This window comes from Sinohyriopsis cumingii, chromosome 6, assembly GCF_028554795.1.
Source record: "Sinohyriopsis cumingii isolate HCF-2022 chromosome 6, ASM2855479v2, whole genome shotgun sequence".
NCBI classification, from domain to species: Eukaryota; Metazoa; Mollusca; class Bivalvia; order Unionida; family Unionidae; genus Sinohyriopsis; species Sinohyriopsis cumingii.
The window spans coordinates 48,585,202-49,123,788 of NC_142966.1; the positions used below are offsets into that span (position 1 = coordinate 48,585,202).

General features: G+C 36.0%; 5 protein-coding genes and 2 pseudogenes across 6 annotated transcripts; 5 read left to right on the plus strand and 2 right to left on the minus strand.

Moving 5' to 3' along the window:
- Positions 1 to 17,233: 17,233 nt before the first annotated feature.
- LOC149796888 (uncharacterized) lies at positions 17,234 to 23,695 on the plus strand. The gene is made up of 4 exons (XM_089960297.1): positions 17,234 to 17,317; positions 18,352 to 18,411; positions 18,869 to 19,042; positions 23,382 to 23,695. The coding sequence occupies exons 1-4, from the start codon at positions 17,249 to 17,251 to the stop codon at positions 23,547 to 23,549; spliced, it is 471 nt and encodes a 156-aa protein (XP_089816423.1). The 5' UTR covers positions 17,234 to 17,248; the 3' UTR covers positions 23,550 to 23,695.
- Positions 23,696 to 51,416: 27,721 nt separating this feature from the next.
- On the plus strand, positions 51,417 to 53,865 carry LOC149796889 (uncharacterized). The gene has a single exon (XM_089960661.1). It carries the CDS (start codon positions 51,417 to 51,419, stop codon positions 53,508 to 53,510), a length of 2,094 nt encoding a protein of 697 aa, XP_089816787.1. The 3' UTR covers positions 53,511 to 53,865.
- An 86,549-nt stretch (positions 53,866 to 140,414) lies between these two features.
- On the plus strand, positions 140,415 to 143,315 carry LOC149796890 (uncharacterized; annotated as a pseudogene).
- Positions 143,316 to 161,408: 18,093 nt separating this feature from the next.
- Positions 161,409 to 378,538, minus strand: LOC149796891 (uncharacterized). The gene is made up of 20 exons (XM_089961541.1): positions 378,398 to 378,538; positions 350,519 to 350,745; positions 285,656 to 285,775; positions 279,904 to 280,064; positions 277,737 to 277,839; positions 268,177 to 268,228; positions 253,518 to 253,634; positions 243,055 to 243,162; positions 242,248 to 242,379; positions 240,115 to 240,234; positions 236,260 to 236,396; positions 231,546 to 231,765; positions 229,672 to 229,749; positions 209,537 to 209,635; positions 206,250 to 206,385; positions 201,833 to 202,023; positions 198,913 to 199,573; positions 191,420 to 191,590; positions 186,387 to 187,954; positions 161,409 to 170,044 (listed from the first exon to the last, which is right to left on the minus strand). The coding sequence occupies exons 2-20, from the start codon at positions 350,626 to 350,628 to the stop codon at positions 168,998 to 169,000; spliced, it is 5,331 nt and encodes a 1,776-aa protein (XP_089817667.1). The 5' UTR covers positions 350,629 to 350,745; positions 378,398 to 378,538; the 3' UTR covers positions 161,409 to 168,997.
- A 55-nt stretch (positions 378,539 to 378,593) lies between these two features.
- Positions 378,594 to 399,101, plus strand: LOC149796892 (short coiled-coil protein B-like). The gene is made up of 5 exons (XM_089961542.1): positions 378,594 to 378,889; positions 381,485 to 381,562; positions 387,213 to 387,299; positions 388,291 to 388,429; positions 393,080 to 399,101. The coding sequence occupies exons 1-5, from the start codon at positions 378,832 to 378,834 to the stop codon at positions 393,105 to 393,107; spliced, it is 390 nt and encodes a 129-aa protein (XP_089817668.1). The 5' UTR covers positions 378,594 to 378,831; the 3' UTR covers positions 393,108 to 399,101.
- A 1,825-nt stretch (positions 399,102 to 400,926) lies between these two features.
- LOC149796893 (heat shock 70 kDa protein 4-like) lies at positions 400,927 to 457,512 on the minus strand. 2 transcript variants are annotated; one of them, XM_089961545.1, is made up of 18 exons: positions 457,426 to 457,512; positions 456,801 to 456,953; positions 444,229 to 444,433; positions 439,380 to 439,502; positions 438,008 to 438,107; positions 436,275 to 436,408; positions 431,168 to 431,412; positions 430,716 to 430,792; positions 429,676 to 429,827; positions 428,679 to 428,782; positions 427,427 to 427,560; positions 425,539 to 425,777; positions 421,531 to 421,635; positions 419,142 to 419,273; positions 418,446 to 418,571; positions 412,806 to 412,913; positions 411,971 to 412,252; positions 400,927 to 405,872 (listed from the first exon to the last, which is right to left on the minus strand). In XM_089961545.1, exons 2-18 carry the CDS (start codon positions 456,905 to 456,907, stop codon positions 405,636 to 405,638), a joined length of 2,610 nt encoding a protein of 869 aa, XP_089817671.1. In that variant the 5' UTR covers positions 456,908 to 456,953; positions 457,426 to 457,512; the 3' UTR covers positions 400,927 to 405,635. The 2 variants fall into 2 exon arrangements, with proteins under 2 accessions (XP_089817671.1, XP_089817670.1); XM_089961544.1 differs by lacking the exon at positions 457,426 to 457,512 and adding an exon at positions 457,115 to 457,272.
- Positions 457,513 to 510,455: 52,943 nt separating this feature from the next.
- Positions 510,456 to 514,336, plus strand: LOC149796894 (uncharacterized; annotated as a pseudogene).
- The last annotated feature ends 24,251 nt before the right edge of the window (positions 514,337 to 538,587 follow it).

A 538,587-nucleotide genomic window follows, 5' to 3' on the forward strand; every position in this document is an offset into this window, starting at 1 on the left:
CATTGTTTACCGTCAGTCTCCAGGTGCCTCGGTCCTCGGCCAGCTCTTCCCAGCCATCGGGTGAAAACTGGCATGCCTTTATATCCCTCTTGCATACATCTTTGAAACGGAGTGAGGGGCGGCCGACTCTTCTCATGCCAGTGGCCAGATGTCCATATAGTATGTCCTTTGGCAGCCTTCCATTCTCCATGCGTCGGACGTGTCCCAACCATCGAATGCGGCGTTTGCTCAGCAGGGAGTACATGCTGGGGGTGCTTGCACGCTGCAGGATCTCGCTGTGTGGAACACTGTCTTGCTGATTTTTAGGATGCGTTTTAGGCACCGTATATGGAAAGAGTTGAGCCGGCGATCGTGCCTCATGAAGGTACTCCAGGTCTCACTTCCATATAGAAGGGTCCTTAGAACGCAGGCCTGGTAGACTCGGACCTTGGTGTGCTCTGTCAGCGCCTTGTTTTCCCACACCCTCTTCGTTAATCGAGCCATGAAGGTGTTTGCCTTTCCAAGCCTTCTGTCCAGCTCCATATCAATCGAGAGAGTGTTGATGATGGTTGACCCCAGGTAGATAAAGTTGTTGACTGCTTCCAGGGTGACACCGTTGATTTTGATGGAAGGGGCAATGGTGATATCTTGCACGCTAACATTTGTTTTTTCCAAGCTGATGGTGAGACCAAACTGCATGCAGGCATCAGCAAAACGGTCTCCCAGTCTCTGGAGGGCTTCCTCGGTGTGGGTCACAAGATCTGCGTCATCTGCAAAAAGCATCTCTCTGATGAGCACAGCTCTCACTTCGGTCTTTGAGCACAGTCGTGCCAGGTTGAACAGCCTCCCGTCGGACCTGGTGTGTAGATATATGCCATTCGTGGACGTGTCGAAGGCGTATGACAGGAGCAGGGAGAAGAAGATCCCAAACATTGTTGGGTGTCAGCACGCAGCCCTGCTTCACGCCGCTGTTAATTGGGAAGGAGGTTGAGGAGGATCCATCATACAGGACTGTTCCCTTCATATCTGCATGGAAAGAGATTATCATGCTGAGGAGTTTTGGGGGACAATCATCTATCTCAGAAGTTCAAAAAGGCCCTTCCTGCTGACCAAGTCAAAGGCCTTGGTGAGGTCGATGAACATCATGTAGAGTGGTTGACCTTGCTCTCTGCTCTTCTCTTGGAGTTGTCGTAGGGAGAAGATCATGTTTGTCGTCGACCTGCCTGCTCTGAAGCCGCACTGGGATTCCGGGTACACACGGTCCGCCAGCAACTGCAGCCTGTTGAGTATGATGCAGGCGTACACTTTACCAACAATATTCAAGAGCGAGATCGCTCTGTAAATTATTAAAGTCACTGCGGTCGCCCTTGTTTTCGTAAAGGGTCACACTTGTGGCATCGCGCATGTCTTGGGGGACTACTCCTTCCTCCCAGCAGAGGTAAAGTAGCTCATGCAGTGGTTTAATCAATGTTGGTTTTCCACGTTTGATAGCTTCGGGCGGGATGCTGTCACTACCTGGTGCTTTGTCGTTTGGAAGAAAGTCGATTGCTTTGCTGAGCTCCTCTAAGGTTGGCACTTTGTCAAGCTCTTCCATGGTGGGCAGATTCTTTATGCTGCTGAGGGCTGCATCGGTGACTGACGTTTCTTGGGAGTATAGCTCTGAGTAGCGATCCACCCATCTTGCCATCTGTTGCCCACGGTCTGTGATCTACTCTCCCATCAGAGATTTCAGGGGAGCGACCCCTTTCACTGTAGGACCTAGATCCTTCTTGATGCCACTGTACATACCTTGGATGTGTCCGGACTCGGTACTGCGCTGGATCCCTTGACACAGTTGTTGTCAGTACTCGTTCGCACACTTCGGGCTCTTCTGAGAACAGCATGCGTCCGTTCAGTAGGGCATTTTTTGTAAGCTATGAATGCTTTCTGTTTCTCCTCGATTTGTAGTTCTATCCTTGATAGGTGTGCGTTAAACCAGTCCTGGCTGGGTCGTTCCTTCTTGCCAAACGTTGACATAGCTGTACTGTAGATGGAACCCTTCATGGCGTTCCACTTGGCTGTAGCGTCGTGCTCAGGCAGGTCCTGGAGAGGCTTGTCCAGGGCGGACACATACTCCTCCACCTTCGCGGGGACTGACATCTGCGCGGTGTTTATGCGAAGACGTCCCTTTGGTTTTGAGCGGTGTAGTGTATGTGGCTGTAGTCGTACTCTGCTGCTCACCAGGGCATGGTCGGAGTCGCAGTCTCCACTGTGGTAGGTTCTGGTGGAGAGGACGCTGTTAAGGGCAGAGCGCCTGGTGATGACCAAGTCGAGTTGGTGCCAGTGATGAGATCTGAGGTCTTTCGATGACACTTTTGTGTTGTGGCTTACACTTGAACAAGGTGTTTGTGACGCACAGGCTATGGTAGGTGCATAACTGCAGCAGTCTCTGGCTGTTTTCGTTGGTCTTTCCAGTGCTATGATATCCGAGACAGGTAGGCCATGACTCGTGGTCCGCATCTACTCTGGCATTAAAGTCGCCGAAGACGATTAGTGGTTCGTTTCTGGGGCATCCTTTGATCTGTTCGTCTAGCTGCCCATAAAACTGATCCTTTGCGTCTTCTGACGACGTGAGGGTTGGGCGTAGACACTGATGATGTTGACAGGACCTGAAGCAGTGGTGAGGCGGATGGACAAGAGACGCTCAGTGCCCCCTGTGGGAGTTTCAACCGAGGCCAGGAGATTGTTTTTGATGGCGAAGCCCACTCCGCGCATACGTCATATTGAACCAAATTCTCAGGAAATCATCCCTGCTTGAAATAATTTCGTAAAGTGACCTTGTAAATTTTCTAAATATGACACCATTCCTTGTTTGAATATGTCCCACATTTAAACGATATTTTGGAATATTTACATGTATGCCTATTTGGTAATTAGAGACGGTAATAATTCGGTGTAGCTCAGTGTTAATGCGAACTTATAACTAGCTGATTTTAGACTCATGTCTAGTTACATTATCTTAGTATTGTATTCAGAACACTTTTCATGTGAATTACCATTTCTTTTGTCTGGAAAGGTCGCAGTTACATGAAGGAAAGGATTTGAAAATAAGCAAAGGAAAATATTTCCTTTATGTTAACTGAAGGTTTACATATCAGTCATGTGATTTCATACATTTCTTTAATTTTAAAATTACTTCAATATTATTTACCGTATTTGAAGATTTAATTTCAAATTTATTTTATTTCCGAAATTTGTTTTATCTTCCCAACAATTCATTTATGTTTTCTTCGTTTTCTATCTGACTATCGTTACTATTAATAAACTAATGTTATTATAATATAATGACACCCAGACTCTTTCTATAATGTTTCTTTAAATGCACTCAGTCTCTTTTCTACCATGTTTCTATAAATATTCACAGTCTCTATGCTATAACTATTCTCTAAATACACCCTTTGAGAATCTCAGGTTTTAACATATGAGTTCATATGTAAGGCAATTTGGAAAAGGTACTCAAAGAGCATGGGACGAGAGAACCACCTAGTTTTAAGCGTAATTCGAATATTTTAGTACGTCTTCAAGTACAGTCAGTACAGACCACGCACTATATCTACTTCTAATTTTATTTACGTTTTGACCTTAGCATTATTGATGTTTGGAGTCAAAGACAAATAAATCCGAAGATATTAAACAAATAGTCCAAGACAAGAAACTACCGAATATTTTATCAAACGATTTTGGAATTTAAGAGGAATTTTGTAATTTGTCTTTTTCATGTCTAGACATGGTAGAATAAACTTTTTGTTTTTGCAATGTAAAGCGTTATTCTGGCAATGATCAATATATAATATTTCTTTTCTGTTTGGAGTTCCGGTACACTTAGTTTGAACAGGGCAGGAATTTAGTCATTTAACGTGGAATAAGGTATTCCTACGTCCGGAATTTCACTTTATGCTGGAAATTTGTTGAAAAAAATATTTGAGAATTCGAATACGATTACATAATAGTTACTTGCACGGTGGAAAAAATATAAACAAATGCATGTTGTTGTTTTGTTTTATTTCTCGAGGAAATACATTATATTGGAAATACATTACATTGTGTTACTTTATGTGAGTCATTTAAACGATTACTTTAAAGGTGAAATCGAAGTAATGAAAATTTTATTCATTAGAGACATTGTATTACTTAAAATCTTCGAAAGTTATATTGTACTCACTGAGACTTTGTTTGTTCGATAATAAGGACAGCACATTACAAGTGTTGTTATAAAGCAAATGCCAGTACTAGTTGTATATAGTTGTATCTAAACATTTCACTTCAAAGTAATGACTATTTGTTGATGCAGAATAATAATCTACCTAGATATGTTTAATATATTGCAAGATTATGACATCTAGATTATTATTATCATTATTATTATTATTATTATTATTATTATTATACATTTATTATATATATATATATATATATATATATATATATATATATATATATATATATATATATATATATATATATATATATTACTAAACTTTGATTAAAATAAACTTGATGATGAGGGACTTGTTGCATTATTGCACTACGTTACGAATTTTTGTCAAGTTATTAGAAACGTAACAGGCATGCAGAATAAAGTAGGTTTAGTGTGAACAAAAGAGCATTTTTATTTAAAAAATGAACAACCATTCTTTGATAGACTGCTACAATGCTTAACTTTCTTCTTAGAAATTACTCTAATAAATGTGTGACAACCTACACTTGAGATTAAATTCTAAGTCTTTAATGAGCATTAAATTGACGTGTTTTAGTAAATCGTCAATAATTCAACAATTCCCTGAGTTTGAATTTCAGAAACATAGCGGCAAGTTGGAAAATCTCGTGGCTATTATCCCGCCCACCTACACACCAGGCATAGTCGCTTGACAACTGCTGACAAATCTGATTCGCGGAATCGTAGCGATGATAGCACCAGCTTGTTTAGAAATCTATAATATAATAATGTTAGCATTTGAGAACTCATCAATTATAATGTGTCCCATCACTGGAATACTGTTGAAGACCTAAATTTGGACACATTGAATAATTTACATGACAAACATCAATAATCTCGAGCAGCAAGCCCTGAAAAATGAAGTGGAAGTAATCGACCCTTGGAGAAATTCCAATCAAGACTTAAAGATGTATACCTGGAGGCAAAAATCTCCTTTGAAACAAAGTAGATTAGATTACTTTATTGTGTCTGAATTTATATGAATACAGATGATGCTCGTATCTTACCAGGTTATAGGACTGATATTTCAGCTATTTTTTGAGTGTCCAAGGGGAAAAGGATATCGCAAATTTAATGCTCAACTGTTGAGGGATAATAATTATATTGGCTTGGTCAAAAGGTGTATAGATGACACTGTAAATGAATATTACGTTGCGAGAAATAAAGAGGACCCTTTTAATGTTTCAATTTCTTGTAATGATCAAATATCCTTTGAAATTTACAAAATGAAAATGTTATCCGAAGGAAAAGAGAAACTGGACACATTAAAGTAAATTGAACAGGGATATTAAAAGTCACAGGGGATTGTCGGATTACATAGATAGGAAAGCTCTGGAAAATGTAGAGGGAAGGAAAGCAGTACTAGAAGAATAGAGGACAAAATACATATAAGGTGTTATATTAAGATCAAAATCTAGATGGTATGAGTAGGGAGAGAAAAACATGACATACGTTTTAAATTTGAGAAAGGAAATTACGTTAATAAGACAATAACGGAAATCATTGTAGATGATGGAACAAATATATCAGACCAAATAGATATCTTAAAAAAACCCAAAACAGTTTAATTTGAAATTATATAAAAGTAGAATAGCTCAACCTGATGTTAATGATATTGAAGAAATTCAAAATAGATTTTTTAAATCACAATATTAAACTTACTCAAGAGAAAAAAGAATCCTGCGCGGGTCTACTTACAATTAATGAATACAGAATGTTTCTAAAACAGATGGAAAATGGGAAACGTTTTCGCTCAGATGGATTTACGGCAGAATTATATTAATTTTCTTGGAAGTCTCTTGGGGGATTTCTATGCAAATCAATAAATTATGGATATACTATAGGAAAACCTTCAGGTTTTCACGCTCAAAGAGTCATCACATGTCTACCAAAAGAAGACAAAAACAAAAGTTCTTTCAAAATTGGAGACATATTTAACTAATAAAGTTTGGCTATAACATAGCTTCGGGAGTTATTGCAGCTAGGATTAAAATACTTCCATCAACAATCACTGATTCTCAAAACTATTTATGAAATTTGGAATCATTGTAGAAAATACTAGGCTATATATGATATCATGGCTCAACATAAGAATGAAAATATATACGGCTTATTAGTGTTAAGAGACTTCAAAAAGCCTTCGATTCAAATTAACTGGAGCTTCGTGGAAAAGGCTTTACAATCTTTTAACTTTGGTGATTCTGTTTGTAAATTGCTTAAGCTGTTTTGTAATAACTCTACAAGTTGTGTCATAAATAATAGTAATATGATATCAATTTTAAGACTTGAAAGAGGATGTGGTCTAGGGGATACTCTTGAGCCTTATTCGTTTATCATCGGTGCTGAGATTTTAGGTATTAATTTAAAGCAAAATGCGGATGTACGGGGACTCGTCTTTGAAGTTAGTGAGTATAAATTACGTCAGTATGCCGATGACCCTTTTATTCTTCTCGATGGATTTCAGCACTCGCTTAAAACAATAAAGCAACTATAAATATCTTGCAAGACTTATTTCAATTATCTTGATTTAAATGTAACATAACAAAAACAAATTTTATTTGGATTGGGAATAACAAATTTTCCAATGTAAAAATGTGCCCCCATATGGAGCTAAACTCGTCTTCCAAATGTACACTCTCTCTAGACTTGCAACAAATGGTGGAAATTCATTATAGTAAGAAACTAATAACGGCAAAAAAATTTATGGAAAGCTAAATTCTAAGAAATATTCAATCGTATGTAAAGCAATTGTTGTAAAAGCTCTTGTTCTGTCCATATTCATACAACTGTTTTAACGTTTCCAATCCATCAGCGAAAATTGAAGCATGACTAAATCGTACTTATTTAAGTTCGTATGGAATGGAAAAGTAGAGAGCCTGCTATCGACCAGACAGTGCAAGTCACATAATACAATTCCATGCGTTTTAGTTTTCTTGTGGTTCGATGTCATGGCAAATCGACAGCCGCCAGTCCTCACATGGCTTTATCGTTTCATACACAGTGTAGGTATTCCTCAGATCGATCGAAGCAAATGGATTCAACAGCTGCTTGAATCACAAGCACGCATAGTTATGGCGCGTGATAACATTCGTGAGTTTGCTGCAGTCACTCACAACTATATTTGTGAAAAACTTTCATTGGCAAATTGCAAAGCTTGTCTACTGACAAAGAGCTAAACCCGTCCGGCGATGAAAGTAAAAGTCCTGGTTTCAAAGTTCGTGATCCCAGTCACATCATTGGCGCATACGACTGTGCCACACACAATTTGCAGCTGAGAATGTACCCCAACAAACCAAAATTACTACGGTGTTTCATAACCAGCTTGGGTACGACGGCCACGTTATCATACAAGCAGCAACCACAGCATCCGACTCACCGATTAATAATTCATCGATTCAATCCAGTTTATGAGCTTGTCCCTGGAAAGGTTAGTGGGCAATCTGACGGCAGAGAACTTTAAAATCATTTGTCGATACAGTCCCACCAACAAGGAACTGATCACGAGGGAAATTGTGTATCTATACGAGTACATGAACGACATGAGCAAATTTACCGAAACTCAGCTGTCACCAATCGAACCATTTTACTTGTCGGTGTCACGTGAAGGTTTTTCCGGCAGCTACTACAAACATGCAAAGAAAGTTTGGTCTGCGTTCCGCTGCAAAACCTCGGTAACTATCACGATCTGTATCTGCACACGAATGTTCTGTTGTTTGCGGACGTGTTTGAGGCATTTCGTGACACCACTATGCACGTGTACAAGATTGATCCCGACAATACTTTTCGTCAACGCGTATGGAGTGGCATGCGCTGTTATCCATGACCAACATCGAGCTGGAATTGCTCACGGATATTACCCATCATTTATATATCGAGTGATCACTTCTTGGCGGAATATCTAAGTCAAGTCACAGATAAACGTGTGCCGACAACCTCAACGTGTACAGGTGTAACCCCGCTGACTACATCGATTGCAACATGTATCGCGATTTCAATATTTTGTACAAATGGGCCATGATGCAACCGTTGGAAGTGGGTGGATTTCAGTGGATAGATCCTGTGCACGTTGATCTCCACAGACGTGCAATATTCACGGTGATCACGGATACTTCTTGGAAGTCGACCTGGATTATCCCGAGCATTACACCAGGAACACAACGATTATCTGATGGCTCCAGAAGCTCTGTCGGTGCCCGGTTCGTTGTTGTCCCCATATTAGTGCTCGATGGTCGATGAGTCCGGCCTAAAATACACCGAATGCATCAAACCTTTCCATAGTCTCAGGACCGGACAAAACTATTTAAGCGAAATCTGCAGCTGTACTTGAGATTGATTATGCGTGTGACCAATCTTGGATGGCACTGTACATTCAAATGAATACGGACCTACTCACAAAAGCCACCAATGAGTTTGAAAATGACCTTTTCAAACTCATGAACAAGGCCGTGTTTGGGAAAACCATGGAAAATCTACGCAATTTACAGAAATCTTGAAATTGAAAACAGAGAGCAAGACAGACTCTGAAGGCTCGTTACTGACCCAGCCTTTGAGTCTAGAAAAATCTTTGATGTTGAACTTGTTGCCGTTCACAGTAAAAAAAGTCACAACTCCAATTGACGAAAGCAATCTATGTGGGATAGTCCGTGTTATGATAAGATAAAATGTTTTACCAAAGTCGGGTTAAGATGCTCTACACCAACACTGACTCACTGCTAATGCACATCACCACCGATGACGTGTACGCGGTCATACCACAAATAAGTTTGGTCAAGTTTTGTCAACGAATCTGAAATTAGTGAGTATCCGAAAGAACATTCATTGTTAGGAACGCCAACAAAAGAGTGGTTGGCAAGTTCAAAGACGAATGCACGGGTAATCAGATCCTAGAATATGTGGGACTACGGCCCAAAACGTACTCGACTGTGATTGGCTCCTAGAACATTAAAAAGGCACAAAGATCTCTAACACGAACTGTACCTGGAATGTCTTCGAAACTATCGTAACTTTAACCACCCGGCAAATATAATTGAAGAACCATAGCATATGTGTATACCGATTCACCAATGCGAATTTGATGATGTCCTCGATTGGAAACGGGTTGGTTGTCTTGGAGTATCAGTCCGTTCCTAAATGTTAAACACGTCTGCGGACCATGCCGTATCAGTGGCGCTACGTTATGGCCCACCATCTAACTCTCTAGGCGCACACAAATACCAAACAAACTTGTCTCCCAGCGGTTGGAACGTTGCCGGCTGTAAATTCTTCGTTTCGAGGCATCATGACTAAATATTTTTTTTTTAAAGCCCCGCCCCCCCCCCCTCCCAATTTTTGTAACCAAGAATATCACATACGGTGGAAATGTTACAAAATTCCCAACACGTGTACACAGAAGCGAAAGTCACATTCAAAAGTGATTGTAGTACAAAAGACAATGATACTTTGATCGTGTTTTACAAACAGATGGTTTCTTTTATCTGATAAAACAGTTCTATTTCAATACTGAGACTATTTTATTATTATTATTATTATTATTATTATTATTATTATTATTATTATTATTATTTCTCATTCGTTGCCTATAACGACTTCTCCCTTTTGTTGCCCACAACATAGGTGTCTCTAATGTGTCTTTAGGTATGTATATCACATTTCAGATAAACAACAGTCTTCACTTGTTCTGATATACTCAAAATCTGTTTTAAGATGGCAAATACTGATCGTCTTTCAGTCTTTATTTCTACAATGCTGGATTCATTGGGATTCAGTAGACACATGATAGACTTCAGAATCAACTATAAAATGCACCAGGATGTAATAGGCGCATTGCAACATGACACTGTGGGCATATTCGCTATAGGTGGAAATGCTAAGGAAAAATCGGCGTACGGACAAGGTGATACCGATATTATGCATGTTTGTAAGTTTATTACAGTCACCGGCCGACATATGGATCCACCCAGCCCTCAACATACAGTGCTTTATATAAAAGACAGGGAAGTCCATCACGGGTACACGTGTCTACGAATGGGCCGTTACGGTGAAATGGGTGATAATATTACGCAATCCATGATTTTATCGGTAAGGCCATATTCAGGAATAAACTTCTACGTGTCAAGTTCTGCCTTTACTCAGATTCTACAACAGAAAATGATGAAGACATTTCCATTATATACGCAATTTTACGACATAACAGGGCCATCACAGCCGTTACTAATCGATGGTACAGAGTTTGATATTGTATTTGCATTTCCCTACCAAGATTGGCCCGTTCAAGCTTCGATGGATGGACAGATATGGGACAAACGGATGGCCGCCACAAGCCATTGTACAGTTAGGATGTCATGTCGTACCCAAGGGGTTCAAAGGATGCCCCTCCTCTGACATGGAATGGTGTGTTTCGTTCGCTGTACACGAAAAGTCTATTTTACAGTTATTCAACATGACACAAAAACACTTCTACATTTTACTTAAAATTATGGCAAAAGATCTGAAGGAAAGTTTCCCCGATTTGCAAGATGCACTAGCGTCGTACACAATGAAAACTGTAGCTCTGTGGCAGTTAGAACTTCACAACACCAGGGACTGGGATCGATCGCACGTGTTAGATCAGGTAATGGAAGCCCTCTACTTTCTGAAATCCTGTGTAGAGAGTCAAAATCTGCCTGCTTACTTCATCCCGGAAAACAATCTTTTTGACGGAAAAATAAATGCTTGTACGGCAGCACTTTTGTCCTCTCTAATTAATGATTCTCTGTCGCATGGAGCTGAGTGTATTTCTTGGTTTCCCTCCATACAGAAGCAACTTCAGATTATGCAGATCCCGGGCCTGAGACAGAACTTTAGTGCATAATGGGGTGGTTCGGAGATGCTTGGCCTCATCAGTCTACTTTGTTCCCGTTTTCTCCATACGTATATATCTATGAAACACATAGTCCATATTCTATCATTGATAGACTTACATGATATGACAAGACATGGGTTCTTAACTAAGGGTGTCTCAAAAAGAATGAAAAGTGCATTTGCATATGTCAACATAGCCAAGACCATGAGTACAGGAATGTCAAATATAAGGAAGTATGAATTGTGTCAACCGTTGCTCCTCTTTGCCCCTACTAACAGTGATACAGATAGGATGGCGGGAAGAGTTAAATTTGCCGGTGTGCTCCAGATACTCGGACAAACAAATAAAGCAATTGATACACTGTACTCTATAAAACTACGGCCGTTGTTTGATACATTTAGTAATTGTCATCTTCGGAATATCATTTGCAAATAGCACATAATCGCAAAAAAAAAGACTCGGATTATTCTGATGCTTCTGTTTCAAGACTTGGCATAGCCGATTATGTACAACGATGTATATCACTAGATGTGAGGTATACCATGGAGGAGATGGGCATTGTTCCAGATGTTATCAAATATGAATTCTTCCACGTACCAGAATGCGTTGTAAGGAGTTTGGAAGCCCATATTGACCCTGATGTTCTGAGGTACTAACTGCTATACAAAGTTCACGCAGAACTGGAAGATGACGCAAATGCTCAATGTGCCTTCATTAACCTGATTAGGATTGCCACCTGGGAGCAATTTGACCCAAATATGGAATTATAGGAGGTAGCGAGGACTACCTCAGAAGCTACATCTGTTTCTGCCGAGCTATGAGGCAACGCCCTATGCTGCTGCAGGAAAAATTGTCCACGTCTACACCTTGACTCTTAGCAGTACTAGCGTCCAAAATAATCAACAGGTGAATATTGTGAGAGGTAGAAAACGGAGCTCTCTATCTATTATTTGTACAGTATGTGTAACTGCTACTAGTTGTATGAATATACCCTGTCGCGATTGTTTAAATATAAGAATTATAAAATAAATTCACAAGCCGATGACAACTAATATATATTTAAACCTTTAAACAAATGCTCTTCACAGCACATTGTCCACAGCGTCAAATAACACTGAAATATTTTTTCTAACACATTCGAACACCTGTCATGTTCAGTTTTAGCAAAGATTTCCAGATACAGTCTAAAACGTTACAGTTTTATTTGAATTTCTGAAAATGTTTCATTTACATTGATTCCTCTTAATTTTCGAAATGCGTTGATCATGCATCTAATCAGTCTCAGATGATCTAATCAGTCTCAGATGAAAGATTTATGATTACCTTTTTGGACTGAGCGCTGTTGCGCAATTTATTTCACTATAACGTCAATCTTACAGTTTGTGTTAATGAAATGAAACAGATTTAGGCGTTAATATTCGGATATCCTATTGAACTGATGACAATGATCGACATCAGAAAATATACCGTCGTCGAAAAGATTCCATACAGGTGATCACTTACTTTTTCATCGACGTGTTAAACATTTTGCATCACAGTTGATCATACTAGCATTTCATTCCAATATTTAATTATATCGTATGTATGTATGTACGTATGTATGTATGTATGTATGTATGTATGTATGTATGTATGTATGTATGCACACATGCATGCATGCATGTATGTATGTATGAATGTATATATGTATGTATATATGTATGTGTGTATACGTGTGTGCATGCATGGATGCATGTATGTACGTGTTCATGTGTGCGTGCATGTTTGTATGTATGCATGTGTCTGTATATATTTATGTATGCATAAATGCTATGTATGTATGCATGTTTATCTGTCTGCCTCTGTCTGTCTGTCTGTATGTATGTATGTATGTATGTATGTATGTATACATGTGTGCATGCATGTATGCATGTGTTCATGTGAACGTGCATGTATATCTCTCTGCCTCTGTATGTATGTATGTATGTATGTATGTATGTATGTATGTATGTATGTATGTATGCATGCGTGTGTTCATGCATATATGTATACATGTGTGCATGCATGTATGCATGTATGTATGTGTTCATGTGTGCGTGCATGTATATCTCTCTGCCTCTGTGTATATATATATATATATATATATATATATATATATATATAAGGCGTCAGCAGAAATTTAAAGATTTATAAGTCAGAAGAAGCGGCTATACTGACAAGCATATTAACACATGCGAGACACCACGCTCCGTGAAGCTTGTTTGCTCTTTAAAGAAATATGTTAAAAAAATTGCAGTGTTTTAAGTTTGTGTTGCTTTAATTTACAGATATTTCCAGTTTGACTCCTGGTTCTACCCAAAAGATGAGTATGGTGGCGTTACAATACGGGCAGCCATGGAAGGTATTTTCCCTGACGGTTTGCGGTAAGATTCAAATCTAAAACCAAACGGAAAATGATGGTAATGAAAGACATATAGATTGAAGCATTGTTTAAATATCCGACATTGCATTCATCAGTGCATCAGTGTATGTTAGTAGTACATGAGGCCAATATAGCGACAATGGGACATTAATGTTAAAACAGGTAAACATGAATATAACGACGGTGGGAATTTAATATGGTGGACCACTATAGCGACAAGAGTATTTGAACATAGGTGACGTCATGGGGTCAGCACTATATATAGGGTGAAATGCATTTATATGGACAAAAGGTTGATAGGGACAAACTAGACATACAGAAACAAACAAATACACATCCAAAGAAAGAACATAGAAACACACAGAAAACAGGGCAGATATGTTCCAAAGAAAGACTCACAAATATAAAAGAGACTCAAAATGAAATGTCTATTGTATGAGTACAAAACATTTATTTGAGAATTAACATGTTCTCTCTGGCCTGTGTTTTGATCCTACCACTATCCATTAAAACATAAATTTGGACATGCAACGAACAGATTTACAAGTTATCTATTTCTTTGGTCTAGAAAACTAATTTTAAAAATTAAAGTTCATGCCTTTCAAAAGAACACTTCATAAACAACGTATTTAAATTTCCTAAAACAATGCCATTTTCTTTCACTCCACAATACGTATTATTTTTAAGAAGCTAAAACAAAACAAGAAACGAACGAGCAAATAGAACAAAGTTCGCGCTTGTCTTTTTATCCGTCACACACGTTGTTTAATTCTAGTCAGCTTCGACTTGTGATGTGATGTGATGTGATGTGATTTTGATTTTTATCGTAGTCATACCGCTACGATGTCTGCAATGTGGCAGTTTATAGTGATGTCTAGCACTGGGGCATCATGCCGCAGACATGTAACATGATGTCCCACCCAGTTACATTATCCTGACACCAGGCAGACCAGTCCTAATACTAACCTCTTAATGCTGAACTCCAGGCGAGGCAGCTGTTAGTACCATTGTTGTAAGCCGTTGGAATGACTCGGCCTAGGATCGAACCCACGACCTCCCACATTCGAGGCTGACGTTCTAACCACTAGCCCCATCGTAGATGTTTCCAGTCACGTACTTCCTTTCATTGGTAGATCTGTTTGTGTATCCATCATGCTAGGTACACTTATCGATACACAGATCAAATGCAGTCATTGTCTTCTTCTCATGGAGGTACAACGTATGCCATATGAATGGTCACTTTCCAACAGTGATGTCAGATTCTTCTCTCATTGTCTGCACGTCCTCTATAGCTCCCAAAAGTTTGGAAGAAGTTAGTTCTGCAGGCGTACTAAACTCTAGACATACAGGAGAGTTCAAACTAGCTGAATACATAGACTCAGACGACCTCGATCTTTGACTAGTTACTGACGGTCGAGTTCCTCTAAAAGTGAGCCAAATGAGTCTGTAATGAAACCTGCTGCTTCCTCGGGTGGAATGTCTGACTTGAAATCTTTAAATTTCACCTCGTATGTGTAAGTTACCATTTTATATTTTCTCGAAGTCGCTGTCTGAAATATTTGGATGTTAAAATACTCTTTGCGGTCTACTGAACCCTTTTCTTTCTCGGACGCACTTTACATGGTGAATGGTAAAATTTAAAGTTTGTAAGTCAGACGTTCCACCAGAGGAAGCAGAAAGATTAATTACGGATTTATTTAACTCACTGTTCATATAACATACGTTCTATCTCCATGGGAAGAAGACAATGACTGCATTTGATCTGAGTATCGATACGTGTACCTAGCACGATGGATACACCAACATATCTACTAATGAAAGGGAGTACGTCACTAGAAACATCTACGCTTTGACACAAGTCATTGCTGACTAGAATTAAACAACGTGTGTAACGGATAAAAAGACAAGCGCGAACTTTTTCCTATTTTCTTAAAAATTAACAGAGTGCCCATGTATATGTTTGAATACATGTTTTGTACCCATACAATAGACTTTTCATTTTGGAGTCTCGATTATATCTGTGAGTCTTTCTTTGGAACATCTCTGCCCTCTCTTCTGTGTGGTTCTATCTTCTTTGTTTGCATGTGGATTTGTTTCTGCATATCTATGTCAACTCTTTGTCCCAATAAATGCATTTCAACCTATAAATAGTGTTAAGCCTATAAACCCCATGACGTCGCCCATGTTCAATTCCTCTTGTCGCTATAGCGGCTCACCATGTTACTACTTATGCTTTAGTGTGCGTATATATATATATATATATATATATATATATATATATATATATATATATATATATATATATATATTCCTTTCACACTGCAATGTTAATCTTTTAACACTGCAATGTTAATCTTTTGAGGAGTACGTCAACGTTTTCCTTGTATTTGTTTACAAATTGCAAAGGGCCATCCTTCTACATTCAGACGTAGTCATAAATAATGATGATGATAATGATAATAATAATAATATTATTATTATTATTGTTATCATTATTATTATTAAAAATAACAGCAAAATTTTAACAAATTGATCACTTAACATTTACTGGAGGTATATCTGCGTAATGTTATGGTTGATTGATAAGTTTGTATATGTGTTTGTGTATTGCTAATTGCTATTCGAGAAATGTCTCATATAACCATAATTCTATGACAAATGTATCTTGGAACAATAAATCATTATTATTTGAAAACATCTTATAGAATATCACCCTAAAAAAATTATTGCAGTACTAATAAATATTATTTTCAGTTATGTCTGGGATGCACTGGATCTACCAATTGCTGCCCACAATAGATACTGGTGAGTTTCGTTTAGAAATAAACAGAAGAAAGAAAAACAGATGCTGAAATACAGAGAGACATTTGGATACACACGGGAAATAAAGATGGATTATTCCACTTGAAATTAGCGGTTAGGGATCTGCACTCTAAATATTGAAACAAATAAGATCTAAATCGGCAAGCACACGATATAAAGACAATGGTGTGTTTGGATCTGGTCTTGTAGCATTTCTTGACATCTATGGAATATTTATTGAATAGTACGGGTGTTGCATTTTCTAACAGTACAAAATATGTTTACATTAGAAACACATGGCTATAAAATGATAATTTTAATGCAACATGATTTTAAAGAGGGGATAGTGTGGGAAAGGAGCGGTCGAAATACTCCATGAATTTATGTGATTATATTTCCTCATTACATCAGAGAGCATCAATTTTATTTTAGCTGTATATATTTCTTATGAAAGTATTAGGAAATGTATGTTGTGTGCGTCCCGCGTGGATCTGAAATACAACATTAGCTGAACATTATAAATCTATTCTGTCATCAAAATATGACATTATTGCAAATTAGTAACTATATTTAGGTTTAAAAAAATATCGAGTTTAACCTTCTCTCTTATAGAATACAATATATAACGAGGTCTTAAAACAAGTATTAATTTAATGCAGTCATCGTTGACTTCTGAAATCATTTTGGCGGACAATTGCAAAGTTTGTTCTTTGTCATGTATATTTTTAAATTTGACGCAGCAAATTCAGTTTCGAGAACTCAAAAGCAAAGATGTCTGAAACATCTCTATAATGGACAATAAGTGACCACAAACATTTGTGCTATAGCGAGGTGTCCTTCATGCACATGTTGAAAATTATAATGAAATTAAGAAGATACTTATCCTTTATGACGAGGTGTATTTATATGAAGGTGCCCACTAAATCATATTTTAATTTTTGTTTCATTCACAGGTCGAGTAAAACCACATATGCGATTCAGAAATGGCGGTATATTCAAATTCCTTCTAGAACCTCCTAGAGCGATTCCCGTGGATCAGGTAAATATGTGACATATAAAAATATGTAGTTGGAATAACACGAAGACCTCACATTATCTTTCTAAACTAAATGAAACAATATTTATTAAAATTTGAATTGGAAACAAAATGAGAGAGAGAGAGAGAGATAGAGATAGAGAGCACAACGGGGAGAGATCAGAAAACTGAAAGTCTGAAAATGATCGGCTCGTAAATATTAATTAAAAGGAGTATTTATTATTAAAGTTCATACAAGTGTTTCACTGAATATATCTTTTGCTAAAAACAATCTAGTTAGGAATCTTTTTTTTAAAAAAATCAATATTCCACGTGTTGTCATCATGTATTGAAGCAAACAAAGTGCTAATACAGCGTTTTCGTCCATTTATATGCCATATTAATATAGCGTGTTCGTCCATTTACAGGCCATGCTATAACAGCGATCATCGTCCATTTATATGCCATGCTAATATAGCATTCATCGTCCATTTAAAGAGCATTGTAATGTAGCGTTCATCGTCCATTTCTAGGCCGTGCTAATATAGCGATCATCATCCATTTATAGGTAAAGATAATATACCGTTCATCGTCCATTTATAGACCATGGTAATATAGCGATCATCGTCCATTTATAGGTCATGCTAATACAGTGTTCATCGTCCATTTCTAGGCCGTGCTAATATAACGATCATCATCCATTTATAGGTAAAGCTAATATAGCGTTCATCGTCCATTTATAGGCCATGCTAATATAGAGATCATCGTCCATTTATAGGCCATGCTAATACAGCGTTCATCGTACATTCATAGGCCATGCTAGCACAGTGATCATCGTCCTTTTATAGGCCATGCTAATATAGCATCCATGGTCCATTTATAGGCCATGCTAATAAATAGTTCATCGTCCATTTATAGGCCATGCTAATATATAGTTAATCGTCCATTTATAGGCCATGCTAATATATCGTTATTCGTCTGTTTATAGGTCATGCTAATATAGCGTTATTCGTTCATTTATAGGTCATGCTAATATTGCATTATTCGTACATTTACAGACCTTCTGGGATTCTTCTTATCAAGATGCTAAGCAGTGGGGGCTTATAATGTACGAGCAGGTAACTGTAAATAACAACAGTTATGCAAAATGTTGACATCCAAGAGGTATACCTGTGGTTTATGCTTAGAAACGTTTGTGTCTTATGCAAACATTTTAAATTAATTATAGTGTCGCGTTTTCTTAAACCGAAGCAAAGTAAAATAATTGTGCTGACGGTTGTTAATTATGTTTTCTTATTTTATATTACGTGTTGTTCAATCTTCGTTCTTGATATACCTCTATAAATGTTGTGAGAACTAAATAAAGCTTACAATCTCGTTTTGAGGAACCTGTATGAGAAATTAAGTGAAAATGGGACCTGATCATTTGTATTGAAAATTCATATATACTATCTGTGAATCAATGTTCACGTCCCTCAAATAAAAAAAACAAACAAACAACCTAGTCAATCTCCAATTAAACGAATACAGTTTTTGTTTTGCCTTCACGTTACAATGCTGTATTTACGCCACTAGGACTGGCTGGATGTCGAGTTCAGTATGAACATAACGAGATCCGACATCTACCTAGGCGGGGAATGGCTGTTGCAGATGGGGGCCGGGGCCAGGAAAAATGACCTGACCATCCAGTACTGTATGTCCCTTCCCAGGCACGCCATGCAGTCATTAGAGATACATGTCGTTACGCAGGTAGGAATTTTATGACAACATTACAGTGTAGAGTAAGTAATACACGTCATATCGTAATTGCGGCTACATCAAGAACTGCCTTTCTCGTGTGTGTGCTGTCGTTCTGGATATATGTGATTACATCCTAGCTTCAGTAAATTAGTTGATGATGAGGAAGGAGGTTAATATTGCCCCACATATTACATTGCAGGATCATTCGCTGTCCAAATTTTAAAGAAAATTATAATTCCATGTTATTAAAATATAGACCTTTATAATTGACCCTATTAACTGCCATGTGCTTACTGTCCCAAAAGCTTTTTATTCTTTAATCTTTCTACACTTCATATGGCATCCACCGTTACAAAAATAGAAATCTAAAGTTGTGGCAAAGATGAAAGTTTTTTTAGTCTTCGAAAGTGGCCCTAAATATTATATTTTCAATGGCATATTGATCTGAAGTTTGTAAATAATGCCACTTTATATTCCATATCTTTCTATAATACGTCCATAATACAGTCACAATACGCCATACACCTTACAAAGTGATACATAGTTTATCTCTCATAGTTTTTCCGTGTTTCAAGTTTCAATGAACCCTTTGAATCCGATGTAGAAGGTAACATGTGGGTGGGTTGTCCTCAAACGGGACTTGTTATCAATCTGTCCTCATATCATATATTTAGCTCCAATCAACCTCAAAAATCAGGAAGATATTCTGAAAACTTTGAATAAATTACGAACTTATTTCCAAAATAGAAATTATCCTACATACATAATTGATTCTGAACTGAAGAAAGCCCTTAATCTTACTCAACATGAGGCTTTAAACACAGCAGAATATAAAATAGAGAGAGATGTAATTCCTTTCACAATACAATATAATCCTTCATTACCTAATATAGGTCGTATAATTAATAAATATTATAGTCTCCTAAATTTATCCAATAAAACTAGCGTCAAATCACTTTTCAAAATTAAACCAGTTCTCGCTTATAGAAGACCCAAGAATTTGCAAGATTTTTTAATCAGAACTAAACAGACAGAAAATAAAAAAATACACTTTTCGTCATCTAAATGTAACAGACACCGGTGTTCTCAATGTGCAAACATAAGAGAAAGTACTTCTTTCAGTAGTGCTAATAGAAAAGAGGTATTTTCTCTACGCGATAACACTAACTGCATATCAACTGATGTGATTTATTTAATAACCTGTAAAAAATGTAGCATGCAATATGTTGGACAAACAGTACAACAAGTCTCTAAGAGAATGAATAATCATCGCTTTCATATAAAAAATTGTAGAGATCCTCAGTTTTCCTCTAATGTTTCAACACACTTTAACACCAATAATCACTCTCTACTTGATTTTTCTTTCATGCCAATAGATATTGTGCATGGTGACATGAATAGACTCATAAAAGAAACTTATTGGATTCATAAGTTAGATACTCTGTATCCTAATGGACTTAATGCTAATGCACTATATAAAATTGTATAATTTACATTGATATATTGTATATCCTTTATAACAATATAATTATATGTATGACTGTTTGTCTCTAGTTTATTTTATTATATATATATATATATATGTGTGTGTGTGTGTGTGTGTGTGTGTGTGTGTGTCTTTCATTTCAAACCCCGAACATGACCTGCCTTTATGGATGTAATACAGCTAATCTGGTTATTGGGGTGGAATAGACCAGATCCAGAATCTGGTTTGCCTATTGGGGCTTTATGGTCCTTTTCGAAGGCATCATCTGCTTATAGTTGTGAAATTGACCTGATTATATGATTGGAATAGAGCTTAGATGCTTATTCGGGTGTAACAGACCAAATCTGCGTACGGGAGTGTAGTAGACCTGATCTACCTGTATGAGTTTAAAAGAACTGATATAAATACCGTGAGGAAAAATAACAAAAACCTAAACACTGTGCACCGATGTCGTGAATGTACAATATAACATATGATGTGGTGCACTGGTGAAGCATTCTACGTGAATTTAAGTATCTGTCGCTGCTTAATCCGGAAACACGTCACTGTTTTATGAGTAGTTTAGCGAAAACATTGAACTCTTCCAAAAGATCGGTAATTTTGTGCATTAACCCTAGGTTTCGTGGCTTTATTTGCTAGCATAGGAAATAAAAGTCAGTTTTGAAGTTTTACCTCTTGTACGCTGTAGTATTTTCTAACTGTTGGAAAAACAAATACACCAGTCACGATGTAGCGTAATGTTTTACTTGTGAAAAATATTATTGGATCTAGCAGCGTTCACCTATCGCTCATTTTACTGCTTGCATACATCTTTCAACATAAATTTGATTCAAAAGCACAGCATAGACAGGTACAGCAAACCTGAAGCAAGATAAATGACTCATAATCGAACAGATGATATTTGTTTTTTTTTTCTTCTCCAGGTGTTGCAATCGAGATGTTCTGATTTTCATCGCTGAAGTAGAATTATATCAATCCAAGTAACCCGCGTGAGAAAAAAAATCGAGGAGAAAATATTATATACACCAGTATGGTGTTCGTATATATATATATATATATATATATATATATATATATATATATATATATATATATGCACCAACATGTCATGAACATATGCAAGAGTACAGTCCTCACCCTCCTTAATTTATCTGCAGCATTTGACACAATAGACCATGAAATATTACTTCACCGTCTCCAGCATGTATTTGGCATTCATGATACAGCCTCACTGTGGTTCAAGTCCTACTTGGTCAACAGACACAAATTGTATCTGCAAATGGAATACATTGCAGCCCAGTTGATCTATGTTGTGGTGTTGCACAGGGGTCTGTTCTTGGACCTGTTCTCTTCATTCTGTACACTCAGCCGCTCTCAAGTGTCATACATCATCATCCAGTGTCTCACCAATTGTACGCTGATGACACCCAACTATACAAATCTAGCCACCCAACTGAAGTTGATGCTACCATCCAAGGCGTAGAGAGGTGCATCTCTGATGTGAAATCATGGATGACATGGAACAAGCTGCAGATGAATGATGATAAAACTGATGCCGTTCTGATCACAACACAAAGGCTTTTTCATTCACATCCTTTACCTCAAACAACAAATATCAGCAACACAACATTAAATTCACACAATCAGTACGAAACCTAGGCGCTACTCTGGACAGTACTCTCACATTGCACCAACATGTCATGAACATTTCCTAGGCTCCATATTTTGTGCTGAGACGCATCAGCTCAATTCGCAAATATCTTTCAGTTGATGCCACTAAAACACTTCTGTGTTCATTAGTACTTTCAAGACTGGGCTATTGTAACTCAATTCTGTCTGGTTCATCTCAATATCTACTCCAGAAACTTCAAAAAGTTCAAAACACAGCTGCTCGGATCATACTTAGAGTACCACAATCAGAGCACACCTTCCCGCTGCTCTGTACCCTACACTGGCTATCCATTCGATCCAGAATCAAACACAAAATTTGTTCTCTGTGCTACGTTTCACTGTCGGACTCTAATCCAACATACCTATCCGATCTCACCCATGTGTACACTCCAGCAAGATGCTTATGCTCGTCTTCTGACAATCGTATACTCATTATTCCCATAATGAAAACAAAGTCATATGGACAGCGTTCTTTTGCATACCAAGGCCCAGCAACGTGGAATGAATAGCCCACTGAACTTAGACACAAAGACACAGTGATCACATTCAAGAGGGCTCTCAAAACTCACTTATTTCGACTGAAAGAACAAACATAAAGACCTAATAATGTATTATTATTATTATTATTATTATTATATATATATATATATATATATATATATATATATATATATATATATATATATATATATATATATATATATATATTAAAAATAACATGGCTTTTTAAGTGTTCTTATAAAGCAATTTGATATACCAATACTGGTGGGATATCAAACTGTGAGTGAAAAAAGAACAGAAAATTAACTTGCACCAAGTAACCTTAAAGGACATGGGACGTCTCAACGGTTTGGTGTAAACGTTCCATGGGATGTTAATGAAAAATGTACACATCTTGTGGTATATTAGTGATACAGCGTTCATAATACTACACACACACACACACACACACAAACACACACACACACACGTGCGCGCGATATGGAAAAATGTGTCGTTTTCTAATTATGATAATTTGCCACTAACTGTGAACCAGTTCAGATTGCAGCTTTAACTCACAGTATTCATGCAAAATACTGCAATTCCAAAAGTAAGTGAAAGGAACTAGATATTTGATTGTATAAAGAGACAGTGAAAACAGTCTACTTCATTTCTTTGCGTAAACTACGACTTTGTGTATTATATTTTCAGCTGGCGTTTGACGATGGGGTTGGTCCAGCGGGTGAAATATGGACGACGTACACAGAAATCTCGGGGTACTACTTTGGTATAATTCTGGCCGCAAATCTATCAGAGATGTATCCCTTGACTTCGCAGGATACTGGATTTGAAGTAATCTCAATCGTTTTTTATGTATAAAAATATTTAGTTTTGTGATCATTTACATCAAATTGACCAATTGAACAGGGACTATGTTGAAAAGTTCCTACCCAATCCCATTAATGTCATATTCAGACAGTAAGAAATATGCGCGCACACGCACACAATAAATATATAATCAATTATGTGTGATTTTATATGTGTTTCTATTGTTATTTTCCATGATTATGTTGAATAGAAATAATAGACGTTTTTTATTTTTCCCTTTGTCAAGCTGTATTAGTTCATAATAACATGTTTTTTCTTTGTATCTAGAGAATGCACACAATGAATCACCACTTCACCCATCCCTTTCCGAGAAAACTCGAGACTGGCCGAATTTCTGAAATCAGGCTGTGGCATAGAGCTTCCATTTAAATATCAGTAAAATTGGATTAAACAATTAGCTCATGTAATTATACCTCCACTTATTTTAGCATATCCCTTCTACCTCATGTTGGCGATGGGGCTATGATGGAAAAGGGGCATAACTCTTCTGAAAATAGAGCGAGGCCATGATCGGCATGAATATCTTCTGATCATGGTCATACTATATGCTAAGTATCACAGTAATACACAACAAATTGCAAGAATAGTCGTACTAACACAGGTATTATTTATATATACAAGCCACAAAGAGCAATAACTCTTATTTAAAAATCATCATGGTAGTACTAACATTTGCCAAATCTCCATCATTAGAAGATACCATAATATTGTATCAAGTTTCAAAGCTATCCTTACAAAAACCCAAGGCAAATCACATTCAAAACATTCTGTCTTACAATGTATCAGCTGCATGAGAAAACGGACAATACCTTAGCCGAAATAGTCAAATAAAAGTAATTTTTCAATATGTACGTCTTCACGAGTGTAAAATGTATAAAATTTCGTGTCGATCAATTGAAAACGGAGACTCGTTGTGTTGAACAAATTTCTGCAATATACTACACCAGGCTCAGAATCCGTAAAGACGGATGGAAAGACGGACACGAAGATTCCTGTTAACCCTATCCCATTCCGTTACGTCGCCTCCCCCCCCCCCCCGTCAAAGTATAACGATAAATTCTTTATATGACAGTATTTCAACACACATAGAAGCTAGATACGAATGTCGTGATAAACTAAGCACGATTAACTGAATACACTAAATTATATATTTAATAGATCTATGGATAATATTTTCATTGCAAAATTGATTTCATCCTTCCAGTTCGGAACCCCGAAAGTTTTCAGCTACAATGAAGGACACTCAGTGGCTATGAATTCTTCTGAGCAGTAATCCTCTGAAACTGCAAAATTGTCCGAAAGAAGCTCCGTGTGTGTGGTATACAAGTTCCATATTTCAAGTTGGGTAGGTGACAAGTGACCAAGTTGCAGATACTGTGTATGTGTAAATTATTTAGAAACGAAATGGGGTCTTGGGTTGCTTTAAATAAAAATAAACTCCTAGTTAAATATAATCGATATCAGCATATTTAGTACAGTTAATACAAAGTTCCAGAAATATGTATTTGTATACGTCCACTATAGGGTGGAGCATCATTTGATAATATATTGTCCGTCCGTCTAATCAGCGTCTGTCCGTCTGTCTGTTACCAATTCAGTTTCTGCAAAATAACTCAACTTGTTCATCGTCAACAGTTAACAGACTCTGTGAATGCCTTGCATTTATGGTGAGTAAGAAACATTCGATTTCGTCGTCAAAATGTTAAAGGTCCAGTTCATCTGGACTAAAAGAAGACAATTATTTCTGCACCAAAAATTAAGTTGGTGAGCACGTACCTAGACTAACCTTTGTGGAGTTATTGCACTTAAAATATGAAAGAGGCGTATTGCTTGGAGGAAGTTGTGTTGGTAGTGTGGGGTGGGTGGGTAAATATAAAAGGCCATTGTAACAAATTACTTGGGTTTAGCAAAGTAAGATTTGCTCTAGAATAAGATTTTTCATTAAACTATGTGGACGACTTTCACTCAGGGTGATAAAGGACCTGTAGATTATGGAGTTGAAAGATTATTCGTCATGGCCATGGTAAGTGTAATAAGAAAATATTCTTGTTCATTAAAAAGCTAATGGTTTGTACAAATTAAATTTAGTTCAAAACCGCACGCTTTGTTAAAAGGTCGAGCTCTTGAAGGCAGGTTGTTCAATAGTCAACGATGCCTTCCTTGGCTAAAGTATACGTTTATTAAACAAGGGGTAGGCGTATAATATGACGTTCGAGTACTCTCGTTTGCAACACCTCTATTTTTCTCACCGTTTTCTTACCGCCGTATGTCGTGTAGAGTCTTAACCCCTATTATTTTGATGGACTGATCTGTCATTTTTCCTGCCTCTAGACCAATATTTTAATGAACTGATCTGTCATCATTTCCTAATTGTGCCTATACCGAGATATGATTTTATTTGTTCAACAACCATATTTAATGTCATTGCCCAAAGCAAATACTTTGAGAAAGCATTTTCCAACTCCAGTACTATCTTATGGTATGTTTTACCAAGCATTTTTAAGTAAACGATAAATCGAAAGGTGTTAAATACTAAAATATATGATTATCTCCCATATAAACAAATTGCGCCTTAAAGAATAAGTTTTGTACTTTTGTTTTCTTAGTATATTTATTTAAGGATAATGTTCTGAAATCTAGTTTCATACACTTACAACATCTATGCCGTATACTTATATATGCTGTCTTGACTTCGTGAATTGTTTTAACTGCATTTTATAGTCGCCAATTTTGTCTTGGAGGCATGAAAATAGAATAGATTATTGTATCTGAGTTACCTAAAGTGTATTATTAGTATTACTTTTTATTACTAGTACTACAACTATTACAGTCATTTAAAGTCATAGAATGGGCATGTATGGTGCGATGGTTCAGCGGTTCTGACCTTGTATTGTCGTCTTTCATTTTACAGTAGATTTTGAGTGCATGTGTCTCACTAATTTTTGCTCAGCTATATCAGCGACCTTCATTCAATTCAGCTTCGCTTAAATTGTAAATACAATTTGTACACCTCTGTAAATAAACGTAATTATTACAATATACCTGAAAAGACATGCCTCAAACGTGCCTTTAGTCGTATGCAAAGTTGACATGTTTGGCACGTATAAACTCCATTTTATTTGAAAGAAATGATTCATCGAATTGCTCAGGAAAGATCGACCATCAGCCTCCACGGAATTCATGCGACCTATTTTTGATTTATGTTTTTTTTTCTGCATATATGTAGCGTGTTTACGAAAATACTTCTTGCTCACAAACTTCAGCTTTTCCTTATCGGGCATGAAACAATTTACTTTGTTCTTTGTACCTATATTTGTTAGGAAGAACGAGCTCCTTATATATGATGAAGTAAACAAATGGGTCCCGATGTCCCCCAAAGAGTCCAGAAAGTCTTAGTGTAAGGTGACCTAGAAATTCACCTTCAGGGAAGTCTGTTGAACAAGTGAATTTTGCTTTTTTTCGTGAATAGTGTCTTAACCCCAAATATCTACTGCACCATAGGAAATGATGGCACTGCGATCCTACGCTTTAATTCACTGAACTGAAGTTAGAAGACGTGGATAATAATATTATCAACTTTAATGATTCGTACCTACCTGTTTATATATATATATATATATATATATATATATATATATATATATATATATATATATATATATATATATATATATCCAAATCCATTGTATACATTATTAATGGGATCATTCTCACTGCTGAATAAATAACATGACAGTCTTCCAGTCTTTTTCTTGTGCTTCACAATTTGGTGAAATGTTCCTCTAAAAATAGGTCTTCTTTAAAATGCATTTATTTGACGATACTTCGAAAATAACAATTGCAGTATGATTGTCCGAGAGCAATTCCATTGGATATTTATACTTATTCACACACATGATTATTACAGTATTTCTCAATCGTGCTACCGGGGACCCGGGTGGCTAAGTGGCCTAAGGTGCCTGCCTTTGCCAATCACTGACATCTCACCTCCAGTTGTCACACACACACCTTCTCTTTTATTAGGGGCAGGGTGGGCGCTGTTTTAGTTCACTCTTTTCCTATGGTATTAGATATGAATGTTTCAGGTCCTGATTGTTTAATATTTCTGAACTCCAAAGACTGTTTAAACCAAAGTCGCAGTATCCGATTGCAAACCATCATTTACATCCTCACTGTGGGGGCCTGGTACAACCGATTGACTGATTAACTGTAAAAACTCCTTTCGTTTGTATTTATGTCATAATTAAATTTGTCTTTGACTGTTGAGATTGTGTTACGACTCTATAGTCCTATATTAAGTAAGAGATAGAAGAGAAACCAACAAGTTTATTAAAATCAATAAATAAATGTATTTTTTTCTCAAAATTTCAGAGTGAAAATTTAAGAAGAACTTAATGTTGTGAACTAAATCCCAAATTATCCTAAACGTTCTATTACAGGTCCAAAATGTGCATTGTCTTCCGAATGAATTTCAATAATGAATTTGCTGATATACCAATAGTTTTGAGTAGGTTGATATGTTAACAGTCTTGAGTAGGTTTATGTACCAACAGTCTTGAGTAGGTTGATGTACCAATAGTCTTGACTGTGTTGATGTACCAATAGTAGTGATGTATGACAATGACGTTATTCAGAATGTCTTTGAATCAATTCGCAATAATCACAAAACAATGATTTAATCTAAAATGTCAATAAGCATTTGGCAATGGCAACGAATGACATTTAATTAATGATTATCTCAGATAATATCTCAACACATTAGTAAATAATTCTACGGACTGATCATAAGGAGGAATGAATAATTTTGTTGACAACAAACTTATATAAAAACCTAAGGCAAAAACTGACCAGGATGTGGGTCAGAAATTCTCTCTTAGAACATTCTAAATTTCTAAAAGGAAACTAGACATTGAACTCAAATAGTATATTTATAACTTAGAAAATGACGAAAACAGGTAAACAACAAAATTCTCTCATCAATTATGGACAAACTTACATTTGAAATCAGAGCCACAGTTAAGAAGATTAGAATCTTCATTTGAAAGGAGTTTCCCGTTTAATAACTACAATGTTTCATGGACAGTATGTCCAATTACTAGTCCAAAAGGAATCAAACATAACGATTCTTGAACTGTTTCTCTAATAGTAAATATCAGCAAATGAACATTCTCACCCCAGTCTTTTCCTCCTCAAAGCAATATGACCGAATCATATTCCTCAAATTTGATGAAAATCTTTCCAATGTATCCTGACTGTATCAGGGTGATAGACAGGCGATTTTTATTGATGGATGCCTAATATACGCTAAGCTTGTTGGAAAATTATAAACATACAGTTTGACCCTAGAGAAGACTGGACAGATTTGAGAAGGCCAATATATGTTAAAATGTTTATCAAAGCTTTTATTATTGTTTTAATTTTGATATTTATCAAAGGAAAGGCCTCTGGAAATCTTGTGCACTCACACATTATGGTCAATACGATGTCTGACTTGGTATTATGGTAACCGGCCAACATATTCTTTCAGTATTCTGCTTAAATGATTCGTCAAACGCAGGAATAGATTGCCGACGAATCTTTGGTATCTTCTGATTAGGTTATCCTACCACTTGACAAGTGTGTCAAGACCAACAGAATTTAGGAACATCACTTTTAACTTTCGGCCAATAAAAATTATTCAAGATTGCGTAACAAGTGTTACTGACATTAAGCGAAGTGAGTGTAATGACATAGACTACGAATTTATCTGACAATGGAACAATTGGTAGTTCACTGATCATTCGTCACCAGCGGGTTCCTTATTTAGTCTTAATTGTTTAGAAGACCCCTTTCCTCCGAAATGTAACAAACTAGGGCTTGTGTGGCTTCAATTTTGCTAATAGCCTTCTAAAACAAATATATCTCCGAATCCTGCTCCTTTTTGCCTTATTTCTCACTAGTTCATTGCTATGTAATAAATGAATACCTTCAATACGTCTAGAAGTCACTGCTTCGACAGCCATGTGTCCATGAGACTAAGCCTGATGCCAAATTGAAACAATGACGAGGAGCATTAACAAAACCTCACTCTACTCCTAAATAAGAAGACTCGCTGAAAGATGACTTCGCATACAAATGCGAAGTGCCTGATAACAAAAGACTATTAAATGTCCCTTAATACTGCACTAGGGATAGGCTTGACAGAATCACCAGTATTTATCCATAACAGGATCGGACTGAGGCTTGATTGTCCTAACACATATATTACTTTCAACTTCAAACATTGTATTTGACCTCTTTGAAATAGGAGCGTTTGGAATAGCTCTGTATTTCTTCTGTTCTTATTTTTCAAATCTGTGGCAATCTGAAATGACGCGCCTTTCAACTAATGTCAGCTGTCCGAGTTTTTTTATAACTGTGTTGCATTCTCTCTCTCTCTCTCTCTCTCTCTCTCTCTCTCTCTCTCTCAGAGCATTTCTTATTTTCTCTCTATATCTATATGCCTATCTTCTCTATCCATCTCTCTCTCTTTGCATATAGTATTTCTAAGTCACTTTGTTCTCTCCTTGTGTGCGTCTTCTTTCCTCTTTCTACAATCGCATTTCTATCTTTTCTGTCTGCATTTGCATTTATATCTCCCTTTACTCTTTGTGAGTTTGCATTTTCATCATCTATTCTGAAGCTGTTGTTTTCTTAATTCCAGTTACGTCACGTTTGTTTCATTGTAGTTCTTTTAAGTTCATATCAAAACCAGAGAGGACTTATTAATCAAACCCAAAGCATTATCATCCAAACTTTCCTTACCCACCAAATCCTGAATCAAATTATTAATATCTCCAGTTTTGTTAAATATGATTTCACTTCAGAAAGTTCATAATGCTTAAGTAGCTCAAACAAGCAACCCGCCCTTTTTCAGAGACTCTAACTCTCCTTAGTTAGGATTTAAACAGAGGTCTCCATTTTAAACGACATAGTGAAGGCTTCCTGGTTTCACGAAATTTACATCTCTAAGTTACAAAGTGAAACTTTAAGAGGAACTTGCAGTATTGTGAGATTAATCCTAAATAATCTTAAATGTTCTCACAAGTCCCAACTTTTAGAATGTTCTAAATAAATTCCAGTATTAAATGTTCTGATATACCAATAATATTGAATATCCTAATGTACCAACAGTCTTGATGTATCACAATGATATATTCCATAATGCCTTTGAATGACTTTACAATAATTCGAAAGTAGTGTTTTAGTCTCAAACGTCAATGAGCACTTTGTAGTTCCAACGAATAATTTGAATAGATGAGCCCTATCAAATTATATCTGAAATCAACCGTAAACGATTCCACAGAATGAACTTAAGACAGGAATAAATAATTGTTTACTAAATCCTCTTCATATTCAAATTGACATCTGACCTATAACGCAACATAATGTTTTGGAAACATTCATTAATTTGTAACCAAGATCAGGCTTTGAACTTAAATTTTAGTAAACATCTTGCTTATTATTTTAAATCAGGTAGACATTACATGATAAAAGTCAGATACGCAAGACCTCTTCCCTCAACAACGGATAAGGGTCAAGCACACACTATAAATAAAATATACATAACCTTTAGGTAAAAGTGAGGTTTGCCGTGCTTGTGTCAAGTGTTTAGGACATATTGTGAGAAAAGGTTATGTATACCTTGTAGAAGTTAAGGTCAGGTCTATATCTCTGAATTCCCAGTGCCTATGAGTAAAATACAGCTGATCCGATTTTGTGTATGACCGGATATTATTGGAAAGTTTCATCACTTTTTTTCTCATAGTTGCTGAACCTCTGACAAATTTTTCCAGTACAGTTTCTTTAGTGTGACAAATGTCAGGATTGTTGTGACTAATTAAAAGCCATACTTTCAAGTGAACTGTTTTTTAGCACCATATTTCGACCAATTATGGAAACTGTATGTTGATACAATTGATGTGTGGGATGGGGACTACTAATTCAAGAAGATAAAGATGATGTGGATCCTCCACTGTGCTATTTTTCTTCTTTTTTTAAAAAACCAACAAAATAAACAAGAATCAGAGATATGATTAAAAAATCAAGAAACAATCTTTGACTTTGATATTTACAACAATTTGAAGTGTGCATTAGTTCAGCTCCTTCTCCAATTATTGTAGTCGATGAACACAATCCCTTAATTTCATTATAAAATCAACAACAAAAAAATCGGAGAATGTTGAGGTGATGCTGCAAGGATACAATATTGACATGAGACACATAGGAAAAGATAATGTGAATGCAGATGCACTTTGACGAGCATACAAGTATATATTCCTTTATTTTGTGTAATTAAGCTGAGTGTCATGTTTCCGAGTAAGACAAATTTTGCTCTTATTAGACTTGTAACCTTCCGATGGAAGGGTCTCTGGATATTTCGGATTTTATCAGTTGTGACTTGATGTGTGTTTTATTTATCCTAACTATTAGACCTTCAAATCATGAAGAATATTTGTATAAACATAAGTAAGTTTTTTTTATAGCCTCCTATACATTTGCAAGTTCTATAAATTAAATTGTCCTGTTCATACCACAGAAATGTATTTTTGCGAAGAAAACATTTATGTCCTCGGACTAATGAGCTATGCTCATTCATAGGAAAAATGAAGTCGGAAATATAATTTATGGACTTTTATTGCTGTTCTTACAGGAAAACTTTCACTATGCACACGCTTCTGTAAAGTCAGATAGGTCACGTATTCATGTATTATGACCGCACGGCCAAGTTTGCTCTCAATGTCATTTTTCTAATATAAATTTCCAAAAGTTTCCCTATATTTTGAGCTAATCAGACACTACAGTAAGGGAAGGAACATCTTACGTCTACAAATCCAACAATAAACAAAAGAGCCGAGAAGCAAACTGGACTATAAAATTTTGAATGAGAGGGAATTTATCAACGAGCTGAATACGAGAAAAAAGAAAAAAAGAACAGTTGAAACAAAGGTCTTGAAATGAGTTAACTACATGTCTACTTTGTGTGGTTGCCAGATTTGAAAACGTTTATAGTAAGCATAACACATGGTCTGGTCTGTGCAATTTGTAACTATGAAGAGATAATCAAATTGTTTTTACCTATTTCCAGACTGAAAAAATGGATAAAAACAATGGGTGGCAAATATCAATGTCATAACAATGTCCTGGAGGAACGCTGAACAAGAAAAAACAACAAAAGCAACAACAACAGCAACAACGACAAAATTAATTAATTAATTAATTAATTAATTAATTAATAATAATAATAATAATAATAATAATAATAATTCATATAATTAATTAAGAATTATTTACCGAAGACTTAAGAACAGGTGAAAAACTGATACCTCAGTCAAGATTTCGTTGAGTAGGTTATATTTATTTTCAAATAAATTTTTTTCATCATTACGATTTCCAAGAATTGAATTGACCAGACCGTTTAAAAAAATTTGGGGTTCATACTTGTATGAACCGAAAACAACATGATATAGCCCAGACTAATGGCACTACGTCTTCCCATATTGACATTAAAATTTAATCTGTGTAAAATATTTACTAGCTGCATCAACGAAAGCTTGTTTACATCAACTACGAGAGCAATGTGATCATATCATGTATATAAAATATAGCTGTGAAGAAAGAAGAAAATACAGAACAAATTCGACTTTATTAAATTCTGAACATATAAAGCTAAACGTTTGAGCTATAAAAATAAAGGTAGTCAGCAGAGAGAGAGAGAGAGAGAGAGAGAGAAATCACTATATCTGACATTCCGAAGGTACGTTCAAGTTACATTATGGCACGTACTTTGTAACCAGGGCCGGTTCAAGGGCATTTTGCACCCTATGCGTAACTTCCACCTTGCCGGGGCATCGCTCATTAAAAAATGTTCATTGCTATGAATACACGTTGGTCTTGATAATTCATTAATGTCATTATTTAGTCAACATATTTAATGATAATAAATGAAACACCTGACAATGTACTTGATTTTCGGCGCCTATTTCGCCTATTGGGTTAAATTGGCCCAGTTGTAATATTCTTCTACATAACACTAAGACGAGTCGATTATTCGGTCGGGACTTAATAACTGATTTCGCTACAGTCGTATTTAGATATGGTGGATCTTGCTCATTTTTGTCACTGCGTGATAAAGCGTGGTCGAGAGAGCGCGACATGGGTTTATATACTTCTGGAGTATCGGATTCTGGCTCATTTTTTCTTAGAGGGTGTGTGGTGACTCCAGCGCAGAAAAAATGGGGTTGTTTTAGATCTATATGGTGGCTCACTGCATGATAAAGAATGTTCCCTGTCCATATACTAGGGGTTTCTGCCTCACTTTTTATGTTGTGTTTGAGGACTGCTTGTAATATAGGGAAGATGTCTCTTCAGTGTTATCCATGGAGTGTAGATCGATTGGGATTGAGGGATCTGAGTTACGTACCTGAGATGATTTATTGTGAGGAAAGCGAAGACGAATGTGAGAATGAGGAGTGAGTGAGACGCATAGTCATCAGCGTCCGGTGCAGCGGTACAATAAGCAGTATTACATCAAAAATAAGCTGAAGCGTTTTCATTTGTCAGAGTCACAGCGAGGTCAGTTTTACTATTGGCTGAATAATATGACTCGAGTTCAGCTACTAGGTCATGTGAAAGTTGTAAAATTTGAGTATGTGTTCATACGTATATTTAAGAAGATGGGTCTTCACGAGCATGCGGCGAAATGTAAGACGGTCTAGGCGAAGAGTTTAAGTGAGGAGTACTATAAGATTATTTCTGATGCGTTGTCGTCGGAGACGTAGACTCTCGAGACAAAGGAGTCCATGATGCTGTGGGAATCCCCGAGACGAATTTTTCATGATAACCAAACCATTTGATGAGCGATTTTTCGCCTTTGGTAGAGATGACGTTTTCTACTCTGAAGAATTTTCTTTTGTAATTCCTGCTCGTAAAAAGAACCCTGGATGGGCTCTCCTGAGGAATCTTTGTACGTGACCGAAACTAAATGTTCTTCAGTCCATTTACGGGTGTATACCTTTTCGAAGGTAGTTTTTTATTCTGCTGATTCTGACGTTGCCTCCTGCTTTAAATTTAGATTTTAAAAAATAAGGCCTCTTTGACATACTTTTTTTGGTGTGCCGAACAGGCTTCCGTAGGTGTCATTTTTATACTTCGATGCCATGTATGATCGTACTGGTCGACGATGTCTGGCAAAATTGTCTAAGTATCGGTTGGTGTTATCGCTGGTAAATCTCTTCAACGTGCAATTTTTGAGAGTTCTATTAAACCGTTCTACGACGGCCGCTTTGATTTGATTGTGTTTGCTGTACAAGATGATATTATTTTTTGAAGACAATCTGAGACGGTTTTGTTTTAAAATTCACTACCATGATCTGCCCATAATTTATCGGGCTTTCGTACTCCTACAATGCTATCAAACGCTTTAACGATATAATTTCCTTTTGTTTTTGTTTTATTAGAGGAACTTCCCATGCGTAATTGCTGAACACATCGATGACCGTCATGATATATTTGAAATAATCGTTGTAAGCGCTGTAATCTTTCATGTCAGTGAGCTCTGCCGACCATATATCGTCTGCCGCGACCACGACAACTCTGCTTGGTGATAAATGCTTGCATTTATGTTGATGTCGTTAATCTGCGATCGTCGAAAGATCTTCTATTACGCCTGACTTTTCATTTTACCTGGAATCTCGATGCCCAGTTTATGTTTGGTACAATGATGCCACGCACAAGAGCTGGATCTACACGTTCTCTGAAAGTTTTGGTTAGAGTGTTTCTAAATCCCTCAGCATGACTTGATCGCATCGCGCTTGGTCGTCGATATTATCTCTGTAACACATACCGTATTGCATCGCGATGGCATAGACGTCGTTGTAGGGCTCTTGACCGGACAGGGGCTGATCGTTTTCATCCAGTTGTGTTCTAAGTGATTCTATGGTTCGATATATTTATGTACAGGCAATGTCTATCCGCCACGGCGCCACCGAGAATTTGTCTCTAGCCGCAGCATTTACAGTCTCACACGCACATATTTCTTTCCACGCGAAGATCTTTGGAGCTCGTGTCGATGGCACGGTCCCTACAATGGTACATTTTTATATAGAGCCATGACACTAAGTCTCACACAACTCTGTTGTCATCAGCAAAGTTGCACATAGTCTATATTTTAGAGGTCTCTGCTGGTGACGCTGATACTGCTGACGTTTACTTTACTGGTGACAATGTATGATGCTTTGGAACTACATACTATAGGCCTCGATTTGATCACGATACCATAATGTTATTGTGTGCATTATTTTAGTGAAAAAATGACTTCAAGGGGTAATTTTCCTCCATACCTATTTTGGATATAATCGATGCAGTACCATCCATTCTGCTACAGGCACACCGTCTTTCATCATCGCTATATGTGTGGCTCCGGTGAAAGTTCCAGTTGCTGCGGAAAATCACAACCGAGCAAGAACCGATGTAAATATATATTTTGCGCCATCGTCTTCACTAATGGAATTATAGCACTGGAAATATAACCACCAGTGTGGTTTCAAAACCATCTTGTCTCTTTTGGTATTTACTCATTGTCTATAACATTGAAGTTCACTTTTCCATTATGCACGTCCAGCGTCATGAATCGGTCTGAGGTAACCAGCGCGTAGCACACATAATCACCACACAGATTTTCAACCGTCCATCAGAAGCTCATTGCCTGGATTGGTGGAGAATCTCCATGACCTGGTTACCAGAGCAGCAACAAACTGTTGCATGTAAATACGTTGTTGCTCAAAGTAAAGTTTTTTTGGTTAGTCTGGCCAACGTGGATTCTAATTGGAGCATGTGAGCAGGTGAAAGTGTAATTTTTGAAATCCACAATGAAAGTCACGCCATGGTCAATTGTCCATCTGCCACTCCGTTCGCTCTGTACATGTACAGTATGGGAGAACCTCTTTACAGAACAAGCGTATGCTTGACGCCTCTGACCACCGTTCCGATATCCATGCACACTCCAAAGACGCAGCTATTTAGAAGCATCATGGAGATCTCATGGCCGACGTATGTGAGAGCACGTCGAGCTTCGAATCCTACGTTGCAAGTAGAGGTATTTGCCTGTCCCAGCGTGGATTAGATACTGTTGTTAAATACGGCTCATATTGCCGAGTTTACTGTCATATCAACCAGAAGATACGCAACAGATCCGGCTTTAGCTGTTCTGTACACGATAACGTTAGCTCTTTCTGCCACTGTCAGCGCAGTGGCATTGACTGGAGGTGTTGCAGTGCGAAATTCTTTACTCACAGCAGCTCCGGTGTTGGTATCTCTGAACCACCACGTTGGTGGTGCACGATTGCATGAAGTCATCGCTGAACACGATCAGGTTTAGGATCGTGCTGGCTTGGGGCAAGTAGCGATTGATTACTTCCACTGTTCGGTTGTTAAGCTGATATTGCGTCGACTTGAATAACAACCACCCATTATTTTTCAACGTGACTTGTACGTCTGCTCTATAGTTTTCGTCTGCCATATGTTGTATTTTGCAACGGATATCCAGAAAGGTTTCATAAAGAAGCAAGTACACATGTTCGTCACGCGTCTCTATTGTTCGATGCGTGCTTACGTTGAGATTGGTGATGTTCGTGTCCAGTTATTCGACGTACTCGTACTCGGTGGTGATATAATCCACAAGGGTATCATCGATTTTCCGAAGGTAATCGGGAGTAAATCTCGAATACATGACGTTGCTATGTTAAGACAGTGTCACAAAAAAGTGCACCGTTTTTAAGATCCATTCTATGTTTTTTGAGATGTATGACACACATAGAGGGTGTGGATTCACCGCTAACCTTTCTCTCAAGATCCTGTAAAATTCTTTCTGATCTTGCGCTAGGTACCTACGCAGTTTTCTTAAAAGCGTGTTTGGTCTGCTTGGAAAGATCGGAGAGCTGAGTTTTCATCGCAGACGATGTCTACAACATTGTCATCAACGTACTCGATTGAGGAATGATTTTGCTGGTCATTTTTGTCCCACGCCCGTTGAAGCTACAGAGGCCGCACCGGTGGCTCCAGCTTCTGGTCTGCTGCTTTGAGGGCAATCGGAGCTGCTTTCGCTGAAATACCGGAAAGACTTTCTCGCACCGAGTAAAACAGCGTGGATAAAAATTCACCGACGATTTTCCTACGTTGCACGCGTCATCGTCTCTTTGTTTCTATTTTTTCTTTGAACATTATTTTGTAGTCGGCTATCAGAACTTTCAACGCTATTCAGATATTTTCTTTAAGTACGGATAAAGGTTATTCCTTTGGTGTTATTATCCAAATAATTTTCGGACTGATCGGTGAGCCACATGGTGATTTCAGAATCGCGTACGTGTTCAGGATGGGATAATAAATGAAATGATTAGGACAAATTTGCATGAGCGATCCCGGTGGAACGTTAATCGCCATGAAGTAAATCACGTTGGAGGCCGAACCGACCGAGGATAATGATCCCTGAGCGAGCAAGCAGTTGATTATGAGGCTGTTCACGTTGGTGATATTCACTGGAAGACCTCCCTCGTGCGTTCCATTGACGTTTAGAATGATGCCAACGTATAAAACCCTGGATTGATCGGATCGAGTTGGCGATATCAAGTTCCACGCGATAACCGCTAGAGAGCGTGATTCTGGTTTTCAGCACAGAGTTATTGGGTTTGATTTTGATTTTCGGTGTTTTCGTTGTCAGTGATTAATCTGGAGATTTCCTATGCGATTTTGCTGATGTTGTATTCACCTGGCGAGATCGTGATGGTTTGTCGCTGTGCTTAGGCCCAGTACGAAAACTGAGTGTTGCTCGCTATGACGTTAAAGAAGCTGTTCCATAATTCGGAGGAGAGCAACGCGATCTTGCACGACAACTGTTGGTTTAATTGTAGCAGAGAATTATACACTACCATGGAAGTGACCGAACGTGAATCGAACAGCAGAGCAGTGTCGCTGAGAGCCATGCGGGATATTCTGAGAGGATGATTGAAAAATAGCACCAAACAGGCCATACTGTCATATCACAAAATGCTCAATATAATGCACTCGTATCTGCGTGCAGCCTCCTTTGACAGGTAATTGCTCATCGGAGAGATGACAACCGTCCATGATCTCATCGTGTGCACGATGGGCAGCCAATGCGGGTTGAAAACGCATAGAAAATATGGAAAAGTCTACGATAAAACTATGTCAAGGATTTTATATATATATATATATAATGTTAGGCTACAGCGGCTATACTGCCAGTCTTGATGATGATGAGGTATTTGTCATTGGCGTGATCATGCACAATCCAGAAGCCATAAGATAACGTGTATGTGACGCTGAAACTGACGCTGACCAAAACGTAGGAAGCAGCGCGCAAACATGACTTACTCACGCGAGAGCAATTTGTGGAGTTATCCAGAAACAGCATCGTCAAGATATATTACGACGAGGATTTGATCAGACAGCACTGTATGCGATGCATCAGCGAAAAAACGCCGAAAAATCTTACAATTATCTTAGTTATAAGAACAAACATGGAGGAAGCGGGTCCGATGAGCACGGTTGCCATGCCAGTCAACAATGAGGTCACCTCAATGAACGCCGAAGCTGGCCCAATCAACTATGTTGATCAGACACGATATCGCACGTATGTCATCGTGGAAAATTGGAAAGATCTTGAGGATACTATCTTGAACACTTTCCATCTCAACATAGGCTCAGCTTGGCTCTCGTGCTCGCCAAGGTGGTCGAGATAGGAAACGACCTCGTGTTGCCTACGGCGGCACAGCAGAAAGAGCTATAAGATATTGGCATGCTCAACATCGTCTACGATAAAGATCTCATTTTCAAGCACTGTTTATCCTGCATGTATCGAAAAGAGCTCCTCAAGTTCGTGTACAAAACCACTGTGTCATACAAAAATGCCTTTGTATTCGTTAACACAACAGTTATTTTGCTATCTGTCATGTCTAGTCTCGAAATAGTCTAATCGATTATTAGATTTATCACCGTTATGATGAACGACGGGGTACCGTGTGGGAACAATTCCATGATGAACTTCAAACACAAAACGATGATGGCACACCCTGATTCTATGGACTTACAGATGAAAGATGGAGTACACGGTGGTGCTTAACCTAACCACGTGTCTGATCTTCGTGCGCACGCTACGTGTCTCTCCCTCTAGGTTAGCTTCATAATGAATTTTACTCGGGGAACGGAGTCGTTAATTTTGTTGACAGCGTCATGCTTAATCTTCGCCAAAACCTCGTCGAACGGTTTTTGAGTCTCTGGGTGGTTCTCAATTTCAAATCGTATTATTTTCTTTAAACCCATGAACAACATGGGAAATATTAGACGCTGAAAGAAAATCGAAATCGTCAATATCCTTCGACGACGTGATAAGTTCGTGGCCAACGATATTTCGTCAGCATGAAAATCTTTAACAAATATCCAATCGCGATCGAATCCACTCAAACAAAACCAAGCTGAACAAGCCCATCTATGTTGGTGCAGCGGTTCTTGACCTCTCCAAAATTTTTATGCTTGATTTTCATTATTACTTCATCAAATGCCAAAACGGAGACATAGCCACACTGTTCCTGACCGATACCGATGCACTTATCTAAGAAATTCACACCGACGACGTCTACGCGAATCTGTATCAGTATCGATACCTCTTTGATCTTAGCGATTAGCCTGAAACAAGTCCATTCCACTGCAAAGATAATAAAATGAAACTTGGAAAGTTCAAAGATGACACTTGTGGGATACATATCACAAAATTCATTGGACTTAGGTCCAAAATGTATTGCCACACACTGGATGATGATACCTTCAGGAAAAAAGAAACATGTGTCAAAAAACCTATCTTTGGTCACATCGCTATTATCGGTCACTACAGACAGTCATTACAAGGACATCTACGCTACTACACCATGAGAACTTTCAGATCACAACGACATAAGATATCTACCAGGGTCATCAACAAAAAGGACTCTGACCCTTTGACGGACATTATCGCACGCAAAAGTAAACCCCAAACAATTGAACACTCTTTTTCATGAAGTGAGCCACCATATAGGTCTAAAATTCTCCCATTTTTTTCAGAGTCATCATACAACCTAAGAAAAAAAGTGAGCCAGAAACCCCATACCTCAGTAGTATGTAAACCCATGGGGGAGGCTCTCTCGACTACTCTTTATCACGCAGTGATAAAAGTGAGCCAGAACCCCAATTTATATACACTTCCAGCCACTCGATTATATAGATAGATATGCTCTGACTGTATGTTTTGAATAAAATTAGAACATGAAAAATATGAAAATAAAAGAAGTTAACATTCTCTTCAGTTATAATTCAAATTTCAATAATTAACTTCTTGTACATTTTAATAGGAACGAATACTATGAAATTAAGGTTTTACCCCATTGACCCACATTGCAGTCTCTCCTTCAGTCCTCGTCTCTACCCACCATAGTAATTTAGCCCCTATGTGAGTTTGCGTTTATTTTTTACCGCACACATTCAGTCATGGTCGGTAGAGTCTCGTCCGGATGGTAATGCCAGGAAAGAGAACCAATGAGAACAAACTCCAGTTTCATACTACTCTTCAGTGATTGTGGAAAAATGCTATTTTGTGTTTCACTTGTTAATTCCACTCGCAGCTGCTGTTATGTTTAGATTTTTCCACGACGGTAGGAGTTGGAGTTTGTCGTAGTTCTTCTATTAATAATACAATCGCTTATTATAATTGCACGACAGGCAGACCTCGTCCAGTCTCATCATCAGACGCAGGCGCAATACGCACACTCACACTTACTAACAAACTAACCGTTTTTTACTGGTATAACTGTCGTACATTTATAACAAACCAGGAGGACTTGAAAAGATCTCTCGTGGCTTTCGTACTCTTTATGATTTTGAGAGTGAATTTTAGACGCCACCGACAAATCAATATTAGAGGTTTATGTGCTTTATTTAAACGCTCTAAATTTGATTTAACTTGAAAACAGAAAGCATTTTGTGACTAGAAATTTCTGCAAATGTTATAAGACCTGATAGGTTATGCCTTCTGTCATCTTAGAGACTTCCTCTACGTAAGAGAGTACACTCATTATTGAATTTATTTTCATCACCAACACAGTCTTTGGATTCCTATTAGACCATTTTCTGACGCAGAAGAAGAGCACATGCTAATGGAAAAAGAAAGACAGGAGAAGAAGAAGAAGAAGAAGAAGATGAAGAAATGACCCTTTGTGATGCGTTTTGAATTTGTATTGTGATGTTATTAAATATCATAACAGTAAGAATCTCTTTGTCTAAATTTTAAATATTAATAAGATAACCTAAGTTTATAATAGAGGGATTCAGCTTTGTTTAAACACTTCCGTAAACCTATGTTTTCATGTAAAGATATTTGAGTTACTGGGGCTTATTAAAACATGTTGATTTATAAAATGGTGTTCCATTTTTGTTCCTTTTTACACCCTCTGTCTCTATCTCTCACACACACACACATACACACCCGCAAATACACACACACGCACACACATTCACTCTGTCACGTTTGACGCGTCTGTTTGTCAAGATTGACGGGTAAAACCAGCAAGTTTAGTTAACTTGAACAAATAATTCATTTCCCTAGAATACAGAGTATAGAGTGTTCTGAATAAATTCCAGTATTGAATGTGTTGATGTGCCTATAATATTTGATGAGCTGATGCGCCAAGAGTCTTTATATTGCACAATGATATAATCCAGAATGTCCTTGAATGAATTCACCATAATTCCTAAATCCAAAATGTCAAAGAGCACTTAGTAGTTCATATGAATCATTTTAAAATAAATTATTCCTCTCATAGTGTTTCTGAACACGACTAACAATTATTTTAGAGGCTGAACATAAAGTAGGAATTTTGATGACAATAACCTTATATAAAAATCTAAGACACATAAAACGACCAGGATGTGGATAAAAAGTTCGCTTCCAGAAGATTCGAAATTTCTACAACGAACCTTGACCTTGAACTCAAACATCAGTAAACAACTTATCTGTAACTTACAAACAAGACATAAAGCAGGTACACCTTCAACAACCTTCTAAGGTCAAAAGGCCAGACCAACATGTTTTAATTTATCTTCCAGTACAATATCTATCTATCTATCTATCTATCTATGTATTTATCTATCGATCTCTATATCTATATATCTATTTATCTATATATCTGTATATTTATATATCTATCTATCTATATATCTATCTATCTATATATCTATCTATATATGTATGTATCTGTCTATCTATCTATGTATCTATTTATTTATATCTTTCTATCTTTCTATCTATCTATCTATCTATCAGTTTATCTATGTATTTATCTATCTATGTGTCTCTTGGCATCCGTCCGTCTACGAGAGACGATGGCATAGCTCCAAAGTACGCTTTTGCTTATCCTTCTTTTTAGCTCTCTTTTCAGCTTGCTTTATTCTTCTCTTTTCCTCTGCGTTTTGAACTCCCTGCCTGACAGCTAGACGCCAGCTGGAACGGTTGTTTGCACAGCTCTCCCAGTCGTTGACATTGATGTTTGCTGTCTTCATATCCTTCTTGCAAACATCTTTGTAGCGCAGATGTGGTCGTCCAGTTGGTCGTGCACCTTCTGCTAACTCCCCATATAACAGGTCCTTGGGAATGCGACCTGGGTCCATTCTCTTGACATGGCCGAGCCAGCGAGGGCGCCTCTCGCTGAGTATGGAGAACATGCTGTTCATGTTGGCGCGTTCTAGAACCTCTGTGTTGGGTACTTTGTCCTGCCACTGGATGTGCAGAATGCGCCGCAGACATCTCAGGTGGAAGCTGTTGAGTTTCCTCTCGTGTCTTGCATAGGTGGTCCATGTTTCGCTGCTGTAGAGAAGTGAGCTGAGCACGCACGCTTGGTAGACACGCAGTTTGGTCTTCTCTGTGAGGTTGGGGTTGTTCCAGACCCTCTGGTTAAGTCTGGCCATCACTGCTGCTGCCTTGGCAATCCTGCCGCCCACCTCAGAATCAATGGAGAGTGAGCTGGAGATGTTAGACCCGAGGTATGTGAAGTTCTCGACAACTTCCAAATTGTACCCATCGATGGAGACAGAGGGAGGGGAGTCTGTGTCCTGTGCCATGACATTTGTTTTCTTCAAACTGATGGTCAGTCCAAATTCCTTACATGCATGGGAGAGGCAGCATACCAGCTGCTGAAGTCCATCTTCCGTGTGTGATGTCAAGGCTGCATCGTCGGCAAAGAGCAATTCACGGATGAGTACCTCTGTGACTTTAGTCTTAGCACGGAGACGGGCGATGTTGAACAGCTTGCCGTCAGCCCTGGTATGGATGTACACTCCCTCGCTGCAGTCCTTGAATGCGTACTGGAGAAGCATGGAGAAGAAGATGGCAAAAAGCGTCGGTGCAAGGACACAGCCTTGTTTGACTCCGCTAACGACTGGGAATGCTTCAGATGTTGCGCCATTGAAGCACACTGTGCTGTGCATGTTCTCGTGGAACGACATAATGACAGCAAGCAGACGTGGGGGGCAGCCGATCTTCTGCAGGAGTCTGAAGAGTCCACTCCGACTAACCATGTCAAACGCCTTCGTCAGGTCTATGAAGGCAATGTAGAGGGGCATCCGCTGCTCGTGACACTTCTCCTGCAGCTGACGTAGTGAGAAGATCATGTCTACAGTTGACCTGCCGGCTCGAAATCCACACTGGGATTCTGGGTAGACGCGGGAGGCTAGGATCTGCAAGCGTGCCAAGGCAACACGGGCGAAGGCCTTTCCGACGATGCTGAGGAGGGAGATGCCCCGATAGTTGTTGCAGTCGCTACGGTCTCCTTTGTTTTTGTACAAAGTGACGATGTTGGCATCACGCATGTCCTGTGGGATGTATCCCTGTTCCCAGCAAAGGCAGAGGAGTGTGTGTAGGGGCTGGAGCAGTGCTGGTTTTCCGCTCTTGAGGACTTCAGGCGGAATGCCGTCGTTTCCAGGAGCCTTCCCACAGGCAAGGCAATCGATGGCTTTTCCAAGCTCTTCCAGGGTGGGCTGTGTGTCTAGCTCCTCCATGACAGGCAGGTCTGGAATGGCGTCCAGGGCAGTTCCAGTGACATTGTTTTGGGTTGCATATAGCTCAAGATAGTGCTCAACCCATCGCTGCAGTTGTTTCCCCTGGTCTGTGATGACTTCGCCAGTCTTGGACTTGAGGGGGGCGGTCTTGTAGCTGGGGGGGCCTGTCGCTTTTTTGATACCCTCATACATTCCTCTTGTATCCCCGGTGTCAGCAGCTGTCTGTATACTGTTGCAAAGGTTCAACCAGTAGGTGTTGGCACAGCGGCGGGCGGTCTTCTGGGCGTTATTCCTTGCAATCCTGAGGGCTTGTAGTGTTCTGGGGCTAGGTGCAGCCTTGTATGCCAGAAGGGCTTTCCTCTTTGCCTCAGTCACGGGCTCCATCTCCTCCCAGTTTGCCTCATACCAGTCGACATTCTTTCGCTCCCTCTTCCCGTAAGCTGTGATGGCTGATTTGTACACAGAGTCACGGATATGGGACCACTTGGAATCAATGGTGTCATCAGGTGTCACTTTGGTGAGGGCTTCCTTCAGTTTGCTGATGGACTGCTGTGTTTTCTCTGGGTTGCTTGCACAGTAGGTGTTGATACGTGGGTGACCCTTCTTCTTGGCGTGGTGCAGCTTCTTGGGTAATATTCGCACCTTGCTGGCCACGAGGGAATGGTCCGTGTCACAATCGGCACTGTGGTAGCTGCGGGTAAGGAGGACACTGGCCAGTTCTGCACGCCTGGTGATGATGAGGTCTAGCTGGTGCCAGTGGCGTGAACGTGGGTGTCTCCACGACACCTGGTGGATCTCCTTGCATTTGAAGAAAGTGTTTGTCACACATAGGCTGTGGGAGCAGCACATCTCCAGCAGTCGCTGACCATTCTCGTTGATCTTGCCCCTTCCATAAAAGCCGAGACAGGTGGACCAGGCCTCATGGTCAGCTCCCACTCTAGCATTGAAGTCTCCTAGTAAGTAAAGGCTTTCATTGTTGGGGATACTGGATATTGCCTGATCCAGAGCCTCATAAAACTTGTCTTTCTCATCGTAGGTGGAGTAGAGGGTTGGGGCGTACACACTGAAGATGTTGACCGGGCCTAAGGATGTTGACAGCCGGAGGGCAAGGATTCTCTCAGTACCTGATGATGGAGGTTCAATGAAGGCGATTAGCGTGTTCTTGACGGCAAAGCCTACACCATGCTGCCTAGGTTCATCCAAGGGCTTCCCCTGCCAAAAGAATGTGTAATTGGCTTCCCTGATGGTGCCGCTGTCAGCCAGTCGGGTCTCCTGGAGGCAGGCAATGTCGATGTTCAGTCGGGAGAGTTCTCTGTCAATGACGGCAGTCTTCCGTGCATCGTCGATCTGCTGTAGGTCAGTGGTCAATCCAGGACACATGGTCCTGATATTCCAGGTTGCAAAACGAAGAGTTGGAGTCTTTTTATTTCTTCTTTTAGTCTTTCCTGGTGCAGAGTTTTGTGGCCCACTTGTCGAGATGGTTCTCTAAGCTCCACGCACCCAGTGAAGCAGGCAGGCCATGGCGGGCAGCACCTTACTGACTGGGGGCTGCCCAGCTTGAGGCGGGCGGTAGCTGTCCAGTGAGACCTGATGATCTCTCCCACCGTCAGAAGTAACCCCTGGCGCCAAGCTCTACGCCAATCGAGCTTTGACTTAGAACCGGTAAACTGCTACTTCTCGTGTTGTGCCGACGCCGTACGACGACGCTGGAGTGTCCTCTCCAGTGGAGCTATGAAGCCTGGGCAGGGTGGTATGGAGAATCAGCTGTTGCCCGTGCAGCAGATCCCCCCTCTCCACGCAGCTGGTGTGCCCAAGGGAACGACGAATGCCGATACAGCTTGGCACCAACGGCGTCGCAGGAGTTGCCGGAATGACGTTGAAGTCAATGTCATACCGCCTTAGGGACTCCATCTCCGGATTTTCTGTCGGGGTTTACTCCCTTAGCCTTTCCCATGAGTGGGTATAGCCACAAGGCAGCAGAGGTTTGGAATCGGAGTTTTCCTTCTCCTAGATGAGCTACCATCCAAGGTTTACGAGTCCCATCTACCCGAAGCAACTGGTTTTAAGGCGCCAGTGGGCCGCCTTCACCCCTTCTCCTGTTAGTAGAAAACATGGTCTGCCGGGCTTCAAATCTAAGCCACTCGCGAAGGCCAGGAGCTGGATTTTAGTTGACAGAAGCAGTAAGAGACGCAGGCCGTATGGGGCATTTTGGAGGATTGGGGCGCTTGTATCTATCTATCAATTTATCTATCTATCTATATATCTATCTATCTCTCTGTCTGTCTGTCTGTCTGTCTGTCTATCTATCTATCTATCTATCTATCTATCTATCTATCTATCTATCTATCTATCTACCTATCTATCTATATATATATATATGTAAATAAGCAACAGCTATTTTGTCCAGGATGCCTTGACTTAACCTTTACGTAATCGTCCATTTTGGCGCCAGTCCGTCCGTCCATCTTTGTGTCAGCACTTTTCTTTCGATACAATTTTACCCTTTCGTCTTCATCTTTCGGAACATACTTACATTTGTATTTTATCAATCTGGTACATGGATAATCGCATTTTCCTACGTTTTGCCTAGTGATAGCACATTCAACGTGAGATAGGTATTCAAATAGTTTAGTTCAGTAATGTGATTACTTTCACCAATACAGTTAAGAAAAGAGTTATGTTACTTGGTTTGTGAATACATGTTGATATTTACAACAACGATTTACCGAAAGCTGGTCAATGTGACCAATATTTCACGTTTGCATCATTTTGGTTAGGTTTTTAATTTATCTCATTTTCTATTCTAGCATTTCTTTTAGAGTCAAAGAACTTAACCCATGCATGCATTTTGGTGATCTAATGCTTTAACGTTCCATTTAAATCGCAGACACATACATAGAGCATACAATAAAGTGACGTTATGAGCATAGTCACAAAGTGTACTTTTATTCATGCGTTAATATAACACAATTTATTGGTCTCTAAACGTTAGCATTGTAAATACTTTATGATAGGTCTTTCCCAATAAGAGATCGTATCCTCCTGGGGCCTGAATTGTATCTGATATTTAGGTGTTGAAGTAAAGCAGCAGTCCAGTTTTGACCAATGGCAACTGTAATGTGGTGAATTTTGAGTATGCATTGTACATTAAAATGTTATTACAGTCAAGCCAGCAAGGTTTTACGTTTAGGGCTACTTCGGCCTTTTCCCATATCAGTTGTTAAATTTCGTGGGAGAGGGATAGGCCAGCATCTGCGGCTAATTTAGAATTGACCCAGGCAGCGCAAAGTCGTCCTATAAACATTAAGATGCCGACCATATCCGCTTAATGGGAACGCCATGTCGAATAGTCATTTAATAAAAGTATGTTGGTATGTGTCCTAATTCTCAGATTCTAGGCTGTCAAAATCTGACGGAAGAAATAATTATTTCGGAAAAAATTAGGAACGGCTGATTACGATTGGTCAGTTTAACTTAAGATGTATACCCTGGAAGCAATGTTGAATTTCAAGTAATGTTCTTGGGCAAATTTCCTCAGTCCGAGATTTTCCTGCAACATGAGCAAGACTCAGTTGACTACAGGTAAAACTAAAGAGTAGTTCTTTTCTAGTTAAGACAAGTTAAGGGGCACCAGGTGGCTGTCTTGTAGGCAAAGACAGGCCTTTAATGCTAGGATGCACATTTTCTTGCAAACGATAGCATTATGGTGCGCACATTTAATTTTCATGCAATGTTCTATTTTGTTTTGTTTTGTTTTATGCAAATGAGTTTGGTATGCCTAGGATCCATAATATGCATCGATTATTCGATTTCAATGAAATCTGTTGATATGCTTGAGTTGTTTATGCAATTTATTTCTTTAATTTTATAGTTACTAGTTCATTGATAGAATTGAATGCTTGCTTGCGATCCAAATTTTCAGATGTGTCGGATTTCATAGGGTTATATGAATTAATTTGCTTTGTTGGTTAAGACGATACTTATTATCGTGAGTTAACGATAATTACATATTTGAATCTGATTTTTTTAAATGCTTTAAGAATCTTTTAGGTTAGGGATTGCCGTGAGCTAGAGGTTAGCGAATCTTACGCAATAGTAATCGATAGCATGTAGCTTATTGAGTGGAACTGACTAAGTTTTATGCCTAAGGATTCACGTGGTAGCGAATGCAGAGAGATACGGATATGTTTGTTGTATGCACTGCCCACATATTAATTTATGATCAGTTGCTGTAAAGCGAAGGTGACGACTTATCGAATTAGGCCCGACTTAGATGTACATTACTCTAAATACAGTCTAAATTTGTAAGGACCATTAACCGTTAAGTCACCTTATGTCAGAATTTATGCAGTGGTTAGATATCTATTTTATGATATCTGAGTAACGCAATTGAGAGAATTTTCGTTACATATATAAGGTGATACAAATAGAGACTGAGTGCTCTCTGGAACAGTCTGGGACAGTCCGAAAGGAGGAAGTCCGGATAAGAGATCAAGTAGTTAGGATAGAAGGATCAAGAAAGATCAAACGTATATAGGTGAAGATGGGAAGAGGTGGGAAACACGGAGACAAAGATAGGAAGAGACGCTAGGTAATGCAATCTCTGGTGGACATTGTACTCGTTTTACCACTCTCGTTATCATGATGAAATGAATGGATAATATAACACTGCTTTTGAAGTTATTTAAACGTAAATTTGTTCGAATTGAAGCCGACACAGTTAGTTTAAGTCATTGATTAAATTGTTTTTCTCTTGTCTAAAGAGATTCGTTTTACATTATTTCTCCTCAGTAGTTATGCTCAGTTCTTTGTCGGCATTCTATTTATCCACTCACACCGGGCAATAAAATCGAGGGACGTCATCCTCTATATAACAAAAGCCAAATCTAATTAACCACCCCTCTTTTATGTAGAGAGAACATCTTTACAGCAACAACGAGTTCATCTTGCTCGATTCGTCCGTGTAATGTGTTAAGTGAGATTTTCTATAATGGCCAAATATTTTCTATATACGGTGATGTCAATGACAAACATTTAACTCAATTCCCATTGACGTAAATGTTTGACTCATGAGAGTCTTGAAGTAAATAATTTAAATCTGAAGCATTTCTCTTTTACTGGATTCTTTATTTAAAACATAATACTCACTTTTCATATTTCAATTCATGGGCACGATGTTAACGACTGTGTAATATGTATTTAGTCTCCATATCATCAAATACATCTTCCCGTGACCAATGCTGAGGCGTGTTGCTTGAATCAGAGGTACGATTCAGATGAATTTATCCAAATGTAGTCACGATTATCTGATCAACTTTCACTACAATAAATGACTCTTTTCGCCTGATTGTCAACGGTCCATATTAGTATTGACCTGCATCAACTAATGTATTTTCTTTGTTGTCTACTACATTGGCTTATCATCATTCTTTCACCAACAATTCTTTGTTTCAATCCCACATAATGCAACTCTCTCTGTACTGTCCTCTGATAAATAGGTTCACATGTCCTTGCATCCTTACAGTTAGTAATCACTTCGAAACGTCTACTGTTGTCGCTAACATCATTGATAACTTATAAACACCTTCAAATGGTTTATTCCGTGGACGTCTCGCTCGACTGCGGCTTTAACTTTCTAGCCATTCGTTTACTCTTTCAAGAATTCGCCAAAAATGGCTATTTTCTCCCCCTAAGAAATTAGCCTAGTTGATTTAAATTCTTCGTTTCGAGGCACCATGACTAACCATTTTGTACCTTCCATTGTCGCTTTTTTACCTTTTTGCGCCAATTATTTTCAAAACTAGACTTTTTTTCTAAGACACAGCAGTACTAAAGTACTAATCTTACATTTTTGGGGGGAATTTTTATCAAGAAACCAACGTGGTATAAAAACAAGCACCCACCCCAACACACGTTTTTTATAACCAAGAACATCAGATGCGGCGGCAATGGTAAAAAAACTCCCTGCACGTTTTGCTGATAAATCGGCCCCACACATCTAATGGTATATAGTAAGTTGCGGTTTAGGGGCTCATTAAAACCCGCACAATTATGCAGACATTCATGTCCGCAAACATCGGTGTATATTTTATGCTCTTACGAGTATTTCTGGCGGCTGTTGAGCTATTATCAGCTGAAGGGTTCCTTTGGCGATATGTACATATCATTTCGGATCAAATCCAACGTTTGGCTAAGTGTAAATTCACGTGGAATAGGACAACCCTCTGTCATATCATCATTTTGAATTTCGCGCTAGATATGTCTGTAACCAAACACTGGTAAGTCAAAAAAAAAAACAGCACGCAAGTGTTCCGGAAAGATTTTTATGCAGCACAATTTAACATTTTAATGAAAAGGTGACATCAGAGCCACATATCATCCAACAGTATCAATCCAGATTTTAGGGGTTAATTTATTGGACTACCTATACGAGTGCACGGAAACGACAGTGGCATTCAGATTACAGAACAAAAGAAAAGAAAATTGTATGATGCTTTAAAAACAACATATTTTTCTTTATCCTCTAAAATATTATTATTTTAATATTGAGATTCTTTATTATTATTATTATTATTACTATTATTATTATTATTTCTGATTCTTTGACTTTACCGACTTCCCTCTTTGGTGCCTCACAATGCAGGTGTCTCGAATGTGTATGTAACTATGTATATCACATTTCAGATAAACAACTCAAGTCTATCAGCTTTCATTTGTACCGATAGACTTAAAACCTGTTTTAAGATGGCAAATACCGACCGTCTTTCAGTCTTCATTTCTGCAATGCTGGATTCCATAGGATTCAGTAGACACATGATAGACTTCAGAATAAGCAATTCAAGTCACACGAACGTAACATACGCACTTAAAGATACCTTTATGAGCAATATCGCAATAGGAGGAACAGCTGAGGGTGTATCGCAGTTGGGGCAGTCTGATATGGATCTTATGGGTGTTTGTAAGTTTGTAACAGCCAGCGGCCGTCGTGTTCATCCACCCAGCCCTCAACATACAGTGCTTTATACAGAGGACAGGGAAGTCCATCACGGCTACACGTGGTTACGAGTGGACCATTACGGTGAAATGGAATCTAATATCACGCAAGCCATGATTTTAACGAAAGGGCCATATTCAGGACTAAATGTCTATTTGTCAAGTTCTGCCTTTATTCAGAGTCTACAACAGGGAATGATGCATCGGTTTCCATTATATGTAGAGTTTCAGCAAATATCAGGGCCATCACAGCCTACACTAGTCAAGGGTGTGAAGTTTGATCATGTAGTTGCATTTCCCCACCCAGATTGGCCCGTTCAAGCTTTCCGATGGATGGACAGATGTAGGACAAACGGATGGCCGCCACAAACCATCGTGACAGCCATTGTACAGTCCGGGTGCCATATTGTACCCAAGGGGTTCAGGGGAAGTCCCTCCTCTCACATGGAATGGTGTATCTCTTTCGCTGTACACGAAAAGTCTATTTTACAGTTATTCAACATGACGCAAAAGCACTTCTACATTTTACTGAAAATCATGGCAAAAGATCTGAAAGAACGTTTCCCCGATTTGGAAGATGTACTAACGTCGTACACAATGAAAACGGTAGCTCTGTGGCAGGTGGAACTTCACCACACCAGGGACTGGGACCGAGCGCACGTGTTAGATCGGGTAATGGAGGCTCTCGACTTTCTGAACTCTTGTGTAGAGAGTCAGAATCTGCCTGCTTACTTCATCCCGAAAAACAATCTGTTTGACGGGAAAATAAATGCTTGTACGGCAGTACGTTTGTCCCGTCTATTAAATAATCTTCTGTCTCAGGGAACTGGGTGTGTTCTTACGTTTCCTTCCATACAGCAGCAACTTTATAGTATGCAGATGCCGGGTCTGAGACAGAACATTAGAGTATATTGGAGTGGTTTTGAGATGTTTTTCCTCATGGGCTGTTTGTGTTGCCACTATGCGAGTATGGATCTATCTTTGAAACAGATACTCCATAGTAAATCACTGATAGACTTACCTGATATGACAAGACACAGGTTATTAACAAAAAGTGTCTCTAAAATAATGAAAGCTACGCTTGCATATGTCAGCATAGCCAAACTCATGAATACAAGAATGTCGAATAGAAGGAAGTATGACTTGTGTCTACCCTTGCTCTGCATTGCATCTAATAACAGTACAACAGATAGGATGGCAGGGAGAATTAAATTTGCCGGGCTGCTCCATGTACTTGGAAAAACCAAACAAGCAACTGAAATATTGTACTCTATAAAACGTCAGCCTCTATATGATATATGTAGGAAAATTCATGTTCGGAATATCATTCGTGAAAATTTCCAGTTAACAAAAGATAACTTGGATGATGTTAAAGCTGCTATTGGAAGACTTAGCACAGACAACTCTGTACAACAATGTATGTTGCTTGATGTGAGGTATACCAAGGAGGAGATGGGCATAGTTCCAGATTTTATCAAATATGAACTCTTCCACGTACCAGAATCTGGAATGCATGATTTGGGAACCCACATTGACCCTGATATGTTGAGGTACTATCTGCTGTACAAATGTCATACAGAACTTGGCGATGAAGCAAATGCTCAAGGTGCCTTCAGTAACTTGATTAGGATTGCCACACGGGATCGATTTGACCCATATATGGAATACCGCGAGGTGGCGCTAAATGTACTGGGCCTGTGTTATCTGGAGAAGGAGGACAACCTCAGAAGCTACATCTGTTTCTGTCGAGCCATGAGTCTACGTCCTAGGCTATTGGTAGAGGAATGGTCCACGTCTACACCTTGGCACTTAGCAGTACTAGCGTCCAAATTAATCAGTAGGTGAATATTTTTGGAGAAAAAAGAAACGTAGCTTCCTATCAATCTATTATTTGTACACAGAATACAGTTTGAGTAATTACAACAACCTGATTTTACTTCTGATGTTGTACGAATCTATCATGTCACAATATTTTTCAATATAAGAATTGAAAAATATATTCACACGGCGATACCAACTCATATACAATGAAAACTCAAAACAAATGCCCTTCACCCCATATTGTCCAGAGTGTGTAATAGTATCGATGTATTTCTTCGAACAGATTCGACTGTCATGTTCAGTTTTTAGCCAAATTTTCCTCACATAGTTTGAAATGTTACTGTTTTATTTAGAATTACTAAAGATCAGTTCATTTAAATTGATTCCACTTATAAAAATATGTTCTAAAATGTGTTTATCCTCCATCTAATTAGCCTCAGCTCGAAGAATTACTATTACCTTTCCTGATTGTGCGAAGTTGCACAATTTGTTTCACTATAACATCAATCTTGCAATTTGTGGTAATGAAATAGAAAATATTTAGGAGTTAATATTCGATACTCTATATAACTGATGACAGCAAAAGTTAAAGCATATATAAGACACATATTACGTCTTCCGACTTTAACTTATCGCAATAAAGAATTTTTAAAATTGAGAGTGATCGAGAGAGATCGTATGTGTGTGAGATGCATTCAAGGAGAAATGAATAGTTTGAGGTCTCATAGAACAACGCCAAATTCACAATTTCGAAATTTACCCCAGGACACATGCGTCAAATTTGCGTCAAATCAGCAAATTGAAAACTCAGTTATTACTGATTCTATTTTCGCATTACTTATTATTTATTTTTTAAAATGCGTTCTGGAACGGCTCAGATTTAATAAACACCTTAACGTTATTACCTCTTAAACTATCTGTTTAAGTAAGATATTCGTTGTAACTGTTGTCGGATGACTTGGATTGATATGTTTAATATTAAATCGACATTCGTATAGTACTGGTAACATAAACAATAGAACTTAATATAATAGCTGTCTACTACATAAATTTTTTCAATCTTAATATGATCAAAACAATTTGATGTGGGTAAGTAAGTGGTACGTTTGCGATAGATCAGAGGTCACATTGGAGACAAAATCAATACTCTTGACGTACAATCGGAATACACCGGGCCATATCCTTCAAGTCGAATTATCGGAAAAAAAAGTCCAGGTTGTTCACATTGTCGCAATGTAGTGTTCGCTCAAATATTTTAGAACAATTTCAAATAAACAAAATTTGATCAAATTGTTTCGCCATTTACAATAAATAGATGCTATTACAAAAATGAAAATGTTTTAAACAGCTTTTTCAACGTGTAATCTCTGACCTTGCTTCGAAATGTTGATCATTTTGGGTTTAATAGTGACCTCCGACCTATTGCACAAGAACATAACACGAGAGGAGTGTTTTAAATGATCTATCGGATACGATCTTGATGGTTCATATCTTGGTTGCTGTGGTTTTTGAGGTGGAGGTGGGGGGAAACAAACTCTTGAGGAAATCATTTACGTTGGATGAGCTATTATAAATTATTGCACGTGCTGTTCAAAATCCCAGAAAACCAGAGATGCAAAACTGATTGTAACCCAAGCGCTATCAAGATCCTGTAAAGATCGCCCAAGGTGTGTGCATATAATTGTGGTTTCAGGTTTGCACAGTATAAAGGAAGCTTTTAGGGGACAGACTTCCGGTGTGGTTTATTCCCGAGTCTCTAGGAGAGAGACGGAATAGAGACTAGTGGAGAAGTCGATTGTGAATCGAAGGCTAGTCTGAGAGTAGAGTCAAGGAGGAGGAGGAGGAAAAGGAGTCGAGGAGGAGCAATTGGAGAAGGAGCAGTCAAGGAGAAGGAGTTAGAAGTGAAGTCGTAAGGATAGAAGGAATTGGCGGGATAGGAGAGATACAGATGAGTAGAAAACAAGGACAGGTGGAAAAGCGATCTCATACTATAAATTACAGGATGCAATAGGCTCTCACTTGGTCGGGAGGAAAAAAAGTGATTGGGAATAATTATCATTTGAATATTTAATTGTATTAATTGTTATTCCTTTTGATTTCACCTTTGTGGGCTCGGAGCGTTACCTCTCTCTATCACTATTTTCGCTTCCTACAAAATCGAGCCTGGGTGGGACTTCCATAGTAATTTAAATAATAATTTTCGTAATTGAGCCTGGAGATCGCGAAGAGTTTCTACTTGTGGCTCTGGTGGCGTTTTGAAAGATCGACTTTGCCATGCATGTAGATAAACGATACATCTTTTTTTACCTTATCGGTTATCATAAACCGTATTTTTTAAGTACACGTGAACCTTAACTGCATATCAAATTGCATTCGTTATCCGTGACTCTTTGCAAGTGTCTGAATTGTAGTGGAAGTGGGCATGGATAGATAGATACATAGATTATGTTGTAATGGTTGTTGCTATTCTTGCTGTAGGGTTTAAAGCCATTTCTCAGCACAAGATAGGCTATACATGGTGGCCAGTATAAATGGTGGAGAGAGAACCCGGGAAAACCTCCAGGAAAGATCCACCGACCCACGAGATGCTACTATGTATGTATTCCTCAAGTCAAGAGAACCAATGAGAAAAATTATTAATATGAAACAACTTCTCATATCCCTTTACTTTTTGTTGATATGTTGTACGAGACCATTTATTGTTCTAAATGGAACTAATTATTGAAAACAAAAAACATCAAAGCTATAAAAAGCGCAAAGCAGTAAGTTCATGCATTGATTTATAACTTTTAACCTGACTGTCAACAAGGGGTCTCTATCACTGTCAACTTATTAACGTTCAAATCAAAGGGAAGCTCGCCATGTAAGCTTGCAGACAGACTGCTAAAGACTTACCCATACAAATATCGTGACCGTGTTACAATAGAAACTCTCGTTTGATTCAAAACGTCAAATTGACACTGTCTGAAACCCCTGGAGAAGATCAGGTCAAAATTTACGAATCAATATAAATTAATAAGTTCTAAATTTATTGTAGTTATGTTTATTTGAGAGAAGAATCATTTATTAAGCGTTTGAGATCAAGGATAATTAGCATTAAGGATAAATAATATTCAGTATAATTTTTATGTATTACCGCCCTAGCTCTATAGAGAAGGAATACATAAGAATCCTCGTTACCGTCTGTACATCCGACACAATCGTTTTAAAAGAACTAGTCGTGCAGACGTCATATTGAACCATATTCTTGGGACATCATAGCTGCTTGAATTAATTTCGTAAATTGACCAAGTACAATTTATTACATCATTCCTTGCTTGAAAAAGTAGTACAGTTAAGGATATTTTGGGATATTCACATATATGCCTATTTAATAATTATAGATAGAAATTATTCTGTGTATCTTAGTCTTAATGTGAACCTATAAATGGCTGATTTTAGACCCATGACTTGTTACGGTCTCGTATTATTATCCTTAGAACACTTTTCGTGTGACTAATCTTTACTTTTATAAGAAAGGTTGCAATTCTATGAAGAAAATGATTTCAAAATTAAGGAAAATATTTCATATATGTTAACTGAAGGTTTGGATATCAGTCATGTGATTTCTTATACTTCGTTCACTTTCAGATTAGTTCTAAGTTAATTACAGAATCAAACATTTAATTTCAAAATTATATCGTTTCGAAAGTTGTTTTATCTTCACAAAAAATCGTTTATTTTTTTCTTCGTTTTCTTTTGGATTAGTATTACTACTAATATGCTAATGTTATAATGTATTCACATTCTGTCTCTTCCCCTTAATGTCTACAATTACACTCAGTCTCTTTACTACAATGTTTCTATAAATAAACTTATTCTCTTCCCTATATTAGTTCTATAAATACAACCAGTCTCCTCCCTGTATTGGTTCTATAAATACAATCAGTCTCTAATGTTTCTATAAGTACAATAGTCTCTTTTCTATAATGTTTCTGTAAATACACTTTGTCTATTTTAATAAGGTTTCTATAAATGCATGCAGAAAAGATATAGATGGCTACGCTAAATTTCGCAGATGGACATTTTCTGTATTTACGTCGACTTTTGTCGTCCATAGATGCAACATAAAACTAGTAATTTTTAGTGTAATTCATCTCACATACCGTAATACAGATCTTAGAGAACATCTGTTAGCGTCAAGGTTTCACTCCTTGGTTTTGTGAAGACCCTCAGTTTTCGGGATATGGGTTCATATGCCTGGCAATTTGGTAGTCAAGGAGCATTTGACGGGGGAAACACAGACTTATATCGTGTAATCGAATATTTTAAGACTTATTGAAGTAATGCCATGCCAGTCCACGTACTAAATCTACGTCTAATTTTATTTGCATCTCGATCTTAGCATTATTGATGTTTTGTGACAAAGACAGGTAAATGCCAGATATTATGCAAATTTTCCAAGACAATAAAATACCGAATATTTTATCAAACGATCTTGGATTACAAGGGCAATTTGGTAACTTGTCTTTATCATGTCTAGAAATGGCAGAATAAACTTGGGGGGGTGGTTGGGTTGCCATGAGAGGCGTTATTCGGGCAATGAGCCACGTTATCCTGGCAATGAGCGACGTTATTCTATGTTTGTACTTCCGGTATCGTCGTTCGTGCAGAACAGGAATCTCATATATATATATATATATATATATATATATATATATATATATATATATATATATATATATATTGTACATTTGATGTAGATTGTAAGTGTCATATCTATCTATCTATCTATCTATCTATCTATCTTAACTTTAATGAAAATAAACTTGATGATTAGGGACCTGTTGCATTATTGTATTATGTTACGCATTTTTATGTCAGGTGATTAGAAACTTAACACACATGCAGGATGAAGTAGGTTCTATGTCAACAGGAGAGTAATTTTCTAAAAACGTGTTCAACCATTCTTTGAGATTAAATTCTGAATCTTTCTTGAACTCTAAATTGAAATGCTTCAGGAAATCATCAATAATTCACTGTTTGTTTGTTTACAACAAAAGCAGGAAAGCGATGTTTCAAAATGCAAACATTTATTTTTGAATAAATAACACACGGGTTCATATTAGCAAAAGAAAAAAAATACAACAATCAATGTGCACCATCACACACACACACACACACACTATACTTCCTCTCCGTTTCATAAGTAAACTTTTGCACATTTTGTCATGGTGTCTTTAGAGAACTTAGCATCGTAACGCTATGGTTTGATACCCCTCTTGATGCAGCCTATGTATTTTTACAACAGTATGAATTTGTACCACTCTTCATGGCTGCTTTGTATATAACGATATGAATTTATAACACTCGTCATAGCTTTGGTGTATTTAGCATATGCAACTTTATAACTGTATGTCATTCTTCATTGCTCCTTTCTATAATACAATCCATAACTGTAGCGCTACGACAGAACCCTACCAAGCATGAAAGACATATCTTGTGGTCTCGATATGGCATTGTTAACATGATTTCGTTGCATTTCTGCGGTCCTGTCTTCGATTCTCTGCTCCAGAATGTGTGAGAGTGACATGGTATCCCATCCAAAGATGATGGTTTTCTCCATTTTTTCCGGTTCAATCCACCACAAACTCTAAAACACACAAAAATACTGCGTCAATATTTGTGGTATTAAGAATGCTTAATATCAGTTGTTGTGCAATCAAGATAAAATAAAATATAAAACTCAGTCTTGTAAATAGTTGTATCTGTATCAAACATTTTTGCTTTAGTTGTAATTGTATTTTGAAGGTCTGAAACAGAAATCAATATCGTAATATGATCGAAGATTTTGCTGAAGGAAGTTTGCAATTACAGTAATACTATTTTGAGTATCGAGCATTGTAAGTTGTGTTTGTGTTTACACCATTCTTCCATACCTTTTGTTAATATATTATTGAACGATCTTATTAAAATCATATCTTGACCACCTAGAACTGTGGATATTTCATTTTAACCAGATTGTATTATAGACTAATTTGGTTGTCTGGATAATATCATGTACACTCATGCCTGATTGTTTCATTGTTCAGTACCTCGGATAAATATATACCTCCCGATAAGGTCACTAGCATGAGGATAATATGCCCAATTTACCTGGACGATGGAAATCCTGCCAGTTTCTCCTATATGTAACCACTATAAATGACTATTTTAAACAAGGCACGGCTGAAGCAAAATCAACTTATAAATTATAAATATTGATACTAACTGAAAGATCGATTTGTGTGTTGTTTATCTGGGCAATTTTGGTAACATTACATTGAGATACAGGAATTTATTTCAGCTTCTAAAGACCATATAAACTCAACGGTAAATGTGCCAGCAGACAACAAATATATCTTCTGATGACGTCATTCGGGAACTATATATACATTATACCAGTCGATAATGATATGATTGATTTGACATGTCTACTGTACGGTTTTCCTTTGGGGACAAACGAGCAATACATGTATAAGATCCCATTTGGAAGCTCGTGGTGTGAAGTGTCGTCTAAATATACATATACAAAAGACTGCAAAGGTGTATTGAAGGCGACCAGAGCTTCTCAAATGAGAATTTTTTCAATGGAGTTATTAAATTATGAAACACTAAAGTAGTAAAATGTTACCTATATAACATCTGCAGGAGAATAAGTAAAGTTTAACATAAACAGACACAATTTAAAAGTTAATTGGATTTGCAGTATGCAATAATGTAATCATTAAAAGCACTTTTCAGTATTAATGACACAATTAAATAAAACTATCATACTACGATATACATTTTCAACATAGGAACAATTAAAAGGCAAATTCATGGTACAACATGCAGGAACTTCTAGAGATGTCTGAATTACAGTCAATCTTAATATGTAATTTCTTCACAGCTTTAGCATATCTTAAACATGTCTTTGAAATGTCTTAGTTCGAGATTTATGTGTCAATGCCCAAGTAACGGCAGATAAAATACTGTTCTTTCTGTGTTAACTACTGTACATTGATCATCCATGGTGATAGATCCATAAGTCAATCATGTATCGTTTACAATTTCTATTCATTAATTTTTGTTGATTAGTCGCTTTAGTTGCATGTTATGATTCGTTCTAGTTAGAAACTATTATTTTACTTATATCAGTTTGTTTTCTATGTGCGCATAATTTTGTTAACTTCCTTGTTGGAATTTACTCGCACAAGTTTGGTGTCAGCTTTAATTATATTTCAATATATAAATAAACATCCCTTTCACGAAGTTGTTTTTAGTGTCTTCACTATAATCAGACCCCATCCCCGATTATCCTATTACAGGTTCAATACTTGCTCATCCTGGAATATAACTTGATCCGCGGAAAGGTTATAACGAGGAAATATGACGACTAAATTTTAAGGATCTTGAAAACATCTATTCTGAACTTTGTTTGGAGTGTTTTCCAGACTTGCCGAGAATCGTTGATTAACTTTTGTTCATTTCATCATTGATGGCTTCGATGTCTCTATAGTTAAAGACTACACAGCAAAGCTACAAAACCACGGCTTTGAGGTTTTAAATGATGAATAGCCTCGTTTGCATAAATACACAGGCATGGCAGAGTATACATGAAGTACAATGTTCACATCATATCTTGACGGCAGTCACGTTTTACAAGAGTACTGCAATGTAGATATAAATCTCGGATTCGCATTCTAGACGAGCTTCTTAGCATAGCTTGTATACGCATGGGATGACTACTCGGTAATCTCGTAGATCAGCGCTTGAAGAAATTGAATGGAAATAAGGCTGTTGTCCCATTTGATACTCCATGTGTCCACGGGCATCTGAGATCGCCTCTAATCCTCCTGTCAAGTTATCCCACACTCGGCCAGTAGATGTTTGATCACTTTTTGTTGAGGTGTCGAGGTGTAAATACACACGTCACACCAGTGTAATAGTCAAAGGGGTTTGAGGTTTGTGCGGCCTTCCGTGTCCCAATAGAGTATTGAATAAGGTCAAAGAGTCTACCTCTGTACTACTCCATGTGCAGAGAGAGAGAGAGAGAGAGAGCATAACGATGAAATCAGAGAGAAAGTCTATGGTATCGATCAATATATGCAGATTGCCGAGACATGAATGAAATAAATGTATTACATCAGTTCTGCTATATATAGATTTCTCTAGTGTGCTATATTCCTCTATAGTTTTTGTGCATTGATCGTTGTCTGAAGGTAGAAAGAACTATGAATATTATCATGATCAATAGATAGTCAGTGGTTGATTATATATAAAATGGGCAGCCATGAAACTATTGATTCGCAAAGCATATTTCAGGAAATTGTGTAAGTTACAAAGGGCTCTGTACTAGTTCCAATAGAATGAGATCTCAAATGCATGACAGACAAATCGTTTAAACCGTCATAAAGGTTCATTAAAGAGTCGCATAAATGTTGTACGAATTTCCGAGAAACATTCTGAGCACATTGATAACATGATGAATTTTGGAATGGCCTTAGAAATAGAACAAAACAAACTTGGGCAGATTTATGAGGCAAACGAAACTAAAAACAAGCTGCATAATACCATGCTTGCAAGAGTACATTATCAAAAGAAACATGATAACTCGCCAACTGCGCATGACGTTTTTGATGAGGTCGGTGACGAAGATGTTTCAGAGCAGACTAAATACACACTTGCTTCGGCGCCATATGTATATGAATGGCATCCCAACTCAACTTATTTTACAGAGCACATTACCGCCCTTCAAAAAGAGAGGAGGCTCAAGTATACAATGAAATTTTAGACGCTGTCTTCAGGGACAAAGTGGATGAAATTCCCAACAGGAGGCTCAACGTTAACGTTGCCCGACAGAATATATGTTATTATACTCGATGATGACACATTTGCACTTGTCCCTTTTCTAAAAGATGTTTTACTCAGAATAGTAAAAGGTTTTCGCTATAATTACAGAGATATGCTTGATTAAATCGTTGGCAAGGACTGATTTATAGCATCGTGCTTGCTACGGAGGGTACCGGTGGGTGTGCTGCTAGAAGAAACATGTAACAGTGTTTTTTAATTAGCTAACATTCGCGCGTATGTAAATAGGAAGCTCCATGGCATTGAGACGCAACAAATACAAAGCAACTTGCCTTGGAAAATACCAATCCTGTGGCAGAACATGCCATTACGAATAATGAAGAAAACACGCGCAAATATCACGTTAAGGCCTGGGGTAATGACCATGCCTGAAATGTAGCGTCAGAGTTAAATCACGCAACCATCTTTACCAGTCCTGTGGATCTCTTTGGCAGTACTGTAAATTATGTAGGAAAAAAGTTCAAACCACAATCGCCTGTAGCCAGCCAAGTACGAGCACAAAGAGATATCACAACAAGAAAAGAAACAGATAACATAATCGCCAGAATTTAGGCGAAAGCAGTATCTCATCCTGACAAAATAATATTAAAAAAAAAACATTGATTAAAATTTCCAATTAAAAATATTCTTCTCCCTCCCCTTAGTATAAACAGTACCACATCTAATAGAGATCTCACGGCACCATGGTATACACATACCATGTTGTATGAAAAAATTAAACATACTTGAACGATTGAGACCCATCTTTGCACTGAATCCACAAACTATTACATACACGACCACAACCACCGGTAAAATAACTAAGACAATGTGCGTGCGAGCATAATATTCGAGAAAACATAGGCGCACGGAAAGCCGACATCATATCGATAGTAGACTCGTATGAAGACAACTGCTCACAAATCTGATTTCTGGATTCGTACCTGTGTTATAAAGCTTTGGCCGCGCTGATTTTAAAGCAGACATTGTCCTCAGCGCTCATCTTGCCTTGTTGCTTAGTCGTGACAAAGGCGTATTCAAAACTACTTCTCCATGGATTCACAGAGGTACATTTGTCATCCTGAGCCGCAAAGACAGCAGGACCATCAGTGATGTGATTGGCAGAGGAATTGAAACGATTCTCGAAAAGCTGGAAAAATTCGCCAGTACAGGATCGTGATGGATACTCGAAGAATGTAGCCAGATCAGGTCTATCCCTGACCGTATCACCCGTTTCGTGGATCCAGATACTTAACAATGCCGCATTAGGTCCCGCCATGTTCAGTGAACAATGTGAAGAGGTTTGATAGTCATTTTTAGTGGGCAATCTTGTCGGTGCTGCACCCGGTCAGTGATCACCAAGACATGCCTCAAAAATGCCGTCTACACCTGGATAAACCCAATTTTTGTGATATCGAGTTTCCCGTACAAGTGAACAAAGCTTCAAAACAACTCAACCCATAAAATAATTACACTGATCTTTACAATTGGATCATAAAAGTGTTATGCCATATGACCTTAAGTCATGTGAAAAATAATTACAGTTTCATCTCAGTATCATTTAGAATTTGAGAGCTAGAGCCCTGACACAAAAATAGATAATGTTGATCTCTGATGCAAACGTTGATAAACATACGAAGGAAAATAAATTATACATTCAGATGTTATTAGTTTAAGACAAGTGTAATTACACCACCACCGATGACGTTTGAGTTGCAATCCTAAATAAAATGTGAGTAAAATCATTGTGAGTTTGATCTTGATAATGGGACCATATTATTGATACACATGATAGATACAAATGAGACCATGAAAGTGCAAAGTGACAAAAAGTCATGATTTACTACTATACCAAGCTCAATGTCTATTACTGCCTTCAGTGGTTTGCAACATAACATTTCCAAATAAATGTCCACAATTTACCTTCAAAAGACAACCATGAAGGTGGTAAGTTTACCAGTGATCAAGCCACTACTTCCAACAGATTCTGAGTTGCAAATTGCATACTTAAAGTAACTGTAACTTAAATATGTGACCTTGAAATTCAAGATAGAACAACACGCTCCCTAGTTCTGATTAATATTTACAAAACGCTATCTTGTCAATAAGCTAATTTCAGTAAACATTCCAAATAGAATAATATTGAAAGATTTTGTACAAATTTACACAGATATCCATACACACTGATTCCACATTTTCTTCAAAATGCATATGGGCGATGTAACTTGTACAATTTTCATACGAGATACACAAATTTGGTAAATGATGGCATATCGTATCACCACTCAGTATGACTAGGGGTATAGTCTGTTCCACGGACAATATTTTCAATACTGTAAATGTTTATGTCTCTTTTTTATCTAGTCCGTGTATACACGATTAAGTTCCCATTACCTATGACCTGTTCTGGATATATGTCCTTCAGGCCTATATGTGGTTATTGGGTGGGGTCCAGAGAGTTTTCAAGTTGTGACGCAGTGGGAACTTTTCCACAGGGACCATCCTTCTGGGTAAGACCAGAAAGGGTAACCCAAATGTCAAATGCATATATTATAGCATTGGCTTTGAAGATGAGACAAAAAACTTTCAGATACGTACCTAAATGACTTCAAATCTTAAGATTTTTTAAACCAAGATAACTATCGCCAGATTCGGTCCTATCCCATAAGTCTTCATTACAATTCTAAAATCATTATGTATATCTAACCCCCAATCCTAAAGTTTCAAGTCTGTGTCCTAATGGTGTAATAGATAAATGGCATTACCAATGGAGGGATAAACTGACAAACACACAGACAGGAAGATATAATCCCCACCTTCTTAAAATATGCATGTGGATAAAGCAATGCCTTTTTCTTTTTTAAACATTGTGATTTTTAATTATCAGTATAACAAATTTCAAATTCTTTTGTTGACAGATTACCCCATGCAATGAAATAACGTTTATTGAAATGACAAATACAAAACAAATTTACATATCTCTGAACGTACTAATATAACTTCTAACATTAACAACACTAACAAAAGATTTATTTTATTTTTCAATACTAATTGAAATAATTTCATTACAACAATAATAAAAGGAATCTCTAGTTGAAATAGTATTAATATGATATTCTAATTTTCTTCCAAGTTTTCCTAAAATATACATTTTCCATTCCATTGCCTTGACTGTAGAAGGAATGGTTGATTGTGAGGTACATACTAACAGTGATTTGGAAAACAAAAACATGCATATAGGATCATATGTACATTGCAGTCGAATATTGTATCATTATTATTATTTCAAGTTTCATAATTAGAAAAATAAAGCTTATACAGTTTGTAGTTTTTGTGTGATGCTGTCAGTAGATGCAACAGTGTTTTTCATGCAAACATTGATAGAAACAATCATTTTCTTCTTTCCGATAGCACAAATTTGAGTGTATTTTGTAAAACGGAAACTAAACGCACTCATTGGATGTACTGTAGATAAAGTATAGATCTGATCTATGTAAAATATACAAATAATCATTCACCATAACACTTAAATTTATCTCAGTGCAAACTAAGTTTCACATTAAGTCTAAGTGGACAAAACGGTTGCGGATTCTAATATATGAGAGTCACCGCCAGCAATGATGGATTAAATAGTTCTGTATACAGTGGTTTTAAATGTCCGATTTTGATGTAATACACGGAACACAATATAACAAAAAACGAATATAATCTAAAGCAAATTCATTAAGTACAACACCCTGCTCTAAGCATATAGCTCCATTGTATACGTTGTACCTTATGTTATTTCTTCTCTATCCGTCTAATTGATGAAACTAATCTCATCCGTACAGCCGGTTTTTCAGCAAAACAGATTTCTTCTGAGATGTGGGTTTTCGTCACTCCATTGCTTACTTGGAATTATCCACTGTGAAAGCCGCAGTAGTTGAAAATGTATACTTATTTCCTGTGGGCTTTTATAGGGCTTAAAAACTATGTCGACACTTTTGAAATCTAAAAGTTTACATTATTTATTGGGTCAGAAAATGTTTTAGAAGGACTACAATTTCCAGGAGTTTTCTGGAAATTTATATCTTTTCATAGTATTCATTAGTGATCCTGTAACACATGCTAGTAAATAAATGTTAAAACCTTAGGCAGTTTTTAATACATTTGTTAAATCAGAAATCATTCCAAAACTTGATTTTATCACGAATAACTTTCGAAACATCTCATTTGGCCACCATTTTAGCATACGTTAGACGTGTAAAACATGTGAATAAAGTTTCATAAATATATTTGGAACATTTAACATAAGTTTGTGACATGATGCAATTGTTTTGTAAAATATTATATAATAAAATATAATAATGTTTGCAATACTTTATTATAGTAAACGAAAAGATGCTTTTAACATCATTAAATTGGTAAACAGATTACTTGGAGATTCCGCACATTCCTTTCTGACTGAAGCAACGAAAGTAATGGTAACATGAAAAAGTACCTCGGTACGTACCATTGGGGTGTATTGTGCTTTACATTTATAAAATAGCTTTAACAATTGTTTAGTCATATCGCTGCGATGTCTGCAGTGTGGCAGTTAATAGTAATGTGGAGCACAGGGGCATCATGCCGCAGACATGCATCATTATGTCCCACCCAATCACGCTATACTGACACCAGGCCGACCAGTCCTAACACTAACCTGCTTAATTCTGAGCTCCAAGCGATGCAGCTACTAGTATCATTTTTATAAGTCTTTGGTATGACTCGGCCGGGTTTCGAAACCGATACATGCAGCACTCAAGGCGGATACTCTAACCACTTAGGCCACCAGATCGGTCCGTACCACTGGAAAAGAACATTGCAATAAACCGTAATACCGGTATTGCCACTCACCTCTGCTGAAAATAGATTGAAAGTAACGTTATCGGTTAAGTTATTTAAAGGAATCAATATGTCGCGATTCATTTTATAATGCGTTTTTCTGTTTCATTTTCGAAAAGAAATCCGTGTGACGCGATTCATTTTACAATGTTTTCTTCCGTTTCATTTTCTTAGAATGCGACAAAGGAATCCATGAGACGCGATTTATTTTATAATGCTATGTTGCCGTTCATTTTCTTAAAATGCTAATATCCAGAAGACACGATTCATTTTATAACAGCTATCTTGGCTTTCATTTCTTAGAATGCGAAAGAAAGGTTTCCATAGCACGTAATTCTATTTATAACGTTTTCATGCCTTTCATGTTCTTAGAATACGTACAGAGACGACAGTCAAGATGGATTGCAGGATGAAAATTGTATGCTACGTATGTCATGTCACATTGTAGCTGCTTTTTCAGTGTATGATATGGCTTATCAGTTGCACTGTTAAAGCTTAATATGTGGTAATATGTGGCAAGATATTACTCTAGACAGGGTGTACTATACTTTATGGTGACATCTGTATTTGTATTTTGATAAAATGAGTCTTAATACATGTTGGTATTTGAACAATTTAATAACTGTGATCGTTATTAATTTAAAATTGCATTTCTTAGTTTCGGATTACTAATCATATGAAACCTCATTATCGGTTTTAACGAGGAACTCACATTACTCACTCTTTTCCACTGATTGTCAACGGTCCTTATGTACCTGCACCAGCTAATGTATTTTCTTTGTTCCTTGTTACATGGGTTTATCGTCATTTTTCTACCAACAACGCCTTGTTTGAATCCTTGAGAATGCTTTCGCTGTACTGTCTTCAGATAAATAGGTTCACATGTCCTTGCATCCATACAGTTTTTCATCGCTTCGAACTTCTGTTGTCCCTAATGGGATTGGCAAATTATTCACTTCTTCTTGTATTATTTCCCATGGACATCCGCGTGTCTGCTGTTTTAAAAAACCAGCTGTCCATTTATTCGTTTAATTATTCGCAAAACATACCTTTTGTCTCATCCGAAGAAATTAGCCTAGCTGTTTTAAATTCTTTATTTTGAGGTACCATGACTAACCATTTGGTTTTCTTCGAATGTTACTATTTTATTTTTCCTTTTTTTGCCAATCATTGTCAGATGAATCAAAATTATACTTTTTTCTGACAGACAGCAAAGTTACTTCTGGTAAGATGATGAAGCACTAAGCATAATTTTTATTTCTGAAATTCTGTGAACAAAACATCGGGGTACAAAAAACCCACATATTTTATAACCAAGAAAATCAGATGCGATGGCAATGATACAGAAATCCCTGCACATTTTGCCGGTAAATCAGCCCCATACCTCTAATGATACATCCTGAATGACGGTTTATAGGACGATATCGCCTATCCATTAAAGCCAGCAAAAGTATGCAGACAATATTGTCGGTACACATCGGTGTACATTTAATACGCTTGCTGTTAATATACCGTCCGCTGAAGGGTTCTTTTGGCGATAAGTATATACTATTCCGGATCAAATCCTATATTTGGCGACTTGTAAATCCAAGTGGAATAGCACAACCCTCTATCATGTGGCCATTTTGAATTTCGCGCTACATATGACTGTAAGGTATAACGGTACCAACTGTATAACCCCAGGTGGGCCGACGTTAAGGTGTAGGGAACATTGTATTCAGAAATAAACAACAAAACTAGCAGCAGAGGGGGCGAACAGACCGACTTTGGAAGCGTCAAAAAATTGAAATAAGGCTTCTAACTAAAAATATTTCGAGCTGAATATTTGCTTGAAATAAATGATTGAGGACTTTGGTTAATTAGACCATTTATTTTCGTAAATTGCTTTCCTGATCTGAAAACTCGTGAAATTACAAAAAACGAACCAACTTGAGGTCATCCCCCCTCTGCTGCTATAATTAAATTATGTTATAATAAAATGGTACATCCGGAATCTCATACTGCAATGATAGCTCGAGAACGATTAGAAGCAATCAAAAAATTTCTTCCTGTTAGAGATTCATTTAGAAAAAATCTACAAGCGCAACAAGAAGCACAAGTTGAGTACGAAGAAGACACTAAAAAACTATTTAAACCCGTTACTGCAGCTACTGAGAAAGTTACAACAGTCATCAAGGAAGATCTTCTTCCGGTATCAAAACAAACAGCAGAACAAACCGAAAAAATAGCAGCGAGAACTAAAAAAAACAAAAAGGATTTTACGAGACCTTCCAACTGACATAGCTGCAGCTTAGCCTCCACCCGTTGGTGAGGAAATACTTGAAGGTATTGGAGAACTTCGTACTGAAGTTGCCGACGTGAGAAAAAAACTTGCATCTGAACCCAAACCAGTAAAAGTAAACGCAGAATTGATTGCAAGATTTAACGAAGGGGTTGTTGAAAATATTAGAAATACTGAAAAAGAAAAATTACCCGAGGAAATATTATTTGGTATATTTAATAAATCTAGAATTTTAAAACCCAGTCATGAAAAAGTAACTGATGATAATCTTATTAAATGGATATATCGCGTATATTACAACAAAAAAACAGGCTAGAGGTCCAGAATACGAAAGTCTTCATGAAGAAGTAAAAAGACTTTGTAAAGAGAGAGTGAAACAACTAGAACAAGAACAACTCTCCCAGTATCAACTTCCTCCACCTCTGCAACAAATAGAACAACAACAATCTTCTTCACCGCGGAAAGAGATGATGTTGAAATCACCTATGGAGAAAATAAAACAGGTGGCAAGAGAGGTAAGGCAAAAAGTAAAAAAACAAATGAAGAAGAAAACTAATCAGGGGGAGGAATTACGTTCACTGGGTGAAGAAAGAGATCCTGACTATGATCCTCCTGGCGCTGTAGGAAGTGGTTTTCTGACTGCATCAGGAGAAAATAATTTTGTTTGTCCTGATAATATCATCAATGATGTATCGCGGTTAGAAGTTCTCATAGGGGGAAAACGTGCTGGAAATAACTCAACAGAAATTGTTAATGAAATATCTGATATTTGTCGAAGATTATTTCAAGGCGGTATTATGGATCGCAGCATTTATCGTTCTCTTATTGATGAAATTGCTGATAATTATCACAGCGACTAAACAATAATTAATCAGTATATAAAAATGATTATACACACTGCTCAACGTGGACCGATTATGGTCAGAGCGGTAAACTCACGACTGCCAAATTACAAAGTAATTTACGGAGATGGACTTGGTGATGTTGTTCAGGGTCTATTTAGAAGGATGGCTCCAAAAGCAATACCGATTGCCAGACAATTAGGTATGAAGGCTATTGAGGCTATTCGTGAAAAAGCTCCTGGTGTAATTGTCAATGTTGCTGGTAAGGCGTTCTCGGCGATCAAAGATAGACTAGCACGATTAATAAGACGAAAACAACAACCACCAGTGAAACTGGCAAGTACTGAGGTTATGCCAGCAAATGTCAGTAAAATAATAAATCAGACTGCAAATAAAAAACTAGCGGAATTATCTGAAGAAGCAGAAAGAAATATAACAGCAAATTTAATAGCAGGAAGCGGTCTTCGTCGACGATGATCACCATTTGGAAAAATGATAATTACTATAAAATGTTTAAACGTATGTCCGACCCAGCATTTGACATGGATGCACCAGTCCTCAAAGATGAATCGGTACGTGATTATCAATTTTACTCCTATGACGCAAGACAATCAAATCAGCGGGTGAGAATAAAATTACAGGTTCATGATACAAGTAGATATTTTTTACCCACTGAGGCGTTTACTGAGGTAGAAGGTAGACTTGTAACGAATGTTGTAGCTAATATGCCATATGCTGCTAATTTGCGTGTTGGTTTTGTCAACAACAGGATTATGGCACTGTTTGATAGCGCCACATACATGATTGATGGAAAAAATATTGAATCAATTCAGAAGGATGTCGATGTTGCTACAACAATAATTGGTCTAGCGAGATATTCTGATGATTACACAAGATCAGCCGGTCCAACAATGATGTTTGCCACGGATGTTACTAATCACGCTGATCATGTTCAATATACTAAAATACAAACACCACAAAATACTGAAGTTGTTGATCAACCGGTTGACTTTGAGCACGCAGACAGACCAGGTGCTGCTTTTGATATTATAGGAAGTGTTAATGCGACTTACAACTTAGGGTTTGCAACACGCCGAGCAGCGTTGTCAGGAGATCATAGAAATTTTTCATGTGCAATTCCATTATCTCACATCTTTGGATTTTGCAGAAATGTTAGAAAGGTTATCTTTGGAGCTAAACACACAGTTGTGCTCGTAAGAAAAGGTGATGATAATGATGCAATCTGGCGAGGTGCTGATGTTGCTGATGGTAAAGTAAATATATCAAAACTTTCATTGTGGATGCCAGTAATGATTCCATCTATTACTGAAGAACAAAAATTACTCTCTTTTACGGATCAAGGCGGTAAATCATTGTTTTCATGGATAACAGTAACCACAGATGCTGCCCAAAGTTCTGTTAATGGTTTATTCACGTGGAATATAGCATCACAGCAAGGTGTTTCTGCGCCGCGACATATTTTTATTGCTCTGCAAGATAATGCCCGGACGAATAATCAGGAACATTCACATATGATATTTGACAACCTTGGAGTTAATGAAATTTCCTTGCGGATAAATGGACATCAAGAACCAGCTGAGGATATATTGTTAAATTTTGATCAAAATCACGTAGCGCGTGCATATCATCGTTTGATGTCATTCATGGGACGTGATCAAAATGTGGATACAGGTTTGCAAATATCACAGTTAGATTTTACAAAACTGTATCAGATTTATTATTTTTCACTGGAACATCTTGATTTATCCAAACAATCTGTCGTTGACATACACTTTCGAGCTCGTGTTACTAACCCTCCTGCTGATATAGCTGGTCCACCACTTATTCGCGGCACCTACAGAGCAATCGCGATTATACTCACCGATAAAGCCATGTTACTTGAAGGTGGTAGTGGTCGAATGAGAATCGTTGATGCACCAGTGGAAAATCTTTGATCGTGTTATTTAGAAAAATATTATTTATATAAAAATGTCGTATAGTCATGTTAATGTTACTCTGACCCCCGGTCAGGTAAAAAAGCTTCAATCAAAAACCGCCAACAAATGCGGAACTAAAATATCACTAAAACGAGATCGGATTGGTGGTGGTCCAAACAAATTATCATTGACAAATAATCAGATTAAACATTTCAATAAAGCCCTAGAATCAAAAACCGGAGTTCAATTCCATCTTTTTCCTAGTGCAATCAAGGACATAGTTAAAACAGGTGGTATTTTTCCACTTCTCGCAGCTATTCCAGCGTTAATAGCTGCTGCCGCGCCAGCCGTAGCAAAAGCAGCCGCGTTAGGTGCTGTTGGAACAGCTGCTGCAATGGCTCTAAAGAAAGCAACAGGAAATGGATACAAAAAAGGGACGCGGTCTAAGATTACCAGGATCTCGTTGGGGAAGAGGTCTAAGGCTTCCACGTTAGACGCTCCAGCATCAAATTTTGATTTACTTGATGCTGCTAAACGATTAAAAATAAAAGCCTTCAGAGGTGTTTTTATGCGAGATTAATTACCAAAACAACCAAACAAACTCGAAACAGGTATTATTAATCTCGATGAACGTTCTGGACCTGGTACTCATTGGGTATCATACGCGGTTGATCCACGTGGAACCGTTTATTTTTATTCATACGGGTTAGCTCCACCTGTTGAATTTATCAAGTATGTTGCACCACTTCACGCAAGAACCTCTGGTTCAAGAGTTTGGTATTCAACGTTACCCACACAAACAATGACTGATCCGCCAATATGCGGCCGTGAAGTAATTAATGTACTTAACGCTATATCAAAATCATCCAAACCGCCACATAAAGTCGTGCATGATTATACAAGCAACCGCTTCGTTGCGCGTAAAGCGTTTTAAACAGCAGATCTTATATAATGATTGATATTTACGGAAGATCTTCTTCACGCGTTAAGAAAAAGTCCGGCGACGTTGATTTGTCAAAGTACGCGACAAAAGATGACCTCGCTGATATTATGAACCTGGCTGGAGTTGACCCAGATGAGGTTGTTATTTTTCAGGATCGACATGGTGAACTAAAAACCAGCAATATCAAATGGAATGATATAATTCGACGAGTACTCGGTGCAGTTACGGATAATATTCCTGTGTTTACTGACAGCGGCAGAATCAGGGATTCAAGTATATCGTTTATAACCATCAGAGATCAAATTACAGCAGGTGTTGCTAACCGCGTCAAAAATACCGGTGACACAATGGCAGGTGAACTTAGCATGAACGGGAATAAGATAGTAGTTTTGAGAGATCCAACATCCGACGAAGACGCAGCAACAAAAAAATACGTCGACGTCAACTATGGCACCGTAGATGGTAAATTATCCACGTTGCGGGCCGAGTATGTCGTTCACGTAGGCGCTTTTGGAAGATTTCGAAGAAATTTTCAAAAAACCGATGATGCCATAGATGAATTCTTCGGCACTCCGCACGCCATTGACATAAAACTCGTTGATATCAAAACCAACCTAGACACGATCAAACAAACACAGCAAAACATCGAATCGGGTATTCCTGAGATCGTTAATAAAACCAGTCTGATTAAAATTCCAGCCGGAATAACTCCCGGGCATATTACCAACATCGTATACACGGTATCATCTGGATTCGCAACATGGTCGCAGCAAAATAAAACTATCAAATATACCGCAACAGTTACTGGCGTGTACAGGCTCTCTTTGTTTAGTGCTGCAAAATTTGAAATATTTACAACGTATCCATGGCGTCATTCAACTGATAAGTTTTCCGGGGTTGTATCTGTTATATTAAATAGCGGAACCGAAGAAATATTTATTCTGGAAGCAGCTGATAAGAAATTAACCGCAACATCTTTCTGGTGGTGTTTGGAATTTGTAGCTGAAACACCTCAATTATTTACTGCATAAAATATAATGAGTACTATCGACGTTGCATCGCAACATTATAAGTACAATCAAGCGCGTGAATGGCAAACGAACTTAAAAGATCGAGTCGAACAATATTCAGTAAAAATAAAAAAATATCAGCGATGACTAGTTGCCATCGACGTTGTTGTTTATTCAGTATCCGCTGTTGTTGCTGGAGCTGGAATAATATTATCCGCGGTAACAATGATGGCACCAGTAGCTGTGACTATTTGTGTTTCTGCAACTACGACAATTGCAGGTGTACTTAATATCATTACAAAAAAATTATGTACTTGCACGAATGAAAAATTATCCGATTACAAGATAAAATTACACATAGCAACTGTCGCATACACGAGGTTATCCTCGTTGTTATCAGCGAGTCTCAGTGGTGGAATTATATCTGATTTTGAGTTTTCGGAGATGATTAGCGTATACAACTGCGTTGGTATTAAATGTACGAGTATCAATAATGACGGAATTACTCCAGCAGATCGTCACAAACACAACCCCGAACAAGACAACGATGATCTCGGTAAGCTCGATTAATCCTGAATTTAACATCAATTTTCCAACTGCAATTCCAGTAAATGAAATTGCACTAGCGCAATTACGAGTATATTACAGCTGGCCAAATATCAGATCAAGGTCATTTCATGGTACACCAGCAAATAATTCGCTTATATTTGCTAACAAGAACAAACCCGATGGAACACCTGACTGGGTTGTTGTTGGAATACCAACTGGTAGTTATGAGATCGAACAAATAAATGATGAATTTGCGCGTAGAATAAAATCAATAACCGAAAAAGAAGCAAAAATATCGATTAATGTTCATGAGCCGACCCTGTCCTCGACGATTGAAATAAACTCGCCTGATTACGTCGTTGATATTTATCAATCTTCAATCAGATCCGTGCTAGGCTGGCCTGAAATAACACCACAAATACCTGCACAGATACCAGAACCAACTCGGGCTGATTTTAAATCATCGAAAAGTTTTCATCATAATATTAAAATGAATTGTACAAGTTTTTGGTGGAACATAGAAAAACGAGTATGGGATAAACGGGATCAATTTCGTGTCAATAATATTGGTGAATGCTATTGGCTCTTACACAACGCTGATAACGGTAATAGCCATATAATTCATTTTACGATATAAATATCAATAATGTCATTCATATCATAAATTCAGACCATAAAGAACAACTAGATAATTTACGTGTTCTTTTTCATGAATATTTGTCTGATTTGACATCTACGCGTGAAGAAATTATTAAACGAATAGAAATTTTAAATCATATAGCTGATACCATTGAATATTTTCATAACAGAATCATAAACCTGGTTTTTGAATCATCGGGCGATCATAGAAGGTTTTTTGCGACCAAATACAAAATACCCGAAGCTGACATTGTAACGTTTAAATTTCCTGATTATAATCCATCTGGATTAAGAAAATCTGTCAATGATGTCATTGATGAGTTTTATCCTAAAATACTCGACGCATGGACAAAAATAACTTCACCAGCAACTGTTCTTAGATATAATAATGATCCACACGGCGGCGGCAGACACGTATCTCCGGGAATCGTTAATATAACATCGACAATCGCGGTTAATCTAGTTTGTGACGTAATCGAAGGCAGTTATCAAATAGATCTTGGAACAACAAATCAGGCTCAACAAGGATACATCCTATACACGTTTACACCACAAGTTCCCCCTGGGATTTGATCGTGCAAGTACCAACCAATCCTGTTTATCTACGCACACATAATCAATATTTGTCACGAATAAATTTCAAACTCACAGACCACCTTAATCGCTTAATTGACATACATGGAGAAGAGCTTGTAATAAATCTGTATGTGAAATCTTAATTAATCCAGTAAATATTATATAATGTACCAGCATGTGAGGGTTTTTATACATGACAAAGAAGTACTTGAAAACGCCATCAGAACAGCCTTTTCACAAAACACAGAGCAATTTAACGTTAATTTAGTTATTGATGAACACGGAAGCGAGGATTTCTTATCAACACAAGAACAGTTAAATGAGCTCCGTCGAGAACATATTATCGAGATCATTTGTGACAGAGATCAGATTCTAAATTATGCACACTCCTGTATTAAAGTCGATCAACTTAAAAAAATATTTAAAAATAAATAAATAAATATATCTGATGGGGTAATTGTGTTGAAAAATTCATCTTTTCTGAAATATTTTATTTTTTTTCTGAAAATTTGATCATTTCACATAAATCTGAGTATCAACTAACACATCAAAATTACAAAATTGATCATTTTACATAAATCTGAGTATCAACTAACCCATCAAAATTACAAAATTGATTGATTTGCATAAATCTCAGTACCAACTAACCCATCAAAATTGCAAATTTGATCATTTTACATAAATCTGAGTACCAACTAGCCCATCAGAGTTATAAATTTGATTGATTTGCATAAATCTGAGTACCAACTAACCCATCAAATTCAGAAATAAATAATAATTCAGAAATAAATAATAATTCAGAAATAAATAATAATTCAGAATAAATCTGAGTACCAACTAACCCATCAAAATTATGAAATTGATCATTTTACATAAATCTGAGTACCAAGTAGCCCATCAAAATTATGAAATTAATCATTTTACATAAATCTGAGTACCAACTAACCCATCAAAATTATGAAATAAATAATAATTCAGAAAGAAATAATAATAATTCAGAAATGAATATAATAATTCAGAAAAAATAATAATAATTCAGAAATAAATATAATAATTCAGAATAAATAATAATAATAATTCAGAAAAAATCTGAGTACCAACTAGCCCATCAGAGTTATAAATTTGATTGATTTGCATAAATCTGAGTACCAACTAGCCCATCAGAGTTATAAATTTGATTGATTTGCATAAATCTGAGTACCAACTAACCCATCAGAGTTATAAATAAATATAATAATTCAGAAAAAATAATAAATCTGAGTATCAACTAACTCATCAGAGTTATAAATTTGATTGATTTGCATAAAACTGAGTACCAACTAACCCATCAGAGTTATAAATAAATATAATAATTCAGAAAAAATAATAAATCTAAGTACCAACTAACCCATCAAAATTATGAAATTGATTGATTTGCATAAATCTAAGTACCAAATAACCCATCAGAGTTATAAATTTGATTGATTTGCATAAATCTGAGTACCAACTAACCCATCAAAATTATGAATAAATAATAATTCAGAAAAAATATAATCTCAGAATAAATAATAATTCAGAATAAATAAAATCTCAGAAATAAATATAATCTCAGAATAAATATAACCTCAGAATAAATATAATCTCAGAATAATATTTCTGATCAAAGATCTACTTGTTCAGGCCAGTCATTTTCACCAGAATTATTACTTTGGATCGTTTCACCAACTAGGTTACTCGCTAACATGATCTTTCTTAATAGTCTTATGCGAGTACTAATTGTTTTCTTTTCCTCGTACTCGTGGGATAACAGCGATCTAATTTTTTCTACTGCGGCAGAGAGAGGAACGAATTCCTTCACCTGATTATCTTCTACAGTAGCTAGCGACTGAAACATTGCCGCCTGAATCCGTTTCATGAACTTATATTCAGATGATAGTGTGTGCATTCCTTGGTTTTTACGTTCTTGTAAAATCTCAAAATCAGAAATTATTTTTTCAGGATTTAGTTCATTAGATATATTAATTCCGTTTTCCTCTAGTTTTCTAATAGCAGAAATAATGTCTTTGATATTTTCATGGTTCATTATATAATATATAAATCTTTAAAATAATAAAAAAAAATTGTCCCTATAGAACCCCTAGCGAGTGTTTAGCGAGTTCGTCGGGATGTTTCAAGGACGGCACAAACATATATTATGAAATGTGAACCTCTATTCGAGTCTTTTAGCAGGTTTAAGTATGCAATGAATGAATGAAATGAAATATATATTATGAAACGAACTTCTATTCGAGTCTTTTAGCAAGTTCATTAAGTATGCAATGAATGAATTGACGGCACAAACATATATTATGAATGAACCTCTATTCGAGTCTTTTAGCAAGTTCATTAAGTATGCAATGAATGAATGAAATGAAATATATATAATGAAATGAAATATATGTAATGAATGAAATGAAATAAGGCCATTTTCTCCGCTGAGAAACACCCACCCACCAAATAATCAACCCGTGGGTGGTACAAAACATGTATCAACCACCAGTTGATATGTGGGTGGGTGTTCTCAGCGGAGAGGGGCTGGCAGAGCCCCAATTAATTATAAAAATCGCTAATATGCGTAAACCACCGACGGTTGTCAGTCATGGGATTCGATCCTGCGGCCTCGAGCATCACGGCCAGATGCATTACCAATCGAGCTATCGAATTCATCTAACACTATTTGTTTTAGAAATTAATATGTAGCTAAGGAACTAATTTCAAATATATTCGCACCAAAACAGCGGAATAGTTTCTACATTTAAATAACTATTTCTACATTAAAACAGCGGTTCTGAATATATCTGTATTAAAACAACGGTTTCTGAATATATCTGTATTAAAACAACGGTTCCTAAACCGACTGTAAATACAACCTGAGAATCAATAACAGCGGTCCTAAGCGGTATGAATGCAGCATGTTTCACCTACAGATCGATTTGTGAATGCAGCATGTTATAACTAGCTGCGGATCAATATTACCTCAATCCGCTATGTTGTATGATGGGAAATACGTTTATATATTTAAAAACCATAAATATATTTCTACGAGTAATAAATTACGACGTAAATGGTTAAACTGACTAATTACGACCATAAAAAATCGGAAATCTATGTATTACAAAAGTAATCTCCCTTTACATAATCAAAAATTCAGTAGTATACGATCAGATAGTACTGGGTCCCAATGGTTTTGATAGTTTATCTCGTTAACAATATTGAAAGGTGATTTTCTGTTTATATTTTCTTGAGAAAGTAGATCTGGTTATATTTTCTGCGACTCTTTGTACTGAACGCATGCAAATATCAAAGTATTTCGCAGCAGCACACATCGACTGAAATATCATTTCTTCTCTGGTCTCTGTATTTGTGGCCTTGATCACCCTTCTAGAAACTGTCTTACATCTTCCAGTATTACCACGTGCAGAGTTTTCGCTCTGTGTAACAACTCGAAGGTTGGATAAATTATTGTTCTGAGGATTCCCGTCAGTATGATCGATCACAAGATTATCTTTGATCACTCCGAAGAAACACTCGTACGTAAATCGATGACAGAGATAGGGTTTCTTTCCAGCAGTAAACATTAGATAACCAGTATTAATGATATAACCAACCGGTTTTTTCAACCTGCAGTGTCTGATGACACCATTACGATCTGATTCATAGTTTGTTATTATAGGATGTATGACAAATTTATTTTGCTCCATATATGTAATAATATCATTTGTTTAAATCATAATTTGTCTGAAAACTTAGTTAGATAATCCTCCACGGATTTTATGGCGTTTTCACTATTGTTATTTTTTTTGTCATAATATCTTTTAAGCTCTCTGTATCGTTTACCACCGCACTTTCCACATAATTCTGTTTTTCCTCGCACTCCAACACCACATCGTAAACATGATATTGGTCCTAAGCTTCCACGGTGAATAGTTTGCATGTGTTGTCCGCAGAATTCCTTTTTACAGGATTTATTACAACGAGTCAATGAACCCACCATGAGCCATCTGCATTGAGACATTTTATACATAATATTTTAATTTAAATACTTGTCTGAAATATAATATGAACGAATTCGATAGATTATCCCGAATAAAGCCCTGGAGCGTGGATAAATTCAACCTCGACAGAATATCTCCTAACGTGCCGATGCAAGATCTGGTTGATCCAAAAAACAAGGGTTTGATTAATAAAATTCATGACGCCAAGAAAGAATTTCACACAGATGGTGCAATTCATGTATGGTCAACGTTCAAGATTATACGCAACACTGTCAAGGACGCTACAATGAATGACAAGCGAGCGGCAACTATCATTAACTATCTTGATAATCGCAAATATCTCTTCAGAATAAAATTTGTCGTGTTGACAGAAACATATGATTGGATTATCCGTGACAAATATGATCCTGTCCACGGTAATAAAAAAACTGTCATAATAAGTAAAGATTCCAAACCAGGTTATATTGACGGGTATTGACAAACCCTATTATGAGCGAGCATATCCTGTGACCGCGGTTATTTATGGAATCTATGTGATAAATGAAAAACCCAGCGTTGATAAACTAGCGCCGATGAAATTTTCAAAAATAAATTGTGTGGCTGAACGAGTAACAGAACATTTTACCATTTCGACTCGTGGAAACGGTCTGACTGATAAAAGATGTAAAATAATAAACACGTGGGGAGAAATGGTTAAAGATACCGGTGCGTCTATCAAAGATGTCGCTGAGTTGGAAAAAAGATTAAAATTTCCAATAACCGTAGCGACGATAACAGGAGAGATTTTGTATGAATCAGCGTATAAATCAAAAGGAGTTTCGATTGAGATCATTGATCATAACGCACACGCGTGGACTAAAGAAGTATCAATATTTCCACGAGATCGAACTGTTAAATGTTATCTCATAGATATGTTTGATTTTATTAACGAAATAAGTAGAAACGATCCTGTGTCAGTATGGTTATTTCAGTCTTGCGTGGAAGAAAAAAATCAATTTGATCAGTTTGTGAGACCAAATGGCGTTATTTATCGAACAAATCTTCTTCACGAGAAAATGAAAAATCTTGCACTGCAATATACTGATGACACTGACGAACTACTGAGCAACTGTTTTACTGTTTCGTCAGTTGCGCCTCGTTTTGCTAGAAAGAAAACTTTGTTTGATTTTCTCAATGACATAATACTGCGTTGTGTTGAATATGGACACGGCGGACTATGGAATACTAAATACAATCATAGAGATGTTATTTCAGTTGATATGGTTGCATGTTATCCCGGAAGTTTTCTTGGATACGGAGATTGTTCTGTGTATTTTGAGCGATTCGGTCATCCGACGCACGAAATGACGCGAGTATCGATAAATGGACCATTACCGGATTTTGACCTGACTGGATTTGCTCGTATCGAGTCATTCGAAATGTCTAAAGGACTTCATCCAATTTGTTATGTTTGGTTTGGAAAACATTTTTCAGAAAAAATTTGGACACCAATAGTACTATTACGGTATATGATTGATTGTGCGATATTAACACGGTTGATTGTAAGTGAAGCAATTATATCATATCGAAAACAAACCGAAGTTTGGTTACCACATTCTGATGAAACTGATTCAAAAGATCTTGGTAGAAAAATAATTGGCAAATTTATACAAGGAGGAGCATATTATCACAGACGACATTGTACAAGATTGATCATGGACGATGCTGAGTTAGATTTTATAATCGCTGATACAACGAACAAGAACACATTTATAAGTCGAGAAACAGTTTTCTTGTCAAATGGAAATAAACTAGGTACAGTTGTGAGCTACATGGACGGTGAGTCACCGCAGTATACTCATTTAAGATCATCGATGCTCGCGCACGTTTCAACAAATTTATTATCAATGATAAATAAGGTTTCTACGCATGCCGTCAGAGTTGCCACGGATTCGTTTTATATAAGTAAAAAACATTCAATACTGTTAGAAAAATTAAACATAGACACTTGTGCATCGTGGGGTTCGTGGAGAATAAAAAAGGAATATATGCACGATTATTCCGAATCCGCTGATGTTGCGGTTAAAGATATTTACTGTAAAAAATATCTATCGTCGACAACTTCGTTGTTACCATCGGTATACGATCCAACAACTAGACACAAAACGGTTTATCTAAACGGACCTGGCGGTTCTGGTAAAACCACTCGAGCTATCGAACTATTTCAGAATTCAGATATGATTGTACTAACACCTACACACAGACTCGCGCGAGAGATGAAACAACGAGGAGTACAATCATGTACTTATCTCAGCTTTTTCCGATGGAAGGGTGATACATGGACATCTCTAAGGATGGGCGAGAAATACATTCCAAGGATCATAATATGGGATGAAATATGCACTGTACCGCTAGAAACACTAAAATATTTCTTGATTGGTTATTAACAAGAAATACTGCCGTGATAATGTGCGGCGATCACGGTCAACCACCACCCGTAGCTGGACCATCTCCACATGATTGGCTGAAAAATTTCGTTGACCACGCTGAAGAAGTATCTGATGATCATAGAGCACTTGATGCAGCGTTGAAGGAATTTAAAAAATTAATCAGACTACAACCGAATAAAATTCAGTGTGAAATAATGCGTGAAATAATTTCAGAAACACCCATGAAAGACTTTCTACAAACGTGGCGACCAAACGATTTGATAGTTGCAAATAGAAAGAAAGTTCGTGATACACTTCAACGAGAGTTGTTTCAGTTACAACGAGAAAAATTTCCAACGTTGTCAGTTCCGTTATGTTATCGACCAGCAGATACGCGAAGCCAAAATATCGACGTTGATATACCAGGAGAGTCAAAGAGGAAACAGAATCTTGTGTTGAATGATATTGTTGCAGTTGATGTTGATGTTGTTGAAGATGTTCTACGTGCTGATAAATCCCCGTGGACGCTTGGATACGCGATGACGATTCATTCGTCTCAGGGATTAACTATTACTGATACAGTTGTTTGGATCGTTGATGATCGTATCGAATGGTCGAACTTGGTTTATCTTGCAGTGTCTCGAGTTAGAAAAATATCTCAATTGAGACGAATCGTCATGGACTCGTCAGTGATTAGTGATGATGATGTTGACGGTGATATAATAAGAAAAAAATTATCTGGTTATAAGCAGTGTGATAAAAAAATAAACGCGATTTTGATCTTGATGTTGATTTTATTAATGCGCTGAAACAACAACAGAATAATCATTGTGCAAGTTGTAATTGTATAATGTTATGGCGGTATCTGAAAAATGATCCAAGACAATTTACCATAGATAGAAAAAATAACAATCTTGGTCATACACGAGAAAATATCATGTTGACCTGCCTTGAATGTAATCGACGTCAGGGTGCTGGCACCCTTGGCGCTAGTTAAGTGATTTGGGTGGTAATTGTGTGTTATCGGGAATTATCTGTAATTGCTCACGTACAAATCCACGTTGAGGAGCAGCCGAATCCAGTCTGTAGATTGCGGGTCTACCTGAAGATCTTGTCACGGTGGATATTTTGTGTGTGGTAACACTCCAAATAGGATCAGTCGCTCTTTTTTTACCGCCTTCAAGTTCACCGGGCTCGTATAAATACCTTACAGTGATAATTACCTAATATTTTTTGTTTTTCAATACTTTTCGTTGTGTTGGTATATTCTTTTTTGTAATTGCATTAATGGGTTTCATGTTGGTTGTTCGTGTAATCTCATTATTTAATGCAGTTATCACATTTGGTAATCTTGCAACCCACTCACGAGATCTCGTATCCTGAATAAATTCCTTCGCGTATTGATATCCAAATAACCGCCACAAACCATCGTGACAGACATTGTACAGTCCGGGTGTCATATCGTACCCAAGGGGTTCAGGGGAAGTCCCTCCTCTCACATGGAATGGTGTATCTCTTTCGCTGCACACGAAAGATCTATTTTACAGTTATTCAACATGACGCAAAAACACTTCTACATTTTACTTAAAATTATGGCAAAAGATCTGAAAGAAAGTTTCCCCAATTTGCAAGATGTAGTAACGTCGTATACAATGAAAACTGTAGCTCTGTGGCAGGTAGAACTTCAGCACACCAGGGACTGGGACCGATCGCACGTGTTAGATAGGGTAATGGAAGCTCTCTACTTTCTGAAATCCTGTGTAGAAAGTCAGAATCTGCCTGCTTACTTCATTCGGGAAAACAACCTTTTTGACGGGAAAATAAATGCTTGTACGTCAGCCCTTTTGTCCCGTTTATTTAATACTTTTCTGTCACAGGGATCTGGGTGTGTTCTTACGTTTCCCTCCATACAGCAGCAACTTCATATTATGCAGATCCCGGGTCTGAGACAGAACCTTGGAGAATACTCCAGTGGTGTCGAGATGCTTAACCTCATGGACGATTTTTGTTGCCAGTACCTCAGACCGAATCTATCTATGAAACACATACTCCATAGTCTATCACTGATATACTTACCTGATGTGAGAAGATACGGGTTATTAACAAAAGGTGTCTCAAAAATAATGAAAGCTACACTTGCATATGTCAACATAGCCAAGATCATGAACACAAGAATGTCTAATAGAAGGAAGTATGAATTGTGTCGACCGTTGCTCCTCATTGCATCTAGTAACAGTAACACAGATAGGATGGCAGGGAGAGTTAAATTTGCCGAGGTGCTCAATGTACTTGGAAAATCAATAAAAGCAATTGAAACATTGTACTCTATTAAACCTCAGCTTCTGTTTGGTAAATGTATAAAATATTGTGCCCGAAAAACATTGGATGAAAAGCGCGGCATCACAAAAGAAGAGTCTGATTATGCTTGTGCTGTTATTGCAACACTTGGCAGAGACAACTATGTACAACAATGTATATCACTACATGTGAGGTACACCAGGGGGGAAATTGGCCTTGTTCCGGATGTTATCAAATACGAACTCTTCCACGTACCAGAATCTAACTATTTAGATCGGATGTCCACATTGACCCTGATATGTTGAGGTACTACCTGCTGTACAAATGTCATACAGAACTTGGAGATGAAACAAATGCTCAAGGTGCCTTCAATAACTTGATTAGGATCTCCACCCAGGAATCATTTGACCCACATATGGAATACCGCGCGATGGCGCTAAATGTACTGGGCTTGTGCTATCTGCAGAAGGCGGACTACCTCAGAAGCTACATCTGTTTCTGTCGAGCCATGTGTCTACGTCCTAGACTGCTGCTGAAGAAATATGCCACGTCTACACCTTGGCACCTAGCAGTACTAGCGTCCAAATTATTTAACAGGTGAATAATGTCAGAGAAAAATAAATTTAGGTCCCTATCTATCTATTATTTGAACATAGAATACACTTTGAGTAACTGCAACAACTTGATTTTACTTCTGATGGAGGAATCTACCCTGTCACGATGTTTTAAATATAAAAGTTATAAAATATATTCACACAGCCATAATAACTCATATACACTGAAAATCTTAAACAAATGCCCTTCACCCCATATTGTCCAGAGTGTGTAATAGCATCGATATATTTCTTCGAACCGATTGGACTAACTGTCATGTTCAGTTTTTAGCAAAATTTACCTCACATAGTTTGAAATGTTACTGTTTTATTTGGATTTCTAAAAACAAGTTCATTTAAATTGATTCCACTTATAAAAATATGTTTTAAAATATGTCGATTCTCAATATAATTAGCCTCAGCTGAACGATTTACTATTACCCTTTTTGACTGAGCGATGGTGCAAAATTTATTTTACTATAATAATAATAATGAAGACTTTGTATAGCGCCAATCAACAGTAGCTGTAAGCGCTTTACAACATTTTACAACACCTATAACATAAAACATATATAATGATATGATTACAACAACAAAAAACACCATGATATTAGAAAACATAAAAAAAAACATATAACACTATAACATTAATCAAAGTATTTGTGGTAATGAAATGGAAAATATGTAGGAGTTAATATTCGGATATTCTATAGAACTGATGACAGCAAAAGGTAAATCATGTATAAAACATATATTACGTCTTTCGACTTTAGCTTATCGGAATAAAGTATTTTTGAAAAATAAGAGAGAGAGAGAGAGAGAGAGAGAGATCGTATGTGTGTGAGATGCATTTAAGGAGAAATGAATATTTGAAGGTCTCATAGAACAACGCCAATTTCACAATTTGGAATTTACCCCTGCACACATGTCAAATTAGCAATTGAAAACTCAGTTATTACTGTTCCTATTTTTGCATTACTTATTATTTATTTTTTAAAGTGCCTTCTATAAAGTCTCAGATTTAATAAACTCCTCAACGTTATTACTTTTGAACCTATCTGTTTAAGTAAGATATTCATTGTAACTGTTGTCTTGGGACTTGGATTGATATGTTTAATATTAAATCGGCATTTGTCCAGTACCTGGTAAAATAAACAATTGAACGTAATGTAATAGCTGTCCACTACATAATTAATTCAATATTAATATAATATAAAAAATTCCTGGCGCTATGTAAGATGTAATTTTGAGATAGATCAGATGTCACATTAGAGAAAAAGGCATTACTCTTGACGGTCAATTGGACTTAACCGGGCCATTTCCCTGTAAGTCGACTTTTCCGAAAAAGGCCCAGGTTGTTCAGTTGGTCTCAATGTAGTGTTCGCTCAAATATTTTAGAGCAATTTCAAATAAACAAAACTCGATCGAATTGTTGTCTCCATTTACAGTAAATACACGCTTTTACAAACATGAAAACTGTTTAAAACAGTTGTTTCCAACGTGTAATCTCCGACGTTGCTTTTAAGTGTAGATCATTATGGGTTTAATAGCGACCTCCGACCTATTGCACAAGAACATAACACGCGAGAAGTGTTTTAAATGATCTATAGAATGAATACAATCCTGATGGTTCATATCTTGATTACACTGGTCAACAGTGAAATCATTACTGACTTGAAAAGGCCCTAATCTGTAGTATTTTGGTGTGCCGAACACGAATATAACCGTGAAAAATTTGTATTGGCTCTCGTTTTGAAGATATTCATATACCTCATTTTCTATGTTTCACTGTGTAAATTTCTCCAGTAGGACTGCAGCAACATCCGGAATAATGATGTAACATTGCATAATACCATCATGCTCACATCATCCACAGTTGATTGCATCATTTTCTGATGCAATGCAATACTAATGCCATGCGGCTGCTGAAGTAAGTTGACGTCAGCAGTGTACTATACATGTGTAGGTCTATTATACTAATGCCAGGCGGCTGCTGAAGCTGACGTAAGCAGTGTACTATATAAAGCCCAATCAGATAGGTTCAGCATTTAAAATATTTTAGACGTTGTGCGAGACAGTTCAAGCTACTGTTACATAAAACTTATTATTTTATCCATTTACGTACAATAAAGAACAGTAATGCCTCGAAAGTGTGTTAATACCGCGGACAATTTTTGCTATATTTGTGGGGAAGTGACATTTGCCAACCAGAAGAAAAGTATCAATTCTCAAGTGAAGAAGGCATATCATCTTTACTTCGGATGCAAGGTTGGTGACCAAGACAAGCCTTGGGCTCCGCATATATACTGTGCTACATGTACAACACAGCTTTCACAGTGGTTGAATTGCAAAAGGTCATCAATGCCGTTTGCAGTCCCAATGGTGTGGAGAGAGCCAAGCAACCACCTAAATGACTGTTACTTCTGCTTGGTTCCTCCTCTTTCCGGCGGAATAACGAAGCGAAAGAAGTCGAGAATAGTCTACCCAAACATTCCGTCTGCATTGAGACCAGTTCCACATGGTGAGGGACTTCCTATTCCAGAACCTCCAGCAGAATATTCTCTTGATTCATCTGACGAAGACAAAGGTGAGTCGACCTGTTCTTCTCCTGGTCCATCAGCATGCAGTGATCCAGATTTTCACTGTGGTGCATCATCAACCCCACACAGAATAACACAGGAAGAACTAAATGACCTGATTCGTGATTTGGACTTATCAAAGAACAAGGCAGAATTGCTAGGATCAAGACTCCAACAATGGAATCTTCTAGAAGAAGATGTCACAATTACTGCATATCGAAAGCGCCACCAGCAATTGGAGCCTTTCTTCAGAAAGGAAAGTAATCTGATATTCTGTTCCGATATTGAGGGCCTCATGAATGCTTTAAAAATCACTCATGACCCACAAGAATGGAGACTATTTGTGGACTCTTCGAAACTGAGTCTCAAGGCTGTGCTTTTGCACAATGGAAACATTCTTCCATCTATTCCAGTAGCGTATGCTGTCCACATGAAAGAGACATACGATAACTTAAGGCAGCTACTGAATTCCATTGAGTATAACAAGTACAGCTGGCACCTCTGTGGTGATTTGAAGGTAGTTGCCCTTTTAATGGGACTGCAGCAAGGATATACAAAATACATGTGTTTCTTATGCGAGTGGGATAGCCGAGCAAGGGAAATGCACTACATGAGGAAGGAATGGACTCACAGGCAGAATGTAGCCATTGGAGAGAAGAATATCCAACACCCAGCTCTGGTTGAGGCTCAGAAAATCTTGCTACCACCCCTTCACATCAAACTAGGTTTGATGAAGAACTTCGTGAAAGCCATTGACCGGACTTTGCCAGCATTCCGATACCTGCATGAAAAATTCCCTCGACTCAGCGAAGCAAAGATTAAAGAGGGAGTTTTTGTGGGTCCTCAGATTCGAGAGCTTTTCAAATATGACCGGTTCAACAACTTGCTGGAAGGTGACGCGAAACAAGCATGGAATGCTTTTCGCCTAGTTTCTACAAACTTCCTCGGAAATGTTAGGGCAGAAAACTATAAGGAACTAGTAGAAGACATGTTGATGAAGTATAAGAAACTTGGCTGCAATATGTCTCTAAAGATTCACTTCCTTCATTCCCATTTGGATTTCTTTCCTAGCAACTGTGGTATTGTTAGTGATGAACACGGCGAACGTTTTCATCAAGATATCGCAACAATGGAACAAAGATACCAGGGAAAATGGTCCACTACAATGCTGGCTGACTACTGCTGGACACTCCTCAGAGATGCTCCCGAACAGCTGTACAAGAGACAGGCGAAGAAATCTAAGATGTAGTCAATGACTTGATTTTTTATAGGTAGGCTATTACAGTTGACCTTTTACTATTGGAATGCATTTCGTTATGTAAACATTAATTTCTTGCAGATTACAAAAAAACTAGAGCCAATTTTGCAATTTGACTGTCATATTCGTGTTCAGCACATAAAAATTGATAAGAATTGACTAATTTTATTTCAGTAACATGACTTTTGTAAAAATTTGTTGTCCAGTGTTATTGTGGGGTTTTTTTAGGTGGAGGAGGTAAAAACAAACTCTAGAGGAAAACAGTTACGTTGGACGAGCCACCATAAATTCTTGCACATGCTGACCAAACCCAGAAAACCTGAGATGCAAAGCTGATTGTTACCCATGCGCTATATAGATCCAGTAATGATAGCCCAGTGTGTGTACATATAATTATGGTTTCAGGTTTCCACAGTATAATGTTACATTCACACTGTCTCGACAGGTGGTGAGTTTTCAGCCATTCGTAACTAATAAACAGGAAAATAAAATGAACAAAATATAACTTTTCTACAAAGTCGTAACGCATTAAATATTACAGAACTTTATTGAACTGCCCTAGGCATCCCTTATTCTCGTTCCAAATCCTCCCTCCTTCCTCTCTCTCTCTCTCTCTCTCTCTCTGTTTTTTTTTTTTTTTTTTCTCTCTCTTATATGAGGAATACAATTGGTAGGAAATCTATGAAGAGATATATAGAAGAAGACAAAAAAAACAAAGAATTTCACTTGAATAAAAACAATAAACTCCGTATGCGTACAATTTTCCAGGGGATGTTTCTACATTGTTAACACGACATCAATGATACAACGTTGCGAAACAACTGTACGGACGAGAGTATCGTGTTCTAATATTTCCCTAAGTGGCACGCAACTGCTTAATCTATTGTTTGTTTTGTTTTGGGTTTTGAACTTATAACACATATATAAAACAAATCCTTATTGAAATATAGTTAGGGACCTAATGTATGTTTACGTAGTTGCACGCAAAGAAGGAGGGAATAAACGTACATCTACATATAAAAACGTAGCTGATTGTTTGTGTATTTGCTTGTTTGTTTGTGTGCATGATTTAGCTGAATTTATTTCGCCAACTTTTCGACACTGACAACTTACATTACAACCTTATTTTTAGAAAGAGGGTTTCAGCTAGATTGCCAGGGTCTATAATCTATAACAAATATTGTTTTAAGAAGCAGTGGAGAACATAGTACAAAACAACATAATTTGATTTGTTTAATCACGGATTGAAATCGACCGTTATAGCAAACCATTGATGTCATAACATGGAAGCGTCTTGTGATCGGGACGGTCGGTTATGCAAACTCGAGAGAGCCTGTTCGTACATACGTCTAATTACACGATCTCTGTAATGCGCGAGATCGAACTCTCCATTACTAAAAATGAGACTTCCTTCGCTATCTAGCTAACCAACAAGGTCATCACCTGAAATATTTCGCATTCCCGAAGCTCGAATACGCGACCTAGAGAGAACCAATCCTTGAAATTAAAAAAAAAACTTTCATATTTGCAGCCCGTGATAATGCTAATTGCTTTTGCTTTATGGTTCTTTTGGTTTTGTCTATAAGTGTGATTGAGCGAAGTGGAAATTTTAGTTTCGCGTAATTAAGAACTCAACTGCGCGTAACGAAGAGCTGAACTGTGCATATTCCATAAATCATGCGTTTAAAAAGTATCTTCTGACTGAATCACATGGTGACCTATTCCAGACAACACAAATGCGCGTTCTCGTGTTATCGTAATTGAGCCTGGCGATCGCGAAGTGTTTCCACTTATGGCTTGTTATAAGAGCGACTTCACCATTCAGTTAGATAAATGACTTTTTATTTTGTTTGCCTCATTGGTTATGATACACCGTATTTCTTAAGTACACATGAACCTTAATTGCCTATCAAACTACATTCGTTATCCGTGACTCTCTGCGAGTGTCTGAAAGAAAATGAAGGTGGGTGCGGATAGATAGATATGTAGATAATGTATGTATCTTTGTATGTATGTATGCGTGTATGTATGTATGTATGTATGTACCAAGTGAAGAGAACCAGTGAGAAAAATTATAACTGTGAAACAGCCCCAGGTATTATTTTAATATTTTTTTCACATTTTGTACGATCCCAGTAATTGTTGTATATGGAACTTATTATTGGAAACGTTAAATCTGTTTACAAAATACCTAAATAATTTGAAATTTGTGATCTCCGTACAGTTTAATGTCGTATTGGTCCACCCTTCCGTTTGTTATTATCCCTCCAGCGATTTTAAAAACGATAAACATCAATGATATAAAGGCCCAAAACAAAGTAATTTCGTTCATTGATTTATAATTTCTAACCTGACTGTCACTAAGGGGCCCCAAACAATGTCGACTTCTTAGTGTTCAAAGCAAATGGAAGCTCGCGATGTAAACATGCAGACTACTCACTGTCCTTTTCTGTTTTCTAGAACGGTCCATTTCAGTAAATACTGTGTCGTCTGCGGTCAATATTTACTATTTATATTTTAATATTCCAAAAACAAATTGAACAAATAAATAGGAGGAACTATGTCTATATATGTGTTGAAAGAGATGTAACTCCAAAAATTATGGAATTATATTGAGATTATCAAAGACGGAAAAGTACGTCACATCTGTTGATAGAAAACATAATCTCGCCCATGCAAATATTGTGTTCGTCTTACTAAAGAACTCCAGTTTGATTCGAAATCTCGAGTTGATAGTGTTTGGGACCATTGGCGACAATCAGGTCCGAACATATAAATCGGTGAATGAAATGGCTACGTTTTGTGTATTTTATATATCCTTGATATATTTTGTTTTAAAATCGGTGGTGGAAGGTACAAACAACGGGAGGCTGTGGGAATACCATGATTAGATTAAGCGCACATCACTAAAAATGATGTTACTTAATCGGTGTTATACGCACTCGCGTGTAGCAGACACACTCGCATGACGAATAATTCTCATCTATTTACCAGGTCATTCCGGATTGCTATGAAATAAATCAGCGCATATATAATCAAATAATGAGAATTATAAATATACACCCGACAAAACTGAAAGTGCTATCCCTGGATTCTACAGGTGAATGCTTGATAGGAATCCGGAATGAATGACTGTAAATTTTTGGTGATGTGTGTATTAGTCGTGATGGAGTATGGGCTGGTGTGTGCAGGCAAGGTGATGGCTGCCGTTTACCTGCGGACCTGGGTTCTCCTTAGAGTACGAATTAAAAATTCTCTAACATATATGATATTATTATTTGCATTATATATATATATATATATATATATATATATATATATATATATATATATATATATATAATGACATTCAGTCTCATTCTGATAATATTTATATAGCTACACTCAGTCTCATCCCTATAATGGCTCTATAAATGCACTCACTCTCTTTATTATATTGTTTCTAAAATACCCTATTGTAATAGTTCATCAAATGATCAGAAACACTCATTCTATTACTATAAACGATCTACAGATACACTCAGTACTTTTACTTTAATATTTATAGAATAAACTCAGGCTCTTGATTATGTTGAAAAACCCAGTCTCTTTACTATCATACACTCAGTCTCTTTAAACCTTGAGTTAACAAGTACAGTATATCTGATTAATTTGGAAAAGATGCTAATTTCTCGAGATGGATTTTTCAGATCTACACGAACGCAAAATATATGTATAAGGCTTCGCTAAAAATTGCAGATGAAAATTTTCTGTATTTCCTGTGACATATTTTTTTAACGTCCATAGATGTAACGTAAGCTAATTATTAGTGCAATGTATTCTGTATACCACCAAGTAAATATGTTTGCGGAAAGTTTTTACACACCATTGATTTTATGAAAACTTTTCAAGATATTGGTTCATATGCCTGGCAATTGGGAACGGTAGTGAAGTAGTATCGAACGAGGGAACCACATACTTCGATGGTGTAAGTCGAATATTTTAATACTTATTGAAGTATTGTCATGGCAGGCCACGTACTAAATCTACGTCTAATTTTATTTACATTTTGATCTTAGTATTACTGATGTTTTGCGTCAAAGACAAGTACATGACAGACATTATGCAAATTATCTAAGACAAGACGATACCAAATATTTTATCAACCTATTTTGGATTACAAAGGGAATTTCGTAATTTGTCTTTTCTAGGTGTAGATATGGTAGAATAAACTAATTGTCTTTGCAAGGAGAGATGTTATTCGATCAATGAGCGACATTATTCCAAGTATTTGTTTCGAGTTCCGGTACACTCGGTTGGAACAGGACACCAGTCTCATCCTTTATCATGGAATATGTCATTCAAATGTCCAGAATTTCTTGTTTTACCTCTAGAGGAAACATATTACATTGAATTAAGTTCTATGAGTCATTTCAAAGATTTCTTTAAAGGTCAAATCTAGCTAATGTAAATCTTGTTCATTAGAGATATTTTCAAATGTAATATTGTATTCACTGAGACTTTGTTTGTTCGATAATATTACCGACAAAACAATAGAAGTGTTGCTATAATGCAAATGCCAGTACTAGTTGTATATATAAGTATCGAAAGGTTTTCACTGCAAAGTAATTACTATTGTTAATGCAGAATAGTAAGATATATATATGCTGGACTGTGATACCTAGCTTATTATTGTTGTTATTATTATTATTATTATTATTATCATTATTATTATTATTATTATTATCTTCGTAATACGAAGAAAATATATAAAACCCTTTGTTTATAAAAATCCAACTTCAGACAAATTTAGGACTTTTATACAAAATGATACTAGTAAAACTCTGATGACAAATTTAACAGTGTTTACTAGAAAAGCCTTAAAGATTAGAGAAACCACTTTATCAATGACTCCTGCTACATGAGACTTTAGATAAATATCACAAAATTTGCTCCATGCAACTTTTAGGGTGACCTTTACATTATCTTGTGTGATTACTGTTTATATAGTTGTATCTCACCCAATTCGAAAAGTACAATAATGATTACTTTCATTTGTATTACTTCCACTAGATACGATGTTCTTTTGTTACGCACTAAACCATCTTTTTGGACCGCATGATGTATGGATATGCATCATGGGCCAGTGGCCTGTATTACAAATAAACGCTATTATTATCATTATTATTATTATTATTATTATACATTTTGTGATGTATATCTATATTGTAAGTTTAACGTTTTTCCATGATCGTGGATTGTAAGGGTCATTAATATATATATATATATATATATATATATATATATATATATATATATATATATATATATATATATATCATATCTGTGTGTGTTAGTGTGTGTGTGTGTGTGTGTGAGTGTGTGTGATTATGGATTTGTTGCATTACTGCACTACATTACGTTTTTTATGTCAAGTGATTATATGGTCACAAACTTAAGTAACAGAAACGAAACAAAACCAACCAATTTTGTAAAACTTAAAACAATTTAATTATTAATGTTATAAATGGATAGGCATAATGAAGTGAATTCAAATTAGTCCTTATAATGGTATGTGACGGTCCTAAACGAATGAAAAGTCCCTTATAATTTTCAATACCGGAAATGTAGAAGAACCGTGACGTTGTCAGGTTGGCGCTGTTTAGAATTCTTTCTAATAATTTATAACAGTTCCAGAATAATATTAGAATCCAAATAATGAGCACTTTGCTATCGCCTCTGAAGAGTCCAAATAAATGATTTCCCTCTCCAAAAATACCTAAGTACTACATAAAATCCGCAAGCAGGTTTATGTCAAGAACACAAAAGTTGTGACTAACTCCAAAAATCGTCATGAAACTAAATGTTTTATTTTCTCCTTGTATACACTGTCTATTGCTACTGTAGTACAACTAAGAATATTCACATGACCTCATGCAACCAATGGAAATCCATCAAATTCTTCTCGAAACTTCCATATCCCATCAATCACTGAGAAACTACGCCACTGGCGCCATACAAAATCGTTATTTCGATTTTTATTAATAATTGTCAACACATACGTAAAAATCTATTTATAAATCATATGTAATTTGCGCTTTTAACAGATCCAAATTATGCACACAATTCAAAGCAAGAAAACACATTCATTACAGCTTATTACCATGAATAAAAATTATGCAAATTAAATAAAATATTATACCAGAATTTACAGAAATTATAGATATACGTAAGAAACACACATGCAGAGTAAACTAGTGTCAGTATAAACAAGAGAGTATTGTTTTAAAACAATGAACAACCATTCTTTGATAGACTGATAAAATGTTTAAACTTTCCTATTAGAAATGAGTACAATAAATGTGTGACAATCTACACTTAGGATTAAATTCTGCGTCTTTCTTGAGTATTAAACTGACGTGCTTCAGGAAGTCATCTATAATTCTCTAATTCTTGCTCACAACCAAAACAAGAAACTGATGTCCCAAAATGGAAAACACTTTGATTCAAATTTCTATAAAATGCTCTCTGGTTTAGATTAGCAAAAGAACAAAAGAAATAAATTGAAACAATCCGTATTGGACAGTGAACACTTACTGGAACATAATATGTTTCTCTCTCTCTCTCTCTCTCTCTCTCTCACGCACATAAACACTCACACAACGACACACACACACACACTCACACACACACACTATAACCCATTTTCCTTTCAAATATAAAATGTTGCACTTGTCATTGCGTCTTGATCAAAACTACCATCTCTGACAATATGGTTTGATACCCTTCTTCATGCAGCCTATGTATTTTTACAACAGTGTGAATTTATAGCACTCGTTATGGCGTTGGTGTAGTTTACCAATCATAAAATCACGACAGTATGACCATTATTCATTTATATTACCATCCATTACGGTAGCTCTACGACAGAACTCTACCAAGCACGAAAGTCATAATTTGTCGGGTCTGAATATTGTATTGTTACCATGCTTTCTTCACACGTTTGTGGTCCTCGCCTCGACTCCCGCATCCAGAATGCGAGAGACTGACATCCAAGGTTTGTTGTTTTCTCCACGTTTTCCGGTTTCCTCCACCACAAACTGTGAAACACGCCACAAACAAAACAAAACACGCCAATAGCTGATGCATTAAGAAAGCTTCATCTCAGTTTTTTGTGCAATCAAAATAAAATAAATCATCGATCATGTAAATTTTTCTATCCATATGGTACATTGTTGCTCTGACTGAAATTGCAGTGTGAAGATCTGAAACATAAATCAATATCCAAATATGATTCAAGTATTTACTGAGTTAAGTTTAAAATGAACACAGTGTTGAGTCTTGAGTATTATAACTTGTGTTTGTGTTTAGAACATACTACCGCATTTGTAGGGATTATGTTATAGACCAATCTGTTTAAAATCAATCTCCACTAACTTCACGTGGGACTGACGAGGTTTGAGTTTACTCAAATTTTATTATACACTAATTTAGTTGTATGTATACTACATCTGTACTCGTATGCCTATATTGTCTGATGGTTAAGTACCTGGGATGTAATGCAGTATACAAGTCGATGATATGACATTCTATTGTACGGTTTTTCTAGGCTTTGGGGACAGACGAGCAATACATGTATAGGGTCCCATTAAGAAGCTCATAGAGAGAAGTGTCGTCTAAAATACCTATAGAAAAGAATGCATAGGTATGTTGAAAGCGACCCGAGGTTCTCAAAGGGGAATGTTTTCGATGGAGTTACTGACTTGTTAAACACTAAAGTAGAAAAGTTGACCTACATAACATCTGCAGGAGAATAAGTAAAGCGTAACGTAAACAGGAATAATTAAAATGTTAATTGGATGTGCAGTAATGTAGTCAATAGCTGTACTTTTTCATTAGTAATGACAAAAAAGTAACGTACGAGAGATATTTGTAATATAGGAACAATACAAGGAAAATACATGGTACAAACATGTACTAATGATCTTTGAATTGCATTCAATCTTATATGTATATATATATGTACGTCCTACATGTGATCAAATATTATCCGCATTTGTATAAATTCTATACTTTATTCGCCCTTGGTGAATGATTATCCCGTATTCAGAATTGTGAAAATTTATATTTTGGTTCAAGTGGGAGTGGATGCAATACTTTTCGTTTTGTGTTAATTTTCAAAAATTTATAATTCATGGTTATAGATCCAAAAGTTAATTATCGTTTCTAATTTCTGTTCATTAATTCTTGTTGATTATTCACTTAAGTTACATGTTATGATTCGTTCTAGTTAGAAACTATTAGTTTCCTTTTATTAGTTGTTTATCTCGGTGCGCATCAGTTTCTTAACTTCCTTGTTGGAATTTACGTGCACAAGTTCGGTGTCAAATTTAAGTATATTTCAACCATATTATATAAATAAACATGTCATCCTCGAAATTGGTTTTAGTGTCTTCACTATAATGTGACTCAATCCCTGATTATCCTGTTACATGTTTAATGCGTGCTCAACTTGGAATATAACCTGATCCGCATAAAGGTATATACGAGGTAAATATGAAGACGAGCTTGTAAGCATCTGGAAAGCATCTGTCCTGAACTTGTTTTCGATTGTTTTTCAGACTTCTAAAGAATCTTTGTATAACATTTGTTCATTTCATTATTGATGGATTCTGTGTCTCTGTTCTTGATGATTTCTGTGTGTCTATATTTAATGATTACATAGGCACAACTATGAAACCACGGCTGTGAGGTTCTAGATGATAAATATGCGCCTTTTGTTAAAGATCCAGTCATGGTGAATTATAGGCCGATAAATCAGCCCTTCACCCGTGATGATATTGATTTTCGGGTGAGGGGCTGATATCACCTATTCATTAAAAGTTGCAATTAACTGAATTCAAATTTGACTGCACACATAGGTGTACACGTTATTCACGTACCGGTACTTCTCGAGGCTGTGCAGCTAGCTATCATCGGCTGAAGAGTTCTTTTGGTGACATGTAGATTATATTTCTGGATATGGCTGTTACTAATTACCGGTATGTGTTTAAAGTGTACGCAGGTTTGTTCCTTAAAGATCTGCATTCAGCAAAATTGCACACTTTAGTTAACAGGTCGCATCATACCCACATATCGTCCATCAGTATCGACACAGATATTTTTGTGGAAGGCTGATTTATAGGAATACGTGAATTATACATGGAGAACAATATCCACTCTATATCCGGACGGAAGTGCCATTTCAAACGCATGATATTTCAGATGGTGATATAAATCCCGACTCGTATTCTGGATGAGCTTCTCGGCATCTCTGCTTGGCTTGTATACCTATGGGAAGATCAGCCCTTGTGCAAATTGAACAGTAATGCGTCAATTGGACTTTAGCCCATTCGCTAACCGATGTGTCCAAAGAACTCTGAAATTTTCTCATATCGAATAGATTGTCAGTAGTTGATTATATACAAAATGAGCGGCAGTGAAACTACTGACTCACAAATTGAGGGCGGTGTATTGCCTTCAAATGAATGGGATCTCAAATGCGTGGTAGACAAATTGAGATCGTTGAATAGTTGAATGCGTCATTCAGATTCAAAAAGGTAAAAAGGAGCAAACAATGTTTTACGAATCTATTAAACAAACTCAGATCACATGGATAAGTTGCTGAATCTGGGAGTGACCTTAGAATGAAACAAACTTGGGCAGATTTCTGAGGCAAACAAAACTAAAAACAAACTGCAGAATATCGTGCATGAAAGAGTGCACTGTCAACAGAAGCATGACAACTCGCCAGCTGTGATTGACGCTTATGATCAGATCGGTGAAAATGATGCTTCAGAACAGGCTAATTATACCGATGTTTCTGCGCGATAAGTATATGAATGGCATCCCAATTCAATTCATTTTACAGACCACATTACCGCGATGCAAAAGAGATACGGCGCAAATATATAATTAAAATTTTAGACGCTCTCTTCAAAGCAAAGTGGATGAAATTCCCGATGGAATGTTCAACATTATTGGGTAAGTGGGAAGGTCGCCCGACAAAATTTATGTTGTTATTTTACTCGATGATGACATCTTTGCGCTTGTTGAGGCTGGCCCTATTTTTAAAAATATTTTACTCAACACCGTAGAAGGCTTTCATTCTGAGATAGGCGTGGTCAATTATTTGGCAAGGATTAATTTAATATCTTCGTGTTCGCCATGGCGTGTACCTGTGGGAGTTTTGAGAACAGAAAAAACGTAGCAGTGTTGTTGTCAATTAGATAAACACTCGCTTATATGTAAATAGGAAGATCCATGGCACTGGAGCGCAACATATGCAAAGCAACTTGCCTAGGAAAACACGAAACCTGTGACAGTACATGAAATTTTGAAAACTAATACTCATATATATATATATGAGTATTATTTAATGGGGGCACAATGGGACTTACCATTAAAAACATGGTCCGTGCACTCTGGGGACAAAAGGGAATTTAATATGGGTTGGTCTATCTAGGGACAATGGGAATTTAACATAGAGAATACATAACAACAATGAATTGGGTTTGTCTAGGGGCAAGGGATATTGAAGTGGGTTGTTATCACGGTACTAGACACTGGGGAAACAATGATAACAATGTTGCAAGTGGCTGATCTCAATAGGTCGGATCAGTGTGGAACAGTGTTGCAAGTGGCTGACCTGAATACGTGTTACTCTAGGTAGGGCCAAACACAACAGAGACATAGACATAGACATATCACATATACATAGATTTATCTACATAAATCTATCAAATAAATAACTATACTATCGACTAACAAAATTTAGGACAGAGAGAATATATATCATTTCCAGACATATGAGTGGCCCCGATAAGGTCCTTTGTCTTTGTTAAAACACCACTGAATTAACATCGCACAGTACGTCTTATCTTCCTCAAACCTTGTCTAACATCTTGACCTTAGATTAAGATAAGCTTCAGACAGCCTTGCCTCTCCACATAGATTCTTCGTTTCCAGACAGCCGTATCAGTGATCTTGGTGATATCACATGATGATCTGACATACATGGGATAGGACGGGTTGAACAGCATCAACGATATGAGGGTAGAAGATTCTACGTTTGTCTACATCTTGTGATGTGAATATGTGAATGGAATGGGGTGAACTGCGATTATTTATAGTTGAAGAACAGATCGAAACGGACTGACTTCTTGCACCAATCCCAATACGCGTTACAAAGTCATAGTGCGTAGTCTGTCTTCCAGTTCGTCGGGAGATACATGCGACGTCACATACCCTATATAGATGCTCTAAAGTCTATGCGCAGTGAATCAGTGCGACAGAGTCAGATCATGACGGAAACTACGAAGATGATTAATTGGGGTGGACCGGCTGTGGAGACGAGGAGTGATGGCATTGCAACGGCTACCAATGGAAACAAAGTCCGAAGCAGAGAACGATTTTAATTGGGATTTAGTGGATTTTCAATCTTCTTCACAAGAATTTGATCCGGTACCAACACCTTTGCGCCTTCTCGCTCCTTACCGTATGTCGAGAAGTTTAAACAGAGGCAGAAAAAGAATTGGAGAAAGTTTAGCAACAGCAGAACAAAGCAGAGCAAACCTTTCTCATTCACCAGCAAAAGCGGGAAGAAGAAGAGGCAAGAAGAAAAAGGAAGAAGAGAAAGAAGAAGGAGAGATATGAACTTCCTCATCACAAAACTAAAGGCGATCAAGCGTATGTCATCAACACCGACGACAGTCATCTCCCAGGAACCAACCCGGTAGCCGTCTACTTTCTCCACGATGACAGTGTGTAGTTTTTTTATTCGTATGTGTTACCGTCTTTAGAAGACGACTTCATCGACTTTATGAGAAGAAATGCCAAGACCACATGATTCAATAATGTGAAATTACAATTACAGATTCCATGGTCTTTGCGCAATATTGTGTGTATTTTCTTCATCAGCGCAATCTTGGATATCCCTACGAACGTGACCCTTCTAGAAACAATCATAAAGTAGGTATATGGGTGTGTGACCATTATGAATATATCTTGTCTTTAGCTAGGAAACGTAGCATGCAGCAATAGCCTTATGACCTCCATCAGTGGAAGTCCAACTTGACCTTCACAAAGTTGTCAACCCTGTCAATAAGTTACTATTTGAAAACATTGTTAAGGTTATTTGTTTGTTACTTGTCTGTTGTTTGAATAAAAATGTTGTATTATCAGCAATGGGTGTCTGTGTTTTGTTTTAGAAAATGAATAGTGTATAAAGATATATGCTCTTTCACTTCTCTATATCCCTCTACATTAGATTAGCCATAGCGCTCCTACAACAAAGTCGCATGGACGTTGTATATCTCGACCGCGCTTGAGATTATAAAGCGGCGCGGTCTCCAGTCTGGACATCCATTGTTGACTTGTCAACATATAAACATGTCTTCAAAATTAGATAAGCTGAATGTCAATTTAGATCGTGTCAAGCAAAACGTGATGCAAAAGACGGGAGAATGTCAGGATGCTTAAAGTGGTACAAGACTGTAACAGAATAGAAACCGAGTGGGTTTTAGATTAAATGAATAACGCAAACACTGCGTGATGGACGACGGGAATTTATAAAATGAATTAATAAAGCAAAAAATATATATGGTGTATAAATACAATGATTCTCTCACGCTCTCAACACACGATTGATCCAATCACGCTACACAAACATTCACAAATGTAATCTTACGTATGGAAAGTGAGATTCAAATAACCTGATGGACTGCAAATACGTTTCAAATAATATTATGCAATGTAAGAGAGATTCACATAATCTCACGTATGGAATACGATTAAGATCCAAATAATCTCAAGGAATTCAAATATGTTTCAAATAAGAGTATGTACTGTAAGTGAGATTCATATAATCTCCTAGATTATGCAATGTAAGCGAGATTTTACATATTCTCATATAATACAAATAAGATTCAAAATAATCTCATGCAACTGAAAATGTACTCAGTTGAAACATCATTTGGAGCAAACATATGCCTTGTGACGCTTGTACAGTCGTATGATTCATAAAGTGATGAACCACACAGTTTCACCGAGTCCTTGGGTTGGCCCACACTTTTATTGGCCGCTCACACCCTTCACGGAGCATACAGCACCCTCCACCACATGTACAGACACACGTATACAAATACGTATAGACAGCACGCAGCACTAAACAGCTATTGTCAGCCCTAAACAGCTACGTCAGCCCTACACTTCTTCAGTTAGCTCTAAACAGCCCTGAACAGCTTCAGACAGCTCTACACAGCCCTGAACAGCTACAATAAAACCAAACAAGTCATAATAATGGGTTCTGAAAAATCTTTAGATATATGCTAATAAATTAAACGCTAATAGCAGCTTGCAATTCAAAGTTCACAACGTTTCAAATATGCGTAGTAGTAAATGCATCATTACACGATAGGACATTACAACCTGAATAAGCTTCTCATATAAAATAAAATATGAATTTAACACTTACCCCTATGGCTGGAGAACACAATGGAGAAAGTTCACTCCTTGACAAGATCCGAAACGACCAGTGTCGGTTAGAAATGGAATCTACCTTAAATCCATAGGAGAGTGAGTAATAGTCAGGGTAAAATACCAGTGCCTATTGGGGTTTTAATGTCTCTCGTCGCAAGTAATTTTTGACGAGATATATGCTAGTACAGTTGCTTACCTGGAAAAACAATTATTCACCCTAGGTAACGTTGTACGCATGTACAACGAAAGAGTCAAATAGTTCTAATGCAAAACCAAGTTATTTCTTGCCTTATTCTGTGACAAAGACCTGATTCAAGACTTCTTTAGAGAAGAAATTAAAAAGGAGCAAGAAAAGTGGACAGAAAAATACAGACTTCAGAAGCATAAACAGCAGGAGCATCAGCAAAATAACAAGCAGCAGAAGCCAGAAAAAGGGTTTGTGGACTGCCGTGTGGATACCAAAGAGCTCTCCTTCTCCTTCCACAGAAACAGACCTTATCCTGTGAGAAAACCTTCAGCGAGACGGGGACGAAATCCCAGGCGTTAAGGACACACGGTACTAATTATACGGAAGAACTGTGAACCAGTCTAGAAATAATAGAGTATTTACAGGTTTGGTGGTCCATAATTGGTTAATAATGAAAATTAAAATTTTAGGAAAAATATCTTTTGAGAGCTTATCCTATATATAATGTAAAAAAAATATTGACAAATTTCTACTGATGCAATTATAGCATTTTTACAGGCTTGACTCAGGAGTACTCAATACTGAAAGTAGCACCTGATTCATTTGGTGCAGAATCAATAACACGTGTTTCATGCACATGTATGTAAACAAATTGCCGCGGGTCATATGGTGTTCTCCACACATAAGCTTGCACCAAGGTTAGATGTGCACGAAAAATTATAGGTGTCATTATCAGCACCCATAAATTTTAAGTTATTGAATTTTGAATATGACAGTGTTTCCATATGTTTACCATTGGAGTGGAATTAGTACCGTGAGTCCTTAAGCGAGTTTGCCAGAACTCTTAACAAACAAAACAGGCCTGTTCAGGGCTATCCACAAGTCTCTAGAAAAGAGATATTACTCTTTTGCCAATTTTGTATTTGTGTTTTGGTCTGGGAGGGTGACAGTAAGTCAAGAAATAAAAGTGTGCCAATAAATACTTCGTTTCCCTGAATTTGAGGAGTGTGTGTGTGTGTGTGTGTTTATTTTAGGGTTGTATGTATGAGTGGTAATATGTGTGTTTGTAGGTAAAATAAACTGGACGTGAGTGTTTCTTTAAAGTCTGCGCGTTCCATGTCTTTGATTGTGGTGTGTGTATTATTCTCTAGAAAATAGAGACTGATCAATTCGCCAATAATATCAGTGTTTGTTGTGTGTACATGTGTGTGTGTGAGTGTGTGTCTTTTTCCCCATAAGAAAACCCTTGTCCATACTCTAATGAATGTTTGTTTTGAGTGAAAGCCCACACAGAGTGAAAATGGAAATTAATAATTTGAGGAAGGCCAAGGGACGATTACGTGACGATATGAAAGAGGAAAAGGTGTAAAAGGAGGAAAAAGAAGAAAAGATATAACGAAAAATTAGTGAAAAAAGAAGATATCGAAAAGAGGAAAAAGAAGAAAAGATATAACGAAAAATTAGTGAAAAAAGAAGATATCGAAAAGAGGAAAAAGAAGAAAAGATATAACGAAAAATTAGTGAAAAAAGAAGATATCGAAAAGAGGAAAAAGAAGAAAAGGAATAGGAGAAGAAGGAGAAAAGAAAAGGAGAAAACGAAAAAATATCCTGCAAAAAATGAGGTGTTGGTGGAAAAGAAGGGAAGAGAGAAAATAAAAAAAAAAGTTAAACGGCCATTTTCGGGATCACTCATATGTCTTGAAAAGATATATATTCTCTCTGGCCTAACTTTTTTAGTCAATTGTATAGTTGTTTGTTTGATAGATTTGTGTAGATGAATCTATGTATATGTAATAGATCTATGACTATATACATGTCACTAACCCTGTGTCTATGTCTATGTCTCTAGTGTGTTTGTCCCTACCTAGAGAAGCACGTATTCAGGTCAGCCACTTGCAACACTGTTCCTCACTGATCCGAGAGACTGAGGTCAGATACTTGCTACATTCTTACCATTGTTTCCCCAGTGTTCAGTACCGTGACATTTCCCCTCTTCAATATTCCTTGTCCCTAGACAGACCCAATACATTGTTGCTATATATTCCCTACGTTAAATTCCCATTGTTCCTAGATAGAGCCACCCATTTTAAATTCTCCTTTTCTCCACAGTGCCTAGACACTGTTTTTTTATTGTTCAGTCCCATTTTCTCTCTCTGTATCACTCTCCATCCCTCTCTCTATTTCTCTTTCTATCTCTCTTTCTATCTCTCTTTATATCTCTCTCTATCCCTCAATATATCTATCTCTATCGCTTCCTATCTCTCAATATATTTATTTCTATCCCCCTCTCTATTTCTCTCTCTATCTCTGTCTCTATTTATTTATATATATATCTATCTATCTCTCTATATCTATTTCTCTTTATGTCTCTCTCTCTCTCTCTCTCTCTCTCTCTCTGTATATATATAATTTGAAATTTCTGATCGCCGTACAGTTTACTATCGTATTCGTCCATCCTACCGTTAGTTATTATCCCTCTTGCGATTTTGAACACGAAAAACATCAAGGATAAAATGCACAAAACTTAGTAATTTCTTTCATTGATTTATAATTTCTAAACTGACTGTCACCAAGGAGCCCATAACACTGTCGACTTATTAGTGTTCAAAGCAAATGGAAACTCGGGATGTAAACATGTAGACAGGCTGCTCACTGTCCTTTTATGGTGTCTAGAGCGGTCCATTTCAGTAAACACTGTGTCGACTGCGGCCAATATTTACAATTTATACTTTTAATATTCCTAAAACAAATTGAACAAATAAATAGGAGAAACTCTCGTCTATATGTCTATATGTTTGGAAAGAGCTGTAAATCCCAGATGTATGGAATTATAATGAGATTATCAAAGACGGCAAAGTACGCCACATCTGTAGCTTGAAAACATAGTCTCGCCCATGCAAATATTGTTACCGTCTTACTAAAGAAACTCCCGTTTGATTCGAAATTTCGAAACGATAGTGTTTGGGATCCCTGGCGACAATCAGGTCCGAACTAATAAATCGGTGAATGAAATGGCTATGTATTGTGTATTTTATATATCCTTGATGTATTTTGTTTTGAAATTGGTTGTGGAGGGTACAAAAAGAACGGGAGGGTGTGGGAATACAATGATTAGATTAAGAAAACATCACCAAAAGAACGATTTTACTTAATCTGTGTTATAACCAATCGTGTGTAGCCGACACAATCGCATGACGACTTTACTAATTAATTCTCATCTATTTACACAGTTATTCTGGAGTCATATGAAATAAACCAAGGTATATATGATTAATTAATGAGAATTATAAATATACACCAGACAGAGCTGAAAGTGCAATCCCTGGATTCTACAGGAGAATGCTTGATAGGAATCCGGAATAACTGTGTAAATTTTGGTTATGTGTGCTTAGTCAGTATGGAATATGGGCTGATGTGTGCAGGGAAGGTGATGGATGCCGTTTACCCGTGGACTTGTGTTCTCCTTAGAGTACGAATTAAAAATTCTCTAACTTAATGATACTATTATTTGCATTTTATATATACAATTTGGTGGAAATGTATGAAGGGATGTATAAAAAGGGAGGAAAAAAAAAGAATTTCAGCTGAATAAAAACAATCAACTCCGTATGTGTACAATTTCCATGGGATGTTTCTACATTGTCAACACAATGTCAATGATACAAAGTTGCGAAACAACTGTCCGGACGAGAGTATCGTATTTTTTACAAATTCCCTAAGTGGCACACAATTGCTTAATCTATTATTTGTTTGGGTTTGGGTTTTGAACCAATAACACGTATATAAAACAAATCCTTATTGAAATATTTAGGGACCTACTGTACGTTTACGTAGTTTCACGCGAAGAAGGAGGGAATATACGTACATCTGCAGCTTTTATAAAAACGTAGCTGATTGTTTGTGTATTTGCTTGTTTGTTTGTGTGCATGATTTAGCATGAATTTATTTTCAGCTAAATTGCCAGGGTCAATAATCTATAACAAATATTGTTTTAAGAAGCAATGGAAACTGAACATTGTACAAAACACGATAATTTGATTTGTTTAATCACGGGTTAAAATCGACCTTTATAGCAAACCATTGATATCATAACATGGAAGCTTCTTGTGATCGGGACGGTCGGTTATGCAAACTCGAGAGAGCCCGTTCGTACATACGTCTAATTACACGATCTCTGTAATGATTGAACTCTCCATTACTGAAAAATGAGACTTCCTTCGCTATCTAGCTGACAAACCAACAAGGTCATCACCTGAAATATTTCGCATTCCCGAAGCTCGAATACGCGACCTAGAGAGAACCAATCCTTGAAATTAAAATAATAATTTATATTTGCAGTCTCGTGATATTGCTAATTGCTTTTTCATTAGTGTTATTTTGGCTTGCCTGGAGGTTTGATTGAGCAAAGTGGAAATTTTAGTTTCGCGTAATTACGAACTCGATTGCGCGTAACGAAGAGCTGAACTGTGCACATTGCATTAATCATAAGTCTAAAAATTATCTTCTGACTGAATCATATGACGACCTATTCCAGACAACACAAATGCGCGTTCTCGTGTTATCGTAATTGAGCCTGGCGATCGCGAAGAGTTTCCACTTATGGCTTGTTATAAGAGCGACTTCAACATTCAGTTAGATAAATGACATTTCGTTATCTATGACTCTCTGCGAGTGTCTGAAAGAAAATGCAGGTGGGTGCGGATAGATAGATATGTAGATAATGTACGTATCTTTGTATGTATGTATGCATATATGTATGTATGTATCGAGTGAAGAGAACCAGTGAGAAAAATTATAACTGTGAAACAACCCCTCGTATCCTTTTAATATTTGTTTATCTACGATCCCTTTAATTGTTGTATATGGAACTTATTATTGGAAACGTTAAATCTGTTTACAAAATACCTAAATAATTTGAAATTTGTGATCGTGTACAGTTTAATGTCGTATTCGTCCACTCTTCCGTTTGTTATTATCCCTCCAGCGATTTTAAAAACTAAAAACATCAATGATATAAAAGCCCAAAACTTAGTAATTTCATTCATTGATTTATAATATCTGACCTGACTGTGACCAAGGGGCCTCTAATATTGTCAGCTTATTTGCGTTCAAAGCAAATGGAAGCTCGCGATGTAAACATGCAGACTACTCACTGTCCTTTTCTGATTTTTAACCATTTCAGTAAATACTCGTCTGCGGCCAATATTTACAATTTGTATTTTAATATTCCTAAAACAAATTGAACAAATAAATAGGAGGAACTAAGGGGCCCCAAACAATGTCGACTTCTTAGTGTTCAAAGCAAATGGAAGCTCGCGATGTAAACATGCAGACTACTCACTGTCCTTTTCTGTTTTCTAGAACGGTCCATTTCAGTAAATACTGTGTCGTCTGCGGTCAATATTTACTATTTATATTTTAATATTCCAAAAATAAATTTAACAAATAAATAGGAGGAACTATGTCTATACATGTGTTGAAAGAGATGTAATTCCAACAATTATGGAATTATATTGAGATTATCAAAGACGGAAAAGTACGTCACATCTGTTGATAGAAAACATAATCTCGCCCATGTAAATATTGTGACCGTCTTACTAAAGAACTCCAGTTTGATTCGAAATTTCGAGTTGATAGTGTTTGGGACCATTGGCGACAATCAGGTCCGAACTTATAAATCGGTGAAAGAAATGACTGCGTTTTGTGTATTTTATATACCTTTGATATATTTTGTTTTAAAAACGGTGGTGGAGAGTACAAACAAACGGGAGGTTGTGGGAATAACATGATTAGATTAAGCGCACATCACCAAAAAATGATGTTAATCGGTGTTATACGCACTCGTGTGTAGCAGACACACTTGCATGACAAATAATTCTCATCTATGTACAAGGTCATTCTGGATTGCTATGAAAGAAATCAACGCATATAGAATTAAATAATGAGAATTATAAATATACACCCGACAGAACTGAAAGTGCTATCCCTGGATTCTACGGAAGAATGCTTTATAGGAATCCGGAATGACTGTGTAAATTTTTGGTGATGTGTGTATTAGTTGTGATGGAGTATGGTCTGGTGTGTGCAGGCAAAGTGATGGCTGCCGTTTACCCGCGGACCTGGGTTCTCCTTAGAGTACGAATTAAAAATTCTCTAACCCATATGATACTATTATTTGCATTATATATATATATATATATATATATATATATATATATATATATATATATATATATATATATATATATATATATATATTTATATATATATATATATATATATTGACCGTCTCATTCTAATAATATTTATATAGCTACACTCAGTCTCATCCCTATAATGGCTCTATAAATGCACTCAGTCTCTTTACTATATTGTTTCTACAATACCCTATTGTAATAGTTCATCAAATACACTCATTCTATTACTACAAAGTATCTACAAATACGAAGGCAAAATATATGTATAAGGCTACGCTAAAAATTGCAGATGAACATTTTCTGTATTTACTGTGACATTTTGTTTTAACGTCCATAGATGTAACGTAAGCTAATTATTAGTGCAATGTATTATGTATACCACCGTAATACAGATCTAAAAGAAAATATGTCAGCGGCAAGTTTTTACACACTCTAGGATTTCAAGATATGGGTTAATATGCCTGGCAATTGGGAACGGTAGTGAAGTAGTATCGGACGAGGGAACCACATACTTCGATGGTGTAAGTCGAATATTTTAATACTTATTGAAGTATTGTCATGGCAGGCCACGTACTAAATCTACGTCTAATTTTATTTACATTTTGATCTTAGTATTATTGATGTTTTGCGTCAAAGACAAGTAAATGCCAGACATTAAGCAAATTATCTAAGACAATACGATACCAAATATTTTATCAACCTATTTTGGATTACAAAGGGAATTTCGTAATTTGTCTTTTGTAGGTGTAGATATGGTAGAATAAACTAATTGTCTTTGCAAGGAGAGATGTTATTCGATCAATGAGCGACATTATTCCAAGTTTTTGTTTCGAGTTCCGGTACACTTGGTTGGAACAGGACACCAGTCTCATCCTTTATCATGGAATATGTCATTCCAATGTCCGGAATTTCACTTTATCCTGGAAATTCATGAGCAAAATATTTGAGACTTTAATTACGATTTCATCATAGCAACTTGCTAAGTGGAAAAATATTAACGAATAAATGTTGTTGTTTCTTGTTTTATTTGTAGAGGAAACATAACAGATTATATTAGTTTCAATTAGTCATTTCAAAAATTTCTTTAAAAGTCAAATCAAGCTAATGTAAATCTTGTTCATTAGAGATATTTTCAAATGTAATATTGTATTCACTGAGACTTTCTTTGTTCGATAATAACACCAACAAAACGATATAAGTGTTGCTATAATGCAAATGCCAGTACTAGTTGTATATATAAGTATCGAAAGGTTTTCACTGCAAAGTAATTACTATTGTTGATGCAGAATATTAAGCTACATATATATATATATATATATATATATATATATATATATATATATATATATATATATATATATATATATAAGACTTTAAATAAATATCACACAACTTGCCCCATGCAAGTTTTAGGGTTACCTTTAAATTCGTTTGTGCGATTACTGTTTATATAGTTGCATATCACTCAATTCGAAAAATGCAATAATGATTACTTTCATTTATATTACTTCCAATAGATACGATGTTCTTTTGTTACGCGTTATAACATTTTTTTGTACGGCATGATGTATGGATATGTATCATGGGCCAGTGGCCTGTATTACAAATAAACGCTATTATTATTATTATTATTATTATTATACATTTTGTGATGTATATCTATATTGTATGTTGAACGTTTTTCCATGATCGTGGATTGTAAGGGTCATTAATATATATATATATATATATATATATATATATATATATATATATATATATATATATATATATATATATATATATATATATATATATATGATTATGGATTTGTTGCATTATTGCACTACATTACGTTATTTATGTCAAGTGATTGTATGGTCACAAACTTAAGTAACAGAAACGAAACAAAGCCATCAAGTTTTGTAACACTTAAAACAATTTAATTATTAAATTTTAAATGGATAGTGTGAGAGGAACTTACAGCAGAATGAAGTTAATCCAAATTAGTACTTATAATGGTGTGGGAACATCCTAAACGAATGAAAAGTCGCCTATAATTTTCAATACCGGAAATGCAGAAGAACCGTTACGTCGTCAAGACGGCGATGCCTAGAATTCTTTCGAATAATTCATAACAGTTCCAGAATAATCTTAGAATCCAAATAATGAACACTTTTCTATCGCCTCTGAAGAGTCCAAATAAATGATTTTCCTCTCCAAAAATACCTAAGTACAACATAAAATCCGCCTGCAGGTTTATGTAAAGAACACAAAAATTGTGAATGACTCCAAAAATTGTTATGAACTAAATTCTTTATTTTCTGCTTATATACACTGTCTATTGTGACTGCAGTTCGCAATATACCCCATGTGACAACATACACTGTTGATTTACGACAACTAAGAATATTCACATGACCTCACGCAACCAATGGGAATCCACATAATTCTTCTGGAAACTTCCATATCCCATCAATCACTAAGAAACTACGCCATTGGCGTCATATAAAATCGTTATTTCGACTTTTATTAATAATTGTCAACACGTACGTAAACATCAATTTATAAATCCTACGTAATTTGCGCTTTTAACAGATCCAAATTACGCACACAATTTATAGCAAAAAAATATTCATTGCAGCTTATTAACATGAATAAAAGTTATGAAAATTAAATAAAATATTGTACCAGAAGTTACAGAAATTATAGATATACAAACATACATGCAGAATAAACTAGTGTCAGTATGAACAAGAGAGTTTTCTTTTAAAACTATGAACAACCATTCTTTGATAGACTGATAAAATGCTTAAACTTTCTTATTAGAAATGACTACAATAAATGTGTAACAAACTACACTTGGGATTAAATTCTGCGTCGTTCTTGAGTATTAAATTGACGTGCTTCAGGAAATCATCTGTAATTCTCTAATTCTTGCATATAACCAACAAAAGAACTAAAGAAACAAATTGAAACAATCCGTTTTAATATGTATTGAACAGTTATGCTCTATGCATACTTACTGGAACATAATATGTTTCTCTCTCTCTCTCTCTCTCTCTCTCTCTCACGCACATACACACACATAACGACACACACATACCTACCGTAACCATTTTTCGTTTCAAATATAAAATTTTGCACATCTTGTCATTGCGTCTTGATCAAAGTTACCATCTCTAACGATAGGGCTTCATACCATTCTTCATGCAGCCTATGTATTTTTACAACAGTATGAATTCAAGCCACTCGTCATGGCGTTGATGTAGTTTACCAATCACAACAATATGACTGTATACCATTGTTCATGTATATTACCATCCTTAACGGTAGCGCTACGACATAACTCTACCATGCACGAAAGGCGTAATTTGTCGGGTCTGAATACTGCATTGTTATCTTAACACATTTGTGGTCCTCGCCTTTTCTCATTGACGTCAAGTTGGTTACTTATTCCTTATTCCCGATTGAATAAGGAATAAGTAACCAGTTACCGATTGAATAAGGAATAAGTAACCAGTTACTTATTCCCGATTCAACTATTTATACTTACATTTGGTTACTGATTCCTTATTCACAGCCAGTTTGGTATTCATTATTTATTTATAGTTCCATAAATAATTGGTTATAACTTCTTGAAGATTAAAAGCCCTTCAGGACATGCATTGGTGTTATTATAACCCAGTTAGAGAAATAAGCGTGTTCTTTGGTGCCAGCTATATATAGCTGACTAGGGTCTCACTTCTAAGTCCTAACCAGCTCTATGTGCTGGGATGGGGCTAAGGAGTGCCAACAACAGGATATTGATAGGTATACATAATTACTAATTTGAAATAGGATTAATTAGTTTTGTTAGATGTAGGGGTCGCGTCCTGTTTTGCATGGCGCGAAATATTAGTATTTGTGTTCGAAAGCTTACTAATGGCTCAAGTAAACGTGAAACTACAAAAAACCATACAAGTGTGAAATTGGAGATTACTCTTATGTGGTTATAATGTGCTTAGATAATAATTATTTCAAGTATCTACGGGTTTAGTAAGCCCTCAGTTGACATCGAATGTTGCCTTGAAGCACTTGGAACTGGGTAAACAAGCATATACGGGTAGGTGTATGAAACACGCTCAGTGTGAGGCCAATCTAATAATACTTAGTACGAATTAAACCCGTACATAAACGATTTCGATTGCAATTTCTGATGAACAGTTTCTATTCAGGAATCTGTTCCAAGATAAGCCAAAGCCATTGAAAGAATTTGTTAAACCGATTTCCAGAAATTGGAGCTACATAAAGGAGGTGGGTGGGTACAGCAAATGCCGCAAGTATATAATATCTTAATTATACAAGTGGACCAATACGTCTCCTCTTTAAAGAGTATTGACATGGACTTTTCACTGACATTTTATATCTAGGTGGTAGTGTCGAGCCACGAAAGAAGTCCTGATGGATATCATTGAGATGACTCAGCAAAAAAAGGCGACAACCTGTAGGCAACGAGTATGAAAACGACGCACACTCGGGATCTATTGAAAAGATTGTTATTATTGAACCCCAAACTAGAATATATCGATTTCAACTCCTCTCTGAGAACATCTAGTTATGGATCTCTTCCAACTGTATGAAAAGTTTTAAGAAAATTCGTCGACCCGATTTCTTGGAATCGGGAGATGAATATATGATAGTTGTAACAAAGTCCATTAGCAAATTACCTCTTCAGTCCATATTTGGTTCCTAAAGTTCACCAATAAAACGACATAGACATTTATTATTGTCCAATATCTCCTAAACAAATATATCTTTGACTCCCAAAAGCATTTTTGACTGTTTGTCTAATGCAAGCGGAAAACGTAAGAGGGTCTTTACGGATAAATGCAGTGATTAAAACAGTTATAATCTATGAGCCGATTGCAACCAAACTTTGCGACACTTGAACCCTTACTCGGAGAATTTTGATTTCAACCCCTGTTTGACAGTCGGTAAAGAGTAACCAATCCCAACAGTAGGAAACCTTAGAAGAAAATTAGTCGAGACGATTTCAACGTTTTCGTGGTTAAATAAAAGAGGTCGGGGGCACCACATGCGATCAGAATATTATAGATTTGCGGGCCTCTACGTCTCCTCTTTAGAGAGCTCTAACAATAGACCTTCCTTGATATTTTATATAGGAAACAACGATGGGTACAGGATATATAAAAAAACGATTAAAATGTTCATAGATTGTATCCAACTTTTGCTCTAAGTGAACCTCTACTAATATAATTTTGATCACATGGTTGATTTTGGGAAGTCGGTGTCCTCAGCCTGACTAATTAGCCAATTGCTAGGGCAAAACATCACAGACTGCAGTGTTTATGAGATTCCAGAATGGATGGTTTAATTTTAAAGTGAGTGCAGGTCAGAGTACCATAAGTGTCCCTGGGGATGAGTAGGCCGTATTAAAACCTAGCCATATATAACGATTATGTGTGTGCATGTGCAGTATTCGTGATGGATGACATGTACATTGTGCAATAGAGTAATTCAGAAGGGACGGTTCCGTTGTCTGGAGACGTCTTGTGTTGTTGATATATTTGTAGACATGGTGGAAGGTTATAGGTGAAATGTGGCCTAAAAGCATAATTTCACTGGCCTGAGGAGGTGCAGGTAAAATAGTTCCCTGTCTATGTGAGTGAGTTATATATTTTCAAGGCGTGAAATACTACCGAAACCTTGCGGAAATGGAAGCAGGAGAAAGAGTACAGCTGTGAAGTTGTGGCGAAATCATAAAAAGGGGCGCCATAGAGGTTACCGGCTATTAAAAACACGCAAATGTTAATAAACGGTATTAATAGTTTGTACACATGGAAACCTTACTTAGAGGATTTTGATTTCGATACCGCTTATACTGTTTTGAAATAAGTCCCCTTTCTAACAGCAGAAAAAATTTAAAGAAAATTCGTCGAGCCGATTTCGAGAAACTTGCGACTAAATAAAGAAAGTCGAGCAGATCACATGCCGTCAGATTATATACATATGAACCATTAGTCCCCTCTTTATAAGTCTTCACATGAGTCCTCCATGGATATCTCTAGGAGATAGAGTCCACCTACGAAGAAAGGCCTGACGAATTTCGTGCAGACGAAACAGCAAAATAAGGGGCGCCATAGGGGTTACCGGCTATGAAAAACACGCAAATGGTAATAAACGGTATCAATAGTTTGTACTCATGGAAGCCTTACTTAGAGGATTTTGATTAAGATGCCGCTTACACTGTTTTGAAATAAGTCCACTTTCTAACAGCAGAAAAAATTTAAACAAAATTCGTCGAGCCGATTTCGAGAAACTTGCGACTAAATAAAGGAAGTCGAGCAGATCACATGCCGTCAGATTATATACATGTGAGCCATTAGTCCCCTCTTTATAAGTCTTCACATGAGTCGTCCATGGATATCTCTAGGAGATAGAGTCCACCTACGAAGAAAGGCCTGACGAATTTCGTGCAGACGAAACAGTAAAATAAGGGGCGCCATAGGGGTTACCGGCTATGAAAAACACACAAATGGCCACATCTCCGCTTCAACGATGTCTGTAAGCATGACATGAAAGCCCTTAAAATCGATGTCAACATCTGGGAAGAGCTTGCTCTAGACAGATCAAGCTGGCGACATGCTCTGATCACTGGTCTGAAAGCCAAAGAGGACAAGCAACGCTTGCTAGCTGACGAAAGACGATCACAGAGGAAGAAGAAGCAGCTCCAACCAACACCAGACGCAACCTTCAAGTGCAGCAGGTGCAGCAGTGACTGCCACTCCCACAATGGACTACTTAGCCACATCAGACGCTGGACAACCACCAACCGGGACATCTCTCATGGGCGCAGTTTCATCGTCTCTCGAGACTAACGGATCCGAACAACAACAACAATGAGCTCCTTATTTATTTATGGTATGTGTGAGCGATGGAATAGGACACTGCTAGGTATGTTGGGAACTCTTGACCCAGATCAAAAAAGGGACTGGAAGAGCTATTTAGGACCATTGGTTTATGCATATAATTGTACGCGCTATGAGTCTACAGGCCAGACTCCATTCTTTCTGATGTTTGGAAGAGAGCCACGTTTACCTATTGACCTTGCATTTGGATTAGATAATGGTAGTGGATCAGACAATTTGTCTATTTATATAAAATCTCTTCGGAACCGATTGGAAGAATCGTACAAACTAGCCACATGCCTTGCGGAAAAATCTCAAGAAAAACAGAAGAGGGCATATGGCATAAAAGCAAGAGCTGCAACTCTTCTGCCTGGGGATAGGGTTCTTGTGAAGATAGTGGCATTTGATGGAAAACATAAAATTGCTGATCGCTGGGAAACTAATGTTTACATTGTGGAATCCCAACAAAACCCGGATATCCCAGTATACGTTGTACGATCGGAAGATGGCAAAGGACCGAAACGCACTCTTCATCGAAATTTGCTGCATCCTATTGGCGCCTTGCCAATTCAGTCGGAGCATAATAATCGTAAGCAAGAGCAACAATCTTTCAAGTTTGCGACATCCAAGACTAGAAATTCACCCAAGAATAATTTCAGGGAAACAGATTCTGACCAGGATGAAAATAACTCTATATCGCTTTATCTTCCAAGTGATAATGAAATGATTGGTGTAACTGGTGGTTCAGCAACGGCAGATCCAGAAGATATATCTGTCAGTAACAGTGTTGAAGATGATTTAGCCGGCGAAAATTCATTTACAGACTCCTCCATTGAGAGTCTTACAGTGGATGATGAAACCTCTTCAAACCATGATGGTAATCCCAGTGTGGGAGAAGAGTTGGTTTCAACTAGTGCAGTTGATGATGATGAGCAGAGTGGTCATAGTGCTGAACAGTCTGGAGCTATGAATCCAGAAGACACTGTGATCAACATTGATAATGACTCTGCAGTACCAGGGCAAACCAGGGTTGAGAATCTCAGTAACGTAGTAGTTACTGATCAGTTACGAACAGAGAAGAGTTCCTTGCTTGTTCCAGCATCACGACGTTCGAGTAGAGTGACGAAACCACCTTCATGGATGACCTCTGGAGACTATGTGATGTCCCAAGCCGTTAATGAGCCAGACTGGCTAACAAAAGTCTGTATCCTCCAGTCATTGCACACAAAAGGAGTTTTCAACAGCATGCCTGATACCATTTCCAAAGCCATAATTTATATCATGGTGGATACTCCTAAATGATGAGGACATCATTTAAATGTGTGAAGGGAAATGCGTAGCAGGAGCATGTTTTATAATTTTATAGTCATGTTTTAATTAGGCAGAAATAGGTATTTTATTATTTTATGTAGTTAATGTTTATTATTGAGTGAAATACAGTCATCAATTGCAATTAGTGTGTTATTCTCAGTTTACACATATTTAGCCATTTAGGTAACCTTGAACCAGGATTACCTGTTAAGAGTTTTGTTCACTGAGCAATGCAACTACCCTGATTGCTGGTCATGCTGGGTTGTTCTACTGTATGACAAGTGGTAAACAACTTTCTGATTGGTTTGTTTGCTACTTGTCTGTATAAACAACACAGTATGAACAGCATATGGTCAGTCCATTAGAGTTTCTTGTGCTTGCAAGAAGATGTAAATTGGCCTTTGTCCCATATGATAAGGTAAATAGATTTATAATAAGTTTGGATTGGTCAATTAGCTCAATCGGTTTCGATCCTCCCTCTCCCTATCAATACTCGCAGTTCGCTGCATATCTTCACCTGTTCTCGTCACCAAGATGTGGACCGACGTGGAATCCTCTACTCTTGTGTCTTCAATGATGTTTAGAACGTACTTACCCATGTACGTACGATCTACGTGGACTGTTGTCAAGATGACGGATACATATGTGTGGAAAAGAAGAATCTACGTAGAAAGACAAGGTTGTTTAAAGAGAGTGATGATCTACGGTCCCGAAGTAAGACAGAGTTTAAGGACAAGAAGGAGACCTCAGCAGTGCCCTCTGTGTTAACGTATGGTATGTTAACATAAAACCAAAGGCCCTTTTCAGGGCCACTCCATTGCCTCGAAAAGAAATTCCCTTTCATGCCTACATTTCTTTTTTTATATGTCTGTTGTGTTCTATAAATCTCTCCTGTTCCATAACACTATACAGACTCGCCATGTTAAATTTCCCTTGTCGCTATATAGACCTACCATATAGTCCCATATTCGATTCCCCTTGTCGCTATACAGGTCCACCATATATTCCTATGTTCAATTCCCTTTGTCGCTATAAGGCATTCAAAATTTTCCCATGTTAAATTTCCATTGTCGCTATAAGACAAGCCCCTTATTTTGATACTAAAATTCCCTTGTCGCTATAATGCCATGTGCTCCCCATGTCAAATTCCCCTTGTCGCTATAATGTCAGTTCTCTATTTCCCATGTTAAATTCCCCTTGTCGCTATAATGCCTATCCTGTGCTCCCCATGTTAAATTCCCATTGCCGCCAAAGGGCAAACTCACTATTTTAACATTAAAGTCCCCCTTGTCGCTAAATCGTTCCCATATACTACTCATGTGTCTTACTCGACTTTCATCTAGCAGTAGATTTCTCAAAGTCGTCTCGACGAAGTTTTATAAATATAAAAAACTTTTAGAACGTGTACCTAGTTAGATAATATGCAGAAACGTTGAAATAAAAATCCAGCAGGTGTTCAATTAGTACAAACTATCGATGCAGTATATTAATATTTGCGTGTTGTTGTTTTTGTTGGGGTTTTTCGGGGGTGGGGGTGGGGTAATACCAGATACCCATAGGGCGTCCCTTATTGTGCTGTTTCCTCTCTACGAAATTCGTTAGGACATTTTTTTGTGGACGGATCTCTATCCCCTAGAGAAAAAATGTCAAAGAAGGGTCTATGTTATAATCTCACGGTATGTGTCGTACGAGACCTCCGTTATCTAGCAGATTTCTCGAAATCGGCTAAACGAAATTTCTCAGGACTTCTTTCGTTACTACACTATCCTCTAGAGATAACACCTCAAGAAGGGTCCTCGTCAACTCTCTTTAAAGATGATACTTAACGACCAAACTGTAAAAGTAAGATATCATCTTCTTGCGTCGTATGCTTTACCTTCCCTCCACTCCCCTTTACAACCCCAATTTCCGGAAATCGGTTACAAGTATGCTAAGTTCTCCAGTTCCAAGGACTTCAAAACAATATTCAAGTCAACTGAAGGCTTCTTAAACTCGTAAATACACCACATAATTTTCCTCTAAGGACATGACCACACACGAGAAATCTCAAAGTTCACACTTGTATGGTTTTTTGTGGTTTCCATTTTGCTCGAGTTATTAGTAAGCTTTTCGAACCCGAATACTAATACATAACGCTATGCAACACAAGACACGACCCAAATGTCTAACACAACTAATTAATCCTATATCAAATTACTAAACACACGTATTCCTATCAATATCCTAAACGATTCCTACATATAGTCAGTGATCTGTCTGTATTTAGGTTCATATCAGCACTCTCCAATCAGGTTAGAATTACACCAAAGCATCCCCTTAAAAGCTTTCATCTGCATTAACTAATTGGTAACCAATTACACACTGAATTGGGAATAACGAATAAGAAATTTTTTTAAAAAAAGTGAGAATAAGGAATAAGTATTAAAATGTGAAAATATTTGAATCGAGAATAAGTAACTGGTTACTTATTCCTTATTGAATCGGTAACTGGATATTTATTCCTTATTGAATCGGTAACTGGTTACTTATTCCTTATTGAATCGGGAATAAGGAATAAGGAATAAGTAACTAACTTGATTTCGCTCCTTTACTCCCGGCTCCAGAATGCGAGACTGACATCCAAGGATTGTGGTTTTCTCCACGTTTTCCGGTTTCCTCCACCACAAACTGTGAAACACGCCACAAACAAAACAAAACACGCCAATAGCTGATGCATTAAGAAAGCTTAATCTCAGTTTTTGTGCAATCAAAATAACATAAAATCATCGATCATGCAAATTGTTGTATCCCTACCCTACATTTTTGCTCTAACTGAAATTTTAGTGTGAAGATCTAAAACATAAATCAATATCCTAATATGATTCAAGTATTTGCTGAATGAAGTTTACAATGAATACAATATTGAGTCTAGAGCATTATAACTTACGTTTGTGTTTAGACCATACTAACACATTTGTATGGATTCTGTTATAGACCAATCTGATCAAAATCAGATTTCCATTAACTTCACGTAGGACTGAGGAGGTTTGATTTTAATCAGATTGTATTATACACTAATTTAGTTGTATGTGTACTACATCTGTGCACGTATGCCTATATTGTCTGATGGTTAAGTACCTGGGATGTAATGCAGAATACAAGCCGATAAGTACATCAATGATATGACATGTCTATTGTACGTTTTTCTAGGCTTTGGGGACAAACGAGCAATACATGTATAGGGTCCCATTAAGAAGCTCATAGAGTGAAGTGTCGTCTAAAATACCTATAGAAAAGACTGCATAGGTATGTTGAAGGCGACCCGAGGTTCTCAAAAGGGAATTTATAGTCATTGACTTATTAAACATTAAAGTAGAAACTTTGACCTATATAACATCTGCGGGAGAATAAGTAAAGTTTAACGTAAACAGGAATAATTAAAATGTTAATTGGATGTACAGTAATGTAGTCAACAGCAGTAGTTTTTCATTAGTAATGATAAAAAGGTAAGGTACAATAGACATTTGTAATACTGGAACAATACAAGGAAAATGCATGGTACAAGCATGTAGGAACTACTATAAATCTTTGATTTGCATCCAGTCTTATATGGGTATATGTACGTCCTACTTGTGATCAAATATTATCCGTATTTGTACAAATGCTGTACTTTATTCGCCCTAGGTGAATGATTATCCCGTATTCAAAGTTGTGAAAATTTATTTTTTGGTTCAAGTGGGGGTTGATGCCGTACTTTTCGTTTTGTGTTAATTTTCAAAAATTCATACTTCATGGTTATAGATCCAAAATTCAATTATCGTTTCTAATTTCTATTCATTATTTCTTGTTGATTATTCATTTTAGTTGCATATTATAATTCGTTCTAGTTAGAAACTATTAGTTTCCTTTTATCAGTTGTTTGTCTCGGTGCGCATCATTGTATAAAATTCCTTGATGGAATTTACGTGCACAAGTTTGGTGTCAGATTTAAGTATATTTCAATCATATTATAAATAAATATGTCATCCTCGAAATTGGTTTTAGTGTCTTCACTAAGCCCTGATTATCCTGTTACAGGTTTGATGCGTGCTCAACTTGGAATATAACTTGATCCGCATAAAGGTATATACGAGGTAAATATGAAGACGAATTTGTAAACACCTGGAAAGCATCTATCCTGGACCTTTTTTCGATTGTTTTTCAGACTTCTAAAGAATCTTTGCATAACTTTTGTCCATTTCATTATTGACGGTTTCTGTGCCTCTGGTCTTGATGATTTTTGTGTGTCTATATTTAATGATTACATAGGCACAGCTATGAAACCACGTCTGTGAAGTTTTAGATGATGAATAAGCTCCTTTTGTTAAAGATCCAGTCATGGTGAATTATAGGCCGATAAATCAGCCCTTCACCCGTGATGATATTGATTTTCGGGTGAGGGGCTGATATGACTTATTAATTAAAAGTTGCAATTATCTGAATTCAAATTTGGCTGCACTCAACGGTGTACATTTTATTCACTTACCGGTATTTCTCGTGGCTGTTCAGCTATCGTCGGCCGAAAAGTTCTTTTTGTGACGTGTAGATTATATTTCTGGATATGGCTGTTATTAATTACCGATATGTGTCTAAAGTGTTCGCAGGTTTGTTCCTTAAAGATCTGCATTCAGCAAAATTGCACATTTTAGTGAACAGGTCACATCACACCCACATATCGTCCATCAGTTTCAACACATTTTTTTTTGTGGAGGGCAGATTTATCGGAATAGGTGAATTATGCATGGAGAACAATATCCAATATATATCCGGACGGAAGTGTCATTTCAAATGCATGATATTTCAAATGTTGATATAAATCTCGACTCGTATTCTGGATGAGCTTCTCGGCATCTCTGCTTGGCTTGTATACCTATGGGAAGATCAGCCATTGTGCCTATTGAACAGTAATACGTCAATATGACTTTTGCCCCATTCGCTTATCGATGTGTCCAAAGAGCTCTGAAATTTTCTCATATTGAAGAGATTTTCGGTTGTTGATTATATACAAAATGAGCGGCGGTGAAACTATTGACTCACAAATTGAGGACGGTCTATTATCTTCAAATGAATGGGATCTCAACTGCGTGATAGACAAACTGAGATCATTGTATCGTTGAATGCGTCATTCAGGTTCAAAAAGGTAAAAAGGAGCAAACAATGTTGTACGAATTTTGTTAAACAAACTCAGAGCACATGGATAAGTTGGTGAATCTGAGAGTGACCCTAGAATGAAACAAACTTGGGCAGATTTCTGAGGCAAACAGGGTGTATATACTGATCTCTCTTATAGACTTGCCTGTCTTATCGCTGGTTTTTGTTGTATCTCTAAAGGGAACACATTACATCTTGTTAGTTATTTCAAATATATCTTTAAAGGTGAAATCGATGTAATGTATATCTTGTTCATTTGGGAACTTGGATTACTTAATATTTTCGAAAGTAATATTGCATTCACTGAGACTTTGTTCGATAACAAAAATGAAAATAAAACTTGCATCTGTTGCTATGGTCTATCTAGGGATAATGGGAATTTAACATAGGGAATATATAACAACAATGAATTGGGTCTGTCTTGGGGAAAGGGATATTGAAGTGGGGTGACGTCATGGTACTGGACACTGGGGAAACAATGGTAACCATGTTGCAAGTGGCTGATCTCAATAGGTCGGATCAGTGAGGAACAGTGTTGCAAGTGGTTGACCTGAATACGTGCTACTCTAGATAGGGACAAAAAATAGAGACATAGACATATCACATATACATAGATTTAAATCTACATAAATCTATCAAATAGATAACTATACTATCGAGACAAAAAATTTAGGACAGAGAAAATATATAACATTTCCAGACATATGAGTGGCCCCATAAAGGTCCTTTGTTTTTGAAAACACCATTGAATTAACAACGCACGGTACGTCTTGTTTTCCACAAACTTCGTCTGACATCTGGACCGTAGATTAAGTCTAGCTTCAGACAGCTGTGCCTCTCTACATAGATTCCTCGTTTCCAATGAGCCGTATCGGTGATCTTGGTGATAATCCATGATGGTTTTACATACATTCGGATAGTACGGATTGAACAGCATCGACATGAGGGCAGAAGATTCTGTTTGTCCACATCTTCTGACAAGAATAGGTGAATGGAATGGGGTGAACTGCGATTATTTATAGTGGAAGAACTGATCGTAACGGACTGACTTCTTTCAACAATCCCAGCATGCGTTACAAGTCACAGCGCGTAGTATGTCTTCCGATTCGACGAGAGATACACGTGACGTCACATACCCTATATAGGTCCACTAGTCTATGAGCAGTGAATCAATGCGACAGAGATCATGACGGAAACTACGAAGACGATGAATTGGGGTGAACCGGCTGTGGAGACGAGAAGTGGTGGCATTGCAACGGCTACCAATGGAAACAAAGTCCTATTTCCAGAAGGGAACGATTTTAATTGGAATTTAGTGGATTTTCTCTCTTTTTCACAAGAATTTGTTCCGGTACCAACACATATGCCGCCTTCTCTTTCCTTACCGTATGTCGAGGATTTTAAACAGAGGCAGAAAAAATAATTGGAGAAAGTTAAGCAACAGCAGAATGCAGCAGAGCAAGCCTTTCTCATTCACCAGCAACAGCCGGAAGAAGAAGAGGTAAGAAGAAAACGACAGGAAGAAGAAGAAGAAAAAGAAGTAGAAGAGACAAAACAAGCTCTAGGAGAGAAGGAGGACGGTGAAAGTCAAACAGTCACGGTACTCTTAGACATTTTGGCACAATTAAGGAATCTGAAACAAATCTATCAGACTTTTTTGATACGACTAAAGAGTAAAAGATCTTCCCGGGCCAAACAGTTCAACCCCGTCAACACGGCCGCTTCGCATGAGATACTAACACTCGTGATTTCTCCCCAATCATCGACAGTAGCAGGTCAAGAAGTAGGCCTTGGCCGTGTCAAAGAATAAAGCATTTAAAGCCCATTACCTCCCGTTCCTGAGTTTGTTAAATAAGCAAGCACCCAATATTCCTTTTCAGGGCCAACCACGTCTCTCGAGAAAAGACTACTCAGCGTTTGCCAAAATAAAACTGAAATACCTTTTCTTCCTATGATGTACGTGTGTGATGCGTCAGTATAGGTCCTTATTACTATAAACATCGAAACAAAATGACATTTACATTTTCCTTTATGGTATATTCTCTGTTACAGTTTACAATCAAATTTCACAACAGATCACTTTAGACAGTTCATTACTTCTTTTCGTTTCCTTTTTCTTGAATTTCTTTTCTTTCACAGGTTTTTAATTATCCTCATCTTTTTTCTTTACTTTCACGGGTTTTTAGTTCTCCTCCTCTTCTTTCTCACTTTCTTTTCGTCTTATTGTCTTCTCTTTCTTTCGCGGGTATGTGGTCTTCTTCCTTTTAGGACGATACCTCTTCTTCTTGTAAGAAACTCTATCTTCCTGCTCCTCTTGTTTCTTCGATTGGATCTCTTTTTCCTTAGTACAGTCTCTAGACCAATGTCCTTTCTCTTGACAATGATAACAGGTATTTTGACCTCTGTCCCTCTTAACGCCTCTATTAATTTTGCGTTGTGGACATTCTGACGACCAATGCCCTTTCTTTTGACAGGTATATCATATGTCTCGACTTTTATCTCGAAAGTAGTGTGAGTAGTCCGTCGGCTTCTCTGAAGAAAACCTCAGAAACAAATGGATCCAACATGTCTTAAAAAGGAGGTTGCGCAAAGACTATTAGAAATTATTCGGTGGATGGCTGCGACTTAGAAAACATCAAGATCGTGTACTAATTTTACGGTCGCTTTTCACGGATGTCACACCTGCTGCCCTCAGCGTGACACTAAAAACCAGTTTCTACAACGTACCATGCAAGACTTGTACGAGACCACTTGTCCACGTCGCTTGAAGTTAGAACAGCAAGGATATCAATTCGTAAAAAATGTGGGAACACGAGTACGATCACCATTTGAAAACCGATCACGAGTTTAAGCGCATCGTGGAAACTTACAAGTTGGTGCACCCTCTGAATCCGCGGGACAGTTTAGATGGAGAATGGGCGAATGCTACCTGTTTGCTCTACCACGCCGACCAGGAGAAAGGAGAGGAAATCAAACACCTAGACGTGTCTTCGCTGTATCATTACATGTGTAAATATTGTCACTTTCTAGCAGGTCACCCACAATTGTTGATGAAATACACTGACGTGGACAACTTTCTAAAATACAAAGGATTGATTGAATGTAAAGTCTAGCTCCCAGGGACTTGTAACATCCCGTTTTACCTAACCATGGCCAATAAAAACTTATGTTTCCCTTGTGCCTTTTGCCGTACTTGTGCCAAAACGTGCAACCAAGACAAACCTTGTCAACACAACCAGGAAGAACACGCCTTAACAGGAATGTGGGTCAGCGTGGAATTGTTTAAAGCTCTGGACTAGGATACCCGTTGTCATAAGTGTACGAAATTTACCACTTTCTCAAGACAGAACATTACCACCAAAGCAACGAGACTCAGAAAGGCATTTCCGCAGACTACGTGGATGCCTTTTTGAAACTGAAACAAGAAGGCAGCGGCTGTTCTTCTGCTGTCAAACCCCCGAAGACCAAAGAAGTTCAAAGAGAAATACCTTGAGCAGGAAGGCATCACTATAGATCACATCAAGAAAAACGAAGGATGGCTATCGTTTGCCAAAGTGATGATGCATTGGTTGTGGAGAAACATCGCACAACGACCATTGTTTACGCAAGACGGCATATTTGACAGAACCTTCCCGCTACTTCCAGATGATTCAAGACAAAACCAAATGAATGAAACACGTAGAGGTCGTTCGTAAAGACTTGATCCTGGTCAATTACGAAGAAGAACTTGAGTTAGTAGAGACCGACGAATTTAGAAATGTTATCAGCCAATTGTACAAAGCCTTACACCAGATAGGAGATCGTGTGCTTTATTTTAGTTGCATTTACATCGACGCCTTGGTCACCGTCACTCTGACATCAAAGGGGACCACTTAGGAACCTGGACGGATAAGCACCCCGATGACAAGATTCTAAGTTTTGCTGGCGGCGGCCATAAAAATTACGGCTACGACTACCGGAACCAACAAGGAGAAGTGAAGTGCACATTGAATGTAAAGTGACAGGATTGTCTCTAAATCATTGGTGAAACACATCTGATCATCATTGACAACATGTTAGGAGAAGACGAAGAAGAAAGTAAACTGTTCTACGCGTAAAGTGCATCATCGTAATGCGAGTGTCATTTACATTACCCACAATTTGTTTGAACAACGTAAAGCCCATCGCACCATTAGTCTCAGTGCTCATCATGTGGTGTTATTTAAAAGTCCTAGAAGATGCCACTCGAACCCTATTTACTCGTTGATTTCAAAACCCACTACCCCGATTATTTGCAATTTCCTACCCATTTGTTTCACCACTGGTTCCAAGTCGGAAGGCCGGTTGTGTACACGTCCTCGTCCACTCAAAAAGAATTTAAGAAAACTTCCGACACTTTTGGTCTGTATCACACATCGTCAACATGACGTCTCTTCAGTCTCATCTTCCCATCAAATTGATTTGTGCCTTGTTCAGTATCAGTCGCGAAAAAAATCCAAAATACTTACTCATAAATCAAAGGCAAAAAGAGATCTGACGTGTTTAAGAGTTTACTGGATTTATCCAAGCAAGAACTCTCCTGATTTAGTCCGTTGCGAACCTCTCAAAGTCGAGAGTTGCTTGTAATAATGTTGAAACGACGGACAGTCAATCAGTGGCGACGCATTCCACTGTTCAAATAGACCTGGGATAAACAGTGGGTATCAGAGATATCACCCGCCAGAAGTGCACACCACCACCACCATCGCCGCTCTCCTGTCTCAAAAAGAAACGTAGAAAGAAAATGACAGTCTCTCCGTTTGACCTCACATCCGAAAAAACGCTTAACCAAGCATCTACGTCTGCACAAGAAAAAACCTAATCGTCCAAAGCAAAGAGGGGAATTTTTTGTTTTGCAACCACAGCTTCTCAAAAGTATTCATGGCCTATTACCAGCAGTCAAAGAAAGATAAAAGGACACGTGTCAAGCGATGGACTTCAGTGTATTTTGCTCCTGAACGAATAAAGACGCCACCTAAAAAAAGTGCACACTACTGCTCTCTTGCAAAAAAATGGAAAGACAAGAAAAGAACTGCCTCCTCGTCTCGCCAAACCTTGTGACGTGGTGTCATTTCTGTTACAAGCCCTTAGACCCACGCGAAAATAACATATTCAGAAACAACGACAAAATAACATATTCAAAAAGCCTTCAAAATACATCATCGATACCATGTGCGAATGTTGTCTGAATATCTTGAAAGGAACGATTCCTTTGTCTAAACACCAGTAAGAAAGCTTCGCCAAGCATAGACACGTTCTTCGCCAAATGGCCCAAAAGAAAATCTCCATTCGTCAAAAAAAAAAGATGTTGATGAAACGCGGAGAATTTTTACCCCTGATAGGTCTCTTGGTCAAAGGAATAGAGGGAGCAATGCTGGGAGGACTCCTGGGAGGTGCTTTATCCATGGGTCTAACATAAAAAGGACCAAGAAGATAAAGGGAACCTCTTGGGTGAAAAGATACCAGATGTGCATATTGAAATCTGATGGAAGGACGAACGATGGCTGGAATTCCATCGTTGGCAAGAATAACGCACCCCTCATTACCTCCACCACCATCTTCATCTGACCGAGATGTCTCAGTTACAACACGAATTGCAATCGTTGATGGATCGCAGCGATTTGTCAAAAATGGGAAAAATCGTAACGGTAGGGATAAGTGTTGCAACGTCCTCAACTCAAAACAGCTAGACCGACTCTGAAATATTTTAAGACCCTGATGAAACGTCCATCACCATCACTACCATCCCCAGTGACCAAGACTGACACAGCCCCACGGAAGTCAGCGGAAGAAGTGGTACAAGTCTTTCAAACACTGTCGACCGCTCCCATCCTTAGTAAGATTTCATCGACCTTGTCAACCCCTTGCCCAACTCCCCAAGAGAAGAACTCAAGGCTCGGGTTAAAAAGATGATTCCACTCCTCCTTCGACAGAAGTGAAAAGGAAAAGTGGGTGTTTGCTTCTTTCTCTGAATATGTAAAGATGAAATTATTTGAACTGCTCAAATACATTTACACTTTACAAAGGATATTGTCTTGCTTCTTGATGTTCCTTCAAAAAACAAATTGACAGCGTGACGATTCATGACGTTTGAGAGGAACTACCTTTTCTGATTATAATAAAGATTGTCCATGCAGGCAGTAGTGATAAATAAGATGTTTTCATATAACAATGCAGCAGTATTGCATATGTCTTCCTGTGATGCCATTTTTAGATGGAAGTTGATGTCCTTTCGTTCATCTGTAAACACCCATTGATTACCCTCAATGGTACAGTTTTTTAATTTCTTTCACTTTAATACCATTACAACCAACATTTTGAATGTTGTTTATGAGTGGGATCAATATGTAGGCTGTAGACATCTTCTTGTATTCATTCAATAATGACATACATATTGACTGAAATGACTTTATTTGGGTTGCATCTTTTATATTAAACATTTTTGTGGAGATTAACATTTACTGTATGCAATGAAATATGTGTTATATTTGTACTTGCTTATCTGGCTCAATATAATTAAAATGCAATTTAGCCATTTAATGTTTTTCTTTTTCTTCTCAACTTCCTACTATTATTAATTTTTAATTCTTTGGTTTCAAACAGTATTGGGTAGGTGGCCATAGCAGCTAAGTAGGTGGATCACTGCGTTTTGAAATCCAATGGTCATGTGTTCACTACACTGGAAAGGAAAAACAAAGCGTGACTATACATCCTGAATAAGAACACTCTGACTGACCAGACTATTTCTCAAATACGGGCAATGCACCTGATAAAATACTCTGAGAAGCTCCTGTGTCCCTTAATATTTTAATCGGGATAGGTTAGGTAGAATTGCCCACAGGTGATATAGAACCTTTCAACATAAATGGCTTATATTTCTCAATAATAAAATCAGACTGATTTGTTTGATCCAACAAATTTATTGCTTTCAGACCAGAACTGTGACCATGGCTTCTTAATATAGGAGCCTTTGGAAAGTCTGTCTTAATTATGTTGCTTATTTTTCAATTTTTAGCAATCAGAAATAGCATGCACTTTCTAGTTGCAGTATAGGTCTATCCAGTTTCCATTTTGAAATTCCTAACCTGTGTTGATATATTTCAGGTACCAACTCATCGCCCCTCAAGATACATTCCTTAACCACTTATAATTAATACTTTGTTGCAGTGACAATGAAGTGTACATTTTACTAGTTTTGCCAATAAGTACACTGTGTACAAATATATTTCAATGCTCTCTAGGCCATATTGATCTACTTCCTCTTCTCTAACAATTGATACTAACCTATTATTTATGATAGCATTAAAACACAAGCGTACATGCAAAGGGAGGGTCCTTTTCACTTTTCAGTACTAATTTTTTAATGTAAATTGCATTTCCCCTTTTTCCTTTTCTCTCTGTATTTTCATCTCTTCTTTTTTTTATTTAAATTAGCCTATAGGCCACTCTGTTGGCCTAGTGGCTAGAGTATCAGTCCTGGATGGGGGATGCTGCTGGTTCGAACTCTGACCAAGTCATACCAAAGACATAAAAATGGTGCAGCTTCCGCGCTAGGTACTCAGCATTAGGAGTTTAAAGTTGGCACTTGTTATCCTAGTGTTAGGATAATGTGTCTTGGTATGACAGCAGCGTGATAACCCAGTGCTAGACGTCACTATCTATCGGGTTCCCACGCTACCGGGAAAGCGGGAAAAGTCGGGAGACATGATAATTTCTCCCCGACCGTGAAAAGTCCTGGAATTTTGCAAATATTGACGAAAGTCGGAGAGACCCGTGAATTTTCCACTACCAATTGACGCCCGAAACAACCACGTAATTGAGTCGTAACTAAACTGATCCTGAGTTTAATTTGTCGAGTTCTAACCCTCCGAATGGAGGGCGCAGAATGGATTATTTGGTTGCTTGCAGTAAACATATATGCTGAGTCAATCCAAACGACCAGTGGTTTAGATTCGTCTAGTAGACTTTTATTTTGAAAGTCAGCTCGATTTCCGTATCTTTCCTTACATGGAAGTTATGAAAATCAATCTAGCTTCAAAAGAGGCCAACATGGTGGTGGCAAAGTGTAGCCTTTTACCGGATGGCCTAGCAAAACTTTAAACGTTTCTAGATCGAGTGATGCATGCATCGATATGAAAATATGAAAATTACTTATTTTCTCAGAAATTGTGAGCATTAAAATCGTTATGTCTTTAATCTGCTGAAAGACAAGATAAAACCACGTCGTTGATGAAATGTGAACTAGTGCTCGCGATTTGCATTGAAAGTCGCATGAGCGCTGTACACAAATCTAACAATCCACCTTTTGAAATTTTGTAGAGAAATAAAATATAAAAAATATGAAATGAAAGTCGTATTCTGGTTGTAATAAGAATACAAAAACGAAATAACACAAAATTCTCCATATTTATATATTCCGAGAACAACTTTTGGAGTATTGTTGTATCACGTGACTACCACGTTGACATGTGATCTCTGCTTGATAAATCAGACTGGCCGAATTGCTGGTTTTTGCAAAAAGTATCTGACTTTCATTTAATATTGCGTAGTCATGTGATTAGTAATGTAAATGGCGAGTACTGGGTCAGATTTCATCTACGCCGTAGTTTCGTCTTGTTTGACTGACTGCGGATTAACGAAATAACGATTATAATACTTGCCATTTCTGAGAAAATAAATAATTTTCCTATCGATTTCGTGCAGGCATGAGTCGATATTACAAACGTTTAAATTTTTTAATCCCGTATGTAAGCGACTACCATATGTCGCTAACGCACGGTAGCGGCAAATTCCAAAATAAATTCGATATGCAGTTGCAATGACCCCACATCCCACCTTAAATGTCCAAATATGAAACATGATAAGACATGAAATAAAAAAGTTCTTTTACTTATCCCATTGTAAAATTAATAACAGAACAAGGATGAAAGTTATTTTGAGAATATTTTAAGTTTTAAACAAGGTAAGGTCTCTTAATAAAACTTCAGTTAAGAACATGTAATGCAGCAAGTACACTTGGAATTCCCAAGAGGAACACCAGTGTCCTTTATTCAAACTCAAGTAAACGTTTATCTCAAGTAATATTGATTTTAATATATAATCTAAAATAATAGATAAATATTAGCTATGTATTATATTGTCTACACAAAAATAAGAGTTTTGTCCGGTAGGTATTAAACTCAATTTTTGACCAAGGTCAATATCACAATTTAGAGATACGTAACAAATAATCATAAAGGCCAACAAATACAAATTAAATATACATCACAAGCATTGTTGCATGTGTTTAAAGTCGCGTTTTTATATGTCAGCGGTATCTAGAGTCTTGGCTACTTCCCACATTTGTATTGAGAGAAAAAAATCCTTGCATTGTACTACAAGTATACTACGTTCAAGGACAAACCACCACCAATTTTGCTTTTATTGCAAAATACCGCTGTAACAATGGATCTTTCGAGAACAGTTAAAAGGAACCTGAAGCTTACAGCATTATGGGGTTCCCCTGCTACCATTGGTCTAAAATGAATTTCAAAATGAAATAGAGTATGACTTTAATCAAGGAGAGCTGAAAAAGTGAATGGAAAAATTTACAGCTGTACAGAACTCCGCTCCCATCCTTAGTCCAAAAATGATTGGTGCATAATTTAGAACAATGAGGAGGGGAATCCCTAGCTTTTGTCATATTCTTCTTAGGTAATACATTGTTTCCGAGGTGGTATTTTACAGTAAAATTCAATGAAATTGTTCAGATATTCACATGCACGATCATTTTAAATGAACTATGCTCACTGGATTTATCATACAAAAATGTGAAGATAACACATTGTAAAGAAGCATTGTCTGCTGGTACGACTCAACCTTGTGGTTTGCCATGAAAGTTTACCACACGTAGTCTAATTGGTTCTAAATGAAAATGATACCTCTTAAACATTCAACATGGCCAACAATGCATCCATCTTGACAATATTGTTCTCGCTACTTCTGAGTTGATAGTCGCACCAATAAGAGGTTTTCACCAACATACTTCTTGCAATGTATTGGTCCTAAACTAAAATGGTGCCAATCTGATGTTAAATATGGCCACCATGATAGGCATCTTGAAAATCGTTTTTCTACCCCATAATAGAAAGATATATAGCTTTCGGGTCTTCATGGAAAAACGTATGATGTCTATTCTGTTCTAAACAAAAATGGTGCTAATCTGATATCTAATATGAACACAACAGTCCAATTAGTTTGACCTTCTTGGAGGAGAGAAAATGAACGTATTACGATATGTGATCTAAAACTGCTTCAATGCAATATATTACATGTAATAATGATAATAATAATAATAATAATAATAATAATAATGAGGACTTTGTATAGCGCCTAATCTTTAGAAGCTCTAAGCGCTTTACAACATTAGACAACACCTATAAGATAAAAGCATATAATGATATGATTACAAAAATAAACACCATGAAATTAGAAAACATAATAAAACATGCTGAGAATATTTAAGGTAGGAAACATTATTAGGTCTTTAAGTTTATTCTTGCAGTCGAAATAATTGAGTTTTGAGAGCACTCTTAAATGGGATCACTGTGTCTTTGTGTCTAAGTTCAGTGGGCAATTCATTCCACGTTTCTGGGCACTGGTATGCACAAGAACGCTGTCCATATGGCAATGTTTTCAAAGTGGGAATAATGAGTATACGATTGTCAGAAGAGGAGTGTAGGTATCTTGCTGGCGTGTAACCATGGGTGAGGTCGGATAGGTATGTTGGACTAGAGTCCGTCAGTGAAACGTAGCACAGAGAACAAATTTTGCTTTTGATTCTGGATCAAATGGATAGACAGTGTAGGGTACAGAGCAGTGGGGAGGTGTGCTCTGATCGTGGTACGGTGTGCTCTGATCGTGGTACTCTAAGTATGATCCGAGCAGCTGTGTTTTGAACTTTTTGAAGTTTCTGGAATAGATATTGAGATGAACCAGACAGAATTGAGTTAAAATAGTCCAATCTTGAAAGTACTAATGAATACACAAGTGTTTTAGTGGCATCAACTGAACGATATTTGCGAATTGAGCTGATGCGTCTCAGCTCAAGATATTCAGCCTTGCATATGTTTATGACATGTTGGTGCAATGTGAGAGTACTGTCCAGAGTAATTCCTAGGTTTCGTACTGATTGTGTGAATTTAATGTTGGTGTTGATGATATTTATTTTTTGAGGTAAAGGATGTGAATGAGAAAGTCTTTATGTTGTAATCAGAATGGCCTCAGATTTATCATCATTCATGTGCAGCTTGTTACATGTCATCCATGATTTCACATCAGAAATGCACCTCTCTATACCTTGGATGGTAGTATCAACTTCTGTTGGGTGGCTAGATTTGTATATTTGGGTGTCATCAGCGTACAATTGGTGAGACACTGAATGATGATCTATGACATATGAGAGCGGCTGATTGTATAGAATGAAAAGAACACGTCCAAGAACAGACCCCTGTGGAACACCAAAACATAGATCAACTGGGCTGGAGTGTATTCCATTTGCAGACACAATTTGTGTCCTGTTGACCAAGTAGGACTTGAACCACAGTAAGGCTGTATCATGAATGCCAAATACATGCTGGAGACGGTGAAGTAATATATCATGGTATATTGTGTCAAATGCTGCAGACAAATCAAAGAGGGTGAGGACTGTAATCTTTCCGCTATCCTAAGCAGAGAGAATGTCATTAACTACTTTTAGAAGAGTAGTTTCAGTACTGTGGCAATGGCGATATACAGATTGTACATTGCTAAAAAGATTTTTTATATGAATGGGAGATTAGAAACTGGGCGATAGTTCTTTAAATCGTTATGGTATAGTGTTGGTTTCTTCAGCAGAAGCTTTACAATGGCAGTTTTGAAAAATGATGGGAACTCCCCTGATGAGAGAGAGAGGTATTAATAACATCTGTGAGTGAAGGCAATACTGGATCTAAGCACTCAAGCAGCAGTGATGTTGGAATTAGATCAAGTTCACATGACTTTGGTGCACTCTTCATCAGGATTGTACGAAAGAAATCCATAGAGACAGGTTCAAATGCTACTAATGGTTGCCGCTCAAATTCTGATCCCAACTGTATGGTGACGACGAGTCAATTGCAACTGTGGTGTCAAGATTATCTCTAATGGTTTGTAATTTGCAAACATGTCCGGAAGGTCGACTGGAGAGAAAGTAGTTGGAAATGGTGTAGATTTGTTCCTTGACATTAGCTTGTTAGTAATCTCGAAGAGCTCTTTGCATCTGGAACCTTCCATGATCTTATTATTGTAGTGGGCTGATTTCGCTGCATGGACTATATTTGTGACATTCTTCTTAGCAGCTTCTTATATTTATTTATGAATAGTGAGTCTGGTGGAAATCCAAAGCCTCTCAGCGTTACGTCTGTCTCTTTAGCAGTGCGAAGCTGGTCCCTAACACTGCTATACCATGGAAAACACTTTTGAATTGATACTCTGCACTTGGTAGCTGGGGCATGTTTGTCGAGCAATGAACGCAGGCAGTTATCAAGTTGTTCTGTTGTAGGAGGTAAGCAAGTTATTAGGTTTGCTTGGATGTCGTGCATTAGTTTGATTCTATTTATCATACGGAGGTTTCTCGTAGTAGCAGATAAAGGTGGAGGGTTAGAGACTGAAACGTTAAGATGGCATATAATGCAAAGGTGATCTGATGCTAATTCATGGGATACCAGGGAGGACCGTAGAATGTTATCCTCAGGTCTATGAAGAATCCAGTCTAAACTGTGACCATGTTTATGGGTGGTTTGGTTAACTAACTGTTTGAGGTTGAAAACGTTAATGGAATCTAGGAGTTTTTATGTGTTTGGGTTTCCGGGACAGTCAAAGTGAAAGCTGAAATCTCCAAGAATAAACAGGTTGCCACCTTTCGAATTTCAATACTCCAGGAGATTCGGAAACTGCTCCAAAAAGAGAGATTCGGTCAGTTTATTTTTCTACTAGTAGGAGGGCGGTATAGGCAGAAAAAATGGTCTGACCTTTGCTCCAGTGTGAATGTGGCTTGAGCTAGTTCAAACAATGTGTGGTCGAAATTGAATTTTGTGGTGTGGTTATGACGTTTGATCATGGAGTTCTTTGTGATGACAGCAATTCCACCTCCGCGAGAGTTACGGGGAAACGACTTGATGGAGTAACCAGTGGGTGTTAGATCCGCCCACTTGGGCTCATCGCCTGATGTTTTAAGTCATATTTCTGTCAGGAAAAAGACTTCAATATTCTGGTCGTTGATAAAATTAAATATTTCTGTGCGCTTTTCCGGTGGTCCTACTGATTGGGCATTGAATAATGCAATACGCAGAGGCATGTCTTGGATAGTTGACACAAAGGTTGACGAATTAATAGGGATTTGAATTATGTTATGTAAATTAACGGTCGAATTTTTGAATTGTTGAGCCGGAAAGGGCAAAAGGGAGATAACTGGAATTCTTCTTCCTGTTCTACGCCGGCCAGCTTTGAAACAACGTTTTTTTTTTTGTTTTTTTTTTTCGCTTCTGTTTACATTTAGGTAATGATGAATGTAGTCCCAGTTTGTTTAGTCTAGAGCACAATGTAATGTGGAGAGCCAAGGAGTGGTCATTTAAAGCAATTAATGAGGGTCCATCATAGCATAAACGGGTTGACTGGCGAGTATCACGTGATGGCGGTTTGTTAAAAACAAAGGAAGTTGTAGCAGTGGAGCAAGACAGCTGAGAAGAAGTCTAACTGTTCTCGTTTCCAAAACAAGGAGATGAAGAAACACATACGAACTGAACAGCCAATACATAATGAACACAGTAATGTAGACGAAGACAGGCAACAGGCACAAATATCATGAAACCGGCACAAAAAACGGAACAGCTGCTTCAAGCCGGTTAAGCAATAGCGGCCATCTTGAATCAAATGTAAACAATTGAATATTGATAATGTCAGATGTTCAAAAAGTAGAAATTACAAATAACTGAATTTAATTGTATGCTCTCCCCCTCACCTATCTCGTACAATTGTTATAGTTGTAAATCTCAGTTACTAGCACAAGTCATCAGTTTGATGCAGAATATAATAAACACTCGTATTATTGTTATTACGTCTTTCAGAATCTACCTCCCTCATGCCAGGAAGAAGTGCATATTAGTCTCGGGCATTATCACGTGGGAAAGGCAAACAATTAAGAGTTAGTAATTCTTTGTGATTTGCAATTTTCATATTTTGCGATCTCCCCAAAGTACATATACCATCACCTTGGTGTATGATTACATATATCGCAATCTTCTTTCACATAATGGTCCATTTTTTCTATAATCAGTCTATCCCTGTTAAAGTGTATAATTTCCATTTTGTAATCCATGACATAACACGAATGTTTGAAGCAAGTTTTGACAACAGGTATTATATATTGATATTTTATTTTGTCATATATATAGAATTAACATGGCATTTATAGTGTTGGTACACAGCAATTTGATATACCATTACTGTTGGCATATCAATTTGTGATCCGCCCATGAAGCAATAATATGCATATATAAGCATTCTTGCAACGGCGCCTTTGCCTCTGTCCACTTATTAATCACTAGTGACGCATGAAAATAACGATAAAATTAATAATAATCCCCGTTTTCTAAATGAGTACACAATTTCATTGCAATCCTTTCTTAAACCAAGTAACATACAAGAATGTGGTTCGTTGTAATGATATGTGTGCACTTGCCTTGGGATTTACATAATCAAAGATAGAAAGTTACAAACCCTGTCCACATTATACGCTAAATTTCTTGGTTACGTGCTACTCATACATGTACTAAGATGTGTGTTTGTGATCTGAATTTTTAACGTAGCCTTAGCAAGTTTTCAGTCATATTCCTACGATATCTGTAGTGTGGCAGTTTATAGTGATGTCCTGCACTGGAGAACCATGCTGCAGACATGTAGCACGATGTCCCCCGCCAGTCATATTATCCTGACACCAGGCCGACCAGTCCCAACACTAACCTCTTAATGATGAGCGCTTAGCGAGGCAGCAGTACCATTTTTATTAGTCTTTAGTATGATTCGGCCGGAGATCGAACCCGTGACCTCCCGCATTCGACGCGGACGCACTAACCACTAGTCTATATTGTTGTGTATCTAATGTTTAATTGTTGTTTCTTGAACCTATTCTAATGTTCAAAAATCGATTATTATTAATTAAATATGAAAATGTCCACCACCTGCACCACCACCCTCTCTCTCTGTCTGTCTCTCTCTGTCTCTCTCTCTATCTCTCTCTCTGGACCATATTAGCAAGATACGTGCAAAAAATTATGAAAAGACGAGCTAACAGGAGGATTTTCGTTTTTGTCATCCGAAGATGCCTCTGGGCTTATGAATTATGGTAAAAGTCAATTCAAGCCTACCAAAGGGAGAGAGAGAGAGAGAGAGAGAGAGAGAGAGAGAGAGAGAGAGAGAGAGTTTATGGTCGTTAGTACTGCTATTAAAGCAGAATAATGATTTAGATCAGCTGTAAATATATTAAAATATTGTAATTTCCTCTTGTTTGTTCATCATTTCGCTTGATTTATATTCCACACTAATTTCCATGCGCTGGTCCGTAAAGGGGTGATCGTTCAGGTCGATGATTCAGCTAATCGTGTGTTTGCAGTGCTCTACTTTCATCATTAACACCATCTTTCAATTTTAAATCATAAATATATTTTATATTGATTTTGTCAATGTAAAAAGTAGAAACTCAAAAAGAAAACAATCAACTTATAAAATTGCGAAGGTGATTTTAGATAGCAACAAAAAACATATACGGCATTTCTTAGTGGATGCACTTAGTAGGGATGAGAGTAGTTCATTCGCTCGGTCTATAAGCAGTGTCCTGTAGTAAATCTTAAACTTCATTCAAAGTGCAAACACATGTATTTGCATGTGATATAAATATAATATATGTACATTATGTACGCTGTATCCATTATAAACCACTCGTATACATTTTTTATTAAAAGGAAGTTCGACAATCCTCTTTTTCTTTTAATGAAAGATGTATACATATCGTGATACGCGGACTTCAAGACCTAACACAACCATGGAAAGATTGCGGGCTGCATTACATGCCAAGATTCCCGACTCTAAACAATCTTCCTCTCAAAGATTATATTGATGCCTGTCGCCTATTTTATAGTAATTAGGTAATACTTGTACATGTTATTAATCTAACTCGTGTGAGATTTTTTTTCCAGGCATGCTTAATAAAGCACGTATCCATAATTATAATAACCATTTCTATTTCTTTAAATACCTAATGAGTCAGCCTAAACACTTGCAACCCAATCGGTGTTTATCATCTATTGTATGTTTGTTTGTTTACGTGACAATTACAGAATGCTGATAATTCTTTATTGTTTTAAAAAGAAGTAAACAAATTAAAATAAGTGTAGGTAACTCCTTCTCAAAAGTCAGCTAGTCAGAGAGAGTTTAAATGCATGTCGCCGACGTCATGGTGACTAGATGATTATTGTCAAGCAAATGGATAAGTCAGTGTTCTCAAATCATTTAGTTTTAAGAACAAAATATTATTCCATAAAGTCTAGCATTCATTACTGTGCATGTTGATCTGGTAGCATGTTTAGGTGTAGTAAAGTGAATTTAATAACGGTTCCAAAAGCAAATCAGATGAACCCTTTAGAAATTTTTTTTAATGTTTCAATTCAGTGCATTTTACCTACCCTCCCCCCTTTACTATCTATACTCTTTTAATTCTAAATATTTCAAAACCATAATATATTTATTTATTTATATACACATGCATGCATGCATATATATATATATATATATATATATATATATATATATATATATATATATATATGCATTCTAACCCTTCCTTTCATTCTCGCGTACATATTTATCTTCATTTTTTATTTACTGACATCTTTTTGCTAACTTTAATTATGGGCATATAATTTTAAGGCATAAACAAAATACAACTTATCTTTTAAACGAATGGAACGGAATTTCTTTAACTTCCCATTTTATTCTGCCTAATATTTAGACTTTAGTTGTGAGATATTGTCTAATGAGTCAAGCGCAGATTTCCAAAAGGCAACCTCAGTTCCAGTGAATTTGCATTGGGCAATCTAACTTATGACATTTGTGTTGCTTTGGTGTCAACCTACATTTTTTAAATCACATTTTTTATTTTAATAGATAAATTGACAATTTAGATATGTTTTAAATTCTTAAGGTTTTGTTTTGCACTATCTAAACTTGATGTATATTTTTGCTATAATGCTATTTCACATTTACCGACTAGATGCTAAATTTTGATTGTGTCAATAAAATAGGTAAAAAGTTGCAAAACAATGCCTGAGGTTTTGTTTTTGGCAAATTAATTTAAACTTATATTTTAATAAGATTTGAACATTTAAGCTCGTGTATCTGTCTGTATATAGTTTTAACTGCAGATAAATTAGTTCCGAAGTTTTTAAATAAACATCTTCTCATGTTTTTGCAGGACAGGTGCAATTAAATTAATCAGGTTCTCAGGATGGCGGTAGACTTTGATTGTGTGTAATTAGTCCTCACAATAACGTCCTCACAAAGATGGTAAAGTAAGAGTAATGTTTCAAGAAGTATACGGCAAAAATTAAGTGATACAGATGCTGCCCGGCTTACATTTAAGCTTACTTTCAAATTTCTAACATACTTTCATTCCTTCTTATGGTCCTCGAAATGTAGTCATATGTCAAGGTCCTCACAAGTATATGAATACACATGTGTGTGTGTGTGTGTGTGTGTGTGTGTGTGATTTGGATTTTAACGTAGCTTTAGCAATTTTTCAGTCATATCGCTACGATGACTGCAGTGTGACAGTTTAAAGTGATGTCTTATTTGACTATAACCACTACCCCATTTGGTGCCCCGCAACATAGTTGTCTCGAATGTGTATTTAGCATAGTATATCACAGTTTAGGTAAACAGGACACGTCAGTTAGTCTTTCCTTGTTCTGACAGACTCAAACCCTGTTTTAAGATGGCAAATACTGGTCGTCTTTCAGTCTTTATTTCTGCAATGCTGGATTCCATGGGATTCAATAGACGCATGACAGACTTCAGAATAAGTATTATAATGCACATGGATGTAATGGGCGCATTGGAAAATGAAGATGCGGGAAATATCCTATTGGGCGGTAAAGCCGAGGGAACTGCGCAGGATGGACACGGTGACACCGACATTATGTTTGTTTTGAAGTTTATAACAGTGAACGGCCGACATATTGATCCACCCAGCCCTGAACATGCAGTACTTTATACAGAGGACAGGGACGTCCATCCCGGATACACGTGGTTACGAGTGGGTCATCACGGTAAAATGGGTGACGTTATCACGCAGGCAATGATTTCAATGGTAGGGCCATATTCAGAACAAAACTTCTATTTGTCAAGTTCTGCCTTTATTCAGTTTCAACAGCATATCATGATGAAGCTTTCTCCATTATATATGCAATTTCAGCACATATCTGGGCCATCACAGCCGATTCTGTTCAGAGGTAATCCGATTGATTTAGTATATGCATTACACCACCCAGATTGGCCCGTTCAAGCTTCACACTGGATGGACAGATGTGGGAAAAACGGATGGCCGCCACAAACCATCGTGACAGCCGTTGTACAGTCAGGATGCCATAACGTACCCAAGGGGTTCAGGGGAAGTCCCTACTCTCACATGGAATGGTGTATCTCTTTCGCTGTACACGAAAGATCTATTTTACAGCTATTTAACATGACACAAAAACACTTCTGCATTTTACTTAAAATTATGGCAAAAGATCTTAAAGAAATTTTCCCCGATTTGCAAGATGTACTAACGTCGTACACAATGAAAACTGTAGCTCTGTGGCAGGTAGAACTTCACCATACCAGGGAATGGAGCCGATCGCACGTATTAGATCGGGGTAATGGAAGCTCTCTACTTTCTGAAGTCCTGTGTAGAGAGTCAGAATCTTCCTGCTTACTTCATTCCGGAAAACAATCTGTTTGACGGAAAAATAAATCCTTTTACGGCAGCCCTTTTGTCCCGTATCCTAAATAATTTTCTGTCTCAGGGAGCTGAGCGTGTTCTTACGTTTCCCTCCTTCCTGCATCAACTTTATATTATGAAGAATCCGGGCCTGAGACAGAACCTTGGAGAATCCTGGAGTGGTCTGGAGATGTTTAACCTCATGTGCCAATTTTGTCGCAAGTATCTCGGTTCGAATGTATCTATGAAATACATACTCCATATTTTGTCACTGATAAACATACCTGATATGACAAGACACAGCTTATTAACAAAAAGTGTCTCTAAAATAATGAAAGCTACACTTGCATATGTCAGAATAGCCGAGATCATGAATACAGGAATGCCGAATAAAAGGAAGTATGAATTCTGTCGGCCGTTGAGTTTCATTGCATCTAATAACAGTGGCACAGATAGGATGGCGGGAAAAGTTAAATTTGCAGGGGTGCTCCATGTACTTGGAAAAAAAAAACAAAGCAATCGAAACACTGAACTCAATAAGTTTACGGCCTCTTTTTGGTATAGGTAGGAAATGTCATCATCGGAATACCGTTGGTCAAAAGTACAACTTCGCAAATAAAGACTCTGATGATGTTGATGCTGCTATTGCAAGACTTAGCAGAGACAACTATGTACAACAATGCATATCACTAGATGTGAGGTATACCAAGGAGGAGATGGGAATTGTTCCAGATATTATCAAATATGAATTCTTCCACACACCAGAATTTGACTGGAGAGGTTCAGACGCCTACGTTGACCCTGATATGTTGAGGTACTACCTGCTGTACAAATGTCACACAGAACTTGGCGATGAAGCAAATGCTCAAGGTGCCTTCATTAACTTGATTAGGATCTCCACCCAGGAATCATTTGACCCACATATGGAATTCCGCGAGGTGGCGCTAAATGTACTGGGCCTGTGCTATTTGGAAAAGGACGACTACCTCAGAAGCTACATTTGTTTCTGCCGAGCCATGCATCTACGTGATAGGCTGCTGGTTGAGAAATGGTCCACGTCTACACCTTGGCACCTAGCAGTACTAGCGTCCAAATTAATCAAGAGGTAAATATTGTCAGAGGAACAAAAACGTAGCTCCCCATCTGTCTATTATTTGTGCACAGAATACAGTATGAGTAATTGATGGCAGCTGATTTTACTTCTGATGTTGTATGAATATACCCTGTCGCAATATTTTAGATATAAGATTATATAAAATATATTCACAATGCGATACGAACTTATATACACTGAAAATTTCAAGAAATGCCTTTCACTCCACATTGTCCACTGTGTTTAATAACATCGCTAATGTCATCTTCAGTTTTTTAGCAAATATTTCTACACACAGTCTGAGATAATACTGTTTTATTTGAATTCCTGAAAAATTTCATTCAAAATGATTCCACTTATAAAAATATGTTTTAAATGCGTTGATTCTACATCTAATCAGCCTCAGATGAAACATTTAGGATTATCTTTTGTATTGAGATATGTTGCGCAATTTATTTCACTATAACGTCAATCTTACAACTGGAGTTAATAAAAAGTCAGATATTCTATAGAACTGATGCCAGCAAAAGGTTATGGTATAATAAATCATATACACCATCTTTCGTCTTTAGCTAATAGGAAGCTCAACAAAGAGCTATATATTGCACATTGCAAAAATCATAAGACTGAAAAATTATGTGCTGACCGAATCACATAACGAGCTATTCCAGACAACACAAATGGAGGTTCACGTATTCTCGTAATTGAGCGTGGAGATCGTCAACAGCTTCCACTTATGGCTCTGATGGTTTGTTATAAAATCGACTTAGCCATGCAATTAGATAAATTATTTTTCTACGAATTTGTTTACTTCGTTGGTTATCCTATAACGTATTTCTTAAGTATACACAGGCCTTAATTGCCTATCAAACTGCAGCTGTCATCCATGTCTGTGAGTGTATCAATTGTGCGAGGATTGATACATATAAAGAGTATGTATGTATGTATGTATGTATGTGTGTGTGTATGTATGTATGTATGTATGTATGTATGTATGTATGTATGTATGTATGTATCAAGGCATGAGAACCAATGAGAAAAAAGTATGAGTGTGAAACAACCTTTAGCATCCCTTTCATTTTTGATGACATATTTACTATTTATTATTGTATATATATTATAGAATTAATCATTGGAAATCTGTTTGCAAAATTACTTAATAATATAAAATGTGATCGCCGTACAGTTTGCTATTGTATTTGCCCGTTTGTTTGTACCCACACGCCAATTTTAGAAACGAAAAATATCAAAGATATAACAAGCACGAAACGTAGTAATTTCGTTCATTGGTTTATAATTACTAAACTGATTGTCACCAAGGGGTATAACACTGTAGACTCATTGTCGTTCCAAAGCAAGCGGAAGTTCGCGATGCAAATATGCAGACAGACTGTTCACTGTCTTTTTACTGCTTTTTAGAAAAGTCCATTTCAGCAATCACTGTTTAGTCTGGATCCAATAATTAAAATTTCTATTTTTTAATATTTCTAAAACAAAGTTGAACAAATAAGTAGAAAAACTCTTTGTATATATATATATATATATATATATATATATATATATATATATATATATATATATATATATATATGTGTGTGTGTGTGTGTGTGTGTGTGTGTGTGTGTGTGTGTGTTCAAAGAGATGTAACTCGAAACATTATAAAATTACTGAGGTTATAAAGGTCAGCGAAGTGCATCATATATGTTGCTTGAAAACATACACTCGTCCATGAAAATATGGTAACTAACCATGGTACTAAAGAAACTCTCCTTTGATTAGAAACGTCAAATTAACACTATCTGGGACCCAGTGCAACAATCAGGTCAGAACACCTAAATCATTTAACGAAATGCTTTCTGCATTTTACATATCCTTGATGCTTTTTGTTTTTAAAATCGGGGGTGGGTGTAAAAGCAAAAGGAAGGGTGTGCGAATATTATAATTAGATTAGAAAGTTGAAGGTTACTGAAGGCATCAGCTGAGGGTAAATACTGTATTTTCGCTAGCGCATGCAAATTCTAAATTTATTATAGTTATGTTGAAGTGAGAGAAGAAACCTTTATTAAGCATTTCAGATAAAGGATAAGTTATATGAAGGATAAATAATATTCATTATATTTTTAATTTGTTACCGCCCCAACTCTATAGAGTGGAATATATAAGAATCCTTGTGACAGTCTGTAATTCCGACACAATCTTTTTAAAACAATTAGTACTGCAGATGTCATAATGAACCATATTCTCGGGAAATTATCCCTTCTTGAATTAATTTCTTAAATTGACTAGGTAAAATTTCTCAGTATAATATTATTCCCTGTTTGAAAAAAAGTCCCACAGATAAAGGATATCTTGCGATATTTCCATGTATGGCCATTTAGTAATCAGAGACGGTAATAATTCTGTGTAGCTCATTCTTAATGTGAACTTTTAACTAGCTGATTTTAGACCCATGACTTCTTTCAGTATCTTATTATTGTATTCCGAACACTTTTCATTTGAATAACATATTTTTATGTGAAAATGTCGCAAGTCTATGAAAGAAAGGATTTTAAAATAAGTAAAGGATGATATTTCATATATGTTAACTGAAGTTTTACATATCAGTCGTGTGATTTTATACGTTTCTTTCGTTTGTAAATTAGCTCTTTGTTAGTTACTGTATCAAAAATTTAATTTTAAAATCATTTTCTTTTCAAATATGTTTCATCTTCCCAACAATTCATATATTTTTTCTTCGTTTGTTTTTCACTATTGCTACTAATAAAATATGCTATTGTAATGTATAATATAATGATACTCAGTCTCTTTCCTATGTTTCTATGAATACACCCAGTCTCTTTCCTATGTTTCTATTAATACACCCAGTCTCTTTCCTATGTTTCTATAAATACACCCAGTCTCTTTCCTATGTTTCTATAAATACACCCAGTCTCTTTCCTATGTTTCTATAAATACACCAAATCACTTTCCTATAATGTTTCAATAAATACACCCAGTAACTTTCCCCTAATGTTTCCATAAAAACAACCAGTTTTGTTTCTATAATATTTCTATAAGTGCACTCAGTCTCTTCACTATAATGTTTCTATAACACAAATTGCTCAATATCGTCACATTAATGTGTCTACAAATACATCCAGTCTCTTTGTTATAATGGTTCTACACTCAGTCTCTTCAAACCTTGTATAAACAAGGAAAATATTTCTGATTAATTAGGATCAGATGCAAAATGTTCGAGATGGCGGTTTCAGATCGAAACGACCGGAGAAAATATATATCAGGACATTTTCTGCATTTACTTCGACTTTTGACGTCTGTACATGTAACAAAACTAGTAATGCTTAGTGTAAATCATTTTGCATACCGTAATACAGTTCTTACCGAAAATATGTTAACAGCATGGTTTCACACACCCTTGGTTTATGAGACTCTCAGTTTTCAGGATATGGATTAATATGCCTGACAATTTGGAAACGGTAGTCAAGGAGCATGGGACGAGGGAACCACTGAATTCTATGGCGAATTACTCCCATGGTTGTATGAGACTATCGGCTTTCTGGATATTGGTTCATATGCCTGACAATTTGGAAACGGTGGTCAAGGAGCAATGGACGCTGGAACCACTGAATTCTATGGCGTAATTCGAATTACTGTCAGTACAGACCACGCACTAAATCTACTTCCAATTTAATTTATACTTTGATCTTAGTATTGTTGATGTTTTGTGCCAAAGACAAGTAAATGCCAGACATTATGCAAATTGTCCAAGACAAGAAAATATCGGATACTTTATCAAAGGATTTTGGATTACAAGGGGAATTTCGTAATTTGTCTTTGTCAAACCCAGACATAGTAGAATACACTTGTTGTGGGGTTGTTTTTTTTTTTTTTATTGTGAGGCATTATTTGGGCAATGAGCGATATTATTCCTTCCTGTTAGGGGTTTTGGTATACTTCGTTGGTACATGGCAGCAATCTCATCCTTTAACATGGAATATGTCATTCCTATGTCCGGAATTTCACTTCATACTGGACATTGGTGTGCAAAATAGTTGAGAATTTCAGTACGATTATATCATGGTTACCTTTACAGTATATCAACAAGTGAATGTTGTTGATGTTTGTTTTTATCTCTAAAGGAAACACATTACATTGTGTTAGTTTATGTGATCCATTTAAACGAGTACTTTAAAGGTGAAATCGAAGCAATGAATATCTTGTTCATTAGAGACATTGTATTACTTAATATTTTCGAAAGTTGTATTGTATTCACTGAGACTTTGTTTGATAATAAGAATGACAAACGTTGAAAGTGTTGCTGTAAAGCAAATGTCAGTACTAGTAATTATATATATATATATATATATATATATATATATATATATATATATATATATATATATATATATATATAGTATTATTATTGTTATTTCTTATGTATATTTCTATTATTTGTTTAACTTTTGTCCATGATTGTAGATTTAAGGGTCAATATATAACTTGATGATTATTGATCTTTTTGTAATATAGCATTACATTAGGCTTTCTGTGTCTGGTGATTGGGAAATTAACACGCATGCAGAATAGCGTACGGTCAGTGTAAACAAGAGAGTATTTTATTTTTAAAAAATGAACTGCCATTCTTTGACAGACTGAATGCTTAAACTTTATTATTAGAAATTGATGTAATAAATGTGTGACAACCTACACTTGAGATTAAAATCTGAGTCTCTTATGAGTTGAGTGTTAAATTGATGTGTTTCAAGAAATCGTCTATAATTCTATTTTGCTCACAACAAAAGCAAGAAAGTGATGATTCAAAATAAGTACACATTTTTTCAATTTTTGTAAAGCACTCTGGGTTTCAGATTAGCATAAGAAGAAAAGTAAAGAATACACCAATCAGTACTAATATATGTCATAGTTACACAATATGCACACCCCATGTAAAATAAAATCTACACCCCCACTCCTACTGTACTCCATTTTCCATTTCATAAATATAATTTTGCACAACCATTCATGGCGTCTTTATTTATTTAGATTAACAAACGAAGATAAAAAAAGAAAACAATCAGTTTTAATATTTATCTCACAGTTACCCTCTATGCATACCTCCTAACATAAATTGTGACCCCTAACTTCTATTGTATTCAATTTCAATTTCCGTTCCATATGTAAACTTGTGCACAAATTGTTATGGTGACTTTATATAAATTACCATCTCGAACGGTATGGATTGTTACCCTCCTTCTTGCAACCTATGTATTTATACAACAGTTTAATTGTATACTATTCTTCATAATGATATGAAGTTATACCACTCGTCATGGCGTCGGTGTAGTTTACCAATCACAACAGTATGACTGTATACCATTCTTCATGAATATTACCATCCATAGCAGTAGCGCTACAACAGAACCCTTACCAAGCACGAAAGCCATTAACGTGTCGAGGTCTGGATATCGCATTGTAAGCATGCTCTTTTGCACATTTGTGGTCCTCTCTTTGATTCCCGGTTCCAGAATGTGCGAGAGTGACATGGTATTCCATGCGAGGATAGTCGTTTTCTCCACGTTTTCCTGTTTCCTCCATCACAAACTGAAAAACAAAGAAAAAGAAAGAAACAAACTGCACCAACATTTTGAGGATTCAGAAAGCTTAACATCAGTTGTTGTGCAATCAAGAAGAAATAAAATACAGAACCGAATCATGTAAATTGTTGTATCCTTATAAAATAGTAGTGTTCTAATTGAAATTGTATTTGAAATATCTAAAACAGAAGTCTATCCTAATATGATTCAAGAGTTTACTGAGGGAAGTTTACAATGAATACAATGATGAGTCTCGAACATCTTGAGTGTATGTTTAGACCATACAACCAGACCATTTAGGATTATATTATAGACCGACCTGATCCCTAGGACTGTGGAGATTTGATTTAATCATATTTTATTTTAGATTAATTTGGTGGTTTGCATAACACATATGTACAAGTATGCCTATATCGTCCGATTGTTTAGTACATAGGATTCAATACATTATACCAGTCGATATGAACAGGAATGATCTGACATGTCTACTGTATGGTTTTCCAGTATTTGGGGAGAAATGAACAATACATGTATAAGGTCCCATTCAGAAGTTCATACCGTGAAGTGTCGTCTAAAAATACCTATAGAAAAGATTGTATATGTGTGTTGAAGGTGACTGGAGGTTCTCAAAGGGGAATTTTTTCTTAAACATTAAAGTAGAAAATTTGACCTATATAACATCTGCAGAAGAATAATAAAGTTTAACGTAAATAGGCACAATTTAATGTTTAATTTGATGTGTGGTATACAGTAATGTAGTCAATAAAATATTAGTAATGACAAAATAAATAAAATAGTACCTTTTCATTAGTAATGACAAAATAAATAAAATAGTACCTTTTCATTAGTAATGACAAAATAAATAAAATAGTACCTTTTCATTAGTAATGACAAAATAAATAAAATAGTACCTTTTCATTAGTAATGACAAAATAAATAAAAAATAGTACCTTTTCATTAGTAATGACAAAATAAATAAAATAGTACCTTTTCATTAGTAATGACAAAATTTAACTAGAACTAGCATACTGCGATAGACATTTGCAATACAGGATCAGTATGAGGCAAATTCATGGTACAAGCATAACATGTAGGAACTTCTAGATTACATTTAATCTTTATTTGTAGTTTTCTCACAGCTTTAGCATAACATATACATGTCTTTAAAATGTCTTAGATGGAGATTTATGTGTCAATGCCCATTTAATGGCAATTATATATATACGTGCCAGTCATGGGGGACAGAGTCTCGTGCGGCTGTCCACTTCCCCATAGGGTGTCTAAAAGGGTCAGAGTCCTACTTCCATACTACTCTAGTCTGCAGAAAGATTCAGTGATGATGCACTCAGATAGCAAGTCTATGGTAGTTATCAATATATTCAGGATGCCAAACCATGAATGAAATGAATGTATTATAGCAGATCTGCTGTATATTGATTTGCTTTACAGCATGCATAGCCTCAATAGTATATGTACATTGATCGTTTTATACTGGTAGAAAGAGATGTAAAATACTCTGATATTAAAGAGACTGTCATTGGCTGGTTATATACAAAATGAGCGGCCGTGAAACTATTGATTCACAAAGTATATCTAAGGAATTTGTGGAAGTTACAAACGTCGGTGTAATACTTCTAAAAGAATAGGTTATCAAATGCTTGGTAGAAACATTGATATCTTTGCATCGTTTGAATTCGTCATATAGGTTCATTCAGAATGTTGTTGTATTTTTCCGAAACAAACTCAGAGCACATTGATACGCTGATGAATCTGGGAGTGACCTTATAAATAAAACGAAACAAACTTGGGCAGATTTCTCAGGACAAGAAACTGAAAAGAAACTGCAGAATATCGTACATGAAGGAGTACGCCCTCAAAAGAAACATGACAGCTCGCTCACTGTGCCTGACGTTTTATGAGGTCGGTGACAGAGCAGGCTAATTAGGCAGACTCTTTGGGGCCATAAGTTCTAGTATGCGAATGGCACTCAGATTATTTTACATAGCACATTAAAGCGCTACAAAATAAAGACGGAGCAGACATATAATCTCTTCAAGGAGAAATCGGAAGAAATTCCCAATGGAGGTTCAACATCATTGGGTACGTGCGACGGTCACCCGACAAAATGTATGCTTCTACTGTACTTCATTTTGACATCTTTTTTAAGTCTCGAATATTATAACTTGTGTTTGTGTTTAGACCATACTAACAGACCTTCACGTAGGACTGTGGAGATTTGATTTTAGTCAGATTGTGAAACCACATTGTAATGAGGCACATGATACATATAATCTGACTGCCATTTAATAAAATGCGATCTATTTTAATAAAGCGCTTTATAGTGAGGGAGTGCTGTATTTTCACAGGAGATAGTTTCCGAATGACATCATCAACAGCCATATTTGTGGTATCCTGTTTGACTTACCATTGAGTTTATATTGTGTTTGAAAGTTGAAATAAATTCATTGATCTGAAGATACTGTTAAAAATCATACATACATAAACAGAACTAAAATCGTGCTTTCTGTTAGTATCAATATTTGTAATTTATAAGTTGATTTGGCTTCAATGTGCCTTGTTCAAAATGGTAAGTTTGGTGCTCGCATATAGACGAAACTGCCAGGTTGCCCATCGTCCAGATAAAATGGACAAAATATCGTCTGATAGTGATCTTATCTGGAAGCATATATAGGGCTCAAGGAGTGAAGCGCTTTATAGTGAGGGAATGCTGTATTTCCACAATAGGGCTCAACATGTCGGGCCATTTTGAAAAATAAAATAACTGATACTAGACAATATAGAACATAGAACAACAAAATTGTGCTGGGCTGTTAAAAAGTGCACTTTGTATGCTGCCCAAACATCAAAACTAGCATAATGATCCTATATTACCTTTCATTCATTCATTCATTCATTCATTCATTTTTTAAAGATGGTTTACTAAAAATTACTGTTTATAATTTCCTTTGAAAGCAATGTGTTTGTGTTTTTCTTTGTTTTTCAACGGTGAATTGCTACTGCTTCTGTTTTTCCAGTATGACTTACGACAATTGCGTGTTTGATAATGACTAATTGTGATGGTGATGGATTGTTTTGAGATGATTATTGCTTGATCATAGCTTGTAACATAATATTTAACTTCTAGCTGATAAACGAAGCACGTGATCCAAAATTTAAGTCTGGAGTGTCGAAACTCCCTCTTATATTAATCTCCAACAAGTAGCTTTTGGTGGGATGAAACTAATTTTAAAACTGTAATACTTATATGTCGTCATTACGTTGGTTACCTTTCCGGGACAGGAATTTCCCTTGTTAGAGTAAAAAAGAAACATTCCCTCCAACCATTCGATGGCAAGTTTTATTAAGTTCTGAGCTAAAAAGAATACATACCCTGTATTTTCACCACGTCGCAGGACCATGTGCATCGGCCGTTCTCCTTTAATGGAACACAAACTACCTGTGGTACATCAGCGGCGTCGGGATGGGGGATTTGGTGATAGCGACAGACAAGTATTACATCATTCAAAATAGTCTTGCGTCTCCTCCAGCCACTCTCCCGACATATATTTTAATATAAGTAATACAATACCTATCGCTTTTGCGTTGCTGAATTTGCTATTGTCGTGGGATGCTGATTGCTTTAAAAACTGGTACAATAATCCTTACGGTAGGACTGTCCACCACTGTAAGCTGGTATCCGCTAAGACAGCTATTTGTGACGCGATTATACGTTCTAAAGAAAATTTGCCTTCGCTCTTGTACGCCAAAGAATAACATAAAATGAGAAGGTAGTAACGTTATATTCCTCCTAAATGAGATTTCGTATGCTATATATATCTATAGTACGTTTATTATTTTCATAATAATAGTTTTGTAAGGGTTATTTAGTGAATAACAATTTAAGTGTTAATTTTCCCTAATGATCGTAAAAATTTAAAGATGAGCTATTTATCAAATCCGTTGATTCATTCATAAAGTTGCTTGGTTAAATCGTATTATAAGGACATGTGTTCTGTTGAAAGACCAAGCTGATCTTATTTCCTGATTAGTCAGTGTAAAACAGCTGACCTTCTTTACTGATAAAGTGATTTCAAAATGTCAAGATGATTCATTCAAAGCCTCCTATTCTCTACTGCGTATTTGCATTCTATATAAGAGAAATTAATGCTTATAATTAGGTATTCGTAGTACTGTCAGTCTTGGGAGACTTTTTATATGGAGAGGATTGGTGCATTTATTTAATTGAATCATTCGTTGGAATGATAATGTTACAGCATTCATTTTAAAGACTATTTGAATATATAGTAGCGTAAGGAATTACAGTGTATTCATTTAGACATTTTAGGATTATAACGCTACATCATTGCCTATCATTCGGAACACCTTTAAACTCATCAGGATTATACGAAACATTTAGAAATGATAAAACATTTAGGACCTAGGGAATCCAATTATATTTTCAATTTTACAAAACTTGTTGGCTTAGCTCCTTCTTTTACTTGTTTTAAGACCAAAGCGTCTCGACAGATAACATGCTGTAATGATGAATGAGTTAGGTCCAACCATGATGCAGAAAAGGCTCAAACCCCGAAACCTTTCAGCGTCATGAATTAAAGGTCCCTCTAGGCAATGCACTGTAAAGACCTTTTGATCATATTGTCAATCCACCTAGAAATGTTGGATATCGAAATATCAGAAGAGCTTTTTAGAGAAAGGAAAAACACACCATAACCTTCCTTCTCCTTTTAGAATTGGCCAGACAGATCCGTAAAGCCCTAACTGGGCATAAAAAACGATATTTTAATCATCCCCAACACTGACAAGACTAAGACATGAGATTTTGTCGAGAGTGGAGCGACCGAAGCAAGCAGTTTTTTTTTCTGCTATAAAAATGCCTCGTTGAAAAATAAGAGAAACAGACTCGTTACTGCCTTTTGAGTACATAGGGATGGGAAGGGGTGAGACGTCAAGACCACAAAACGCCTGAGAAATTTCATCTGGACAATAGTGAATGAGACATCGTCTCTGCAACTACAATGGTCTGAAAAAATGACTGGGTCATTTGAAAAATTTTTAAGCATGGCTTCCGTATATCCCTTAATAATAGAAAGACAGCAGCATCATATATCGTCGTATAGGAATAGAAGACAAGAGTCCAATGAAGGGACTGACGCTCAACTGGCTGAAAAGAATTTATAGGAATCAAAGATAAGAATATTATTTTGCCTTAACTGCAGTGTTGAAACCATCTTTGATATTCTTTAGCGATAATAAGATTTTCAAAGTAGTTGCTGTGGTGGACATATTAGATGTAAACTTGTAAAATGTTCAACTAGGACCAAATAGATAAAATAAGAAATCTTCTGATGTAAATCTAAAGTCAGCATGACTTTCCGTTCACTACTAATAGCTATTAACAACGCTGTGGCGTCCCTATTAGACGTCAGATTGGCACCATATTCATGTGAATGACAACAAGATTTAAAGATGACACGTGTGGCAGGCATATTAGATCTTGAACTGCGCCTTTAGGACCAAATAAATATCGCAATAAGTTACTTAGTAAAATCTTTATGTTAATATACCCATCCGTTTAGGAGGAGTTGTGATAACAATATATCCAAGATGGCCATTGTTATCGCCATATTGGACATCAGATCCACACCATTTTTATTATGAACCAACTAGAATCAAATGGCTACAGTCGCGGCCATAATGAACTTAAGTTCGGCACCATTCTGATTTTGGACCATCTACACATCATAAGACGTCTTCTGGTGAAAACCCGATGTCAATAATACTAGGAGGATTTACCACAATAAGAGTTTAAGATAGCCACTCTGGAAGTCATATCCGATATAAGATCGGCACCAGTTTGATTTACGACTGACCTAACATCATAAAGAGTCTTCAGGTAAAATATCTATGACAGTATTATATTTCATTCAGGACAAGTAGCAATAACAAAAATGTAACGATGGCCACAGCGTTTATGCTGTCATTTAGGACCAAATAACATCATAATAAAGTCTTAAAGGGAAACTCCAATGTTGTATACGTTCAGAAGGAATACTGAAAACAAGATTTAATAATGGCCGCTATGGCGACCATACCGGCGATTAGACTGGGACCATTTAATTTAGAACTAACTAGACATCATAATAAGTCATCGGGTGAAAAACCTATTTTATTATTACTCAACACTCAGGATGAGTAACAATAACAAGATTTTCAAGATGACACTGTTGCGTTCTTATTGGACTTCATAATGACATCATTTTCACTTAAGATCAACTTATACGTCAGAAGACTTTTAGTGAAAATTCCATGTTGATATGACAATCAGTTCTTTAGGACGAGCACTAATAACATTTTTAAGATGGACACTGACGCCCGTATTTGATATCAGATTGGCACCATTTTCATTTAGATACAATTAGACCATGGGATGAATTTGTGGTTTAAGTTTTACGGTAATCCTTTTCAGGTACTTTAGAAGGAGTAGCAGTAATACATTTTGCTAACTGACGGATGAATGACGGACGACAGACAACAGACCAATCCATAAGCTCTTCTAGTTTATGACCAGTAGAGCCAGAATTTAGCCAGTGCGTTCATACAGGAAGGCTAGGTTTAACGCGTTTCCAAATGAACGAATCTTAACTAGGAGGCATAGACCTCTACCAGCCGTAACAATGCACCTTATAACTTTGCATGAAAACTTGTCTAAGTAGACAAATTAAATGAGATGAGTCAACAGAGAAAGTGTGACATTTTTGCAGAAGAGAGCCCCTGTACTGCGACTGAAGGCACGTCCTTTGGGCCAATGTTAGTCTACCAACTGGTTGAGAAGATTCTTGGGGCAACAGAGGAAGTATCAAAATGAGTTTAGCAGTGGAGATCCTGAATTTGCGTAGAACTTTCGGTAGCATCCTCAACGGAGGGAAGACGTAAGCGAACAGACGATCATATTTAAGGATGAATGTATCCACCACCTTGGTCCTGCGACCTGAGACTGGAAAACGTAAAGGGCAGCTTGTTTTTAGCCTTCTCGCAAGTAAGTTCATCAATGGTCTCCAACACTGTCTGAACCCTTACTCAGTTACAGATCTGTAAGGTCTGAGTTATGTTTCCTGACAGAATTTATACCGAAATATTATTCCTCCCTGGAATATGACAAATTGTGAAGATAATCGTTTATGTTGCGTGTCCAGCATGACACGGACAAAACATTTCTTGGTGAGGAATTTCTTCACGCGTATGCGAAATCCTCAGATTATACTAACTCCGATTTCTCTCGGTTTGGCGAAAGGTTCAGCGGGGTCTCTATAGACCTGTAGCTAGACAGACCTCCGAGGTTCTCAAAGAAGCCTCCGAGGAGACTACTCCCATTACTCTAGCAAAGACTCTTTAGCATATGCAGGACGAACTGCAGAGCGCGAGATGGAAAACCTCCCGGTGAAGACAAACCGGACGTACTTCCTGTGAAGAGGAAACGCTGATATGAGACGGTACACATTCTGTAGATCGATGGAGACAGAACAGTCGCCAGGAATGATGGCATTTTGTTTTTGTGGGTTTAATGCTATAATCCAGCAAAGAATAGATTATGTATGGCAGCCTGTATAATTGGTTGAGGAAGAAACCCGGAAAACCGCAGAAAAACCCACCGACCCATGAGAAGCAAATGGAAAGTTTTCTCACATGTATACCTTGGCCGTGGTGAGACTTGATAAACGATGATAGAGGTAAGATCTGTCAGTGATCAGTAAAGGCGTGGCTCCTGGTTTTTATAGCATTTCCGACTGAGGCTGTCATCTCCATTTTTTAAAGGTTTCTCCTGAACAGAACTTGTTTAATGCAAAGGTCTGAAAATCATCCAACACTTTCCACCTTTTTTGGATGCCATATAAATCCTTAGAGAGATAGCTGATGTTTGGTAATTCGACCACCTTACTTCTACAGAAGGAAATGCACTTTTCTTAAGCACACCATATTTGACAGGTCGAAAACTATCTTGGTCCTTGCCAGAAGAAGATATTCCAGGAACTGAAGCAAGTATCCTCCGGTTTTTTTTATATAGGACCCCCCCCCCATCATTGGTTGTACTCCATCAGGCCTCTGAAAGAATTGTTGGAAGATGTATGAGAGAAGAAAGTTAATTTCTCCTTGTGCCCTTCTGATGACTTCGCCTAGAAACCGACAGGCGAGTGGAGGGGCGGGGATAAAATGATGATATTTGGTTCGACGGGACAGAGCGGATGCGATTAACTGGTGTTGTTAGTCTTTCAGGTCTTAAGATTGCACAATAGAAATGGGCCCTCCGAAGAGGGTCTCTGCCACCAGGGGAGCCATTCAAAAGGGTTCTTGCTGTGTAAGAATTTATACGTCATCAGAGCAATATCCCTGTGGTGGTGGAGTAGCTCCGCCTACGGTGCCATTGACAAGGATAAGGCGTGACTTAAGAAGTAGCTGAGAAAAGATCGGCATTCGAGGTTATTGTGACAAGTATGCTAATCATATGTTCCAATGACATCAGCGTCTTTACTGCCTCGGCATAGACAGAGGAACCAACCACACATTATGCTAACCAGCATACTATTGGCCCTTACAAAATCTTCGAGAAAGTTTCCTGACAATAGTTGAATTGGTAATCTACTATAATGAGAGAACATTCATGTCCTCTGAACCCGAGTTCTTGGAAAACAAATCCAGTAGTGTAAGTCAGTAATAAGCACGTAAAAGAATATTTTTGTCCGATGTATGTGTCGATGGGCGAGAGGAAGTAGGGAACTTAAAGTGAAGGGGACGTGCTGCCTCAGTTTGTTCTTTGGCAAACTAGTTAGAGTCCACTAAGACCGACAGTACATCATCCTGCGTTCGTTCCCGGGAGGTAGGACACTGTGACCCCTTGTTTCTCTGATGCTGCGAAGACCTGTGGATAGTGGAGCCACATCCCATTACTTCTCGCACAGAGTGAGGAATCGTCCATTGTAGTAGATTCGGCCGGAGTATGATAACACTTATCGACCTTCCTATAATATCTGGTGAAAGAATCTACCTCCTCCTTCCTTTATGTCTCCATATAAGCAGATGATTTGGGGACGCGATTCTCAACATCAACCCTGCTATGAGGAAAAAACTATATTGCCCACGATGGCATAAATGGGAGGGACAATTCAGTTTACTGAAAAGGATGTCCAAACATCCCGTTGAGATTCAGAAGAATTATAGTGAAGTAAGGATGCCGGTCCAATCCTTTATATAAGTCTGGTGTAGGTTTGTCAGAAGGATGGCGAGATGGGTTTTCTACCCAAACCCTGTCTCCGTACAAAAAGGGCTATATCGACCGGTGACTAGTACTTATGACTGCTGTATGGTGCCCGATGACATATCAGCCATATTTTTTTATTCCCGAACCCCGTGACACAGTTGTATTTAGAAAAACCTGATTTCAGTAATCTTCGAAAAAAGAACAAAAATCCACCACCACCTCGATATACACCCAGTCATTGACCTTTAAGCCTGACCAAGTGTACAAAAAGAGGTTTAGACTGGCGTAAACGAGAATCGAATAATAAGCATGATAAGTAGGAGAGGGATCTACCCTGAGAACAGTCAGGATGACTTCGCTTCTTGACTGGTTTCGAAAAGCCAGTAGTGGATGCAAGCTACAGGTGATGATGATATGTCAGACCCTAGTAGAGACGGAGGCGCTAAGCTCTCCAAAGATAGTCTCTGCTTTTTTGGGACAACCTTCAAACGGTCCTTACTGTGCTCTAGATAAACCTTGGGGTGTCCAGAGCAACAGCCCTGCAGTGGTGAAGAAGTTCCACTGGTTAAGCCATGGAAAATGACAAAACATGCCTGGAATTTTTTTAAAACACTTCTTGCAGCACACGAAGGAAAGCCACTGACGACATATATTCAGCACTTCAGCAGGCTGAACGACGCTGCTGTGAAAAGGACAAGATGAGAGACTATGGTTATTAGTGACCTAGCCTTTTGTTTTAGGGATTCGAATGTGTACAGTGGATGGCAAATCCAGGTCCCCAGGAAAATACACATTTGAGTCGCTTCAGGGTCCAAAGTATGAGTTTTAGTGGGCCAAAGGGCATAAACCAGAACACACCCCATACGTCGAGTAGTAAAACTTGGCCATTGCTAAATCTTTGAGAGAGCTTTGCGATCATAATCGACTTACGAAATAACAAGAGATATGGTTAAGAGTTAGTCACGGAAAGTTTTTTTCCAAACTGGAAAGAATGTTGGAGTCACCAGAACCTGGTTTGGGCCACAGTTCGTTGGGCAATAAGCAGTAAACCTAATTTACGACGTTATCGAACGACCAGCATTCCTTCTCTTGTGCCTCCTAAACCTAAGAGTGAAAAGAAGCAAGGACCCGAAGGGAGAGTATACTACATCGATCTGCTTTATGTCAAAGTCGTTGACTTCAACGAAGGTTGAAAGAACATCTTCATTATGTACTTTCACCTGGGAGGTAAGACTAAATGACTATCTTTTCTGGAAGACTTGAGCAGAGAAGAAACTTGAACGAGTAACACGTTTCGTAGGTAAAGGACTTTGTATAACAGTGGCCTCTGCTGATGTTTAGGGTCATTCTTTGCTAGTCTAGATAGTTTTATGGATTGGTTTATTTGCCTCACTCTTATCAGACAGAAGCGTTTAAGTCCACAGCCCGTAGGCACCACCTTAATAATATATCGCCCAGGTTCAGAGGTCCATGGATGCATAGTGGGAAAATACAAATCACTTCCTTGTGGCAGATGGTTCCACGTTCCAAATGGACTTAGAAGGATACAGGGGTAGAAGGGACGATAATCCAATCCCCATCCCCAGTAAGGTGGTTGCATACCAGTACCCATTCTGTTTGGGGTGAAACAGTAGTCTGGAGAGTGGGAGACGTTGCCCAAACCTTATATCTCAACCTTTGGTGCTCCCTGTCTCGTGCCCATTCACTAGGCAAGGACTCAAGGATACTCAGATTTGTTGGGAGGTCCATTCCTATATCTGAGCTCTTTACTTATAAATGGTTTGATTTCATCACCGAATATGGACGCTTGGGACTGAAATAGTGATATTCCCTAAGCTTGGATAAAGCCCCAAAATTCACTGACTGGATTGTAATATCTGTTAGTGGTCGAATGGCAGTTTCTGACTCCACTTTGACTAACCCTATATACTATTAGGATTCAGGAGTGCCCGTTTCTGCCATAGAGCTAATATTCTTCTTCCAAAACCCAAGGAACTCGGAGATGGAACCAATGCATTCTTGAGATGAGGAGGAAGAAGGCCCTTTCCTCCACACCTAATAATTACATCTGCTTTTAGTGAAGTCACAACCATATCATTTTCTGGCCATCAACAGCAGAATGGACACCTGTCTGTCCATTGGCAACTAGCAAAAGCATGGCAGGTGGGGTGTGTATCCCATTAGGCTTTATTTGGCACACATATTGCTTTTTGACATATTACAGCAAACAGAAAAATTTGAAAAACAAGGAACATGAATAAAGCATGTTAATGATAGTATTAATGGCTGGTGTAAGACCTGAAATGAAATGCAATCTAATATAAGTAATACTTTACCTGCCCACATGGTATTGTCGACCAACGATGAGTGGTGTAAAGACCTGTGGTTAGACCCATTCTAACATCAGCAATACTTAGAGTATTGATAACAATGAATGTTGAGAAACCAGCACACACAAAATCATTAGCATTAATATCAATAATTCAAATGAACTGAGTGTGTGAAACAAATTTGGAGCTGATCTAGAAGACTATGCCTTCCCAGTAAAATATAAATAGAACTGAATTATGATAACATTAGGAAGAATTATGAATAACCCAATTATTGACTTAAAGGAATATGTTAAAGTGTCACAAACAGAACACTAAAACATCATAAAATCTCATGAGAACAACAACTATATATAAACAATGTAGGGACCACGAGTGGCTGAGTGGTCTAAAGTGCTCTCCGGTATGGATCACTGCCATCTCACCTCTGTCTGTGTGGGTTCGAGTCTCGGATACAGCCAATGTGGGTATGTGAGAAAGCTTGCCAGTAGTTTCTCATGGGTCGGTGGTTCTTTCCGGGGGGTTTTCCCGGGTTCTTCCTCCACCATTAATACTGGCTGACATGTATAGCCTATCGTGTGCTGAAAAATGGCGTTAAACCATACAACAACAGCAACAACAAACAAACAATGGACTGAGGGTATAAACATAACAGCTAACACGAAATCTGTATTTTACATGGCATAAATAAGTATTGATAGGAGAGAAGGATGTTGAGCATGAACAATTAAGACTCCAAGATATCTAAGAATTAAGGCAACTAAAATGCATGGGTCTATCATGAAGTGAATAGACTGGGTCTGTTTTCTTTCTAGTTCCTAGCATTCTAATCAAAGAATGGAATTTGTATTATACAGGTGAGGGTAACTTCCATCCTGGAAAGGTAAGCAATGCCATAGTGACTGGTTATGTATTACTGATATTACATTACTCGTTCTCTCATTTAAATAAATAAATGACATGTTACATTGCATGCATGGTATTATAGGTTTGGTTAAGTTTGATTATGGGGTTGGGTGGGTTGGGTTGTGTTTTACAGCACAACGGTATCTTGAAGTTTATATCATGCTGAGGCAAGTAATATTGTCCAAGGATAATTTTGTATTCTCTCAGCCATTCTATGAGGATCAAACAGCTCTCTTAGAAGAGACAATTTCTCTGCATGGACTATTTGTCTCAGAATTCCAGAAAGAAATGGGTTAAAAAAGTATGAAAATATGGCTGATTTGTGTTCGTTCTGTTATAAATTATGGTTAATTCAGACAAAGAGGAAAGTAACTTTTACATTCGATTTTCCTCATTTAATAAGACAGCTAAAAACATTGAAAAATAGAATAGAGCATAATATGGTTATACAGGATACAAAAAATGTGCCATTGGTTTTCTAAACCTGACACTTGCCAATCTAACTATTACTTTCAGCCTATATTTGTCACCTTTTATAGACCATACATGTGAATATATAGCACAGTAAATTTTTAAATACCCATGTCAACATACAAATTAGGATTTCAAATATATGACTGGCTCTGAAATTTGAGACAGCATGAAACAGGTAAAGCCAGCCGTACAAGTCTCATTGAGAGAGAGAAAGATAGAGAGACAGAGAGGCATCAAATGTCAGTGGGAGCAGCGTGTTTAATTGTCTGACCTCTATGTTTTCAGGAAAAATGAAAATATAAATGCACAAGAATAAAGTTATTAATAAATGTTTATTTATATATTTTCCAATATATATATTTTTATTTTTAACATCTGTATAAATTTCTTCATGAAAACAAAGTGAGCATATTGAAATCTAAAACACGTATTCCTTAACAATACATATACAGGTGCAATAATTCCATAAATGAAATGGATATGACAAAATGATAACATGAAAACAATGATGAAAATAGCGAGTATCTTTTGTTTGTTACATCACAGTCATTGTCAGTTCCCATATGTAGAACCCTAAAACTTAACCTTAACACTCTAAATTAAATGGACCATGACCTGGTTCATAATATACCCATCTTCCAATCACTTGTTTGTCATTCTGTTATAAAATCCTTCACAGAAGCTCAAGTAAGTGATCAGAGCTTGAGAATATGGCAACATTTTCATTCAAGACATTCTTTATAGAATAGGATACTTTGTTCCATTTGTCACATTCCATAGCATTTTGTTGCTTGGAATTAAATGATGTGAATTGTACGCTGCTGTGAAATACACATAACAGTGTAATACTACAAACAGGAGTCCCTCAAAGGGATTGGCACTCTACTGGCTGAAACAATTTCCAGGAGTTTATAGATAATTTCTTCCTTTTATGTGCTGAGTGTTGAACCAGCTTTGATATTTTTGAATGATAAAATAATGTTCAAATTAGCCGCTATGGTAGACATTCTGGATGTCAATTTGGCACAATTTCCATTCAGGACCAACAAGGCATAATAAGAAACCTTTCTCTGGTAACATGTTGATACAACTTCTTGTTTTTGAGAATCAACAATAACAACATTTTCAATATGAATGCCAAAGAGGCTAGAGGATAAAAAGTTACAAGATTTTCAAGATGGATGCCACAGTGACCAAATTTGATATGAGATTGCTTCTATTTAGTACCAACTAGAGATCATAAGAATTATTTTTGTGAAAGCACCAAAAAATGTTGAGTTGAATAGTCGTCTAGAAGGACTAGTGATGACACAATTTTCAAGACAGCTATTGTGGCAGTCATATTAGATGCTGTATCGGCCTTTGATTTAGGACCTCAGAAACGCTGATATGACCATTCATTTAGAAGAAAAAGTGATAACAAGACTTTGAAGATGGCCACTTTGACATGCATGCTGAATGTCTGAGTGGCACCATTAGGACCAACTAGACATCATAAGCTGTTTAGTAAAACAATCCAATTCAGGAAAAATAGTGATAATAGTTTCAATATGGCTGCTGTTGTGGACATATTGGAAATCAGACTGACACCTCATTCATTTTAGAGGACTTTTACATCATGGAAAGTCTTCTGGTGAAATGCTCATGTGAATATAATGTTTCATTCAGAAGGATTATAAAAAAGAACATTTACAAGATGGCCACAGTAAAGCCCACACAAGTCATCAGAATGACACCCTTCACTTATTACCAACCTGACATCATAAGAAGTCTTCTGGTGAAAATCGATAGCAATATTACAATTTTTCACTTGTTGCAAAAGGAACATTTTCAAAGGGACTAATGTAGCAGCCATATTGGACATCAATCAGCACCATTTTCATTAAGGACCAGCCAGACATAATAAGAGGTTTTTCACTGAAAACCCCATGGTAATAAAATATTAATAACAAGATTTTCAAGATGGCTACTGTGGAAGTCATATTGGACATTAGATCAGCACCATTTTCATTTAGAACAAATCAGACATCAAAAGAAGTCTTCTGGTGATAACACCATGTCAAGGTGACTTTCCATTCAGGATGAGTAATAATAAAAAGATTTTCAAGATGGCCATATTAGACACCAGATTGGTCACATTTCATTCATGACCATCTAGATGTCATCATAAAGTGAACACCCCATTTCGATAAGATCATCTGTTCAGAAAGAGTAGTGATATCAACATCTTCAATACTCTAGACATCGAAATGACACCATTTTCATTTAGGACCAACTAGACATCTTAAGAAGCATTTCAGTAAAACCCATGTAGGTAGGACCATCCACTGAGGAGGTTTTGCTATAACAAGAATTTAACATGGCCACTGTTGTAGCTATATTTGATGTCCAAGTGGTACCATTTTTATTTAGGACAATGAGATGAATGTGTGTAAAATTTCATGGCAAACCCTCAAGTAGTGAAGGAGAATTAGGAACAACAAAAATATGCGAAAGGACAGCAGCTGATGAACCATCCCAAAAGCTCATCTGTTTTATGACCAGTTGAGTTAAAAATCCTTTAGCTACCATAAGTAATAATTTGTAATCATCAAAACAAGTTGCTACTTGTTATGTGCTAATGTCACATAATCAATGGGAATATATAAAAAAAAATCTTAATACATGTGAAAATAAGTGGTAATTATTGGCATACTGAATGTCATATGTCAGCAAACAAAAAATACCTCATGCAATCTTGTTTCCCTGTCTTGTTTCATTCAGTATAATAAATAATATACTATCCTTGTGTAAGAGAAATATGAAGATATAGCCACTTGTAACATGTCATTTTCTACTCTGGCTTTGCCCTCATGGAACACAAATTGCATTTGTTAAACCATTCTTCATATCTCCCTAACAAGGACAATATATATGGTAAGCTCAATATTGACAAAACTGACCAACCCAGTCAAGGTCACTGAACAATGAGTAGCCAGTCAAGGTTACCAAACAATGACCAACCAAATTTGGTGTCTAGCTATTACTGTATGCATGCAAATCTAATTAATCAACTACTTTAGTTCTAACGTTAATTTGTTAACAAAATTAACTGAATAATGTATGCAGATATCATTAATACCACTGCTCATGTCACCCATCAGCAAGGATTTAGAAAATGAGATATATTTTTATGATTTTTTTGTGTTACTTGGAGCAGAACATCAAAATTCACAAACAAATCACATACGTCATGTAGCTGGCTGAAAATTCTATAGTGGACCAGTGCCAGGTAATACATAGTCTCATGCACTTTAATAGCCATATAATTAACATCTAGTCCAAAGAAATAAAATAATTGCAAGAAAGAACAATGGACATCTCTTATGACTACCCTGTGGTTAAGAGTCCTCTATGTAGGCATTAGATATCCAATCAACAGGTACCTTCCATATTTTATGTACCGTCCCTCCAGAAACTTCGGGTAAGGTACACGGTTTACAACTAAAGTTATGTTGCAAACAATTTTTCTTCTTTCAGTGACAATGACCCTGATCTCTGAGCAGTGTACACCAAAACTGACGGACTTCTTCCTAACTCCAAGTGCAAACCACTCAAACAGGATTGATCCAGCTGTAAAATGTAGAACTAATGCTATTATGCAAAAAACATTTTTCTTCATTCAAACACAGTGACCTTGAGTGTGACCTCAAATGAAAAAGTGTTTTTTTCTGCAATCCATTCACAAAGTTTGTAACTGCAGATAGCTAGGAACTTAAGTTATTGTGTGGAAACCATTTTGATTCTTTCAGTCATACTGACCGTAACAATCTATCATTTTATGCTTCAACAGACATGTTTCTTTTCACCCAAGTGCAAGTCATGCACAAAATGTTGTCACTGCAGATGGTGGGTTACTAAGATTATCATGCAGAAACCATTTTTCTTCTTGTAGTCACAGTGACCTTGACCTTTGACCTTTAGACCCCAAAATGTACAGGATTCTTTGTTGCCATAGGTGCAGGCTATCCACAAAGTTTGCTGAACTCTCTGTAATGTAGATATTCCAAAAAGCATGAAATGATTTTAATACTAACTTACTAATCTATATATTCCAATACTAGAAGTGTCTTTATAAATACAAAAAAAGAAAGAACACATTCTCTTTACCTTCGTCTGAACAAAATCCATAAAAATACTGGCTACACTGTCCACTGAAAAAAGGGTCCATCCTCAGTCCAATGAGGATCCATAGCATACTGTAAAATGATAAAAACTATGAAATGATGACCAATTCTTCTAACTGCACCTATACATGTCTAAGGTCTAAAGCAGCATTACCAATATATACTTGCTTACAAGTCCAATGGCAGACAGTATAGACTCTGATCTGCAGGCACATAATGTGATGGCAGACCAGGGACTATGTTGTTTTTTCTACTGATTACTCCCAAAAAACTTCAGAGACCCAGATCTGCTGGAATATTAGGTGACTGTAGATCTGGGTCTGTGCAGGCTGCAGATGTACTGTACTTATAAGAGAGCATATTATGGTAAAGCACAGGGGATATCTGATTAATGATATGATAACAAATGTACAATGTTGTATAATTATCAGGAATAACATAATCTCTTATAAACTAGGTAATTTTGTATAGACATCAATAACAGCATTGCAAATGTATATTTTACATGTAATTAACTGTAACAGCTACTTTAATATTCTGAAATATACTTTCAGAATGATCATCAAACAAAAATCATTTAGTGATAAATATGTTACAAATAAATGAAAAAATATACAGGAATATCTCGGACAACCATTTACGATACATGTATATATAGTTCACACTTGTGTTTCAAAATGCAGTAAGATAAATCCCATTCAATTTCAAAACTGGCATGGCATTTTTAATGATGCTGAAACCACCACCAAAGTTATCCCGGTGTCTCACAGGGTTTCCATAAGCAAAACAATTAAGGGACAAATTAATTTAATATAACCATCCTGGTTATAGTGAAACCAATCGTTGTGCAAAAATTGTGATGATTATTTAGATTTTTAATATAGTCATATTACGCATAGCATTGGCTGCACTTGATAAATATATAATGTTTGATGTCTGTTGTGGCTGGCCCATGATTAAAGTGTACTTCTATAAATTAGGTACAAAAATCTTCACTCTGATTTGTATTATATTTGCACAGGTCTGACAAGTCTTCTCTAAAATACAGATTTTTCTTGTCAACTATATGCAGCCTGTTTTTAGAACTAAAATCTAACAGACTGTAGGATCAATAGTTTAGTTTAGGCAATAAATGATTTAGCCAAATCTAAGCCAACAGGCAGCCTCAAGTGTACAACTGCAATGCTAATGTACAATACCTATTACACAAATCAGAGATCTCCTACAATACCTATTACACAAATCAGAGATCCCATAGGTTACCTATTACACAAATCAGAGATCCCCTACAGTACCTATTACACAAATCAGAGATCCCCTACAGTACCTATTACACAAATCAGAGATCCCCTACAATACCTATTACACAAATCAGAGATCCAATGTATCCACTCAGAGATCCACAATTAACACTGAAACTTCACAAACAAGTAGGCTAGGAATTGCATTTCAAGCCATTGTTGAAAACACTGCTGCTGAATGTTGAAATGTGACCCCAGAATTAAAAGACCCTGCATGTTACAGAATGAATAGTCTTTGTCTCATACTTATTCATTCCAATATGAACATAATCCATCAAAGAAGTTTGAAACTTAAACAAAAACCTTGATACAAATCTTTTATGCCTGTGACCTTGACACCAAAGTCAAAGATGCAAGGGAGCCTGTTATAGAAGAAATCTCAGATTCAAAATCATTCATCCCAAGCATGAATAAAATCTGCTGACGGGCTTCAAAAATATAAGTAAATGAAAAAGGCTTTAAACAAAACAACTGTCATTATTTTGGGCATATTTATTGCATAATATTGGCAGCTCAGTGTCTTGGAAAAAAAGAAATTGATATGCATTTCGGCACATATTATAAATAATTACTTCCTGTATATGAACATCACAATGTAATAATATTTTCCAAAGCAAATGTAGGAAATCAAAAGTAATTGTCATGATTCTGCTTACATGTACAGCATCAACACATCAATAAATATCCTATATGACAGGTAATTGCTTAATAGAACCAAATGATTATTAAAAAATATTAATTAATTTGTAAACATTACGAGAATGTATTATGGCCATAACTAAAAATGTAAATAAACATCAGGGAAAAATAAAGTGCAGAAAATGTTCAGTCACAAAAGAAAACATGTCAAGAATGAAATGGATTTCTTCCATATTAGCTTCTGAACATGCATGATAAATTTCATTTATACGGAAAAAATCAAAACATGATAGTTGTATTTTATACTTGGATACATGTACAAAGTGAACCTCTTATTTGGAGGATTTTTATTGTAGCCACAAGAGGAAAGGAGTTTCTCAACACCAGGCATAAATTACCTGCTGTGGACACGAATAGGGTAATTTCATTCCAAAGCATCCAGATATGAACATTTATGGATATTTACATTAAATATTCACCAACTGGTGAAAATGGATGGAAACATAAAACTCAACAACCTTTTTAAAAAAATTTCTTTAAATTATAGATGGAAATTCTAAAGTATACATTTCAAAAACCTGGAAGGGAAGGTTTTCCTTCTGAGATGAGGGGCGTCTTCCATCCTTCACACCACTCACTGAAATCTCCAGTATATGCCAAATTATTGTTAAAATTTTTTATTTTTCCACATACTGCTGTGAGTATCATTTATTTATGGCAATACTGCCTGTATCATGTAACTGTGAACTGACTTAAGCATGTTGGCTTGGTTGGCTGGATGTATTGTTTAAAGTTGTTCAACATATTACACTAATGGGATTAGAAGTAATTCTGGAAGGATTAAAAAGAATAATCAATTATGGTTTGATTACTAAAGCTCAATTATGCATAAAATGGGGTCAGTTTGGCTTTGGTACTGACAGTTTCCTGAGATGTCTAAGTGTGTGTTTTCTCCCATTGCTAAAATGACAAAATATAAGCAACTGACATATAAGAAGAAATTCAATGATACATGAAAACAGAACTTCAGTGGTTGGATTTAAGTCAAAGGACATGAATATGTATTCCACCCTTCCTGTAAAACTGATTTTAAAATCGGATATTGTGAGAAGAATTACATTACACATCATGCAGCATGTAACAATAAATATGCCATCACTCAAATCCATCTTTCCAGAATCTTCATCAAATATGGATAAAGGTGTACATGCCAAGACACTGTTTGTAAACTTTATAGCTGAACATAATCTCCTGCTGATGTTCACATATCACTTTCAATCACAACTATGTCCCCGGACTCGAAAATTGTACAAATATTATTGATACAAATGGACAATAGCTACTCACATGGTGACTCAATCTTTAAATCCTTGCTGGGATAAGAAAATCAAATATGTATGCAACAATTAAAAATGAACCATTCATACTGAAAATCTGCCTTCTTTTGAAGTAAAACCTCCCAACTGATCTGTCCTAAGCTGATATCTCTGTTCTGTCACATGTATAGATATGAAACATGTAAACTGTCCCAACTGAAATCAAATATCATTAATCTCTACAACTGATATGAATGTATGGTGAAATGTGTTTGTACCAAACCTGAATTAAGGAAATGTTCTGATTTAACAAACCAGGTATCTTAGCAATAACATGATCCCCATGTCTATATAACATATTTCATATATCTGTGTATTTTAGATGTCCTTAGAGATTAATTATATATATAGCACAGAAATGATTCCACTCTGTATTTAGTAACAAAACTATTAACAGTTTCCTTTCTTGATACAAGATAATCATTTTTGGTGCAAAGTTTTGAGGGTTTTTAACAAGTTGCTTAACAATGATGCTAAATTTGTTGCTTGCCGCATCAGATACTTCATATGCGGATCTTGGATGGGTTTTCCGACAGCTGCATGAGCAGCATTCAGAGTACTTTTATAGGCGTTGGCAACACGGATAATCTCTGACCCTAAATGCTGACCTTGATGGACACCCTGCATCATCAACATAGTGGCCTGACCATGCAGGAAAATCTTAGCAAGTGTATGCATACTGATGTCCATATGTATTGCCAATTTTTCTTTGGTATGTGTGGCATTACTGACCAATAATTTAGCATCAGTTACAAACTGCCGTGTCTTCATTTCCAACTCCTCCTTGCACATATCGAACTGCACTTGATTTTTGTCAATTCTAGATGATTTTAGGGACTCCATGGCATGTCTGAGTTCTAGTAACAGTGTATCTATATCTCCTGTAGCCTTGCTAAAGTCATTTACAGAATACTTTTTATCAAGGATTTCTTCCACTGAACCAGGATGATGTTTTTGTTTTAATAACGCAAGGCTCTTTCTTGATGGTGTTCCCTCAATTCCAATACTTGTTGATGAAAAAATCAATGTTGGTCCTAAATCCCCATTTGGCAACTTTGAATCGAAAGAGTGTTCTTCTCTGTCACTGCCACTTACAGATGAATCCCTGAGAACATCAAAATTGTTGTATGCCCTGTATGTTTCAACTGAATCCTTCTCTGAAATATCACTGGACATTGACATCGGACGCCACATTTTGCCCACTGTTGCATAAGGACTTGACTTGGTCTTTGAAATGGATGGTTTTGAGGAATTTAACTGACTATCATCCTTACTTTGCAGTTTACTTTGTGTTTCTAGGTCCAATGATATAGATTTTGCAACTGGCTTGTGTGAAGCAGGATGGGTAGGAAGTGGAGGTGCCTTCTTCTGTCGTCTTGGCAGCACATCCGGTTTGGAATTCTTGCTTTTATCATCAGTATCAAACACATTGCACAATGCCTTCATAGGCCCAGATTTTTTATTAAACTGAAGAAAGAAAAGAAAAGAAATTGTTAGCCTCTATAATGTAATATTTTTTAAAGCACCTGCTTGTGCCTTTCATGGACATTGTCTAATATAATAACCCACAAAATGTCTACTCCAGCTGATGGCAAATTTTACATGGTATACTGTACAAATGGTTTCAGTTCTTTGGTTTTTGCCATGATGTGAATACATAATGCAATTGCCATTATGACTAAGTGCTTTTAATTAATGAATAACAAGCTGTCAATAAAATATCTAAAATTATTACTTGATTCAAATTTTCAGATTTTCTATGCATATGATTTTTATGAACCCTGTTCAGTAAGGATTTGTACAGATGTCCATAGCCTGAAAGGTCATACATTTACCCAAGTGGAGTTCAAGATGGCGACCGATCTGGTATAAACCAATCAAACATTTCCAACTCATACAAAGGTAAGTCAATGTACAAATAAATAATACAGATACAGAAAACTTGTTTTCTGCTCTTTTAATTTATGCATAAATCATATTTTATATTTATGATATCTGTACAATACTTGATTGAGATGGTCATTCTTTTCATATATCAACAGTTACATCTATCGGTTATGATCCAATATGACAAGACATAACTTCATGTTGAAAAGGCTCTATACTTGGTAATCTTAAACAAATCTACTATTGTACTGAAAACATGTTGATTCTGTGATGATTTTGTAACTGATTCTGTACATGCTACATTAAAAGCCTCCATAATATGAGATGGTAATAATAGTTAAAGTGATATTATTATTGGTAATGTAATAGACCTACTGTATTATAGACACTGGGCTATGAACAAGAATCTAATTCAACAGGGATAACAGTTTTTACAATGACCTTCACAGCTACATTTTCACACCTTTTTATGGAGTGGGAATTGTTAAATTTCACAGTATCTATCTAAGAATATGATACGTGTTCCTAGGACAAAATTTATGACACAATCTATATAAAATGTTTAACTTAACAAATGTTCCTTAATAAATCAAAGTTTGGGAGATCATTCTAATATCACTGGATTATGGTTTCAAACTTTATTTATATTTTCCACTTGTAAGACATCCTTAAAAATCTCTGATATTTTTGTTTCTCTGGTTAAGTCTGCTAATATAAATACAGTCATTTAAGTTGTATGTTTTAAACTTTGCTAACTGTATACACGAAAATTATGATTTGTTTTCCATTCATGGAAAGGTAATACAAATACAGACAGACATATGCATCTTGATATGGACCAATCTCTTGGATTAAGAAATGAATAATTAATTTATTCACTGACCGGTGTTTTATGCCACATCAACAAATTAAAGTCATATCCGTCAAGGTTAATAGCCCTTCAGCAGAGGGTATTTTCTGCCAATCGAATGACAGACTCAAATCTGGTCTTAACCAACTCGAGTGCCAGCAAGCTGTAAAATGTTACATAATCAGTTGTCAAAACAAGTGCTTTCCAAGTCAAACAGAGCAAGTAGTAAAATATAAAGACTTGTTTTAGGTAATCTAATAATTTATCAGTTGTTGTCTCCCTTATGATAGCACATGTTTGGGTTGTCTCCCTTATGAGACCACCACAGTATATGTCACATATGACTGGGTTGCTTCCCTTATTACCCAAAATTCTAGTTGCAATACTTAATTCATATCTATGACCAAGTTAAGATTTTCTGAAGAAAAGACCTTCAGTAATACTTGTAGAACTTCATATAGGTGTACAAAAGGGTTGGTAGAGCAAAATAAAGTCTTGATTGCATCAAGGATAAGGACCAAGTTTTCATCTCAGCTGAATGAGATCACTTCAAAATACCAGGGTGCAAAAACTGCCAGACATAACATGTACAAAATTTAGTTCTTCATAGCTTTTATGTTTTATATTTTTGTCCAATTTTCTGAATTGGCTGCTGAGTATTTTATTTCAGACTAAAAAAAATCTCTCAGAACAAAAATTGTCAGTGTCAAAGAAATAAATATGCAAATGAAAAGGCTAAGCATATGCCATTATTCTGAGGGGTCAAATGGAATAAAAACATTGCCTAACGACACACTCTAGTGGCCAAACTAACTTTGCCTGGGCAGGATGCAACGTTTGCCATTCTTAGTTGAGAGTCATGCACATAACCACTTCATGGTTGGAGAAACAATCGCATTACTTTGTGTCCGGGTTGCTTCTATTTTTCAGTGAATTTGCCCACAATTATTTACTTCACTGTTAAGTCCACATGTCAATTGTTTAAATTGTTTCAGCTTTATTTTGCACCTTCTTATGCAATGAATCTATTATTTAAGTATTTATAACCAAATTCAGTTAATATTCAGTATGAACCCAATATTGGTCTTTGCTTCCTTTTATGTAGTTATGGCAGTATGCATGTTTAGGTTAACTAATTGTGGTTTACAGCATGTTAAATAATAACAGAAACCACAGTGCCATATGATGCCACTGTTCTAGAAATACTTGAGTCTTGGCATGCTAGCAGCTAACATAAATTCAAAGCTGCCATCCTATTTTACACTGTTAACCTCACTCAGGCCAGCTGGAGTCACCTGCCTTGATATGTCCATGGGATTAAGATTTAACTCCCTTTCCTTGACATATATAACCATTTATATTTCAAAAGCATCATGAAAACCAACAGAAACAAAAGTAAAAACAATGCCGAGTTTTACAAATAAGACCTGATTATGCTGGATCTGTGTATTATTCAACCTGAATGATGCTTTCCACAGGCAAAAGAATCTTAATAAACTATGCTTTAACATCACACCTAAAGTCTGCATGTCGGACAAAATTGCAAACTAGGACATATGTCCAGTTTACATCTCTCTCTCTCTCTCTTTCTCTCTCTCTCTCTCTGTGAAGGTCAAAAAAGGTCACACTCATCTACTAAATCCCTGCATTAAAAAAATATAAACTATTGACGAAAAAAATCATTTTGAAAGATTTTTAAGGTATATTTTGCAATCAAAGATAAAAGACCAACTTATGGCTATTGTTTGAATCAGTTACAAATGTCAGATTCAAATGCATAAAACCATAAAAGGAATGGTATGACTTCAGTGTGCAAAATGATTACATGCTATTGTTGATTAGAGGTAAATGACCAGGTTAAACATGATATGTACCTATAATTACCATTTATCTTTAGAAGGGTTAACTAATTATTCATGCAACAGTGAGTTAAATAGTGGCAAACAAAATACATACAAATATGTAGGGTGAATAATTGATTAGTTAGTCAAAAGCCTAGCAAATTGATAAGATTTGATTGACAATGATCCTTTCTGTTCTGTGCATACTTCACATTTCATTAGGAGATTTCTGTGGTATGTACAACCACTAAATAAAAGTCAAATGAATGCTGACATTAACTTCCTATTTAATATAAATGAATATGGACAAGCAAGTTAAATAAACAATGTCTTTTAACTCCAAGTTTTTACATTTGTAACTCCAAGTTATTACGTTTGTAACTCCAACTCTTGACATGTTTAGGCTGAAGAATGTAATACAGATCTGACCATAATTTTCTGTGCTGGACAATTGTTACATTATAATTATTTCTCATTCTTTGACTTTCAACTAAGTTTTGACGTTCAATGGGGAAGTAATTATTTATTGAACTGAATTACTGAAAATAGAAGAAGAAAAAACACTCAGCAATAAGGAAGATTTATTGACATCGAACTAATTTCATTCTTACAAATCTTTATATGAAAAGACAAAAACACACTCACAGAAAAAGAACAAAAATTCTTTCTTTGTGCATTCCATATGACAATATAACCACACTCCTTAAGTGTTTGCCATAATAAGTGTTGGTACATAATGGTGACAAGTGCAGAAAATGCCCATTTTCCCAACATTACTGGAACCGCCAACCTGAAAATGCTGCTTTCAGTTTTAGATGAAAGACAACCAACATGACACCTTACTGTATTTATCCGATGACAAGACCACATTTAATGATAAGCCCACACCCCAAATGCTTGAAAAATTTATCAAGCTAGCTTTTGATCTTATCACAGGAGAAATACTGTAATCAAACTGTGTCTAAACTGAATAGTGCAAAAATATGAAAAATTTAACAAAAGTTAACTTATAAAATGCATTTTGTTAATTTTAATTATGGCAAATCTATGTCCAATATACTGTCATATCAAATAGGCAGAGCCAACATAACCGCGAATTCCTACTTCCAAAAGGCATTTGAAGTATGAACAAGAAACTCATGAATGCTAATATACAAAGAGAAGCCATGATAATTTACTGCTGCCAGATTTTTATGGCATTTTAAGTAGAAATAATACTAAATAGACTTGTCTAGATTTACAACCGAAAAGATCTTCACAGTGCTGATGAAAATACTCAAAAGTACTGATAATACTAATATATATAGATATATATATATATATATATATATATATATATATATATATATATATATATATATATATATATATATATATATATATAAAATTTCAGGGACATGACGATTCATGGTCTTTTTAACTATCACACACATACTATATAACTCTATAATAATCTTTATCATTTTTTTAAAAATTTCTTTACTTTATATGCCACAATAAAAGTACATGAACATATGAACCAAAATTTGAGAAATTACTGTGATTTTCCTTAATTCATTTTGTACTATTCTTTATTGGTACATAGCTACTATTAAGTCTAATCATTTGCGTATATCTGAGTTGTCTTACTTGACATAATAAACTGACAAGAAAGACAAGTGGAGATACATTTTGTTACTAATTTTAGTAAAACATATGTTTGTTACCAAATTTAGCAGTACAAACTATATTTGGTGACACAGAATGGACAATGCCATAAGCATGGAACCAAAAAATGCACTATTCAAATTTGTAACTTTTGTGTAATATAGTTTAGCACTTTTCAGAGGAGACATTCAACTGTACACTAAAGAAAACTCCCATCATGCTGAAAGAGGCAAGATTTACCTCCCCCTGATCATCAGATTGAGATTGGCCCACATCTTGATCCTGAAAAAAGCTCCTTATTATCAGTCTTCTGCAAGCGACAATATGTGTAATGTCATGTTCAATTTCCTATTGTGGCTGTTTATTGACTGGGTTTAAAGTTATAAATATTTCTGAGCACTAAATAAAAGTTTAAATCCAACAATGAAACCATTTAAAAAAATTATTTGTCTTCAAACATGAAATTTCAAAATTTTTAATTTAATAATTAAATAATTAAACAACATTAGCTGTTTGCAAATTAGATTTCAATATAGTTCAATGTGTTTAATATATGTAAATATCTTGTGCTCTAAAGGTTTATAACTTTCAAACCAACCAATATATAAGCCATAACAAGCAAGATTTTAAAGCATCACTAAATAATAAACAAAAATGTAAACTGAAACTTCCCAAAATCATTTTCAGTAACCTGGCTTTCTGTTGAGGCTGTCCACATCTACAAAATGGTCCAAATGTTTGTTTCCAACAGTCTGGTTTAGGAAAGTTTATTTAATGAATGTGACATGGTCCAAACAATGCAGCTTTTTTATTGATTGGATATTTAAGTTTGAATGCCTTGCCTATCTACTCCAATTAATAAAAAAACTCGTATTATGACCATTAATCAACCACCTGTACATCCAGTCACCAATACTTTCTTTACAAGTCATAAAAATGGTACGATTTCCATCTATTGACGGTATGGTGATCCATATTATTGTTGTTGTTGCAGGGTTTAACACCATGGTGATCCACACTATCGAGATGATACAATCCTTGTTAACTTTAATACAGATATATTTCATCATGTGGTACCAAAAAAAAAACTTCATATTTTAATGTGTACCAAAGCCACAAGTTAAAATACATTGACATACATCTTATAGTTAGGCCAAAGAAAATTAAATTTTTTTAATATACCGAACTTGCTCCAGAATTGAAGCTTAGAAGCTTAAACTAAATTTTCATCACAACACCTCATTCACCCACCCTCTGCATAAATTCATCTCACTTTCAAAGGCATATCATATAAATATCAGCGACTTAAGACAGCGACGAGACTGGGATGACCTAATATGTTCCAGTAAATTACATTTCTGACATTTCCTAAACTATTTCTATCTAACCACAATGCAAATCCAATTCAGAGATGCACCACAGTAGATTTTCCACTGGGGACAAGGACGTTACGGATAACATTCACAGAGCCGCAAATGGCATCAAGTCAAATTTATTCAGCAAAATTAATTTCCATGTCTGAGTGATAATACAATTTCCATTTATTTGCAGTAGCTTTGAAAAGCTATAAGTATATAAAGGATGATATTTGCTTCATAAGAGTGAATCACAGATATATGTTGCCACTTGTGAACATACTAAAGTTTGCCACCCAACATATTGAACATGATCCATCATTCACTCATAGCAGGCAAATTTAATTTGTATTTTTTTAAATTTTAAATGTATTGGCTAGCAAGATGTACTGTTTAACAGATTGAAGCATGAGATTTCTTACTGGATTCTATGCAGTGTCAGTGGTTTACTGTTTATGTTCTGATGCGTTTCGTGATAATTTGCACAGCAAATATAAATAGTAACATAATTCAATTTCCAAATTCAAAGTAAAATAGCATATTAGAAAAAAATGGTCCATGCCTTGTTGGATCTGAACTCAAGAGGCAGCAATACTTACCACTTGATTAAGTATCCATCTATGAATAACTTCTAAATTTATGGTCATAATGTTATCGAGGTCTATTAATGGCCAGTGAAAAAGTTTATTTTTTCATTCCATTGAAATATCAAGATTATTTCAATCAGAAAATCCAACAATTCACAGTGAAAAATTGATTTTTTCATTCCATTGAAATATCAAGAATATTTATATCAGAAAATCCACCAATTCATGGTCTAGAATAAAATAAATAGTATTATTATTACCTAGTATATATGATCATAACTGCCTAATAAAAGGGGGGGGGGTGTAATGCAGAGGCACCTTATATCAAAGAAATATTGCACCAGTCCCAAGGGCAAGACATTTAGTAGATATTTTACCATACTTGTCCTACTTCAAAACCTTGCAGGTAAACAATTAAGTGATTAAATCAATATCCTTTTCAATTCAGAAATTGTGCAGAGCACAATGTCCAAAGATAATCTGCTTCACAATTTAAACAAAACATGCAGAAATGGTCACACATCATAAGCTCTTTGATACGAAACTGTTACCTAACTTACGGAGGCCCATTAGGGTATATTGTCAGGGTTAGGGTTAACTACAAATATGCCTTGCAACATAATAAAAGAATATTATAACTCTAAATTATTAAATGGAGATACTACAAACTCAAGCATACAAAACTTTTGACTCAATTGATGAATTTAATTTTGAAATTGTTTATTAAATGTGTTGCCTCTACATAACATTTAAGTTCTTAATGAAGGAAATTTGTATTTTCTTTGCAACCATACTTTTTCTCAACTGCCGCAATAAACAGGCATTCTTATTAAACCACCTCCCATCAATGGTAATTTCCAATATAAAGTCTTTGGTGGACTTTCTGATTTGAAATGAAAATTATTTAGTGACCAATGCCTCAAACACTGACCACTGATGCAATACGATAAAAATGAAAAATGAAACTTTTTAGGTTATGTTTTCAAGCAGTAACATAGAAAATGATGCACTGGCAAATAGATTCTCTTCTATGAGCGTAAAATGATTTATCAGTTTATCAGATTTTGTAACACTGTATAAGAGATGATTAATTATGAACACAGTGAGGATTTGCCATCATTTGAGATAGCTGACACATCAATTAGACAAACAGCTCACCAAAATGAATTTTTATTCAAATGGTAAAGTTTAATCAGATGTTGATAATACTAGGATTACAAAATTCATGCATATAAGAAGCAAGTCACACCAACAACATCAAAAGCACTCTAATCTGGGGAGTGGATTTTCACCCTAAGACGTGAAATTAAGATGCAAAAATTGCTGTAATCAAAAGGTTTGATAAAAACACTTGTCAGTCTAAGGTGCCATCTAGCATGGCTGCAAAACATGCACTCATTTGAACGTAGCCAGAGATTAGGGTCTAATTATCACACAGAATCACACTGTCCAATAATAATAAACCAACATTATGGCACTGCACTAGCAACAGTATTTCTGTCCACTGATAATGATAATAAGGTGGCCAAGGTTTGCAGGTCTAGCCTATGATATTTTTGTAAAATGTATAACCATGACCCCAAAGTCAATAGGCTTTGTGAGCCACATTATTAATTGCCTGAGCTTCATAATGATTCATCCAAATTCATCATGGTGTTTAAGACATATAAGCAAATGAAAACACTTTAACCTAACCCTTCACTCAGATTTTCTACAGCTATGACCAGGATACGCCAATGTCAATGTGTGGAGTGAGTGAATTACAAAATGTTTTGTCTTAGCTTCATAACTGTTTGGAGAACAGGACGGCAGAGTCATCTCTGTCTGCATGAGTTTGGTTTCCAGGCTTGGCAAACATGGGTGTTTGAAAAAGATTGCTAGCAGCTTCCTGTGTGTTTGTGGTTCTACCCAGGGTTTTTCCAGAGCTCTTCCTCAAGCAAACTTACTGGCCACAATATACAACCTATCATGCACTGAAGAAAGGCATTAAACACACAACATCATAATTATTCATCCTGAGCAAACTGCAATTTCATCAAGGGGATTATGCAATACAATTTAAATAAAAGCAACTTCAACCAAAACTGTGACAAAATTTTATATAACTTTGACCTTAACTCCAAGGTCAAAGGAGCAGGAAAGTGTCTTGTAAATTATTTGTGCCAGCTTCACATTGACTCCAGCCAAGCACGATGTGGCTCTGTTATGGTATTTGGGAAATGTAAGCAAATGACAAAACATAATCAAAAATCAGACTGCAAATTTTCTTGAATTGTGTCCTATGATCCCAATGTAAAATGGGCCAATGTATGTAATACAAAATGAATTGTCTAAGCTACATAATCGACTTTTGGAAAATATGAATGGAATCTATCAAGAAGATTAGCTAATATATGGAGTTAAAAGCCTTAACCAAAACCCTAACAAACTGTGTATCTTTGTATCACTACCACCACCATCACCAAAAAAGTGATGCTATTGCTCACAATCCACTAAGATGGGCTTGACATAAACAGAAGAAACAGATGCCATGGTCTTGGTTTTGTAATAGATTTTTGTTTTATTCAAATACAAACAATAATGCAATTGTTGGTAAGAGTCAAGTGGAATGTCTGAAAGATTCATCTTTTGACCTTTACTTCCTGTAATAATAAATTCCATCAGGTCAGTCTGTAGAACTGATCACTGTTGTGACAACTCTGCAGTTAAATTTGTCACTTCAACAGTAATTAAAATTTTTGGAAACTATTATCAGGCTTGTGGCCATTTTGCAACAATTGCCATTGAAAAGCAATTGATTTAATATTAATAGCTGTGATTTTATTAACAATAACTATGTTACAATTTGGATCCAATGATGCTGCCATTATGTGTGAACTATGACTCATTACTTTGTCATTTAATCATACAAGTGAACCATACTGTCATGCTTTCCATGTGGTTTTACTTGACTGAAAAGTCACAATGTATTGTTTAAAGTGTATTGAATGTGAGATAATTAGGTTAGTACCAGCATGAAGAATGGCATTTCACGTGCAAGCCATTTTTATTTCCACCAGCATTGGTATCATTGCCAGAATGTAGAGAATAAGTGCTGGCATGTTGTTATCATTGCCAATGCAAAGAAATATTGTTGCCAGTGTGTTGGTATCATTGCCAGTGTTATGACTAATCCATATCAGAATTAGTGTTGCATTTGTTTAAAGCTTTCCAATAAGGATAATACATTCCCCTAAATCTCTGTAAACATTTGCCAGAACACAAGATATTTAAATTTCACCTGGAGGGTTCAAAAGAATTTCTCAAGTGCTCTAGCAGAAATTTGTCAACAATCATTCCTGTTCTTATTCTTACATGATCGACTACAAATACAAGATAATTAATATATCGCATGCAAAAATGAAATTTTTTATACACAAATACAAGTACCGCAAACAGTACATAATGTGTTTACTGTCATGGGTCATGGTGACCTTGACCTCGATCTTTATATCAAGGGCAACCTACTTGTGAAGTTTTGCGAGGGTGTATTCAGTATAATTTTAACCTGTTATGAAAAAACTTGTTTTTCTGATCATAGCGACGTCCACTTTCATCATTCAGTTATAACAAAATATCATCTTGGGCAACATATTTATAAAATTTGATGAGTATAAGTTTTATAGAGCTCATACTACTGTATTACAACTATTTTACTTTCTCAGATCTCAGTAATTTTATCTATCAAACTCAAGGTTAAACCAGCCTGATCATGTAAGAATAATACATCTAACATCTGTGTTTATGCCAATATTTATAAAAACAATCCACATGCAATGAATAAAATGTTATTGCAATATCTGATTTTTCCATTCAAATGTGTAAACCCATTATATTTATAAACACACGTTACATATAAAAAATATTTTCAACCATGGAAGACATGTTCAATAATGAACAAGTTGGGGATTCAGTTAACCAAAGAATAATTAATTGGCAGACAACTAAGTGCATCATGCTAACACAGCAACTCATGGTGTAGTTACAATAATCTGGGTCACTCAGTTTGGTCAACTAACCTTTGCTTGAAATGGGTATGTGTGGTACTGAAAGTGAGAATAATTAAAACCCAGTCATAACTGTTCACAGATAGTCACATGGCAGGGTATTGATCAACATTTAGATACAAAATCGTGATATTAGATTATCAGATACACATTATTACTTGTATATTTCTGTGATAAAATTATCAATGAATGGTCGAATTTTGGTGTACATTTATTTTATATAACTGTTAATATTATTAAACCTGTTCATTTATAATTAAATCATGAAAAGTATGACATGCTAGCAAGGATAAATTCCTAAAATTTCATTACAACAACTCCAACAGAGTTTTATCACTGTCTCATTAACAATTCTGTTGCCATCACACTTGCCCCCAAATCTGAAGAAAACCCCCATTAATTAGCGTTACCTTAAATAAAGCAAACTTGCATGCAAAACTTCATGTACCACAGAGTCCATTGGTGGTGCTCCAAACAAACTAACATGAGGTACATCTGTCAATGCATATTTTACATATATATTGTCTTAGTAATTTAGATTTGTACTTATCTTAATAGAAATCCTTATAAAAATATATCTATGAAGAAACAATACTGATAATGAATTTGTCCAAATAAGCTACGAGTTATCATATCTAACATCCTATTTTATATTAGAATTGCTTTTCTGAATTGATTCTTTGACCTCTCTATGCCCCCATCTGTCCATCTGTTTGTCTTTGCCTCCTACACATACACCTTGTTTTGCACAATCGCATGTACACACTCTGCACTCAGAGATTCAGAAACAGGCATCAAGAGGCAGACAAGCAGAGAGAACCTTTATCTTGAACTCTATGGTACACAAGAGTGATCCTGTAATCTGTTCAGAGAAAACATGTACAAAGAGTGTCTCAAAACTTAACACATTGCGTGATATAGATTTCTGCAATAAGCTCTCTCCAACCTACCATTGAACAATGGACACTGATAAACAGGTCATCCTGAAGAGAAATTCGGGTTATGTGAGACAAGCATAGTCATCTTTGATGTGAAATTTTGTGCATACATCTGTAAAAATGTTCAAATATGACCTTTTCTCAAAATAAAAAGTCTGAAGTGCAGCAACAAAAAGTAAATAACTATGGTACAGAATTAGGACATGCAATGTGATCAATGGAAATAGATGCTTAGGAAAAGTGTAATTATTTATATCTTTCACAGAATCTAAATATATTTCAGATTAAGGAGTTAATATAACTCCTAATATTGCTGTATATACTCAATTATAAGTTAAGGCCAATTGCAAAGAACACAGACTCTGATCTGCCATTGTAAGGAGTATTATCTTATGTTGGCACCCCATGACTCCGTTCCAGCAGATGCTGGTAAAGAGTTGGAGGTGTCACCCTGTTTTTCATTTCTAAAGGTCATGGTTTGTGATTTATGTATCCCCCGTCCTCCCAAATGTAGATTTCATATGTGATATTGTTTTATTTGTATTCAACTTGTTTTATATAACCTTTTTTATTTTAATAATTTTTTTTTTTTTTGTGGTTAAATTTATTTATTTATTTAGTTTCATCAGGGTTGATCTTTGTTTCGTTTCACCATATATCTCGAGTTATCAGTTACAGAAGTGTTGACTGAGATTCCCTTGGGATAAACTCTTGAAGAGAGTTAATTCTCTAGCCCTCACAACTGTTTCTGTTATATTCCTATAGCTATATTTGCTAGTCGGGATCAAATAGTTGTGTTTTTGTAGTATGGCCAGGTTTATCCTACATGTATAGGTGGAGGGATTAGATCTGCACAAATTAATACAGTCACAGACGGGGGGGGGGTCCATTGGGATAAACTCCTTAATAGGGTTTTTGCCTTTGTACATGTTGGATGTTATTCGGATGGCTTGGTCGTCCATATTTTATCATTTCTAATTTGCATGATATTATTTATGTATTGAATTATCTCATCATATAAGTTTTTATCCTCTATGTTGTCTGTATACAATAATTGTTTTGTCTGGAAATTCCCTATTGAATTTTTTATTTTCTGTTTTATGGCATCCCTTTGTGTTTTTGTATTTGGACAATATAAAATTAGATGTCATTTGCTATCGTATTGAGTGTTGCATAAGATACATGGTGGTATGGATGGGATGATTTTCCTAAAGAAGGCTTTTTCTCCTGTCCACCGTGCATCGTGTAGGTATAGATATAATCTTGTTTGAGTGTTGATGTTTTTTATTTTACCCCATTTCTCCCAGATTGGTTTCCAGTTTAGGTCTGGGTGTAGATGTTCTATTTTGTGTTTTGTGTTGGTTTGTATAAATGTTATGTAAGTATCCATATGTTTTTTCTTCATGTAAGCTCCATATTTCTTTGTTAGTTCTGTATTCTATGATTGTGTTTTTTATTTTATATGTGATGTTTGGAGGTTTGAGTTTCTTCGTTAGTTTGTTATTTTTATATATTTCTGGGAAATTATTTAAGATATATGCAAAGAAATAAACATACATGTTTTTCCATGGTCTTCCATCCAGGTTTTGTAATTTTTGTATTCTGTTAATGATGTTTGCCATTTGTTTGATTGCAAGAATAGGGATGTTAAGCCCCCCTTTCTTGTTTTCCCTTTGCAGTGTCTGTTTACTTAGTTTGTGTATTTTTCCATTCCATATGAATTGGTATATTACCTTCTCGAATTTCCTAATGTACTGCATATCAAAGTCTATAACACTAAACTCATACCATATGTTACTAAAAAGGTATGTTTTAGCTATGTGGGCTCTGTCGATAAGGTTAAAATACAGCGAGCTCCACAAAAGTAATTATTTTTTTCATTGCAAGGAGTATTATGGGATGTTAGATCTGGGTCTGTGCAGTATATACAAACTCCAGCATTATTCTTTATGTTTAAATAAAGGCAACAAAGCTGAACATTGTACAAACTGTGTGAAAATATGACATTTATTTTGTGAATAAACAAATTCCACCTGTATGGCAATTGAAGGTATTAAAGATCATTATTCTATTAAAAACAATTACTTTATTAAAGATAATATCTCTATTAAAGACAATTACTTTATTAAAAATAATTACTCTATTAAAGATAATTATTATATTAAAGACAATTACTTTATTAAAGATAATTACTCTATTAAAGACAATTACTTTACTAAAAATAATTACTTTATTAAAGATTATTTTATTAAAGATAATTATTCTATGAAACATAATTACTTTATTAATGTTAATGATTCTATTAAAGATAATTACTCTATTAAAGAAAATTACTTATTAAAGATAATTGCTCTATTAAAGATGTTTTGTTGTCGACTTCAAAAGTGGGGGGGTAACTATTCTGATTTTCCCTTACTTGTCCACCCAGAGTGATGTGGAAAAAATGATCTTGCATGAAATTTCACCAGCACAACACTGAATTTTACTTGCCTGGGCAAGCTGGACTAAGGAACTGTTGTACCCTTAAAAAGTCAGTTGTACAGTTTTACAACATTCGGACCCATGTTAAGCATGCCAAGAAGGCCAAAATCTGCTTGTTTAGGCCACAATCAAATCATTGCTGAAACTTGAACCAATGACAATGATGACCATGACAGAAATATGACTGCTTCTCACTAAAACAGACTGGTGATGCATTTACTTAGGGACAGGCTTTAGTGTATATCAAATGGCAACAATTAATGTCTGCACAGAAAAATTAACTTTGCATCTGTAATACTCAAATAAAAAATGATACTCTTCATTTCTAGTAACAAAAAAAGATTATGTACTACTTTTCCAGAAATATTTAGCAAGGAAAAAAAATTGTTGAAATTGGTGTATTATCAGAAGTTAGGTACCCACTTCCAACTACCCCCAAAAGGAGAATGTAGCTATCATGATTTTCTCACTTTACTTTGAAAACTTTTTAGACTGTAAAATCTATCATTTTTGGTATCACAATATGAATCTGGCATGTACCTAGGAAAAGAAACTTTTCTTTTGTATTATATACCAAACTTGATCCAGAATCAATGCTTAGATGATTAAACTCATGCTTCAGCACAACACTCCCACCCCCTTTTCATAAATTCACCTCACTTTCACAGGTTGATCATATAGTTATGTGTGACGTAAGAAAGCCATAGGATTGGGTTGTCCTAATCTTTTGCAGTAAATAACTTTTTTGACATTTTGCAAACTATTTGATCCTATCTGAAAACAATGCAAGTCCGATTCAGCAATGCATCACAGTGGGTTTACTGTTGTTGCCAAGGAAGGGGCAATAACTTCAGAGAGACGTGAATGGCATCGGAACAAATTTCTTCACCAAAGATTAATTTCCATGTTTGAAATTTAATGCAGGTTCTATGTATTTCTTCTAACTCACAAAGTACGAATTTGTGTTGCTGCAGGTATAACTTTTGTAGGCACACACAAATCAAGCATTGCATGGCATGATGGGAAATAAAGGAATGAACAGAAATAATCAAATATGATGGGAAATATAGGAATGAAAAAGATATTAAAATATTAAGATATTAAAATTATTCTGCTAACAAGTTTCTATATTTTATACTTAAATATATAATATATTTATATTCTAATGGCTTATGCCAGACATTTTATCCTGAAAAACAACATGGCAGTCTCATATGTTGGTGACATTTATATAAAAAACAAACATTTAAAGGAGATATAATAAATTCTGACAAAAAAGAAGACTTTGATATATTTATTTTATATCTATTGGAAAATTCATCATTTTCAGTTCTGGATTTGCTGCTGGTTTAGTGTTAGTAATTATCCTTTCATGATTCAATGACTTGCTTTCAAACTAACTTGCTAGTACCCAGGATCTTATTTCTTAATCTGGGCTACACATACTTGATATAAAGGTGTCATATACTAACAAGCTGTGACAAAAGCTACACCGTGTGAAGGACTCATGTAATGTCTGTGGTACAGACCCTGAGACAAGTCTTCACATATAGGGCTTGTGACACGTCTATAGGAGGAGATAAGCTTTCAAAACCTTTTATTTTTTGTTTTGAGACTGTGAGTATGTACTAGACAAAACTGTTGACCTGCTGGACATGTCAGAAAATACAAGTATTTAAGATCTTTCATAAATATATTATGTCTGAATTTTAAAACATTTTACCATAGTATTCATTATCCAAGAGAATGAAGAACTCCTCTTGCCTTTTACTATATAGGGTTTCACAACTGCTGTGTAAGGCAACATCCAAACAAAAACTACTGTATATATTTGTTAATAATAAATCAAGTCCAACTGCAAACTACACAAGACCTAGATCCGCCAGTGCATAATGCATCAGTACATCTGGATCAGTGCAGTTTGTTATTAGCAATCAGCAGACGAAACAACACAGACCCTGATCTGCTGGTGCTATATGTGACTGCATAACAGGTCTCTGTTTTTATCAATTGGACTCAACTGCTACACAAGTATATATGATAAACAATAAGAAAATAAAATGTGATCTCAAAAGTCCAACACCAAATAGGAAAAGGAATGCATAAATTTTCACAAGTTAGAACAAAGGGAAACACAAAAATCTAGTCCTGAAATATAAAAGACAAGTTTTACGCACCTGTGAGGAAGCATTTCCAGCAATGGGCCTGAAGTTGGTTCTTGGAACTGCCAATGAATTTAGCATGAGTTTAGGATCCTTACTATCTTTGCCACTAGAGGGCACTGACTGGGTGTCAATGGATTTCCCATCATCCTTTGTGTTGTGAAGAGGTTTAGGCATTGAGGGCATGCTCCCTATGTCATCATTCAGCTTTTCTTGAGATCCTCTAAATAGTTTTGAAAATGAACTTGTTCGACGAATAGATCTCCTTGACAGATCCCCATCCAAAGATGATCTGTTTAAGGAGTCTCTACGTACTGTCTTGCCCATGAGGCTAGCTTTACATGATTCAAGTTTGGCTTTCAGTGAAGCAAATGAAGGTTTTGATTCCTTTTCATCAGAACTGTTTTCATCTCTAGACCTTATATTGAAGGAATTGTTCCTTTTCAATCCTGAACTAAAACTTGGTTCTTTACTGGAAGCAGTTGGATACTCAACTCCCTTTTGTCCATCTGATGTGACTGGTTTACTGTCTGCTGCAAGATTCAAACTGCTCCTTCTATGATTTGTTATTCTGACAGACCCAGTCTGAAGGGAAGATGTGGTGTTAGAATTCTGACTTCTGTCTGCAGCCTTCATAATCTGATCTAACGAGACGCTCCTTCCTAAACGAAGAGATGAAGTCCTTCTGAATTTCCCAAGTTCTTGTTCTGTCAATTCTGGTTCATAAATAGACAAAGATTTCAACAACTGGTTCAGTTTTTCTGATACTGAGGCAGGTGAGGAAGAGTTATCATCATCTTTTGAATCACCAACTGAATAACACCCACTGTCACTTGTGATGGAACCTTGATCTGATAACTGACCAATTCCCAATTCTTTCCTCAATTCTGCACCACTGGCTGCAACTGCATCCTTTCTGGCTAGAATCTCTTCAACTGTTTCACTTCCAAACTGTTTGAAAAAGATATCCACAGAACTGGTGCGTTGATGACGATCCTTTTTCTTTTTATTCTTTACCTCAGCAACTGTTGAAATTGGAGGAACTATTGCAATCTTTTCTATAATGTTTGACTCCTCCCCTGGGGGAGGTGGAATCACAAGAGATGAAAAATCCTGAGCTGTGCCAATTAACACTTGATCTGCATTCAGATCTGGATCATAAAGATCACTCTGTGGGGAGAACACTCTTGAATCAACATAATGGTTCAACAAAGTACCATCCCATGTCTGATTTATTACTGGTTGATAATTTATCTCCACAACCTCCATTACTGACTCTGCTGATCCCTCATTTGTCAAGAGGGGAGGAGGTTCAGATTTGGGTGGGGGAGGAGGGACTGTTAGTTTCTCGATAAATGAATCGATGTCGGCATCTAGAAAATCTGGGTACATTCCCACACTGGCAGACTTACTAAGAGGAATACGCATCTCACGATGTGGAGATTCTTGGAGTACACTGACTGTTTTCATCAGCCTTGTATGATGCAGATCAACAGAGAAACTACTTTGCTGTTCAGACAAAGATGCTTCCATTTCTCTCAGTTCCTCTTCTGTGGGTGGGAATGGAGGTAGAAGTGTTAAGTCTGTAATAATAATAATAATAATAATAATAATAATGCTAATAATAATAATAATAATAATAATAATAATAACAATAACAAGAGGTCCAAATAGGCTTGATGTTAATTGGTAAATTGACATGTGTAACCTTGTGCAAGAAAATTCATTTATGTGATGAAACTGTGAAGTTGAAAGAAAAGTTTGAAGCTCTTGGATATATCACAATCTCTATTAGTCACACAAATTAATACACATGTTTCTGGTTTCATGCTTTAAAAAAGATCAGTTCTGTCAAAATAAGATCTGTTAAACTAATGCAATAAAAGACTTGTACAGTGTATTCTGAAAATATTTGTTAAAATATGTTTAAAAATTTTCTCTACGTTAGAAAACTCAGCATAACACCAAAATTGTGATTTTCTAAAGTCATTATTATAGGTTACTTCCCTTGCTGTAATAGTAAACTAACCAGTATTTTTTTCCTTCTATTTTTAGAAATGGTGGCCATGTCAGATAGTGAACCAGCATCATTTGCATAAAATTGAATGACCTATATGCCACAAGGCTATCAAATTTGATAAGTAGGTTTTCAGAAGCCATTTAAAGGTCTTCCAATATTTAATGTGATTTGTCTGAGATTTGTTTTTAACCATGGAGAAGAAAAGTGCTAGGGTCAGCAATGAGAAACAAAGATGGTAGGCCAACTGGAAACTTGCGTATTTTCTTTTTGCCTTAAGGATAATGAATTTAAGGCCATGCCATAAGACCACTTGCTACAAGCAAAAAACACTGAATCATAAATGGGGAATAATAAACAAGGAATTATCAACCATAAAAATTACATCTCAGTTTGAGTCACTTCCTTATGTAGTCTCTCAGAAATGTTTGCTAATGCTTAATATAAATGAAAAACTCACTTAACATTCTAAATGTTGATTAATCCAATTAGAAATGGCAAACAATGAGATTGCTGACTGAAACTCAAATGCATTTAAGACCTGAAATGGAAGTATTGAACATTTCATTTTGGCACATATTTGTAAAGTACACTGTAGCAAAGTTCTAGTGCTAGGATGGCATGAAAATTTTAAACTACTTTTCTTTAGAATTGTGCCAAGTGTAAATGCTGGCAATTGCAAGTTTGCCACATTTGCAGTTTAAGAGAAATCAGCAAATCTATCCATGAAAAATAATGAGATTAGCATTGACCTGTTCCACTTTACAAATGTACAAAAAACTTGATTACACCTATTTAAAGATAACCTGTTTTACATCAAAATTCTTTAAACATATGTCAACAGTCCTTTAGTTTTACTTATATTTTACATATTAAACCTCTATATTAAAGACTCCTGTCCACAAAGGAAAAAAACCATCATGTATCCCTTTAAAGCGGGTTGAGTCATCTTTATGTCTCTCTTAAAAGTTTTCTGTACAAGTCTGCTACACAATAATTCCAAGCAATTTATTATAAATGGGTTTCATATTGTGTGCATTTTAAAATCTAACATTTAAAATTTGTTTATATAAAGGCATCAATATTGTGAGTGAGAGATAGAAAAAGAGAGGGAGAGACAGAGATGTACACCTCTCCCTCAATAACTCATGCAAAATAGGGTCCATAGACATAGACCGCACAATAAGCGAGGGCACAAGTTACTGAGGAACCTCCAAAATTTGAAAAAAATTTGCTCATACATCGAGAAAACAATGGGGGGGGAGCAGGGAACTGGGCTGTTTAATGACTGAATTCTCATTTTATAATCACGTTGATAATAATTGTTAATAACACGCTTTTTCTAATGAAGTTGTTAGTTATTTTCAAAATGTCCAACATGTGAGAGATCCTTCTAATTGGTTTCAAGAACCATCATGTGTATGCAAAAACATCTGTGTATTAATTAGGTTCTCAGAGAAATTCTTGCTGATTCGGCTGTTATGGTAGATTGACACAATTTACATCTAAATATACATTGCATTTATGATTATACTTAAGAGGAACTAAAAGATGTAATTAAAACATAAATTTCACTTAACAAAACTTATTTAATTGGCATTTAAATATTACTTTACTGCCTACACTGGGCTAAAGTGAACTTTTCATTGATCAAAATTTCCTTGAATATCTTTAATTACAGTGTCCTAAGAATATCATTTGAAAAGTAAATCTAACCAATTATATGAGTTCTTATTAAAGGTTTATAATTTCAAAATATTGATTAAAATTTCTGTGTCATATCTACCATTTTTTACTGTAAAACGAGCGATGTATCAAAGTTTTATTTAGCAATTCTGATCGCGATTATTTTTCAAGTTCAAGAAATAGGGATCAATTTTTGGGAAGGATATTTCCTGGTTTAACAAAAATGGGATCCATGCCTGACCCTGTGTTATAAGCAGGTTTGCAAGATATCAGGGTGCGAGTTATCAAGGGAGTGTTGTGTAATTGTATTCATGTTTAAACATCCATTTCAACTATCTGCAGAAAATAAAAACTACTATACTTGTGGATTAAATATTCATTTTTAGACTGGCTTAAAGATGATACAAAATCTAAGGGGAGTTTAGGTTTACGATTTTGCAATACTTTCATGTGAGTCAGGTCTATATTGTTCACAATGGCCTAACAAACTGCAAAGACCAAGATCTGCCTGTGCATTATGAGGCAGCACATCAGAGTCTATGCAATTTGCTGTTGGATCTGACTTTTACATGAATATATATGGTTAACAATCCTAAATGAATTTAATACTTATACACTGCTCTCACTTCATAACGCTATTTATAAATAAGACCCATTTGATAAATCCCCATTATAAATGTGCAGCCATAACAATGTAGAACGTTTTACAAGTCTTCTGTGTCTGGATAGTGCATTAAAACACAAAAAATGAGTACTTGGTGTCATAATTGGTTCTCCTCAGTCAAGAAATAAATTAAACTGAAATAAATAAAAAAGCATTGATGTAACAGAACACTGACCAATTTCATAAGGGAATCACAGTAACTAAGTTCGTAGAATTCCAACTCAGAATCCAAGGATCACAGGTTCAATATCCAGTCAGGCCAGCTTGGTTTGGCTGCCTCTAAATGTTCTTGGGAAAGGCTCTTAGTTCTCATATGGCATGATGTGGACAATAATGTCCTAAAAGTGCCATTAACCATGACATATCCACATGATAAGAAGGACAGCAATGGATTTATAGTGAGAAACCACTCTAATATCTCTTGTGTTTCAAATTCTATATACTGAATTGGGAAAATATGTTTGAAGTTTTGTAAATTACCAATTTTCACAAATACCTGCAGCTCAACTTTATTCAGAAAATTATGTTTTCAAAGTCCTACATCCCTGAATTTGTACAAGTTTTGCTAAATGTTTGTTTTACCTAACTGACAGTAATTAATGTGTTCCACATATGCAGGCCTATCTAGTCAGAATTAATAAAACTATAATTATGCAATCAAACTGTCTGCAGTTGCCCTACCTATAATGTCTGGATCAAAGTATGGCTCTTGTACATAAAACATCCTGGGATCATAAACGTCTTCCTTGCTTTCAAAATACTCATGGTTAAAAGGGATGAAACTGGTGGAATTGGGGTCTGGAAAGCTGGGGGATGAGTCCTCAAACTCAAACTCAAAACCTGGTACACAGCCTGAAGAAAAGACAATACATTTCATGTATATGCTTCATACATATTTCTATATATCCAGTTATCTATCAACCCATCTATCTAAATAACTTCCCAGTTTCTTTCTTTAATAATAATAATAATAATAATAATAATAATAATAATAATAATCATAATCATCATCATCATGATAATAATAATAATAATAATAATAATAATAATAATAATAGCCCCAAATGGGCATGATGTCACACACATGGGTAGTTAACAGGCCAGCTCATTAATGTGAACTGGCACATGCATTAAAACTGTAGCAGCTACAGAAAAGACTGGAGCAGATACAGGGTTCAGGAAAACCACTTGTCCTCTCCTCCTGACTGGGTAAATTTTGACTTTGCTGTGGAAAACTATTACTTAATCATCCCTGGGCCAAACTGAAGCAGATTCATCATTTGAAAACAAATCTATATGCAATTTCTATTCTTACCAAGCACTTAAATTTAATATTGTTGAAAATCTAGCATGCATCAACTATCAATTACTTTTGCCTATTTTGCCTACTTGTTGTCAGTTCAGAAAGCAAGCAGACAGGTATCCGATGTAAACTTCATACTACAAAAGGTCCATGTCATAAATATATAATGTTCTGAGTGAAGACATTGGGTTTACCTCCCTCCTAATATTCCACCTTTATAAACATATAATGCAAGACAAAGATTGTACAGTTTATACTTAAAATCAAAAGTCTTAAGTTTCAAACAAAACTCTAAAATTCTGAATTCCATTCATGTTTACTTGACACTTTTGGAAATCTATGCTTTATTTTAATGTGGATACATTTTCCACTGCAATGAGCTACTCACACCTTTATGAGTTACACCTGTAAGAAATAAAAAGCCAGAGAATGTCAGAATGTGGTGATTTTTCATCAGTTAAGACAGTGTTGCACCTGCCCCAGGTCACTGATGTTTTGAAGACTGAGATTTGTTTGATACATTGCATTGGCAAAGCAAGGACACAAGCAGATATTTTTATATGCATATAATGAAAAATATTACATTCAAAAGTAGTATTTTAAGTGTCTCTGCCAATTCATACCAACTTTCACACAATGCATGACATTGTAATCTATTAAAAAGCACATAATGACAAAAAAGCTCACTGGTCATAATTTAATTGTGGTCATGATGTAATAGTTAAAATTTGCTTTGTCATTACAATTTACAGCTTTCTGATTGGCCAGGCCAACATATATGAACCCAGCTTATTTCTAAGCCATGCCCACCTGCACTGCTTTTCTGTACATTTACTCAATGATTGAGGACTATATTTAGAATATAGGATCACTCGAACTCAAACTTATTGTGTACAATTTTAATTATTACCAAATACTGTACCTTTTTTCAAATAAATGAGATATATTTGCTAATGCTACAAGTAAAATACATGTTAAATGATTAATTTAACATCGTCTGCTTCTATATCTTAATGTAAAGATATGATGGCACCATGCAATATTCAACAGTGTGTGTAGAATAAGATAAAAAAAAGAAGAAAAGGGAAAACAAAATAATGTGACCAAATGGAGAATCAAACCCACAACCTTCACATTATTAACATGATTCTCTAACCAACTGAGCTATTGTGCCTTATTGAGTGAAACTGAAAATATGATTAAATAACAGAATGTTGCTAAACTATCAGTTTATTTAACTATTTATGATGTTGAATTTAATTATAAAGATTTACTGTTTATTTTCTTAAATTGAATGAAGTATGAACCAAAAATAAAAGCTGTGCAAATTTTTTTTTATGATCCATTTGCACAGCAACTTTTGGGTGAATACTTTACCATATTAAATTTACACTTAATTACTGAAACGTGCCACGGTAAATGATAAAACAATTAAAAATTAAGGTGCGCTTGTGTGTGTTTTCTGAGTACAGTCATTGCACAATCAACACCCGAATCTCTCACTTGCCTGGATGCTAAATGACAATTTATAATTCAGAAACTGTTTGTAGTTACACCCTTAGTGTATAATTGAACTCATCTGAGACCTTGATGATACAAGTTTACATACCGAATCAATCAAATAGATTCAGATTAAAGAGACGATAATAAAAATGACAGACATTTTATTGCATTTTTAAATGTACCAAAAATGTGTTATTCACACACTGACGAGCTTAAGATGTAATTAGAAGAAATAAAGTATAATGATTATGCAAAAATTCTAATGGTTGGCATTTATACAATGGGAATATTAAGATGCCCATGCACTCTATCATTTTCCAATTCCAACATCCTTTATTTAAGAGGCCATTATCACTATATTTATATCTTATCTAGCATTTCTTTCCTTCAAGATGCTGACATGTTTGTCAATATTGTGCAGAAAATGTGATGTTCCATCTCCACTCAAGTAGACTAAGTCATGATAGAATTATTCTCTTTGACATCACTATCAGCAAAAGAAATGTACCAGTCCAAAACTAACCAAATAGGTCTTTGATAATTGCTGTCAAGGGTCAATCATCAATATCACATGATGTCTACATCATGGGGCAATCCCGAACATCACATGATGTATATAGATCATGGGGTAATCCTGAATGTCACAAGATGTTGATATCATGGGGCAATCCTGAACATCACATGATGTACATACAGCATGGGGTAATCCTGAACATCACATGATGTCCACATCACAGAGCAATCCTGATCATCACATGATGTCCATATCATGGGGCAATCCTGACCATCACATGATGTACATACAGCATGGGGTAATCCTGAACATCACATGATGTCCACATCACAGAGCAATCCTGAACATCACACGATGTCCATATCATGGGGCAATCCTGAACATCACATGATGTACATACAGCATGGGGTAATCCTGAACATCACATGATGTCCACATCATAGGGCAATCCTGAACATCACATGATATCCATATCATGGGGCAATTCTGCACATCACATGATGTACATACAGCATGGGGTAATCCTGAACATCACATGATGTACATACAGCATGGGGTAATCCTGAACATCACATGATGTCCACATCACAGAGCAATCCTGAACATCACATGATGTCCATATCATGGGGCAATCCTGAACATCACATGATGTACATACAGCATGGGGTAATCCTGAACATCACATGATGTCCACATCACAGAGCAATCCTGAACATCACATGATGTCCATATCATGGGGCAATCCTGAACATCACATGATGTACATACAGCATGGGGCAATCCTGAACATCACATGATGTCCACATCACAGGGCAATCCTGAACATCACATGATGTCCACATCACAGGGCAACCCTGAACATCACATGATGTGCATACAGCATGGGGTAATCCTGAACATCACATGATGTCCACATCATAGGGCAACCCTGAACATGACATGATGTACATACAGCATGGGGCAACCCTGAACATCACATGATGTCTACATCACAGTGCAATCCTGAACATCACACATGTAAATAAAAAATTCAAAAGTCTATAAAAGCCCAGGCTACAGTCATGTTCTCTCACTTGAACAATTGTCCTTTATGGAGACAGATTCTTGGTTTGAATCCCCTTTAGGATGGAGTATCCATTTTCTGTCCTCGTCTTCCTTTTGACTTCCCTCAGCTGACCTGAATAGGGTATTGTTAAGTACACCGCTCCTTCGATAACTCTCGCCCGGATAACTCGCGATCCCGCTTATAACGCGGTGTCCGTCTTGGCTCCCGATTTTTTCCAGAGAAAATGTATTTAAAATATCTTTAAAATATGCTGAACATGAAAAAATTACAATAAGAATTGATAAATTAAACCTTGATACATTGCTCGTTTTATCATCGAAAATGGTGATTAATGCCCGTAAAAATATAATCCATATTTTGAAATTTGCAAGTTCTAAAGAAGAATTAATTTCAGAGATCTCGAAAACGCTTAATTACGCGTATTTGGATGCCAATTTTTGATCTGGGAGGCATAAAATCACTGAGGCAGGAGTCCTCCGTACGCATGTAATAGGTGTGCGGGAAAATTCAAAGATTCAGCCACCTGCTTTGTGGGAAAATGTGTTGATCAGTTAACTGTGCTGATATTTACAATGACAGAATTCAGTGACTGAAAGACTCTTTGATGTACTGTTGCAATTTTATAAGAGTATATTAAAAAAAAAAAAAGAACATGATGCTAGGCGGCTAGTTCAAAGGCTTTGACTAGCGGCCGAGTGAGAAAATGTACTGATATTTAGTGATTGAATTCTGAGGCAGAAAGACCCAATTTTGAAATCCTAGCGAGACCTCTGCTTAAAGATATATATTATGTAAGTTTTTATGATAAATAGTTGTCAGTATACTGTAAATAAACAGTCTGGTGAAATAGCGATCAATGAAAACTTCTGGTAAATGCTAACAGGTGGCAACAGAGAATGAAATAAACACCAATTAAACGTCTTCCTGTGTGAATGTCACGTTCTAATCCTTTAATTCCGTTTCAGTGTAAACATTATAATCACAACATATTCTGTTCACTGAAAACATGAAAAGAGTCAATCGACTGTCACATCGAAACCCGTGAGTACTTCTGTGAGAACCTAATTACATGTACATGCCGGCTTTGTTTTGATCAACTACTTGGGGAAGTGTTTGTTGCATTAAAAAAAAATATTGATTACAAGAGACCTCGGGTGCTGGATTAAGTGTCTTGGAGCTGCCTTTGACGTAAAGCAAAACAGTAACAGGGACAACAACGATGATAGTGACTTCGAATGTTTCAGTGAAACTGATGTCATTAATGCCGAGGCTGTTTGGGAGAAATTCATACAGACTCATGGTCCAGAGATGGGCGTTTCTCTTGATGATATGGAGGAGTGGATTTGTGCTGACAATGACTGCCCCACAGCCGAATACGTCAGATGAAACTATAATTATTTCTATAGCGAACAAATCTGCAGCAGAAGACGATTCTAACTGGAGTAACACAAGTGTTGAAAGTGATGCAGATGCAGATTTTGCACCCCCCACCCCTCTGCACAGGAAGCAATCAGATATTTTGATATTGCCATAAGGTGGCTGGAGACCCAGAATATTGACTACGTAAAGCTCATGCAGTTGAGAAATCTGAGAGATTTTGCTCGGCGGCAGAGAAACCAAGGAGTAACACACACACAAAAAAAATAACAGATTTTTTTCAAAAAGTGAATTGATATTTGTCAAGCGTGGCACAAATGGCAAGTATTAACTTGTTCTAATTTACGTTGTTTTAAATTTGTAGACAATTAAATATGTTAGTACTGATTAACCCTTGTTTTTTTTTGTTTTCCATTTTACTTCTATCACATTCAAAAATATTTATCTATCTATCGTTCAATTGACACTGTTTCTCGAAAAGAGCGATCTTTTGCATATAAAAAAACGTCTAATTTGGATCAAAGAATAAAACTAGAATGTATCCAATTCAACATAAAAATTAGTGACGTAGTACACAATGTGTGAAGTGGTACACATGTTAAGCGAACGGAAACCACGTGGAATGATGTTTTCGATGATCGCCTCAATATACTGTAATTTATCCTGAAATTAATGTTGTCCTATGAGGAAATAATAAAGTACACCGTTATGAAGAGATATTTATTAACATTTAATCTCAGAACGATTATAAAGTGAGTATTCAACAGTATAATCTGTCTACCCCCCCACTTATTTCTCTGTTATGTCATCAATCACTTTATTGATTTTGGGCTTATTTTATAGGTCCCTCGATAACTCGCGCCTCACTTATAGTGCGGTCGATGTTTCTGGACCCCGATGTGAGCGAGTTATCGAGGGGGTGGTGTATTAATACTAGTCTATTCTTCCAGCAAGTGGTGGTGGCCAATCATCAGCAGCATCATTTGGTGGAAGCTGGATATTGTCAGAAGCACCATATGTAGCTGCCCTCTAAATTGCTGGAGCAAGTTCTGTTTGTCTTTGGGAATTTACTTGCCCTGGCAGTGTTTTAATTTGAAACTGGACTTCCATAATCAGTTCTCTTGAATAACATCTTTCATATAACACAACAGTATATTCCCATTCTTTCTGAATAAATGGGCTTGGGGAAATCAAACTGCACTTCTGGTACAGTCCTACCAACATATACTGACAAGCAGCCTATGATCCGAAAATGAAAAGTCCTGGGCCCATAAAAAAAGTTTTACTACCAAATTTGTCATTCTAAAAATAAAATGTACATGTCCTTTGTTTACATTGCCCAGCTGCCAGTTCTGACAAATACTTTGTCCTAATGTACAAAATACACAATTATTTGATGTCTGCTACCAGGTTTTAATGATGCCATTGCATTAACACAAAAGTATTTGTTTGGACCTCTAAAGCTGGCCTTTCATGGTGGCTTTAATAATGTTATGCACCCTTCATCAATGCAAACTGGCTACATTTTCAATAAAATTAATGTGCTATTCATCAAGGAAAATCAGCACCTAACATTAACAAAAGCAATGGAACCTGATTAATTGTTTCAGTTTCCAAAGTTATTGGTGACTGGAACCACAGGAGTCCGATGTTTTATCAATAAAATATGATGACAATTTGTGACAACATGAAATAACTTCATCAGTGCTATAAAATATACATCATTACTACAGATAAGTTATTTCATGTTAAAATATGACCAGACAAGATTTAATTAAGGTTGGTCTTCATTTAGTGCTACTTAAGCTTAGTAATACATTAGAGTATTTTTGTTGATCATTTGGTTGCATCATTTTTTACCAATTTAAATCTGTGTTTTCATTTTTTCCAATATCACTATGCTTGATTTTCTTTATTTCAATATACTGTTTGAGTTTAAAAATACATCCATTGTATCTGAATTGATCAGTTAATTTTATTTATTCACAAAAGTAAACACTTTTGCAAGACAATCTGCCTACTCCGATGGTATTCTACACAATGAACTCACTATCTCGAAAGGCAGCTTTCACTGTAAATATTGACATACATGCACTTCAATGTATTCTGTTAATCATTTCACACTTTGTGCTTTTATAGTACATGTACTTAAGCATTTGTTACTATACGTATTTACTGATAAATCAAGTCTAACTGCAAACTGCACAGCAAACAATATAAAAAATATAGGGCTTTTAAACACTCTATAATCTTAACAATAGCATGCTGCAATTGAAGCTGATTAGTGACAATTCTGTTTGGCTTTACACAGATGAGATAAAACTTATATATTTATATGTGTTTTGGAAAAAAGTGAAACATACATATGAAACTAAGTGCATTCAGTGTTCAGTTAATAGGTTAGTACTTACTTAGATCAAGGTGGAGTTCAGTGTTCAGTGGAAGGCTACCTGCAATAGGACTATCTGTTGGAGTTCCTAGACTATCTGTGTCATCGCTCTCGGCTTCGAGTGATATTGATCTCATCACATCAGGATTTTTCATGACTTGGGCAGAGACCTGCCTGTCATTGTCTGCACCCACCCCACTGTCTGTATCAGAATTGTTCTCTCCACTGTCGACTTTCTTTGCAGTCTCTTTCTCATTAATTACCGACTCATTCAGAATAATTTGAGAACCTGGCAGTACACGGTTATCCATTTGAGATTGCCATGTGGCTGCAGATGGAAAGCCTGACTCTTCTGAGAACGTCCTTGATTCCTCTGAACTGTGAGACACTGCTGAAGAAGAACTGGCTATTGAATCAGTCTCCTGTTCTGACACCATCTTAGAATTCCTGTTGTGATGATCACTAGTTACTGTTATCACAGTTTTCATTGGCAATGCTGGAGAATATCCACCAGGAAGAGTCCCATTTGATAATAATGCCGGATGTGTTCCTGGGGGAGTAATGATGGTTCCATTTGATAATAATGCCGGATTTGTTCCTGGGGGAGTAATGATGGTTCCATTTGATAATAATGCCTGATTTGTTTTGTTTTTAACTGCTTTTGTTTCTTTTACATTTGTACTCTGAAATGAAGCAACAGAAGTAATATAAATATAAATTTATGAATCTATGAGTATCCTTAGTCTGAAACAAACTATAGTCTCTATGGTAGATGCATTTATGTCAGTAATTAGCATCACACATGTCAGTGTGAAGTTAAAAGCATTCTATTAACTTGCTTATCCACAGGGAACTGTTCAATGACAGTGTTGTTTGGTTGGGTACAGTGCCAAAGCCAAATGCAAGGGAACTATATTTCACCAGACAAGGAAGATGGTAAATCACCTGATGTCATAAAATAGTGGCACATGTAATTCAAATCTCAACTTTCTTGTGCTGCACAAGATCAACAGCAAATTTATAGTTTTGTACCTGGACATAAAATGCACAGTAACATTGTTTTCTACTCTGCATGTATATGACTGAATACAACTCTCCCTCAATAACTTGTGCACAGGGGGATCTTTCCAGTGTTTTTCCAGGTTCTTCCTCCATCATTTATACTGGCCACCATGTATAACCTATCCAGTGCTGAAAAATGGCGTTACACCCTACAACAACAACAACTAATGAAGTTGTTCACTTTTCTGTATAAATTACCTTATTTTCAAGATAACCTATGAAATATTACAAAGATTACACCAAGAGGTCTCAAGAGACATGCGTACCTGAGAAAACAATGTGTATTATGTCACTGATTTTTTTCATGTGAATGATATATTCAAGTGTTATTGTTGATCCACAACAAAACAAGATGACTGTCCTTTTTTCAAAACCAGATATTTATTTCATGAAACAACAGGTTTCAATGTCAAAACTCAAATTGTTCTATTAGTAAAATAATAATGCTGTGAATTAATTTAAAAAATAGTGAAATTTTTGCTAATCCCTGAGCTATGCTCTGAATGCCAATTTGGACATTTTTTGTTCACTATAAACTTTGGAATTTGTTTCTCCATTATGAAATATATCTGTAAAACTAAGCATTTCATGCACTAAGTACTCTTTCGCTTGCTATCCTTGATGACCTTGGTGAATTAATAAGATGAATTACTGATTAATGTTAGATTATTTATGTTACTTACCTAATAATATTTATAACAGTGTTTGATTGGTCAACTGAAACGAGTTGACATGACACACTAACATGACCACTAGCTCTTATGTGGGTAGGATTTGCAGGCTTAACCTTTTTTATTCCACCACCTTTATTGGATTTTATAAAAAGTCATAATTAACATGATATAAGGCAGGTCTACTTTTAATTGATTGCAACAATACAGCAAACACTCGTGCAAATCACAGATCAAAACACTTGATCAGGTTTCCACAGAGAACAAATTGACACTTTTCATGTTTGAATACATACCATATTTATGATGATTATACTGAAACCAAATGAAAAGATTGAACTAGAACATGAATTTCTTTTGACAAATCCAGTTCATGATGGCTGATGTTTACTGTCTGCATCCAAACACACTTCCATGAGGATGGTGCGGAGGCATCCAAATGTTTGTATGCAAATCAGGTAGAGTCCACTTATGTATCCATGAGATTGGGGTAGAATCATCCAAAGTGCTTACATGAGGTAACAGATTCAAGTGCTACCACCAGTAGGCATTACTGACATTTTCATGGTCAAAATTTCATGAAATATTTGTAAACACAGTCTGTGTTGAGAATTTTACCACAACAATTTACCAAACTATACAAATTGTTATTAAAACTGGTGAATTTCATGATGTTGATTCAAATTTCTAGGCACTAACTACTGTGTTTAACAATAAAATGACCATTTTCAAGTCCAACCAATAGTGGCCAATTTGTCTGGTATTTTCTAGAGCAAAAAAAAAAAGGGATGTACACCTGGCTCTGCATTTTAGGCAGGCTTGCAAGTTACACTATTTATTCACTTATATGATTAGTCCAACTGCAAACTGCACAGACCCGATTTGCCATCAGATAACGTACTGACCGATCTCAGTCTGTGCAGTTTGTTAGGAATAATCAGTAGAACAAACATGGAAACCTAATCTGCAGGCACATTATGCTACGACAGATCAGAATCTTTATTGTTTGCAGTTTGACTTTTAAGCAAGTATATGCATCAGTTATAGAATGTGAGGTGACTTCGTTAGGAAGTATATTATACAGGCAACAACTTTATTTCTCTCAATCTTTAAAAAATGTTTGCCTGTAGTAACTAATAACTATAATCAGAACTAAATAATGATTGAGTTTATCTTTTTCAACCTTTATTAAATAGATTTACTCTTTACCTTAATTCCAAGATCTTGTTTAATTCTGGCTATATATTCCTCATTCTCTTCATAAGCTGGGGGACCTCGTGCTATATCTACAACTCTCTCAAACTCTGAAGTCTCTCCATTTTCAATTGCCATGGAGACAATGTCATCTGGATAGCTCCATGGGGCTGTCAGCACTCTATGCTTGCTGTGGTATGGTGGAACTGAAATAATTAAAGTTACCATTTCTCAGAGCTTTCTCTTTATATCTTTACATTAACACTTGAAGCATGCATTTTTGTTCAGTAAATTGAAAACAACACTTTTCACGCTGAACTTCAAATAGAATTATAACGTTGTGGCTGAATTGTGATCATATGTAACAGACTGAATATTGATGATGTCTTAAAATTGTAATATTTGACAAAGCAGTCAGGAAAATATCTGCATTTATCAGCAAAATCTCTGACTCATCTATGATCGTGAGCATCTCTATCATGTGGCCTTGACAGAAAGGGACTTGCTGTATAAGGCAATAATGTTCAGGCTCTTTTAGCATGATGATGATGATGATAATGATGGTAATGATGATGATGGTAACTATTGTGTTCTTATTTCAGTCATTGTTGCCTTCTCTGTTCTTCTGATGGTCCATGATGGAGCTCTTGAGTCATATTTAAAATCATCAGCACAATTGTTGTCTTACACTAGACTAAATCATTCCAATGCAAAGATTAAGTACAATTAAGGTTATTTGCAGCTGGATTTTCAGATTGGAGCCACTTAAACTGAGCACCAAGAATACATCATTAGATGTCTTCTGGTGAAAACACAATGTTGATATGGCATTCGATCTAGAAATACTGATACAATTTTCAAGATGGCCACTGTGGTAGCCATATTGGATATCAGATCAGCAAACATTTTATTCAAGACCTGCTATGGTGGTGCTATAAGGTTTCGCATTTTGCATAGGGTTAGGATTTTAAAGAAAAAGAATTTCCCCGGCTTTCCTCACTGGTTATACTGGCTATTTAAAAAAAGACCTTGTATATCTTAGGTATAATGCAAAGAACCTTTAATTCCCTTTATTTTGGTGTATGATTGATGGGTGTACTATGGGTTATAGAGTATACAGCTTGGCCTTACTTCAAATGTGCACATTTCAAAAAAGTGCTAGCTCTACTTGGTCATTTTCACTTCCTGAACTTCAGAGGTCAATTGTATAAAAAAGAGCCAATAACTTTTTTTACATTTTATATATTTGGTAATTCATTCATTGCACTTTCAGAAGCTGGTATTGTCTAGTCTGGCAAAATTAATTTTCCCTATTTTAATAGCTGCTATGTATAGTGTACTGTAGACTAATTCAGACTGATTTTTTAACACAAGGGATCAGTCATTTTAAGTAGAAGTGTGCTTAAATCATGTAAAATTTCCAAAAGTACAATATCCAAAAGAAATATCATGCACATTACGTTAATGTAGCATAGAGGTATGCCAACATTCTCTCCACTGTGCATGTTTTAAATGCGAACTACTTCACCTTACATACGTCACTCTCTCAAAAGTACATATTATCTGGTGAGCGCCACCTATACACCACAAGGAATCTTCGGGTGAAGACCCTTTGCTGATTTGACTCTTCATTATGAAGGAATAGCAATAACATGATTTTCAAGATGGTTGATGTGGCCTGGTTGTCAGATTGGCACCATTTTCATTTATGACTAAGCAGACATCACAAGAAGTCTTTTATTGAAAACCTCATGTTCATTTGTCCTTCCGTTGATGTTCAGTGTAAATAAAGATATTTTGAACATATATATATGGGCAGTCCTGATGGCACCATTTTAATTTAGGACCACATCAAAACTAGTCTTCCAGTGATATCAAGATTTTCAAGATGGCTGCTGTGGCATCCATATATGAAGTCATGGAGCAATATTTTCATTTAGGATCAACTAGACATCGTAACAAGACTTTTAGTGAAAGTCCCAAGTTGATATGACCAACCAGTTAGGATGAGTAACAATAACATTGTCAAGATGGCCACTGTAGCCATCAAGACTCAAGTCCCAGACATGCCAACCCTAACAAGACCATCCCAGGAAGACAGTTGTATGATGTGTTTCCCATGTCCCAGACATGAACAACCCTAACCAGACCTTCTCAGGAAGACAGTTGCATGATGTGTTTCCCATGTCCCAGACATGCCAACCCTAACGAGACCTTCCCAGGAAGACAGATGCATGACTGTTTCCCAAGTCCCAGACCTGCCAACCCTAACCAGACCTTCTCAGGAAGACAGTTGTATGATGTGTTTCCCATGTCCCAGACATGAACAACCCTAACCAGACCTTCTCAGGAAGACAGTTGTATGATGTGTTTCCCATGTCCCAGACATGCCAACCCTAACGAGACCATCCCAGGAAGACAGATGCATGACTGTTTCCCAAGTCCCAGACCTGCCAACCCTAACCAGACCTTCTCAGGAAGACAGTTGTATGATGTGTTTCCCATGTCCCAGACATGCCAACCCTAACAAGACCTTCCCAGGAAGACAGATGCATGACTGTTTCCCAAGTCCCAGACCTGCCAACCCTAAAAAGATCTTCTCAGGAAGGCAGCTGAAATTTGTAGCAAGATGTAACAAAATAGCATGTACTGCTATTGTCAATACTATAGGAAACTTGTATTTAACAACTTTAAAAGTGTGATTTAAGACATGCATTTAACAACTTCAAAAGTGTGTGTAAATACTGATGCATTTAACAACTTCAAAAATGAGTGATGCATCTAACAACTTCAAAAATGTATTTAAGACATGCATTTAACAACTTCAAAAGTGTGATTTTAGATGACTGATACATCTAACAACTTCAAAAGTGCATTTAAGACTGATGCATTTAACAACTTCAAAAGTGCATTTAAGACTGATGCATTTAACAACTTCAAAAATGTATTTAAGACATGCATTTAACAACTTCAAAAGTGTGATTTTAGATGACTGATACATCTAACAACTTCAAAAGTGTATTTAATACTGATGCATTTAACAACTTCAAAAGTGTATTTAATACTGATGCATTTAACAACTTCAAAAATGTGATTTAACTTTGATGCATCTAACAACTTCAAAAATGTGATTTAAGATTGATGCATTTAACAACTTCAAAAGTATTATTAAGACTGATGCAGCTAACAACTTCAAAAGAGTATTTAATACTGATGCATTTAGCAACTTCAAAAGTGTATTTTAAGACTGATGAGGCAGAAGATTATGTTCAACTAAAAAGTTTGTAATGTACACAAGCTTTAAACACCTCCAGTACAATTTCAGAAACTGCAGTTCCAAACTCAAAGGCTTCTCGCCTTCTTGCTATTTCTCCCAACTTGACCTAATGCATGGAGTTTGTTTTCCATGTTCAAGTGGCAATGGCAATTATCCATATGCCATGGGACATACTCAGGTCACTAATGTCCAATAAACATAATCAATCATCCATCTGCCATGGGGCATACTCAAATCAGTAATCTCCAATAAACATAATTAATCATCGATCTACCAAGGGACAATATGTTGTTCATGAATTTCAAGGATGGTAACTTTAAGGTACTGTGTGTTGTTTATGCTTTTGTGTCATAAGCAGAGCCTACAAGGCCTACAGTATGTTTATGAGAAGAAACAAAATAAAATCACCAAATAAATTAAACTGATGATGACAAAACAATAGGGACTCTGAGTGGCCAAGTGGTCTAAAGCGCTCTCCGTTATGGATCACTGCCATCTCACCTCTGTCTGCGTGGGTTCGAGTCTTGGATTCGGCCAATGTTGGTATGTGAGAAAGCTTGCCAGTAGCTTCTTGTGGGTTGGTGGTTTTTTCCGAGGCTTTCCCGGGTTGCTCCTCCACCTTTAGGAACCATGACATAAAAGATGAACCTGCATTCAGAAGTCACATGTGTACAAAGATCAGTTGGGCCTTTTCCCAAAGTGAACTGAGTATTTGGCTTTCCAAGAGGTGTTCTCTCACAGCAGTGGTCTTTCAGGAGAGGCCTTACTGAAATAATGTTTAGTGATGTCTATTACCATAAAAGATTGGTATCAGGCTAGGATTTTTATTGGATGATTAGGAACTGGGCAAGGGGCCATAATTAAGGGGAGATAACAATTCCAGCAAAAAAAGGGGGGGCGGATAGCAGGAATTAATTGATTATCAGGAATTCTGCTTGATTATGAAAATACTCTGCATGACTTTAAAAATATCTTATTTTAGAATTGGAAACCATTTCACTGGGTCTAAGACTTATTTCAGTCCTGAAGGAGCCCTCAGAAGATTCATCCAAACTGATGGTCCTTTATATTTACAAATGTATGTGCATAATATAAAAGCATCAATTGTGATAATGAAAAGTGAAAACAATATTTCATCCAAACAGCTGTGCTTACTTTCTGGATCTTCGCTCTGTTTGCTGGCATTTCTCTCCACCAATTTCTTGTTGGGGTCCACATAGAGCCTACAGTACCCCTCCACCAGGCTCACAAAATTCATAGCATCTTCCTTAAGCAAACCCAGGTTCAATACCTGGAAATGACAGTGCATTCATTTAAAGATGAAGCTTTAATATTGCTAACAATATAAAAATTCCACACAAAAAAAATTTAAACCTGTATTCACATGCAGACACATATTACACAATAAGATGTATTCAATGCTGGAAATACGAATAAATTAAGAAAATATTTACATTTATACAATGATCAAAAGAGCTTGTACACTTACTAAATATTCAATGAAATAAATGATTTATAAAGCAGGGTGAATGATATATCTTTCCTTTACAAGCTAAAAAAAAGAAGTTATTTCTGGCAAAATATTACTTGTATGGAGCAATCACCTTTTTTCTACAGGATCCATGCTAATAAATCTCATGAGCTAATTAATACTCCCATTTGACCTTACTAATCTCATCTGCGCATGTGTTTGTCTGTATGTTTTAGTTAGGGTCCATTCTAGGGAGCAATTCAGATAAAACTATCCAGGGTCCATTCAAGGAGTAATTCAGATAAAACAAGCCAGAGACAATTCTAGTGAATAATTCAGATAAAACTAGCCTGTTATTCCCACCCAAAGAAGCAGAGAATGCAAAGCTGACTTCATCTTTCTGTATTAATCTTGTTGCATTAATTCTTCATCCATTCTCCTATATCAGGCTATTGAAAGCTTTCATATTCTAAGGACAATATCAATTTGTATGTCTTTATCAGTATAATGAGCAATGTAATGTAGTTGAAACGCTGTATTTTGTGCTTCTGATAAAATCTTTCTGTTAGATGAATTAATTATTTATGTCTGCAGTTATATTTTAATCCAGGAAATTCCTGCTGAAAATTCACAAAAAAGCTTGAAGATGTAAGCGAATCTGCTGCCTAGTCCAGAGCAAACTATTTCTCTATGGATGTTTTATTTTCGTCAGGTCAAAGTAGGATTTGCACCATGATATCTGTCACTCAATTTTGACAGCAACCTTTTTTTTTTAACTTGCCTTTTGAAATAACAAGTCACATAACAATTTTACCAACTTAAGAACACTTGAAATGTTTTCATAAAGTTTCACAAGCATTTTTATGTTGTTCTTGTTGTAGGGTTTAATGCCATTTTTGAGCACACGATAGGCTATACATGGCGGCCAGTATTAATAGTGGAGGAAGAACCCGGGAAAACCCCATAAAGAACCACCGACCCATGAGAAGCTACTGGCAAGCTTTCTCACATATCCACATTAGCCGAATCCAACGAGACTCGAAACCACGCAGACAGAGATGAGATGGCAGTGATCCGCAACAGAGAGTACTTTAGACCACTCAGGGCACCACCACAAGCATTTTTATTTTTTTTTATTTTTTTTATTTGACTCAAAGGTTAAGTAAAACAACTGTTCTAAGCATCTGGCATGGACCTTGTTAAGGTATGGTTCATCATTTTTTAGTAGAAATCATCTTCATGCTTTCTAGAAAAACTACTTTACCAAATTACAAGAGTCTCTTGAATAGACTGATGCTCACCTGGCCAAAAAGAATTTCCATAAATCCAAGATAATGTCTTCTTTTTCAATGCTGAGTACTGAAATCATCTGATATTCTTGACAAATATAATAAGTCTTTTCATGAAGATTACATGCTGATAGAACCATTTGATCAATACAGCAAGAGCTTAAAGATGGATGTGAGGTGGCCATATTGGATGTCATCTTGGCACCACTTTTATTTAAGACCAACCAGACATCATAAGAAGCCCTTAATTCAAAATTCCCATGTAGGAAAAACAATGTTTTCAAGATGGCCCTGACAGTGGCAATAATGAATTGTCAAGACAGCTGTAATGGCATATCAGGTCGTTATGATATGCATTATGGACCATATAGACAGCCATAAAAAAGTCTTTTTATTGAAACTCCAGCATCAATACTACCACCAGTCACATGGAGAACCAATAAGATTTTTAATAATGGCTACCATGGGATGTCAGATAGGCACCATTTTCATTTAACATCAAAAGAAGTCATATAACAAAGACTCCATATCAATATGACTAACAATAAAGAGCTGTGGTGACAAGACATGGTCATACTGGATATCTGTAGCAAACTAGTTTCATTTAGGTCCAATTAGAATGCATCTGTCCATAAACATTTTGTGGCAATCCTCTGAGTAGCTAATAAGAAGTAGTGACTAACAATCATGTGCCAATGAATCACAGACAAAAGACCGTTGTGCCAATGAATCACAGACAAAGGTCCGCTGTGCCAATGAATCACAGACAAAAGACCATTGTGCCAATGAATCACAGACAAATGACCGCTGTGCCAATGAATCACAGACAAAAGACTGTTGTGCCAATGAATCACAAAGAAAAGACTGTTGCATAAGCTTTTTCTGGTCTATAAGCAGTAGAGTTGAACTTGACAAATACTAACCTTCAAAACAAAAGAGTTCTGTTATTTTGATTAAGAAAATGAATTTCATATTCAGTAAGAAGTATAATTGTTAGCAACAATTCCAGTACAAATAGACACCATCTTTACAAGTCAATGAGTATAAATTGCTGTAAGCATTGTGGCTATATTTCATAAATATTTTCATTGACATAAGGGGTGACTTAGTGAAATATAACAGTGCCAGTTTTACAGGTAATGCCTTCCAGAATATGATGGACAGTGACTTACAAATATGGATGATTCAGACAGGAATTTCCAAATATGTTAATACTGGCTATCAATTATACTTCTAGTTGAAACTGAAATAAATTTACCTACTAAAAATAACTTTTGTATATTTATCATCTGCAGTTATCTTTTTGAATCGGGTGAATTATTTTTGTCCATCAACTGGAAAGATATACCAAACTGACTGTGCTGAATATTATTAGAAACAAATCTGGGCTTCCCTATGTATGAGACAAGTAAGAATTATATAAATTTATTCTCACCAGTGATCATTTAAGCACAACTATACTTGTTACCAAAAAGACTGTGGATCCTGCCCTTGTTGTAATCAAATAATTGGTTCATGGATCAATTTTCATCATTTATTTCTGTTAATAATTTCAAAATATTACAATGGAAAATTATGTAGAAAAAATATCAGAAGAGTGACTCTATCAAGAGTCTGTAATTAACATGAACACATTTGAGTTTTCATATAATATTGTGAAAAATGTGAAACAAAAAACAAACCTTGTCTCCCTTAATGGTGACCTCCACTCTAGTCATGTTATCTTTCTCTTTCATGATTTTCAAACATTCAATCTCATTAAAATCTGCAAACATTGATAGCTGAAAGATAAGAAGAAATTTTTGTCATCTAACTTTATACATTGTAAATTCAAGGGCAAAATATGTCAATGTGACCAACTTTTTATGCAGTAAAAGGGCATTTACAGAATGTAGTCCTCTAACCAAGTTGTATAATCTTATAAAGTAAAGTATCCAAGAAATCAGGTTAAATTCAGAAGCGAAAATCAGTGATGTTTGAATGTAGGACACTGTGACCTACATTTGGAGAGGCATTCATTAAAAGATAATATCCATGTACGGGCGGAAGTTTTTTTCTTGATCCCTGTGTCCTGGACTTTTTAATCAAATTTAATGCTGATTTTTGTCCTGTGGCACCCATGTCCCAATATTTCATTGAGGTAATACAAAACATGCAATACAGTTTATAATCTGTGCAGTACTTGGTCACACTGGTAAGTTTATTTTCCTGTTAGATCCCACTGTTTTATTTCTCATTTCAACCGACAGCTTCATCGAAATGATTCAAATTACATGTACATAACATAATTTAAGAAAGACTGAACCTGATAGACATTTTCTTGTGTGTTTGTGTGTGCATGAATGCATGCACGCGTGTGTGTGTGCATGTATGCATGCATGCATGTGTGTGTGTGTGTAAAAATAGCTAGGTCCAAAGGTTAAAAACAAACTTAACAATACTTATCTTCATCAATGGCATACAAAGCAATTCTGATCCCCTCATCTAAAGTATGAGGCCCCTCCCATTAATGGGAATTTTGGGCATCCACTGGGCCTACTCCCCATCCCCATCCCCTTTACAACACCACTGAATAATATTATTGTTTCCTCTGGCAAATGTATAATATTTCATTTAATTTACCCATTAACTTAATGGCCAGAAAGATCACAAGATTTACGTACTCGCACTTCTAACATTCTCTCTAACATTAGAAAAATAACTGATGTTGGCAAAAGAGTATAACAGAATAAAGGTTAATCCTGGATATTACAAGACCAAAATGCATGTATGTGTATTTTCTTATTTTACATGCAGATGCTGACAATAAATGCACAAAGACATTTTAATGCATTTCAAGAATGCAAATTAATTATTATATTATCAAGTCCAAAGCTGTCACTACATAGATCCAGCTGTTGGAGTTGAAGATGAAAATATTCGCTAAACAGAAGCCATACATTGCATACTGTGACCTACATTTGGAAATGGGCTGTCTGTAAGTATGAGTAGGTAAGTATGACCCTGTACAGGTAGCTATTGATTCAGTATGGGTATTGTACAGAGTTTAAATCTTGTTTTCTGTTTAACAATTGGCAATTCATGATTTATGCATGAAAGATGAATACTGTCACAAGTTTCATATAAAATAACATACACAAAACTTGTAGTTTCATACAAAACCTCTGTCCATTCAATAAAAAAGACACCTACCCACTTAATGAAACAGACAAAAATCTTTTTACCCATTTCATGAAATGATATCTATTTCATGAAGGTACAATTTCTCAAACTTTCTGTAGTATAGTTATATGCAGCAAAACTAAAGATGCATAGAAACCATTTTGATTTGGTAAATCAGAGTGACTTTTACCTTTTGATTCCCAAGATCTTCTATCTACAAAGCTTAGTGTTGTTGTTGTCATTGTTGTGGGGTTTAACGCCATTTCTCAGCACAAGATTGGCTATACATGGTGGCCATACATGGTGGTCAGTATTAATGGTGGAGGAAGAACCAGGGGAAACCCCCTGGAAAGAACCACCCACAAGGCAGATATACTAAACAGTACAATTATGTAAGATAATTGTTTCAGCTGTTCCATTTCCATTAAACTAATTGAGAAATAGGACTTTTGCCTAGTTTTTGATACACATCAAGTAGAAGGATAACTCTTTGATTAGAATCCACCATACTTGATAGAACAGATACAACTTTACTCCCTCTTTAAACATAAATTTAATTGGAACAACCCATGATATTATATTAGGAATAATTGGAACAACCCATGATATTATATTAGGAATATTTGAAACAACCCATGATATTATATTAGGAATATTAGAAAAACATGCTTCTGGAGAACACTGTCTCACCTACCAAACATGCTATAATGTATACCCCTGTATACGACTAAAAACACAAACATTAAGGTTGAAACTGGCAGTGTCAAGGTCAGTAATGAAAAACCATGAGGATATTCCAAGGCTAGTCCTGATTAATGATGGTACAATGTCTTACCTATGCTTCTCAAAAATAAAAAAATTGATGCAATGGACAATGAGTAAAACATCTCTGAATGAATAAAAAACAATAGCCTGCTCCCATCTAAATGAGAAATAGGTTATTAGAAAAAGTAATTTACTACAAAACTATAAATCAACTATGTGACTTTGAAAGGTGTGAACTTCTTGGAGAAGCAGTAACTGTTAAAAACACATCCATCTGACTCACACAGATAAAGACTGCCACATTAACAAATCAACACAAAGTTAGGAAAAAGAGGCCAAGATGGGTCCGAGATTGATGCCATGCTTAAAATCTGCCGAACAGCAAAATGCAAAAGTAGCTGGCAAAGAAATCTTAGCCAAAAGTATGCTTTTTGCAGACATTTCAAATGCAGTTGACTATGTTATGAAAACAAAACTTTCAAGGTTTCTTTTTGTCTTTGTCCCTATTTGATGGTATATCAACATCACTTGTTCAATATTGCAAGGTTTTTGTGCCAGGATGGTGTCTGTCAGAGTTGGTCAAATTATGTTGAATTCTTTTTGTTAAATAAAGTCTTGTCAATGTTTTCATTTTTAGTAATGGCAGTGACATCTGATGTCAGATCAGCAATACTGGTATAAATCTTAAAGGAGTTAAAGTTATAATGGTTTCTGTAAATTTTGTCTAATTCTGCCAGGTAGTTTTTTAGAAAAACTTGTTACGGTTCTTTGTCTGTTATTGGTAACGGTAGCCATCTTCAATGATGGCTCAGCATCATTTGCATGAACTTAACAGCCTCCATATCAGGAAGTCATTTTAAGGATTTTCTATTTTGGGAAATGGCAGCTTCATCTTATAGTGAATTGGCATCATGTATACAGATTTAACAGCCTCCATATCAGGAGGTCATTTTAAGGATTTTCTATTTTGGGAAATGGCAGCTTCATCTTATAATGAACTGGCATCATCATTATAAACTGGTTTAAGGATTTTCTATTTTCAGAAATGTCAGCCATTGTTCTGTCATGTTTGGTTTAAATTCATAACAGGATGATGCGTGTCAGATCTGGTTATGCACAGTTTCCAAGAAAATGTTGCCAAAAGTTAAAAAACTTTTTGTTAGCAACAACATCCACATAATGATAGTGGACTGCCATTTCAGTTTAAGAATGATTTATTTAGTGGACTGACATCATTTCAGTTTATGAATGGTTTTTTTGTGGACTAACATCATTTCAGTTTATGAATGGTTTATTAGTGGACTAACATCATTTCAGTTTATGAATGGTTTATTAGTGGACTGACATCACTTCAGTTTATGAATAGTTAATTAGTGGACTGACATCACTTCAGTTTATGAATGGTTAATTAGTGGACTGACATCATTTCAGTTTATGAATGGTTTATTAGTGGACTGACATCACTTCAGTTTATGAATGGTTTATTAGTGGACTGACATCACTTCAATTTATGAATGGTTTACACTGGTCAACAGTGAAATCATTACTGACTTGAAAAGGCCCTAATCTGTAGTATTTTGGTGTGCCGAACACGAATATAACCGTGAAAAATTTGTATTGGCTCTCGTTTTGAAGATATTCATATACCTCATTTTCTATGTTTCACTGTGTAAATTTCTCCAGTAGGACTGCAGCAACATCCGGAATAATGATGTAACATTGCATAATACCATCATGCTCACATCATCCACAGTTGATTGCATCATTTTCTGATGCAATGCAATACTAATGCCATGCGGCTGCTGAAGTAAGTTGACGTCAGCAGTGTACTATACATGTGTAGGCCTATTATACTAATGCCAGGCGGCTGCTGAAGCTGACGTAAGCAGTGTACTATATAAAGCCCAATCAGATAGGTTCAGCATTTAAAATATTTTAGACGTTGTGCGAGACAGTTCAAGCTACTGTTACATAAAACTTATTATTTTATCCATTTACGTACAATAAAGAACAGTAATGCCTCGAAAGTGTGTTAATACCGCGGACAATTTTTGCTATATTTGTGGGGAAGTGACATTTGCCAACCAGAAGAAAAGTATCAATTCTCAAGTGAAGAAGGCATATCATCTTTACTTCGGATGCAAGGTTGGTGACCAAGACAAGCCTTGGGCTCCGCATATATGCTGTGCTACATGTACAACACAGCTTTCACAGTGGTTGAATTGCAAAAGGTCATCAATGCCGTTTGCAGTCCCAATGGTGTGGAGAGAGCCAAGCAACCACCTAAATGACTGTTACTTCTGCTTGGTTCCTCCTCTTTCCGGCGGAATAACGAAGCGAAAGAAGTCGAGAATAGTCTACCCAAACATTCCGTCTGCATTGAGACCAGTTCCACATGGTGAAGGACTTCCTTTTCCAGAACCTCCAGCAGAATATTCTCTTGATTCATCTGACGAAGACAAAGGTGAGTCGACCTGTTCTTCTCCTGGTCCATCAGCATGCAGTGATCCAGATTTTCACTGTGGTGCATCATCAATCCCACACAGAATAACACAGGAAGAACTAAATGACCTGATTCGTGATTTGGACTTATCAAAGAACAAGGCAGAATTGCTAGGATCAAGACTCCAACAATGGAATCTTCTAGAAGAAGATGTCACAATTACTGCATATCGAAAGCGCCACCAGCAATTGGAGCCTTTCTTCAGAAAGGAAAGTAATCTGATATTCTGTTCCGATATTGAGGGCCTCATGAATGCTTTAAAAATCACTCATGACCCACAAGAATGGAGACTATTTGTGGACTCTTCGAAACTGAGTCTCAAGGCTGTGCTTTTGCACAATGGAAACATTCTTCCATCTATTCCAGTAGCGTATGCTGTCCACATGAAAGAGACATACGATAACTTAGGGCAGCTACTGAATTCCATTGAGTATAACAAGTACAGCTGGCACCTCTGTGGTGATTTGAAGGTAGTTGCCCTTTTAATGGGACTGCAGCAAGGATATACAAAATACATGTGTTTCTTATGCGAGTGGGATAGCTGAGCAAGGGAAATGCACTACATGAGGAAGGAATGGACTCACAGGCAGAATGTAGCCATTGGAGAGAAGAATATCCAACACCCAGCTCTGGTTGAGGCTCAGAAAATCTTGCTACCACCCCTTCACATCAAACTAGGTTTGATGAAGAACTTCGTGAAAGCCATTGACCGGACTTTGCCAGCATTCCGATACCTGCATGAAAAATTCCCTCGACTCAGCGAAGCAAAGATTAAAGAGGGAGTTTTTGTGGGTCCTCAGATTCGAGAGCTTTTCAAAGATGACCGGTTCAACAACTTGCTGGAAGGTGACGCGAAACAAGCATGGAATGCTTCTCGCCTAGTTTCTACAAACTTCCTCGGAAATGTTAGGGCAGAAAACTATAAGGAACTAGTAGAAGACATGTTGATGAAGTATAAGAAACTTGGCTGCAATATGTCTCTAAAGATTCACTTCCTTCATTCCCATTTGGATTTCTTTCCTAGCAACTATGGTATTGTTAGTGATGAACACGGCGAACGTTTTCATCAAGATATCGCAACAATGGAACAAAGATACCAGGGAAAATGGTCCACTACAATGCTGGCTGACTACTGCTGGACACTCCTCAGAGATGCTCCCGAACAGCTGTACAAGAGACAGGCGAAGAAATCTAAGATGTAGTCAATGACTTGATTTTTTATAGGTAGGCTATTACAGTTGACCTTTTACTATTGGAATGCATTTCGTTATGTAAACATTAATTTCTTGCAGATTACAAAAAAACTAGAGCCAATTTTGCAATTTGACTGTCATATTCGTGTTCAGCACATAAAAATTGATAAGAATTGACTAATTTTATTTCAGTAACATGACTTTTGTAAAAATTTGTTGTCCAGTGTTATTAGTGGACAGACATCACTTCAGTTTATGAATTGTTTATTAGTGGACTGACATCACTTCAGTTTATGAATGGTTAATTAGTGGACTAACATCACTTCAGTTTATGAATGGTTTATTAGTGGACTGACATCACTTCAGTTTATGAATCGTTTATTAGTGGACTGACATCACTTCAGTTTATGAATCGTTTATTAGTGGACTGACATCACTTCAGTTTATGAATGGTTTATTAGTGGACTGACATCACTTCAGTTTATGAATGGTTTATTAGTGGACTGACATCACTTCAGTTTATGAATGGTTTATTAGTGGACTGACATCACTTCAGTTTATGAATGGTTTATTAGTGGACTGACATCACTTCAGTTTATGAATGGTTTATTAGTGGACTGACATCACTTCAATTTATGAATGGTTAATTAGTGGACTGACATCACTTCAATTTATGAATGGTTTATTAGTGAACTGACATCATTTCAGTTTATGAATGGTTTATTAGTGAACTGACATCATTTCAGTTTATGAATGGTTTATTAGTGGACTGACATCATTTCAGTTTATGAATAGTTTATTAGTGGACTGACATCATTTCAGTTTATGAACGGTTAATTAGTGGACTGACATCACTTCAATTTATGAATGATTTATTAGTGGACTGACATCATTTCAATTTATGAATGGTTTATTAGTGGACTGACATCATTTCAGTTTATGAATGGTTTATTAGTGCACTGACATCACTTCAGTTTATGAATAGTTTATTAGTGGACTAACATCACTTCAGTTTATGAATGGTTTATTAGTGGACTGACATCACTTCAGTTTATGAATGGTTAATTAGTGGACTAACATCACTTCAGTTTATGAATGGTTTATTAGTGGACTGACATCATTTCAATTTATGAATGGTTTATTAGTGGACTGACATCATTTCAATTTATGAATGGTTTATTAGTGGACTGACATCACTTCAGTTTATGAATGGTTTATTAGTGGACTGACATAATTTCAATTTATGAATGGTTTATTAGTGGACTGACATCACTTCAGTTTATGAATGGTTTATTAGTGGACTGACATCACTTCAGTTTATGAATGGTTTATTAGTGGACTGACATCATTTCAGTTTATGAATGGTTTATTAGTGGACTGACATCATTTCAATTTACGAATGGTTTATTAGTGGACTGACATCATTTCAGTTTACGAATGGTTTATTAGTGGACTGACATCATTTCAGTTTACGAATGGTTTATTAGTGGACTGACATCACTTCAGTTTACGAATGGTTTATTAGTGGACTGACATCACTTCAATTTATTAATGGTTTATTAGTGGACTGACATCACTTCAGTTTATGAATGGTTAATTAGTGGACTGACATCACTTCAGTTTATGAATGGTTTATTAGTGGACTAACATCACTTCAGTTTATGAATGGTTTATTAGTGGACTGACATCACTTCAGTTTATGAATGGTTTATTAGTGGACTGACATCACTTCAGTTTATGAATGGTTTATTAGTGGACTGACATCACTTCAGTTTATGAATGGTTTATTAGTGGACTGACATCACTTCAATTTATGAATGGTTTATTAGTAGACTGACATCACTTCAGTTTATGAATGGTTTATTAGTAGACTGACATCACTTCAGTTTATGAATAGTTTATTAGTGGACTGACATCATTTCAGTTTATGAATGGTTTATTAGTGGACTGACATCATTTCAGTTTATGAATGGTTTATTAGTGGACTGACATCATTTCAATTTATGAATGGTTTATTAGTGGACTGACATCATTTCAATTTATGAATGGTTAATTAGTGGACTGACATCATTTCAATTTATGAATGGTTAATTAGTGGACTGACATCATTTCAGTTTATGAATGGTTTATTAGTGGACTGACATCACTTCAGTTTATGAATGGTTTATTAGTGGACTGACATCACTTCAGTTTATGAATGGTTTATTAGTGGACTGACATCACTTCAGTTTATGAATGGTTTATTAGTGGACTGACATCATTTCAGTTTATGAATGGTTTATTAGTGGACTGACATCATTTCATTTTATGAATGGTTTATTAGTGGACTGACATCACTTCAATTTATGAATGGTTTATTAGTGGACTGAAATCACTTCAGTTTATGAATGGTTTATTAGTGGACTGACATCACTTCAATTTATGAATGGTTTATTAGTGGACTGACATCATTTCAATTTATGAATGGTTTATTTGTGGACTGACATCACTTCAGTTTATGAATGGTTTATCAGTGGACTGACATCACAATTTATGAATGGTTTATTAGTGGACTGACATCACAATTTATGAATGGTTTATTAGTGGACTGACATCACTTCAATTTATGAATGGTTTATTAGTGGACTGACATCACTTCAGTTTATGAATGGTTTATTAGTGGACTGACATCACTTCAATTTATGAATGGTTTATTAGTGGACTGACATCACTTCAGTTTATGAATGGTTTATCAGTGGACTGACATCACAATTTATGAATGGTTTATTAGTGGACTGACATCACAATTTATGAATGGTTTATTAGTGGACTGACATCACTTCAATTTATGAATGGTTTATTAGTGGACTGACATCACTTCAGTTTATGAATGGTTTATTAGTGGACTGACATCACTTCAATTTATGAATGGTTTATTAGTAGACTGACATCACTTCAGTTTATGAATGGTTTATTAGTAGACTGACATCACTTCAGTTTATGAATAGTTTATTAGTGGACTGACATCATTTCAGTTTATGAATGGTTTATTAGTGGACTGACATCATTTCAATTTATGAATGGTTTATTAGTGGACTGACATCATTTCAATTTATGAATGGTTAATTAGTGGACTGACATCATTTCAATTTATGAATGGTTAATTAGTGGACTGACATCACTTCAATTTATGAATGGTTTATTAGTGGACTGACATCATTTCAGTTTACGAATGGTTTATTAGTGGACTGACATCATTTCAGTTTACGAATGGTTTATTAGTGGACTGACATCACTTCAGTTTACGAATGGTTTATTAGTGGACTGACATCACTTCAATTTATTAATGGTTTATTAGTGGACTGACATCACTTCAGTTTATGAATGGTTAATTAGTGGACTGACATCACTTCAGTTTATGAATGGTTTATTAGTGGACTAACATCACTTCAGTTTATGAATGGTTTATTAGTGGACTGACATCACTTCAATTTATGAATGGTTTATTAGTAGACTGACATCACTTCAATTTATGAATGGTTTATTAGTGGACTGACATCACTTCAGTTTATGAATGGTTAATTAGTGGACTGACATCACTTCAGTTTATGAATGGTTTATTAGTGGACTGACATCACTTCAGTTTATGAATGGTTTATTAGTGGACTGACATCACTTCAATTTATGAATGGTTTATTAGTAGACTGACATCACTTCAGTTTATGAATGGTTTATTAGTAGACTGACATCACTTCAGTTTATGAATAGTTTATTAGTGGACTGACATCACTTCAGTTTATGAATGGTTTATTAGTGGACTGACATCATTTCAATTTATGAATGGTTTATTAGTGGACTGACATCATTTCAATTTATGAATGGTTAATTAGTGGACTGACATCATTTCAATTTATGAATGGTTAATTAGTGGACTGACATCATTTCAGTTTATGAATGGTTTATTAGTGGACTGACATCACTTCAGTTTATGAATGGTTTATTAGTGGACTGACATCACTTCAGTTTATGAATGGTTTATTAGTGGACTGACATCACTTCAGTTTATGAATGGTTTATTAGTGGACTGACATCATTTCAGTTTATGAATGGTTTATTAGTGGACTGACATCATTTCATTTTATGAATGGTTTATTAGTGGACTGACATCACTTCAATTTATGAATGGTTTATTAGTGGACTGAAATCACTTCAGTTTATGAATGGTTTATTAGTGGACTGACATCATTTCAATTTATGAATGGTTTATTTGTGGACTGACATCACTTCAGTTTATGAATGGTTTATCAGTGGACTGACATCACAATTTATGAATGGTTTATTAGTGGACTGACATCACAATTTATGAATGGTTTATTAGTGGACTGACATCACTTCAATTTATGAATGGTTTATTAGTGGACTGACATCACTTCAGTTTATGAATGGTTTATTAGTGGACTGACATCACTTCAATTTATGAATGGTTTATTAGTGGACTGACATCACTTCAGTTTATGAATGGTTTATCAGTGGACTGACATCACAATTTATGAATGGTTTATTAGTGGACTGACATCACAATTTATGAATGGTTTATTAGTGGACTGACATCACTTCAATTTATGAATGGTTTATTAGTGGACTGACATCACTTCAGTTTATGAATGGTTTATTAGTGGACTGACATCACTTCAATTTATGAATGGTTTATTAGTAGACTGACATCACTTCAGTTTATGAATGGTTTATTAGTAGACTGACATCACTTCAGTTTATGAATGGTTTATTAGTGGACTGACATCATTTCAGTTTATGAATGGTTTATTAGTGGACTGACATCATTTCATTTTATGAATGGTTTATTAGTGGACTGACATCACTTCAATTTATGAATGGTTTATTAGTGGACTGAAATCACTTCAGTTTATGAATGGTTTATTAGTGGACTGACATCATTTCAATTTATGAATGGTTTATTTGTGGACTGACATCACTTCAGTTTATGAATGGTTTATCAGTGGACTGACATCACAATTTATGAATGGTTTATTAGTGGACTGACATCACAATTTATGAATGGTTTATTAGTGGACTGACATCACTTCAATTTATGAATGGTTTATTAGTGGACTGACATCACTTCAGTTTATGAATGGTTTATTAGTGGACTGACATCACTTCAATTTATGAATGGTTTATTAGTGGACTGACATCACTTCAGTTTATGAATGGTTTATCAGTGGACTGACATCACAATTTATGAATGGTTTATTAGTGGACTAACATCACTTCAGTTTATGAATGGTTTATTAGTGGACTGACATCACTTCAATTTATGAATGGTTTATTAGTGGACTGACATCATTTCAATTTATGAATGGTTTATTAGTGGACTGACATCACTTCAGTTTATGAATGGTTTATTAGTGGACTGACATCATTTCAATTTATGAATGGTTTATTAGTGGACTGACATCACTTCAGTTTATGAATGGTTTATTAGTGGACTGACATCACTTCAGTTTATGAATGGTTTATTAGTGGACTGACATCATTTCAGTTTATGAATGGTTTATTAGTGGACTGACATCATTTCAATTTACGAATGGTTTATTAGTGGACTGACATCATTTCAGTTTACGAATGGTTTATTAGTGGACTGACATCATTTCAGTTTACGAATGGTTTATTAGTGGACTGACATCACTTCAGTTTACGAATGGTTTATTAGTGGACTGACATCACTTCAATTTATTAATGGTTTATTAGTGGACTGACATCACTTCAGTTTATGAATGGTTAATTAGTGGACTGACATCACTTCAGTTTATGAATGGTTTATTAGTGGACTAACATCACTTCAGTTTATGAATGGTTTATTAGTGGACTGACATCACTTCAGTTTATGAATGGTTTATTAGTGGACTGACATCACTTCAGTTTATGAATGGTTTATTAGTGGACTGACATCACTTCAGTTTATGAATGGTTTATTAGTGGACTGACATCACTTCAATTTATGAATGGTTTATTAGTAGACTGACATCACTTCAGTTTATGAATGGTTTATTAGTAGACTGACATCACTTCAGTTTATGAATAGTTTATTAGTGGACTGACATCATTTCAGTTTATGAATGGTTTATTAGTGGACTGACATCATTTCAATTTATGAATGGTTTATTAGTGGACTGACATCATTTCAATTTATGAATGGTTAATTAGTGGACTGACATCATTTCAATTTATGAATGGTTAATTAGTGGACTGACATCATTTCAGTTTATGAATGGTTTATTAGTGGACTGACATCACTTCAGTTTATGAATGGTTTATTAGTGGACTGACATCACTTCAGTTTATGAATGGTTTATTAGTGGACTGACATCACTTCAGTTTATGAATGGTTTATTAGTGGACTGACATCATTTCAGTTTATGAATGGTTTATTAGTGGACTGACATCATTTCATTTTATGAATGGTTTATTAGTGGACTGACATCACTTCAATTTATGAATGGTTTATTAGTGGACTGAAATCACTTCAGTTTATGAATGGTTTATTAGTGGACTGACATCACTTCAATTTATGAATGGTTTATTAGTGGACTGACATCATTTCAATTTATGAATGGTTTATTTGTGGACTGACATCACTTCAGTTTATGAATGGTTTATCAGTGGACTGACATCACAATTTATGAATGGTTTATTAGTGGACTGACATCACAATTTATGAATGGTTTATTAGTGGACTGACATCACTTCAGTTTATGAATGGTTTATTAGTGGACTGACATCATTTCAATTTATGAATGGTTTATTAGTGGACTGACATCACTTCAGTTTATGAATGGTTTATTAGTGGACTGACATCACTTCAGTTTATGAATGGTTTATTAGTGGACTGACATCATTTCAGTTTATGAATGGTTTATTAGTGGACTGACATCATTTCAATTTACGAATGGTTTATTAGTGGACTGACATCATTTCAGTTTACGAATGGTTTATTAGTGGACTGACATCATTTCAGTTTACGAATGGTTTATTAGTGGACTGACATCACTTCAGTTTACGAATGGTTTATTAGTGGACTGACATCACTTCAATTTATTAATGGTTTATTAGTGGACTGACATCACTTCAGTTTATGAATGGTTAATTAGTGGACTGACATCACTTCAGTTTATGAATGGTTTATTAGTGGACTAACATCACTTCAGTTTATGAATGGTTTATTAGTGGACTGACATCACTTCAGTTTATGAATGGTTTATTAGTGGACTGACATCACTTCAGTTTATGAATGGTTTATTAGTGGACTGACATCACTTCAGTTTATGAATGGTTTATTAGTGGACTGACATCACTTCAATTTATGAATGGTTTATTAGTAGACTGACATCACTTCAGTTTATGAATGGTTTATTAGTAGACTGACATCACTTCAGTTTATGAATAGTTTATTAGTGGACTGACATCATTTCAGTTTATGAATGGTTTATTAGTGGACTGACATCATTTCAATTTATGAATGGTTTATTAGTGGACTGACATCATTTCAATTTATGAATGGTTAATTAGTGGACTGACATCATTTCAATTTATGAATGGTTTATTAGTGGACTGACATCACTTCAATTTATGAATGGTTTATTAGTGGACTGAAATCACTTCAGTTTATGAATGGTTTATTAGTGGACTGACATCACTTCAATTTATGAATGGTTTATTAGTGGACTGACATCATTTCAATTTATGAATGGTTTATTTGTGGACTGACATCACTTCAGTTTATGAATGGTTTATCAGTGGACTGACATCACAATTTATGAATGGTTTATTAGTGGACTGACATCACAATTTATGAATGGTTTATTAGTGGACTGACATCACTTCAATTTATGAATGGTTTATTAGTGGACTGACATCACTTCAGTTTATGAATGGTTTATTAGTGGACTGACATGACTTCAATTTATGAATGGTTTATTAGTGGACTGACATCACTTCAGTTTATGAATGGTTTATCAGTGGACTGACATCACAATTTATGAATGGTTTATTAGTGGACTGACATCACAATTTATGAATGGTTTATTAGTGGACTGACATCACTTCAATTTATGAATGGTTTATTAGTGGACTGACATCACTTCAGTTTATGAATGGTTTATTAGTGGACTGACATCATTTCATTTTATGAATGGTTTATTAGTGGACTGACATCACTTCAATTTATGAATGGTTTATTAGTGGACTGAAATCACTTCAGTTTATGAATGGTTTATTAGTGGACTGACATCACTTCAATTTATGAATGGTTTATTAGTGGACTGACATCATTTCAATTTATGAATGGTTTATTTGTGGACTGACATCACTTCAGTTTATGAATGGTTTATCAGTGGACTGACATCACAATTTATGAATGGTTTATTAGTGGACTGACATCACAATTTATGAATGGTTTATTAGTGGACTGACATCACTTCAATTTATGAATGGTTTATTAGTGGACTGACATCACTTCAGTTTATGAATGGTTTATTAGTGGACTGACATCACTTCAGTTTATGAATGGTTTATTAGTGGACTGACATCACTTCAGTTTATGAATGGTTTATTAGTGGACTGACATCACTTCAGTTTATGAATGGTTTATTAGTGGACTGACATCACTTCAATTTATGAATGGTTTATTAGTGCACTGACATCACTTCAATTTATGAATGGTTTATTAGTGGACTAACATCACTTCAATTTATGAATGGTTTATTAGTGGACTGACATCGCTTCAGTTTATGAATAGTTTATTAGTTGACTGACATCATTTCAGTTTATGAATGGTTAATTAGTGGACTGACATCACTTCAATTTATGAATGGTTTATTAGTGAACTGACATCATTTCAGTTTATGAATGGTTTATTAGTGGACTGACATCACTTCAGTTTATGAATAGTTTATTAGTGGACTGACATCATTTCAGTTTATGAACGGTTAATTAGTGGACTGACATCACTTCAATTTATGAATGATTTATTAGTGGACTGACATCATTTCAGTTTATGAATGGTTTATTAGTGCACTGACATCACTTCAGTTTATGAATAGTTTATTAGTGGACTAACATCACTTCAGTTTATGAATGGTTTATTAGTGGACTGACATCACTTCAGTTTATGAATGGTTAATTAGTGGACTAACATCACTTCAGTTTATGAATGGTTTATTAGTGGACTGACATCATTTCAATTTATGAATGGTTTATTAGTGGACTGACATCATTTCAATTTATGAATGGTTTATTAGTGGACTGACATCACTTCAGTTTATGAATGGTTTATTAGTGGACTGACATCATTTCAATTTATGAATGGTTTATTAGTGGACTGACATCACTTCAGTTTATGAATGGTTTATTAGTGGACTGACATCACTTCAGTTTATGAATGGTTTATTAGTGGACTGACATCATTTCAGTTTATGAATGGTTTATTAGTGGACTGACATCATTTCAATTTACGAATGGTTTATTAGTGGACTGACATCATTTCAGTTTACGAATGGTTTATTAGTGGACTGACATCATTTCAGTTTACGAATGGTTTATTAGTGGACTGACATCACTTCAGTTTACGAATGGTTTATTAGTGGACTGACATCACTTCAATTTATTAATGGTTTATTAGTGGACTGACATCACTTCAATTTATTAATGGTTTATTAGTGGACTGACATCACTTCAGTTTATGAATGGTTAATTAGTGGACTGACATCACTTCAGTTTATGAATGGTTTATTAGTGGACTAACATCACTTCAGTTTATGAATGGTTTATTAGTGGACTGACATCACTTCAGTTTATGAATGGTTTATTAGTGGACTGACATCACTTCAGTTTATGAATGGTTTATTAGTGGACTGACATCACTTCAGTTTATGAATGGTTTATTAGTGGACTGACATCACTTCAATTTATGAATGGTTTATTAGTAGACTGACATCACTTCAGTTTATGAATGGTTTATTAGTAGACTGACATCACTTCAGTTTATGAATAGTTTATTAGTGGACTGACATCATTTCAGTTTATGAATGGTTTATTAGTGGACTGACATCATTTCAATTTATGAATGGTTTATTAGTGGACTGACATCATTTCAATTTATGAATGGTTAATTAGTGGACTGACATCATTTCAATTTATGAATGGTTAATTAGTGGACTGACATCATTTCAGTTTATGAATGGTTTATTAGTGGACTGACATCACTTCAGTTTATGAATGGTTTATTAGTGGACTGACATCACTTCAGTTTATGAATGGTTTATTAGTGGACTGACATCACTTCAGTTTATGAATGGTTTATTAGTGGACTGACATCATTTCAGTTTATGAATGGTTTATTAGTGGACTGACATCATTTCATTTTATGAATGGTTTATTAGTGGACTGACATCACTTCAATTTATGAATGGTTTATTAGTGGACTGAAATCACTTCAGTTTATGAATGGTTTATTAGTGGACTGACATCACTTCAATTTATGAATGGTTTATTAGTGGACTGACATCATTTCAATTTATGAATGGTTTATTTGTGGACTGACATCACTTCAGTTTATGAATGGTTTATCAGTGGACTGACATCACAATTTATGAATGGTTTATTAGTGGACTGACATCACAATTTATGAATGGTTTATTAGTGGACTGACATCACTTCAATTTATGAATGGTTTATTAGTGGACTGACATCACTTCAGTTTATGAATGGTTTATTAGTGGACTGACATCACTTCAATTTATGAATGGTTTATTAGTGGACTGACATCACTTCAGTTTATGAATGGTTTATCAGTGGACTGACATCACAATTTATGAATGGTTTATTAGTGGACTGACATCACAATTTATGAATGGTTTATTAGTGGACTGACATCACTTCAGTTTATGAATGGTTTATTAGTGGACTGACATCACTTCAATTTATGAATGGTTTATTAGTAGACTGACATCACTTCAGTTTATGAATGGTTTATTAGTAGACTGACATCACTTCAGTTTATGAATAGTTTATTAGTGGACTGACATCATTTCAGTTTATGAATGGTTTATTAGTGGACTGACATCATTTCAATTTATGAATGGTTTATTAGTGGACTGACATCATTTCAATTTATGAATGGTTTATTAGTGGACTGACATCATTTCAATTTATGAATGGTTAATTAGTGGACTGACATCATTTCAATTTATGAATGGTTAATTAGTGGACTGACATCATTTCAGTTTATGAATGGTTTATTAGTGGACTGACATCACTTCAGTTTATGAATGGTTTATTAGTGGACTGACATCACTTCAGTTTATGAATGGTTTATTAGTGGACTGACATCACTTCAGTTTATGAATGGTTTATTAGTGGACTGACATCATTTCAGTTTATGAATGGTTTATTAGTGGACTGACATCATTTCATTTTATGAATGGTTTATTAGTGGACTGACATCACTTCAATTTATGAATGGTTTATTAGTGGACTGAAATCACTTCAGTTTATGAATGGTTTATTAGTGGACTGACATCACTTCAATTTATGAATGGTTTATTAGTGGACTGACATCATTTCAATTTATGAATGGTTTATTTGTGGACTGACATCACTTCAGTTTATGAATGGTTTATCAGTGGACTGACATCACAATTTATGAATGGTTTATTAGTGGACTGACATCACAATTTATGAATGGTTTATTAGTGGACTGACATCACTTCAATTTATGAATGGTTTATTAGTGGACTGACATCATTTCAGTTTATGAATGGTATGGGTAATTTATGGAATCAGCAAACATATTTCACAGCAGATAAATATCATTTGTTCAAACTTGAAAGACTTTTTTCAAGCCAGGATGCCTTCTGTCGAGCATTTTGAGAATTTTATGTTTTTAGCAATGGTGGTCATATTTTATGGCAAATAGCATAATTTGTAAATTTGTCAAAGGCCTTTATGTTTAAATGCTTTCTGTCAAACTTTTGTCATGTAGGCTTGACAATTTTTGTAACGATGTACAAAGGTTCTTTTATTTTATGATCAATTGGCATCATATGTACAAAGAGAACTTCAAATCAACATGCTTTTTGTCACTTTGATAAATTTTAAAATTTGTTTTACTATTGTTGAGAGGATGTCATTTGAATTATTTTCATCTGAGTCATGGCAGGTATTTCTAATGGCAAAATGGCGTATGTAGTACTAATGTGAAAGCCCTTCATGCCACAATGCTTCTGTGCAATTAGGTTAAATATTGTTAAGCAGTTTTGGGAAAGCTCCTTAACGAATGGTCAGTTTAAATGTTACCATATCTGACAGTGAATTAGCACCATTTGTTCACATCTGAAAGACCTTAAAGCCAGGATGGTTTCTTTCAAATTTGTCAAATTCTCCTCAACTGTATTTGAGAAGTTATTTAAGGAAATTGTCTTTTTTAAGTATAGATGGTCATATCTGATAGCAGATTATTTTCTTTTGTATAAACCTGAAAGAACTTCATGCCAGGATACTGTCAGATTTTGTTAACTGGTTTTTTAAAAAGGATCCGTTTACATTTTTTTCTCCTTACATTAATTGTGGCTATATTTCTTGGTGAATCAGTGTAATTTGTAACAGCCTGAAAGGGCTCCATGCCTGGTAACTTTCTACCATGCTATTTTTAAATCTGACCACTGGTGTTTAATTCAAGTTGAAAAAAGCAATAAATAACTGTATGGACAATGGATGATGCACAGTGGAAGCACAGCCATACCATACAGCTCGATTGGACTGGTGAGCTAAAAATACAAAAAGAATTTTAAAAAATGATAAAGCCTCCACAACCACTAGGACAATACTCACGTAACTATGAACTTTCAATCTGAATCCCTAATAACAACAACAGAAATTCATCTTGATGATTTCAAAGCCGATTCAAACAAGAATTTTGCAGAATAATATGGCTTGCCTGTTTCACAAGCATATTCAAAATAACCTGACAGAAGCACAGAACCAAGACTGTCTAATAACAATAAAGGATTTCCTCACTAAAAAGTGTCCAATAATATCCCATTGTACTTAATAAGGACTTCTTCACTATGAAGTGTCCAATAAAATCCCATTGTACTTAATAAGGACTTCTTCACTATGAAGTGTCCAATAATATCCCATTGTACTTAATAAGGACTTCTTCACTATGAAGTGTCCAATAAAATCCTGCTTTTACTTGATATCCTCACCAAAACAAGTCCAATATCCTGTTATATTTGATACAGAAATTCCTCACTATAAAGTGCCTCATTATAAGGGATTTATGATTACAGATCCTACCTCATTATTTAACAGTAATATTATTTATAAAATACCTCAATATAAAGTAACCTCACCTTATACAGGCACTTTTAATGCTCCTAGGACTTGCTTTATATTGAGGGAGTAGCACTGTACTATGTTATGCCTGCTGGCATATATCAGATGGTTACACTGTCACAGATTTAGCTTATTAGGATGAGTCCAAGAAGGCAAGATGTTCTGACATTTGTATCACAACATCTGTGATATATAATGTAACACCGATGATATGATGTTAATATCTGTGACCTATAATGTAATATTTGTGACATAACATACAATGTTGACACATAATGTAACATGTGACATACTGTAACATCTGTGTAAAAATGTAACATGTGACATATAATGTACTGTTTGTGTCATATAATGTAACATCTATGAAATGTAATGTAATATCTGTGACATAATGTAACATTTGTGTTATATAATGTAACATTTATGATATAATGTAACATTTGTTACGTATAATGCAACATTTGTGATACATTATTTGAAAATATAGTAGTTATCCAAATTCAAACTTATTTGGAAAATTGTATATATAAACAGATAAAAATATTAATTTATTATATCATACCATAGTAAGAGTTATGATGTCACAATGGAATCATATCTTGGAATTTATGGTCAGAAATTCTGATGTTCAACCAATGAGAAAGCACTGTATATTTGTAGAGGAGTTAGAAGACATCATTTTATTATGAAGGCCAGGTTATAATGAACGATTCTAAATAACCATGTATCCTTTGTAATAAGAAAGAATGAATAAATTGCTATCTCCTGATACTAGACAAAGACTTGGGGGGAAAAAACTTACAGTATGGAATTTAATGTTTGTCACCAGACTTATTCCTGCCTTAGGCCCAACTAGAAGCATGTTTTCCGTCTTCTTATCCTAGTAATATTGAAAAATAAGATATAATCAACACAATGAAAACTTTAAGATGCTTGGATAGTACAACTGATGCAAAAATGTACACATCTTAGAAACTGTGGCATAGATCTATATACACATTTCAAAACAGGTGTTCAGACCTTCTGCAAAGTTATTCTTCACCAAAATGTAAAGCATTAAATTGCAAATAACAATGCAGGCTTTAAAAAAATATAAAAATCATCCAAATTACCCAAGCCAGTGAAGTATTTAATGTCAAAGAGGTGAAATGGAAGCTCTAAATTTCATATTGGTTTGGTACATGCAGATTAAAGTACTAATTTTAAACTGTATGCTTTGTTCCTCAAAAAAAGGGTACAAGCAGCAAGTTCTTGTACATTGTATTCATGCATACTGGACTTTATATTAAAATAAAGTTGTGATCAGTCAAATAGATGGAAGATTTTAACTTCAGCTTGTACATTCAAGAATGTATGACAAAACATATTTAATTTGGATAAAGCTGATTATCTGATGTGATCATTGCCTTTACAAACATTAGAAAAAGTGATTGTTAAATAAAATTTATTCACTTTATGAAATTTTTTAAGAAATTGTTTCATCATGTGGTGACTTATACAAGCATGTCAGATAAATGAATATTCGATAAACTAGATTAAATTATATTCAAACTACCATAATAAACTATACTGTTTAAGATATTTTCATAACTTATGGAAATACGTACTTTTGCAAAATTCCCTCCTATGGCTATTAGTTCACTATTTTTGGGGGGTCAAAGTCTCTATGCCTATCGTATAGTCCACATTTCTTTTCTTTTTTGTGTATTACTAATTATAGTAACATTCTTCATGGTTTAACTAATCTTAGCAGCAAAACAGAGCCAATGGCCTTTTAAGTAAATTTTAATATCAAAGGAGCCAACTCAAATTTAAGTAAATGATTAAAGCTGATAATAGTTACCTCCCCTGAATATTGTGTCCCTATAACACTTGAAACAATAGTATAAACTGCTTTTAAAACGAAATTATCACATTCTATTCTGTTTTCATTTATGTAATTTAGTATTGCTTCTACTCTCAAAGAAGTCAACATTTTCAATACTTTGATTATTCATGGAGTACTAATACAGTCTTCATAGAGTACCAGGCTTGTAGCCTTAACAAAAACAAATTCCACAATTTTTCCAAAGCTTTTCCAGGGCCATTTCATAAAACTCATGGATCATAAAATAAAACCGTTTACTGATCATAACTGTATTGTGTTCAAAACAATCTTTCTTAACGTAGTACTCGGCGCTCTATGAAATTAGCAGTTATCAATTTTTTTAAACTCCATTATCTGAAATTCCATGACTTTTACAAAACTTTGAAAGGTTTTGAGAAATTCCATCATTCTTCAAGGACAATGAAATTTATTTGTTAAATTCCAAAATTTTTCGAGGACTCCAGGATCTGCAGGAAACCTGGAGTACAAATGGAGAACTAATATGTTGTGGTTGATACAAAACACAATTTCCTGGGCCTAAAGAAATGTCATTATCTTTCTAAACAATATTATAGGACTCTCTACCGCCATCCACAAACGAGAATATTTACAACAATATCATTTTATGCAAAATCATGCAAATTGATACACAAAAATAAACCCATCATTTGTGTAACACAAAAATAAATAAATGCATCACTAATGTAAGAAAATTAATCAATTATTCATTAGATTTGTTCAAAGTAATGCTGCCGACAATTAAAATAATTTTTAAACCAAAGAATGGTATGAAATAGATTTGGACTTACAAGAAGTGTAACCATAAACACTCTGCTTCCAAAGGTTTTCAGTTCGCTGACAATCTTCATGTAGTGTAGCTTGGCCTGGATTGCTGTGAGCTGTTTCTGTCCAGGGGGCATCAGACTCTGGACCTGCTTCAATGCATGTGTCAGCAGCTTACGCAGATCCTTTCCACGCATTTTTTCCATCAGTGACCCTGGTACAAATTTGTCCAACCCTGTCTCCTTCCTAACAAAGAGATACTAACATTTCAATAAAATATGCAAATGAATTATTTAATTCTGCCAAATTATCACTGAGGAAACAATCGGCTTTAATTCTATTCATAAATTCTGTTGGCATTTTCAATGCATGCAAATAAAGGAACTACAGAAAAACTTGTTTTACTAGACACCTCTGTGTAAAGGACATATTTTTACAAAGAAATTTTAAGAAAAATCCAGTCAATGGTGTAATATGTACTTAGTACAATCTGTAAATCTGATTACTGTTGGTCCACAAAGGACAGGGTTTACATCTGCCAAAAATTGGTCTGACATCAAATTTTAATTATACCTTTGTTCTCCTGTCTGAATTTGATGTCACTGAATAAATATCCTCTTTATCCTGTCTAAATGTCATGTCACTGAAACAAGATCCTTTTTATCCTGTCTGAATGTCATGTCACTGAAACAAGATCCTCTTTAGCCTGTCTGAATGTCATGTCACTGAAACAAGATCCTCTTTAGCCTGTCTGAATGTCATGTCACTGAAACAAGATCCTCTTTAGCCTGTCTGAATGTCATGTCACTGAAACAAGATCCTCTTTAGCCTGTCTGAATGTCATGTCACTGAAACAGGATCCTCTTTATCCTGTTTGAATGTCATGTTACTAAAACAAAATCCTCTTTATCCTGTCTGAATGTCGTGTCACTGAAACAAGATCCTCTTTATCTTGTCTGAATGTCATGTCACTGAAACAACATCCTCTTTATCCTGTCTGAATGTCATGTCACTGAATGAACATCCTCTTTATCTTGATCTGACTGGCTTTCAGACACTGTAAACAACCTTATGTTGTAGATCAGTGATCATAACACCTTATTAACCACCATACATTTTAATTACCTATAGAAACAGGTTAATTAAATGCAGGAATCAAAGTAACCCTGCCTTTTCAGTATCACTGCATTTTCTGTAAAACCCATAAAAGGAGTTCTTTTACTTTGAAATTTGTTACTGCTTCATAAAAGAAACACTTTTGGCTTCTAGTTGATATTTCTTGCAATCTGGATGACACATAAATTACCATTAGGGCAGAATACATTCCCTTAATAAGACAAGCTCCACACAATATGTGTCATGACTCCTTATGTAACATTGCCCAGGATAGCTAGAAGTTCATCAGAATTTTTAATATATAACAACTGCCCATCAACTGTTGGCAGACAGGTGAAGTGGGACAATTCATCATTCATTGGTTTAGGTATGATTAAGTACACCAAAGATTTACCACTAGGTGTTTCTTATTGCATTTTGTTTGATAAAGATATTTTGGGGGCTAAATTTACATTTTATGACACAGCAACACTTTGAAGATTATATCACGCCAAGATATGTAATGTACTTTACCCATGATACACCATGGCATTCCAGACCCAGGTTAATCTCATCATGGCAACTAGACCCACACCCTTTCTTTCACGAGTCAAATTAATGCCTTAATCACTGACCCATTGTAGCTCCACTTAATACAGACAGAAATTACCACCTATTCAACCAATCATAATTCTTATATAACAAAGGCTATGTAGACTTTTCTGGTGATTGACTGATTTGAAATCGGACTTAACAAATTGGTCAAAACAAACACTCTACTTCTTGTAATCAATTGTTGCTGTAATATTTGCTTACTGGTATTAATTTAAATTGGTTTTAATGAAAATTATTAGCAAATATTATTATGTAACAAATTCACAGAGGAACAACAAAAATATATGCAGCTGTCAATATAATTCAAATTTTCCATAATTCATTAACTTCTTTTGGCATGCTTTTAGTGACTGCCCATTCATATTAACTTGTATGACATATTTCTAAGAACATCAATGAGGTTGAGTTACAAAAACTGTGTGAAATTGGGGCTAACTCTCTCTCTCCTCTATCTCTCTCTCTCTCTCTGTGACAAAAATTAGTTGAACAACTTTCATAAAGGTAATATTAGCAGCAGCTACAGTTATGCACAAATTTACAAGGCAACCAGAAAAATATGTTGGGCATACAGATTTTCAAAGCTGGTCTCCTAGGGACAACCAAGGATTTTAACAACATTTTTACCTCTGTCAACACATGCTTATGATGTCATGGGTAATAACCTTAATTATTTATTGTAACATTTTACGACAAAGATAGAACTGTCCATAAAAAAGTTTGTTTGACGAGGTATTAGGGTTGTTTGGAGAGGCAAGTGAACCTGGACCTTTCACAATATTTCTGACACAGGTGGTTCATCTTCTCCAGTAATTGTACTATTAACAGTTTTATTGACCTTCGCCCCACTGTCATGTGAGAAAGCGAGAGCACAACTTGTATACTTGTACTGCAAATGTGAGTTAATGACCTATTATGGATAAAGACTGAACAACATTTATCCATAAATTGCATTTATTGTGAATCACAAAGCCTATGATTGCTATAAATAAAGTCTATCACAAATTGTTAAGAATGCTCAGCAAGGTAATCAAAATCGTATATTAACATTAATGATATGAACTTTATCAATCTGTTGATTGGATTTTTAAAATGCAAATTACATCACAGGTCATATAGGCCTACATACACTAATAAAACAAATACAAAACACTGAAACATAAAATTAATTTGTACCTGTATATTTCATGCATAAAGAAACAATTATATGCCTCAATTTGTTCTTCTCTACTGATAATGATCACATGATTTTTATTGGAAAGCTATCTTGTTTTCTCCTGATTTTGTAGAAATTATGTGAAAAGATGGACCAATCTGCAAATTAAAAATAGAGAATCCCTTATTCATACCTTTGTTTAAAATGTTATCAATTTTTTATATATATATGCAAGCTAAACGTTTTAGTAGATACAAAGATATAAAAGTAATCTCATGAATATATACTTAATAAAAAATGTGTACATCGCAACCATAATCTCAAGTGAGATTTATTAGAGTCTAACATCAACAGAAGAGTGTGCGGGGGAGAAAGTGATTTAATTCAATTCCTCCAAAAGGTTCCTGTATAGAACCTAAATGGCCTTGTCCTGTGATAACTGAACTTTGGCCAATATCTTGTACTAGCTATAACTCATCCTATGACAGGAGTGATAAATTATCAAGATAAAAATATAACAAAAAGAATTTTTAAAAATAAAAAAATTGGGAAGATTAAGTTTTAATAATGTTTTGAAAATAAAAATACAAAAAAGGTACTTAAAAAAACTCAAAACCTCTTGTTTAGCCAACAGGACACATAAACAAATGTGGGTATTTGTATATAAAATTATCTCAGCAGCAAAGTTTTGAAAACCAGTATCTGTGAATTAAATAAGGATACATATATTGATAATAATTTTGAAGGTCGCATTTTCCCTTCAAGTTTCCCTAAATTCCTCTGCTTATTGGTACAATGCCACTGAAACTTGATCATTGAAGTGAGTGTAAACTGAATGAGATAAACTGAGTGGTAAACAAAAAAATGTAAGACCCAAAGACGACCATATATATCTGCATACAAGTCAGGTACAACTGTAAATAACATAGTCCCTGGTCCGCTGGAATGTAATGTGGCAGCTGATCAAATTCTATGTTCTTTGCTCTACTGATCACTCCTAACAAATAGCACAGACCCAGATATAAAGTTTACAGTTTGATCTGGCACATGAGTATGTATGTTAATTACTACTCTGTGAAAACCATATAAACACATGTTAAATGTTACCAAGTATCAACATTGATATCCAAGAAAATACATGAATAAAATATACTCAATACTCCCAAACTTGATTATCTTGTACAATTTACTTTACATTTTCAAACTTTCATTGCCACCATATAGCCACTATTGTGCTGACGTGCCATAAAATGCTACTAAATAAATACATTATTGATAATCTCATTGTGGTAGGCATTGTGTTCAGTTGTACAAATCTATTTAACATCCATGTAACAGAATTCACTGTAACTTGAGATACTGGACATAACACTTAATTTTAAATCTTTCCAAACTGTTATTCCTTGGATTGAGACATTTAATATTCATTACTGGTTTTATATAAATCATAAAACCATCATCTACTAAAAAAGCTGCAGTTCCAGTCTAGTCCTTGGAACTCAGATCTGAATAAGAGTGATGACAGAGATAAGAACATGGTCATCCATTAGGGAGGTGATTCATCAACAAGAACATCAGTATCAAACGACAGAATGCAAAAACCAAATTCTGAAATCAGGTTTTTGAAAGCATAGTCTCTGCTTATCCATATTTTCAGATACGACTAATATGACTCCATTAAATAAAGTAATATTATATTTACACTTCAAATTGAACAATATATTTACTTTCAAATGCAATTTATTAACTTTTAACTTTATTTCTGAATAATTGCAGGACTTTGAAAAATTAGTTCCATATTGCTGTATTAAAACCATTTGTAATTTAAACCATTAAAATTATTTTTCAAATTCATCCTTCAAGAACAAAATACTTACTCAATAGTTTTTATATTAATTTTCCCAATAATGTTACTGCTAGCGGAATGTTGGTTTATCTGAAGTGCTGCCAAGCGAAGAATGGTTTCCGGTTTGAGTTCTGAAGCAAATCTCTCCTGGAGGACATCATTACAACACTGAAAATCAAATATTATAATTTAGCATGCCATGCATTAAACCTCTATTTGTGTGCAATCCATAATGATTAGGAATTGTAGGAAATACCATATTTTTCCAACCTTAAGCCCATGTCTAATGACCAGTCCATGCCCTACACATGAATATTTAACTCTTTCTGACAACAAACTCATCTTACACAGATGTATTTCACTGAAAATACTTTTCGTCACCTCTATCACATTTCAATTTTAGTGCATCTGAATGACCGGCCATATTTCCAGAAATTCCACAGAGATGCTTCCAGGATTTTATCTACAGGAGGAGCTCCACCCTTGTCACAAAAACAGAGGGAGGAGTAGAAAGAAGGAGGGGAAGAAGGAAACAACCATAGTTCAATATTTACCAAACACTTCAATATTTGTCCCTCTTTCTTCTGGCTCCATTGTTAGTGCTCTATTGAAATCAAAATCTTTCAAAGCAGTTGCATTTGTATAAGCAAAAATCTGTTTCTGAGCTTAATGTATGCCTCATGTATGTATGAATGAATGCCTTACGTATGTATGAATGTATGCCTTGTGTATGTATGAATGTAGGCCTTATGTATGAATGAATGCCTTATGTATGTATGAATGTATGCCTTATGTATGTATGAATGTAGGCCTTATGTATGAATGAATGCCTTATGTATGTATGAATGTATGCCTTGTGTATGTATGAATGTATGCCTTATGTATGAATGGATGCTTTATGTATGTATGAATGTAGGCCTTATGTATGAATGTATGCCTTATGTATGTATGAATGTATGCCTTGTGTATGTATGAATGTAGGCCTTGTGTATGTATGAATGTATGCTTTGTGTATGTATGAATGTAGGCCTTATGTATGAATGAATGCCTTATGTATGTATGAATGTATGCCTTGTGTATGTATGAATGTAGGCCTTATGTATGAATGAATGCCTTATGTATGTATGAATGTATGCCTTATGTATGTTTGAATGTAGGCCTTATGTATGAATGAATGCCTTATGTATGTATGAATGTATGCCTTGTGTATGTATGAACGTAGGCCTTATGTATGAATGTATGCCTTATGTACATATGAATGTATGCCTTGTGTATGTATGAATGTATGCCTTATGTATAAATGTATGCCTTCTGTATGTATGAATGTAGGCCTTGTGTATGAATGTATGCCTTATGTATGTATGAATGCATGCCTTGTGTATGTATGAATGTATGCCTTGTGTATGAATGTATGCCTTATGTACATATGAATGTATGCCTTGTGTATGTATGAATGTATGCCTTATGTATGAATGTATGCCTTATGTATGTATGAATGTATGCCTCATGTATGTACGAATGTATACCTCATGTATGAATGTATGCCTTGTGTATGTATGAACGTATGCCATATGTATTTATGAATGTATAATATATGTATATATGAATGTATGCCTTATGTATGAATGTATCCTTGTGTATGTATGTATGCCTTATGTATGTATGAATGTATGCCTTATGTATGAATGTATGCCTCATGTATGTATGAATGTATGCCTTATGTATGAATGAATGTATGCCTTGTGTATGCATGAATGTAGGCCTTATGTATGTATGAATGTATGCCTTGTGTATGTATCAATGTATGCCTTGTGTATGTATGAATGTGTAATTTATGTATGTATGAATGTATGCCTTATGTATGTATGAATGTATGCCTTATGTATGTATGAATGTATGCCTTGTGTATGTATGAATGTATGCCTTGTGTATGTATGAATGTATGCCTTATGTATGTATGAATGTATGCCTTATGTATGTATGTATGAATGTGTGCCTTATGTATGTATGAATGTATGCCTCATGTATGTATGAATGTATGCCTTGTGTACGTATGAATGTATGCCTTATGTATGTACGAATGTATGCCTCATGTATGTATGAATGTATGCCTCATGTATGTATGAATGTATGCCTTGTGTATGTATGAATGTATGCCTTATGTATGTATGAATGTATGCCTTGTGTATGAATGTATGCCTTATGTATGTATAAATGTATGCCTTATGTATGCATAAATGTATGCCTTATGTATGTATGAATGTATGCCTCATGTATGTATGAATGTATGCCTCATGTATGTATGAATGTATGCCTTATGTATGTATGAATGTATGCCTTATGTATGCATAAATGTATGCCTTGTGTATGTATGAATGTATGCCATATGTATTTATGAATGAATAATTTAGGTATGTATGAATGTATGCCTTATGTATGTATGAATGTATGCCTTATGTATGTATAAATGTATGCCTTATGTATGTATAAATGTATGCTTTGTGTATATGTGAATGTATGCCTTATGTATGTATAAATGTATGCCTTGTGTATGTATAAATGTATGCCTCATGTATGTATAAATGTATGCCTTGTGTATGTATGAATGTATGCCATATATATTTATAAATGTATAATTTATGTATGTATGAATGTATGCCTTATGTATGTATGAATATATGCCTTATGTATGTATCAATATTGTTCTGTGCTAAGTTAGCTGGCTTGGACAGGATGGGAAATTGTTCTTTATGGTTGTTATATACAATTTTCCACAGCTCATAGGAATAGTCTTTTGGATATTTCTGCTCCAAAATAATATTCATCACTAACATAAACTCTGCCAAAGTTTTACTTTCTTAAATCAGTGCTTTGCTCACTATTATGCCAGATTTTGTATCTGCTCCGTAATGCTATATTACGAGTTTTCAAGTCCATCAATGCCATCAAATTTAGCTTAAGAACCATTTATGCCAAAATGAAGAAGCCTGATGTGTAAACAGCTGCCCACCTGAAAAGAGACAGATCTCACAACATGTGCAGCTTTAAACTAAGGTGAGAAAGTTCTCACACATCATTACTCTCCAAAGGAGTGAATTCATACAAATTTTGACTGATTCCCATATTCACACATGCTGGCATCATCTCTGCTTCCAGACACCTATGGCAAATAACTGCTGTCTGTATAGTCAATTCAAAGCACCACTTGTTGGCAATATCTCAAGCAGAACAGGATTTCTGGAAGTTTAGAGGACTTAATTAAATATGCTATTGCACTTGATGATCCCTACATAATCACAAGAAACAATAGGACATCAGAGAGTCCCTTAAAATGTAAAGTGGCTGCCACTATGTCTGCAAGTAGAAGTATGGAATACAGACATTCAAAACAGTTTTTGATGATTAATAAGACTCTATTAAACAATCAGCTGAAGAAAAAAACTTTAGCATGTAAACTTGAACACATTTATCTTTCGAAATATGTTCAAAATGGAGGTCTGATCAAAGTGGGAACTTTATTATTTGGATTTTTATTTATGCATCTTTATGACAATCTGTGTGCATAAAAGTCCAATTCATCTTCTTTCTTTGGAAACAGCATCATAACATACAAGTAATTTTGACAGTAACATAAAGACTGCCAAGTAATAAAATTATATTATTCTATTTAATTTCAAAACTGTCCAGTACTCTCCTGGGTTTTAACAGGAAATCTGTTTTCAAGCTTCCACATAATAAATATGGTGTATATGTTTGGTTTTCTGACTTATATATTAAATTCACACGCAAAAAATAATTTGAATCTAATTAGGTGTGTAACTAATTAAAGAAGGTGTGCCCATGTCCTGATGTACCAATTTGTGATATAACTGGACACCATACAAACCTGCAAATAAAAATATTCAAATGCAACTGGATCTTCTTTCAGGAGGTCATAAGCATCTCTAGGAACAAATACCACTCGAAATAAACACCGGAAGTTACTTGATCCTGGTCGGGCTGCAATCTATAATTACAAGAAGAAAACAAGAGATAACAGAAAACAGTAAAATTCACTTGTACATGGTTATGCAGAAGAACAATAGTTAAATCTGTCAACACCCATTGTAAATGCTGACTGAGGATGAAGAAAGGGCAGTAGATGTAGGTTACAGTGACATAATACTGATATTCAAGTGCAGCACTCCAAAAGATGCATGCACAAGCCATGTTTAGCTGCTACACAAGTGTTAAAGCAATTGATTAATGGTGAACAGTTACCATTTATACTTGCGTATCAATCCAGCTGCAAACCACACAGACCCAGATATGCTGTCACATAATGTACTTGCAGATCTGGGTCTGTGCAATTTGTTAGGAATAATCAGTAGAACAAACAACATAGACCCTGATCTGCAGGCACATTATGCTTCAGCAGATCAAGATTTTTGTTGTTTGCACTTTGACTTCACTTATAAGTGAGTATATATGGAACTAAAGTAGAACAAGTCGATAACAGTGACCTACATTTGCATTGTGGTGTATTACTCTTCAGGGTTTATGTATATATCAAACATTATGACAGAGAAGGTAGAGAATAATAAAAAAACAGGCTTTAACGTACAAAAAATTTACATTTTTTTAACACTGATTCCTAAATTACCCAAGGTAAAGCATAAGCTCTCCTTTACTTCAACAAAGGAAAATTCACTTGTATTAACAATTTAGAACATTGATTATTTCAAAGTTTTGCAGTTGCTGATTATATTTATGTGTGTTTGGGAGAAAGAATTAGAGTTAACTGATAAAGACAAAAAAAAAGACAGAAAAAGAATAATGAAAAATAAATGTAAGCAAATAATAAACAAAGGGGTCACAGGAATCATAGCTGTAACTATGACATGTTAATTTCAGGCCAATATCATAAGTCAATATTTGTGTTCTGAAGAAAAAACGTCTATGGAGATACACCTAGAGTAAATCATTTGAAAAGGTCAGTGCAGAAACCTATCTTGTTCCTTGCTACCTATCTTCAAGAAAATAAATCAGAAAAAGTAAATTTCACACATTTCAATCAATGAAGGCTGTCAGAATAAAAACAATCTGTATGTAAGATAAATGCATATCCTTGAAGGGACTGACTCTGGCCAAAAAGAATTTCCTGAGAACTCCAGCATATCTAATATGGCAACACAACTATTTCCTTACATTACCAATGTTCAGTTGTATTATCAATAAGATTTTCAAGATGATGACTGTGGCAGTGAAACTGGATGTCCGAGGGACATTATTTTCATTTGCAACTTGCTTGGCATCATTAGAAGTCTTTTAGTGAAAACTCCCATGTCATACGTCTAGCCATTCAAGAGAGGCAGCAACTGCAAACTTTTTCAGATGGCTGCTGTGTTGAGTATGATGACTGTCAGCATGATAATATTGTAATAAAACAATTTTATTGCATTTTCCTCTGTTCAGGAGGATTAGTGACAACAAACTTTTCAAGATGTCCACTGTGGCAACCAAACTGGATGTTGTGGGACACCTTTTTCATTTAGGACCAACTAGACATCATAAGAAGTCTTTTAGTGAAAACTCCCATGTCAATATCCCTTATATCATCATGACCATCCACTCAAAAGATGTAGCACTGAAAGTTTCAAGATGGTCACTGTGGTAACAATACTGAATGCCAGATTAGCACCATTTTCAAAATGGAGCACACAGTCATCAAAAGAAGTCTTTCAGTCAAACTCCCATGACAATAAGACCATCCATTCAGTGTAGTAGGGATAAAATGATTTTCAAGATGGCCATATAGGATGTCCGAGGGGTACCATTTTCATTTAGTACCAACCATAGCTTGGGATGAATATATTTGTAAAGTAATGTGGCAAACCTCTCTGTGGTTTAGGTTGTCTAGCAATAATAAAGTGCTGGATGAAATCATATAAGATCTTCTGTCTCAAAAGAAAGCAAGAAAAATGTCTTTATTTATTTGAACAATGAATATTTTGGAAGGCATAAAAGAGGGAAGATATACCTCAGACAAAGTTTCATGCTCCTGTAGGATTGCCATTTTGCCTGTGACCTTACTCTTAGCACTGTGTAATACCAAGCAGAAGTTGTGGATATTATGTATGTTCAACTTCTCCTGTAGGGACTGCATCACATCCTGCAAGAGGAATGGAAATTGTTACATATGGCCATAACAGTCTCCAAGAGAGAGGATCAGGAGGAATTGGGGACTTCAATATCTTTAATAAAATTAGCAGATATAAAAATGAAATTAAGAGCATTAAACTTTTATATATACTTGTTTGGTGCTAAAGTCTGAATAGAAGAAGAAAATTATTAAGATATACTTTTTTTTATTAATTTTTAAAAAAAGAAACCAAATGGCAATTTCAGTGGATTCTAGTAATAACATAATACACCTCAGAGTAAAATAAGACATTATTGTTTTCATTGAGACATGGGTTACGAATCATGCATTCTTAGGGATAATACAAGAAATAAAATTTGTTCTAGTGAACATTAAAATCAGAAGGGGAATCAAAATATCAGGGCAAGATGTTTCTTTGTCTCTCCACCTAATGAGAAGCTAACTATAACTCCTCATTAAACTGTTCTTTTATTGCTCTATATTATGCTAAAAGTCAGACTCAACTCAAAATCCTAAGGTCTCAGATATCAAACCTCTGATCACTAAGATGTCAGAATGTTCAATCATTGACCAATCAGATGTCAGTATGTCAAATCATTGACCAATCAGATGTTAGTACTTTCAGCAGAGTCACAGTCTTAGTTTGCAAATGTTTGCACAATCTAGTAATCTTGCCATTAATACCTTAACAGTTGTTTTGTTGTCGTACTTGAAAGACTTGGTTTGACCATTCTCCATGAAGACTTTTAATACATTTGGCATGAAAGGAACATAACTTTCTTCTGTGGAGTCCTGAAAAAAAAGAAGTTTGAAGTATAATGAATTCAACATTACACATCCATTTCATGCCGCCTGTATTGTGACTGAAAACTTCACCCTTGTCTTGAAATTACAACAGGAAAGAAAGTAGTCCCTAAAATCAGTTTCAGTGCTGACATATTGTCAGCTGTTATGTATTCATAAGCATTTCATACTTTAAGTGACAAGCAGTGTATTTGAAATTTACAGTGAAAAGTGTGTAAACCAGACTACAAACATGTCAGATTTCTTCCAAGTATGCCTCAAAATCAGACCCTCTTTAATCCTCTAGTGATAAAAACTTTTAAAACTTCTGATTCTTGACCAGTTTGGGCCTTAGTTTTGTCTCATTTGTGGTCAGTCTATCAGACTGGTTCCATGTAAAAAAATATTAAAAATACATGTGCTATACAAGTCATTAGGTCTCACTGGATAGTTTTGTATTTTGACACCCCCCTAATTTTTAAGGTAGAAGGCATGAACCTAATTATCATAAGCCTGACATTTATAAATTCACGCATAAGCTAAATCTATAATGTGGTTTAGATTTACTTTGAATTAGGCTTGGAAATAGGTTGGCTTGTTGGTGACTGCCTGTCACAGTTAGATGAGCATTGGAGATCAAATGCATAACTTGGGCTGCAAATGAGCTGCCGACTTGGCTTACGTATTTATGTGTGTCTGCTACAGAGGTAAATATCTAAAAATCTAGATGGTTGAGGGGTGATTAAAAGTATGCTAATTTGTTTTTGTACTAGTGAACTTTATTCATGCATAAGGCACATATTGATTCTTTTAGCTGCCTTGTCACAGGAAAATATTCAAAATAGCTATTTCTTGTCAAAAATGAGTGTAAAATTTAGGGGTTGGTGGCAGTGTTGGTTCAGTATAAAAACCACCAGTTGCATCAGGAATTAACCTGATTACTGCAGTCAAAATCTCACATGTATGCTTTCTACAAAAATCATTAGTTTGTTTTTATTTGTATCTTCAGTGTAAAATTATTCTCATTTTTCTGTAATTGGTCATTGTTGGATGAAAATTCACCAGATAAACTGTCCAGTGAGACCTAATATGAACAGAAAGCTGGTACTAGATATCAATACTGATTTTAAGACACTGGAATTTATCATTTTCAGTACTGTCAAAATGCAAAATAAAACCATATTTATTTGCAAGAGTTTATTTGGGATTTTTGTGGTTATAAAAGACATAAAGCATTTACAAGATTATCTCCATGGCAAGCACACAAGATAAGCTATATTTTCCCTGAATTTTAGGCATAGAAAACCATTTGGTAACAGTTACATACAAACCCTATTTAGACTACTGTAATTCAGTAATCAAATTATAAAGATAGCACATTAAGAAAAAAAGAGCATATGGACTAATATCAAAAGGAAAGAAACTTTAGCTGATAAGTTAAAAATATTAACTATTAAAGACCGAATTTGGTTGAGAAAAGCCAATTAAATGTACAGGATATCCAATAATAGTACTCCTGGATATTTACAATCACTATTCCAGTATAGGCTATGTGGCAATACTGCCCACCTGTGATCTATTTCTACCAAACAGTACGAAATTCCCAAACAAATAAGAAATTATTCAAAAGAGGTTTCCGATACTCTGAAACTTTGCTATGGAATAGTATTCCAGTTGAAATGCCCACTCTATTTCCTTCTTGCAAGCCAATATATCCAGTGGCTTCAGAGATGTAGTTAAATAAAATAAATTCCTTTGTATGATGACCTCAAGGAAGACAAGTTCTTCAGCTAATTGTGTTACCCTCTTTAAATAAAGTCATTATTATTATTAGCAATATTATTATTATTATTATTATTATTATTATTATTATTAAAATCTGGCTGCCCAACATATATTTCTGACTGCCCAGTCAATTACTGCAGTTGCCCCCATGATTGCTGTAATCAATCAGTGGAAAGAATAAAACAAGTTTACACAAATATTTAACCTATCTGAGATTAATAAACAAAGAAAACCAAACAATTTCTTTTCATTTGTGGGGTCTTGCTGCCAATAAGATCTCATATAGCTGGCTGTAACCCATGACAAAAAAATCGTCCACATTTTATTTTTATCTGAGATTATATCGTATTGTTCACATTATCATTAATCTGACACTTAATTAATCCCAAGACTAAACTGTCCACATGGGATTTTTCTTTAGCCATTACTCTACAACTTTACAAGCCAATGTAGTACATAACAACTATTGTTTGGTTATTTTGCCTAAAATTAGCCACACAAAAAAGCCACAAAAAAAGCAACTTTAACATGTTCTACAGCGATCATCCATTTTGCTGAATACAGTACTAGACCAGGATTCATCTTGTCATTAGTCACAGATTAAAGAAATCATAACCATTTGCTCCAGGTGTGTTGACAAAGACCAGGATTCACCCTAAGGGGTTGGTAATTTGGACTGTGATTACTCAACCAGTTAATGAGTTGCCAATTCATGTAGATTAGTGTGACTTCTTACAGATAGCAGTCACAAAATAGGCAACAAAGGAATCATAGGGAGATAATTCTGGCACCCTGCTGTAAGCGCCCAGAGGGACAATTCAATGATCAAATCTTTATTGCTGGAAAATATGTACCTATGTGTATGTGTCTATATATATATATATATATATATATATATATATATATATATATATATATATATATATATATATATATATATATATATATATATATATATATATATATATATATATAAAGAGAGAGAGAGAAAGAGGCTTAATGATAAATAATCATTTATTTTAAGTAACCAATTAACCAAAAGATTTGAAAAAATACAGGCATTTTGATTCCTTCTGATTGGTCATGACAAATGTAGCAAATAATTTTATATATTTGGTTGTATCAGAGTCAAAAGTGAAATTAAGTGGTAAATATGAGGTTTTGGGGATTTTAAAGGTTTTTTCTTCAAGATTTAATTTTTCTGAGGTTCAAGACAAAAAGCATTTACAAGATTATCTCCATGGCAAGCACACAATTTATTAAAAGTTTATAAAGTATGCTTTGAGTTTGCTTATAAATAAAATGTAAATAAAGATAAAGTGAAAAGGAATAAATAAATAAAACACAAATACCTGAAATTTTTAACTTTTCCAGACCAGAAGGCTAGTGTAACGAAAAACTGTGCAAAAAAAGCATTTTTTCTGGGGCTGGGAAAAAGTTCATCAATTTTTATAATTTTTAGCTTTTTTAATATTTATGTTTCCTTCAGTGTTAACACATTAACCCCTAGCGACAACTTTACGGGGCAGGAGGTAGTAGCCTACTGCCGAGCTCTGTAGCATCATGGTCATGCAAGATACACTAAAGTGGGTGGTATTATAAAAAGGTAGACAGATGTAGCTCTACAATGATACCAAATAATCTGGAATATCTAGTTGCACTACAAAATACAGATAGAAAAACCTCCTTTTTGGACCCGACTTTTTTTAACCAAAATTCGCCCATAGTTGGAATCCGATTTAGTGTCTGGATTTTAGACTTTTTGGTCTCAGATATAAGGCAAACCGGTATGAACTGCAAACAGACAGATGAGCCTTTGCAAAAAGTAGGATAAGATGGGCATTTGTAATAAAGAGTGGTCTCCATACAAAAATAATGGCTCCGTTTAGCCCAAAAAAAAAAAAAAAAGAACTCCAAGTTTTACCCTTCTGCTCATGCGTGATTCAAATAGCCAATGAAAAACAATGTTTCTAACACAACTAGGCAGTATGTTATTGAAAGATGACCAGGGATTTGGTGTTTTCGAGTCTATTCATAAATAGCTTTCAAAATGTGTTTCCGGGCCTACTCGATTTTCAGGCAAAAATGACAAAAAGCTCCAGGGGTTAATGTGTTAAAGGCCTATTTCAGGTTTCTAAAATTGAAATGAAATTTTAGGTTTTTTGATGTTTTTCGGGACAGCTTCCAAACCTATAGCAGTGTGATATGGTTGTCATGCAAAATCTGAACTAATGCTGAGAATTTCTATAAATATTTGTACTCATTGTTCTCTGATTCAAAGAAAAATGTTTTAGTAAGTTTCCATTATTTTAAAATGACTGACAATTGTCCTGAGTGTTGAAATTTATGGAAATGTATGGTACTTCAATGTTTGAAATACAGGACAGGGGCATTGTCTGTCAATATAATATCTAACGACCAAAATTACATTATTTATGAACATTAACTGAATTCATGTACATGTGCAAAGAACATATACTGTAAAAGTGATAAAGTCAGTTACATGTAAATACCATGTACATGAAATCAAAGAGTTGGTTCTAATACTGTTTTATCTTGTAATTATTTTTAACTGTTATTAGTGGTAATTTGAATTATTTTTTAACTGTCATTACTGGCAAGTTTACGATCAAACAATGTTTCTGTCAGATTTTACTCCGTACAAGTAATTATGAAAAACAAAACAAGGCACATTTGGTAGCTGAGACCACTATGTAACTGTGATCCTTTTTGACAGCAAAATGTTGAAATTAAGATGTCAACTATCATCAGGAATGTCAAGATCTGACATCAGAACTAATGTGGCTAATGCATGTTTGACACTCCATCACAGCAGTGACGCAGAAATTTTCAATGCTCAGAAAAATTTGATAAGAACATGGGAAGTTTGAAAGACAGTACCATCCAGTCGGAAAAGAGTGCAAAGAAGAATTATTGATAGCTGCAAAGTATGCATTTACAAGTAAATGCTGTACTCCACTATCCAATAAAATGGTGACAATTAGGATTCAGTCTTGCTGTACTCCACTATCCAACAAACTGTTGACAATTAGGATCAAGTCATGCTGTACTCCACTGTCCAACAAAATGGTGACAATTAGGATCAAGTCATGCTGTACTCCACTGTCCAACAAAATGGTGACAATTAGGAGCAAGCCATGCTGTACTCCACTGTCCAACAAAGTGATGACAATCAGGAGCAAGTCATGCTGTACTCCACTGTCCAACAAACTGGTGACAATTAGGATTAAGTCATGCTGTACTCCAGTGTCCAACAAACTGGTGACAATTAGGAGAAAATCATGCTGTACCCCATTGTCCAACAAACTGTTGACAATTAGGATTAAGTCTTGCTGTACTCCACTGTCCAACAAACTGGTGACAATTAGGAGAAAGTCATGCTGTATTCCATTGTCCAACAAACTGGTGATAATTAGAAGCAAATCATGCTGTACTACACTGTCCAACAAACTGGTGACAATTAGGAGAAAGTCATGCTGTACTCCATTGTCCAACAAACTGGTGATAATTAGAAGCAAATCATGCTGTACTACACTGTCCAATAAATGGTAACAACTTGGAGTAATTTATGACCAAATAATAAATACTGTTGCTGTTGTTGTTGTTGTTGTTGTAGGGTTTAACGCCATTTTTCAGCACATGATAGGCTATACATGGCAGCGACACAGTTTTCTCAATTTTTCTTCTTCAGTTTTTGGAGGTCCCTCGGTAACTCGCGCCTAACTTATAGTGCAGTCAACTTTTGTGGACCCTGTTGTGTGCGAGTTATCGAGGGAGATGTGATTTCAGAAGTAATAGCAATAACAAGATTTTCAAGATGGCCACCATGGGGGTCTGGATATTAGATCAGCACCATTTTCATTTTGGGACAGACATCAAATGAGTCTTTTGTGAAAACTCCATTATAAGTAATAACAAGGGTTTTACGATGTCCACCACAGCAGCCATATTGAATGTCTGATTAACACCATTTTCATTTTGGGACAATCAGACATCAAATGAGTCTTTTGTGAAAACTCCATTGTAAGTAATAACAAGGGTTTTACGATGTCCACCACAGCAGCCATTTTGAATGTCTGATTAACACCATTTTCATTTTGAACCAACCAGACATGATATTGACCAGGTTTAGGAGTAGTGGCAATGATCAGATTTTCAAGATGGCTGCAGTGTTGGTCATATTTTATGTCCAAGGGTCACCATTTCATTTTGGATGTACTAGACCATAATGTGAATGTATTTGCCAGTTATATGCCAATCCTCCCAAAAGTTTAGCAAGAGTAGCAAAAATAACATGTGCTGATGGAACTTGAGGCCAGATGGAAGGTCATTATATAAGCTTTCTGGCCTAAGACTATTAGAGTTCAAAACAAAACAGAAATTTCTCTCCTGTTTCCATTCCTTTTTTTCTTCCTTCCTCTTCTTTCATATTTTGCTCTTTTTTCCCTTCCCACGTTCCTTCATCATTCATTCACCTCCTTGTCTTAGGGTTCTTCATGTGTTCTGCCCTTCATATATTCCTTTCTTTCTTCATTCCTGCTGTTGGACTTCATTCCATCAGATCTCATTTGATCATTACATATAATTGTGTATTTATGTGGAAATATTTTTTTTCTATTTTCAAAGCTATGGCATATGTTGAAGTGTGTATTGTGCTTGGGTGAAAAATATTTTACAGTCAATAATGATCATTTTACTCTGAAGATACTGTGCCGCAAAGGTCTATGAGAACCAGTGGCTGTTCTTGTTGGTAAATGGAAAGAAAGTCACTGAACAAAGATCTATGAGAACCAGTGGTTGTTCTTGTTGGTAAATGGAAAGAAAGTCACTGAACAAAGGTCTATGAGAACCAGTGGTTGTTCTTGTTGGTAAATGGAAAGAAAGTCACTGAACAAAGATCTATGAGAACCGGTGGTTGTTCTTGTTGGTAAATGGAGAGAAAGTCACTGAACAAAGATCTATGAGAACCAGTGGTTGTTCTTGTTGGCAAATGGAAAGAAAGTCATTGAACAAAGGTCTATGAGAACCAGTGATTGTTCTTGTTGGCAAATGGAAAGAAAGTCACTGAACAAAGATCTATGAGAACCAGTGGTTGTTCTTGTTGGTAAATGCAAAGAAAGTCACTGAACAAAGGTCTATGAGAACCAGTGGTTGTTCTTGTTGGTAAATGGAAAGAAAGTCACTGAACAAAGGTCTATGAGAACCAGAGGTTGTTCTTGTTGGTAAATGGAAAGAAAGTCACTGAACAAAGGTCTATGAGAACCAGTGGTTGTTCTTAAATAGAAAGAAAGTCACTGAACAGGACAAAAAGTATTAAAAAAACATAGGACAAAAAGTCACAATTCAGATTTGTATTGCTATGATAAACATGTAGGACAAAAAATCACAATATTTATTGTTATTATGAATATGTAGGACAAAATGTCACAGGACAAAAAGTCACAGTTCATATTTTTATTGTTATCATGAACATGTAGTACAAAAGATCACCAAAATGTAACACTTGAAAACGTTTAATGCTATAGAATGGTAACATTGATTAATGATGAAGAAAAGCATATTACACAGAATTTGGAGCAGTTGTGTTAGACAGAAAGAAGTGATTTTGACAATAATTTAGCAACTGACCATTTGGTTCGATTCTTTGAGCAGGTGTATTATGTGGCAATTTTTGGTGGCATAATTTGTTTTTTTAATTACTGTGTAAACAAGGTTGTAAGATATCCATGCTAGTAGCAAATGCCTGGTCTCCTTTTATTGTATTATAAATCCAATTTTTATAAATTAACTCTGTTTTTTACAATTTTATTGGATCTAAATGGTCACATGATACTGATCAGGAATTTTTTACACATCAATAAATTCTGCAGACTACTTTTGGTTCCCTGTTTCCAGGTCATTTAATATTAAGTTTTATCTATATCAATCCCTTACACATTAATAACAACAACAATCCCCTCTGCCCCCCCACTCCCGTGACTTCTGATCAAAATTTACAAACACCAGATTAAAATTGACCATCAGAAGTTAGAACAACATAATTGCACAGACCTTCCTGCACTCCAACACTAACTCCATTTGCCAAAGAAGGCATATGGCAGGCTTTACATTAAGTCAATCTTCGGAAGTTATGGCATTTTGCCTCAACAACATGTTCCAGCAACTGTTATTAAAGGTCATGGTCATGTCAAGCAATGGATCTCACTAAAAAATGGACATGATTTTGCTTTTCAAAGCTTGAAATGTGTAGAAAGCAACAACAACAAATGTTATAAGAACACTTTCCATATGCAAGCGTAATTTAGAAAAAAAAGGAATAGCCTGGTTTACAAAGCATCAACCATTTTTTATATAAATATATATATTAAAATAATGATCATAACAATATATCACTCGCATGACCCGTTATGACACTCTACCCTATATTACCATATAAAGAATTGACGACTCTTATGGCTAGTGAAGATCGGGCTATGTATTCAGTTGCAGTTATAAGGCTAATGAAAGAAAACTTTGAATTACATAAAAGTGAATATTCTGTTGATGAAATCTGCTCATATGATCACAGAAGGGAAGTGAATTGGAATTATGAGGATTAAATGAGCATGGGTGGGTATTTATAGATGTGTAAACTTTACCTACCTTCTCACTCACAAAGTTAACATAAAGTCCTTCCAACTTTATTTATGTTGTGAGTGATTAGGTGAAATTTATAATGTACATCTTTAAATACCCAACCATGATCATTTAATCCTATAATAATGTACATCATAAGGGGTGGTTTTGACAAGAATTCAGCAGGAAAAATGTGTAAGCGAATAAAAACTAGACTCAATGGGACAAATAAATAAATATAGAATATGTTAATATACAACAGGTAACATGAAAGAACACGATCAAAACCTTTAATATATTGCATTAGTAAATGTCAATTTATCATTTCAGATGTCAATTTATCATTTCAGATGTCAATTTATCATTTCAGCCTAAAAACTTAACTTGAATATTAAAAGCTGTTGAATAGAGAAGTAGAAATGGAGTGTGAAAAACATGATCTGAATTCATGAAGTAAGAAGACTTCATAATTAAAAATTAATATTGTGACATGTTGACCTACATCTTTATCTGACTTGTTGACCTACATCTTTATCTGACTTGTTGACCTACATCTTTATCTGACTTGTTGACCTACATCTTTATCTGACTTGTTGACCTACATCTTTTTCTGACTTGTTGACCTACATCTTTTTCTGACTTGTTGACCTACATCTTTTTCTGACTTGTTGACCTACATCTTTTTCATAACTGTGACTTTTAGTCCTGTGACTCTCTGTCTTTCATAACTGTGACATTTTATCCTGTGACTTTTTGTCCTGCAACTCTCATAACTATGAAAATCAGCATTGGGAATTTCTGTCCGTGATTTTTTGTCCTATGACTTTCTGTCCTAAAATCATTGTTGTTGTTGTTGTGGGTTTAATGCCATTTTTCAGCACACGATAGGCTATACATGGTGGCCAGTATTAATGGTGGAGGAAGAACCCGAGGAAAACCCCAGAAAGAACCACTGACCCACAAGAAGCTACTGGCAAGCTTTCTCACATATCCATATTTATTTATTAAAGTACTGCCTCCACTCAGTGTAAGTGACATTTTCATTGATTGAAATTTCCTTAGATATTGTTAATTTCTGTGTACTAGGAATGTAGTTTGGAAAGAAAATGTAAAATAATTTATGACCTATTTTTAATCTGAGACTCGAACGCATGCAGACAGAGGTGAGATGGCAGTGATCCGTAACAGAGAGTGCTTTAGACCACTTGGCCACTCGGGGCCCCTAAAATCATTGTTGTTGTTTCATTTCTTCCTGCAGATCTTGTACCTTAATATTTAAGTCAGATAGGGAAACAAAAAATATCATTAATGTAAGGGCCTGAACCCATGACTACATCATCTTAAAATTAATTTCATTAACTTCAACATCATAACCAATGCAGCCACCTGTCACATTATGTTCCAGCAGATCTGGGTTTACATATTTTCTTAGGAGTAATTACCAAAACAAAACAAGATTGGTCCTGATCGGCCTGCACATTATGCGATGGCAAATCAGAGTCTATGTTATTTGCAGTTCACCCCAACTTATAAGGAAGTATATATACTGTATTCCTCACTGAAAGTTACATTAATATGTCCATGGGTTGCACAGAGAGTCAGGCTCATTTTAAACTTGTCTTCATGAAGGATCTTGCCAAAAATTGGAAAGGGATAATTGTTATCAAACAATAACATCCTTATTTTAAAAAATTCCTAAAATTTCGTAAAAGAGTTGCAGAGTGGGCATGGATCGATAACTTCAAAAATAAAGTAAATAGATTTACAGTCCAACTCCCTTTAACCAATCACCTTTAAAGAGTGCAAAAGTGTCCCTTAAAGGGAGGTGGCTCATTAGCTGGGGATTATTTCCATAACAACAGTTTCAAAAATTGTGAAAACCCAGCCATTTAAGACATGTGGTGGCTGAATAGGCAGCAGGTAGGACTATATTCAACACTTACATCTGACGTAGGGGAAGATCCATTAAGAATAACAGGATCAGCGAAGCGAACACGTGATGGGTTGCTCTTTAATTTGGCTTTCTTGGCAGCAGTTAATAGGGCAGACTTTCTTGTTGACTGAAAAAGAAAAAGTGAAAAATCAAAACTTGTAAAATTATTTTATTTATATACATGTAATTCATAAAAAGATAAATGGATCCAATTTCGGGATGTAAAATCTGGGGTCCGTCGATAATGACTCTTCTCAAAGAAGATGCTAAAAAGATCCCCACTTTCTTTTATGTAATGGGGTTCCTACTCCGCACATGGTATAGGAGATGCCAGAAAAACAGATGTAAGCAGGTAGGTCATGAACCAAAAAACTGTAAGAATCCCGTAGTGGTGGCACCTACTTATGCCAGCAAAGTAGCAAACATACCACAAAACTTAGATCAAGGAATACAAGAAATCCAAGAAGCACAGCAAAACTTACAAACGTAAGTGGGTCGATTGATTGGCCAATGTAGGAAAGAGAGTGAAATACAAAACCCTACTGAAAATACAGGAGTGTCAAACAGAGGAGAAGGGGATGAATCAAGTGATTCAATTTGGAAAGCATATGAAAACAAAATGCCAAACATAGATCTGACAGATCAAAGGGGATGAAAGTTCCCAAAATTCACAAGTATGGGGGAGTACCTTAGTCCAAATAAGACAGGGAAAGACCCTACACCACTATCCTAAGAAACAGGTTCACACTCCTGTTAGGAGAGCTCTTTGGACCAAGCTGAAAATGAGGAAGAGTCAGTGGAATCTCTAGGTGTTAGGCCACTCTCAGATATCCCTTTAACCTCAACCCCTATAGCTAAGTTAAAGTTGAAAGAAAAAATAAAGATCAATCAGTATCAAGTTCATCACAGGGAAGTGAGAACACAAAAGTAGATACTGACACCCCACAAACAGCGTATTACAAAAATGTTGCCATTATCCTTCAATACAAAAAAAAGAGACAAGATAAGGATGAAGGGAGAGAGGACAAAAACAAAGATGATGTAGAAGGAACTGATGAAAGTGACAAGGATGACGAAATGGAAATGGGAACAGGACTTGAGACAGACAGAAGAAATGAAGAAAATGACAGGAATACGGAAGATGAAATAGATTCAGAATCTAAACTCACAGATAAGACTGAAACAAATGAAGGTAGAAATACAAATGGAGATACGGGAGTGGGGCCAGTGCCTCCAAAAACTACAAAATAAAAATATCCCTAAAGGGATCTGGATAGAAAATCTAATGCAAATAAACTGTCATCACAACCAAGAATGTGACAACCTGGTGGAGAGGGCAAAAAATGAAGGGAAAAAACTTCTGTATAGCCTCAACCAACTTAAATGGAGCAAGTAAGGAAAAAATTATTAAATTAAGTAATGAAGGAAATTATGATATCATCTTTTTACAAGAAATGCACAACCAATGTACAAAATAATTAGTAGCCTTTTGTGAAGAGAAACTGAATGGAGTCCTAATTCTGAATGATTTTAAAGGGGAAAATACAAGACTGGGTATATCTACTTTAATTAAAAATAAAAAGGAGTAACCTGGGAGAGAATAGAGGAATGGAATAATTTTACTGGAAGGATGATACACAATGGTTATATAATAATATACTTTTACGAAATGATACAATGACTGAATCGATGAGGGAGGGAATTATTACTTTGTTAAACAAAGTGAAGGGAGAGAGGGAAAACTAAAAGGCCCATCTCCCTCCTAAATATAGATTATAAAATTTTAAGTAAGATACTAGCTAATAGAGTTAAAAATGGAATGGGTAAAATAATTATAATCAGACCTTCAGGGCAAAAGGACGCGACATACAAAATAATGTTTTATGCATTAGGACCATTATTGACTACTTACAAGAGACAGGTCAAAAAGGTGCTATGGTACCTTTTGACCAAGAAAAAGCTTTCGACAGATTGGAACAAACTAGGCACAAAAAGTACTAGAAAAATTTGGTTTTGGAAATAATTTCCAAAATTGGACCAAAATCCTGTATAAAGAAATCACTGCAAAAGTGCAGGTAAATGGGGCTGCCACTGAGAAATTTGACATTAAAAGATCGTTGAGGCAAGGATCCCCACTATCAATGCTATTATACATAACAGCAATTGAAATTCTAAGTATCAAAATAAGACTGAATAAAAATATAGAAGGTATCCAAATCCCAAATATAAGGAAAAAAATAAAAATGCTCCAACGTGCTAATGACTGCACTAACTTCATAAGAGACCCAAACTCCTTTAAATGTCTCGAAAAGGAATTTGAAAATTTCGGAAGAGCATCAGGGTCTAGAATTAGCCATGACAAAACTGAAATACTAAAAATAGGTAGTTGGCGGGGGAATCACCCCAGAATATTTGATGTCTAATCAAAGACCAAGTTAAAGCATTAGGAATTTTCTTTAGGAAAGGAGAGGAACAAGAAAACTGCAAAATTATGCGTAAGAAAATAGAAAACAATGTAAATATCTGGGCACTTACACCACTCTACCTAATGGAGCAGGCACAAACACACACACACACACAAACAATAATTACATATAAATGACAAAGTCACAAGTCATACCATCAATACTTTTTCATGTCGGCATACACTACATCAAAGTGTAAACAGAATATAGTTAATGACTGGCTTACAACTCTTGTTTGTACTAATAAACAGTATCAGCTTGCAGCAGTTACAGTCCTGGAATGCTACATGAGGTTCAGAAGGGAGAAGTAAAAAACATTAACCCCCAAAAGCCATAATAAAACAATATACAACTCTCCCAGTTACAACATGCCTCATGATAATGTTATTCCAGATTTAACACAGTACCACTATGGACCCATAACCCAAAATATACTGATGTATAATAAAACAAGGTCAAACTTGTATCTTAATCCTTTTTGAAACACCATTATTTACAAAATTTTGATAGTGCCTACTATACCAGTTCTGTATTTTATACTATTCTCAATATATCATGGTTCTGTACATGTCAAGGTACTCAGTATAACATGGTTCAGTATATAACGTGGTCAGTGGTTATGGACCCCAATTACCATGTTATAACGAGAAATGTACAGATTGGCCAAGACAAAAAGTGTCAGAATTGTGTATGGTGTGCGATTTTAACACACAATTAGGATGGCCCTACACACGGATATTACTGTACATGTTTGTGAATAGCTGCTAGAGACAATCTGTTAATTTTGAGCTTGTTTCATCATGCAAAGTCCTGAAGAGCTGTGAAAATGAGACTATTTTTTTATCCTCTTGATAGAACAATGCTCTTGATGCCTAGTCATTAGATTAGGAATTAGCATCAGTTTACATATTAATGTGGTGATACACTCATATATTTCTTTTTATTCCATGATAATGGCTCAAGATAATAAGACATTCCAACATTTAAATGAGTAAAACGTGATGTTTAGTATGATTTTTCATTTGCAAAACATAATGATTTCGCTATTCTACTGCCAGCTTTTTATTTTTTTAAAATTTAATCAATAGATCTTATTTAATTAATTGTATGTTACTTGGGTATGGGTTATATAACTTATTACTAAGCATAACCACTTCTGATAGAAAGTATTACAATTTACATTGCTGAAGCCAAAATTTAATGAGTGCTGGCTTTTATCATCCAAAGTGCTTCTGTTGTACACTGAACTGAGTACCTTTTTTGGTCTGATAACAATTACAGTAAATTTTGTAGATATTTTCACAGTACATTCTGTCAGGGTCAGCATGAAACAAACAATTTAAATTGACATATGGCTAGGCTCACAATAAATTTCTGCCGGCAAAGGATGGGATATGCTCTGTTTGGGGCATGACTGGATTTTAATTAGGACCCACTTGGATATGTGATGTCATTTTGATTTTTAACATAGCTTTAACAATTTTTCAGTCATATCGCTACGATGTCTGCAATGTGCCAGTTTATAGTGATGTCAAGCACTGGGGCATCATGCTGCAGACATGTAGCATGATGTCCCACCCAGTCACATTATCCTGACACCAGGCTGACCAGTTCTAACACTAACCTCTTAATGCTGAACACCAAGCAAGGCAGCTGTTAGTACCATTTTTGTAAGTCTCTGGTATGACTCGGCTGGGAATCGAACCCACGACCTCCCGCATCCGAGGCGGATGCTCTAACCACTAGGTCACTGGAGCGGTCCCACTTGAATAACTTTCTGACAGATATCTCAATGTAGAGTTAAGTGTAAGAAATTACAGGGTTGAGACAAGACAAAGACAAATTTGGGGAAATCTTGAGCCATATGAAATAGGTGTCATAAAATGATATTTTCCAGAACAGTTATTAAAAAAGGCAGACTAGTGAGACTTATTCTGACTTAGATGGGAATGTAAAAATGTTGGCAGTTAGAGAGAGTTAATCCTGCTTGGCTAAGCTAAATGAGGGAAAGTGCATTCCCAGATGTAATCCAAAGATTTAAGTAATCTCCCTTGTGAAATGAGTCAATCTGAGTTTTTCTTCCTAAAGGGGAGTCTGAAGGACTCCGAGGAAATTAATGAATTAATTAATAAATAATTTCTCTCATTAAAGAAATCATCCAAGGGATATAGGTCTGGAAGAATTTGAGAGACCTGGGACCAGAAAGAAATTTGGCTTCACAGAAAGAGGAGCGAGTCTTGGGAAAGCACAATGTATTGTCTCATTCACATACAATATGCACTGATGCAAGTTTGTAATTATTTGTTGAATTTATTCATTTTAAATTCATGCATCAATTTTTGTTAAGTTCAGAAGCTAAGGATTCGCATGCATTTGCACTGAATCTTAATGACTCGTGTATTTATGAACTTGTTCAACCTGGTATGAAATTTTCAAATTACCTCATTCAGATCCAATAAAAATCATGTATTGTAGGACTTTTGTGCATTACTCTGATTTGAATTGTGAAAATAATTTATCTGTCAAACATTATATGTATCATGATTGCTAACTGATATTACTATGTCTATGGCAATGAATTGCTAGTTATCAAATAATGTAGTTAAGACAAGATGTGAAGTCCATTAATTCATTTGTGTAATTAAGTTGTAAATTCTCTTACCCGAAGAAAAAGTGGCACATGTTGACTGACATAGTCTAGTTAGTGATTTACAGTACACAGTGCCACAGTACTATTAACAAAGATGCCTAGTTGTGTCATAGTTCCAGTTAGGAATATGAGTAGCTGCTAGAAAAGGCAAATTCATGTCAATAGGAATTACAATAGGTTGCAAAATGACCATAGTTTAGTTCTCCTGAATTATGATAAAACAATACCCGATGTAAAAAGAGTGGGAATATTGTTCTATCCCAGGAGAAGAAAAAAACCTGACAAATATTTAGGTTACATTTAATTTATTTGAAGGAAAACAGGGCTTGATACTTGTATACCACATAGTAGAAATTTAACTGACAGCAGTCAGCAAGGTTATGGTTGATGACCTGAAGAAAAATTTGAAAGAGAGAGAGAGAGAGAGATGGAAATGAAATATGGCAATGCAGACCTGTCACCAACAGTGATCTGGAAAGGACCGGAAGCAATCAGGTTATGTTGACATACCAGCAAACCGAGTTTGATCGGTCTCTCAATTATATGATGAAATTTGTTTTATTGGTATAGCAAAATAGCTAAATGCATTTTACATAAAAATTTAAATTCTAAGAGAAAATGTATCATACAAATGTCAAGTAATGTGGGTATGTGAGAAAGCTTGCCAGTAGCTTCTCGAGGGTTGGTGGTTCCTTCCAGGGATTTCCAGGGTTCTTCCTCCACCATTAATACTGGCCACCATGTATAGCCTATCATGTGTTGAAAAATGGCATTAAACCCTACAACAACAACAACAACAAATGTCAAGTTCAATTTCATCTTGTATATGTAATTAATTAAATTGTTATATTTTACATATGGCTCATGCTGTTCAATTCTATATCTTTACTCAGATCTCCATTATGCTATCCATTACTTTCATATTTTATGTGATTAATTACTTTATGTGATTAATTACTTTGTGATTAATTACTTGATCCAGGCAATAACACCATGGTGAATCAACTACCAGATAAATAAGCCAAAGCACCCTCCCTAGCAGGTTTGAGATCTATTATATCTCCCTCCACATCCTAACAAAGACAATAAAAAAACAATGGCCTTATAATGAATTGCTTTTTGCCAGCAAGTGGGTATCCATGACCTTTCCCAACACTGTACAATGAAACTATTTTGGAACAGTTCAGTGTAATGGAAAAGTAAATGGCCTGCAGTAAGATTTTAATAACAAACATTAAAGTGTATATAGATCATTTAGTAAATCATTAAAAAATGAACTGAATGACCTGATGCCACTATACCCTGTAAAAAATAGTAACGACTGAAATTTGTGTTTGAGGTAATGTGACATGACTAGGCTGTGCATATATAAAGTGAATTCACAATTGAAACACTCTACTTTGTCTTAATGAATTGCTTTAATGTGAGGAACTGATGAACCTACTAGAAGTTTCTTGTTTCAGACCAAAGTTTTGTTTCCCATTACGGCAGTATCAGGATCTACCTTAGAAATGAATACTTACTGTATATATTCACTTATAAGCCAAGTCCAACTGCAAATTGGACAGATCCAGATCTGCCATCACATAATATGCCAGCAGATCTGGGTCTGTGCATTTTCTTATGAGTAATAAACATAAAACAGACCCTGATTTGTAGGTGTACTCTGCAATGGCAGATCTGGATTTTTGTAATTTGCAGTTCAGCTTGAATATGCATGCATAAAACTACAATGTTTCATTTTTAAAAAAAAATGATTCAATGTAGGATGGACTTAATGAAGAAAACACAGGCGGTCTTGAAATATAATGCATAATTTTCAAGAATTTAGTTTATCTGCATGACTTTAAGAAAAACACATGAATAGTGTAATTACATTTTCTACAGAAGACCCTGCAATACACTAAATCAAGATCTTTTCCTGACTATAAACATTTAAACCTTCCTACTCAGCAATGGAGCCATAATGCTTGTAGAAGTAGCTGTCACAATACAAGTACAGAAAATTAAGAACCAATGAGTTTAACTGAAAATTTCAGTCTATGAGCCATAACATTAACTGAGATGGAACAAATCCAGAAATAACATTTACCACTAATTTTTCTGGCCCATTCTACCAATAACTGAACATTACTAGCAAAGATTAATGGAAGCACAGATGTATCTACATTAAACCTAATCAATTGTAAATGACATTTCAGCATTGAGAACATTACAGTTTTGGTATTAAAGAGTGCTGAAGAATTTAATCTGTCTAAATCTATCTATATCTTGATTAATTGCACATCAGCATACATAAGTTCTTTAAGGGCTCAGACAAAGAAAGTATAGTACCCTACTAAGAGAAACACCATGGCAATTAGTCTAGACTGGTCTGGGCTTGGTCTGAACTCCCAACCCACTGACTAGTAGTCTAGGACACAAACCAATGAACCGGTCTGCAGCTCCTGGATTCTTGCTATAATGTCCACTAAATGAAGACTTCAGTGGGATTATATTTATTGTAAAGTGTATGGTAGTTCTTCCCATTAAGCAATGCCATCTCCCGAGGCAGGCTTAATGTTATTGATTAGTTTGTGGTTGATGTAATTTGGAAGTCAAAGAAAAAAATGAATGATTTTCCTGCCATGCTATTTCAGCACAGATGTGTTTTTAATTTAGCACCAAGCATGCATTCCTGTTAGCAAATATTTCATCAGAGAGGGATATTTCCCATTTGCCCTCACTACTAGTTTCCCATATGGGCAAATAATGCATACTTAAATGGGCAAATAATGCATATTTAGCCTGAAAGGTGTACAGGGCATAAAGAAAAAAGGCATGAAGAAAAAATCTAAGGCAATACAGTGTGTGTGTGTGATTTGGATTTTTAATGTAGCTTTAACAATTTTTCAGTCATATCGCTACAATGTCTGCAGTGTGGCAGTTTAAAGTGATGTCTAGCACTGGGGCATCATGCCGCAGACATGTAGCATGATGTCCCACCCAGTCATATTATCCTGACACCAGGCCGACCAGTCCTAACACTAACCTCTTAATGCTGAGTGCCAAGCGAGGCAGCTGTTAGTACCATTTTTGTAAGTCTTTGGTATGACTCGGCTGGGAATTGAACCCACGACCTCCTGCATCCAAGGCGGACGCTCTAACCACTAGGCCACCGGAACGGTTAAAGGCAATACAGTAATTTCAACCATATATAAAATATGCAATACAGACCCAGACAAAACAGTATATGTAGGTTTTTGTTTTCATTGGTTCCGTGTCAAAACTGGGACAGAGCTTGTACTCACAAATTCATATGCTGACATAGATTATACTGATGCCTGCAATTCAAACAATTGTGGCAGCAAAATATATACTGCTTTACAAGTTAAGAACAACTTACAAAGCAATCATAAAATCAGAAGTTAAGAACACTTACAAAGCAATCATAAAATCAACCAAGAAATTTAAAAAAGAGAGAAAATGCTTGCAAGAATATGTACCATAAGTCATAAATATACACAAACATATTCTTGTTTGTACAATGCTCTTATTTCAAAGACAATTCCAACAGTCTCCAGCAGCCATTGTAAAGATAATTATCATGCAGGAAATAAATTCAGACCCATGTCATCTTGACCCATGAAAAGCAGTGACATGGCACACAAGACACCAAAATAAATGAATTAAAAGAGATGCTATCATGAGATGATAAACAACACAGATTAATTTGGTTTTCTTTTCTTTCTTCTGAAAATCATTGTTCATTGAATCTGCATCAGAATCTAATATCACCTTGCAGCAACAGCAAATATGACCACTAATACAGGCATAGTTCATGCATCCAAAATTGCATTGATCAACTTTAGCTGAGCCCTCTCTGAGATGCATGCATTCCACGCTTTAGTAAAGCCTAAAATGTAAGTAACAGTGACCCTTTTTTAAGTTTAAATTGTGTAATATTGTATCTAATAATCAAGTTTAACTGTTTTAATGATTCTAACATGGTCAGCTGCAATGCAGAAGTCAACAAGATCACTGAAGCCAAAATATTAGACCACAAAGAACTCTTTGTGCAAAATGGGCATAATACTCATCAAGGTGCCTCCACTGACCTAGTTTAATGATTGTAGGTAGGATGGTATCCATATAGCTTTGTGTCACGAGTTATATGTAAAAATGTCACAAAACCTACTGTTGAGCTTCCTTTGTTGTAAGGGTGTGGTACCAACAGAGATGTACATCATCAATTTCATGACTCATGAGTAAACAGTACCTAAGGAATGAAAATCAACACCCAAATGTAACCAAGTCAGTGTCATGTAATTAAAATATGGGCTATCATGACCTAATTTGGCAATGGGGGTGTCATGCTCATTAAGATGCATCCACTCACCATGCTTCATGATTCTAGAAAGATAGATATTTTGTACATGTGGTCATGAGCTAAACCTCCAAAACCACAAAAACCAAGTGAGTAGAAATGTACAATGCCGTCAGTCATAGTGACGTTATTTGGTCGTACGGAGGTGGTATTAACTGAAATGTATAGAATAATAACAGTAGTGATACAAAACATGAACAGAGTTGAGAAATATAGTTAAAACACAAAATTTAAATAAAGTCATTGAGTATGAGATATGAGTCATTGTGACCCAATTTGTGTTTAGGATGAAGTACCAATCAAGATACATTCCCTTATCAAGTTTCATGATTCCAGGCATATAGGGTTATAAAACACCATGCATTCATGATCTAAATGAACATTACTATGACATTCTTTTGCTAGAAGAATGTGGTACTAATTGAGATGGGTGGGCATTTTTAATGTAGCTTTAAAAAAAATTCAGTCATATCGCTGCAATGTGTGCACTCTGGCAGTTCATAGTAATGTCTAGCACTGGGGTATCATGCCGCAGACATGTAGCATGATGTCCCACCCAGTCACATTATCCTGACACCAGGCTGACCAGTTCTAACACTAACATCTTAATGCTGAGTGCCTAGCAAGGCTGCAACTACCATTTATACAAGTCTTTGGCATGACTCTGCCAGGGTTTGAACCCACGACCAAAGCAGATGCTCTAACTACTAGGCCACCAGAGTGGTCCTAATCAAGATGCATACAATAATTAGATTATTACAGCATAAACAGTTCTTGAGAAACATTTTCAGAATATAACCAAAGTCAGTGAAGAGTTAAATATGGGTCAATGCGACCTTCTTTATTATGTGGGTTTAGTACTCATCAAGATGTTCATCCTTTCTAGGCTCATGATTACAGATACTACTATACTGGATACAAAAAAAACTTTTGATCATGATACAAATTCAAAATCTTGAGCAAGAATGCATTAATAATATAACTGCATATACAAAGTTAGTCCCCTTAGTTCCTTGGGGCCCCAGGTGGCCAAGTGGTCTAAGGTGCTCACCTTTACATATCATTCATTCATCTCACCTCTGTCCACATTAGTTTGAGTATGGTGCTGACCATTGCGGATATGTGAGAAAGCTTGCCAATTCCTTCCCACGGGTTTGTGGTTCTTTCATTCCCCACCAAATATCACGGCCATCATGTATAGATGACCGTGTGCTGAAAAATAGTGTGAAACCCCCACAAAACCAAACTAAACACTTTAGCCCCCTTCCCTTGGGGATAAATGCTATGAAACTACAAACTGTCACTGAGATGAGGTAATAATTAAGTACACAATTTCATTATTGACACTGAAAATAAAAGCAACAATTTATTTGCAGGAATGCATTAGTGTACCATATATGCTCACTTATAAGTTAAGCCCAAGTGCAAAAAGAAGATAGATCTTAATTCACTGTAGCATAATGCACCTGCAGATCAGGGTATATGCTGTTTGTTCTACTGATTACTCCAAACAAACTGCACAGACCCAGATTTGCCAGCGCATTAACTGACATCATATCTGGGTCTATGCAGTTTGCAGTTGGACTCATCTTATAAGTGAGTACATATGGTAATTTACTTGAACCTTTCAAGCAACATATAGAAAATGACAGATAAGAGCTGAATTTAGCAGGTCTTTGTGAAAACCACTTTATGACTCTTGTATCAGTGACACGACAACACTTCTATCCATAGACTTCACACTCACAGAAAATGTACTTACGCCATTTTTGCTTGCCAAATGACTTAGTTTCTGATTTTATACCTTTAAATATGTGAACATATTTCATATGTGGGTGGAAATGATACCTATCCACTGAAATCCACTGAAAGTATCTTGATTTCTATTAATTATAAATAAAATAAAAATGTAACAGAAATGGGGATTTTTTCTGATTGCATATAAATTTCATTTGGACAGAAGCTTTTAATTTACAATAGGAATTTTAAAAATCTCAAGTTGCATTCATTAGAATACTGTTACAGCTAATTACAACATCTAAAATAAGTTAGCGTAGCTGGAATTTATGGCCCAAGGCAATAGTCACCCTTGCGGTTCCTTTGATCCTGGAGTAAAACAGATCACTGGCCAACTTCATCTGCATGTCAGTTGAGAATGGGTGATGTCTGGGAGTTCAGTGGATTTTGCAGCACCCTACTTTGTTTTTCCCAGGTACAATATACACAAAACACAGTCATAAGTAATTACTAATTACTAGAAGACTTTCATATTGTTATCTCCCCTGATCATGTAATAGGACTTAAGATGTGACAACTGCGTTTGCGGCAGCAGCAAACAGTTTTTATCTGTGGCCAGAATAGTTTCTGGTGACGGAAGAAATAAGAATATCTTCCGAGTTTTATAAAAACTGGATCAGAAAGGCCTTGCACATGTTCACAAACTCAGTCAATCAGATGCATAATTATTTCATTAGTATCCTTGGATCATACTCATTATTAAACTTGTCTGAGATCTTGATTACATACAGACTGTATATCGCATACCTTCATTTGTGCAACAGAGACCACCAAATTTTTAATTTGACATAGCCTTTGTCACCAAGGTTTGCTTTTTAATTGATCTGACCCCCAGTTCTGACACCAAGGGGATTTTCTACTCTCAATCTTGCACCCCTACGGAAAACTCTTATTATACATATACAGTATATTCCAAGTTTGATCAAAATTAGATCTCAGATATGGACTCCAAGTTTGATCAAAATTAGATCTCAGATATGGACTCCAAGTTTGATCAAAATTAGATCTCAGATATGGACTCCAGAGTTGTCACAATGAACTGCTGATGGACGGATGATGCACAACTGAAACTGGACAATACAACAAGCTCTCTTGGCCTTAAAGGCCTGGTTAGTGAACAAATTTTGAGATATTTTATGTATAAGGCTGTGATCAATTGGCTTTAAGGACTGGTTTACTAACAAAATGGGAGATGTTTCATATATTAGACAGCGGCCATTTGGTCTTAAGGCCAAGTTAGCTATGAAAAGTGAATAGTTCATATATAAGGCAGTGATCACTTGGCCTTCATGCCAGGTTAGCTAACAAAGTGATCAAATGTATGGCAGTGATCACTTGGCCTTAAGGCCAGGTTAGCTAACACAACTAGAGATATTTCAAATGTATGGTAGTGATCACTTGGCCTTAAGGCCAGGTTAGCTAACAAAACAGAAGTTATTTTACAAACGAGGCAGTGATCACTGTGTTTAATTCTTTCATTAAGAGGAAAGTGGATCATGAACAGACTAATTTCCCATAAAATCACTCATGAAATTGTTTTTCATGTAAATTTAAGCCAAAAACATTATCTCAAACCAGGCCAACAGAAACTCTTTCTGCGTCTGAATCATCCCCATGTGCATGCAGCATGAAATCGTGCATTCTCATTACATTTGTAAATACCCAAATATAGGAAACCTCTGCTTCACATCACCTGAAAATCTGTGATAAAAAATGTGAAGCATGACAATAAATACCATGAAAGTCACTTGTTGGATACAATGCATCTTCTTACAACATGCAAATTAGAAAAATAAGCTCATCAAGTGTAGAGGAATAGCATTTTCTAAACAGGTCAACTAATTAATTAACCAAAATATTGAAATTTCAAGGTTTTGCACTTTATGACATTTAGATTTTTTCCAATGGTAACACTGTAATGTGAATCTTAGACATCTGAGGGATCCATGGTAAAAGTTTAATCCTATCTTTTGCAATACTCGTATTGCTATGGTGAAAAAGTATACTGAACACTGAAAACTGCATTTTCTATAGATCTATACTTAGGAAAGGAGAAGGGCAAGTTTCATGAAGCTTACTGTATTTTTTAATTATACTTTACTCTTACAAGGTTTATCCTTAGAGAGATTAGCAATATCAATCAATTTCAAAACTTAAATACAAAACATAAGAAGCAAGCCTGAATAGTATGTGAATATTCGCAAAAACTGTAGCACTTGACAGTTCTAAGCTTCATTCATCATCACAATTGGGCCAAGATTTAAAATCTAACCACTGAAGCATCTGCTATCAAAATAAAGCTCTTTGACCGACTCTGAACAAAACATGTTTAAAAGGAAGGTTAGAATCATTTCTTTGGCAGAGTGGTACTTTCAGAGGCATGCCAACTTTGTCGGATGAGTGAGACAACTATCAACTTGCATATTCACATTTTTAAGAAAACTGAGAAAAATATGGCAGTCCAAATACTGCACTGCTATTTCCAATCATATTCTGCATAACTTCAAACATTTACACAGCCATACCTTATCATTCCGGTACACCAAAATCTTAATGTAAAAAGATGAAAAGGCAACGCGAGACCATTGGAAGGTTGCTCTCACAATGTTATGGACTCTAAAGAAGGTCCAAACATCATTGGCTTTTTCTGTGAAAGAATGGTTCCTCTCAGAGAGGGACTGAAAAGTTTTCTCTCAACCTAACTGTCAAAGGATCATAGGAATCCTTGAGGGGTAGAAAGAGACAGTTCCAACCTGTCCTTCTCACTTTAGAGGAAGCCAAATAAAATTTTAGGCCACAAATGGGCAAACGAACCTATCATGATGATCTCCAACACAGACATGACTAAGACTGTGAATTTCCATTGGAACTGGAGTTACTTAACTTTGTTGGTTCCCTGCCAGAAACTCAGGTTAGCAAAGAGAAAATGAATCATAGCTATTTATGCAACCAGCCTGGGCCCGAGCCCCCCTCCCAGCAATCTCACGCTACCTTGGCTTTAAATATGAAATTAACACATACTGTCATTTATGCAATTAGCATTGTTCTCTAGCATCTTGGTACCTTCTTGGACCTTGTACCTGGGTAATAACTTTGAAACTGTCCATGATCCCATCCTCAAAGTATGTTTTTACTGGGCATGAAAATGTGAATTTACTCATCATGACAGAAAAAGCCATTATTTTCACCAAACCCTTGTGTATGTCAGAAATGTGATGGTTGCATAGTTTAAACCACATCTGCATACATTCATAGTATACAAATTGTGCCTACTGACAACAGCTTCACATTTCAAGACTGGATAGAATCCAAACTTTGTGTCCTCAAACAAGAGTGTCCATGCAGCTTGAAGTCAAAAAGTTTCAATTCATTTCAGAATAAGTGTACTTACATTATCACTGTAGGGTTGGCAGACTGTGAGAGTTATGGCATTTTTACAGGATCTGAAAAATTCAACAAGACATACTATATATACTTGCTTATAAGCTGGGTAAAACTGCAAACAACAAAGATCCTGAGCTGACATAATGTACCTGCAGATCAGGATCAATGTTGTTTGTTCTACTCAGTACTCTTAACAAACTGCACTGAACCAGATCTGCTGGTGCATTATGAGTTGACAGATCTAGGTTTGTGCAATTTACATATGGACTTGACCTAAAAGTGAATATATTTTATATACCATTTCCCATACTACAGGGGCTATGTGATCACATCTATATACCATTTCCCATGCTACAGGGGCTATGTAATCACATTTCATATACCATTTCCCATAATACAGGGGCTATGTGATCACATTTCATATACCATTTCCCATAATACAAGGGCTATGTGATCACTTTTCATATACCATTTCCCATAATACAGGGGCTATGTGACTGCATTTTATATACCATTTCCCATACTAGAGGGGCTATGTAATTCAATTTCATATATCATTTCCCATACTACAGGGGCTATGTAATCACATTTCATATACCATTTCCCATACTATACGGGCTATGTAATCGCATTTCATATACCATTTCCCATAATACAGGGGATATGACATCACATTTCATATACAATTTCCCATACTACAGGGGCTATGTGATCGCATTTTATATACCTTTTCCCATACTTGAGGGGTGATGCAATTGCATTTCATATACCATTTCCCATGCTACAGGAGCTATGTAATCATGCAATCAAAAAGAAAAAATATCCCATTTTTTAAAAAGAATTATTGAGATCATTAAAATTATATGTATGTATGTATGTATGTATGTATGTATGTATGTATGTATGTATGTATGTATGTGTCTGTGTGTTAATCAGTATGTTAATTTTCCTATGATAAAAAAGATATGTTGTGTCTCAGAAAATGTAGTTATCTTCTTTTCATTGTAACAGAAATTTTATATTCCAAATGACCTTTGAATGGCTTTAAATCATCCTGTCTTAGTCTCAATTTTGTAAAGCTTATGTTAAATTGGTATTATGAACATTTGTTATTTAGGGCAAGATTCTATTTAAGTATTTTCAATACTTTAATTTCTCACTACCTTAAGCTTTTGTTGATAATAATTTTATTAATTTTCTTCAAATTTTATCTCTTTTACACTTTGCTTTTACAATATAATTGAAAAGAACATTTGAGTAAAACTGAATTTTTAGTCATACTGTCTGGATATGATATCCAAGATTTCAAGTTACTATAACGTTGTTGATACTGTTCCATATCTTTAAAAATAAATGTATCTGATCACTGATTTTTCAATTGTTGTCAATCTTTGTAACAAATCAGTGATTTTTAACATGTTTTCTCTTGATCAAATCAAAGAATGTTTCTAGGGAATAGTTTTTTTAATTCTTGCAACAAAGTCTGCACCCCATTCTTCAGAAAAATATTGGTCTTGGCATGTCAAAGACAGTCAAACCTGTCCAAATGGTCACCTTTATATAGCTGTAACATGTCACAATGGCAATTCTAATCCACCCACCCACCCCACTAACCTCTACAAATTTTCTACACAACGGTCATGTAATAATGGTCAGCTGCTACTCTGGTGTACAATTTTTTAGAAGTTGTCTGCTTCAGAGATAAAATGTGCTATTTATTATTTATTTTGATGTGCTGAATTCAAATATGACAATTAAAACAACTGATTAGATACTGTTTCCAAGATATTTAAGTTTTTAGAGTTTATGTCTATGTATATTGTGTAGATAGGTCTTTTCCTGTGTTTATGGTTGCTTTACATGATAATATTTCACCTGAGTGTCCTGTTTATGTAACACTTTAAAAAACAGCAAAAGGGTTACATAAATAAAATGTATTATGAAACAAATGGCAAAAAACTATTATGTATATATAAGTACATAGTTTAGTCCTTATTCACTGTCTACTTGGTACTTCTTGGATTGTCATTTGTATTCATTAAATGAAGCATCTCTTGTCACTGTCCAGCAATAGTCTGCAAGCATTGATGGGCTCCATTTGCCCTGATAGCATTTCTCCATTGTTGCAATGTCCCGGTGAAATCACTCACCGTGCTCATAGCTCACTGCTCCACAGTTTGGTGGAAAAAATCTAGAGTGCAAAAAATGTATCTTTAGTGACATGCTGCAACCAAGGCTTTTGTATGCCCTGAGGAGGTTTTCCACCAACTCCCTGTAGTTGTCTGCCTTACTGTTTCTGAGAAAAAATTTTGCCACTAAATAGAAGGCTTTCCATGCCGTCTTTTCCTTGCTGTGCAGTACATGGTCAAATAGATCATCTCAAAGAAATTCACAAATCTGAGGACCAACAAAGACATCTTCATTTATCTTAGCTTCACTTAACCTTGGAAATTTTCCACAGAGGTACTTGAAAGCTGCTTGTGTTGTGTCCATGGCCTTGACAAAGTTCTTCTTCAGACCTTGCTTGATGTGCAAGGGTGGTAACAAAATCATCCTGGACTCAACAAGTGGTGGATGCTAAACACTTTTCCTCCCAGGCTCTAAAGACTGTCAGTGGTAGATCTCTCATGATGTAGCGTAAATCTCTATCACAACAACTATCCCATTCGCAGAGAAAATAGCAGTACTTTGTGTATCCAGTCTGCAGACCCAGCAAGAGAGCAAGAACCTTCAAATCGCCACAAAGCTGCCACTGATGCTGGTCATAGTTTATACACCTCAAAAGTTGTTTCATGTTTTCATAGGTTTCCTTCATAAGGACTGCATGACCAACTGGAATTGATGGCAAAACGTTGCCATCATGCAGCAAAACAGATTTAAGGCTCTTCTTTAATGAATCAATGAACAGTCTCCACTCATCTGGATCATGAACAATGTTGAGGGCTGCCATCACACCATCAATGTTGTTGCAGGGTACAAGATCACCTTCCATGAAGAAGAATGGGACAAGAACCTTTTGATTGTCATAGAACATTGAAACCATAACATCACGTGCCAGGAGATTCTACTGTTTAAGTCTGGAACCCAACAGCTCTGCCTTACTCTTGGCAATCCCGAACAATGTCATTCAGTTCATTTTGTGTTATGAGAAATGGTTAAGAGGAGGAGGATGGGAGAAAATTGACATTGATGGTTCAGGATTAGAAGTTTCATCTTCTTCCTCTTCCTCATCTGACTCAAGTGAGAATGATACTGGTGCATCAGGAACCGGCAGTCCTTCTCTGTGGGGTACTGGGCACATAGCTGATGGAATGTTTGGATAGTGCACAGTATAATTTTCTTCTTTGACACACCTTTCCCAGCTGAAGGCACCATGCAGATGTAACAATTGCTGCTACGATCTGTTGGCTATCTCCAAATCATCAGCACTGCAAAAGGCATAGATTTCGTTTGCCTGTTTCTACCACTGGCGAAGATTTGTTGCACAAATGTTGCAGCATATGTGTGGGGCCCACCTCTTGTCATGATCTCCAATTTAGCACCCAAAAATGAAGGTAATAGTCTTTCTTAACCACAGTGGTTATACTGTGCTTTTGTGAAGCAAAAGTCATTTCACCACAAGCATAGAAGAAATTATCTGCATTGTTCACACAAGTACGAGACATCTCTGCTCACTTTGGCTAAACAGAAATGTGTCCGTTTGCAAAATCAAACACTGACCAATATAAAAGCATGAAACTGTATGATTTCTAGAGCTGATATAGGGTAACATGTTCAGCTGAGTGATGTAAGCTTAGTTATATTGCATCACCCATGACTTCTAGGAATAACATTATGCAGTTCAGATTACGTATGATGCAATACCAACTTCAGTTTGCATCATTCATTGTTTTGCCTAAAAAGCAAGTACTGTCCAAACCCAGTCATAGATTTATTCACAGATCCAGCCAAAGATGTATTTTAGTCATTTCTGGTTTAAATTGAGATCCCTTCGCTTTATAGCTCACTTATCCTCCGCCATTCCCAAGTCAAAGGACTTAGATCCAGTATTGCCATCACTAACTGATGTTATTAATACCTCTCTCTCATCAGGGGAATTCCCATCATTTTTTCAAAACTGCCATTGTAAAGCCTCTGCTGAAGAAACCAACACTAGACCATAATGATTTAAAGAACACCGCCCAGTTTCTAATTTTCCATTCATATCAAAAATCTAAGAAAAGGTTGTTCTATCCCAGCTTGTATCTCATCTGAATTCAAACAGTTATTTTAGCAATGTACAATCTGCATATCACCCTTGCCACAGTACTGAAACTACTCTTCTAAAAGTAGTTAATGACATTCTCTCTGCGTTGGATAGCAGAAAGATTACAGCCCTCACCCTCCTTGATTTGTCTGCAGCATTTGACACAATAGACCATGATATATTACTTCACCGTCTCCAGCATATATTTGGCATTCATGATATAGCCTTACTGTGGTTCAAGTCCTACTTAGTCAACAGGTCACAAATTGTGTCTGCAAATGGAATACACTCCATCCCAGTTGATCTATATTGTGGTGTTCCACAGGGGTCTGTTCTTGGACTTGTTCTCTTCATTGTATACACTCAGCTGCTCTCAAGTGTCATAGATCATCATCCAGTGTCTCACCAATTGTACGCTGATGACACTCAAATATACAAATCTTGCCACCCAACTGAAGTTGATGCTACCATCCAAGGTGTAGAGAGGTGCATTTCTGATGTGAAATCATGGATGACATGTAACAAGCTGCAGATGAATGATGATAAAATTAAGGCCATTCTGATTACAACACAAAGACTTTCTCATTCACATCCTTTACCTCAAACAATAAATGTCAGCAACACCAACATTAAATTCACACAATCAGTACGAAACCTAGGTGTTACTCTGGACAGTACTCTCACATTGCACCAACATCTGATGAACATATGCAAGGCTGCATATCTTGAGCTGAGACACATCAGCTCAATTCATAAATATCTTTCAGTTGATGCCACTAAAACACTTGTGTGTTCATTAGTACTTTGAAGACTGGACTACTGTAACTCAATTCTGTCTGGTTCATCTCAATATATATTCCAAAAACTTAAAAAAGTTCAAAACACAGCTGCTCGGATCATACTTAGAGTACCACAATCAGAACACACCTCCCCGCTGCTCTGTACCCTAAACTGGCTATCCATTCGATCCAGAATCAAACACAAAATTTGTTCCCTGTGCTACATTTCAGTGACAGACTCTAGTCCAACATACCTATCCGACCTCACCCATGTGTACACACCAGCAAGATACTTACGCTCCTCTTCTGACAATCGTATACTCATTATTCCCACTATGAAAACAAAGTCATATGGACAGCGTTCTTTTGCATACCAGGGCCCAGCAACGTGGAATGAATTGCCCACTGAACTTAGACACAAAGACACAGTGATCACATTCAAGAGTGCTCTCAAAACTCACTTATTTTGACTGCAATAACAAACTTAAAGACCTAATAATGTTTCCTACTTTAAATATTCTCAGCATGGTTTCTTTGCATGTTTTCTAATTTCATGGTGTTTGTGTTTGTAATCATATCATTAGATAAGTTTTTTATCTTATAGGTGTTGTCTGATGTTGTAAAGTGCTTAGAGCTTCTAAAGATTAGGCACGATACAAAGTCCTCATTATTATTATTATTATTATTATTATTATATACTGACCCAGTATCATATCTTTAAAACTAGAGCCAATCAACACTTTTAAGCATCATTTTCATTCTCAGACACCCAGAATTATTAAAGTTTGACTACATTTATTTTGGAAGCATTTTGGCTGTAGACCAGTGCTATCAGAGGTCAAAAGACTGCTGTTTCCTAACCAAATAATGGTTTCTCTATGCTTTAAGTAGTCAATGAAGTATATTAACAGTGAATTAAACTTTTGTTTGATAAGGTGGGCATTGTTTAGATGAAAGATTAGAAATGTGAATTGATGTGTAAAAATTTCTTATATCACTTGTACTCACCAGTGTCAGTGTTACTGCATCTCATTGTATTAATATGTCAAATTTGAATGCAAGGCAGTTTCTGTCATTGGAGGGTGAGGGTCAAAGCAATTTCTTCAGTGGATGGTGAGAAAAATAACTGTGTAGTCAAAGTAGATATGAGTCACTTTTTGAAAGTGTGACATATACTTTTCATGTTCTTAGTTATTTTATTTTCCCGTTAATTGAAGCTATGACTGACAAAATTGTCAGTCTATGAGGACATATATGAATTTATCCCATTTTATTTGGGTCATGCATTATTAAATATTTTCAAAGCTTGTCTGTAAAGGCAGGTAAACTTTCAGCTCATTAGTTCATAACAATAACCACACTAAGCTTATTCCTATTTCATCAATGGCCACCTCACATAAGCCAGATCTTTTGATCTTAACAAGATGCAACTGGCTAATCCAAATATTGTTTGAAGTGTTAACAGCTGTTCCAAAGTCTAATTGTACAAGTTAACTGAACACAGAGTCCGTCCTCTGTTTCACATTCACATGTAAGCTGTCAATTAGTAGTGAAATTAGTGTTTTGTCAAGGTGCAGAATCAAAACTAAGATCCGTGAATTTCTTTTTAAAATTTGTTTACACTGGAATAAAAAGAGCAGAACACAGTAATCTTGTGTGGAACAACTTTGGGAGAGAACATACATGTGTTTTATAATTTGTTGAATAGTGTACTAAAGTTAAATCTATTCCAAATAATAGTAATAATAATAATAATAATAATAATAATAACAGTATTTGCTGCATGGTATTTGTTCAGAAACCAAATGTGCATGGTGAACCTGCATAAAGAGATCACCTGCCTACTAAAGATATTTTGGCTTTTTCTCATGGTGGCTGCTATTGACAGAGTTGACTATATTTTGTTACATGCTAAACCAGAGAATGCTCAGTAGGTTCATACAAGACATTAAAGTTTCTTTTTAACAAAGGTTGACACAAGATATCTGAATGTATCCGTAGTCTTAAACAAACAGCCCAGATACTTATATTCAGCTCTTTATAGGGTGGTCATTTTCCTGGAGTGAGAACTTGTCTTCTGATATTCCCTACCTTATATCTGCTAATATTAGCATTATGCCCATTTTGTGACATTTGTGACATTTGTTTTTTATTGCTTGGACTCCTGACTAGTTCATTAGTTTGATGCCCATTTCATGACATTTGTGACATTTGTTTTTTATTGCTTGGACTCCTGACTAGTTCATTAGTTTGATGCCCATTTCATGACACTTATTTACCTCTTTGATGCACACAAGTGTTGAATGATAGAGCAGATTCATATTTCATGGTGAGAATTCCTCAACCCATACTGTTTAAGTGTCTAAAATCATGCTATATATATAATAATCCCACACCCACTTTCCTTACATACAAAATATGATTGGCTAACCACTACTAAATGAAGGACACTCGCTGCCCCATACCCCCCAGATCACAGCATAACTAAATGGTGCTGAAACAGCACAAATATGACCCAGTTATCCTGATTTTTCATGTTGCTGACCCATTTACCCAGATCTGTCATTGTTTCACCCTCATCCATCCCAGATATTGATATGTTTTCCAAATTCTCACACCGACTGCTTGCTAAACAGAAACTTGATACTGGTAACTGCTGATTGTGTTTTTCCTGTCCATTCAAACTTGTATATTTTAACTTTTTCTCACACAAAAATCCCTTAGGTCATATTGGCACCAGTCTGATAAGTATCAACTATGATATCATAATTAGACCTTGGGTGAAAACCCCAAGTTGATAAGAATTTCCATCTAGGAGGAGTAGAGAGGCGATTTTCAAGATGGCAGCTCCAGTGGTCATATTAGATTTCAGACCAGCACATCTTTATTTAAGACCAACTAGACACCAGAAGAAATGCTTCTGCCCAGACATCCAATGTGGCCAGACTGGAAGTCCAAACAGCAGCATTTACATTTAGGACCAAACAGACAGGCCGCTCCAGTGGCCTAGTGGTTAGAGCATATGCCTCAGATGCTGGAGGTTGCAGGTTCAAACCCCAGCTGAGTCATACCAAAGACTTACAAAAATGGTACTAACAGCTGCCTCACCAGGCACTCAGCATTAAGAGGTTAGTGTTAGGACTGGTCACCCTGGTACCTGGAAAATGTGACTGGGTGGCACATAATGCTACATGTCTGTGGCATGATGCCCCAGTGCTAGACATCACTATAAACTACAACACCCAAGACATCATGACGTTATGATTGAAAAATTGTTAAAGCTCATTAAAAAATCCTAATCACACACCCACATAAACAGCATCATAAGAAGTCTTCTGATTAAAAGCCCATGCTAATATGACCTTCTGAACAGAAGCAGACATAACAACATTTTCAAGATGGTTGGCCATCAGAACTGCACCATTTAAGACCAATTAGGCAACATAATAATTCTTCTACTGAAATCCCAGTGTTGGATAAGCAGTGACAAGAATTTAAAGATGGCTGCATTGGTGGCCATATTGGATGTGTGAGCAGCACCATTTTCAGTTGGGATCAACTAGACCTTGAGATGATTGTGCATGTAAAGTTCATTGTGATTCTCCAAGTAGTTTAGGAGGATTAACAACAATAAAAACTGGTGCTAATGGATAAAGAAATGCTGGTTGATGAATGACAACAAGCCATCCCATAAATTCTTTTTGTCTAAGACCAGTACAGCTAAAAATGTTAATTTTAGTTTCAGCTTATTAAATATTTCAATGACCATAATGTAATCAAGGTACTTTTACTATCATTCAGAAATAATTACAATGCAAAGTTTCTGCTGTGCTCAGTGAAGTATGACCAAAATACACTGTGTAAAGTACAAAAGTGTAAAACTAAATTTTTTTGTGTGATATTGCTCCTAGTAAAAGAAATACACATCTAATATATTTTTCTGGGGTGCAACAATATACATTAGAGTTGATTGATTGCCGGCATATATTGCAGTGGTCATCATATACCAAGCCAACTGCTATCTAGCCTAGATTATCTGAACCTTTTAGTTTCTGGCAGTATTTTTGCATGACCTTGACTCAAACAAGCCAGGTTTGATTCCCAACCATGACAGTTTGACTTTTGTATCTTTCCTGTTATATACTGACAAAATTCTACTTTCTGAATGACAATAATCTAGTCTGCATTATTCTTTCTCCCACTGTGAAAAATACAAATGATCGGTTACTAAAAATTTACTATTTTTCATTGGGCACCAGTTTATGTGAACACTGAGAATGTTGAAAACCATGAATTCCGAGACCATATGAAAAATTATCCTTTTCTAGAAACAACAAAACCCTTTCCCCAATCAACATATTTAAGTGCTGAAAATAAAACCAAAAAATGTGATACATATGAAAATCAATTATTTTGCAGTTTTTATACCAGACGATTTCAACATATGGATGACTTCCACTGTACAACAGATTCAAGGCCACAACATAAACCCAACCATCTTTAATTTAAAGTTTTATGTTAAAAGTGTAAACTTCTTGTTACCTGACAAGATCAATAACATATTCCCGAGGTGCTTTCTTTATATCCTGACCATTAATTTTCAATAGCTGATCTCCAGGTAACAACAATCCAACACTAGGTCCACCTGGAATAAAAAATTACCATGCAAGATTATCCAATACTTGAACCTCTCAAATGGTCATGTTTGCAACTGGAGCAATGCTTCTAAGTTATGAAAGTGTATGTTTGTTGTTCTGATGAAAACAAAATACTTAGTATTTGAAATTTATAGGATCTGTAAAAAATTATTTAAAACAAAATCTGAGCAACTAATCTATTGTGAAAAGCTCCAAAGCATAAACAAATTGAAGTACTTCATTTTATTTTCTTTGCAAGAATCTTTAGGAACATTACCGTAAGTACACAGTACTCTTCCATTATAACCTGCCTAGTATATCCTTATACAGAACTCCCCCATTATAACCTGCCCAGTATATCTCTATACAGAACTCCCCCATTATAACCTGTCTAGTATATATCTATACAGTACTCCCCCATTATAACCTGCCCAGTATATCTATATACAGTACTCCCCCATTATAACCTGCCCATTATATCTCTTTGCAGTACTCCCCCCATTATAACCTGTCTAGTACATATCTATACAGTACTCCCCCATTATAACCTGCCCAGTATATCTCTATATAGAACTGCCCCATTATAACCTGCCCAGTATATCTCTATATAGAACTCCCCCATTATAACCTGCCCAGTATATCTCTATATAGAACTCCCCCATTATAACCTGCCCAGTATATCTCTATATAGAACTCCCCCATTATAACCTGCCCAGTATATCTCTCTATAGTGAGATAGCATTACAATAAAGAACATGATATAGTACTCACTCATTATAACACTACCCATGGAAGCTTGCCCTATAGTGAATCCATCTTTGATGTACATGATACATGTAGTACTCTCTCATTATAACACTACCCATTAAATTCATATAGTATGCCACCTTATACTGAGACTACCTTACAATAATGTACAGATGCATGTACAAGTTAAAATGAAGGGCTTTATAGTGAGAGGTGCTTTATATACTTTTAAGAAAGAAATAATTCAATTAGAAATATATTATTGAAACATGGACACCACCGTAGCTCCATCAGTGGCTGAAAACTCTACCTAAACATAAAAATATAACCCAAAGCAACATGTGATGGACAGATAGATTTAAGGATGGGTAGACATACAAAAGAAACTCTATATCTTCAACCACTTCATGGAATGGAGCATAAACAAAACATTCTGCTCAGGCACTGCTTGCATAATACTATATATACATGCTTACAAGCAAAGTCCAGTGCAAACTGCACACATACAGATGTTATTCATTACTGCGTCAGCAGATCTGGGTCTATGCAGTTTTTCAGAAACAATCAGTAGAACAAGCAACACAAACCCTGATCTACTGACACATTATGTGACAGCAAATCAGGGTCTATGTTGTCTGCAGTTGGACTTGACTTGCACGCAATTATATGCATTAGGTCCTATACTGTCAATCTAATTTGGTTCAACATGTGCACAGAACAGAGGCTTCCACTCTAAATTATTAAGAATAATTTGGTGACCTAACATGCTAGGGAAATAAAGAAAATGTTATGGTTTTCTTGGGATTTTCATTTCTGTTCAGTTTTCAATTTTGAATTAAAATGAAAAATACGGACCAGAAAAATTTCCACAAACCAAATTTATGGGCATTTTAGATTTTGCTGTCATTTGATACCTGAATACATTGTGTGGTTATATTCATGTAAAAATTCTGCAGTTTTCAACCAAGAGGAGAATTTTAACAAGTTCAAAAGGCATACTTTTTAAGTAACTACAGCAGTATTCAAAATTAAAATTGACAATTTTGTTAGATATATATGAACAAAGATATTCTTTAGCAGACATATTCTGAAAATGACATGTAAGCAACTAATTTGAATTATTTCAAGGAAATGAATTGTAAAATAATTTTTCACTATTTGTTGCTATGGAAATATATCTGGGTCCTGCTGTTAGCGAATCAACTCTACATCGAGTTTCTAAGAATATATATATATATATATATATATATATATATATATATATATATATATATATATATATATATATATATATATATATATATATATATATATATATATCTCACCTTCAGTTACAAAGCGGACAATGACAGGCTTTTCACTTCCAGCAACAAAACCAAAACCTTTAATTGGATCACGTACAAGTTCTATTTCTCGAGGTTTGGGGGGCTCAATATAATCAGGGTCATTTCGAGGGTCATCACGAGTGGTGTAGCCTTCACAGTGACTGAAATATAGCATGAAATAAATAATGTACATCCATACTTTTGTAGCTAAATGTTTTACTTTCATAAAATATATACTTAAATTCACAGATTGTGAAGGGGACCTATTCTTTCGATGGAAATATCATTGTTGATCTCTTTAATTCATGGTTTGTAACAACAATGAAATTTGTGCAAAGTGGCACTCACAAGACAAAATGAATTTATACCATTGTACTTCATCCTTTTGCAGAAAATTAAGCATGTTATACTTAAGGCTAACATTTATGAAGGATTCTTAAATAATAGTTATCTTGAAAGTTTTCACTAATCAATTATGTCTAGCTGCCATGTAGAATTCAATGTACTGCATGTGGGAAAACAAAATTCCCAATAAAGCAAAAATGGCATATACTATCTAAATGCATTATACCTATTTAAGACACCATGATTTATACTGTCTAAAGGCATTGTGGGAAAACAAAACACCTAGTTAACCAAAAATGATTTATACTTTCTAAATGCATTATACCTATTTAAGACACCATGGTTTATACTGTCTAACGGCATTGTGGGAAAACAAAAAACCTAGTTAACCAAAAATGATTTATACTTTCTAAATGCATTATACCTATTTAAGACACCATGGTTTATACTGTCTAAAGGCATTGTGGGAAAACAAAACACCTAGTTAACCAAAAATGATTTATACTTTCTAAATGCATTATACCTATTTAAGAAACCATAGTTTTATCCTATCCAAATGCATTGTGGGGAAACAAATACCTAACTACTTAAATGAACTGTTGGGAAACAAAATACTTGGTTAAGAAACCATGGTTTAGACTGTCTAAATGCATTCTGGGGAAACAAAATATCTAGCTAAGAAACCAGGATTTACACTGTCTAAATGCCTGAGGGGAAAACAAACCACCTAGTTAGGCAAAAATGATTTATACTATCTAAATGCATTGTGGAGAAACAAAATACCTAGTTAAGAAACAATGTTTACACTGTCTCAAAGCATAGTGGGGGAAACAAAATACCTAGATAATTATACTGTCTAAATGCATTGTGGGAAAACAAAATATTTTATAGAAGGGCGCTCTACAGATATTATAAACTTCTTAGAGAGTAGCAGGTGTAATATTAATTTGTTTACATTTGCAACATGCACATTGGAGAGAACACTGGTATACCTCTATATTACTTTCATGTACTGTGACTAAAATTTCCTTGGATATTGTACTTGTGGATATTGTACATGATCTAAGCACACAGCTATCTAAAATGACTGCTCCCTTGTGCTAAAAAAAATCAGCTGGAGTTAGTCTAAAGTATACTATTTTTAGCAGCTACTAAAATAGGGAAAATTAATTTTGCCAGACTAGACAACACAAGCTTCTGAAAGTGCATGGAATGAACTACCAAATATATAAAAAGTAGAAAAGTTATTGCACAATTTACCTCTTAAGTCCTGAAATGAGAATGACTAAGAGGAGCTGGCAGTTTTTTGAAAGGTGTACATCAGGAGTAAGGCTAAGCTGTATACTCTATAACCCATATTACACCCATCAATCACAACCAAAATAAAGAGAATTAAAGGTTCTTTGAACAGTATCCAAGAAATATAAGGTTTGTTTTTAAATAGCAAGCATAACCAGTGAGGAAACCCAAGAAGATTCTTTTTCTTTAAAATTCTAACCTTATGCAAAGTATGAAACTGGTGAGCACCACCCAAGTAATCATGGTTTATACTTACTACATGTATCTAAATGCATTGTAGACAGTGTTGCATCTAAGCTTGCAAGGGCAGGGTCAGTGTGTCCCCAGTCCGCCAAATCTGGGGGTCATGCAACATTTTAAAGGAAACAGTTCTTTATGTACTAGTAGTACTAGAAAAGAAATTAATCTTACTTGATCTGACAGTTTTGCAACCCTAACTTTGTTGTCTTGTCATTTTTTCCTTAGACACCTACATTATTGTAATAAACATTTTAAACTGCTTAAGTAACTTGCAAAGATATTAACAGGTTTGAATATCTGGTTCACCTGAAATGTTCTACACTGTAGAATTTTCCATTCAGGATCTCGCTCTCATTTAACTTTCATGTTCACTCATTACCTACCACCATTTATTATAATAATTCCTTTTTCTAATTACAATTCTTTTCGAATTAATAACTTATTGGTTAAATGACAAACTGTGTATCTGGCATAAAGTTAGTCCCTTTGGTTAATAATTTGACTGGAAAATAAATTAAAACTTCAGTGTCATTTGTGAACCTTCAACAGCAAAAATATGTTATACTAGCAACCATCAAAGATGTTACATTGCAATACCACATATTACATTGCAAAACCACAGATTACATTGCAATACCACAGATTACATTGCAATTGCAATACCACAGATTACATTGCAATACCACAGATTACATTGCAATTGCAATACCACAGATTACATTGCAATACCACAGATTACATTGCAATTGTAATACCACAGATTACATTGCAATTGCAATACCACATATTACATTACAATACCACAGATTACATTGCAATTGTAATACCACAGATTACATTGCAATTGCAAAACCACAGATTACAGTGCAATACCACATATTACATTGCAATAGCACAGATTACATTGCAATACCAGATTACATTGTAAAACCACAGATTACTACAAAACTTGAATATTTTAATTGCCAAATATATTGTTCAAAACAGATATTAACTGCCATCTTACAGTTTTTATAAACTTTAATGACACTGACTAGTGCAAACAAAGATGTAGACTGACATGCACCAAAGACTGTATGTATGTATGTATGTATGTATGTATGTATGTATGCATGGATGGATGGATGCATGCATGGATGCATGCATGCAATTTCCCAGGTGTGAGGGTGTCGAGTTTTCAGACCTTCAAGAGTTCTGATATTTACTTTGGGTATTGTTAATTACTTTTTTTCTTCAAAACTAACCCGATATTTGATATTGGGTTAAGGTCAGGATTCTATGCAATCTATGTTAGTTATGGAATATTATACCTCCCTTTCCATTCATCTGTTTCACTGGACCAATGCATTATCAGCTTGGTACAGCCACAGTTGGTAGAAGTGTTTCAAAATACCTGATCACATGATGTTTCCAAGTGTTTTAAAATATTTAGTACTGTTCACTATAAAATGAACATCAAAATTAAAAACGGTTGAAGAACCCCACATCATCAGTTTTAACTGTCAGGACCAAGGCCTAAGGTGAGCGAAACAGTAACCTTTCCATTTCTCAGTTCTTTCTCCACAGTTTTTCCTTTCCATCAGGATTCACAATAATGGTCATCTCTTCCAATCAACACTCCATGTAATATTTCCCTCGCAGCAGTTATGATGTTTTTTTCCTTCTTCTATTTACTGCATGAATACTCAATTGTTTAAATACAGTTCTTAAAAGGAATCCCACAGAATGCACAAGTCCCTGGATAGTTCTAGTAACGCATTAAGTAAATTGCATAATTCTGCAATGACATCATACAGTTCATCTTTAAAATCCACATAAGTTGGATCCTGCCTAATATGCAACAATGGCTTCTATTCCATTGTGAGGTTTATTTTCTACATTACCTCTCCCCTGAAATCTTTTAAAAACTGCACATTGGAATAATTTTATCTACATCAAAAGACCCCTATGCCGGGATTCTTTGTGTCAAAACTGGTACAAATCTGTTCCAAATTGCATTTTTTTCTTCAAGTTGTGGAATGTATAGCACATCACAGACAGTGGCACAAATGTAAAAGTCTTCTATGACAGGTTATTTTCTGTCAAAAATAGCCAAATTCAATTACTTTTAAATTAGTGGTATCTGAAAAGTTGCTTCAATGGCTTCTTAAACTGTTAGCAATGGGGGCCAGATATAATGACAGATTGGCATCATTTGTATAAACATAAAGGTCTTCACATCATGGTTATATCAAGACTGGTCAAATTCTATCTGATGATTTTGGACAAAAAGTCATCTAAAGCTTTATACTTATAGTACAATTAGACATATTTGATGGTGGGTAGTTATTACTTGAATAGGTCTGAAACATCTTCATGCCAGGATGCTGTCTTGCAAGTCTGATCAGATTCTATTTAACACTTTACAAGAGAGCATTGCAAGAATTTTCTATGTTTAGTGATTGTTACCCTATGTGATGATGGCATCATCTGTATAAATCTGAAAGGCTTCCATGCTAGTATGGTTTGTGTCAAATGGGACAAAATTCTGTTCAGCAGTTCTGGAGAGGAAGGTTTCCTAATTGGTGACTAAATCTGATGGCAATTAACATCAGTTTTATGCATTGAAAGCACTCTATACCTCATGCCTTCAATTAAATTTGGCCAGATAATGTTGAGCGGTTTTTGAGAAAAAGTTATTTCAAGGTTTTCCTAGTTTCAATAATGGCAACCATAGCTAATGGTAGACAGCATAGTTTGTGCAAAACTGAAAGGTCTTTATGCCTGTATGCTATCTATCATGTTTGGTCCATTGCAGTGGTTTAGGGGAAGAAATCTTTTTAAGATATTTCTCATTATTAGTAATGGTGGCCACCTCTGATATGACAGGTGGCATCATTTTATAAATTTGAAAGGTCATCCAACCAGAATGCTGTCTGTGAAATATGATCAATTATGTTTAGCAATTATAAATAATTTGTCATATAAAGTTCTAAAGATTTTTAAATGGCACCCATGTTTGATGGTGATCTATGTCAGTTGTATTAAACTGAGAGCCCTCCATGTCAGGATGCTTTCAATAAAACTTGGTCCAATTCTGTTGAGTGGTTTTTGGGAAGAAGTCATTTAAAGGTTTTCTTTTTTGATTAATGTCAGCCATATTTGACAGCAAACTGCAATATATATGAATCTTGAATGGTCTTCATGCCAGGATGAGTAGTCAAGTTTGAAAGAATTCTATTCAACAAGCCTGGAGAAGTCACTTATAGATGTTTCTAGTTTTAGTAATGCCATCTACATCTGAAAGCAAACTGATTTGTTAAACGTGAATGGTCTTCATGCCAGGATGAGTACTGTAAAACTTTATCAAATTCTATTATGTAGAATTTCCTTAAGATTTTTCTATTTTTTGTAAAGGTAACTGCATTGGAAGTTGCCATCTATATCTGACAGCAAACTGTTTCATCTGTTAAATGAATGGTCTTTATGCCAGGATGAGCTCTGTCAAACTTTATCAAATTCTATTATGGAGAATTTCCTTAAGATTTTTCTATTTTTTTGGAAGTTGGATCATTATCATTTGTATAACATGAAGAGCTTCAAGCCAGGATGTTTTCGAACGAGTTTAGTCAAATTCTATTTAACGGTTTTAAAGAAGAATTCATTGTTTTTCTATTTCAGGTAAGTGGCTTTTGTATCCTTCATAACAGTGATCATATTTGAAGGCAGATCAGCAACATTCATACAAATATGAAAGCCCTTCATACCAGAATGCTAGTTGATGGATGCACAGTACATGAATACTTGACACACAATGCGTGATTTAGCTAGAGCCATACAATAAACTCATGCACTTAATCTTATAAACAGTTGAGCTAAAATAACGTACTTGATAAAATAATTTCTGCCATTTTTATCGATGGCTGCTTCCCATCCATAGGGTAGTCCAGTGTTCCCAGGGTCCCAGTTCTCTCTGGGTGGTAGCCATGATGACAGTTGAGATTTGTGGCTAAGGAATAAATAATAAAATAAATCAATATGTATCATCTAACTCAAAAACTTGAAAATGCATATTAGGTTTTAATATTCACGAAAACCCATAAACCAATAGTGATCAATTAAATTAATCAATTTTCCTGTTATTTTCTCTTCTTGTAACCTATGATTTACTCTTCCATTACAACATTTAACATAATTCAAACAACAAAAGTACATGCTTGAACAAAATACATGTAACATACCTGGGTTGTTCTTGTATTTTTGCATTTGATTTCCAAAGATTTCTGGACAAATATGGCAAATGAAACTTGGAGTGTTGCTTTCCCATGACACGCTATAGGGAAAAAGATTTTCCAAGTCAATGGAACAATTGTTTTCAATAACTTAACAATTTGTACTTATTTGAAAATGATCTGTTCCATACACTCCATTGCAAATGTGAAAATTCTATTCCACTTTGTTAGAATTACAGCAGCCACTCAACCACTGATTCTGAACTTAGCTAGACCTGTTCATCTAGTGCAAATTGATGTTTCCAGTAAAAAATGTTATCAGCCGTCTGTAGTCATAATGCCTTAATAATTAGGTTCTGGTGCTTCCCTCAGTACAGCATAAATTGTCCCTCAGTATAACACAATTTGGCCAACTTATTATGGCCTTTTTGTTCAATATAAATGTTGTTTAAAGTGAAAATAGATGTTCTCATGGAACCATTCTGAACCTGGTAGAGATGTGTCAAAAATATTCTAAAACTTGGTTTCATGACTACAACCATGTCATTACAGTATTTCCTCATCAATTCAACTGAAACACATACAAAAAGACCACAAAGACCGGTGACAAAAGCTATATTTACGGGCATATTGGATTGCAGTAGTAATGATTTTAACTCCAGGCAATCTGAGATTGTATGAATCCAGATTTGTTATGACACAAAAATATTTTCTGATGAACTGCAGATGATGAGAATGCAATAATATCTGGAGTAAGAAAAAAACTCCATGCACTTCTGAAAAAAAATCCTTGTATGACAAAAATCACACTCTCATCATTTTATTTCATATGAATGATTTATGACATTTCTAAAAAGTAGAGTCATGTTCAACTTTTATTTTACATCCAAGAAAACATTTTTAATTTGAAACTGAGAGACACCAATATTTTTCAGCCAAATATACAACAGCTAATTTGCAGCAGCAATTTGGTTTGAGCCATTTACAACCCTGTCATGTGATCAGCCATACCTTTTATGTGAAACAAAGTGGCAGACAAAGGGAGTAACAAATTGTTTCCCAATTATGCTGATGACTTGAAGAGCTCCTATTTAAAGCTTCCTCCTCTTTTTTGCAAACCTAATGAAGGAAATCATTATCGGATTCCCAGCGATTTGCATTACAATACAAATTGCACCATTAAATGTGGTTTTAAGAAATTCCCCAGTTCTATACTTTGAAGATATTGTGGTCTGTGACTGATTGATGTGTGTAATGCATAGATTATTCTGTTGCTGTCTCAATTTACATGGACTCATTTCTTATGATACTGTCAGTAATTTAGGTCAACAATTATAGGAGAATAGGGACTGGTTGTGGACTTAATTTAATTTCCATGCTTATATTAGCATACATTCATAATTCATTCATTATCATTCAAACAGTAATCAGTAGCAAGAAGAATACCTGGAATCAACTACAAAGAAATCAGGTACAGACAAAGTAGGTCCAAACTTCCATTACTTAAGTGAAACATTTTCTAATAACAAACATTTTCAAAATAAATTCTTCCCACTTTTGTTTATAAAACTATGTTTTCTCCACGCATTATTTTCCATTTGGCAGTCAATTATGGTGTGCCAAGATAAATGCCATTTTAGTTCATAGTGGCAACTATGGTTTCCATTACGGAACTTTAAAATAAAAATATCTCCAATTAGCAATTTATCTACGCAAATATGTGAGACTACCATGTCCCGGAGTGTATGTAACATGAAATAGGATGCTGTGATGCTTGCCTCAGGATCACTTTAACAGATCAATACATGAATGCTGTTTGACATTCCCAGTTGAAAGTTTGGCCAACTTAATCTAAACACTTGGCTGACACCAATGTGAATGCCAAGCAGTGATTTTACCTCATGTGGCCCCACTCATATATCGAGTGACATCATCTATTGTCATAATTACTTGAGGATATAAAAATAAGGATAAATAACCAGCAGATGTAAATAGTGCTGATGACTTATTTTGCAATCAAAAGGTTGTTTATAAAGATTTGAATGGTAGAGATATTTTAAAACTAGAATATAATCTGCAATGTCATTATCGCAATCCAATTAGCATCAACATATGGATACAAGTCATCAAAGTTTCTTTCCTCAAATTTCCAAAATCAATCAAAAATAATATTCTTGCAAATGACAATGTCACTTTTCCCTTTAGAATCTTGGTCTTTAAAGCCCCAAATAATTAACAGAATGATATTCAATGACCATAATGAACCCAAGAATAGTCCTATTACAGATATGATGTAAAACAGGAACCTAGGATTTTATTTCCATCCTGGATATTTTATTTTTATTTTATCGACAGATAATTTTCTTCAACAAAATACAAGCCTTTTATTAGACAAATATTTGGTTGGACCCAAATGTAACAGAAGCAGATAATGCTAAATTTGGTACAGAACCTTTTGTGATATTTGTCCGAGAAGAAATTAACTTTTGACCTTATTAACTTTGACCTTTAATGCACATGCCTGGAAGGAATATGCCATGAAGTGATAATGCATGCTGAAGCATGTAACCTGAGAAAATTAATACCTCTAAATACATGGCAAGTAATTAGGTATGTGTTGACAATAATTTGTACCTTGTCATAAAGACAGACAGTGCACATATCACATATATAATATACCATAAGATGGCAGATGTATACCTGGGTAAAATGTCATTAGAATTTCTTCTAAAATCTCGAAGAAAAATTACAGAGGGGACTAGAATATGGTTTTGAAATCATAATTGACCTTGTTGTACTCTTGACCTTGGAAGTAAACAGCTGTACATGAGATGCCAATTATAGTGAGTACCTCTGTGTAAAGTTTCACTACTGTCTACTCCTTATGTTTAAAAAAAGATAGCAAAAGTAAGAAATTTGTACTTTTCCCTGACCTTGACCTTTAAGACAAGCACCTGGATGTAATATGTACTGCAGCATCTAATCAGGATGAATACCATGGTAAAGTTTCATCTAATTGTCATGCAGCATGAACATGCTCCACTGGGGGAGACAAAAAAATTGATCATGGTAATATTTACTACAAATATGATGATCTTGACAGGAGCTATAGTAAATATTTTGGTGGAGTGTTGGACTTGTAATCCAAGGTTTGTGGGGTCAATGCCCACCCAGGCTAGCCTTGGTTGTCTGCCCTTGCTTAACCTTTTCTTTAGTATGATGCAGCCAAATAAAGTGCTACAAGCATGGTTAAATATCAACCAACCAACAATGACCTTGACTTTCAGAGCACCTGAATAAAATGGGAAAAATGCACTGGGACATACTATGTGCACATACACATGGGATGTTCTTGTATGGCCTAATGACTAAAAAGCTATTTGGTTGCTTAAAAACTTAAAACAAAGCCATTTATATCTGTAAACAATTTTTGTCCTATTCATTGATATATACTGGTTTGAAAACAATGCAAATAAATTATAGGAAAACATTCAGCTACTGATCATCAAGATTCATCCACTCATCACTCATTTTCAAAATTCTAAGTAAAACAGTATGCATACAGGGTGCAAAAACCTATTTGGTCACAAAACTAATTCAAGTAAGAAACCTAAGCAGTAAGATGTGAAATGTAAGTCAATGTGACCTTTGATTGAAAGAGTACAGTACTAATACATGCATATAACCAACTATTCTTGCATGGAAAAAGCTTCTGAAATAAATTTAATTTTACCCCAAGTCTGCGAAATATCAAATATGGGTCAGTGACCTACTATTGTGAAGGTGTAATACTTATCCAGATATATTCCTTTAGCAAGTTTCATGACTCCAGATATAATATAATGCATACAGCGTGCCAATACCCAAGATACATGCACATCTCATGATTCCAGGTGTAACACAATGCATACAGTGTGCCAATAACCAAGATACACATCTCATGATTCCAGGTATAACACAATGTATACAGTGTGCCAATACCCAAGATACATGCACATCTCATGATTCCAGGTATAACACAATGTATACAGTCTGCCAATAACCAAGATAAATGTCTCATGATTCCAGGTATAACACAATATATATATAAAGTGTGCCAATAACCAAGATATATGCCTCATGTTTCCAGATATAACGGAGTATATATACATTGTACCAATAATCAAGATACATCTTTCAATTCCAGGTATAACACAATGCATACACTTTGCCAATACTCAAAATACATGTCTCATGATTTCAGGTCTAATACAATGTATACAGTGTGCCAATACTCAAGATACATGACTCATGACTTCAGGTCTAATACAATGTATACACTGTGCCAATAACCAAGATACATGCCTCATGTTTCCAGATATAACAAAGAGTATATATACATTGTGCCAATAACCAAGATACATGTTTGATTCCAGGTATAACACAATGCATACACTGTGCCAATACTCAAGATACATGCCTCATGATTCCAGGTATAACACAATGCATATACTGTGCCAATACTCAAGATACATGTCTCATGATTTCAGGTCTAATACAATGTATACAGTGTGCCAATAACCAAGATACATGCCTCATGATTCCAGGTCTAATACAATGTATACAGTGTCAATAACCAAGATACATGCCTCATGATTCCAGGTCTAATACAACGTATACAGTGTGCCAATAACCAAGATACATGCCTCATTATTCCAGGTCTAATACAATGTATACAGTGCTGATAACCAAGATACATGCCTCATTATTCCAGGTCTAATACAATGTATACATTGTGCCAATAACCAAGATACATGCCTCATGATTCCAGATCTAATACAATGTAAACATGTGCTAATAACCATGATACATGCTTCATGATTCCAGGTCTAATACAATGTATACATTGTGCCAATAACCAAGACACATGCCTCATGATTCCAGGTCTAATACAATGTATACACTGTGCCAATAACCAACATACATGCCTCATGATTCCAGGTCTAATACAATGTATACATTGTGCCAATAACCAAGACACATGCCTCATGATTCCAGGTCTAATACAATGTATACACTGTGCCAATAACCAAGATACATGCCTCATGATTCCAGGTCTAATACAATGTATACACTGTGCCAGTAACCAAGATACATGCCTCATGATTCCAGGTCTAATACAATGTATACAGTGTGCCAATAACCAAGACACATGCCTCATGATTCCAGGTCTAATACAATGTATACAGTGTGCCAATAACCAAGATACATGCCTCATGATTCCAGGTCTAATACAATGTATACAGTGTGCCAATAACCAAGATACATGCCTCATGATTCCAGGTCTAATACAATGCATACAGTGTGCCAATAACCAAGATACATGCCTCATGATTCCAGGTCTAATACAATGTATACACTGTGCCAATAACCAAGATACATGCCTCATGATTCCAGGTCTAATACAATGTATACACTGTGCCAATAACCAAGATACATGCCTCATGATTCCAGGTCTAATACAATGTATACAGTGTGCCAATAACCAAGACACATGCCTCATGATTCCAGGTCTAATACAATGTATACAGTGTGCCAATAACCAAGATACATGCCTCATGATTCCAGGTCTAATACAATGTATACAGTGTGCCAATAACCAAGATACATGCCTCATGATTCCAGGTCTAATACAATGCATACAGTGTGCCAATAACCAAGATACATGCCTCATGATTCCAGGTCTAATACAATGTATACACTGTGCCAATAACCAAGATACATGCCTCATGATTCCAGGTCTAATACAATGTATACAGTGTGCCAATAACCAAGACACATACCTCATGATTCCAGGTCTAATACAATGTATACAGTGTGCCAATAACCAAGATACATGCCTCATGATTCCAGGTCTAATACAATGTATACAGTGTGCCAATAACCAAGATACATGCCTCATGATTCCAGGTCTAATACAATGCATACAGTGTGCCAATAACCAAGATACATGCCTCATGATTCCAGGTCTAATACAATGTATACAGTGTGCCAATAACCAAGATACATGCCTCATGATTCCAGGTCTAATACAATGTATACAGTGTGCCAATAACCATGATACATGCCTCATGATTCCAGGTATAACACAGTATATATATATATACATTGTGCCAATACCCATGACACATGTCTCACGATTCTAGGTATAACACATGCATACACTGTGCAAATACTCAAGACACATGCCTCACGATTCTAGGTATAACACATGCATACATTGTGCCAATACCCATGACACATGTCTCACGATTCTAGGTATAACACATGCATACTGTGCAAATACTCAAGACACATGTCTCACGATTCTAGGTATAACACATGCATACACTGTGCAAATACTCAAGATACATGTAAAAACTTCAGCAAGAACATACAACTAATCTGCAGGCATGTACAAAGACAGCCCCACGAGAGAGTGGAGGTGAGGTTACTGAGGACCAAGGAAGAAAGAATGAGATGCAATGAGTAAGTACCTCTGTATATGCCTTTATCTGGGCAGACTACAATGCCAACACTGACACTGGGAACAGTACATACAATAGCTGGCTGTTTTGAATTACAAAGACATTTATCTGGGCAATAAAATCCCAGTATCAGCAATGACCTATAATTATCTTGTTGAAGGCATGCTATTTTGTAATAAGAGTTAATAAAGTGTGTCTTAATCTTCAAACTCCTGACTGTCTTGTATGTGAAGAAAACAGATTCATCTGTTATGGTGATCCAACATTAAGTGATTAATATTCTGATGGACATGCCTACAAATCTCAGAGCTGGAATTGCTCAAAGTTACTTTCAGGCAAAGCATCTCCACAACAGTGATGATGATTACTTGAATATGCACAAAGAAACAACACAGATTCCAGATCTGGAGATCATGAACTCTTTGTTTGAGACAGTTCTCATTTACAGCCAATCAAATTCAGCATTTAAAACAAACCAAGATCCTTTTTTACTGGCTGATACAAAATCTCAAGTTTAATCTCATTTTTGAAGTTTAATAATTTTTGCAGCCTGTCGGTCATCAATCTGTTTTCAACATTTTTAGTAATAAATGTTATGGCAAACTTATAAATCAAACTCAAAATTGGCTACTGCAGCATTTTGAGTGGTCTGTCTTCTGTCTGAATGTTTTCCAGTAAGACTTGGAATTTAGTCAAATTTTATCACTAAGTGATCTGTTAAAGATGTGTGATGGTAGACTCTGATCAATGCTGTGTTTTATACTCTGCGATAATCAAGCTCCTTAAAAATCAATAAAAAAAGAAATCTGTATCAAAATACATGTAAATTGTTTTTGAGTATTATGTGGAAGATATAATAATAGCAAGGTGAGATTTATAATTCAGGTCAAAGACTATAATAGATATTACAAGATTAGATACATTGTTATTGCAGGAATGGGGGCCCCGAGTGGCCGAGTGGTCTAAAGCACTCTTCGTTACGGATCACTTCCATCTCACCTCTGTCTGCGGCGGTTCGAGTCTAAGATTCAGCCAATGTGGGCATGTGAGAAAGCCTGCCAGTAGCTTCTCGTGGGTCGGTGGTTCTTTCCGGGGTTTTCCGGGTTCTTCCTCCACCATTAATACTGGCCGCCATGTATAGCCTATCGTGCTGAAAAATGGCGTTAAACCCCACAACAACAACAACAACAATTGCAGGAATGAAAACTAGAGATATTACTATTGTAATTTTAAAAAAAGACGTTTTTAAAACCTTTTAACCATAAATATTTATTATCACCCAATGTAGCATAAAGAAAATGTCAAATTGCCTGAAAAGTGCAAGATAATTTTTATTTAAAGTTTTTCAAGGTAAATTTCATTAAACTTAAATAGGTATTTTATGAAATAAAATTTAGCTAACAAATGAAATCTTGAGATACCTCAAGATATGCTATAGTAATATTTTAAGGAATATTACATATACGCTATTTATTCGGCTGCCAACACTGATATTTAAATCTCACATCAACAATATAGATAATAATCATCATCACCATCATTATCATCATCATCATCTGATCATCATTTTACTATCATCTTTTTATTGTACCATAATCTTAAATATTACCCCTGTTAACCTAAACCAATCCCAAAAAGATCTTAGACTGTTTGCTCGCTAAGTTCCAGGGTCCTCTATCAAATAATCTGCCATAACATAACAAAGGTTGTGGGTTCGATACCTGCCCTGGCCAGTCCAAGTCTGCTGTCTTGGTGTGTCCTTGGGAAAGGCACTTAACTCCAATTTCTTGGCACAGTATAGCCAATAGTTTGTTACACTGCCATTAAAAATCAACCCATCTGCTGCAACAGGACACCATTCCATCATATACTATGACAATCTCTAACTCATAAGGTCTTCCAGATGTACACGGAGTTGTAGAGGAAATGTACAATCATCCTGAACATAACATAACCTGTCAAGCCAGAGCAAATATAGTTTTTTGGCACAAGACTAATCTGGTTGCAAGGCTAACGTCAAATTTGTTGCAATGACCTTGCCTAAGTGAGGCAAAACAAAAATAAAACTTGCCCAACAAACTGTTTACTTCACCTTCCATGTGAAAAGTACTGGATTTATCAACAGTAGTTACAATCAAATGAGTACTATTCGAAGTAATCAGGATTTACAGTCTGAATCATTTCCATCTGTTGAACACACAAATATATATTTTTTATGTCTAAAATAATTCTCCATTTTAACTGTGTACTGTTTAAACTAGATTAAATCAATTAAATTATAAAAATCAATCATGCAAACAGAACCAAACTCAAAATTCATCCATTAGTAAAACAAAGAATTTTTACCTCTATCATGCCATATCTGCTTTTCATTTCACCTTACAAATTTAAACTTCTTATATTTTTTACTTCTTTTATTTGTTGCCTTTCCTAATAAATATAACAAATAAATGTACAACAGATAAAAGTATAACATATAAGAGTATAACATAAAAGTATAACATATTCAAGAGTATGAAAGATAAAGTTATAACTGAAAAAACATCAATAAACACAGATTCAACGAATAAAAACAGGACTGAAGTGATACTGGTACCATATATACTCACTTACAAGCCGAGTCAAACTGCAAACAACAAAGATCATGAGCTGCTGAAGTATAATGTGTCTGCAGACAAAGGTCTATTTTGATTGTTCAAATGATTATTCCTAACATGCCATACAGACCCAGACATGCTAGTGCATCATGTGAAAGCAGATATGGTTCTATGCAGTCTGCAATTGAATTCGTAAGTTAGGTAATATATATGCTGGAATTGGCTGCTGCTAACTGTCAATCTTAGTTTGATTCATGGGAGGTAAACTCATGGATCTTGTGTACAAGTTTATTGATAGTTGTGTCCCTTATTATTATACCCTCCAACATTTTGTACATGTTCATGTTGGTTTTCCTTTAGATAATGCTTTTATAACTGCACAACTGTTTACTAAATAAATTACAATTAACAGTATAAAAAATCATGATTCATTTAATGAAAGACTACAAGAGGTATTATAGTATATTGGCTCTCCAACACATTGCATCACCATCTTTAAAACAGTCAGGATCATTATAAACATATATCATTAATTCATGCATAATATATGTAAACCATAGAAAACTTGTCATCATAAGTTTTATCTTATATCTATAACCAGTTTTTCTTTATTTTGATTAAAACAACTGTCATTAATACTGTAAAAACAACGGTCTCTTGAAGGCACGGACCAATCATAAAAACCGCATACCCATATGACTTCTGATGAGGACAAGTAGCAAGAAAAGATTTTAAAAACATCAACCATATTGGCCACATTGGATTTAAGATATGTGGAATTTTCATTTCGGTGCAACTAGATATCACTTGAAGTCCTCTGGTGAAAACCTTATGTTGATATGACCAACCACCTATGAAGAATAGCAATAACAAGGTTTTCAAGGTGGCCACGATGTTGGTCAGAACTGCATCATTTTCATTTTGGGTCTAACTAGATAATGCAAAAAAATCTTCCAGTGAATACCCATGTCAATATTACTTTCCATTCTGAATGAGCAGCAGCAAAATGGCCCCAATTAACTATGTTGGGGGAGGGGTCAGACAGCAAAATTTTATTTTGGGTCTATTTAGACTTTACGAGAGATCTTCTAGTGAAAATCCCATGTCAGTAAAAATTCACATTTGAAATGAGTAGCCAAAATGAGATTTTCTAAATCACCACTGTAGTGGAAATACTGGAGGTCAGAACATTACCAGACATCACAAGAAGTCTTCCAGTAAAAACTGTATATCACTATGACTGTAAATTCAGAAGGCATAGCAATAATTTTCAAGACTACTGTTACAGTGGTTATACTGGCTGCAAGATTATGGTACCATTTTCATTTGGACCAACCAGAAAATTATAAAATGTCTTTCTGTGAAAGTCCTACATTCATCATCCATTCAAGCGAAGTATCATTAACAAGATTTTCAATATGGCCACTGTGGGGACCATATTGGAGTCCAAGTGTCAACATTTTCAATTAAGACTAATTAGATATCATGAGAAGTCTTTGAATGAAAACTGCACGTTGATGTGACTATTCATTCAGAAGGAGTACCTACACTATATAACAAGATTTTTAAGACAGCTGCTATGGTGGCCATATTGGTGGTCTGTGCAGCTGTATTTTCATTAAGGACCAACTAGACCATGAATCGAATCTGTATGTAAAGTTTCATGGCAATCCTCCAAGGAGTTTAGTTAATGGATGGATATACAACAAACAACAGGTCATCAGCCAAAACTACTTCTGGTCTATGGATAGTATAACCAAATAGATGCTCTCATTAAATATGAATGAAATTGAACAAGTGGTTTTTAAGAAGATGGTCATTTAAAACTCTGGCTCTTTCTTTGTTTTGTAATGGAGGCCATATCCTGTGATAGAGCCATATCATTTGCATAAATGTGAACAGTTTGCTGATGGATCACACTGGTAGGGGCCCCAAGTAACCAAGTGGTCTAAAGCGCTCACCATTACGGATTGCTGCCATCTCACCTCTGTCTGTGTGGATTCGAGTCTTGAGCTCTACCAATGTGGATATGTGAGAAAGCTTTCCAGCAGCTTCTTGTGAGTCTGTGATCCTTTCCAGGGTTTTCCTGGTTTCTTCCCCCACCATTTAAACTGGCCGCCATGTATAGCCTATCTTGTGCTGAAAAATGGTGTTAAACCCTATAACAACAACAATCAAATTGGTATATTCCAGAATGATCACTGGGTTTTGAAGACGGTATCATATCATTCAAAAGCTTTTTTTTATTATTTCAAAGTAGATTTACATCATTTATACAAACCATGCCAAGGTGCAATGCATGGATACTCCCTGTTGATCACATTTGACTGACATTTTAAAGAGAAGTTTCAAATGGCAAATGTTGACTGATACAAAACACATGATGGAAGACTCATGACAGACATAGAGACATACATTATAAGCTAACTTTAGCCGCAAAGCCTGGTAAACCAATGAATGAAATGGCACAACTAATGATTAGGCCTCAAATCTGGAATGTGAAGCTTATAAACTATATTTGAAATAAATAGTACATAATCAGTGTGTGTGTGTGTGTGTGTGTGTGTGCTTAAGTAACAGGTAGGTAGGTAGGTAGGTAGGTCGGTAAGTAGGTATTTACTTTGCTAAATAGGCTCAAATGAACCTGGTTTTCTTCTAATGAAAACTAAAGGCAGATCCTAAACACATCTATTGATGAAGAACTGCTGGCATGAGAGCTCACTGAATGGCTTCACTAACCTGATGTGTAACATTACACAGGCCTAAGTCCAGAGTAGATTCATGACCAAGATCTCAAATAAAGCAAATGTGTAACATTACATAGGCCTAAGTCCAGAGTAGATTATGAATAAGTAAAGCAAATGATCGATATTAAGATAGGATAAAAAATATATCTTGCTGTTTAAGCAAGTGCATGCAACTTACATAAAAACTATACATTTCCAAATGGTGTTAATCCTAGCATGTTTTGTGGGATGGCAACAGCTGCTGAAATCAGCCAAGTACCGAACAATTGTCTTGGAGCATGCTGCCACAGATGCCTGTTAAACCATCTTCCAACTTTGTGGATTAAATCGATCTTGAAATAGGATCTTACTGGTAGATGTGCTTCAATCATAGTAGGAGAGAAACGAACCTATAATGTGGAAAGCACTTAACATATGCAAAGGGAGTTAACTCTTCTAGCACAAAAATACTTGTGGTAGGGACACTGTTTATGACATAGCAGGTGTCAAATTTAAACAAATAATTATATTTTAATTATACAATGTGGATGTTACATCAAATATGGTACATTATACTGATTTTTAAACAAACATTCGCTATTCTCAGATCAAAATACATGTTTGGACTTTATTAAATTATGTTCATACAAAATACTAACACCTTTTCACTGGTAGTAGAGGTAACAATACTCTAATCATACAAATTAGACAAAATAAATTTACATATAACACTGAAATAATAATAATCATAAATCCAAGCATAACAAAAATGTAGATCAAACTTTTTTAAGCTTCTCAAACTGAATGCCTACTAAACAAAATATTTTTCTCATTAAACTTTTGAAAACCCACAGGTCCCCGTCTTGACAATGACTATATCGCTGAAAAAAAAGATAAAGTCAATATGTATGATATTTATCCGATTGCAAAATGCTTCAAAATGATGAGACTTCTTCAATTTTCCTTGATTACAAGATAATAGTTTTAAAAGCAATGTCAAACTTGGAATGATGATGAAATTACATGTAAAGAATACTGGGGGAAAACTTGTCAGAACTTGGAATGATGATGTAAAGAATACTGGGGGAAAACTTGTCAGAACTTGGAATGATGATGAAATTACATGTAAAGAATACTGGGGGAAAACTTGTCAGAACATGGAATCATGATGAAATTACATGCAAAGAATACTGGGGGAAAACTTGTCAGAACTTGGAATCATGATGAAATTACATGTAAAGAATACTGGGGGAAAACTTTTCAGAACTTGGAATCATGATGATCTTACATGTAAAGAAAACTGGGGGAAAACTTGCGTACCATTTTAAAGAAACATTTTATTGGCAGGTATTGCTCAATATATGTACCTCCATATCACTATGATCCAACTGCAAAATGCATTGACCCAAATCTGACAAAACCAACTATGCTGACACATCAGGGTCTATGCAGTTTGTTAGACCTAACTAGCAAAACGGTAAAACAAACAACACAGACCCTAATCTGTACAAGGTTATTTGTGTTGAATAAGAGGTGAAACCAGTATTTTTTTTAATGTGATTACAGTTTTAACTGAATGGTGACTATCTACATGAGAATTCTGAATTGTGCTTAAAAAATTTACAAAGATTTTTTTTTAAAATCATCCTGCAGTGTTAAAAGTATGAATCTGAATAAATTATCACCATACAATTTTTGTTTCAAAATCACCGTTTTAAGTGTGGGCCCCAAGTGGCTGAGTGGTCTAAGGCACTCACCATTACAGATCACTGACATCCCACCTCTGTCCTCATGGGTTTGAGTCTTGGCTCTGCAGTTGTGGTACATGAGAAAACTAGCCAGTAGTTTCTAATGGGTCATTAGTATTTGCTGGGGTTCTCATGGATTCTTCCTACATGAGATAGACTGGCAGCCATGTATAGTGCGTCCTGTGCCAAAAAAATGGCATTAAACCCTAATGGAATAAACCCTGGGGTTCTCCCAGATTCCTACATGAAATAGACTGGCAGCCATGTACAGCCTGTCCTGTGCCAAAAAATGGCAGTAATCCCTAGCAATATTTAAAGTGTAATGCTACTGTATTTTGGAATACAAAAATAAATGCTAATCGTGACCCTTACAATAAAGCCGTTGATGAATTCATCTCGATGAGGAAATATTTATTGTTCCAATAATCCAGATTCCCAACAAAGAATACTTCCTATACTCAGGACACAGAACTTCAGCCTTATATTGAGAGTATGTTGAACTAAATGGTACGGATATTTTTTTTAACACTTCATGAACGTCAACAAATTAAAACAAGTACAATGTTGTTTTAAAAAATTGGTAAATAACTTTCTACGTAAACAGCAAAATTTAGATACTATGAAAAAGCAAAAATATTGATTCAATGGAAAACTGATGGTATCTACCCCTTTAAGTTTTCAAGTTTCATAAAACAAATCTGAACTATCAGATTATGATTCTGTGGAAAAATACTTCATTAATAAACTTGTCTGACACAATGGAAAATTCATCTTCCATAATAAAATTGCCATTTTTGCCTAGCCATTGGATGGGACACAAGTTTGTTTGTTTTCTTTTTATCTTCTAGAACTCCAATGAGCATCTGTTAATTTCTAGTTACAACAAGGGATTTCACGTACAGTGCAGCAAAACAGTGTTAAGTTTTTGTTCTACTTTCCTTTTCTCTGCTCATCACTTCACATAAACCAATATTATCATTTGATAACAACAAGGGAAATAGTGTAGTGTTCTTGTTGAAAATTATACACTGACTGCAAGTCATAAAACCTGATCCTCAAGGTACTGTACGTAATCGCTTATGAGTCCAACTGCAAATTGCACAGAACCAGATCTGTCATTGCATTATGTGCTGGCAAATCTGGGTCTATGCAGTTTTTGTTAGGAGTAATCAGTACAACAAACAACATAGACCCTGATCTGCAGGCACATTATGCTATGGCAGATCTTTGTTGCGGGACTGATAAGTGAGTATATACAGCAATTACAGGTGGATTTATCAAGGTTATAAATCATAGAGAGAAAAAAAACATGTCAACAAATTATAAAACTTTAAGGAATGCAGTCATGAAAAAAAATTATACCAGAAATACCATACTAATTACGGGGCCCCGAGTGGCCGAGTGGTCTAAAGCGCTCTCCGTTACGGATCACTGCCATCTCACCTCTGTCTGCATGGGTTCGAGTCTCGGATTCGGCCAGTGTGGGTATGTGAGAAAGCTTCTCGTGGGTCGGTGGTCCTTTCCGGTGTTTTCCCGGATTCTTCCTCCACCAATAATACTGGCCGCCATGTATAGCCTATCGTGTGCTGAAAAATGGCGTTAAACCCCAAAACAACAACAACAACGATACTAATTACTAAGAATTAATAATCAGTCACATGATGGAAGCAGCATAATGCTGAAACTTCACAAAATTAGACATCATTTGAACAAAATATTTGTCCAGTTTAAGAAGGTAGCCAGTATAAAGAGGTTTAATCAGAATTGCAGTGTGCCTATGTAAATGTAAAGTATGTTTTAGCACCTTAACAAAAATGTCACTGAATAATAAGATAAAATATGACTTGTATACACTCACTTATAAGTTCAGTCCAACTACAAACTGCACAGACCCGGATCTACCATCACATATTGTGCCAGCAGATCTGGTTCAATGTAGTTTGTTAGGAGTAATCTGTACATCAAACAGTATAGACCCTGATCAATATAAACTATGCTATCAGTACAAGTTCTAATGTTTCATGAATATTTTAAATTATTGTACTTGATTACTACTGAGAGAACTATCATATAATCAAATAACATCCCGATTAGTCTTGTTCACTAAGATGTCTGACACATTTTAACAAATAAATTTTAGCAAATAAACAAACACATTCTGATTAGTCTTATTCACTATGATGCTTGACATGTTTAAACAAAGAATCAAACACATCCTGATTAGTATTTTTCACTAACCTACTTAACACATTCTCTGCAAAGACTGGATTCATTTCTTCATAATAAGAACTCCTTCTGGTATCATATAATGGTGTTTTGCGATGTTCCACAAAATAACCCACCAAATTAAAGAAACAATAACATGACTAATTCCAAACCAGCACATAAAAAACCCAATTTATCACTAAATTTTTATCCAGAGTTTTTCAATATTTCTTCCATAGCAATAACTGGGACCATTCTAATAAATTGCTCAAAAAGTTGTCAGAAAGTTGCAGTGGTCCTATTATTAGACATAGATATATTCAGTAAATATTTCCTTAAATATTAAAAAATGGGGGGGACAGGGGAGTATAAAACATGGTCTTATCTTTGGATACATATGGTAATTATTGTGTTTTGGTTGGAATGCAATATGTGGACTTAATAGAAGACCAATAGCAGACTTTATTCTACTGCAGTCTCATGTTGGTACATCTGATTCAGCAGGTGTAATGGTATAAATTGTCCCTTGATTATCAAATGATCAGTGGTTGCCCCTGATATCTCCAGTTCTGACTAGATCAGGTTGAAATCTATATCTTTTGTATAATTTTGTTAGACCTTTTTGTACAATTAACATAAATAATAAAATCTGTCTATGTGTCCTACTTGGTAGGGCCAGCTATTTCATACCAAGCTGACAAATCAATCAATCATCAGCTCACTGTAATCTCCTTATTGCAATTCTTCATTGGCAATTACCAATCATGGTCGATGGTTCAGTTTTAAAGTCCAATGAAGCTTAAAAAAATATCTTTATAAAATAAGAATAAGCTTTCATTGGTTTAAAGATTATATAAGACATTTTATCTCCAAATACATGGTACCTGTATATAAAACATAAGCTTTAAGGTGACATAATGGTACTACTGTACATGCAAAACCTGGAGTAGCTGCTGAAATATTTGGGTCAAAGGCTACCTGGGAGCACAACTACAAGTATAATAAAACTATTTATATACTAATATCAGTAGCAACCAGTGAGGTAATTATCTATCACACTCATCTATCAATATGGGTGACAGATGAGATGATATGGGAAGGTAACAACTGGTCAATTCAAAAAGTTATGAATTATTTAAAGAAATATAAATATCTGCTATTATTGGTGGGCTGGCGTGCAAATGAACAGTCTATTTAGTTTGACATAAATAGTATTCAATGGATTACCGTAAACCTGTGTTAGGCTGATCTTTATACTGTATGAAGTCTTTGAATAACTCTGAACCACCTGATATCACTCACTGTACGTTAAGTCAACCATCTAAAGATAAACATTAAGATTCAAAACTTCTGTAAAATTTCACCAACCTTAGAAAATGAGATTTCTGAAGATGAGGTCAACCATATGAAAAATAAAATTGAAATTCAAGACATATGTAAATTAAGCCTTACAAAATGATGCTGGATGACTTGGTTTATTTTGTCCTTGATAGCTGCATGCAAAGCAAGACAATAATATTTTACCTCCTAAGTTGCCAACTGCAAGCTTTGTGTAATAAATCTGTTATCACTTTCTCGTCATATCCTTATTTTTTGTATCTATTACCACAATAACATAAGACAATACAACTCGGAAACACAATAACTACAAAAATGAATCAAAAATGATGGACAGTCCATTTACTATTTATAAGACTGCAGTGGCATACACACACAAGTTTTGACTCTAAATTCCGCAAACATGCCTGTTCATAAAAATATTTTCCAAGAGAGACAGAGAGACTGAGACAGAGACAAAGAGAGACTTTTTAACAGCACAATATATGCCTGTATCCTATATAAACAGTAAAGCTTACCAGATCAAATAGCTTTACACTTATGCTCATTAAACACTACCTGGCAGTTTATAGGGTCAATTATTATAAAGGTGATTACAAGGTACATATAGTAAAACTACATTTTAAAAAAAAAAAACACTCCACAGATTGCTGAACTGATTGTCAGATCAGACATAACCGTGCACAATTTATTCACACAGCACGTGATATAAAAAAAAAGAATTTTCTGCTGACCTGTGGGAATTTGTGCTAATATTTGAGTGCATATTACAACTTTCATGCAAAATGGTAGAAAAATGTTTATGCAATGTGAAGACTTGAATTCGTACATGACCAATAGTTATATTTAGTGGCAGGCAGACAGGTGACTGATACGAGGCCTGAAACTCAAGCTGCCAATGTTTCTGTAAATAACATGATAAATTCAAACCTTTGACATTGATAGTATTAGTCACATGTTAGGAATTACAGAGACATAAAGCAATACATTAACTGATAGTAGCAAGGGTGTTTTGTGTTGCTAGTGCTTAGTGCACTGCTCTTTGAGAGTCCATCAGGCTTATTTGTGTAGGAGGTAATGTACACGACTTGGAACAACCCAGATCATTTGCTTGTCAAAGAAGCAACTGATAATATTCATGCAACGCGTGAGACTGAAAAACTTTATTTACATTGGTAGGTTCTTGATCAGAAAAGATTTCTAGAATTTCAATTTAATTCCATGAACCTAAGTGTATGATCTCAGAACTCACCTCTTCAAAGTTTTAGTAGTATCCTGTAAGTGTTGAAAAATATATATATGTTAGTACATGTACATGTACTAACATGTATACCCCTAGTTCATGGACGTGGATCATACTGAGGCTACGACACCATAGCTAGTGTAAATAATGGTTATCATGCAAAACTAAATTTAGACTAAAATGATCTTGACAACAAAATATTGATCCTTTCCTAATTAAAGTTTCCCTGTTACATTTTAACTCGGAATTGTTTTAAAAAATTTTTAAAAATTCTTTAATCAGCACCATGTAGCCAGTATTCTACTAATATCTTGTTAAAGCGAGTGAGCTAGCAAACAACCAACCATTCTCCAGACATAAAACAATTTTTAAAAAAACATTTTTTAAATATATTTTACCAAATCAGATGTACTATAATGAGTTTATACAAATCATTCATTAATGTAGTTTTGTATTATTTTTAAACATATGCCCAAAATGCTGTTCAGCAAATGTCAGTAAAAGTTCATTCATCATCCGCTACTACTTAAAGTTTACCAGTGATAAAAAAAAGAATTTTCCGAGCAGCATGAAATAATTTATTTTGTCAAAAACATAATTACTTAACCAATGTTAGTAAAACATAAAATAAGTGGTCATAGTGACTCCTCTGAACAAAGGTCTCATCAACACATGCAACTTTCCAAAATGGCGTAGATGAGATAAATCGCATAAAAGATAATCGAGGTCGTTGAAACAACGTCTGTGTTATAGTTCACATGGAAGAGCTTCAGACAAGCATAAGCCGGTCACCATCAGTACAGGTTTGGGGTTGATTTATCAGCCTAGTTCAAACTTGTCTCTTGTTCGACTTTGTTATGTACTTTTCATCATAGCTTCTGCAAATAAATACTGTTGAAATCAATGTTCACAAGAAACTGCATTGCAAAATGTTGAATGGTTATTGAGCAATGGATATTAAACTTAATGTCCCTTTAGAAAATATCTAATTAATTGTGAACTGCCATAACTTTATTCCAAATGGAACTGATTAGACAAAATGCATACAAGGCACAAATTGATCTCTGAGTCAATGTACACATTAAATTGCATCAAAATCTGTTGAGTCATTCTCAAGTTGTTTTGGTTACAATTAGACCACATGTAATGAAGAATTACATGAGTCTCTTGAAGAGACTGACACTCCCATGCCAAAAAGAATTTCCAGAACAGAAGATAAAAAAAATTTCTTCTGATTCTTTTTATTAGTTCGCCTGGCTATAAGGGCAGAACAACTTATGTTATGGCCTTGCATAGTTTGTTTTTCCATCCAGTCTGGGGTAAATATTTCTAATCTGACCTAATTCTAAGATTTAACTTGGAATAATGGATCTATATGAACAAAATCTTGGGCAAGTTCAATGATCAAGGAGATTCATAAACAGTAATTTTGTGTATGATTGGTTAATGTTGTTGCCATTCTGGAGGCCATATTTCTGATCTGACTTTGATCACCCTTGGAATGTATTCTTATCTCATGAAGATCTCAGATGAGTTCAATAATAAGTGAGATCCATTTATACTAATTAGGTGATCTTGCATTTGATAGCCTGAGTTTGTCACCACTCTAATCCGATTTTGATCAAATTCAAAATACAGGCTTGAAACATTAAGATCTGCAATATGTTCAATAATGAGATCAATACATATTGATTTGTTCATTCTGCATCTGATGTTGTTACCATTGTGAAGTAAGAATTAGCAGTGTGTATATTTAAGCAAGGTAAGTAACCTATGATTAGTCCATCAAGAATCAAAACTTCTGGTGTTGTGGAAAAGAGTTCTTCCACTTGGAAAACATTTTTAAATGTTAAAACAATATTTGTACACTACAGGAGTCATGAATTACAATAAAGGTTTCATATAAATTACCAAAAAAATGCCCTTTAATCTGTCATTTAAAGCTGAAGTAAACACATACAATAAAATGAGATCAATTAATGAAGAAAAAGAAACACACACATTTATATTGGGACTGAATTTGTTGTACTATGTTTAAAAATCAGGTAAGCATTGTTGGTGTGTTCCTGGTGCACATCCGTTACCTCACTGCCCAACTAAACTTTAAAAAAGCACTTAACACCCTGATATCACTATACTAAAACAACTCAAGTACTTGTTGTGTTAATGTTATCTCATGTATACGCATTATTTTATAACATTTCATATTATTAGTCACACAATATTTTAAATTTATAATTGGTATTTTTTTAACCTTTAATAAAATAAAAACAGAAATAACCCATTTTTCTTGTCTGCTGAACCTTTCTTAAATTTAATTACTGTGATTAACCTAAATAGCATAAATGTTCTGACCATAAAAGATAATTAAATCAAACTAAATAAAACTAAAATATATTTTTCTCAAAGTTGTCACCACACCACATTTCATGTTGATCATGGTAATAGTATTATATATCATGTTCATTTAAATGCTTATTATTTCTCTTAGTATTTTGTTAGTGCCTAAAAGACTGAGACTACAAAACATGATTTAATAATAGCTATATTTGCCTGTTGTGTGCTATTCATGGCAAGTTCAAAATGAGGGCATGTTGTATCAGAGGAACTAAAATTATATAGTGAGTGTATAATAACAATCTGTTGTCTAATACTGACAGGTCTTTTTCAAAGGAATAGAATCAGACCATGCAACTGTGGTTCACTATTGGGAAATGGTGCAGGAAAAAAAACGAGTTTAAAAATTTTTTATTCCCACCAACCAATCCAATATTTTTTAACATGAACCCTGAAACACTTGTATTTTGTGAGGCCCTAATATATATATATATATATATATATATATATATATATATATATATATATATATATATATATATATATATATATATATATATATATATATATATATATATAATAAACAATATGCCAACTAAGTACTCAAAACTTTTGTCCATTCCATATCTCACTACATGTATAAATTTAAATTTATTGTTTTACAGTTGTCATTTGCCATGCAGAACAATAACAGGTCCACTTTGGTCTTTTGTACCTTAGTACTGAAACCATCTCTGATATTCTTGTGAAACTCCAACATAATAAATTTGATAACAAAAGTATTTGCTTACATGTCTGATCTAGTACATTCAATGAGATAGGCACACCATTAATGCAGTTCACAATTCTTTGTCATGGCCTTTTAACCTGTGTCACACAATGTCAAAATATGGACACATATCAAATCTGATTAAACCTATAATTAATATCTTGTTGGCCCCCCACCCCCACCGCCTAGCACCATTATTTAACAGGCATGGTTCAATGTATCCATTAGATATAAATATATCTACAATCTGGGTTTGATAAAAATCTATACAAATTTCTTTATCATGCTGACATGCCAGTATAGCTGAAACCCTGACCTTTGACCTTCAAATCAATGTCAAAGTGCTGTCAACTGTTCACTGGAATGCAACTCAATAAAAAAAAAACTTGGTTTAAATTCACTTGTATGTGTACCAGTCATTGTGTTCACAACCTCAGTGAAGCACAAAAAGACAATCAATGACTTTTGACTTGACATAAGGGTCAATTAGATCTGGTTTTTAAATCTCCCTTGCAGATATGTTGGTGGCCAGATCAGAAACAATTAAATATTACAGGAAGTGTTTTAGTGAAAATGCCAAGTCAATGCCACCGTTCATGCAAGAGGACCAGTTATAAGATTTTCAGGATGGCCACTATGGTGCCATTTTGGAGGTCAGATGAACACCATTTTCATTCTGAACCACCTACAAATTGTTACAACAGTAGTTTAGTGAAACTCCTGTGTCAACAAGACCCATATGTTCAGGAAAAGTAGCCACATAATGATTTTCATGATGGCTCTCATTGCAGCCATTTTTTAGATCAGCTTCATAAATTAAGACTGGAATAGTTATGTACTGCAAAAAAGAAATGCTCATACAGAAGAAGCAGCTGTTATGTTTGTTTTTTTAATTTTGGGACGTCAAATTAGTCTCATTTCAGACCAACTACATACTAGTAACAAATATTTTAGTGAATTTTTTTTAGTGAAAACACCATGATGATATGACCATCCACTAAGGAGACATAGCAACAGTGTATTACAAGATTTTCAAGATGGCTGCTATAGTTACCATATTGGATGAATAAAGGGTACCATTTGCATTTTAGACTAAGATGACACCATAGTAAGTCTCTTGTTGAAAACTTCATGTCAATATGTCCAACCAGTAAGGAGTAGTAATAAGATTTTCAAGATGGCTGCAATGGTGGTCATACTGAATGTCAGATTTTCAACAACTTTACACAGGACCTGAACTGGACATACATGTAATAAGAAGTCTTTTGCTTAAAACTCTGTGCCCAAAGGGTCATCCATTCAGGATGGTCATGACCATAGTCATATTTGATGTCAAATTAGAATGGCTTTCATTGAAGACCACCTTAAAGGCATCATAAAAAGTCTCAGAGTAAAACATCCCTTGCCAGTATGACCATCTGTTCAGAAATAGCACTGACAAGAAGACATACAAGCAACTGGCAGCCATACTGGATGTCTTAGCAGCCATGCTGGATGTCTTAGCAGCACTGTTTTCATCTAGGACCAACCAGACCAGTTTCATGGCAATCCTCCAAGTAGTTAAGATGGAATGGCAATAACAAACTTCTACTAGTGGATGGATGACTGATGCATTATGGACGGTGGACAACATGCCATCACATAATCTCTGGTGTATAACCCAACAGAGCTAAAGACTGGAAGGAAAAATGCAATACCTTTGCAAAGGCACATCTAAGTGTAATTCCAATTATATGTAAAGGCTGCAGAACTTTGGTGTTACAAGATGTGCAAGCAGACTGATGGACTGACGGACAAAAGGCAAAGGTTGATCATTGTAGCAATATAATTTCAACATCAAAAAGATAAATGTATCCAAATCTTTTAATGATAATCATGGGAGATAACTTTCCAACTGGTTACTTGCATATATTATCTCATATTAATGTTCAACATGGGGAAAGGACAAATATTACAAGCAATGCAAAAGGTATTTCTTCTCAAACAAAATACATCTGATCACCAGAATAAAACCTATCTACCACCTATCTACAGCTCTAGTGTCAACAAAAATGTTACTAAATGCAAAGAACACACCTACAGTTCATGATTATTATATTTTAATTAGATCGTTAACTGGGTCATAGAGTACTCTTAAATACAGAAACACATTTTCATGAATGAAGGATCATAAAATATACATTATAAATTCTACATCTTTTCTGCCAACAATAAGCTTTGCAAAAGAAATCTTGAGAAGGCACATGACTTTAAATTCTCTCCAACACTTACTCAATGAATACCTGTGTGTGCCAGCACAAATATACTGAATGAATGCCAGTGATGATTGACTTGCTGGAATTCAATAAATGGTTTGCTTAGAATATAATAAACCCATAATTCAGTATGAAGATTGGTTATGACAGCTGACCTGCCCAATTTTTCCATTCTGTGGAACTACTGTAAATGCATTAAACATGTATGGGCTCATGAGAAAACTATATTACATGGGGACTTATAAGCAGACATTTAATTTATTTTAATCTACTTTTTCCCCTGAACCCTTGCACTGCCAAGGTGCCTCAGTCTGAGTGTTACTGGGGATCAATGTCAGATTATGTCAAGGTTCCAGTTCCAGCAGATGATTTTTGATGATCATTCTGAGAAGCATTCAAGCTACAAAAAAATTTCCCAGGGTAGAAAAATTCATCTTACAATTGAGGCATACAAATTCAAACATTTCATAAATGAGATAATTCACATGATGTCATTCTTGCATATATTGTAAACACATGAATCAAAATATTTTCACTAAAATTGCTGGATCTGAATGGTGAGAAAAAGCATCCTCCCCATGTATGTGTTCCAGATAAAAAAAGTCATTATAAGATTTTGTATCAAAATACTGAATCACCAAGCTTTATCCTCTATTCAAATCTTATCCACTCTGGTTAGATTTAACCACCTTACCCTAATACATGGGTAAGACTGTCTCAGGCCATCCTGGTATTACATAAATATTTGGAATCCTAATTACTTAAACTTCTGGTCTGGTATTGTGACATTTAATGCCATTTCTCAGCACATGACAGACTATGCATGGCAGCCAATATTTACTGGTGGAAGAAGAACCACCAACCCAAAGGAAGCTTTCTTATATACGTATGGTCAGCTTATAGATGACATGAAAGCCAACTGTAAAGCGAGTGCCCAAGTCCACTCGGCCAAGGAGGAGACCCTTCAACTTCAGGCTTATAGTCTGGAGCCTTGAGGCACAAGAAAATGTTATACCTCAAATTGAGTATCATAAATTCTATGTTGAATACACATCCTAAAATGAGCAACCCATACTTCAAACTAACTCTTTACAATGTAACTTATGACTGCAATAAGAGTGACACATTGCAAATAAGAACCTTATACAAAGGGATATCCCAAAATGACTGTGCCAAATTGGTGCATAAAACCCCACAAAAAAGGGTATTACTAATGCAAAGATGTTATAATTGGTTATCAGTAGCCAAGAACTAAATTCAATTGAAAATTGAAATTAGCAATGATAAAACAAGATTTACACAACTGAATGAGACCTATGATCATACCTGCATTATAGTAAAGGAAATGATATACTTAGTGGCATTATAGTGAGGGATCATTGCATCACCTCAGTCAGAACTTCAAGAAGTATCTTAATCTGCATATAATTTGTGATGATTACTTTTCATGGCACCAAAATGTAGTTGTATATAATGGAGGAACTACCTATAGTCTTTGCTTCATTTTTCATGGCCAAAGTACCAGTAATTAAATTGCCTGCCAGGAACTGAAGTAGCTTTCTGATCTTCATAGAATCCCATACTTTCCTCAATAAAGGCAATGTAATGATACATCACTAAGTCTATCAACACCAAAAGCCAAGGACAATAATCCTCTATGCTCCTTTATCCTCTGTGCAGAGATTTCCTTATCTCTCACAAATATGCACATATCTGCTTAAGCAATCAATGTCTGAATCAGCCAATAAAAGTTGATCGCTTAAGCCAAAGCACTCGCCTTTGTAGATCACTGATATCTCAAATGCCCGTGTGATTTCCAGTCATGGATTCAGCAAACATCAGGGTATGCATGAAAGCTTGTCAGTAGCTTCCCTTGGGTTGGGGATTCTTCCTCCATGAAATAATTACTGGCCACTATGTATATCCTATCACGTGCTGAAAAATGGCATTAAATCCATGACAACTCTTTTAAGCACATTCACCTACTGATCAATTAAACAGGCAATATCACTGATGTGTAATAGTGTGTGGTAATGACTGTGTCATTGATGACTGTGTTGTTGATGACTGTGTCACTGATGACTGTGTCGTTGATGACTGTGTTGTTGATGACTTGTACTTGTCTATACTTACTTTTAAAAAATAAGGAAATCTCAACACAGGCAATAAAGGAGCACTGTTGATTGGAACCTTTTCATGTTCATGTTGAAAAAATAATATTTATGCCCTATCTTATCTTGATCACCCTTTCTGCCTATTTATTTGCTTGGTGATGGAAGGATTCCTTGATTGTTTTTATATATAGTAAAATTAGGGAGCCAACTGGTAACCCCAATGATGGAGCATCAGACTCGTAATAAAAGGGTCACGGGATTTGTACCCACCCGGGTCACCTCAGATTGGCTTTCTTGGTGTGTCTTTGGGAAAAACAATTAGCTCCATTGGTACAGTCTGATATAACCAATAATGTGTTAAAAATGCCATTAAAAACCAACAACAACAGACCCTAAATCTATGTATTGAAACCTTTTTGAAATCTCCATAACATATATAGTTTAAATTTATTCAGTGTTTGAAAACGTTCTTATCAAAATCTTGAACTCATATAATGGCAACTTACAATGTCTGTTCCATAGCTGCATACAAAAATGTTTATACTGTAGCAAAATGCATCTCTTAGTCCTGTAAACAATTTTAGGTAACATAGAAATTTCATAAACATATTTCAAGCATGTTTCAAGCTCCAATTTTTGTCAATTTATGACTCATTTCCATGATGAAAAAAATACATATATATATATGGGTAGATTACCAAGAGGATTTAAAATATATATATATACATACACACGTTGGAAAATTCTTTATATCAAAGGGCATGTCTTGGTCACTGATTAAGGTAAAATGTGCCAATGTCAGAGTTGTCAATGGAAATAAAAAAATTTGGCCAAATTGTAGCTTGTTTCTATGGCAATGTAAAAACAAGTTGCATAAACTGATATTTTAGTTATATATGCTCCAGAGATTATCAAATTTGCTAAGATACAGCTTGTTTTCATTTATCATGAAAAATACCATAAATTCTGCATAGTAAAGACTGGCAGACCATCAGGATAATACATATACTAAATTTCATAACAAATATCTCAAGTTTTTAGTTATACTCCAGAAATGATTAAATTGTGCCATTTTGCAGCTAAATTGTTTCCAGGACAACATGAAAAGTATTGAATTTAGTGTAGCAGAAGACATCTCCATGCCATTAGTTTGCTGTGTCACGTGTGCACTGTACCAAGCTTTATAAATGAAAAATCCTCTCTCTCTCTCTCTCTCTCTCTCTCTCTCTCTTTTTATTTCTCCATAATATTCGGGGAAAAATGGAAGGAACCCATTTAGCCAACCTTGACAGACAGAAAGAACATAATCAAATGGACTTCCAGCCTTAAATGTCTTGTACCAGTAATAAAATTGTTCTGGCACTCAGTAGGCAACACTCATACAGAAAATCATTTAAGAGTTGATACCATCATTTAGACAAGTGTCATTTGATTGCTATTGACAAAAGTTTCGTTTCCAAGTGAAGGAAAAAAATAAATGGATTTGAAACCTGAAACCGAAAATACAAAAGTTGATAAAATCAGCCAGCTTTTAATACAAGAATTTGTTTTGCATTATCAAGGTCAGGTACATGTATACTCCAGGGGACAATTCTGCACTAAAACTTAAAAGTCATTGCAATGGCTTTGATAAACAGGATCTGGCATGTATTGGTTCTTTTAAATTAATGTAGGTATAGGGTAAAATGGGAAAAACAGCCAAAATGCAGCATATACTTATAGTAAATCATGACGTATATTATATTTCATGCTACACAACAATCATTTATTTTCAAACTGCACGAATATCTCTGCAATTAGAAATCAACGGGCTTAATATATCTTCAAATGAGTTTTTAAAGGTCATACCTTTTTTAAAATTTGCCTTCATTCATGTAAAAAGTTTGTTTCCTAAAATTGAGCTTTTTTATACCCACATGTCTATAGGTGATAGTATTTTTTAAATCTTCTTGGTAATCTACCCATCTGTAAATTCAATTCCAGTTTTTTATTGCACTGATACTAGGCAAATATTATGGTCATAATGCAAATAAACAACTCACTTTGCTGCTTCAATATTTATTAGAGTTACTGCCCCTTTCATTTTGCAGCCGAATGCAGTATATGACAGAAGTTTGTGAATGCAAATTGTTTTGGACTTTTCATGGACTGCAGTGAATCTTTGTACATACATGTATTATGGTCATCAACTGAAGATCTGCAAATGGACAAATCACTAAGTTCCTGTGATATTGATTAAAGATAATGCCATTCTTGGTGAGCAGCTGGATGTTGTACAATATGACAATCTTTTGAAAACAACAACAATGTAGTGTTGTTGGTTCCAGTGGATAACCATGAAATTTGGGAATTATTATTGTTATCTCTGTAGATGCACAATTTTAGTTAGAGTTATTGTCCTTTTTGGATTATAACCCAATGCAGTGTATGATATAATCTTTTGAAAGCAATTAGTCTTGCAGTTTTGCATGGGTTTGTACATGTTATGATCATCATTTGAATATGCACATGTCAACAAATTACTTTCCCCATTTAATTTTGCTCTTCTTTTTACTTCAAGCTGGATGCAATATATGGTAGATTTGGTGAATTTTGCAGTTTGCAATGGATTACGGTACGTGTACCATGAAATTTTGTAAATATTATAGACATCAACTAAAGGAAGACACGCATACTGACAATCACTGATCTCTCATGTTTGTTAGAGTTATGGCCCCTTTTAACCTGCAGCTGACTTAAATGCAAGACACTCTTGCAAATGCAACATATTATTTTCTTTATGGATCACTGTAAAATTTAGTTTTCATCCAAAGATATGCATATTTACAAATCTTTGCACTTGTTTGATTTTTGTTAGAGTTCTTGCCCTTTTCAGACTCGCAGCTGGATGCAATACAAAACAGAATTTATAAATGCACAGTTTTCTATGGACTGCTGTGAATTTAGTATACATTATCAGGTGATATACATATCAGCCAATCAGGTTACTCCCATTAATTAAAACAAAAATTTGCACTTTTGTTACTACTAATTCATCTCCTGGATGGGATGTTGGGATATGTTTATGTGAGCTAACTGATCACCATTCCTCAAGTTACCCTCTGACAGCAAATGCAAAAATCAATTTTTCTCAAACATTCAATAGGAATCAAGAACTAAAACAGATCCAAACCGTACTACATTCTTTGGACAAAATCTTGTTTTAATATCTGAGAAATCTTCGAGGATTAATTTCAACAAATTTGAAATAACTTGCAGCGGTCCTAAAGGTTGTATGCCAGACTTGAGACCAAAATGATGCAAGCTTTAATCTTACCATCTAGTCAGCTCAAGTCAGCCTAGACAAGCTCAAAGCCGAGATCAGCTGTAGTAAGCCCAAATCACCTCAAGTCAGCCTAGACAAACTCATAGCCCAGATCAGTTGTAGTAGGCCCAAATCAGCTCAAGTTAGCTGCCATGGTGTGCCCTTGAACAAGATACTCTAATCCAATTGCTTTAGAATGATACAACCTATATCTGTTGCTGTGCCATGAAACATCAAACCAAAACCACAGATTTGACAAGTTCCTTAACTAAGACAAGACAGATATGGGGGAGGGAGAACATTCCAAGGTGTTCAATTTGTATAACTAAATAAACAAACAAACTCTGATCTTTCATAGCACCAGTGACAAAAATTACAATTTTGTGCAGTATTTTCATTATCCAAAATTTCAATCAGAAGATTTTTTTAATTTTATTGAAACTCGGTCATGTGGTCCCAGTATCACTAATGTGTGATAAATTAAGTGTAACTAAATACAATTCAGTTGTTCAATACAAACCTTGACTAAAATTGAATGCAACAAGTTATTGGATATTAAATATACCATATATATACTTGTTTTATTAGTAGAGCCCTACTGCACACTACACCAACCAAGACCTGCAGTTGCATAATCTGCCAGCAGATCTGGGTCTATGCGGTTTATTTGCAGTAGGCAGCAGAGCCAATAACACAGACAATAACCTGCTGGCATATTATGTGATGGTAGATCAGGATTTAATCCTAACTATGCTGTTTGCAGTTGGAATCAACTTGTATGTGAGTAGACATTGTAATCAAGTTCTTGTTAATAAAAACAGGTTTTCGAAAATGTTACTTGCAACACAGGTGTAATTCTAAGTAATATAAAAATTAAAATCCAAGCACTGTAATAAACAGCATTTAAAGATGCTTCATGGAATCAACAGTTTTCCTTTAGCAACTAAATCTTAAATGGACCTCTCCTAGTCACAACACCTAACATATATATTTGCTTATATGATGAGCTCAACTACAAACTGCACAGACCAAGATCTGCTGTTGCATCATGTGCCAGTAGATATGGGTCTGTGCAGTTTGTTAGGAATAATCAGTAAAATAAACAACACAGACTCTGATCTGCAGCCATATTATTCTACAGCAGATCAGGATCTTTATTGTTTGCAGTCTGACAAGACTTATAAGCGAGTCAATAACTTTCCAGCACAAACACAGCCATTAAGGCAGCAGTAGTATACAGCATGGGTATCACTGACAAGTCCACTCAAAATCACAATTTTGTTCCTTTGTGATGGTTTAATGGCACTTTTATCAAATTACTGGCAATATCATACCAAATAAAAGAGAGCCTTTCCCAAAGACACACTGAAAGACCCATTGCAGGCTGGCCTAGGCAGGTATCAAACCCATCACCCTTGGACTAAAAGTCTGATGCTCAACCTATTGAGTTACCCTCACTCCCTGCAAGGAATTGCGATCACCTGAAAGTCCTGGATGTATTGGCAATCAGAATGCTTATTTCAGGATATAAATAACCATGTATCATATGCCAAAATAGCAACTGATTTAACATGGATGTCATAACTAGGTGCAGGTACATATCCTGATCCATTTGGCCAATCCCAACTTATCACATTATTGGCTATACGCTGCCCAATGAAGTCATCCAATTCTCAGAAAAGTACAAGTCATCTTAATGTGTTGACATGCAGACAAGGGACTATACTGATACAAGGATTGGCAAAAAATTTAAAAATATGTACAGTACATTATTTGTGGTCATCTTGGATTTTAAAAGAACTCAAAATAATTGATTATGCTACTATCATGTGAATTACATGGTTAAAAAATAATAAATTTTAAAATAAAAATCTAGTCAACATTTCTCTATAATGGACACTGTTGGGACAAACAGTTTAGATATTTTTCTTGATGTGGCCAGTTAAAATGAGTTGATGTCAAACCTTTTTGATTCTATCTTCTTTATAATTATGTACACTGACTGATCACTCACTATGACTGATTGACTGAATGCTCATATGACTATGATAGTCCTCTACACTGACTGAACACCTGTGACTATTAGTCATCTACACTGACTGAACACTTATGACTATTATAGTCGTCTACACTGACTGAACGCTTATGACTGTTATAGTCATCTACACTGACTGAACACTTATGACTATTATAGTTGTCTACACTGACTTAACACTTATGACTACCGATAGTACAGTCCTCTACAATGACTGAACACTTATGACTATTATAGTCGTCTACACTGACTGAACACTTATGACTAGTCCAGTCCTCTACACTGACTGAACACTTATGACTATTATAGTCCTCTACACTGACTGAACACTTATGACTATTATAGTCCTCTACACTGACTGAAAACTAATATGGCATTTGCACTGACTCAATGCTCATATAACTATGATAGTCATCTGCATTGTCTGATCACTCATATGACTATGATAGTCCTCTACATGGACTCAATACTCATCAAATAGACCTGTGACTTAACTTATCTCTCCCCTGCACATGACTGAGATAGTCTTGTGAATTGACCAATCACTCCTATTTTCATGAGGCTATTATAATCCTGTGAACTGAATATTCCTAAGAACTTGTGACTAAGACAGTTCTGTGAATTGACAGATCACTCCTATGCACATGAACCTATGAAAGCTGTGTGAACTGACTGAGCACTCCTAAGCAAATGTGACTAAGTCTTGTGAACTAAGCGCACCAAAGTACATGTGACTAAGATAGTCCTGTAATTTGACTTAAGAGTTAAGACAAGAATATTCCTGTGAATTGACTGATCACCAATAGGCACATGTGACTAAGACAGTCTTTGAAATTGACTAACCACTCCCAAGCATATATGACTGATAAAACTGTGAACTATATGATCACTGTTGCATGCATAGGACTAACATATTCCTGTGAATTGACTGACTCTAGTTCTGTGGACTTCATGATTACTCCTAAGCATCTGTGACTAAGATGGTCTTGTGAATTACTGATCACTTAAAAGAACATTTGACAAAGAGAGTCACGTTGAAAAACTGATCACTCCGAAATACATCTGACGAAGTCTTGTAAAACTGACTAATCACTCCTAAGCACATTTGTTAATTCATGAATCCCTGGCACCCCGCTGAAGAGTCAGGAGGTAGTACCCAACTTCCAAGCTCAGTAGCGTCAAGGTCATTTAAGATACACTAAAGTGGGTGGTATTCCAAAAATGTAGACAGATGTAGCTCTACAATGGTACCAAAAAGTCTGGACTTTCTAGTCGCATTACAAAATACAGAGGGAAAACATGTTTGTTAGACCCGATTTTTTACACCTGAAATTTTCTCATGGTCAGAATGTGATTTTGTGTTTGGGTTTTAGGCTTTTTGGCATCAGATCTAAGTTCAGACTGGTCTGAACTGCACACAGACAGGAGGACCTTTGCAAAAAGTAGAATAAAATGGCCTCCATGGAGTAAAAAGAGGCCAGGACATGAAAATAATGGGTTCAATAGGCCAAAAAATAAAGAACTGTAACTTTTACTCTTCTGCACATGTGTGAGTGAAACAACTAGGCCACAGGCCGAACTAAAATCTCTTGCAGGCCAATTTATTTGGATGTATTCAGAAGTAGACCTCCGACTCACATTTCAGGCAAAAGTAACAAAACTCTCCAGGGGTTAATGAGTTAAAGAATACTGAGAATAATATTTATCATTATTATAACTTTATGACAATGTCTTGATGGTGACCAGGATATTTATGAAACTAAATGAAGAGTTGAACATGTAGCTATCTACCTCCCCCACCCTGCTTTTTAAATGTCTTGGGAAAGTTTTGCTTTGCAAAACCATACAGAAGCATGTATGAAAAAGAAAGTTGTTCATATGTGTGATAGCTCCAAAACCAAAAAGATGGAATCCTTGATCAATAAATCTGGAATATTTATCAGTCCATCAATAGTTTATAATTTAATGATATAAAATGTCTCATTCTTTTGAATTCTTCCAGCAAATATGATTGTCTGTTTTCTACATCAATTTTAGTATATACTGTTGTCTACACCAATGTGAGTGTGCACTGTCAATCACAATCAGTTGGATTATGAAGAAGTTATCAAGTGCTCTACTGAACATTTCATGATGAAAAATATAATGGAGATGTTAATTTTGCCTTATCTACTGAAAAATGTAAAATAAATCTCAGTTTGGGTGAAACTATGAGATGACTCAGGGTCAGCATTACAATAGAAGCTTCCCTTATCATCATAATAAAATGACTGAATACACCCCTGGTCAGCTTAGTTTTGTGATTACAATGAATATAATTAAGTGCATATATATATATATATATATATATATATATATATATATATATATATATATATATATATATATATATATATATATACACACACACACACACACACACTGGCTTTCAGACTGGCATCTTTTTCATGAAGGACCAAGTTAAGTCATCACAAGTCTTTCGGTGAAACCCCATGTCAATATGACCATCCATTCAGAGGGAGAAGGGGCAGGAAGATTTTCAAGACAGTCATCATGGGAGAATTATTAGATGGATGACTGGTACCATTTCCATTTAGCCTCAACTAGGTATCATAAAAAGTATACTGGTGAAAACCCCATGTAGATATAGCCATCCATTTGATAGGAGTAGAGAACAATATTTTCTTATCATGCTGAGTGTCAGTTTTCATTTAAAACCAACTAAACACCATAAGAACGCTTCTAATGAAAATTTTATGTCAATATGATGTTCCATTTAAGATAAGCATTAAGATGATTTTCAAGATGGCTACTTTGGTGGCCATACTAGGTGTCAAATCAGCACTATTTTAATTTACGAACAACAAGACATTATGAGAAATATTGTGGTGAAACCCCTAAGTTGATATGACTTTCTGCTCTGGATGAGTAACAACTGGATCTTCAAGACTGCTGCTATGGTGGTCATAAAAATGGATATCAGGAGCACACCACTTACATTTAGGACTAACTAGACATGATAAGAAACCTAATCATGACAGCAAAATGCTGATATAACCAATTATAGGATTTTCAAGATGGACATTATTGCAGCCATATTGTAGGTCAGCACCATTTCATTTATGACCAACTAGAGATCATAAAAAGTCTTCATGGGAAAACTCAGTGTTGATATGACTTTTTGTTCTGGATATGTAGCTATAAGATTTTCAAAATGGCTGTGTTGCCCATACTGCGCCTCACATCAGCACCATTTTCATTCTGAACCAAACAGAGATCATAAGATGTCTTCCAGTGAACACCCTTTGCTGATATGACTATCCATTAAGAAGAACTAGTGATTTCAAGATGGCCACTGTGGGGCCATATCAGATATCAGACTGGTACTGTTTCCACTGAGGACCAACTAGACATCATAAGAAGTAATCTGGTGAAAACCTTATGTGAATATGACTTTCCATTCAGAAGGAGCAGTTACACCGATTTTTACAATGGCTGCCTTATGGTTTTCAGATTGGAACCATTTTATTTTCATTTAGGACCAAGCAGACATCAAAATAAGTCTTTTATTAAAATCCCATACTGATATGACCTTCCATTCAGGAAGAATAACTGTAACAAGATTTTCAAGATGACCAATCTGGTGGCCATAATGGCACCATTTTCATTTTGGACCAGTTAGACAACGGGATGAATCTGTGTGTATAGTTTCTTGGAAATCTTCCTAACAGTTTAGGAGGACCAGCAATAACAAAGTTGCACTAATGGCTGGATGGATGAAAGACAATCCCATATGGCCTTCTGGTCTGTGACCAGTAGATTTCTAAACCATGACATTGGATAGGCTCTGACATTTGTCAGTGATGGAAAAAATCTGATGAATGAAACTTTAGCTGTGATTTAAACAGACTTAAGAGATATAAAACAAGAGTCCTGCATATGGAATGATGCTCTAATGACTGAACAGAATTTCCAGGAATCCAAGATAAGAAAATTTCTTCATTTTATCTTCAGACTGTTGAAACCATCTCTAAAATTCTTTAAAAATAGCAAGAGGAGTGGTGATAACAAGATGAATGGTTGGTTAGTGTTGAAAGTACTTAACTCACTACTAGCCACATAACAACAAGGAAATGAGAGTCACGTGCCTTTCCCAAAAACTCACCAAGGCAGTGACCAGGCCTGATCTGGGTGGGTACTGAACCCGCAACTTTGGATTATTAGTCTGATGCACTACCAAGTGAGGTACCACAACTCGTTCCTTTGGTATTAATCATGTTAATGGATGGAATGGACAATAGACTTTCCAATACCCTCTTTGGTACCAATCGTATTAGGTGATGCATGGATGGACAATCAACAACAGACTTTCCAATACCCTCTTCTGACCTATGACTAAACGAGCTAAAAAGAACCATGAATTTTGACTGATTGGCCTTGTCAATTTGCAAAAATAAGATATTAAATCTGTGAACATTATAAATGGTATATGCTCTTGCGATCTTGACTGTGTGTCTGTGATTTGGATTTTTAACACAGCTTTAACAATTTTTCAGTCATATCGTTACGATGTCTACAGTGTGGCAGTTTATAGTGATATCCAGCACTGAGGCATCATACTGCAGACATGTAGCATCATGTCCCACCCAGTCACATTATCCTGACTCCAGGCCAACCAGTCCTAACACTAACCTCTTAATGCTGAGTACCAAGCAAGGCAGCTGTTGGTACCATTTTTTGTAAGTCTTTGGTATGACTTGGCCAGGGATCAAACCCACGACCTCCCACATCCAAGGTGGATGCTCTAACCACTAGGCCACCAAAGTGGTGATCTTGACTGTAAAATATTAGGAAGATGAGTTTCATGTTACTTGCACTGTTTAACTGTCCAACCATTATAAATGAATAACGTGTTTACCAGATACTATGTTTGTGCTGCCTTTTTGATGTACCCATGAGTATAAAGGGAATTATGTATTACACAAATAAATATGGATGCTAATTAATTATTAATAACACAAAGATAAAACACATATACCTGCTTCTATGTTGGATCCTAATGCAACCTGCACACAGACCCAGATCTGGGTCTATGCAGTCTGTTAGGAGTAATCAGTAAAACAGACAACATGGAGCTTGACATGCCAATGTATTCTATGACAGCAGATTAGGGTGCATGTTGTTTATAACTGGACTCTACTTATAAGCAAGTATTGATTGTATAATTGTTCTTTTCCTTTTGTTTAGACCTTTTCTTTATCTTGGAAACACTTTCTTCTCTAAGCCAACATTTTACATTTTTTGTTCAACATGTGTCACCTTCGTGTGTGTTTAAGTATTTCACTCCCTTAAGGAAACCTATCTTTATAATGAAACATCAGAAAATTCTTTTTTTGCCTGTACCATTTTCAAGATTTGTGTCATTTGATGTATGGATGATATCTCTGTTTTTGAGTAGTTACAAGGAAATATTTCATTAGTGAAATTATAACTGTATTGTCACAACTGTCAAAGCCTGTGGAGACAATATAAAATATTTTCCTTCTTCTTTATACATGTATCTACTCAAAAAGTATAGCTTTTTCTTTTATTATATATCTTTAAAGCAAGAAGTATTAATTTGCATGGATTTTTTTCTCCATTCTGTGCCAACATGATTAATGGCCATATTACTATATAGATAAAAATAAAACTCCATAATTTTACAATAATTTTATGACAGCAACTTTACCAAAATTGCATTTTTCTTATACATAATGCTTCAAGTTGTGTATTTTGTCAAATTAATTAAAGTATTTAAATGAAAATGAAGAACATATTTTTTTTCCCTTGACACTTTTCTTCCATAGATTAATAAAGTGAATGTTGTTGGGGTAAAGGTTACTGTCAAAACAAATTTCAGAGTATAATATCTTTAAACAAAAGATGATATTTAATGATTGTGAGTCTGTTGCTTGCTTTTGGATTCAAACATGAATAAAAATTGCCTTGGCAAGCTAGCATTCTAGTTTTGGACTAGATGCTTCATCCAAATTTTGATTGTCACTTAATTAAGGTTTTCAATCAACACTCATCCATGCCTGCTTTTTCTATCCTTCTCAAACATGATTATGATTTTGACAAGAGTTAAAATGCTACTTCAATAATTTTATTAATTAATTCAACAAGAGCTGTTCCTAAAATGTGTACCATTTGTTGTAAAGTGTAACACATGATACTGTACAGGTATCGCAAAATATAAAGTAGCAACATCATTGTAAGTTCAGTTACTGAGAATTCATGAAGAATAAGCCTACATTTTGTTCCTCATTTTAAGGCATTTCTTGATGGTGCCTCCCCACTGAGTGTCAACAAACTTCACAGCACATGATGGGATATACCTGGTGGCCAGTGTATTTGGTGGAAGAAGAAACCAGGAAAACTGGTGAGATGTCAGTGATCTGTAAATGTGAGCACTTTAGACCACTCAGCCATTGCTCTCCCTCACAGCACTGATTACAGGGGGAGGAGGAGATATCAGGAATCCTTGAAAGTTTCATGAATACAACAGGACATTTGGATAAGACTTCACAGAAACAGTTGCATCTGCTATTTGTACAATATTTTCATGAAAAAAATTGTGTCACTCCTCCACAGGCCTTATCATGTGGTACCAGCAAACCATAAGTTTATCCCTATGATTTTCTAACGATTTCAGCAGAAGTTTTCTTCTATTTTTCTTTTTTAAAGTAAAATGTATTTACACTTATTTTTATTGCCAATTATATCACTGCCACATCTGTATTACGATAAATCCACTCAAAGTCCATCGTTTGAAGTCATTTTTTATTATACAATTTGTCTGTTTTGATTTCCCTTCAACTTCTTGACTGCGTGCATCCGACCCAATCATTTAAATCATCAACAAAATTTATTCTCATAAATTTGTCAAGAGTTTCAACACTCAGCCAGCACAACAACATTGTTGTCAACAATTCGGGTGCAAAAATATATGCCACAACTCCAGCAGCTTGACACTGACATTTCTATGTAATGTCCTTTCACTGACAAAGACTCCAGCAGCTTGACACTGACATTTCTATGTAATGTCCTTTCACTGACAAAGACTCCAGCAGATTGACACTGACATTTCTATGTAATGTCCTTACACTGACAAAGACTCCAGCAGATTGACACTGACATTTCTATCTAATGTCCTTTCACTGACAAAGACTCCAGCAGCTTGACACTGACATTTCTATCTAATGTCCTTTCACTGGAACTACTTTTGCCCCTAATTTAGCTGCTGACAGTCCTTAAAGTTTTATACAATGTCATGATATGGTTGATACTGATGACTGCATCACTGTTCCCTCTTGGTTAACCATAATGAGCAATTCAAGTATCCACCTGATCACAGCCAACCTGTGGCATGTCACTTACATTTTCAGGAAAAGTGTTACGATCAAACGCACTGAATGCCTTCAAGTTATATTACATGATCAAGGAACCTATAAACCTTATTCAAGGCAACCTATAAATCTTAATCAAGGCAACCTATAAATCTTAATCAAGGCAACCTATAAATCTTAATCATGTCTGTGCAGTCTTTTATGTTTATAACATTAAATGTCTAAATGTCTAGTGAAAACAAATAGTTTTAACAAGTCCAAATGTGGTTCTGTCAACAAGCTTTAGAAATATAGCTGAATACAAATGGCTATTTTCCCACAAAAGTCTGAAGAGGGGTTCAAGATCTAACACTGATTGAAAATGCAAACAACCATACAAAGCATATGGAGTGCTTATAAGTACTCTGTAACCTCAGACCAAACTTTATGACCCAACTTGTACCATCATGCCCAGGTCCTGCTGAGACTTCAAACTTGAAAGAGTGTATATTAGCCATGCGTACATTAAATGTCAGGTATGCAAAGTGGAATATAGTACTTCATATCACAGAAATAGCTGGCGTATCCATTGGCTCGTTATATATAATTAAGATTTAATGCCTTTCCTGAACAGAAGTATTTATTTCAGAAGATAAAAAAGTTGTCAATGTTAAATAATAGTAGCAAGCATGCAGCACAAGGAGATTATGTAAAAACTACAGCTCTGAAAGCACTACCTTTTGAAACAGATCTTTAAACCTATTACTAGCAACCACTTAAAGGCAAAACAGGCCACTGTATACAGGCTCACCTATATACAATTATTTTTTGAACAAATACCATGGACCAAATGGCATTATTATTATTATTATTATTATTATTATTATTATTATTACAATTGTTTTATGTGCACTGTACAACAAAAATACTATTCATGTATATGTTGTTCTCTCCAAAATGTATGTTCCACACAAGATTAATGCATTCTGCTCACTTTATTCCATCCGATAAATGTAATCATCACAGATTTAAAATAATCACAGATCTGTTATTCACATCTTAAAAGCATTATCTGGATTTGTCAGTTGCGCCACTCACTGAGATCAAATGACAGACAACTTATGTGCATAGCATGTGATGATTAGGACATTAAAAGAAACCATATATTGCTATTCACTGTGACCTATGAACCAAAACTTTTCCTGCCTTTACAGACAATTTTTGAAAATTAAATGGAGATGTAATTCATAACCCTTTTCAAAGAACAACTTTTTTCTTCAGTGATAGTTCTGATTTACAGGCAAATACATGAAGATATCTATGCCTGTCAGACTAGTGTAAAAGGTTGCTTCAGTTTCTTTTGTGATAATACAACTACTTTTTCCACCATCCAGCAAATGAAAAGTAAAGAAATTTTTGCTCTTCAATTCACATATTCTTTTATCTATACAAAGTTCCCTTCATGAAGCAAAAGACTAAGCAGTCACTTCTTTAGATATGCACTAATGACTGCTTGAGGTATGGAGAAACCATTATCTGGGTAGGAAAAAAAACACCCAGCCAATGACCACAGAAGGCAGGTGACCATTAGATACAGGAAATTTGCTGGTAGGGGGAATTAGAATGGCCATTGAGAAAAGGTGACCACTGATTTTTGCAGCTTGACTTGACTAAGCGAGCATAACTGGTACCTTTATCTTTCATTACCATGAATATTTCTCTTGAATGTCAGAGATGAAAAAAAAGTCTTTTTTTGGAACATCATTACCATGAACATTTCTCTTGAATGTCAGAGATGAAAAAAAAGTCTTTTTTTGGAACATCATTGCCATGAACATTTCTCTTGAATGTCAGAGATGAAAAAAAAGTCTTTTTTTGGAACATCATTACCATGAACATTTCTCTTGAATGTCAGAGATGAAAAAAAAGTCTTTTTTTGGAACATCATTGCCATGTCATGGTGAATCTAATAATTAGAAACTGTGTTTCTTTTTTTATGAACAAGCTAAGAGGGAGCAATTTGGGATCACAATCCATGGGTTGCTTGTTTGACAGTTGTACAGACCAACCCTGCTTAGCTACCTATGTGTATCCATGGGCAAATTCCACTGCAAGATATACCGCCAAAGATCATCATCTGCAGGAAAGCAATGTATTCAATTTGAAGTGCCGTCAGTTTGTGTAATTTGCTGTATTTCTCCATTAACAGGTCTTCAGTAGCTTTTCTTCGACAGATCTCAATCTAGATATTGTGAAAAAGTAGCAATGAGTTGGGTTTTTCTAATCCAGTACGGTCTTATCAAGGGAAAATAACAGTGCTGAGCCTATATGGATTCTATTGATCATTCTTTTATAATATACAGGAGAAATAAAGGCTAATTGATCCCTGGTCCCACACTGAGAAATAACTTGGAGCTTTTGGAATTTTATTATCTGATTCAAGTGACAGTGACTATAATAAACCCGTTTACCACACTCTCTCTGAATACAGGAATACCCTGGTTTGCTGAAGTGTTTCATCCTCAATAAAACAAATCCACACATGGTTCAAGACAGCAACACAATCAGCTGTAGCTTGATCTTAATCAGTAAATGGTGTCGAGACAATGGAATTTATATAAATACAGAAGAGCACTTCAATGCAACTAAGAACATAAAAAGACGATCCTTGCAAAACCCCATTTGACTGTCTGTAAATGATATATTTCATGTACAGTCGACTGTCTAATTCCTACGAGTACATGTTGATGATAAGCGTAACTAGGAATCATATGAGAGAACATGTCTGTAATATTCTCACTTCCAAACTAGCACTACTGCAAAGTCTGAAGAAATGTCTACCATTGCATGCAAGGAAATTATTCATCTTGCATATTATCTATTATTGATTACTGATGCACAGTATCGTGTTGATGCTAATGTTAACTGTATTATCAAACTTCAAAAGCACGTAGCTAGAATTATACTAGATTTCAATCCATTTTGACAACATCTGTTTGATATGTACAAGTCTTTAAACTGGCTTCCTTTTGACAGAAGAATTTCACATCTTAGCTGTATACTGGTTTATAAAGCCCTTCATAATATAATACCTTTCTACCTAGATGATAAAGTGGTCTAACCCAGCCATACTGTCTCTATATGTGTTATGATAACCATACAACATATTTTTAAAACTATCCAAAACTAAGAATTAATGCATTGAGGAAGTAATTTACATACACAGGATCTTTTTACTGGAATCAGTGACCATTTGACTAAAGCAGATTGAAAGTCTTGGCATGTTCCAATCAAAATGGTCCAACTACCTAAAACAGGGGTGCACAACCCACAGCTCATGGGCCAGATCTGGCTCACAAACATATTTTATCTGGCCCTCAGGGCAACAACACAGAAATCTGGCCCACGAACAGTAATTATATTAAAGAAATTTGTGTTTGCTGCCCTCGAGTGGTCTCAGAAAATGCAATCTGGCCCTTGGCCGAGAAAGGTTGTGTACCGCGGACTTAAATCATATAATACCCTCTGTAACTGCTTTATAAATCAAGTGAAATTGCAAACAAAAAAGATCCTAATCTGCCATGGCTCACAATGCGACTGCAGACCTGGGTGTATGTTGTTTGTTCCACTGATTACTCCTAAAAAACTACACAGACTAAGATCTGCTGACACATTATGCAATGGCAGATGTAGCTCTGTGCAGTATATATGGTAACTCTCATCAAATATTCTGGCAGTTTGACCTTTGTTCTAATGTGTCTTCAGAAATCAGTCATAAAAAAGATACAACGATGTGCATGCATGTACATTCATCAAGTTTAAAGTGAAATATTTGTGTGACATTGATCCGAACTTAATACCTTCTTTTGTTTCTGTTATGGAAACTGACTACATTTATAGAATATTGCATGAACCTGAGGGAATCTGATCGAGGTTAGGTAATATTTAGCTAATGAGTTTTACCCTCTGAAAATAAATATTTTCATGTAAGACATTATTATTATTATTATTATTATTATTATTATTATTACTATTATCATTATTGGGGCCCCGAGTGGCCGAGTGGTCTAAAGCGCTCTCCGTTATAGATCACTGCCATCTCACCTCTGTCTGCGTGGGTTCGAGTCTCGGATTTGGCTAATGTAGGTATGTAAGAAAGCTTGCCAGTAGCTTCTCGTGGGTTGGTGGTTCTTTCCAGGGTTTTCCCGGGTTTTTCCTCCACCATTAATACTGGCCGCCATGTATAGCCTATCGTGTGCTGAAAAATGGCATTAAACCTTACAACAACAACATTATTATTATTATTATTATTACTGTGTACCATGTACACATTTTATGATGAATTATTGTGTATCAAATGTCTCACATTTAAACACAGGCTGTTATCTTCATGAACTTTAACTTCTGAGAGTTATATCAAAAAAGCATCACATAGTTGGTATAATACTTCACATAGTTGTATAATACTTCTTACAAACATGTTTCAGTCAATCATTCTACAGTACAACACTCCCTCACTATAAGGTACTTCATTATAGCACTTCCTGTTATAAGGTGGTCATGGAGACCATTTCATTATGTAATGGTAAAATTATATGTATAACTACATTATAAGGCAGATTCATTACAATGCAATATAGTCTTGTCTTTCATGGTCTGTCTTATGATGAGGTACATAGTATTATAATGAGGTAAAGTGTTATAATGAGGTACACAGTATCATGCAATTACTCAGAAAACTAGTATTCAAGATGAATTAGAATAGTTTCAAGCTACAATTTCAAGTCAATCCATAATGTGTCATTGCAGTTTCCTCTAATTTATTCCATGTCAGTGAATAAAAAGGATTACAGAATTTTAACAAGCTACAAAGAGTCAACAGATAATTGTAATCAACCTAATATTATTTCTTCATAAGAGTAGTTACAAAATGTTCATAATATTTAAAAATATAAATACTCTTCTTTCAAAGCAATTCCATTTTCTACTGTATCACTTCTCTCTCTCTCTCTCTCTCTTTTCAAACAAGTTCTGCAGCACTGGCAAAACTCTTTGTCTCACCTACAGCCATATACTTCTCATCGCGCTCAGCTTCTGACTTTCAAAAGCTTTAAAATTATTGATATTATAACGCCATCAATGGCAATATAGTCAATACAATATTTCACCATGATTATTTTCATCACATTCTTTTCCAAGGCACTGCATCATAATGCAGCAAATGAATCAAGTAGCAGTGAAGTGAATGCAAAATTTAAAAAAAGAGCTGCATCAATCACATTTAGTGCAGATCTTGATACACCTTCTACCATTCTTATTTTTCCAAACTTAATTGGCTTTTGACAACATTATGGATTTATCTGCCTATGAAAATAGGATCTGCAATGACAGTACAGGTGTTGAAACAGTCTCAGGTATCTAAATCAGACATAAGATATAAAGAGAGCGAAGAGGTGTTCAGAGTATCTAAATAAGGCAAGAACACAAGATCAACAGAGAAGAGGTGTTCAAACTGAGGTATCTAAATAAGACAAGAACACAAGATCAAAAGAGACAGTTGGTACTCAAACGGAGGAATCTAAACAAGGTCAGAACACAAGATCAATAGAGACAGTAGATGTGTTCAAACTGAGGTATCTAGATAAGGTTACAACAGAACACAATGTAGGCAGGAATCATAGTACACATGTTAATTACTTTACCATGATTTGTAATAAAACCTGTCATGAGAGATCACTACTGTGAGATCACCTATCTTGAGAAACTAGGTTCTCCATGCACATATTTATTAATTATATACCATATACCATAGTAGTACACCCTGTTGTGAGAGATCACCCGTCTTGGGAGACCATTATTTTTTTGTCAGACATGGTGGTCTTTCAAGACAGATTCTACTGTACTTGGATCTACAATTTGTCATACTATTGATATATCAGATGTGTGCGTCAATCTTATTAAAATCAGATCTCCACTGTCCTATGTAAAAATCTGACAGTTAACACTTAGGGTGACCTTTGAGTTAGCCATGGAAATGACGCATTCAGAACTTTTAAAGTGAATCACATCATTCAGTACACATTGATGCTCTTCAGCCATATTGCTCAGTCTCACAAATGTGAACATACATGACTTGATCTAATTGGCTGATAAAATTAGCAATTATGGTAATAACATAGATCATCAGAACATGACCTCTAAGTGAATGCTGACAGATGTTAATGAAGGACAGTGAAGATCTGATTTTAATCAGATTGGTGTATGTGTGCACATATGCATGCATGCATGCTTTTGTGTGTGTGTGTGTGTGTGTGTGTGTGTGTGTGTACACATGTGTGCATGTTCATTTTCTTCTATTATTTCAATCAGTGTAGAATCTGAAATTTCCTAGTATGTATCAGAGGACCACATGGGAGAATATTATTTACTAAGTCCTTATTCTTATTTTTATTGTTACTGTTCACAATTTGAAAAAGCAAACAATTAAGAGAACAAGACAGTTATAATTGCAAGTGTATAACAAATTACTAATATATTCCAAAAGCCAAATCTTGAATAGCTAGGAACGTGTTGTTTATCAATGATCACAAGTCAAAAGACCTTATTAAAGCTGCTGAAATCAATATTCCAGTAACAGTTAACACACAACTGAAGAAACAGAAGTTGCCACAAAGGAAAATGGGTCTATTTTCTTAAAAGTTGATGTTCCAAATCTGTACCAACTAATCCCTTGATGCTATCAATACATTTCATTCAATGTGCTATACTTTAATTTATTGACAATTTTTGCATGTGGAGAAAATTACCCCCAAGAGGCAGGTTGATCAATGTAACCATTATTTTTATTACTAAGGGGTCTGACCTGAGAAACTGAATGTACAAATTACAGGTGACACTTATATCAGTAGGTAAGAATTTCCAAATTCATTACTGGCCTGGGTCATTATGCCACACACAGCATCAGAACAATCTAGACTCTGTGACAACCATCCCAGTAAGTATATCCCCTTCTGTGATACTGAAAGATGATCTCACATCAGGATGGACTGGGTGTGCAGAATAGAATAGTAAAAATATACCATCTCATTGCAGAATAAAGTGATCTGTTGTTAAGGGGTGACCTCTCTGGAGAGAAACACGACCAGCCAAGAGGGCAGGCTTCATTCCATTTCCACTCCAAAGGGCCAAAGTGGATTTATAGTTGTTTCCTTAACAATACCCTCCAAGAAGTGGAATCCTGGAGTTGAGTGCAGTTCAGTTTGATAGCTAGAAGTTCAAATTCAATGCAGATGCAGTCAAAACTCTCTAAAATTACAAACTATAACATTCTGACCAGTCCAATTTCACTCCTAAAATGTAACTTCCATCCTAAACCACTCCATCTGCACACATAGAACAGGCAATAATTTCAATGGGTAAAGACAATGCATACCTCTGAGAACCACTGCTGTATATGAAGGTCACAGGGAGCAAAAAAGATTTTATATATATTTCTGCTTTTGAACAAGTACGCTACCTCTGCAAACAATAAAAAAAGTCCAAAAAGTTAAAAAGTCACCAAAAAACTTACAAATTACTATAAGGGCAAGAAAGTCTAGTTAGGTCATCAATATAATGCATATAACCATGGATACCAAATTTCATTTATCTTGTAATTTGAATTGGTTTCTTAATCAATCTATTAAGTGCCAACACTTTTAAAATATTAAAATATTGTGAAACAGAAGTAAACGGTCTTAAATTTTAATTAGGTAATTTGCACATAATACAAATATGACAAGATTTCATTCATCTACCAATGCTGTTTGCTTAACAGAGGATTTTCTTACAGTTATTTTCCTTGATTGCTCTACAAATGAGAAAACATTAAATTGCATATATTCCAGAGATCCTATTGACAGACTGACTGAACGAATGAATGGATGTTTCATACATGATGCATATATCTGTGAACAAATAAACTTAAAACAGATTGGTACCATGGTGCAAGAATGATTTCTGTCACAAAAAAGAAGATTTTTGTTGTTGTTGTTGTTTTGGGGTTTAACGCCATTTTCCAGCACATGATAGGCTATACATGGCAGCCAGTATTAATGGTGGAGGAAGAACCCGGGAAAACCCCGGAAAGAACCACCAACCCACGAGAAGCTACTGGCAAGCTTTGTCACATACCCACATTGGCTGAATCTGAGACTCAAACCGGCGTTGACAGAGGTGAGATGGCAGTGATCCGTAACGAAGAGCGCTTTAGACCACACGGCCACTTGGTGTCAAAAAGGTAGAAGTCCAAACATTCATAAAATACATTAAAAAATTAACAAACTGCTCAAACAGCCTTTAAATCTAATAAAGCCACTTACATATGAATAAAATGATGCCTATTCCATTTTATTTGCCCCCTTGAGTAATTATTGTTAAATCATGCTAACAAGTTTCTTGACAAAATGGTAATTTAAGACAATAAAAACCAATTACTTTAATTGTCTAAACTTTGGTACAATATAGCCTTTATGTACTGTGGTGCCATATGTGAACCATATCAAAGAAACAAATAAAATTATTTAAACCAAGATGCCAAAGCTGCACAAGAAAACCCAAAATTTACCAAGGTTATTGTTGTTGTTGTTGTTCTAGGGTTTAACGCCATTTTTCAGCACAAGATAGGCTATACATGGTGGCAAGTATAACTGGTGGAGGAAGAACCCTGGAAAACCCATGGAAGAACCACCGCCCGACGAGAAGCTACTGGCAGGCTTTCCCCACGTACCCATGCTAGCCGAGCCTTGGACTTGAACCCACACAGACAGAGGTGATATGGCAGTGATCCGGAACGGTGAGTGCTTTAGACCACTCGGCCACTCGGGGCCCCTTACCAAGGTTACTTGTTATTAATAGTAAGTGCACTGGGGATTAATGAAATTATATTATATGAAAATTTGCAGCAACCTGAATTGTAAATGTTGTTAGTAACAAGGGAAAGGAGGAGTTCTGGACTATCATCATCAGCAGCAGCAGCAGCAGCACAGCAATATTATCATCATCAGTAGTAGTAGTAGTAGTATATTGAAATACAGAGTAAAAAGGTTATTAGTTTAATAACCATTCTGACTCCATGTTCTAATAACAACTGATGACTGCCATCTATTCAATCCCGAGATGTCTGTCTTTTTACTGGATAATGTTACACTTTAGCAAGAAGGGCCCCAGGTGGCTGATTGGTCTAAGGGAGTTACAGATCACTCCCACATTTCAGCTGTGTTTGCCAGAGTGTAGTTCTTGGTTCAGCTAATATGGGTATATAAGAAAGCTAAGCCAGTAGCTTCCCCTTGATTCTTGTGTCTTCCCAGATTCTTCCTCTACCAAATATTATGGCCCCATGTAGAGTCTATCATGTACAAAACCCAATAACTTTTTCAAGGAATGGGCACTCTGTAATGATTGATTTCTGCCACAAGACCAGCTAGGGGTTCCTTTGGCTTGATATCTCTCCGACATGTTGAGGCCAGGTAAATTGTAAATATAATTCCCATCTGCAGAAAATTAGTTAATGTCAGTAATGTGAAATTTTGCATTTTGTTTTAACATTATTATTGCCTGAATGATACAATGATGGAAGCAAGTCTATTTTATAATTCATTGCTGGTGAAATTTCCTTCAATGTACAATATTTACCTCTATGCAAGCTGCACACAACTGCAAACAGGGCAGTCACTTGATGCACAGGTGAATCAAAAGTAAACTGTAATAATAACTAGAGTAAACAGTGCTGACCTGATCCACCTGCACATTTTTAAAGAAACGTATGGGTCTACAATGTACTCATTGGAAGTGCTATACAGGCATACTTATGTTAGTAATATAAACTAAACACCTCCAATTTTTCAACACTAATATTCTCCCTAACAGTGATCTTTATATTTACACCTTGCAACAAGCTTTAAGATAATCTAGCCAAATCCGTGTGGAGAAACCAGGAAGTACTGTTCCCAGTCACTGCCTATGTAAACACCCTTACTTATATTTTGATACCAATGAGTATAATTTTCCTGTAATACCAAGCTGTGCCAATACCATATCTTCTGGCTTCAAAAAGTACCTACTGTATAAGGTACATTCAAAAAGTTTTTTTTTTAATGGGTACCTTACATGTATCTAAATACTATACTCCCTCACTACAGTGCCGCTCATCATAGGTTCCATTAATTAGGCAGTTATGGCCATGGAGATCATTGACTTGGATACATGTAGTACCAAAACTATGCTAGCGAAATTTCAGTTGAATACATCGAGTCATTTTGGAAGGGCAGCATGCACTAAAGCAAATTGTGAGAGTATTAGTAAATCATCTTTAGATGCTACAGTACTGTATAACTGTAATCTGACAACTTTTTGAATGTCTCTAACATTTATGGCTTGGTAAAAATTCATCAAGCCCACTGAAAAAATTTACAATCTCGTAACATGCTTTTAAACTGAGAACTGTATCCAGTATGGAATGTATAATCATCCCCCCACCCCCACACACACAAGACTGACATCTGATGCATTCAAACATTTAGCATGATCATGTAGACCAAATAACATAGAGATAAAAGGTTACACTTACTGGAGTCAAGTTCCTTTAATAAAGACTTCTAGTAAACAAAGAGCTTAAATTCTGACAGTTTAACATGAAAACACTCAATACTCCGGAAAACAGATTAGTTAACATTTCTTCTAGGGTTTTTTGTATTCTTTGAAACAAATTTTATTAAGTATCCATTTTCAAGAATTTAGCATTCTTTTCAGGTAACAAAATTACTGCCTAAGCAAAGTTAAAGAACACTATGTACATCATTTCAGAATTAATCATTTGAAATACTGTCCTCAAACGGCTGTACCAATGGTGGCAACTGACTAATCAATAAAATCTAACCATGTCAATACCAGCTTGCCAAATTAATTTGCCATATATTCTTTCTGCTAAAAAAAGAAAAAATATCTGCCTGCAAATATCATACAATCATGCAGCATGACCCATAACACTTATTGATAATGTGCTAAACAGACCATCTTGCCATGATGTACAAAGTAGCCATTAATTAATCAATAATTGATTAATGAATTAATCATTTATTAAGATGTCAATGCTGTCAATAAAACACAAAAATTGCCCCAAAAAAACAAAACAATGACAGGTGGCCAAATACTTCCGGTTTATCTGACATACCAGAAGACTGTTCTAAGAAAAATTTCAAAACAATCAAGACAGAAGCAAAGTAAGCTACTTGCAACTCCATGCCATTGTCTCTGGTCTTACTTTATGTAAAAGCAGTTTCAATATCACATTTTTTCAATAAAAGTTTTTAATAAACTGTGTAATCTGATGAAACTTGTCCACATCATACAAGCTGTTTTTGAGTAGCTTTGAAAACTTAGCTATAAAAAAACTGCATTTGGAAAACTTGACTCTGTATCAAAAAGAAAAAATCTTCAAGTTGAGGTACCATTTTAAATACCTCTGCTATGTCCATCGTAGGTATGGGTAGAGTAGGGACAACAGTTGCAAATCAATAATAATAATAATAATAATAATATAAAAGACTTTATTTAGAGAAGGTAACTCAATTAGTTACAGAACCAATCTACCTTGACGCCTTCTATCTGTTATGTATAATATATACAGTATATACAATATGATGTGAAGAATCGGACTTGACACTAAATAATTAAGTGATTTTAAAAATTAAAGTATGAAGCCTGGAACACATGCACAGGCATCTGTGAACACATAAACATATATAAAATAAAAGCTTGCCAATAGGTTCTCGTGATTCGGTGGTTCTTTCCGGGGTTTTACCAGGTTCTTCCGTATCGTGTGCTGAAAAATGGCGTTAAACCCAACAACAACAAAAATATATATATAATATAAAATATCATCCTGCATTGAAAAATAATTCAACTGTGAAAATGATGCAAAATTACAGAAAAGCTGGCAGTATTGACTGTACTAGAACTGTTCAATTGTCTAAAGATTTCATCCATTTGACACATTGATTATGAAAAGAAGAAATGCTTAGAAGCATGCCTTATGTCACTGGGAATGTTGTTCCATACCAGTGGATCAGTATATTGAAAACTATTTTTAAACAATTCCTCCTTTGGCCTTGGTATAATGTAATTTTTTCTTCTTATGTACCTTTCATTTGGAGTACCATTAACATCTCTTTGGTGAAATATATTGCTTAGATAGACAGGAATGGCTTTTCTGGATACTTTATAATACATCAATTTAGCCTTTCTATGCAATATTCTTTCATGTATTGTTAAAATCTTTATATTATTCATTGCATCCTGGAAACTGCCTATACATTGATCTAGAATTAAATGGCAAGCCCTCTTTTGGAGTCTTAAAAGTGTTTTTATGTTTTAATTAGAGGTACTGTATTACCCCCAATTACATAACAATAGTCCAGATATGGCTGAATACAACTTTTATAAAAGATGACCCTATATTGAAGAGGAATGTACATTTTGATTTTCCTCAGTAGCCAAATATAAGAATTAATCTTTTTTGAAATGTGTTTAATATAAAAAGACCAAGTAAGATTGTTATCTATAAATACACCAAGAATTTTATCATGTGAGGTCATATTAAGGCTCACATTGTCAAAAAGAACCTGGAGATGGTCATTATCTAGCCTTGCTTGTTTTTGTTGCATTGTATGTAGTAGGGCTTTTGTTTTTTCTGTATTTATGATCATACTGTTTTCCTTGCACCATACTTGAAGTCTGTTGAGATCATCTTGTAAGTTATTTTCCAGTACCGATTTGGTTTTACCCATCTCAGACAGTGTAATAACTGCATAGAGGTCAGTGTAAGAAATTGAAGTTCCAATCTTAAGAGGTAAGTTGTTAATAAATAGAATGAATAAAAGAGGACCAAGGGTAGAGCCCTGTGGTACTCCACAATTAATATTTTTATTTTGAGAAAAATATTTCCATCTTTTAACGAGTCATCATCTTGGCAAATTTTAGATACTTTAACAAACTCACAGTTGCATTACACTGTACATGTAGCAAACATGTATACTGTTCTTTCATCTATATATATATTTAATATCTGAATTATTATTATTGGATTTCAAATAACCTAATTAGCTGTTCTAATAATCATAGACTGAAATAAGAACAACTTGTCAGATTTATACTGAATGATAAATAATGTTACAATATGTTCAACCATAAACATCAAATATGTCAATCTGATACATATGTACTAAAGATACTGAAATCATCAAAGCTGCATTAATTTGTCATAAATGTCAGAGTTTGTTTCTATGAAAGTCATAATTAGTTTATTATAAAAGTTAGAATTAGTTTCTTATAAAAGTCCGAATTTGTTTCTTATAAAAGTCTGAATTTGTTTCTATCAAAGACAGAATTAGTTTCTTATAAAAGTCCGAATTTGTTTCTATGAAAGACACAATTTGTTTCTATTATAAGTCAGAATTTGTTTCTTATAAAAGTCAGAAATTGTTTGTATAAAAGACAGAATTAGTCAGAATTTGTTTCTTTGAAAGACAGAATTATTTTCTTATAAAAGTCAGAATTTGTTTTATATAAAAGTCAGAATTTGAATCTATGAAAGACAGAATTATTTTCTTATAAAAGTCAGAATTTGTTTCTTATAAAAGTCAGAATTAGTTTCTTACAAAACTCAAAATTAGTTTCTTATAAAAGTCAGAATTTGTTTCTATAAAAAACAGAATTAGTTTCTTATAAAAGTCAGAATTTGTTTCTATGAAAGACAGAATTATTTTCTTACAGAAGACAGAATTAGATTTTTATTATAATCAGAATTTGTTTCCTATGAAAATCAGAATCTGTTTCTTATAAAAGTTACAATTTATTTCATGTAAGTCAAAATTCAACAGGTTTGCAAAGTCATAAGAATGTTGGTAGACTGATATAAATAATTAAATCCTAGAAAAAACCTGGAAAGTCGTGCATTCAGGCACCATCAAAAACCTAATACCCACGTGCATGTGCAAGCAAGGAACAAGATAACTAAAAAGCCTCTTTAGGAACCAGAAGATGTTGAACTTTTTATCTGATCACTTCAATCTTCCATTATTATTTCAAAATAAAGTAATGATGTTAAAAATGAAGGATACTGTTTTTATCTGATCATAAACCCATACTTGAGGGTATAGCCTAAAAAAAATAATATATGTGTTTCCAGTTTAATGCCCCCTCCCCCCCCCCCCCATGCTAAGTTAATTAGTTTTAACTATGAATTTTTTGCTTCATTTACTGAAAGTGAGCTTGGCATGACCTGACTGTATTCCTTCCTTGTCTGTAGTACATGTACTCAACAATAAAGTTATACTACTGTATGGTATGCACTTTTTATATACCATAAATTATTTAAATAATTTGCAATTGTCTTTTATAAATTTGCCATAATTTTGGAACTGATCATGATTAGTGTCAGAACTGCATGCAAAGGTAACCATGATTAACTCATGCCTAGTTAAGTCTAAGTCAAGCAGGTGCTAAAAATATTTGGAAAATTGCTAAACATTTCAGTAAGCATTGTGTCAAATAATTGTCATCTATGAAGTAAATGAAACCTTTCTAGGCTTGGCAGGCAAGAAACAATAAAGTCTTAACCAACCCCACTTTCAATTATTTTGTCAAATATGTATTTAGGGATTTTATTTATCTGATAACAAGCCCACATCCTATTTTTTGACAAATTTATTAAACTGGGAGGAACAGCATAATCAGTGTTCCAAAGCTTGGTAAAAATCATACCATATATGCTCGCTTATAAGATGATTCCAACTGCAAACTGCACAGACCCAGATATGCTATTGCATAGCATGTCAGCAGATCTGGGTCTATGCAGTTTGTTGGAAGTAATAAGTAGAGCAAACAACAATGACTCTGATATGCAGGTGCATAATGCTACAGCAGATTATTTTCTGCTGTTGGACTCAACTTGTAGGTTATTATATACTGTCTTTGCGATGGATAGATTCATCAATTTTAAATTTCACTGACAATGTTTCCAGCGAATTTAATTGAAAATTTAACTCAATAAATGAGAGTAATCAATCATGTTGGCTCTAGTCTGCTACCACAGTTGCATCATTACACTAGATTGCTTCCTTTACCAGAATCAGTTGAGCAAGCAGCCCTGCGGATGTAATCTCCTAAATATAACCTTCAAAAGTGAAACCAACTATGAATTTAAAGTCAGTAAAATCTGCCCACGTGAATGGTATGGAACAAAACTAATGAAAGGGGGTGTGGGTGTGGTGGGCTAAGCTGAATCCCATGCAAAGTAGTCAAGAAACTATGATCAAATCTGTTTCACTTTAAGTGAGAGAAAAAAAAAAGCCCTTGGCTCCAACTTCAAATTTCACATGAAAGTTTATGTTATTGCCAGAAATTTCATATAAATAAAAGGACTACCGGTAATTCAACGTTTAGTGTAATATTTTCATCAAAATCTAAATTCCAAGTATGTTAAAAACATTTTGATTTTTCCAGGCCATATGCATTGCTGATTATGAAGCTTTCCAAGCAACCATTGTAAAAATTTGAAAGTAAATTCAGAATACTGAATATTGAGAAAGTATTTATACAATGTCTCTGTGACGGGGCATAAATGACATCAAAAAATGTAAAAGAACATTCATTTAAATAATTTCAAAGCAGAAATTCAATTCCATTGTTTCCTGTAGTATTCTTTTAGTATTCAGCCTTTAAGGTAGAAGGGCAATTTTAATGAATACATGATGGAAAGGTTACTACATTTGAGTATGAAAATATGAACTCGTTTTGTCAGAGTTAACATCATGCAGTAATATATAGCTCAGAAAAACTTGTTCATATTTTTCCATACAAATGCTGTAACCTATAATTTAGACAATTTCAAAGCAGATCAAACCAAGGAGTTATATTCTTCTTTATACATTTATTTTGTTCTAAATATCTGCTCATAAAAATATGCTTCAGTATCTTTTATCATTGTCCATCCCATTAATTGCTTCAGTAGAAACCCTGTTCAGAACATACAAATACACTGAATTTTATATTAAAAGGTCCCCAAAATATCCACTAATTGGGTTTCTGACAGACCCCCATGTGATATATGACATATAGTACAATCTGTACATGACCCACTGGGCTCTTGACAGACTACATGTATGTTAAATATCCCAACCTGTACAGGTGACCCAATGGGTTCCTGACCCTCTTGCATGACAGTCCCCCATGTGTGCTGAAGTGGGGGGGGGGATAGTACAACCTGTACTGATGACCTACTGAGCTTGTGACTATCTTGCTTGACCAACCAACAAATGGTAAACACAATGCAGGTTATTCATCTGGTTAGATTTAGACCATACACACTACTTGATTGACAGTCATCCCCCTAGGCAGAGAAAGTAAGTGCAGGTTTCTGGTAAGCCCCAAGTGGCCAAGTGGTGTAAAGCGCTAGACCAATTACTGCCATCTCACCTCTGTCCATATGGCTTCAAGCCTCAGGGTCAGCCAATGTGGGTATGTGAGAAAGCTTGCCAGTAGCTTCCCATGGGTCGGTGGTTCTTGTTTTTCTCTGGTTCTTCCTCCACCAGTGATACTGGCTGCCATGTATAGCCTATCATGTGCTGAAGATGGCATTAAACCCAAAACAACAAGTTTGTTTCTGGTGGACAGAGGGATGAACGTGAAGAATATATTCTGTGGCATTGTAATGGGATTGGATTTGGTGCTGCCCTGATACCCATCCTGTAGAAAGGATGATTATTTACAGTTTTTTAACATAAGACCAACCTGACTGGAATCTGAAAACTTTGGAGGAAGTAATTAGCTTATTCAATTTCTCATCAATGCCAAGTTCTAACAAAAGTGACACTTTAATTGCTTTATTGACTGCCTTTGACTTGTTAACAAAACACTGTAATTATTATAATGCATTACAAAAATGACTGCCTAAAAATTAAGACACTTAATACAATGCATCTAAAATCTTAATAAAAATTTGCTTATTTATCAGAACCAATCCAAGCATTCTTTGACAACAATGCATGCTGCCAAATTTCAAGTCTGATCACAATGGTTGTACTGACTGCCTAGTACAACACTGAAGATCTACATCAGAATACCAGCACTACGGTTGATGAGCTCCTGTTTGTAATTATGAGTACGCCCATTCAAACTCCATTCCAGACCAATGTGTACAAGGTGGGCAAATTTAGTTCCATACCATTACCGAATATAATCGGTCAAACAACCATATTTTCTTGTGTACAATACATTTGTAACTTCTTGAGGTTTTCTGATGTGGTCGAAACCCACCTTGCATGCGACTGTAGGGATATTCATGTTTCATGCAAATATGGCTGCCTGAAGAACCTACATGACATTATATGCAAAGAACATGCATCAAGAAGATCTCTTTATTACAAGTGAACACCACAAAAATATTTTATGACTTAAAAGTCCTGAATTTCTCAGATGCAATATTTAAAATTATGAAAGTAACAACCTTGTGCAGATTTGATATAAGAAACCTATACACTTGACTGTTCTGATGTATGAACTTATACAAAGACAGCATTGATACAAGAGACCTATATATCAACAGCTTTGATACAAAAAAATCTATAAACTGACATCTTTGATATAAGAACCTATAAACTGACTGCTCTGATGTAAGAAACCTAAACAAAGACAAATTTGATTGTTGTTGTAGGGTTTAATGCCATTTTTCAGCACACGATAGGCTATACATGGTGGCCAGTATTAATGGTGGAGGAAGAACCTGGGAAATCCCCAGAAAGAAGTACCAACCCTCAAGAAGCTTCTGGCAAGCTTCCTCACATACCCACATTGGCCGAATCTAAGACTTAAACCCATGCAGACAGAGGTAAGATCCTTAACAGAGACCTCTTTAGATCACTCAGCCACTTGGGGCCCCAAAGACAGAGTTGATACAACAAACTTATACAAAGACAGATTTGATACAAGAAACTTATACAAAGACAGATTTGATACAAGAAACTTATACAAAGATTTGATATAAGAAACCTATACATCAATAGCTTTAATATAAAAATATATATACACCGACAGCTTTGATATAAGAAACCTATACACTGACAACTTTGATATAAGAAACCTATACACTGACAACTTTGATATAATAAACCCATACACTGACAGCTTTGTTATCAAAAACCTATATGATAGCTTTGATATATAAAAAACCTATAATACAACGACAACTTTTATACAAGAAACCTATACACTGACAGCTTTGATATAATAAACCCATACACTGACAACTTTGATATAATAAACCCAAACACTGAAAACTTTGATATAATAAACCTAAACACCAACAACTTTGATGTAAGAAACCTATACACTGACAGCTTTGATATAATAAACCCATACACTGACAGATTAGATATCAAAAACCTATATGATAGCTTTAATATATAAAAAACCTATAACACAATGACAATTTTCATAAAGAAACCTATACAATGACAGCTTTGATATAATAAACCTATACACTGACAGCTTTTATTTAAAATACATATACACTGACAGCTTTGATATTAAAAACTGATACGATGATAGCCTTGATATTAAAAACCTATAATACAATGACAACTTTGATATGAGAAACCTATACAATGTCAGCTTTGATATAATAAATTATTCTATATAATGACAGTTTCATGATGCGATGTCAAAATAACATTATAAGATATCTGCTGCATCATCTTAGAATGGTTAGCAAGGCACATATACATGAAAGATATCTTCATAACCAGTCTGTATGACCAGATGAAATATTTCTGAAACCAGAAACGAAATGAACTGCTGCAAAGTGTCTGATATGACACATACCAGATGTACTTGATTATAACTATAATCCAACTGCAAACTGCACAGACCCAGATCTCATGTCATGTAATGTGCTGATGGATCTGGGTCTCAGCAGTTACTCTGGAATACTCACTACGACAAAAAGCCAAACCTTGATCCACTCACTGAGTCATTATGTAATGTTTGCAGTTGGACTCAAGTTCTCATCCTGTTTTACAACAGCAGATTGTGTACTACATTATATTTTTTATCTGTGAACTTATAATAAAATTATAAATAATAACTTGAGTAAATAAGGTCAAGTTTCCTATCTTACCAAAGTGTGGAAATTAGTTGTTTTTCTGCACATTATATGCTATACATGACAGCCAATATATCTGGTGTCAGAAGACCCTAGGAAGAAACTACCAACCTATGGGAAGCTACTGGCATGCTTTCTAACTTATCCATAATGGTCTAACCAGGACTCAGACTCATGTTAACAAAGGTAATATATATGAATCATCTGAAAAGGTAGGCACCTTATGGCCACCTGGTGCCCAACTTCTGGAGAAGTTAATTATATAGTTATTGTAAAGGTTCACTTTTTTCATCGAAGTTACTGTTATTAAAACCTGCATACAATGCCAATATGCCATGAACAGAGATCTTGTCATCTGTTACATCTTTTTTATTTATCATATTGATCTATTTGTTATTTGTGTCATGACTCAGGTATTGATTTTTGGCTGTAAATACATTTTATGAGTAAATTTTTTCAAACATAACTTTACAATTTAAGGACAGGGCAAGTATTACCTTATTAGCTTCGTAACGCACAAGCTAAAATGCTAAACGTGAGCTCAAGAAAAAGTAACTGTTTCTGATCTATGTATTTTCATTGCTATATGGATTTTTTTTTAGACGAATGCATGTAATATTTGAAGAAGGAAAAAACTATGAATAAATTATTAAATGTATAATGTAATTGTTGGTAGTTTTCCTTCTTAAAACAATGAAAACCAGCTTGTATGCACAGGCCTGTTATGACAGACCATCTATCTTTGAGAGACCAAATTCTGTTGGTACAAGGCCATGGACCAAGATATAAAACCATCTCTTGCTCAAGTACTGATGGATCAATTGAAAACTATCCACAGCAACCTATGGAGATCAAACTCTGATCTAATGGAACATAAGCCACCAGTCCTGGTGATGTAGGAATGAAGACAGACCAAAAGATCTGTACTGATAGCTAATTTTACAGTTCTGATGGTCAATTAATGACCATCAGAATAAATGACAAAAACATTACTGGGACAGATTTATCTGTCTGAAATGAACACATCCCAGTCAATATAATGAAGACAGGTGTCATTCAAAATTGACAGATCTGACATACACATCCCAATATATATGTATCTACTAACAGATCAAAGAGCGATCCCTGTCCCTGCCATATGTATGACATGACAATTAACAGCCTATTTCACACAATTATACATGATTAAATTCCAAAAAAACTTCCGTAAAACGGCAATTATTCCTTTCAGATGTAAAAAAAAAAACATGAAAAAACTCGATACTTATCAATCACCTGAATACATTTGATTGATTTGGCATTTCATCTTGTAAGAATAATGATAGCAGAAGGTATAGAATGTTAAAATGTCTGCTGAAATTTGGGAAAGACTATATACTGGCTTCACCCTTGGGTTCAAATTCTTTCTGTATCCAAAATATGGTATGATTCAACTCTGCATAAAATGTATTATCCATTAGTGTTAATATTTTTCTGTTACAAGTGCATTTCTGTTAATTTATTCATCTCTAGTCTGATATGTTGCTATGAATGTAAAAGGTGTCATTGGAAAAAAACACTAACCACTAAAGTAACAATCTATTGTACACTGACATGTTATAACAAGCTAATTTATTCACAATGAGATGCCATAACATAAATGGCATCAAATTTATGCATGCTAACTTTCATGTATGTGCACTGAAATTTAATGACAGAAAACAAAATGTTAGCTTTTTTCAATCTGCAATTTGTACACACATCAATCAGCAGTTTGTACATCACATAGTTCTACACAAACTAATAATAATATTATTTTTCTTCTTTTATTTTAATTTCTTATTCCTTCCCCAATTTGGAATTACTGTGAAGGAATGTGCAAATTTCAATAAGCAATCATTTATTAGTAAGAAGTCTTCAATACAAATATTTCCTCAATGAATAACAAAATATGATGAAGTAATAATGAAAATACTGGTGACAGCACTTCATGAAATAGATGCCAATTAAAGACATCTTATAAAGTAATATTCATGTTGTAATTATTTTTCTATACTGTTTCAATACAGTCATCAGAAGTGTGATATGCCATCATCTACTGGTATGAAAAAGGTGATATTACAGCACTGTGCAAAAGCACTTTCATGAAAACTTAAATAAATGCTTACTCTGTGGCTCACTCAGCTGACTGTACTTTGACAAGTTCAGAACTTATTGGCCCTTCAAGAAGATGATACAAGATAATCAACTGATTGGCCTGTATCTTATTAGCTGAAAGGCACTAATGTCACAACAATAGCCAGGTGCAGATCAATTTTACTTCATGTGGTCAGTGCTCAACTTGTTGCCTTTGGCTAACATTTCAAAGTAAGTTGTAAATTCCACTTAAATATCCATATTTCTGATTTTTTACAAATCTTTTTGGTTTGAATTCTTTAATTTTTGAAATGGATGCAACTCCAACTTTACTGATGCATGTTAACTTGATTTATATTAATAGTTTGCCATACATTTATTAACTTTATTTAACATCTGAAGATACAACGCACAATAATATTTAAATCTACGACATAAATATCTAGGTACCGGTAGGTGTTTATAATTTTCATATAGTCTCATGTATAAAAAAATGTCCCCGCCAGCTTTAATGAAAATCTGTTTTCCTCACTATCTCATACTCCCACAGACGTTTTGATCGATTTTTATGGACCCATTTGATCACAAGTTATGAAGGAACAGGTGTGGGTAGGCAGACAGACAGACAAATAAATTCTGCCTAATATATTTCTTTAAATTATTTGTATATACAGTAAAACCCATCGAGTTATACACCTCATTTAACTTTTTCAATGTACAGTACTCCCTCATTATAGCACTGCTCATGCAAACTAGAGTATTTCACATTATAGTGAGACTACCTGATAATCAGGTACATGATGCATATAATTTACTACCACTTAATGAAATGAAGCAACCAAAATTGCCTTTTAACAGGAAGGGCATTATAATGAAGGGCATTAGAGTGAGAGTTTGCTGTACTGTTTTTATTAATTGTACTTTATCACCTCAACTACAGTAACAAACACTATTCATAAACGGACATAACATTATATAGTTGTATTTTTTTAAACATAATCATCCAACCAATTGTTGTGTATTGCAACAAGATGAGCAAAGGGTTAAAGAAATGCTTTTTTAGAAAATTAAATCTAAGGCAAGGCAAGACAAATGTGTTTGGTGTCAAAATAAAATCAGCAAATATTTACACCATCCAAAGTATCTCATGTTCAAACATGGAGAACACAAAACAACCTCTTCCATTCAAACCTACAAAAGGCTAACCCAAAGCAACTGGTCATTTGACAATAATTGTTGATCTAGCAGCAAGTTTCAAGTCTGCTTCAATACATAACATGACTCAAATTGTACTATAGCTTAGCCCCAGCCACTTAATACATGTTTTGCTCTGAGTCAGTGGAAAGAACAAGTTCTGTATGGCATAGGGATATATTGAGGCCATCAGGCAATGACATATTCATCAGCCATATCAATCACGTTCTTTCCCAAACTCAAAACAATACACAAATCTGGTTATTACATACCCCTCTCTTTAATGCTTTCTAAATATTTGTAGATTGGCTGAATGAAAAAAAATATTCAAAATGAACTGGTATTTTCATTTTGATTCACTGTGTCTAACAATTTCTATTCATAGACATCAAAGTAGACACCCAAGTAGTTCAAATCTGGGTGTGTGATACAGAAATGTAGACTAAGCAGCTCTATCAAATACCATTTAAAGCATGTCAGATTAAATGGGCATGTCATAAAATTCTGTTCCAGTTACATTTAATTACTTTGTACTAGTCTTATTGTTATTGATCAAACACAATTGTAAGTTTGGGACAGGACTCTCCATTGAGATTTTACTTTTTGTCACCTGTTTTCTTGTAAAAGAAATAAATCTGATAAATATCAATTATTTCAGACAAGAGCTGACAGCGTAAGATTTTGTCAAAAACACAATGACGTTTTTTTATTACCAAGATTAGATTTAAAACGAATCAAGAGAACAGCAGACATTACATTATACACCTTTCCAATGTTTAACAGTCCTCAATAACGTGCACCTTCCAATTTTTAACAGTCCCCAATATTGTAAACCTTCCAATGTTCAACAGTCCCCAAAAAAGTACACCTTTCCAACGTTTAACAGTCCCCAAAATAGTACACCTTTCCAATGTTTAACAGTCCCCAATAAAGTACACCTTTCCAATGTTTAAGTTCCCAATAAAGTACACCTTTCCAATGTTTAACAGTCCTCAATAAAGGCACTAGTGGTGCACATTTGACTTGAGATTAGTGACCTATGGGTCTCAATGCCCTGAGCCACTGGTCAAGGTATACAGTCTTGAACTAAACGTACTGGGCATGAACTATTATTTTCGTATTTGACTTGATGTGTCTCCTTGTTCTTCAAATCTGAGGGACAGAAAAAATTCCAGTGGACAAAGCAAAATACTAGATTGTATTTACCTTATACTCAAGTAGTGGTAAATACAATAATCTTGTTTGATTTGATAGTATGACACCATTACTGTCATCTGCACTGCACTTGCATCTTTTTATTGGACCACTTATATTGCTATAAATGTTTTATCAAGTACTCAAGTAACCCTTAAAAACAGACATGTCAGAATATCTGGTTCAAAATCTGCACAACAGAAAATTGTTTTAGATATTATTGTTCACTCGTTATCAACAAGTAAATGTAATAGTAATTTACTGAGTTTCTAAATTATATTTCTTTTTAAACTAATAATTTATTGATTAAATGCTAAACTGCAAGTTTTCACCCCAGAAATGTAGTCGCCTTTCTTCATTAATTCAACCTCAAAAATACATTACATTAGTAGCCATTAGTAACTCCACATTCCGACCTTAAAAAGTACATTACATTAGTGGCCATTAGTGACTCTGCATTCCAGCTTGGCAGACTACTACAAACTTTGAATGTTTTTATTGCCAAAAGTGCATTCTGGGCACACAAAAGGAATCATTATCTATGCAAAATAGTACAAAAATACTGATAGAAACCCACAATCTGTGCTCAGGGTACAATACCGCATGACACTGACTATCGACCTTTAGACCCCTAAATCAACAGGTTTATTTCATACCTTATGTGTGAGTCATCCAGAATGTTTTATCAGAATACTTACTCCAGAATTTTAAAAAATCTGCAAAACTCATTTTTATTTGAGTCACAATGACACTGAACTTTGACCTTTTAACTCCAAAATCAATAGGCTTCTTTCGTACCCAAAATGTAGCTATCCACTAATATTGGTGAAGGCATATAGTCAAGAACTGAAGTTAATGTGGTGAAACCATTGTTCATTTTTTCAGCCAGTGCCCTTGACTTTTGACCACCAAAATCAATAGGCTTCTTTCATATTCCAAATGCAAGTTACTGTATTAACAAATTTAGTCCAGCTCTGCAATGAAGAACTAAATTTACTGGTGGAAACCAGCACTTTTTCGTTCACAGTAATTCTTTGACCTTTTGGCCACAAAATCAATAGGCACCTTCCTATCTTCAAGTATAAGAGGTGTACTGGTTTACCATGGTAATTTTTCCAGTGTTTCATACCTCAGTACATTTTTGCTGTACCAGGACATCAGTAATTTCCATCAAAAAATGTGTGGGTAATTGTTGTGTAATATTGTCAGAGTTTGATGATATTAACAGCATTTTTCATTTTTCATGAGAAAAGAATTCAAATTTTTTTTTTACAAAAAGTTATATTTGTCACAAATTAATTTCAAATATTACAAATATATTAATGATTCTTTAATCATGTTTTACTTGTGTCATTTATGGCATCATGGTGGCCAGATGAGATGTGGTGAAAGATATTAAGACCAACTGCAACATTTGTTATATTTTAGTTCTTACTAGCATATGTGAATGTGTTAAGTACATGAATTGCTTTGCAAGAATGTAAAAGAGAATAAGATTTTCTGAAATGCACTTGTTTTATGTTTGAATATTGCTCAATTTCTGAAGTCCCAAAAATATTTTATCATTCTGTCAAGTATGTTTGATATTTACTAGATGTTTACTGGCTCTGTCTGATAAATATCTTGCCTGGGTGTCTGCATCCCACTCAATGTTTCCTTGTCTATTATATCAATAATGTAACCAATAAACTGTATGCTTTGGTGTCAAAACATGATTTTTAAGCTCTCTAATCACAATGCCCTTCACTGGGTGACAGCTTAATGACACTGTAAGCTTAATCATCCCACTTCTGTTTGATATTTTTATTACAACTTATACAACTAAGAAATAATATAACTGATATAATATGCCATTTTATTGCCAGATATCAGCAAAATATATTTTTTCAAGCTCTTGACAGATCAAATTTCTTTATTAAACTGCTAATGTCCCTTATATAATTGCAGTACTGTGGTGTGCACTGCCTATGTTCAGAAATACTGCAGCATACCACGGGACAACTTTTTTTGCAGTACTAAGCTTTCAAGTAGATGCCATTCACAAAGTTTGGTCCAGGTCTGTGACATGGATGTAATGTTAATGTATGCAAAACCAATGGTCTTCTTTCAAAGTGATCTTGACCTTTGCCTTTTGACCCAGAAATCTGATCTAGTTTGGCAATCAATGGATCAATACTATTATTTTACAGGGCCTTGCCATTTTCATTAACAATAAATATGCAATATATATGCAAGAAAAAAAGCTTAAAAATCTCCATATTACTTTAATACTTACTCAATATAATAAATTCTTCCTCCTTCTGGTATTAATTTGGCTTCCCATCCTTCTGTGAGCTCTGAATTCATTTGATTGACTGTATTATCTGGCTCCATCACGGTTGGCATGGAGATGTTCTGTGATATCAGAATACCACTATATTATATCTAAGCTACAAGAACTATCATCTGGCGGCATGGTAACACTAACTCCTCATACTGTTTAAGATTCTCAAACGGATTAATCTGCAAGAAAAGGGAAAACAAAGCATAAACAAATTGAAAAATTGGATTTCACTGCAATTTTAAAATACAACATTACAGGGATGGTTACTATTAGAAAGAAATAAAAACTACCATATATACTTGCTTATAAGTCAAACTGCACACAAGATCATGATCTGCAATAGCATAAATCAGTTTGCAGTAAGGCATAACCTCATAAGTGAGCATAAATGGTACACAGAAGCCACATTTTGTATATTGTGATGTCTCTTGAGCATACATATCTATAATGTTTGCTGGTCGACTGTCTTCAGTAGTCTTGGTAACCACATTAGCCAGGTATTAAAACTTTTAGCCACTTTCCTCATATCACTGCTTACAGTTTACTTATAAATAATTTATGTACAGGTAAATTATTAAGCAAATTACAAGCTTTGTGGATTAGCAAGAATATTTAAAATCACCAGCTTCATGGAATTATCACAAACATGCAATGATCAAAAGTTTCAAATAAGCTGTCTTACACAGTGAATCTCTTAAAAAGTAATAAACATGCAACTACATGAGTGCCTGAACATAGGGGCAAGGAGAGATTTCACCTCTAAGCAAGTCTTGGCCTATATCCATAAAAATCCACAGATGACCATCACATCTGCCCATCTCCCCCACCATGACAATAATTCTGCAGTTGCTCCTGTGCAACAATGTGATGGAGGCTTTATCAGGTATAAGACACTAAGGTTTACCACTGTAAACAAGAATAGCTCAGTTACACACAGTGGTACCTCATTGTAATGACCCCTGGTATAAAACTGCCCATTTCAAAAGGTTACAAAGCATGATCTATATGTCATTGGTCACATTTTGCTTTATCATTGCACCTTAATTTACTTCTTAGCTCACGAAAACCAGTTATCATGTGATATCATTAAATACTTTTTTTGTGTTTCAACACATTCTCAGGACACTGCATTGTCAGAACTTCCCTCAATATAAAAGCTATATAAAAGTCTCCCTCATTTAAAAGCTACCTAAGTTACTTTTACTGCTCCACTGTCCAGTGTAAAAACAAAATTCGCTACCATATATCCTCACTTATAAATCAAACTGTAAACAACAAAAATCCCAGTGTACAAAAAAAAGTTAATACCTATTCTATTAGTTGAAAAACTTAATTGTTTTGATGAAAATGAAAAAAAAAACATTATGGTTCAAAAGACAATCCCAAGTAAGCCTCCTCCCTCCATTAAAGGTCTATACCATTGGAGACTACGGAAGCATTTAAAAAAAACAATTTCAAAAGATTACTTTCTATGTTCCTTATTCTGTAGCGCAAGAAATTTAAAATGATGACTATTCTGTAATTAGTGGAATAACTGTGATGGAAGAATTTTCCATGTCCTTATCTGACTATTAAGTGTATCACCACCAACAGAAGTGCATCCTTTCAAGTACTTTCTCCCAAGGACTGTACAGTTAGAATCCTTTGGAAAACAACCTCTCTGGCTGCCAATGTCAGCATGATATGAGATGAAGGGGCTTGGTGTGCCATGGTTTGGGTTATAATGCAAAAAATGCATTGCAATAATGGACAACATTGGCTTGGCAATGATGTCAATGACTGGAACATTAAGGTCTCTTTTTCAAAAGTGGTGATATCTCCCTAGGTTTTTACGAGACAATCAATTTAACTGACCAAGAGAGATCAATTATATCAATCATAGAAATGGATACAATTGTCTGACATGCTTATTCTGACTAGTAGCATTACTTGCACTTTTATCATCATTTTATTCCAAGGACAGCACCTATACCAGAACCATTTATTCTGCAAATATTATACAAACAGGTGATACTCAATTTATGCAACAGATGCATTCCTAAGATTATTACATGAATATAAAATGGCATAAATTGAAAGCAATTTTCCCATAGGATACTTGTAAGTTAAACAAATTGTTGAGCACATTAGGTCTCCAAGTTTTCAAGTAATGATTATTTATTCATAATTTTCAAACAAATTACATGTAATACATATAATAATTCAGCGCAAATGCACAGGTCACATGGCATCAGGGATGGCACAAAAACAATCACTGTAGCAGCATAAATTGAATGTTATTGTTTCATTATAAACAGTACTAAAAAAGGTGCGTAAATCGAAGCAAGTATCACCTGTACTAAAGTGGACATGATGACAAACCATACTTGGCCCTCTGGTACTAAACTCCAACAACAAAATAATACATATGATTGCTATCCCTGATGACAATTATATTTGTACATAAATACGATAACTGCAGTGTGAAGGAATGTACAGGACAATATGAACGATATTATAAATAACATAGATGTAGATAATGTTCATGTAATCTCTGCAAGTACATGTATCTCCTTTACTGCAAATTAAATATCGATCCCATAAAATTTGGGATTGATACAAAAGGTATTAATAAAGGATATATAAATATGCAAGGAAATTAGGGGATAAAAGTGATTAAGTAAGAATTACACCAGTATCACTGAAAATAATGTAGATGTGATAGGAATTTTTGAAACATTGTTAAAGGTGACTCATTTAGAATTTTGTTCTTTTATTATAATTATGATATATCACTCCATAAAGACAGGAAAACAGGAGGTGGTGACCTCTTTGTTAATGTAAAAAATGGTATCATAGCAACCTGGTGTGAAGATCTTCAACTGAATGAAATGGAATTTGTCTGAATACAGATTTTTCTACAAAATTCTAAGCCTGTTTGGCATCATCTAAAGTCCAAATTCATCTCTTTTAAATGGCAAAACATATATTAGAAATAGAAAAAGTTCTAAATAATGACAAAGAATATTACATTCTTATTACATTTTGGGTGATGTAAACAAGGATTTACTAAATGAACAAAAAATAATGACAAAGAATATTACATTCTTATTACATTTTAGGTGATGTAAACAAGGATTTACTAAATGAACAAAATATAAAAATGGACCAATTTTAATGAACTGAATGGAATTATACAGTTAATTAAGGAAGCCAATAGAATCACAGCAAAAAAGTTACTGATCAGAGCTATACTGTCACCACAAAAATGTTTCTAAATATTTATGTTCCTAAGATTTGAGTGGAAGTCACAAAAAACAAGCAACAAAAGTAATAAAAAACCACATGTTCCTAAACCAATCTCGTAAATTCTTTTTAAATACTTAAGACAAAGATACATGGATGCAGACCAGCTTTTCAATGTAGACAACATGCAGCATTAAAAATGCATAAAAGAAAATATGATCATCAACCAGGATGGATTACTCCGAAAGTATTAGATGCTATGATCATCAACCAGGATGGATTACTCCGAAAGTATCAGATGCTATGATCATCAAACAGGATGGATTACTCTGAAAGTATCAAATGCTATGATCATCAACCAGGATGGATTACTCCAAAAGTATCAGATGCTATGATCATCAACCAGGATGGATTACTCCAAAAGTATTAGATGCTATGATCATCAACCAGGATGGATTACTCCAAAAGTATTAGATGCTATGATCATCAACCAGGATGGATTACTCCAAAAGTATTAGATGCTATGATCATCAACCAGAATGGATTACTCCAAAAGTATTAGATGCTATGATCATCAACCAGGATGGATTACTCCGAAAGTATTAGATGCTGTGATCATCAACCAGGATGGATTACTCCAAAAGTATCAGATGCTATGATCATCAATCAGGATGGATTACTCCAAAAGTATCAGATGCTATGATCATCAACCAGAATGGATTACTCCAAAAGTATTAGATGCTATGAAAAAAAAGAGACTATTTTGCAAGCTTCAGGTTATGAAAAGTACAACATATGGAGAAATAATGTGGCAAAAGTTATCTCAATAGCAAAAGACTCACATCCCCAGACTATATAATAAATTAGGAGAATCCAAGATTTATATTCCATTTCTTTACAGAGTACCTGGAAAGACAAATTGCAGATATTTTGTTTGGCCTATCTGTGACTGATAATCTAAAAAAGAATCTACCTACGTAATAATCGGCTGTCTACCTATGTAATCATCGGCTGTCTACCTATGTAATCATCGGCTGTTACCTATGTAATCATTGGCTGTCTACCTATGTAATCATCGGCTGTCTACCTATGTAATCATCAGCTGTTACCTATGTAATCATCGGCTGTCTACCTGTGTAATCATCGGCTGTCTACCTGTGTAATCACTGGCTGTCTACCTATGTAATCACTGGCTGTCTACCTATGTAATCTTCTCGTGGGTCGGTGGTTCTTTCCGGGGTTTTCCGGGTTCTTCCTCCACCATTAATACTGGCCGCCATGTATAGCCTATCGTGCTGAAAAATGGCGTTAAACCCCACAACAACAACAACAACCTATGTAATCATCGGCTGTCTACCTATGTAATCACTGGCTGTCTACCTATGTAATCATCAGCTGAGGACCAGTAAGTTTCTGCATTCCACATGGCAGTGGCAAAAGATGACTACCATATATACCAACTTATAAGTCGAGTCCAACTGCAAACTGCACTTACATGGATCTGCCATCATCTAATGTGCCAGCAGACATGGGACTGTGCAGTTTGTTAGGAGTAATCAAAACAACACATGGACCCTGGTCTGCAGGCACATTATGCTGTGGCAGATACAGATCTCTATTGTTTGCAGTTTGACTTGATTTGTGAGTGAGTACAAAACTGTAAAACAACTTTTCAGTTAATTTCTTTCTACTCATTCAACTCCTTCAAAATTGACTGAAAACCATGTGCACATTATTTAATTTTTGATGAATGGCAGCAAGCTTTAGTTGATGGAAAGTAAGATGGGAGCATTCTGGTTGATTTTGCATTTGATCTTGTAGATCATGAAATTCTGTCTTAGAAAACAAAAAAATCTAACAATGTAGTAACACAGTTATAAATGGTTTGATTCAAACTTTTATGATAGATTTTAGAAGGTAAAATAAAATGGAGGTGCATAGTGATGTAAGCATGTATGTGTGAGATGAAATGGGTAATGGTTAACTACAGTCTGTATTATCTCCACATATATCTTATGACATTTCAAGGTAGATTAGTTTCATTTCATACATGAAGTACTATCATAAATAAAGTCTTTGTATTATTATTATTATTATTATTATTGACTTTAACATATTTTACTGCCACAATTATACATGACAAGTAGAAGTGTGTGCATTTACTAACACAATCCTCTTTTGTTTCTCTTTAAGACAGGTGTAAGCTTGTTATCAGATTTATTATTTTTCTCCAACTTTCACCAAAAAGTGGTAAAACTTGATATTTGTGTAAATTCAGACAGTATATCGATCCCATCATTCATTGTTTGTCTTGCTCATATTATACTCAGGTATGCCATTTGATATATAACTGACTTCATTTAATACTCTTTATGTATCACCACCAAAGGTGTTTGTAGATAAGTATTTCTAACAGTTAATTTTAACTATGTGATACATTAAAGTCAACTGAATTAGTATTTATGTAAATCTCCCCTTAGACCATCTTTAAAAAGAATTCCAAATTAAACAAGAATTCATGAGAATGCAATATCTCACCTGCTCCAGTGGTTAGCAGTTTCTTCCAAGATAAATAAACCAATAAAGATTGAGTGCCTATACCAATGTCTAAAATCCTGATGTAAATTCAAAATGCAATGAAGTGGGGCAAAACATGAGCACTGCGACTTACTTCTTCATATAGTGAGAGCATCTTCCAAGACAAACATAATCATGAAGTTTTACACAGTTTTGAATACACAACTGTGTCAGAGAAACTGAGGTAATGAAAAAATGAATGCATATGTAATCACAAGTATACAAACTGGGTAATTCTAACCTACTTTTCCCTATAGTCCTCTCCAACATGAACATACCCATCCAGATTCACAGCTGTACAAACAACTGTCAGAAAAATCTAATTGCATCAAGAATAGAGCTGTCAACTCTTGAAGATGCTAATCTGGAAACCAGGTATGGATGGTTTGCACATGGGTAAGAAATAACCATACTGATTATGGGGCCAATAGGTCAGAGGTCAAGGTTACTGACTGAAAGAAGATAACTGGTTTTCTACACATGAACATGAGCCCTCCATCATCTAGAGTTACCAAACTTAGTGGGTGGCTTGCATATGTGGTGTATTTTGAGGGGTCAAAAGATCACCATGAATGGTAGATTACACACCCTCCCTATGTTTAACACTCCTCAATGTAGATAACTGAAATCTTTAACATTTTCTTGTTTCAATCACAGACCTTGGCTTATGACCCCAAAATCAAAGTTTCTTCCTTACCCTAGGCATAACTGATCTATAATTATTGGTTAGGTCTGACTTTCTGAATTAATGTTACTGTACAGAACCATTTTTCCCCTTTATGTATGTGGCTTTAACCTTTGACCTTCCAATCCCAATATCAATAGCCTTCTTTCTTATTATAGATGCAAGCCATCCACAATTTTGGTTAATGTTGTGTCATGTAGAACTAACATTTTTGTGTGGAAACCATCTTTATTCTTAAGAAAATGTGACCTTTTCACACCAAAATTAATAGGGTTCTTCCTCACCTACAAGCCACTCAGAAAAGCTGGTAACAACAGATGAACATGACCTTGGAGTTTTTGAGTCTGAAATTAAATTAGTTCTTCTTTACCTTTGTGCAGCCTTCTACAAACTTTGGTACCTGTATATATGGACAAATCAAAGTTATCGAAACAAATTTGAAAATGGTAGGATGGAAAACAACATCATAACGTAAAATGATCTGAAAGAGAATAATAATTTAGAGTCATTTCTCCTTATCTATGTGTATACTACTGGCACAAAAATAACAGTCACTGGTGAAACTCAGCTCTTGAAGACATAGTACCAAACATTTATTTTTAACAGTGAAAACTTAGGTCAGTAGAAATTACACTTTCATACCAGTAAAATTTGAATTCAACACAATAATATGACTGAAAACAAATTCACAAAAGAATCTGGTCTATTCAGAAAAAAGAAATCACCACTGTAACCTAGTTTTTGGCAGCAGTGAGGTGCATATTAAAATGCATCCTTACCTCAATTCTTAATGTTGAATAGATTATAAGGTTCATGAAAAATGAAACAAATGTTTTTTTTTTTAAAATCACACAGAAATATTATATAACTGAGGGTAAATTCACTCAACTTGTTGTAGGGTTAAACAACATTGTTCAGCACAAGATAGGCTATACATGGCGGCCAGTATAAATGGGGGTTAAGCCCGGAAAGAACTACACAAGCTTTCTCACATACCCAAGTTGGCCAAACCCGAGACTCAAACCCACACAGACAGTGAGATGGCAGTGATCTGTAACAGTGAGCACTTTAGACCACATTCGGCCACCCTCTGTGTGTGTGTGTGTGTGTGTGTGTGTGTCTGTTTGTGTGTGTGTGTGTGTGTGTGTGCATGCAGACATCTATGTACCTGATCCTTCAAGATAAAAGAACAAAAGGTAAATAAAAGAGCAAAAGGTAAATACCTTCCAAAAACATTTCAAGGTATACTCAAAAAGGACAAAGGTACAAAAGAGATAAATCCATAAATAATATGGACAATTTATGTTATATATGCATCCCATTACAATGCCCCATATTATCTTTTGTGATATAAAAAGTAACACCAAAATAATTCCATCTCTGAAAGGTGAAGTCAATGCCATAACAGTTTACAAGAATATTCACTGTCTGTGGAATTGTCCTAAGGGTATGCAGACTATCTATCAAGCCAACAGGTAATGATCTACTTGGTTACAAGACCAACTGCAAGCTCCACAGCCACAGATCTGCCAATGAATAATGTGCCTGCATATCTAGGTCTGTGCATTAATTTAGGAGTAATCAGTACAACAACCACTACTGGCCCTGATCTGCAGGTGCATTAAGCTACAGCAGATCAGGATCTTTGCTGTTTACAGTTTGGCTTGACTTATAAATGAATATATATATATATATATATATATATATATATATATATATATATATATATATATATATATATATCATACAACTTTCCAATATGATGCATTTGTCTCAAAACTTGTCTGTTGAGTTTTCATTCATGCCAAGTGGAACATACCAATTAATATCATGAAAATGGAGGACAGAAGTCACATCACATACAATAACAACATGTCACAAAATATACAAAATAACAAACATGTTTTGTTCTGAGTTGCAGAAAGTACAAGTTTAATTTGACTTTCATAATATATTCAGACTAACACCTGCATGTGTGTTTCGTCACACTTTTGAAATATATTTCTCCATACACTGTAAGAACTTCATAGTACGCTGGAACTGACACAATTTTGATCCAGTGGATCAAAGAATATACACGTGGTTGTTACTGAAAACACCTCAATTATATGTTCAAGTCATATGAAAATACGGACTGAACATTCATATTGAACACTAAATAGAACCTTATAATAATGAAATGAACAATTGTTCATTAAAGTCCAATGGACACTTCCCAGGTTAATAAACATTCAAATTAACTTAAACAAGCTAAACATAAAGGTGTTGACACCAGCAAAGACAGGATGATGCAAACTGCTATGGGTACTTATTCTCAAACACTCCTCTAAAAACAACCAAAAAAATAACCTGGCTTGAATATTTAGATGACAACTCAATGATTCTGACCGTTCTAAATTAGCAGAGTATGTAAGCAATTACAGTCCTGAGAGAAACTAACAGTACAACACGACAATAAATTGAATCTGAAATTACATACAGTACCTCATCCTTCTCTGCACAAATGTTCATCATAATCCTCTACAGTTGATAAGGAAAGATTACAAGTTGTCAATAATAGACACAGCCTCTAAAATAAATGACACTGTCTAGAGATATAACAACTGAATAGATCCATTTAGGGTTGCTGAGGTGACAAAAATCCACAATAATCTTTCAATTAATTCTGACTGGTATTGGAGACAGAAGCCACCAGGAACTGATCATGAACCATGGGAAATATAATATTGCATAAAAAACAATCAAGGAGTCCATTTTCAATGGGGATTTCCAAAACTTCAATTAGATCCTGTAATTATGTTATCTATCAAATAAAACATGCACTTACCTGACCCTTAGATATGAAGGGATTTGGTCCTTCAACATTCATTTGCAATAGAAGATTGGTTTTATTATTTCTGATTGGAAATTATTAGAATTGGCCTTATCAAAGCAAAGTAAATGTATTTTTTATGAAAAATTGAGGACAATGAATTCATTACAAGAGGCCTAAGTGAGCTTTATGTCACTCACCTGGCATACACTTGTCTAAAAGGCAAATGTAATAATAAGGCATGTGCCTAGGGTTGAAAGACACCCATGTCCAATAAATCTCCATCAACCTGTATTTGCTATCATCTGGCAGCAAATGGCATGTTTTGGTTAATTATGTTACTACTTGGTGTAACTTCAGCTGAACATGATGGTGCACTAGCAATTCTTAAGCAGGAAGGTGCTTAAAACAGGACTGACCAATCACATACTTCTGGAGAGAAATGTTTGCTGTATTTTATACATCAGTAAGAACTCAACAAATTTTACTGAAGACTGGTACAATCTGTAGGTTTTCAACCCCAATGCTATGGCAGCCACACCAATGCTAAGGTAGCCACCCAATGCTAAGGTAACCACCCAATTTAACTGAGCATGTCCAAAGAAACAATAAAAAATTGGCTTTAAGACTGTTCTAAGGAAAGGTCAAAATATGTCCTCAGTATGTGATTGCAAAAGTTACACCACTGCCGAAGGAGCAATTTTGGACAATTATGAAACATTAGGTCCTAAGAAACATGTATACTTCAAGTACATTATCACTAATCACATACATGTGCATTCTGTTTGTGTAGTCTCTTGCAAGTCCTTCTATATTTACAGTTTTATGCATGTAAAATTGTATCCTATTTGCAAAGCATTATGCATATAAAATTGTATCCTGTTTGCAAAGCATGCATGTATACTGTAGTGTTGTACACAATTTCAGATTATAATCTTTTGGAGTAAATTGGAATTTAATTTTCATTTTTTACTATTTTCAATGATTTTTAGCATATAAATGAGATTTCATAACTAGTTACATAACTAAATGTGTGTGTGTGTGTGTGTGTACATTTAAGTATATATGCATGAATGTATACATTCATTGTACATGTCTCAGTGAACAAACATCAACCATAAATGCAAGATAGCAAGGGAGACTCACAATTAGGCTAATGTTTGGAGAAAGGAGTTCACATGCAGTAATCACAAATTCACACAACAGAAACATTGAAACTGACTCCCTTTAAATAAATGAGCATGATCAAATAACAAATGAACTAAACACTAATCCATATCCAGGATTAGACTCATAAACCATCGAAGCCGAACCTATCAATATATATGCACTGTTTAATTCCCCACAATCGTAAAAGTTACCGTACGCATTTTCATCAGTATCACAAGCCACTGACTGCTTATACTAGTAACATTTGGCACACTGCAATGGACATGTTCAAAATACAAGAAATACATATGGACAGAAGAAAACAAATGATTTAAAAAAATAGAAGAAAACAAACATATATTTTGTGTTTTATTACAACTCAAAAGTTAGTTCAAATGCATTTCTTCACATTTTTGACTGATTAACCAAAGGCAAAAACTAGGGATTTGTGGATGGTGTGTGATGTTAACAACAAATAAGCAGTCCACATGCCCAGATGTTACTACCATTCATATATTATAAATGGCTGGAAACATCTAATCTGTTAATTAGCTTTTGCTGTTGTACTGATTTAGGACCATGGAGTTCACAGTGGTTGTCAAAATAAAGCCAGCTCAGACCTGGTCTCAGTAAACAGATGTATTAAAATAGCTTACAGACAAGACAATGTTCTGTATGCCTGTCATAAGTCAAAAGACTAAGAAGTAGATTTGTCAGCATGGAGGTTTATGTGTTAACGATGTTCAACCAGCTGAACCAGCCTTAAAGGTCACCTGAATTTAGCAATCACCTGTTTTACATAATTTTCAAGATTTCATTGATCAAATAAATTAATGAAAATGTATTAAGCAATCACCTGTCTTTATAGGCCACATTTCTCAGTTCTTAGATTGTCATTGGGTTTGAATTTCTCTTTTCTTTCTGAATAATATCAAAACATGTGATGGTTTAACTTGTAAGACATGGAAATGTTGCATGTTCTTGCACGGTCATTTCTAAAACAGTCATTCAGTTGTTGTCATCCACCTTTTCCTTTAATTGTCATCTTTATAAAAAAAAACTGGGATCCATTGATCTTACTGTGTAATAAATGGGTTGGGGAGTAATCAATGTGATTAATGAGTGGTGAACTTCAAAAGATATTACACTTTTTTACAATAGATGAGCATCCTAATTTATGGTAACCTACTACTAGCTCACTTGGGGACCATTAGTAAGTGTGGAAAAGTTATTAGTTACTATAAAATTAAGGAGTTCCTTCAGCCACTGTTAGAAAAATTAAAAACAGGAGAGCTGTAATTTTTTTAAATACTGAATTTCATTTTTCCTATCACTGTCGATTGCTTTATAGTACAGTTGTAATTCCATATAGATATATATTCACAAAGAAACAAAAAAATATACATCTGCAGTTTTCAATGAAGAGGAGTAGATTTGCAGTTAAGCTCTTTGATACCATTAGTAGAAAATTATGTTCCCCTTTTTCTCATTAATACAATATCTTTCCAACAATAAGCCCAAAGGAAAACTCTTCTATCTTTTTAAAATGGGTGCAGGATGTTTTAAAATCAACTAAATCCTCCAAAATTCAAATTAACCAATATTTACTAAAGCCAGGGGATAGACTCTAATACAACTTGATGCCCCAGTGGTTTGGACTATCAAATATGTGATTCTTTATGTCACAATAATGCAACAGGATGCCTAAATAGTTTGGACTATCAAATATGTGATTCTTTAAATTACTTAATTATTTAGTGTCAAGCCAGACTCTTCACATCATGTTGTATATACTGTATATATTGTACATAACAGATAGAAGGCCTCAAGGTAGATTAGTTCTGTAACTAATTGAGTAACCTTCTCTAAATAAAGTCTTTATTATTATTTATTATTATTATTATTATTATTATTATTTATGTCACAATAATGCAACTGGATGCCTAAATGGTTTAGACTATCAAATATGTGATTCTTCATGTCACAATAATGCAACTAGATGCCTAAATGGTTTGGACTATCAAATATATGATTCTTTATGTCACAATAATGCAACTGGATAAATAAATGGTATGGACTGTCAAAAAAATAATGATTCTTTTGGAGACAATGCAAAAGAATTTCATTAGATAGTTTTATTTTCATGTTTCAAAACTGCCTAGTACTGGGAATGAGTTTCCAAAATGCAAATCAATGAATCCATATTATCATCAATCACACATCCACAAATTGCCGGCCCAATGATTTCCACGGTTATACTTATGTTTTCAAATGTCACTGTTAAGTTACATATGTAAGCTTTTGATATGTTAAAAACTGACTTAGGTTAAATTTAGCTCAATTCTTTTAAAGAGTAAATTTAAATATCTAATTTCTTTATGCTGTGATTGAATATGACAAGCAAATTTCCAAAGTGGTTATACATGGATGGTATTTGCTAATGTACTGAGTGATTAACATATTTCATCAAGTGGGTGAAAGTACTACAGCTTTTCGCACAGGAGATGAAATATATGCATTGGTCACTAAGAACACAGAAATTTTCTTTTTTATTGTATGCTCAGCCATGTTGACTAGCTTAGTGTACGATAGATATTTATGGTAGTGTCAGCTGTGTACTGTTTATGTTCTGGTGTGTTTTGTCACACAAAATATATGAGTAACAACAGAATTCTGTTTCCTAATTACCATAAGTAAGCAATATGTTGTGCTTGAAAATAAATGAAAAAACAAAGTTCAAGGTGAGATCTGAATGTGGTTCTCTTGCATGGCAGGTTGACAATGCTACCAGTTTGCATTAAGCATCTGACAACAAGATGGATTTTCATTGGTCATAATGTTATCAATACGTAATGAAAAAAGCTTCTCAGTGACAAAATGAAACTGAAGGTTTACTCTGTTGAATTATTAAATAAATTTCTCTTGGAAAATCCACAAATTCATGGACTGGTTTAAAATACATAAATAAAGATATACAATGCACATGGATTGGAATTTTTGAAGGTGCCTTAATTCAGTCCAACTAATTAAGGACATGTAAGATTAGAAAATAAAGTTTCACACAAATAAAAGTATAAACTTTACAGATAAAAATGTTGAATGACACAATTAAATAATGTCCAGACTTTTTGCATCACTGTAAGAAGGTAACTATCACAGAAGATATCAACTTTTAGCCCCAACATGCTGTTCATCAAAAATAATGAAGAAAGAAACCACGGGGACAGAGTCAGAAGTTGAAGTTGCATCTGAGTAGAATCATCACTATCACAACATGAAAATTTCCAGCTGACTTTTAAAATTGAGGGTATTTATTATGAGGTTAGCAACTGTACATGTTCTGAAAATTCCCCATATCTAGGCAAAAAATGATGCAATCATCAATGATCACATTCCCACACCAATTCTGGGTCTGTTTATGCATGTGTGTAATTATATTGTGTGCTAACTGTACCCAATAATCAAAGTTTTGATACAAAAGTTATCCAGTTCTAATGAAGTTGGATATCTGATCCCTGGAGTGACCTTTTTGATAAGGCATGATACCATTGGGATGGATCCCTGGAGTGACCTTATTGATAAGGCATGATACCATACTCATTAGGATGGATCCCAGTGACCTTATTGATAAGGCATAATACCATACTCATTGGGATGGATCCCAGTGACCTTATTGATAAGGCAATTGATAAGGCATGATACCATAATCATTCGGATGGATCCCAGTGACCTTATTGATAAGGCATGATACCATATTCATTGGCATGGATCCCAGTGACCTAATTGATAAGGCATGATATCATGCTCATTGGAATAGATCTAAGTGACCTCATTGATAAGGCATGATACCATACTCATTGAGATGGATCCCAGTGACATTATTGAGAAGGCATAATACCATACTCATTGGGATGGATCCCAGTGATCTCACTGATAAGGCATGGTACCACACTGATTGGGAAGGATCCCAGTGACCTCATAGATAAGGCATGGTACCATACTCATTTGGGATGGATCCCAGTGACCTCATTGATAAGGCATAGTATCATACAATTGGGATGGATCCCAGTTATCTCACTGATAAAGCATGGTACCATACTCACTGGGATGGATCCCAGTGACCTCATTGATAAGGCATGATATCATACTCATTGGGATGGATCCCAGTGACCTCATTGATAAGGCATAATACCATACTCATTGGGATGGATCCCAGTGGTACCATACTCATTGGGAAGGATCCCAGTGACCTCATAGATAAGGCATGGTACCATACTCACTGGGATGGATCCCAGTGGTACTATACTCATTGGGATGCATCCCAATGACCTCACTGATAAGGCATAGTATCATACTCACTGGGATGGATCCCAGTTATCTCACTGATAAGGCAAGGTACCATGCTCATTGGGAAGGATCCCAGTGACCTCATAGATAAGGCATGGTACCATACTCATTGGGATGGATCCCAGTGACCTCATTGATAAGGCATGATATCATACTCATTGGGATGGCTCCCAGTGACTTCACTGATAAGGCATGATACCATACTCACTGGGATGAATCCTCCAACCAATAACTCTCATTATATCCCGTATATGACAACTACTTACGTGTTCTATTCAACACAAATTTTAACAAAAGCTGTGGCGCATCAAAATTTTGTCAGTGACATAATGGATAGGCAAAGTTCTGGTATGTTTTGCCAAAAAGTTCTGACTGAAAACTTACAATTTCAGACACAAGTTAAATACATGTAAAGTCAATTAAGTATGAAATGAAGTGGCTGTGACCTAACTCAGGTAGGTCACTATATGTTACCAAGTTACTAGGATACTAAGTCCAGAAAATTCTGTAAGCATGCCCTTTACCTGTTCTATTTTTATTTATTTATCTATCCATGGGAGTCACAAAAGAGAATGAACTTTATATAATGAGTAAGCCTTATAATGAGGGATGCTATGACAAGGGTGTTAATTAATCCTGAATAAAACACAAACATATGAGGTTTTAATAATGTGAAATCACATTAAAATGGGTTTTAATTACAACAGAATTAAGATTAAGCAAAACAATTAGTGGAGCAATCACAAAACAAAATTCAACCAATTGTATTGGCTCAGTAACCATACCTGCACTGTAAAAAGTGTCAGCAATAAACTGAGGTACTTAACAACTAGGGACATTTTTACTGCATTATGCTTGCATACCAAACTTTAAATATTGCTAAACATGTTATCCTATTAAAGACCAATTCGGAATCTTGAAATAAACTTTAAGAAAACAAAATCCTAAACTCTGTTTAACGCTGAAAGTACCACATATGTGCTGGTTTAATAATAAGAAAAGATTTATGGGGTCATCTTCAGAAACAGCGACAATAATATACATTATGTGTGCTAAATGAATAAAAGACACGATTTTAGAAAACATGCATTATCTTGACTGTCTTCACTCTGACAAGAAAACAAGCAAAGCAAAATAAGGGCATTGTCATATGGCCAAAGTGGTCACATCATGGATGGATTAAGCAAAGGGGGCAAGTGCCTGGACCCTCTCATCACACCCTCCCCCCATCCAGTTACCATGCATAAAATTACGTATGTATAAGAAAACCATATACAGGTCATAACTATTACATACTTACTTAATATAGCTACAATAATTATACACATATAAAGGACATATTAAGGACTGCTTTCAGGGTGTATATCTATAAGGCCTCTCCTATCTTAATGCCCCAGCCCCCCCCCCACCTCAAAAGCCTTAATCCTGCCCTGAGTCACATGGATGTTTACTGTGAAATTGCAGTGCTTGCTGCATACTAAGTAGAAACATGTCTGTTAGCATGCCCTTGACATACTCATGTTTATTTATCTATTTACTTATCTATTAAAATGGAAGTAAATTTAAGTAATTTAAAAAAAAATTAATACAGGTGAATCTACCAACCACATTTTGTGTTATTTTCTTAAGCATATGTTGAAAACTGAATGCTCTGCCACACAATTGGCACACACATGTTTATGTGTGTATCTCTGTGTATGTGCATGTGTGTGAGTTGTCGTGTGTGTGTGTGATATGTTTCAGTCTTGTTATTGTTAAAGCTGTTGTCAGAGTTGTACCATAATACTGACAGTTTGTTGATGTCAGTGCTTAGCTGACCCCTAACACTGCTGATCTAATGCTGGAATCCTGTTCTGGACGGTAAATATCCAATTATTTAACATAATTAGAATTAAATGACTGAAAAATGAAGAACAACCATTTAATCAATGTCAGTTAAAGAAAGTTGAAAATTACTGACATAATATTTTCTGCCCACATGCATAACACACTTCTAAAAAATGCTGAACAATATACTATACAAGTTAACTGTCAAACTACTAAACAGACCAGAGTGACAAATGCATTACCAGTCCAAAAGAATTTCTAGGAATCCAAGATACATGTAAATCCATTTCATCTGACTTAATTATTCTTTTTCAGTGTAACTATATGCATTAAAACAATTTCTTCTATTTTTGACAAATTCCAACATACCAATTTTCTTGCTTGAGATAACATGTATAAACAAGATGCTGTACAAAATTTATTTTTCATTAAACTAATAATAAACTTGATATCATGGATAGAAAATCACTGGACCTGTCCATCAGAATGTCAAGATAAATATCCCACATCTGGTTAAATCTATCCCTAAATATTTTGTGGGTGGGGTGGAAAAATTTAAGTTATTTAAATATCTGACAAAGTGTAATTAAAAAACAACATATCAATGCCACTGTTCAAGCAAGAGTAATGGTGATAATAAGAGCTATGAGCTGGCCACTATGGTGCAGTGTTAGAGGTCAGATGATTCTGAACTAGCTACATACTACTAAAGTGTTTCGGTACAAATACAATAAAGTTAAATACACAAGTTTATTCAGGAGAAATAGCCATTATAAACATATTAGAATATAAATACAGCCATTTTAAGGCTACGTCAACATCATTTAAAATAGGAACAACTAATAAAATAAGAAATAAATTATTTTCTTTTGTGATTTTTGTGCTTTTTAATGCTGGCATGGACATTCGTTCAGAATGAGCTACCAAGATTTTTCACATTTTTGGAGGTTATATTGGCATCACATTCATTTCGGACCAGCAATAGACAGTGTGAAGTCTTTTGTACTGAAAACTCCATGTTGACATTGAGAAGAAGTGTTGTAACAAAAACCTGTGTTGATATGAGAAGTGCTGTATTGAAGACTCCATTTTGATATGGCCATTCTACCAAGACAAGTATAGAGGAAACAAGATCACCACCAGTCAGCACCATTTTAAGACCAACTAGATAACATAATAAGTAGTTTTTCTGAAAATCCCCATGTCTTTTGGATCTGATATTCTGAAACAAGCAAGCCTTTCAAGATGGCTACCAGGGCAGCCATACTGGAGCTCATTTTGATCATCAGCATTCTACTTAAAGAAACATCTACACATCATAGGAAGTCTTTCAGTGAAAACCCCATGTTGTTATGGCTATCAACAAAGGAGATGTAGCCAGAACAAGGTCTTCAAAATAGCCATCATGTCAATATGACCATCCATTCTGGATGAGTTGAGATATACTCGATGTCTAATCAGATGTCATTTAGGCCCAACTGGGTATGAAAAGAAATATTTTATTAAAACTTCATGTTCAGTAGGATCATCCATTTAGGACAGCAAGATTTTAAAGATCAGGCCACTGTTGTGCCATATTCAGGTTGTCCAATCTGCAGCATTTATATTTGGACCAAGAAGTCCTTTAGTGAAAACCCTTTGTCTTAATGACTATCTGTTCAAGAGAAGTAGATATAACAAGACTTTCAAGATGAATCCCAGTGCAACCATTTTGTACCTCTGATTGGCAGCATTTTTCTTTTATGTACAACTAAGGAAACTTCCAGTGGAAATGTGATGTTGTTAACAGCTTTCTATTAAAGAGAAGTGTCAGGAACACAACTTTTTTCAAGATGGCCACTGATCAGCACCAGTCTCATTTAGGCCCAACCAGACATCAGAACTATTTTAGTCAAAACCCCATGTAGCTGTAAGTTATAATAACCATCTGCTAAGATGAAGTAGCAATACAATTTTTGACAGATAACCATAGTGGTCATCTTGTATTGAAAAAGAAACAAGGTCAACATGGCCTACCATTCAGGATCAGCAATAACAAGATTTTTAAGCTGACCACAAAAAACGGTGGACAGAATTGACACAAAATCAGTACCTTTTAGTACCTTTTTTAATTATTATTTTAGGACCAACAAGACATAATAGGGACATTAACAAAAATATTAACAATGACTTTATTTAAAGAAGAGGCTCATTTGGTCAACAGAACAACCTTATACTGAGCCTTCTAAAGTTACATGTATATGATGAACATTTTATACAAGTTGTGGACAATCAAAAAAGCTGCTGAAAGTAGATAATATATCTGCTACTACCATCACATATTTAAAAGTCATTACAGATAAGTATGTACATACAGGATTCATACAAAAATTAGTAAAGAATCAATATTAGTATTACAGGTGAGTACATGAAAGTACAGTTTTTGTTGAAGTGTACACAAAATCATACAATGATTCTTTCTGCAGATGTCAATGAAGATGCTTCTTAACACACTTGGATGAGTCAGACGACCTAACACTGAGTGGAATATTCCAGTCTGATGCCAGAAAAAGCAAAACTCTTCATTTTAAACTCGCAATTTGTAAAGCAAATCATTAGGCAGGTTTAAACTAGGATTCACTTATTAATAACTAACTTGGCACAGTTTCTCCATAATCTATAATTGTCATATCTTTTAATTTATGAAATCTATCTCTTGCGTTCATAGCATTCAAAATGTCACTTATGATCCAATTAGCCTAATTTTGTTCCTTAACTCTCTTGAAATTAAAAGAAGTGTGACTTTTCAGAGGATCAGTAAACATACGACACCATATATACTCACTAATGCCATCGCATTATGTGCCATCAGATCTGGGTCTGTGCAGTCTGTTAGGAGTAATCAGTAGAATGAACATCACAGACCCTGATCTGCATAATTCTATGGTAGATCAGGATCTATACTGTTTGCAGCTGGACTTGATTTGTACATACGGTACCTATCCCAATTTTAAATCATCTGATTGGTCACCAAACGATTCAATTACTAATAAAAGGATACCTTTCAGTTCTTTACCAAACAGTTGTGAACTTAACCTTTTCATTATTAAATACTTTATTTATTTTTGATGATAGAGTTTACTTTCTGACTTAATTATTCATGTATACCATACAGAATAATGATCACTAATGACATATTGGGGCACACTGATTTCTATATTGTCAGCATTGTTAGTATAGTGTACAGATGTTATCAATTAGTGTTTCAGATACCTTTGTTGCTCAGACTTGGTACATGAAATAGCTGTTTAACCAGCTTTGATTGCTTCCAGTTAAAGTTACCTACCAAACAGACTAGAGCCCCAGGTGGCCAAAGTGGTCTCTATAATGGCACTCACCTTTACTGATCACTGACATATCACTTCTGTATGTGTTGTTAAGACTGGGCTCAGCCAATGTGAGAAAGCCTGCCATTCTTCCTGGGTTGTTCTTCCCCCAAACATACCAGGCACCATGTATAGCCGTTTTACTCTCTTATAAGTCAAGTCAAACTGCAACAAACAAAGATCCTGAACTACTGTAGCTAAATGAGCTTGCAGATATGGGGCTATGTTGTTTGTTCTACTGATTACTCCTAACAAACTGCACTGTGCATTATGTACCAGCAGATCTGGGTCTATGCAGCTGCACACATCTTTAAGCCAAGTAATAGTTACACAACCTAATAAATATGGTTCCTGGACATTGTCTCATTTCTAGCTAAATTATTTTAAACCATTTTCCTCCAAATCATATTGTTGTTTGAAAAGAATGCAACAATATGCCCACTGCTCTTTTGTAAAAGTCAGTCTTAGGAACTTTAAGTTAATCCTCATGAAAAAGTTCATGTCAAAAGGTTTTGCTGCATGCAAAAATATTGATCAAAGAATTATTTCCTGAATGATGCAATTTGATTTCACCTATTTTTAGTAAAAGATAATGGATTCTCAAATGGCTGATTGTTTTTACCTTTTTGCTTAAGCCACTGATTTTGAGACTATTTGAAGTTTTGACTGTTGTGAGATGAACGGCATAGAATTCCAAACTTAATATTTTCACTATAATATAATTAACCACAATATTCCTCTTAATTACCTTAATTACAGTGTCCTAAAACATGATTGTATTTTCAGAAGATCTTGTAATGAGTCTTCAAACATCAGCACTTTGAGCTGTTATATCTGTAGTAGTTAACACTTTACAGTCACTTTGATTGAACCAGGCAATTAATGGGATCACACAACAGGTAATTCCCTTGGCATCGTCACCCCGCTGGGTATCTATAGTTTGTTTTCGATCAAAACTGGGAGAATCACAAGAAGTGTCTATAGGTATATAGCTTCTTTTGATTACCTTACATGTCTATTTTTTTCTTTCAATGTTATGCAACAATTATTTTGTGTCATATAAGGTTTTTTCATGAAAACTCCATGTTGATACTACCATCCATTCAGTTGCAGGAGTGATTTTCAAAATGATCTTCAGCCCGTTCTGGTAGCCTGGTGAGTAGAGCATCCATCCCAGATGCAGGAGGTCGCAGGTTCAAACCCTGGCAGAGTCATAACAAAGACTTGCACAAATGCTACTAACAGCTACCTGAGACACTAGGTGCTCAGCATTAAGAGTTTAGTGTTAGGACTGGTGTCAGAATAATGTGACTGGGTGGGACATTAAGCTACATGTCTGTGGCATGATGCCCAGGTGCTAGGCATCACTATAAACTGCCACAATGCAGACATCATAGCGATATGACTGAAACATTGTCAAAGCTACATTAAAAATCTAAACCACACACACACACACACAAGGTGGTCTTCATGGCAGACATTAGTATCATTTTCATTTAGGACCAACTAGACATATATATTAACAGTCATTTATTTAAAAAGCCCATGTTAATACAGCCATCCATACAGGAGTAGCACCAACAAGATTTTTAAGATGGCTACTATTGTAGCCATACTAAACATCAGATCAGCACTATTTTCATCTACTAACAAAAATGCATCATAACAAAATCTTTTAGTGAAAAATCACATTTCTATATGACTGTATGCTCATGGGATGTAGCTATAACTACATTACAAGTTGACCAATATGGTAACCACCTTGGATTTTCAAAGAGCACTATTTTTATTGAGGACCAACTAGACATCCTAAGAATTCTTTGTGACAACCCCATGTTGATATTACCATTGATTCAAGAGAAGTGCAATACCATTAGCTTCAAAATAGCCATCTAGGCTGCCATACTGGATGAGAGACTGGCCCCATTTTTATTTAGGCCTAATTAAAAATTCTACAGTGAAAACCCATGTAAACATGACCATCCATTCCAAGCAGAAGTAGCAATAACATGATTGGCTATTATGAATGTCAGAGTCATATAATTTTCATTTACAATCAATATGCTGGTGAAACCACATGTCAAAATGACTACACGTAAAGGACATGATGCCCCAGTGCTCCATCACTATAAACTGCCACACTGCAGACATTGTTACTAAAGAATATGACTGAATTTTTTTAAAACCTACATTAAAAATCCAAATCACACACACAAACTCTTCTGATCTCTGATATGTAAAGCTAAAATAAGTGTACTTATTAATACATGTACTATGTCAAACTGTACTTATTAACACTGTGTTAAACTGTACTTATTAATACTGTGTTAAACTGTATTTATTAACACTGTTCAGGTTGCAAGCATTTTCATTATCAAAGCCACATCTTGTGATCATTGTCTTAAGCATTATATGCAATTTTGTAAATTGAACAGCACACATTTTTTCCGAGTGTAAATTCAAAAGAAATTTATATCAGCTTATTAAATTAGATCCTTATGTTTATGAAGAATAAAAGAATAGCAAAAAATTACATAGGCGGTATGCATTTTTGTAATATTGTTTAGCAATCTTTATAATGATATTCATGCATTGTATAATGTACATATTGTATTACTTGCTTTGACTGACAAGAACAAAAAAATGTTCCAAGTTACCAATGATGCAGAACCGGGTGGTTGCCATTCCTAGCCATCATGCACCAGATCAGCATTTAGCATCAGTTTTAATGATCAACGAAGTGCTGATATCAGCAAATTAGTTGATGTTTTAGCACAAATCCAGTTTTACAGAACCCTTTAGGGAGCCCATTTGTGTTCAGATCATTATATATATACAGTACTTAGACCTTACTGACCACCACATGACATTGGGCCTTAATATTATACCACTTTTGTATTCAATCATCCAGAAGGGAAAAAAATATAATATCTAATTGGTTAATTTTCCCAAATGCGAGGCAAATTCTTTATTGACAGTTTTGAATTAATTCTGGAATAAAATTATGTTAGTAATATTTATAATGACCTTATTTTATTGGTTCTATTTAATGCTACGGAGTGATTTGGTCCAAAACCATGTGTGTTTCCTACTGCAAGGGGTTTAAAGTCTGGGCATGGCAGTTTTTTATATATATATAATAAACATTATGTATATTTAATGTGATTTTTTGTGATTTTTTTTTTTAATCATGGGAGAAAAATGCCAAGGTCGGCAGTGAGAAACATGGATGCTTGGCTGACCAGACACAAAATTGTTTGGCCTTTCAATATGATACTGTTTAAATCACAATGATTTCTAAAAAGATATGTATTTCAAATCCAGTTTTAATGATCTTGCTTCCATCTTGTCAACTAAAATAGAGCATATACTGTATATACTTGCCTCAAGTCAGGTCAAACTGCAAACAACATAATCTCCCATCACATCATGCACTGGTCAGCAGATTTGCATCTTAGTTGTTTGTTCTACTGATTACTCCTAACAAATTCCATAGATTGACAGTTGGATCTAACATTTATATGAGTATGTACGGTATGTTCCAAATTCATAGGCAATTTTATTTCTGAAAGATTACTGTGTTATGCATCAATTCCTGAATAAAGTATCCTTCAGATCACAGATACAGTACTTTTTGCCTGAATATTTTTAACATTTCTCCCCGATTTGATATTTATGTACAAATTACATACTGTACGCTTTAGTATTACATACTGTTCCCAGCAATATTTACACTAATCCTATTGCTTTCTGTATAATTGTGTGTGATCCACTCTTTGTCCTTGTATATACATTTTTTCTTTATGTTTAACTGTATCCTTGTATGCCTTTGTCAACCCTTATGTATATTTTAACTGTGTATGTAATTTTAGATCGGAATCTAAGGGGGTCAGGGCAATGTAACTTTGAGAGACGACCCAAATCCATAGCAGTGCATTTATCCATCACTACCAAGGATACTACATCAATTTAAATGTTTGCTTCATGTCCACAACCAGCCATACCAATGCAAATATGCAATCTAAACACTGGCCCTTCAATAAAAGTACATGTCTACAAAACAGAACTGTTCTGGCTCTATCATGAAAGGTGATAAACCAAGATGCTAGTAAATACGGACAAGAAAGTTTCGCGATTCAAAATTAAATACAGTCACCTCCATAACTAAGTTACACAGATGCACTAATCTGTGCCAAAAAAAAACATCATTATTCAAACAGAAGTAAATTAAATTAAGGCCTAACAACAAGTTTAACTGAAGAGAACTCCTGTGTGTCATAATGCCTAAAAATCATTCTTTGTGTAGAATCATTATTTCAAGTTAACTCATTCAAAAATTTCAGAAAGGTAAACTGAACATCAATTTGATATATCCGTTTTAAAAATTTTTATTATCTCTCATAACCCTTCCTTTTCATGTACGACAGAAGTAAACTTACCATTGTACAGCAAAAAGGGAATGGCCCAATTACTTTGCAACATAAACTGATATTCCAGGATGTTAAAGATAGTGACTTATGACTACTGCCTGGTACTGTGGTGTGACTGGACACATTAATGATGTGTGTCATTATGGGAATCCTATCTCCTGTCATGTATATGGACCACTCCAACACAATCAACAACTTTGTCCCTTGGAGACAGTGCAATTTGTTTAGGTGAGTGGTAAAGGTCACTTCTAATTCATAAATAGGGAACAACTACTGAACTCAGAACTTAAATAAAATTATGTGTAAACAAATTATATTTCTGTCAAAACTACAAAAATTATGCCATTTTATTAGGTAATGGGAATACTAATCTAAAATGACAAAACATAGCTAGCAGTGCAATATTTAAAGCTACAACAAAACTATTATAATCAAGTTTATTGACAGTGTTACCGATACAATCATGTTATGGAATTATCTAAAAGAAGTTAGTCCTCCCAGAAAAATCTTGGGCCTTAACTAATTAAGCTGCAACAAAGACTTGTATATTAGTGTACATGGTATCAAAGCTATCGTCAGCCATTAGTTTATGAATATAACATAGAAATTATGTCAAGGATAACACTGAAAACATTGATCACAGAAAGATCAACAATTATATAATTCTTTAAGCTCTAACAGGTGCTTCTCTTTTAAATTTTCAGTAGTTAATAAAGTGATGTACACTGTACCCTTATGACACCAACTGTTCTACAAAATCCACTGGGTTTGATGACATTGGTCCAAAAACCCTAAACTTAAACAAGTAAAGGTAACCCAATGCATAAAAATGGCTGTAGGCAGAACCCAGGAAACTAAAGAACCATTTCTATCCTCCCTATACTAAAATTTTGGTGAAAATGATCGTGAAGCATTAGGGTACAAAATTAAACATGATGTTACTCCAAGGTTTATGTGAGGCCCATTATTCTTTCTTATTTTCATACATGGTCTTTATCTATGGACAGAGCATACAAATTTGGACTTTGCTGCTGCTCAAAAGTTTCAACTGGTGATGTAATAATTGCATAATCTCTTCTGGACTCTGATATAAGAAATATTTTGGTGTGATTAAAACAAAATAAACTGGATTTAACAAGCCAGAATCCAGCCAGCCAAAGGTTTCTATCACCCACTAACCCTTTCATACCGTGCACCAACTGGTAGTGAAAAATGTAGACCAAGTTTATAAATGACCCTGAGAGTGAGAAAAAACTGCAATATGGAATCTAACTTGAAAAGATTGGACACCTTTGATTTACATGAAATGAAAAACATCCTGTGACAAAAAAATTCCTTATGCAGAGAAAGGTATCTAACCAGAAACCAGGCTGCATGTTTTGAAGCCTTTTATTAATTACTAGTTGTAACAAAATCTAAAATGTAAGTTACAAAGAAACCACACAGATGGTTTAGAACTTTAAATAAGTAACAAACACATTTTTATTTAAATGACATCAACTTCATTTGAAAACATGCAGCATAAACCGTCCAAGCTTGAAACTCACTTTGTCTTCTCTCTTCTAAATCTATAAACATTGCATAGGCACAAGTGACCTTATTAAGTGATTGTGATATAATTCACGAGTTTCAAGTCCCAGCTGTATGTATAAACCCCTGCTTGGTTTGAAAAGAAAAATAATCTCATAATAAAAGCAGTAGTGGCAGGAGGACTGATGATCTATTTGAAGTGGGAGATCATGCTAATATGAAGGTTATATTGCATCATTGTCAAGCATAAGTGGATTTCTAGGAGTTTGTTAAGGGTCCTCAGGGGCTGCAATACAGCAACTGTCCCAAATCATGCAGAATTTCACTGCCATATACTCCTTAATCTTCTGTTCCCAACTGGTCTCATTATTTACCAAATTTCTCGGACCAGGCCCCATTAACATGTACCTAAGAAACATCATTTAGGCAATGTGAGGCAACATATATATATATATATATATACACGATTGATGATACACAGTATACAATGTGATAAATTACTGATACACTTGATGCTTTGTCATCTTAAATTGCCCATCACGGATCAACCTGGGTTTCATTTTTTATATGGGATGAAACTGTATAATATTCATTTGCTATATATAATTTAACTTTGTATTATTACATGTCTTCCAAATGGATTCTGAAAGAGCAATTTTAATGATATAAAAATTAGCTTATTACAATTGCCTCTGTTTACTCCCATGTGTGGCATCTAATGACAGGTTTGCAAGGAGAAAAATGGACACATACAAGTACTCATAGATGAGCAAAAATAGTATTCACATGCAAAAAATATAAATGGATAGTTACACAGTAGCATTTACCCATATAAAATATTTCAAGCCTAAATGTCAGTTATTTCACCACATGTCATGAATGTACCTAACTATATGCACAAGACTGAATGTAATAATAATAATAATCACTTATATTAAAGTCAGAATTTCTCAAGACTCAGTTCTATAATTACAAGTATTCACATGTTTATCATGATTACAGTCCAACCATTTAATTTTGTATGGGTCCAGGGAAGCGGCATGGATGTCTGATCTAAATATCTTGAGAGAAAAAATATTATTACCCTGATTTATAGCGAAAAGAAGAACAAATTATATCCATTTTTTACTTAAAAAGAAGGTAAATTATCTAGAACTAACAAGAAAATATTATCCTGGTTTGAAAGAAAACCCCATCTCCTCTCCCCCAAAAGCTAAATGGTTATTCCATGAAGAATAATGAATTTCATTTTTCCATGATGCAAATAAATGAATATTTAATGAACACAAATGCCTGTCAGGCTCTCGCTGCCGTACATATACATGTAGTTGGGGAAATAGAAAGGATTGTAGTAAATGGTACTGGGGAACAAAATATCTGTTCAAAAGAATGGAAGAAAGAGTCCACACGAAATTAAAGTTATAAGATAACCCTACATACACAATGACGACTGATAATAGCTGCGATTACTATCTACCATGACAGTCATTAAAAATAACTTAAAACAAAACAGAACAGAACATAGGTTAATGCCCCCAGCCATCTGGCATAGAAGAATGCATTTCCCTTTACCTGGGCCCACCTTAATGATATGTAAACAAAGTACACCTGTAACCTCGTGATATTTTTTCAGTTCTGAATATAAACAATTATGTAAAGTCAAAATTATCCACCCAGTTTCAAGCATAAAAAATGTCGACTTTGACACAAACAGCCAAGACAATCAATTTCTGTCGCTCCAGAATGGTGCGCATTCCTTTTCACACCTGACTAGACTTGTATATTCGGGAGTCAGTACACACAAAATTACCAGTAGCTTGTAAGTGTTTTACATGTTTAAAAAATTCTTTAATAGTATGAATATAAATTGGAACTACAACTTACCGGTGATAAAAACTGGGCATCCTTTGAAAGAAAACAATTCACATTTCGGAGAATAAAATGCAAGTAAGTTTTCACCAGCTTACTTGACAAACTTCCAAACTGTCACACACACATGCATACTTGCAAAGACACAACACTGCGAGCACATTGTTGACTGACGTCAGTGATCATGTGATTATTCTGTAGACATAATTGTTCAAAATGGCCGCATGTAGGTAGTGGAAATTCTGCCAGAACTGTAGAAGAATTTCGTCCTTGCAAATCGAAAAAGAAAACCAGAAAAGAATATAGAGAAGAAAACACAAATTTCGGGGGTTTTTTTTAAGGCTAGTTTGTGAACCAGTGATCTACCGATATAATATTGGCCGGCCTTTGTAATTCATGTTATGCTAATTGTCTGCAACCAACAGACTATATAGTTACACCAACGTAAAATGTCTTTTGCACCAGACGATATGTATAGCGTGCCGCTATCAAGCGATAGTGATGCAGGTAATTTATCTGAATTACTTATGATTCTGCTTGTGCAGAATATAACGGAAGTAAGAATGTATGTGTGTGTGTGTGTATATATATATATATATATATATATATATATATATATAACACTGCTGACATGCTTTTGTGTGCACGTAAGGTTTTCGTCACTAATATTGACGCAGAACACATACCGAATTCGACCGATTGACGAATATAAAATATTGCAGTGCTTACTATTTGAAAAGAGGCAATTGTCAACAGAATATTCTGTTCAAAATAATATTAATTTTGGACATAGGGGTTGGTTACAAAGAAAATTAGGGGTATACTGTTACAGGTGAGACCTCCACCCCTTGATTCATTGATGGATACTCCTAATTTTCTTTGTAACAAACCCCTATGGGAGATACCACCCCTGTGTTTCCAGGACTCAAGATATGCCTGTATTTGGCACATAGCTTTGAAAAGATGTTTATGCATGGGGCTATGGAAATGAAATACATTACTTTGGACTCTTTCTGTCAGCATTTCAGTCAAGTAAATTTGTCAAGTTTATAGCTGGTTTTACAAAATTCATAATAACTGTGCCACTAAATGGCAAAAGATATTAAGCAAACTAAACCAATCAAGAAATTAGTAAAAGTTCAATATTTTATGTAAAAATTAGGCTACCATGTGGAAGAGAAAAAACAATAAATAGGATATGTGTTTACACATCGCCTATGGGGAAAAATTAATAAAAAGTTAGAAACATTATATGCCAGGGAATTTCTTGAGAATCCTGTTCTAGTGACATGTTGACAAGTTGGATAGCAGATCATAAAGTGCGTGTGGGACAACTTGTTGCAGAATTTGAAATTTGGATTCATATGCAGTAGTGTTATTAAGTAAAAATTTCCATCTTTTAAATTATGTATTGTATGATTCTAAAAGATAAATATTAAATAGGTTTTTCTGGGATACAAGTTGAAGAAGGTCATCGAGTGGGTCTAGATGTTGACATTTACAGATCACATTTTCGTTTGCATTTAGAGTAGAAATGTAGGATATTTTTGTTCACTTTATGAATATCACTTTCCTCACTTAAAGGACGATCTTTCTTTCTTGATACAAATTGGATTTTCGACCAATAACAAGAGGTGATCCAGTGTTTACAGAAATTTACCCAACATGCAGAATTGGCCTTCTGTATCTTTCCCTGTATCAGTTCCTATAAAATTTCTCTGTCAGTTGAAATTCATAAATATAAATAAAACAGAATATAGTGGCTGACCCGGATTAACATACCATGGGGGAACACCTCTATATTATCACAGTATTGGCCTAACTTTGGTATGGCACAGGTATGTATTATAATAACAAATAAATTGCAACTTACTTATAAGATGGAATGTCTACACTTGCACTGGCTGAATATTTCCACCAACTCAAAAGGATTCAATGATTAATTCAATCATACAAATGTCATTAAAGTTGAAATCCACGAAGAACAAGAGAGCCATTTGAAAGTCTGCTTAAGAATATATCATTATTCAGCCAGTTTCATTATACAGTAAAACCTGTCTAGAACAGCCACCATGAGGTAAAAGTCTATACAGGTGACATCAAGGCAGGTTTAGATCTCAGATTTGGTTAATGACAAATGCATGTACTAAGAAGTACCAAATAGCAGTCATATTATTATTAGTATCATTATTATTTTGTATGTATTATTATTATTAGCAGTAGTAGTAGTTTGCTAAATGTATTTAGAAATGTATTTAGAATAGTATGCAGCAATAACAAAAATACAAAATAATAAAATAAAACGTTCCATACAAGATTACTGTATCTACACTCTAATCCCTCATGTACATTATCACTGATTCTCCTATCGCTGTCACATGTATCAAAGTTTTGATAAAGTTTAGCAGCATCTTTAATTCATTTTCAAACTTTACCAATGATACGGAAAAACAGGACAGACTTTTTGATTGGTCAGCTGGTGTAATTGGGCATGAAAACAGGTTTTCACACGGAAAAAGCAATTGATGGATTAAGCAGTTGCTCGGACTCACCAAGATAAAAAAGTCAGCTTTTATGAGAGACCTTTGATGATAAGAGAATGAAAATAAGCTTCATGCAGTTATTGATTCACATAATATACCTTTATACGTACCATACCTTGCTCATCAAATAAAAGAAATTTAATTGCTTGCTCAGATTGGTCAGTGATCATTTAAGGCAGGGTGAAACACAGAACTTGGTTAAGAAACACACGGCTGCTGATGGTGGAAGATAGAGTGAAACCATTGGTCGGTTAAGAAATAAAAAATGCTGCTGACCATAGAAGGCTGGGTGAAACCACCACTTGGTTAAGAAATGCATGGCTACTGACAACAGAAGACAGATTACCTCTGATTACATGACATTTATATAGGAAATTTACAGAGGGGGGATCAGAATGGCCATTGTGACTAGGTGATTGCTAAACTTGGGTGACTGTTAGGACATGTTTTGACTATATATGTAAAATAACTGTAGTGTAAAATATGACAGTTTTGTATTTGAATAGTATACTATTTAATTTCTTTCATACTATAAGATTCAGTTTTCCTTCTTCACCAGGTGATGTAATTACACCTAGCAGATCATTCACATCAGAGTCTGGGGACATGAAACCGGGTACCATGAGCAACTCCAACAGTAATCAATTTTTTTTATCTCTCCTTTTTTTATGCCTCCTATGGGGTGGTGCTTATGTTGTGATGTTGTCCATTACCAAGTTTGTTCCTGCACAATAATTCCACCATCTACAGTCACCAGACCTTTTGAATGGCTTGCATTTGGGGTATGGAATAAGCCTATCAGTGTCACTATGACTGAAAGAAGAATAATGGTAACTGACCTTCACCATTGATTGTCGACGGCTTACAAATTGGGTAACAATGAACCATATTGACTTTGGGGTTAAAGGTAAAATTGCAAGGTCACTAACTGAAAATAGAAAACTTATTATTGTATAATAACTTCAGCTTTAGGGCATATGACTTGAGCAGCTTTAATGGAAGGCTTGTACTTAATATGATGATTATGGGGTCCAAAAGGTCAAGGTCATTGTGGCTGAGAGAAGAATTTAATTTGCAGAATGACTTTTATTCTAGCGTATATTCCATGACAAAACTTTGTGGATGGTTAAATAAAGAAAACTATAGCTCCTCTGAAGGCTTGAGATCATGACCAAAGTAAGACTGTAAGAAAATAACCGTTTCTGTGTATTCATTTTAATTCAAGACTGAAGAATTTACCAACTGTCAGATTTCACTTGGACCCATTGGTCAATAATCTCTCAATTAAGAATTCAGCCAAGCTATACTAGTGTTTCCACAGAGAACTATTTAACATGGAGTGTGCATATAAGGCGCCTTCATGGCACTCCTGTACTTTATTAGTTTAATTTGCAACTTGCAGTTCTTTGAATGGAAGTGAGGGAATCAATTGTTTTATCCAAAATATTGCACCTAACTTACAATGTATATTGTTTCACTTTAAACCCTATCCACCCCACCCCATCCCACCCATCCCATCAGGGGTGTAAAAATAGTTCTAAAATCCACTCACTTTGAATGAAATCATACTTCAGCAGCTGTTATAGAATATACAGGTTGATGAAGTTAAAGACTTAAATTTGAACCGTTGTTTGCCTGAACTTACTCAGTGACCCTTCTAATACAGGTTGAAAGTAAAAATTAGTGAGTGAGACCAGTCTACTTGGCCTGTGGTAAGTGTTTATAACTATTAAATCAATTGACAGCAGAGATCTTGGAAACGCTTAATTACGCGTATTTGGATGCCAATTTTTTATCTGGGACACAGAAAATCACTGAGGCGGGAGTCCTTCGTATGCATGTAATAGGTGTACCGTGTGCGGCAAAATTCAAAGACTTGCTAGTCCTGCTTCAGCCACCTGCTTTGTGGGAAAATGTGTTGATCAGTTAGCTGTGTTGATATTTACAGTGACTGAAAGACCGCATGATACATACATGTTGCCATTTTATAAGAGTACATAAAAAAAGAACATGATGCAATAGCTGGGCGGCAAGTTCAAAGGCTTTAACTGGCGGCCACGTGGGAAGATGTAGATATTTACAGTGATTGAATTCAGAGGCAGAAAGACCCAGAGATGTACATGTGGTCGTTTATAAAAGTACATCGAATAAACAACTTTAGCTTTCATTATTGTGTTCATTTCCAAATGTAGCGGAATAAGCAGTGCACGTGACCTCAGAATCAAGACATGTTGAGACTTAAACAAAATGTCTCGTAAGTGGGTGACAAGTCGCCTAAAAATGTAAACTTAGACTTCTTCTGTTAGGAATGCAAAAACAACTTCGCCCTGTGATTATTTAAGAGGTACATTGACTGACCATACCATATTTTTTTTTTAAATGTCCCTCGCCTTAGCCCAGTTAGTTCTAGTGTTGTAGCGAAATGTATTCATCAAGGCATCAGTAGTTAGGCCTAGCTTTTATATCAATTATGTTGACAAACAAACTCTTGCCCATTCACAAGCATTATGTTTGATAGCTGATTGACCATTAACCCTTTTCCGAGTAAGGTAGCAACTATCAATTTCCTGCATGCTATCCTTTGATGATAAAACATACAGACTTGTGTTTTAAGATTAGAATCGGTGATCTGGATATATATTAACTGCCTCTAAATACACTATTTCATCAAAAAATTAGTTTGAAACTGCAAGTGAACCAGTAGGCCAAATGGGAAATAATGGCGGACTTCGCTAAGTCTGGGATGTATCAGTTTATTAGATTGTCTGTTTTCTTAAATCATCGGGCAAATATATTCAGAAAAAATATACAAATCATTGAAACCAAAGCCTAGGTATTATTTTATTAAAGATTTAACTTTAAAATGCAAATTATGTAGGTCAGAAACATATGGGACAATGCTATGTTGTGGAATTTGCAAGACGCACTTTAAGGTCTAAGCTGTTTTCAGACTTGACACGTATTTGCGAAAATACGGGAAAAAACAGCAAATCAGATACTATTTATTTGCCTAAAATTACTACAAGTACATATACAAATAAATAAACCATAAATTTGCGAGCCTATCAAAGGACTGTTGTAATGAAGCTATATTATAGGGAGTGATTACATATTGAAAACCTCTCCATCTAAAAATAGATGCATTCAGCATCTGTATTGATTCTGTAGGAAAGAAGGGACTGCAACTTTTGATGGTGGGACTCCTGTTTTTACCAAAATGGTAGTCCTGTACTCTAGTTTTAAAATCCTAGCGAGACCTCTGGACAGATTGTATGATTGTATCAAAGGAATAGTTTGAATTGTTTCCAAAAGCATTATGAAAACAGTTGGAAAACAAACTTCCCAGTTGAAAGTATGGATTTTCAATAAACATGTTAACATTATTGTCAAACAATTTTTCATTAAAGAAATATCCTGATTATCCTTTCATCATGTTACAACTCTATGGTCTTAAACTAAGTAACAGAAAAGAGCAAAAGCAAACAAGTTTTTTTAAAATTCAACAAATAATTTATTTCCCCAGAATACAAAGGAAAATTTAAAAAGAGCTTTACAATATCGTGATTAAATCACTAATAGTCCTAACAGCTTTATCACAATTCCAAATGTATTAAAATCCAAATAAATTCCAATATTGAATGTGTTGATGTGCCTGTATTCTTGAACATGCATGATGCTAATGTGCCAATGGCATGTAATGTAGTAATGTGCTAACAGTCTTTCCACATATCACTTTAATATACTCCAAAATATACTTGTCTGAATTCACTGTAATTCCAAATTAGTGTTTTAGTCCAGAATATTATGGAGCACTTTGTAATTCCAGTGAATAATAATTTGAATTAATAAAGTCACTCGAACCAAATTAAAGCTGAACAAAAACAAGACTAATTCTGCTATTAAGGCAAGAATGAATAATCCCAATGTAAACAAGATTATATACTCCTATACTTGTCCTAGGTTGCAATTACCATTTTCTGAACATGTGCTCGCAACAAATAGGAAATTGCCATTCTGGAAGTTTCTAAAGTCAGAAGCAAGACCCCTATTTTTAACTCAAATTGAAGCTAACATGTTTATTACTGATAATGGTCTGAATATTTAATCCACAATGATAGAGAAATATTATCTATGTATTATTATGTTGTTTGCAAAATAAATGCCACTGGTGAGGTACACCATTAACTTGATTTTGAAAGGTCAGGTACAAAATACAGATATACAAACATATAATCATGGAGGAAAAGCCATCATACAATGAAAATTAAATATACAGAACAATCAACACTCTCTGATTGGGTAAGTGATTGGACATGCATAAGATATGTGTCAAATTTTTTGTCATTCCCTTCCAAAGATAATAATAGACAATTTGCTGTATGTAAATGAGCAGTGTAATGGATATCAGAAAGTTTTCAAATGGTGGAAGCCAAGTATGGATGAAGACCAGTCTAAGAAAGTTGTATTAGGCAAAACATCTGCCACTTGGTAAACCATTTTTTACTGGAGTGAAAATTAGGTAGCAGATATTGGAATAATGATGATATAATAATTATCAGGTAAATAATTCAGTTATAAATAAATATCTACCTGTTTTATCAAAATGTTGCATTGCATACCATGGAGTATCATATATGCTCACTTATAAGTCTAATCCAACAGCAGTTAACATACACCCTGATCTGCTGCCAGATGATGCACCAGAAGATCAGGATCATTTTTTGTTGCACCAATTACTTCTAACAAAACTGCATTGATCCAGATCTGCTACTTCAAACAAACTGCATTGATCCAGATCTGCTGCTTCTAACAAACTGCATTGATCCAGATCTGTTACTTTTAACAAACTGCATTGATCCAGATCTGCTACTTCTAACAAACTGCATTGATCCAGATCTGCTACTTCTAACAAACTGCATTGATCCAGATCTGCTACTTCAAACAAACAGCATTGATCCAGATGTGCTACTTCTAACAAACTGCATTGATCCAGATCTGCTACTTCTAACAAACTGCATTGATCCAGATCTGTTACTTTTAACAAACAGCATTGATCCAGATCTGCTGCTTCTAACAAACTGCATTGATCCAGATCTGTTACTTTTAACAAACAGCATTGATCCAGATCTGCTGCTTCTAACAAACTGCATTGATCCAGATCTGCTACTTCTAACAAACTGCATTGATCCAGATCTGTTACTTTTAACAAACAGCATTGATCCAGATCTGCTGCTTCTAACAAACTGCATTGATCCAGATCTGCTACTTCTAACAAACTGCATTGATCCAGATCTGCTACTTCAAACAAACAGCATTGATCCAGATGTGCTACTTCTAACAAACTGCATTGATCCAGATCTGTTACTTTTAACAAACTGCATTGATCCAGATCTGCTACTTCTAACAAACTGCATTGATCCAGATCTGCTACTTCTAACAAACTGCATTGATCCAGATCTGCTACTTCTAACAAACTGCATTGATCCAGATCTGCTACTTCAAACAAACAGCATTGATCCAGATGTGCTACTTCTAACAAACTGCATTGATCCAGATCTGCTGCTTCTGACAAACTGCATTGATCCAGATCTGCTACTTCAAACAAACAGCATTGATCCAGATGTGCTACTTCTAACAAACTGCATTGATCCAGATCTGCAGATCTGCAACTTGTAACAAACTGCACTGATCCAGATCTGTTACTTCTAACAAACTGCATTGATCCAGATCTGCAACTTCTAACAAACTACATTGATCCAGATCTGCAACTTCTAACAAACTGCATTGATCCAGATCTGTTGGTAAATTATGGTATGCCAGATCTGGGTCTATGCAGTTAGAAGTTAGATTCAGCTTATAAGCATGCATATATGGTAGATCTGCTTCTCATCGGCTCGACACTTTCATAGAATTCATCGAGTCGTATGTGTTTAATACATGATGTCTTAAATAGAAGGTATTATATTTATGACATGATGTCTCGTTTTTCAGCTGAAAAATCAAAATCATGAGTGTTAGAACAAAAGTGAAACATTTTTTAATTTATTATTTTGATCAATAACAAGTCTAATTTAGGCATAAAATTGTTGCGTTTTTTTTTTTCTTCTTTATTTCTAAGTTTTATATGGTTCCAGGTTTTGTGTAGGTTTTATCTTGTGCCTATTTTATGCATATCATTAAGGATTTTATTGTGTGCAATATCATTGTATCATTGAAGAATGCCTATTATATGTATACAATTTTTAATACTAGATGTTTACATTATTTCATTAGTTTAAATATTTTAGGTATTGACTCTGAAATCAATGCAGATGAAGAAGAAGAGAAGCAGAGACTGATATCTCAAGTTCTAGAGCTTCAAAATACATTGGATGGTAATTTGAAAATGGTTTTTATTAAGATATGTGTTATGTAGCAAGTGTGCATCAGTTTGTATATGTATGCATGTTTGTGTGATCTTGCACGAAAAGAGACCACAGTCTTTAGTTACATCTATTTAACAATCAGAAGGAGGAAAATTGCTGATCCAGTTTATTACCGTGCTATTTTCATTCAAATAATATCCATTTTGGAGGAATTCAGTGTTATAAGAAATTTCAGTATTTCTTGTTTGCAATAGTTAATTATCATAAGACTTTACAGATGTGGTCACCACAGGTCATACAGCACCATGATTGATCAAGGACCAGAGATCTTGGTCAATTTTATCAGAAAAGAGACCATAGCATCATTTTTTTACATTAAACATTGGATCATTTTTGTTTTGAGATATAGGGAGGACATGGTCTGAAACAATGTATTCATACAAACTATACAGACCTTCCTGACAAGGAATTTTGATAAGTCTTCTGGAGTAAGGCTTGGGGACCAGTGGATTAAGGAAACTCACATGTACAAAACTTTGGATATAACAAATCCCAAGGTATCCAGAAAAATTTCAGATTGTTGGGGGAAAAAGGCAGGAAAGTCTTTTTACAGTAGCTTACATATATTATTATTTATTAGCACATGTTTAATGAGTTGCATAGATTTAATGTCGGTAATGTCATTGTCCCGACATATTTTTTTGTTTATTAAACATTATGTTGGTTGATTTGTGTGGCAGGAGACATAACTGCTGTTGCCACTTGAAATTTTAAAAAAGACCCAAAGATTATATCAGGTTGTCAGGAAACATATTTTTCTATTTGACCTTAGTATTATTTTCCATGGGTGACAGTGTCAAGAAATTGTGTTTTATACACATCAGTTAACTTTCTTCATAGCGATCTGTTTGAAATGTATGAATTCCTCTTTCCCAATTTGTTTATTACTGGAAATGTTATGTTTTGTTACATTTTGTTACTGTAATAATTATCATTTCAGCCCTGTCCTCGCGAGTGGATGCTGTGAAGGAGGAGAACCTGAAGCTGAAATCAGAGAATCAGGTGTTGGGTCAGTACATTGAAAATCTTATGACTGCAAGCAGCGTGTTCCAATCCACTTCTCCAAAGTCCAAGAAAAAGTAAGTTGTGCACATTACATTGGCTTCTGCATTTTTTAAAATTACTTTCATGCTTTCATACAGCAGTGTTGGGAAATAGTGGTCCATGATTCACTTGCTTTCTCTAAAACATATTATTTTAAAACATTTTTTCTTTCAAAAAACTGTAATTTATAATTTCACCCAACAACATTTTTATTCTACTTAAACTGTTTTTAAAAATTATTTATTTAGTGACAGCAAACCGACTTGCTGCTTAAAAAAATACGTAAAACCTAATTTTTGTCAATTTTTGTGGTGAAGGTTTATATTCAACAAGGTTCACAAACAAGCCATCTAGAATATCATAAAATGTTTTTGTGGTTGCAGTTATTTTTTATTAGCTTGCTAGTTGTAGACCAGAAGAGTTTATGGGATGGACATCTGTCATCCGTTGATATGTAAGCTTAAGTTTATTATCGCTACTTCTCCTAAACTACTTGGGGGATTACCATGAAACTTTGTACATATACATTCATCACACAATCCAGTTGGTCGTAAATGAAAATGGTGCCAGATGCACATTAAATGGCCATCTTGAAAACTGTGTTACGGCTACTCCTCCAAAATGGATGGTCATATCAGCATGGGGTTTTCACTAAAACACTTCCCATGATGTCTAGTTGGTCCTCATTGAAAATGGAGCTAATCAGTATGACTTCTACAGTGGCCATTTTAAAAATCTTGTTATCACTATTCCTCTTCATATTTGCATAGAGTTTTCACCAGAAGTTTTCTTATCATGCTCTGTTGGTCATCAAATCCTGTTGCTGCTGCTTCATTTCCATAAATGGCCATATTAAGATGGGTTTTCCACTAAAAGACTTATTATGGTGTCTGGTTGGTCCTCAGTAAAAAATCTTATGTCCAGTGTGGTCACAAAAGTGTACATTCTGGAAATCCTCTTATTGCTACTTCTCCTAAAAGGAAAGTCATATTGCCATAGGGTTTTCATCAGAAGACATGTTATGTCTAGTTGGTCCTAAATGAAAATGGTGCTGATATAATTGCCAGAATGGCTGCTACAGTGGCCATTTTGGAAATCTTGTTTATTTTATGCTTTTACTTAACCCTTTACCTCATAGAGCATAGTGACAAAGTGCAGCTCGCTATACATAGAACACAGGTTACCTAGTCGACCGCATACACATAGCTTGCCTGTGAACTATTAAGCAATGTAGTGTATGTTACGTTTAACAGCAATTTTAACCATTTTACATTTTTGGTACACATCTATTACATGTGGAACAATTTAAGAGTAAAGTCCGATTGTTATAGCTGTGTAATTATTTATCACGGAAGAATTTGTTATGTGCTTTAAAATCTGGAGAGAATTCATTCACCGTCATGTCAGTGAGGCCGTGTGACCAACCGTAGAGCTGCCATTTCTCATACTCGAAATTTACAAGTTTTTCATCTGTGTCTACATCACTAAGTCATCTAAATTTGATAATTTATAAAAACTAATTGCAGCCTATATCAATATCAGAGCCTTTACCTAGGTTATTGAATCTTTCATAGTTGTGATTCTAATCATGAAAACTTCGTAAGTACTGAATGAAATCCGCGACCGCCATTTTGGAGAGTGGAGATTACGACCCAGTTACTTTAAATAGCAGATATCGACCAGTACATAAACAGTGACCACGTGATCTGACATAATTGTCATTCACAGAAATGAATGTAGTATCTAATAAGGGGTTTTCCCCGAAGGTGGCGCTACGAAAACCGGCTTAAAATGGCCGTTGTTTACAGCAGACGTAAAAAGGCACTTCTATGGGACTTTTGTAGAAGCGTCAAAAGTCGCTTCGATGCGACTTTTGTAGAGGCGTCAAAAGACGGTTGTATGAGGTAAAGGGTTAAAGACTCTTTCATGATGTCTGCCTGGTCCATAGTGAAAATGGGGTTGATCTGATATCTGATATCGCCACCACAGTGACATTTTTCAAAATCTTGTGATTGCTAATCCTCGCTGAATGAAATGCATTATTTTGATGGGGTTTTCACCAGAAGACATCTTATGACATAGTGTTAGTCCAAAACGAAATTGGTGTTGATGTCCAGTATGGCTACCACATCAGCCATCTTGTAAATATTGTTATTACTGCTCCTGAATGGATGGTCATGTCAACCTGGGGTATATACTCAACAACTTCTTGTGATGTCCAATTGGTTCTAATGCTGCCTTTGAGACATTCAGTATGCCTGTTACAGTGGCCATCTTGAACATCTTGTTATCAGAATTTCTTCCGAATGAATGATCCTATCAACATTGTGTTTTCACGAAAAGACCTCTTGTGATATCTAGTTGGTCATAAACGAAAATTGTACTGTTCCAACGTTTGATATAACTGCCACAGTGGCCATCTTAAAATCTTGTTATTGCTGCTTCTTTTAAATGGATGGTCATGTCAGCATTGGGATTTTACCAAAAGAGTTCTGATTGGTGCTAAATAGAAATGGTGCCAGTCTGACTTTGAATATAGCCACAGTGGCCTCCATCTTGAAATATCAAGTTGTTATATCTCCAAAATCGAATGTCACATCAACATGGGATTTTGACCAAAAGAGTTCTGGTTGGTGCTAAATAGAAATGGTGCCAATCTGACTTTGAATACAGCCACAGTGGCCTCCATCTTGAAATATCAAGTTGTTATATCTCCAAAATCGAATGTCACATCAACATGGGATTTTGACCAAAAGACTTCTTATGATGCCTTGTTGGTCATTAATGAAAATGGTACCAAGCTGACATCCATTATGTCCACCACAGAAGCTAATTTTAAAATCTTGTTATTACTGAAGATCAACGATGGTTTCAAAACTCTTTGTATTTAAAATGAAGAAATGGTCTTATCTTGAATTTCTGGAAATTCTTATCAGACAATAGAGAATCGTTCCCTTCAGGGGTCTCATTTTCTCTTCAATTTGGGACTATACGCAAAAGGTGTAGTGTGCCAACACACTGCAACTCAATATAGTTGTACATAAAAAAAAAACATGGTGTGATGGACTGATATTATGTCTGCAATACAAAACCCAATGAAATTGGTCAGTTATATGGTTTTTGATAAGTCCAGTAACTTTCGCACCTTGCTTTTATTGTGCTTTGTGACGACAGAGTGTTTACAGTCAAAAAAGCATAATGACCAAATGTCTGGGGTCATTATGAACTCCTTGTATCTGAAATCTCAAGCTTACAAATGGTCATTTTACAGTTTTGATTTTATTTGACATACCTGCTTGGCAAATGCAGCAGTTTTAGGATATGGCCATAAGACCAAGTGAGTTTATGGTATGGTCATATGTTATCCTATTCCTACATGTAGGACCTCGATGCTGATATTCATGTTTTTGGGCATCTGGGTCTTACTGCCTAAATAACGGCGCTGTGTAGTGTGTTTTGATGTTGACTAACATTGTAACAAAAGTCAAATTTTCAGGAATATCTCACACAACTAGTAGCCAATAATGATGCCTTTGTACAAAGTAAAGTCTTAATATTTTGGTCAGACTTTACTTACTCAGATGTCTTTTCTCTAATAAATTCAAATTCTCACAAAAGAAATGGACCTCTTTTCGAGTTTCGTTGGCCTACATTTCAGTTGGCTGGAATGCGAGGGAAGCTGGGAATACTGAAATTGGTTAAAAGGACAATAAGAATCTTGAACAAAACAAAGCTATCTAAACGCTTTCTTCAAAAGTAATATATTTTTATTCATTTCATTAAAGAAGTATAATTCAACTTAACCTGATTTTGGCATTCCCGGCTTCCATCACAAAACACACTACACAGTGCCATTATTTAGGCAGTAAGACCCAGATGCCCAAAACATAAAAATCAGCGTTGATGTATTACAGGACTAATGTTTATCCATCTGTCAAGCACCTGTCATTATTTGCTGCTTTCTCAGAAAGCATTAGACTTCAGTTTCAACCAGATTTGGTAGAGTGCAATTTGACAACTACGAATATGGCTGTGGCTACTAAAATAAAACTCTGGTGGCCTAGTGGTTAGAGCATCCGCCTTGGATGTGGGAGGTTGTGGGTTCGATACCCAGCCAAGTCATACCAAAGACTTACAAAAATGGTACTAACAGCTGCCTTGCTTGGCACTCAGCATTGAGATGTTAGTGTTAGGACTGGTCGGCCTGGTGTCAGGATAATGTGACTGGGTGGGACATCATGCTACATGACTGGCATGATGCCCCAGTGCTAGACATCGCTATAAATTGCCACACTGCAGACATCGTAGCGATATGACTGAAAAATTGTTAAAACTACATTAAAAATCCAAATCACACACACATTAAAAACTAGACAAATCTATAACAGCTTATCAAATAATATTGTTCAGGCAATGTATTTTTTCTAGTGCATTACAGATAATCTACTTTGCTCCCACTCATCAAAAAGATATTGTTCAGGTAGTGTATTTTTTCTAGCGCATAATAATCTACTTTGCTATCACTGTTCTCATCCAATATAATATTGCTTAGGCAGTGTATTTTTTCTAGTGCATTACAGATAATCTACTTTGCTCTCACTATTCTCATCCAATATAATATTGCTTAGGCAGTGTATTTTTTCTAGTGCATTACAGATAATCTACTTTCAACATTTCCTTTGCAGATCTGGTAAGAAGAGGCAGGAGAAATAGGCACAAGTGGCAAAGGATGTGCAATATGGATCATAACCAGTCAGAAAACATTAATGCGGAAAAACCACTGCACCAGTCAAGCTTTATGTTGAGCATAATATATTATTCCAAATGTTAATTTGAAAAATTTTATCAGTTGACATAAGTATGTATACCAGTGTTTAAACTTTATACATGCAAAGCTATGTTTTATTTGTACATGTGATTATTCAGTAAGGGGTTTTTTGTTGCAAATTTAAACAGTATTTTTCAGACCTTATATTCACTAGGCTGGTTTATTATTTAATAGATGTTATTGTCTTTCTTTATAATTGACTTGTTTTCTATTCTAAAAAGAAAGCAACCAAAATCTCTGAAGTTGGGGTGGGTGGGTGTGCTAAATTATAGTTACATTTACAATGTTACTGATGTGCATTATGCTACAGAAAATCAGTATCTTTGTTGTTTGCTGTTTGACTTGACTTAAAAGGAAGTACACACAGTACTCAGCAAAGTAGCAGCAATGTCTATGTTTTTAAGTAGAAATCCACCCACTTCAAGCAGTGGTGTTTATAAAGGAGTGATGTCAAATGGCAAAAAAATGTTTTAAAAGCCACAAAGGGTTTGAGACATAAGAAAAGATGTAGTTATTTTTTTTGTTACTGTGAACATAGAACCATATGTTTTGCAACAAAATGCTGGTTTTATGCATTTTCAGTTTCATGACAAAAAAGTACAATCTTTCCTAAAAGTTTCTATGTTTATGTCTATTCTATTTTGGGGAAAACTTTCATATATTCCTAAAGTTTTTGTATAAGAATTGGTTTGACACAATGCACATAATTTTCTCAAGACTCTTCATTCTGTTTATGCAGGCTTGGAGATCACTGTACTTGTTGAAGATGTTCTTTAACCCAGAATCCTCTTTCTTGAATGTATCTTCCTGAACTTAAGAACTTTGGCCCCAGGTCAAGTTCGAGCTGCCTCAACCATTCCTTCCTGAAAACACTTGCTCCTATCTTTTTAACTTTTAATCAAGAAAGATTCTGCTTTTTTCTGATGTACTTCAATTCTAATGTGCACCATCGCCATGTAGGTCTTGATTCTCCAGCATATATTCTTAGCTTTCTGTGCTTTGCAAGTTCCAGTTTTAGCTGTTTCTTCCCTATTGCTGGTTGATTGTAGGTTTCTTCATTCATGACAGAATTGATGCTCCTGCATCCATCTCCATTTCTAATGAGTGACCATTTACTGCAACATCATTACAATAGACTTGGTTTATTCGTGACATGACCATGAATAAAGTATTCATAATATTAATAATTACTATCCTCAGCTTCTTCCAGATGATTCGCTTCTATCTTTATGAATCTTTCTTGCCCTTGGACACACTGTTTATCTTGTGTAGCACTGAGTTTCTCAAGGACAGTTCTACAAAATTTCATTGAGTGTACCTTTTCTTACCCAAGTCCCATTCTGCAATCTTAAATTTAGTCTTTTAGGTTGTGTTGGACTCTTTAGCACTAGACCTCTCTTGTAGCTCTTTTGTTCTTGGTCTCATCTTTATTTACATGTATGAGTTATGTCCCTTGCACATTCTTCCCCCGGATTTCATTGTTGTTTGTATCTTTTAAGCTTTCTTGAATGTTGGTGGCTCTGACTCGGTTAACAATTCTGTCTGGATTCTGTCATCAATTATTCCTCACATTAGCTTATCTCTCAATATGTCCTCAGTGTTGGCAAGTCAGTTTCATATTTTTCAGTTCAGCCATGTAGGTAGCCATAGATATCTTCCTTTCACTGTTCTTGAATTTGAAGCAAACGATCACACTTAACTTTCAATTGCAGTCATTTTTACCAATCCTTCTAACTTCTGTATAACAACCCAGTTTCACTGGCACTACCAGGTTATTGAATATTTTTTGTTTTGCTTCCACAAACACTGGTCAAAATAGCATTTTTCTTGGCTCTATTAGTGATGTCATTTATAGTTGCAAGATAGTGTGGTCTTTGTACTTCAGCAGTTCTTTCTTGTCATCATATTCTTTGATTTGTCCATGCATATCCATCCTTTTGTATATTGTTTGGTTGCTTTTCACCATGTTGCCAATGTAGTAGTTTCAATTAGAAAACCAAGTATATAAGAAAAAGTGTTTTTTTGAGTCACAAAAATATGCAAAGTAGAAGAAAAAAATGATGACAAAAAAACCTAAGCATATTTGATTATATTACAAAATGTTTCATAAATATTATAAATTATTATTATTATTATTATTATTGATCTATTAAACATTATTGTGCAATTTTTCACCTCCATAATCTGAAACATAATTGAAAATATTAAAACTTGTTCATAACTGACCTGGAGGAAAAATCTCACACAATTTTATTTTATCTCAGTAGACTATGAGACTGATTTCCAGCAAAAATAATTACATTTGTTATACTTGACATTTGTTATAGATGTTATAGAATAGATGAATGTTTATAATGTAATTAAGTCTCGTGCATGTTTTCACAAGTTGCAGCTTGAATAATGGTCCAGTAACATGTGGGTGATTACAAAAGAATTATTTCAGTTATTATTGCAGACAATAGCATATTCATGTCTGGTAATAGGTACCCAGTAACAATACCATCAATTCATTACTTCGTATCAATCTACATGGAAAACTTTTGAAATGCAATCATGCAGAAAATGTTCAAACCTCACACAGTATTTGCCATCCCTCACACCCTGGAAAGTATCTTATATTACAGCTGTATAAATGCAGACATCTACACACCACCTCCCATCTAGTTCATTAACCAAGAATGTGAGAACACCTAAAAGTTCTAGGTATGATAGGTCAGCATGTCATACTCTTGGTTGTTGTTGTTGTTGTTGTAGGGTTTAACGCCATTTTTCAGCACATGATAGGCTATACATGGCGGCCAGTATTAATGGTGGAGGAAGAACCCGGAAAAACCTGGAAAGAACCACCGACCCACAAGAAGTTACCGGCACATACTCTTGGAGTGACAAGACTATATAAAAAGCAAGTTAAAAGATTTTAACAAGAAAGTAGATTATAGAGTTCATTATGAATCATTATTGTGGGCATTGTGCAATGACCAGAGGTATATCCACAATTCACATACAATGTGAAATTAATATTCTAACTATACATTTTTCTGAGAAATTTAAAAGTTAGTGATCCACTTTACCTGACAATCTTGCCATGACGACCTTGAACATTTCTGCCTATTTAGACATCAAAGCAACTATTGTTGCATACCCATCTCCAGGTTTTATGTGTGGTGTTTATTAACGAGTGACACTGCATGTATACGTAAGCATATTGTACATTTTTATTTTAATGAACATCAACACATTTTACAAAATATTCATTGAAATTAAACAAAAATCCACAACTTTGTACTCTTCACCATGCAGACCAATGTGAAATTCACAGCTGCTGTTGCCCAGACTTGGGGTGTTGGTTGGGGCTTTTTCTTCCTGTCCTTGTTACCTATTCAGAATTGTTTCTTCTATTATATCCGGTTTAATAAACCAAATATTTGACTTTAATTTTCATTTTGCAAATTCATAAAAGGTATCATATTCATCAAGTATAATGCCTCAATGATTTTAGTTTTAAAAATTTGTTCTGTTATGTTTATATTATATAATGTAAGCATTTATTTTCAGTATCATTTAATTTATTTTAAACTTGAAGCACTTGGTTGCTTGTTATTTTAGCTCATGTCCATCTTGCATCTGTCTGTTGTTAACACTTGAGAAGGCAAACTTGGTATGTGAGCTTATATCTTTAAGTTCTTGGATAAGTTCGGTTACAAGGGATAGCTGTGCGTATCAATGAGACAGCCTGGCATTTGATTCACTGAGCTTGTTAAGACTGTAGAGGCAGTATTTCTCGTCATACCTTGATCAAACTTGGTTAGTAAGTAAGTTTGTCCCTCGTGCATCAAGTGCTGTGGGGCTTAATGCTATTGATGCTTGGCAGATTTAGAATTTGTTTTCTTTTTATATGGGATTATAAACTATCCCAAAACTTGAAATCCATGTTCAATAATTAGTTCCATTTCGATGAAGGAGTTGTATATTAATTACCTTTTTGTTTGTCTGTCATTCAGTCATTGTATTTACAATTTTTGTAACCACCAATACTCTGCATTTCTGACACATAATTGGATGCTATTTGGTAGACAAATTGCATATGACTTGTATGTGCCTTTTAAAGGCTTCATCTTTTCAGGTTAATTTAGATGGAGTTGTTGCCCTTTTTCTATCAATTTTATGTGCCAGCAAATCCTGGAAACCAGTGTAGCTCAGAAACCATTCAATATATTCTGACGTAATTTGGCCTTGTAGACATATATATGCCATTTATTGGCTTTGTCTTGGCAACCCATTTGGATAGAATTATGGCCTTTGACAATTAACTTCACATGGGATTTAGCTTATAACAAGAACCTTTAAACATATTCTGTTGACGTTTGGTATGAACATTGTCTCACTGAGAAAATGTTGCTTGTAGCCAGCATAGCTCAGAAACCATTCAACATTATGATCAAATTTGTCAAGATCTGCGTCTTTTAGCATGTAGACGTGTATTCTATGGATTTTGTCGAGTGTGAAACATTTTGGAAAGAATTATGACCCTTGACAATCAGATTTATATCTTTTCATGTGATGTCGCTAGTATAGGTCTGCACTGATCAACAACCATTCCACTTATTCTGATTCAATTTGATGTGAACATTAACAGACCCGCATTTTATCTAATCCATGTTTGACAGAGTTATAGACCCTGTTGATCTTTATCTTTACATGGAATGTTGCTTGTATTAATAAGACCCTGAAGGAGTTGTATTTCAAGAATTCCACATTTAGAGGAATTATGGCCTCTGAGTGTTCATCTTCTTCCACAAGTTTGTCTGTTTAGGACCCTGTGATGCATATTGTTGTGATGCGCCCATCACTGTTACAAAATCTCTCACGCTTGACAAGCTCGTCAACAACTAGTACATAACTTTGGCAAAATTTATACAGCTTTGATGATATAAGCCCACTAACTTTTCAGACAACTTTCTGTCCCCCATAGAAGAAATTCTCAGAAGGAATTGAGCTTTAGGTCTGATCCATTTAAACATACATAGGACCCAGGGAAGGCAATTTAGAATTTTAATTTAATATGAACTCTGTGCAATCAAAGTACCCTGACATATATATTTTTTTTAACTGCCTTCCTTGGGTACCATGTATGTTTAAATGGAACAGCCCTTAGCTAATTTTCAGTATAGCATAATTTCTGTCATTGTAAGTGTTTTGTGACCATACATTCAGATTTTTTCCTTTCAAAAGCCGTCTCATAAGACATGAAAAAAAAATATTTAATCAAATCCATGGGCATCTGATCTGTCCAATACAAGTATTGTCATTTAATTCAGATAAGATCTTTTGCAGTTAAGTATGTCACTTCAGATTAATTAAATTACAAAATTAAAAAGTGCCAATTCATTTGACTATGGCAAATGTGACAATTTTTATGTGAAGTCTAAGACTGATTATTGTTGTGTAATTCTTACAATTCTCATAATTTAGATTGTCACATGTCATCTTTATGACACAAATATGACTATTGTATAAGTTATTATTTATTGTAATACTTGTTTAATGGTCTTGGCTTTAACAAGAAGTTATTCACAGAAAGGTCCAAGCTGTAGTGGTTAGTGTGCCAGATGCCAGACTTGTGACAGACGGTTTCAGGTTTGAATCCTACCAACAGACCAGTCTGGTAAGCTACCATGGTGTGTCCTTGGGCAAGGCACTTTACTCCAGTAGCATCAGCACTAAATAATTTAATCATGCTGCTGTGCAGAAAAGCAGCAAACCAAACAGAAAAGTCCCATTAAAAATTGTCACATCACATTACGTGCTTTTTTGTAATATTTATGCAATTTGTGATTTTAATGCTTTAATATGACCTATTAATAAATCATTCAGTGTTTTGTCTTCTTTGGTTTATATATGCATCTTACAACACTTTTCATATATTACAATTCACATGACCCAGTGTCAGTGCTCCTTGGTTAAATTCATTAGTTCGTAAGAGCAAGAATTCTACTTTTTTTTAAACTTGACATTCTCTAGTTTAATATACCTCACACAGGTGCATTTTTATTTTTAAATGACCTTGGGCTTGCCTGCGAAGCAGATATGGGTCTAGTTGTGGGAATCTTACCTCTTCACTAATTTTTCAGTCTTAGTATAATACATGTAACCATCATTTCTAGAATGTGGAACCTTAGACCAAATAAATATTATTACACCATCACCAATGATCATTAAGGGCTATGGTGACATTCACCTATCCCATTTAATTATGAAATTATCAGGCTTCATTTTCTCAAGGGTCCAGCTGCCTCTGATGCAACTAAGGACAGAATCCGTTTGGTCAGAATTTTTGTGACCGGGACCCACTGACCTCAAAATCTAAAGGCTTATTTTTAATTATGCATATTGTCTGCAAAACTTGATCAAGCAGAACTTGCTGATACTATTATACCTGACTTTTTGACACAATCAGTGACTGTTCTTTTCAACTGTTTGTCAACATCCACCGCAAAACAATTGGGTTCTTCATTTCCTACTGGCAAAACACTTAAACTTTGGCAGTAATGTGAAGCAGTCTGAAGATATGAGAAGGTAAAAGTTGCAAGATTTGGAACAGAAAAGATGACCAAACCCATAGTCCAAATGCGATAGTTATCGCTCCCCCAACATGTCAGAGGAGGCAACCAATAGAGGCTGGAACCATGGTGGTACAGTTGTTATGCAAGTCTCATAACCAGCCAAATCCTAGTTCTAATCCTATCCTCAGATGAGCATTGTAATTGTATGAAAAGTGGATTTACAACCAACACTTTCAAATGATCTTAACCTTGCATAAAGGTCAAAGGGAGGGTACAAGGATTGGATAGAAAAAGGATATGCTTACTGATTCTGTAGCCTGTGTATGATCAACTAGCTATTCATCAGTGTCTGGGACTTGTGACTGCAGAGAACGAAATGGTTACAGGTCTTGTGTTCATGACCATGCCATGCAAGTGATACCAATGTCTTGCCTATGCTAAAAACTGGCAAGACAAAATAATCATTGCAGCAATCTTTGGATATTGTGTAGCCCTCTGAAAAAAAATCAGGTGCTTGATATTTTTAGATGTGACAATACAACTCATCAGTACCAGTGATATAATGTTTGTCTTCGTATTCATTTAACACCTGTATGTGTCATTCTCAATATTATGCACATATTCCCCAAGTCAATGCTAGCCAAATAAACCCTGCATAAGACTTGCTTTAATGGACCAAAATAAATAACAAGTCAATGCTAGCCATATAAACCCTGCATAAGACTTGCTTTAATGGACCAGAATAAATAACAAGTCAATGCTAGCCATATAAACCCTGCATAAGACTTGCTTTAATGGACCAGAATAAATAACAAGTCAATGCTAGCCATATAAACCCTGCATAAGACTTGCTTTAATGGACCAAAATAAATAACAAGTCAATGCTAGCCATATAAACCCTGCATAAGACTTGCTTTAATGGACCAGAATAAATAACAAGTCAATGCTAGCCATATAAACCCTGCATAAGACTTGCTTTAATGGACCAGAATAAATAACAAGTCAATGCTAGCCATATAAACCCTGCATAAGACTTGCTTTAATGGACCAAAATAAATAACAAGTCAATGCTAGCCATATAAACCCTGCATAAGACTTGCTTTAATGGACCAGAATAAATAACAAGCAAACAAGACAGAAATGTACTTTAACGTGTATTTTACAAAACATACTCAATAAAATCACATGGCTCAACAGATTATCTCACAACTCAGCATGTACATACTCCTCCTTTGTGAAAAATCCCATGCCACAAATATGTATTATTAAATAAATGATGTAAACTGAATGTCTGACATGATGAAACCATGATGATTTACATTGCCAAGTTATCAGATGTTACCATCTACCATGTAATTAATAGAAACAACCTGGAACTTGCATTTAAGAAAGCTCTTTTAAAATTCTGACTGGACATCAAACTTAAGTCTCAATGATTTTGTAAAAGTGCAAATGCCTTGAAAGCTATCTGCATATTATGTGTGACTTGTATAGTCAAGTGCTTTATCAGTCCAGAATTCAAGACATTTTCAATCAAGTCTAAAATTTACCTCAACACAAAACAATGCAAATCACTTTGGTTTGAAATACCAAAATAACCTCATCTTTTAAACTCCTAATTTGAATTGGAACAGAAAATGTCTCGAGTGTAAAAAGAACCAATGTAAAAACAAGAAACCTTGAAACTATCATATTTAACTACTAATTCAACATGCATACAAGTAAACAGAACGATTAAAGCTGAATGCTTACACAATTTTTTACCTTTTTTTAAAACATTTTGCTATTTTTTCAATATCTATATTCCTTAGGAAGCAAATTTAAATCCGCTGTTTACAACATTTTCTTGGAAAAGTAACCAAGATTTTAAAAGAATATTGACTACCATACATACAAGTCCAAATGCAAACTGTACAATCCGAGATCTGTTGCATAATGTGGCAGTAGATCTGGGTCACTGCTCTGCTGGCAGTCAGTGAAACAACCATAGATTTATTATGTGCTGGCAGATTAGGGTTTATGCTTTTTGCAGTTCAAATCAAAGAGCATACATGTGGTGTTTATGCTGAACTCTGGCTGTGCATAATGGACCAGGTAATAAAGCAAGGTCAATGAATGTTTATGGAATGCATTGAAACAAAAGACAAATTTTCCACTATATTACTGTCATGACCTTTAAATACTTTGTAATCGTTGATATCAAACTGCAAACTTTGGCTAATGAGGCATAAAAGCAAAAAAGTATGAACTTAACACTCAAAACAGTTAACTTTAATATCAAATTTTACTGTGAATTGAGGTCATACATTTTTTTTGTGTGATGATTTTCTCATAAATGTGCACTTATATACATCATTAAATGAGTTTAACATTAGAGTAATATTACCTTCTGACACAATGCGATTTCTAACAATTATGTGGGAAAACACTTGATAAAAATATTCACACCCATGTTTATATTTAAACAGAGTGCATCAACAAATAAACCATATCTATTTTCACCAACATGCTAAATTTATTAAATTTAATGAAAACTAAATATTTCAAAGATCAGATTTCTGGTTTCCTAGGAAAATGTATCAATTTGCCAAATTATTCATGATAAATGCACGATTAAACTTGCAACAGTCAAATCAGGAACTTTAAAAGTGCCTGCATCAAGGGAATTTTGTCTACCTCACAGTACAAAGTCCCATGCTAATATGCTACTTTTCCAGTGGAACATAAAATTAAACTGAAGGTATAGGTGGGGCAGAAGGACTTCATTTAAACCTATGTGTCCATTAGAAGGGGCTTACAGAATACTTCTGCAAGGGCAATTTCCATTCAAGTTATGTCCCACTTTTGTGTGCAACACATCATCTAGTTGCTTGTGAGAATATGCATGTCATGTTTCATGAAACAAATCCACCACTTTTCAACAGATAATAACAGAACACAAATTGTAAAAAGGGACATTACTCAAATTTTCTCTTCATCAAAACGAACATATACATGTGAAGGGCAAAGTCACTGTCCAAGTTAAATAAAAATATCTCTCAGGGCTTTAAAGATAAATAAATGAAATTGTGCAAAAAGGGGAGATAATAAACTTTCCAGTTTTGAAGGTAACATGAATTGTGATGCATACCAAGTTTCATGAAAATATCAAGTTTTACACAGTAAACACAACTTTTTTAAAAAAAATGGCAATGCAACTCTAAAAGTACTTATCTGAAGGGGGCCCCAAGTGGCCGAGTGGTCTAAAGCGCTCTCCGTTACGGATCACTGCCATCTCACCTCTGTCTGCATGGGTTCGAGTCTCAGATTCAGCCAATGTGGTTATGTGAGAAAGCTTGCCAGTAGCTTCTCGAGGGTCGGTGGTTCTTTCCGGGGATTTCCCGGGTTCTTCCTCCACCATTAATACTGGCCGCCATGTATAGCCTATCGTGTGCTGAAAAATGGCGTTAAACCCTACAACAACAACAACAACAACTTATCTGAAAAAGCCTATCCTGCAAACCATCTGTTGTAAGAAACGGGACTGAATCAACAATAATATTGTAAAGACAGGAAACACAGAAAACATATAGAAAAACATTTTATTATCTTCTGATGCCCAAGCAAAAACAAGATTTCCATGTATACAGAACACTAGACTCTTCAAATAAAGTAAGGAATCATTTTTAATGACTATAGTGTTTATGCATGTAAAATACCTCTATGTGCAACACACATAAACAGAAACAACAATCTGAAGAAAAAAAAGCTGTGTAAACTGTGCCACTGCCCTCAAATTAATCAAGCATGTAATTAGTAGTTAAATCTAATCAACTTTAAATGACAAGATTTGACAACACGCCCACTAAGCTTACAAAAGGCATGTCATACCAACAAATGAGTGTAACTGAATGACAAGATTACAAATTTTAAAATGTTTCCTTCCAATCTCACTGAGTATAAAAATTTCACACACACACAGACTAGGCATATGAATCCCAAGGCCAACTAGCTGGTTTAATCAGATTAAATTTACATCATACAGGTACTTTATAAATTACTGTCCAGCTCGTGCCCTTGAGAAAGTTGCCTGTCTTAGACAGTGGTTTGCATCTTTTAACATCAATACATCCTTACCAAGGACACTGTCCTAACAATCTGTCAGTTGCATTTTTTTTTTATCCTTTATTTAACGAACTTTGCGAAAATTTGATTTGTAAAATGCTTAACAAAATTATGGTGCAATTGTGTTCTAGACAAATTCTTAAACATGTATTCACTTCTGCATGAAAACGTTTCAAAATGGAGAAGAATCTTACATTAAGGTTCTAAAATCACTTGTGGACAAAGTCTGTGATAATGAAGCAATGTCCAACCCTGTAACAAGTATATACAATGCTTTAACTCGATCCAGTTTAAACAAGGTTAATAATGAAATACTGACCACTGCTGCTGACTGTCCCATTCTCTTCTGAAATGTTCCTTGATCTGCTCTGCTGCATTTGTTTGTAAGTTTGACATCAGCATTTTTTTTCACAATAGTTTGTGTCATTTATACAAGTCAATGTACAAAAACAATTAAAAACTATTTTGCAAAATTTCTAAATATGGTCTGGATACAATTTAACAGCACCTGAATAATGATGTATGGGTGAAACATATCCCAATTTTTCCTTCAAAGGAATTTTGTTAGGCTCTATGAGACAAAGGTTAAGCACCATATTCTGAAAGTGTTTTGTGCCCAAAACTCAAGCTCAACATTAAAACATTTTGAAAGTCTCTAACTTAAATGCCATATATAAATTTTGGAGTTTTGTTCTTAAGCTTCATGCTCACCATGGTATTGAGAAAATGGAACAAGTTCTATCTGTTAATACTGGAACACATGACATTCCTCTACAACCTCCAACAGTAGTGACTGATTGAATCAACAGTGAGAAAAAAATTCCAATGCCATCAAAGTAACTGAACAAATGTGATACAGCAAGTTTTTAAAAAAAAAAAACACAAAATGGCAGTTTCTTACATAAACCAAAAGTGATGAGAAATTAAAAATACTTAACAGTCAGTATCTATGAAGCATCTGACAACACAGTTTGACATATGATAAGAAATACAGTTGTTTTTTGTTTTTTTACAGAATAAGCAACTGATGAGAGAAAGAACTGGTTGAAACATCAACAGAATTAAGCTATTTAAAAAAAAAACACATTAAATACATCAGTATGTAAATTCATAAGTCCCAGGTATCAGAACCAATTGTTCGATTGGAAGAAAAAAAGTGACAGCATTTAAGATCTCCAATAGCATGACATAAAGTTAGACCCCTACATAGCAGAGATTCATGCCATACTTTGCTTCATATACATTGTATATGCTGCTTGATTACAACTCCACTCCTTAGGCAATCTGATTAAAATCGGATCTTCACAAGCCTACACTGTGATCTAATAGATACTGAAAAATGCTCATGTTTCATGGACGTCTGGAATGCCCCGTCAACTTATTTCTAGCAGCCAATGAGATAATGCATTACAAATTGTGTTAAGGAGAGTTACTGTTAGTAATGATATGTTCTGAATGACATGTGTCATTTTCAAAAATTTGAAAGTCGTGATTTGATAGGTAGTACAAGATCAGCAAACACGACCTCTTTTTGGTGTCCCACAGATCTATAAATAGGATTTTGGAGATCGGATTTTAATCAGATTGCTCCTCAGTACCAACATTTTATTTTAATGAGAATTGCAAATGTTCCTACTAGAGAATTATTTCAAGTCTGATGCCACTACAATCATGTACATGACAATTACTGTATAAATACAACAACTTAATTTAAATTCATGCAGTTTTTAAATCATTCTCCAAACATCATTCAACCTCCATCTCTGTTTTCTGCTCATTTTGTTGCTGGGCTTCCTCAATAGTTGGTCCTGTAGATTCCTTCTCATTCTTATTTTCATCCTTAGCATTTTTGTTAGCGTTTCCAGCATCTTTAGGGTCCCCTGAGGCACTTTCCTTTGATTTCGTTTTGTCATTTTTGGGAGGCTCTTCTTTAGGTTTGGGCTTTGGTTTGTTTATGATTGGATTACACACATATTCAAGGTTCTGTAAAGAAAAATATAAAAGAGGAACCAGCTAAATTACACTGCATGGAAGAGTGACAACAATTCCTAAATATATCATATTCCAGATCTATTAAAGGATTAGAAGAAACAGGTTTGTCTGGATTGACGTGTGCATATTTTGTAACATCAGCAGTATAAAACACTGGAATTGCACATGCAGTTGGAGTACACATTATTGCAAGCTTTAAAAATTCCCTTTTGTAGGTTTTGGGTTTAAGTCCTACATAACTTTTATTGTATGTATAAAGATCTTGCACAGTTTTCTGCATTCAAGTATTTGCCAGTGCTGTGGTGAAACACTTTTTAGCCAACCACATACAATCTCTCTGTTGTTAAAGTTAGCTTTCATTAATAATAGCATTAAAGGAATATTCACTCCACGAAGAAGAAAAAAAAAGATTATCAGGAAATAATGTATGAATTTTTAATCTCAGTGCTACAATGGAAAAGTCTGGTCCTGACATCAACAGTGGGTATTCATTACAAACAAGCAAATATAAATTTAATATTAAAACAATTCTGCTCCAAGGCATCAACTCCATGGACAATGTGTTAAACCTTACTAAAAGAAGTATATCTGAATCTTATCAACCTGTAATTCTCTAATGTGACAGGATGAACAGTATAAAATATTACCTTAATTAGTAAACCATGGAATCAGGTTAAAAACCTACCTGTAAAACACATTAAAGCACATTATCCTTTCTTTTTTTCCACTGATCTTTCCCTCGCAATGTCTACAGCCCAAGAAAAGAACTCTTGCCAAAACAATGATTTATTAAAATGGCATTTTTACTACAAGGACAAAATTACTTGCAACAAAGTTGGTTATTGTGACAAGTCTCCATCAATCAGCAAAAACTTCAGCCACCTTTTGTGATGTCCTATTCCCAGTGGAGTTTTCATACCTCATTTTCCTTCCCCATCTCAAAAATTATTACACAAAATCTGCATTCAAGTAGTTAAAAATGATGTGCATCAAACCTACACAAAAAAATGCTTCTGTAGAAACAAAATCTGACAGGTTGCTATTTTATATTATGCAGTAAGTGTGGTGAAGCCAAATGTTTTATTATATTGTTGTTGTTGTTGTTGTAGGGTTTAACGCCATTTTTCAGAACAGGATAGGCTATACATGGCGGCCAGTATTATTGGTGGAGGAAGAACCCAGGAAAACCCCGCAAAGAATCACCGACCCACAAGAAGCTACTGGCAAACTTTCTCACATATCCACATTAGCCAAATCCAAGACTCGAACCGACGCAGACAGAGGTGAGATGGCAGTGATCCGTAATGGAGAGCGCTTTAGACCACTCGGCTATGTGGTCGGCTATTCGTTTTATAATAATATAGTCTCAACAGTCTTTCCTCAGTGTTTTAAACACCTGAGATGATAATATGCAAAAACAGTGGAATCCAATTTGGAGCAGATGGTGTCAGCTGTTGTAGCATGTCCCTGCTGGGCAAGGCACTTTGCTCCCACTTATGTGCCAATAAATAGTAATTTATGTGTTGCTATACCACTGAACACCAACCACTTCCATGAAATCCTGCATGGAGCCTGAACTATTAGCCTGGGTTACTTGGATTCTTTACATCCATTGCTACATGCTATAGTAACTTCTCTTCCAAAGTCACATTAGTAAAGAATGTCCTTTTTTTTTTAAATTTTTTATAATTTCTGATCAGGTCCATGGGACCTTCCTACAAAGAACAACTTTAGCACGAAAGTAAAGAGATACTAAAAGAAAAGTAATTATTATTTAAATTAAAAACTATTAGTTTTGGTCTGAAAACATGATACACATTAGGAAAATAAAGAATATTAAGTAAATGTATGTACTTTCTTTTTATGTATGGTAAACATTTTGTGCCACTACCATGTACATCCCCTGATGCTACCCTGATTTCCTGGGGAGGTCATTGCTTATCTGTGACTTGACCCCGAGGACAAGACCTCAAAAGTGCAATACAACATATACATCCATGATACATCCATTTATTTCAACAATGATCAAGATAATAAGCTGAAGGGCAAACCATGACATTATGTGAAAAACAATTTTTTGAACACCCCAAACCAAATAAACCCATGCTGAAGAACAAATGTTAGTATCATTGCTTTGAATGAGACTGTTCATCATTACAGATTATCTGCATGTTCATGATTAGCAGCAACGTTTCTTTGAAGCTGGATATTACAATACAAAACATGATTATTTCAGTAACACTGGTCAACAGTGAAATCATTACTGACTTGAAAAGGCCCTAATCTGTAGTATTTTGGTGTGCCGAACACGAATATAACCGTGAAAAATTTGTATTGGCTCTCGTTTTGAAGATATTCATATACCTCATTTTCTATGTTTCACTGTGTAAATTTCTCCAGTAGGACTGCAGCAACATCCGGAATAATGATGTAACATTGCATAATACCATCATGCTCACATCATCCACAGTTGATTGCATCATTTTCTGATGCAATGCAATACTAATGCCATGCGGCTGCTGAAGTAAGTTGACGTCAGCAGTGTACTATACATGTGTAGGCCTATTATACTAATGCCAGGCGGCTGCTGAAGCTGACGTAAGCAGTGTACTATATAAAGCCCAATCAGATAGGTTCAGCATTTAAAATATTTTAGACGTTGTGCGAGACAGTTCAAGCTACTGTTACATAAAACTTATTATTTTATCCATTTACGTACAATAAAGAACAGTAATGCCTCGAAAGTGTGTTAATACCGCGGACAATTTTTGCTATATTTGTGGGGAAGTGACATTTGCCAACCAGAAGAAAAGTATCAATTCTCAAGTGAAGAAGGCATATCATCTTTACTTTGGATGCAAGGTTGGTGACCAAGACAAGCCTTGGGCTCCGCATATATGCTGTGCTACATGTACAACACAGCTTTCACAGTGGTTGAATTGCAAAAGGTCATCAATGCCGTTTGCAGTCCCAATGGTGTGGAGAGAGCCAAGCAACCACCTAAATGACTGTTACTTCTGCTTGGTTCCTCCTCTTTCCGGCGGAATAACGAAGCGAAAGAAGTCGAGAATAGTCTACCCAAACATTCCGTCTGCATTGAGACCAGTTCCACATGGTGAGGGACTTCCTATTCCAGAACCTCCAGCAGAATATTCTCTTGATTCATCTGACGAAGACAAAGGTGAGTCGACCTGTTCTTCTCCTGGTCCATCCGCATGCAGTGATCCAGATTTTCACTGTGGTGCATCATCAACCCCACACAGAATAACACAGGAATAACTAAATGACCTGATTCGTGATTTGGACTTATCTAAGAACAAGGCAGAATTGCTAGGATCAAGACTCCAACAATGGAATCTTCTAGAAGAAGATGTCACAATTACTGCATATCGAAAGCGCCACCAGCAATTGGAGCCTTTCTTCAGAAAGGAAAGTAATCTGATATTCTGTTCCGATATTGAGGGCCTCATGAATGCTTTAAAAATCACTCATGACCCACAAGAATGGAGACTATTTGTGGACTCTTCGAAACTGAGTCTCAAGGCTGTGCTTTTGCACAATGGAAACATTCTTCCATCTATTCCAGTAGCGTATGCTGTCCACATGAAAGAGACATACGATAACTTAAGGCAGCTACTGAATTCCATTGAGTATAACAAGTACAGCTGGCACCTCTGTGGTGATTTGAAGGTAGTTGCCCTTTTAATGGGACTGCAGCAAGGATATACAAAATACATGTGTTTCTTATGCGAGTGGGATAGCCGAGCAAGGGAAATGCACTACATGAGGAAGGAATGGACTCACAGGCAGAATGTAGCCATTGGAGAGAAGAAAATCCAACACCCAGCTCTGGTTGAGGCTCAGAAAATCTTGCTACCACCCCTTCACATCAAACTAGGTTTGATGAAGAACTTCGTGAAAGCCATTGACCGGACTTTGCCAGCATTCCGATACCTGCATGAAAAATTCCCTCGACTCAGCGAAGCAAAGATTAAAGAGGGAGTTTTTGTGGGTCCTCAGATTCGAGAGCTTTTCAAAGATGACCGGTTCAACAACTTGCTGGAAGGTGACGCGAAACAAGCATGGAATGCTTTTCGCCTAGTTTCTACAAACTTCCTCGGAAATGTTAGGGCAGAAAACTATAAGGAACTAGTAGAAGACATGTTGATGAAGTATAAGAAACTTGGCTGCAATATGTCTCTAAAGATTCACTTCCTTCATTCCCATTTGGATTTCTTTCCTAGCAACTGTGGTATTGTTAGTGATGAACACGGCGAACGTTTTCATCAAGATATCGCAACAATGGAACAAAGATACCAGGGAAAATGGTCCACTACAATGCTGGCTGACTACTGCTGGACACTCCTCAGAGATGCTCCCGAACAGCTGTACAAGAGACAGGCGAAGAAATCTAAGATGTAGTCAATGACTTGATTTTTTATAGGTAGGCTATTACAGTTGACCTTTTACTATTGGAATGCATTTCGTTATGTAAACATTAATTTCTTGCAGATTACAAAAAAACTAGAGCCAATTTTGCAATTTGACTGTCATATTCGTGTTCAGCACATAAAAATTGATAAGAATTGACTAATTTTATTTCAGTAACATGACTTTTGTAAAAATTTGTTGTCCAGTGATAATTGGCATAGTGTACAAGCAGGTTCAAGTCATTTGTAATGAAAAAAAATAAAAATGCATCTGTGACTCATGTAGGAAGGATGAGCCATACCAAAGCCCAGAAAAACTAATATTTTTAATATTTTTCTTGATCACTTGCAAAATCTTGACCTCACGTTATTTCAAGCTGGCATTCATATATTTCTCACATATGGGTATATAGAAATGTTGGGTGAACAATCAGCTATAAGAATAAATAGATGTTCCTGTGTTCCAGGTGCTTCAGAAGCATTTCTGTGCATTTTTATCAAGTGGCCCCCATCATGTTTGTATGAAATATGCTTTAGTCATACACATGTTGAAATTATATGTTGCTCTTAAAATGTAAATGTTTTATCCATAATTTGTGTGTAGAGAATTCATAATTGAACTTTATTACATTGTTTCAGATAAATTCACACCATGGTCTTTGGTCACTTTTTGCAAAATCTTAACTTTGTGGTTATTCCAAGCTGAAATTTGTATATTTCTTACATATGGCAATACAGAAGTATTTTGTCAACATTCAACATTAATATTAAATTTACTTTCTCATTGTTTCTGGTATTTCTTAACGTCATTCTGTGCCTTGTTTAAGTGACCTCTCACAATAATTTTTTCATAAAATACCCTAAATACCCTAATGATGAGTCATACAAAAGCTGAAATTAAAGCAGTACATAATCATTACAATATTCTTGTACACGTATATACCGATCTGAAATCACAATTTAGTAACAGAAATTGTCATTTCAGAATTAAATTATTATGAGAGAGTTTTGATCAATTTTAATATCTTTAAAAATAATTCCAAAGAATAAACAAACTGAAAAATAACTTAAACTGAATACTTCCACAATTCTAGAAAAGATGTCAGTCACATGGACGAAATTCTTGAAAAATCCCTTGTTCACTCTTTCATATTGACAGGTTTTCCACTAATTTATTATTACAGTAAATCTGCATTTCGATGGTGTAAAGCATGTATGTTGCAACACTGAATTTTGTGTACTTTCTTTAATAATTCTGATCAATTTTGAGCAATTTCACACAGTTCAAGTAGTAGTATTAAATTGTGAAATCAGAGTTCAAGAGAAGGAACTGGCACAGAGTTCTCATGATATTTAGGATTATTTTATTTTTTAAATAAAGTGATATGTACAGATCCACTGTTTATTCTTTATAATGTCAATATTCAGAATAGATCAATATTCACAATATTCTAAAATGTTGTACATACCAAGTTTCATCCCTTAATCTCAGAAGGTGTACATGGTGATAAACAGAATCGTTCAATGCTGAAATTGGTTCCATTTCTGACAAGGAAAGGCAGCTTTTAAATAAAGACCTGTATTCAATTCAGTCCTTTTATGTATCAGCTTTACTGCCATGTAGTATTAACTCAACCACTGGTAAAGATTTCAATTTACCTGTTTCTGTTGCTGAATCTGTGAGACTAATACAATAGGGTCATCATGCGTCTTCATCTTTTGTACAGCATTAAACTGTTTTTCGTACCAATCAGACTTTTCCTTCCAGCATTTTTGGACCTTGTCAACATCATCTTTCTCTATATGACTGTATTTCTCATCCTTCTTTTCATAGTGGTCCAGAAACTTGTAGACTTGTTGCAGTGCAGACCCAAGCTCCTCAAATGCCTGTGGTCTCCTCTCAAATTCACTGCAGCGATCTGAGATCATTTGTCCATATTTCTGCAAAATAAAGTTTATAAATTCCCAAGCTTTTCCTATCTACCATCAGTTATCAAAACTTTCTATTTGAAATTCCAATTTACTGCTAACAAAATCCATTTTAGAATATATGGGAATTATTATGGAATGACAATTTAAGTGCCAAGCCTGCTAATCGAAGTAGCATTGTTTAAACTGTTGTGATATTAACATCCTTATTTGGATTTTTGTGACGTTTAAACCAAGAATTCCTCTCTCAGACTAACATGTAGTTTGGTGGTGGTGGTTGGGGAGTTAAAATTTGTTTTAAGCATGTAACACTTGCCAGCTACTTCTGCACTGCTTTCCTTTTTTTTAGGATGCCATGTTCCCAGACAAAGCTAATATTTCCTCAACGAATTAAAGGAGATGATCCCTGACCAACTCCACAAGAAGCTACTGGCAGGCTTTCCCACGTACCCACGCTAGCCGAGCTTTGGACTCGAACCTGTATCTGATTGAAAGCTGTAAATCTGCCACACAACATACCACAGATTAAGATGCATTACATTACTTCAGAGTATAAAAAACTTACTTTGAGTTCTGCCAATTTGTCAAGATAGACCTGCTTCCCCTGATCATCTCCTTCACCATACAGCCAGTCCTCTGTGTCACCCAGGAGCTTGCTGAACTTCTCCCGGTCCTGAGAAAAGAAAATAGGGAAGTCAGGGAAGTTGAATAAGATACAGCATATTAAGTGTGGCTAGACTAGGAAAATGAGTCAATATTGATTGGATCACTATAAACTGCCATGCTGCAAACATTGTTGCAATATGACTGAAACATTGTTAAAGCTACATTAAAAATATAAATCACACAACAATTTTGAAGGGCCTTCCATCAGATAAATATCTGCTAGAAACAACCCAGGAGCTAGCAAAAATGAAAAATCTGTAATTAATAAACCTTCTCAAAAGCAAAATAATAAAAAACAAAACAGACAATGAATGGTCTAGGTCGGGTCAAGAATTTTAAAAACATGCCGACATCTAACAAAAGCCAAATGTAAGGGCAGTTTGCAAATAAATTAGGTTTGAATTATGCTTCCAATATTTATAAGAAGTATGCCAGACTGCTCTCTGTGAAAAAAACAATAAACTCACTAGAATGGTTCTGTGAACTCATTTTAATCATGGATCAGCAATATCTATGCAAAATTTATCTTCTTTATACCAGGGCTCTTTCATCAAATATTACAGTTAATTCTGTCAGTCTTCTTTTTATAAGTCATTTGGACTTTTTATTTTGTATTTTTCAAGGTTTGCACAGCATAAAAAAGTTCTTATCAAAGATTTTTAGAAATATTTTACGGGCTTCCATAATTTTTCATAGTCTTTCTAACAGAAATTGAACACTTTCCATAAGTTACCATCTTGATCTCTGCATAAATAGATCAAAATGCATAAACAAATACAAGAGACCCAATGAAGGGGCTGATGTTCTAATGGCCAAAAAGAACTTACAGACATCCAAGTGAACACCGTTTCTTCCCTTTAACTTAAGTACTGAAACCATATCTTGTATTCATCTGCAGTATCAAGATATTCACACTAGCTGCTGTGGACATCACAATGGTACTATTTTTATTTAGATCCAACAAGACATTAATTCTGGTGGAAATTAGATGCTGATAGGACGTTCTGTTTTGGAGAAGTAACAACTAGATTTACAGGATCGCTACCATAGTGGATTTTTTGGATATCAGATCGACACCATTTCGAATATGGACTAACTAGACACTGTAAGTCTACTATTCATGAATGCACAATATGACAAACTAGCAGATGTAACTTCAAGATTTTCAAGATGGCCGTCAAGGCAATCTTATTGGAGGTCTCATCAGTATCATTTTCATTTTACAACAAACCAGACATCATAAAATGTCTTTCCGCCAAATCCCGATGCTGTTATGGCAATTCAATGAGGAATAATGACAAATTAATTTTCATGATGGCCACTGTGGCAGCAATACTGGATGTCCCGAGTAGCACGATCTTTATTGAGAACAAGTAGAAGTCACATAGTAAAAAACCCTTTTTGATAAGACCATTCATTCAAGAGTAGTGACAATATTTTCAAAACAACCACTGTGGTCACCAAACAGAATGTGCAAGCAGCGTCCTTTCATTTAGGATCATACAGATATCTCAGGATCAACCAGATATCTCAAGATATCTTCTGGCAAAACCCCCAAGGTAATATTACTTTCATTCAGGAGTAGCAATATATTTTTGAGATAGCTGCTATGGTGCCCACATTATATGTCAGTAACATTCACATTTGGGACCAACTAGATGTCACAAGATGTATCCAGCTGAAAAGCATGTCAATGACTTCCTATTCGTGTGTTGTGACAAGATTTTCAAGATAGCTGCCATGGCAACCACATGGAACATCAGACTGATACCATTTTCATTTAGAACAACTAGACGTCATAAAAAGACTGCAGTAAAAACATCATGTTGAAATAACCATCCATTCTGGAGGAATAGTAATAACAAGATTTTCAAGATGGCTACTGTAGTGGCCATATTAGACATCAGATTGGCACCATTTTCGTTTAGGAGTAACTTGACAGCCTAAGTCTTCTGGCGAAAACTCACTTTCATTTGAAGTAGTAGCAATATGATTATCAAGATGTTTGCTATGAATTCAGATCAGCATCATTTTCATTTACAGCCATTCTAAGAAGACTTCCAGTAAAGTCCAATGTTGATATGCTCATCGATTCTGAAGGAATTGTGATAACAAGTTTTAAGATGGCTGCTGTGGTAGCCATAATAGATGTCTCAGAAGCACCATTTTCATTTAGGACCATGGTATGAGTATGTATGTAAAGTTCCATGGTAATCTTTAGGCTAATGGAAGGACGACAGAGTATCATCCCACAAGATCTTCTGATATATGACCAGCTAGGGTAAAACTAATGAGGGCTGCTGCTTCATCTGGTATCTACCAGTGTTGTGTGTCGTTTGATCCATTCAATTTTATCCTTTTTTTAAAAAAAGTTTCTATAACTTCACTACAAAAATGAAACATTCCTCATAAAATGCACTGGTGATCACATGCAAAAGTGTCTTTATTGTGATAATGTATTCCAAGTGACAAGTGAAACACAGTCTTTCCCACTGACTAAATCTCATCCCGCAGTTTGTGCCAAAAAATATCTCCACAACCATAACTGAACAATATATGAGATGTATTTTCATCATTTACTCTCTGAATATGCCAAACATTGCCAAACCAAATGTAAATAGCTCATTAACATTGTTAGCCAGCAATCACAATTTTCTCCCCATCTGAACTGTAAATTTTAACAGTTTAGGATATCTGCCGGGTTCTTCCTCCACCATTAATACGCCATGTATAGCCTATCGTGTGCTGAAAAATGGCGTTAAACCCTACAACAACAACAAATGCATTTGGAGTAGATGTAGATGTACCAAGAATATTTACACAATGACCAAGGAATATTTTCAAATCATTGGCATCATAAAACCCCCAAACCTCAGCCCAATAATTAATAATAATGGGAGCTATCCTTGTGTATAAAAAATCCCAAAGCAATCCAGTTATGGGTAATTTGCCAAAATTTGAAAGTCTTTACTAAAATATATGCACAGCCTTCAGCACTTGCAAGGATATAGTTTTCTGGCACTGGCAATCACATACCAGGAATTTGTTTAAGAAAATAGGCATCCTAGATACTTATGATATGATTCAATCTTTTCCTGTGTAGGCCCATAGTACCACTTTTCATAACTGGTGACATATCCACCTCTGCAAATACAATCATTTGTTTTTTCCATATTTGCTTTTAAATTCCACTTTAGGCAATATGTAGCTAAGCAGCTTTTGATGTCGAAAATATCTCTATCCTATTAAAGGCTTTTCATACTCTATAGATACCAATTATTATTATTATTATTAATATTACTGGGCCAGTTGCATCAACCCTATTCCTTTATCATGGACAACTAATCTCTTCCTCAAATCTGACAGATTTTGACTGCTGAATACTGTGCTAAAATTTAGGTACAATCCAAGTCTCAACAGCTGACAGGCAATGGAACAAAAATAAGCAATTCCCAAAACATGGTGCCTCACTTAGAAAGCAAATTCTAAGGCAGCCCCAGAAAAAGACACTTTGTCTTAACAATTAAATGGTCCTAGCCTAGTAGACAAATATGCTATTTTCAATTGTGCGATAGTATTGCCTAAATTGCTGATAGTATTCTGCACTTGAAAGTAAAACAACCCAAACCACAGAACAGTCATAAAATATTCACACTCAAGTATATATCTGTAAGGTTTAACAGTATATCAGCACAACCATGGCTACAGAAATGCAGAGCAAGTTTGTGTCTCACAAAAAAAGGAACACACGAAAACTATAAAGCCCCAAATTTGTAAAATCATTAAAATACAAGAAGTCCAAATAAAAAATATGGATGGCTTGGGAGCAATGTGTTTTGAAATATAGTAATCATACAAGGTGATTTCTAGTTGCTAATGCTGGTAAAACGTTTTAAAAATCTGCAATATCTAGTCCTTACAAGAAAATAGACAATATCATGAACAAGTCATCCAAATTAATTGGTTCTTTGTCAAAATGTTTTCTCGTTATCCAAAAGCGACTTTGCAGTGTATCATTCAGGAATTCACATGAAAGTAGGAACTTCCCCACCCCATATTCTACACAACTTTTCCACCTGAACATTCAGTGCTGAAAGGAATACCTGATTTTAATATCTAAATATTCAGAAAGTATGATTCAAATTTCATGAAATATCTATCATCACTGCCAATTTTGGTTGAATCAGCTGCCCATAAAACCAGAATTTCAATCAAATTCTGGAAACAACAGTGACCTTTTTGTCTTGCCTTCTGTGTTCCTGAATTATCAGGCTACATAACCCTTCTAAAGAGTGGACCACAAGTAAATACCTCTCACCATCCCACTTTAACAAGTTCTTGGATGAAAATATGGACCATTCAAGACATAAAGAAGTCACCATTGTTGTATCTGCATAATTAGTGGCACTAAATGAAACCACAGCAGAACTATTTGAGAGATATACTCAAACTATTTTCCAGCACTGGTGAAACTTGGTCAGTGTAAGCCCTGCCCCACTTTCACAAATCATTTCGAGTATGTAATTGTCTCTGTTATATCTCCAAATAATGTGTGACTAGCAAATTCATGGGAAATTGTTTGAACAAAAACAGGCTTTCTGCAGTATTTCTGATACAATTGCCAATGACAGCTGATCAAAAAATATATTATGAACATACACAAAGTTGAGAATTTTCATGAAAGGGGGCCTGACAATGAGCATTTCGAAGTTTGCAGAGCTTTTAAAAAATTTAGGTATCTTTAACCATTATAGTCTTAATTTTTCAGAATTTGTGTTAATAATGTGGTAATTAAATAGTCATAAATGTCTAAATATGATTCTTAAATGTTTATGGTATTTATGTTAATTTTATTTTTTAAAAAAACAATAGAAGTAAAACAAAGAAAACCTGGTTATGCAGCATTTATCAAAACCAAATAAAAATTAATTTCTGTTTCATCCCTAAACAACTACAGATTTCTTGCTAAATGAAGTAAGTGAACAACTTTAAACTTTCAGTGTTAGTGTTGGCAATGGCAGTAATATGTCAAAGGCGACAATCAGGACTGTCAATTTACAAAGTTTCCATTTTGTCTTTTCTTTTCTGTCCTGAAGGAAGAGAATTCAGTATTCCCATACAGTGCTGCATCCCTTGTCCACGGCCATTGTTGAGTTGCAATGTTTTTGAGACCATAGTCCATATGCACATAGTATGGTCACTAAGTGACACTAACATATTGCAGGGCCAGCTCAAAGTGAATAATGCACCAGGGCTTTAAACGTGGACATGTTTGCATATAAATGATACAATGAATATTCAAATACCAATTTATGCTCTGATTAATCAACAAAAGGTATTTTAATCTGAATATATATTTCAGCCCTATTTAATCTTGTATTTTGTCTGGAGCTGCTCACAAAATTGAGATGGGGGGTAGTGATCCAACAATGGCACCACCTGAATGCAACACTGCATTTGGGAGGATATTAATATCTAGTAATCCACTAATGGATAGGATGCCTGAACTGGCTAAATCTTAAAGGTTTGTGAAACTTACCTCCTCTTTACAAAACACTTCATACATGCCATACAGTTTTTCTCTCATGTCATACACATACTCCTCGACTGCATTTTTGGCATCATTTTTCTCCTTCTCTAGTTTATCCTGCATAATCATTTTGTTCTGGAAAATGGAAAACACTGAAGTAAGAAGACATATATCCATGGCAACAAAATCTTAAACATTTAAGTAAGAACTGAAAACAGCAATATACCCATGACAACCTCAACAATTATGATACCGTTTATGTGCAACATTGATTTTGTACCTAAAATTTCCCACAACTATACAAACTTCAAACTCGTATACTGTGACAATTAAGTTTACCATGTCACTAATGCAATGCCATTTGGTCCACAATGGAAATTTCTCAGCTAGTAAAGGTGACATTTAACTTTCTGAGCCTTAAATGTTTACCACGGGGTATGGAATGTTGTGACCATCTTGAACCCCATACAATCTGATATGTTGTACATATTAGTTACAGGCATATATGGAATATTATGACTGGCTTTATTCCAAAATGCCTTCTATGAGAAACACAGCCTAAGCTTTAGAACTTCCAAATGAGGATTCTTGTTTTTTCTTTTCTTTCTTTAAAAAAATATAAAATACTAATAAAACATGTCCTGATCAGTTCTATTAAGAAATCATGTGAACAACAATGCATTTTTATATGTTAAGTAATTTTACCTCTTTCTCCAATAGCTCATGTATTAGCTGCTGTGGAAGTTGAGGTACTAAACTCTCTATTGGCAGGTCAAGGCTCTTTACACCGTTCTTTTTCTTCTTCTTTTTATCCTTTTTATCATCATTTTCTTTTTCCTTAAATTAGAAAAAAATAAAACTGGATCTTGGACAGGGCTCTGCTTATATGCAAAAATAAAAATTAAGTTTCCATTTATTTAAAAGCATTTAAAACAATGAATATTGACTTTTTCCCAATATTTAAAACAATTTATACAAGAAGATCTGACCTCAATTTCACCAGGTGAAGTTTTAGTTTAGGTCTAGACTCTGGAAAATTCAGTTTTCACCATTACAGCCACCATTCACAAGTAAAGTCCACTATGATTAGCTGACACAAAATCTCAAACTCAAAGGTTTATGATTTCTGTGCACTGATTGGCCAATTTCAATATCTAGGAAGTGATCACCAGTTCTGAAACTTAATGGCAATGAAACCCCAAAATAATCTGATTAAGAATTTCAATATTTGTTTCAAAGAACAAATGACTAAAACACAAGTAGACATTTTATAATCCTGCAAAGAAATTTTTTTTTAAATGATATGCAAAGATACAGAAACTTAAGTTAGTTCTATAATAGATCTCAAGAGCCCATGTTTCCACATGGAAAGACAATCCTAAGGAAGGAGTTCCAAAAAGAAGCTGCTGGATAAGATACAAAGATACAGGGTCTGAATTTAATGCTTGCATATTCACAAAATGCAAGTTAATTCTGGACATTGTATGTTATTGTAAATAACAAGCATGACCAGTCAATGGACAATGCATGGTGAAAGATGCATGATAGATGAAGGACCGTAAACAAAATTCACTTGGCCTTGTGTCCAGGTAAGCTAAATACTTAGTATGAAAAGCTAAATAGAAAATATTACTGTTGTACAATTTTCATTCAGATTACTGATGAATGTAAGACTGCAGTGTTTGAAATAAGTGTGATAATGTAACAATATTTCTGGGCTCCTGATCCAACCATAATGAGACTTTTAAAAATATTTATTAAAAAGGCATAAATTTATACCTACTGTTATATTCATCAAGAGCTACTGAGATACTTCCGTGAAACACTTATTGGCATGGGTTTCAGATTTTATGGTCTGGGTAAAAAGTACCCATTTTGGAAACCTAATTTCATCTATCACTTAGAAAAACAACCTGATGTACATGCTCCTGTAAAAGATTATACCATGATTCACTTCTATGAATTTGTGAGCAAACAAGTTTAATCCATAGTGCAGTTATTATGCTGATCAAGATATTAATTGCTAAAATCGGGATTAAATGCAGAGATCTTAAAGCAAATATCTTTATTCACACATGCCTGAACTAACACATTTTCAATACCATTATTGTAATCTTGTGTAATTAGGTTCTTGCATCTTCTTAAAGAATCCTATCAATGCATAAAGTTCTCAACAGCAACAATGGAATATGTTCTTGAACAATGACAATGACTGCAAACCTCTGTAACTGCAACAATCCTGCTGACATTACCCCATGGGAAACCCTTTTTTGCTGGGTGACCTGGCCTTGTGGTCCAAACCCATACACATTTTGCATTGTGGTCCAAACTTGGTTCCATACAGTTTGGATGATAGTGTTCTTAATACATTTACTGTCATGGCTGCAGCTGAATGAACATCAAATGCAAAGACATTGACAGTGGAGATGTCCATTCAGACCAGGTCTTGGCTGACCTGAAAACAATACCCTCAAACCAATTCGCACTATGCAGCTCATCCGCACACATGACAAAGAAGAACTTCAGAGAGACCTTATTGAAATGAACTTTGAGAAAGCAAGACTAATCTGCTGATTGTCTATTTAGCAGTTAATTGCTATGTGCAGAATGGTAAATATGAATGTGAATAACGTGTTTTTGGTAAATAAAGGACACGGACATTTATTACATGACCTCGGGTAGAATCATTACAACTTTGCACTAATTTTTATGCTCATGAAATTTGCATTCTAATTAAATTGTAATTAATCAATTCCAGTGTTCCTTGCCATTCATGTACTTATCCTAATGTATCTTGTACATTATCAGCACACAGATATGGTACTAAAACAAAAGATGTCTTTCCATTGTTTATGACCAGAAGTAGGGTGGCATGTCGGCTTGGTTGATATTTCGTTGAGACTTTCAATTTGTGATCTAGCTCATACATTAAAACCATTAAAAATGAAAACCATCAAAGTTAAAGTGCCTCACAGTAAAATAAAAAAAATACCAGAACCCATTTCTCTTGTTTCTTTTTCAAGAGAAATGGAAAGTAATTACAGAATGAGGGCATTTAAATTTTCGTATCTTTCCTGACATGATTAATATGTACCCCCTTATTGTCTTCCATATTCTGAGGCTTTTCCTCGTTCTTTTGAGTCTCGGCAGTTTGCTCGCTGGCAGTTTGTGATTCTGGCTGGTCCGTCTCCATTTTGCCCTGAAATCATACATTTAAGTGGATGTAGTCCATGCAATGAACAATAAAACTTGTTGTAAAAGAGATCTAATAATAAAAACAAATTTTTTAACAATAAGCTGCCATACAAGCCCTTTATCTAGTATTTACATGAGACTTGCAGCATCAATATTCAAATGCAATCTGCCTTTTTTGTACATAGGTGTTTATATTACCAAATTCTTTTACTTCTTTAATCAAAATGAAAATGTAGACCACGAGATTTTAGATCATCAAATTAACATATAATGTAAAAGAATTGCTTTGATTGAAAAGAACAAGATCAATATTCAACTTGTCAACATCAGAAAGACCAAGTTCAACAAAAGGTGGGGCCCTGAGTGGCCAAGTGGTCTAAAGCGCTCAGATACAGATCACTGCCATCTCACCTCTGTCTGCATGGGCTCAAGCCTCAGGCTTGGCCAATGTGGGTACATGAGAAAGCTTGCCAGTAGCTTCTTGTGGGTGGGTGTTTTTCCCCCGGTTCTTTCTCTACCATTTATACCGGCCACCATGTATAGCCTATCCTGTGCTGAAAAATGGTGTTAAGCCCTACAACTACAATGACAAAAGGCCATTTAATTTTGCTAGCCTCTATTTTACTACAGAATGGTTCTCATGCATTCCACATTTTTGACAGAGATTCTGTTGTGACCGACGACTGAGCATATCAGTGTCCAAATAACTAAAACAGGATGGGAGGGTAAGAGGATTTCATCTTATTTCCCACTGCATCTCACATTATAGCAGTTTATTATTGGGACCTGTACAGCACCGTGTCATGGGAAAACTGGGAAAACCCCAGGAAAACCACTGACCCATGGAAAGCTAGTGGCAAGTTTTTTTTAAATATCCTTGCTAGCCAAGCCAAAACTAAAACCCACATGGACAGAGGTGAAATGTTAGTGATTTGTAAAGTGGAATACCTCGGAACACAAGGCCACCCAGGGCCTCCATCTGTAATTGCAACAATACACTCTAGATTGGAATTATAATTTATAGTTTCTGCTGTGCTCACTGAAAATCATATGGAAAAACAATACATGGTGTAATGACTAAGGAGGACACATAAACTTCATAGCGGACACAAAACATTCACTTTCTTGAAAAGGAAATCTCCAACTGCACACAAAGGGGATAGCCAGGATCAATCCATTTCCCACTGCACCAATCAAAACAATTCTCCATCTTGCATTGTAAACCCTGGAAGCAGATTGCCTCCTGGAAGATGCAACTGGCAACATTGCTCAAACACTGGTCTGTAAGACTGCAGACCTGCCACCTTGTGTGGAAAGAAAACCAGGTGATGCCAAAGTAAAAAAAATTAGGATCTGGATTTTAAAAAGTCACAATCAGTGTTTATGACCGTAGTGTTTATGAAGAATATATGCTACAGTCCTACCATGAAAATCTATAATTTTTCCATTTCCATCTTTATGATATTTAGTGTTAATTCAATTAACATACTAAATATCAGATTAAAAGAAAACAAAAGTAAAAAGTTCACAGTTTTACTGTAGTGTATTCCTAGCTGAATTTCTGCAGGCAGCCATCCTGAATTTAAATGTACTTTTGTGTAAAATTTGGAAAATCGAAATGTTTGGACGTGTAAATGAAAATTCAGGATGATACTATATTACTATATTCAGGATAAGCAGCATGCCTGCTTGAGATGAACCAAGTGTTTTGGCTGACTGATTGCTCAACATGAACTAATGTGAAGATGCAGAATCTTTTAACTATTATGGTGGACAGAACCCCTATGTTATGGTCCCTTCTCTGTGGTAATCTCTTGGGCCCATCTACTAACAGGTCCGGAGTAATAAAAAAAAGGGGGGGGGGTCCACCTACTAGGATGAACCATGCAGAGTAGATCCTGACTTGTGGAGCAACATCCGAGTTTGTAGTAGGCTAGTAAAACATGATCTCACCTTAAACTAAAAGCTTACCCGATCAAATCCCTCCAATGTGATAATTAGGAGACATAAAAGAGAACCATGTTGTTAATCCTTATAGTGAACAAGTCCACCATCCACCAACCCTCTGATCAAGTACTCTAGAGACATAAAAAGGCAGCTTGTTGTTCACTCTCATAGTGAACAAATCCAACACTGCTCCAATCTGGTAATGAAGAAGACACAAAAGGGTAGCTTCTTGTTCACTCTCATAGTGAAATTCAACAAGAGTCTCTGGTTCAGATGGAAATGTGTCTCCTGCTACTGACTGGTAGAGAAACCATTCTGTTAGGACAAAATGGCCCCATTTGGACAGACTGTCCACCAGGATATTCCTCTCTGACACTCTGAATATAGCAGATTCATATACTCCTTCAACTCCATGGGTACACATCTATGGCGATTCCAGACTTACACACAAAGAGTACCTGAGGTACACTATTAATGATGTGTTGTCTGAGACAACCATAACGCAATGACACCTTATGAGGACAACAAATCCATAAGTTGTTTATATGAGGAGTCACTTTTTTCTGGGACCAAAATCCTTTAAATAACTCTGAAATCTGATACATCAATGTGTAGAAAAGAGTGAACTTTGGGCATATGAACTGGGATGCCTGCACTAACACAGATAATGGTGAAAATCTGCCTGCACTAATAATCTGATACATGGGGTTGAAGATGATGGAGATTATCGGTGAAATGGAGTGGTCACAAGTAAACATTACCTATGGAACCATGTCGGAAGCCAAGTTATGATCCCCCTGCCTCCCCCGCACCCGAGCCAATGAAGTCTTGGCCAGAAAAACCATGACAAGGGACTGACTTTGGCCAATCCTGTCCAGACAAATCCTCTCTGGAAATTCAACCATACAAAGTCCATTGAAGGGACAAGAGAAAGTTTCTCTAGGTTTGGGATGAGACTGAGATAGGTCACCACTGACCACCAGAGGGATAGTTCATACTGAAGAGAAGTTATCAAATACTGAAGGATGGTATCCCTAATAACGTGGGCTGCAACAATCCCCATCATGCTGGTAAAGTCACTGGGGGCAGAAAACTGAAATACTTTTCTGATTGAATCAAAACCCCTTTTTATATCCTATATGGATGGAAGATGGAGATGTGAAAGTATGCAACAAAAGACTGGTGGAGACTGCCTAGTCACCAGACCATGACATTCTTGATTAAGGTATAGTCTCCATCTTGAATTATTCCTGAAGAAATCTGTTTACAGCAGAAGTACGAGTGTTGAGCCTAAACTTTCAACATTTGTTCAACATCAGAAAGATCCAAGAGTTGAAAGCAGGAGTCTGGTCATTTTCATTCCTCTCACATGGGCTCTCTATCATAGAATGATGTGTACCCCTTCCCTGAATTGAACTAGTTAGGACTAGAAAAAAGATGGGATTAATTACAAGGAGAGGAGGTTCCTTTAAATAAAAAAGATGCTAATCCGATCTCCAGTCCTAGTCAGGCAAGTACAACTATCTCCACTGGGATTAAACAGCAGCATAGAACAGTAGGTGTATCAATCTAATCCTTATCCGAAACTCAATAATTAAAACCCTGTAAAGTGATGAATGAATCTACACCAAAATGATGCTCTTTCCTCACCATCATTGAACGAAATGTCGCTAGCATCAGGGATCCTTGGCCCATGGATGACCTCAGAGCCACTGAGGTCAAAGAATGTTCTTACCACACAGTGCAGTAGTCTTCCCCAATACAGAATGGATCCAGTCCCTCTAGGAACGTAGGGGGTTGTCCAATGAAGACAAAGAGGGAGAGTGTCCTTTATCTCTCTCTCTTCACCCATCCCACACTAAATGTTCTTGCCCTACAGAGATGTATTTTTCTCCTGCACAGGCTGGGATCCAGATGCCCCTGGGAACATAGGGGATGTCAAATGAAATTGTGTAATTACCTCCGTGTGGTTTGCTCCATCAGCTTTCTGATTAGTACTGGAATCATCTGATACAGGTTCCTGCTTCACTTCTTTATTATTCTGGTCTGTTTCCATGGCCTCCTCCTTTTCTTCCTGTTTTTCCAACATGGATGCAGACTGCACAGTGAATATGCCATGGTTGTTGACACGCACTTTCACCTTGACCTTGGAACTCTCACCATTAGCCTGTGGGGTGATGTTCTTGATCTTAAATGTTCCTGCAAGAGATAGAGCACTCTTAAATACAATTACCATACAATTCGCCCACTGAAATCTGAACATCAACAAACTGTACAATATAGTGATTCCTCATTTTACCTTGTACTATTTATTCCTCATAACATTTATTAGGAACAACTAATTGTTTTAAAAACACAACTAGAAATGTGTTCATGGAACACTTATACCTAGCTGCAGTGTATGAAATAACCAAAATGGAAAACTTCAAGGCTGTGTTATTCACGGGCATATAGACGGGGCAACACTATAAAAAGCATATAGCATTTATAGGTTACTGCATTTGTATGGGAAAATATGAACGAGTTTTGGGATGGAATACTGCACGAACTTGTGAGTGCAGTATATCCTTCCAACAAAATGAGTTCATATTTTCCCATACAAATGCAGTAACCTTTTTATTATATGCTCATTTTTTTATTCTACTTAAGGTTTAATTATACAAACAAAATACACTACAAGAAACAATGTAAATGAATGACTGCCGTATTCCAAACTAAATATACGAGCGCAGATTTGCCATTACACAATGACATCATTATTAATGTGCACATAACTCCACCCAGATAAATTTGAACTTAGTCATGCGCTCAACATAACTTTTGATAGAAAATGGCGTGTCTAGTTAAAATTGAAATTTGCAGTCATATTGTGAATGAATGCGCATTGCAACAACTGTTCCATTTGATCTGGAATTAATATATTTTGATATCTTGTTTCGATTTGATGAAAGTTTGTGATTTTGGACTGGATTCATCTGTGGAAATTATACATGAAATACAGCAGATTGAAGTGCCGCGGGAGAAGCGTGTTTACGTCTGCAAATGTATTTTTGTTTCTGTCACTGAATGTTTGAAATCATAATGTGGGAAAAATATGAAGTCTTTCAATTGCAATCATCAAAAAGACGCTATGGAATTTAATGCTTATTTCATTTTGAGTGCAGTAAGGAGGATGCAACTGCACTTATCATTAAAATTACAGCACAATTTTGAAATGTGTAATCCAGATTGAAAACCGATGACATGGCTCATGTAATTCAGATTTGCAGAATTAAGAAAATACATTTTGAGGAAATTCAGGATGTAAAACTATGTATATTTTATTTTGTCATTCTTATCACCAGCTAAAGAAGACAGTATATGCCTTGTCACTTGTATGTTATTTGTAAGGACCTTATCTTCCGTCCTTCATGTAATGTAGCTAGCCTAAATCCGTAACATTATATCAATGCTGAATGTGCCAAACAGTTTTTAAACAGTCCACGAAACACGTTTTAGTTCATTCAGAAACAAATTTAAACAGCCACAACGTAAAGAGCCTCTTAAGCGAGTGTACATGATTTGTGTACAAATCAAAAGTGCTGGCGTCTGCGTCATTGTTTGTTTACAATAGAAAGTAGTTCCTTTATGCACGTGAATGCTATATGTGTACTGTCGCACGTGTTCAGTATCGGGGAATACTGCCGGCTTAGGTCCCAGTATAACAGTGTAATGGGTCTTTTATTAATGTGTTAAACTCAATATGCAACTTTAATAGATTAACACCTAAATTTGTGCATTGAAAAAACTTAGTGCATATAGAAAATGACCTGCTTACAGATATGTTAAGTATGAGAGTCCATGCTTACCAATATGTGGATCTGGTATAGGTACATTTTGTGGATCTCTATACTGGACTTCTAGAGTAAAACCCTCCTTTCTGTAAAATGTGAGCATCTTGGACATTGGAATGGCATGGAACAGTGGGAACACCTCCATAGAGCTAAAAGCAAACAACAACATTATGTGAATGCCTAAATAACCAAGTAAAAGCACACAAAAAACCCTCACTAAACTTTCCAGCACAAGAGTTCCATACAATGCACACTAAAGGCCCCCATGTTTGACAGTCCTCAATATAGATATCAAACACTTTTGTGCAGCAAGTACTTATTTCCTTCTAGTCACAGTCACCAACACCATTATCTTTTCAACCCAAAATCAACAGGCTTCATCTCTATCCAAACTTGAAGTCATCCATTCAGTCATTTATATGTTATTACTGTTGAAACAATTTTTCTTCCTTAAGTCACAACTCTTACTGCTAATCTTTATTTTTGGCAATCTGACCACTGATCTATTGACATCAAAGCAGATAGTCTTCTTCCTTATTCCAAGTGCAGGCCATCCACAAATTTTGGTTCAGGCATGTGATGTAGAATTTGTGTTAATGTGAAGAAACCCTTTTTGTTCTTTCAGCCACAGAAAACTTGGCAATTGACCAATGAACCCAAAATCAATAGGTTTCTTCCTTATCCAAAGTGAAAGCTATCCAAAGATGATGATAGAAAACTTGTTTATTCGGTGGAAACCATTTTTCTTCTTTTCTGTCACAGTGAATATAACCTTTCAGGTTTTGACCCCAAAATCACTCTTGTTCTTCCTTAACCCAAGTGTATGGTAAATGTTATCTTGGACAACTCAGGATACTGTGCAGAAATGAAATTGGTAGCAGACAGATGGATTGACAGACAACAATATAACACCTGACCTTAATGCTAGCATATAAAAAGAAATTCTTGCATCAGGGTGCCAGCATGGATTCTCATGATACAATTGCATAAATGACCAAAGAAACATGAATCCATAATACCTAATAACCAATATATTATTATATTCCCTGCCTACTTTTACTTTTGGATAAAGAATCACAAATTTTAACCGCCTCAAGAATGATTATCTTTCTTAGAAACATACGAAACGTTTGGGTTCATAGTAAGATGAGAAATGCACACTTTACATGTTTCAAGCAGCACCATTTCCAGCAATTACTAAGTTCTGGTGAGTCAGAGTTTAAAGAGCAACTAATATGCAAAAATAAAACTAAATGTTTTAAATTACTCCTCGCTTCCGATCTCTGCTCCCCAGGAAAGTGTAATTGGATATGGCTGACACTCTGTGATGGAGAAATCCCTCACCCTGAATGTTGGACACAGAATGGCAGACTGAAATAAAATTAACAGAATCTAATTATCCTGACAAGACTTAATCATTCTTGCATTGTAATATGAAAATATCGAGCTGAACCTCTGCAGTGTACTTTGAAAGTATCATGAGCAACAAGATTTACAATGCCTTCTGCCGTGTAATCTGAAAATATCATCAACAATAATTTACAGACTTGTCTCCAGTGCAATCTGAAAATATCATGATCAAGCAAATACTTCTTTTAACGGCACAGCACTATAAAATGTATTCATGTATGTATTCAAGGAACATGAATGTCTTACCATAGCACCTGCTAAATTGACTTAAACACAAAACCGAATGGATGGACAGACAAGCAAGGTTAACTATATACCTCAACCTCATTTAAGGCAAGGCATAAATATCAAGTAAAAACAATTCACTATTTTCACACATTACCCAGTGATTTGTGCCTGTGATCAGCACTCAGTACCCCCATGACTAGTGGTCCAAAACCAAACACATAAATCACCACCATATACCATGTCTAGTGATTGTCATCTGGTATCTGGAGATCTATGCAATATTGTCTGACTTCCATGCAGTGTTAAAATAAATATTGTACAATTAAATTATTATAATGTGGTCTCGCTATGGACTTCACTATAGTGAATATTGCACAATTACCCCATTATAAGGTGGTCTCACTAGAAGGCAGTATACTATGGTTTCCATGGACAGCATTACAACAAACGAGTATCTTTCGTTTTTGACCGAAAATCCTTCTATTGAATACAATCAAAATATCAGCTTTATTAGCCTAGTTCAAAGTTCATGCTTTTCCTTCAGTTAAAGGAGAAGCCCAAAATTCTCCCATTTTTTATACTTAATTCATGAATACAACAAAAGAGAATATGGTATGACACTTAACCTGTAGTGCACATCCCCTAGCTATGGCCTCATCAGCATTAAGGGTTGTACTTGGTTCTTTGCCAAACACCCTGGTAACCAAGTCTTTAATGGCAGGTATTCGAGACGATCCACCAATGATTTCAACCGAGTATATTTCATCTGGAGTTAATTCTGTAAATAGGACAAATGTATTAATTAAAGGTAATCAACTTTTGCAGTATCACTTCTAGAGACTTCATCATTACATTTTTGAAGAAATTCTGATCAACCTGCACACCCAGATTACATAAAAATTTCTGAAACAGTTAATTCTGAAAGAAATGACAACCCCAACAAAGTGTTTTTCAGACATAAAACAAAAGCCATACAAGAGCAAACAATGCCAGTCAGGGATCAAGTGTTTAGTTGAATATGATATCTTACCAGTGTCCATCTGTGTATCCCCTCCCCAATCTCATTGCGGAAAATCCAATATTTGATTTGGTTCAAATATATATTTTTTTTAACATCTTGCTTTTAATGGTGGTAATACTGACCAAGTACAATCAAATACAATAAAACAAAAGTTATTTTGGCTGAAAAATGTGGTCAGCATCTCTATGGAAAACTGACAGCCATGATGCAACATGCTAATGCAGGTGACACAAATTTCCATAAATTTGTCTCTCTTATCTAAGGAAGGTGACTGTTGTCTCCAGTCTCAGGGATATTCCATTTAAACCCACCTAAAAGATTCTAAGAGTGAAGAAGCAGGAGTGGGGATGAAGGGGATAACATCATTTCTTTCCCAGGATAACAAAAATACAAAACAACTAAAGAAACAAAAAGGGTTTGGACCCCACCCCCTACAGAACAAGTAAGTGTTAACATTCTGCAACTTGAGTTAAATGAAATAACTACTCCTCAAATATAATGAATGGTGATTCATTATTGTAACTAATATGGAGACAGAAAGATGAATGAATGCTAAATACTACTGACCTGTTCAGTAATGGGAAAAATTATAAACACAAGAACATATAATGATGAAAATTTTGCAGCTCTAGACTCGAGACTTACTGGAACATTCCTTTATCTGCACAAACAATTTTTCTACCCTCTGCAACAAGGAGGCTGACAATTCTTCAAATGCAATTCTATAAAAAAAGAGAAAATAAAACCATTTACAATAGAACTGACTTAATGATTTAACAAGCGAGACTAGATGGGCATGGGGGTAACGCGGGAATATTTCTGACAGAGAAACAAATATTTTCTCTATAAATATCTTGCTCATGCAAACTATCAGTATCTTTTAAAACATTTTCAATCATATATATTAACTGATAAAACATCAGATTCTCCCTAAGAACAGTTCTAAAACCTGAAAATATTGGCCAATCAGGAATGAAAATATTTATATGAATACTGTTACCATTATATTTATCAATAACTGATGCCACTTAACAACGCTGATTTGCAGCTCAACATTTAATCGTTTACCCTTACTTTTGTTATAGCTGAATACCCACCTGTCCATTGTACCACTGACGTCCTTGTCATCCATGAAGCACTCGATGTTGAGGGGAATCTTGTTAGAGTTTGTGCTGATCAATTTCTTTAGTTTCTCACACTCCTGAGTCAGTCTAATATAGGCCTTCAAGTTTTTGTGCACATCAAGTTTGAACTTGGTTCGAAATTCCTCTACAAAATAGTCCACTAGCACTTTATCAAAATCCCGACCTCCAAGATTAGCATCATAAGCTACAGAATTTACCTGAATTAAGAAATAACAAGATACATTTAATAAAAAAATTATAATATATCTTTTATACCAAACTGTTCTATTTAATATGATAATAATGGGCAAAGTACTCTTGCTGAGACAGAAGATGGCACTTAGTATTGCTTTTCTTTAATCCCAAAATTTCAAGATATAAAAAAAAGTCAACTGTAGGGGAACCTGTCAATACCGAGTACTGAGAACCACTGGGACCAAATTCAGTTTAAAGTGATTTTTGGTTAATTGAGGGTTGTATACTTGTCATGGAATTATCAAAGTCAGTCATGTCCCCCATTATACAAAACTAAAGCGCTTGTAAGACATTATTCCCATGCTGCCATCACTATGTCCCACATGCATCCTCAATCTTTCACCCTAGTTCCAGTCTCAGAGTTAATTAAAGTTGTTGCAGGGTTTAACGCCAATTGCAGCACAAGATAGGCTATACATGGCGGCCAGTATAAATGCAGACCTGCCAACATTAAAAAGATCAAAATCAGGAAGATCACAATTAAAAATCAGGAGGCAGGATAAAAAATCAGGAGGTACAAGAATAAGGTGTATATATGATAATAAAGATGTCTACTTTTGTAATTTCAGTCCACTGTATGTTGCAGATTTGCATTTCTGCAAAAGTTCATCATTTAGTTGTCCTTAGGTGCCAAATTTGCTAACAAGAATAGCTTCCAGGGTTGATGCAGACAGACTGGCTCTTTGGCTGGTTCTGTTTTCTTCTGACCATTGAGAATGCTCTCTCAGAATTGCTGTTGCTGTTGGTATTGAAAATATTGATAGCATTTATCTCCCAAGGACTGGAAACAACAGTTGGCCAGATCCATCCTTCTTTTTCCACTAAAGGATGACCTACTTATTCATGCAAGCATTGCAGATGTGTCTAAACAAACTGTAGTATCGTTTAAGGGCCTTGCATTTTTCTCCAACTGAATGGAAGGAATCAACACTGATGATCTGCATAGAGAGTTTCAGCTTTTCCAAATCTACTATTCTGAGGCAGAATTGAATGTGGAAAGAGCCGATCATCAGTGGCAGAATGCATGATAAGCCCCGCAAGTCAATGGAAAAATGAAAGCAAACTGCTCCATATCACTCCTGTATTTTTTAATCCCATTTCTTTGTCTTGGCTGGTGAAAAGTCATCAGTTACTTCCTTTTCTTCTTTTTTTCCGCTTCTTGCCGAGAAACTTATCAATTACTATGCCGAGATTTGCTGATGGGATCAGATAAAGAGAACCATATTGTGAGACAATCTCTTTGTATTGGTGAATGAAAACAAGAAATCAAGCCAGATATGGCAAAGTACTAAGAAAAATACCAGATACAGAAAAACCAGAAACAGGGAAACGGAAAAATTATGTTTTTGTATTTTAAAAAGTGGGTTTTTTTTCATCAGGGTGTTGAAAAACCGGGATTCTCCCGATCTGTTCAGTATGGTTGGCAGGTCTGTAAATGTTGGTGAAAGAACCCAGGAAAAACCCAGAAAGAATCACCGATCCATGAGAAACTACTGGCAAGCTTTCTCACATACCCACATTGGCTGAATCCAAGACTCAGACCCACACAGACAGAGATGAGATGGCAGTGATCCATACCAGTGAGCACTGCAGATCACTTGGCCACTCAAGGCCCAGAGTTAATTACAGACACAGGGGCTAATTCAAGTTGCATATCTAAATTCATCTTTTGCAGTCAAGCATGTAACTGAATTTATATGCCAGTTTACAACACTGCTCCGACAGTTTTTGCATCCTACAGTTAACGAGCTTGTTTCTCTGCGAATACCTACCAACCCCTGAGTACAAAAATAATTACTGCTTATGACAAAAATACTGACTTTCAGGAACAAATACTGATTTTTAAAATGCATAGACAGCTATTTACAACATCTACTACCATCAGTAAAGGACAATGTCAAAAATGCATGTGTTGCACTCTTGCATCATCCTGTTCCATCTTGGTGCCCATTCAGAAGGTGCAAGAGTACAACACACACTCAGACACAGGCTGTTTATAGAAGCCTTTTCCACACACTGTATTTTTCGATCATTATCGATTTCAAGGTACCATCTTTCTTTGATGATCTGAATTCTGTGCAACTGCTTTTACTGAACTGTTTTCGTTCAAGCATGTGTAATCCTTTGCAATTTTTCTGTCTGGAAAAAGTGCAAAATAGATCGAGCAACACTGCCAACTGAATTAGGAAGGTTCATTTCTAAAAGAAATTTAGTAAACCGAACTTCAATCGAATTACATCAAGGTTACTTCTGGTATTTATAAACATTTTAATTTCAGGTTGAGTTGTTTATGATGAAGCACCAAGCTGGTTTTTTTCATTGTTTAATGTCCTGAGCGCCTCCATACCCAATAGTGAAATCGCAATTACACAGATTGTAAAACTCCAAGTTTTCTCCTTTACTAGATGGTTTCACAAATCTAAACATGGCAGCATAATTGTCCTACCAGTTCTGTTTTCTTTTCTTTCCTGGAGATAATACTGAATCTTCTGCTTTTCTTATCGACATAACTAGAAGCTGAATATTATGAAGATGAGATACAGTGATAGCAGCAACTGCTCAGAGCAATCCAATCTGGTGGTTAAAGACTGGCATGGTGGCCTCAATTTTGAATGAACCAATTACATTTTGGAACTATATGCCTCTATACATGTGATACATTTACTCTCAGAATGGAAACAGGTGCCCATCCTAAACGGAAAATTGCAAGGAAATGTTTAAATTGGTTTTTTTAAATTATAAAAACGGATTTTTAACAATAAAAACATACACCCGTTATCAGGTTCAAAATACTGGACAAATAAGGGGAAAATGGGATACTTGGAAGCTGTCTGTGGTTTAGTTAACACAACATGACATCTCCAACCGCCCTAACCATTCCATTTTAAGTGCTAGTTTAACTGGAAATTGTGCTAAAATTTTCACCTTATTGCCGATACTTCCTGAACCAGGATCGTATGTTCCGATTATTTGATTCCTTTTCAACATGAGATTCTTTTTCACTGTCTCGATGCTTATAATAATCCAACAAAATTCTTTTGAAATACTCCAAGTGAACCTGTGCATTGCACTTGATTGTGATTGAGACACATCAAAGCAGCCTTAGGTTGACTACCCTCATACGGAATGGTACAAATGTGAAGTCTTTCCCAAATTTCATTTCAACCAAAAGAATGAGCTTCAAAGCAACAACACCCAAAAAATGCAGGATTTGTATTTTTATGTCAGAATTGAAATCAGAATGGAGAATGTTAGGACAAAATTCTGTTTAAGATCAGTCTATAATGGACAAACATTTTATAAATTATACGGTCATGAAATCTCGTTTACGCCATTTGAATCATACCCTGCGACTGCAAGAAAAATGTATGCTGTCAAATAAAACAAATCAACCTATAGGAGTGTAATACAGGCACAAGTTCATTTGAAAATAGTTTAAATTCAAAAGGATCACAAAATTTTGTCCAAACAATCCAATTATTTTGGCAGATTATTTATTACTGGAAGGGGGACATTTGTGTCAAAAGCCTTCTCTACATGGAACAAGAACAGAAACATTTTTGTACACCATTTTATCCAAATGCATTTTCATTTTTAAAAAATGTCCTGTATCCAAAATCATAGCTGCCAACCCTAGAACACCAACAGCTTATGATAAAAATACTGATTTTCAGGAACAAAAACTAATTTTTAAACTTAAATGCATATGTAACTATTTACAACATCTACAAAAATCAGTAAAGCAGGACAATGACCTACTGAATTATTTAATGTCAAGGATGCATAAGTTGCACTCTTGCACCTCCTGAACAAACAGTTCCATTCGGATGCCCATTCAGAAGGTGCGAGATTGCAACACACTCACACTCAAACACAGGTTGTTTATAGAAACCTTGTTTTTTCAATCATTATCAATTCCAATGTACCATCTTTCATTGATGATCTGAATTCTGTACGCTTTTTTTTTTGCTGAAATATTTTTGTTCTAGCACACAAGTAATCATTTGTAGTTTTACTGACTGGAAAAAGTGTATGAAATAAATTGCCAGCAACACTAGCAACTGAATGAGGAAGGTTCATTTCTAAAATTTAGTAAAATGGTATTCTGATTGAATTCCTTGGTATTTATAAACATAAGATCAGGCTGTGTTGTTGATGATGAAGCCAGTTCTAGCCAAGACCACCGATTAGCTAACTGTAATGGTCGCACTTTTCCATATTCTGTGTATGTCTAGGTCTTACCATTGTCTTTGGCTATTTCTATCAATTGGCTGGCCAAATGCACAAGTAAAATGCAGGCTTCTGGGGTTCATTTTACTCTACAACTGAAGCTCAAACATTCTTATTGTGGTTTCAGTGTGCACACCTAATGTTCACTGAACTTAAGTATAAAAATTAGAGACCAGAAAAAAGATGTTAACTTTTTAAGAGATTTAGGTTTACTGTGTGCTTCCATCTCAAGAGATTTTATTTGAATAATATTTAGTTGTATTTTGTGCAATCATACTTCTGTCTAGTTACATTTAACTGCTTAGCAGTTCATTATATTATTCTCTCCATCCACACCTCTCACTCTTGCAAAAACAAACACAGGCTCGTCTACACATGGAAAACTCAAACAGTAAATTTACGTGGAGTCCAATGTCATAATAAATGACAGAAGACACCTCTTTCTCTCTCACACACACACCAGGGCTAGTTAATAGCTAACCTGGAAACTGTCAATTTACCTGGTTTCCCCCAACTTAAGCCAGCAGCACACTCTCCTCCCTCTCTCACAAACACCATATGGTATGGCAAACCTAGACAGACCCTGTCAATTTACCTTGAGTTTGCCTTTATTAAAGCTAACAGCACACACTTGTATACAGCAATAACCTGCATCAACAAATATAACATTCCTAGGCTTCTCTGTCTCTGCTGGAAGGTCTTGCTTATATATACCATATGCAAGGGCCACTGAAATCATAAATAAAATTTATATATTGGTACACTCATATCAAACTCAACAATACTGAAACTACTTGCAAACAAATTCAAATTCTCAAATAAAAGATATTCTTGTCTAAATATTATCCAAGATCTATTATTCTTGGAGCTATGGTTGACAAAAGTCTGTTGATCATTTTAGATTAAAAATAAACACTTCACACATGGTAAAAGTGAAGACTGAAAAGTCACATGCCACTGGTTTGTACAACAGTGTTTGAACTTTGTTTAAATATAAAGGTTAACAATTGGTTCATCATAAAAAAATGTATATTTCATTCTTTCTGCATGTTAATTCATGAAGAAAGTCAATTTTAAAGAACTTCATAATATTCAAGTTGCTTGCATCCCACAAAATTCAAGTTTTATGGCATATTTGTCATCTACTATGATGCATGCACTTGTGTTATTTTAACTGAAGCTGTTTTATTCATATATTTTACTTTCTCCCTATTACAATAATATTTACTGCATTTTGGGGTCTTATACTTTGGTAAAATATGCTGGTGTCTACTGTACTTACTTTTTTGCATTGGTTGTTGGTGTCTATTGTACTTACATTGTGACATAGGTAAAACATGATGGTGTCTATTGTATTTCAGCATTTTACTCTGGTATAATAAGGTTAGTACTTACTCTGTTACACTGGTAAAATGTAGTAGTGTTCACTGTGTTTCTGTGTTGCATTCCGATCAAATATAGTAGTGTTTATTGTTTCAGCATGTTATACTATGATAAATTATTATACTGTTTTGGTTAGAGCGCCTGCCTTGGATGTGGGAGGTCGTGGGTTCAATCACAAGTCGAGTCATACCAAAGACTAAAACAAATAGTACTAACAGCTGCTTCACTTGGAGCTCAGCATTAAGAGGTTAGTGTTAGGACTGGTCAGTCTGGTGTCAGGATAATGTGACTGGGTGGGACATCATGCTACATGTCTGCAGCATGATGCCCCAGTGCTAAACATCACTATAAACTGCCACACTGCAGACAACATAGCGATATGACAGAAAAATTGTTAAAGCTACAGTAGTCCCCCTCTTATAAGGCCACCCCTATTGGAAATGTTTATTGTGTTTCAGCATGATATACTATAGTAATATACAACTGTGTTCAATATGATTCAGCATGTTATTACTATGATAAATAATGATACTGCATTTCAGATTCTTAAACTGTGGTAAAATATGGTTGTATATTCTATTTCAGTATGTTATGCTAAAGTAAAATATGATGGTGTTCGTTGTGTTTCAGTATGTTACACAATGGTTAACTGTGATAGTATTTACTGTGTTTCAGCATGTTATACCATGGTAAATTATTATTTACCAGGTTTCAGCTCATTAAGACTGATAAAATATGGAGTGGTTAGCATGCTAAACTATGTTAAATTATAACAGTATTTAAAATGTCTCAGTGTTTTACTCTGGTAAATATTATGGTTATGTTTATTGTGTTTCAGCACGCTATACAGGTGTAAAATGTGTGTATTGTCGTAAATATTATGGTGCTAATACTATTCAATTCTGTAAAACACGGTAGTGTCTGTAACGTTTCAGTAATACCTACCAGCTGTGGTGTCATTCATTAACTTGAGACAGTTAAGTCCTGCCACCTGACATGCATTTAGCATGGCTCTCCTCTCTACATCGGTGAAAAATACTGGAACCTGCAAGTAGCAAATAATTGTGAATAAAAAGGTACTAAATACCTATTACTCCTGAAATTTTCAAAACAATTTCCATCTCAGAACTTAAATATAATCTCTGCTGAAATCCTCTGAACTTCTCAATTTAGTTGTCACACAAACTGCTTTTAAAAACCGTTTATTCTGCGATCATTTTAATTTCTTTGGTAGCTATGAGCAACAATATGGTCAACTGTGAAGAGGGAAAACAAGCTATACTGAATGTGATCATTATCCTTTGGTTTCATTAAATTTTAGCAAATATGCAGCAGAACTCTGCCAAATCCCTGGTGTTTTGGTTCACCAGAATTTTAAGGCTGCTGGGATGAGAAAGCTTTATGCTGGGTCTAAGCAAACAACTCAAGTTAAATGGAGAATTCAAACCACTGATGCACTAAGCAAACAAGAGACCCAAGAAAGGTACCTTGTATGCCTGTCATACGTTTAACAGACCCCTGTGTATGTTATAGGGCATGGTTGAACAAGATTTTAGCCTCACCTTAACCATTACCTAATATACTGCAACATCTACATCATTGTTTTTTAACCCGAAGTGCAAGCCATCCATAACATATGGCCAAGGAACTTGCTCCAGAACAGACGTTATTACACCAAGCCTATTTTTATGTTCATCCCATGAGCTATGGAATATGAAATCAAAGATTCTCTTGTTTATGGAGTGCAAGCTATCCACAAACTTTGGTGAAAGTGTTTGGTCAAGTCTGAAACTTTTCTTACACAGAAACCAGTTTGTTTAAAGTTAGTGATTTTGACCTTTGGCCATTTGTCTTTCAAAATCAGTACACTTCATTACTCAAAACGCAAGCCATCCACAATGTTAAGTCCATGTCAGTGCTGTGGAAGTGATCTTCTGCATGGAACCATTTTAACCTTAAATCAAGAGGCTTTTTCCTTGCCCAACTGCTTCCAAAAGAGTTTAAAAGGTAGATAAAAGTCACTGTGCAGAAACACAAAAGGTGATACACAAATGGATGGACATCATAATAACATATGATAACCTTCTGACCAGTGTAAAGAAATGCATTTAGAAATTTAATATTTCTTGCAGTTCTTTCTGTTGAGGCACGCAAATTTTATGACATGTGAGGAACATCTGTAATTTGGCACTATGCCTCTGGTTCTTGCAAATCCAAGTATGTGATTTTTTGCTGTGGTAAAGAAAAAACCCAAAACAACTACATTAATTATTGCTGCATGTGGTCACCTACAGATGCTGGACTAGTTAATACTTACAGACACAACAACATCCACAACTTTTGTTTGGAGAGCAACCTGAGATGTTTCCCTCAGCTTTGTCAAAATCATTGCCATTATCTGCTCTGGACTGAATTGCTGGGTCTCTCCCATGTACTGCACCTGCAATGAGTAGGAAAAAAAAACCTCCTCAGTCATATAATAATACAATATCACAATCTGGTTCAACTAACTTGTTTATCTTTAACATAAATCAATCAACGGTCTTCTCCTTTGACCTTCCAACACATCAACAACTGGTAATCTCCCCTGTCAAGGATATGAATGCTAAATCTAGATTTTTTTTTTTACAATACAAACTATAAATATAACCATTTAAAAACTGAAGAAAAAATAAAACATCCATCCAAGTGTTGGCAATGGACACTGATCAGCCAGTGAACTATACATTAAACTGTGATAGCCAAGACACCTTTAGAGTTTGTTAGATACCACAGGAACGTACAACCTGATCATCTGCACCATTTTATTTTTTTCAATTTCTGTTAATTATCATAAGAGGTAATATAAAAAACTAGCCTGTTTTGTCAACGCAGCTGTCCCAACTACACAAATTTTTTAAATAAGAACAGAATTATTCTAAATATTCTTACAATGGCATGAAAATTGTTTCAGATCATGCAGATATTGAAATGGTCCATCTCTGGATGCTATTTGTCAAAGATGGTCAAATTATATCGTGTTTTTTTTTGCAGACAAGTTGCATAAACGTCTTTCCATTTTTAGTCAAGGCCACTGTATTGATGGCCAACCAGAAGCATGCGTACAAATGTGAAAGGCTTTCATGCCAACATACTTTCTTTTTAAAATATAGCCAAATTCTGTTGAACAGCGTTTTAGAAGATTATTAATCTTTTATTTTTAATAGCAGCAGCAATTTTAAAAACAGACACCTGTATTTAATGTATTTAATTGCAATTGAAAATAGTACATAATCAAAAGCAGTTTATAAATTTTTGAAAGCAAATGAATGTTGTGAATATATTTTTAAGACATTTTTTAGACTTGGCTCATACAGAACTGCATTTGATAACAGTTCAATCACAAAGATGCAATCTGAATGATATGAATGCAGGACTAGGATGATGGCATTCCACAGGAATGAACTTCAGAGATGTCGAGCAGATCAGTGTGCATTTCATCAGGCCTGGGCATGAGCAACAATGTAAACATTAATCACAAATGACTTCCACCCAAATAGGGTCTAAATTAATCAAAGGTCTCGCTAGGATTTTAAAACTAGGAGTCCAGGACTCCCATTTTGGTTAAAAAAAGGAGTCCTGCTATCAAAAGTTGCAGTCCCTTCTTTCCTACAGAATCAACACAGACGTGAGTGCATCTGTTTTTAGATGGAGAGGTTTTTGTAATGTAATCACTCACTATAATATAGCTTCATTACAGGATCACAAATTTATGGTTTATTTATTTGTATACGTGCTTGTAGTAATTTTAGGCAATAGTATCTGATTTGCTGTTTTTCCCCATATTTTCGCAAATACGTGTCAAGTCAGAAAACAGCTTAGACCTTGAAGCTCATCTCGCAAATTCCACAACATAGCACTGTCCCATACGTTTCTGACCTACATAATTTGCATTTTAAAGTTAAATCTTAAAAAAAATAATGCCTAGGCTTTGGTATCAATGATTTGTATATTTTTTCTAAATATATTTGCCTGATGATTTAAGAAAAGGGTTAATGGTCAATCAGCTATCAAAACATAATGCTTGTGAAGGGCAAGAGTTTGTCAACGTAATTAATATAAAAACTAGGCCTAGCTATTGTTGCCTTGATGAATACATTTCGATACAACACTAGAACTAACCGGGCTAAGGCAAGGGAAAAATAAAAATAATATTGTATGGTCAGTCAATGCACCTCTTAAATAATCACAGGGCAAAGTTGTTTCCGCTTTCGTAACAGAAGAAGGCCAAGTTTACATTCGGAAATGACCACAATAACAAAAGCTAAAGTTGTTTATTTGATGTAATTTTACAAATGACCACATGTACATCTCTGGGTCTTTCTGACTCTGAATTCAATCACTGTAAATATCAGTACATTTTCCCATCCAGCCACCAGTCAAAGCCTTTGAATTTGCCACCCAGCTATTGCATCATGTTCATTTTGATGTACTCTTATAATGGCAACATGTATGTAGATCAAGGGGTCTTTCAGTCACTGAATTCTGTCATTGTAAATATCAGCACAGCTATTTGATCAGCACATTTTCCCACAAAGCAGGTGACTGAAGCAGGACTGGCAAGTCTTTGAATTTTGCTGCACACCTATTACATGTGTAAGGAGGACTCCCGCCTCAGTGATTTTCTGTGCCCCAGATCAAACACTGGCATCCAAATAGGCATAATTAAGCGTTTCCGAGATCTCTGTTAATTATGTTAAAATTACAACATTGGGTGAATTGATATACAGCAGGGTGTACAGAGGTTTCGCTAGGATTTAAAAACTAGGAATCCAAGACTCCCATTTTGGTAAAAATAGGAGTCCTACTAGCAAAAGTTGCAGTCCTCTCCCAGAAGATGTGAACTTTGCATATTAAAAGAACTGTCTGTTGACACCATTTAATTTCCACACTTTATAACACAAACATATAGCTCTTGTTTGTCCAACAGAGTGTGACAGAATTTTGGTTTTGTCACTCATTGGAAAGGTCTTATTCAAAACACTAAGCCAGGTGTCACACATCCACATGGCTACTGTCCCATCTGAACTTTCAGTTCCAGGAACTTAAGCACTCTACTGAATCTCCTTACAATTGTCATTAGTTTGCCGTTTAACCCCAAAATACTTATCCACATTTGCAAATGATATTTAGTCTTAAGTCGCAATACGTTTTGATTTCGAGGTCACATGCACTACTTGTTCAGCATAAACCAGAAATGAACACAATAATGAAAGCTGCAATGTACTCTTATAAATGACCACATGTACATCACTGCATCTTTCTGCCTCTGAATTCAGTCTTTGTAAATAACAGCACATTTTTCCACCTAGCAGCCAGTCAACCAACCAGCTATTGCATCACATTCTTTTGATGTACTCTTATAATGGCAACATGCTCATCAGGGGGTTTGTCAGCCACTGAATTCTATTACTGTAAATAGCAGCACAGCTAACTGTTCAACACATTCTCCACTCAGCAGGTGGCTAAAACATGACTGGAGAGTCTCTGTATTTTGCTGCCCACCTATTACATGTGTACAGAGGAAACCCGCCTAAGTAATTTCATGCAGCCCAGAAAAAAAAGTTGCGTCCAAAAGTGCATGATTAATGTTTCTGGAACCTCTGGGTATACCTACATTTTCCACGTGTACTTTATTTAAAAAAATCAAAATTAAGCATACATTAATGATCTCTATTTCTGGTGAATTTCTAATTCTAAATAGTCTTGCTGTTAAATCTAACTCAGCATAAAACGTGTCTCTAAGGAAGCGACATAAATGTTATTAATATTGTTTACAAAATTAAATGAAGCATTCTCTTTGGCTTCATTACAAAAGGTACATAAACAGAGATGGTCATTTTAAACGATCTATTAGCACTGAGAATTCTGTGTAGAACTTTACATTTTAAACTCTTAAGTCCCACATACTCAAAAGTATAGAAGGGAAGAAGTGTTTTACCAAGTTCCTGGTACAGCATCTACAACACCATCACTATATGTTACTGAAATTAAATTTTGGCCTGAACTCACTGCATGGAAAATGCCATTTTCCCTTAAATAAAAAAATGAAAAACAAAGACATAACACACCATTTCTCATTGAAGACTGTATCTGATAACGTATGTTATGGAGTTGTGACTGGGATAGTCATCCAATTCCAACTATGTAAAATAATTTTATACACCTCTTTGTGGCATTCTTCTTTCCTCAAATAAAACACTGTCCCATGTAAACTATTCAAATATGTCTATAAGTATTAGTTTCCATGGTGATTGGTCAAGTGGGTCAATTATTTTTTATCCATATGATCTTATGTGAATGACAAGAGATTGAATGCATGGTATCTTTAGCCCACCATCCTTATAATTACCAACTAGAATGTTCTGTTCAATTTTGCCATCTTTCCAACTCTGACTGATGTTTTTAAAAAAGACTGAATATGTGGCATGATTTCCTTTGGCAGAATGAAGCAGCATAGGCATAGCTCATGATTTAATTACAAATTTTCTGGCTTCGTTTTCTTCTAAGTGTGCACTGTCCATAACATGCTGTAACAATTGACCGACTTGCAGTTTATACCTAAGCAATCAAAAAATATTGCACCAATAAATATGAACTAGGCAACACTAACAAGTCACTGATATCACACTTAGGCGTGCATATCCGAGTTGAGGTTAGATTATTTTGAGACCATCTTTGATGATTATGATAGAGGATGATATGGCTGGAATTACTGGAAAAGATTTGGAATGACCACAACAAAATGCTTTGATTAAAATAGAATCTTATATGCCAGAAATTGGTCCTATGTCACAACTTGTCATATTGAGGAAAGGACAGAAAAAACTCAAGTTGTAAGCCAGAAAATTATATTCCAAGTTACTGGAAAAGACTTAAAAGGACCGAAAATACTTTCATTTTGTCAAATTTTCTTTTGGTTTATTTTTTTTATTTGTTTATGAAAAATCACGATTTCTGTATAAGTGTGAAACGTCAACAGGCTTTCTGGACATTCACGACAAATTTGGAACAATGGGGATCTCTGCATACAATGTTAAATCTTTTAAAACCTAATGTTCTGATTAATGAAAGGAACCTGGTTATATGATAATGTTAAATGCATAGAAAACAAAAAAGTTATATACCGCAATTAAAGCTTCTCCTCCTGGTCCCTCCACAACTTTAAATGGTGCTTTGTATTCAGTGATTTCACGCTGAACTTGAGGATCCTTGAACTTCCGACCTGTCAGTCTCTTAAAGCAGGAAACTGTGTTCTTGTAGTTGGTGATACACTGGTTTTTGGCAGAGACACCAATACATCTGTTCCTCTCATTCAGAGATACAAAAGTTCTGTAAAGGAAGGCAAGTATAGACAGAATAATTATGTGTTATGCATTGAATTTGTTTTAATTATTTTAATTCAATTTCATCTTACTGTAATATTACATTGCTGAATGAGCTGATTGTGCTTATTATCTGGATTATTATTCAGGTAAACAAAGGAGTAAGTATGTCGATCAGGGTCAGGGTTTCGGAGATTCCTAAGTGAATTTTGAAGGCCATTATATTGTAAATAAACAGGGCTCATTAGATCATTCTGCAAGGTTATTTTCCATTAGGTAATGGTTGTTTTTAGAAAATGCCAATTGTGTCCTGAGGTCAAGCAGAAAACTACATTATCTTGTAAATGTGAAGATTTTACCAGTCATGCTTTAACATGAAAATTGAATTTATATTCACATTTGCAACATTATCTTGTGAATTAATGATTTCTCTTTTAAAAGCATTTCTTGATATTGTTTCAAATAGTACCATAAGAAGAATTCCAAAGTATCAGTGTAGATCATACCTCGAATGCATGTTGTTACGTGTCATTCATACCACCTCATTTATTTACAAACATAGAATGAGATTTTGCAAATGCACTGAATAACTGAAATATACTTCATTTGCAACTTCTTGGTTAATCTTATTGTAGATATACCTACAGAAATAGTCAAAAACTGATCTGAACAGATTACAGAGTTAAAATTTCCAGCAAAAAAAAAAAAATGGTATATATGATACCTTCTGAAAATTCTGTGCTGACATATATACATACAATGCATATTTTTGCCTCAGAAATATAGCAGAGGCTGTTCAAACACAACAGTAGAATTATATCCAAGGGAGACAACTACTATCAAATCAAATCATTTACCAAAAACTGAATTACCTCTCTTGAATAATATTGAAAGGCCACATATATGTGTGTGATTTGGATTTTTAACGTAGCTTTATAATAAATAAAAAACATATCGCTACGATGTCTGCAGTATGGCAGTTTATAGTGACGTCTAGCACTGGGATATCATGCCGCAGATATGTAGCATGATGTCCCACCCAGTCACATTATCCTGACACCAGGCCATCCAGTCCTAACACCTCAAAATAATAATGCTGAGCACCAAGTGAGGCAGATGTGAGTACCATTTTTATAAGTCTTTGGTATGACACAACTGGGGCTCGAACCCACAACCTCCCACATCCAAGGCGGATGCTCTAACCAAAAGGCCACCGGAGCGGTATCACAGATATCTACTTTGTTATAGATTCTATTACTTTAATTCATATTTTTCTGTAACTGAATGCAACATAATTATTCAAAGATTCCAAGTGCGATAAATTCTATAACGTGCATCTCTGTAGAGGTGAGATCCATTTTTATCGAAGATGTGGCAGCTTACTGGTTATGATGCTGGACTCGCTGTAGAAATTGTGCAAGTTTCAATCCTACCATTGGACCAGCCTGGGTTAGGTACCATGGCATGTCATTGGGGGTGGCAAATTATCCCAAATACCTTGGCACTAAATAACCTGTCACTGTGAAGTAAAGCATCAAACCAAAACAAAACATTTTCATAGCAATGGATACATATTTATTTCTTAATTAGATCTCATTCATGTATTTTTTATATAACTAAAAGGAGTTTTAACCAAGTTAAATAATCTAGTTTGTAGACTTTAGTCAACCTGGTAAACATTTAAAAATGATTTAATTTTCCATGAAACTGACCCAAGCTGCCACATCATCATAGAGCACATATTTTCATCAATAACACATTTAAGTAACAATTAAAATTACGAATGCAGTCCAAATTTATATTATGTTCAAAGGATAATGAGATACATTTCTTGGTGCACATTATTCAGTCCCACTTATGCAAAAGTAAAATGTTTTCTTCATACCAAATCACGCAACTAATTTCTATATTATAGTCAATGTCAAGGTCAGTTTCACATTTCCTCTTTGACAAATAAGAAATAATACATATTGATATCTCAAATAATCAGTTACATTTTAATCTTAATGTATGTACATATCAGGGATTTGCAGACTTGCATATCCAAAGTTCACTTCAGTCAGTTTGTCTGGTGTCTGTCTTTAGACAATGGGCTTGTCAAAGATTGTTTGATGCAGTCACTGATTTTAGGGAAAGTTGGTGTTTACTGAAGAGATTTCTTTGGCAGGTGTGTTTGGAAATAAAAAAGGCATTATATATTAACCACAAGGAGCTTGACTAAAGTTATGAAAATCTAGCATCCACAAGCGGTGATTATTGTATTTTTTTCCATGATAACTGCAAGAGACAGATTTATACAAACTGCCATGCAAACACTAAAATGGAGGGAAAAAAAAGTGTTCTCAAATATCAGCTTATGATCCAAGTCACCAATTTAAAGATGACAGGTGATAACTGTTAATGTGAAGCAGACGTGAGAGGACACAAAACAACAAAAAACCAGTGTGAAATCACTGATATTTATGGAATATGTTTAGTGATGGACTCATTTTTACTTCATATTGTTTTTAGTGGATGAATACTTAAATATCATGATCATTTGAACTTAATTAGATAAACAAGAAAAATGTTCTATATTAATACATGATTAAACTTAAATTAATGCAATTCTATTATTAGATTTTTAATCTCTCTCTCTCTCTCTCTCTCTCTCTCTCTCTCTCAAAAAGCATGCAATTTCCAAACCCCTTTCCACATATCCAATATTAATGTTTTTATGCATGCAAGTGTCTGCTTTTGTTCCGTCTAACTATATCTACATTGCAATTCTTTCTCATCTACATATCTATCCCACATCTGCATGTATTATTAAAACTTTCTTTTATGTATTTAATTACTGGTACATGGTTATAAGAGCCAACAAAGATATAAGATTATAAATGGCAAGTATAATGCTATAAACATTCAAGAGAGATTTATTAGCACCCCTAGCTAAAATACAATCCAGAAAATCTGTTCTGCAGCCAATGCCATTCATTGATACTTAAGTAGTAGTTCAGGGATAAAGTTTTATTTCGATTTCTTAAACCTTAATGAGATTCAAGTTTTAGGTAGAAAAGTAAATAAAAATAGCATGAAATAATAAAATGTGATTAAAATCAAGTTAAAATGATTCTTTTCTTGGATATGTATTAGAAACATCTATTACCTGAGCATCACACTTTTAAAAGTAGTGCTATTTCCCCTATCTATCCATCTATTTATATTAAAGCACATGTATGTCTATCCCAGAGGTTCCCAAACCACGGCCCGCGGGCAACTTGTGGCCCGTCAGCTCTCAGAAAGTGGCCCATGAGGTCTCTATCTTTACTATAATGTATTTTAATAATTTCAAAAATGTATTGATGTTCAAATAAATAAATAGTATCTAGACGAAAGTTGCAATAATGCGCGATCTACAGTATTCTTGAGTCTAGAATGTTATTTCTAAGTCTAAGAAGTCTGTCATTTTGGTCGAGCACTCGGAGCTCTGTCAGCGTTCGATAATTCACTCTGCGCATAGTTGTTGTGCTCGGATATAGTTATCAAACGCGTCCGTTGAAACGTTTGGAAATTCCCTTTTTACAGCCTTGTCGACCAATCAGAGTGCGCAAGACGCCATGGTGTCATCTGTTAAACTGTTTAATAGTCTGCAGTTTGGTGTTGAAATCAGATTTTTCAAATAAAAAATGTACCGTTAAAGCCAATAAGCATGAACGTGGCTAACAAGAATCAAACAATGCTAATAAGCGAAAATGTGAGGACGTTGCTTGTCGTGAATTCAACGCAGATTGGACGGAGAAAATTATGTTTGTACCTAGTCATAGTGGTAAACCGGTTTGCTTAATCTGTGGATTTTGTTTTTCTGTTACGAAAAAATACAATCTGGAACAACACTACATGACCACACATTCAGACATAAATGCTCAATATCCGGTCGGTTTGGAGTTAAAAAAAGATTTCATAGCTAAGAAAGAAGGTTCTCTGACCAGTCAGCAGTCATTTTTCACCAAGGCTAAAGAACAGAGCAAGAGTGCTGTTGTTGCATCGTACGAAATCACTATTCTGTCGGCTCGCAAAAAGAAGCCATTCACCGATGCGGAAGAAATAAAGCCTTCACTTAAAATTGCTGCTAGAATGCTTGGCGATAAAATGTGTGTGACAAAATTTGATCAGATTCCTTTGTCTAATAATACTATGGCTAGGCGAGTTGAAGAGCTGGCCAGCGATGTTCATCATCAATTAGCAACACATGTCAAAAATTGTAAAAAAAATTAATTGGCAATGGACGAATCCACTGACATTTCTGACACAACTCAGCTCGCAGTTTTTGTTCGAGCAATAAGCGATAATTAAGTCACTGAAGAACTTCTAGGACTTGAATCAATGCATGCTACTACCAAAGAAATTGATCTGCTTGAAACTCTTAAGTTGTGTGTTGAGAAAAACAACATAGAATGGACAAAACTGGATAGTGTATGCACCGACGGTGCTCCGGCTTTGACGGGTACAAAATCTGAATGTCTGGCATTATTGGAACAGTGTCTTGACTGCACTATATTAAGATATCATTGTATCATTCACCAGGAAGCACTGTGTGGAAAGACATTAAATCTGAAACATATCATGGATGTTGTTCTGAGATGTGTAAACAAAATTCGAAGCAAGGCACTGAACAGGCGTGAGTTCAGACAGTTTCTATCAGACCTGAACGAGGAATATGGTGAGCTACTGATACACTTCGAAGTCAGATGGCTGTCTAAAGGGAAAGTACTGTCACATTTCTGGGCACTGTAAAATAGTGTATATGTTTCTTTTTCTGAAATAGATGAATTGCCTACAGAACGGGAATGTCTGCAGAATGATGACTAGCTTAATGACCTGGCATTTTTGGTGGACATCACGCCTCATTTAAACTCTTTAAATGCGAGGCTTCAGGGAATAGACAAACTGTTCACAAATTTGTGCGATGACATTTCTGCATTTAAAATGAAACTGCACCTGTTTATCAGACAGCTGACAGAAGGGACTTTAGAGGCGTTTCCAACTCTGAAGACACTTGTGGTGGAAAAGAAATCTGACCTGTTACAGTACAAAGTTAAAGTGGAAAGTCTTCTGGATATCTTTCAGTCAAGATTTCAAGAGTTCACTTCTGAGAAGGATAATGTTGCCCTCTTCATAAATCAGTTCGTATTTCCGGATGCCAAGATCTGCCAATTACAGCAAAATCCTCAGCACGAAGTAATTGATTTGAAATGCAATTCTGCACCGAGATGAAAATTCCTGGAGCTGCCTGCTTCACCATCAGCTGATCATATGATCTCATTCTGGTGACTATTGCCTGTCGAACAATTTGAACACTTGCATTCATTCGCACAGAGATATATTTGTCGTTTTGGTTCGACTTATACATGCGAGCAGTCATTTTCCGCAATGACAATTATAAAAAACAAGCAACGTTCCAGACTCACTGACAGTAACCTAGCTGCACTTATGACTTTGGGCACGACAGCTTTGTGCCCAGACATTGATAAACTGGCATTTGAACTTCAGTAACTGGTTGTGAAGAACAGTTACAATTGTAAATCAATTATATTAATATCGGTTTTCTAAACTGATTTAAAATTGTTAAATGAACATTTGATTTAAAACAGTAAATGACTGTAGTCTATGACTGACACTGACTGTTTTTAAAGTTTTAGAATTTGGTTGATGAAAGTTAATAAATTTAAGAACAATATTACACGACTTTTATAATTTTATAAACATTTATATTTTTATAACATTGTGGCCCACTTAATTACCGAAATAGTAGATATGGCCCTCTACTTGAAAAGCTTGGGAACCACTGGTCTATCCTATCTCTTCTAACTATACATGTATTCTGACCTTTCTATTTTTCTCATACATAAAATATATACTGTATACATGTATCTTATTTCATAACTTTAATTATTTGCACATGGTTTTAAGGTGCAAATAAGATACAAAGAATACAAAAGCTTTTAAAAAATAGTCACATTTCATAAGATCATTTCATATTTTATTTTACCATATTTATTAACTTTTGTTGTAATGCCACATTCTGAGGCAAGCTCAAATCTCTCAAGGAAAAAGTTCAATTTTCCAGTAAACTTGCCCAAGGATAAGCTGATTATCAAATTTCTAAAACAGTAATTCCCAATTAAACATTCATACAGGAATGCAGTGAAGTATAAAACCACTGTTGTCTATCCTATTTTACTTCCTGCTATTCATTCCAAGAAAAGACAACATTCAAGGATATACATTTTACATTGTTCTTGAGATTGAAAGACTGATATTAAATATCAAGTTGTGTTTGTATCAAGTTGTATTTGTATTTAATGCACTTTCTCAGCTTGATTCCCCAACTGTCACCAATATAAAAAATGAATGACTGAATTTGTATTATTTGTTGGCTTTTCGTTAAGGACTGCAGGTTATGTATACTTCTTTCTGTACTTGACACGTCCAAAATCAATTTCATGGTGTTCCTGACCCGTGACATTTTGTAAACAATAGAATATATCCCTAGATATTTCTCCATGATTGTAGATTAATGGTAAACATATTTACAGCCCTATTTCTGACCCTAGAATCTACTTGAATGGAAGTTTCAGAAAATGGTAATTGTGACCTAGGTCAAGTTAAAGTATATCCTTGCCATAACATCTTGAAGCAGAATCCACCTTATTGTTGCCATCAGTATTGTGTTTGAGTGGAATAATGTATTCAACTTATTTTTCACTGAAAATAAAAAATGCTCAACAATATTTTTGAACACAAACAACAATCTGGAATTATAGCAAGTTTAGACAAGGACATCTTGGATTTAATTATTATTTGCAATACCACTGGAATATAATTGGAACTGAAATACATTTGGACTTGTGATATAATTTTTTTAAAGGACTATTTGGTATTTTATTCATAAGAATGAAAGTTCTTTTTTAAATTTTCACTTTACATTTTTGGAAATAAATTACTTGTTGAATTTTACAAAACTTGCTGGATTTTTTCGACTTGTTATTTATATTAAGACCATATAGTCATAACAACTGAAATAAGACAGAGACAGAAAAATAACATTTGAAGATTGCGGATAAGACTTGCAATGGCAGGTTCTATGCCAAGTTTCATTACATCCAAGCCCATCATAAGAAACTTTTTCAAATGCACTGCATGTATCCTATTATGTGCAATGCAACTGCTGGATTCATACAAATTCTACAAAAAGCTGTTATTAAAAGTATCCACTATAAAAACATTGTCTCACATAGCATCTGAAGGCACTACATTTGGTATTGTTAAATCTCCTTAACAAGTATAATCCCATCCAATCCATTTTTAATACTACCATGGGACACTATCCAACCCTAAACTGCCAGTTTCAACTGGTACACTTGATACAGTCATGTTTTCCTACAAACTGCATCATGTGACTACCCTTGCCCTACAGTGCAAGATGTTACCCATAATCTGTAGGCCTGGTGACTGGTTGCTATGCAGGGCTGCTGGTCTGTCTGCTGTCAAGAGGACAGGAGGCAAAATTTTCAGAAATACCTCACACAGCTGGCAGCCCAAAATGACTATACTTGATGGCTTCCCTTAGTAAGATGTTGATCTTGTTCACTTTGATAATTAGTGGCTATTACTACTGACAATAATTGACAAGATTACAAATCCTAACGGCCGCAAGGTCAACTGTGCTTGATGTTCTCAAACTGAGAGTAAAAATAATGTATAAAAACAATAGGATACCAGACTACACCTAACGAATCAAGTGACAAGATCACTTCCTTTAAAAACACATGGCAATTTGTTTAAATGCATAAAAAATTGTTTTATCAGTCTTGTAGATGGCAACTTGAAAAACTTGCTGCAAAAAGATCAACATGTCACTGAGGGAAATATAGAATCTATGTTGGGGCACAGGCCGAGACAAGGAAATCCCGTTGCGGGTTTGCATATAATATAAAGCCGCAACTGGGATTTCCTTGTCTCTGTCCAAACCCCAACGCAGATTATTTTTCTCACCCAATATTTTCATTTAAAGTAAAACGAATTCTGTACTAGCGCTAACATCCAATGTTTACATGCTGTGCAATAATATAAATATGTTAATGAGAGCTGTGGCGTAATATTTGCGTCCGAAGTACACAGTTTATACGCATGAGCAAAAGAAAAATAACAACATAAAATGTTGTATAATAATGAGGTATTATCACATTTAAAATACGGATGTTATATGAAATTGACAATAAATAATTAATATTTATTACAAGAAACTGTTTTATTTTCATCAGTTCCAATTTTGAAAAGTTATATTATAAATAATAAAACGATATTGGCTACTCAGCTCTACTGTACTGTAGTTATACTTAATACAAGCTGTAACGAAGAGTAACAAATTTCTTTAGATTATTTATGGGTAATAAGAAATGTGTCACATATAACTATTCTTTTCTTTGGAGATGAAACTGTGTGTGACATACTTGTATTGTCCTTAATATTGATTGTAAAATTATCCCCATGTGTAATAGACAAAAATGGAGCGGATAAACATGTGCTAAACTTTCAAGTTCACTGATTCTTTGAACATTTATTTTTCTCTCCTGGAAATATGGCAAGTGCTACAGTGAAATTTTTGTATGGATTAATGTGCTGACAGATAAATTATTCCTTCTCGTTGGTAAGTGTATTATTTGTCATTAAATATTGTAGGTTTATTTTTTATTCAACCCAGGCACAGTGGAGATGCTTAACAAAATTAGAAAAAAAGCATGCTTTATGCAACACTTTTCTTGCTGTTACTAAGTTTTCCGTAGTTAAGATAGTAGGTAGGCTATGAAGTGCATCTATGGTATATATGCATGGATAAGTGTTTTCTGTCATATTGTTCATTACACACAGCATTGAAAATTTTATCCTATCTGTAGCAGTCATTTTCAGGTCAGCGTCATTAAATGTAGCTAACAATATATAATTTGTTTCACATGAAGTATTTAAAACTAGCTAGTTAGCTTTAGCTACATTTAATGATGCTGATTTAAAAACATACTGAGTTAGGCCTGCATACAGGATAAAATTGACCATGATGTGTGGAACGAACAAACATAAAACCATAAAGCTCGATATCATATGCGTTTGTCTTTGTCTCTCTAATTGTTTTTGTATGGTGTGTTCTCAAAGATGGATTTAACTTGAGATACTATGTTTTTGTTATATATTTGTTGTTGTTGTTTGATTTTAGTACAAATACGCCAGGCACGGCAGAAGACAACAAGGGTTTCTTTTTTTAAAAGTAGTTCTGAGCGCGTGGACACCCCTTGACAAAGACGACTGGTCTTAGATTGACTAGACAGAGACTAGAAAAGTAAGGTTAGCAAAGCAAGTTGATTTCTCTGTCGCATGGGTGAGAAAGAAAAATTCTCAGTACAGAAGATAAAGTGAAAGTAATTCAACTGACCGAAAGGGGTGGGGTCAAGGATTCTTGCAAAAAACTGTGATGTCGGAAAGACTCAGATAAACAATATCATGAAAGATAAGAAAACAATTCAGCAGAAGTGGGAAGGTGGAATGGACAGAGAAAGAAAGGTTGTTTGAAACCGGGATATGTTTGTGTCCTGATTTGAATGACAGGGTTTTTGAATGGTTTTGCACTGCACGATAAGAAAATTCCACCCAACGGTCGAATGATCCAAGAAAATGCAACAATTCTGACAGCTGAAATCGGATATGACCACTTTACTGCAGGTAACGGATGGTTGCACATATTTCAAGTCCAACACAATATTAGTGGAGAATCAGCTGATCATAATAATGAAGTTGTCGAAGATTGGAACAAAAGACTAAACGATATATGCAGGGGATATGACAGCAAGGATACTTTTTATTGTGATGAGACTGGTTTGTTTTTAAACTGTTACCAACAAAGTGACAGATGATGTGATCTGTAACATAATTATAAAGAGTTTTAAAATTATGTCAGGGCCCTGAGTGGCAGAGTGGTCTAAAGCGCTCTCTGTTACATCACTGCCATCTCACCTGTCTGCGTGGGTTCGAGTCACAGATTTGGCCAATGTGGGTATGTGAGAAAGCTTGCAAGTAGCTTCTCGTGGGTCGGTGGTTCTTTCCGGGGTTTCCCCGGGTTCTTCCTCCACCATTAATACTGGCCACATGTACCCAAGTGTGCTGATAAATGGCGTTAAGCCCTACAACAACAACAAAACTATGTCAACGGTTATTCATAACATTCTTTTAAAAATGATGAAACAGTTTGTTTTACATGTGATTTTTAAATGAAAATATTAAATGTTTTAGAATTAAATGTACTTGTGACTTTCTTCATATGTATTTACTATTCGCATTTGTCATCCCCTTCTAGAAAGTCCACCTCCCTGCTGCAATAGCACCCCTATTGCAGCAGGGAGGTGGACTTTCTAGAAGGGGATGACAAATGCGAAATGCCACCCGCCTTATAAGAGGGGGACTACTGTATTGTAATTGCAAGTTAGTACAACTGCTTGATCTACCCTTAGTCAAGAACATTTCTTGTTACTTTCTGAAAGTTCACAATAAAATGGCAGTTGAAAAGATATTTAAACTTCTTTGAAACATACCCCGTTGTACCATGCGCATGAGTGCTAATGCACATTTTTCAGATCATACCGTTAATCCTGATTTCTTTGTTGCCGATAAACTTTACTGTAGCTGTTCATAAACACACAAGAACTGAAGTCAGTATATGAATGAACTAATCCCTTTTTTTCTTCAATCGAATCAACAAATACAGGTGCACCTATTTTTAGAAAGAGGGTTTTTCATAATGAACCCACTCACTTTACAGCTTCGTTAAAACAGTCCATTGATAGAACTGCAAATATATAGTTTTATTATTTGTCTATGTACTTAGTGTAACATCAGGCATTGGTATTTGCTTTACTGTTTTTTTTTCCCTTCATATTTTCACAAAATTGAGTGAACTCAGCATATAACTTTGATCTTACAGTGTCTCTAGAATTCCACAACATAGCATCATCCAGTATCTTTCTGACCAACATAACTGAATTTTAAAGCTAAATCTTTAATAATGTAATATTTAAACTCTATCAACTGCATTTTTTCCCAGAATATATCTGACCAATGATTTACAAAAATACTTAATCTAATAAAACGGTGCTCCCAAGAACAGTAATGTGAGCCATTATTTTCCCACGACATGTTCAATTACAGTTCCAGGCCGATTTTTTATAAAGAAACTTATGTACACATGGCAGTTAAAAAAATTCATGTTAATAATTCTATTTTTTTGAAACACAAGTTCGTATGTTTTTACCGTCAAAGGATAACTTGTGGGAATCGGGCAGTAAACTGTAATAGCTGCTAACTTACTTGAGAAATGGTTAATGGTCAATCAGCTATTAAAACACATACCTTGGAATGTACAAGAATTTGTTTGTTGGCTTAATTGATATCAACACCAACTATTTGATGGTTTGAAGCCTACATTTAATATTCAGCTATATATAAAAAATGTCATTACTATTATTATTACCAAAATACATGATAAAACAGTGTCTTGATCACAAACTCCTGCTTATGGCTATTAAAAGTCTTCAACAACTACTGTCAAGGTTGTTGTTGTTGTTGTTGTTCTAGGGTTTAACGCCATTTTTCAGCACAAGATAGGCTATACATGGCGACCAGTATAACTGGTGGAGGAAGAACCCTGGAAAACCCAGGGAAGAACCACCGACCCACGAGAAGCTACTGGCAGGCTTTCCCACGTACTCACGCTAGCCGAGCCTTGGACTCGAACCCACGCAGACAGAGGTGAGATGGCAGTGATCCGTAACGGAGAGCGCTTTAGACCACTCGGCCACGCGGGGCCCCGTGTCAAGGTTGTTTTGGACAGACTAGAATCCATTTTATTGCAAACATTATGTGCAAAAAACATGTGTGTTAAATTTATTCAAGGTTTACACTAGTTCCACTTCTGATTGCCACTAAATGGACTATTCATAAGTGTCAGCAACAGTTTATTTTCACTACAGCCTCCATTTTGATGTACATGAAGTCTGCAGACAAAAAGGTATGTCATGTTTGTTTGTTTTTTAATTAAAGTTATTCTTTCCACACTAATGCTAAATCATGCAGGATACTTTACTGAAAGAAATATTACGATAATTATTAGCCATTTCTTACCACCCCCACCCACCTGTACTAAATTCTACATTACAAAAACTCGTAACCATTGATATGAAATGCTTACAACAATACTGACCGTTTACAAATGCATCTCTTTTTCAAATTCTGATGTCTATACAAGCCATCAACAAAATAAATTCCTTCAGAATTACAAGAATACTTACGGAGTACACCTATCGCTGTACTCGTTAGCTATCGTCTCGATGCCCCCGGCTCTGGCCACGCCAATGTAGCTCGTAAGGTTTCCAACATCAAAACCAACCGCAGCCATCTCTCCTCTTTTAAGTATTCGTGATTACTGATGTTTTTCTTGGTAGCTGGAACAAGGGAACAACACGCCACAAATTATTTAAACTTTTTTTAACCGCACACGATTAAAACTATTTTACAATAAAATCAACAAAAGAAATATGCTGACAGTCTCAGACACTGTTCTCTTTGTTTTGATAATATAGAAGATGTTTGCTAGAAATATAACCTGTTAAAGATCCTGAAGTACAGTTCACTCAAAACAAGTTTCAGTCGGTCTATTTTTCACTGAAAATTCTTGATCACCAGTACTTGTTATAAGCCGGTGAAAATTCTGGAAACCACGTGAATGAATTTACGCCTCCGAACATTCGCGAATACCTCGACCCGAACAAAACGTATGAAGATGAGTTTGATTGGATGAAACGCTCTCATTTAATACGCAGACTCCCAGACATTGTTGGAAATAACATGAAATACAATAATAATTTAACTTGTTATCAATTCAATTCTATTTCTAATTTTAAACTTTGAACTCACTTTCAATCACTTCTTTTTTGTCGAATAAGTCTTCACAAGCATTTACTTCATGTAATTGACTCTTTGTTGCCCGGAAGCTTGTCTTCAACCGTTGGGGCTCTCTACCGTGCAGATATTATGCACTTATGAGAGGGTGAAAGGTAAAAGGTAAAGCTGTTCGGTGCATAGAAACACCGGAACGCACCGAAACACCGGAACGCAATAGAAACATCGAAACGCAATAATAATAATAATAATAATAATGAGGACGTTGTATAGCGCCTAATCTTTAGAAGCTCTAAGCGCTTTACAACATTAGACAACACCTATAAGATAAAAAAGAAACATATAATGATATGATTACAAAAACAAACACCATGAAATTAGAAAACATTTTTTAAAAAATATATCGTATATACCATAGCTGGAAATTGTGAAATTTGCAACAATTTAAAAAAGAAAAGAAAATAACATTTACTATTAATAGTGTCTAATACAATTTTTACATAAGTTTAATGCTTAATTTATTAATAACAAATACATAATAGTAATGATTTATTAATAATGCCGGGATGAATGAACTTCGTGAAAATCAGCAATTTAATTAGCCGTACAGTGTAAGTGTAAATATCAAGAATTAGTGATCTAAATGCAAAGATACATGCAAAAATGACATGTCAAATCATTTCCGTAATTATTTAGGAATTTATATCACAACAAAAAATTTGGGCCGTTATTCAGGGTAGTTACAATTTCCATATCGATTGTTCAATGATAATAATAATAAAAAGTACAGACAGTTTTTCCTTTAATTACAGCTTTTCTTCGATACCCATATGTATTCACTTCTTTGTCACTGGCATTATTTGCATATATTGCTAAAACATTAAACTGCAAAAAGTGAAGATTAACACCAAGATTCCAGTGAACCACTGATAGAAAACGTCAGAGCTTTGCATATTATATAGATTGCAGTGTCGGTATCAGGAAAGAATCAGCTATCACATTGTGCATTTCAACTTCCTTTACATGTTTTCTGTATAATTAATATTTAATACGTCACATCACTGATAATCCCAATTGAGACCAGAATACAAGTCTCTGCAATTATATCGCTTTTCCATACATCCAGTCTCAACAGAGCTTGACGTGTCATAAGATTTTAACAGATTTTGTAACGATTACTGAGACACTCCTGACTGAAATACCCAAAGCGATAATCGGTAAACTTCACATATATGATACCTGTGCCGCTTTCTTCGCTTCACTCATAACGTTTTATCCAACATCATTTATTCTATTTTTTCAAATGTAGATACCTTTTAATGAACTATTCTTATTTTCCGTTTTCTGATATTTTGTGTAACTTCTACATGGATAATTTATGTATCTTTCAAATTACTGTTCGTACTGAAACGTTTTCACATGCCATCTAAAGATGAAGATGTTGAAAATAAATACCTTGAATGACGTACTTATATGATTAACACTTTGCCATAAGTAGTTAAGTGGGATACATTAGCGACAATGGGAATTAGCATTACAGACCCCCCCCCCCCCCGGGAACGATTAGCGACAATGGAAATTTAACATGGAGAAAAATCGTGGGTCAGATTAGCGACAAGGGGAATTAACATGGGAAATAAATCGTGGGTCACTCTAGGGACAATGGGAATTTAACATAGAGTTTGGGCTTGTCTAGGGACAATGGGAATTTAACATGGGAATAGAGTTTGGGCTTGTCTAGGGACAAGGGGAATGGAACAGGGGACTATAGTGTGGGTCTGTCTAGGGACAATGGGAATTTAACATGGGGAATAGATCGTGGGACTGTCTAGGGACAATGGGAAATTTAACATGGGGAATAGATCGTGGAACTGTCTAGGGACAATGGGAAATTTAACATTACGGAAACCCCTGGGGGATATAGCCTCAAGGGAATTTAACATATGGAAATTGAACATGGTGGATCTGTATAGCGTCAAGGGGAATTGAACATGGTGGGACTATCTAGGGACAATGATGGTAGAGGGTCAAACACAACAGAGACAGAAACATACATACACTAGTACAAGCGTGGGATTTATATATAAAGCATTACGAAGACCTGAAATCTTGCTGGGGTGTTCAAAAATTTGCATAATTGTAATGATGCTATAAATAGCTATAATCAAGGAAATGCTCAACGACAAAATGGATGTGACTAAAAGTAACGCTAAAATGACGAAATTGTCCCAGAATTTAAAGGAAAATAAACATATCCTCGAAAATTAAGTTACAATGGTTTAGACTAAAATGGATAAAATTAGTAACTACTTACAATATCAACTTCTGTGACGATTGTGGATAAATACCTATGTATCTATAATCAGCTGAAATTCCTATGAAATCCCACTATCTATTTATAGCTCCAACTTGTGGGTTTTTCCTTTGGAAAATCCCACTACCTTTTTATAGCCTCAGCTTGAGTGACGTTCCTGTTTATGAATTCTAGTATATATGTATAGCTACAAAATGTGGAAATCCCCAAGTCGATATTTATAGTCTCAAAATTTCCAGCGTCAGTGACGTCACTGTACTGAACACTAGGGGATAAATGGCAACAGTGTTGCAAGTGGCTGACCTGAATACGCGCTACTGTAGGTAGGTAGGTAGAGTGTATCTGATAGGGATAAAGTGAGTTTTATAGGGACAAACAGAGACCAATACACACACACACACACACACACAACATACGCGCGCAGACACACACACACACACACACACACACACACACACACACACACACACACAGAGGGAAGAGGAAAAAACAAACCCCAAATATACTATCCACACTCGGGAGGAAAAAAAAAAATAACCAAATATACGATCTACACAACGTACGCGAACACGCACACACACACACACACACACACACACACACACACACACGCACGCACACACAGAGGGAAGAGGAAAAAACAAACCCCAAATATACTATCAACACAGAAGGGAGATAATACAACCCCCAAATAAACTATCCACACAAACGTACGCGAACGCATACAAACCACAAATATACTATCAACACAGAAGGGAGATAATACAAACCCCAAATAAACTATCCACACAAACGTACGCGAACGCATACAAACCCCAAATATACTATCAACACAGAAGGGAGATAATACAAACCCCAAATAAACTATCCACACAAACGTACGCGAACGCATACAAACCCCAAATATGCTATCCACACTCGGGAGGAAGAAGAAAAAAACAACCAAATATACGATCTACACAACGTACGCGAACACACACACACACACACACACACACACAGAGGGAAGAGGAAAAAACAAACCCCAAATATACTATCAATACAGAAGGGAGATAATACAAGCCCCAAATAAACTATCCACACAAACGTACGCGAACACATACAAACCCCAAATATACTATCAACACAGAAGGGAGATAAAACAAACCCCAAATAAACTATCCACACAAACGTACGCGAACGCATACAAACCCCAAATATACTATTCACACAACGTCGCTAACGCATACAAACCCCAAATATGCTATCCACACTCGGGAGGAAGAAGAAAAAAACAACCAAATATACGATCTACACAACGTACGCGAACACACACACACACATACACACAGAGGGAAGAGGAAAAAACAAACCCCAAATATACTATCAACACAGAAGGGAGATAATACAAACCCCAAATAAACTATCCACACAAACGTACGCAAACGCATACAAACCCCAAATATACTATTCACACAACGTCGCTAACGCATACAAACCCCAAATATGCTATCCACACTCGGGAGGAAGAAGAAAAAAAAAACAACCAAATATACGATCCACACAACGTACGCGAACAAACACACACACACACATATACACACACAGAGGGAAGAGTCAAAAACAAACCCCGAATATACTATCAACACAGAAGGGAGATAATACAAACCCCAAATAAACTATCCACACAAACGTACGCGAACACATACAAACCCCAAATATGCTATCCACACTCGGGAGGAAGAAGAAAAAAACAACCAAATATACGATCTACACAACGTCCGCGAACACACACACACACACACACGCACACAGAGGGAAGAGGAAAAAACAAACCCCAAATATACTATCAACACAGAAGGGAGATAATACAAACCCCAAATAAACTATCCACGCAAACGTACGCGAACGCATACAAACCCCAAATATACTATCAACACAAAAGGGAGATAATACAAACCCCAAATAAACTATCCACACAAACGTACGCGAACGCATACAAACCCCAAATATGCTATCCACGCTCGGGAGGAAGAAGAAAAAAACAACCAAATATACGATCTACACAACGTACGCGAACACACACACACACACATACACACAGAGGGAAGAGGAAAAAACAAACCCCAAATATACTATCAACACAGAAGGGACATAATACAAACCCCAAATAAACTATCCACACAAACGTACGCGAACGCATACAAACCCCAAATATACTATTCACACAACGTCGCTAACGCATACAAACCCCAAATATGCTATCCACACTCGGGAGGAAGAAGAAAAAAAAAACAACCAAATATACGATCTACACAACGTACGCGAACAAACACACACACACACATACACACACACAGAGGGAAGAGTCAAAAACAAACCCCAAATATACTATCAACACAGAAGGGAGATAATACAAACCCCAAATAAACTATCCACACAAACGTACGCGAACGCATACAAACCCCAAATATACTATCAACACAGAGTGAAGAAGAAAAAGTTTTTTGAAAGCACCTAAGCCCTCACCTGCAATGACCAACTCTGCCAAACACCTACACCCAACCACCACTCCCAACACTACAAAACCCATTTAACCCGTTATTTTATGGCATCAGTGTGTGATTTAGGAAACATCAAGACACAAAATGATGGATGAATAGACTGACTATTGTTTACCGACTTGCATGCCTAAAGAGCGTGCGTGAAGGAAAACATCCTTCCATTTCAATTCTAACTAAAACATGATCCAGAGGGATAGAGAGAGGTGAAAGAGCACAATTTCATAAAGTGTGAGTAAAAACAAAACACGCCATCCTTATTATACAATGTCAAGACCAAGAGACACTTACGTTTTCTTTCTGGTCTATTCTCTTTTAGAAGGTAGTATGAAATTTCACATCAGGGCCAACGCATCGGCTCACATTGTCAATTTTTCCATTTCCATGTCTTTACTGGCACAAGTTCTTCATCATCTTCAATTTCTTCTTCTTCTGAATCCCTCTTCTCTGTTTCGTCTTGTTTCTGTTTCTTCTCTTTTCTCGTAGGGCACTCTGAATTCCAGTGTCCTTTCTCCTGACAACGATATTAGGTATCTTGACTTTTGTCTCTCTTTCTTAGACGAAGCAGGTATTCTGGAGACAAATACCCATTTACCTTTGCAGATATAGCAAACTTCATTAGCACTTACACACTTTCGTATGACTCTCATCAAATCAACGATCAAAAGAGTAAGTTTTGTTGCCACTTTCGCATGTGAATTATGCTTTCGTATGACTTTTAGCAAATATTTGACTAGCAGGTCGATCTGTGCTGACTCTTCCATCTTCTTGATCGTTTGAGAGCGGAATGAATACTCTGACGCTAAGACACTCTCCTTATATACAGGGACCTGCTGCGTATGAAACCTAGTCAAATGTAATTTTGCAATAAGATGAAACGATTTCATTGAGGAAGCAAAAGGCAATGATGTACCGTATCGCCTCACACAAAACCTGAAGTGTTAGTTCAAATCCGTGTCAGCGATTTCGAAGACGACATAACTGAGCTTTAATCAATGCTCTCCAATTATGCCACAAAACCACGAGTCCTGATTCACGCCAAAAGAAATTTCGTTCGGTCCATAAAAAATAGTATCATATCTGAGAAACGCAAAAAGGAACTTCCAGAAAACTGAGAAAGATGGCTTACACCTACAACGTAAATGTATGAGTTCAAGTAGTGCGTAAAACTTAGTCAAATTAAATTTTTATAGTCAAGACGAAACGATCTCTTTTCGAACAAGAAAGCAGACACCAAGCGACAATGGCGATCCGTGTCACACAACACTTTTCAAAATGTATATTATCAGAGGTTTGTTCTAGCGATCTGCACGGTTAAATTAAATGTTGATGTATTTTGCAATAAGACGGACACAATTTCCATGGGATCGCCCATGGTACGAATGTTCGTGCATTAGTTTAATTTTTAAAAATATTTTTTTTATATAAATCGCATATAGGATAGACCCAGTAAAGCATGGTCATTCTCGTCACTGTCTGAATAGCTACTCAAGTCAATTCGAAGCGAACGCGGTAAGAAAATAAGTATAGCCAATGAAATGGCTTACAACGGGTGATGCATTGTTTTGTTCTAGGACTGTGTGGCATAATAATCCCTATGTTCTTGCGTTGTTACCATTACAGTGCAGACAGACTGAAATGTGAACTTACAAGCCCTCTTTGTGTGTGTTGTACCAGTTCCTCTTACCACATCAAAATACTGAGCGTCACAGTATTGGTTCGCGTTTTCAAACTGACCATTGTTTTTATATCTCACTTAAACATTTCGACATAAACACTCACACTCACATCGGTAGAGTCAGAACAGACGTGTTACAGTATTGAGGGGCATGTTATCTTTTCGTTTTCAAACTAATAAATTTGGGGCTTGTATGAAGTAAAGAACCGAAAGTACAGTGAAACTCAAGGATGATGACCCAATCTGTCTGTCTATTGATGCGTGTATTTACTTAAGAAGAAATATGACCTCTAAAACACAAAGAGATACGGCAAGCATGATTAGATCAAACACAACGATGTTTTCCTTCACGCCCGTGTAATTTAGAGTTTCAATCGTCTTTGAAGACAAACTTGGTCTCCTTTTGTAGGGCTTGAAATAATAAAAGAAACTGAAAAATCTTAAGCACTTTGCTATAGATAATTTCATCAACAGACTAAACAACATAAATACCGTTACAACAATAGAAAGCCTTAAATCTTCTATCAAAATGAAATGCATGAAAAAAATTAAAGATTAACGATAACTAACCAATGAAACCGAATTTAACAAAGGCAATGACATGTGAAGAAATGCCTCTCACTTTGGAAAGGTAGGCGAATGTACTCTGTCATGCACCATCAACTTGAAAAAAAATTATAAACAGAGAGAAACCTGAATTCAAAATTCAATTGTTTCTTTTTCTTCAAAATTGTTTCGTTTCTTTTTTCTTTCTTTTGGAACAAATCTAAGCACTAATATAGAGTGGAAAAGGGAAAATGCACATACAAGCTTTGATATTTCTGAAAAAATGAGGGGATATTCCTAACGTTCATAACCACCTATATATGCTTGGACTTGTCTGTGACTTATCCACAAAACAAGATGTACATATTTCTGGTCAAGCTGCAAGTGTGTGCGTGTTTTTGAAAATGGTAAAAATGGGATATACAATTTTCTCGTGACACTTATAAAGTGAAGAGTCTGTGCAAGTGTCAAAAGCTAAAGTCATATAAGCTTTGTATTTTGTACGGCTTGTAAAGATTTCCACTTTAGAAAATGTGAAGTATCACAAGTTATTATCACAAACAGAAGTGGAACATAGGGGCTTGCAAGAAAGAAAATAACCCAGACAGTTGGTGTCATCAAGAGTGCTAGAGACGGTACCCGAACTTGCTTGCTTGCTTACTTGAATTAAAGTGATTTTCGCTCTAATGGAGCATGTATCACTGGTTTAATAACGCACCGCGTGATTTTTAATTACTCCTGGGGAAGGAAAGAGAGCCTCATCCCCCCAGGCTTTTATGTACTCACAGACTACTTTTAAATTTAGCCAATCAGGTGTAGGACTAACTAGTCCTTAACAACCTGACTGAAAGGCTTTAAACATGAGTGGGAATTGTCTCACCACACACTCATTTTTCTGTCCGAGCGTGGTAAAGGAGGAAAAAGGTGCTCAGCAAGACAGCCATGGATGTTAAGTACTCACCAAAACGCTAGCCCGTACTTATTTCAAATCAAGTCGTGTCACCAAAAAAGACGACGTGTACGACATCAAAGGCATTGTCAAACGCAGAATGCCTCAGTGCTAACTGGCTAGGTCTGCATTTCTTGCTCCCGCTGCTGTTGCGTATATTTCTTCCCTCCACACCGAGTTCTGGGCCTAATTCTTTAAATTTCGTTGTACCCGAACTTACATTATCCATATTATCACCAACAAAAAAAAACAAAAAAAAAAACGCACAGACCTAAAAGAAACACTCACTCACTTTTTACAGAACATTACTATTTTTAAAATTTTGATAAGCGACGGAAACGAACAACTTAGAGTCACACTTTCTAACCAAGATAAAGAAATCATGTGCTGATAGACTCTCCTCTTGAGGCAGCCTTGTCTCTCTATGTAGACTCTTCGTATCCACAGACTGCTGGTGGTCCTGTGGACAACGGTCCACTTGGATCGGACATACGTGAGCATGTCCGTCCTGAACATCATTGAAGACACGAGGGTGGAAGATTCAACGTCAGTCCACATCTTGCGGCTACGAGAATAGGTGAGTGAGTGATTGCACTGAACTGCGCTTATTTATAGGGAGAGGAAGGATTGAAACGGATTGAGTTCGTTGACCAATCCAAACACGCGTGACGAAATTCAGTCAGTCCGCATCCAATCGGAAGAGAGCAGTCTGTGACGTCACGTGGCCTATATACATTCGCTAGCGCCTGTGCGCTGTCAATCTATGCGACAGTGATTCAACATGACGGAAACTCAGAAAACGATCCATGGGGGTGCACCGACGGTGGATACTACCCAAGGGAACCCGGACTTACTTTCAGAAGCCGTAAACTGGGATTTTTTGGATTTTCTGACCTCGCAAGAATTTGTTCCAGAACCTTCGTTACCATCTTTACCGCACGTGGAGAATTTTCGACAGAGACAGAAAGAAGAATTGGAGAAATTTATACAGAGACAAAAGGAAGCAGAACAAGCCTTTCTGCTACAGCAACAGCAGCAAGAAGAAGAGGTAAGAAGAAAAAAACAGCAAGAAGAAGAAGAAGCAGCAAAGAAACAAGAGGGTGAAAGTCAAACGGTCACGGTACTGTTGGACATTTTAGCGGAGTTAAGAAGTCTGAAACAAATGTATCAGACTTCTTTATCACGACCGAAGAGAATACGACCTTCCCGAGCTAAACACGCCAACCATGAGATTAAGCCTACCTTACCACCCTTAGTGATTTCAACCCAATCATCATCATCAAAAGTAGGCCTCGGACGTGGCAAAGGCTTAAGACAGTTAAAGTTGATTGCTTAAACTCACCCCTACACCAAGAAAATAACGGCCCTTTTCAGGGCCACCCACTTCTCTCGAAAAGAGATACCATTTCAATTGCCAATAACTCAAAAAAACAACCCATTTTACCCCTATAGTACGTGTCTGTGTATGAGTGCGTGAGTGTAGGTTCTTATTTTAAAATCATAACCCAAAGTCACTTACCTTTTATCATTAATGTATTCTGTTATCCATAGTTACAATTCAATTCACAACATAAACACTCTTAAAAAAGTTCATTCACTTCTTTTGTGTCATTATTTACTCTCTCTGTTTTTTAGATTTCTTCACAGGCTTTTCCTCTTCTTCCTCCTCACTTTCTTCATTTCTTCTTTTCTTCTCATGTTTCTTTTTCTTCACCTGGCAGCTTTCTTCCTCTTCTTCTTCCTCTTCTTTCTCTGAAGAATCCCTCTCTTCTTCTGACTCCTCTTGTTTCTTTTTGGGGCAATCTGGAGACCAATGTCCTTTTTCTTTACAATAATAACAGGTATCTTGACTTTTGTCTCTTTTAACCCCTTTTTTTCTTTTTTTGACGGTCTGGACACTCTGAAGACCAATGCCCTTTCTTTTGACAGATATAGCAAGTATCTTCACTTTTATCTCGAAAGGAAGGAGAGTAGTCCGAAGGCTGGTCTGAAGAGAATTTTCTAATGACCCCTCGCAAGCTCTGATGAAACGTTCCATCTGGCTAGTCTCTTCCATCGTTGTGATCAGGTAGAGAGTGAAATGAATAGTGAAAGGACAAGACACGTACACTTTTATATACGCTGGTCTGCCAGGACTATAAAGTAGCTCATGGTGTTTAAACTTGAGTCATTTGACTTTTTGCTTTCAAGATGAAACGATCTAATTCATTTGAGAAGAAAGAAGAAGAAGAAAGTAAGAGGCAGAAACGTGATCTATCGCCTCGTACCAGAGCTGAAGTCTTGGCACAAATTCATGCCAGTGATTTTGAAGACGACATGAGTGAACCAGAATCCAAGCCCTCTCAACCAAGTTCACCGCCCTTAGTTAACCCTGACAAATACTGTTCCATTCGAGAGACAGAAAAGCGCTCCTCTAGAAAATTTAGAACCACGGCTTACACCTACACGGTGAAGTTTAAAGATTTCAAGTCCGAAGTACCGTTAGAGAAAGCAGAAGGGTTCATCACAGAGATGTGGGATTCTTTACTCACCGCACTCAAGCGACAATGTCAACCCAAAAAAGACGATCGCTTGACACTATCCATACAACACGATGGTTTGAAGTCCCCTGTTTGGATCGAGTTTAGCAGACCCACAGAACTGACCCCTTCCAAAGTCATGGACAAGATACAACAGGTGCAACAATCCAATGACCAGTTTGACATCACCGATGGAAAAGCCACACTGAAAATGGCTCACGTCTCTCTTCCTCAAGGGACTGGACGCAAAAAGATGTTATTGGTGAACTATCTTCGCAGCATTAAGCGTAGCCTCGTCCAAATTTACAACCCTCATGACCAGATGTGTTTAGCCCGGGCTATCGTGGTGGGGCGAACCTATGCCAACAAGAATGACACGGCAGAATGGAAAAGAGCCTGGAAAACTATTCGACAATCGGACCGAGCCAAACAACGAAACGAAGCAGAACTCCTGTTATAACAAGCGGGCCTGTCCAAAGACACACCCTGTGGCATTCCCGAAATGCAAACATTGCAAGATGTCCTAGCTCCACGCTACACCTTGAAAGTGTACCCTCAAGAAGTGCGCGGACCTCTGTTGTTTCGAGGCCAAGATTTTAAGGATGGAAAATACATTCACCTTTATCATCACGATGACCATTTCGATACCATTACCAATATCACTGGATTCCTGGGATACAGATATTACTGTGAGAAATGTGACCGTGGTTATAATAATCGAGAGCAACACAAACATTGCGGATGGAAATGCTCAGGATGTTTGGCCTCTCCACCCTGTCTGAGCGAAGGACCAGTGCCTTGTTCAACTTGTCTGCGCACGTTTGTCAGCCCTACCTGTTACCAACAACATTTGAAGACGCAAGGTTCACAGCAGAAATGTGCTTGTCAACTGCTGAGATTGTGCCCTACGTGTGGACAAGGCATACGTACCAATAATGCCAAGGCACACGTATGTTCAGGAAAGAAAAAATGTCACATTTGTCACCACATCGTGGACTTGGAACATCAATGTTACGTGCAAAAATACCAACCAGAGAAAGAGGATGGTCACAAAAATGAAAAAGGCAATTTCATCTTTTTCGATTTCGAATGCATGCAAGAGACCGGCATTCACATTCCTAATTTCTGTGTGGCTCATCGAGCGTGCGACAAGTGCATTCAAGAACCTATTTTCAGTCATTACCCTCACTGCAGCAAGATTCCTGGAGGGCGTGAAAAAATCTTTCGGGGACCGAACACGCTAGCCGATTTTGCCCAATGGGTCTTAGACCCCATCGACAAGACGTGGAGCCAAGAGGACATCGAACGTTACGGAGATTGTCATCGTCATGCCACGGTGATGGCTCACAATTTCTCCGGATACGATGGACAGTTTCTTTTGAGGTATTATACGGAACAAGGCACCGAACGACCTAAAGTGACTTTGAACGGAGCCAAAATCATTTCCATGCAAGTGGGACAAGTACAGTTTAAAGATTCCATGAGTTACTTGGCCATGCCTTTGAGTCGAATGCCCAAAACGTTTGGAATGACAGAAATGGCTAAAGGGTATTTTCCATACTTTTTCAATACGGAAGCCAATCAACACGCCGTTCTACCCCATTTGCCTGAGGCTAAAGATTACGACCCCGACAACATGGGTACCGAACAACGAGCAGCTTTCTACGCTTGGTACCAGGCTCACGCCTCGGACCCTTTCGACTTTCAGGAAGCAATGCTAAAGTATTGTCGTTCCGACGTGGACATTTTACGGCGTTGCTGTGGAAAATTTCGAGAACTGTTCATGAAACACGGAGGGGTCGATCCTTTGAAAGAAGCTTGCACCATTGCCAAAGCGTGTTCCTTAGTGTACAAAGATTCATGCCTGAAAACACCATGGCGGTCATCAGTCCTCAAACGACCAACTATGTCAAACGTCAATACTCGGTCAAAGCCCTACGTTGGTTACATTACTTGTGCGACAAGGAAGACAAATGGATTCAGCATGCCCGCAACCGAGGGGGCGAAAAGACCATTGGAACGCATTCGGTAGATGGCTGGGACTTAGAAAACCCCAAGATCGTGTACGAGTTTAACGGCTGCTTATTTTCACGGATGTCCCGTCTGTTACCCTGACCGTAAAACTAAAAATCAGTTTCTACAACGAACCATGGAAGACTTGTACCAGGCCACTTGTCAGCAACGCCTAAAGTTAGAACAGGAAGGATACCAAGTGGTGGAAATGTGGGAACACGAGTACGATCACCGTTTGAAAACCGATCCCGAGTTTAAATGTCTCGTGGAAAGTTACAAGCTGGTGGACCCCCTGAACCCGAGAGATAGTTTGTACGGAGGAAGGACCAATGCCACCTGTTTGCTGTACCAAGCCGACGAAGAGAAAGGAGAAGAAATCAAATACTTGGACGTGTGTTCGCTGTATCCCTACGTGTGCAAATATTGTTGCTTTCCTGCAGGGCACCCACAATTGTTCACGGAACACATCGACCTGAAAAACATTCGACAATACGAAGGCTTGATCAAGTGCAAAGTTTTGCCTCCCACGTACCTGTTCCATCCCGTCTTACCTCACCATTGTCAAGGCAAACTGATGTTTCCTTTGTGCCGAACTTGTGCCGAAACGTGCAACCAAGACCAGCCTTGTCAGCACACCCAGGAAGAACGGGCCTTGACGTGAACCTGGGTCAGCGTAGAATTGTTCAAAGCTCTGGACATGGGATACCAACTGTTAGAAGTGTACGAAATTTGTCACTTTCCCAAGACACAACAATACCACAAGGGTGACCCCACGCAGAAAGGGATTTTCGCAGACTACGTGGATGCTTTTTGAAACTGAAACAAGAAGCCAGTGGCTATCCGTCCTGGTGTTACACTCCCGAAGACCAAAAGACATTCAAAGAGAAATACTATGCACAAGAAGGCATCTCTTTAGACCACATCGAGAAAAACGAAGGCAGGCGATCGTTTGCCAAAGTGATGTTAAATTGTTTGTGGGGCAAAATGGCACAACGTCCGTGTTTACCCAAGACGGAGTATTTGACTGAACCTTCCCGCTACTTTCAGATGATTCACGACAAAACCAAATACATGAAACACGTGGACGTCGTTCGCGAGGATTTGATCTTGGTCAATTACGAAGAAGATGTGGACTTTGTACAAGACGACCCTTTTGGAAATGTCATCATTGCGGCTTACGTGACAGCTCATGCTTGCTTAAAACTGTACGAAGCTTTAGAACTAATAGGGGAACGCGTCCTGTACTTTGACACGGACAGTTGCATTTACATCCATCACCCGAGTCAACAGCACCCTGACATCGAAGGAGACCGTTTAGGAGCCTGGACAGACGAGTATCCCGACGACAAGATTCTAAGTTTCGCCAGTGGTGGTCCTAAAAATTACGGTTACGAATATCGGGACAAACAAGGAGAAGTGCACACGCAGTGCAAAGTGAAAGGATTGACTCTGAATTATCGTACCAGTCGAGTGGTGAACTTTGGGGTATTGAAAGAGGCCTTGCAGTCTGGAGAGGACGAACACTTTAAAGTGACCACCTATCAACCCAACAAGATTGTACGTTTACCCACTCACCACATCGTCAGTCGACCCTTGCAAAAAGTCTATCAAATCGTGTACCAGAAGCGAGTGCGACTTCCCAGTCATTTCACCTTACCGTATGGACACGTCGGTATTGGTCTGTATATAAAACGGAACCCTCGGCAAGATCGATAGTTCATTGTGACTACCAGGACCAAGTGAACAAGATGAATACTTTCAGAGAAACACAAAACAAGTTTAGAAAGGCACAATTCAAGTGTGGGGTTTCTGAAGTGGAATGCGCTTGTGAGCCTTGCAACTTTTCAACCTGTGTTAGTGACAGTACCAGAAGAACCCGTCACCCAGGACAGGACTGTCGTGGACATTCCTGAAAGGTCATTCCGGGAGGACACTTGTGTGACCGTACCTCATGTAGAGACTGTAAGAACATTACACACTGTCCCTAGGACATCTTGCTTACCCCGAACATGTTGCACAGAGACTTGTTTATATTCCACTTTGATCGTTTTGATGTGTTTTTTATTCCTGTACATCACTATTTGGCTTTTATGTATTTTTGTCTTTCGTGTTGTTCATATTTGAAACATTCAATAAACGTGTCCTGAAAAAAGTATATAAACTCTCGTCTTGTTTTTTTCGTGTCACAAGTGACATTCCTAACACTATGGCTACTTCTACTGTCTCTGCTCCCTCTTCCTCCACTGTCAAAGTCATCGACGAACACTTAGATCGTACCAGTTGGGAGGCTTTGTATCTTCGTCATCCCTTTAACATGCTCATTGCTGGACCTAGCGGTTCAGGCAAAACCGAATTTGTCAAACGTTTGATCGAACATAAACATCATTTGATCGATCGACCACCTCAACGCATCGTGTGGTGTTACAAAGAGTGGCAATCGGCGTACAGCCTCTTGCGAGAAAGTCAAGGCGATTCCATCGTGTTTGTGGAAGGCATTCCTAAAGAAGACGATGGTATCGTCTCTGACTCCCGTCAAACCCATTTGGTTATTTTTGACGACATGTTAGGAGAAGACGAAGAAGAAATTAAACTGTGGTTCACGCGCAAAGGGCATCACCGTAATGCCAGTGTCGTTTACATCACTCAAAATGTGTTTCAACAAAGTAAAGCCCATCGCACCATCAGTCTCAGTGCGCATTACGTGGTCTTGTTTAAAAGCCCTCGAGATAAATCGCAAGTGCAAGTCTTAGCCAAACAGTTAGGCACGCCTTCGCTGACTCAGGTGTACGACGATGCCACTCACACTCCACACGCCTATTTACTCGTCGATTTGAAACCTACGACCCCCGAGGATTTGCGATTTCGTACCCACTTGTTTCACCACTGGTGCCAAGATGGAGGGCCTGTCCTGTACACGTCTCCGTCCTCGACTTAACTTCATTCCACAAAAAAATCTATAAAAACCTCAGACCCTTTTCGTCTGTCTCACACACAGTGTGAACATGACATCCCTTCAGTCGCATCTTTCCGTCAAATTGATTCGAGCCTTGTACGGCATCAGTCGAGAAAAAAATCCACAAATACGAGCTCGTGTCTTAGAAGCTAGTCTCAAAGAAGTCTTACGATGGTTCACGGTGACGGCACGTCAAATACTCCAAGGGATCATTCAGATTCCTCATCAAACCAAACGCTTTTTCGATCGAAACAAAGTCGCTTTAACCCAACTGGCCGATCCCCGCATTGACACTCAAACCAAAAAACAAATCATTTTGAAACCTGGAGGGAGCGGTACTCTAGGAGGGGGTCATCATTTGCTCTCTCTTAAGATGGGATCCTAATGCTCCCAAAGTTTTCCCCAAGACAAAAAAAGCAGTCAAACGAAGCTCCAAGAAGAAAAAGAAAAAGACCAGGTCCCCAAAAAGACCCGTGTCTGCAAGAACTTCTCCAGTGGCGGGACCCTCCTCTTACCAGACACCACCCCGGAAAAAGAAAAGAAGCCCCCAGAAAAAGAAACAGAGAAAAAGTCCCCAGAAAAAGAAAAGCCCACAGAAGAAAACTAGTCGCAAGAGAGGCACTTCGGCCAGGACGCAACCTTACACTCGCAAACCACGACCTGCCACGGAAGTGACTGCGTCTCGGGTAGCCTCAGGTTCCATCACTTCTCCGTTGATGTCACCAAGAACCGAACAGTACTTGGAGACGTTGATCACACCAAGAACTTCTCCATTGATGACCCCAAGAACTTCCCCAGTGGCAGGACCCTCCAGTTTCGCAACAGTGGCTGCGGCTCACAAAGTACCTGCTCCCAAAGTCAAAGTCCAAGAAAGATCGGGCATGTTACAAAGTTTACTGGATTTTGTCCAAGCAAGAACTGGCTCGATTTAGTCCGTAGCGTACCCCTTCAAGACGTGTCATGCCTGTCCTCAAGTTGATACGACGTCAAGGCAATCAGTGGCGACGCGTTCCAGTATAAAAAAGGTCTGTGACTAAGTAGGGGTATCAGTGTTTTTGGTGCTGAAGACTCAAAGATGTCACCCTCCAGAAAGCATCCCTCTTCTAAACCCCAAGGAAAGAAAAGGAAAGGACTGTCTCCTCGTTTAGTCAAACATGGGGACATGTTATCTGTCCTGTCCAAAGCTTCTCCACCCCTACGAAAAAAACTCATTCAAACAGCCTCCAAAGAGGTCATCGATACCGTGTGCGAATGTTGTTTGAACGTCTTGAAAAGCACGATCCCTTTGTCCAAACACCAGAAACAATGCTTAGGTAAACATCGTCACGTTCTTCGCCAAATGGTTCAAAAGAAAATTCCCATTCGTCAAAAGAAGAAGATGTTGGTCCAATGTGGAGGCATTTTACCCCTCTTGTTAGGTCCCTTACTGAAAGGAGTCTTGGGAACCATGTTGGGAGGACTGGTGGGAGCAAGATAAAAAGGCCCTCGGAAGTCCCAAGATCTCAGAATTGACCCCTGACAACCCCATGGAAGGACGAAAACTAGCTTTAGTGCCTTACAAACGATGGGTGGAATACCATCGTTGGCAAGAACAACGCACTCCGCATTTACCTCCCAATCCCCATTTGAGCGAGATGTCCCAGTTGCAACACGAATTGTAGTCCTACATGGATCGCCAAGATTTGTCCGAAACAGAAAAATCGCAAAAGTACGGTCAACTCTTGCAACGACTGCAACTCTTTCACCAGAAAGCTTTAGACGAAACAGCTCTACCCACTCTGAAAGATTTTAAGACCTTGACCATCACCAGTACCAGTACCAGTACCACCACTACCAGTGACCAAGACAGAAAAAGGAGAAGAAGAAGAAGAAGAAGAAGGGTTTCAAACTCCACCAGAAAAAGTACGCAAGTTAACAACACCACCTACCTCCAGAATTGGATGGATTAAAAAGATGATGGCCACCCCTTCTTCATCACAAGAGAAAAAGAAAGTGAAGACAGAAGTGAAACAAGAACCGATATACCCCGCTCAGACATCCTCCTCTTCAACACCTATTGCCGGTCGCACACGCAAAGCATTGCAATCCAAGAAAGTACCCCAAGAGAAAAAGAGTAGCATCCTCCAAGAGTGGGTGTCTTATTAACACACAAACACAAAAAAAATGGAAAAAGTATTAGCCAGCATTTACTACGATCCCTCTCATCCTGCAGGTTACGCAGGAGTTCAAAAATTGTATCGTGCTGCCAAAACTCGATTGAAAAGTCTCCGTTTATCTCAAGTGCAACGATGGTTACAAGAACAAGCTACCTACACTTTACACAAACCCATTCGACGCAAGTTTACCAGAAGTCGCACCCGAGTGGAAGGCATCGATCATCAATGGCAAGCCGATTTAGCCGATGTCTCTCATTTGGCCAGCTACAATCGTGGCTACAAATATTTGTTTTGTGTCATCGACGTCTTTTCCAAATTTGCCTGGGTCGTGCCCTTGACTTCCAAATCGAGCAGCGAGTTAGTGCGAGCCCTGCAACAAGTGTTGAAAAAAAGTGGTCGTCACCCTCTTCGATGGCAAACGGACAAAGGTACCGAATTTCTGAACCAAGCTTTCCAAAAAGAATTAAAGAAACGTGACATTCATTTTTTACCACCGAGAATCCCGAAACCAAAGCCAGCATCGTGGAAAGTTTTCAACGCACTTTGAAAGAACGCATGTGGAAATATTTTACGCATCACCACACTCTGAAGTACATCGACATCTTACCGCACCTGGTGCAAGCGTACAACCAATCTTACCATCGAAGCATCGGACGTGCCCCGCAAGAAGTGACTCCCGACAACGAAGTGTTGGTGTTTGAGCGTCTGTTTGGTACGTCCCCGGCGAGGGCTGTCCCCAAGAAAAGTGGAGAGTTGACCGTAGGAGATTGGGTGCGCATTGGCAAAACCAAACGCACTTTCGACAAAGGTTACTTACCTAACTGGACGACCGAATTCTTTCGTGTCACTGGACGAGTGCATGGCCGTCATCCTGCCGTCTATAAATTGGAAGACATGAACAGAGAAGTGCTCAAAGGAACGTTTTTATTTGCCCTAGTTACAACGTGTCACCAAAAAAGAAGACGACGTGTACGACATCGAACGCATTCTCGAACGCAGAACCCGTAAAGTAGGCAAACGACGTGTCAAAGAAGTCAAAGTACGTTGGAAAGGATATCCACCCAGTTTCGATTCTTGGATCGACGCTTCGCAAGTCATCGACTATAAAAAGAAGTGACCATCATGCCCTTTCACACAGACGCAGCTACGTCGACCACTCCTTCACCAAGTTCTTCTCTGCAAGATTAACAAAAACAACCCTTGTGGGTGTGGTGCGGAGAACGAGTGCCTAAAACGCAAATCGTCTTTTTCTGCCAAATCTTCGTGGTGTATTGTGTCATCGGGGCAGCCATTGCCAATTTGAGTTTGCAACAAGGAGACAAACAATTGTAGACCATTTTATTGAGCAGTTGCATCGGTTACCTGCTTCCCAATCCCTCCCTGAAATTCACCTCGAACGGGAACCACGGAAACCTTGCGTCCAGTGCCAGTGCCAGCCACTACTCCAACAACAACCCCATTTTGAGCGGAGACACGCCTCTGACGTCCAGCAACCCCTCGGACAGCCACAGAACTCTGGAATTATGAGCCACCAAAACCAATTTTACTTAACCTTACCCAGTGACAGTTCCATGGAGGTGTTTCCCAAGAACACGTTGTGCTGTTACACGGCCAAATTACCTCAGACCATCCCCTTAGATCACGAAGCCCATTGGGAAGTGGCTTTAGTAGAAATCATTCACCCGACCCAAGTCCTCAATGTCCTTCCCAATCAAAATTTTTTTGATGTAGAAGTTCATGACGAACAATTGCAACAGTACTTGGATACCTATGGCAAATATGACAAGAAAACCCCTGGCACAAAAAATCAAAAGTACACCACCTATCACTTGTTCATTCCTCCAGGCTATTATTTTAGTGGTCAACATTTGGTGAGCACCATAACCTCCAGATTTAATGTCGTGTTTCTGAAAGCTTTGGAGAGTGTCAAAAAAAGTGTCACCATGGAATACCACAAAGCAGCTCGTCGCTTCTTGATGAAATTTGAGGGGAGTAAACACGTGTCCATTTTATTTTGTCCTGAATTGTTTGACATGTTGGGCGGAGACATGAACCTGAGAATGGCCATGATCAAGAAAAAGGAATTACCAATCATTTACGACAACGAGTCTTTTAGCAAGTTATTTCGTGCCCCGGTAGAACTGAACCAAGGACTGAATTTGATGTTTGTGTACTCCGATGTGGTGGAGTACAACGTGGTGGGACACACCTCCGCACCGTTACTACATGTCATTCCTTTCAAAGTGGATTCTGCCACGGCCACAGACGAAGAAGGTGGAAACACTTACCACGTCCACCGCGAATTTGTACATCCTCACTATTTGCCTGTCAGCAAGTCTTATTTGGACACGGTCAACATTGCTATAAAAGGAGATTTGGGACAAAATATTCCATTCACCAAAGGAAAAGTCACGATGAAACTCCATTTTCGAAAACGGTTCTCTCACGACTCGTAAGTCATGTATCCAGTGTACCGAGGGGTTGCTCGACAGCGAGGACACGGTTTAGGAGATATGTTGAAATCAGCCTTTCGTTCGGTGGCCCCGGTGTTGAAACCGATGGTGACACGCGGATTGCACGCCTTGAAAGATGCGGCACTGACACAAGGCAAAGAATTTCTCCAAAATGTCATCATCGACAAACAAAACCCTAAAGAAGCTTTCTTGAGGGCAGGCAAAAATGTCTTGCTGCAAACGGGCAAAGACCTTTTGGACCGACGAGACTCACCTATAAATGCCATGCACGCTACCGAGTCAGGCATTCAGCAAGGACAAGGCAGAAAGAGACGACGAAGAAAACACCCTTTCACCAGACTTCAAGCTAGAAAGGCAAAGAAAAGAAGAACCGTTCGAGACTTAGACGTTTTCGATTATTGAGAAACAGACAAAAAAATGATGCACCGAGAGTCTTGCGCTTGTTCCAAGTCGGAACTGGATCTCTTTGCAATGCCCCCTACCATGATGACGATGCAAGAATCCCAATGGGTGGAATTTCATCCCGTCTCCTCATTGACGGATTCCGCTCCCATCGAGTTTGAAATCAAAGGACAACCCGAAGATTACATCGATCTGAATAGCAGTTACCTGTATTTGAAAGTGAAAGTGATCAAAACGGACAACACCAATCCAGGAGGCGATGCTAGAGTAGCTCCTGTCAACATTTTCATGCATTCCTTGTTCAGCGAAGTGGACTTGTACTTGAATAACAAACTGGTCAGCAGCAGCATGGATACTTACCTATATCGTTCCTACTTGGAAAATCACTTGACGTACGGAAAAGAAGCCAAGAATACTCATCTGGATGCTTGCGTGGTATGGAAACCTGACACGGCAGGTGTAGGCATGTTTAGCGACACAGTCCTGACAGAAGACGACAATCCTCACAATGTGGGGTTTAACGACCGTCGTAAGAAAATTCTGCAAGGGCGAAGTTTAGAACTGATGGATCGTTTGCATTTGGACATGTGGTTACAAGAAAAGTATTTGCTGAACGGGGTGGATATCCGTCTGAGACTGAATCGTAGCAGTGCCGCTTTCCATTTGATGGCCCATGCCAACGAATACAAAACTATCATTCAAGAAGCCCGACTTTACGTGCGTCGTGTGGAAGTGTTACCTAAAGTGGGAAACGACGTCAGTCAGACGTTGAGCAGAACGACCGCCAAGTATCCGATACGACGCGTAGAAGTGAAAACGTTCACCATTCCCGCTGGACAGCGATCTATGATCGAAGATCATCTGTTCCAAGGACAGTTACCCAAGCGTTTGATTGTTGGTATCGTCAGGAATTCAGCCTTCAACGGAACCCACGATCAAAATCCTTTTAAGTCTCAACATTACAATGTGTCCAAGATCGAAGTCAGTCGCGACGGCAAGACCTTGTGTACCCGACCCTTTGAGCCCAACTTTGGTGTCGCAAAGAATTATTTGAGATCGTACTTGTCCCTGTACGAAGCCACGGGACAGTTAGGAACCAACACCAGTCACGGTATTTCGTACGACGATTATGCAGGAGGCTATGCTTTGTGGGGTTTTGATTTCACTCCAGACCAAGGCAGCGACGAGGGACATTTCCACCCTATAAAATCGGGCCAGATTCGTGTGGAACTTCAGTTTGCAAATCCACCTCCAGATCACACAGTGAACGTCCTCCTGTATGCAGAATTCGACAATACCATAGAAATCAACAGTTTGAGAGAAGTCATTCTAGACTATTAGAAGCCATGGAAGACTGTTATCCCTCTTTGCCTAGTGGAGAAACTTTAGACATGAAATGTGAGGAGACCGTGGAAGGAGAATCCCAAGACAAAGACGAAAAGGACATCATGATCAAGTCGAGATGTCCAGAACAAGAACAGCAATTGGTCTCCTACTGTGCTACATACCTGGCAGACACAGTTACGATATGGATGAAGCATGATTACTATGAATGTCAAAACATCAGTCAAGAAGAAAAATTCAAAGAATATCTGGACGAAGCTTGGAGTCTGTTTTAAAAAGACGTGTTTATTTTGTGGTATAAAGACTTGCGTGAACATTTCTGTCCTCCATTAACGACTCAAGAAATCCATTACATCAAAGCCCTCTTTGACAAATTCAAAGAGAAAGTCGAGATCGAAATTGATCACTTATTATCAGCAAAAGAACATTTAGTGACTTATTTTGATCATGGTTTTTCTAGAAACGATGAGAAAGTAAATCGTTGATTTTGTGACTAGTATGCTTATTTTGTTGTCTTCAGCTAGGAAACGTAGTGTCCATCCATGACTCAATGACTTGCAACAGCGGAAATCACAATTTCATTCACAACGTTGCCAACCCTGTTTAAAGTAGAGTGTAAATTGAAAAAAATGTTTGTCATTTGAAAAAAATGTTTGATGTTATATTGTTGGATTATTGTTAAAAAATGTTAGAGTTGTTGGTTAGTGTTAAGTGATTTTGAATAAAAAATGTTATGTTTTGAAAAAAAAATGCCTTTGTCTTTTGTTTGACTATAAGAATGTTGATTCATGCACTTTGACTTCTCTCTATCTTTCTCATGACACTCATTAAACGTTGCGGATCGAAAACCGTGAAGGGATGTTTTCCTTCACGTCCGTGCTTTGACTTTAAGAACCGGGGTAGCCTCCAGCCTCCATTGTTGACTCATCCTCCTACGAAGATGTGCTCCAAACTAGCTAAGCTAAACGAAGCCTACGTGAATTTGCATAGGGTCAGACACAGTCTGATACCGAAGCCAGAAGAAATAGAGAACGTGAGAATGCTAAAAGTCACTGAAGACCTGATCGAAGAGCTCTTCAGAGAAGAAGTGAACAGGGAGAAAGAAGAATGGACAGAGAAGTACAGACTTCAGAGACAGCAGCAACAGCAGCAGCAGCAGCAACCTGAACCTGACAAAGGCTTTGTCGATTGCCGTATCGACACCAAAGAGTTCTTCTTCTCTTTCCGAAGAAGCAGACCTATCGCCAGAAAGTCCATCCTGAGAGGACGTAGCATTCTTAGAAACCAAAAGATTGCCATAGCAAACAAAAAACAGCCCTTTTCAGGGCTACCCAATACTCTAGAAAAGAAATAACAATCCAATTGCCAATATGTGTAGGTAGAGTAGTGTGTATATAAACACTGACTCTTTTATAGTGTGAGTGTTTGTGTTTGTGTATATGATTGTGTGCTTGTAAGTGCTCAAGTACGTTGGTGTGGATAGTATATTAAGATCAAGTTTTTTTTTTGTTTTTTTTTGTTTTTTTGTTTTTGTTTTTTTTTTGTTTTTTTTTTTTTTGCTGCTTGACGTGTGGGGAGAGTAGATTTAGGGTTAGATTGCTTTGCGTATGTGGATAGTATATTGAAGTGATTAATGAAAATTTTTAAATTAGTAATGGGTGGTATAAAAAAGTGAGTGAGTGTTTCTTTTAGGTCCGCGCGTTGTTGGGTTATGATCTAGGTAATATCAATTTTGTGTCTTGGGGATGTTTTCCTTCACGTCCGCGCTTTTAGTATAACTTAAAAACTAATCGTCAGTTGGGCTACCCATCGTCGACCTGTTAACAGCAAGACAATGCATACAAGGATTGTGAAACTGCTAGAACTCCAGATGCACCTGGAATATGCCAGGGGCATAGTAAATGAACTGTCCGCGGAGGCTATCGTAGAAGAAGCAAGAATAAAGAAGGAAGAGGAGGAGAGAAGAGAGAGGGAAGAGGAGGAAAAGAAAATAGGAGAGAGGATGACTTACAAGATACCAGATACAGAGGATTGGGGTGCTGAAGCGAATCATCCCGCCTCTGCACTCTCAAGACAAAAAGTAAAAAGAGACTGGAGTCGAAGATGTGTGTGTGGTGCCAGACCAGGAAGGTGCCAGCATTAGATAGGTGCATCTGAAGTTCTAAAACAAACAGCCCTTTTCAGGGCTACACAATACTCTAGAAAAGAAATAACCATCGATTTGCCAATGTGTGTAGGTAGAGTAGTGTGTATATAAACACTGACTCTTTGTGTGTGTGTGTGTGTGTGTGTGTGTTTGTTTGTAAGCGCTCAAGTACGTTTGTGGGGATAGTAAATTTGGGTTTAATTTTATTGCTTTGTGTGTGTGTGTGTGTGTGTGTGTGTGTGGATAGTAGATTTGGGGTTAGTTTATTGCTGATTTAACTTATGTGGATAGTATATTATATGAAATGAGAAAAGTAGGGGGATGTTTTCCTTCACGGCCGCGCGTTTTACGTGATGATCTAGGTAATATCAATTTTAAGTCTTAGGGGGATGTTTTCCATCACGTCCGCGCTTTCAGTATAAGAACCCACAGAGTTTGATGTTCGAACCATTCTACGGAATAATAAAAACGAAGATGGTGGTTGCAAGTCAGTTGTTTAACAACTTGGTACATATATACTATTGGATAATGGATGGTATCTATGTAGTGGAGAGACTAGAAAAAGAATGGAAGATAGCAGAGTACCTGTACTACGCTAAATGCCTAAACGTAGCAAAAGAAGTGATAGCAGGAATGATAGAAGAGGAGGAAAAGAGATTGAGAGGTATGATAAATCCCACCTATGTCAGAGTGGGAAGCCTAAAGGAAGCACTTGACAATGCAAGCAAAGTCAGGTGCTTTCTTGAAAATATGTCGCATGGGACAGAGTGCTCTTTTGTGGAGAGAGGTCTGGACAGACTGAAGAAAGGAGAGGAGTTGATGAGAAAAGTGATGGAGGTAGAGGTCAAGAAGATTAAAGAGAGATGGAATAAAGAAAGAAAAGATCAGGAAAACAAAAAGAAAGAGGCAGAGTTTGAGCGGCTAAACAACAATTGGATCAAAGTCCAGGAAAAGTTCAGAGCCATGGGTCATCCTGACTGGATAACAGAGGAGGAGAAGAAGAAGAAGAAGAAGAAGAAGAAGAAGAAGAAGAAGAAGAAAGGAATAATGGAAAAAGTGAGATCTTGGTGGAAGAAGTGGAGGAAATAGAAGAAGAAGAAGAAACACAAAGGCACTTTTCAGGGCCACTCCTATTTCTCGAAAAGAGAATGACTTTCAATTGCCTACCCCCGAATTATTATTTTATATGTGTGTGTGTGTGTGTGTGTGTGTGTGTGTGTGTGTGTGTGTGTGTTATGTCCCTCTCCCCCCTGTTCCCTTTCCATAGACCCATCAGGTCTGGACCCTGTTACAATTCCCCATGTTCAATTTCCCTTGTCGCTAGAGTTGCCCATGCTTTTTTCCCCATGTTCAATCCCCTTGAGGCTAGAGTGGCCCAAGACTTTTCTCCATGTTAAATTTCCCTTGAGGCTATAGTGGCCCAGGGTTTTTCTCCATGTTAAATTTCCATTGAGGCTATAGTGGCCCAGGGGGGTCTTGTTATGCTAATTTCCATTGAGGCTATAGTGGCCCCCTTTACTACTACCCATATCACCTCTACCATAAACATTTCTAGTGTACTGATATGAAGGCATCTCTATATGCAATTGCGGGGGATAATATGGCCGTATTAGCATGTTTACTTTGCAATCGGGACATACGTATGTGCTATTTCAGAATACGAATTGATGACAATGGCATGTTTCTTCGTATGAAAGTGTAGGATTTTTTGTTGTTGTTGATATATTAATTGTGGAAACTGCACACGATCTAAGCACGCAGCTAACCAAAATTAAAATAAATTCTAAAGCCACTTTTGGGAAATATACACTCAGAACAATAATATAATAAGAAGTTTGACTATAACCATTACTGCGGCAGCCTGGAGGAGACAAAAATGGAGGGAAAAAACTTCCATGTTTTGTAAATAAATGTAAATGGAATCAATAAGGATAAACTCTCAAAATTTGGAAATGATTTGATTTATGACATATTAGTCATACAGGAGACACATAATGGTTTTACTAATGATTTAAAAGCCTTATGCGGGGACCAACTAAACGGGATTTTAATAACAAATGATTACGAAGGGAAGGATATAAAAGGGGGAGTGGCTACTTTAATAAAAAAACAAAAGGGGGAGAAACTGGGAAAGGATAGATGAAGGTACATATTTTAAAGGTAGATTGCTAGACATAGTAATTGAAAACACACATTTTATAAACTTATACATGCCTGCAAATAAATATCACAAACAAGAATTTTTGGGAAAATTAACAAAATACTTAGAAAAATACACTATGGAAAGTGTAATACTATGTGGGGATTTTAACCGGGTTGGGGATAATATAAATAGGGCAGGGGAATTAACAACAAATGACATTAGGTTTAAACCGGAAATAGCAAACTTCATGAAAAAACACAAATTTACAGATGTATATAGATATTTAAATATGTCAAGGCAAGAATTTACATTTGAATATAAAACTAACAAGGGCAGTAGATTAGATAACTTTGTATGCACTAATTATGATGAAAAAATATATAGAGAAGCAGGGATTACAGATTTTAAAGTTTCAGACCATAAACTTATATATATAAGATTAGAACTTAAAAACAAAAGCAACTGGGGTAAAGGGAGCTGGAAGCTTAATAACAAGATACTAGGAGACCCAGAATTTGTAAGGGAAATAAAAAAGGAAATAAAAACTTATGTGGATAATGGAAATAGGGATATAATTAGGGAATGGGACCATTTTAAACAAAAATTTAAAAACTTAGCAATAAAAATTTCACAAATAAGAAGTAAAAAACTGAAAATGGAGAAGGAAGCAATTGATCTACAACTTAAGTTAAACAACTCAGCAGAATTAGATAGACAACTCAAAGATAGATTAAATAAAATTATAGACGAGGGAAGGAGGAGGTAAGGAAATAAGAGCAGGAAAGTACACCCAAATATATATAAAAAAAAGCGGAGGGTTTATACAAACGCGAGGAAATAAGAAGGGGGGACTTTTGACAGCCTGAAAATATATGGAAAAAAACGAACTATGCACATAAACGAAATTTTACACCACATTAAAGAATTTTATAGCCAACAATATACATCACAGGAAATTGTAGATGGTACAATAGAGGAATATCTACAAGAGATTAAATGCGAGATGATATCAACAGAACATAAAGACTTATGTGATGATTTCATCTCGCAAGAAGAAATTATGAAAAGCATCCAATCTTTCACTAAAGGTGAAATCCCCAGGTGGAGATGGACTCACCCCAGACTTCGATATGAAACTGTGTGGTGAGTTGTCGCCCATATTAGAATGGTTATACAAAAATATTTTGCTTAGAAATGAAACAATGACAGAAAGTATGAGGAAGGGATTATAATATTAATATACAAAGGGAAAGGGGATAGGGAAGATTTGAAAAATTGGAGGCCCATCTCCCTCCTAAACAAGGATTGCAAAATTTTATGTAAGGTACTAGCGGAAAGAATCAAGAAGGGAATGGGAAAAATTATAAATAATAACCAGACATGTGGAGCGAAAGGTAGGGACATACAAAACAATATATTGAGCATTAAAACAATTATAGAATATATAAATTAAAGTGGCCAAAAAGGTGCCATTGTAACTATGTACAAAAAGTGCTAGAGAAATTTGGTTTTGGAAACAATTTCCAGAAATTGACTAACATCCTATATAACAAAATAACCTCAAGAGTACAGGTAAATGGAGCAAAGACAGGTAAATTTGACATCAAAAGATCGGTGAGGCAAGGTTGCCCACTATCTATGCTGTTATACGTAATAGCAATTGAAATTCTAAGTATAAGCATAAACCTTAACAAAGATATAGACGGTATAAAAGTTCCAAACATAAAAGAAGAGGTAAAAATGCTGCAACATGCTGATGATTGCACCAACTTTATAAGGGATCCCAATTCCTTTAAACACCTGATCAAGGAATTCGAAAAATTTGGAAAAGCGTCAGGATCCCAAATCAACCATGACTAAACTGAAATCCAATAAATAGCGAACTGACGGGGAAATCACTCAGGATTACCCCACATCTAATCAGAGAAAAGGTCAAAGCATTAGGTATCTATTTTGGAGTAGGCGATGAGAAGGAACACTGTAAAAAAAATGAAAGGAGAAATTGAAAAAAAAAAGTGAAGATCTGTTCACTAACGCCGTTATTCCTCATGGAACGAGCCCACGTGGCCAAAACATATATGTATGCTAAAATAAATTATATTTTAAAATCTAAAGATATTAGTAATTTAGTAATGCTACACTAAATACAATTGGTAATAAAATAATAGACTACATTTGGGATTTTAAAACGCATTACATTAATAAAGAAACTATATAAGGCCAGGGAAAGGGGGGGGGGCTAGCATTACCTAGTCCCATACTACTAAAATGTTCTAATAATTTAAACAGATTTTAAAAAAATACAAGCAGAACCCAAGTCACCGTGGGAAGGAATTTATATATATTGTTATGGGTTTACGATAAGAAATAGATTAGACATATATCACAATAACAAACTCACTAAGAAACTAGAAGTACCCCGAAAATTCAGCAATATTAAGGAACTATTGCTAAAATACAGAGATAAAAAGATTTATGGGACCTAGATGATAAATTGACATATAAATGGGTAAGGGAGGATATTACAAAGAAAATAAAAAGTAAAGTAGAAAAAGAAAATATACATGTAAATTGGAATAGAGCATGGGGGTACTGGGTCAAACTAAGCTCCCTAAAAATTCAAAGCCTCTGCTTCAAATACATGCATGATGCATGGTTGACAGGAGAGGTTGCAGTGAGACGGAATATGGTCAGAGTACCGCCTAAATGTCCACTGTGTACAAACGGGCCCTTCAGCAAAGTACATATAATGACACAGTGTGATAAATCTAAAGATAATGGAATAAGGACTATAGCAGAAATATGCAAAAATGAAAATTATAGGAAGCAGAACATAGTATACTTAGATGGTAATTTTACTTTAAAAAAACACTGTACGCGATTTCGGGATATATAATTACAACAATGAGGGCCTGTGGCCAAATAATAGTTATACGCAAATATCATGAGGGTACAGTGAAAAAAGGGGGAGGGGTGGAGGCAATAAAACTACCCTTAGGGGGTAGTTACCCAAAAGAGACATAGCCCCACCCCCCGCTAGTTAATTATTTATTTATTTTTACCAATAAATAGGAAATTTAATACAACTACTATTTAAGAAATATGAATTTAATATGTTACGAAATAAAAGTTTCATAATTATACTAGATAAATACGTTTGTAATCTATGTCTGTATGTCTAAACGGGGGGGGGGGTCAGGGACCACGTATGGGGAAAAGTACGAGACAAGGCCGCCATGGGGCTATGTCACACGGCGCCACGCGAAGTGAACAGGTCCATGGAAGAGTCTAAGAAAATAACCCCATGGGTGAATTCACTACACACAAAACAAAGAAACAATGAGTCTCTCTCTCTACAATACTAACTCCAGTACAGCTCTCGGACTGTACAGTATATCCCCTTAGTGGGAATCTAAAACAATTTCGGAAAGATTTTTGGCAATTAAATAATAAATAAATAAAGGCAGCCAAATTCGAGGTGGGTGAAGTATAATAAATAAAGGAAGCATTGAGCCCACTCGAACACAGCTGACCCTATCTAATAAATGTACGAGCGAAGAACGACACACATTATAGCAGACACCAATGCAATAAGAATTTTTTTTTTCTTCCTGTAAAACCATTGTCACACCGTTACTTCGCCAAAATTCAAAAACAACAAAAATTACTTAATCACATTAAATAAAAATCAAATCGGATCCAATAATAAGGATCATAGGACAACCTATGAAAGAATTTGAAATAGAAGGCTATCCCCACATGGAGACATTTATAGGATTCACAAAATAAAGCATACACATAAATAGCACACATGGGATATACAAGACCTTTAGCCAAGGTCAAAGAAAAATTAGGAAAGGAATTCCGAGCAAGGTGATAAAAACCGAATCGGATGAACAATCGTATAGATAACATTAGGGACTCTAAATACACCGTCAAAAATTCAATTAAAAGTTTTGAACGAAATTTTGTTTATAATCTTACAAACAAACAAAACATCAGGGGGACACAAAAGCACATAAAATACTTTTTAAATTGGTTAGGTGGGGGGGGGGATCTGTCTGGTGCCCCCCTCCCCCCCAAAAAAGAAGAAAGCAGCTAACCAAAACGTTTACACCCATGTGCTTGAAAAACCAGCCGAATTGGCAACTATCCCCCTAACAACAATTTACAGAGGGATGCATATACTAGAAATCGAGAAAAACAAATTGAAGGACATAAAGAGAGCATTCTTTATATTTAGATTTTTAGCTAAATCATGGTACAGACGGTGTATCTACCACAAAAAATGTAACAGGTATGGAAATACAGGACATACACCCTTCAAATGTCCAACAAACCAGGAATCAGAACCCCAAGTCGTGAAGCAACAACAACAACAACAAAGTCAGGAAAACCAGAATCAGGGGAAGAAGCAGACCCTCACTACACAGGAAGGAAAACAGAACCTTAATCCACAACAACAAGAAGTGAGACAACAACAGTAACAACAATAAACAAGACAAATTCAACCACAACAGCAGCCAGGAAGGCAAGAAATGCAGGAGCAGGCAATAATAATGATACATCCACATTTAACGGCAAAACAAAACCCTGACCAACAACAAAAAGATGAGAGACATCAACAACAACCACAGGAAAGCAGCAAGAAATAAGAAACAGGGAGCAAAAACCCCAAACCACCACCAAGAACTCAGAATCAACAAGAAAAAAAGAAGTTAGAGACTAAAAGAGGAAGGACAAATTTTGATACAATTGGAAACTCCCATAACAATACAATCACAAATGACAGGAAACCAAAGTATAGAAACAAAACTAGCAAAAGACAGAGATAGAGATAGAAGGAAGAAAAAAGAAAGAAACAAAGAGAAGAAGAAGAAGCAATAATGATGGAAGGCTATTTTATGCAAGATGACGAATGTCTAGGAGAGCAAATTGGTGAATGGCGAAATGATTTTTAAAAAAATGACAGGAAACCAAAGTACAGAAATAAAACTAGCAAGAGACAGAGATAGAGATAGAAGAAAGGAAAAAAAGAAGGAAACAAAATGAAAAAGAAACGGAAGCCTATTTTGATTACTACGAATGTTTAGAAGAGCCAGTTGTATTTTAAAAATCCAAACTTTCGGAAAGACAAAAATACAAATAAAAAAATAATAATAATAAACAATATTTACTTTTTTCAACTAACCTTTAAAAATTTATTAAAAAAAACACAAAAACAACCAAACAAACAAAAAGATATAAATACTATATTTAAAAAAAAAATAAAGACTATACGAAAAAAAACTATAGCAGACACATATTATAACACTAGGGCAGAAGGGTCTCTCCAAATGGTCTGGAAAGCTCAAAAGAGAACTCCCATACAAAAAAAAAAAAAAGAAAAAAAAAGACTTCTAATCTTTACTCCAAAGTGCACTAGTTTTTGCAATTCAAATATGGAAAATGACAATTTTCCCTGAATACACAAGACGAGCTTCTGAAAGTGCAATGAATGAATTGCAAAATATATCAAATGTAAAATAAGTTATAGACACCTTATTTTGTGCACGTTACCTTTGAAGTCCAAATTACCAAGCGGAGCTAGCGGTTGTTTGGGATATGCAGTAGAACACCAAACTGTATATACTCATCAATCATGCACCAAAATCAAAGGGATTTAAAATCCTTTTAACAATACCTAAGATCAACTGTACACGTTGCTTTTTTGTTTGTTTTGGTCTTCTTTTTCTAATCGCAAATATAACCAGCGATGAAAACATGGGAAATTCTTTTTCTTAGTCCAACAATGTAAGACACAGTACTAGTCCCACATGTAAGACCTTGACGCTTATATTTATGTTGTTGGCGTCAGCACTAAAACAAAAACAACATGTACTATGTCTTCATTGTAGGACTAGACATAGCACATGTTATTTTTGTTTTAGGGCTGACGCCCAAAACTTAAATATCAGCGTCAAGGTCTTACATGTAGGACTCTCTTTTTCTATGCAAATCTAACCACAGGAGTCTTACGTTTTATCAGTAAAGTACGTCGAAATCTCTGACAACATAAAATGACCTTATCGGTAATATAAATGAACACAAAGAGTGCAAGTCGATTCGAGTTTTCTCTCGCGTCTTTCATCGCTTCAGATTCGCAAGAAGACTGAACACTACACATATACATTCAAAAGACTGTGACGTACCAACGCGTAACTCTCGGGTGACCATCGCATAATTGTATACATTATCACAGGCTTTGAATCCGACTAAAAGAGTGAATCAGATGCAGCATCACAGGCCTCGATCGTCAATAAAGCACGCCAAGTCAAGGTTATTCATGTTTTTCAAGACATCGAGTATGATAAAAGTTTTTATGGTTTTGAAAATTTAGACACTGAAGAAGGTGCTGCTAGATACGACTCAGATGATGAGGAATAAACGTATATTTTCTAGCTTCCTGACTGCAGCATGTACTAATTAGTTAATGACAATGCATATAATGCATTTTTAAAACTGCAGTATCATATGTATTAACAATCATTTTTTAGTAGCTTTACTGTAAGTAATGTTATATGGTAACATTTATTTATTGCTAATGAAGTTCACATATTCTAATTACCAAAATTCATTTTTTAATATTATTGACATTGATATACTGCGGTAGAGAAGTTAATAATGTATTCTAAAATTATATCTATGGCAGTTTAAGATTTTAGCAAACACATCATTACTGGTCTTCATTAATTAGAAAGTCATTAAATTGAAGATGATGATTTTATTATGTTGATCTTGTCTTGTTATTATATAATAATAATAATAATAATAATGAGGAATTTGTATAGCGCCTAATCTGTAGAAGCTCTAAGTGCTTTACAACATGAGACAACACATATAACACAAAAAACATATGTAATAATATGATTACAACAAAAACAAAACACCATGACATTAGAAAACATAAAAACATGCTGAAAATATTTCAGGTAGGAAACATTATTAGGTCTTTAAGTTTGTTCTTGCAGTCGAAACATGTGAGTTTTAAGAGCACTCTTGAATGGGATCACTGTATCTTTGTGTCTAAGTTCAGTGGGTAATTCATTCCACGTTGCTGGGCCCTGGTATGCAAAAGAACGTTGTCCACAGTGGGAATAATGAGTATACGATTGTCAGAAGAGGAGCGTAAGTATCTTGCTGGCGTGTACACGTCGGTGAGGTCTGATAGGTATGTTGGACTGGAGTCCATCAGTGAAACGTTGCACAGAGAACACATTTTGTGTTTGATTCTGGATCGAATGGATGGCCAGTGTAGGGTATAGAGGAGCGAGGAGGTGTGCTCTGATCGTGGTACTCTAAGTATAATCCGATCAGCTGTTTTGAACTTTTTGAAGTTTCTGGAGTAGATACTGAGATGAACCAATCAGAATTGAGTTACAATAATCCAGTATTGAAAGTACTAATGAACACACAAGTGTTTTAGTGGCATCATCTGAAAGATATTTGCGAATGTAGCTGATGGGTCTCAACTCAAGATACGCAGCCTTGCATATGTTAATGACATGTTTGTGCAATGTCAGAGTACTGTCCAGAGTAACACTTAGGTTTCGTACTGAATGTGTTAATTCAATGTTGGTGTTGCTGATATTTATTGTTTGAGGTAAAGGATGTGAATGAGAAAGTCTTTGTGTTGTAATCAAAATGGTCTCAGTTTTATCATCATTCATCTGCAGCTTGTTACATGTTATCCATGATTTCACATCAGAAATGCACCTCTCTACGCCTTGGATGGTAGCATCAACTTCTGTTGGGTGGCTAGATTTGCATATTTGGGTGTCATCAACGTACCATTGGTGAGACACTGGATGATGATCTATGACATTTGAGAGCGGTTGAGTGTATAGAATTAAGAGCACACGTCCAAGAACAGATCCCTGTGGAACACCACAACATAGATTAACTGGGCTGGAGTGTATTCCATTTGCAGACACAATTTGTATCCTGTTGACCAAGTAGGACTTGCACCACAGTAAGGCTGTATCATGAATGCCAAATACGTGCTGGAGACGGTGAAGTAATATATCATGGTCCATTGTGTCCAATGCTGCAGACAGATCAAGGAGGGTGAGGACTGTAATCTTTTTAGAAGAGAAGTTTCAGTACTGTGGCAAGGGCGATATGCAGATTGTAAATTGCTAAAAAGACTGTTTGATTTCAGATGAGATAGAAGTTGGGATAGAACAACCTTTTCTAAGATTTTTTGTATGAATGGGAAATTAGAAACTGGGCGGTAGTTCTTTAAATCGTTATGGTCTAGTGTTGGTTTCTTCAGCAGAGGCGTTAAAATTACAGTTTTGAAAAATGATGGGAATTTCCCGGATGAGAGTGATGTATTAATAACATCAGTTAGTGAAGGCAATACTGGATCTAAGCACTCAAGCAGCAGTGATGTTGGAATTGGATCAAGTTCGTATGACTTTGGTGCACTCTTCATCAGGATTGTACGTACGAAATCCATCTTTAAACTTTGAACAAATTAACTGACATGTAAATCATTATATAATTAACATTGGACTTTTTAGAACTTTTTACTTTGAACTTGGTGCATTGTTTGAAATAGGAAACGCATCTTTTAAAATATTACTACAATGTGGTAATATTAGTATAAATCAAATTGTCTAACACGCTGAAATATAAATCCCGCAGGAGGTGGTGCTTGACAGAAAAAAGCTTGGATAACCCGCATTTTATATTCGCTAATTTGCGGTACTTTTTTACTTACCTATTTATGTATTTATTTGAACCAATACATCTATTTTCAACACCCATATTTAAATACCCAAGAGAACATCACATCAGTCATATGGCTCACCAATATTTATAACACAATGGACTTGTTATCAATTGCTGCCTTTCTTTATAAATACATTCAAATAAAACATGGCGCCTCTTATTTTGATTGTGAATTACCTTGTTCATTAATTGGATACTTATACACACACACACACACACACACACACACACACACCCCACACGATTTTTCAGAACACTTTCATTCATTTATACATTATTTTCATTTCCAAGGTAACATAAGTGTGCTATTCTTTCTGTAAATATTACAAATTTGGCACTGGTTTGGACAAAACCCATGTTGCATATGGGGAAAAATATAAAAACTATATGTACAATAGTATCTGTTTTGTACAATATCATATTTTGAGTCCAGCATCTATTATTTTCAATAAAAAATATTTATGATATACTTTATATATAAGTTTGCGAAAATTAAACGTAAGTTGCTTAACAATATATAATTAAAATATTTTTTTATTCGTCTGAAAGATAACTAATAGGGTAATGTTCACACAAAAAGAATGTAGCCTAGGAACCCAAAATTCTACCATAATACCATTTCCAATGTATTGATGATAATGATAGATTTCATCCATATTTTCAGCTCATCTGGCCACAGACCCATATACACATTTTTTAAATAACACTTGGACTCTTATCCACCTATTCTGATTGTTTTCTGTCTCTACTCAGGGTATAGCTGATTTTAAATGAAAGAATTCAGATTGGATGTCCTACTTGGTTATTTCATGATTCTTGTCTGAAAGAGTGACACTCCTTTTGAATTCATATAATTCTGAAAGGAACTACAACATTTTGAACTGCTGTAACTGTTTGATGTTCTTGATTTATGGCAGGTTTATATTGTATTCAAGCATGTAACCTGCACTGTTTACAAGGCATGGAAAGTGTTTCAGTTTTGTTTATATATATAAAAGTTCCAGTATCTTGTAGGACTCATTATGTCCTAAAAAGAGAATCCTTCAAACCTTCATATCATTCAACAGTTTATTTCCACAGTATTTGAAATATCCGATGCAGTAGGATGTAATCGATTATAAATTGTAAGCGTATCCCCTGTGATGTTTAGTCTCATGTTTCCTTAGATCATCATCCCTTTTGTATGATTTCTGACACTGTTGACATAGTGCCTATAAACCTATATGTATAATATTCATGTGTCTCTTTAGAGGTTGACGGTGTTTTTATATTGCTTTACAAATGACACATTAGTGATTTGTTTTTAAAATTCAAGTTGTGCTTGCATGTATTTGTGTTGTGTAATTTGGATAACTTTAAGCATATTGCTATAAACAGGCCAACAAGAAAAAGAGGAAAGAAAAAACCTATTAAAAATAGATTCTAAATAAATGTGTACTGGCTGCTTTTTAGATGAATTTCTGCTTTTAACCAGACCAAACAAGACGGTTCAAAACCTCCTCATCGATAAAGTAGGAAATTCCGATTGTTTTAAATTTTCCTTCTGCTCCTCAGTTACCTTCCTTGGAGGTATTTTCTTTAAGGGCGGGGTTGGGGGTATGGGTGGTTGGAGTATGCAGTAATCCTTATGTTCGTCCTTCTGATCTTAAACACAAACGCCAAAGTCAGCTAAGTACATGTCCCGATCAATGCTATATCTTTTGAACTGAATTTCAACTTCGGCGACTAATGATACTGATTTTGCAACTGTGAAATGTATTGAAAGAATGTTTTCTTTTATGTGATGTGCTAGTGTTAGAAGTGAAAGAAGTACGCTAGTCATCTTTTATCAATATTACCATTGCAGCCCACCAGCCTCTAAATCCAGGTAAGATGAATAATTATGGTCCACACTCGCACACCTTTAAGGGTTAACTTTCAGCTTCATTTGTTTTTTTTTTTCTTCCCTCTGTGTGGATAGTACATTTTGTCTTTTTTTTTCTTCTTCCCTCTGTGTGGATATTATATTTTGGGTTGGGTTTTTTTCTTCTTCCCTCTGTGTGGATAGTATATTTTGGGTTGGTTTTTTCTTCTTCCCTCTGTGTTTGCACTCGTACGTTTTTGTGTGTATGTGTTTTTGTGCACGCGCGTTGTTTCTATGCGTTCTTGTACGTTTGTGTGGATAGTATATTTGTGGTTTGTATGCGTTCACGTACATGTTTGTGGATAGTAGAGTGTGTATTTGTATGCATTCGCGTACGTTTGTGTGAATATCAGAGTGTGTATTTGCATGCGTTCGCGTACGTTTGTGTAGGTAGTAGAGTGTGTGTTTGTATACGTTCGCGTACGTTTGTGTGGATAGTAGATATTATGTTTGTATGCGTTATCGTACGGTTGTGTGGATAGTATATTTGGGGTTTGTATGCATTCGCGTACGTTTGTGAGGATAGCATATCTGGGGTTGTTTTTTCCTCCTCCCGTGTGTGGATATATATATATATATATATATATATATATATATATATATATATATATATATATATATATCCTATTCCTGTGTGGATCGTATATTTTGGGTTTGTTTTTTCTTCTTCCCTCTGTGTGGATAGTATATATTGGGTTTGTTTCTCTTCTTCCCTCTGTGTGTGTGTGTGCACTCGACCGCTCGTGTGCGTTTGTGTGCACGCGTACTGTTTCTATGCGTTCGCGTCTGTTTGTGTGGATAGTAAATTTGTGATTTGTATGCGTTCGCGTACGTTTGTGTGGAGAGTAGCTAATATGTTTGTATGCGTTCGCGTACGTTTGTGTGGATAGTATATATGGGGTTTGTATGCATTCGCGTACGTTTGTGTGGATATCATATATGGGGTTTGAATTTTCCTCTTCCCGTGTGTATAGTAAATTTGGTTTTTTTTCCTCTTCCTCTGTGTGGATAGTATATTTTGGGTTTGTTTTTCTTCTTCCATCTGTGTAATATATATGTGTGTGTATGCGCCCACTCGTACGTTTGTGTATGTATGTGTTTGTGTACATGTGTACATTTGGTTTGTGTGTTTGTTTGTGTGTATGTGTGCGCGCGTACGTTTGTTTGTGTATGTATTGGTCTTTATTTGTCCCTATAAAGCTCCCTTTATCCCTATCAAATTCATTTCACCTACATACCTACCTACCTACAGTAGCGCGTATTCCGGTCAGCCACTTGCAGCACTGTTGCCATTATTCCCCTAGTGTCCTGTACAGTGACGTCATTGAAGCTGGAAATTTAGACACTATAAATATAGACTTGGGTTTTTACACAGATTATAGCTATAAATATATACTAGGGTTTTTAAACAGGAACGTCAAACAAATTGATGCTATAAATAGATAGTGTGTTTTTCCAAAGGAATTTTCCATAAGTTGTCGCTAAAATTGAATATTAGTTTTTTTCCAAAAGAATTTCCTACCAGTGGTGACTATAAATATGTAATAGCGTTTTTCCACATAGTAGATTTGGCAGTGTTAGAGTAAGTCTTTTTGTGAGATTTTATCGTCTTCTTTAACATTTTAAGCCAACACATAACGACTATACAACCCCAATATTCCCACGTTCAATTCTCTTTGACGCCCATTCAATTTCCCCATGTTAAATTCCCCTTGATGCTATAGTAGCCCACGACCTTTTAATAACCCTTGACGCTATAATGGCCCACGACCTTTTTAAGGCTATGTTAAGAGATCATATTAAAGAAGAAAAGGAGGAGAATGAAGATGAAGAGGACATACAGAGGATGAGAGAGTGGAATAACAAAATAGAAAAGAAAGAAGAAAACCCAACTTTCCCTTGTCGGGCCCAATATTTGCATGTTATATTCCTCTTGCTGCTAAACGTACCCAGGGTGACCTGAAAAGTCTTGTCGCTAAACGTGCCCAAGGGGTGTGTGTGTCTGTAATGTATTTTCCCCATCGTCGCTAATGTGCCCCACTATACTACTCTCAGCATAGTAGGCAAATTCATCAACATTCTCAGTAAGTTAACTATAGCAGCTCCTGGCATCAATGTCAATTATCATTTGTTTATTTCATCATGAGTATTTGTATTTGCTTTTTTCTACATTGTCACGCGCCATCTTAAGCTCCGAGTGTCGGGGTTTTAACAGATCTGGCAATATTACTATCATATCATACTCACTTTACCTTTTTTCTCGTTTTTGGACATCTACAACTTTCGAACATACTGTCAAATGTAGTGTATTAGCCTTTGCAAACTTGTACTTGACTACATTGGTATGGTTTACTCAGGTTCAAACGAACTATGGGATTCTTTAAGTTGTGCTAAGTTGTGCTATTTCCAAAGATACTATCCATTTTCATAACCACGTCACTCAGTAACAAAAAAGATACCATCGCCTCCACCTGTTCACTCCAGTTTCACTTTTGATTTTGAAATATGGCTTCAGAATTTTGTCAAAATGTCTTTGCCTGAGTCGTAAATTTGCTGTTCTAAAACTAACAGATCCATTGTTTTTATTCGCAGCATTCGGTACAGTGTAAATAGACTTGTGAGTTGCAATTTACATATTATAGCAGGGATGCACAATCTTTTTCAGCCAAGGGCCAGATTGCATTTTCTAAGACCACTCGAGAGACGCACAACTAATTTCTTTAATATAATTACCGTTCACGGGCCAGATTTCTGAGTTTTTGTTTTTTAATTTGCCATGAGGGCCAGATAGAACACGTTCGCCGGCTGGATCCGGCCCTCGGACCACGGTTTGTGCACCCCTGTATTATATAATACTTTCTTAGACTTGCAATACCTTCATCTGCCAGGCTGTTGCTTTCTTTCTTCTTTTTTTTTTTCTTCAGAATATCTCTACCTAACTTGTTGAATACACTTTATTCGCTTGATTATTAATAGTGTCATGTTTGGTTTAATCTCAAAGTACCACTGAAAGGTTCTGCTTTATTTATCCTTCAAACAAGGTTTTTAAAAATCCTTCAGTCAGTTTTATCCATCCCCTTCGACTAATATGTTATCTTCGATAGCTGTTTTATTCTATCCCGTGAAGTATCTCCGATCATAATTTTGTATAATGTAAACTATGTTATATAATATATTAAATTGGTTCACATTTCTGTTCTGTTTATTATATCAGAATAAAAGCATCTTGACATAATAAATCTGATACATGTCAACAAATAAACTAACTCTTGTTATGTTCCAGTATAAAATCGAGAAACCATGTAAAGCCCTCGAAACTACAAAAGTTAGATTATTTTGACACAGTCTAGCGTTAATCTGTTTCATTTATTAACCAAGAAGTCATCACTGTCAAATTATAAATTACAGGCAAAAACCGCCATAGCAAGCACAGGTCCCGATTCGGTTCATTTTGGCGGGGTGGGGTGGATTTACTCGCCAGGCCCCCTATGAGCACGGCATATGGAAATGAATATATATATATATATATATATATATATATATATATATATATATATATATATATATATATATATATATAGGGACAAAATCGGCCTAAGGCATCAAAGATATGTAACGGTTGTGTGTTAACCATTTCATCTGTAAATATTTATCTCGTCAAATGCATCGAACAGTAAGTAATACGCCCGATACTAGAAGCCCGGTAAGAATGTTGAACTATTCAGTTTTTGTCCACTTCGACTATTTTAGATGGAACTGAGAATGGTTGTGGAGATAATAATTGAATGTCAATAGCTTATGCATTTTCTATCCACCCACTCCCCAAAAAATCTTTTTGCCGTCTGGATCAACATAATTTTTGAATGATCTCCTGCATTATAATATTTGCAATCCATTACAAAAGGTAATTCTGCTAGTAAATCACAATTCGATCATACAAGTCATAATCGATTTCCACTGATAATTATGGTGCTTGTATACCACGTGGACCTAGCGCATTATATTTATGTACCATAACATTATTGTGTATATGCCTTATCTTGTGCAAAAACGTTGAGCCTCTATTCATTCTTTCGCCATATTTATATGTAATCCTTTTTAATTTCCTCGTCTAATCCTCACTGTTATACTAATTTAATTGCGTTGATATACACGTTTTTGCATATATGGTACTTTTAATTTTGCTTTTCAGCCTACTCGATAAGTTTTTATCTGATGAATTTGCAAAATGTTACGAATTATTGTACATGTTGTACAGGCTGCCTCCATGAAGTTTTACTTTGTTCACAGTATTAAATATAGATTCTAACTTTTAACTGTGTAGTTAAATTTCAGCAGCTACCAAAATTCTAATTAACGTTCTGCAAAACTTCCATCTTCATGATCTGCCACCGTTTTTCATGATTCAGTCATTTAACATTTCTGCCGAATTTGGCCGCAACTATGCTTGATGCTGCTATAGCTATTTCATACATTCAGTCCTCGTGTTTTTGTTTTAAACCGAAATGTAGTCTCTTCAAATTTTCTTTCTGTTTTTGCTGAATCGTTTTATATTAACATTGTAGAGTTTGATATCTTCAAATGGTTTTATCGTCGTCAAATAACGTGTTATACATTCATTCTTCGTACCGGTCTGTTTTAGCCAGCTCTCATTCAGGGTTGATAACATGACATATATATATATATATATATATATATATATATATATATATATATATATATATATATATATATATATATAATATTGCTGAGGAAAATAAATTCACAATCACTGGTCCCTAGGATGAGTAAGTTGCAAGAGTTACACGTCCCTGACCTTATTATAGTCAAAAAAAAAAAATATATACTTCACCACACTGCTTACGCTTTCACTACAAACAAAAAGGTAACAGATTCAGGCTCGATACTAAAGTGGGTCAATGCCAGGAAAATGTTTTGTTCGAACAGATGGCTTCGTAAATCAAGACATAGTAAGAGACAATTGTAATTCGAGAAATTTGCTGTTGCATACATAACCACTGATTTTTTAAAATGGTATTCGAGTTCGCAATCAGACATTTTAATAATCTAAGTGTCATAATTTCCCTTTTCAATGGGATATCGCACATCCTTTTAAAGTTAGTTGTGGGAGAAGCTAAGAGACAGGGAACATTTAATTTTATAATTTTCGTCTCGTGAGACCTTGCTACGCTTGTCCCTGATCACCTTTTTAAGACTGCAGTTATCAACACATTGTCACGCCAGAGTAAGGACGCGAGCTGACATTTACATATGTTGTTAAGACTTCATGGTATTACTCTAAGTAACGGAGTTTTGTTTCTAAGTTACAGAGTGAAAATATAAGTGGAACCTGCAGTATTGTGAATGGCGTCACAAATAATCCCAAATTGTTCTATCACAAGTAAAAAGCATATAACGTTCCGAATGAATTCCAATAATAGTCAATGCCCTTATGTATCAAGAGTCTTGATGTATCGCAACGATAATGTCCCGAGTGACATGGAATGAATTCACAATAATCCCTAAGTAATGTTTTAGTCCAAAACGTCAATGGGCACTGTTTAATTCCAGTGAATAATTCAAATAAACGATTCCTTTCAAATTACATCTGAACACAACAGTAAATGGTTCCAAAGACTGAACTTAGAAGACCAATGAATCATTTTATATACCTCATCCTATATATACTAATTTCACTTGACCTAAGACACAATATAATACCCAGGACGTGGGTCATTTCAAATAGAAATAATTCACTAATTTGTAAAAAGGACAGGCCTTGAACATCTTTTTTATATAAAAAAATAGATGTGAAGTAAGTAATGTTTTCTAAAAGTCTGTTTTTAAGACTGTATAATTTAATAACTGAAGATTTATATTTAGTGTATACATGATGTCTTTTTGTGTTTTTAACAATTGTGGTCGTATCGCTACAAAATCTGCAGTGTGGCAGTTTGTAATGATGTCTAGGACTGGGACATCGTGCCGCATACATGTTGCATCAAGTCCCACCCAGTCACATTATCCTGACACTAGACTGACTAGTCCTAACACTAACTTCTTAATGATGAGCACCAAACGAGGCATACGAAGCAGCTGCTAGTACCTTTCATCTTTTTGCTATGACTCGGCCAAAGGTTCGAACCCGCTACCTCCAGCGTCCGAGACGAATGCTCTAACATCTTAGGCCACCGGAGTGATGTTAACTCGGTGAAACCTGCTACTAATCTCGTGCAAAGCACGACATAATTTATTCACCTGTTGGAAGTTTGAAATGCTCTCTTCTGATAGCTTTATTCAGGTTCCGTCGATCTAAGTAACTCATTAAATTTCCATTTGTCTTCTGCCCAATTACACACGAGTTAACCCATTTCGTAGGCTCTTCCACTTTCTTCAATACATTGAGAGCTTCCACAATCTGATTCAAATAAGATCTCCGCTGTCCTACGTGAAGATCTGACGACGACTACTTAAGGTACATGTTCTGATGACCTTTGAATTAGCCAATGGAAATGCAGCTTTCAAAAATCTGAAAGTGAATCAAATCGTTCGGTACACATTCATGTTCTTCATCCACAGTGCTCTGTCTTCAAACGCGAATATATTAGACTTCATTTGATTGGTTTGAAAATAGCGATTATGGTAATAACATAGGTTCCATAACATGACCCCTAAGCGGTCGCTATCAGATCTTCATGTATAACAGCAGAGACCTGATTTTAAACAGGTTGAGAGCTTCCATTTTTTCAAGTTCGGCTTTCAAGGTATCATGAAGTGCAAATAGGACTTTTCTGCAAACTTCAGCAACTGGTTCTGCATACCATCTAAGTTTGATATTAATCTTTTTTGGTAAACACCCAAGACTATCAATCATATCTGCATATTCCTCAAAAATAGTAATCTTAGGCTTGGCTTCTCGTCTTTCCTCTACAGTATGTAACTGTTTGACTATTTGCATTGTATCACAAGTACAGCGTCCAAGGATAGGTCTGACATTACTATTACATGTGATAATTTGGGTTGTATACAAGTAGCATTTGTGACAGAGTTCTAGTATATATTCACCTCTTACTGTGATATCTTCTTCATCGTATGCCTTCAGTTTAACGTTATTTCGTTGTACTCTTGACCTGTGCTTCAATCGAATTTCATAGATAACTGTGATATTGACATTGATTGGAACGATCCATTGACTGTTTGGGCAGGAATAATCTGCTAAGAACAATTCCTTCTGAGTATCAGTTGAATGAGCCTTTCTTGTGTTTTCATATTTTGTTGCCCTACAGTAGCAAACGTTTTCAAATTGTTTTCTTCCTCCACATTTTCTACATATTTGGCCTCTTGCTAGACAGGGTCTTCTCCTATCACCTAATCCACACTTTGAACATTGTTTTTTTTCTTCTATAAAACTCTTTTGAAGTTAGCTCTCTGGTTGCTTCCTACCTTTTTAAATTCGCCAGCAACTTTATTTTGGTTGTTCCATGGTAGTAAGTGTTTTCATTTTTATTGTTGTGGCTTCATCTGTTCTGCATATTTTAATGCATCTTTCAAGCGATAAATCTTTTTCTCTTTGCAGTCTTTCTCTTATATGATCATCATTTATCCCTTCAATAATTATATCATGTATTAAACCGCCTTTCAGGGTATAATATCTAAAAACAATTGCTAGGATTCTTAAGTACGTCAGAAATTGATCAAAGCTTTCTCCGTTAATTTTTTTTTTTGTTATGTGCCATTGAACATGCCTCTCATAGGTGTCATGTTTCCCTGAAGAACAATATTCATCAAAGTTTTGTATTAGTTGCTCAGTTTTGTCTTTCTCCTCCTTTTCATATGAAAATGTGTTGAATAGTTCAACTGCAGCTTCTCCTGCTAATGCTAGAAATGTAGCACATTTCAGTGTCTCCCTTTTCGGGTCCATTTTAGTAACACACATACAATTTATATTATTGTAACCAGCTTTTCAGCAACATTATCTTCGAATAACAAACCCTTTGGTGCCGCAATCTGTTCCATTTTTATCATTCACTATATTGTTAACCTGTTTAAACTTCGGACACCATGTGATGATTTCTCTATGTCTGTTTTAAAGACTGTAGTCGATAAAACCCCTCAGCCGAGGCAAGAGCCAGAGAGGCCCAAACTCTACCCTCAATGACTGATAAAGGTCAATCACATAATATAAATTAAATATACATAACATTTTAATTACTTTTCACAAGACAAATATCTGTAACTTGAAAGAAGAATTGACATTCTCAGTTTCATTTAAATCAGAGTGTATCCCTTCGTCGACACGTATTTGAGATTGCAGTTAAACAAAATAGTTACGAACAATTGGTCCAGTTACGTATTTTGTTCTGATTACTAGCAAATGTACTAAAAAGCCTTTGTAAAACGTAAAATTGCCCACACATTGAACCATTTTCATTGCCAGATTTGCAATTACAAAGGTGCGCAATCTTTGCACGTTGTGTAGCTCTTCTGTTTCAGAGGTCAGTGAATCTGGCATGTAGTAACGTCTATACAAATTCAGCTTGTAATGATTCCGCGCAAACGCTACTTTCAGTTGGGACGTTTCGACCGATACACCTTCAATTAGGGATGCCTGGATAATAATGTTTTCATTGGAATAATCATGTTGCATTGAAAATAATGTCTAAATATTAATGCTAATATAAATGGGTACATGGACTAATTCTCAATACTTGTCTTTAGTTCGAATCGCTGAAAAGGTTTTCATTGGTCACAAGGAAAATAACTCTTTTCTGAGGTCAAACTTTCTCTTTAATATAAACGATCAAGTGTAAATGCTGTTGTTATACATACGTATCTAATAATTATGATTACTGAAATGTTAATTGGCAAATCAACTTGTCAACATTTTATTATTTAGCATAAAACATGCTGCTGCTGCTGCCACTACAACTACTACTACAATTATTGTTATTGTTGTTATTGTTATTATTATTATTATTATTATTATGTGTTATTAGTGTTATTGTAGTAGTAGTAGTAGTATCGGACGTGATCTCTTGTTACTGGAACAACTATTCCCACTAAGAAATAATAGTAGTTACATAAATATTGTTCCCCCAGTTGAAATGTATGCACAATTTTTGTTGGTATTTCAAACGCGCGATCGTTAAAGAATATACGTTTATTTAACCAACACTTTTATCAAAGGCAATTAACTCAAATAGACTGCATACAATTTTGCATGTCATTACTGTCCATTTAAGGATAAAGGATTTCACATTTTTGTCATTGTTTAAATGAACTATAATTACATTACATTCGGGCGGCTTGTAGTCTTTGTTTCCTTTAGTTGTAATGAAGACTTGAATACTTGTTAACTCCAGTAATGGTCCAAATAGCGCCTCTAATCAATTTCTCAATTACGGATAATAAATATGATATTTTGTGTTAAATTTAATATGTGTGTGTGTGTGTGTGTGTGTGAAAATCAGAATAGTGACTTTAAATGTAAAATTTTCCACCCAAAAGCGGCCACATTTAATTTTAATGTGTTCAGAAACAGTATATATTAAGGTAAGTAATGCTAGTCATTTTTTACCGACGTCTTTTCGTCACTGAGAAAGAAGTGTTGGCTCAAATACGTGTATCATCACTAAGGTGAATATTATATAATTATCTATTAACGCGGACGTTTACAGGAAATGAGGTCAACAATGACGTGATAGGGCTTTGGGTTACAAACAACAGTTGAGTTCTTCTCTTTGATGATTACGACTGGACATAAGATCATAACATGTTCGGCAGAGGCTAAATATAGATTTTATAGTTAACACATAAATTAACCTTGAACAAATCAGGTACCAGAAAAAGACAGAAAAATCAAGCGACAATAACAGTACCACTTCCTTAATAAAGAAAGCATTTCGCCTACTCTGCAAAAGTTTCATCTGCATAATTAATTTGCAGCGATGTATAATTAGCATCATAGGAATAAATAGTTACAATACTTCAACATGTCACGTAAATTAATACTTCAGAAGAAAATGTAAAAATTATTTGACTTAACTATAATGGGGAGAGTTCATAGTTCCTAAATAATAAAAAAATATGTTGGGAAGACTCAAGTAATCAACATCGTAACATATAAAGAGAATATTCTTTAGCAATGAGAAAATAGAGTCAGCGGAAAAAGAAGTATTCTAAATACCAAGCAATTTATGTACCAACATTTAAATGGCCTTTTGGAATGGTTATGCAATGCGCATGCCAACAATATACCATTCACAAGTCACGTTTAAGAATAAGAACTGTTAATGTACAAACGACAACTCTGCACATTTACAAGTAATGCATGATAGCGCTCACTTGTGTTCGGTAACCTGGAAATTAAAAATCAATGGATATAAGACTTGTATTGTCATCTTCAATCGGAACACAGATAACTGAGACTGTGATTTCAAATGGAAAACAGAAAGTACCGAAACTAATAAGATTAATAATCAACTAACAGTTTATTTATATAAGTAAAAAATTGAAAATTAAAAAAAAAACAGTTTTGTGAATTAAATCGCAAATAATCCTAATCGATCTGTCACATACCCAAAAGTACAGAATGTTGTGAATTAATTCCAATAATACTGAATGTCCTGATGTACCAAGTATTGAATATTTTGATGTGCCAATAGTCTTGACTGTCCTGGTGTAGCAATTATGCAAGCAAATATTTTTTGACAAATTCACAAAAGTCCAAAGTGATGTGCTAATTCAAAGTCGATAAGCATTTTAGTAATTTCAATTAATCGTTTAAATAAATAAGATTATTCTAGACATATACCTAAACATAACTATAACCTCTAATCATGGATCAGATTATACTGTTATACCGGTAAAGAAATTTCAGCAAAATATCCGATACAATCGAGTCATATATGAACATGGCACCAGTTGCTTTTACTATTAGGCACTAGGAATTTAGAGACATCCTTGGCCTTGACCTTACTGGTTTAATTTTACCTTGTCTCACAATGTGGCATGAAAATATGACACAAGCACGGCAAAACTCCCCTTTACCTAAATCAATCAAGATATGCATCACTGAGCGATTGAAGAATTTCCAAACGGATTCCAAGCGCACTTTCAGGGTATCGTTGTAGATTATTCCGTCATCGATGTATGCATCATATTTGTCTAGACCTGTTGTTATCATGTTCATTAAATGATGGAATGTTCACAGAGAATTTTTCATACCAAATGGCATCACTTTATATTGATAAAATTCACATGCAGTTATAACGGCCGAAATTTATTTTGCTCTTTCCATTAGTGGAAATTGCTATAGTCCATTTAAAAAAATCGACTTGGTGACATATTCTGCATTTCCAATTTGGTCAATTCAATCATCTATCCTTGGCATTAGAAATGAATCCCTTTTGGTGACACTGTTGATTTTTCTGTAGTCAGTACCCATGTGGAATATGTTATCTGATTTCGGAACAAGAATACATGGTGAATTCCAGTTACTTCGCACTTTGGTTCTATATCATCTTTCTCCAGTAAATATTACATTTCTTATTTTTCTTCAAATAATATCAAAAATACTATTCATTCTGTAAGAAGGCTATTTCGTAGGTGTAGAATCTACAATCTCAATGTCATGATAGATTTTATTTGTTTGTGTTAAAACGTCTAGAAATGAATATTATCTTCACATAAAGCTGTTTAAATCACTCTTTTCTTGGGGTTATAGATGTGAAAAATTCTGTTCCATATTGTTTAATATTTCTAAATTCCGAAGAGTCGTTAAACCATAGCCACTACAGTCATATGGCATTCCATCGTTATCATCCCCACTATGTGGGACAGGTTCAACACAATTGATTGAATAATTAACTGGCTATCTCTACTAAAATACTCTCTTAACATATTTATATGACAAACTTGCTTCTGGTTACCGCCTGCCAAGAGTGCTAATGATGTAATTTAAGTCATTTACTTTCTGTTGTACAAGAACCGTACAATGAACGGGAGAGCCGGAACTCTATCATTAGGCTTTTTTGTAATATCTGCCGTACATTAATTTTATTTTGACTGAGTACAATAAAGATTAGTTCTTCCTGCTTCACATGCCTTTGACAACTTATATTTGAGATCAGAGCCACAGTCAAGAAGACTAATTTTGAAATCTATATTTGAAAAACGTTTCTCTTTTAATAAATTCAATGGTCCTCGGACATTATGTCCAGGAACCGGTTAAAATGGACTACAACTTAATGATCCTTGAACGGATTCCGTAACAGCAAACAACAGCAAATGAAAACCCTCGATCCAATCATTTCCTGCATAAAATCTTAATGACCTAATCATATTCTTCAACGTTTGATGGAATCTTCCACAACACCTTCACTTTCAGTATGGCAGGCAGAATATTTAAACTGCTAGATGCCTAATTTCTACCTAACTTGTTGGAGAATTCCAGACATAAAATTCAATCCTTTTATTAGACTGGACAGAACTAAGGCGGCAAACAAGCTTAAAAAAAAACTTTTTCAAAGCTTCTACCATGGTTTTAATTTGAATGTTTCTCGAAGGAATTGCCTGTAGACACACATTATAGTTAACAAGTATTGGTTGCCTGATTTGGAAATAGGTAACGTCTGCTATTACTCTGTTAAACGGTTCGTCCAGTGTAGCAGTAGGTTGCAGAAGAGCTTAGGTATATTCTAATACAGTTTGACTAACATTTAGTAAGTGTGACAAGTAATTAGAAGCATGAATCCCATGGCCCAAAAAATGATTCAAGATCTTGTGATAAGTCTTATTTACTCCCAATCGACCAGTCAAAGTGTTTCATAGACTAAACTAAGAATTTCCAGTCGATATGGTTTCGTAACGGCAACTTGATAGCTCATTGACCACTAGTCACCAACGGGTGCCAACCACTAGTCACCAACGGGGTCCATAGCCCTGTTAACTATACAAGCAGGACTGCTACTTTCAATAAGATAAACTTTTCGATCCAAACAAGGCTTGTCAGTTACAAATGAATTAAGCACTGCCTAATCTCTGGCAAACTCACTGCCTATTAACAAATGAATACCCTCGATGGGTAAAGACGAAACTATTCCGGCTGTCACGGGTCCTCAGACTAAGTCTGGTAATAAATGTGAGCAACAGACAGAACAGTAACAAAGCCGCACACTACTTCCTGAATAAGAACACTCTCATTAGAAGAAGACATCTCAGAAAAAGGCAAGATACACTATCAGTAAGAAGTTCGTATGTCCCTTACAGTTTTAATAAGGATACAATTGATACAATCACTAATAAGCGATACAGAACCTTTCAACATGAATGGTTCATCATTCTCCATAATATCATCAGACTGGTCTTTGTTTGACCCAACAAACGTATTGCTTTCAATACGTAACCGTGACCATGACCTTTTATAAATAAAAACAATTGGAACAGCTCTGTCTTGGTTCTGTTGCTTACTTTTCAATCTGTTATAATCCGAAATAATTTTCCCTTTGTTAATTCCAATAGGTGTAAGTAAGAAGCGATAAAGATTTCAGATCAGTCTTGTCAGAAACTTGATTCCTAAAAGTTGTATCAGTTTGAGATTTGGTAGTGCTCGAGTGAGACTGAAATGGATTTTTACCAATAACCTGCTGGGTTGAAGACTTGATGACAAAAGAAACTTTGTGAATCAAGGAATAATCGCCAGCTTTACCAGCAGCATTTTCTAAAGTTTCCACTCTTTGATCAGCAAGATGCGTCTTAACATCACAGTCGATGCAGTTCTTGAACTCTTCAACTAATATAATTTGCCTGAGGTTATCGTAGTCTTGATCAACTTTCTTGGCTGAGTACCACTAATCAAATAATTGTTATTTTTCTCTTGCAAATTTGACATGTGTCTGTCCAGTTTCTTCTTATCATTCCAAAACCTTTTTCAATATGCCTCAGGTACTAACTCATAACCCTTCAAGATAGATTCCTTAATGACATTGTAATGGTACACAATTTTGTAGAGATAATTTCGTAGTACATTCTGTCGTCGTCAGTGTAAATCATAACAATTAGAAAAAGTAGCTCCATACCTGTACTGCACAGTGGAAAAGAGTGCCGTCTACAACCAAGACGGACGATGACATGAAGAGAGAAAGAGAGAGAGGGAAATACGGTAATGCCGACCTATCACCAACAGTGATTTGGAAAAGCATGGAAGCAACCAGGTGATGCTGGCATGCCTGAAATTTTAGGTCGATCAGTCACTCAATTATACGATGACATTTACTTTATCGGTATAACAGAACAGCCAATTGAATATTCCAAAAATTTTGAAACTCTGTTTCTAAGAGAAAGTGAATCATTCAAAGGTAATTTTCAATTTCAGTTTTTTTATGCAACTGATTAAATTGTTATATTTTATATACTGGGGATTGTGTTGTTCTGTTCGATATCTCTGCTCAGATCTTTGTTTTTCCATCCATTAATTTCATACTTTATCATTTACTCGATCTGGACAATAACATCGTGGTCGATTATCTCTTAGATAACAAAAAACAAAACACAATAAAGAGTGGGGAGGCCATGTCATCATCCCACCTCCTGACACGTATGTTAACCAGTACTTTGCAGTACGGACAGGAAGAGTAGACTTAACGTGCAATGTACACTTTGTATTAATATAGTCCATTGCTCTCTTTGCCATTTCAAATTTTCGGTATTTTTTTTTTCTTTCTCAAAATGAGGAAAATATTTATCTACTTTGCTTACTTTAAAAGAGGATACAAACCTAATATTTTTGGTAACATCAAAACCTGAATTGTATATAAAGCGGGATCATGTATTCGACTTGCCAGTTCTAGCTATTTTAATCTAAATTGAAATTCCCTTTCTCCCTTTCTATTTCTCTCTGTATTTCTACCTCTTCTTTTTCTCTTTGCATATGTATTTCCCTGTCTCTTCTTTTTCTCTTTGCATTTGTATTTGCCTATATTCTCTTTCTTTCTCTTTGCTCTTTCTGCAATTGCCTCTCTCTTTCCTCTTTCTGCAACTGCAATTCTCTGTCTTCTAACTGAAATGTAGCTGAATCTCTCTCTCTCTCTCTCTCTCTCTCTCTCTCTCTCTCTCTAACTGCATTTGTTTCTCCTCTTTCTATTTCTGCAACTGAGGCGGTCTCTCTCTTTCCTTTCTCACCAACTGCATTTGTTTCTCCTTTTTATCTTTCTGGAGTTGAAGCACTCTTAACTCTATTTCCATTTTGTGTTTTCATTTCAATTCTTTTAATTTCATGGCAGGGCCAGATACAGCCTACTAATCACACCAAGACACTTTTATCCAAAACATTTATTGCCACCCAATGTTGAACCTAAATAATTTGTATTTCTTGCTTTGATAAAGACGCCTTCGCCTCAGAGAGATCATAGTGTTTGGCAAGCTGAAGTAATTAATCCTTTTTCAAGGAGTCAAACCGAACCTGGGTAGGATATAAAATAAAGCTCTCCACCTTAGATGGCATTGTGAAAGTTTATTGATTTCACTATTGATTTCACTATTGATTTCACTATTGATTTCTCAAATATAATACGTAAAATAATAGCTGGGACTTAGAAACTTCTGAAGCAAGGTGAATTTAAATTTCAGAAAAAAAGTTTTCTGAAATATTTTAGAGAAATTTGTATTCCCTACAGACACCCTCCCCAATGTTTCTATTACGACTCTATGGTCTTTAGCAAAGTACTAGAAAAGAGCAAAGTTTTAGAAATTTCAACATATAGTTTTTTGTTCTGGAATACAAAAAGAATTTTTTTTCAGAAAGAACTCACAGTAATGCGATTTTGATCCCAAATAGTTCAAAACGTTTTATCACCAGTCCTAATGACTAAAGTTCTAATTAAATTCCAGTGGTATTCCAAATAATATCCAATGTTGAAGGTGTTGATGTGCCTGTAGTTTCAAATGTGCTAATGTACAAGTGACCTCAAGTGTGACAATGTGCCCACGGTCTTTTGATGAATCACTATAATATAATTCAATATATCCTTTTTGGATTCATTATAATTCCAAATTGATGTTTCTGTCAAATAATATTCTTGAGCACGTTGTAAATTTAGATAATAAAAATTTGAATACATAATAATTCCATCCCAAATGAAATACTGAACACAGCAATAAGACAGATTCTGCCTAAAGATATTAAAGCAAGAATGAGTAATTTCTCAGGTATTCAAGATTATCAAGCCCTCAGTTTGACCTAGGTCACAATTAGCATTGTCTGGGAATACTATGATTTTATGGAATCTTCCATTCTAGAAGATTCTGAGTTTGTCAACAAGATAAAAAATTTTGCTAAAGTTATAATAAGGAAGTAATAGACATCAGGTCTGCTACGTATTTTTATGGGGGATTCCAATAACCATGATCCAGACCCTATGCTGAAATCAATAAAAAAATAGTTCATGCAAATTACTTTTATTAACATGAACTGCTTGAACTGTTCATTCTATGCCACTGAAGTTTGCATCTTGAGGATATTTAATGAGAGGATGCCTCTACAGGAACACACCTCATGGTGTCCAGAAAAAGGCACTGTGACATACTGTGTCCAATTATCAATGTTTATTTTTATATATATGCCAATCAGCACAATTATACAGACACTTAAAATATGAAACCGGAAAATATATACTTTTTTATTGGTCCAGAAGAAAAACTTAATTTTTCTTCTACAGTTTCTTATGTATTGGACTTTATGGTGACTTCAGAATTTTGTTCAAATATAGCACATCATTACTCTAGGTACACAATGCTCAGTTAAGCCTGGCACAGGTTACACTGACTTTTTCACCGCCATATAATTTTAAAAAAAATATGTTCAGGCAGCTTTGAAGCATAATCAACTATATACATATAAAAATGTGTAAAGCATCCATTTTCCCCCTTGATCTATCTTTATCCAATATTACATATCCCTTCGTACAAAATCAACGTCTATGTTCGTTCTTTACAATTTGTGGTAGAGTGGTCCTACAATGTAAAATGTATCACATGTTATTTATGGTTTTGTAGTACCAAACCAAAGATATCATGTGGATACCTCGTGACCGCTCCGGTGGCCTAGTGGTTAGAACGTCAGCCTCGGAAGCGGAGGTCGTGGGTTCGAACCTCGGCCGAGTCATACCAAAGACTTACAAAAATGGTACTAACAGCTGCCTCGCTTGGCGCTCAGCATTAAGAGGTTAGTGTTATGACTGGTGGGCCTGGTGTCAGGAAAGTGTGAATGGGTGGGACATAATGCTACGTGTCTGCGGCATGATGCCCCAGTGCTAGACATCACTATAAACTGCCACACTGCAGACATGGTAGCGATATGACTGAAAAATTGTTTTTTTTTCTTCATACATTAGAAATTCTAATCCCATCTCATCCCATATACAGACTGAATTGACGGGCAGGTCTTATAGATCTCAGATGAAAAATTAAAACACCACATCAGATTACAGTAATTTATTTTAATTTTTTAGCATGAACCATGTCTGATTATGCATGTTGTTTGAAGCATACAATTTACAAGCTTATTTTTAACAGGAAAAATAAATCTAAAAATGGACATTTCATATGGTTTTAATTATTGCAGCTCATATTTAAAGAAATGTCTGAGGCTACATTAACATCTGCATTTGCCCTACAGGACTGGCAGGAACGTGTGGACATATTGTTGGTCTACTCTATCGGCTAGTCAAATACAAACTGCTGGGACAAAGGGCAGATATAGCAAAAACATCTCAGCCTCAAACGTGGTACGCTCCAAGATGTGAAAAATTCAAGAAAAAGCCGTGCAAACTATTGAAATTATAGACATGCTGCTACAAGTCCTCGGCAGTGATACGACACCTCATGGGATAAAATCTATGCTCTGCAACCATACTCGTTGGGATAATGTGGACTGGGAACACGGTATGTCCATCCGATAAAAGGCTGACAGTTCCATGTTAATATTATCAGCGCTGGAGTTATCTTCATCCACAATGGCACAATCAAAATTTGGTTTAGTACCTCGTGGTTCTGTCCTCAGCTAATAACAAAAGCTAGAGACTCGCTGTACTTGAAATATGTATGATGCTACATCATTTCCAGACCTGCCATGCTCTGATTACATGATTGTTGTTGTTGTTGTTGTAGGGTTTAACGCCATTTTTCAGCACACGATAGGCTATACATGGCGGCCAGTATTAATGGTGGAGGAAGAACCAGGGAAAACCCCGGAAAGAACCACCGATCCACAAGAAGCTACTGGCAAGCTTTCTCACATACCAACATTGGCCGAATCCGAGACTTGAACCCACGCCTGATTACATGTCGAATCATCTTCCGATAGGATTAACAAATCAGCAAGGTATCAAATTAGAAGGTTTAAAAATGACCATGGGTGAAATAAAGAAGTTTGAAGAGAAAACGTGGCTCCAAAGCCAGAGTTCATTACGACACAGGATCAGAAGAAATAGAATTACGGCATCAAAAGAAAGGATCCCACCATCTTAGCTAGAAGATTAAAATCAGCAAGAAATATTACAACTGTAGTTATGCGAAAAGGGTTGGCAAGAGAACCTGAAGTAGCAAAAGCTTATGCAATGCACAAAGAAAACCAAATTAACCTCTATCCTTGCGGAGTGATTGTAAATGTCTGGTGTCCTTGGTTTGCTGCAAGTCCGGACAGAAAATTATAAAATCCCCAAATATCCCACCTTTTGGTTTATTAGAAATTAAGTGTCCTCAAGTCGGGAGTGTCCTAAATGTCAAATGTCCAGTAAAACAGCAAAATGGAGCTCTGAAACTGTACAAATATCACAAGTACTGTTACAAAATATGACACAGCTTGCATTTACAGGATTACAGTGGTGTGATCTTTTGATCTGGTGTCAAAATGACCAGCATTTAGAAACAATATATTTCAACCAATTAGTTTGACAACAACTAAAAGACAAGGTATATTACTTTTATTTCAATTACTATCTTTATTAAGCATCTTTAAGATCCAACACTTGACCATGCTTGCACAATACACGTCTACAATTTGAAAGCAAACAGGCAACATACCAAAGTTTATTTATTGAACCAGTAAAAAAGGGAAATATGAGAATCAAATAAACGATTTTCTCTTATTCTTATGTCACGTGTTTAGGCTCGAATAAGCAGTAGCACAAGAAAGAGTGAAAACAGCGAGCTTTGAAAAAATACAATAACTTATTTCCCTGGAAAAAATTAATTTGTAAAAATAAAAAAATACTAACTTAGGGGTTTATAGAATCAAATCCAGAATATTCCAAGAATAATCTACGAATAAAATTTTTGAAGTCCTAATTAAAAAATGTTCTACTGATTTGAAGTTCGAATCCCGACGGAGAGTCCAAGATGGAAGACGATGACGTATGCTTTAACCTGTGGTGTTGAAGTCTACAGTTCCTTGTAGAGACAAGAATTATCACTCCGGTTTTGGAAATCTAAATAAATTTCTTATAAGAGCTGTCTTTGATTAAGAATCTCACATGAACACATGTATTTTCCATAAAAATAACAGAATAAATCCTTTTGAATCCAAATAATTTAAAATAGCTCCAATCCAAGTAATTTTAAATAACTCCAAACAGCAAAACATTTGCTGAGAATATCTCTCCAAAACAAAGGTTATACCGTATTCTAAAACGTAAACAGGGGGTCATGTGATCATGTTATGGAAGCTCGTCAAAATTATGTACTTTTTAAAGATCATGTATACCCAGTGTGAACCTGACAAAAACCAATTATTTTACTCTAAGAAATATAAAAAAATTGTTTACGTCTTAAACACGTAGTCCCATCATGACCTCGACAAAAACAAATCATTTTAAAATAAAAATAGAACTTGTTTACGTGGTTGCTACAAATTATGAATCAAGGTCAGGATTTAGATCAACATCTGGTGTTTATAAACTAACAGTCAAGGTCAAACTAATTTCTGAAAAAAGTATCATCTCTAGTGAATAAATTTACATTACAATATCAGTTAATAAAAAATACATATTTTTAAAACTGACAAATAATTAAATTGAAATAAATATATATTAAATAAGATATAATTAAATAAAAAAATATACAGAACATTTTGCATTTGTTCATTCATTCAATGTAAATCCTAAGTTTTGCAATTTGCTCTGGTTTTTATTTGTGTTTTTTTTTCATTCTTCAATTTCGCCAACACTGAACTGTCTCTTACTGCTTAGAAAATCAGGTATATTCAAATACCCTTATCAGCCAAGATTTTATGAAGAGTGAATCTTTGACATCATCCCCTAGTTCTAGAAGATCCAGTAAACCGGATAATTTTGCAATTTCTACGTCATACATACAACCAGTATAAAGCAAAGTTATGCAAGTTATTGATCCATGAGGTGCAACAACTAAAAGACTATTAAATGTGTAGGCATTTTTGTAAATCGAAAATGACTGGGAATGAAGTACATGGGACGATGGTTGTTGAGTTCTTATCTCGGTACAATCAATTAGGACTCGGGTGGATGGATACAATGCTCTGGAACATTCTGGCATTAATTTTTGAACAACAACTCTTGATAACCAAATTGGAATGGCACCAAGAACAAAATATAGAAAGTTAGCCCAAGTGACTCTTTTATGGCTTACTGTTGCCAAAAACAAGTGAATACAAGTAAAGAAAGTAGTAAAGGTGTCATAGGAGGAAAGTCCTGCGTAGAATAAGATATGAGAGTTGTCACTTGAAAACCTATTTAAGCCAAAACGTTATATTTGCAACTGGTTTTTCATTCTTTCACATTCTTCCGATTTATGCCGACGTTTCTCCGCTAACTCTTATATCCTTCGCTGATATAAGGATTGTTCTTGATCGTCATTAAGAGATTTGGCATCTGTGTTAGCATACAGATCTGTCCCATTTACATCAATATCCATTCTGTTAAATGAAAATAACATCCTTGTGCAATGCACCAATTTTATATCATTATAATGTTAGCCAAACCCTAACATATTTCATCCGTTTTTCGGGAATCTGCTGTATCTACAATTACTTATGATCTAATATGGCCTCTTTTAAATTACCTGGCTACAATGTGGTTTTTGGATAACAATTTCATTAAAATGTTGCATTCAATTTTTGTGCATTACTATTGCATTCAATTTTTGTGCATACAACATCAATGACCGTTGTTGTAATAAATTCAAGGTTTAACAGCATCTGAAACAAATATTTTCTTGTTTATATTTCCCTCTCATTTTACAAAACATCCTCTTAATTACCTTTCAGAAACTGTAAGTGGTTCTTCAGAAGCAAGTAATTTTCTTTTTAAGGGTCTGCTGGGTATTTTTTCACTGCTCCAATAAAAGATTAAAGGCACTGCTTCCGGGCATTGTCTTTTTCGTACTGGTGTCCATGACTTGTAATCAGCCTTTGTAAAATGTTCTGAACACACAGCTGTTGACTTTGTAATCTAGTAAATGCCAGGGAACAAAATATGTTGCATAAAAAGATTAATAAACAATACTAAGAAATATTTCAGGCTTTTGTTGAAATATTTAATTACTATTTAGTAGTAACTGAAATTTAAACAAAAAATGTATTTGATAAAAGAGAGCAAGTCTTTGAAATGAAGAACTTTTATATAGTGAAAAATAGTAAAAGACAGCTGGAAATTTTAAATAAGATGAAATATAAACTATTACTTCATGTTTCGAAAACAAACTATTAAAGTACAAAACTTCATATAAACTTGAGTAACAAATGGATATAATTTAGAATACTCACTTCGTCTCTTCTTATCTTAGTTATCCATTGCTTTTCCAATGTAGGATTCTTCGGAACTGAATGAAAGCGAAGTGTTAGATCGTATCATGAATCTGACGTACAACAGGGTACACAACAATGCGGTGCTGATTTTCTGCTAGTATTACTACTGTCATCCACAACTCAGCAGGTTCTACTACAGTAGTGAAGGGGGGCACTTTAGCGACAATGGGAATTAGCATTAAAAACACCCTTGGGGCACTTTAGCGACAATGGAAATTTAACATGGAGAAAAATCGTGGGGCACTTTACCGACAAGGGGAATTAACATGGCGATAAATCGTGGGGCACTTTACCGACAAGGGGAATTTAACATGGGAATAGAGTTTGGGCTTGTTTAGGGACAAGGGGAATGGAACATGGGATTTTTTTTTTTTTTTTTTTTAAATTTTTTAAAAAAGGGGTAGGCAATTCAAAGACTATCTCTTTTCGAGAAATATGGCTGGCCCTGAAAAGGGCCTTTGGGTTTTCTTCTTCTTCTAATTTCTTCTTTTCCTCCACCAAGTTCTTATTTTATCTCCTACACTCTTCTTCTCTTTCTTTTTTTTCTTCTCCTCCTCTTCTTTCTTCTTCTCTTCCTCCTCTTCTTTCTTCTTCTTTTCATTTTCTTCTTCTTTTTCAATTTTTTCGTTCCAATTGCGTATTCTTATTCTTTCCTCTTCATCCTCCTTCTCCTCCTTGATCTCTTTCATGACACCACTAATCTTGTCCTTTGCTTTCCTTAAGTTATTAATTTCCATCTTCACACGATGGGGACTATAGGAATAATGGTCTTCAACCAGTCTTAATAGCATCTGTTCCATTATTCCTAAGTTGTCTAAAACGTCTTGCAAGGTTTGTATTTTGTCGATTTGGTTTGACGCCATCTTCTTTTTTATTCTTTGCAGAATGGTTTGAACCACTAATACTGTGGGTTCTTATACAAAAAGCGCGGACGTGATGGAAAACATCCCCTAAAAACATAAAATTAATCTTACCTAGATCATGACCCAACAACGCGCGTACGTGAAGGAAAACATCCCCCTACTTTCTCATTTCATATAATAAAACCCTAACTATACTCTTCACATACGCTAAGAAACCCATAATCTACTATTCACACTAACATACCTGAGCTCTTACAAACACAAACACACAAACACACAAACACATACCCTCACATTTTTTAAAAAGAGTTAGTGTTTATATTCACACTACTCTACCTACACATTGGCAAATCGATCGTTATTTCTTTTCTAGAGTATTGGGTAGCCCTGAAAAGGGCTGTTTTGTTTGGAACTTCATGGACACCTGGTTAATGGTAGCACCTTCCAGGCCTGGCGCCACATACACATCTTATCCCCCAGTTACTTTTTACCTTTTGGGGGGAGAGAGCAGAGGCAGGATATGTCGCTTCAGAATCCCAATTTTCGCTCTCTGGGATTCTGAAATTTTTTCTTCTCTCCTTTTCCTCCTCCTCCTCTTCTTTGTATCTTCTCTCCTCCTCTTTGTATCTTCTTTCCTCTTCTTCTTTATATCTTCTCTCCTCCTCTTCTTTGTTTCTTATTTCCTCCTCTCTTATCCTTCCCTCCTCGACAATGGCTTCCGCGGCCAGTTCATTTAATATGCGCCTGGCATATTCCAGATGCACATGAAGCTCCAACAGTTTCTCAAGTCTCGTGTTCATTTTTTGGTGTTGATCAATCAACAAGGGTAGCTGGACTGCCGAACGAGTTTCAATTTATACTGAAAGCGCGGACGTGAAGGAAAACATCCCCCTAAAAACATAAAATTCATCTTACCTAGATCGTGACCAAAATCAACAACAACGCGCGGACCTAAAAGAAACACTCACTCACTTTTTTATGCTACCCATTACTATTGTAAAATTTTTTATTGATCACTTCAATTGACTATCCACATACTCAAAGCAATCCAATCTAACCCCAAATATACACCTCAAACACTAAGAAAAGATATCATTTTAATCTACTATCCTCACCAACATACTTTTAGCTCTTACTAACACTAACACATACCCTCACCATTTTTATAAAAGAGTTAGTGTTTATTTTCACACTACTCTACTTACACACATTGGCAAATTAATAGTTATTTCTTTTCTAGAGTATTGGTTAGCCCTGAAAAGGGCTGTTTTTTTGTTTTGCTATGGCATTCTTTTTTAGTTTCTAAGAATGCGATGTCCTCTGAGGATAGACTTTCTGGCGATAGGTCTGCTTCTTCGGAAAGAGAAGAAGAACTCTTTGGTGTCGATACGACAATCGACAAAGCCTCTGTCAGGTTCAGGTTGCTGCTGCTGCTGTTGCTGTTGTTGCTGTTGTTGCTCCTGTTTCTGAAGTCTGTACTTCTCTGTCCATTCTTCTTTTTCCCTGTTCATTTCTTCTCTGAAGAGCTCTTCTATCAGGTCTTCAGTGATTTTTAACATTCTCACATTCTCTATTTCTTCTGGCTTCGGTATCAGACTGTGTCTGACCCTATGCAAATTCACGTAGGCTTCGTTGAGCTTAGCTAGTTTGGAGCACATCTTCTTAGGAGGATGAGTCGACAATGGATGGTTAGACTGGGAACAAACCGGTTCTTAAAGTCAAAGCGCGGACGTGAAGGAAAACATCCCCCACACGGTTTTCGAGCCGCAACGTTCATGAGAGGGATAGTAAGAAAAAAGAGCATCAATCCAACATTCTTATAGCTAAACAAAAGACAAAAGCATTTTTTCAAAACACAACATTTTTTATTCAAAAATCACTTAACACTAAACAACAACTCTAACATCTTTAACAATAATCCAACACTATAACATCAAATCACTAACATTTTTTCTCAATGTACAACTTACTTTAAACAAGGCTGACAACGTTGTGAATGAAATCGTGATTTCCGCTGTTGGAAATCATTAGGCCATTGATGGACACTACGTTTCCTAGCTTGAGACAAAAGATAAGCATAATGGTCACAAAACCATCGATCTACTTTCACATCGTTTCTAGCAGAAGAACGAGGATCAAAATGAGTCACTAAATGTTCTAAGGAATAGCCCAGGCTGCGATGATGCAGAAAATACACACAGTACTGTCCACACACCAAGGAATCTGTGCCTTGTAATTTCACATTATTGAATCGGGTGGTTTGAGCATTTCTTTTCATAAAGTCGATGATATCGTCTTCCAAAGGGGGCAATCCGTACGAATCGAAATATTCCACACATCCTTCTTGGGGAAAGTAGACGGCTACCCAGTGGGTTCCTGGGAGATGACTGTCGTCCGTGTTGATCACGTAAGCTTGATGGTCTTTAGGTTTGCGATGAGGGAGTTCATCTTTAGCACAGACGACAGGATTCCAAGAAGCCGTATACGAACTGTGGTTCAAAAGGTAATGAAGTTCCCAGGTATCCATTGTTTTGTGTTTTTTGTCTTCTTCTTCTTCACAGGTAATAATAAGTTGTCAATTCGATTCTGACTTTTTGCTTGAAAATGTCTGACGAATAAACGGTTATCCGTTCTGCTTCCTCACTCTGATTCAGGAGAGCTTCGATACGATGGATCTCTTGAGTGGTTAATGGTGGACAAGAATGTTCACGCAAGTCTTTATACCACTGGTGCAACACGTCTTTGTTTGAGATGAGACTCCAAGCTTCGTCCAGATACTCGTCCAATTTTTCTTCTTGACTCAACATCAGGCATTTATCGTGTTGAATTTGACTGGGATGATCGTTTTGACATCCATAGCAATTTTTCTTGATCAATTCCGTCATTTTGTCGACCAAGTGTTTGGCAAAACAGGAGACTAAATGGGTTTCTTGTTCTGGCCATCTCGACTTCATCATGACAATTTCTTCGTCTTTGTCTTGGGATTCTCCTTCCACGGTCTCCTCACATTCCATGTCCAAAGTTTCTCCACTAGGTAAAGAGGGATAACAGTCTTCCATGGCTTCTAGTAATCTAGAATGACTTCTCTCAAACTGTTGATTTCTATGGTATTATCGAATTCTGCATACAGGATGACGTTCAACGTTGGATTATCTTCATCACCGGGGTCTTTGATTGCAAACTGAATTTCCACACGAATTTGACCAGATTTTATAGGGTGGAAATGTCCCTCGTCGCTGCCTTGGTCTGGAGTGAAATCGAAAGCCCACAAAGCGTAGCCTCCTGCGTAATCTTCGTACGTAATGCCGTGACTGGTGTTGGTCCCTAACTGTCCGGTGGCTTCGTACAGGGACAAGTACGACCTCAAGTAATTCTTCTCTTTAAACTTAGGTTCGAAAGGTCGGGTACACAAGGTCTTGCCATCGCGACTGACTTCGATCTTGGACACGTCAAAGTGTTTAAAGTAGAAAGAATTTTTAGCGATAGCTCCGTTGAAGGCTTCATTCTCGACGATACCAATGATTAAACGTTTGGGTAGCTGTCCTTGGAACAGATGATCTTCGATCATGGATCGCTGTCCCTTAGGAATGGTGAAAGTTTTCACTTCCACGCGTCGTATGGGATACTTGGCGGTCGTTCTGCTCAACGTCTGACTGATGTCGTTACCTACTTTAGGTAGCACTTCCACACGTCGCACGTAGAGTCTGGCTTCTTGGATTTTGGTTTTGTAATCGTCAGCACTAGCCAATAAATGGAAAGCGGTACTGCTCCGATTCAGTCTCAGGCGAACATTCACTCCGTTCAGCAAATATTTCTCTTGCAACCACATGTCCAAATGTAAACGATCCATCAGTTCTAAACTTTTGTTGACTCCTTTGATTCTGTCTCTTCGTTCTACAAATCCGTCATTGTTTGGTGTTTTGGTTGCATCAGTTTCGAATGTTTCAAACTGGTTTGCTTCGTCAGCTTCCCATACCACACAGGCATTGAGATGAGTGTTCTTTGCGTCTATTCCGTACGTCAAGAGATTTTCCAGGTAGGCCCGATAAGGGTAAGTATCCATGCTGCTGCTGACCAGTTTGTTGTTCAAGTACAAGTCCACTCCACTGAACAAGGAATGCATGAAATTGTTGACGGGAGCTACTGCTTCAGTGTCTATATCACCTCCTGTCTTATCTACAACTTTGACTTTCAGGTACAAGTAACTGCTATTCAGATCGATGTAATCTTCGGGCTGTCCTTTGATTTCAAACTCGATGGGAGCGGAATCGGTCAATGAGGAGACGGGGTGAAATTCCACCCACTGAGATTCTTGCATGGTCATCATGGTGGGGGGCATGGCAAACAGATCCAGTTCCGTCTTGGAACAAGCACAAGACTCTCGGTGCATCATTTTTTTCTGTGTTTCAATAATCGAAAACGTCTAAGTCTCGAACGGTTCTTCTTTTCTTGGCCTTTCTCGCTTGAAGTCTGGTGAAAGGGTGTTTTCTTCGTCGTCTCTTTCTACCTTGTCCTTGCTGAATGCCTGATTCGGTAGCGTGCAGGGCATTTATAGGTGTGTCTCGTCGGCCTAAAATGTCTTTGCCCGTTTGCAGCAAGACATTTTTGCCTGCCCTCATCAAGGCTTCTTTAGGGTTTTGTTTGTCGATGATGACATTTTGGAGAAATTCTTTGCCTTGTGTCAGTGCCGCATCTTTCAAGGCGTGCAATCCGCGTGTCACCATCGGTTTCAACACCGGGGCCACCGAACGAAAGGCCGATTTTAACATGTCTCCTAAACCGTGTCCTCGCTGTCGTGCAACCCCTCGGTACACTGGATACATGACTTACTTACGAATCGTGAGAAAACCGTTTTCGAAAATGGAGTTTCACCGTGACTTTTCCTTTGGTGAATGGAATATTTTGTCCCAAATCTCCTTTTATAGTAATGTTGACCGTGTCCAAATACGACTTGCTGACGGGCAAATAGTGAGGATGGACAAATTCGCGGTGGACGTGGTAAGTGTTTCCACCTTCCTCGTCAGCGTTTGCGGCAGAATCCACTTTGAAAGGAATGACACGCAGTAACGGTACGGAGGTGTGTCCCACCACGTTGTACTCCACTACATCGGAGTACACGAACATCAAATTCAGTCCTTGGTTCAGTTCTACCGGGGTACGAAAATACTTGGCAAAGGTCTCGTTGTCGGCAATGATTGGTAATTCGGGTTTTTGTTCTACTTTCTTCCTCAGTTCCATGTCTCCGCCCAACATGTCAAACAATTCAGGACAAAATAAGAAAGACATCATTTTACGCCCCTCAGGAAATTTTATCAGGAAGCGACGAGCTGTTTTGTGGTACTCCAGGGTGACGATACCTTTATTGACACTTTCCAAAGCTTTCAGAAACACGCCATTAAACCTGGTGGCTATGGTGCTAACCAAATGTTGACCACTAAAATAATAGCCTGGGGAAATGAACAAGTGATAGGTGGTGTACTTTTGTAAACGGGTTCTCTTGTCATATTTGCTATGGGTATCCAAATACTGTTGCACTTGCTCGTCATAAACTTCCACATCAAATTTATTTTGATTGGGAAGGACATTGAGGACTTGGGTCGGGTGAATCATTTCCACTAAAGCCACTTCCCAATGGGCTTCGTGATCTAAGGGGATGGCTTGAGGTAATTTGGCCGTGTAACAGCACAACGTGTTGTGGGGAAACACCTCCATGGAACTGTCACTGGGTAAGGTTAAGTAAAATTGGTTTTGGTGACTCATAATTCCAGAGTTCTGTGGCTGTCCGAGGGGATATTACTGGACGTCAGAGACTTGTCTCCGCCCAAAATGGGGTTCTGGTTGTGGTTGTTGTTGTTGGAGTGGTGACTGGCACTGGCACTGGACACAACGTTCCCGTTCGAGGAGAATTTCAGGGAGGGATTGGGAAGCAGGTAACCGATGCAACTGCTCAATAAAATGGTCCACAATTGTTTGTCTCCTTGTTGCAAACTCAGATTGGCGATGGCTGCCCCGATGACACAATACACCACGAAGATTTGGCAGAAAAAGACGATTTGCGTTTTAGGCACACGTTCTCCACACCACACCCACAAGGGTTGTTTTTGTAAATCTTGCACAGAAGAACTGGGTGAAGAAGGAGTGGTCGACGTAGCTGCGTCTGATGTGTGAAAGGGCATGATGGTCACTTCTTCTTTTTATAGTCGATGACTTGCGAAGCGTCGATCCAAGAATCGAAACTGGGTGGATATCCTTTCCAACGTACTTTGACTTCTTTGACACGTCGTTTGCCCACTTTACGGGTTCTGCGTTCGAGAATGCTTTCGATGTCGTACACGTCGTCTTCTTTTTTGGTCACACGTTGCAACTCGGGTAAATAAAACGTTCCTTTGAGCACTTCTCCGTTCATGTCTTCCAATTTATAGACGGCAGGATGACGGCCATGCACTCGTCCAGTGACGCGAAACAATTCGGTCGTCCAGTTAGGTAAGTAACCTTTGTCGAAAGTGCGTTTGGTTTTGCCAATGCGCACCCAATCTCCTACGGCCAACTCTCCACTTTTCTTGGGGACAGCCCTCGTCGGGGACGTACCGAACAGGCGCTCGAACACCAACACTTCGTTGTCGGGAGTCACTTCTTGCGGGGCACGTCCGATGCTTCGATGGTAAGATTGGTTGTACGCTTGCACTAGGTGCGGTAAGATGTCGATGTACTTCAGAGTGTGGTGATGCGTAAAATATTTCCACATGCGTTCTTTTAAAGTGCGTTGAAAACGTTCCACGATGCTGGCTTTGGTTTCGGGATTCTCGGTGGTAAAAAAATGAATGTCACGTTTCTTTAATTCTTTTTGGAAAGCTTGGTTCAGAAATTCGGTGCCTTTGTCCGTTTGCCATCGAAGAGGGCGACGACCGCTTTGTTTCAACACCCGTTGCAGGGCTCGCACTAACTCGCTGCTCGATTTGGAAGTCAAAGGCACGACCCAGGCAAATTTGGAAAAGACGTCGATGACACAAAACAAATATTTGTAGCCACGATTGTAGCTGGCCAAATGAGAGACATCGGCTAAATCGGCTTGCCATTGATGATCGATGCCTTCCACTCGGGTGCGACTTCTGGCAAACTTGCGTCGAATGGGTTTGTGTAAAGTGTAGGTAGCTTGTTCTTGTAACCATCGTTGCACTTGAGGTAAACGGAGACTTTTCAGTCGCGTTTTGGCAGCACGATACAATTTTTGAACTCCTGCGTAACCTGCAGGATGAGAGGGATCGTAGTAAATGCTGGCTAAGACTTTTTCCATTTTTGTGTTGGTGTGTTAATAAGTCACCCACTCTTCGGTGATGCTACTTTGGGTGGGTCGAAAGGGTGGTTTGGAAACGGATTTACGTGTCCGATGGGCTACGGGAGTAGAAGTCGAAGGTAGTGGTGGAGGTGGCAATGGAATGGCTTTGGTTTTCTTTTCTTTTTTCGCTTCTGGTTTCCCTTCTTTCTTTTTCACTTCTGTCGAAGGAGGCGTGGACATCATCTTTTTAACCCAAGCTTTCATTTCTTCTCGTTGGGGTGTAGGGGACGGGGTCAATAAGGATGCTGCAATCTTACTCGAAATGGGAGCTGCTGACGGTGTTTGAAACACTTCGCGCGTCTCTTCTTCCTCAGGTCTTTGTGGGGTAGCATCTCTGGTGACGGTTGGGGATGACAGTAGTGGTGGTGGTGGTGGTAATGATGGTGCTGGACTTTTCATCAAGGTCTTAAAATCTTTCAGAGTGGGTAGAGCTGTTTCGTCTAAAGCTTTCTGGTGAAAGAGTTGCAGTCGTTGCAAGAGTTGACCGTACTTTTGCGATTTTTCTGTTTCGGACAAATCTTGGCGATCCATCAAGGATTGCAATTCGTGTTGTAACTGGGACATCTCGCTCAAATGGGGATTGGGAGGTAAATGCGGGGTGCGTTGTTCTTGCCACCGATGGTATTCCATCCATCGTTTGTAAGGCACTAAAGCTAGTTTTCGTCCTTCCATGGGGTTGTCAGCGGTCAATTCTGAGATCTTGGGACTTCCGAGGGCCTTTTTATCTTGCTCCCACCAGTCCTCCCAACATGGTTCCCAAGACTCCTTTCAGTATGGGGCCTAACAAGAGGGGTAAAATACCTCCACGTTGGACCAACATCTTCTTTTTCTGACGAATGGGAACTTTCTCTTGAACCATTTTCCGAAGAACGTGACGATGTTTGCCTAAGCATTGTTTCTGGTGTTTGGACAAAGGGATCGTGCCTTTCAAAACGTTCAAACAACATTCGCACACGGTATCGATGACCTCTTTGGAGGCCGTTTGAATGAGTTTTTTTCGTAGGGGTGGAGAAGCTTTGGACAGGACAGATAACATGTCCCCATGTTTGGCTAAACGTGGTGGCAGTCCTTTCCTTTTCTTTCCTTGGGGTTTTCTGGAGGGTGACATCTTTGAGTCTTTAGGAGCACCTAAAAACACTGATATCCTACTCGGTCACAGGCCTTTTTTATACTGGAACGAGTCGACATTGATTGTCTTTACGTCGTATCAGTTTGAGGACAGGCATGACACGTCGTGCAGGGGTACGTAACGGACTAAATCGAGCCAGTTCTTGCTTGGACAAATCCAGTAAACTTTGTAACATGCCCGATCTTTCTTGAACTTTGATTTTGGGAGAAGGTACTTTGTGAGCAGCAGCCACTGTCGCTAAATTGGAAGGTCCTGCCACTGGGGAAGTTCTTTTGGGGGTCATCAACGGAGAAGTTCTTGGTGTAATCAACGTCTCCAAGTACTCTTCAGTTCCTGGTGACATCAACGGAGAAGTGGACAAACGTGAGGCTGTCGGAGACGCTGTGGCAGGTCGTGGTTTGCGAGTGTAAGGTTGCGTCCTGGCCGCAGTGCCTCTCTTGCGACTAGTTTTCTTCTGTGGACTTTTCTTTTTCTGAGGACTTTTTCTCTGTTTCTTTTTCTGGGGGCTTCTTTTCTTTTTCCGGGGTGGTGTCTGGTAAGAGGAGGGTCCTGCCACTGGAGAAGTTCTTCTCTTTGGGGACCTGGTCTTTTTCTTTTTCTTCTTGGGGCTTCGTTGGACTTTTGTCTTTGGGATAACTTTGGGGGCATTAGGATCCCATCTTAAGAGTGAGCGAATGATGACCCCTCCTAGAGTACCGCTCCCTCCAGGTTTCAAAATGATTTGTTTTTTGGTTTGAGTGTCGATGCGGGGATCGGCCAGTTGGACCAAAGCGACCTTGTTTCGATCGAAAAAGCGTTGGGTTTGATGAGGAATCTGAATGATTCCTTGGAGTATTTGACGTGCCGTCACCGTGAACCATCGTAAGACTTCTTTGAGACTAGCTTCTAAGACACGAGCTCGTGTTTGTGGATCTTTTTCTCGACTGATGCCATACAAGGCACGAATCAATTTGACGGGAAGATGCGACTGAAGGGACGTCATGTTCACACTGTGTGAGACAGACGAAAAAGGGTCTGAGGTTTTTATAGATTTTTTTTCATGGGGTGTGAAATGAAGTCGAGGACGGAGACGTGTACAGGACAGGCCCTCCGTCTTGGCACCAGTGGTGAAACAAGTGGGTACGAAATCGCAAATCCTCGGGAGTCGTAGGTTTCAAATCCACGAGTAAATAGGCGTGTGGCGTTTGAGTGGCATCGTCGTACGCCTGAGTCAGCCAAGGCGTTCCTAACTGTTTGGCTAAGACTTGCACTTGCGATTTATCTCGAGCGCTTTTAAACAAGACCACGTAATGTGCATTGAGACTGATGGTGCGATGGGCTTTACTTTGTTGAAACAAATTTTGGGTGATGTAAACGACACTGGCATTACGGTGATGCCCTTTGCGCGTGAACCACAATTTAATTTCTTCTTCGTCTTCTCCTAACATGTCGTCGAAAATGACCAAATGGGTTTGACGAGAGTCAGAGACGATGCCGTCGTCTTCTTTAGGAATGCCTTCCACAAACACGATGGAATCGCCTTGACTTTCTCGCAAAAGGCTGTACGCCGATTGCCACTCTTTGTAACACCACACGATCCGTTGAGGGGGTCGATCGATCAAATGATGTTTATGTTCGATCAAACGTTTGACGAATTCGGTTTTGCCTGAACCGCTAGGTCCAGCAATGAGCATGTTAAAGGGATGGCGAAGATACAAAGCCTCCCAACTGGCACGATCTAAGTGTTCGTCGATGACTTTGACAGTAGAGGAAGAGGGAGCAGAGACAGCAGAGGTAGCCATTGTGTGAGAAATGTCACTTGTGACACGAAAACAAACAAGACAAGAGTTTATATACTTTTTCAGAACACGTTTATTGAATGTTTCAAATATGAACACGAAAGACAAAAATACATACAACCCAAATAGTGATGTACAGGAATATAAAACACAGCAAAGCGATCAAAGTGGAATATAAACAAGTGTCTGTACAACATGTTTTGGGTAACCAAGATGTCCTAGGGACAGTGTGTAATGTTCTTACAGTCTCTACATGAGGTATTGTCACACAAGTGTCCTCCCGGAATGACCTTTCAGGAATGTCCATGACAGTCCTGTCCTGAAGCGAGTGGTTGTTCTCGGTGACGGGTTCTTCTGGCACCGTCACTAACACAGGTTGAAAAGTAACTTTTTTCCTTGAACAACTCTTGTGCATACTGGGCCACTTCTTGGGTCCAAGCCTCAAAACCCCCCTTTTTCCAGTCACGAACATCTGTCCAATGAGGGTGTAAGTCACAAGCTACACACACATCGTCATACACGTCTTGGGTAGCTAAAAGTTGACGAATCTTTTTTTCCTGTTGAGGTCGAGAAGAATCCAGATGAAAACGCAAGGCTTTGAGCAAAAGGAGTTTTTCGTGACCATTTAAGGCCATGGAGGTGGTAAGTACTGATCGTAAAGAGTCCACAAAGAATCGGCTGGTAAACGAAATCCCAGAAAACAAGTCACTAAGACACACACCACTTGTCGTCCCAAATTGAATGGATAAAGTTCTTGTAATAAACGATGGTAATGATCTACGGTTTGAATATGGTCATTGAGTTCCTTCCACGGAATCTGTTGGATTACATACGACATAAGTCGTGGCATAGCTGCCTGTTTTTATAGTCTCTTTGTTTCGAAAAGAATACACGTACTTTCTAGCCAGTGATGTTCGTTTTCCAGTGGGGAATGTAAATCTTGCATACTGTAACCGAAACTTCAGAGTTCGATTAGAAGTTTCCTCTTCCGCTAAGTAGATTCCACGGAAAATATGTTGGTAATCCTTTTCCTCGTCTTCCTCAGTGGGTTGCTCTAGGTGAATCTCGAAGTAACCAAAATGATCAACACGTGAATCATCGGGGGCCTGGAAGTATTGAACAAGGTCTGACCATTGAAACAATTTCTGACGAATCAGTTCTCTTATACCCTTCAGGTACCAGTGGTTCAAACACCGGTGACGTAACGGATGCAATTGTTCTTTACGTTTCACTTGTATTTTGACCAGCTCTCGGTAAATGCGTTCTCTCAACTCCACAGGCAAAGCACGAATGTTCTCTTGTAAAGTATCCATGAATAGGTCATACTAAATCCTCTTTGGTCTGACACAAGAAATGTACTCTTTGCACAAACATGGTTTCACTTCAGTGTCGAATTTAAATCGTTGAGTCACTAATCTACACATTACAATTCGTTCAGAAGTTTCCTCTTTCACTAAGTTGACATTGTGTTCAAGATGTTGGTAATTCGTTAACTCTTCCTCTGGAATTCGATGCAGTACGTTTACAATGTAGTAGATAGAATCGTCCATACCAAACCAATCCTTTTTAAAACTAGAGGATTGTTGATCAATGTCTGTCCAATGGAACACTTTCAATTGAATCAGTCCTTGTATAGCCTTCAGGTACCAGTGGTTTAAACACCGGTGACGTAACGGATGCAAATGTTCTTTACGTTTCACTTGTATTTTGACCAGCTCTCGATAAATGCGTTCTCTCAACTCCACAGGCAAAGCACGAATGTTCTCTTGTAAAGTATCCATGAACAGATTATTATGGTAAGAAGTTACTTCAACGTCTCGGTCCCACTAAAGGTAAGTAATGACAATTCGGTGACCATCGAGCATGTTCAACGAAGGCCGAATCTTGCGGTTCCCAGTGGTGAAGTGACACACCGCAACTGAAGCACTTGACTTTATCTCCTTCGCCCAAGTAGAAAAATCCGGCTCTGGCTAATTCTTCGGGGGTCGGTCCTCCCAGATACTTTGGCCATTTTCCTTTGAACGATTGAAGACGATTTTCAAAGTCGCAGTATTCCGACAAACGCACAGGAAACGAATATTCGTTTTTCACAGGTTCGTTTCGATGAGGGTTGAGTGACATGGGTAGGAGTTTGCTCAGGGCTGGATGACATCCGTAGGGGGGTAGACGTGAAGGTGAACATTCCCCTGTAAAACGAAACCCAGTAAAATGTCCAAGAGGACGAGCAGCATCGCTTTCGCATCCCACAGGTCTGATACGCACAGAATCACTTTCCATGATAGGGGTAGGGGCACTAAAGTTCCCATGATGCTTTACGGCATCGCTCAGGTCACAACGTACAGCATCAGTCCCATCGCAAGGCTCACAATCACACTCGTCTGCAAACTCCGTTACGCAATTACAATGGTAACCACATGGACAATCGCAGTTTCCTTCCGGACATTTTCCGTCGCAATGCATGGGTCTTATCCATCCAGTATTAGTCACACTAGAGGAAGATACAACTTTTTTACAATCCCCAAACTGGAACGATGTCTCTTTCAAAGTATTCATCTTGTTCGCTCGGTCTTGGTAGTCACAATGAACTATCGATCTTGACCATAGCCCCCTTTTTATACTAGTCGCAATGCAGTCTCCAGCTTGTACATCTTTCCTTTTTTACGTTTTTTATGTCTTGGTTCGGAAGGTACCGTCAACATTGTACCGTAGTGTGATGGGTGGAAAGGCCATAGAAAGGTAAGGGCAGTGTGGAGACCATCGAGTATGTTCCAGAATAGCTGAATCTTTATAGATACATAGATCCATTCGTAACTTCAGTCCGCAAGCGAAACACTGTACTTCGTATCCCAATCCTGACTCAGGTCCCAAGTAGACAAATCCTGTTCTAGCTAAAACATGCGAAGAAGGTAATCCTTCCCTATCCGTAGGCCATTTTTGAAACGTGTCCAATCGACGGGTACAATCACAATAGTCAGGTAAGAAGACTGGAAAATGGTAGGGTTTGAACTTGGAGTTCTCATCGGGTTTCTCACTCGATTCTTGCTGTGGCGAAGTCATCTTTCTGGTGGGGTAACTATCCTTTTACAACCAATGTTTTATACCAACGTGTCCATACGGTAAGGTGAAATGATTGGGAAGTCGAACTCGCTTCTGGTATACAATTTGATAGACTTTTTCCAAGGGTCGACTGACGATGTGGTGAGTGGGTAAACGTACAATCTTGTTCGGCTGGTAGGTGGTCACTTTAAAGTTTCCATCCTCTCCCGATTGCAAGGCTTCTTTCAATACCCCAAAGTTGACCACTCGACTGGTACGATAATTCAGAGTCAGTCCTTTCACTTTGCACGTCGTGTGCACTTCTCCTTGTTTGTCCCGGTATTCGTAGCCGTAATTTTTGGGACCGCCACTGACGAAACTTAGAATCTTGTCGTCGGGATGCTCGTCTGTCCAGGCTCCTAAACGGTCTCCTTCGATGTCAGGGTGATGTTGAATCGGGTGATGGATGTAAATGCAACTGTCCGTGTCAAAGTACAGGACGCGTTCCCCTAACAGTTCTAAAGCTTCGTACAATTTTAAGCGAGCATGAGCTGTCACGTAAGCCGCAATAATGACGTTTCCAAAAGGGTCGTCTTGTACAAAGTCCAGATCTTCTTCGTAATTGACCAAGATCAAATTCTCTCGAACGACGTCCACGTGTTTCATGTATTTGGTTTTGTCGTGAATCATCTGGAAGTAGCGGGAAGGTTCTGTCAAATATTCCGTCTTGGGTAAACACGGGCGTTGTGCCATTTTACCCCACAAGCAATTTAACATCACTTTGGCAAACGATCGCCTGCCTTCGTTTTTCTCGATGTGGTCTAAAGTGATGCCTTCTTGTTCGTAGTATTTCTCTTTGAATTGTATTTGGTCTTCGGGAGTGTGACACCAGGAAGGATAGCCGCTGGCTTCTTGCTTCAGTTTCAAAAAGGCATCCACGTAGTCGGCGAAAATGCCTTTCTGACTGGGTTCACCCTTGTGGTATTGTTGTGTCTTGGGAAAGTGGTAAATTTCGTACACTTCTAACAGTTGGTATCAAATGTCCAGAGCTTTGAACAATTCTACGCTGACCCAGGTTCCCGTCAAGGCCCGTTCTTCCTGGCTGTGATGGCAAGGTTGGTCTTGGTTGCACGTTTCGGCACAAGTACGGCACAAGGGAAACATCAGTTTGCCTTGACAATGGTGAGGTAAGACGGGATGGTACAGGTTCGTGGGAGGCAAAACTTTGCACTTGATCAAGCCTTCGTATTGTCGAATGTTGACCAGGTCGATGTGTTCCGTCAGCAATTGCGGGTGCCCTACAGGAAAGCGACAATATTTGCACACGTAGGGATACAGCGAACACACGTCCAAGTATTTGATTTCTTCTCCTTTCTCCTCGTCGGCTTGGTACAGCAAACAGGTGGCATTGGTCCTTCCTCCGTACAAACTATCCCTCGGGTTCAGCGGGTCCATGAACTGGTAACTTTCCACGAGGCGTTTAAACTCGGGATCGGTTTTCATACGGTGATCGTACTCGTGTTCCCACATTTCCACCACTTGGTATCCTTGCTGTTCTAACTTTAGGCGTCGTTGACAAGTGTCCTGGTACAAGTCTTCCATGGTTCGTTGTAAAAACTGATTTTTAGTTTTACGGTCAGGGTAACAAACGGGACATCCGTGAAATAAGCAACCGTTAAACTCGTACACGATCTTGGGGTTTTCTAAGTCCTAGCCATCGACCGAATACGTTCCGATGGTCTTTTCGCCCCCTCCGTTGCGGGCATGCTGAATCCACTTGTCTTCCTTGTCGCACAAGTAATGTAACCAACGTAGGGCTTTGACCGAGTATTGACGTTTGACATAGTGGGTCGTTTGAGGGCTGATGACAGCCACGGTGTTTTCAGGCATGAATCGTTGTCGATACACTAAGGAACACGCTTTGGCAATGGTGCAAGCTTCTTTCAAAGGATCGACCCCTCCGTGTTCCATGAACAGTTCTCGAAATTTTCCACAGCAACGCCGTAAAATGTCCACGTCGGAACGACAATACTTTAGCATTTCTTCCTGAAAGTCGAAAGGGTCCGAGGCGTGAGCCTGGTACCAAGCGTAGAAAGCTTCTCGTTGTTCGGTACGCATGTTGTCGGGGTCGTAATAGTGAGCCTCAGGCAAATGGGGTAGAACGGCATGTTGATTGGCTTCCGTATTGAAAAAGTGTGGAAAGTACCCTTTAGCCATTTCTGTCATTCCAAACGTTTTAGGCATTCGACTCAAAGGCATGGCCAAATAGCTCATCGAATCTTTAAACTGCACTTGTCCCACTTGCATGAAAATGATTTTGGCTCCGTTCAAAGTCACTTTAGGACGCTCGGTGCCTTGTTCCGTATAGTACCTCAAAAGAAACTGTCCATCGTATCCGGAGAAATTGTGAGCCATCACCGTGGCATGACGATGACAATCTCCGTAACGTTCGATGTCCTCTTGGCTCCACGTCTTGTCGATGGGGTCTAAGACCCATTGGGCAAAATCGTCTAGCGTCTTTGGTCCCCGAAAGATTTTTTCACGCCCTCCAGGAATCTTGCTGCAGTGAGGGCAATGACTGAAGATAGGTTCTTGAATACACTTCTCGCACGCTCGATGAGCCACGCAGAAATTAGGAATGTGAATGCCGGTCTCTTGCATGCATTCGAAATCGAAAAAGATGAAATTGCCTTTCTTCTTGTGACCGTCCTCTTTCTCTGGTGGGGGTTGGTATTTTTGCACGTAACATTGGTGTTCCAAGTCCACGATGTGGTGACAAATGTGACATTTTTTCTTTCCTGAACATACGTGTGCCTTGGTATTATTGGTACGTATGACTTGTTGACACGTAGAGCACAATCTCAGCAGTTGACAAGCGCATTTCTTCTGTGAACCTTGCGTTTTCAGATGTTGTTGGTAACAGGTAGGGCTGACAAACGTGCGCAGACAAGTTGAACAAGGCACTGGTTCTTTGCTCAGACAGGGTGAAGAGGCCAAACATCCTGTGCATTTCGATCCACAATGCTTGTGTTGCTCTCGATTGTTATAACCATGGTCACATTTCTCACAGTAATAACTGTATTTCAGGAATCCGGTGATACTGGTAATGGTATCGAAATGTTCATCGTGATGATAAAGGTGAATGTATTTTCCGTCCTTAAAGTCTTGGCCTCGAAACAACAGAGGTCCGCGCACTTCTTGAGGGTGCACTTTCAAGGTGTATCGTGGAGCTAGGGCATCTTGCAATTTTTGCATCTCAGGAATGCCACAGGGTGTGTCTTTGGACAGTCCGGCTTGTTGCAACAGGAGTTCTGCTTCATTTTGTTGTTTGGCTCGATCGGATCGTTGAATAGTTTTCCAGGTTCTTTTCCATTCTACCGTGTCGTTCTTGTTGGCATAGGTTCGTCCCACCACGATGGCACGGGCTAAACACATCTGGTCTTGAGGGTTGTTAATTCGGACGAGACTCTTTTTGGTGTTGCGAAGGTCGTCCACCAATAACATCTTTTTGCGTCCTGTCCCTTGAGGAGGAGAGACGTGGGTCATGTCCAGTGTGGCTTTACCATCGGTGATGTCAAACTGATCATTAGATTGTTGTACGTGTTGAATCTTGTCCATGACTTTGGAAGCAGTCAATTCTGCAGGGGTGCTAAACTCGATCCAAACAGGGGATTTCAAACCGTCGTGTTGTATGGAAAGTCTCAAGCGATCGTCTTCTTTGGGTTGACATTGCTGCTTGAGTGCAGTGAGCAAAGAATCCCACACCTCGGTGATGAACACTTCTGCTTTCTCTAACGGCACTTCAGCCTTGAAATCTTTAAACTTCACTGTGTATTTGTAAGCCGTGGTTCTAAATTTTCTAGAGGAGCGCTTTTCCGTCTCTCGAATGGAATAGTACTTTTCAGGGTTGACTAAGGGTGGTGAACTTGGTTTAGAGGTTTCAAATTCTGGTTCACTCATGTCCTCTTCAAAATCACTGGCATGAATTTGTGCCAAGATTTCAGCCCTGGTTCGAGGCGATAGATCACGTTTCTGCCTCTTACTTTCTTCTTTCTTCTCGAATGAATTAGATCGTTTCATCTTGAAAGCAAAAAGTCAAATGACTCAAGTTCAAACACCATAAACTACTTTATAGTCATAGCAGACCAGCGTATATAAAAGGGTGTGTGTCTTGTCCTTTTACTATTCATTTCACTCTCAAGCCGAGCACAACGATGGAAGAGACTACCCAGATGGAACGTTTCGTCAGAGCTTTGCGAGGGGTCATTAGAAAATTCTCTTCAGACCAGCCGACAGACTACTCTCCTTCCTTTCGAGATAAAAGTCAAGATACTTGCTATATCTGTCAGAAGAAAGGGCATTGGTCTTCAGAGTGTCCAGACCGTCAAAAAAGAACAAAAACAGGGACTAAAAAAGACAAAAGTCAAGATACCTGTTATTATTGTCAAGAAAAAGGACATTGGTCTCCAGATTGCCCAAAAAAGAAACAAGAGGAGTCAGAAGAAAAGAGGAATTCTTCAGAAGAAGAGAGGGATTCTTCGAAAGAAGAGAGGGATTCTTTAGAGGAAGAAAAAAGACAATTCTATTTACAAGAGGCAAAGAAAGAGGAGAAGAAGAAAAGAAGAAGGGAAGAAAATGAGGAAAAGACAGTGAAGAAATTCAAGAAACAGAGAGACTAAACAAGGAGACAGAAGAAGTCAATGAACTTTTAATCAAAAGTGTTGTGTTGTGAATTGTGAATTGTATTGTAACAATGGATAAAAGAATAAATGAATGATATAAGGTAAGTGTCTTTGAGTTGTGATTTTAAAATAAGAACGTACACTCACGCACTCATACACAGACACGTACTATAAGGGTAAAATGGGTGGGGTTTTTTTTGAGTTATTGGCAAATTGAAATTGTATTTCTTTTCGAGAAATGTGGGTGGCCCTGAAAAGGGCCTTTTTTCTTCATGGTGAAGGGGTGAGTTTAAGCAATCAACTTTAACTGCCTTATGCCTTTGCCACGGCCAAGGCCTACTTCTGAACTGCGTAATGTTGATGATGATTGGGTTGAAATCACTAAGGGTGGTACGGTAGGCTTAGTCACAGAGTTGACGTGTTTAGCTCGGGAAGGTCGTATTCTCTTTGGTCGTGATAATGAAGTCTGATACATTTGTTTCAGACTTCTTAACTCCGCTAAAATGTCCAACAGTACCGTGACCGTTTGATTTTCACCCTCTTGTTTCTTTGCTGCTACTACTTCTTCTTGCTGTTGCTGCTGTTGTTTTTTTCTTACCTCTTCTTCTTGTTGCTGTTGCTGTAGGAGAAAAGCCTGTTCCGCTTCCTTTTGTCGTTGTATAAATTTCTCCAATTCTTCTTTTTGTCTCTGTCTAAAATTTTCCACTTGCGGTAATGAAGAAGGTAACGAAGGTTCCGGAACAAATTCTTGCGAGGAGAGAAAATCCACAAAATCCCAATTCACCTCTTCTGAAAGTAAGTCCGAGTTCCCTTGGGCAGTCTCTCCTGCTGATGCACCCCAATGGATCGTTTTCTGAGTTTCCGTCATGTTGAATCACTGTCGCATAGATTGACTGCACACAAGCGCTAGCGAATCTATATAGACTACGTGACGTCACAGACTGCACTCTTACGATTGGATGCGGGCTGACTGAATTCTGTAACGCGTGTTTGGATTGGTGAATGAACTCAATCCGTTTCAATCCTTCCTGTCCCTATAAATAAGCGCCGTTCACTGCATTGATTCACCTATTCTCGGAGCCTCAACATGTGGACAGACGTTGAATCTTCAACCCTTGTGTCAACAATGATGTTCAGGACGGACATGCTCATGTATGTCCGAGCCAAGTGGACCGTTGTCCACAGGACCAACAGCAGCCTGTGGATAAGAAGAGTCTATATAGAGAGACAAGGTTGCCTCAAGAGGACTCTGATGTATGGCCCTGCTGTAAGACGAAGTTTGAGGAAAAGAAGATGTCGCAAATGCCCTCTATGTTAAGGGCATATTAACATAAACCAAAGGCCCTTTTCAGGGCCAGCCATATTTCTCGAAAAGAGATAGTCTTTGAATTGCCTACCCCTTTTTTAAAAAATTTTAAAAAAAAAAAAAAAAAAATCCCATGTTCCATTCCCCTTGTCCCTAAACAAGCCCAAACTCTATTCCCATGTTAAATTCCCCTTGTCGGTAAAGTGCCCCACGATTTATCGCCATGTTAATTCCCCTTGTCGGTAAAGTGCCCCACGATTTTTCTCCATGTTAAATTTCCATTGTCGCTAAAGTGCCCCAAGGGTGTTTTTAATGCTAATTCCCATTGTCACTAAAGTGCCCCCTTCACTACTTACTACAGCTTGTTCAGTTAGCCTCGTTCTGGCAATGGAATCTCAGTCATACATTAGACTACGTACATTTGTTTGTTTTGTTGTGGGTTTTTTGTGGGGTTTTTTTGACAGTTGTCAGAAAGAAAGAAGAAAGCGGAGACCTATGTGTTGATCTTAATGATACATATAATTTGTGAGATTATGAACTTCTTTGAGTGTTGCAGGTGTCAGTTGTTTACCTTTGCTACATGCACAATGGCGGGAATGTTGGTATACCTCTATCTTACTTTCGTGTCCTGCGTTTGAAATTTCTTTGAATATTGTATATGGAATGCCAGAGCCGTGTTAAGATGATGCTTTTTGTTATATGATGTGCATATATCTTTGTATGGTGTGCTCTCGTCCTTATACGATGTGCAAACATCGTTATTAGTCCGATAGATCAACCCCAAAATCTGTGTTGATACTGAAGCACATCTAAAGTAAGGTAAAAAATGTATACTCTATAACTCATATTACATCCTTCAATCATACACCAAATGAAGGGAATTAAAAGTTCTTTGAATAATATCTAAGATACGGTTACTAGAAACACCGAAATACACTTAAAAACCGAAATACACCGACACACACAATTATTTACATCTTTTGGGTGTATTTATTGGTGTACAGCCTAATATTATAATTTTTATTCTTTTAATAATAATATTAATAATAATAATAATAAGCAAAACAAACTTTGAAGCGATTTTGATACAAATTATCTTTACTTTTTACCAATTTCTGGCGCAATCCATGTAATGACCTCACTGGGTCGAACTTGAATTTACAAGATTGAACTGGTAATAATAAATCGCGGATCGATCAGGACTTAAAATATGGAGTGAAATTACGATGTGAGAATCCAAAATGTGTATTTACATTCCTGACTTGGTATCTCACAAGCAGGAGCTTTCCAAAATCACATTCTAGTGAACTAGTCAGCTACAAGTAAGACCTAGTGATTTTCAGGGCTATGCCGGTTGAGGTTCATTTTCTCATTGCAGCAACTGTAGCCGGTTTGGTCTGAGTATGAATTAAGGGACCCAAACGTACACAGTAACTCTTACTTATATCTGCCTTTTCTAAACATTACTCTTCTGACTGTCCTATCACTTCCCTCTTTACTTTATCTTTGACCGCTCAGTAACCCGTTGCTTAATAGTCTAGCGTGACTGCGTCATCCTATTTATAGATGGAACGAGATAGAAATAAATATATACTTATGTATTATAAAGTAAACGAAGACATAACAGACATAAGGAGGTAAAAGCTGTCTAATCAAGCACGACCGAGTGACTTAATTAAACAAATGCAGCTGTAAATAGAAAAATGTTAATAATTCCTGTTTTATACAAATCACTGAAATCAAATTTTATTTTGCTATTTTTTAATTATTCATACACAAACAAATTTTAATACACTTATTTTCATGAGTATTATGGTTCAAAATATTTGTATTGGTGGCGCTCTACAGTTTCGTATTTTGCGGGGGGGGGTAGAATTTTGAAGAAAAATAATTTCCCTGGTTTTCCTCACTGGTTATACCGGCTATTTAAAAAGAACTTGTATATGTTAGGTATTGTTCAAAGAACCTTTAATTCCTTTTATTTTGGTACATGCATGATGGATGTAATATGGGTTATAGAGTCCACAGCTTGGCCTTACTCAAGATATGCATCTTTCAAAAATAGTGCTAGCTCCACTTGATCATTTTCACTTCCTGAACTTCAGAAGTAAATTGTATAGAAAAGAGCCGATAACTTTTTTTTTCTTACATGTTATATATTTGGTAATTCATTCATTGCACTTTCAGAAGCTGGTATTGTCTAATCTAGCAAAATTCATTTTCCCTATTTTAATAGCTGCTATGGATAGTGTGCTTTAGACTGCTACATCAGGTTCGCCATTTTTACTTCCTGGTCTTAAAAAGTAGTTATTTAATTTTGTAATTTTAAAAAGTCGAAAACTTTTTTTTAAAAT

Excerpts from the sequence above, each read along its gene's own strand:
- LOC149796888 (XM_089960297.1), top strand. The coding sequence starts at position 17,249 with ATGCGATTCAGAAATGGCGGTATATTCAAATTCCTTCTAGAACCTCCT. Across the intron at positions 17,318-18,351 it reads GAGCGATTCCCGTGGATCAG|ACCTTCTGGGATTCTTCTTA; the intron begins GTAAATATGTGA and ends GTACATTTACAG. Across the intron at positions 19,043-23,381 it reads AGATACATGTCGTTACGCAG|CTGGCGTTTGACGATGGGGT; the intron begins GTAGGAATTTTA and ends TTATATTTTCAG.
- LOC149796889 (XM_089960661.1), top strand. The coding sequence starts at position 51,417 with ATGGCAAATACCGACCGTCTTTCAGTCTTCATTTCTGCAATGCTGGAT.
- LOC149796891 (XM_089961541.1), bottom strand. The coding sequence starts at position 350,628 with ATGCCAACCGTGATGGAGCCAGATAATACAGTCAATCAAATGAATTCA. Across the intron at positions 242,380-243,054 it reads ACAACAAAACAACTGTTAAG|GATGTGATGCAGTCCCTACA; the intron begins GTATTAATGGCA and ends TTCCTCTTGCAG. Across the intron at positions 170,045-186,386 it reads CTGGAAATGCTTCCTCACAG|TTTAATAAAAAATCTGGGCC; the intron begins GTGCGTAAAACT and ends TTCTTTCTTCAG.
- LOC149796892 (XM_089961542.1), top strand. The coding sequence starts at position 378,832 with ATGTCTTTTGCACCAGACGATATGTATAGCGTGCCGCTATCAAGCGAT. Across the intron at positions 378,890-381,484 it reads ATCAAGCGATAGTGATGCAG|GTGATGTAATTACACCTAGC; the intron begins GTAATTTATCTG and ends CTTCTTCACCAG. Across the intron at positions 381,563-387,212 it reads TACCATGAGCAACTCCAACA|GTATTGACTCTGAAATCAAT; the intron begins GTAATCAATTTT and ends TAAATATTTTAG.
- LOC149796893 (XM_089961545.1), bottom strand. The coding sequence starts at position 456,907 with ATGGCTGCGGTTGGTTTTGATGTTGGAAACCTTACGAGCTACATTGGC. Across the intron at positions 429,828-430,715 it reads GCAGATAAAGGAATGTTCCA|AATTAACTCCAGATGAAATA; the intron begins GTAAGTCTCGAG and ends TCCTATTTACAG. Across the intron at positions 428,783-429,675 it reads CTAGGGGATGTGCACTACAG|TCTGCCATTCTGTGTCCAAC; the intron begins GTTAAGTGTCAT and ends ATTTTATTTCAG.